Raw genomic sequence first — 576,716 nt, 5'->3', positions numbered from 1 at the left:
GGGACTTGCTGGCCAGTCACCCCAGACTGGCCTGAGCTGCAGGCCAGTGAGGGATGCTGTCTCAAAAACAGATGTAGGTTCCTGAGGAATGACATCTGAGTTTGACTTCTGACTTCCACACACAAGTGCACACATGTAAAAAACACTTGCACACACGTTCACATCAACACACTTGAACATTAACCCACTCATGTCCAAAATGTGCTGAAATGTGATTAGACTTGACATTTTAGAGAGATACAGTTCATAGATCTGGCACATTTTGCTGGTTTTGTTTTTCTCTCTCTCTCTGTCTCTCTCTCTCGATCTCTCCCTCCCCTCTCTGTTCCTCCATCTAATGAGTAGACATAATCCCTCTCACTATGAGTACAGATACAATATGTATAATATTTCTCTTTATATATACATAATTTCTCCCCCCCGAAGTTTTATACAAATAAGAAGTTTTAAGATACCTACACTTTTATTCTGCATTTTATACTATTTAGGGGGGACACTTTACTGAAGTAAAATTTGAATAAATATAACAGAAGTACTTGAAATGCACAGTTTTTATCAAATTTTGGCATATGTTTTAATACCTTGTCCAAACTTCATCACTGCTCAAAGTTTACTTTCACCTCTTTGTGACCTTTTCTACGCCTCTTCATCCCTTTCCCTTAGCAATCACTGAAAAGGTTTCTGACTATAGATTCATTTGCATATTCTAGAATACATGCAAATGGAATCAGACAGTATGTGCCCCTTTCTGTGCAACTTCATTCACTCAAAATAATTACTGTGCATAGATTGGCTAGATCCCATGGTAAACACATATGTGTTAACTTTTTATGAAATTGTCTAGCTCTTTTAGCTGTGCCATTTGACCTTGTTCATAGCAGTGGATGAGGATTTCATTTCAGCCATATTTTCTCCAACAGTTCTTAAAGCTGATGACTATTTTCCATTTTAGTCATTGTAAATAGGAATGCTGTAGGTATGCACTGCCGCATCGTTATGGTTTGAATGTGAATTTCCCTAACAATGCTGGACATTGTTTCTGTGTCTATCTTCCCCATTTACTTAGAGTTCGGCCGGAAAAGCTGTTTATTCACATGTGCTTGGTTTTGACAGTCATTCATATGTGCTGGGTATGCGACTGTAAAAATGGCCTTCCCATCTACGCTTTACTTTCTAGTTCTTTGAAGACATCATTTGAAGAGAAAAAAATCATTTTGATGAAGTTCCTTTACCATTTTTTCTTTTATGGGTCACATATTTTGTGCCATATTTAGAATCTTTTCCTATCCCAGTCCCAGAAAGATTTTCTCCTCTGTTCTATTTTAGATATGGGTCAAGGTTTTTGTTTATTATTGGCGAAGCTGCATAATTATTTTAGCATCATTTGTTGAAAACATTAACCTTGTTTTATTGTATTTTTATTAGAAAGCAATTGACTACACTCATACATGTGCATATATCTGAATTTGCTATTCTGTTTCACTGGTTAATTTGCTATCTTTATTTCAACACCCCCATTACAGACATAAGTGTAGTTTTAATAAATCTTGAAGTTACAAGGTGTTATTCATTTAAATTTGCTTTTCTTTTCCAAGTTTTTGTGCCAGGTATATTGCATTTCCATGTTCCATATAGTAATGCTTTGTTAACTTCTACCAAAAAAAATTCATTGAGTTTTATTGGATTCTGTTGAATGAATAGACGTTTGAATCTTCTGACCAATGAACTTTAATTTCAGCAACATTTATCGATTTTACATGTCTTAGTATTTTTGTGCTGTTGAAGGAGGTACCATTTTAGATGTACATTCTTAACTAAAACTACATTATAGAGAACTTAATACTTCTAAATATATTTTCATGGGTTCCTTTTGATTTTTTTTTTTTTACAGAAACAGTCATGTTATCTTTGGTTAGTCAGGTTCACTTTTCTCTTCTTACTCTGAAAGGATTTAATTTCCCTTTCTTACCTGATTTTCAGTGGCTAAAACTTATAGTACAAATTTAAAGAAAAGCAACAAGAATAGTCTATTAAGAAGTTGCGACAAAACACCATGACCAAAAGCAGCTTGCGGAGGAAAGGGCTCATTTCAGATTATAGCTTATTGTCCATCATGAAGAGGAGTCAGGGATGGAAGCCAAGGCAGGAACTTGGGACAGAGACTATGGGGAAGTGCTACCTACTGGCTTGCTCTTCGTGGTTTCTTAGTTTGCTGCTTTTTTCTGCATCCCAGGACCATGTGCCCAGAGGTAGTACCAACAGTGGGCTGGGCCCTCATGCATTAATGATTAACCGGGAGAATGCCCCACAGACATGCTCACAGACCGATATGATGGGAGAAATTTTTCAATATATGTTTTCTCTTCCCAACTGACTCTACTTAGTTTTGAGTTGACAAAAACCTAACCAGTACAGAGGAAAATGATTTTTTTTCAAGGATGGTGTTGTTGCTAGATTGAAGTTTTATTCTAGTCTTAGCTTGCTGACCTGTCTTACCAGAAATACAAAAATATGCATGTGTTGATAGCATAGATTTCTTTTTTATTATGGGGGATTATCTTGATTAAGTAATGGATGGCAAAATTCATTTTATTCCTAAACTCCAATTGTCCATGAGGATTCTTTTTTATATTAAATATTTTATTTAATTTCCAGAAAATTAAGAAATTTTATGGATACTTTCATAAGGTAAATTGATAATGATTTTCTCTTTAGTAACGTCTTTTGGTATCAAAATTATTCTGGCCTCCTATTATGAACAGAGAAATACTCTTCCCTTTTCAGTTTACAAAGTTCGTGAGAATATAAATTCTTTCTTAAATAATAGGTATAATTCATGAATAAAGTCAATTGGGTCTGGAGTTTTCTTTCTGGAAAGGCTTTTAGCATCAGAACCATTCGTGTGGTTCCATTTAACTGCAAGAGCTTTCTGAAATGTATAGGAACACATAGATTCATTAAATATCCAGGTCAACAGCTCGAGAACTTATTGTGAAATATGAAATCAAGACCTAAGTTTAAATCTTTTCATCAATGTAAAAGAAATCCACATATGGATGTACATGCCTATAACCGAAATACAGTAGAGGACAGAGATATGAATGCCGCTAGGGCTTGCTGTCCACTAGCTGAGCCCCAGAAATAGTGAGAGATCCTGTTTTAAACCAACAGGGATGGGAGTGATGGAGTAGGATGTCCACTGTCCTCTTCTGGCTTCCTCAGGGATGCAGAGTCAAAAAAACTCTATGCATTTGTGTGGATGCACCAGACACATGGATGCATGAACAATTTAAGAAAAATTTAAAAAGAACATTAGGTCTTTCTGAAAATGTATAAGAAGTTAAGCACACATTCAAAGTTACTCAAAGCTTGCTTTAATCTCTGATGGTTTAGCAGTCATATGTTGGTTTCTTCCCTGCAGGGCTCTGCCAAAAGGCCTCACTTTTATCGTGCAACTCGGAAAATATCTCATTGCTTGAGTTATGACTCTGTTCTCTATTCAGTGGAAACTCAGTTTTCTCCTCCTATGGCTTCTGCTTGACATTTGTAAAGGACTTTATCCAAGTTTGGCTTTGGCAGGGAAATTATTCTAGAGTAGATCCAAGATAAAAACGGTTCCTTCATCTTATGGAAACTCAAATACCATGATTCTTCATGTCTTCCACTATAAATATTCCAGTGTCTGCGACAGCTTCTCTTGGCTGCAGAACTGTTTATATCCACCAATATTTGGACTACAAAAAGCCTATAGATATTTGAATTTTTGATATTTATGCTTTTAGTATTAATTTATCACTCATGCAAAATAATTTATTTTATTTTTTTAAGACTGAGATTATATTGGAAAGTATCTTAGGAATATGGTGTGTGCATCAAAAGAGATCCACTGTGTCTTAGTTAGGTTTCTGTTGGTGTGATAAACACCATGACAGAAAAGCAACGTGGGGAGGAAAGGGTTTATTTCAGCTTACAGTTCCTAGGTCACACTTCATCACTGGGGGAAATCAGGGCAGGAACTCAAGGCAAGACTCTGGAGGCAGGAGTCATGAAGAGGCCACGGAGGAGTGCTTCTTCCTGGCTTGCTCCTCCTGACTGCTAGTTTGCTTCCTTATACACCCCAGGACCACCTGCCCAGAGATAGCACCACTCACAATGACCTGGACTCTCCCATTTCAATCATGAATCAAAAAATGCCCTACAGGCTTGCCACAGGCCAATCTTATGGAGGTATTCTCTTAATGGAAGGTATCTCATTGCAAGTGATTATATTGTGTCAGGCTGGAAAAAAACAAAAGACAAAAAAACTATCACGCTCTGTTTAGTTGCTTATTCAAGATTTTTTTTTTGTAACAGATCATCCATAAATGGTATAAGCCTAGTAAAGCTACTCTAAGATCCTCAATGTAGGCCATCCCTTTCTGTTTGCAAGGCAAGTTGTCTATCACCCATTATGATCTAACCAAGAATAAAGGGAAATACTCAAGAACACACATAAACTTCCTTTGTGGAGTGACACCTTGGAAGTACTGTACTTTTGCTTACCTACAAAGATCAAAAATTAATCTCATGAGCACATCAAATTTCACAGAAGTGTGAAATACCATGCTGAGTTGAGAAACCTAGTCCCTGGCTAAAACAAGGAAATTATGTTAGTAAAGAAAGGGAGACTGGATGTTAGGGAGAGGGCTAGGTGGCATAAAGGGTGGTGGCAGAACCTCTTTCATTCACAGATCCCTGATTCTGCCACTGCTGTGCTGTGGGTGCAAGGTCCAAGGCATGTGAAAATCCTGGACCTGGACCTACTACCAGGCCATTTCCCATCTTTCCATCCTTCTGCTAGGACAATTGGTAAGATCACCTCCGGCACTTCCCACGAGCAAAGTTCTCTCGGGCTCTGCCCTACCACCGCACTCACTGAGCGTTGCATTTGTTTTTCTGCCCAGGACACCTCTCAGATCTATGGATCCTTTTTGGGATATGGTTCCCTTTGGGCCCAGTGCCTCTTGGGTAACGGTGCTTTCTCAGCTTCCATGATCTTGTGAATTAAAGGATAATGACCTGAGCCAGTCATTTATTTTTCTGCCTCACCTGTGGGAAACAGACTTACAAAACCATATTCATTTCTAACTTTTACTAGAGGACTGTTAAATGTAAAGAGTTACACCACGTAGGTTAAATGTAAAGAGTTACACCACATAGGCACCCACCTGCCATTTTGTTTGAGCTTAAGAAAGGGAGGCATCACTGCTTTGTGAAGTTCTGCCCCTAGCCAAAGAGTGGTTCTCTATATGAGGTCTCGCCCCTAGCCAAATGGAGGCAGCAACAGGTTTCCCACATGACCTGCTTTATGCTTTTAAACATTACTTTTATGCACTATTGTATTTGGTGTATCTTGTAATGGTTCACCTCGGCAGGGCCCGCTGGGGCACTCATTACACGCAGAGACCTACCTGCCATGTATCTCTTCCCCTACAACAACTCTACTTTCCCAATAAAATGGCCAGGTTTCCTCGCTCACTTTTCATTTTACTTAACACAGAACTTAAATTCAACTGTATGTAAATGTATGTATACTTACTGTTAAATGTTTTAATAGTCTGTTCATTGTATCTCATTCCAGACTAAGAAAGCAATGTCTCAAATATTTTAGATTGGTATGTACTTTTAATCTCTTACAAAATATTATATATGTAATCCAACTCTGCTTTAAAAAATATTCTATAAAAATCCGTTTCAGATTAATAAAAGCTAACCTACAGCCTTTCCTGTAAGCTGTTCTTCACTATTGCCAGTTCCACTGTTAAGCTTCTATTGCAAATATCTTTTTCTTCTTTGTCTTTCACAAGAATAAATCTTACCAAGATTTGGCCCAGCTCTGAAGGCAGATTCTATACTGTAGTCATAACTTTAAATATATACCCAATAAACAGCCCTCAAGTGCTCAGATATCTGAGGAATATGACATTTAAGTGTTTAATTATTAAAAGACTTTTCATAATAGAGAAACAAGTTGGCTCCTAGCAGCAGCACCCCTTCTCCAAAGCAGACAGAGGACAGATGTGCACAGAATGGGTAGAGAAAACATCTGCAATTCACTTCATCATGTGAAGCACTAACCACTGGGAAAACTGTCTTTCATCTAAACTCCTGAAGCTCTCCAGACTGTGGATAAAGGAAAAGTGGAATCAATGGCCTAGCTGCTCAGGGCAAGTTAAGCTTATCTTTCTACAGATTTCCTAACACATAGGATCTTCTAAAACCTGGCAGACCCTGCACTAAACAGTAAAAGGCAAATACAGTTCTAAAAGTCCCTGCCCTCAATAACCGTGGAGGACCCTGAGGAGTGGCTCTAGGTAGCCAATCAAGTACGTTCTCTGTCATTTTAAATCAATAACTCAGATAAAGTTTTATCCTTCTCAAAGATCTCTGATGCAGTTGACAGCTGAGAGGTAATACTACTTTCAGTATAACTTCTTACCATGTTTTAAATAAAAGGTGTTTTAAGATACAGAAGTTCAAACCAAAATGGTGTTTTAAGATATACAAATGCAACTTACTAAAGTGTGTGAGTTCCAGGAAGTATAATTAAAGTATTAAACAGGTCAGATATATCCCTCTTTCAATTCCCTAGTCCTGAAACCCACCCTCCTCTTCAATTATTAGGACTTAAAAAAAGATTTTTTTTCTTCTTAAATTTAACCTTGTCCTCTGCTCTGCTGACACCTTGCCAGGTCTAAGAGACACCAGACAGTTCCACACCATAAATCCAGGACAGGAGTAAAGCAACCAGCTACTTAAGAATATAACCAGCACCCAGATTTCTCAGCCACCCCCCAAGACTAAACATCCACAAATAATAGGAAGCAGTCTTGAGAACTGGATGTCCCCATCCCTTAACCTGCCATGCTTAACTCCTTTTTATAAGAGAAAGATGGAAATGTTATCATTTTGCTGACCTTCCCTGTCACCTGGCTACCCTGTCCCTTTAAGAGACAAGTTCTGTCCACCCCTCCCAGGCTAGCTGATTTCCTGCCTTCTCTCCATCCTCTGTCTCTATCTCTATCTCTCCCCCTTCTGAAGAGGTAACTACTGCATCTCTCCTTCCACCTTCTCTTTTCTTTCTCTCTCTCTATTTATCTCTTAACTCCATAATCCCCTTACTCATTAAATAAACTCTATACTTATGCTCTCTCTGCATGGCGTATCTATCTGTCTCCCATCTGCCACGGTCTTTCACCTGCCAGGGCCACACTGCCATAAATCTTTCAATCTTCTTAGGAATAGACAGAAAGGGAATTTTAGGTTTTACTTATCTGGAGTCTTTTTGATCTGTGAGAAGTGGATTTAAGTCTCAGTACTTCCTTGGTTTTTCTGAAGCTTATATGATTCTTTTTGAAAAGATATAAGTTTTAGATATATTAACATCCCCCTGTTTATAATCTGTACTGAAATTTACATTGTAGAAATGGCAGTAAAGTTATATCAGAAATGGATCTGGTTGAAAACATTAATGTAGACAGAGGCCTCTCATTTGTCCCCAGCTGCCCAGACCTGAATAATCACACAGAAACTATGTTAATTACCACACTGTTTGGCCAATAGCCTAAGCATATTTTTAGCTAGCTCTTACATCTTAAATTAACCTATTTCTATTATTCTGTGTATTACCACAAGGTTCATGGTTTACCGACAATGTTCTGGTGGCATCTGTTTCCATCAGCAGCTATATGGTATCCCTTGACTCTGCCTACTCTCTCTTTACATCTCTGTTCAGATTATCAGCCTGGCTTTGCTCTGTTAAGCCATTGGCCAAAAACAGTTTCTTTATTAACCAATGGAAGCAAAACATATTCATAGCATACAGAGGGGAATCCCACATCTCATTAACATTTTTTATCCAGAAAATTATGACAGATGTTTTTTGCACAATGAAAAGCATCTTTGAGGTTCATCGTTTGGAAACAACCAAAGGGAGTTTGAAATCTTGACCTTTTAAATATGATGATAGTGGTAGTACTCTGCCAGAGCTAGATTAATTTTGCCAATTAATGTCAAGACTATGAAATTTTAGAGCCTTAAATATAACAGTAGCATAATGAGAGAAATCTGGAATATGTTTCATTCTTATAAACTTCTCAAATCACTTTCTCTTCATCAACACTTAAGACTTTTCATCCTGAGACTTTTATAATTTTCATTTATACATCTCAAGTCACTTTCTTGTACCCTGAAACATTCTTATTCTCAGACCTTTATAACTTGCATTTACACACCTTAATAACTTTCCTTTGCATACTTTAAAACACTTTTTAGACCCTCAAACATTTCTTGATCCTCACACCTTAAGCTTTGCATCATAAAACATATTTTATTTACTTTACCAGTAGGTACAGGTCACTGACCACTGAGAGCAGCCACTGTAAAGTAAGTTCCTTTAAACAAAGGAATGGTAAAAAGTTATATTGAAATATGTTTTGTGAGTCTCTCTCTCTCTCTCTCTCTCTCTCTCTCTCTCTCTCTCTCTCTCTCTCTCTCTCTCTTTCCTGAAGTCTGGTAACAAGGTGAACTGTGTCTAGACATTTTATTGGCTCTAAAAGAGTGAGACCTGTGACCTGAATCTTACAGAGAACTGAGAAGGAAGCTGAAGCCTTGGTTGTTGCTTTTAAGCTGGCAAAGCTATTAGTCATCAAACAGCATCAAAGTTCTGAGAGGAATAATTTTTATCTAAGTTCTTGATTTAAACAATGACAGAGACTTTCTTGCTGGTTGCCCAGACAGCTACTATGGAGTCCTTATCAACATTCTAAGAGGGGGCTTCAGGTTGGCACCAGAAAGATTGGAGCTGCTCTGAGATTTGACTGAAACAGAGATTAACAGGACAGGGCATTGGGAGGGTGTAATGATTGTTGTGTCTCTTTAAGAGACAAGCTATGCCCACTCCCTCCCCCATCCGCTGAAGCAGGCTGATCTTCAGCTTCTGGCCTGAGCTCACTCTCTTTTCTGTCTTCCTCTTGGAGAGGCAGCTTGACTTCTGCCTCTCTCCCCACTTCTCTGCTTACCCCCTTCTCTGTCTTTCTCTCCTCTTCTCCTCTCTCTCTCTCTCTCTCTCTCTCTCTCTCTCTCTTTCTCTCTCTCTCTCTCTCTCCCCTTTTCCCTTCCCTCTCCATAACCCCCTGAATAAATATTCAACCTCACCCTGCATGTCGTGCCTATCCATGCCTCTGTCTCTTGCTCACCTGCCATGTGTCTCCCTGCCTGGGACCAGCCACCGTTCAGGGACCAGCAGCCGTCTCTGCCTGGGACTGGCTGTTCCCAGAGCCCGCTGCCTGCCACCACATGGCCTGCTACCACCATTTGGGGACCTACAGCATTTCTGCTGCCTGCTGCCACTGGGGATCCTGCAGCATTTTTAATTTTTCCATTACAGAGGAAACTAGGCATATGTAAATCAGATTAGCTTGAGCGCATTTCGTCTTATCTTTAATGGTTTTTTTTTTGTGGTGTGTGAAGGTTTTATTTGATATCTGCACTGTCCAATCTTCCATCAGGAGCAGTCTTGAGATGTGAATGGCAGATTCACATGTGGCTTATAGCAGTGAAGTTTGGTAGGTGGCACCACATTCAGGAGTGGGAAGACATAATCCTGATAGTCTGGAGATCCTGGATAGACTTAAGAAACTTATAATCAGAACAGGGGGACCTCTGAGGGAATAGGCAGGAACCAGAGATCTCTGCAGGGCCAGGCATGAGTCTGGGTCCTCAGAGGGAGTAGGCCTGAGCCAGAACCTCTGTGGGTCCAGGAATTGGTCTGGGACATCAAAGGGAATAGGCAGGAACCTGGAACCTCTGTGGTCTGGGCGTGAGTCTGGGACCTCTGAGGGAGTAAGCAGGTCCTCTGCGGGTCTGGGCACACCTGAGCCTGGGACCTCCAAGACTGGAGCCAGAAAACTTTCCAGGTCCAACTCCAACCCAGGGACTTCTGGAGGATGAAATTCAAACCAGGATTTACAGAAACAGGTCAAAGCTGGTAACCTAGGCCACATTTACCCTGAGGCAAAGAACTCCACATTGTGCAACAAATTCCACAGGAGTGGCTCCAATGAGCTACCTATGATAGAGAAGGCCTGAGGAAACAAGCTCCACCAGAGCAGAAGCCAGGAGCAAATCCAGCCCTGGGAGCCAACCCAGTCCCAGGACAGGGGTGGACCAGGATTGAGCTAGCAGCTTCACTCAAGGGTCAGTGATCTCTACCAGAACGGGAGTGGGACAGAACCAGCTACCTAGGACAGAGAGCGAATAGCTCCACTAGGAGCAGAATCCAGGAGCAAATCCAGTCCCAGAAGCCAACCTAGTCCCGGACACTTGCAGATCAGGATTGACCCAGCAACCAGATCCAGAGTCAGTGATCTCCACCAGAACAGGTTCAACTCCAAGCCAGGAACTTCTGCAGGAGGGAATCCAGATCAGGATTTACAGAAACAGGGCAACACTGGTAACCTAGTCCAAAGTAAGCCTGAGAAAGCAAACTCCAAGGGAGCAGAGCAAGGCATAGGAATGCTGAGCTATCTCCAGGAACACTGAGTAACCAACAGGGTAACTAGAACTAAGATACTGACTATACCACAAGGAACAACCATCTGAGCTTTGGATTCACTGGCACCTAGAAGATTATTCAACAGAATTTCAGACAGCCCAAACCACACCTATTAGAGGAAAAGATGAATACAAAAGGTAAGATTACATGCTACACCACAAAGAGTAACACAACACCAGTAAAACCTAAAGACCCTACAACAGCAAGACCTGAACAATCAAAAATGGATGAACCAGAAAAAAATGACATAAAAAATAACTTCAAGAGAATGTTTGAAATTCTTCAAGATGAAATAAGCAATTATCTTAAAGAAACTGAGGAAAAGACAAGTGAAAAATTGGAAGATATTAGCAAATCACTTAAAGAAAACCAAGAAAAAGAAATCAAACATATAAAAAACTTTTCAGGACTTGAAAACTGAAATAGAAACAATAAAGAAAACACATGATGAAGACATTATAGAAACAGAAATCATGAGAGAAAGATCAGGAACCACAAATGCAAGCATGAACAGCAGAATGCAAGAATTGGAAGAGAGAATCTCAAGCACTGAAGATACAATCAAGGAAATAGACTCATCAGTTAAAGGAAACATTAAATCTAACAAAAGCTTAAACCAAAATATCCAGGAAATATGGGACACCATAAAAAGGCCAAATCTTAGAATAATAGGTATAGAAGAAGAAGTTCAACTCAAAGGCACAGAAAATTTATTTAACAAAATCGTAGAAGAAACCTTTCCCTACCTAAAGAAACATATCCCTATGAAGATACAAGAAGCTTACAGAACACCAAATAGACTGGATCAAAAAAAAGTTCTCTTGCCACAAAATAACCAAACACTAAATATACAAAATAAAGAAAGAATATTAAGAGCTGCAAAGGAAAAAGGCCAAGTAACATATAAAGGTAGACTTATCAGAATTACACCTGACTTATTTGAGGCAATGAAAGCCAGAAAGTCATTGTCAAGTATTATGAAGACATTAAGAGACCATGGATACCAGCCCAGACTACGATACCCAGCAAAACTTTCGGTCTCCATGGAAGGACAAAACAAGATATTCCATGACAAATCTAGATTTCACCAATACCTAGTCACAAACCCAGCCCTACACAAAATACTAGAAGGAAAACTCCAACCCAAGGAAGATGACTACACCAACAAAAACACAGACAATTGATGAGCTCATAACAGCAAATCCCAAAGAAAGCAATGCACAAATTAACATCACCAATGATGAAAACTAAATTAATAGGAGATAGTAATCACTGGTCATTAACATCCCTTAATGTAAATGGATTCAATTCACCTATAAATAAACACAGCCTAACAGACTAGATATGAAAACTGAATCCATCCTTCTTCTGCATACAAGAAACACATCTCACTCAACCTCAAAGACAGACATCATCTCAGAGTAAAGGGTTGGAAAAAATATACTAATCAAATGGACCTAAGAAACAAGTGGGTGTAGTTATCCTATTATCTAACAAAATAGACTTCAAGCTAAAATCAGTCAAAAGAGACAAAGAAGGTCATTTCATATTAGTCACAGGAAAAATCCATCAAGAGAAAACATCTATGTCCCAAATACAAGGGCACCCTCATATGTGAAAGAAACACTTCTAAGGCTTAAATCATACATTAACCCCCACACACTAATAGTGGGAGACTTCAACACTCCCCTCTCACCACTGGACAGGTCAATCAGACAAAAAATGTAGAGAGAAATAGGGGAACTAACAGATGTAATGGGCTTAACAGACATCTATAGAATATTCCATCCAAACAGAAAAGAATATACCTTATTCTCAGCACCTCATGAAACCTTCTCAAAAATTGACCATATACTCGGTAACAAAACAAGCCTCAACACATACAAAAAAATTGGAATAACTCAATGTATCTTATTATATCACCATGGTTTAAACCTAGAAGTCAACAGCAATATTAATTCCAGAAAACCCACAAACACATGGAAACTAAACAATGCTCACCTGAATCATCAATGGGTCAAGGAAGAAATAAAGAGAGAAATTAAAGACTTCCTAAATTTCAATGAAAATGACCACACAACATACCCAAAGTTATGGGACACAATAAAAGCAGTGTTAAGAGGAAAGTTCATAGCACTAAATGCCTACATAAAGAAGCTGGAAAAATCCCACACTAGTGAACTAACAAAACATTTGAAAACTTTAGAAATAAAAGAAGCAAACTCACCCAAGAGAACTAGAAGGCAGGAAATAAAGTGAGAGATGAAGTCAACAAAATAGAAACAAGGAAAACAATACAAAGAATCAATGAGACAAACGGTTGGTTCTTTGAGAAAATCAACAAAATAGACGTCATTATCCAAACTAACCAAAAGGCAGAGAGAGAATATCCAAATTAACAAAATCAGAAATGAAAAGGGGGACATAATAACATGAAGGAAATCCAGAGAATCATCAGGTCATATTTTGAAAACCTATACTCCACAAAATTGGAAAACTTATAGGAAATGGACAACTTTCTGGATAAATATCACTTACCAAAATTAAATCAAGACCAGATAAGCAAATTAAACTGACCTATAACTGCTGAAGAAATAGAAACAGTCATCAAAAGTCTCCCAACAAAAAAGGTCCAGGACCAGATAGGTTCAACTCAGAAATCGACAAGACTTTCAAAGAAAAATAATATCAATACTAGCCATTCCAGGCCCTTTTGTCCTCTCTTTCTTTGTGGACATTCCTTTTTCCAATAACCCCTTTCTTTGCAATAAATGCATTGATTCATGTAGGCCCATATTTCTGTATGGCACAAAAGCCATAGGCCCGATCTGAGGTGATCTGAGGTGGCCACTTAGCTCTGCAGACAAGCTGTCTCTGCCTAACAATGGTCAGGATGCTTGGAGGATATCTTATAGAGATGCTAATTCAGGCCTACATGACAGCTAGCATACTCGGCAAACAGGTAGATGCGGACATGACAGAAGGCCATTTACCTGGTTACCTAGGATATGAGTCTAATGTATTTTCCCACTCAATTTATGTGACGATATATAAGCTGTTTGGATAATAAACCAGAGAGATCTTCGGGAGATTGTCAGGAGAGAAAGCCCTGAGATGCCCTTCCATGATGACCATGTAAGTTGTGTCTGATTATTCTTTGCGACTCAATTTCAGTGCAGTTAGGGGAGATAATTATCTGTGTTGGATCCACACGGGCTTCAACAGATTCATTTTGAGGAAGGGGTGTTCATGGCTTTTATTATCTCTATTAAAAATACTGCAAGATTCCTGGTGGCAATAGGCAGGCAGGCCCACAGAGCAGCCAGTCCCAGGCAGAGACAGCTGCTGGTCCCAAGCAGTGGCTGATCCAGGGTGGGCTGGTCCCAGCGAGCCCGGGGGTGTGAGCAGGCATCCAGCAGCTTGCAGCTTGTGGCGGGTCCCGGTGCCTGGTCTTGAGTTGAACAGCGGGTCCCTGACCAGGAGAGCTGCCAGGGCCCGAGAGAGAGAGAGAGAGAGAGAGAGAGAGAGAGAGAGAGAGAGAGAGAGAGAGAGAGAGAGAACAAGTGCCAAGGGAGAGCAGTGAGAATCAAGATGATGAGAGAGGGGCAGGGGTCCCCCGGAGTGGGTGTAGCTTGTCTTAAGGTGACAGTTAACCATAACAATCTCCTCTCTCATTGATTATTTGGTACAGTCTAGGTTCCCTTTGCCACTCGGGGCCCTAGATCTTAACTGCTAGTAGAACTTTTGCCAGCCCTTGAGTTTGCTTATTCTCAGGTGTTTCTCTGTTGTTATAAACGTTAGTGACTATAGCACTCAATTCAGTCAGATTTTTCTCTTTAAATCCTTTGGGCTGCTGAAGTTTCTTCCTCTTGATATCTGGGGTGGCTTGGTTGATGAGAGTCAGATTGACTGCCATCTGGTTGTTGGGAGCCTCCAGCTTCAATGGACTGTAGGTGCGATAAACTTCCATGAGCTGTTCAAGAAATGTGCCCGGTGACGTATCCTTTCCCTGCACTACCTGACTTACCTTAAACAAATTTGTGAGCTGCCTAGCAGCTGCTCAGAGACTACCTATGAAAATCTGGCAACAGACCTTTAGCTGCTCTCTACTCTTGGCTGTGTTTTCACCCCATCCCTCCTCAGGGGTCCCAGAGTGCGAAGAGGGAGAACAACAGGCACTACCACCCTGGCAGCTTCCCTGTAGGAAGTGCTCCGCAGGGGAGCAGAAGGCTCAGGTGAGGCAGAGGTGCTCTGCAGGGAAATAGGAGGCTTAGAAGAAAGTGAGGCAGATGTAGAGTCAACAGCTGTGCTGTCTCTTCGAGGGGGGCTCCTAGCCCATCTGCAAAACAGAGAGTTATATGAGGGTGGGGGAAAAGTCCCTCTCAGGATCAGCAGGTACAAGCAAGGCTGTGGGAGTATTTGATCCATTGGCTTTTTCTTTTGACTTCTTTGATAGGACAGGATGACTGTTAGTCTCATTCTATGAGGAAGGAAAAAGAAAGAAGAAGAAGTTTTAGCCATGGAGGGGGCTAGATCAGGAGGTAGCAGCAGGCCCCAATATAGAGAGCTGCGGAGACTGCAGCAACCTCCTTGAAGTCCTGGAAATGAGAAAGGACAAGGTTCAGGGGAGCTTAGGTTTACAAGAAGCTTTTCCCATAGTGGAAATTACTTCACGTATAACCACAACAAGGAAACTGACAACAAATAGGACAACAAGAAAAGGAAAACAAGGAGTCATAAAGCCAGCAGACACAGAAGGGGAAACACTGTACTTTGGGTTATGTGAGCCTGGACCAGTCCCAAAGGGTTGTAACCCTTTGGCCAGAAGAGAAATTGGAGCATCCTCCATTTTCCTCTGGCTCAGAGATTAGAAACACATCTGATAGATCTCATTTGAGGCCCCCTCCCCCACAGATTATCCAGACACCAGATACCTGATAAAACCAGAAACTTACTAATTGGTAGAAAGCAGAATAATAAAGTTTGTTAGAGACTGAGGTGTCCCCTCAGAACAAGGTTTGCACTTCCTTGTATGGGCCACCGAAATGTTGGGTCCACGGGGGTTGCACAAAGATGCGGACAGACCACCAAAGTCTAGTAAACCATAAGTAAACTTTATTTCCGGAAAAAAAACTAAATCTTCATTGGGCACATAAAGCTCATCAGCTAGCTGAGACCACAGCCAGAGATGGACTTGTGAGGCTCTGCCAAAGGATGGCTTCCAAACTCCCCCATTTTATAGCAAGAAGCAACAAGCATTAGGCATGAACAAAGGAATTTTTGCAATCTCAAGGTAAAACTCAGGTACAAATTGCCTGTTTTACAATTTCCATTAACAGAGTTTTTCAGTTAGACTAGTGTTTGTATTTAGTCCATTGTTTTTCCCTGGGATTCTGTGGTAGTGTTTACCAAAGCTCTGCACTTCCCCTGATACTGCCGGCTTCACATACTGGGAAGGGTATGGGAAAATGCACATACACCCCACCACTTGAAGGTTAACTCGGTTCATATCCACTGTTGATCACAGGTGGCCAGGGTGTTATCTTAGGGCTAACTTTCAGTTTGTAGAGCTGACCCTCAGTTTGCAGAGGGCTACTTCAGCCTTGCAGATAGAGCTATTGGTTGTAAAGCAAAGTAACCCACTGTTAATAGTTATTCCTTAAGCTGCTAAGAGTCTGCTCTCATTTTCCTAGGCTTACAATTTTATATTGTTTTATTTCTACATTCTTATTTCTGGAATCTACAATTTTATATTCTTATTCTTGCATTCTTCAGTTCATTCATATGACCCCTCTTCCCTCTCTTCAACTTAACTCCAGGAGCTCAGTCAAGTGCTTGACTGTGGGTCACTGCATCTGCTTCCATCAGTTACCAGATGCAGGTACTATGGTGACAATTATGGTAGTCACTAATCTGCTTAAAGGGGAAGGCCTTTTCAAACAGCCTCTCCACCATTGCTAGGAGTCTTAGCTGGGGTCATCCTTGTGTATTCCTGAGAGAGCATGATGGGGAAAACCACACAGACAACTGACCCAAACTAGTGGGAGCTCACAGACTCTGGACTGACAGCTGGAGGACCTTTGTGGGACTGAACTAGACCCTCTGAATGTGGGTGACAGTTATGTGGCTTGATCTGTTGGGGGCTCCCCGGGCAGTGGTACTGGGATCTATCCCAGGTGCATGGACTAGCTTTTTGGAGCCCATTCCCTATGGTGAGATACCTTACTCAATCCTGATATGGAGGGAAGAATTTGTTCCTGCCTCTATTTTGTATGCCATACCTTGTTGACTCCCCAAGGAGGGCCTTATCCCCTCTGAGGAGTGGATGGGGGATAGGAATGGGGGAGGATGTGGTGTAGGAGAAGGTGAGGGAGGGGGAATTAGGGTTTGTATACAAATTGAAAAGTAATTATTTAATTAAAAATAAGAAAAGGAGAAGTTTTTATTTTTCACAGTTTGGAAAGGGATAAATCTGTATTTTCATATCACCATATATTTTGATAATAAGGAGAAAATTTTCTAAAAAGAAGGGGGAAACATTTGGAAGAGGCACATGACTATGACCAAATACATCTCTATTATAGCAGTCACTTAAAATAGTTTCTAGAGGAATGAATCTATTGTTTACTTTCTTTGGTAGTTCCAAATACAAGCAATGTTGACACAAAGACATGATCATTGTACAACATATACTGCCATAAACTAGATTTGGCTGAGGTCACCAAAATGGTCTTTGTATTTTCCCTTTCTTCTCCCCAATTTGTGTATGTTTCCTTAGTTACCTAATATTGGACTGATGATCTTGGCTAAAATCATTTTATCATTATTATTATTATTATTTTCCTTTTTTAAAAAAATTCATCTATTTATTTTACACGCTGGCCTCAGCCTCCCCCTCCCATCCTTGCCTCCCAGTTCCTCTTCCCAATTCCCTTTCCCACCTCTCAACCCCTCCTTTTCCATCTTCATCCAGAAAAGAGCATGTCTCTTATAATTGTCAATAAAACATGGCATATCAAGTTGCAGTAAAACTAAGCACCTCCCCATGTATTAAGTCTGGACAAGGCAACCCAGTATGATGAGTAGGGTCCCAAAAGCCTGTAAGTGAGACAACCCCAGTTTCCACTGTTACAAACCATAAGAGGACCAAGCTGCACAACTGTAACATATATATATGCCTAGGTCAGCCTCATGCAGGATCCTTGGATGTAGATTCAGTCTCTGTGAGCCCCTATGAGCACAGGTTAATTGTGAGCCTTTCCGTGATGTCCTTGACCCCTCTGGCTCTTGCATTCCTTTCTGCTTGTCCTCTTTAGAATTCCCAAACTCCTCATAATATTCAACTGTGGGTCTTTGCATCTGCCTCCAACAGTTACTGGATGAAGACTCTCTAACATCAATTAGGCCAGGCACCAATATGGTCCCAGGAGATCAACACAGACTACTTATCCACTATTGCTAGGAGTCTAAGCTGGGGTCATCCTTGTAGATTCCTGGGAGATTCCCCTGCATCAGGCTTCCACTGACCCTGAAATGCCCCTCAGCACTCTGCCCCTCTGTCCACCCCAACCTGACAACTCATATTCCCATTCCCACCTGCCCTCAGTCCACTGATGAAATCTCTTCAATTTCCCCTTCCCAGGGAAATCTGGGTGTGTCCCCATTAACTCTCCTTATTACCTGTTCCGCAGTTGTAGTAATATGAGCGGTGGGGCTGCGTCCCCAGCACCCCGGCCGCCTGCTAGCTTATGCCCCAAAATAATTACATGGACACTGTATTCTTTTAAACACTGCTTGGCCCATTATATCTAGCCTCTTCTCGGCTAACTCTCGCACCTGGACTAGCCCATTTCTAATAAAGTGTGTAGCACCAAGGTGTGCTTACCGGGAAGATTCTAGCCTACGTCCCTCCTGGGCTGGAGCTTCATTGTGTGTGCCTCAGAGAGCAGTGCTATCACGTCTGCCCGGGAGAGGGGAGCATGGCGTCTCTGAGCTCACTTCCTCTTCCTCCCAGCATTCTGTTCTGTTTACTCCACCCTCCTATGTTCTAACCAATAAAATGGGCCAAGGCAGTTTCTTTATTTTTTAACCAATGACCTTCCTCCATTGTTGTAATATGGAGCGGCGGCGGGGCTGCATCCCCAACACCCCAAGCCGCCTGCCCGGCTAGCTTATGCCCCAAAATAATTACACGGAAACTGTATTCTTTTAAACACTGCTCTGGCCCATTTCTATATAGCCTCTTCTAGGCTAATTCTCACATATTAATTTAGCCCATTTTCTAATCATCTGTGTAGCGCCCCTAGGTGCGCTTACCGGGAAGATTCTAGCCTAAGTCCATCCTGGGTCGGAGCTTCATAGCGTGCGTCTTCCCTGGAGCGGTAGCATGGCGTCTCTCCTGCGTCTGCTCCGGAGAGGAGTGCTGTGGAGTCTGAGCTCACTTCCTCTTCCTCCTGGCATTCTGTTCTGTTTACTCCTCCCACCTATCTCCTAACCAATGAGAGCCAAGCAGCTTCTTTTATTTTAACCAATGACCTTCCTCCATCACTCCATCACGCAGTCTCTCTGGGTCAATGGATTATAGCATAGTTACCCTTTACTTTACAGCTAATATCTACTTATAAGTGAGTACATACCATTTTTGTTTTTCTCAGTCTGGGTTACCTCACTCAGGATGAATTTTTTTTCTATTTCCACTCATTTGCCTCCAAATTTCCTTGTGTTCCTTTTGTTTAACAGCTGAGTAATACTCCATTGTGTAAGTGTACCACATTTTCTTTATCATTTCCTTAGTTGTTTGTAGGTTCTGAGTATTGCAAATAAAGCTGCTATGAATATAGTTGAGCAAATGTCCTCATGGTTTGGTGGATCATCCTTTGGGTATATGCCCAAGAGTAGTTTGGAGTAGGAGGTCCTTCTGTTTGTGTGTTGCTTTCATTGGTTAATGAATAAAGAAACTGCCTTGGTCTTTTGATAGGGCAGAGCTTAGGTAGGTGGGGAAAAAGAACTGAATGCTGGGAGGAAAAAAGCAGAGTAAGAGAGAACTGCCATGGAGCTGCCAGAGTCAGATAAGCTGAATCTTTCCCTGTAAGCCACTGCCACATGACGACATACAGATTAATAGAAATGGGTTAAATCAAGATATGAGAGTTAGCCAATAAGAGGCTAGAGCAAATGGGCCAACCAGTGTTTTAATTAATACAATCTCTGTGTGGTTATTTTGGGGCTAAGCTAGCCGGGCAGACAGGATGAACAAGTGGGCCCTCCATGCAACTGTAGTAGAGCTGGTCTTCTGATAGGTTAATCTACAGTTTTCTGAGGAACCACCACATTGACTTCCAAAGTGGCTGTGCAAGTTTGCACTCCCATGAGCAATGAACATTTAACCACTGTTGGGTTAAGATAATTTGAACATCAGTTAAACATCAAAACCTTTAACATACACTCCAATAATTAATTCATTAATTTCTAACCCCCAAATTAAACAAGTGCCTTAATACATTTAGGGTTATATAGCAAAATATCATAAAGTAAGTAATGTGTAAGTGACATAAATTTAGTTTTCACAGTGCTAGATGCCAAGGAATCTGAGATGAAGGCGCCAGGCAACTTGATTCTGGTGAGGGATTAATTATTTATAGATGGTGCCAACTCATTGCAGTGTATGTTAGGAGTGAAATTGCTCTCTCAGTCCTCTCTCACAAAAGCACAAATCCCATTCATAAAATATCTGATCACCTGAATTATCTCCCATGATTTTTATCTCTTACTATCATTATCTTGGTGCTTAGCATTTCAATACATGCATTTTGGAGAAGTGCAAACATTCAAGACACAGCAACAGTAATTGTAGGATGCATGAATACCAATGGTCCTGGGCAAATTGTTGAAACATTCCAGATATGAAATACCACAGTGAAATACCGCTACAGGATAGTTCTTGGTATGTACTTTTACAGTATTCTCAAATTGCTTTTGCACGTGACCATACAATATGTTTTGAGTCATTAGCATTTTTGTAATAAATGTCATATCAAATATATATTTAGAATTATGTAACTAGTTTTATTTGAACTGTTATTTCTTTTTTAAAGATTTATTTATTTATTCATTATGTATACACTGTTCTGTCTGCGTGTATGCCTGCATGCCAGAAGAGAACACCAGATCTTATTACAGATAGTTGTGAGTCGTCATGTGGTTGCTGGGAATTGAACTCAGTGCCTCTAGAAGTACAGCCAGTGCTCTTAACCTCTGAGCCATTTCTCCAGCCCCCTGAAATGTTATTTCAAGTTTTCCTTTGGATGAGTTTTTCAGAACTTATACAAACGATATAAATAATAACTAAATCAGTAATTAAAATAGTTTTGAGTACCTACCATGTTCTCTTCACTGATTCTGAGTACAAGGACAATGATGAATAAATGAGACACTGTCTCCATTTGCACCCAAACAATTCAGCCCATTGGGAAATGCAGAGAAGCAAACTCCATGATGGAGTCCAAATAGTTTGTACAAGTAGATTCATGCTACAAAGAAAGAATTTTGCTTTTCTAGTGCTGTGTATGAATCAACTCAAAATTTAAACAACACTGATCATTTCTTGACTGTAGGTCACTTTGTCTTCCTTGGACAATTTTTGCACATAACTCTCTTGTCTTTGCAGTGGAACAATGATTGGAGTTAAGGTAATCTTGTGTATTTACTTATTCCTATGTCTTAATAGGAAAAGAGTAGGGAAACCCTGTATGAGTGGCAATGCCGCACAGTAAGTATAGCTTAAGGAGCTCTACTGACAGCTACAGCCACTTTGAAGAATACACAGCCTATGGCATACTAGAAGGATCCTGCTAGCATCAAGGAAAGTTTTCTGAAGTGTAATTTAAGATAAGATCTAAAAACAAGGAGATATTATGCATAAAAAGGAAGAAGGAAAAACAGACAAAATATTTTCAAAGACCTCAGACAGAACAGAACAGCCCACAAAACAGAAAGAAGGTGCGGTACAGATGGAAAGGATGGGCAAGGCAAGTTGGTGGTGTATAGTGGGTACCCAGAGTCCAGATTAAACAGAACTTTCTTGCCTATGTCCAGAGTTTTTCTCTTTAATTCCTAAACAAATCAGAGTCCTAAGCTGGTTGGTGACTCTGATCATACTAAGTGGAGAGTGTTCTAAGATTGCGGAAGGAGCAGGAATGGATGCAGAGAAGCACATAGGTGGCCATGGGTGGCACCAAGACAAGATTGGAGCTAGCATTGGCTAAATGAGTTGCAAAGAAGCTGGAGAGACACAGCTGGACCCAAGCACTGTAAGGAAGAAAAATGAACGGGACTTACAGATGGGCTGGTGATTGGGATGAGTGGAAGGCGGAAATCAAGGATGGATTGTAGTGCCAGCCATAGAGCCACAGAAAAAAGTAGATTTGAAATGTTGAGGTTTGGTATACATGGAGTTAGAGGCAAGTTTAAACAATCAAAATGAATATAATCAGTAGAATCAAGAAACAGATGTGAGCCTAACTATACATTTTGTGAGTGTGTGGTGTCTAGCTAGTAATTAATGGCATAAGTGTGGATAAGATAATGGAAAGAGAATATAGAGAGTCTTTCTTGTACAATACCTTTGATGTTTTTCCAGAAAATGATGGCTTGCCAAAAAGAATGCAGAGAGGATAAATAGTATACTTTGCTTACTGATGGCTTAAAGCTGGTCATATTGCTAGACGTAGTAAGTTGTTCTCAATGGTTAATGCTCTCAAGAGGTATTATAAGAGTGATGATTAAAATATTTCTACTGGAGTCAACAGTATACAGATCATATCATAAGAGCAGAAGTCTTTTCCCTTAGGAATATGATGTGTAAGTTATTGTGCCAACTTTTCCAGGTAGTAATGACAGACCAAAGAAACAGTTCAACTCAAGTCCAACTTGGTGAGTTTAATTAAGGTTATTTTTAAAAGCATTCATGAGGAGCTGTTTGCAGGAGCCTAGAAAAATTGGGAGTGGCTATACCACTGAGAAAAATCTCTTCCTTCCCTGGCAACTGGTTAGCTGCTTGTAGATCCTTAGGGAGAAACAAGACATTATGAGTTCCTTTCCCCTCCATGAGGACATGCTAATGGACCCAATTTTGTGCAGGTATTCACAGCTGCTGAGAGATCAAGAAAGCAATGGCCATGCCATGTCCTAAAGACAGCCTTTCACAACAAAAACAGGGAGTTTGGACTGCTTTGGGTGTAGCAATGAGGTTGTCACACACACACACACACACACACACACACACACATACACACGTGTGAGAGAGAGACAGCGAGATATATATATGTACTATATAACCCATTGAGAATAAGATATATACCGAACACTGGATTTCACAATATTAGATCGTATGACCTAAAGATATCATGGTATATTCCTTTCTAAAAGAAGGGAGCATGAGGAAAATGGGGATCTTATGTCATACAGACAAATGTAATTTGGACCTACAGTCACCATGGGCAGAGGTTGGATTTAGAGAAAATTATGGAAACTTTAGGCAGCTTTTTGAAAAATATTCTGTAGCATGCCAACAATGATCACTCAAAATCTTTATTTGGCTTCAGTGTGTTCAGCTCTGTGCAAATCATGCAACCGCTCCATGCATCAACTTTGCTTCGGCTCTTTATTAGGATCAGAGAAAGACTGATCCTTGGAAAACACTGGGAACAAAAAGTCCCACAGGATTTGGCTAAATGAAGCATTTGATTAGTTATCATTAACAACATGATGAAAAGCCAGGAAGGACTATTAACTCATTGTTTTTTAACTTGGCTTTGGTTTTGCACTTGGCTTTATCCCTCAGAACTCTGGCCAAGCCACAGTATTTCTGTGTCCTGTCTTCCCTGAGGACGTCCCAATGAGTCAGAGATATTCCACAGCCAAGGAAAGTTTTTAGGAAAAGAAAGAGAAAAGCCATGCACACAAGCATGAATAGCATACAGAGGAAGCAAGAAGGATGGAGTAAACAGTGATGTATGTTACCTGTTGTTGCAGTTGGAAGCCCCTTTAAATATTCTAGGACAAATTTTCTAGCTTAAGACCCAACAGTGATGCTGACTTTTGAACTGATTACACAAAGGGACACCAAGTTTTTCCATCTCCTCCAAATCATCATTCTTTGTCATAAGGTTTGTTACTTCCAGCAAACCCTTTATGGATGAATCACCATTCCAAAAAGCTAAGCCCCCAGGGATGAATCAAAGCATCACCAGAATTAACAAAGCTTAGGAAGAGCAGGGAGTTTAGGCTGCCAACTGAAGATGGTGGAGCGGCCATCCTGCAGAAGGCTGTATTCTTTCAACTGCCTGTCCCAGCTTGTCTAGTACTTCTGTAGACACCTGATCCAATTCTGTTAGACCTAGAAATGTGTATGTGTGTGTGTGTTTCTGGGGGATGTGCAAATCAATAATGATATATGTGTTGAGACATATCTTTGAGATAAGTCTGTATGTATAAAAGTCCTTTTCAAGTTCATAGCCTCAAGGGCACGAATTATTTCCTCATTACCATATTAAGCTATTTCTGCCCCTGAAGTGTTCTGACCTCTTGTTTCACTGCTATTCTGATAAGAAAGAGGAGTAACTATGCTGTAAACCAAATTACAACCTAAGTTCAGTGAAGTCGTTGGAGTTACAGTGCTCAATCCTTAATGAAGAAAACATTTAGCCTACATTCCTTCACTTTGTTCCATTTTTCTTTTCTCCTTTCTGGCCCTAGATAATACTCCCATATGTCCTTTGTCCTGAGTCATGTTCTCTTGTACATATTTCTTCAGGTATACCTGGAGCCAAACTGATATGACATTCAGATGTCTCACCACCACTGAGATGAAGAAATTAGTCCTAGCCATACCTTTCCGGTCTGGCTAGCCTACTTTCCCAACATTTTCAAGGATTGCGTGCACTGTGATTACGACAGCTGTGACCTTCATATCAAACATTTCAAATCTCTGACCTTTTCCCATTCTTCTACTGAATTTTAATCAGTCTGTTTTCCTAGATAGCCCCGCATGGTTGTTCCACTTCCATTGTAATATTGACATGTGTAAAATTAAACACATTTTTCCTCAGTGCTGGCTCCTCAATGGCTTCCGTATGAAACTGGCCAGAAAAGCACAATCATAAGAAGTACATGAAGCCAGTCTAATATGCATGTGTTAAAGGCAACTGCTTTCACAGAACTGTGACAACTGACTGAGCAGGCCTCTGTATGGCCACTGTCTCTGAATATTTTCACGGCCGAAGCTTGAAGATCAGGGGAACAAACAGTGGGGCAGAAAAGACAATCTAAAGTGGAGGAGATCCAGAACAGGCCAGAACGGACAAGGATGAGTGGGGATGCCACAAGGAAGAAATGGCAATCATGACATTTCTCGTTTCTGGCCTTAGTGGTGAGGACATCTAGCAGAAGTGGGATTGCATTTTGTCTTAGAGATTAAAAGCATAGTATGGTCTAGAAGTCTGAGCCACTGCAGGAGGATCTGGGGGGAAAGGGCGGTCATTTGCAGGCCCAGCTGTTAGTTCACACCAAGAATGTGGTGATTAAGCAGAGCAGGAACGTGTGCGTTTCAGGATGCTTCGCTAATGGTTTCAAAATTCCCGGAAATCTCCCCTGTGGCTGATCCCAATGGGAAACAAACAAGAGAGTGAATTCTGGGAAATGTACCTCAGCTTAAACAAGTTGATACCTTAGAAAACCATCAAAGTCTACCCCTAGTCAACCTGGAGTCCATGCACATCCAAACATATAGTTAACCTCTGAATAAAGATATTAGGCCCTTCTGCTGCCTGATTCATTTCTTCCTCATACAACTGAGAAAAATTCTCCTTCCCCGAAAGAGATTACAAAGTTCGTTTTTATCTCTGAGTCATGCTCATTTTTTTCCACGCTGATTCAGACTTTTCCTTTGATATCCTGTCCCTTGCATATTTAAGTTGTAATGTCTTAAGTAGGCTTCCTAAGATTTTATTTTGTGATAGATAATAAGTGATGAAAATTGAAAGAAAACAAAAGTATCTGGCTACTATGTATGTAAATATGTTTGCATTAAACCAAGGAAGAAACACAAGTATGATATTCCTCATTTCTACAATACTCGTAAGCTCGCAGATGATAGCAGCAAGTGTTTTCTTCCTGTATTCCCCTTACTCTTATTCTTTTGGTTTTCAGCAAGTACCTCAGGTGTTCATTGTTTTTTCTTTGATAGATGGACCCAAAATATTGTTCCTGAAAGTTCTAGAAATATTAGCAGTCTTGCTTGAGTTGAATTATAATTTTCTATTGATTTTAATATACGACATGGCATTATTAAGAGATACAATTGAGAATTTCCTATATTCCAGGCATGTTGTGTTATACACCTATTGTGTAATAATTGCAATCTAATATATCTTTGGGAGCCTTAAACACCGCATCCAGACAACAACTTTCTTTCCTGCTTGTTAATTCAAAGCTATGCTGTACCTAGAGTGGCCAGGCAACAGTCTCAACTTTCATGGAATTTGTGTTGGTCCCTTTGAAACTACAATCTCCTGACTGGCAGATATGGGAAGGTACATTTTGCTAGCAGATCACTAAAGGTAATACGGAATGGCATCACTCCTATTTTCTCTCTCTTCCTTTCCCTACACTTCCCTTCCTTCCCCTTCACTTCCTTTATTTCTCTTTTCTTGACATTGTTCCTTTATGCAGCTCCTTTTGGCCTGCAACTTGAAAGTCTTCCTGCCTCCATCTCTCAAATTCAAGGAATGTACTGTGCACTGACATGGTAACTCTCCCACTTTCAACCTGGATTCCTAGATTTATGAATATTGGCTAAGTGAGAAGAAGCATAGAATTCTAACTCAAAACATCTGGGAAGACATTGTCCAGGCCTGTAAGGCGATGGCCTCTATCTCATGCCCAAACTATGTCTTCAGAGGACCAGTCTGCATCTATGAATCCAGGGTAATGAAGAACATGATAAAATGATAAAACCCTTATATTAATATGGCCCATGACTGTAGTAATAGAGAGCGGCGGCGGGGCTACGTCCCCAAAACCCCCAGCCGCCTGCCCGGCTCGGCTAGCTTATGCCCCGAAATAATTACACAGACACTGTATTCATTTAAACACTGCTTTGACCCATTCCTATCTAGCCTCTTCTAGGCTAATTCTCACATATTAATTTAGCTCATTTCTAATCATCTGTGTAGCGCCCCTAGGTGCGCTTACCGGGAAGATTCTAGCCTAAGTCCATCCTGGGTCGGAGCTTCATAGCGTGTGTCTTCCCTGGAGCAGGTAGCATGGCATCTCTCTTGCGTCTGCTCCAGAGAGCAGAGCTGTGGAGTCTGACCTCACTTCCTCTTCCTCCTGGCATTCTGTTCTGTTTACTCCTCCCACCTATCTCCTAACCAATGAGATGGGCCAAAGCAGTTTCTTTTAATTTAACCAATGACCTTCCTCCATCATTTCCCCTTTTTCGGTTTAAACAAAAAGGGCTTTAACTTTAACATAGCGAAATTACATATAACAAAACAGTTATCAAGTAAAAGTTACAGTAATCTTTATCATAACTAAGGAAAACTATAACTCCAGAAAGATACAATACTACCTAAGCAAACAAGAAAAAAGCAACTTTTAAACTCTAGAAATGACAGAGACATCTCACTGCCTGGACAGTCACCCAAAGTTCCTCTATACCGTTGGGGCATCCATCTTCAGCCTTCAGGCCCAAGGTATCCAGCAGACATTTCCATAAAGCAGGAAAATTCAAAGTCAGTTCAGTCACTATCTGTTGTGTCCTGCAGAATGTCTCGCAGACTCTTTCATGAATCAGGAGCCCCGAAAGATCATCTCACCTTAGGCAAGTTCAGTAGTCCTCTCTCTGTGGGTTCTCTGTGTCCAGTTTATGTAATAGTCCAGGCAAGAGCAGTTTCTTGCCCAAATGGCTATCAAACTCCATAAGGATCCTCTTCGATGCCCATCTTCTTCTTGAAGTAGATTGGTGCTGCCAGGAGCAGAGTGTCTCATTGTCATGAAAAACCCTAAGTTATTAAAACATTAAATGTCCTATTCTGTAATCTTTGAAAGACATGAAGAATGTCTATCTAAGATATATCTCTATATATCTAGAAAATCTAACTAACATGACTACAAGCTTTACTATTATCAATGATTATCCATTAACAACCTATATTTCTTAATTATACAGTACATATTTAAATGAACTACACAATCACAATACCTTAATCAAAATCAGAAGCACTTATACATATAACAAAATTAACCTTAAAATCATACCAATGCAAATTATTCATACCTATATCATATCCCCCTTTAAATGTAAAAGAACTTATAAACCATATTTGGGAACATGGGCGCAGTTTTTTCTCTCCAAACTGCTTCCTGCTGAATGGGGGCGTCGTGAATTAGGTCTTTCATGGTATAACCTGTGTGCTAGTTTCATCTCAGTTGGCAGTCGAGCAAAGCAATTTTCTGAAGAAGTTCACAGCAACCCTTCAGGAGGACGTGGTCCTTCATACCAAATCAGAATAGAAGAAATGAACAGGGTCTCATCCTCTGTGAAAACAAAAGAAGACTCTCTCCAAAGCATCATATCCTTAGACCCAAATTCTGAAATCGTAATACCCTTATATCCATTCTGGTTTAGCTTGGCAGCCCATGTAATGAAATGTCTCTCTGTACTTAGCTCCTTCACAGTCAAAAATTTTAAAGAAAACACAATGTACATAATCCAGACTCTCTGTGAATTTTCCATCTTTACGTAGCTTATTTTTATTTATATCTATAACTATCTGTACTCTGTCTCTTTAAAGACTTTACTTTTACTTTTTTCTTTTTAAACCATTAACTTTATTCTCTATATTCTTTTTCTTCTCTCTCCCAAGCCAACGTACATTCATCCAACAGTGTGACTCATTTAGTGGTCTGAATCTGTCCTATTGTGAATCTGCAATTTTTTACTATCCAGGAGCACTTTTGATCTACGCCTTTAAATCACTAGGCGCTTAAGAATCTAAGCTGTGACATTTCTAGGTTAACTTTTTGCTTTTTGAGTGTACATCTTTGACCAGGCTGTCTTTGAACTCTCAGAGATCCGCCTGTCTCTGCCTCCCAGGCATTGGGATTAAAGGTGTTTGCAACTACACCTTGAACTCACAGAGATCTGTTCGTCTCTGCCTTCTAGGCACTGGGATTAAAGGCGTGTGCTACCACACCTTGAAGTCACAGAGGTTTACTTTAAGAATTTTAACTTTTAGTCTGCATATATTTTAACACAGTTTAAACCATTCCGAAATTTTCTCTGTCTTTGAATCTCTCTTTACTGTATATCTCTCTTTTTCTGACCACAAGAGCCTTTAATTTACCAAGCAATATCAGTAGGACTAAAGGCGTGGCTTTGCCGGCTGGATCCTTAGCTTTCCAGCCTCACGGCTGAGGTACTGGCTGTAGCCATGTTTATAGCCACAACTGGCGTTTCAAGTTCCCTGCCAGCCAGCGAGCTACAACAGACAACACTCAAGTCCTCTCTCTGTAGCCGGCCCTCCTGCCTCAAACAGTCAGAGTTTGCCCTGGCAGGATGGCCCAGAAAGCTGGCATTTTTAAACGGCGCAGCTTTTTTCCTGCTAAGGTTGAAAACCGAAAAGCATGCGTTCAGCTTTTCGTCAACACCATTTAAGTGTTTCGTGGCAGGACCTCTTAATGAGCTGCAGGCTTTGCAGCTGAAGCTGAGTCAGGAAAATTTCAAAATGGAGGACGTACCATTTTGTGCTAGCTCTGGGGCCGCCAGGTAGGAGCAGCACTCAGCACTTTAATTCTGAGACTGAGCACGCAGCACAGAAATTCTTTTCATCCAAGTTACATCCAAATCTGACACGCAGAGCACTGTGCAGTCTGAAAACACGTCTCTGTATGGCGGCAGGAATCCGCCATGCTCTTCCGCCTGCCTAAGCCTGATTCTGCCTTCTTCCCAGGAGCAGGCGGGGAGCTCTGAGTCATCTTCACGGTCTCAGAGCACTCTCCTTCCGATCCCAAGCGGGAACACAAACATAAAGCCAGAGTTTGCACTGGGGGCACAGCCCCAGGAAGCCTCGCTTTGAAATGACACAGCGTTTTTTCTGCTGCTGTTGCCGAATCAGGAAATCTCTCTACAGCACGCCACCAACAAACAGCAAAAATCTGTGTTAAACTCTCTCTCCCTTATTTTTAAGCCTTCTCAGGTTTTTTTAAGTGGGTTTAGTCCATCACGTGGGCGCCATTTGTAGTAATAGAGAGCAGCAGCGGGGCTACGTCCCCAAAACCCCCAGCCGCCTGCCCGGCTCGGCTAGCTTATGCCCCGAAATAATTACACAGACACTGTATTCATTTAAACACTGCTTTGACCCATTCCTATCTAGCCTCTTCTAGGCTAATTCTCACATATTAATTTAGCTCATTTCTAATCATCTGTGTAGCGCCCCTAGGTGCGCTTACCGGGAAGATTCTAGCCTAAGTCCATCCTGGGTCGGAGCTTCATAGCGTGCGTCTTCCCTGGAGCAGGTAGCATGGCATCTCTCTTGCGTCTGCTCCAGAGAGCAGAGCTGTGGAGTCTGACCTCACTTCCTCTTCCTCCCGGCATTCTGTTCTGTTTACTCCTCCCACCTATCTCCTAACCAATGAGATGGGCCAAAGCAGTTTCTTTTAATTTAACCAATGACCTTCCTCCATCACATGACTGAATCTCATTTGTTGTGATTTGAGTTTGAGTTTGGTATAAAAGTTCTGTTCTGTAGAGAATGACAGTGGACAAGGTATTCTCAATCTATCAGTTTATAAATGGTACTGTGGGCAAAAGTTGTATGGATAGAAATGGTCGATCCATATCCAGCTTAAGTGTCCATTCAAATGACCAGGCAGGTACTCACAATACTCACAATAGTGCTCGTCTCTCAGAGATGCTGTGTAGGGATGTAAATGCTGCTCCTCTAAGTACTTTAAGTCATACAGAAACACCTATAAACCATGATTGTTATTCTCACCTCGAGTCAGTTCACCACTTGAGCTCTATAGAGCAGAAGTAGAGGCCATGAGTAGAGAGCTATACTTCTTTATGCAATTTACTTGTGCCTCGGGCCTGCTAGAGCTTCCAATCATTTTACTTGTGCCCTTGAGGCCTACGAGAGTCTCAGACCACCTATGCCTCTTCCACTGGATGCCAGAGTGAAGCTATGCATACATAGTTTTATGGATTGGCCAGTTTAACAGTATTTCATTTGTCATAGACAGCTGCAGGCCTATGGCTGAGACACACACTTTAAAATGCATTAGTCTGCCTCTTCTAGCCCTGCGCCTGCTGGGTCATATGCACCCCAACAACCAGGCGCCTTGCACCTCAGCCTATACAAATGTCACACCCATTTAAAAGCGGAGTTTTTTGGGTTACAGCCAAAAGGGAAAGCAAAAGGTGTTCACTCAACAGCTTCTATTTTAAAGATCCCTGAGCAAGTGTACATCTATCTGGTACCTGGGCTGACCTTTCTAATTACAACAACTTGGCACCCAAGTTCTATTTTCCACCCAGAATAATTTATGTGTTCACACTTATGACAAGGGTTTAAAGGATCTGTGGTTGAAGAAGTTTACAAATAACATTGTTTTGGAAAAGAAATCAAAGTCTACCCAGGCCAGGGTTGAGTTCCTACTCATTTTTACTCTCTCTTCACCCACAGAGACAATGTGTCTATCTATTTCTTTAAGTACTTCTCTAGATCTCTTAGGTAAAAGTTTGAGAATACATACAGATTGGCTACATGATAAAACTATTAGTCAGCATACAGTTTCAACCTGTATGCTCCACTGAACTGATTGGGAGACAGAATTCTGGAGTGGCTCTCTTTACCACTTCTTCTGGAAACTACTCCTATGTTTATGTTATGTTATGTGACATAGAAAATGTTTTTGTGTTATTAAAATTACAAAGCATGTCCTCTGCTGTAGAGGTGAAGCAGTCTACAGGAGTCTACTTACTAAGAGAAGTCCTGACATCAGTTGTTAAGTGGAAAGGCCTTGTCTGCCTAGAACACGGACCATGGTCAATGTTTGCTGTAGCCACCGACGTTGGATGCTTTCTTCTTTAAATTTCCATTTTTTGCGTCCTCGCTTGACTTTGTGCTTCCGTAAACCTTCTCACTGTTTTGCCAGCCCAGCTGAAATCTATACCCATTGTGCTGTTGGCCTTCTGGTGTGGTGAGAAGGTATGGGGAGGGCATGCGATTTGTCCTCTAAAGGTTAAATCTGAGACTTTTAGTGTGTCTGTGTCCTTGGGCTCTAACCTTCACAAGCGTTTCTTAGATTTTGTTCTGTTTTTACCTCTCATGGATAATCTAAGATGTTAGTAAGAGACCTGAAAGCAGGAATATGCCCTTCCCTAGATGGAGTAAGGCTGTGGTTGAGTGGGTCTTTCCCCTTTTCTATAGAGTCATCTCTCAACACTTGGAATGCTCAGTCTTTTCTTCCCTCTGTCAGAGTGTCAGGGACCAGCCCAGACATAAATCATTTCTAGTACCACAGTGGAGGTGTGGGAATAAATGAAGACACAATTCACACAACAGTATCAGGAGGGAGTTTCAGAGATTATTCAAATCCTGAAATCACCCATGTTTATTTCTGAAACAGCTTTTATATCAAGGTAAACTGATGGGGCATGTAACGCAAACTTCATTAGCATTGTTTCTTAGGTGTGTGTGTGTGTGTGTGTGTGAGAGAGAGAGAGAGAGAGAGAGAGAGAGAGAGAGAGAGAGAGAGACTTAGATCATGTCCCATTTATGCCTATTTTGTCACATAGACTGAAAACACCTCTTCCCCTGGTAACCTCCTAAATTACAATAGAAGGAGAAGAACGTCATTAGCATACCTGGCCACTTGTGAGGATGATGACAGGTTGTTTTACTATTAAAGAGCCAGTGATCACCTTCTGTGTGGAAGGTGCAGATTATGCCTTGTAGGGCGCTCAGATTCTCTGTCTGCCTGATAGTGTGGAATATGGGCCTGCATAATTCGGCCCCCACACCAGAGCAGAAAGGCTTTCTCTTAGACCTTCCTCTTAGAACTGTGGCAGGCAATTGTTACGACTCCACTCATTCACTTTATTTTCACTTTATCCCGCACTAAGTTCCCAGCAAATTTTTAGTTTGTTATTTAAATTATGACCACTACATGCTGTAGTGAAGAGCTGCGGGCTGCTTTCCTGCCCCCCCCCTCCTGGCCGCCTGGCTAGCTTATGCCCTGAAATAACAACACACAAACTGTATTCATTTAAACACTGCCTGGTCCATTATATCTAGCCTCTTCTTGACTAACTCTCATATCTTGCTTAACCCATTTCTAATAATCTGTGTAGCACCACGAGGTAGTGTCTTACTGGGAAAGATTCAGCATGTCTGACCTTGCGGCTGGCTCCATTGCGTCTGCCTTGGAGAGGAAAGGCATGGCGTCTGCCTAACTTCCCTTCTTCCCAGCATTCTGTTCTGTTTATTCCACCCACCTATGTTCTGACCTATCAGGCCAAGCAGTTTCTTTATTAATTAACCAATGAAAGCAACAGATAGACAAATGACCTTTCCACATCAACATGCCTTCTGCTTCAGATTTCAGCTGTGATTCTCTGACTTACCTGTCTTTCCAAATGTTGGTGAAAGATGGCAATTTGCCCTGAAACCTCAATTCTCTTTGGGGTAGAAGAAAAGTTGTCCATTTTTAGGATATTCAACCTCCTTTGGTCATAAGGGTAACAATGATGGCTTCTAAACAAAAGCCAGCTATCACCAAAAGTTGCTTACTTTTCTCTTTTTTAAATTTTACCTTTCATTTCTCCTTTCTCCGTGTGCTTTCTTCTTTGTCCTTTATAAAAAGGTTTTTTTTTTTAAAAAATCTTTACAAAAACATCAAATCAACAGTTTCTGAAATTGTGTCTGCTTTCTGTGCTTTTCTGTGGTTTATTTTTATATCACAGATCTGCTTTCCTTTGAATCTTCAGAGTGGACATAGTCTCCATTTCTTGTGGTAGGTCATTCTAAGTATAAGAGAAGAGAAGTCTCTTTAGCCAGAAGATTGTAAACAGGCCTTACCCTTAGACTGTCCTTAATTACTTTGTGCTTGCCTTTGGGCATTTTCACCAGAGCTGTCCCAGAACTGGGTTTTGAAACAGAAACCAATAAGCCCAATACTAACCGAGCTGGCCCAATCTTGTATTCCTTCATCACAATTCCAGTAGGCACATGTCCAATCACCTTGTACTTCTATTCTTTGTTCTTGGAAAGTCTAACACAGTTTGCAGTTTTTATAGGTGCTGCTCTCTGAAGTATCCTGTACTAACTGCAATAAGTACAGAGACATAGAGTAAGACTTTAGAACCTGTCATAACAATTTGGTAGTCATTTGATATCTGAGAAATCTAATTTAAAAGTATTCATTTTTAATTGTACATCATATTTTATTTTTATGGCAGATCCATTAAACAATTTGTCTCATAGACATATTCAGTTAAAGAATCTGGCCATGGCTATTTAGCTAAAACATACTAAAATCAAATGTTAAGACTTCCTATCAGTTAACAGTAAATTATTATGACATATGTAGTAAACACTGTTGTTAGGAAGAAACTGATCTGCTATAGCCAAAAAAACTATTTCCCATGCCCAATAATTTTAGCCAAATATCAATGCAACATATCATGGCAAACTCCTCTTATGGCCTTATACTTGGTTTCCCACTTATTCCAATAAGAACCAATGTTTTGGGTTTGTATACAAAGGAAGTCAGGACCCCGAGGGGTGCGCCCACCCACTGTGATGGTGGAGCTGATCTAATGGGAGCTCACCAAGGCCAGCTGGACTGGGACTGATGGAGCATGTGATCAAACCGGACTCTCTGAACGTGGCAGACAATGAGTGCTGACTGAGAATCCAAGGACAATGGCACTGGGTTTTGATTCTATTCCATGTACTGTCTTTGTGGGAACCTAGTCTGTTTGGATCCTTACCTTCTTAGACCTGGATGAAGCGGGGAGGACCTTGGACTTACCACAGGGCAGGGAACCCTGACTGCTTTTTGGACTAGAGAGGGAGGAGGAGTGGGGGGAGGGGGAAATGGGAGGAGGGAACGAGGTAAAAATTTGTAATAATAATAATAAAACAAAAGAAAAAAAGAAAAAAAACAAGTACTACAAAACAAAACATAGGATCATTATGGTAGATCTGAACATGATGGAAATCAAGAAGTTCCTGGTTTTTACTATCATGACAATGCATTTTCTAAGGAATGGTGGGTGAGTCACTTAAATTTTTCTTACCATCCATTTATCATGAAAAGATGTGAAAAGGGAGGAGGAACCACAGATCTGGTTTAAGAGAATGTGGAAATGGGGAAGTGTGGAAGACTGGATGGCATAGGGAGGATCTGGCCTTGACTTTGACTTTCTTAGGTACCCCTTTCCTGCAGTGTGTGGATGGCTGTCAGGTTCTCCTCCGATGCTATCTCTGAGTGGACAAGTTCAAGAAAAAAAATGGGGTGTGAATCTTGGCAATCCATTCCCTTTGTTCTTCAATGTGACCCATTCTGCTATGGGCCAGGCAGGGAAGATGACTGGTGTTGAATCCTGCCTCTTGACACTGCAGATGACTGTCGTGTCTGCCAGATCCTAATGTCTGTTTCTTTCTCACTCCTTCTGCCACTTTGCTCAGGGCTAGAGAATTCTTCAGAAGACAGGACAGTTGTTTCCATGCTCCTGAGGTGTCTTAAAGTTTTCTTGTGCATAACTCTGCTACAGTGTTGCTGGTAATACTGTGACGGTCCTTTTCCCCACCTAGCTAGGGGCCATATGTAGTCCAGAATGGTCTTACATTCACAGTGCTCTTGCATCAGCCTCCTGAGGGCTGAGATTTTAGGTGCACGTGACCATGTCAGCTGTGTATTTTCAAAAACACTTTCAATTATTTATTTTTCTAAAAAGAAATATCACCTGCTTAAGCATTTCTCCTATTAAGGGATATTGATATGTACAGAGACCACTAAAATTTTGCTACTATGCCTATTGCTAAATAAAAACTTTACACACACCTTTTTATATGCTTGATGGAGAAAAACACTCGATTTCTAAAGATTCTTGGATTATTCATGTATGGTTGATTTTTGAGATCTCAAATCTCAAATCATATTTGTCTTTTTATCTTTTGAGGTTTCAAGTCAGTCTTGTATTCCTGCAGTGCAAGTATCTGGAGATTATTTATTGCCTTCCTAGCTTCATACTGCATACCACAATGCCTTTTCCTCATTCACTAATAGTAATGCAGGGTCCATCTGGCACTCTCTGGGTGGCTCTTTTTCATTTAACGAACTCATTATTCTATAACTTATTTGACAGATTATGAATTTACTTAACTATTGCATTATCTCTCAAGATAGTGTTATATGGGTTCATGAACTCACTTCCTCACCTTTCTTCTGCCCTCTTTCCTTCTGTCAAAATAATAATAATAACAGCAGCATCAAAAATAATAATTACTGAAAATCTAATGGATAACAATGTAAGAGACAGGGTCTCCCTATGTAGTTCACATTGGCCTCAAATTTGTGATCTTCCTGCCATCACCACATCTGGCTAAGTTGAGTGATTCTCACCACTTAGTATTTCATTTTCTGTGGCTAAGACAGATTCAGGTGATAGGAGAGAGCCAGATATTCCTTCTCAATGAGTGCCAGATGGACCCTGCATTACTATTAGTGAATGAGGAAAAGGCATTGTGGTGTATTGATGCTGAGTATACTGCTGTTTATCCTTTAATGCTCCTGGAAGCCCTTTCCTAGGAAAGAAGCCTTCAGCCCCAAATGTCAATATCACCCAGCTTGAGAAGCCTATTCCAAAAGCAGTGCCACTGAGCAGTGAAGAGTGAGCAGGTACATCGGCATTGTCTCACATCCCTGAGGATTCTGATTTCATTGAGCCAGACTAGTATCTTAAATAGTGTTATAATGAAGCTCCTTTGGGTTTCTGCCAGTTTGTGACAGGACTGACAACTACTTTCTGAAGAGTCTGATCTGAGAGACGTCAGAGAAGGGTTCAACTTTCCCCATATCTTGCAACTGGAAGGTTACTGAAGGAAGTAGCATCAACGGCAAAACCCAAACTAGGTAGGAAGATGTTTTCTCAAATACTGGAGAGGGCAACATGGAAGCCCAAGTTTGAGGTGTTAGTGAGAAATGGAAAGGCCCTTTTTTTTTTTTTTTTTCAAATGTGACAAAATATTTTTATTTATTTTTTTTTTATTTATTTATTAAGGATTTCTGCCTCCTCCCCGCAACCGCCTCCCATTTCCCTCCCCCTCCCCCGATCAAGTCACCCTCCCTAATCTGCTCGAAGAGCAATCAGGGTTCCGTGACCTGTGGGAAGCCCAAGGACTGCCCACCTCTATCCAGGTCTCCTAAGGTGAGCATCCAAACTGCCTAGGCTCCCCCAAAGCCAGTACGTGCAGTAGGATCAAAAACCCTCTGCGATTGTTCTTGAGTTCTCAGTATTCCTCATTGTCCTCTATATTCAGCCAGTCCGGATTTATCCCATGCTTTTTCAGACCACTCACTCATATTTGGTTTCTAGCCATAACTAAAGGACATTGGGCTTATAATGCATGTTCCTAGAGAAGCTAAGTAAGAAGGTGAACCCAAAGACAAACACATAGGCATCCTCATAAATATTAACCTTCATCAGGCGATGAAAGGAGACAGAGACAGAGGAGCACGGGACAGAAATCTCAAGGTCCAAATCAGGAGCAGAAGGAGACGGAGCACGAGCAAGGAACCAAGGAACTCAGGACCGCGAGGGGTGCACCCACACACTGAGACAATGGGGATGTTCTATCGGAAAGGCCCTTTTGAATAAACAAATTAAAAATCTTCTGAGTCCAGTCTACCCCACCCCCAAAAAAACATAAAGGAAAGAAGGAAGGAAGGAGGAAAGAGAGAAAGAGAGAGAGAGAGAGAGAGAGAGAGAGAGAGAGAGAGAGAGAGAGAGAGAGAGAGAGAGAAAGAAGAGAAAAAGAAAAAAAATCTTCTGGGTCATTGCTCCCAAAGACCTTGGCGTTGCAAAGGGACCATCGTGGCAAGGAGAAAGATGTAGTTCTGCAATAGATATGATTCTTGTCTAGTCACATGGCTCTTTGATCCCAATGGCAACTAGCTAGGTTTTGTCTTCCACAAAAGTCTCAAAGATACCATATCCATCCTGGGAGCAGCCTAGAAACCCTATTCTGATGCCAGAATGCCTCCATGCCTTTTCCCACAGGGTGGAGCCTCTGGACTAGTCCTGCAGTTCTTCGAGGTCGTTTACAACACTGGAGATGAATGGGTCTGAATGCAGGAAACTCCCACCGAAATCTGTGAGGTTGGACGTAGACTGAGAACTTTCTGGGCCTTGTGTGCCCTGTCAGCTGACCCTTAAATCCCATTCTAAAAGGCAGCATAGAAGGCAGTCAGAAAGCCTCGTCCTTGATTCATTCCTTTGCAAAAGGAAAACGTAAAACCCTATAATACAAGCCTTGTCGCTGGTGGAATCACACACCTTGTTTCCAAACCCAGGTCTGTCCATAACAAGTTTGTGAGTGGCTGTTGGTCTTTTCCAGGTACAGTAGGCATAATAATAAACTTTGGGCATAGTCGTGAGTGTCAACCCACAAATGTGGCCATGATATCCAGCTTCAGAGGGCAACTCTGAACTCCTGGGTTGTCTTTTTTTTCTCTGTGACCCATAGGGACTTCAGCCTCTAGCACGCGTGAATTCGTTCTAAGGGCTCGAACCCTGAAGTCACGGAGACACTAGCTTGTGTATTGAAGCTGAGGGGCATGCAAATGAAGCAAAAGATACTTTTGGATATCATGGGATTCTGGGGTCTCTCGCTGGAGACCTGTGGCTCCGAGAGGAACAGCCGGGTTTCCAGAAAGAAGGGATGGAACAAAAAGAAGGGGTGGGCAAATGGTGGGGCGTGGAGCCCTGAACCACTCTGTTTCAGGGAGGAGGAGGAGGAGGAGGAGGAGGAGGAGGAGGAGGAGGAGGAGGAGGAGGAGGAGGAGGAGGAGGAGGAGGAGGAGGAGGAGGAGGAGGAAGGGGGGCAGGCCCCAGACGGGAGGGAGGGAAGAAGGAGGCCAAGGAGGAGTTTTCCAGGCTGGCCTTAAAGCCTCTGGCTCACTACACAGACCCTTGGTCTCCTGGCCTCCTCCCGCCCCTTAAGTGCCCTGCACAGCGGGCTCAGCGAGGGAAGCGCCGGCTTGCCATGGGGAGTCCGGGACTCCGGCCTGTGCTCTTGCTGCCTCCAGCGCTGCTGCTGTTCCTGCTGCTGTTGCTGCTGCTTCGCGTCCCGCCAAGCCGGGGCTTCCCAGGTAGGAGCTAGAAGTGGGGGTGTCTCCCCAGCGTGGCATCTAGGAACCTCGGAGCCATCTGCTGACACCGTGGCTCGGAACAGCGGGAGGGAGGTGTGGGGGCGCCCTTTGTTTTCTCTGAACTCAGCTTTCACGGTCCCAGGGAGCAGGTAAAGAGGAGTCGGGTTCCCAAGTGGGTGCATGAGAGGGAGTACTATCCGATCATGCAGCGCCCGGAACCGGAGCCTGAGCACCTTCTGCTCCCAGGGCTCCGAGGTTTAAAGCAAACCCTCTTGAAGGCTACGACGGGAAAGTTTGGCCACAGGCTCATTTCTTCTTTCTCACCACACCGCGTTACTTTATTTTATTCATTTATTTTTGCTTCCTAAAGTTTTGATGGCTGTCAGCCCTCTGGGTCGGGCAGCTTATTTTTGGAAAGAGCCATTATCTTGGTTGCCTCTGAAGCTGCCAAGATTTCGGCAGCCCGAGGAGGAGCCTTCATGCATCCGTTTGTCCTGTGCCCCCCCCCCCCCCCCCCGCCGAACTCTACTCCACCCCCACCCCCCGCCCCGGGCTTCATACTCTGGAATTCCGAGAAAGTTTGCTTCTCTGAGGGAGAAGTGCCAACTGAGAGTGGTGACATGTGGCATGCACTCGGTTAGCACCAGGGAAAATGGAAAAGGCTCGGGGTTGTGCTGGAGGGCGTGGTCTCCAACTTCTAAGGGGACCCTGGTATTTACTGGGCTTTTACAGTGAAGGGAAAATTCTCTTTGGAAATACCTCTTTAAAAATCTTTAGTTAACGTCCTCACAATGAAGTCTTCGCTTAACAGAGAACTTCAGAGTAACATGACATGCACCCCTGTGACCTTGGAATGAAGTCAATCTTTGCAGAGGTTTTAGCTTTCTTTTATTAGAAAAGTGGTGCCATATATGCTAAGGTATGCAAATACTTGCCTATGTGTTCGACATCACTGTGCGCAGCTTAAACCTGGGGCCTGAGAAGAAGAAACCTCCGGAACTGAGATAAAAGGAGAAGGAGCTCCCGGCCAAGGAGCTGGATAGATGTAGATAGAGGATATATTTTCAGAGTGAATGGATGGATGACGCGTGACTTAATAGACAAGAACATTTGTGCTTTGAGCTGACGTATGCACATTTGATGTTTTGAAGGAAATGATTAGGGGCAGAATGCAAAGGAGGCTTTATCTCCTCCATTGCTAGGGAAATAGCATTTTAAGATGGCGGTGTCCCCACTCCTACCATCTCGACAACAATTGCGTTAAAAGGAGCTTAGAGGGGAAGAAGAGACAGTCTAAATCTCAACTTCTGGTCCAGCCTGTCCCAAGCAGACGCCCCTTTCTTTTTCAGATGCTTTTCCTCGTCTCTCCTGCTCCCCCCACCACCTCCTTTCTCTCAGTGTCTACCTTTACAAAGTTGAGCTTGCTGCCCAGCCTCAGACACTCAGGGAATCCTAAATTGGCCAGCTCAGGTACTTACTACTGCTTATGTTTTGGGGCTTGCCCTTGGCTTTCTAGGCTCAGCTGGACAGCCTGCAGGTCCCTCCTCCCTCCCTCAGGCAGTCACCAGGTTCCTCTTTGCCACTGTTTCTGCTGATTCCTAACCTGCCATTTGGCTTAAGGAAGCATTTCTCTGGAGCCCCTCTACTTTTTTTTTAAAAAAACATATTTCTAGACCGTTTCTTTTTTAATTACTTATTTTATTTTTGATATAATAGAATCACATCCTTTTTGCTTCCCTTTCCTCCCGATCCAAACCCTCCTGTATACCTCAACTCCTGCTTTCTACACTAAGAATACTTACTATTCATCCGGAGCCTTCTCTTGGCACATCTCAAAGGAGTGTCTTAGGAAGTGAGCTCTGCCGGGGCTGTTGAATCCCAACAGAGGGGATTTCAGTCCAAGTCAGAGATTGTAAAAGTCTGCGGAAGGGAAATACACTAGACTTGTACATCTGGAGACAAATTGCATCAGCTGGGTTCCCTATTAGCTGTGGGGTGACAGGTTTTAAAGGTTGTCTCAGTGGACATCATGTCTCCAGGAAGGGCCAGTGAAAGAATTTACGGTCCCATCAGCACCCTGATTATGTAACTATCTGAGCTCTTATAGCAAATTTGTCAGAGGAGGGGCAAATCTTTCCCTTTCCTACTCAGAGAAGCTCTCTGGAGTTCTTCCAACCATGAATCTGGTGCAGCTTTTCCAGGCCTCTGATGTAGTCTTTGCAGTCTAGCAAAGACTGTGTGTCTATAGAAACCCACAGGAAGCAAGCAAAGTGCTCCTAGCAAAGTTGCCTGTGTTTGTGTTTGGAGCCTTTTAAGGAATAGAACTTTTCATTAATTCTATTCTGAAATGAATCTTGAAAGCCTCTGTATGTCTCCGAGTTTGGAAGTTCACTCTACCTCCTGCAAACAGCTGAAGGTGGAGAACGAATGCTGTGGCCATAGAGAAAGGTTTTGTAAATCTTCCTAGTATTGGAGAAAACTGGTAAAGTACTAGAGTTTTGTTAGTTAGGAAAACCTAACGCCACATCAGACCGTGGCAGTCAAAGCAGTCTTCAGAATGGCCACATTTGGAGATAAGTGTTAGGAGCCGAGCACCTGGCTCAGGCTCTACAATTAAGGTCTCACCAGAAACTGGGTAGAAATTTCTATTTGTGTTTAAAGCATATAATCAACTGACAAAATTACTCTGCAATATAAAAGGGGATACGCTAGAGAGAGGAGGGCATTTGCGTCTGGCATTGTCTTTGTTGAGAACACTTCCCCACAGTAAATTGTTACCACTTCTCATTTCACAGATTTGTGAGTTGAACAAGGTACCCGACACCATCATTAAGACACTGATTTCAGACCTTTCTGCCTCCTGAGTCCTTGCACCATAATCAAAGGACATCCCTTCTCTCCTTCTCATCTACATGATGATCATAACAATCTCACTGTTGGTCTCTCTGAAGTTAACTCATTGTCCTTTTTGACAGCCAAATGCTGGTCTTTTAAGTGGAGTGTGTGTGTGTGTGTACATGTGCATGTGTGCAGGTATGTGCATATGTGTATATGCGTGTGTGTTCTTGTAGAAGCTAGAAGTCAGTGTCAGGTGTCTTCCCCTGTTTCTTTCCATTTGTTCTCTGAGGCAAGGACTCTCGGGGGCTCACCAACTGGGCAAGACTAATTGGCCAAAGAGCTACAGGAGTCCCCTTAGCTTCTCTTATACAGTGCTGGGATTGCAAGTGTATGCCCCCATTCCTGGCTGTAATCCTTATTCATATGTGGCAAGCACTTTAGTGATTGAGCTCTCTTCCCAGCCCCTAACTGGACTAATTTGTATCCCATATTCCTCTACACAAAAACTTAGAGCAGTAGCTTCCCACATCCACTCTCAAGTGGAAGATTCTCCATTATGTTCAGGGGGCTAGATGGTCCCAGCACAGTTCTCAAGTGTTCAATCTTGAGTACCTATAACCTAGTCCATATGCGCTACGTGGCCCTATAGCAATTTAGTTTTCTTTCTTTGTAGATGCCACTGCCTGCACCCACCCAATGAGTGACCCACACAATCATTCAACCGTTCAAAATTCTCCCCATTATCTACAACATCCACACTTGGATGAAATGAACTGACCAGTCCTCCCTCCTTCCTCCCTCCCTCCCTCCCTCCCTCCCTCCCTCCCTCCCTCCCTCCCTCCCTCCCTCCCTCCCTCCATCCCTCCCTTCCTGCCCAGTCATGGGGATGGGACATATGGCCTTGTGTATGCTACGTATGTGCTCTGTGGCTAAGTTACACTCCAGCTCTTGTAATCATTTCTGGATCACCGAAGGGGAAGCCTCCTCTCTTTATTTAAAAAGCACAGTTCTTTGTGGCTGTTTTGTGGTTTTTGTCACACATTCCATGCCTTATAAGTTATGTACTCCTCTTCTAGACTTTGAGTCCCTAAAAACTACATTTGTACTGTGTTTCACCCTTATCTGTATTTATGAGAATGCTTAGTAGAATATCCACTCCTGGTGGATATTTATGCTTATGGAATTTAATGGACCCTGAAACTCTGATGATCTGCAAGAAAGGTGCATGGGTAAGTGGGAATTTGTGCCACCATGAATATACATACATAGAAACTATGGCTTGTTGGCTACAGAGGTTCATTTTAAATTCATGAGTACCCTCTGTTGAAGCAATAACTGTCTCTGTTGGGTGCTGTAAGATGAGAGACTGAGTGCAGGCATGAGTTGGAGTTTGCATTTATTTTTGTTGGCCACTTCATTCCATATCTTTCAACAGTAGTTGAATGGTTTTCTTAGTAAACACATATGTATGTGCTACATCAATTCCCCTTTCAGTAAACACAACTAAAACTTGTGATTGAAAGCAAAGGGAGTTTCAAGAGGTTTAGTGTTGCCAAACTGTAACATAGTTATGATTAGCATTCAGATTGAAGATTCTCTTACAAAATAGCAGAATGAATAAATTGCCTCTTCAGTTCTGGTTTGTAGGGGATCCTCGAGCCAGCCTTTCCATCTTTAACTGTAAGATTTCAGGACTGCCAGCTTTAGTGGGCCTTTGGCTTTGAGAGGGGCACCTCCTCTCCTGCTCTGAAATAGAGTGGGCTTCTGCCTTCTCTAATGAAAACTGAGCTAAACTCAGAGACTTACTTGATCGAGTTGCCATGAATGATGAAGAGGTTCTGTGCTTGGAAAAGGGGGCTGAGTAAGGTACGCAGTTCCTTCTTTGCAGCGGTTTACTGTCTTCTGGAGAACCAGGCACAGTTACCTAGAGTGGCCAACACTGTAATGTAATGTGTGATGGGCCTGGAAGCACTGAGGAGTCACGCAGTAACTTGATCTGCATGTTGAACAAAGGCTGATGCTTGGAAATGCTGCTGCCTAGATGGTGATGCGAAAGGACCACAGTTGCATTAGAATGACTTTGGGCTTCACTAAATTGAAACCAGAAGTCTGGGCAGCTATGTCCCCCATGGGGAAAAAATTCCTATGCCAATTCAAATCCACCATTCACTAGACGGTCTTCTTGTCTTCCTGAGCTCTCTGAGAAATATGAACACTTAACAGGCTAAATAAATAAATAAACAGATAAGTATACAAAAGATGAAATTACCAAAATAGGAGAACTTTTATTCAACCAATGAGTAGGTGGAGGTGGCCTATCTAGTTAATGCCAGCTATACAGTTTCAAGTTCTCCTCATTTAAAATGCAACACTAGGCTTAGTGTAGATACAGCACATCTGATGCCCTAAGCTCATACTCCAGCAGCTCCCGCCACAAGTAAAAATAAATGATAAATAAAGATAAAGTATCAAACAAAGTAGATATAAACATAGATTGAAATTGTTCCCTGCCCTTCATTAGCACAATGCCTGAGATCCGGGGGAGGATACTGAGTCAATATTGGGGATATTGGTTGTCTGAAGTAGCTGTGAACAAGACCCAAATTATTCGATTTTAAATATCTTTGTGGCATTTACCTAAGACACTACGCTAAGAGATTTAGAAACTCTGGGAAGCTTAAAAATTCTGAGAATTTCACATAAAAGGAAAGTTTGCACCACAAGCTGCTAAGCCGCCAAGCGCTTCAGGTAATAATTGGTTGCACCTGGATCTTAAGAGCGCATGACATACTCTGGCCTCAAGAAGCTCAGGAACACGTATTCCTCAGCCAAATGATGCATTCGCCCATAATTCTTAGCTAATCCTGGATGTTCTCTGTGCATTTTTCTCCAGGAAGAAGATAAATGGGTTTGAACCCAATGACTTGGATTATCCCAGAAACTTGGAGCTATAAATTGTATATATTTGTTTAAAAACCCTTTTTATTAATTTTTTCATTTATATCACATTCTGATCACAGTTTCCCCTCCCTCTTTTACTCATGTCCCATCACCCCTCTCCCCTCTGACCCCCCACCCCCACCCCATCCACTCCTCCACTGTTTCTGTTAAGAAAGGGGCAGGCCTCCCACGGGTGTCAACAAAGCATGGCACATCAAGTTCAGGTGGGATTAAGCTCCTCCCTTTGTAGTAAGGCCAGACAAAGCAAGCCAGTATAAGGAATAGGTTCCCAGAAGCCAGCTCAAGAATTTGGGACAGGCCCTGATCCCACTGCTAGGAGTCCCACAGGGAGACCAAGCTACACAACTGTCACACATATAGAGTCTAGATCAGCTCCATCCAAGCCCCCTAGTTGTTGGTCCAGAGTTTGTGAGCTCCTATAATTCTAGGTTAGTTCATTCTGTAGGTTCCCTTGTGATGACCTTGACTCCCCCCCCCCCCCCCCCCCCGGCTCATACAATCCTCCCCTCCCCCCCTTCAACAAGATCCCCTGAGCTCAACCCAGTGCTTGGCTGTGGATCTCCGCATTTCTTTCCATCAGTTACTGGACGAAGACTCTGATACAGTTAGGGGTAGTCACTAATCTGATTACGGGGGAAGGCCAGTAGGCAGTTTGGATGCTCACCTTACTAGACCTGGATAGAGGTGGGCGGTCCTTGGGCTTCCCACAGGTCAGGGAACCCTGATTGCTCTTCGAGCAGATGAGGGAGGGGGACTTAACCGGGGGAGGGGGAGGGAAATGGGAGGCGGTTGCGGGGAGGAGGCAGTAATCCTTAATAAATAAATAAATTTAAAAAATAAATAAATAAATAAATAAATAAAGAAAGAAAGAAAGAAAGAAAGAAAGAAAGAAAGAAAAAAAGAAAAAAAATGTCCGTCGGAAACGAGATGCAAAACGAACCCACGTAGGAGTTTATTAGGAGAGGTTGTGCTCAATGGGCCCGGGGAAACGGTGTGGAAGGAAAGAGAGTAAAAAAAATGGCACGTCCAGCTTTTAAAGGCTTCCTAGCACATGCGCACGGGGGGAAAGACATGCCTACATCAGACGCTGATGATGGGCGAAACTACATCTTGCACCAACATACAGGGGCTTTTGCGTTAGACGCTGATGACGCAGATGGCGGGTGACCCACGCATGCGCACACAGGGGGTACATGCACCTGCTTTAGAACCCGGAAGTGCAGCCTTACTGGTGGCTAAAAGAATTATAGCCAGTTCAGGCTCCCTCTCCACGATTGCTAGGAGTCTTATCTGGGGTCATCCTTGTGGATTCCTGGGTGTTCCCCTGGCAGCAGGTTTCTCCCTAACTCTGAAATGCCCCCCATCAAGACATCTTTTTCACTACTCTCCCAGCCATCCTGCCCCCAGTCTTTCCAATCTCTCATGTTCCCATCCTCCCTGTTTCCCAATTCCCCAGGAGATCTCTTCTATTTCCCCTTCCCAGGGAAATTTATGCTTCCATCTTTTGGCCATGCTTGTTACCTAGCTTCTCTGGGGCTTTGAATTATAGCCTGGTTTTCCTTTACTTTGCAGCTAGCATCCACTTATCAGTGAGTACATGCCATGTTCATCTTTCTGGATCTGGGTTACCTCACTCAGGATGACTTTTTTCTAGTACCATCCTTTTGCCTGCAAATTTCATTATGTCATTTGTTCTTTTACAGTTGAGTGATTCTCCATTTTCTTTATCCATTCTTTGATCGAGGGGTATTTAGTTGAGCAGGTGTCCTAAAGTGGTATAGCTGGGTCTTGAAGTAGATTGATTTCCAATTTTCTGAGGAACTGCCTCATCAATTTCTGAAGTGACAGTACAAGTTTGCTTCTCATTAGAAGCAGAGGTGTGTTCCTCTTACTCCACATCCAGCATCAGTGTTTTGGCTCTTAGCTTAGCCATTCTGACAGGTGCAAGTTGGAATCTCAGAGCTGTTTTGATTTACATTTCCCTGATGGTTAAACATGTTGAACATTTCTTTAAGTGTGTCACAGACAGTTGAGACTTTTCTGTTGAAAATTCTGTTTAGATCTGTACCCCAATTTTTATTCCTTTTTATTAAATTTATTTTTTAAAACAATCTTTTCTAATTTTACATACCTATCCCAGTTCCCACTCCCTCCCCTCCTCTACTCCCCCCATCTTCCACCCATCCCACCCTACATTCACTTCTCAGAGAGGGTAAGGCTTTGCAAGGGGAGTCACCAAAGTCTGACACACCACTCTGAGGCAGTACCGAGGCCCTCCACCCTATATCTAGGCTGAACAAGATATTCCTCCAAAAAGAATGGGTTCCAAAATACCAGTTCAAGCACTATGGAAAAATCCTGTCCCATTGTCAGTGCCTTTTCCAGCCCATATAACTGTCCCCCACATTCGGTGGGCCTACTTTGGTCCTTTGCAGGTTCCCTCACTATTAGATCAAAATCAGTGAGCTCTCAGTAGCTCATGTCAGCTGTTTCTGTGGGTATGCCCATTAGGGTGGAGAGATGGCTTAACTGTTAAAGGATAGGCTCACAACCAAAATGTACTCCAGGTTTTAAATGGTTTTTTTTTTGTTTTTGTTTTTTTTTGGTGTCTATTTTCTTGAGTTCTTTATGTATTTTGGAAATCAGCCCTCTGTCAGATGTGGGATTGTGAAGATTTTTTTTTCATATTCTGTAGGCTGCTGTTTTGTCTTATTGACAGTGTCCTTTGCCTCACAGAAGCTTCTCAGTTTCAGGAGGTCCCATTTATTAATTGTCAATCTCAGGGTCTGTGCTACTCATGTTCTATTCAGGAAGTTGTATCCTGTGCCAATGCATTTAAGGTGATTTTCCATTTTCTCTTCTATGAGGCTCAGTGTAACTGGGTTAGTGTTGAGGTCTTTGATAAACTGGGACTTGAGTTTTGTGTAGGGTGATAGATATGGATCTATTTGCATTTTCCTACATGTCAACATCCACTTATTCCAGCACCATTTGTGGGAGATACTTTTTTCCCTATTGTATAATTTTTGCCTCTTTGCCAAAAATTAAGTGTTCATAGGAATGTGGATTTTTGTCATGGTCTTTGATTCTATTCTATTGATCCATGTGTCTGTTGTTATGCCAATGCCATGATGTTTTTACTACTATAGCTCTATAGTAGAGCTTGAAATCAGGAATGGTGATACCACCAAAAGTTCCTTTATTGTATGGGGTTATTTTAGCTATCCTGAGTTTTTTTTTGTTTTTCCATATGAAGGTAAATATTGATCTTTTGAGGTCTTTGAAGAATTGTGTTGGAATTTTGATTGGGATTTCCTTGAATTTATAGATTGCTTTGGTAAGATTGCCATTTTTACTATGCTAATTCTACCAATCCATGAGCATGGGAAATCTTTCCATCTTCTGGTATCTTCTCCAATGTCTTCAAAGGCTTAAGGTTCTGGTTATACAGGTCTTTCACTTGTTTGGTTAGAATTACCCCAAGATATATTATATTGCTTGTGGCTATTGTGAAGGGTGTTGTTTCCATTATTTCTTTCTCAGACTGATTATCATTTTTATATAGGAGAGCTACTGCTTCTTTTTTAAGTTAATTTTTTATCCAGCCACATCACTGAAGGTGTTTGTCAGCTGTAGGGAGTTCCCTGGTAGTATCTTGTAGTCACTTAGGTATACTATCATATCATCTGCAAATAGCAAAAGTTTGACTTCCTCCTTTCCTGTTTGTACCCCCTTGAATTCCTTTTGTTGTCTTATTGATCTAGCTAGAACTTCCAGTACCATATTGACTATATATGAAGAGAGTGGACAATGGCAGACTTTTTGCTTGGCTTTCAAATATCATTGCAATGGTTTTTCTGTCCTGTTATGTGCCCTGTAGTGTGATTAGTCACATGTACCAGCATGCGATGTTTTCTGATGTCCCCATCACAATGTCCCTCCAAGTTGTGTTTAGTGGACATGTCCCCAAGAAATCTTATGTCCTTTGATTGTCACTGCCTGAACCCTTATCACCCTGACTGCTAGGCAACCACTATCCTACTTGCTTCTATATATTTGCCTATTCTTGACATTCTCTATAAAGTGAAGTTACATGAAACTTGTCTTTTTGTGAGTTACGACTCTCATTTAGCACATGCTTTCAAGGTCCATCCTTATTGTCACCTGATTCGGTCCTATGATTATTCCATTTTATGAATACACTCCATTATATTTACCTGTTCATCAGTGAATGCACAAGTCAGTTGCTTCCACCTTTGGTCTCTTTGAAATAATATTGCAATGAAAGTTTGTGTACAGATCCTTGTGGGGACATACACTGTCATTTCTTTTGGCTAGATGCCTAGGAATAGAACTTCTGGCTCATATGTGCACTGTAGGCTGACACATCAAAAATGACTACCTCCTTTTATCTTCCCACTAGCAATGTATAGTCTAACATTCATACAACTCAAGCATCACTAACCCCACACTGATTGTCTTTTCTAGTCAGTGGCATCATATGATCGCTGCTCATTCAGAGTAGTCCCCTCACATACTGAGTGAGAAAACTGTGTCTTTTCTGCAAACACGGAAAGGATACTGGCCAGAGAAAGCCAATGGTGTCTGCTCTTTCATTGCTGGTTGGAGGAGTACTGCTAGCCTACAATGTACCTCTCAATGAATTAGAAAAGGATGCCCAGTTACACGGACATAGAATTCTAGAAATAAGGGCAGGCCCAGAACTCGAGACTGGGAAAAGAAAGGCTGGCTGGTGTGGTGAGCCTAATTGCTCTTTTGGTGGATATTATGTATGGTGTGGGAAACTCCCTGGACAGACATGTAAGCTATGGTGAATGATAGTGGCTTAGCCCCAAATGAGACAAAGCTTTGGGTCTGGTATTCTTTTAAAGCCTTGAGTATTTAAAAGGAAAATAAAACAAAAAGCTGTGCTTGAATTTAGCGTGATCCTTGCACCCTTGGGTCATCTGGGAAGAAGTAAAAAATTTGGCTGTGTAGGCCTCGCCCAAGACTTGCTGAATCAGCATCTCCCTTTAACAAGCTCCTGCTGGGGATCTGGAGACAAGGAAATTTGAGCACCAGTGTGATGACTGAGCACAGACCTTTGCCAAAACAGATTGGCTTGCCTATTTAGAATCGCCACACAATGGCTCACTTCCTCTCTTCCCCCTTTTGTGGTTGGTTTTGACTTCATTGCTGCATCTTCGGGACTTGCATTTGTAAGGCCTTCACATTCCAAAGACAAAGATGTACACCTTTAGCTTTCTATTGCCCTTCTCTAACTCAAATATAAACACAAACGTTTAGCCCGTGATTCTTGGTTACTTTATGGTATTCTCTCTCTCTCCCTCTCTCCTTCCTCCCTCCCCCTCTCTTTGAGACCCTCGAGTATTTCTTTGTAAGTCTGCTGACCTGTCTAGCCCTTGCCTGGCCTAACCCAGAACAACAGCAAAGCATATCTTTAGATTGACTGCTACCAGGGGCCTTGCATAGCTTTCCTTTGTAGCCAATAACTTAACTAGTCTGAAAAAAAAACACTAAGTTGGGTCTAATGGCACACTTTGTACCCTCAGCTACATGGGAAGCTAAAGCAAGGGTATTACTAAATTTCAGACCTCTCAGGGCTGCAGAGTGAGCCCAAGGTCGGTCTGGGTAACTTGGTGATACCCTGGCTCAAAACGCAAGAAGGAAATTGGAGATATGGCTCAGGGTAAAAATGTTTTCCTGTCGCATGCAAGGTCCTAAGTTTAACCCTCTGTTTTGCAAATGGCAGAAAGGAAGAGGAAGAGGGGGAGAGGAAAAGAATAGGGAGAGGAAAAAATGTAGATCAATCAGGGCTGCAGTTCCTCCTCCTATCAAGACTTGATTCTAATTATTCTGAGAATAATTCGAACTAACTGGCCCTTAAAAGCTGAGGTTGAAATTACCTCCATCATAATAGAACAATGTCAATGAGGTTAGAGGAGGTGGCAGCTTGGAGGGTGGGTGGGAAGAAGACTAATGGGGAGGTGGCAGCTTGGAGGGTGGGTGGGAGGAAGACCAATGGGGAGGTGGGCAGAAAATATTACTTGGCTTACTTTTGGCCCTGGAAAGTCCACAGACTGGAAAGGCTAGAATGACTTAGTTGTTTAATAGTACCTAAGAGGGTTATTTATGGGTTATGTTGGGGTGGACATGTGGTTATGAGCCCAACAATGGTCTATAAGAAGACTCAGTTGGGGAGTCTGGTGAATTTTAATTCGAAAGATCTGGAGGAGGGCATAATTAATTTGGGTACAGTCTTCAAACTGGTCCAGACATGCAACATTTGGCCCTCTCCTGCTTTCATATCATCAGTCGAGCAAAAGTTTTAAGTGGTAAAAGTTTCCAAAAGGAAATTAGTGATTATTTTTCTATCATTGGAACACAGCTGTATTAATTCACTTGAGTACAGTATGTGTCCACTTGGTGACATAAAGGTAATCCTGACTCATTTTGACAGAGATCGTGTCTTATGACACTAAAAGCAATCTGCCTACAAAGGTTTGCCAATGCCTAATGTAAGGTCTGGCTTCTCAAAGTGTAACTGGAGAAATAGGTTTTTCTGGTAGCTTTGGAGAAATGTGTTTGGATTTGCTTCTTCCTCACCAGTAGACTCAGCTCAGGGTTCATCTTGGAGGTCTAGACCAACATGTCATATGTTTTATAATTTTTTAAAAAATTCTGGAAGATCCCTGGTGGCAGTAGGCAGCAGAAATGCTGTAGGTCCAAATGGTGGTAGCGGGCCATGTGGCAGCAAACAACGGGCCCTGGGATCAGCCAGTCCCAGGCAGAGATGGCTGCCGGTCCCGAGCAGTGGCTGGTCCCAGGCAGGGAGACACATGGCTGGCCTGCAGGAGACAAAGACATGGATAGACGATATGCAGAGTGAGGTTGAATATTTATTCAGGGGGTTATGGAGGGGGAAGGGAGAAGGGGGAGCAGAGAGAGAGAGAGAGACAGAGAAAGAGAAAAGGAGAAAGAGATAGAAAGGGGGAGGGGAGAAGTGGGGAGAGAGGCAGAAGCGAAGCTGCCTCTCCAATATGGAGATGGAAAAGAGGGCGAGCTCAGGCCGGAAGCTGAAGATCAGCCTGCCTCAGCAGATGGGGGAGGGCGTGGGCGTGGCTTGTTTCTTAAAGAGACAGAAAACCATAACAATAAGTAACACTGTACTCAATCTATATGGCACACAACACATAACTGTAGATCGACTTTTCTAGGTTTGAGACTGTAATACCCATAAATCTCAAATTCTCTAGAAACTAAGGTCTCTTTGTTTTCTTTCCAGACTTTGGCTAAGTCACAGTGTGATAATCCGAGCCAGAAATGGCCTGGCCTTTGTTATCTGTTGACAGATTGCCTTGATGTTGCCAGGGTTTGGTGGCTTCGGACTCTGGTTTCTCTAGATCCATTGCCCTCCCAGGATCTTACTGCGTTATATGGCTCAAGGCCCTCTAATATCTTCTACACACTTCTTTGAAGTGCTTTCCAGAGGTGCGTAGGTATCTCCTGTTTGTGTATGTTGCATTTTCATTAAGTTGAGATATGCTGAGTACTAAGGTCTGAATAGAGTTTGTCCCCTCTGGAACTCAGGATGAAGTTTGGTTGCCATTGTGGTGGTGTTAGGATGTGAGACTTTGAAGAGATTATTAGAACACCAAGAAGGACTAATGCTTTTCCCACGAGTGGGTCCTTACTTTCATAGGACTGGATCAGGCATAATAATTTCAGATTATTATAAAACAAGGCTACCTCTCATTTGGTAGAGACATACTTGCCCTTCTCATTTTCACTTAGGGTTCTAATACAAGGCTATCCTCATATGTAACTTCCTACCTTGAACTTCCCATTCCCCAGAATTGCCAACCAAAGTAAGTCCATTTTCAATCCCTAGTCCCTGGTGTTTGGCTGTAGCAACACAAAGTGCCCCCAAACACAAGGCTGAGTATGTCCAATAACATAGGATTGCCCACAATCATCAATATGTTAAAATAGCTTGTTACCCTCCGATAGAGGGCTGGAAAGAATAATCTCAAAGCATGACCCCAAGACCACTTCCAGTAGCAGCACCACCCAAGAATATGTGAGAATATAAATACAAAGGATATGTGAGAATATAAATTCTCAGGCCCCACCCTGGGACTTTTGAATCAGAAACAGGGTCCTAGGAAAGTTAGGGTCCAGCAGTCTGTTTTAACAGACACTCCAAGTACTTCTCAGGCAGTCATGTATGAGAATTTTTCATGTGGGCAATTTCAGTTGTTCAGAACATCTAACTCGATTAGTGTTTCACATGTTGTTTTTAATGAGAACTGTTTATTCATTTTTAAGTTTTAGGACAGGACCTTGGGAAACACCACCCTGGCCTTACTGAGTAGAAATGAATACAACAGGCGTCAGGAGTAACTCCTGAGTTGAATCATCTTTCTGAGAGTCTTCTCCTGAAGCAGTTTGTGTGCACATGTGGTTGGGAAAAAGTTCCCGGGTGAAAAGGCAGCAGAAGATGGCTGATGCAAAACACATTTTCTTTGTTTGTTTGCTATTGTTTTCGAGACAGGATTTCTTTACATAACCCTGGCTGTCTTTGAACTCGCTCCGTAGACTGGGCTGGCCTCTGCTTTCCTAGTGCTGGATGAAAGACGTGTGCCACCACCGCCTGGCCCAAACACGTGTTCTTTACAGTGTGTTTTTGGAACTGAGATGTGAAGAAGGCTGAGGAACAGCCCTCGGGCTAGTCCTTCTCCTGTGCATAGTTCATCCTTTCAGGGTACTGACCTGTGGGTGAGGGTGCAGGTCTGTAGGCAGTGACTGTCAGGTTAGATGGCTGCCTTGCTTTGGAGCTCACCTCATTCCAGAACTTCTCATGTGGGGTGTCTATGAGGGCCAGAGGTGTTACAGCCTTACACCCTTGTATAAATGTTCTTTCTTCTTTGCTCGCAGTAGGTTTTTATCTACCTCACTGCTGCTTAGTCTGAAAGTTCCAGTGACACTGAGTCATTTGGGTGTCTGGAGAAGTGGAAGGAACCCCGAAATTATTGTACTTCCTCTGAGGGCTGACTGTAGAGGGCAGCTGAGGGGAGTTCGGGATGAGGACCGTGATTTTCAGTGGGAATGGGTAAGACGCCCGATAAATTTCATTTCCATCCTTCTTTTGGGAGAGAAAATAAAATTCTTGTGCTGTATCTTACTTTTATTTGCCCTGCAGTCTGAAAAATTATGCTCACCTTTCAAACAGGCCATTTGCTGCTGTAGGTAAGGTAGAACTCCGATGGGCACATTTAAATAATGTTTTGAAATTTAATAAAGAGAAAATGGAGATGCAGCTCAGTGGTAGCGCACTTACTTATCAATTGCAAGGCCCTGAGTTTGAGCTGCAACATGAAAGAACAAGAAAAGAAATCATATTTATTGCATAAACACTCAGAGACCTGCAAACCTGGCAGTAGCTTCACCTCTCATTTTCCTCTGGACTTCATTTTTTTCCCCTAAAATCACCATTCTGAGCAGTTTAGTATGGACTCCTAGACATTTTTCTCTGTGTGTGATTTTTTTTGTAAAGAAGCAAGAGGTTGTGAAAACATAATGTATTACCACATGAAGCAACAATGATGCTAAATACACGCAGTCATCTCATTTGCCAGGAAACAGAGGCCAGTGAGATAGATGGCTTTAGATGTGACTGTGGTCCAAGAGGCAACTCCTCTCTAGTTCTCTGCTGTGCTCACTAACTGTCAGATACCATGAGTCTTTAGCCAGTGCCTTGGTCCGCCCGTGGCCTTCTTCAAAGCCTGGCTGCAGCCTCCCTTCCTTTATTCAATTTTCATTGTGTCCCTGGCAATCTGTGTGGACAGTTAAACCTTTGGACGACCATATGACACACCACAAATTGCTTTTGTTCCATCATCTGGTTTTACTTTAAAGGGTAGCCTTCTTCCTTCTGTGTTGAGTGGGAACAGTTAGGTTTCAGAGCTTTGGAAACGGTCCTTAGTGGAAACAGGAGCTGGCATTAGTTAAGGGCCCCTGCTTTGTGCTGACATCCTCACTTTTAGGTACTTGTGATTTTCCTGCTCCTCCTTCATTTCTAAGGTCTAAACAATGGTCAGAGACACACTTGGTCCTTCAAACTATTAAGCAATAGGTGGCTATACTGGAAAAAAAGTGTTCTTTCCCTTTGGACTAGAGTAATGCCTTCGTTTATAAAGTTATCCTTTCGACTTTCTTTTTTTTTAAAGATCTAAAATATGGTTACAGTTAAAATTTCACAAGCCACATGCTGTCTTCATTGTCTGTGCTAATTGAAAACAGAGTGCTTGGAGATTAAGGGGGTATCTACTCTGACTATAGTTCTCTGGGGCTCTTCTGCAGAAGTGTTTGACCAGAGGGTGGAACGTTGCCCTAGGTGAAGCAGCTATAGAGTTCATGCTTCAAGAGGATTACTTTGTCATCCTCCATCCACTAGACTACCATTTTTTCCTTGATGAAATCAAGTTACAATGAACATGTAGGAGCATTCTTGACAGAGAAAATTTAACAGAAGGCAGTGATTGGGTGCAAGAGTGTGGGGGAAATTCCTCAGCGAAATGGACCTCTGGTCGCCCACAGTGGGAACCCTCTTCAGTTGCGCAGTAAGCACTGTCATTTTGGCCTACCCTTCCTACTTTGCTTCTGTTTGTCTGCCCATCGTTACACTTTCTGGCTTGCCTCCCCAAATAAACAACTTGTGCCCTCTTTTAAGGTCTGCGTTGGGAGAAGACAATGGCTATGTTGCAATTCAACCCAGAGATTTGATTTCCCTCCTGAAGTTATTTCATCTGATAAGCTGGTACCTGCTAAATAGAGATGTGTAATTGGGGGTTTCTGTGATAGAAGCTTAAGGGCTGTCTTTCTTATTATTATGCAAGAAACTGCCTAAAATTTGGTGGTTTAAGTCAGTGACAACCATTTACTTGCTTGTGATATAGTTTGGTCAGTGCTCAGTGTGGAAGGCTCATTTTTTATGGGTATGCTAGATCCAAGAGTCACGTGTTTGGTACTTCATCTGCAATGGCCAAGCTCCCTAGCCCCCACCCCTTTCAGTCTTTCATTGATCAGACCAATCTCTCTGTTTTTCCCAACTGTCCAGGAGGATAAATAGACATATTTGTATTACTTAGCTTCCCGATAGAGTAAAAGCAAAGCCTGTCGGGTTTCTGCTGTAAAGCATAGGTCTGGACTTGACACAGTATCAATTTTGTTGAACTTTATTAGTTAAAGAAAATGATGAAGCAGGTCAAGTCTTAGGCTGGTGGTAATAGTAGATAGATTCTAATACTTAATAGATTGAAGTGGTAGTGTAAATGGGAGAAATTGATGGTAGTCGACTTTGAAGGAAGAAATTGCATCTTCAGGATGCAAATTAGAGAGAGGAGTTTAACTTTCTGGCTTGTTTTCTGGGTATTTTCTGATTCAGAAATGGGCCCCCAAATTAATCATGCAGCTGTTGTGGCTTGGATATAAAAAGTCCCTCATAAGTCATGAGTTGAACCTTGATTCCCAGTGCTACGTTCAGAGGTAGGGCTTTTGGGAAGTGACTGAATCATGAAGCCTCTGACATAGTCAGTTCATAATGAGATGGCGTTATTGAAAGATGATGGAATTGAGATGGGGCCTTGTTTAAGTAAGTGGATCACTGAAGGCATACTTTTGAATGATATATCTCATTTCTGTATCTTTTCTACCTGGCTCACTCTGGCTCCTGACCTCCATGAAGTGAGCAGCTCAACTCTACTCATGCTCTTTTGGCCATGATCTGCTTTACCACTAAGTCACATACTAAGTTTACATTTGGCATACACTAAGTGACCAAATAGCCATGGATTGGAAAATCTGAGACCATGAGCCACAAGTAGTCTTTATATTTTTCATCTCAAGTAGTTTGTCACAGTGATGAAAAATGGCTGTCACAGCAATGGTATTAGACACATTAGGAAGAATGAAGCATGAAGACAGAGAATATATTCATGGACACGGCATATAACTGAGTCAGTGAACACCTCTGGAAACATGCAAGGTTCATTTCCCAGTAGTTACTAGTACTAGCACACCCACCTCCCCTTCCCTCAGATTTTCTCTCTTCCCTTACCAAGGCAAAACAGGATTAAATGGACACTTACTAAAAATAGACTACAGACTTCAAAACGAAACTTGTAAGACTTCTTGATGATAACATCAGAGAAACTGTTTGTAAGGCTGAGTAAGGTAGAGGGTTTTCAGATATGACATCTAAAATAGGGTCTATAAAGGTACGGGCAATGATGTGCTTCATATCAATTACAATTGTTTACTTTTTAGAGAACATTGCCAAGGGAATGAAGAGACAAATCTCAGAATGGAGAAAAAATTCTGAAATGACATGTCTGATGAAAGGGCTCTCACCACAAATGTACCAAGAACTCTCTAAGGTCAATAACAAGAAATAAGCAAACCCATTATAAAGAAATCAAAATGTTTGAACAGACACAAAAGAGGATATATGAGAAAATGCTGACCATCATTCACCTACTAACAATTGGATGAACATGGATGATAGAACTTTGCCTTTCATCTGCCCAAACCTGGAATACAGACACCTTCTCTTTTTGGAAACAGACTTGTACTGTACAGTGCAAAGATAAGGTGTGACTATTACTATCAAGAAAGGATTTGCACACATTTCCAATCCCTCTGCAGAGCTGACTAGCTATTTTATGTTTTTCTTACTAGAATTTATGTGACACACATCCACAAATTGCTAGCCAGGGACTCACTGGCCACTATTAATTTGAACCAGACCATTTACTGTAAGCTCAAGAGGATATGGGTGTCTTCCACCATGCTTTCCCAAACCTGTTGGGTTGCAAGGACTCCCAAAAAAACCTCCCTTCATCTACTTCTTCTGTTCTCAAGTACCTAATGTCCTCTCATTTCAAGTAACTTACATTGTTTTGACCTTATGACACAGGGCTTTAATGTCCTCAGTACTACTGGTACTACTAATACATAAGAGATTAATGTCACCTTGAAATTTTTTTCTTTGAATTAACTTATACTTAGTGTTAAAGTCTGAAATGTATTACTTTATATTTTTTTCTAGAAACAAATGCTAAATGAAATGTTCAGTGGTAAGAATGCTGATTATATGAAGAGTAAGAAACAAACTTTTTCATCTAGTTTCTAAATTTGGAACAAGAATCCTGGATGAACAGCTGCTATGTCCCAAACAATCTTCCTTTTCTGTGAATCCCAAAGGCTCGTCTTCATACACTTAACATTTCAGAAATTCCTAGAATGAAAAAAAAAACGAGAACACACAGAGATTTTATTTAGATATGTATGTTTGTATGTATTGTGTATATAGTTTGTTTGTAATAAACATACAAAGTGGAGACACCATGGACCTGCTGCCAGAGATAGACATGCTGAGACTTTGCTGGTAGGTCATGACCTCGTGGTGATATACAGATTAATAAAAATGGGTTAAACTAATATGTAAGAGTTGGCCAATAAGAACTTAGAGCCAATGGGCCAAGCAATGATTTGATTAATACAGTTTCTGTGTGATTATTTTGGTTCTGGGCAGCCAGGACAAACAAGTGGCCTTCCTATTACAAATTGGTGCCCACATGGCCAACTAAATCCACAAAAATTCTGAGAGGGCTTGAAAATGAATTCTAGACAAAAAGTACAGAATTTAACACAGCTTGCTGTTTGCTGGTGGCGTGCCACAGCTGCTTTAAGACAGGTTTTCCTGACTCAGCAGCAGTAGCAGCAGCAGAGAAAAAGCCATGCCATTTTAAAATGCTGGCTTTCTGGGCTATGCTGCCAGTGTGACCTCTGGCTTTTTCAGGAGACCAAGTATTTGGATGCAGTTTGTGAGCAGAGTGCTGCAGCTTGCTTGATGACAACTTGGACTGGTAGAGGGACAGTGTGCACCACTCCTCCATGCTGGATTGGGTAGGGCAAGCCTGCAGCTTAGATTCTTAAGTGCTTAAATTTTAGAAGTGCAAAACAAAAGCGTTCCTGGACAGCAAAGAATTACAGATAATTCAATAAGGACAGATTCAGACATAAAGGAATTCTAAATGGATCACAGTGTTGGATAAATATACATAGGCTTGGGAGAGAGACGATAAAAAGTATAGAGAGTTGGAAAAGAAGTAAATTGTTTTTTTTAAAAAAATATTTAAAGAGACAGAGTACAGATAGTCATAGATTAAAAGGAGTAAAGAAATATAAGTCACATAAAGATTGAGAATACAAAAAGAGTCTGGATTATGCATTTGAATTTTTTGACTGTGAAGGAGCTGAGTACCGAGAGACATTTCACTGTATGGATGGCTAAGTTAAACCAACATAAAGGTATCTTGATTTCAAAATTGAGTCTAAGGATATGTTGCTTTGGGAAAGAGATTCTTCTTTTGTTTTCACAGAAGACGAGAACCTGTGGATAACTTCTAGACCAATATGGTTTGATAGATCATGTCCCCCTGAAAGGTCACCATGAACACCCTCAAAAAATTACTTTGCCCAACTGCTGACTAAGATAAATGTAGCACACAGGATACACCATAAAAGACCTGATATAATAGTGCCCCCAAACAGCAGGAAGAAGTATGGACAAAACTAAGCCCATATTCCCAAATATTGTTTATAAATGTCCTTTTACATTTAAAGGGAAATATGCTGTAAAGATTTACATGAGTATGGATCTTGGTTTATTGATACAAATTTAAGGCCAATTTTGGTATATGTATATTTCTTCCCTTGATTAAGGTATTGTGTTTGTGTAGTTCATTTAAAAATATATTGTATAATTAAGAAGTATAAGTTAATAGATACTCATCTATAATAGTCAAGCTTGTAGTCATGTTGGTTAGATTTTTCTAGATGTATAGAGATATATTTCAGTTAGATAGGTATTCTTTAAATCTCTCAGGGACCTTCAGAATATGGCATTTAAAATGTTTAAGAACTTAAGACTTTTCATGACAGTGAGACACATCTGCTCCTGACAGCACAATCTACTTCAAGAAAAAGATGGGTATCAAAGAGGCTCCTTATGGAGTTGGTTAGCAATTTGGGCAAGAAACTGCTCTTGCCTGAACTGCTGAACTGGGCATGCAGGACCCACAGAAAAATGACTACTGAACTTGCCTAAAGGTGAGACAGTCCTTCGGGGTTCCTGCTTCATGAAAGAGTCTGTGAAAACTGGCAAGCTGCCAATATGACGGAACTGTCTTTGAAATTTTCTGCTTCATGGAAAAGTCTGTTGGATACTATGGGCCTATAGGCTGAAGTTGGATGCCCTAATAGTACAGAAGAACTTTGGGTGACTACCCAAGCAGCAAGATGTCTCTGTCAATTCTGAAGTTTTGGAAGTTGCTTACATTGTACTTCCTGTTTACTTAGGTAATATTATAACCTTCTGGAGTCTTTGATGGAGTAGAAGAATTTATAGTTAATAGTTTTTCTTAGTTATGATAAAAGATATTAGAGATATAAATATTGTAACTGTAATTCTTGCTTGATACCTGTTTTGTTATATGTAGTTTTACTATCTTAAAGCCTTCCTTTTTGTTTAAACAGAAAAGGGGAAATGGTAAAGGAGGCCCTTCTATCTATGTGCTGCTTTCATTGGTTAATGAATAAAGAAACTGCCTTGGCCTGTTGATAGGGCAGAACTTAGGTAGGCAGGGAGACAGAACTGAATACTGGGAAAAAGAATGGTGGAATCAGCAAGATGCCATAGACCTACTTCTAGAGATAGACATGCTGAGACTTTGCTGGTAGGCCATGACCTCGTGGTGATACACAGATTAATAGAAATGGATTAAATTAATATGTAAGAGTTAGCCAATAAGAAGTTAGAGCTAATGGGCCAAGCAGTGTTTTAATTTAAAAAAAAAACATACAGAGCAAAAAGTTTCATTTAACTATGACATTTTCATACATACGTTGTTTTGGTTGTTTGATTTTTCTTCCCTACTTCTCTTCCAGATCTGTATATGCCACCAATCTCCTACTTGTATCCTTTTGCCCCACACCAGATGTCTCCTTTCCACTTTAATGTCTCTTATATTTGATCACCCTTTTTATCTGCTGTAAGCACTCTTCCTCTCCTCTCATGATTCTCTTCCTGGTTTCATGACTTACGCACATCCCCCGTCACACATATATACACATAAAAACTTCAAAGTTAAGATTCATATATGAGAGAGAATATGTAACCTTCATCTTCCCAAGTCTAGATGACCCCACTTGATATGGTATTTTTTTCAGAATCACCCATATACCTGTGAATTTCATGACTTTTGTTTTCATCTATTACCTCAATAATTTTTTCAAAAGTTGACATACAGTTTGAAGCAGCTCTGTTCTCTTTACCCTAATGTGCTGCCTGCCTATCCCTGCCCCAATGTCAGTAACATCTTAATTACTGTAGCTTTGCAGTATCTTAGGTTGAATAGTATCATTCCTCCAAGTTTATTCTGATTTTTATAAAATCACTTTGATATAAATTCCAACAAAAATCTTGCTGAGATTATTAGTGGAATTATTTTAATTCTATTAATGAACTTGGGGATAAAATCAATGTCAATTTTTTTTTGTAATTTTCAACCCATAAGCACAGTACAACTCTCCACTTATTTGGGTCTTATTTGGCATTGTTCACTAGCATTATTTTGGTTTTCAATAAGTAGATAATATATATATATATATATATATATTATTGGATTTGTAAGTATTTTGTTTTAAATTTGTTTCTTCATTTTTACTTTTGGATGTCTTTTACTTATTCTTTGACAGTTCCATATAAGTATTCAATGTGTTGATAATATACACCCCAATTCTCCCCTCACACTCGTCTTGGGCTCTCCAACATACACCCCTCCCTCCTTCATTTTCACACTCTCTTTAACCCACTGGGGGAGAATACTGACTTATTTTGCTGACTTGACCCTGTTCAGGTCAGATCTTGAGCAGGTAAAATTTCATCACAGTTGTAGTGAGTTAAATAGTGTAACAAGTATTTCATGACAGAATTTCATAGCACTCTTTCTCATCCTCGGGCTCTTATATTTTTTCTATCCCCTCTCTGGTTCTGTTCTCTAAGCCTTGTGAGTTTTGATACAGATGTCCTATTTAGGGCTGAGAACTCAACAGTCTCTCACTCTCAGCACTTTGACCAGTTCTGAGTCTCTGCATTCACTACTGCCCACTGCAGAAGAAGCTTCTCTCAGGTGAGAGAACACTAATCGAATGGTGTTGACAGAGTTTTCTGTCCCGCCTGGTTCTGCAGCCATTCAGTCCCAAAGAAACACACTGAGGTCTACATTAATCATAAACCAGTTGGCCTATTAGCTCAAGCTTCTTATTAACTCTTACATCCTATATTAACCCGTAATTCTTGTTTGTGTCAGCCACATGGCTTGGTACCTTTTATCAGTGAGGCATTCTCATCTTGCTTCCTCTGTGTCTGGGTAACAACTGCAGACTGCATCTTTCATCTTCTCAGAATTCTTCTGTTCTTGTCGCCCCACCTCTACTTACTGCCTTACTACTGGCCAATCAGTATTTTATTAAAACAATGGAAGTGACAGGGCACAAGATCATTGTTCCCCAGCAGAAATGTCTAATAAATATTTAGAAGGAAAGAGTTGACAGCATTTACACTTAGGAAAGCAACAGAAGTATGTTGCGGGAGGTCCTCCCACTCCTCCAGCCTATCGCTGCTGAGATACCAGCCCCTTGGGGCGTGGTCTCTCTCCCTTTAAAAAAGCGGCCACTTCCCTCTCCTCTCTCTCTTCACTTCCTGCTCCGCCGGCTACTAGACTCCTGGTTGCGTTGCGTAGAGGGCTGTTGCCTGGGACAGCGATCTGTAAGTTTTCCCCTTTAAATAAATATCACCCTATTAATCATAATCCCAAATTGGTGTGGCATTGTTTGTGACTTACGCCTTCATTTTGGCACCCAACGTTTGGTTTTAGAACCTCTCACGGCTCGCAGCCGCGAGTTCGGCTTGGCGGCCGCAAGTTCGGCTTGGCGGCTGCAAGTTTGCCTTGGCGGCCGCAAGTTCAGCTTGGCGGGAGCCCTTGCTTCCTCAGCCGCTGCCTGTGCCTTGCAGCGGCGGCCTTGGCCTCCCGTGGTTTGCTCTTTTCTGAGTTGTTTTTAAATCTCCCTTGCAAGCACAGCTCTTAAAGTGGCGCGAACCAGAGCACGCGGTTGCTGAAAGCTGCAACCCCTCAGGGTGACTCTGTCACGTGGAGGCATAAGCAGCTTCCAGATTGCTCCTCTCTACCCCTGGATTCTGGGTTTCTGGTTCCATCTCTGGAATTGATTTAATTACATTTACTTTGTTGAGAAACTTGCGTTTTCCAGTTTTTAACATCTACTAAGGCACTGAAACAGGACCATGTTTTCATCGCGATTCTGCAACAGCGCCACCTGCTGGACAATAGGTAATATGGCAATTTTCGTTTCTAACGCAAATTTTACTGCTTTGTTTTCACTAATACAATGGATTAGTAATTTTGTATTTACTAATACAATGAATTACATCATACAAGGTCTATATGATTATGGGATTACCTTAATTTGCTTGTTACTAGGCTTCAGTTTTCTTTTCCATATTCTATCATTAAGGAAGAATATGGCACTCCTAAGAATGATAGAATCTTTACGAACTAATAATGAACAACTAATTGACAGGATTAAAATTATTGAAAATCAGAGGTTATCTGAACAAGTGGATACTATGACAGACAAAATTGATTCCATATCCAAGGGTATTAGAAAGTTACCAGAAAGGGTTCAGGCTATTGAATTTGACCTTCAGAGTTTATCACAAAGTTTTGATAAGGTAACAGACAGAATGTACCTCCAAGATGGGAATCTACATGATATACAAGAAAAGTCTAAGGAGGACATGTTATCTTTGAAGGAAAAAATTAAAGCTTTGGAATCACAGGTGCAGAATGGGGACCAAAAAATTGATACCTCAGTGAAATCACTGGAAATATATACAGGTCAAGAGATTCAGGATTTAAGAGAGACAATGATAAAAAGATTTGAAAAGATTGGAGAAATTATTGCAGCTGGTGAACAGAGTAAGGAGGCACAAGGACAGGATACAATGCCTCCACCAGCTATTAGAACTGGCTTACCCAGGGTTCTAGCGACATACCCTATACTTGATTCTGACAAAGCGTCAACTTCTAAAGGCTCAAAGGGAGTCAGAGAAGCTAGATGGACACCAATAGCAATGAATGATCTGAAAGAAATTAAGCAAGCTGTTGTTAATTTTGGCTTGCACAATGCATATGTAAAGGAAATGATAAAGACTTGGGCTTCTAATGCTAGAGCTATCCCCCATGATTTCCATCAGTTAGTGTCTGCAGTTTTAGATAAGGGACCTTCCTTGATGTTTGGAATTTATTTCAGAGAAGAATCCAAACATATGGAACAGCAAGGAAGAGCAAAAGGTATTGAGGTTTCCCAAGATCAAATTCTTGGTGCAGGAGAATATGCTGATCCACAGGTCCAAGCTCTTTATGATGACGAAGTACTGTGTCTATGTCACCAAGCAGCTTTAAATGCTTTGAATAGGATACAAGATCCAGCAAAAAGGGTTGAATCATATACCAGAATTAGGCAGGGACAGAGAGAACCCTTTATTGACTTTTTGCAAAGATTGATTAAGGCTCTGGACATAGGGGTAACAGACCCAGAATCTAGACGAATACTTCTTGAATCTCTAGCTTTTGAGAATGCAAACATAGAATGCAAAAAGATAATTGGGCCTTTAAAGTCTAGATCAGCACCTATGGATGAATGGATTCAGCATACGATGAATGTTGAGACGTTTAGCTATAATGATGAATCTTGGGTAGGAGAAGTGATTTCCAAAGCAATGAGGAGACATCAAACTGCCAGGTGTTTTAATTGTGGTAAATTAGGACATTTACAAAGGGATTGCAGGCAAAGAATTTCTAGGAATAATATCTCTTCTGGGAATGACAAAAATAGGAGACCTCGGCCTTCAGGTATATGTAGGAGATGTGGTAAAGGCAGGCATTGGTCCAACGAATGTAGGTCAACAACAGATAGACGGGGCAATCCGATATCATCGGGAAACTCCATGGGGGGCCTCTCGCAGGCCCCCAAGCCAACAGTGGCCCAGTCATTCCCAGTCACAGTGGAGAACGTGCCTCACCAAGAAAATTAAAAGCTCCAATTTCTGCTGTAAAAAGTAATACTGGTCTAAATGATGAATTACGTGTGGAGGATGAGTCAAAAAACCCAGTAGGACAGAGTAAACGTATATTTTGGCAGACTTCTATTAATGATCAAAGACCAAAGCTAAGAGTCTGTATAAATGGCACTTTTATTGAAGGCTTATTAGACACAGGTGCGGATGTAAGTATCATTACCCCAGAATCTTGGCATCCGAATTGGCCTCTTCAAGAGGTAGATGTTCAGTTCCTAGGAATTGGAACCTTATCTCGTGTAAAACAAAGCACAAGATGGGTTGAATGCATAGGGCCCGAAGGGCAAATAGGAAGACTAAGGCCATATATAGCCAATATTGCCATAAATTTATGGGGCCGTGACCTGCTACAGCAATGGAATACCCAGATTAACATTCCTGTATTTCCAGGAATTCATAATTCTGGGAAGGATATGATGAGGTATTATGGAAAAAGGTCACCAGCCATTCAGGCTGTACAAGAACATACAGCAAATACCAAACCTTTAGAGGTACCAACAGCCCTACCTTTAAAATGGCTAACTGAGAAGCCAATATGGATCAAACAGTGGCCTCTAGCTGAAGATAAACTACAGGCATTGGAACAGCTGGTGCAAGAGCAACTAGATGCTCACCATATTGAAGAATCAACCAGCCCTTGGAATTCTCCTGTGTTTGTTGTAAAAAAGAAATCTGGTAAATGGAGAATGGTGACAGATCTAAGAGCTGTCAACAAAGTAATTCAACCTATGGGCCCACTACAGTCTGGAATTCCTTTGCCTTCTCTGTTACCAAAAGGATGGCCTCTTATAGTTATTGATTTGAAAGATTGTTTTTTCACTATACCGTTACAAGAAAAGGATAGAGAAAAATTTGCCTTCACAGTGCCTACTTATAATAATTCTCAGCCTAATAAGAGATATCAGTGGACTGTCCTCCCACAGGGTATGCTCAATAGTCCTACATTGTGCCAATATTTTGTAAGTAAGCCATTGGAAATAATTCGTAAACAATTCCCCAAATCCATCATTTATCATTACATGGATGACATCTTGTTATCTGATTCAAATAAAGATACTTTAGAAAGGATGTTTGAAGAAGTAAAGAAAGTCTTGCCTAGGTGGGGATTACAAATTGCCCCTGAAAAGATTCAAAGAGGAAACTCTATTAATTACCTAGGTTACAGAATAGGGTTAGAGAAAATTAAAACGCAAAAGGCACAAATTAGGAGAGACCGCTTAAAGACTCTTAATGACTTCCAAAGATTGTTAGGAGACATTTCCAGTCTACGACCAGCTGTTGGGATAACACCTGATCTAGTAGTTCATTTAAACAAAACCTTAGATGGTGATAAAGATTTGAATAGTCCAAGAGAACTGACAGCTGAAGCAGAAAAGGAACTGACAATGATTGAGGAAAAATTACAGGAGGCACATGTGGATAGGGTGAACCCAAATCTTAGCTGCATCCTAGTCATATTGCCTTCCAGAATTTCTCCTACAGGGATTCTAATGCAGAGGGAAGATATTATTTTAGAGTGGATATTTATACCTAATAAACCAAGTAAAAAATTAAAAACTTATGTGGAAAAAGTCTCTGAATTAATTATAAAAGGTAAGCTGAGACTTCGTCAACTAGCAGGTATAGACCCAGCAGAAATTATAGTGCCTTTTACTACTGAAGAAATAAAAAAGTTATGGGAAGACAATGAACCGTGGCAAAGAGCTTGTGCTAATTTTTTGGGAGAAATTAATAGCAACTATCCCAAAAGTGGTAGACTTAACCTCATAAAAAGAACTTCTTGGATTCTTCCTAGAATTGTACGTGATGCTCCAATAACTGGAGCCCGTACTTTCTATACTGATGCAAATAAATCAGGGAAAGCAGGTTACAAGTCAGATGAATTGAGTAAGGTGGAACAAAGCCCTTATAATTCTGTCCAGAAGGCAGAATTATATGCCATTCTTATGGTGCTAAGGGATTTTAAAGAACCTCTTAATATAGTTACAGATTCACAATATGCAGAAAGAGTTATCTTGCATATTGAGACAGCTGAATTTATACCAGATGACACAGAGTTGACTTCATTGTTTATCCAGGTACAAGACATAATCAGGAACAGGCTTTGTCCGATGTACATAACACACATCCGGTCCCATACAGGTCTGCCTGGTCCTCTAGCCCAAGGCAATGCTGAGATTGATCAATTATTGATTGGAAGTGTGTTGCAGGCCTCAGAATTTCATAAGAAGCATCATGTCAATAGTAAAGGCCTAAAGAAAGAATTTTCCATTACTTGGCAACAAGCTAAGGACATTATAAAGAGATGTCCTACTTGTTCTTTCTATAATCAAACACCGTTGCCTGCAGGGAGTAACCCAAAGGGTACTAAGAGAAATGAAATCTGGCAGATGGATGTGTTCCACTTTATGGAATTTGGTAAATTAAAATATGTACACCACACCATAGACACGTATTCAGGTTTTCAATGGGCTACTGCCCTGAGCTCAGAAAAGGCTGATTCAGTAATCACACATTTACTGGAAGTTATGGCCATCATGGGTATACCTGCACAAATAAAGACAGATAATGGTCCAGCATATGTATCTAAGAAAATGAAATGCTTTTTTGATTATTATAATATAAAACACATTACAGGTATACCAAACAATCCTACAGGTCAGGCAGTTATAGAAAGATCAAATCGTACTATAAAGGATATGCTGAACAAACAGAAAGGGACTGAAAATACCCCCAGAAATAGATTACATAATGCTTTATTAACCTTGAATTTTCTTAACGCTAATGAGAAAGGAACTACAGCAGCAGAGAGACATTGGATAATGGAAAAGTCTGCTGAACTAAATCAACCGATTTACTTCAAAGATGTGCTGACCTCTCAATGGAAGCCAGGAGATGTGCTACGTTGGGGAAGGGGTTTTGCTCTTGTTTCCACAGGAGAAGAAAAATTGTGGATACCATCAAAATTAATAAAGTTTCGATTTGAAGAGGAGAAACCTCTTGGAAAGGAGAAATGACAACTTATCTACAATGATGATGTTCATACAGGTGGTAAGAAAAACATATAGAATGGGGGCAGGGTTCTGTTCTTATCTCCACAGGAAAACACTCATCTTTGAAAAATTCAAGGGACCCTGGATATTTGGATACTGACAGATGGAAAAATACCTGCCCAATAGGAAATATCAAGAAAACTGAAAGGGTTGTGTAAGTAATATTAAACCATATTTCTAAATTTATAAAGCTGGTTTTGAAGTTGGACTCTGGCTCAGTCCCTCTCCAATTCCAAGCCTGTTAGTAAGAGAAAAACCCAGAGTTTCTGGAGTTTCTGTCTCATGTCAAGAGCCATGATATGGGACAGAAAGAAATATGAGTTTAGAAAACATCTTTGCTTTTCTTCATATCTATCATACTTTTCATTGAACATATCTATCATGCCTTTCAGTGAATATGTATATATATGTCTATATATGTCTATATGATAATGTTTAAGTTTTTCACAATGAACAATGAGTTTTTCCTGAAGTGACATTTGAAGTTTCCAGGAAGAAGATGGGGCCCCATAACAACAACTCCACCTGGTTGATATGACGTCATGATACTGATAGCGCTACTACAAGACCTGCTTTGGGTACCAGCTGCACAAGACAGTTCCAACTTGGTTAGCTGAAATGGTGCACATCTTATACAACATTTTGGCCAGACCTGCACAAAATACTCAGAGACTATTGGCAATTTTAAAAGACAATGATCTTGAAATTTAACCATCATTTTACTTTCACAGGATCCCCCAGAAAGAACGTCGCCCCTATGACAGCTGGAAGTAATTCTAGAGGACGACGTCCCCTCTCCCAGTAAAGTTTGCCCTTGGGTTTAGGGGCATCATTTAGGGGTTGATTATAATTAGTATACGATTGAGGGTTGGGGGAGGAATTTTATAAGCTCAGGGATCTTTTTGAAAAAAAAAAAGAGGGATGATGGGATAATAGATTTGTAATTGTGAGTTACTGTTTTTAGACAAATATATTGGTATAGATTCTTGTATATTGATACAAAGTTAAATTATATTGACTATTGTATGCATGCATGTTTCTACCTCTGTTTAAAACATTCTTATGTATTGACATATATTGTATTGATATATATTGTATATATTTACCATATTGCAGTGTACATTTCTACCTCTGATTAAGATACTTATATAATGTTTGTATTGATATATATTTACCTACTGCAATGCATATTTGTACATTGTTTATATTTGGAGGTCATTGTCCTCATTTGTTTCACAGTCGTTTATTGTCTTAGTCTTTAAGTTAGATAGATATTGAGAATTATATAGACTAATAGTCATCTAAGTTTGTCATTTATAATTAGACTAATCAGGTTCTTTAGATATATAGAGATTATACTCAGTATAGATAGATAATCTTCAACTTCTTCAAAGAGCTGTAGAAAATGGCCTTTAATCTAACTCAGAGTTTTGTGGTAGTGAGACACAATTGCTCCTGGCAACACCACTCTATTCCCGAGAGAATGTTGAGCACCAAAGACACTCCACCTGGAGCATTTCTTTTTGGCAGAACTGGCCTTGGGGCAAAGAAATGCCCATACCTCAACCACTGACAAAGATACAGAGCATGCATCAATGGATAAAACAGGGCTGTCTTATCCTGCCAAGACAGGGTAAGATAGTTTTGAAAGTTGCTTGCCTTTGAAAATGGTGTGTCAGTTATGTTAGGCCTTAGCCAAAGTTGGTTGCTTCAACGCTGCTAATGTGACTTTGGGTGATTGCCTAGGTAGCTAGTTGTCTCTGTGATTTGTTGCATGTTTTGGAAGTTGTTTTACTGAACTTCCTAATTACCCAGGTAACATTATTTCCCTTCTCAGATCTTTGATGGGGTTAAAGACTATATAAATGTAGTTACTTTCTCTCATGACTTGGCCAAGTTATTTATTATACAAGACCTAAGATAGTTAGAATAGGATATTTGTACTTATTGTATATAATTTCATAGTAGGTTTAGAACTCTCTTATTTAAACAGAAGGGGGAGGTGTTGCGGGAGGTCCTCCCACTCCTCCAGCCTATCGCTGCTGAGATACCAGCCCCTTGGGGCGTGGTCTCTCTCCCTTTAAAAAAGCGGCCACTTCCCTCTCCTCTCTCTCTTCACTTCCTGCTCCGCCGGCTACTAGACTCCTGGTTGCGTTGCGTAGAGGGCTGTTGCCTGGGACAGCGATCTGTAAGTTTTTCCCCTTTAAATAAATATCACCCTATTAATCATAATCCCAAATTGGTGTGGCATTGTTTGTGACTTACGCCTTCAGAAGTAGGTTGCCCATTAGGGTCAGTGACCTCTCTAGGACATGGGCTTTAGACTGGGTTTCCAGTACTATTCTTGGACTACTGCCTACAGAAAATGATTAGGCTTTGATGAATGACTCTTGTCTTAGATGCATCTCAGATTGCAAAGTCTTTATCTTGAAGTTTAATAAATATTATAGTTCAGAGAAATGATTGGAATGCTCTTTTGCCAGAAACTACTATTTAAAGATATATCTGTTAGGATGATAGAAGAAAGAAAAATCCACAGTCCAAAAAGTGGCAGATAATTCTTTTCTGGAGTCATAGTTCCAGAGGTTGGCTTCCTCAAAGTAAATGTAGTCCTGGGGGCTAGAGGGAGTGCACTTACTGCTCTTGCAAGGGACTCAGCACCCACATAATGTAAGTTACAACCATCTGTAACTCCAGCTTCAGGAATCTGTCCTCTCTTCTGGTCTTCCTGGGCACTTCATGCACATGGTACATATACATACATTCAGGCACACACATGTGTACACTAAATAAATAAGTGTTTTCAAAAAGTAAACATAATCCCACCCAAAGAATTTTTTTCATAAGGCAATATCACTATATTTGAACAATGAAAGAAGCATAAAATGAATAAGGACTGTATATCAAATGCAGATGTGTTTCTAAACCATTAGATAGCTAGTCCAAGTAGGGAGCAAGCCCGAAAAAAAAATGAAATTGGGGAATTGGGAAAATTCAGTAAAAGGTTCAGTAAAATCATCACGCCAACTGATTACTTTTTTTGGCCCCTGTATTAGTAATATCACCTATTAGACATAGACAGCTTTTAAATGTAACTGAAATGCTTTACTTTTTCATTAAAGAGCCATCTGTGAGGACCAGAGTGGTTTTCTATGTAGTAAAGTCAGGTAACAGCACTTCCTGCAGCAGACCATCCAGGTCATGTGCCACTTCAAGTGTTTAACTCAACTTCTTATTCAATCTAAGCTATTTCTTTTTAAAATTTTATTTATTTATGTATTTTTTTAGGTATGAGTGCTCTGACTGCATGTATGCCCACACTAGAAGAGGGTACCAGATCCCACTATAGATGGTTGTGAGCCACCATTTGAGTGCTGGGAATTGAACTCAGGATCTCTGGAAGAGGAGCCTGTGCTCTTAGTCACTGAGCCATCTCTCTAGCCCAATCTAAGGTATTTCTAATCAGGAATGAACCAACCTTTTTCTTAAAAAAATATTTATTTTTATATTATGTGTATGAATGTTTTGCCTCCATGTATATAAGTGCACACATGCATGCCATACCCACGGGGGCCAGGGTGGCCTCTGATGCCATGGTTCTGGAATTACAGATGGTTCTATGCCATCATGTAAATGAAAAAACCTGAATCTTGTGCAAGAGTATTAGCTCTCAACAACTAAACCTCCTCTCCAGCCCCAGCCTCATAGCTTTATGTTAAGCAGACAACGACTTGAAAATACTTTCAGCTTAATTTCAATGATAGCTGAGTCTCAGAAAACAAATTCATATTAATATCCAGGTTTTATTCAAAACATCAGTATACCAACTATGTTGACATGGGATCCATTATTTGATATAAAAACAATTTAGGTATATAAGTCATTTTAAAGCTTAAAATGGAGTTATCCTTCAAGTAAAAACATTATTGTTTGAGTGAGAATGTTAGTACATTTGAGTGTTCAGCTTTCAATTGGCAGACTAGTTAGGCAGAATTAGGAGGTTTTGCTGGAGAAGGTATGTCACTAAGGTTGGTCTTTGAGGTTTCAAAAGACCATGCCATTCCAAGCTACCTCTTTCTCTACCTGCTCCTTGTTGATTAGGATGTTAGTTCCTGCTTGTCACCATTCTCCCATCCCTGATGGCCATGGTCTGAAACTATAAGCAAGTTTCTTCTAAATATTTCCTTGGTCGTGGTGTCTTTTTTTTTCTTTTTTTTTTTTTGGTTTTTCGAGACAGGGTTTCTCTGTGGCTTTGGAGCCTGTCCTGGAACTAGCTCTGTAGACCAGGCTGGTGGTCGTGGTGTCTTTTCACAGCAATAGAACAGTAACTAAGGCAGCATTTAACCTCATATCTAAGACTTTTTCTCATCTCTCTCCTCATCTGCTTTCTAGTTAGACTCTTGATATCAAGTCTTTCCCTTTCTTGCAGTGCCCGTGTCTTAATTATAAAGATATTCAATAGCATGTACCTATTTCATATGCAAGCTAGGCTTTCTGAAAACTGGTGGGGCTTGTCAGTCATAGGGTAGAGTCATAAGCACTCTTAGCATCGCACTCTACTTATTTTTAGAAAAATCTCACTTCAGAGGATAGCACAGTGAGGTAGTGGTTTTTTTCTCAGTTTTTTTTGTGTGTGAATAGTGCATGAGTGTGTATACTTGCACATGTATTGTGAGCATGTTGTTTAGGGCCTTATTCATTGATGCAGCCTATCAGTTGAACCCAGACTTGCTGATAAGCCTACTCTAGCTATCCAGCTTGCTCCAGGGGTACCTTGTCTCTGCCTTCCAAGTGCTGGAATTACAGGAAGGTCACCACACCTACATGGCATTTACCTGAGTTCTGGGGATCCAAATTTTATGCTTCTTGTTTACACAGTAAACCCTGTAATTTCTGAGCCATTTTCCAACTGCTCACTGAGTTTCTTTCAATACCTCGGAAGTATATGCAATAAAACCAATTTATTATGCTAGAAATCATGATGGTAGTGGGATCTGGTATCATTCTATTTATTATTTATAGTGATTTTACATGGGTATGTTCAGATTTTAGAAATTCGTGTATTGACTTGTGTGTTTGTAAAAGAAAAGGGAATGTTTAGAGCTGTGGGCAGGCATGCTTCAGTTGTAGAGTTCCTGCCTAGTATTATGACATTTGAATGTACAATGTCCCTCATTATATCTGACCTCTTAACTCTTCAGCTTGTGGTATGGCTTTAGGAGGTCATGGAACCTTTAAGAGTGAGGTGGGAGTGAGGTGATAGAGTCTACTACTAGAAAAGTGGTAGACATTTGAAAATTCTAGCCCAGCCCCGATTCCAGGCTTATCTTTGCTCCCTGATCAGCCATAATAGGAGAAGCAGCAGTTACCTACTCCCAATACTGCGGAGCCACTGCCACCAAAGGCACTTTTACTGCCATAACAGATTGATCTTGATGGAACTGTGAGCCAAGCTCAAGTCATTTGTCAAGTGTTCTATCCCAGAAAAGAGAAAAATAACTAAGACACTTGGACTGCTCAAAGTCCTAGATTCCTTCTCTAGCACCACACAAAGATGTTGCAAGTGTGGCAGCTGGGCGTGGTTGGTTACATCTATAACACCAACACTCCAGAGGCTGGACCAGGAGGATTGTAGGGTTGAGACTGGCCCTTATATAGAGACTTCCAAGCCAATTTAAGCTATATAGAAAGACCGTATATGGGGGCAAGGAGAAAGAAAATGCATAAAAGGGATCATTTCATTGGCGAATGTGTTAGGGGAAGCTGGGAGACTGGGAGACCAGTGCTTTATGACCCTGACTCCTGATTTTTACTTGAATGTCATTGAAATATTTACTAATGCCCTATGTTGTGCAACAAGTCATCTCTCTCTTCAATCATAAGGATTCATTTTCCTCCTGCAGCGCTTTTTCAATTCTGCTCTCCAGAGCACGTTTCCTTCCTGGTGCCTACATGATGTTTGTGCCATGAGTGGTACAGGATCTTACTTAAGAGGAGGCATCTGCCATGGAGCAGAGGCACAGTGATAATCAAGTGGTGCTCTTGGTCCCTACCCCAGGGTGCTCACTTGTTTAATATTCAGTATCCATGCTTCCACAAGCCAGGGCACATCTGGTTCTCTATCCTCTCTGCATGTCTGTACTCAAGGCTCCCAGCAACATGTGCAATGAAGAGCTTGAGGCTAATTTTCTAAATGACAGCTCCCAAACCTCTTGTTTTCTCTCCCTCTCTCCCTCTCCCTTTTAAACCTTAATTTCATGACAAATGAAATTAGTATCCTCCAAGTATTACCTCTCCTCTCCTCTCTCCCTGTCTCCACAGGACACAAGGAACAGAGTCTGTTTATAACCACCAGCAGATTGAAAGCCATACATCTTTCTCTCCTTCCTGGGGCTGAAGAAATTATTCTTCATTGGTGTCTTATACTTTACTTAATTTTCTCTCTCTTTCATATTTTAGAATCTTATTTTATTTCTTTAGCTTTCTGCTAACCATGTCCTCCCAAAAGTTTGATTCTCCGCAACAAACATATCAATCTGGCATCTGTGTGAGAAACATTGATGCTAGAGCTTTACAGAGTCAACCTTGGAGTCAGAGTCCCTTTCTTGTGCCCAGTGCAGCAACCTTTCCTCTCTCATCAGCATTCTTCAGCCGCAGAGGATGCTTTCTGGTACATTAAGCTTGGATGGCAGCTCAAGAGGTTCTCAAAACCTTGTAACATGCAGCTTCACTTTGCGATAGTATTGTGACTACTTTTTATTGTTTTATTAAAAATGAAACTCGGGAGTTAAATGTTAGCAATAAACCTGAGAGATCCACAGAGCAGTGGGGAACCATCCCCTTCCTCTTCTCCACCTTTCCGATTGAAAAGCATGCACGTCTCTTTGGGCCCCTCCTTATTTCCTCTGTGTGTCCCTCTATCTTCCTCTGAGTCCGTCAGAAAATTCTATGGTTTACTCGGGCCAGCTGAAGGTGGACTCAGTCCTTTAAACCAAGGTCCGATTCCATTGTTGGTCTCGGAGCAAAAACACAAACTAATCTCCCGCAACACGATGGCCATGAAGAGGTCAGAACACAGTGGCTACAGTTCTCGTAAATATGATTTTCTACAGGGTGTATATCTAAAGTTTCCCCAGCATTTAATAAACTACTTATTTTTTTACTTGTTATAAAATCTAGTCCATAGTGTTTTGTTTTGAACATTTTCTTCCCCTTACTTGTTAATTTTTATTTATTTATTTATTAAAGATTTCTGTCTCTTCCCCGCCACTGCCTCCCATTTCCCTCCCCCTCCCCCAATCAAGTCCACCTCCCTCATCAGCCCAAAGAGTAATCGGGGTTCCCTGCCTTGTGGGAAGTCCAAGGACCACCCACCTCCATCCAGGTCTAGTAAGGTATGCATCCAAACAGCCTAGGCTCCCACAAAGCCAGTACGTTCAGTAGGATCAAAAACCCATTGCCATTGTTCTTGAGTTCTCAGTAGTCCTCATTGTCCGCTATGTTCCCAGTTTTATGAGTCCGGTTTTATCCCAGGCTTTTTCGGACCCAGGCCAGCTGGCCTTGGTGGGTTCCCGAAAGAACATCCCCATTGTCTCAGTGTGTGGGTGCACCCCTCGCGGTCCTGAATTCCTTGCTCGTGCTCTCTCTCCTTCTGCTTTTGATTTGGACCTTGAGATTTCTGTCCGGTGCTCCAATGTGGGTCTCTGTCTCCTTTCATCTCCTGATGAAGGTTAATATTCAGGAGGATGGCTATATGTTTTTCTTTGGGTTCTCCTTCTTATTTAGCTTCTCTAGGATCACGAATTATAGGCTCAATGTCCTTTATTTATGGCTAGAAACCAAATATGAGTGAGTACATCCCATGTTCCTCTTTTTGGGTCTGGCTTACCTCACTCAGGAAAGTGTTTTCTATTTCCATCCATTTGTATACAAAATTCAAGAAGTCCTTGTTTTTTACTGCTGAGTAATACTCTAATATGTATATATTCCATACTTTGTTCATCCATTCTTCCATTGAAGGGCATCTAGGTAGTTTCCAGGTTCTGGCTATTACAAACAATGCTGCTATGAACATAGTAGAGCATATACTTTTCTTGTATGATAAGGCCTCTCTTGGGTATATTCCCAAGAGTGGTATTGCTGGGTCCAGGGGTAGGTTGATCCCGAGTTTCCTGAGGAACCGCCACACTGCTTCCTAGAGTGGTTGCACAAGTTTGCATTCCCACCAGCAATGGGTGAGTGTACCCCTTTTTCCACAACCTCTCCAGCAAAGGCTATCATTGGTGTTTTTCATTTTAGCCATTCTGACAGGTGTAAGATGGTATCTTAAAGTTGTCTTGATTTGCATTTCCCTGATCGCTAAGGAAGTTGAGCATGACCTTAAGTGTCTTTTGGCCATTTTAAGTTCTTCTGTTGAGAATTCTTTGTTCAGCTCAGTGCCCCATTTTATAATTGGGTTGATTAGCCTTTTACGGTCTAGTTTCTTGAGTTCTTTATATATTTTGGAGATCAGACCTTTGTCAGTTGCGGGGTTGCCTTTTTGTCTTAGTGACACTGTCCTTTTCTTTACAGAAGCTTCTCAGTCTCCGGAGGTCCCATTTATTCAATGAGGCCCTTAATGTCTGTGCTGCTGGGGTTATACATAGGAAGTGGTCTCCTGTGCCCATGTGTTGTAGAGTACTTCCCACTTTCTCTTCTATCAGGTTCAGTGTGTTCGGACTGATATTGTGGTCTTTAATCCATTTGGACTTGAGTTTTGTGCATGGTGATAGGTTTTGAAGTCAAACTTCTGGTATGCTGTCCAGGCCATTCCCAAACTCCTGATCAGTCTTTCCACCTCAGCCTTTCAAGTAACTGGGGAGATAAATGCTTGGTGTGAAGCCTGGTGCCTTTCACTTTCTTTGCTTATTGGATTTTTGATTTACAGCATCTTTCATGGTATCTATGTCCTTCTTAATGTGTGGCTCAAAATCTCACATGGTTGATTCTGTTCCGGAAGTCAGCCTTCTGTAGTTTAGCCTCTGTCCTGTCTTACAGCTCACTGTTGCTTTGCTTTCTCCTTTTCCCCCAAAAGCAGCTTTACCTTCATCACGTGGGTAGCTAGCTGACTGCTCTCTTCAAAGTTCATGAAGGTAAATCTGCCCGCATTAATCTGTATGTACAGGTTAACATGAACAGGAAGACACAAGGTTTCAGGCTTATATTTCTATTGCGTTCCTTATTGTGTGTTTAAAAGGACGGACCGCATTGATTGTTTGTTCGTCTGCTGGTTTTAAGCAGCTCTATCTAGCGCTGGCAATACCCTGCACCATCTTCTCTCAGCTAAGGTGGGCAGTTCCTGCATTGCTTATGGTTTCCCCCTCAGATGTTTGCAAGGCTCCGAGGCTTTCCTTCCAGACTTTGCTCAGTGCTTTGACACCTTGCTCAGCAGGAAGTTCCAGAAGAATAGGAGATTGGGCCAAGAAGGGGCAGGAGTGAGTGGACAGACACCTGAGCTCTTATGTCGCTGGGTTGCGTCTCGTGCATTTCCTCAGTGAAGCCAAGTCCAGGTTACCTCTAGAAATACCCTGCCCACGATATTGCTTTCATGAGCTTTCCCGTTTTCTTTTATCATGTTCTCTACTGCATTGCTCTGCTTCCAAGAATCACCTCCTAAAAGGACTACCAATGTTAAATTTCTTGTTTCAGGTAAGGTCCACTTTGGGAGAAACAAAACCCAAGAAGGTACACACTCCAATTTTCTTCTGCAGATTATTTTTTCTCTTTCTAGTTCTTATTCTTTCATTCCTAGACCTATGCACATCTACAAAATACCCCGAGAGATAATAGTACCCATTCTTGGGGTGTGAATTCTGTTCAGGGAGTATTGATCAGTTTTTTTTTTTTTTGGTCTTTCGAGACAGGGTTTCTCTGTAGCTTTGGTGCCTGTCCTGGAACTAGCTCTTGTAGACCAGGCTGGCCTCGAACTCCCAGAGATCCGCCTGCCTCTGCCTCCCAAGTGCTGGGATTAAAGGCGTGCGCCACCACCGCCCGGCTTGATCAGTTCTCTTTCAAGACCAAATGGAATTCACTATGAAAGAGCATCATGCTTCATGTGTTGTTCTGTAAAACTTAGATTTCAGTTGTATAAGTTTATAAGTGTTTGGAGTCAGAAGACGAAATGTATTTCTCAATGTGATTTACAATAAAAAGGTAAAAATAAATATTGTTCTCTGCTAATATAACTCATCAATCGGTACTTCCTTAAAAGATTAGTATACATTTACACATGTTACATGTACTATATCAAACATGGCATTCTGTTGAATAGAGCAAAGAAATAAACGACTTTGGTTTGATTTGTTCTTTTAGTTTTATTTATCTTACTTTTGAGATTATAATATAATTGCATGATTTCTCTCTTCTCTTTCTTCCCTCTAAACCCTCCAATATACCCTTCCTTACTCGCTTTCAAATTCATGATGTCTTTTTTCATTAACTGTTGTTACATACATACATGTATGTTTATATTCCTAAACACATAAATTTAACCTTCTAAGCCTGTATAATGTTACTTATATGTGTGTGTGTGTGTGTGTATATATATATATATATATATATATATATATATATATATATATATATATATATTAGTCATGCTCTTTTTAAACCCATACAATTTCGAAATTATCACCATTCTAAAAATATCTTTCAATTTTCAGGGTAATAATATATTCTCAGGTTGAGTCCAAGGATTGAACTGAAAATATTATGTCTGTAGTTCCAACACCCCATGTTTTAACAACTTTGAGGATTACCCACCCATGGTCTTTGAATGCAAGGAAGTAAAGGGGGGATTGCACTGTTGACTTTTTATACTTCTCAGGTGTACAGATGTAGTTTCCCTGGAACTAGAAATTTGAATTCAAGTCAAGTCACTACCTGTGGTCTCAGTACTATTGAGTTCTTCTTAATTTTTACCTTTTTATTGTAAATCACATTGAGAAATACGTTTCGTCTTCTGACCCCAAACATTTATAAACTTATACAACTGAAATCTAAGTTTTACAGAACAACACATGAAGTATGATCTCTTTTTCCTAGCGCATATGTTAAAACAAGAAAGTTTGGGGGGCATTTTAAGAAAGAAATTTTGATTGTCCCAGAAGTAAACTGTGGATAACAGCTCGTGAGTTGACTGTATTGGTTTTGTTTCCAAACTTTGGGTTTGCATCAGGACACTCTTAGTCCTTAATGTTGGTGCATGCATCAGATGATCCCCCAAAGCATTTCCAGAGCTAAGACTCTAAGTTCATTGGCAAACAGGGCTTCTGGTTGGAAGCCCAAATGGTTCTTTTTAAGTACTTCAGGAGAAACACATTCTGATAATTGCAAACAAATGATAAACAAAGCTAACAATCAAGCTCTTTGAATCAAAGTTATTTAAATGGCCATGACTTAATTTTTTAAATTAGACAACAAGAAAAACAGAAGAATATTTATGTAATATGTATCTATTTTGTTTGTGGCACTGAGGATTGGACTAAGGGTCTCACATGTGCTAGATGAGTATTCTACCATTGACCTATGTTCCCAGCTATAAATTAACATATATAATAGGAATAAGGTAAAAATACAACAAACACTGCTATGCTTATTTGCTAATTAGAACATAGTCTCCCAAAGAGCATAAAGTTTGACTTTGTAGTGTTTGCTAGTCCTGGGTGGATGCTCTGCTTTCCCCTGCCTCCTTGTGTGTAACCAATATCCTAATTTCTGCAGTTACCTTTTTTGATTTTCTTTATATTATTACTGAATATATTTATATTTCAAATGTGATTGAAAACAGGCATTTGACTTTAGTATAACTGGAATCATACTGACTGTATTTTTCTACAATTTATTTTTATTTTCATTTAAAATGCTATTTTGGGAATTTACTCATCTTGTTGCATGAGGCTGTGACTTAGACAAAGAGCATTCACATTCCTTGGGGAACTCTCATGGCCATGGGTCATCGTTCATCTATGTTACCCTCATGTGCATTTGTGATGGTGTTGGTCTTATGAACTTACAAAGTACAAATTCCTTGGTAAAATGCACAGGACTTTTCCAGAATTAATACCCAAGAGGGGTTTCCTAGACCATACTGCATGCATAGCTTTGATTTTAGCTAGTTGTTGACTGAAGAGATTATATTAACTTGAATTTTGTGCTACCAGTGTGTGCTTCCAATGCCTGACACCCTTTGTCAACACTTGATAACTACATGTTTTCAACCAATAAATTTGAAATAACTGGGGCATCTGGGGGAGGCCAAAGAAGGTGGGAGAACTTCTCTAATATACTGACTTGAATGGTCTCTTGAGTTTGTCTTCCATAATCCAGAGCTCACCAGTACACAGACATCAAAGCTCTGTGTTGCCAGTGTCATCAGAGTGAAAGGGGAGCCTCAATATCTGGCTAGCTTGGCTACTTTAGAAGGTTTGGCCCCTGCCTGCGTGCATTTTTCCAAACTCAATGTAAAATTTAAAAGGCTTTTAATTTTTGTTATCCAGAATTTTTAGAAGCTTTTCCTATGAACACAGGCCAAGTGGTTCATTACACTATCTGAAATAGACTTCTAATGTCTTGATTTTGGAATTGATTTCTTTTTAGCATATTTCCTTTTCATTGCATCTCACGGAGTTGGGTGAAAGTAGTCTAGTGGTTTGGTGCTTTGAAGGACACATTACCTCCTGTAACTGCCTTCCTCTGATTCAAAAACTAGAAATTTATCAGTGGAGATGACTAACCAACCATTTCATCAAGAATTTATAATAAAACGAAAGTGCTACTTTGGTAATATTTGAGAATTTTGTGTACATGTTCATCAGGAGAAGAGAGAAAAGGTCGACCTATTATGGTATCCATTCACTGCCTGCTTTAATATTTTACTTAGAATTCCTTACTCAAGATTTCATTGAAGTGAAAGTGATTCTAGAAAACATTAGCATTTGCGTTCCCTTGGGAAAATACATTAGATGTCCATCATACCTAGAAAGCAGAGGGTCCGGGTATTGTATGGTATGTTCCCGCTTCCCTTGATAGATGTAACAAAGTCTACAGATTATCACTCAAAACCAGAATCATCATTAATTCAATTCTACATTCTTTTTTAATTTCCACCAGAGTTTGAGACTCAGTGACAGTCACAAATAGTAGCAGAGAGTATGTCTGTCAGCTTGAGAACATTGATTGAAAAATGGATGCTTTCAAACAAGAGAAACTTTCCAGAGAAGAAACCATCTACCTCTTACTAGAGGCAGAGCTCTCTTAAAAGTCTTTCATGAAAGGCTTCAAGTGAAGTCCAAGTCATATTCCAGAAAATATTCCAGAAGAAAAACATCTTAGATGCCCTTTAGCTAGGGAGGCTGTAATCTGTCACTTACAGGCATTTCATAATGTTCATTTCAGGAATTTGGAGGAAGCATCTTTCCACACAGTCTCTTCTCTTTCTCTGCACCATTTAATCTACTGCATTAAAATATCACTTTGCAGCTGGCAATTAAGGGCTGCTGCCTACCACTCTGGGCACACAGTACAGGGACTTGACTTTATTTTCTTAGTACCTTTCGTCTCTTCAATCCAGTTATTCTCAGTTTTGCCATGATGTGCCAGAATTTTGTAAATTATAGCACTGATTGACTGCCAAGAACTGTGTACCCATCACAGCTTTATTTGGGCAGTGTTTTTGAACTTTAAATGCAGTATCTGTTTCTGTAAGTACACCCTTCATGAGGGAGATGAATGTCTCTTTTTTTTTGATACTAAGCAAACAGCTTGAGCAAAGGAGTAGTGTGTTGTTCACTAACGTCTCGAGAAGAACACTTTTGAAGGGTTCTTGTAGAGAGGGGCACCTCATTGTAAGACAATGCAAGCCCCTGTCATATTCTCTGAAGATGCTTACCTGAGAGACAGGCCCTATATACTACTGAAATGATTTCTGGAAAAACTCAAACAACATAGACTCCATGCTAAAGCAAGATTGTAAACAGAGAAAATCTCAAGGGAATGGAACCTCCGGAGAATTGAGTTTTTTTTTTTTTTTTTTTTTTTTTATTGATAAAAGGAGGATAAAGAAAAGAAAAAAAAAACAAATTTCCACCTCCTCCCACCAGCCTCCCATTTCCCTCCCCCTCCTCCCACTCTTCTCCCCCTCCTCCCACTCTTCTCCCCCTCCTCCCACCCCTCTCCCCTTCCCCCCACTCCTCTCCCCCTCCCTTTCCAGTCCAAAGAGCTGTCAGGGTTCCCTGCCCTGTGGTACGTCCTAGGTCCTCCCCCCTCCATCCATATCTAGGAAGGTGAACATCCAGACTGGCTAGGCTCCCACCAAGCCAGCACATTGCATAGGATCAAAACCGCGTGCCATTGTCCTTGGCGTCTCATCAGCCCTCATTGTTCGCCATGTTCCGAGAGTCCAGTTTTATCCCATGCTTTTTCTGGTAACAGTCCAGCTGGCCTTGGTGAGCTCGCAGTAGATCATCTCCACTGTCTCAGTGGGTGGGTGCACTCCTCGTGGTCCCGACATCTTTGCTCATGTTCTCACTCCTTCTGCTCCTCATTGGGACCTTGGGAGCTCAGTCCAGTGCTCCAGTGTGGGTCTCTGTCTCTATCTCCATCCATCGCCAGATGCAAGTTCTAGGATGGTATGCAATATATTCGTCAGTATTGCTCTAGGGTAGGGTCATTTCAGGTTCCCTATCCTCAGCTGCCCAAGGAACTAACTGGGGACCTCAGCTTGGGCACCTGGGAGCCCCTCTAGGGTCAAGTCTCCTGCCCACCCTAAAGTAGGTCCCTTAACTAAGAATTGTGGTTCCGTGCTCCCCTATCCAACCTTCCTTTATCCCGATCCTCCTGTTTCCCCAAGTCCACCCTCCTTCCCTTCTACCTTTTCTCTCCCCATCTCCCCTAACCCCCATCCCACCCCACCCCCAAGATCCCACTTTTCCCCCCGGCAATTTTGTCTACTTCCCTTATCCAAGAGGATAACTATATGTTTTTCCTTGGGTTCACCTTCTTACTTAGCTTCTTTAGATTCGCCTATTGTAGACTCCGTGAACCCTATTTATGGCTAGAAACCAATTATGAGTGAGTACATCCCATGTTCGTCTTTTTGGGCCTGGGATACCTCACTCAGGATAGTGTTTTCTATTTCCATCCATTTGCATGCAAAATTCGAGAAGTCATTGTTTTTTACCGCAGCGTAGTACTCTAGTGTGTATATATTCCATACTTTCTTCATCCATTCTTCCATTGAAGGGCATCTAGGTTGTTTCCAGGTTCTGGCTATTACAAATAATACTGCTATGAACATAGTTGAACAAATGCTTTTGACATGTGATAGAGCATCTCTTGGGTACATTCCCAAGAGTGGTATTGCTGGGTCCAGGGGTAGGTTGATCCCGAATTTCCGGAGAAACCGAAACACTGACTTCCACAGTGGTTGCACAAGATTGCATTCCCACCAGCAATGGATGAGGGTACCCCTTCCTCCACAGCCTCTCCAGCAAAGGCTATCCTTGATGTTTTTGACTTTAGCCAATCTTACAGGTGTAAGATGATATCTCAAAGTTGTTTTGATTTGCATTTCCCTGATCGCTAAGGAGGTTGAGCATGACCTTAAGTGTCTTTTGGTCATTTGAACTTCTTCTGTTGAGAATTCTCTGTTCAGTTCAGCGCCCCATTTTTTAATTGGGTTAATTAGCATTTTAAAGTCTAGTTTCTTGAGTTCTCTATATATTTTGGAGATCAGACCTTTGTCTGTTGCGGGGTTGGTGAAGATCTTCTCCCAGTCAGTAGGTTGCCTTTGTGTCTTAGTGACAGTGTCCTTTGCTTTACAGAAGCTTCTCAGTTTTAGTAGGTCCCATTTATTCAATGTTGCCCTTAATGTCTGTGCTTCTGGGGTTATACCTAAGAAGCGATCGCCTGTGCCCATCTGTTGTAGGGTATTGCCCACTTTCTCTTCTATCAGGTTCAGTGTTTTCGGGCTGATATTGAGGTCTTTAATCCATTTGGACTTGAGTTTTGTGCACGGTGATAGATATGGGTCTATTTTCATTCTTCTACAGGTTGACATCCAGTTGTGCCAGCACCATTTGTTGAAGATGCTTTCTTTCTTCCAATGTAAACTTTTAGCTCCTTTATCGAAAATGAGGTGTTCATAGGTTTGTGGGATAAAGTCCGGGTCTTCTATACGATTCCATTGGTCGACTTCTCTGTTTTTATGCCAGTACCACCCTGTTTTCATTACTGTAGCTCTGTAATAGAGTTTGAAGTCAGGGATGGTAATGCCTCCAGAAGATCCTTTATTGTATAGGATTGTTTTGGCTATCCTGGGTTTTTTGTTTTTCCATATAAAGTTGATTATTGTCCTCTCCAGATCTGTGAAGAATTTTGATGGGATCTTGATGGGGATTGCATTGAATCTATAAATTGCCTTTGGTAGAATTGCCATTTTTACTATGTTGATCCTCCCAATCCAAGAGCAAGGGATGTCCATCCATTTTTTGGTATCCTCTTCAATTTCTTTCTTCAATGCCTTAAAGTTCTTGTCAAATAGATCTTTCACTTCCTTGGTTAGATTTACCCCAAGATATTTTATGCTGTTTGTGGCTATCGTGAATGGAGAAGCTTCTCTGATTTTCCTCTCTGCTTCCATATCCTTTGAGTATAGGAGGGCGACTGATTTTTTGGAGTTGATCTTGTATCCTGCCACATTACTAAAGCTGTTTATCAGCTGTAAAAGTTCTTTGGTGGAATTTTGGGGGTCGCTTATGTACACTATCATATCATCTGCGAATAACGAAAGTTTAACTTCTTCATTTCCAATTCGAATCCCCTTGATCCCATTATGCTGTCTTATTGCTATTGCTAGAACTTCCAGCACTATATTGAAGAGGTATGGCGAAAGTGGGCAGCCTTGTCGTGTTCCTGAGTTAAGCGGGATGGCTTTGAGTTTCTCTCCATTTAATTTGATGTTAGCTGTCGGCTTGCTGTATATAGCTTTTATTATATTTAGGTATGACCCTTGTATCCCTAATCTCTCCAAGACTTTTAACATAAAAGGGTGTTGAATTTTGTCAAATGCTTTTTCAGCATCTAATGAAATGATCATATGGTTTTTTTCTTTCAGTTTATTTATATGCTGGATTACATTGATAGATTTTCGTATGTTGAACCAGCCCTGCATCTCAGGAATGAAGCCTACTTGATCATAATGTATAATTTTTCGGATGTGTTCTTGGATTCGGTTTGCCAGTATTTTGTTGAGGATTTTTGCGTCGATATTCATGAGTGAGATCGGCCTGTAATTCTCTTTCCTGGTTGAGTCTTTGTGTGGTTTTGGTATCAGAGTAACTGTAGCTTCATAAAAGGAATTTGGTAATGACTCTTCTGTTTCTATATTGTGGAATACATTGAGGAGTATAGGTATTAGGTCTTCTTGGAAGTTCTGGTAGAATTCCGCATTGAAACCATCTGGCCCTGGGCTTTTTTTGGTAGGGAGGTTTTTGATAACAGCTTCTAGTTCTTCGCGACTGACAGGTCTGTTTAGCTTGTTCACCTGGTCCTGATTTAATTTTGGTAAATCGTATTTATCTAAGAAAGTGTCCATTTCTTTTACATTTTCCAGTTTAGTGGCATACAAGCTTTTGTAGTAAGATCTAATGACTCTCTGAATTTCCTCTGTGTTTGTGGTTATGTCCCCCTTTTCATTTCTGATCTTATTAATTTGCAAATTTTCTCTCTGCCGTTTGATTAGTTTGGATAGGGGTTTGTCAATCTTGTTGATTTTTTCCAGGAACCAGCTTCTTGATTCATTGATTCTTTGGATTGTTTTTTGTGTTTCTATTTTGTTGATTTCAGCCCTCAGTTTGATTATTTCCAGTCTTCTACTCCTCCTAGGTGAGTCTGCTTCTTTTTTTTCTAGAGCTTTCAGGTGGGCTGTTAAGTCTCCAATATGTGCTTTCTCTGTTTTCTTTAAGTGGGCACTTAGTGCTATGAACTTTCCTCTCAGGACTGCTTTCATAGTGTCCCATAAGTTCGAGTATGTTGTTTCTTTATTTTCATTGAATTCAAGGAAGACTTTAATTTCTTTCTTTATTTCTTCCTTAATCCAGGTATGGTTCAGTAGTTGACTGTTCAGTTTCCATGAGTTTGTAGGCTTTCTGGGGGTAGCATTGTTGTTGAATTCTAACTTTAATCCATGGTGGTCTGATAAGACACAGGTGGTTAGTAATATTTTTTTGTAGCTGTGTAAGTTAGCTTTGTTACCAAGTATGTGGTCAATTTTCGAGAAGGTTCCATGAGCTGCAGAGAAAAAGGTATATTCTTTCCTATTTGGGTGGAATATTCTATAGATGTCTGTTAAGTCCATTTGCTTCATTACCTCCATTAATTCTCTAATTTCTCTGTTAGGTTTCTGTCTGATTGACCTGTCCATTGGTGAAAGAGGAGTGTTGAAGTCTCCTACTATTAGTGTGTGCGGTTTGATGGCTGCCTTGAATTTTAGCAATGTTTCTTTTACATACGTGGGTGCTTTTATATTAGGGGCATATATATTCAGGATTGAGATTTCTTCCTGATGAATTTTTCCTGTTATGAGTATAAAATGTCCCTCTCCATCTCTTTTGATTGATTTAAGTTTGAAGTCAACTTTGTTAGAAATTAGTATGGCCACACCTGCTTGTTTCTTAGGTCCATTTGCTTGATAAGCCTTTTCCTAGCCCTTTACTCTGAGTAGGTGCCTGTCTTTGTGGTTGAGATGTGTTTCTTGTAGACAGCAGAATGTTGGGTCCTGTTTTCGTATCCAGTCTCTTAGCCTGTGCCTTTTTATAGGTGAGTTGAGTCCATTGACATTAAGTGATATTAATGACCAGTGGTTGTTAACTCCGGTCACTTTTTAAGTAGTAGGGTTTGTGTGTTTCCCTTCTTTGAGTTGCGCTGGTGAAGGGTTTCTAGATGTCTGAGTTATTGAGGTCTTTGTTGGACTCCTTGGTTAGTGATTTTCCTTCTATTATTTTCTGTAAGGCTGGATTTGTGGCTACGTATTGCTTAAATTTGTTTTTATCCTGGAAAATTTTGTTTTCTCCATTTATGGTGAACGAAAGCTTGGCTGGATATAGTAGTCTGGGCTTGCATCCATGGTCTCTTAGTTTTTGCAGTACATCTATCCAGGACCTTCTGGCTTTCATGGTTTCCATAGAGAAGTCAGGTGTAAGTCTGATAGGTTTACCTTTATAAGTAAGTTGGCCTTTTTCCTTTGCGGCTCTTAATATTCTTTCTTTATTCTGTATATTTTGTGTTTTGATTATTATATGACGAGGGGATGTTTTTTTTTGATCCAGCCTATTTGGAGTTCTGTATGCCTCTTGAACCTTCATAGGTACATCCTTCTTCAGGTTGGGAAAGTTTTCTTCTATAATTTTGTTAAGTATATTTTCTGGACCGTTGAGCTGCACTTCTTCTCCTTCTTCTACTCCAATTATTCTTAGGTTTGGTCTTTTTATTGTGTCCCATATTTCCTGAATGTTTTGTGATGAGAGTTTGTTGGACTTGCTGTTTTCTTTGATCAGTGCGTTTATTTTCTCTATGTTATCCTCAGACTCTGAGATTCTTTCTTCTATCTCTTGTATTCTGCTGGTTATGCTTGTTTCTGTAGTCTCTATTCGTTTACCTAGATTTTCCATGTCCAGCCAGCCCTCTGTTTGTGTTTTCTTCTTTGCCTCCATTTCATTTTTCAAATCATGAACTGTTTCCATTATCTGCTTGATTGTTTCTCCTTGCTTTCCTAGGGTATCATTCACTGATTTACTCAATTCCTCGAGCTTTCTGTTATACTTCTCATCCATTTCTATAAGGGCGTTTTTTATATGCTGTTTAAGGGTGTCAATCACTGTCATGAAGTCAGTTTTTTCTCCTTCTTCATGATTAAGGTGTTCATGTCCTCCTGTTGTGAGGTCGCTGGCTTCTGGTGGTTTCGTGTTGTTCTTCAGATTGTTGGGTGAATTCTTGCATTGGCGTCTCCCCATCTCTTCCTTCCAATATTCTCCTATGGATCTTCTTTTACAGGATCAGGTCTTCTTGCCAACTGATGTACCTTCCAAGTGATGTCACTCCCCCGTGCTGTTTCTCCTGGAGTCCAGTTCCGATCTCCTTGCTGCTTGGTTAGCTTCCAAACAAAGGCCCACCCTGCTTGCTGCAGGCAGGTTATGGAGACAAAGGAGCTACCACCTTCCCCTTTGCACTCACCTTCGGGTTCAGTTCCAGCGCCCAGGCAGGCTGAACAGGGAGGCACTCTGCTCCAAGAAGGGAGGGATGGAGGGAGACAGGGGGTAGGGGGATCTGGATGTAAGCTGGATGGGATAGGAAGAGAGAGGAGGTACCGGGCAGTGTAGCCCTGTAGGTTGATCAGGAAGTGTAGGTGGGCTGTTCCCGGGTGCCGCAGCACTCACTCACCACAATGATGTCTCACTAGGTGCCCTGATGAAAGTCCGTGCTGCTTGGTTCGCTCGCAGACAAAGGGCCCACCCTGCTGGCTGCAGGCGGGCTATGGGGACAAAGAAGCCCCCGAGCTCCCCTTTACCCTACGCTTGGGGTTCGGACCCAGCGCCCAAGCAGGCAGAGCAGGGAGGCTCTCTGCCACCAGGGCAGGGAGGGGGAAGAGAAACAGAGGGTGGGGGGATCTGGATGTAAGCTGGATGGGATAGGAAGAGAGAGGAGGTACCGGGCAGTGTAGCCCTGTAGGTTGATCAGGAAGTGTAGGCGGGCTGTTCCCGGGTGCCGCAGCACTCACTCACCACAATGATGTCTCACTAGGTGCCCTGATGAAACTCCGTGCTGCTTGGTTCGCTCGCAGACAAAGGGCCCACCCTGCTTGCTGCAGGTGGGCTATGGGGACAAAGAAGCCCCCGAGCTCCCCTTTACCCTATGCTTGGGGTTAGGACCCAGCGCCCAAGCAGGCAGAGCAGGGAGGCTCTCTGCCACCAGGGCAGGGAGGGGGAAGAGAAACAGAGGGTGGGGGGATCTGGATGTAAGCTGGATGGGATAGGAAGAGAGAGGAGGTACCGGGCAGTGTAGCCCTGTAGGTTGATCAGGAAGTGTAGGCGGGCTGTTCCCGGGTGCCACAGCACTCGCTCACCACAATGATGTCTCACTAGGTGCCCTGATGAAAGTCCGTGCTGCTTGGTTCGCTCGCAGACAAAGGGCCCACCCTGCTTGCTGCAGGCGGGCTATGGGGACAAAGAAGCCCCCGAGCTCCCCTTTACCCTACGCTTGGGGTTAGGACCCAGCGCCCAAGCAGGCAGAGCAGGGAGGCTCTCTGCCACCAGGGCAGGGAGGGGGAAGAGAAACAGAGGGTGGGGGGATCTGGATGTAAGCTGGATGGGATAGGAAGAGAGAGGAGGTACCGGGCAGTGTAGCCCTGTAGGTTGATCAGGAAGTGTAGGCAGGCTGTTCCCGGGTGCGCTCGCTCACCACAATGATGTCTCACTAGGTGCCCTGATGAAAGTCCGTGCTGCTTGGTTCGCTCGCAGACAAAGGGCCCACCCTGCTTGCTGCAGGCGGGCTATGGGGACAAAGAAGCCCCCGAGCTCCCCTTTACCCTATGCTTGGGGTTAGGACCCAGCACCCAAGCAGGCAGAGCAGGGAGGCTCTCTGCCACCAGGGCAGGGAGGGGGAAGAGAAACAGAGGGTGGGGGGATCTGGATGTAAGCTGGATGGGATAGGAAGAGAGAGGAGGTACCGGGCAGTGTAGCCCTGTAGGTTGATCAGGAAGTGTAGGCGGGCTGTTCCCGGGTGCCGCAGCACTCACTCACCACAATGATGTCTCACTAGGTGCCCTGATGAAACTCCGTGCTGCTTGGTTCGCTCGCAGACAAAGGGCCCACCCTGCTTGCTGCAGGTGGGCTATGGGGACAAAGAAGCCCCCGAGCTCCCCTTTACCCTATGCTTGGGGTTAGGACCCAGCGCCCAAGCAGGCAGAGCAGGGAGGCTCTCCCGGAGAATTGAGTTTTAAAGACTGATTAGAGCATGGGGCACTTGGAAGGCTGTGGCAGGGGGATCAAGAATTTGAGGCCAACCTGGGCTACATAGTAAGTTTAAAAATGCTTGAACATTTAGGGAGTGCTGCTTCACAAATTAATTATGATCATTGGAAAAAGACAAACTCAAGTAACTAGATTTTGAACTCTCCTTTGCACTTGAGAAGATAGGGTGGAGAAATGACTCACTGTTAGGAACACTTGCTGCTTTTGTAGAGGACCCAGGTTAGATTCCCAGTACCCACATGGTGGCTCACAACTGCCTATAATTCTAGTCCCAAGGGATATGATGTCCTCTTCTAACCTCTGTGGGCATCAGGCATGCATATGGTTGATATAAATTTGTGCATGCAGGGAAATCATTCATGTACTATAATAAATAAAATAGAAAAGAGACTAAGGGGAGGGGACTGGCTTTCATGTGGATCATAAAAAAGGACAAAGAAGCAAGTTCAGACACTCCCTTGATGTATGATAAGACTGACTAATGATGAACCCACTTAACATTTGAAAAAATAGAAATTGAGAAAAACTAAGTTCATTTAATTAATGCTGAGATCATTCTCTGAACTGATAATGCAGTTATGAACAAGGTAGCTAAGAGTCACTGCCTCTCCCAGGAAGACTTCTGAGTCATTGATGACACCTACCAAAAGAACGGGGCTTCTTCACTGAGAACTTAGAAGCAGTATATGAAAGGGCCTTTCATTTACGTGAAAGAACGTTGTGACTTTGGAAACTGCACAGCATGCTAGTTGTTCATTGCTTGTTGGAGGAGGGGAGTTCAAATAGATTCATTTGATGGCATTTTTCCCAACTGCAAAGGCTGAGGATGAGAGCGTTCAGAGTGAGGGAAAACAATTTGAAATTCACCCCGCACCCTTTGCATTCCAGTTTTTAAAGGAGGGAATTGAAACTCATCAATGAAAGGCTCCTTCAGTCTGGGCCATACATTTAGTTAGAAACAGTAACTTAATACCATGTTTCTCAACACTGTTTCCTGCTAGAGAGAAAAAGATCAAGGATAGATAAGAAAGCATCGTATCAGTCTTATGTCCTATGGAACATATTTTCTAGGTCCTGAATCAATGAGGTAGAAGCAAAGCCATTACCAGCCAGTCCCCCAAAGCCCCGCTCAAATCTTTGGAGTCTTCCATTCTGAATAAAGAAGCAGAGAACTACCTAGACAAATCTGTAAGTTTTAAGATCTTTGAAATCACCATCTTGTTAGTTCATGTCGCTAAGACCCACGGGAAGGAGTAAACTGCTATTGTGACTTTTTGGCAGGGTGAATACATTATTACCAGTTCACATGAGAAAAGTTTCGAGTGTAAAATTGAGTGGTCTTCGTCATAATGCTGAATGAGAACCACATGGACTGGTGGACATGTTACCTAAAACTGGGCTTTGGTGACTATTTCACAATATATCCACTTTGAATAGTAAAGCTGGAGAAGATAATGTAACTAAAGGCCCAAGACAGAACTGTGCTGTGCAGAGAGCTATATAAATCAACCTCAAATGCACACATCAGCAACTGTCCTTGTTTTGTGTTATGTGCTCTGACACTTCCAATTCTACTACTCTTCAGTCATAAGCAGTCTGTGGTTGATGCTGATGCAGGAGAGGCGCCTGGGGTGGTAGCAGAAGATAAAAGGGGTGTAAGGACTTGTTCCACTGGACCTTTCCGTGAATCTTCTCCCCTCAATGGAAACATTGTCAGCAAACATTTTCTTCATCTATTCCTTGTGATTAGTCAAAGGGTCTCTGACTGCTTTTGTTCTATGTGTAACAAGGATCCTCCCCCAGGGGTATCCCTCTGTTTCCTCACCTTTAGGGTTTTATTTGTTAGTGTGCCATGGATTCTGAGAAACAAGTCATCCAAGGAAGATACCCTTTACAGTTTTGGCTTCTGTGAATAATTGTCTGGGCCTGTTTCTTGAGAGCAAAGCAAACAGCCTGAAAAGCTTGTTTCTTCCAAGCACTGCTCCTCTGATACCTTCATTTGCATATTGGTCTGGTTTCTCTCCTGTGGGAAAACATTGCCAAAAACTTAACAGAGCTGGTCTGGTGGTCTGCCTTGTAGGTGCTGGGATTTCCCAATAGTCCTCCATGCATTTGAATCTCCTGAAGTTTTTCTAATTTCATTAGCATGTTTATTTTACAAACTAATCACAGTTTCCCCTCCCTCCTCTCCTCTTGTTCCCTCTCCCACTCCCATGTACCCCCTCACCCACCCCTCTTCCATCTCCATTCAGAAAGGAGCAGGCCTCCCATGGGCTTGAGCAAAGCATGGGCACACCAAGTTGAGGCAGGACTGAGCTCCTCCCCCTTCATCAAGGCTGAGCAAGGAAATCCAACATGAGGAACAGGTTCCTAAAAATCAGGAAAAAAAATCCCCAAACCAGGTGGTCTTAGCATAGAATTCTACCAGAATTTCAAAGAAGAGCTAGTATCAATACTTCTCAGATTGTTTCATACAAATAGAAACAAAAGGAACATTGCCAACTTCTTTGTATGCGGCTACAGTTACCCAGATACCCAAGTGACACAAAGACGCAGCAAACAAAGAGAATAACAACTGATGGAATCTTCTGCCCTCTGTCCACGCGTCTTGGAGATTGACCCTTGTTTGAGGTCACCACACATGATTGTCTGCTCACATGCATTAACAACCAGAAGAATTCAAGAGACTAAGTGGCAATATTGTTCCACGATAAAAGTTTTCTGTGGGCTGCCATTTCTTAAGGAATTTTAAGTTATGAAAACCTATAGCAAACCATAGTCTCAGAGGATAAAATATTCTAATACCTTGAGCCAGAAAGACTTTTTTTCCTTACCACCAATTTTACCACTGAATCTATAGACTAAACCTTGACAACAATTTATTTCACTAGAGAAGACTGAGTGGCTTTTCCTACTGATTATTAAATTGAATAAATACATAAATATAATTTTCTTAACTATAAATTATATAATATGGTTAAGACATTTTTGAAATATACAGAAAAGTTTGATAGTGCTAATATTCTTGTACTATATATAATACTTTAAATTTTATGCTAGTAATGTATGATCATATTATGTTGCTATTTTCTCCAGAAGCTCATTTGCAAGTACAAGGTAATAGAGTCCTTTAAAATATACTCACTGAATTAAGTAGAAAATGTGATTATGAATCATCAAACTAGAGACTGGTTAAAAAAAACAAGGATAAAATGACTTCTTTGATTTTAATGTATATTTTAAGAACATATTACACAATGAAATAATTTTAGAGTAGTTGAGGTTTAGACAGATGCTCTCTTGGTTTCTTGGAAGGAGAGAGATTCAGATGAGAACGCCACAAAATATTATTTTTAGAGGGTTCTGAGGTCTACCTTTAATCCCTTTGATGGTACTTTTGTATGGCAAAAGGTACACTGTGTTACCTTATTAGTTTAACACTGAATTCTACAGCCCCATCCTTGGTTTCATCCTTAGGTGATGTTTCCTTGGCAATGCCCTGTATTTGATCTTTGTTCAGAAGCTAATCAAATATGTTTTCCCCTGATCAGCAGAGAGCATGGTCCCGGGGGTGGCCTGAATCTTTGAATTGTGCCAAACTTTTTATTTACTGTTCTTACATGTACATCCATGCCTGTGATAAGTTTCCAATTTATAACTTATGCAAAGAGATCAACAATTTTAGAATAGAATAATCATAGCTGTACTATAATAAGTTATAAGAATAATCACAACTATATTATAATAAGTTATGAAAATATGATCTCTCTTAAACACATATTTCATACTCTGCTCATACTTCTAGTGATGATTTGAGGCAATCCAATGTCTACACAATAACATGAAGTGAGCTGAATGACTAAGCATATAAGCTCTTGTTGTAGCTTCTGCATTTGGAGGTAGTACAGCCTTCATGACTTCATGGATTAAAGATTTGTTCCTGTTATAGACCACCACGACCTCAGCATACATGCTTTTTCTTTCCTACCGTGGAAACTTTAACTTTTTAACCTAAAGGTAAAACCTTACAGCTTCTCTCTAGTATATTCATGTTGCCAGCTCCTGTGCTTTGAAGCCATCATTAAGTAAAATAAGGCCACGTGATTTTGATCTCAAAATCAGTAGTTCCAGAATGATGAACGGGTGAACATTATAAACAATGTGCATACTCTGAATGAAGATAATTCAGGTTCTAGGTCAGACCATATGATTTCATCATGCTATTTAGGATGGTATGCAGTGTAAAGTCTGGGGGTAACATTCGTTGAATTTTCCATATAGTATTGTTGAACCTCAGTTATGCATGGCTGACAAACTGCAGAAAGTAAAATACTCACTTCCTCGGTCATAATGATTACATTTAAAGTGCCCAGTATCCACATGTGGCTACTACTTACCCCATTAGTTACTGCAGATACAGGACATTGCCATCACTATAGAATGTGTCACTGGACATCACTAGTGAAGACAAAATCAATCTGATCTAATGTAAATAAATATTTATTTTGCTTCTTTCCTTATTTGTTAGGCTTTTGACACATGATCTTACTGTGTGTCCAGGCTGGCCTTGAACTTATGGCAGTTGTCCTGTCTCAGCTTCCCAGATGCTTGAATTAGAGAGGTCACAATACCGTGCTTCTTCTTGCTTGTTTATCCCACACACTAAAAAGATTTTAGTACTAAGGGTGTATTACATACTTCTTCAGAAAATGTGTTAGCATGTGTCATAGTAAAGAATGCTATAAAACATGACTCTTAATTTTTTTTATGTCACAGAACCTTATTAACTCTACTTAACGTCATCATCTTTTCTCCCAGGAAAGTGAGTTCATATACTAAAAATGTGTTCAGATTGGTTCTGGAGTAGGTGATGGTGATCAAGTGAAGTATACCTAGCACACAGTGAATTCTATCTATTTTCTCAGTGATTTTAGTATAATTCTGAGCATAAAATATTAAGAATGCAGAACAAAGCACAAAATCAGCAAAGAAATAAATTCAGTCTTTTTGACTGGTGACATGACATAGAACCAATTCATCTGCCAATTCAGATTATGTAGCATGTTGAATGATTGGATTCTTTTAGCAAACTGGCTAGGTTTTCCATCAGTCTCAACCTTTCCTGACTCCCCACTGAATAGTAAGAAACTTTATGGAGGGAGGAAAGGAACACTGTAGTCTTCTCCAAAATTCTAGATGTCCCATGGCGTTTCAATGCATTACTTTGAGGCCTCGATGGTTTTTATTTATGTAGGCATTCCAAGTGACAGGGAACGAGCCCAGGAAGACCTCTCTTTGAACTATGGGGAAGTTGTGAGCAGATACTTTAAAAAGAACTGCAAGGAGGGCAGAACTATAAACGCAATTGGCTTTAGGTATAGCTGAGGGACAAAATCATCCATGGCTTTGAATTTCTGATTTCTGAGCCAACTTGCCTTTGTGTGGAAGAAGTCCTGGAGCCTGCTTTCCAATGAGTGGGAATCTGAACCATATGCAGACTAAAATGGGTGTCACATTAAACCTCAATTAAGAGACTTCTATAAGAATCACCTTTTATATAAAGACCTTAGGAGGAAAAGCCCCCTTTTCTCTGTCCTCTGTTTTACTTTATTTATTTATTTATTAAAAATTTCCACCTCTTCCCATCCTCCCATTTCCCTCCCACTCCCCTCACTCCCCCTCCCGCTCGCTCTCTAGTACTAAGGGAAGTCAGGGTGCCCTGCCCTGTGGGAAGTCCAAGGCCCTCCCCCCTCCATCTAGGTCTAGGAAGGTGAGCATCCAAACAGACTAAGCTCCCAAAAAGCCAGTACATGCAGTAGAATCAAAATCCGGTGTCATTATTACTGGCTTCTCATTCCGCCCTCCTTGTTAGCCACATTCAGAGAGTCCGTTTTGATCACATGCTCCATCATTCCCAGTCCAGCTGGCCTTGGTGAACTCCCATTAGATCAGTCCCACCGTCTCCATGGGTGGATGCACCCCTCGCAGTCCTGACTTCCTTGCTCATGTTCTCCCTCCTTTTGCTCTTCATCTGGGCCTTGGGAGCTCAGTCCAGTGCTCCAATGTGGGTCTGTGTCTCTATCTCCATCCATCGCCAGATTAAGGTTCTATGATGATATGCAAGATATTCATCAGTGTGGCTGTGGGAGAAGGCCAGTTCAGGCACCCTCTCTTCTGCTACCCACGGACCTAGCTGGGGAAATCCCCTTGGACACCTGAGAACCCCTCTAGAGCCAAGTCTCTTGCCAACCCTAAAATGGCTCCTTCCTTCCTTCCTTCCTTCCTTCCTTCCTTCCTTCCTTCCTTCCTTCCTTCCTTCCTTCCTGTCTTCCTTCCTTCCTTCCTTCCTTCCTTCCTTCCTTCCTTCCTTCCTTCCTTCCCTCCTGTCTTCATTTATTTTTTCTTTTGCTTTTTTTGAGACAGAATTTTTCTGTGTAACAGTCCTAGCTGTCCTGTAGACCAGGCTAGCTTTGAACTCACAAAGATCGCCCGTATTTGCCTTCGGAATGCTGCGATTAAAGGCCCATGCTACCACTGCCTGGCTGTTTTCTTCCTTTCTTATCTTGTGGAAAATCTTTAGATAATGTGTATGATTCTTTGCTTCAGTAAGCCCAACTTTCTGAACACACTGAGTTTTTTTTTTCCTATCTCTATTTTGTAGACTGCTCATCAGATGTTTTATAGAAGTTGATCTACATATTCAGGTTGAATAGAAACTGGAAATGTTTTTGGAGCAACAGCTAATTTTAATAATTTTATACATTTAAATAATTTAATAAATTTAACAATTAGCAACAACTAATTATTTTCTTTGAACTTTAAAAAAAATTAACAGTAGCTATTAAGTCCAAGTTTGTATCAGCTTGGATGTATTCACCTGCAAGAAACCAACAGTGCTATGCATAGTGGCTTAGATTGAAAGGACATTTATTGTTGACAAAATAAGCAGAGAGGTCACTGATATCTAAAGATTATTTAGTAGCCAAATGAGATCATCACAGACCTCAGGATTTTTTTTTACTCACCCCTGCTACTGTTCTCAGATGAAAAGACTGCCCTTCTTGCTAACAAAATGGCTGCTGCAGCCTCAACTATTACCCATATACAATGCCTTCCAAACCAGGAAGGAAGAAAAAAAGGGATGAGAGTCTTGTCCTTTTCCACATGTGTGTTCTCTTGGAAAATATCTTTGCAGTATCATCCTCCACTAACAGAACTGTTTTCGTTGTCCTTCTGAGAGTGTGTCTTTTCTCATGGGGAACGAACTTCCTCACAGTATGATTCTCTACAAACATAATTATTTTCATTTGCCTAATGCTACTTTGCATGATGATTCCTGAGCAATTATTGGAAAGGGCAATCTATTTTTACACGGAGCTATGATTTCTTCCCCAAGGAAAGGCGGCTTAGCGCTAACACAGCTTCTAATCTTTTGTTAAGAAGAAATGACTAGCCAGGTCTGGTGCTGCATGCCTGTAACTCCAGCAGCTTGATAAGCACCAGAAGCAAGAGGATTGTAAGTTCAAGGTCTGTGCAGGCTACAGAACAAATTTAAGGTTAAATTAAGCAATTTAGCAAGACCCTGTCTCAAATTTTAAAAAAAAAATGAAGATATAGCTCACTGGTAGAATGCTTCCCTGGCATACAAAAGGTCCTAGGTTCAAGCTCCAGGATTAAAATAAATAAATGAATGAATGAGTCAATCAATCATTCAACTAGTAAGCAAGAGGTCTTGCATTTGGTCCTCAGAACTGCACAGAAAAGAAAAGTGAAAAGAAGGAATGAGATCGTGGCTACTGAACATTGGATCAGGAGATTCCGCCATACCAAGATCTTGCTCTTCTCATCTTGTTCCTTTTGTACTTGCTTTGGTACTAATTAAGAGACCACTTGCCTGTCAGTAATCCCAAAGCTCACCACCCTGTGTGTGGTTATTTTCCCCAACCCTGGTGGGTTTGAAGGTCAGACAAACTAGATTTGAGTCTCCAATTTACCATGCATTAGCTGTAAAACCTTGCACAGGTAGTCTAAGCAGTACCTGTCATAAGCTCACAGTGTTTGCTATTTCTCTTCCCAGAAGAATTCAGTTGTCAGAAAACATCTGGCTGTTACATGAAAGGATAAACTAGTTAGGAAGTAGAAGAAAAGTTCAACTGCTTTTAAAATCCTCACTCAAGCTTTTGTGGGTGGACTGGGGGCAGGTGAGGATGGGAACAGGAGAAATTAGGTAAGGAGGGGATGGCAGATGGGGGAAAAGAGGACCAGGAGACACTACTGGAATTGCGGGGGTGGGCGGTGATATAGAAACCTAGTTCAGTAGAAACTCCATGGAATCTATGAGGGTAACCCTAGGAAAGACGACTACTAATAGCGGATGTGGAGCCCACACCTTTATAACCAGGCAAGGCTCCCAGCAGTGAGACTGGAACATCAACCCAATCACAGAACCTTCCACCTACAATCTGTCCTGCCTGCAAGATGTACTGAGGTAAAGGTGTCACAGAACTTGTAGATATTCTGCAATACTCATAGATTGCGGTCTAGCCCAAGAGTCATCAGAAAGGCTTTAAGCAACTGGTGGTAGTAGATGCAAAGACCCACACCCAATCATTAGGTGGAACTTGGGGAACCCCACAGAAGAGGGGTAGGAAGGATGGTAGGAGCCAGAGAGGTGGAGGACACCAGGAGAATGCAGTCCACAGTATTAACTAAGCAGGGCTCATAGGGGCTCACAGAAACTGAAGCAGCAGCCATGGAGCCTATGGGGCTACACTAGACCCTCTGCATATATGTTATGGTTCTTTAGCTTGGAGATTTTGTTGGACTCCTAAAACTGGGAGTAGGGGTAGGGGTGTCTCTGGTTCTTCTGCCTGCTCGTGGAACCTATTTTCTTCTACTGGATTGCCTATTACAGCCTTGATATGAAGGTGTATGTCTAGTCTTACTGTATTTGTTATGCTGAGTTTGGCTGATACCAAAAAAAGGCTGGGAGATGAGCCTTTTTCCCCCAGGTCCATAATTTATTGCACAAATAGAGTATTACATACATCAGCTTCTTCAGGCATGGAACTTACAGATGAGGTCAGACATTGAAAGACCCCGTTATGATGCTTTCACAGCTGGAGTTTTTTTTTAGGTCTTAACTTGAAGTATAGGACCAACGAAACAATGCCTCCATATGTGGCCAGTACACAATTCATTCTACCTGTGAGAGTATAAGAACTGAAATACTTTTTAATACCAGTGAACTGGAATTGGGCATCACTTTCATGACCAGCCATGATTTCAACCTTCACCCAAATCACAAATTCCGCAGCTGATGTCCTTCAACAAACCCAGCCACCAGCTCGGCCCAACTGGAAGATACCCCCAACATGCCTTTTTCTTCTTCTTCTTTTTTTTTAAATGGGAAACAGGAGGAAAGGAGAGTTGGAGGGGAGACTGAGAGGAGTGGAGGGAGGGGAGACTGCAGTCGGGATATAACGTAAGAGAGAAGAATTAAAAAGTAAAAGAAAACAAAATCCTGACTCAGCCTACCCACATAAAAGTCCCCTCTCACATTGTCAAAAGATTTGTAGGTGGTAGCAGTTACTCAGAGAAAGCTGCTCAGTTCTCTCTCACTGTGGTACAATACTTGAGAAAAGACCAACTTAAAGCATGAAAGGATTCTCTCGGCTCACAGTTTCAGTCCATGGTCAGCTGTCTCCATTGTTTGGTTACCTGTGGCAGGGCAGAATATTATTGGAAAGCACGTGAGGCAGAGAAGGCTGCTCACTTCGTAATATCCAGGAATTGGGGCAGGGGCAGGGCTAGAGTCCCACAGTCCTGTAATCTTCTTCAAGGGCCCACTACCAATGACCTAAGGACCCTCCGATTGGGCTCCATTTCTTAACAGTTTCATGGCTTCCCAATCTTGCCATCCTGAGGACCAGGTTTTCAGACACACAGGCCTTGAGGGACATTTCAAAACCTAACTGTTGCAGCAGAAACACACACGCTCATCACTGAGTTGGTGTGCTTAAATATTTGCCAATGTTTGATATAGGGAACAAAATCCTCACTAGGTATTTTGGGCAAAAGGAAAGTAAATGGAAGGAGAAAAGAAATCAGATGAACTCTAACAGGGGAAGTCAGAAAATTTGTATCAATGGTCAAAGGTCACCATGATCTTGTCACGCTAAGATTAGGAAACTTGTTTCTTTGACGGCCACCACTGCCAGTGTCACATTCTGTCTATCCCACAATGCTGGTGAGAGGACAGTGGACATGGCATCTCACTGCTGCCAATTTCCTGCATATACACTGAGGAAAAGAATAATACCTTCCTGAAGAGCAACTAATGGGGTTTCATGGAACTTAAAACCTTCTGGACAGCAAAGGCACCATTTGAGCAAAGACACTATTTGAGCAAAGACACTATTTGAGCAAAGAGACAGACTACAGAATGGGAGAAAAAAAACTTTACATCCAATAGAGTGTTAGAGTCTAGGTTATATAAAGAACTTAAACAGCTAAATATCAAGAAAACAAGTGACCCAATAAAATATGGGACCAAGAACTCAAAGAGTTCCTAAGGGAATATGGCCAAGAACTATTTTTTAAATGTTCACCATCCTTATATATCAGGGTGACACAAACTTAAAATGCATTGAAATTCCATCTTCCTCCAGTCCAAATGTCTAAGATAGAAACGACAGCAACAAAGATTGGCATGATTGTAGGGAGAGGAGAACATTGATTCACTGTTGGTGGAAGTGCAAACGGATACAACCATTATGGGAATCAGTGTGGAGTTTTCTCAAAGAGCTAGAAATATATCAGCCATGCCATCCCTTATATCACCACCATACTCTCAGAGGACTTTATATCTTAATACAGAGATACCTGACCATACGTATTCATTGTTGCTCTATTTACAATGGCTAGGAAAATAAAATAACCCAATGCCCATCAATTATTGAATAAAAAATGAAAATGTGGCACATTTACCCATGGAGTACTATTCAACTATAAAGAAAAATGAAATTATGACATTTAAGGTAATGGTTGGCGCTGGAAATAATAATTCTGGGTGAGATAAACCATTTTCAGATATGCATGCTGAAATTGGAGTATCTCAAGAAGTCAGGAATATAGGAAGGGACCATAGTGGAGAGTCTCAAGAGGAACAGCTAGAATACAGTGGTATAAAGGGGGAAGGACTCGATGGAATGGGGGATAGAAGGGCAGAGCAGAGGAAGGGATAAAAGAAGAGGATAACTAATCTGAGAACTTTTTGGAAAGTCATATGAAAACCCACTACTGTAAAATCTATCCATAGTATGAACCTATATAAAGAGTTTAAATAGAGCTATCCTTATATAACAGGGTGTTTTAGTTAGGGTTACTATTGCTGTGATGAAACACCAAGACAAAAAATGACTCGGAAGGAAAAGGTTTATTCTACTCACAATTCCATATAACATTTGGGTCATTAAAAGCAATGAAGGTAGGAATTCAACCAGGGCAGGAACCAGAGTCAGTAAATGATGTGGAGGCCATGGAGGTGCTGCTTACTGGTGTATTTTCCATGACGTGCTTAGTCTGCTTTCTTATAGAACCCAGGGCTACCAGGCCAGGGATGACACCATCACAATGGACTGAGCCCTCCCATTTATCACTAATTTAAAAAATACCCTATAGGCTTGCCTATTGCCAACTCTTACGGAGGTATTTTCTCAGTTGGGGTTCCTTCCTCTGTGATGATTCTAGCTTATTTCAAGTCGATATAAAACTACCCATAGCACAGGGAGACAGGGCTTCCACAAAACCACAGGTTACTTGATGTCTACAATAAAGAAGTATTTGTGAGACATGGCAAGACTGTTTCACATATGAACTCACTGCAGATGCTGCTGCATGCACCAGATCAAGCCAGCACTGATGAGGGAGAACTCTTCTCCAGCTGAAGTGCTATTACAATTGATGCATGTACTGGCTTTTTAGGATCCTAGTCTGTTTGGATACACACATTCCTAGACCTGGATGGAGGGGGAGCCTTGGACTTCCCACAGGGCAGGGCACCGTGACTTCTCTTAGGACTGGAGAATAAGGGGGAGGGGGAGGGGGAAGGAGGAAGTGGGAGGGAACTGGGAGGATGGGAGGAGATGGAAATTTTTAATAAATAAATAAATAAAACAATTGATGACTTCCTTTAACACACTTTCTGCCAGCCCCCAAATCATGGCACAGAGACTTATTATTAATTAGAAATTCTCAGCCTTAGCTTAGGCTTGCTTCTAGCTAGCCTTTTTTAAAAAAAAAAAACCTTAACATTTCTATTGATCAATGTGCTGCCCCAGGCTTGCTTACCTCATCTACATACTGTCCACCTTGCTTTCCAGCTTCCTCAGTGTCTGGATGGCTGGGCTGTCTGTCTGTCTTCTCTTTTCTCTCTGCCTGCCAGCCCCACCTATTCCTCTACTGCCTAGCCATTGGCCATTCAGCTTTTTATTAGACAAATCAGGTGCCTTAGGCAGGCAAGGTGAAACTGCTACACACCTTTACATAGGTAAACAAATGCAGCAGAAACAGAAGCAACACATCTTTATTATAATTAAACAATTATTCTGCAACACAAATGAGTACAAAACATCTTTACATGGTTAAATAAATTCTATTCCACAACTTCTGTGAGAGGAAGATTCTGTTTTTTTTTTTTCCCTCAGGGATACAACCCCTGAGAGGCTGCCCATCTTCCAGTAGATGAGCCTTCACCCATTCACATACATGCATCAACGGAGAATGGAGGGAAGAAAGAGGGAAAGAAGGAGGAGGAGGAGAGATCACATGAAGTTGGAAGAGGAAAATGGTAGTGAAAATATAGGTTGGATTGGAAGGGAGGGAATGGGTGGATCTTATCAAAACACATTACATGCTTGTATGAGATTCTCAAATAATAGCAAATACATAGGGTGATGCCTCTCTTTTCTGATGGGGAAGCTCAACCAATCACATCTGGTTAGGGTGTGGCCGCCTGGAGCTCAGGTAGAAAAACCGGGAGATGCAGGTGGGTGCTCTCTCTTTGCGGTGGCCTTTGGACCTATGGGATTTCGGAATTCCCATTCTTGTAGTGTAAGTTTTCCCCCTTTTTAACCACTAAAGTATTCCTGTTACTCTTGAGCTAGCCTGGTTACTTATTATACCGACCTAATTCGTTACACTTTTCATCTTCCAAATCTCTAAAATACAGGCTTTCCCTCCCAGTCTAGGAGTAAGGGAATCTAGGATTGTGCTTTGTAAACTTCCTGCCTCCAAACACTGAGAAGCAGTGAACCAGAAGGGCTTGTAAACAGGACAGCCCTTAAACAAAGTTTTTTTGCGGCTCATCTAGTCATAGATATTTACACCATGATAACTTAAAAGGATTTGTGGTTGAAGACAGGCCACTGTGAAATACCTCTTTGTGGTTTCAGGTTCTCTAGGCCTTGAACATCTGGTTGTATTATTATGGTATACATGATGAAAGTGCCTTCCACAAAGGATTTGCTAGTCCAGTCCAGCTGAGATATTAGACCTAGGCACCAAGAAATGTAAACCTTGCCCCAGACAGTACTAAGTGCTGTGGGCAGTGGTGTTAAGGTGTTCCGGAAATATGGAGTTCTTGGGGGAGCTGAGGCTTTCTCTATCAGGACCCACAGAATAGTAAGAACTGAAAATATTGGCTTGCCTGTTGGTATGTTTTATTGTAAAAAAGATCAACCATGCAGGCCATATTTGATCCTGAGACATATACTTCTGTTTGTCCAGGGTAATTGTTAGTTACATGCTAGACATCCATATATTCCCAGAATTTGTGCAAAAAACTTCAAACCTGGCCCAGAAATTTAAGTATGTGTAGTCAAAGGGATTTTTCCTAAGGGGAAGTATGGCCAATCTAAGGACCTTGGAATTTGTAGTTTGGGAGCTATTTTCTCATTGTGTTTTGGAGCCACAACAACCATTAAAGTTTGAGCCTTTGAAAGTTTAAGGCTAGAAATAATGGATTTTTCATAAGCACACGGGGACAGTTAAAGTGAACTACATGAATAGGATTGGTGTGGGGGAAACGTGTAGAGAAAAGGACGTAATCTGGAGCCCCAAGAAATACTGATGTCCACATGGCAGACTGATGAGAAACCGTCCAGACACTGTTCAGAACAGGAGGCAAACTAAAGCCAGTGAGAGCGAAAAATTTATGGAATAGGTGGGTGCCAATTCATGCTGAATCCTCTGAACTATAAAACTAGGGTGCCGAAAGGATAATGTGTGGTATGTGCATGTGTTTGTGTTGTGTATGTGTGTGTGTGTGTGTGGTGTGTATGTGTGTGTGTTCACTGCTCACGGTGTTGTTTCTTTTAAAATTTGAGTGATTAAAGATTCACATGGAATTTTGTTATTTCCTTGGGATAGACTTGCAGCATTGAAATGACTGGATAAAGGGGGCTAACACCGGGCTTTTTTTTTTAATTTTATGTTTCTCGGGTGCATTCTTAAGTTTCAGGTTCACTCATTAATTATTTGACATGGAACCAAGAAAAGTCCATAACTTTGCACAGCCCGGTTAGCCTGGGGTCAAGTGAGGAAACCTGCAGTTGAGCAGGACAAAGTGACGGCCTTCTCTGGCTGGGAAATTCTTTCCAAATGGTCACATTTCAGCTGGTCTCCTCTCCTCGCTTCTTATTCGTACATTATCCGTCTTTCGTCAAAAATACCAGTGAAACAGGGGCATTTAATTATGAGCTTTCCCTGCACAGAAGTTTAAGTAATCTCTTAGGAGAGACATTCTTTTTCTAGTTCAGTGGAAGGTACCTGGGAGTAAATGTGTGGTGAAAACGGTGCCGGATTAAGGGCTGGTAATCAGACTGAGGTACTTAAATAGAGGATTTTTGTTTGAAGTCTGAGATTTGCTTACTGCTTCAAGTGATAAGAATAAGTGATAAGGATCCACTACTTTAGAGGGGGACTTGATCGGGGGAGGGGGAGGGAAATGGGAGACGGTGGCAGGGAGGAGGCAGAAAACCTTAATAAATAAATAAATTTAAAAAAATAAAATAAAACAGAGGCATCTATGAACTCAAAACCAAACTAGTCTGCATAAGAGAATTCCCGACTAGCCAGGACTGCATAGTGAGACTCTGTGACATGGGGTAATCCTTCTGTACACTGTGAACATGTATTACTCTCATTGGTTAAGTAATAAAACTGATTTGGCCTATTGCCAGGCAGACTAAAGCTAGGTGGAATAGTCAAGTGGAGATACAGGGAAAAGAAGGATGGAGTCGGGGAAAGAAGAGTCAGTTACCAAGGAAGCAAGATGCTAGAGAACAGGCAAAGCCACAAAGCCACGTGGCAAAAATCTAGATTAATAGAAATGGGCTAATTTAAGATGAAAGAGCTAGTTAATAATAATTCTGAGCAATAAGTCAAATATTTTTGCAATTAGTATTAAACCTCTGAATGATTATCTAGAGGTGGCTATGGGATGGGGAGGGACAGAGAAACCTCTGTTTATATAGAAACCTGTATTTATACGCTGTCTCAAAATAAATAAATATTTTTATTTAAAAAAAAGAAATTTACTTTATCTTCAGTTAGGTGAGAACTGAATAAAAACCCAGGTCTTCAGTTTCAGCCTTTGTTTCCTACAGATGTCCCAAGGAAGCTATTTCTTTTGTCATTAAGATAAGACATTTGCTTCCCTTCTTGACTTCTGCCCACATTCATTTCAACAGATGGACCCATTTCAAGTACTACAAACACTAGCTTCTACTGGGTTGTCTTTGTCTACTGGAGGACCTGTGGGTTGAGTCTGAGTCACACACATTTTACGGCGTCTGGTCTGGCATGAGCTTCATATACATTGGCATCGTCTCAGAGTGAAGTTGACTCTCTTTCCCGATTCCATAATTTCAGGTGGCCCCATGTGTGATTCCAAAAGCATCCTGAGGCTCATTTGGATTGGCTTTAGCCAGCATAACCTAGCCAGGTTCACTCTGAGAGGTTCCTGTCCCTTCATGAATGGCCACCCGAAGCTTCTGCTCTGGTTTGCGTTCTAATAGCACCCCTTGCATGGATTATTCCAAAGCAACGCTTTGAAATAATGCGCCCCTACTTGTGGCTTTTCTTGCTGCAGTTTCTGTTCTTTTTTTATTGTAGGATCTGGAGACTCACCACTAGAAGACGATGGAGTCTGGTACTCACACTCTCTCTATAAAGGTGAATGCTTTGCTTATGTGCTGACAAGGACCTGCTGATGCCAGGAGAATTTATCTTTAAGGCTGTGCAGAGCAGAGTGTAATAAAGTGACCAGACAGCACACTGGAGTTCTAACGCTCTGTCCTGGAAGATAAATGTTTAAAAGAAATAAATGCGCATAGGCGCTCATCCTTCCGACAGAAAAACAAAGGGAAGAAAAAGACATCCCAGAAATGCTGTCTTTCAGCAGCCCGTGGTCATTTTATTCTCCTAAATTTCTTTGCTCTCCTTACTTCTGCAAAGGCTGGTGAAAGTGAAAATCAAGGCTGATTGGTACATTACAGCTAGGACTGTCCAGAGCAAACCCCTCAAGGTGAACTCTGCACCCGGTGCTGCTAATGTCCTGAGCAAATGGAGAATGTGAAACTTGATTTTCATCAGGTCATCTCACGCTCTTTCTGAGCCCAGCATAGCTCCTAAAATGATAAGTAAAGTGTGTTGTTGCTCAAATGAATTTGAACTTAATAGTAAGAAATCCAGCTCTCCACATTTCCTCCAGTATCCACTCCCAGCAGGTATATAAAGCCTAACCCAGACGCTTCTATACTGGCTCAGGTAAGTATATCCACGAATACTCTTCCTGCTGCTTCCCTGAAGGCAGGGAGCTCAGGGTGGAAACGAAGGTACATTTAAATGCTTTTTATGTGAAACTGCTCCTTCTTACTGTAGAGGAAAACTCTGAAGAAAATAGGCTGGTAAAGTTCCATTTTGACATTTGGTCCAAAAATTCATCCATACCCTGGCAATAAAACCAAAGTACTCCCCTAGACTGCAGACACTTTTCTGAGCTATCAGGGAATGGAAATAGTTCCGGTCAGCCTTTGCCTAAAGACTGTCCTTCAATTTTCCAGAGAAATGGGAAAGTTTTCTAAACAAGGACTGGTGACTATGCCCAGCTGTATTTCCGTATTTGCTTTGATTTCTGCACACCAAAGCTCACTTGTCAAATAATGTCTATCCTCACTGTCTTGGGCATTAGGTAATCCTATCAAGCACAAAGGTTCTAGTCAGATGTTTGTGGTAAGGAGATACTCTGATTCATAAAACTTCCCGAAAGGTTTTTACAGGTCTCTTTGAGTCCCTACTTGAAAATGTTCCTAAAACGCACACAATGTAGAAAGACTACAGTAGGGGTTACCTCGTGTCCTAAGGACATTGTACCCAGTTACCTCCCAGTAGATCATATACCTAAAATTATGCCTACCCCAGAACCTTCCCTGGAGGTCTAAGAATAAATCTATTTGTGATAAATTATCTGTATTGTCAGTTAAATAGCTCGCTGGCAGGAATCATCACACTATACAAGCATATGTATGTACACATATGTCAAAACATGTACCTTCAGTTTTTGCAATAGAGAGCTAAGGATCTTTCTTCCTGGTATTCCTGTTATGATAAGGATTGGACCTCAGGATTTACTCATGCTAGACAACTGATCTGTTCAAGAGTTACACCTCAGCTTTAGGTGTCATTAATGCTAAAAGTTAGATGTCAACCATGATTAACTGTGAGGTTCGCTCTGGAATACTAAGCTCCTCAGTGTCTGGCACAGAGTGTATCGCCAATAAATGATTTGAATTAAATCAAATTTAAAAGAAGAGAGAAAGATTAAATAGAATACATTGGGTTCCTAGGATGTGACATCTTATTTATTGATTTGTCTTTCTTTATTTACTGACTTGAGTGCTGTGGATGGAACACAGCCTTGATGGTTTTACTTGGGATAGCATAATCTATTTGCACTAATTGAGGGAAGGAGAAGGTACACAGTGATGTGTCATTATTATCCCCTGTTAATAGAAAAGGGGACCAAGGGTTCTAGAGAGGAGGAAGCAGGTCAGTCCTGTGTCACTCGCTCAGCTGACAGATTCTGCGCTTGAGTCTGCGCAGGCGTTGTGGCTCCCGTCTGCAGTGCACTAGTAGTTTCCCATTAGCCTTCCGCACCATGCTGCCTACTCAGCAGACTACATTTAATTCAAGTTCGCAGGACATTGGCCCAGGGGGGGTGCAGAGGCTTTCCTGATTAATCAACTTGAATGTCTACTTGCTAAACCTTGTCTTCAACAGCATACGATCTTCCTTCCTCAAAGCCTCTATGTTAAACATTTGTTAATTTACTTGACTAACCCATGGTGCTTATATACCCTTTACATCCGAGTCATTCCCGCACATTCCCATTGCTGTTACTAAAGCACTGTTATCTTGCTAAAACACTATCCAAAGATTCTTCCTAGAAAGCAAGAAAAAATAAAATGCCCTTTGCAAATAAATGAATACGAGATTTGTTTTCTTCACATAGTGAGAACAGCACAACTTTTGGCTATGTGGTTACCAATGATAGAAGAATGTGAAGAGTCAAAGTGAGGGAGAGAAGTATCTGATCATGATGTATTCAAATATGTAAATTTGTGATACGTGAAAGCACGCACAGATCTTACTCACGCAGAACGTAAATATACATAGTACACGAAGACTGCACATACAAAGTCTTCCAGAAAGAAAGAGTTCCAGGAATACCCGTAGGCCTGATGTGAGCCCTGTACATCTATATCCACATGGTAGAAGTGAATAAGCTCTAGGGTAAGCTCCCATCCATCCACCTAGACTAGCTAGGGAACGTTACTGAGTCTTCAATTTTGGATCCACTTGCCACTTTCTGCAAACCATTATATGATTAAAAAAATTAGCCAAAGGGAGCCTGAAAGCATTAGAGTAAAAAAACTGTTGTGTTGCCAAACCCTGGACTTTAGCAGGACTTTAGCAATCAGAAACATGTCCTTAAGAGAGGGTTCCTGGGCAGAGCAGAACAAGGCCTGTGTTCCTTCCTGGCCACATGATGGCGAACTTTCTCCATTTTCTGGCAGCTGTGGTGCCTTTGGGCAATGAAGAGCCAGGGAACTGTAGGAAAGTAGCATTAACTCCACCCCGCCCTGAGACGAGGGGGCTTATTGTTGGCCCCCAGATAGTGCAGGGAACTGATAGACTGGCAGCTGCGGGAAGTCCTCAGCTAAGAAGGCAGTCTTGTCCTTCTTTAGCATGGCTCTCAGAGAGTACCATCCAAAGACAGGGGAGAAGTTCATCATTATTAGTGACATCCTAGGGATGCTCCGGCCAGCTGGCCTACTTTGCTTCCCTGTTGCTGTAATAAAACACGGATCAAACAAACTTGTGGAGGAAAGGCTTTTTTTTTTTTGACATACAGATTACAGCCCATCACCAGGGGGAGCCAAGGCAGGAACCTGAAGGCAGGAACTGACGCTGAGACTATACAGGGGCGCTACTAACTGGGCTTATTCTTCATACCATGCTTTTACAAGATATGCAAGGTCACCTGCCCAGAGTTGACATCACTCATCCCTGTGATCTGGGCCATTTCCCATCAATCATTAAGCAAGACATGTCCATAGGCCAGCTGTTCTCCACCTGTGGGTTGGGATCCCTTTGGAGGTCACATAGCAGATATTTACATTATGATTCAGAACAGTAGCAAAGTTGCAGGTAAGAAGTAGTGAGAAAAAATATTTTTATGGTTGGGGGTCACCACAATGTGACGAACTGTGTTAAAAGGGTCACAGCATTAAGAAAGTTGAGAACCACTTTCCTAGGCCTATCTGATGGAGGCATTTCCTCATTTGAAGTTCTATCTCCCCATGACTCCAGTTTGTGTCAAGTTCACAAAAATTAACCAACACAGCAACTATGAGACCAATATCAAAGCACTCTACAAATTTTCCATCTGAGGAGGGTGTCATTGTCTTACCTACATGTGGCATAACTAGGGATGTATAGAAAAGGGGAGCAATAGTTCCATTAGTGTAAACCAAAATGGAACTCTATTATGAACACTGGTGTAGCTTGGTTCAAATGAGCAGACAGGAGTACTGTGGTTTTCTTTCTAGAGAATCCACATATAGCTGGGAGGAAGACACAGTTAGTTGACACTGTGTTGTGCGTAGATGGCTAAGGTGGAAACTCACGATGGCATCAATTAGTCCCAAGAGATTAGAATATCATGTTAAGGGACATGCTAGAAGGAACAAGTGCTTATTGAACATTTACTTTGTGCTCAACACTGTGCTAGGCAATTTTCTATATCTTATCATATTTGCCTGCTATTATTGGCACAGGGGCTCACTCCAAGAGTTGAGGTAGCTTGTCTGCATCACACAACTAATTAGAGACACTTGGATTCATCTTTAGTTCTGTCTGACACACAGTCTCCCAGTCCTACCTTCTTATCTACAGATATCTAATGCATAGGGCACCATTGGAAGTCCAGAATCTGGACTGTAGCCAGTCTGAGAGCGCAAGCGTGAAGGGCTGCATTGTCTAAACCTGTCACTTCTTATGTCTCCCTTCATTTGTTTCTGCCTGTAGACACTCCATGGTGCTCCCCCATCAAGGTGAAGTATGGGGATGTGTACTGCAGGGCCCCTCCAGGGGGATACTACAAAACGGCGTTGGGGACCAGGTGCGACATTCGCTGCAGGAAGGGTTACGAGCTTCATGGCTCTTCCCAGTTGATTTGCCAGTCAAACAAGCGCTGGTCGGATAAGGTCATCTGCAAACGTAAGTAGACCAGACCTGTGATGAGTCTCCAGGGGCAAAGCTGTTTTGCTATGATATGAAGCTTTTCACAGAGGGTTTTTTTAAAGTTGATTTCTCCTTTATAGCAGAGGGGTGCATGCATCTTTTTGGGGAGGGGTATGGTGCATTTTGGGGGGAAAGAATGGACAAGAGACTTTTCGCAGCACAGGTTACTTGTTCAGTAAATACAGGATTTCAGGGAGTTGCTGGTGATTTAGAAGCAAATAAGACACTTCCAGGGCTTGTCAGACTACCACAGAGGTAACTGGGTAGAAGTGAAATCCATGTGATAGGTACAAGGAAGACCCTAAACCAGGGGCCCCTGGTAGTAGATTAAATAAAAGAAAATCCATGAGAGAGTGGGTCTGGGAAGAAGTTGGCGTATTTCCGGGGCAATGTCTTAAAGATGGTCTGTATAGCTTCTGACTTGCTGGCTAACTCTGGAGGCAGGTAGACTACCTTCATGACAAGTCGTCCCGTATTAAAGCTGTGGAGGCTATAGCATTGGGAAGCCAGTTTGGGACTTTATTATTCAAAGTTGTCATGCCTTATTGATTGCCCAATGTTTTCCAAGTCTTTAACATGCATTCAAGTTTTTTTCACAGTATATGATAGACATAGTTGGGGAAACTAAGGCTCAGGACTGTAGTCCCGTGGCTCAGAATATGTAAGTGATGTAACTGGGTCTGTGTAGTATACACTTAGCAATATTTCACCAGGTTTCCCTGTATCCTGTTCCTAGTTCCTGGTATCTTCCCCAACTTCTGAATGCCTTATCATTGGTTTTCTTTTTTTGTTTGTTTGTTTTTGTGTTTCCCTAGAACTGGGGTGTGAGCCTATGCCTGGCAAATGCTGGGTAAATCTGCCACCCAGCTATATTCCTAGCATTATAAACTAACTAACCAACTCACTCACTAACTAACTAACTCACTAAAACCCTTTTTATTTTGAGGCAGGATCTCACCAACTTGGAAAGCTGATGGAATCACAGTTTGTAGCCCAGCCCAAGCTTTGAACTTGCCATCTTCCTGCCTCAGTGTCCTAAGAAGCTGGGATTGAAGGGCTGTGTCACTAGACACAGCCACATTTGTCCACGCTTCAGCTTTCTTCAGAGAAAGAAGAAAACCTCTTACAGAAAACTCTTTCTCACTGCTGCTTTTCTACCCACTTCCTATTTGTTTATTTGGTTGTTTAGTTATTTATTGTAGCCTAGGATGTCCGGCCTTGGTTTCCTGAATCTCCTTCACCAGTGTGAACTACCAACCCAGCTTTTATTTTATTTTATTTTTACAAGTGAAAGGCTCTCCCATGGGCAGTTCTGTCCAATGACTAAGTAACAAATGGCGGTTCCAGGTGTGGAGGTTGAATGGGAACTGGCAGCTTCCCTCCCGGGTGCCCCTGAAGGAGCAAGCTGAGGCTGATTCTGCTATCTGTCACCCCTTGTTGGCACTCTCCTCATCTTTCTCCTGTTATCCCACTTTTTCACTGGTCTCCCCTGGCAACACTCCCTTCCAAAAGTGTTAGCATGCAAATCCTTCTCTCAGGGTTTGCCTCTGGCGAATTCAGTCTAAGACCTTGTTGCAGCTGGCATACGAAAGCCACCTAACTGTGATATGAAACTTCATGTCTTCTATGTGACACATGAGGAGCCATTGTTTAATGCCACATGTTATATTGCAGCAAGCTGTTCACTGCATGCTTTCCAAGTGTCTGGATTCTGAACTTGTGGACAAAAACTAGGAAACCTTGAATACTCGATTCTCTCCTTTTTAGAAAAGCGATGCCCTCCCCTTGCCATGCCAGCAAATGGAGGGTTTAAGTGTGTTGATGGTGCCTACTTCAACTCTCGCTGTGAGTACTATTGCTCACCGGGATATACATTGAAAGGAGAGCGGACAGTCACGTGTATGGACACCAAGACCTGGAGTGGCCCACCAGCCTCCTGTGTGGGTAAGTAAACGTCACAGACCTCAGAAGCCACTTCTTGGGAGAGGAGCAGTGGGTCTTTGTTGGTATAGTATACATTAAGGGAAACAATTTAAACAGCCAGCATTGCATTCAATAGTGTTTCAGTGCCTAGGCCCAGCCCAAGACCTCGGACTCTATCTTAGCTGACTTCAAGGCAGCCTGCTCTTAGGCTGACTGTTGTCAGTGCCTAGGCTGTCACTCTGGGAACTAATGAGAAATGGGACTCTCATGTTCCTCTCTACTTCTTGAATTTAAAATTCTGGAGGTAGAGCCCAGCACTTTGCATTTTCAGAGGCCCTCTAGAGAGTTTCAAGTATTCAAATAGAGGGCCATTAAACTCAGGTACTGAAAGATTTCAGTGTCTAGGAATTTTCTGGGAACCTTGAGAAAAATGCAGATTTTAACTCAGTCAGTCTTGGGAGTCAGGCTTGGGGGGATTCATCCTGTATGAGAAGGTTCATGAACATTAGAACAGCAGACATTTGGGGTCAGACAATTTTTACTGTGTTCCTTTACTTTTTGTACCATGTGATATCGGAGAGTGCTCTTAGATTTTAACCCACTAAGTGCTTAAAGACAATGTCTCCATGCCCTGTCCCCAACCTCATCGTGGCTATCAGAAATGTCTCTAGAGATATTTTCAGTGGCTCTGGGAAAGAAAATTTACCCATCCATTGACAACCACATGCCTAGGGGCAGTGGGTTCTCACCATAGCTACCTGTAATTGCCAGCTGGGTACCTTTCTGTGAGTGCCTTAGAGATTCTGATTCAATTAATGTGACAAAGAGGCAGTTGGAAGAGGCCAATAGGGTTCTAAAATCGGCTCAGGTGATATTCCTGCTGGAGATCTAGGCTCAGGCTCTGAAAGCAGCATTAGAAATCCCCAAGGAAAATGCAAATTCCCTGCCCAGCTGAGATGGGCCGGCCCAACAGTCTGCTTCTCTAAAAGCCAGCAAAGGTAATTCCGTTGTGAGCCAAAGTTAGAAAACCTGCTTTAGGAGTTCAAATTTAGGAAGGAGTTAAAAATCTTTATACTCAAAAATACTGTTCTTGGATAGGCTGCATCAACCGCAGGAGAAAGACCAAGGAACACAAAATCATGAAATGGTCACAGATGTAGAAAACCAAAATACATCTTTGGATTCTGGTGTTTCTTTAGAGGTTGAGACAGCCAGCTCTAGGGCAGTGTTTTCTGCAGCTGACTGCCACTGGAGCCCAAGTCTCTGAAGTGCTAGGATTGTACTGAAGTTCTTGAAGCCCTTGAGAACCACTGTCACAGAGGGCCATTCACTCCTAAGCTCTGGGAGCTGCCAGACCCTGCCCTTGGAGAACATTAAAACAAAATCTCGCATTGTTTTTAAGTGGATTTTGTTAACTCTTTGAGATTTTCATACAATGTACTTGGAACACATTCACCCCAACTCCTCCCCACTCCCCACTTTCCTGTGGACAAGGGCTGAGCATAGGCTAGAAGAGCAACAGCAAAATGGTAGTGTAGGCCACAACTCTACGCTCCCATGTTATTGACACTGTGATGGATGAGAAGGGAGAGTTCAGCCAATAACCACTGAAGGTGCTACCAGAAATATTATGGCTCCTACTGCCTTCCTGCCCTCTATCTCATGTCAGCGAGACCTGTGTGGCACCCAGCCGACAAAAGAATCTATACAACTGTTGCTTTAAGACGTAGTGATGGCCCCAAAGGGGACAATATGACAAAGCTGAGTGCAACAAAATATTTAGCGGATACACCTTTCTCTGAAGATGTGGTGTCTCCACTGCTGAGAAGTTCTCCTTGGTGAGGACAGACAGAATGTGCTGGCAGTGGTGATGGTGAGATCTGGACATGCTCATTGCTAAGCCCATGTGTTCAGCGCAGAAGAGCACCTCGCAGATGCTGCTTTTGGTATGTATCTTGTACTTTGCTGTGTGCAAACTAGTCCTTGAAAACAAACCAAAGGAAATCAGTCAAATCTCTGTTCCCTTGTATTGGAAGGAGCAGAGGTCACGGTGTGGGAGAGGAGAAGCCCAAAGCTCTTTCTGCTAAGCAAGCTTTGGCAAGCACTCTGGGGACATATTGTTCAGATTTCCAGATTGTGCACAACAATGGAAAGAAAATGCTGATTGTTCTCAAAAAGCAGCAAGCATGTCTAAAGCCAGCCCAGATGGCCCTGGAACTTGCCCAGAGGGAGAGGGAAGGAAGTAAGAAATGAACCCCAATTTCAGGCAATTTATCTTACCGTTTGCTGAGACAAGTTTCAAGTGTATTGGAGAAATGGAAAATGTATATGCAACTCGATGGGAATGGGAAGTGGGGTGCAGGGTCCCCAAGAGCTTAGAGCTCCAAGGTGAATGATAAGAACAGACAGAGAAAGCAGGCAGTGCTTTCTGACTTCAGAGACAGGCAACCTGGAGTTTGTCCCCAGTGAATTTTGCTCCAATGCTATCATTTACTTCTTTGGCTTTATTAATAGTTGCTTGTGTGCTGGCAGGAACAGGCTTCCTTGAGCATAACTCAGAGATTCAGCCTATTTTAGGAATTGACACATGGCGCTTGAGTTGTTCCCAGGTTTCCACACAACCTTCAACAGCACATTTTGGCCCGAACTATGCTGAGAGCTGAGAAAGCTAACCCAGTTCTCCTGCAAACTGGGAGGGAATGGGAAGGCTGGGCCGTCTTTGACTCCAAGGTGGCCAGTTCTGTGGTCTGGCTCATTTGTAAGTGCCACAAGTCAGGATTCATTCTCTGCCTCAGACTAACGTCAAGCTCAGTTCTTTACGAAATGAATAGGGTCATGTAGGTGGAGAGAAAGCATACTGTAAGCTGCAGGGGAGTGAAGACGTTAAGAAGCCCTTTCCTCCATCCGCTGAAACTACCTTGTGTGCAGAGATATTTTCATTTCTGTCATTTTTTTATTTATTTGGTTCCATAGAACAATGAACAGTAAGAGTAAACACAAATCCTCATTTAGAGACCCCATTTTCAGTAGACGTATCTCTCTGCTATGGACCAAAACATTTTCCTCCTTCAAAACAAGAAGAAAAAAATACAGTTTTAAAAGCATGGAAGAAGAAAAATTAGTAGATGCCTTTTGTCATGAAGAGAATACTCATTTTGTTGCTTTAACAAAGGACAATATATAAACAGCTTGGTTGCTGAAATTCCTCTTTCTTTTTTATGTATTCTGCAGAGTAGAATAACGTAAGTTAAATCCTGGAATAAATTTGGGCAGTGTTGGTGCAAACCTTTAATCCCAGCACTCGGGAGGCAGAGGCAGGCGGATCTCTGTGAGTTCGAGGCCAACCTGGTCTATAAGAGCTAGTTCCAGGACAGACAGGCTCTAAAGCTACAGAGAAACCCTGTCTTGAAAATCTAATAATAATAATAATAATGATAAAATAAAAATTTAAAAACCTGGAATAAAATATATCTTTGAGAAATAAGATATGGAAATTGATGGCAAACATTTTGCTCTGTGGTGATTTAGTTTAACCAGTGGCTCATGGGGATAGTTGTTTGGCTTCAAGTCATTATTCCATTGCTACAAATATCAGCAGGGGTAGGAATAAATGAACCAGTGCATTGTTAAAGATTATTTTATATGATTTTTCCCCAGGCTTGTAAATACACATACCGTCAGGAATCTAATTCCAGTTTTATGACCACTTGGTTGATGGAAATACTGTTCCCATTTTTGCCTCCATGATTTAGCACTGCAACTGACACACAGGCCAACTTTTACTGTGTGGCCTTCTCTAATAGAAATGAGTTTTTAGTCGGGCAACTTTGGTTGTGGAGCTTGCGCATTACTCCCCTTCCTTCCTTCCTTCCTTCCTTCCTTCCTTCCTTCCTTCCTTCCTTCCTTCCTTCCTTCCTTTCTTTCTTCCTCTCTCTCTCTCTCTCTCTCTCTCTCTCTCTCTCACTCTCTCTCTCTCTCTCTTTCTCTGTTTCTGTTTCTGGAAAGTTTCTTGAAATCTTGTAGTGCCAAAGAAATGGAACCACTTTCCAGAGGCATCCACAGGGATTGTCCTCTGGCTGGAGAAAGGAAAACGATTGGGCAAGTTTTCAAAGACAAGTTTTGTTCTGCCCTTGGCAGTCATTTACTTCATGTGCCCGGGGGAAATAGATGTTTCTGGCCTCCATCATCACTCTCAAATTCCTTTAAAAAGTATACTTGTATTTGCAATACAATTGTATAGTTTCCCCTCCCTTTCCTCCCTCCAGCCCCTCTCAGTCCCTTCCCTCTAGTCCTCAGACTCTTAGATTTGTCTTCCTCATCGTTGTGTGCATCAGACTGCCTGGAACACAGTGGTTTCAGACAGCTAAATTATTGACCAAAAAGATACTGTCGGTCGGAAATTTGGGCATTCCATGGGGATGGCTGCTCTTTGCGATCCATTATGGCTCAGTTGATAAAGATTAACGGCCTGCAGGATCCAAGATGAGCCTCCTGCACATATAAAGCAATTAGACTCAGGACTAGACTCTGACTGGATCTCCATCTTTCCTTCTTCTTCTCCCTCCCCTCTTTTCTTAGCACCCACTGTGATCTAAAACCCTTTGAATTGCTTTACATGACAACTGCCCCCAAGCTAGGGAAATCTGAAGGTGCCAGACTCTGCCACAACAGCCTAGGTCTGAAACTGACAGAGGATCCTTCAGTTTATTGTTAGTTGTTGACCAAGGCATTATCCCTGTGACTCTTCCTTGTTTCACACACATGTTCAAGATTCCTTGGTAAATAGTTTTGCTACCAATGTTGGCCAGCACAATATTTCTGATTATTGCATTTTCTACTCAGAAATGAAAGTGGAATATAGAGAAGGGACATGATTTGTCAAACCTCTCCAGCGAATGGGACAGAAAACACAGAATAGGAGTCTCACAGAGGCTTCAGGATTTCCACACAATAACTGACATTGCAGTCATTTGGACTTCAAGGGGATTAATAATTATGTCTCTATAGTAACTTTCAGAAAATATTGCTTCTTATATGGTATGACTTATATTTGTTGCATGTTTAGAGAAGCCCTCCTTTGGAACAACTAGGCCACTTTTTACTGGTCATTGTTAGGCAGACTCAAGCTGTCTTTGGGAAGCTCTGAGACTCTCCCCCCACCCCTCCCGGATCACCTACTGGGGAGTTAGCTTGCACTGTCAGCTCACCTAGTCGACACAGGAAAGCAGAGAGTGTATCATCCACACTTAGTTTACCTGATGCAGAGACTAAGAATCTCTCTTCACTCATAAATAGTGTAATTTTATGTAGAAATCAGTAACGCATCTGTTAAGTATTGGATCCTCGGTTGCTGGATTCCTCCACCGCTGATGTAATAAGCCAAATCAGACAGAATTAATAAATCTAGATTTAATAAACAGGGCAATGAAAGCAGAGCACTCCTGGGTGGCCCTCAGGAAGGCAGGGGACAGAACATGAGGGCACACGTAGCAGATTTATGAGCAGGGTTTGAAATAGCTGGTAGGTGTGGTCCCTGGTATCTCTGGGAGAGGAACTGCCGATGGCGGACTTTCTGAGGGGAGGGCTTTCTGAGGGGACAGAGTCTGGGGAGAGAGAGATGGGGCTTCCACCTAATCACCATCCTCAAACTCTCTTCTTTTGCTTTACCTTCTATGTAAGCATATTTTCTAGAAAGCAGTTGCTAACTCTCTCTGACAAGTGGACAGCAGACATTCAACACTTACCTGATTCACCCAAAGCATTGACATGCTCACCTGAATTACTGAAGCATGTCTTCTATTACCTAGCATAGTAATAAAAAAGATTATTTTTAAGAACTCAGTGAGTCACAAAAGGATACTTCAGATAGATTTAACTGTATTCCATATCATTGTGACACATACACATTATTTTATTCTTAAGCCATAACTTTCATATTTTAATGTCGCTGGGGCTGGGATGCATCTTATAGTTTATCATGACTTATGTTCAATGAAATTTGATAGTTATTCAGCTTAAGATCTGTGTAATAAGGCTGCAAACTCACAGTCTATTGAAGCATGACCTAGAAGGAAAGCAAATTTAGATACATAAAGGTAAAACTGTTTGAAAAACTATTCAGTATTCATTATTTCTTACACTACATAAAATGAGGAATCTTTGTAAGAGGCAGGGGAAAGTGCATGAAGGGATTTACTTGATGCATCCAGTTTCTGAGAGATGTGATTCAGTATCAGAGAGGACATTAAGTTTTCGCCTAAGTTGTAATAGCATTTAGGTTATTACTGGCTGGTTTGTGAAACGATGCAAAGCGGGCTGCCATGCGCTGTCTTTGACTACATTCTCTACCTGCTTGACAACAGGAGAACCGGCAAACTTCCAAATTTCCCCTGGTGCCTGCACTTCAGCTTTGATTACAGGCAACACAACCCAATGTAGAATTAACATCTCATTTTTTTTCCAGCCCTCATTATCAACCCATCTTGATAATGAGGGGGTGGAGTAACTTAAATAAGGCACATAAACCCTGTGAGCCTCAGTGTGGACATTTATAAACTGAGAGAGGTGTCTCCATTACACAGCCGTAACATTCAAGTTTGCCTTATCCAGAACAGTGCTGCTCTCTGCCTCCTGAAAGATGTACATTTTGGTGAAATAAGCACCCCCAATACACTGTGAACGCTAAAATATTTTTAGCATCAAATTCACTTTCACCTCAAATGCCAGCATTTAAAATGACACCCTTGGATAAGGTTGGCACTCCTAAAAGTTTTGTTGCATTGAATTGAATCAAAGTAGGTGATAGTGTTGGTACCTCTGCTCGGTATACTACAACACTATCTTTAAATCAGGGCAGGCTCTCTAAAACTGAACGACTTCTGGTTTTAGCTGAGTAACTATGCTGGTGCCAAGTCAGTGTGCATAGTTAGGATATATACACCCAGCACATATAGCAATGGGAGAGAATGGCAGGTCTGTTTTTGTGTGGGTGAGTCCTAAAAGGCCTTTAAAACTCAGCAAAGAGAAAGGACAGGGTAAAAAGAGAGAGAAATCCAGAGTGAACAATCTCTTTGGAAATGGCCAGTGTCTAGAGGTCTTGGTTTGTCAGACTTTGAGTGTTGACCACCGCTTCAACAAATTATTTCTTGATTCCTTTGTGTTTTCAAGATGTGGAACCTCCGAGAATCAAGTGCCCAAGTGTGAAAGAACGTATTGCTGAACCAAATAAGCTGACAGTCCGGGTGTCCTGGGAAACCCCAGAGGGAAGAGATACAGCAGATGGCATTCTTACTGAGTAAGTTGACCATGACACTTGGCAGCTGGAATGCTCTCTCTCTCTCTCTCTCTCTCTCTCTCTCTCTCTCTCTCTCTCTCTCTCTCTCTCTCTCTCTCTCTCCTAAAAGCCTTGTACATTATAGGTAAGCATGAGTGTTGAACTATATGTTGTCTCTTAGGAAATGTTCTGCCATTTCCTCAATGTGAGACAGTCACTACCCAAAGTCTCTTATTCATAGCAGGATATTTTATTTCCACGTTCTAAAAACCCCCAGGATATCTTCTTCTTTAAACAAGAGAATTAGGTTTTTTTTAATTGTAATTTCTCAAAGATAAAGTTTGATCATTAAAAACATTTTCTCTTGCTATATATAAAGATCATAAAATCCCTAGGGGAAACTTTATGAAATTGAGTTTAAAAATAAGTCATATGAAAAAAGCAACTAACTATACACACATGAAATGCGTACACATTATACTATATATACTGTACTTGTATATATAGTCTATACTATGTACATATGTGCATACATACAAAATTTTAAAAATCACTTCAGAATTGTCATAATTTGGGGTTGGGTACTCTTTACCCTTAACTTATTACTACAGTCTTGTACAATGCCTGACTCAGTTGCCGGCATATAATCATTTCTTAGCTTTCTACAACAGCTGAAGTCCTGTACAACAAATTCAAAATGTAAAATATCAGGTCACCATGGGACCTCTTTTGTCTAAAAGTTCTGACATAGGTGTTTCTTTTGAGTCCCATTGATGACGCCTGTTATTTTCATGATGAAATAGTCTCAGAGAGATTAGCAATCACGCCTATTTGAAAGATTATCTGAAGTTACATTTGCTATCTAAGGATCTTAAGATCTTAAGGGATCTAAAGTCAAAAGTGACACCTCTGAGTGGTGGGATTTCTAATACTTTCTCAAGACTCCTCAGTTCACATGCCTTGTAAGTGTGTCCCACCTGTGTGTAAAGCTTTCCTCAGTGGTGACAATGATTATTTTATATGGCTATTATCATAAAATATCACCACTCCTAGAGGCCACAGGGAATAGGTGAGTTTTCTATACATTGAAAACTAACCAGAAACTGTCAGTTGATTGTTATACCAATTGACGTTGCTCTCAAGTAGCTAAGAAGATAGATGCTATAGTCGCCATGTGTTGTCCAATCTTGGTCAAGTTCCTTAGCTTTTTGTCGCCGTAGTTTCCTTTCCTACAAAATGGAGAATTTTACGTGCCTAATAGAAATTCTATGAGCATTAAATTAAATCATAGATAATAAACCATACCTGATACTTGTAAGATTTATATAAGTGAGACAATAAAAATTTGCTTTTACTAACAAAGTGTGAGGAGAGTCAAGGATTCACAGAGAACTGACCCAGATGGAAAAAGCAAAGAACATTCTAGTACCTATTGCAGGCTTAAATTGCCAAATGGCCAACTAAACTGTACTCTGAAAGAATTTTCCTCATAAAGTATTGTGTTGTCTGCCCAGCAAGGAAAACATGAAGGCTCAGCCCCCAACCCCCATTCTGTCCTTGAGCAACAAACAAACGAAAGAACAAAACCATGAATCTGCTCTTAGCTGAGATCCAATTGCTCCTGTTAAGCAGACTCCAGACTCAACAGCTGCTATTTAGGTACACAAGCATAATCCTGGGTATTTCTGCTTTCTTCCTTAAGTGTTATTCTAAAAGGCCTCCCTCCAGGCTCGAATTTTCCAGAAGGGGACCACAAGATTGAATACACAGTCCATGACAGAGCTGAGAACAAGGGCACCTGCAAGTTTCGAGTGAAAGTAAGAGGTGAGACCATTGCTTCCTGTGACTGTCAAAGGAAGGGGCCAGGCCCCCAAGCCAGACTGTTCTGATTGCCCCTTGTAGCACGGCTACTGCCAGCTTTGCCTTAGGTTTTGGTGATGCTGATGGAAGTATTTCATCTTACCACCAATGCCAAGATGGGTGGGTTATGTAGGAAACAGGACTAGCTTCACAGGAGCGCACCGCCGTCTGTCCAAGAAGACTACCACTTAGTAATGTTTCTGTCTCTGAGCTGATATCTCCAGTACTTGTGATAAATAACCAGAATGCTTAGGAGTCCCCTCTTTTTGTCTGTGTGAGTAAATCGTTTTTGAAAACTTCGTGTTTCAAGATTTGGACAGGTAGTATCATTTACTGTTCAGGGTTCAGGCTCCTCATGTGTAACACGAGGTGGCTAATGCTGCTATCTGTCTCAAGAATACCTTGGTATGGGCGGTGAGCATTATGGGGCATTTAATAGTCTTCCTTGCCTCTCACTCATTCATTTCACTAGTTGCATAACGTCATGACAAACCTCACTTTCTCTGGTTCCTTTATGGAAGGAGGGCTCGGGACTAAGGCTATTCTGGGTTTGTGTCCCCTACAGTCAGACGCTGTGGCAAACTCAATGCCCCAGACAATGGTTACATGAAGTGTTCCAGCGATGGTGACAACTACGGAGCTACCTGTGAATTCTCCTGTATTGGTGGCTATGAACTTCAGGGTAGTCCTGCCCGGGTTTGCCAATCCAATCTGGCTTGGTCTGGCACGGAGCCCAGCTGTGCAGGTATGCGTGCAGTTCTTGTTCCAGCTAGCATGAGAATCTGATGTCCCTGATTCCAGGGCAGGAAAAAGCAGCTTCATTTCCTGCACGTTCTAAAGTTCAGTGTCAGCTCTGCTCACCTGAGCAGGTGAAAAGCCCATGCTGTAGCTCATCTTACCTGCCTCCTTGTCTTGCTTTGGTCTGTTCTCTGGCTCCCCACTTGGGCATTTGAAATCCATCCTCCTGTGTAAAATGAGGAAAATCATACCTCTCTTAAATGTGATCATCTACTGAATGCTGTAATGGAACAGTTCCTGGTACATGGTAAGCCTTCAAAATGTACCAGTGTTTTTTTGTTTGTTTGTTTGTTTTCCCCCCAGAGACAAGGTTTCTCTGTGTAACAGCTCTAGCTGTCCTGGAAGTAGCTCTGTAAACCAGCCTGGCCTCAGAGTCACTGAGGTCCGCCTGCCTCTGCCTCACGGGTGCTGGGATTAAAGGTGTGCACAACCACTGCCTGGCATGCCAGTCATTCTTACTGATGAACAGCAACTGGGCTGAGAGTGTGAAATCTAGACTAACTTTTTTGTATGCTTCCCCTCGTCTCGATCCCGGGTATCTCTTCCTTTTCCCCTCCTTTCACTCCGCCATTCGGAGCAGGTGGATGAAGCTCTTCTATTTAATATATTAAAACAGAAAAGTCTCTGACTCCTCAGATAAGTACATAATACCCATTTTTGTGACACTGAGGCCTGGAGTATATTATCAAATGATCTCATAAATCTATCTAGCTGCTAGCAGTATATGGGCATGAAGCACTTGAAATAAGTCCAAATTCAGGTATGTGGTCAGTGTAAAATACACACTGATTTAAAAGTCTTAGCACAATAAAGAATATAAAGCACCCCTACTTTTTTGTATTGGTGGCATGTTGAAATATTTGGATATATTGGGTTGACATATAAAGCTCTTGTCACATATTTATTTGTACATTTCTAATGAAGCTATTAGAAAAATTTAAATTGTACACTTATGTAAACTCTATTTATATTGACCCAAACTGTCCTAGACGGTGAGCCCTAAAGGCAATGTTAGAGATAATAACTGCCTCTCATTCAGAGCAATAGCCCAGATGTTGACACATAATTATCACTCAGTGTACTTGACTGGATGAAAATTGCAATGAACAATGATTTTAAAGCTAACCTTGTTTGAAATATTAGCACCAAGTTCATAAAACCTACCTAGTGTGTTCTCATTTTTCTTTTGTAATTTCCTTTTCAGAGGCAGACTGTTTGCTGCTATGTGGACTGAGCCAATCATTTAGAGCTGTTTTTCATTGATCAGTTTCCATGGAAGAATTAGAATTAAACTTGGCTCCTGTTCTCCGTGGCCATATCAAAAGAACGATGAATTTATGTTAGACTAAGCCACTGAATTTAATGTGATACGTTACAGCAACAAGAGAAAGCTAGGGCGCCTCGTCTGTCTGTTACTGGTGTTTCAGGAACTCACTTCTGAAATCAACTGCTTAAATTTGAATTCTCATCTCAGGGTCTACTTAGGGTTTTGTATGTGCTTGGCTAAGCCAAGCCAGAATTTACGGGGTGAACTTATGTGACCATTTCTGATTACAGCGATGAATGTCAATGTCGGTGTCAGAACAGCAGCGGCACTCCTGGATCAGTTTTACGAGAAAAGGAGACTTCTCATTGTGTCCACACCCACAGCCCGAAACCTCCTCTACAGACTGCAGTTGGGGATGCTGCAGGTGAGGCCTTGGCAAAGCTAAGGTGGGAGGGAGACCTCAACAGGAAGAAGACAGGCAGTTCGCTAAAAGCAAAGGCCAGACTCAGTGCCTAATCCATTTAGGGCGAGTTTAAGGGACCAGCACTTTAAAGACAGTCATTCATTTCTGGTGCTGGTGTATAACCTTATTAACATTGACTCCCCAGAGTTAACCCAATCATTCTCCAACCATCGAGGTTTGTCTGTCTTTGCTAATAAGCTTAATTGACATGCTGTCCAGGCCCAGCCCAAGAACAATTGGCTTTGCTGATCCTATCCAGCACATTCATAGACGCGAGGTGATCCATCAGTTATCTTCCCGATAGACTGGCTAAGGAGATAAAAAGCATCCGAGAGCCTCTAGGCACCATATCCCTCCCTGGGAATGTCCCCTACTCTAATGAAAGTGAATTTTGCTGCTACTCAATGAGACACTCGACATGTTGGGGGAGGGTAGAAACTGCAAGGATCATACTAGAAGTTGCCTGTTTTTGTCTTGAAGTTGGTCAACTTCACCAAATGCTAAAGAAGCAGGATCTGCTGCACTTCCTTTCTAGGATCTCTCGTTCATTAATTCCTGTTAGAACGATCTTGGTTTAATCGAAGGCAGCAGTTTACTACCCACGTCAGCGTAAATACAATGACTAGTGAGTCTTTCTTCCACTACTTTTTTACCATCTGAACAGGTCACCCACGAACTGTGAAGAGCCACATGAAATGTTTGGGTTACCTTGATAAGAGCCAAATTCACTAAATCCGTATCATAAATCCCTCGCACCCTACCTGCTATTGTACACCTACCTCTGTCTTAATTAGGGTTACTACGGCTATGTTGAAGCACCATGACAAAAAGCAACTTAGAAAGGAATGGTTTATTTGGCTTACAGTTTCACATTCATAGTCCATCACTGAGGGAAGTCAGGCAGGAACGCAAGCAGGGCAGGAGCCTGGAGGTAGGAGCTGATGCAAAAGTCAGGGAGGGGTGCGCTTACTAACTTCCTCCCCATGACTTGCTCAGCCTACTTTCTTATACAGCCTAGACCACCAGCCCAAGAAGGGTACCACTCACAATAAGCTGGGCCCTCCGTCATCAATCACTAATTAAGAAAACTACAGGCTTGCATACAGTTCACTCTTATGAAAGAATTTCCATAATTGAGGTTTCCTCCTCTCAGATGACTTTAGCTTTTTGTCAAGTTGGCATAAAACTAGCCAGCACAACCTCTTTGCTCCTCATAAAAGGTAAATGTATATACTTACCTGGTTTTATGGTCCTTGGCATAGCAGCATTACATGGCCACACATGTCTTGAGCCCTTATCTCTGAAAAAATGAATAAACCCATAAACTCACCTTCTATATCAGTAAACCTTGGCTCATGACCAAATTTGTCCTATTGCTAGCCCTCAACCTTAGTCCATTCACATTCCCCCAGCCCCCAGTTAAACTCCTGATTAGCTAGTTGGCTATGGCATTTTGGATCTAGATATTCTTATATTTTTCTTCTTACCAACACATTCACACTTACCTTCTAGGATGTGGTTGACTTAGTAATAATTGTATTGCTTCATATAGTATTGTTGAAAAAGTTCAGGATTTAAAAATTACTTTTCCCATTCAATCAGATTCATCTTATTTATCTTCTGTTAATTTTTTTTTGATTTTGATTGTCACTGCTGCTCCTTGTGAGACCTCCAAACATGTAGTTGACGGAGCCACATCCTCTACAAGTTTCTCCTTGTTTCCTTGGGGTTTGGGTATGGGGAACATAGGGCAGGAGTGTGTGGAGGATGGGTAATTAGTAAAGAAAGGGGAACTCTGAAAAATCTTAATTCCTTATAAGAATGAGATTAGAAACTTCAGGGTTGGGATAGGGGTAGTGTCTTGGATGAGTTTTAGGAATTTGACTCATGTAAAGTCTCACCATGTCTAGAAGTGCCTTAGAGTAACCATTGTGTTTAGGATTCCAAAATCCCATTGCCCAGCTGTTTTGCATAATTCCACTAGGAAGATACTTAGATTTTCTAGGCACCAGATTAGACTTAGTTTTTCAGCTGTTTTCAGAACAATTTGGAATGGGCAAAGAAGCACCCACAAGACCATTGCTGGGGTGCCAGTCTGCAGTTCCTTAGTTATACTCACTCACACCTGCTCTGTTGCTTCTACCCCCAGCAAGCACAGTGTGGCCTGGATCTTCGACATGTCACAGTGGTGGAGCTGGTAGGAGTGTTCCCGACCCTCATTGGCAGGATCAGAGCAAAGATTATGCCTCCAGCTCTAGCTCTGCAGCTCAGGTAAGGAGCTGCTCTCTCCTTAAATTTCATTCCCTGTGAATACACTTGGATCTCACCATGGTTGCTCTTGTACCCAGTCAGGTTCCCTGATTTTTTTTTCTATTCAGTATTTAATTCAGGCAACCTTCAGTGTTTAATTACTTTTATTCTGGGAGTATTATAATCATGCTAGTTGACATGTTTCTGCATGTTCAACTGAATTATGCAGTGGAAAATTGCTAGTGTTTTCTTTCCCTTCCAACCAAGCATATCCCCCCCCTCTCTCCTTCTCCCTCTCTCTCTCTGTTAGAAGGAGAGGACGATTTGAAAACAAAATGACATAAGCAGCAGTTCTTGCCATATTAGGATAGATACTAATTAGCCCTTTCAGGCTTGGTCTCCCCCCCCCATTCTTTCCTGAGCACTTGTCCATATCTCTGTTTCAACAGTTGTATCTCCTTTTTGTCATGCTTATAAAGCTAGATCCCTAATAGTTAGACCTTGAGTAACGTATTAAAGCCATATTTAGCAGCTAAAAGACAATTTCAGAAATAACCTACATTTTTTCTTGTATCTCTTGGCCACCTTGAGATGGGTAATGAGGATAAACTAACACTTCTTTTTATTTATTTATTTATTTATTTACTTTTGGTATTTTGAGACAGGGTTTCTCTGTAGCTTTGGAGCCTGTCCTAGAACTCACTCTGTAGACCAGGCTGGCCTTGAATTCACAGAGATCCGCCTGCTCTGCCTTCCTAGTGCTGGGATTAAAGGCATGCGCCACTGCCGCCTGGCTAAACTAACACTTTTTACAATTTTCCTTTCTTGCCTAGCTTTTATCTTTGGTATACTGCAGGGGACAGAGTCAGTCTCTGTTCTCAAGGTCCCAGAAGTCTCCTTGTCTTTTGGAGTCTCAGATTGCTTTACTATCTTTTACATTAACTTCTGAAGCACACATATCCTTTCAGTTTTCTGAAAATGGGGAAGAAAGAATGTAAAAGTAAATAATAGTATTAGTAAGGTTCTTGTTGTTACATCAAAATACCAGAGGCAAGCAACTCCTACAGTTGTTTCTTTTGCTCATAATTCTAGTGGCTACAATCAGAGATGGGGAAACTCTATTGCTTTGAGTTTCTAGTGAAGGTCACCTCTCATGAAGGGAACACATGGTCATGTAAGTTACTTATATCAATGGCCAGGAGATAGAAAGACAAAGAGACCAGCCATAGAAGACAGAGACAGGGTTCTCTGGAGCAAGCTGGCTATCTAGATTCGCCTTGTCAGTGAGCTCTGAGTTCAATTGAGAGCTCCCAGTTTGATGAATAAGATGGAGAGCCATTGAATCAGTCTCCTGATGCCAACCTTGGGCTACCACAGCCACATGCACACATATGTACATGTACCTGCACATATATGGTATATAGTATACACACATGCAAGCACAAACACAGACACATATATACCACAAACACGTTCATACATAAAAATAAAATTTGTTGCAGTTTTTAAAATTACTTTCTTAGGATAATAGGTGGTAGACACAGATACACACATACATGATAAATGCATACACAACAATAATAAATTCTTGGTGTAATTTAAACTGTTAAATGAAGAACAGAGTATACAGGAAGCAAAAAGGACATCACCTTAATAATCATATTATTTTTAGACTTGAAAAATAGTTATTTCAAGTATTTTCACCCTGGAAGGTGAGCCAGGAAGAGTTCCTTCCAATCTGATAATAGTCATCTTGTAGTTCAGAAATGCTGCCAACCTCAAAGCAACCTCACAATCCATGAGGTACTTTATCACCCACCTCTGAGATGTCTCCACTGGGACCCACTTGTGTTGCTGTTGCTGATGTGACCACTTCTCCTTTCCCACGGCGGTTGTCCCCCCTCCCTTTTTTGTTAATATTCTGTGTTAATCAAGGTACAAGAGTCACATGAAGAATGTGTGTAATAGCCAGGGGGATGTTACCATTTGGGCCTCAGAACTGTTTTAAAACCTCGTGGAGCAGTGTTTCATCCAGCTATCTTTCCTCGAGGCTCCAGCCGTGGCATCACTTGGTACTTTTCTCCTTCCATCCCTGCTTAGTTTCCTGGAGCCCTCTTGTGCTTGAACTTACCTCAGCGACTTTGACTGTGGGGTGCCTGGTGGAGGCAGTGTAATATCTTCCTTTGGATTTCTAGTCAATAGATATGTATTAGCAAGTCAGCTAATTATTTCCTCATTTCATGAAACTGCTTTTTGAGAAGTGCAGTCAGTTTATATTTTATGCAATAATATCTTTATTAATTTTTCAAGTTAGCATAAAAATGAATGGGTTTCATTAAGGCATTTTCATGCATGTGTATTATTATATTTTCTTTTAATTCTTCCCCTATCTCTGACTGGCCTACCCATTTCACTACTTTTTCTTTATACAATTAAAAAAATCATGGAACCGTTCATAAGGGGAGAAATTCACTTTAAATTTATATGGCAGAGTATGTTCTGCCTGTTTTATTTCATCTGGAACAAAAGCAGGAGAGGAGACTGGGTGGCCTTGTTATTTCACTGGGCTCAGCTATCTGCTTCCTTTTCTCTTGACTTTCTCATTTTAACTTGCTGGTAGTGATATAAAACATCTACATAGATGAAATCCATATGTTGAAAAACTACCACACATTTGAAACCATGCCAGAATACTTTTAAAACTTATTTGTGGAACTAATTATAGTCAAATAAGGAGGAATGTCTGGGCTACACCCAGACAGTTCTAATTTAATTCCTGAAATAGTCATCACTATCATTTTTTTGAATGTTACTTTAATCAATTGTACCTTCTTCAACCTTAGCCCTTTGGACACTTGAGGCTGGATTTGCCTGTTTAGAAAGCTGGCCTGTATTGTAGTTTAAATATAGCAGTATGTCTTACACTTATCAATTAGATGCCAGTAGTAACTATAACTCCCTTCTTAGGACAACCAAAAGTGTGTTTAGATATGGACAAATGTCCCCTGAGTGGTCAAATACTTTTTTCTGGATAATCATCACCATTATAACTCTGACATTACTGCTCCCCAAATCTAGCCTTGTTCTACATGCTGTGTAGCAACTTTGGTTTATAGTACCATAGCTAGCCTGAGATCTTTCAGACCCCAATAATCTAAAGCAGAATTTCTCAGCTTTTTTTCTGAATACCAATTATCTGAAGATATTACTAATAACACAGATTCTAATTTGTTAGGTTTAAGGTCAGACATGAGCAAGTTCTTTCATGTGATGCTATGGGTCCCAGGTCCACACTTTGAGTGGTGGGGGCCTAAAAATGATTCATTCCTTCATAGCATCTAGGCATCAAGCATTTCTCTGAAAAGTATTACCAGAGGGATCTGGTTGCTCCCTAGAAGTCCTGGAGGTCAGGGTTTAACAAGTCTTCTTTTTATTTATTCCAGGCTGTTGCTTCGAATCCCACTCTACTCCTTCAGCATGGTGCTAGTGGATAAGCATGGAACGGACAAAGAACGCTATGTCTCCCTAGTGACACCAATGGCTCTCTTCAACCTCATTGATACTTTCCCCTTGAGAAAAGAAGAGATGATCCTACAAGCTGAGATGGGCCAGACTTGCAATACCTGATGTGATGTTACATTCTTGGTGGTTCCTCATCTCTTTTTACGTAGTGCCCTGCCTTACATAGTGAGTGCCTTTTACCTGGGAAGGCCTTAAAAATATCCTTGATGTACAGATTTTCATTTGTAATTTTTAAAGTCTATTTTATTATGTGCTTTCTTTGCCCTTAAAAATTGGCACAATGTTTTTTTAACCTTGAAATGTTTCAAAGTATTGGAATATATTTACTCTCTCTAACTCTCCCTTTAGTCTGGTATTAGAAACTATAATCGCACACATACTCTCAGCGTATTATTCATTGTCAAGCATACTTTTCTTTCCCTTTATTGTTTATATAAGACTTTTGTTAATAAAATATTTTGAAGCAAACTTACTAAAATTCAATTTTTTAAAAAAATCAAACACCAAGTTTAAGTGCTTCATGTGCTCAGTAGTTTGAAGTGTTTTTTTTTTTTTTTTTTTTTTTTGATTTTCGAGACAGGGTTTCTCTAGTTTTGGTTCCTGTCCTGGAACTAGCCCTTGTAGACCAGGCTGGCCTCGAACTCACAGAGATCTGCCTGCCTCTGCCTCCCGAGTGCATGCACCACCACCGCCTGGTCCAGTAGTTAGAAGTTTTAAACAGCCATTCTTTGTTTATTTTAAAAAAGGGAAACTGTAGTCCTGGCAAGAGGCCAAGTGAAGTGGAAGAGAGCTAAGACCCCAAGTGACAGAATAGAAAATTAATATAATAATCCAAAAACCAAAGAACAAACCTTTGACATCTTGCAGCTAATGGTGTGAGAGCTTAAAGCTAGAGAAGGTGTTGACTCCCCTAATTGCAGTTCCCCACGTAACAATGTATTTCCCTTGTATGAGGAATTCTCAGTAATCCAGAGCTGTTTTAAAGCATACAGGAAGATACACATAGGTTATAGGCAACCATAATGAGATTCTATATAAACAGTTCAATACCCACAGATTGGGTTATGCTTGAATGTCCTGGAACCATTATTCACTTCTAGAGTCTGTATGTGAAGGTGAAACATTGCGCATCTCAGTGTTTGTTGATGGGTGGAGCTTCAAACAAATGAATCTATCAGTCATACAGACACTGGAGTCAAGTTGAAGTTTATGACTGGAAAAGTACTGTCTCAGAATCCTGAGAACTGTCTTCAAAGGCTCCTTATTTCCTTCTACTCTCAGTAAGAGATCTTATCAGAGATACTTGAAGTATGTCCTCCTTAGTGGACATGCTACTAATGGTAGAGAAATATCACAGAACATCACTACAAGACAAGGAACTACAGAAAATTAATGACTGCTAAGAGAAGGAGAATTAGCTTCTCTCAGGGATGATTCCTCAAATGGGTTACCGAAATCAAAGTGTCAGACAGAAACTGTATAACACAAGCTATGCTAAAGGGACTCAGTAGGTTGTACTTATGTATTTATGCATACATCTGTACCAATAATAACAAAAAGAGGTTATCAGTTTGAGAAGTAGTTAGGGGAAGAAACATGGAGGGTTTTGGAGGGAGGGATATGGGAAGATTAGAGAGAGGACAGGAATGGGAGAAATGATGTAATTATATTTTTTTATGTGATTTAAAATGTGTCATCTCTTTTTATTTCTGTTGTTATACTTTTATTTATTTATTTTTTAAAAGAAAACTATCTTTTCTCATTTTACATACCAATCCCAGTTCCCACTCCCTCCCCTCCTCCCATTCCCTCCATTTACCCCCTCACCCCATCCCCTATTCACTCCTCAGAGAGGGTAAGATACACTGCTTTGGAAACGGTCCAAGGCCCACCCTACTGTATCTAGGCTGAGCAAGGTATCCATCCAAAGAGAATAGGTTCAAAAAAGCCAGTATAAGCAGTAGGGATAAATCCTGGTGCCGTATTTTTAATTAGAAAAAAGACAAGGTCCTAGAAATGAAGGCACTGGAAGCAGGAGTGTAAATGCACTTGACCTCGTTTTTCCTTGGTACCTACTACATCTGTTGATTCAATTAACCTTGTATTGAAAATATTCAGACAAGGTCACATGATGCCTATATTGAAATTGTACAGACTTTTCCCTCACTGTTTCTAAACCAATAAAGTATGAAACATAAGTCTAAACATTTCCCTTATATGGGCTACTATACGGAATTCAGAGATGTTTAAAGTACACAGGGTAAGTTTATAGATTAAAGGTAAGCGCTATGCCATTTTATATGAGAAGTTGAGTAACTTTTGCGGTCCTCAGTTTGTGTGTATGTAAAAGTAGGGCTGAACTCTCGACTGCAACACACCCACAGAAGTTTCCACTCACTGGTTGCATAACAGATCCCTTTGTGGGGAGGTCAGCTTTACTTATTAGGCCTGTATTTGTATTTGTTAGTGGTTGAGCCTGAAAAATCACACCTTGGAATTTAATGAAAAGCTAGATTTTACTCCTAGGCAATCATTTCCAAACATTTCTGGTATCAGTTTGACCCATAATCTATTCTTAAACAAAACAGTGAAATGATAGAAAGTTCAAGTTCCAACGTATAGTGGCTTAAAGTAAAAAGTATAAACGGGGGAGGAATGTCAATTGGTGATGAACTTCACAAAGTACCCTATGCCATGGGACAGCGTGAGAGGAACTTATCTGATTTATTCAAACTAGTCTTTCTGGTTACTTGGAAATATTATAGCACTTTGACCCTGACCCCCAAATATGCAGATTATTTGAATACAAATGAATGCATGTGTGACCTGTGATATTTGAAAATTAAACACTCTATAGGATGACATGGGAAACACTTCAAAAATGTTATCAGTTGCTATCTCTAGAACACAGGTTTCTCCCTGGAAATTTCATAGAATATTTTACATGTACATTGTGAAATCCTAGAAAGAAACAGCTGGATCTAGGGAGATAGCTCAGAACAATTGGTAAAGTACTTGCTGTGTAAAACAAGAACCTGAGTTCTATTTCCAGCACCCATGTAAAAAGTCAGGCAAGGAGGCTCCCACTTCTCAACCTTTGGCTTCCACATCAAAGCATGCATGTGTAAATATATATTTTCATAAACAGCATGAATACACACACACATAGAAACAACAAACAACCCTCATTGCATGTTGTGTGTTCATGAGAGAGAGAACACTAAAGGATACATATTCTTGAGCACATGTGTATAGGGAAGAAATAGGCAGTTAAATGAACTAAAGTCCAATAGAAAACGCTGTCTGCTCAGTAGATGTCAGCAGAAATTCTCATTCAATTCTTTAAGTTATCAGGCCTGCTTAGGATCTATCTTGCCTGTTTTAGTTACAGAATCTGAGTCTTCTCATCTGGCTCTTTTCTGACATACCTCATAATTTTTCAGTTGCTATTATTTCTCTGACTTCTTCACCTTCTAAAATAAAAAGGCTACACATTTTATATCTTCATTTAAACATCCTCTCACCTCTAACCCTACAGGGGTATATATTGTAATTTATCCTTAATCAAACACCTCAAAACTGAAGTTTATTTGACTTCTGATAAGTGATGACAATCTTCTAGTTTGCTAGTTTTTGATTGCCCTAAATATTTCAATATGGTATATTTTTTTAAATCTAGATATGGCAATTTTCTATAAGTTGATGGTTCAATGGGAGTTTTTTAACCTATATCAAAAAGTTAATGAACATTGAAGTAGGGGGTGGAGAAGCAGGTTGACCCAAGTCCAGGATGTAGATATTTATCTTGGTCATTTATTATTGCAGTGAAATTACTCCAAAACTCAGTGACTTGAAGAAATAAACATTTTATTATCTCACAATTTCTGTGTGTCAGGGATTTGGGGGGGGGTATTGGCTTGCCAAATTTGTATTGAAGTTTCTGATGAAGCTGTAGTCATCTGAAGACTTGACTAAAGCTAGAGGATTCATGGTGACTCTCATGACTGGTTCTTGGAAGGTGCCTCTGTTCTTGCCCACGTGGGCTTCACTACTCTCAGAATATGACAGTTGGTTTCTTCTAGTGGAAATGAGTCAAGAGTGATCAAAAATAGAAACATTGTCTTTTATGACAGAGATTCAAGAGATAAACTGTTTTACTGTATCCAGTTTGCCACATGGGTCAGCTCTCCTCTCCCTCCCTCTCCCTTTCTCTCTTCCTCTCTCTTCTTCCTTCCTTCTTTCTATTTCTTTCTTTCTTTTTGTGTTTTTTGTTTGTATTTATGTTTTTGTTTTTCGAGATAGGGTTTCTCTCTAGCTTTGGTGCCTGTCCTGGAACTTACTCTGTAGACCAGGTTGGCCTCGAACTCACAGAGATCCTCCTGCCTTTGCCTGCTGAGTGCTGGAATTAAAGGTGTGTGCCACCACTGCCCAAGGTCAACCCTTTTGATATGGAAGCACAGCATAAAAGGACATGGATACTAAGAGACAATAATCACTGGGGGCTATTTTCAGGCTTAATTCCACTGGATACCATACATCTTGGAAAATTCTTGATTGGAATCATGCCTTTTTATGGGAATAAAAATAGAAAGACTTTGGAATAATTAAATATAATTCTAATTGTGACTCCCAGCTTTTGTAGACAAACCTCTGATTTCCTAGCTTCTTGCAAGATCTTTTATTTTGTAGTTCCATGTAGTTCAGAGAGTTTTTGAAATCTTGTCATGTAGTCTACATTTATTTAGTCTTCTATCACACATGAAATTGAAACTACATGGAGCAGATTCTATTCTTTGAAACCAAGATAGAAAAACACAACTGGCAAAACTGAAAGCTATCTCAAATACGTATTTGTAAAACTTGCTTACTTGCAATTATATAATTCATAGAAAATTTCAAGTAAATTTTAGAGAAATATATCATCAGGCATGATGCAATCAATTGGCATGATTAGCTTCCCCCATCAATCCAGGTGGAGCAAAAGAGAAGGCATGTGTGGTGACTTATCTATGGAGAGATTATTGCGGTGAAGGCATGGTGATAGTAAAAGGTTAGAAAGTTAATTGTAGCATTGATGAATCATGTGATTGCCCATGAGGACAAGAATCCATCTGAAAAGAAATAAAAGCAATAGTGGAGCTGGCATATTGAAAGACTGTTAGAACAGGTATTGATCTTAAGGTAGTTAAAGAATAAAGTAAAAATAGAGATTGAATGCCTTTAGGAAGAAAGCATTATCAAAATTTGTCCATGGTTGTTCATGGTCATGGGTGCTTTGCCATCTGATACTTGTCCATGGTTGTTCGTGGTCACTGTTAACTGTGCTTTGCCATCTCACACTTGGCTGTGGTCACCAGTATCTGTGCCTTGTCATCTGACAATTGTCCATAGTTTTCTGTGGTCACTGGTAACTGTGCTTTGCCATCTCACACTTGGCTCTGGTCACCAGTAACTGTGCCTTGTCATTTGACAATTGTTCATGGTTTTCCTTGGTCACTGGTAACTGTGCTTTGCAGTGTGATATTTCTCCATGGTCACTGTTAACTGTGCTTTACCATCTGACACTTGTCCGTTGTTGTTCATGGTCACTGGTAACTGTGATATGCCATCTGACAGGTGTCCATGGCGACTGTTAACTGTGTTTGCCATCTGATACTTCTCTGTGGCCCACATAGATAAGAATAATGGGTTAATATAAGTTATAAGTGTTAATAAGAAGCCTGAGCTAATGGGATAATCAGTTTATCATTAATACAGACCTCTGTGTGATTTCTTTGGGGCTAAATGGCTGTGGGACCTGGTGGGAGGACAGAAACCAGGCAGGACAGGAAACCCAGGCAACAACTGGCAACTGTGCTTTCTTATCTGACATTTGTCCAAGGTTATTTGTAGTCACCGTTAACTGTGCTTTGTCATTTGGCACTTATCCGTGGTCACCGTTAACTGTGCTTTGCCACATGACACTTTTCTGTAGTCACTGTTAACTGTGCTTTACCATTTGACAGTTGTCTGTGGTTACTGTTAACTGTGCTTTGCTGTCTGACAAATTCTGTGGTCACAGTTAACTGATTTGCTGTCTGACTCTTATCCCTGGTTGTCCGTGGTCACTGTTAACTGTGTTTTGACATCTCACACTTTTCCATGGCCGCCAGTTCACGTGCCTTGTCATCTGAAAATTGTTCGTGGTATTCCATGGTCAATGGTAACTGTGCTTTCTTATCTCACACTTTTCCGTGGTTGTTCGTAGTTGCTGCTAACTGTTTTGCAGTGTGATACTTCTCCATGGTCACTGTTAACTGTGCTTTCCTGTTTCACATCTGTCTGTGGTTGTTTGTGGTGTTTTGATGTCTGACACTTATTCTTGGTCACTGTCAACTGTGTTTTACCATCTGACAGTTTTCTGTGGTCGCTGGTAACTACACTTTGTCATTTGATACTTGTCCATGGTCACTGTTAACCATGCTTGGCTGTCTGACAATTTTCCATGGTCAAGATTAACTGATTTTCTGTTCGTCACTTGTCCGTGGTTGTTCGTGGTTACTGTTAACTGTGCTTTGCAATCTGACAGCTTTCTGTGGTCACTGTTAACTGTGCTTTCCTGTCTCACACTTGTCTGTGGTTGTTTGTGGTCACTTTTAACTTTTCTTTGCCATTTGACAGTTTTCCATGGTCAGGGTTAACTGTGCTTTCCTGTTTTACACTTGTCTGTGTTTGTTGTTGGTCACTGGTAACTTTGCTAGGCAGTATGATACTTCTCCATGGTCACGGTTAACTGTGCTATGCTGTCTGACACTTGTCCGTGGTTGTTCATGGTTACTGGTAACTGTGATATGCCATCTGACAATTGCCCATGTTTTTTCGTGGTTATTGGTAGCTCTGATTTGCTCTCTGATACTTGTCCGTGGTCACTGTTAACTGTGCTTTACCATCTGACACTTGTCTGTGGTTGTTCATGGTTACTGGTAACTGTGATATGCCATCTGACAATTGCCCATGTTTTTTCGTGGTTACTGGTAGCTCTGCTTTGCTCTCTGACACTTGTCCATGGTCATTGTTAACTGTGCTTTGTCATGTGGCACTTGTCACTGATAACTGTGCTTTCCTGTCTCACACTAGTCTGTAGTTGTTTGTGGTCACTGGTAACTTTGTTTTGCAGTGTGATACTTTTCTGTGGTCGCTGGTAACTGTGCTTTATCATTTGAAAGTTTTCCATGGTCACTGGTAACTATGATTTGTCATCTGACACTTGTCCATGGTCATTGTTAACTGTACTTTGCTGTCTGACAATTTTCCACGGTCACGGTTAACTGATTTGGAATCTGACACTTGACCTTGGGTGTCCCTGGTCACTGTTAACTGTGCTTTTCCATCTGACAGTTTTCCATGGTCAATGTTGACTGTGCTTTGCTGTCTCATACTTGTCCATGTTTGTTGGTGGTCACTAGTAACTGTGCTTTGCAGTGTGATACTTCTCCATGGTCACTGTTAACTGTGCTTTGCCATCTGACAATTGCCTGTGGTTTTTCATGGTCAACGGTAACTTTGCTTTGCAGTGTGATACTTCTCGGTGGTCACTTTTAAATATGCTTTGCCATCTCACATGTGTCTCTTGCCTCCAGTGACTGTGTCTTGCTCTCTGACAATTGTTTGTGGTTTTCCGTGGTCACTTGTATCTGTGCTTACCACTCACACTTGTCTGTAGTTGTTTGTGGTCATTGGTATGTTTGTTTTGCAGTATGATATTTCTTTGTAGACACTCTTAACTATGCTTTGCCATCTTACACATGTTCATTGTCATCAATAACTGTGTTTCTTCCTCAGACAATTGTATGTGGTTTTCTGTGGTCACTTGTAACTGTGCTTACATCTCACACTTTTTCGTGGTTGTTCGTGGTCACTGGTAAGGTTGCTTTGCAGTATGATACTTCTCCGTGGTTACTGTTAACTATCTTTTGCCCTCTGACAATTATCCATGGTCACTCTTAACTATGCTGTGCCATCTCACACATGTCTGTTTTCAGGAGTAACTGTCTTGCCCTATGACAATTTATTGTGGTGTCCGTGGTCACTTGTTTTGTGCTTACCTCTAACACTTGTCCGTGGTTGTTCTTGGTAACTGGTAAGTTTGCTTTGCAGTATGAATCTTCTCTGTGGTCACTGTTAACTATGTTTTTCCCTCTGACAGTTCTCTGTGGTCACTCTTAACTATTCTTTGTGATCTCACACATGTCCGATGTTGCCAGTAACTGTGTCTAGCTTTCAGGCCATTTTTTGTGGTTTCTGTGGTAATTTGTAATTGCACTTACCTCACACCCTTGTCTGTGGTTGTTCATGGTCACTGGTAATTTTGCTTTGCAGAATGATACTTCTCCATGGTCATTGTTATCTGCATTTTGCCATCTGACAATCCTCTGTGGTCAATCTTAACTATGCTTTGCCATCTTATACATTTCTGATGTCACCAGTAACTGTGTCTTGCCCTCTGACCATTGTTCCTGGTTTTCCGTGGTCACTTGTAACTCTGCTTACCTCTGACATTTGTCTGTGGTGTTCGTGGTCACTGGTAAGTTTGCTTTGCAGTTTGATACTTCTCCGTGGACACTGTTAACTGTATTTTGAAATCTAAAAGTTCTCCGTGGTCACTGTTAACTATGCTTTTCCATCTCACGCATGCCCGTTATACCAGTAGCTGTGTCTTGCCATCTGACAATTCTTCGTGGTTTTCCGTAGTTACTTGTATCTGTGCTTACCACTCACACTTGTCCGCGGTTGTTTGTGGACATTGCTATGTTTGCTTTGCAGTAAAATATTTTCTTGTGGACACCCTTAACTATGCTTTGCCATCTTACACGTGTTCATTATCACCAGTAACTGTGTCTTGCCCTCAGACAATTGTTCATGGTTTTCTGTGGTCACTTGTAACTGTGCTCACCTCTCACACTTTTCTGTGGTATTACTGTTCACTGGTAAGTTTGCTTTGTAGTGTGACACTTCCCTGTGGACAGTGTTAACTATGTTTTGCCATTTCCCACATGTCCATTGTCACCATTACTGTGTCTTGTACTCTGATATTTGTTCGTGGTTTTCCGGGATCACTTGTAACTCTGCTTATATCTCACTTGTCCATGATTTTTCATGGTTACTTGTAAGGTTGTTTGCAGTATGATATTTCTCCATGGTCACTGTTAATTATATTTTGCCCTCTGACAATTATCTGTGGTCACTCTTAATTATGCTTTGCCATCTTACACATGTCCGTTTTCAGCAGTAGCTGTGTCTTGCCCTCTGACCATTTTTCGTTGTTTTCTGTGATCACTTGTAATTGTGCTTACCTCTCACACTTGTTTGTGGTCATTCGTGTTCACTGGTAAGTTTACTTTGCAGTATGAAACTTCTCTGTGGTCACTGTTAATTATGTTTTGCCCCCTGACAGTTCTCCATGGTCACTCTTAACTATGCCTTGCCATGTCACACAGGTCTGATGTCACCAGTAACTGTATCATGCCCTCTGACCATATTTGTGGTTTTTCGTGGTAATTTGTAAATGTGCTTAACTCACACCCTTATCCATAATTGTTCCTGATCACTGGTTTGCTTTGCCGAATGATACTTCTCCATGGTCATGGTTAACAATATTTTGCCATCTGACAGTCCTCTGTGGTCACTCTTAACTAGACTTTGCCATCTCATACATGTCTGTTGTCACCAGTAACTGTGTCTGGCCCTATAACAATTTTCATGGTGTTGTGGCCACTTGTAATTGTGCTTACCTCTAACACTTGCCTGTGGTTGTTCGTGGTACCTGGTAAGTTTGCTTTGCAGTATAAATCTTCTCTGTGGTCACTGATAACTATGTTTTGCCCTCTGACAGTTGTCCGTGGTCACTCTTAACTATGCTTTGACATCTCACACATGTCCGGTGTTACCAGTAACTGAGTCTTTCCCTCTGACCATTGTTCGTAGTTTTCTGTGGTAATTTGTAAGTGCGCTTAACTCACACCCATGTCCGTGGTTGTTTGTGGTCACTGGTAAGTTTGCTTTGCAGTATGAAACTTCTCTGTGGTCACTGTTAAGTGTGCTTTGCCATCTGACAGTTCTCTATGGTTACTCTTAACTATGCTTTGCCATCTCACACATGTCCATTGTCACCAGTAACTGTGGCTTGCCCTCTGACAATTGTTTGTGGTTTTGCGTGGTCAATTGGAACTGTGCTTACCTCTCACACTTGTCTGTGTTTTGTGGTCACTGGTAAGTTTGCTTTTCAGTGGTATTATTCTCCGTGGTCATTTTAAATTATATTTTGTCATCTTACAGTTCCCCTTGGTCACTGTTAACTTAGCTTTGCCATCTGACACATATCCACGTTCACCACTAACTGTGTCTTGCAATCTGACAATTGTTCATGGTTTTCCGTGGTAGCTTGTATCTGTGCTTACCTCTCACAATTTTCCGTGGTTTATTGTGGTCACTGGTAAGTTTGCTTTGCAGTATATTATCTCCATGGTCACTGTTAACTGCATTTTGCCATGTGACAGTCCTCTGTGGTTATTGTTAAATATGCTTTGCCATCTTACACATGTCCATTGTCACCAGTAACTGCATCTTGCCCCCTGACAATATTTCATGCTTTTCCGTGGCCACATGTAATTGTACTTAAATCTCATACTTGTCTGTGGTGTTACTATTCACTGGTAAGTTTGCTTTGCTGTATGATACTTCTCCGTGGACATTTTTAACTATGTTTCATTATCTCACACATGTCCATTGTCATCATTAACTGTGTCTTACCCTCTGACAATTGTTCATGTTTTTCTGTGGTCACTTGTAACTGTGCTTACATCTCACAATTGTCTGTGGTTGTTCATGTTCACTGGTAAGGTTGCTTTGCAGTATGATACTTCTCCATGGTCACTGTTAACTATGATTACCTCTCTGACAATTATCCTTAGTGACTCTTTACTATGCTTTGTCATCTCACACATGTCTATTTTCAGCAGTAACTGTCTCTTGCCTTCTGACAATTGTTGGTAATTGTCAGTGGTCACTTGTAATTGTGCTTACCTTTCAAACTTGTCCATTGTGTTCGTGGTTACTGGTAAGTTTGCTGTGGAGTATGACTTCTCCGTGGTCACTGTTAACGATGTTTTGCCATCTGACAGTTCTCCCTGGTCACTCTTAAATATGCTTTTCCATCTCACACATGTCCCTTTTCACCAATAACTGTGTCTTGCCCTCTGAAAATTGTTCGTGGTTTTCTGTGATCACTTGTAATTGTGTTTACCTCTCATACTTGTCCATGGTTGTTCATGGTCACTGGTAGGTTTGCTTTGCAATATGATACTTCTCCATGGTCACTGAAAGTATGTTTTGCTCTCTGACAGTTCTTTGTGGTCACTTTTAACTATGCTTTGCCATCTCACACATGTCCATTGTTACCAGTCACTGTATTATTCCCTCAACAATTGTTCATGCTTTTCTGTGGTCACTTGTAACTCTGCTTACCTCTCATACTTATCTTGGTTGTTTGTTGTCATTGGTATTTTTGCAATGCAGTATGATACTTCTCTGAGGACACTGTTAACTATGCTTTGCCATCTTACACATGTTCGTTATGATCAGTACCTGTGTCTTGCCCTCTGACATTTTTTCATGGTTTTCCGTGGTCAATTGTAACTGTGCTTACCTCTCATCCATATCTGTTGTCACCAGTAACTGTGTCTTGCCCTCTGACAAGTGTTCATGGTTTTCTGTGGTCACTTGTGATGGTTCTTACCTCTTACACTTGTCTGTGATTGTTTGTGGTCACTGCTATGTTTGCTTTGCAGTATGATACTTCTCCGTGGACACTGTTAACTATGTTTTGCAATCTGACAGCTCTGCATGGTTACTCTTAACTATGCTTTGCCATCTCACATATGTCCATTGTCAAGAATAACTTTGTCTTTTTCTCTGACAACTGTTCATGGTTTTCCTTTGTCACTTTTAACTGTGTTTACCTCTCAAACTTGTCCGTTATGTTTGTGGTCACTGGTAGGTTTGCTTTGCAGTATGGTACTTCTCTGTGCCAGTGTTAACTGTGCTTTGCCATTTTACACTTGTCCATTGTCACCAGTAACTGTGTCATGCCCTCTGACAATTGTACATGGTTTTCTATGGTCAGTTGAAACTGTGTTTACCACTCATTCTTTTCTGTGGTTGATCGTGGTCACTGGTAACTTTGCTATGCAGTATGATACTTGTCTGTGGTCACTACTAACTATATTTTGCCATCTGACAGTTCTCCCTGGTCACTCTTAAATATGATTTTCCATCTCATACATGTCCTTTGTCACCAGTAACTGTGTCTTGCCTTCTGACAATTGTTCGTGGTTTTCTGTGGCCACTTGTAACTGTGCTTACCTCTCACATTTGTTTGTGGTTGTTTGTGGTCACTGGTACATTTGCTTTGCAGTATGACACTTCTCCATGGACACTGTTACCTGTATTTTGCCATCTGACAGTTCTCTGTGGTCACTCTTATGTATGCTTTGCAATCTCACAGATGTCTGTTGTCACCAGTAACTCTGTCGTGCCCTCTAACACTTGTTCGTGGTTTTCACTGGTCACTTGTAATTGTGCTTACGTCTCACACTTGTCCATGGTTGTTTGTGGTCACTGGTACGTTTGCTTTGCATTATGATACTTCTCTGTGGACACTGTTAACTGTGTTTGGCCATCTGACAGTCTTCCGTGGTCACTGTTAACTATGCTTTGCCGTCTTACATATGTCTGTTTCACCAGTAACTGTTCTTGCCCTCTGACAATTGTTCATTGTTTTCCACGGTCACTTGTAGCTGTGTTTACCTCTTACACTTGTACGTGGTTGTTCATGGTCATTGGTATGTTTGCTTTGCAGTATGATAATTCTCCGTGGACACTGTTAAATGTGCTTTGCCTTCTTACACATGTCCATTGTCACCAGTAACTCTGTCTTTCCCTTTGACAATTACATGTGGTTTTCTATGGTAACTTGTAACTGTGCTAACCTCTCACACTTGTCCGTGGTTGTTTGTGGTCACTGGTAAGTTTGTTTTGCAGTGTAAGACTTCTCTGTGGTTACTTTCAACTATGCTTTGCCATCTCACACATGTCCGTTGTCACCAGTAACTGTGGCTTGCCCTCTGACAATTGTTCGTGGTTTTCCATAGTCATTTGTAACTGTGCTTAACTTTCTGACAATTATCCATGGTGTTCATAGAAACTGGTAAGTTTACTTTTTAGTGGTATAATTCTCTGTGGTCACTGTTAACTGTGCTTTGCCATCTGACAGTTCTCCTTAGTTAGTGTTAACTATGTTTTGCCATATCAAACATGTCCATGTTCAACAGTAACTGTGTCTTGCCCTCTCACATTTGTTTGGGAATTTCCGTTGTAACGCATTCCTGTGCTTAACTATCACAATTGTCCATTGTTGTTCTTGGTCACTGGTAAGTTTGCTTTGTAGTTTGATACTTCTCCATGGTCACTATTAACTGTACTTTGCCATCTGACAGTTTTCCATGGCCACTGTTAATTATGCTTTGGAATATCACACTTGTCCATTGTTACCAGTAACTCTGTCCTGCCCTCTGACATTTATTCGTAGTTTTACATGGTCACTTGTAACTGTCATTACCTGTCTCCCTTGTACGTGGTTGTTCTTGGTCAGTGGTAAGTTTGCTTTGCCGTTTGATACTTCTCTAGGTCAGTGTTAAATGTGCTTTGCTATTTGACAGTTTTCCATGGTCACTGTTAACTATTTGCTGTCTCACTGATGTTCATTGTCACCAGTAACTGTGTCTTCCCCTCTGACAATTGTTCATGGTTTTCTGTGGTCACTTGTAACTGTGCTTACCTATCACACTTATCCGTGGTTGTTCCTTGCCACTGATAAGTTTGTTTTGCAGTATGATACTTTTTTGTGGTCACTGTTAAATGTGTTTTGCCATCTGACAGTCCTCTGTGGTCACTGTTAACTATGCTTTGCCATCTCACACATGTCTGTTGTCACCAGTAACTGTGTCTTGCCTTCTGACAATTGTTCGTGGTTTTCCATGGTCACTTGTAAGTGTTCCTACCTCTCACACTTGTCCGTGGTTGTTCGTGGTCACTTGTAAGTTTTCTTTGCAGTGTGATACTTCTCTGTGGTCACTGTTAACTGTGTTTTGCCATTTGACAGTTCTCCATGGTAACTGTTAACTCTTCTTTGCCATCTGATACAAGCTAGTTGTCAACAGTTAGTCTGTCTTGTGCTCTGACAATTGTTTGTGGTTTTCTGTGGTCACTTGTAACTGTTCCTACCTCTCACACTTGTCCGTGGTTGTTCCTTGTCACTGATAAATTTGCTTTGCAGTATGATACTTTTCTGTGGTCCGTGTTAACTGTGTTTTGCCATCTGACAGTTCTTTGTGGTCACTCTTTACAATGCTTTGCCATCTCATGCATATCTGTATTCATCAGTGTCTTGCCCTCTGACTATTGTTCATGGTTTTCCCTGTTTACTTGTAATTGTGCTGACCACTCACATCTTCCGTATTTCTTAGTGTTCACATGTATGTTTGCTTTGCAGTGTAATACTTCTTTGTGGTCACTGTTAACTATGCTTAGCCATCTCACACATGTCCGTTGTCACCAGTAACTGTGTTTTGTCCTCTGACAATTGTTCATAGTTTTCCATGGTCACTTGTAACTGTGCTTAACTTTCTCACAATTGTCCGTGGTTGTTTCAGGTCACTGGTAAGTTTGCTATTCAGTTGTATAATTCTCCATGGTCACTGTTAACTGTGCTTTGCCAATAGACAGCTTTCCGTGGTCACTGGTAACTATGCCTCATCATCTGACATTTGTCCACGGTCAATGTTAACTGTGCTTTCCTGTCTCACTCTTGTCCATGGTTGTTCTTGATCACTGGTAACTTTGCTCTGTAGTGTGATATTTCTCCATGGTCACTGTTCACTGGGCTTTGCCATCTGCCAATTGCCTGTGGTTTTTCACTGTTACTGGTACTTTGCTTTGCAGTGTTATTCTTCTCCGTGGTCACTGTTAACTCTTTTCTTGCCATGTAACATTTTTCTGTGGTCTCTGGTCTGACACCTCCCATTTTCACTGTTAACTGTCCTTTTCTGTCTAACACTTGTACGTGGTTACTGGTAACTGGACTTTGCTGTCTGATACATCTACATGGTCACTGTTAACAGTTCTTTGCTGTCTGACAAATTCTGTGGTCACAGTTAACTGATTTGCCATCTGACACTTGTCCCTAGCTGTCTGTGGTCACTGTTAACTGTGCTTTCCCATGTCACACCTAGCCGTTGTTACCGGTACCTTGCCCTCTGACAATTGTTCTTGGTTTTCCGTGGTCACTTGTAACTGTGCTTAACTCTCACACTTGTTTGTGGTTGTTCTTTGTCACTGGTAAGTTTGCTTTGCAGTGTTATAATTCTCCATGGTCACTGTTAACTGTGTTTGGCCATATGACAGTTTTCCGTGGTCACTGGTAACTGTACTTCACTGTCTGTCACTTGTTTATGGTCACTGTTAACTGTCCTTTGCTGGCTGACACTTGTACATGGTCACTATTAACTCTGTTTTGCTGGCAGACATTTGTACATGGTCACTCTTAACTATGTTTTGCTGGCAGACATTTGTACATGGTCACTGTTAACTGTGCTTTGCTGTCTGACAACTTTCTCTGGTCACAGTCAAGTGATTTGCCATCTGACACTTGTCCCAGGTTGTCCATGGTCACTGTTAACTGTAGTTTGCCATCTTACACTTGTTCGTGGTCACCAGTAACTGTGCCTTAACATATGACAATTGTTCAAGTGTGTCTTGGCCTCTGACCAATGTTCATGGTTTTCTATGGTCAGTTGTAGCTGTGCTTACCTCTCACACTTGTTAGTGGTTGTTTGTGGTCACTGGTAAGATTGCTTTGCAGTATGATAGTTCTCCGTGGTCACTGTTAACTATGTTTTGCTCTCTGACAGCTGTCAGTTGTCACTCTTAACTATGCTTTGCCATCTTAAACATGTCTGATATCACCTGTAACTTTCCCTCTGATCATTGTTCGTGGTTTTCCGTGGTCACTTGTAACTCTGCTTACCTCTCACACTTGTCCATTGTTGTTCGTGGTCACGGGTAAGTTTGTTTTGCAGTGTGAAACTTCTTTGTGATCACTTTTAACTATGCTATCTCACACATGTCCGTAGTCTTCAGTGACTGTGTCTTGCCCTCTGATAATTGTTCGTGGTTTTTGGTGTTGACTTCTAACTGTGCTTACCTCTCACCCTAGTCCGTGGTTTTCCTGGTCTCTGGTAAGATTGATCGGAAGTATACTTCTTTGTGGACACTGTTTACTATGCATTGCTATCTCACACATGTCCATTTTCACCAGTAACTGTGTCTTGCCCTCTAACTAGTGTTTGCGGTTTTCAGTGGTCACTTGTAACTGTGCTTACCTATCACACTTTTCGTGGTTGTTTGTGGTCACTGGTATGTTTGCTTGGCAGTATGATACTTCTCCTTGGTCACTGTTAACTATGTTTTGCTCTCTGACAGTTTTCGTGGTCACACTTAACTATGCTTTGTTATCTCACACATGTGCGATGTCACCAGTAACTATGTCTTGCCCTTTTACCATTGTTCGTGGTTTTTCGTGGTCACTTATAACTGTGCTTGCCTCTCACACTTGTCCGTGGTGGTTTGTAGTCACTGTTAAGTTTGCTTGGCAGTATGATACTTATCTGTGGATACTGTTAACTATGCTTTACCATCTTATACAAGTCCGTTGTCACCAGTAACTATGTTTTGCCCTCTGACAATTTTTTGTGGTTTTCCGTGGTCACTTGTTACTGTGCTTACCTTTCACACTTGTCTGTGGTGTATCTAGTCACTGGGAATATTGCTTTGCAGTGTGACACTTCTCCGTGGACACTGGTAACTAGGCTTTGCCATCTCACATGTCTGTTGTCACCAGTAACTGTGTATTGCCCTCTAACAATTGTTTGTGGTTTTCCCTGGTCATTTGTAACTGTGCTTACCTCACACTTGTCCGTTGTCACTGGTAACTGTGTTTTGTCCTCTGACAATTGTCCGTGGTTTTCCGTGGTCACTTGTAACTGTGCTTACCTATCATACTTTTCTTGGTTGTTCTTTGTCACTGGTAATTTCACTGAGCAGTATGATACTTCTCTGTGGAGATGGTTAACTATGCTTTACCATCTTACACATCTCCATTTTCAACAGTAACAGTGTTTTGCCCTCTGACCATTTTTTGTGGTTTTCTGTTTTCACTTCTAACTGTGCTTACCTCTCATACTTCTCTTTGGTATTCCTTATCACTGGTAATTTTGTTTTGCAGTATGAAATTTTCCGTGGACACTGTTAACTATCCTTTAGTATCTTACACATATCCATTGTCACCAGTAACTGTGTTTTGCCCTTTTACAAATGTTCGTGGTTTTCCGTTGTCACTTGTAACTGTGCTTACCTCACACTTCTCTGTTGTCACCAGTAATGTGTTTTGCCCCCTGACAATTTTTTGTGGTTTTTTGTGGTCACTTGTAACTCTCCTTACCTCTCACAATTTTCGTGGTTGTCCGTGTTCACACTTAATTTTGTTTTGCAATATGATACTTCTCCTTGGTCACTGTTAACTATGTTTTGCTCTCTGACATTTTTGGTTTTCATACTTAATTATGCTTTACCATCTCACTCATGTCCGATGTCACCAGTAAGTATGTCTTGCCCTTTGACCATTTATCGTGGTTTTCTATAGTCACTTGTAACTGTACTTACTTCTCACACTTGTCTGTAGCTAATTGTGGTTAACGGTTAGTTTACTTGGCAGTGTGATATTTTTCCTTGAACACTGTTATGTATGCTTTACCATCTCACACGTCTGTTTTCACCAGTAACTCTGTATTGCCCTCTCACAAATGTCCGTTGTTTTCCATGGTCACTTGTAACTGAATACCTCAAAAATTTGTCCTATATAACCAATAACTGTGTCTTTCTTTCTGACAATTGTTCGCAGTTTTTTGTGGTCACTTGTAATTGTGTTTACCTATCACACTTGTCCGTGGTTGTTGTGGTCACTGGTAAGGTTCTTTGCAATATGATAGTTCTCCATGGTTACTGTTAACTATGTTTTGTTCTCTGACAGTTCTCCGTGTTGACACTTAACTATGCTTTGCCATCTTTCAAATGTCCTATGTCACCAGTCATTGTGTCTTGCCCTCTAACCAATGTTCATGGTTTTCTGTGGTCACTTGTAGCTATGCTTACCTCTCATACTTGTTCCTTGTGTTCCTGGTCACTTTCAAGTTTGCTTTTCAGTGTGATACTTCTCCGTGGTCCCTTGTATTTGTGCTTACCTCTAACGCTTGTCCGGTGTTACCAGAAATTCTGTCTTGCCCTATGACAATTTCTCCATGGTTTTTCGTGGTCACTTGTAATTGTGCTTACCTATCACACCTGTCCGTGGTTATTCGTGGTCAGTGGCAAGTTTACTTTGCAATATGATACTTCTCTGTGGTCACTGTTAATATTTTTTGCTCTCTTACAGTTTTTGTTCACACTTAACTATGCTTCGTCATCTCACACATGTCCGATGTCACCAGTAATTATGTCTTGCCCTCTGACAAGATATAGTGGTTTTCCCTGGTAACTTGTAACTGTGCTTACCTTTCACACTTTTCTGTGGTAATCTGTGATCACTGGTAATTTTGCTTTCCAGTATGAAACTATTCTAAGGTCACGGTTAACTCTGTTTTGCCATCTAACAGTTCTCTGTGGTCACTCTTAACTATGCTTTACATCTCAAAATTGACCATTGTAACCAGTAACTGTCTTGCCCTTGACAATTTTTCATAGTTTTCCTTGGTCACTAGAAATTGTGCTTATCTCTCACACTTGCCCGTGGTTGTTTGTGGTCATTGGTACATTTGCTTTGCAGTATGAAAGTATTCTATGGTCACTGTTAACAATGTTTTGCCATCTGACAGTTCTCCGTGGTCACTCTTTACTATACTTTGTCATCTCACACATGTCTGATGTCACCAGTTACTTTGTCTTGCCCTATGACCATTGTTGGTGATTTTCCGTGGTCACTTGTATCTGTACTTACGTCTCACACTTCCGTTGTTTATTGTGGTCAAGGTTAGTTTGCTTGGCAGTATGATACTTTTTCACGTACACTCTTAACTATGCTTTACCATCTTATACAAGTCCATTGTCACCAGTAACTGTGTTTTGCCCTCTGACAATTATTTGTGGTTTTCCGTGGTCACTTGTTACTGTGCTTACCTGTCACACTTGTCCGTGGTGTATCTAGTCACTGGGAATATTGCTTTGCAGTGTGATACTTCTCCGTGGACACTGGTAACTATGCTTTGCCATCTCACACATCTGCTGTCACCAGTAACTCTTTATTGCCCTCTGACAAATGTTCGTGGTTTTCACTGGTCACTTGTAACTGTACTTAACTCTTACACTTGTCCATTTTCACCAATAACTTTGTCTTTCCCTCTGACAATTGTTCGTGGTGTTCTGTGGTCACTTGTAACTGTGCTTACCTATCACACTTGTCCTTGGTTGTTCGTGGTCAATGGTAAGTTTGTTTTGCCCTATGAGACTTCTTTGTGGTCAGTGTTAACTATGTTTTGCAATCTCACACTTGTCTATTTTCACCAATAACTATGTCCTTCCCTCTGACAATATTTCGTGGTTTTCCATGTTCACTTGTAACTGTGCTTACCTTTCTCACACTTGTTTGTGCTTGTTTGTGGTCACTGGTTTGCTTGCTTTGCAATATGAAACTTCTCCGTGGTCACGGTTAACTATGTTTTGCCATCTGATAGTTCTCTGTGGTTGTTCTTATCTATGCTTTGCTATCTGACACATGTACAATGTCACCAGTAACTGTGTCTGGCCCTCTGACAGTATTTCGTGGTTTTCTGTGGTCACTTGTCATTGTGCTTACCTCTCACACTTTTCTGTGGTTGTTTGTGGTCTTTGGTATTTTGCTTTTTAGTTAGATACTTCTCTGTGAAAACTGTAAACTGTGTTTGGCCATCTGACTGTTCTTTGTGGTCACTCTTAAGTATGCCTTGCCATCTTATACATGTCTGTTGTCACTAGTAACTGTGTCTTGCCCTCAGACATTTTTTTGTCTTTTTCCATGGTCACTTACAACTGTGTCTAACTCTCACACCTGTACGTTTTCAACAGTAACTGTGTCTTGCCCTCTGACAATTGTTCATGATTTTCCGTGGTAATTTGTAACTGCGCTTACCTTATACCCTTGTTGTGGTTTTCGTGGACACTGGTAAGTTTGCTTTGCAGTATGATACTTCTATTTTCATAGTTAACTGTATTTTACCATCGAAAGTTCTCTGTGGACACTCTTAACTCTGCTTTGCCATCTTACACATGTCAAATGTCACCAGTAACTGTGTGTTGACCTCTGACAATTGTTTGTGATTTTCCGTGGTCACTTGTAAATGTGCTTACATCTCATACTTGTTGTGGTGCTTTTGGTCACTGGTAAGTTTGATTTGCAATATGATACTTCTCTGTGGACACAGTTTACTATGCTTTGCCATCTTGCACATGTCTATTATCACCAGTAACTGTGTCTTGCCCTCTTACATTGTTCGTGGTTTTCTGTGGTCACTTGTAACTGAGCTTACGTCTCACCCTTGTCTGTTGTTACCAGAACTGTGTATTGCCTTCTGACAATTTTTTGTGGTTTTCCGTGGTCACTTGTTACTGTGCTTACCTCTCACACTTGTCCGTGGTAATTCGTCATCACTGCTAAGTTTGCTTTCCAGTATGATACTTCTCTGTGGTCACTGTTAACTATGTTTTGCCCTCTGACAGTTCTCCATGGTCACTCTTAACTATGCTTTGCCATCTCACACATGTCCGTTGTCACCAGTAACTGTGTCTTTCCCTCAACAATTGTTTGTGGTTTTTTCTGGTTACTTCTCACTGTGCTTAACTCTCACACTTGTTCATGCTTCCTCGTGGTCACTGATAAGTTTGTTTTGCAGTGTGATACTTCTCTGTGGTGACTTTTAACTGTGCTTTGCCATCTCACACATGTCTGTTGTCACCAGTATCTGTGTCTTGCCTTCTGACAGTTCTTCGTGGTTTTCCATGTTTACTTGTAACTGTCCTTACCTCTCACACTTGTCCATGGTCTTCCTGGTCTCTGGTAAGTTTGATTTGAAGTATATTTCTCTGTTTACACTGTATACTATGCTTTGCCATCTCACACATGTCCATTGTCACCAGTAACTGAGTCTTACCCTCTAACAATTGTGTTTTTCAGTGTAATTGCTTTGCAATGTGATACTTCTTTGTGATCACTATTAACTGTGCTTTGCCATCTGACAGTTCTCCGAGGTCACTGTTAACTATGCTTTTCCATATCACACTTGTCCGTTGTTACCAGTAACTCTGTCTTGCCCTCTGACAATTTTTCGTGGTTTTCCATGGTCACTTGTAACTGTCATTACCTGTCTCCCTTGTACGTGGTTGTTCGTGGTCACTGGTAAGTTTGCTTTCCCGTGTGATACTTCTCTAGGTCAGTGTTAAATGTGCTTTGCTATTTGACAGTTTTCCATGGCCACTGTTAACTATTCTTTGCTGTCTCACTGATGTCTGTTGTCACCAGTGAATGTTTCTTCCCCTCTAATAATTGTTCATGGTTTTCCGTGGTCACTTGTAACTATGCTTACCTATCACACTTATCTGTGGTTGTTCCTTCTCACTGGTAAGGTTTTTTTTTTGCAGTATGACACTTTTTTTGTGGTCACTGTTAGCTTTGTTTTGCATCTGACAGTCCTCCATGGTCACTGTTAACTATGCTTTGCCATCTCACACATGTCCGTTGTCACCAGCAACTGTGTCTTGCCTTCTGACAATTGTTTGTGGTTTTCCACGGTCACTTGTAACTGTTCCTACCTCCCACACTTGTCCGTGGTTGTTCGTGGTCACTTGTAAATTTGCTTTGCAGGATGAAACTTCTCTGTGGTCACTGTTAACTGTGTTTTGCCATCTGACAGTTCTTCGTGGTAACTGTTAACTATTTGTTGCAATTCAACATAAGCCTATTGTCAACAGTTAGTCTGTCTTGCCCTCTGACAATTGTTCGTGGTTTTCTGTGGTCACTTGTAACTGTTGTAATATGAGTGATGGGGCTATGTTCCTGGCACCAGGCTGTTCACATGGCTAGCTTATGCCCCGAAATAATTACACGGAAACTGTATTCTTTTAAACACTGCCTGGCCCATTAGTTCCAGCCTCTTATTGGCTAGCTCTTACATATTGATCTAACCCATTTCTAATATTCTGTGTAGCACCATGAGCTGGCTTATCAGGAAAGATCTTAACCTGCGTCTGTCTGGAGTGGGAGAATCATGGCGACTGTCTGACTCAGCTTCTTTCTCCCAGCATTCTGTTCTGTTTACTTGGCCTACCTAAGGGTTGGCCTATCAAATGGGCCAAGGCTGTATCTTTATTAATTAACCAATGAACGCAACAGATTAGAAAGAAATCACTCCCACATCAACCAGTAACTGTGCTTTCGTGTCTGACACTTGTCTGTGGTTTTTCATGGTTACTGGTAACTGTGCTTTCCTGTCTCACATTTTTCTGTGGTTGTTCGTGGTCACTGGTAACTTTACTTTTCAGTGTGATACTTCTCCGTGATCACTTTTAACTGTGCTTTGTTGTCTGATACTTGTCTGTGGTCACTGCTAACTGTGCTTTGCACTCAGACAATTTTCCGTGGTTATGGTTAACTTTGATTTGCTATCTGACACTTGTCTGTGGTTGTCTGTTGTCACTGTTGACTATGCTTTGCCATCTGACAGTTTTCTGTGGTCACTGGTAACTGTGCTTTCCCATATGACACTTGTCCGTTGTTGTTTGTAGTCACTGGTAACTGTGCTTTGCTGTATGGCACTTGTCTGTGGTCACTTTTAAGTGTGCTCTGCCATCTAACACTTGTCTGTGATCCCAGTTAACTTTTCCTTGCAGTCTGACCCTTGTCTGTGCTCACTGTTAACTGTGCTTTGCCGTCTGACACTTTTCCATGGTTGTCCTTGGTCACCGTTAACTGTGCTTTGCCATCTGACACTTGTCCGTGGTCACTGTTAAGTGTGCTTTGCAGTCAAAACATCCAAATACTAACAATGCACTCACAATTAGTCATCCCCAGAAATCACAAGTATTTCCTCTTCTTCATGCTTTACTTACTTTCCACCATCATTAGTGCTATACTGAGATTTCAAGCAACAGAAACACAGCAGCACCCTAAGTGCCTCTACTCAGAAGCAGGTGTTTGGAGCAAAAGACCTACAACCATCGTACCCCTGTGTTGGTGTCTGGTGCCAGCCTTGCCCCTAAATTATTTCTCCAGACCAGAGGGGAGGTTAAGACACAACTCACATGGCTATATTGGAAGAGAGATTCTCAGTGATTCCCTCATGAAATCCCGAGTTCACATTCTGAAAATTTCCCTGCGTTTATTCTCCAAACAGCCTTATATATCAAAACATAAACTGAGGGGGAAGTTCAATAGCATTCTGTTTCCTAGGTAACCAGGTAACTGGATGTGGTCTTGTCCCTATCTACCTATGCCTGCTCTGTCATGTCTTTCTATCTTCCTGCTTCGTACGCTAGGTCTGTCACATAGGCTGTATTAACTTCCTCTTTCAAGTATCTTCCAAATTACAAAGAAGGAGCAGAACAACATCCTGACCCTTTGTTAGGGATGCTAACAGGCTAGATGACTGAACACCTCCTATATGGCAGTTACAAATTATGGCCTGAAATTCTGGCCACCATACCATGTAGAAATATGGGTCTATACCCCTGACATCATCTCAATGCCTTTTTGTGTTAACCTTGCATGCTCATTGGGACAGCTTGAGACATTTTATAAACTACTGATGCCCAGGGATGATGATGTGGTATGCTGTAGGCAGACAGCACATCCATATAAAATAACTTCCAAGGGTTGCCTGGCAGTGGTGGCACACATTTTTTTTTAATCTCAGGACTCCGGGAGGCAGAGCCAGGCAGATCTCTGAGAATTCAAGGCCAGCCTGGTCTACAGATATTTACAGATAGAGTCACAAAATAATCCCACATTATTTATTCAGAATTATGAATAATAAAGGGTTATTTATTTAGGGGATATTTTCAGATCACTGTCCTAGATAACAGTCCTCTACATGAATGGGGAACAGGAACAGTCTAGCAGCTGGAGAGCCAGAAGCAAGAGAGAGAGCACGCACTTTACAGTTATATTTACAGTATAAGAAACTCCACCCAAGTGCATTTGCAGTATAAGAGACTATACCCAAGTGAGCTGGTATCTTAAATGCTATTGGTTGGAGGAGTGGAATGTGCTCCCACAGCAGCCAAGGCTACAAGATAAACCCTGTCTCTAACAAAGAAACAAAAACCCTAAAACAATGAAAAGAAAAACCAAACCAAAATGACACAAAGAAACAACTTCCAAGGGAATGTTCATTGTATCCTGTTTCATGTGAAGTGAGGAGGTTGGGGATGTTTTTCCTTCGGAGGAACACTAATTAGTGCTTCTCTGCCTTGGACAGTGCTTAGTGTCTATACTTACACCACTAGAATTATACTCAACTCATTTCAAATGTAGCACTCATTTCTTCTTAGGCTAAAGGCAGAGAAATGTGGGAATCTAGCTTTTACAGTTGTTGTTGTTTGAAATAGGGTCTCACCTAGCCCATGTTTGCCAGTGTAATGATTGTCCTGTCTCTTTAAGAGACAAGCCACACCCTTTCCCTCCCCCATTAGCTGAGGCAGGCACATCTTCCTTCCAGCTTGCAGCCTTAGTCTCTCTCTCTCTTTCTCTTTTCCAGCTCCCTCTTTGAGAGGCAGCTTCGGTCTCTCCTCTCTCTCTCTCTCTCTCTCTCTCTCTCTCTCTCTCTCTCTCTCTCGTCTCTGTCTGTCTCTCTCTCTGCCTCTCTGTTCTTCTCCCCTTCTCCCTTCCCTTCCATATCCATAACCACTAAATAAATATCCAACCTCACTCTACATGGTGTGCCTATCTGTCTGTCTCTTGCCCACCGCCACCACAAGGCTCGCTGCCGTGGATCAGTCACCTTCAGTGACCTGACACGTGGTCTTGTGTGCTGTCCCTGCCTGGGACTGGCTGCTCTTGGGACCCACCGACCCCTGCCTACCACCACTTGGGGACCTGCAGCATTTCTGCTGCCTGCTGCTACCAGGGATCCTGCAGCAATTTTTAATAATCCATTATAGCCAGGATCTGACTCTACATCCTGAATGTTGGAATTTATAGGGATACACATCATTCTTGCTTATACAGTGCTGACTATTGGATCCAGACTTTTGGGTATGATAAACACGAACTCTATCAAATGAGTTACACCTCCAAGCCCTAGATTCTTTAATCAGAATCAGTTTTACTGGTGGTTGTACATTCCTGTTTATTTTATGACATTGTCTGTCTAAATTCTCTTAGATTGTCCTTGAACTCAGTCTGTAGTAAAGATTGGCCTTGAACTCGTGATCCTTGTGCCCTAGACTCCTGAGTAGCAATGATTGCAGGCCTGTGCCCCATAAAGCACAAACTGCTAGATTTAGAGAGAAAACACTTGCTTCCTTTTTAAAACCATAAAGGGGAAAATGTTAAGTGGCAGTGATGTAGACTTCTGAAAGGACTGAGTTCCAAAACGCTCTAGACAAAAGCTTCTCACAGTTTGGTCATCCTATTTGTTGCTAAGCCCTGAACCACTTATTATGGATCATCAAGATACGGAGGCTCTGCAAGATGGCTCAGTAGATAAAGTTTTTTCACCAAGTCTAATGGCCTGAGTTCAATTACTCATTCCCACATGTTGGAAGGAGAGAATTGATTCCTGTAACTTATTTTCTGACCTCCACAAGTGTGCTTTGGCATGTGGGTGTCCCCCTTGAAAGAATAACTAAATGCAATGAAATAATCTAAGAAAAGAAGCTATAGAGCTTGCCCCTGAGCAGGTATTAAAGATGTCAACAACTATTACATTGTTCAGCTGGAAGTTTTGATAGCAAAATTTTCTCAATGAAGGAATCAGCACATTGATTTAACTTCTGGTGAAAACACTTCATCTTATCCAGGATTAGCACTCTAAGAAACACTGAGGAGGGCTAGGTGTGAGATACTTGTTCCTTTATCTCCATATGAACAACCAGGAAGTTGTAAATTAAGGAGGAAATGCAATAGACTTTTTCAAAGGTACAGCTGCTTCTGCTTTGGATTGCGTAGCCACCATCATTACTAGTTTTCTGTAATATGGCACGTGCAGCTTTGCTAGAGGGTTTCTAAATTCTAGATAGACAGTCTGAAGTAAAAAGTGTCTGAGAAGTGATGACAGTAAAGAAGACCATGTCTGTGAGAAAGCCTTGGCCACTATTGCTAGGAGACTTCTTAATGTGCCAGAGTTTGTTGACTCCCCATGGTAGCCCTTACCCATTGGGAGGAGTGGATGGGGGGGGCTGCTGGGAGAGGGAGGAGGGGTGCAGGGAGAGCTGTGCTTGGAATGTAGAATGAAATTTAAAAAATAATTTCAAAAAAGCCTTGAAGCCGGGCGGTGGTGTCACACGCCTTTAATCCCAGCACTCAGGAGGCAGAGGCAGGCAGATCTCTGGGAGTTCGAGGCCAGCCTGGTCTACAAGAGCTAGTTCCGGGATAGGCACCAATGCTACAGAGAAACCCTGTCTCGAAAAAACCAAAAAAACAAAACCCCTTGATCATAATATATCTGGCACCTCATAAGGCAGTGGCTATGAGTGTAACCTTCCCCTGAGGAATCTGATGTGCTCCCATGCTGCTGAACTGTTCTTCTCCAGAAAGCTTAGAATATAGTTTTTATAGACACAAGTAACCATCTTGACAGGTCCTGCATTGCTAGGACTTGATCTGTCCCGGGAGGGGCATTGGGGAATGAAGAAATGGCAGATACACTAACAAGCACATATATAGAAAAGCTGGGACCAGGTGGAATGTGCACCTCTGACGGAGGATACCTGACTATTCAACAATCCAGAACATCAGCATGTTTATTATGCACAACATGGGAGGAGAAATTAGCTGGTTTCCCTAGGAGAGCAGTCTCAGGTTGTAGTCATTGGAGAGGAGGAAGCTGCAGTACTTAGTTTTTGCAGACTGGTCAATCATTCAGAAACACTCATACTTGCACATACTGTCCACTCTCAAACTCAGACCAGAGGAAAGCTTTGCCATCCCTCTGAGCATCACTCTGGGAAGGCTTTGGGCACTATCATAGAGACTTTGGATTCCTTGAGGTGCTCAAGTCAAACAGTACATGCTCATTCACTCAGGATTCCATCTGCTCTTTACACATTTGCTCAAGGCTTCCTTGGATCCCTATGCAGTCCCTACTACCATTTCACAGAAAGGAAAAGTATCGTTGGAAGCATTTGCTTTGGAATGATCTCTTAAGAAATGGTATCACTCAACCACGTTTTAAGGTTTTTGCTTCTGGTCTAACAACTAGGAGTCCTGAGATCTTTTTGTTGGTTTCCAGAAACAAGGCCCAAAGACATCATCTAAGTAGTTAGCAAGGAGCAGTGTTGATTCTGATTTTTCAAATTCATTCGGTACAACACATAAATTGATAAAACCACACTGCCCCACTGACTGATAGTAACTCATTGATTCATTCATTTATCAGGCATGCAATACCAAATGGTATAGTTCATTGATCTTAAGGTACAGATTTCTTTTCAGATTTTAACATCTCTGAAGTAACAGTGTCTTTAAATTAACAACATCCTTCTCAGTCAAGGTCCTAGTGGGAAACACAACAGACTGAAATGGGAATTAAAGAAGGCATATTGAAAGGACTATTTTGCAAGGATGTGGGCATAAGAAAACGAACTCAGTAAGAGGTTTGGAAGCATTCCAAGCCAGCAGCACCAAGAAACATCTATTGCAGGCCTAAAGGGCAAGAAGAGGGCATGATTGATTGTGGGAAGCTAAAAAGAACTGTGTGTATAGACTCAGAAGTCATAGAGAACAGCAGTAGAGAAGCACAATCTTTGGGCCAGTAGGAAGAAAGCACTGGAAATAAAAGCCTAACATTGCTGCTCCTGTTCTCTGAGCTCCTGCTATTGGCTGAAACTGTTCCAAGCCAACCAAAACCCAGAGGGTAAAGGAGCAAAGCACAAAAGTCTGGGAAGTTTTAGAGAGTGGATGTGGTGGGACAAACCAAACTACCCAACACAGCTCTTCCTTAGAACCCTTCACACCTACTCTACTTTTTTGTTCTTTTAGTATTTCTATCAATCAATCTGCTGTGGGCTCAAAAGGAAAACATTCTGATGTACTGATACACTGCAGGGCAATGACAGATAACAATAATGAACTTTACATTTTAAAATGCTAGAAGAAAATACTTTGAAAGTTTGTGGCATCTATTTTTTTTGTCCAAATAAAATCTCATTCTTCAGGACAGGAATCCCATAATTTCACCATCATGTACTCCAAGACTCAGCAGACTACAGCCCACAGGCTGGCCATCTGATTTTGCTAGGAAACTTTTAGTTGAGACACAGTCACATACGTTCTTTCACATATTGTTTATAGCTCTTTTCATGCTAGAGCAGCAGAGAAGAGTCATTGTGACGAAGAGCATATGGTTCATGAAGTTCAATTTATCATCTTTCCCTTTAAAGAAATGTTTAGTCCCACAACTACTCTCAGAGAAGGGCAATATCAGTTTGTCATATTCCCATATGAACTCTAAAACTTTATCTACCACAGTTTTTCTCCATACAATATAGCCAGGAGACAATCCATTTGGGGAGAAGAAGCTAATTAAAGTAAAATTTATGTGCTTCAGTCTCATTTCTGTGACTAGTCATGAGATGAAAGCTCATATGTCATTTAGATTCTCTTTGAATCTTTCTCAGCACTTCAGCTACATTGATCGCTTTACCCAGATGATGAATCCAACCTTTCATATCTGGAATGTATGCTTCTTAGTGGATCTGTTTTGATTGTTTGCTTGGAGTTTCCACTGGTCAGGATTATAGATCACAGTGCTAGGAAGAGTTATCCTTAGACAACCAACCCCCTGGCCTGGTTACCCATTTCTCCTTGTATCCCTGTGTGTGAACAACCTAATTTCCTTTCAATAGCCACTCCCCCATTCTTTACCCAGATCAACTGAGTGGCATGTATTCAGGACACATAGGCTCACTGAAGTCAAGCTTATGGAAATAAGTAAAAGACATTTCTTTAGTAGTCAATTAGGTTTAAAAATAAGAGGAGTCATTCACAGCTCTACATCATGGTCCTTCACCCATGCTTTTTGGCGTTCTGAGGGACAATGCCATATATATATATGGTAAACACATAAATACACAGATATGGTGTACATGCATATATATATATATATATACACACACACAAACACATATATGTGTCTCTTGTTTAAGGTACACACTGTATCATGAAGTTATATCTTCATCCTCAGTAAATGTTTATCAGTTGTTTTAAATACTGAGCTTTGAGAAAGACATCAAAGCGACTATTTTGGGATGATGTGGTAAGACTAATAAATTCCATAGCATAAGCCCACAGGTGCATATTCTTCATCATAAAATGAATTTCTTGGCCAAAGACATGTAAGGTGTTCTTTGAGTCTAAGTATGTGGTACAGTCACACTATAGGAAAATAACATCTCTCTACTTTCCAAACTAAGGGCTGCATTAGCCCTATTATTTTTGTTAAGACCTTGATTATTTTTGTACATGAGATCACAGGTTAAGCTTTAATTTATTGAGGATAAGACAAAATGAGTGTGAATGCCAGGGTCCAGCTGGAGGAGGTAAGTTAGGAAAAACCAAAGCGGGGGGCAGATGTAATACTAAGCAGGGATAAGAATTGTCCAGCACCACTTTACCTTCAAAATGGAAACGTCACGTTTATCTACTCCATGTCAGCTCAGCAAATGTTCATGTCTTCAAAGACAAATAAGTATAAGAACAGTAAGACTAGATGGCACATAATCAGTCTTCAAGGACATACAATCCATCTTCCAGAACTCAGATGACTCGGAAGACACAATGTTAGAGATGTTGGAAAGTGAATTTAATGAACAATACATTATCATTTGCATAATGTACAAGATAGCATACAGCTTTAGTCCAGCATAAGAACTCCATTAAGAAGATTACAAATAAACATATTCAACATTTAAATAGGATCATTACTAATTTTGTGCTATACATGTTAAGGTAAGCCAATAGGAACTTTGTAGCCAACAATAACAAAATAGACAAAGGAGCGCCAACTTATCATCTATTGAGATTAAAACATTGATTCTATACTTTGATTGCCTTATACTTAAAAGGAAACTTAAATACATACAAATATATATTATAATTCAAATTTTGTGAAGAGCATTGATATCATATTAAGTGCACTTACAACAGGAAACATTGAAGTATCACATCACAAAAAGACAGGAAAGAAACTTAAATGCATATTGCTAAGCAAAAGAAACAAGTCTACAAGGAGTCTTTACTGTGTTTATGCATTTATCAGGGCAGGCAATACTCTAAAACACAAAGCGTGGGCCTTGTTATAAAGCAGTACCTTAAGTTTAAAATAATGTCCAAATATTGTCTCATCAATTCTAAAGAATATTCCACACTGATACAAAGGGACAACTAGAGAAACTATGGAAATGGACAGTATATATTAAAACGCTCTGTAACTTCCACACAGCTGTTCTGTAAACCCAAATTTTCTCTAAGAACTAAAATCCATTAAATATAAACAGGCAAAATAGGTCAACTTTTGACCAGGAAAAAGTTTGGAAGGGTACCTTGGGAAGCGAATGAACATGTGGATACATGGTTCAGTCTGTAACAAAATTGAGAAAACCGCCTTTTTTTATTTTTCCTCAAGTGCAGGTCTGACTCTGGCCCAGTGATTCACAGATGTTCATGAGACATTGAAAATGTGCCTTTCTTCTGAAATCCACTAAATCCGCAAACTCATCTATAGGTGCCAGAGAAAATCTTGGCTTGCTCATCAGTACAATTCATACTCCAGGAATGGGAGACCCAGTGCATTCACAGAACTGATGAAGTGATGTATTTCTCAGATCAATTGAATTTAATGTTGATGCTGAAGACTGAACCCAGGGTCTCACGCATGTGAGGCAAGGGCTCTAACACTGAGCTCCAGCTCATGTCTTAAAAAACATTTTTTTTTGAGACAATGCCTTCCTAAGTTACCCAAGCTGGCCCCAAACTTGTGATCCTCCTGCCTTAGCATCCTGAGTAGATAGGGTTGCAATTGTGCCCCATCACTTTATGGCCTTGGTATCCTCCTTAAATATTTGCCTGACATTTATATTGAGGCACACTTTACTGAGGGAAGAGATACAAAGGAATCCCTGAGGGAAGGCAAGCTCCTCTTTCTCCTTTATTCCTAGCAATTTATGTCTGGTCCAAACTGGTAAATCATAGTCATCAAAACAACCCCATTGTCCTAAAACTGTCCTTAGAAAGCAATTTACTACTCATGAATTGCTCTTCAGGGACAGGATCCCTGCCTCATCTATATACTAAAGCAGCTGCTATAGGTTTTTTTTCTGTTAATACCATATTCTTCGTCAGAGCAGTTCTCTACTTCATTATACTTTCAGTAATGCTTGTTACCTCTTGGGACTTTGGGAAGCTGCCAGGGTACCTTGCTCTTCACATGGCTGTGATAGTTCGTATGTTTTATGAGTAGTCTTGTTAATATGGGTTCTGAGGTTCCAGAAAAGAATTTAATTGAATAATGATATTTCCAGAAACCTATGTGCAAAAAAGCAGCGAAGGGATCTCCTAAACCTCTGTGAGTACTCCATCAACCTGAGGAGCACCAGAAAAAGTGAAAAAAAGTCTAGATGTCCCTTTCTCTATGTCAACTGGGAATAATCTCTCTTTAAAAATATCCATTTACGAAGAGAAGACACAGTCTCACTTCTCACTCGTACTCTCAACTATACAGTCCAACTCTGAGTGACAGACACGACTGCTTGGGATGGAATGACTTCCTTTCTTAGTTGTTTCTAAAAGAGAATGAAGGAAATTGAAGTGTTATGGTTCATCAATTCCTAGGCATTTTCACAAACAAGTGTGAACTCTCTGATGCCCAAATAAAATCTTGGTAAGTAAAAAATTCAGTGGCAAGTATAATAGGGTTCCTGTTATTGGCATGAGTGTATTAACAACAGAGATGGCACACATCTGGTTCTCTGACCTCCCAGCGGAGTCTACTGACTTACACTTTACTGTAATTGTGTGCATTCATTTCAGCCTCATTTAGAGAAAAAGGAAAACATAGACAAGTCTCTTCTTGTGTTAAAACATTGGATAAAAATATGAGCATTTTCACCTTCCTAGACCTGGATGGAGGGGGGAAGACCTTGGACTCCCCACAGGGCAGGAAACCCTGACTGTTCTTAGGACTGCAGAGGGAGTGGGAGGGGGAGTGGGAGGTAAATTGGAGGATTGGAGGAGGTGGAAATTTTTAATAAATTAAAAAAAGAAAATATATGAGCATTTGGCACTTACAGGCTATATACTAAATAGAAAAATGCCAACATTCTCTCCCTTCTTCAATTTTCATGCGGATATCCTAATAATCATCAGCGTTATACCTATAACAGTGATGAAGAATCAGAAATCTTAATCCAGGGGAAAACAGCCTGCAAATCACAGCTGTGCAAACTAGAATAAAAGCCCTCCCTACAGGCTTACGAATGATAATCCAGTTACACTCTTATATAATCTTTAGGGTATTTTTTGTTACTTGTAGTTGAAAATAGACTGAGTGTTGCAAGCTGATCTCTCTTCACCATGTCCTGGATACAGCAGCTAGGGGGATGCTGTTGAAACACATTCTAGTTTACCATTCTTTGGCTCAGAACTCTCAGTTGTTCCCATTTCATTCAGCCAATGACCCAAATCCCTGGTTTAGACATGCAAGTCCCTATCCACCCTTGCTCTATCTCCTCCTTCCCCTCGCACTTCGAAAAAGTAGCTTTTAAAAATGCTTACTTATGTAATGCTCTGTGGAGCTATTTTGTTTTTCTTTGATCACCTATTCTCAGCCAAGCACTGGGGATACTGCTATGAAAACGTATTGCACCTGCCCTTATGAATCTTAAGTGAAGAGACAGTACACATGGGCATGAAAAGTTTCATTACATGAATAATTTAATGTAATTGTGATGGGTGCCATGGAGGGGAAATGAAAGCAAGTTTCTGTGGCCTAGCTTAGCACACGATCAGGAAGGTTTTCCTGAGGAAGTAGCAGTTAAGACCTGGAAGATTTATGGGGATTAGATTAATGAGAACAAAAAAGAGTCCACAGGGTGGCTTAAAAGAAAGGGAGGATGGGGATGGGGAGGGGAGGCACAGCTTGGGATATGCTAGAGAAAAGGCAGTGGTCTTCATATTCTGGACCACATACAATAATTTGTATTTTATTTTCAGGTCAACTGTGAAGATGGAAAGAGAGGAGTCCACAGAGCTGTTCTCTGACCTCCACATGTACATTCAACACATACATCACAGATACACACAATAAATAATTATAAACAATTCAAAATGATTAAAGCTAGGAGACTACTGAAATAGTCATGGAAAGCAGTGATGTTAGTTCGGCTTTGGGTAATATCACAGAGATGAGGAAACTCAAGAAGTAGGCTCAATATGATTCCTTGACTTATTTTGCTTCAGGGCAAAAAAGAAGCAAGAAATACATGTATCTACTTCTGTAGGGAAGATGTATGAAAGTGGAGGGCTGAGTAAAATATATATCTCATTTTGAATTTCAAAGTGTTTGTTTTTAAAAAGAAAAGATTGCTTGGAGAAGCCATTGAGCACAGATGCTTTACCCATATTTCTTGTGGCTTCTGCTAATACCAGCTGAACATATTCAGTGGACTGCTATGAAGCAGTACTCTACAGGCATAGAAAAGCCTGACACTGACATGTGGAAGTGGTGGACAAGGCTCTTCATAGTTTTAAGCTCTTGAATTCTATGCCATTCATAGAATATTTTCCTTCTGACATAGGTTCTTGTTGTAGTCTAGGCTGATGTTGAACTTGTGGTTCTCCTGAATTAGTCTCCCAGATGCTAGGATTCCAGCTATCTACCAACACATCCCACTTATATTTTAAACTATTGTTTTGTATGTACATTTAGAAAAAGGGAATGATCTGAAGGTGTTTGCTTTTGTTTCCAGGAGCAACGAGAGTGGGTTTCTGATCTTTTTTGTATATGTGGGGTTTGTTTTATAGAAATATCCAGTTAGACACAGGATATCATGAAACCATTGTACAGAGAATTGTTTTGAATTTGACCTGACACGAAGATTCATGCTTTTCTTGAGTTTAAGTTGTAAATTTAAAAATCATTTAGCCACATTTTCTTAGTGAATAAATCTACTTTGTTGTATCTACTCCAGAGACAGGCTTCACCGTCATCAGCTTCTCACATCCCCTAAATGTCACTGAATAGTGTTTGAGTCCCATCACATTTGAAGACAATTTATTTTCCAATGTGGGAAATTATACTGATGTTCTATTTATGATTTAATAAATAAAGCTTGCCTGAAGATCAGAAAAGCAAAACAACCAAGCCATTAGAAAAGTCTTACCTCTACTAAAGTTGGGCAACTGCAGACTGAGCCCTGAGCCTGTCTCCTCCCATCTTATATTCCTCTCTAATGCTGGGATTAAAGGTGTGAGTTACCACCATCTGGTTCTGTATTGATCTTGTGTAGCCCAGGGTGGCCTTGAACTCACAGAGATCCATTTGCCTCTGTCTTCCAAATCGTGAGATTAAAAGTGTGTGACACCACTGTCTGGCTTCCAGTGGCTTATTTTTACCTTCTGATCTTCACCTTGCACCCCAATATCTGTCTCTGGGTTTTTATTATTCATGATCCAGGAAATAGTACCAAGCATATAGGTTTTTCCTGCTTTTGAGAAGGACAGAATAATGGTGTGTAAATTCTTAAGAAGTACTGTATTTATTGAGCTATGATAGGTGAAGTTTTCTACAGATGATCTATTTTTTGAATAATGCTTAAATGGTTTGTGTGTTTCCTTACTATGAAGAATATTAAATAGATTCTTAAATTAGTCTTCAAATTTCAAAAACATACCTAAAAACTTGCGACTACTCTGGGGAATGAATCTGAACATGGTTTTAGTCCTACTGCTAAAATTCATTTGCTATATTTTAAAGGGTTTGCATGTTTGCATGTATTCAAATGAGCTATGGGGGATTGAATCTGACTCCATAACATCTGGAGCATACATATTTTGGTACATGAGGTGCCACTGAGATAAGGTCTCTCTATATAGCCCAGGATAGCTTAAAATTCTCTATGTAGCCAAGGCATACCCTGGACTCCTGATCCTCCCACCTCTACCTTCAAAGTGCTGGAATTACAAGTGTAACCCACCACACCTGGCATAGACCATGTATGTTTATGCTTACATAATCAAACCATGATCTACTTTCTTTGACATGTCATCTTCTATCCACCTTGATAAGCATAGAGTCACGTCAAAGTTGCCTAGGAACTGTCCAGATTCAGTCACAGCCTCTACACGACCTTAGACAAATTATTTCAGTTCTCTGGACTGCAAGGTTGTAACCCACAAAATAAAGAACCAGACTTGGCATCCCTTCTGGATTTACCTGACTTTGCTTTTAATTTTGGTAGCTTAGGCACATAAATGACAAGACGCAGAGTACATTCAACTACTTGTCTCTCTTTCACCATCCTTTCTTGAACCTTCACTCTTGTCATTGGGCAAGGCATAAATCCTTTTCTATTGATTTTGGTATTAGCAATATGGCTTCCCTTTAACCAATGAGGTACAAGACACTTATGTGCTTGAGCAGTGGGACTTATCCAAGTACACCTCTGCTATCACCATACTCGGGCTATTCTTTTGGTCTAATGAGGATTGAGAAATAAGTACCTGATTTAGACCCTTGGGCTTATAAGGAAAAAGCAGAGTTCTCCTAGCCAACCTTCATAGACACCCCAAAAATTGATTTTCATTTTAAGTCATTGATTTTTGGGGTGGTTTGTTACTTGTCATTGTAATAGCTTAAGAAAGCAGTAATTAATTGGGTAAAGAGAAAATGAAAGAGAGAACATGGAGTTCCTAGCTCTTTCCTATAGCAGCACAGCAAACAGTGGAGTATCTCCCTTTTCACTTAACTAGTCTCACCAGTAAACAAAATGTAAAGATAAGAATTAATTGCTTATTTCTTATTTCCTTATACTTAATGGCTTTTAATATTTGATGAAATAATTTTTGTAACAGAGTTCTCTAATTGCTAGTTTATCAACAAGATGGTCCTACATTCTAATTTCTCTACACACATACCAGTTTGTGCCTGTTTTTTTATTTTGTTTTTTTTTTTGTTTTTTCTTTTTTTTTTAGTGTGAGTGTGTATAATCATGGAGCTCTCTTCACTTTCAAAAGGAGCCTGACTTCTCCCAAACCACCCCTAGCATGTCTTCTTTGCATTACAGGCAATCTGCTGAGAAGACAAAGATCTCTCTCTTTGTTAGTCTCCAAGCAATCTACCTTCTTGGTGTTTCCTTCTTTTCTCAAACTGAAGAAAACTTAAGTAACTTGGTTGGAAAAGGGTTGAGGAGCCCAGCAATATTTTCCAGTAAGCTCTTGTCATTGCGGTCAGTATAAAGCCCAAGAGCCATTGCACAGTCTGCTTGTTGGCAAGATGGTGGGGTCCACTTCCTATCGTCTAATCAGGGAAACCTGAGTGGGGGAACATATAGAAGGATATGCTTTTCAGACAATCAGCAAGATCCTAGATGTTCACAACACTGACATATCTCCTCTCATGTCCTAAGAAGTGGGAAATAACAGGGCAACATAATTCAAGGGCCCAGTGTTTGCTTAGAGAAAACAGTAGGCAACCAGAGATGTAGTTCTTGGAGAACTGATCCCTTCAGAGCCTCCATTTTGCCATGCTGGATCGCAGCATGAGAATGCCCTCTACAGATACCCCAGGGCTGTCAATCATCCTTTGCCAAAGGCGTTGTTCCTCTCCTCGAGAGTCCATCCAGTACACATTCTTCCCATGACTGACACCTGAAGAAGAGAAAAAGGGGCACAACATTTCACACAGGGGCTGGAGCTTCTACAAGGCAAGTAACAATCTCTGAGGGCCCATATCTAGTGGGTTCCCATATCTAGTGAGAGGTGTTAAAACGAGTCAGTCTTTTGAAGCCTGCATTATTTCCTTCTGTTTAGGTTGAACAGAGGAACCAGAGTGGCCCCTGGTGACTCATATTCTCCTGACTTTGATAGAACCAACTCATCAAAACCAAGTCAATGTGAGTTCACAGGATGCCCTGAGATATGAAGATCTCTATTTCAAACACCGCTACTCTCTGACCCTGGAGGTTTCAATTTTACTGACATATGTATTCCCTGATCTCCTTAATTTATAAAAAAAAAGTGGCATATAAATGGGGACTTTCTCAACCAAAATGTTGACATGGCATATGGCTGGCCTAAGATATGGGGTAAAGAGACTTGGGGTCTTCCAGTGTTAGTTCATGTACACTTCCAGTGTTAAAGCATTTGACCACCGGGATGTCTCCCTACCTAGTTCACACCTTGTTATATTTTATGACGTGAGTTATTTGTTTTCATTCTGTGTTTAGTATCCTATCAACGTGACACACTCAGGTCATCAAGAATGTATCCATCTGACTGGCCTGTGGACAAGTCTGTGGGGGCAGTTTCTTGATTGTTGATTGATGTGGGAGGAAACAGCTCACTGGGGGGCAAGTGCCACCCTTAGGCAGGTGGTCCTGGCTTATATTAAAAATATCAGGCTTAGCAATCAAGTAAGCAGGATTCCTCTGTGGTTCTGCTTCAGTTCTGCTTCAATGTTCCTACCTTGACTTCCTACCCTGATTCACCTTCATGATGAAGTAGGCACTAAAGTGAAATAAACCTTTTTTCCCCAAGTTGCTTCTCATTGTTATCTTTATCATAGCAATAGAAAGCAAACTAAGAACACATTGCTTGATCATTGTTGAAGTACTAGACAGAAGTGAAAGGAAGATGAAGTAAAGACAACCTTATGAGGCCTTCCTCTCCTGTCTTGATTTTCATTGAAGCAAAACCTGAAGACCCAAAAAAGTACTTGAAATTCCCTTACATGAATGTATTGAAGATTTTTCTATGAAAGGATCAAATATAACATTTCTTCAACTTTAAGCCTAAGAATACAAAGTTGCTACAGAAACACATTTTAACAGTGATCAGATCTCCATCTAAAAGAATGAGGCACCTGGGCTATTTCAGGAGCTAGTTGTAGCTCACACTACATAAAAATCTACAGCACATCACACCTGGAGTAATCACTGTTGCCCATGCCCAGTCATACACCAGCTCTAGATCTCTCAATTCCTTACCGCTTCCAGAATTTAAACGAACACCTCCTAGAAAGATGTTGCTGGAAAAGGCTTCCTTGTCCCAGATGGTGAGTTCTAGGCAAACATTCTTTATATCCTGAGGATACAGGCCGCTGAATATGAATGTATGATTCCACTGAGGGTTAATACTCTTTTTGACAACCGCCGTTTTGTGCTTGGTGGCTTTGTTATCATCAGGAAGCAGGTAGCTGCAGAAGGAAACACAGTTACATTGGTGGGAAAGTAAAAACGCAACCTTTGAGTTGTCATTTGGATCTCCTACAATTCTGTGTAACTGTATGTGACTACAATATGCATTCTTGATTTCTCTCCCTGATATCTTATTTGGAGAGATGTCTAGTAAATACATTTACAATAGTAAAATGCCCTTCCTCCATTTTTGAATATAATTTTTGTCTTTTCAAACCCTTCCAAATATTTGGTTCTCCATCTGGTAAAGAAAAGACCCCTGGTGGTAGCCACTATTGTTTGACTTTGTATGTTCTTGTTTGTTTGTATGTATCTGTAAACTGATTTGTAGCTAAGGTGGATAGTTCCTCGAATGTTTTCAGCTTCTTACCCCAAATCCTATGTGTTACAGATTATCTACTTCTGTATGAGTTTACTCCCTCATGTTCAGAGTACCTAGAGTTACTGAGGACTGAAGGCTTGAAGGGTGATTCCCAAGTAGTGGGTCTTAGAAAAGGCCAATGAGTTCTGCAGTTCGTCAAGGGATACTCCTAAAGAACATTACATGGAGTTCTTGCTGCTTTCTTTCCCAGTGGAACTGAACCCTACAGCGATAACCTTTCCATTAACATAACTTTTTTTAATTAATTAATTTATTTAAGGATTTCTGCCTCCTCCCCGCCACCGCCTCCCATTTCTCTCCCCCTCCCCGATCAAGTCCCCCTCCCTCATCAGCTGGAAGAGAAATCAGGGTTCCCTGACCTGTGGGAAGCCCAAGGACCTCCCACCTCTAGCCAGGTCTAGTAAGGTGAGCATCCAAACTGCTTAGGCTCCCCCAAAGCCAGTACATGCAGTAGGATCAAAAACCCACTGCCATTGTTCTTGAGTTCTCAGTAGACCTCAATATCAGTCCGAACACACTGAACCTGATAGAAGAGAGTGTGGGAAGTACTCCACAACACATGGGCACAGGAGACCACTTCCTACGTATAACCCCAGCAGCACAGACATTAAGGGCCTCATTGAACAAATGGAACCTCCTGAGACTGAGAAGCTTCTGTAAAGCAAAGGACACTGTCACTAAGACAAAAAGGCAACCCACTTACTGGGAGAAGATCTTCATTAACATAACTTTTAAAACTGCTTCCCTCTGTTTTTTGTTTCGTGGTCTACACTCTTTCACTGATGTTTCCTGGAAGCCCTTCTCTGATAGACCACCTGTGCCCTAGGTCTTCTCTACTGTGTTCAAACTCTAAGTCTCAAAAACCTTTGTGCCTTCAAAACACATGGTTTGGGGAAGAAAATGAGTGTAGATGGAATCAGTACATAAAACAATTTTGAAAAATACAAGTAAATGACCCAGGGATAAAGAAGATAATTGAGTCATGTTGTATTTCATTTACTATATTGGTCAGCATGAGTAAGTAGGACAATGACAAAGTGCTTGCTGAGCAAGGACCTGAGTTTGATCCTGGCACTACCACCAAAGAGGGAAAAAATTAATAAATTAATCAGCGAACACTGTTATTTCTCAATCTCCATTCTACACTTATTCTCCTTTAAAATTCCTAGTTTTTATTGTTACCATCTTACATTTTATCTTATTTCAATTTTTGTCTCCATCATTAAAAAAAAACCTTGGTTCTAAATTTGAGCATATGTTTCCCCAGAATAAAGACCATAAAGCTGTCTTGTAACTCACATAGCTACAGACCTAGGTTCTGGTCAATAAATATACAAGTACCTCTATGAAAAAGTTACAGGAAGCTCCCTATAAGCTTGGATTTGCATAGGATGGCTGAACTCTGTATAACTAGGTATCCTGGTCCATGGAGAAGATACGATAATGATATAGAAAAACTCCTTTGTCCCTGATAAGCATCATATTTCCACATCTATCCTAGATAAGTTACCTTCAATCACCGTTTCAATGTAAGAGAAAGTGGTTTTTAATTTTTTTTAATATTTATTTTGAATTGCATAAATGTGTATGGGAGCATGCCATGACATAGATGTGGAAGACAAAGGTTAACCTGGGAGAGTCAGTTATCACGTTTTTTACCAAGAGGATTCCAGCTATCAAAATTGGTTTATTAGGTTTGGTGGCAGGCCCATTTCCCATTATTTGCCGAACCATCTTGTGGGCCCTAATGTCTTTCTTAAGTCACAAATATTTCAGTTCATAAATAGAGAATATGAAATTATGTAATTTACATATTTTATAACATTACCTATGTATCTGTTCTTGCTTGCTCTCTGGCTCTTTGAAATTATATATCAGTTTTTTCTTTAAGGGTATTTATTTTTATGTATATGAGTGTTTTCCCTACATGTATGTCTATGTACCATGTGCAAGCAATGCCTATGAAGACCAGAAGATAGCATCAGATCTCCTGAATCTGGAGTTAGAGATGGCTGTGAGCTGCCATGTGAGTGTTGGGAATTGAACTTGTGTCCTCTACAAGAGCAGCCAGTGCTCTTTACTACTGAACCATTTCTCCAACACCTTGGATAATTTTTAAATTGGCTTAATATTTAAGTATTCACTGAAAAGTTAGTGCTTAAAAAATAAAATGAATTACTGTTCTTTTTCATTTGTGCTTCATAAATTCTCAACAAGAGAATGTAAAAGCTGTTCCAGACAATATTAACTCATGCCTGGAAGGGCATATTAGAGCCACAGGCCAGGGACAATATTTTTACCATACAAGACAGTAAGGAGCAGAGTCCTAAACTGGATGCGGGGCTTCCTAACTTGGACTGTAGCAGTATGACTCAAAGACAGTTTGTCTTTTATGCTAAAGAACACAATTCAACAATGGGGAAACCCTAGTCATCTTACTCTCGTCAATATATGGTTTACTGAACTTAAAACATATAAGAATAAAGGTATGACTTATTTCCTGTAGGAAAATACACCCATGGGAGGCCTACCCCTTTCTGAATGGAGACGGAGGAGGAGTGGCTAGGGTAGGGAGGTAGATGGTAAGATGGTAGGCAGGAGGTGGTGAAAGGAAGAGAAGAGAAAGGGGGAACTGTGGTCAGTATATAAAATAAATAAAATGTTAAATAAAATTTAAAAAAAAGATTGTACAAAAAAGCAGGATCTCATCCTCTGTCCCCTGCTGGTCTGGCACTGCTACATGTGTCCCAGGATGGACACAAACTTGTGATCTTCCTGACTCAGGGTCCACAGGACCAGTATTTCAGGCGCTGCTATCAGGCCTGGATCACTTTTCAAAGAGGCAACATCTCTGCTTCAAAGACTCATCCCATGGCTTGGCATCATGGGAACTGGCTTTACTTCATGGTTCTCTGTGAGGTCAGCTATCATATCTATTTTTCAAAGATCAGCATCTAATTCGTGGTACATATACATCTGAGTGTTTGCTTGAATGAATGGAAAAATATTCCTTTAGCCCAGCTTCTTCTAATTACACGATAAAAGTCTACAATAGTCAGAAACGAGAGATATTTGCTATTTGGATTGCCTAGAATGAGCAAGAATATTCATTTAAATGGTAGTATTCCCTCAAGAAAATGTCATTTGCTCCACATGGAAACAAATGTATATCAAGTAGTCCTGGAGCCTGCCTTAAACACTCTTTAGCGAAGATGCTGAAATTTTTCTGCATTTTACAATTTTCCTCAACAGAGCAAACCAGCAAGTATTTAGTATTTTTGTTGGTGTACCAAATGATAACAAAACAAAAATAAAAGTAACATAGAAAATCATATTTTCTTCTCTTTTTAGAAAGGAATCTCCTTGGGCAGTCAGGATGAGAGCGATCCTCACAGTGGCCCTCCAGAAATCTGCTGGAGACACAGTGAGAGCAGCAACTCTGTCCCACACTCACATTGCTTTAGATGAAAGAGCAAACACGTAAGGGTAGCTTTTCCAAAGTGCATGCAATAAGCAGAACGTGGGCCTTTCCCAACTCCCATTGTCTACTGGATCATAGCTCCTTTCAGCACCCAGGAAGTGTCGTCGGCAATGAGCTAGAGCAAAATTACCCCTGCACGAAGCTATCAGAAGTGCCTCCCGATTTGACTGCTGTCAGATTCTTTGCTTCTTTGATGAACACTTCAAGTATTCCCCCAGAGATGACAGGTGACTCTTTCTTCTTTCCCTTTTTAAAGGTCTTCTTTCCTGCACGAACCAGCAGAGAGGAGGTGGAAGTGGAGGAGATCAGAGATTCTACTTCATAATTTACCAAGATCATCTACAAAGAGCTACTTCATTTTCTGACAATCAAGCCTTTTTGTCATATGTATGTGTTTGTATACACACACACACACACACACACACACACACACACACACACACACAAAGCTTCTGTAAAGGAAAAATGCAACGATTCTAAAGGAATAGAATAATGGAAAACATCCTGCCAGCACCATCATCTTATTCTATTGCGAAGGCCAGACCCAAGTCCCACAGCTGCAGGAGAGACATTTCTATGACTTGGATATATTAACCTTACTTCCAAAGGGTCTATTCAACAATCCCCTTTTTATAAATTGTCAGCTTCAGGAAGGGTCAGGTTTAGAGAGTGCAACCTAGATTCAGTTACATTTTGTGGTTGGGAGAAAACCTTGTCACTTTTAATATTTATTTTGATGGAATAGACTAAACATGAGCAATAACCACTACATGACTGCCACCTTTACATATATAAACCTATTTAATCCTCACAACCCTCTTTAATTTTTTCTTTTTTCAGAGATTATACTATAATTCTATCATTTCCCCTTTCCTTTCTTCCCTCCAAACTCCAAAATGTATTCTTCCATTGCTCTCTTTCAAATTAATGGTCTCTTTTTTTTCATTGGCTGTTATTACATGCATATATGTACATACATATTTATTCCTAACTATAACCTGCTCAATCTGAATAATGTTATTTGTATGTATATTTTCAGGACTGACCATATTGCATTGCCAAATTCGATGGGAAAACAGCATGAGGTCTCAACCCGCCACAAAGAACTACAGACAAGTGATGTGAGAAAACTCAGACCAAGAGCTGAGTTATTTTCACGGGGAAGCCCTGAAAATGCTGACCATGAATGGAAAGAAAAAGGAAGCTGCCTGAGACGTTGATAAAAGGAGGAAGAAAAGGAAAATTTTGAATCGATTTCTTCTGGATTCCCCTTTGTTTTCTATATTTTATGCCAGATATTTCTTTTTTAGACTCCCTAAGTAGCTGTGAATGAGTCCATAGAACAGCTTCCTAGAAATCCCCTCACACAACACATCTCTCCCCCCGGGGAAAGATTGTGTATCCCTTGGACTGACAGGAAATAATCTCCCTATCAGGGCTGGCTTATAAGTATGGATTTTTGTCCTGTACTTTTCTTCTCCACATATGTTATAGCATGCACTTCTTAACTCTCGAAAGATCCCAAACCCTATTTTTATTATACTACATATGTAACACAGTCCATCCAAACCCGAAATATCTACAATGTGACAGATAAGAGGTATTGATTTTAACCCTACCTTGAGGTTGTTCTACTTGGAATATAGGGCTCTCCTCTGGAGGAATGTATCGTAAGACAACCGTTAGCTCTCCTTTGTATTGAAGGCCAATATCAGGAGCCAACTCCACCTTGTCAAGGGGAGATAAGTGAAAAGGACGTTAGAATACTGGACATCATCTTCTTAAATGAAATACAGAATATTTAGAAAGACAAATACTTCATGTTTTCTCTCACATTTGTAATAGAGGGAGTACATATTTCCTTAGATAATATTTCATCAGGAGACCTGACTCCCCTATGGGGAGGACCCAGCTAAGACTCCTAGCAATAGTGAACAAATAGCCTGAACTGGGCATCTCCTGTGACCAGATCCGTGCTGGGCCCAGTTGTCATCAGAGAGCTGTCACCCAGGAGATGAGGGAGGCAGATGCAGAAACCTACAGACAAACATTAGGCAGAGTTTGGGAATCCTGCAGAGATGGAAGAGGAGAAAGGAATGCAGGAGTCTGATGGGTCAAGGACACTACAAGAAAACTCACAGAATCAACTAACCTGGGCTTATAGGGACTCACAGAATCTAAACCAACAACTAGGTAGCCTCCATGAGACTGACATAGACACTCTGCATATATGTTACAGTTATGTAGCTTGGCCCTCTTAGGGGACTTCTAACAGTGGGAGCAAGAGATGTCTCCAACTCTTTTACTGACTTTTGGAACCCTGTTTCTTTCTTTTACTTTTTTTTACATTTAACCTAATTTTATTCATGTTTGCCTAGTGATGGGGAATAGATCATTCAATAAAAACATACAGTAAAAGCAGGGGTGGGGGAGGCTTATCATGTACAATGTTTAAACTACAATAATGATGTACCTTAATTACTTCCATGCACACAAGTCTAACATAACAAGATTTATTTTTTTAAAAAAAACACAATTAAGACTTCTAGGAGCATTTTATAATAAATTCCTAATTTTTCTTTGTAGATAGATCAAGCACCTTCAAACTACAGATTCCTATACACAGTGAGTACTTTACTTAATATACATGGACAGCCTCAGGGAAAGCTGATGTTATATCATCTTATAATAGGTCATCTTGCCCATTCTTAATAATGGGGAGCTGTTTAGTCTTATTGCAACTTGATATGCCATGTTTTATTGATATTTTCAGGAAACATGCTCTTTCCTGGATGGAGATGGAAGAGGGAGGGGATTGGGGAGTGGGAGTAGGAAATGGGGAAGAAGGACTGGCAGGGGAGGATGGGGGAGGCTGCAGAGAGGTTGTAAAATGAATAGATGAAAAAAATTCTTTAGAGAGAGAGAGACAGAGAGAGATAGTGATATTCTAACAAATAAAGCTTGTCTGAAGATTGGAGTGCAGAGCTAAGCCACTGGAGGCCAGGGAGTGGTGGCACACACCTTTAATTTCAGGACTCAGAAAATAGGCAGAGGGATTGATGATAACTCAAGGCTACTCTGGGCTACACAAGATTGAATCTGCCTAAAAGAGAAACAGAGCTCATGCCAAGATAATCCCAGCTCTTAGGACCACACACTTTTAATACCAGCATTAGGGAGATGAAGACAGGAATGATATGGCTGAAAGAGACAGGAGCTTAGGGCAGTCTGAGGTTTGGTGGAGAAAGTTGCAGTCTGAGGTTTAGTGGAGACAGGTTCAGTCTGGAGATGCAGTCTAAGGACAGGATTGCCTCATTGGTAGAGGTAAAATAACTCTCCAGTGGCTGTACTCTCTACTTCTCTGATTTTTAGCATTAACCCCTATATTTGACTCTGGGATTTTATTATTAAGATCAAATAGAATTCAGGCAAAATCTGGTGCCCAACTTTTGGGTTACAATGCAGTATCTTTGAATACTTGGGACAGAATTGAAGAAGTAGAGAAAAAAAGATTCAGTCATTTACTAAAGTCATATAGGGCCCGAAAGAAACCATCACTGATTTCTTACAAATATTAACATCAGCAGTAACTAGAATGATAATAAATTCTAAAGCTGTAATAATAATAATTGAATCTCTGGTCTTTAAAAATGCTTATTCTCAAGGCAAAAGGATAATTAACGTTTTTAATGACAAGATCAGCACCCTCAGAAGAATGGATTTGAAATATAATTGGTATTAAATTTCATGACCACGATGATACATGGCTAGGAGAGGTGATTTCCAGATATCTGAGGAAAAATCGAAATGTCAAGTGTTATAATTGTGGCAAACAAGGTAACTTTAAAAGAGACTGTAAACAGAGTGTTCCTAGAAACAATGTTTTTTTCTAAGCATAATTCAAACAAAACACCCATCCCTTCCAGATTATGTAGAAGGTGTGGCAAAGACAGACATTGGACTAATGAATGTATATCAACAAAGGACATTCAAGGTAAACCTTTGCTATCAGGAAACTCCTTGAGGGGCCTACAAAAGGCCCCTATGCCAAATCTGGTTTAGCAATTTTCAGTCATCATGGAGGAAACTCCTCAGAGCAATTGAAGAATTAATGCCTATTTAAGAAATCATAGTGCTCTGGATAATATAACAGCTATAAAAGACAGAACAAAAAATTTTGGAAAAACCATAAAGTGGGTATTATGAAAGTCCTAAATTAAAAATATGAAATAATGACATTATCAATGATGTCTGGTAGACACAGTTGTGGATGCACCAGAATGTTGGCATCCAAATTGACCTCTTCAGGAGATAAATGTCTGGCTTTTAGGGACTGAAACTTTCAGGTAAAACAGAGCACAAGATGGGTCAAATATATAGGACCAGAAGGTCAGAGAGAAAATTAAAACCATATGTGGCTAATGTAGCAGTGAATTTGTTACAGCAATGAAATACTCAGATTAACATTCCTTCAGTTTTAGGAACAAACCAAAAATTTATCATATATTACTGGGAAAAATAGTAGAAGGTACTGAAAAGAATAGTCACCGATCATTCAGGTTGTACAAGAACAGGGCACAACAGCTACTTGTCTTTCAAAGGCACCAAGAGTCTTGCCTTCAAAATGATTAACAGAGATGCAAGCGGCGGGGACCGGCGAGGAGGCAGACGCACGAGGTGGGGACAGGCGCGCAATAACGAGAGCAGATCGCCCCCCTACAATTAAATCAAAGAGGTAGGCCTTTTGTTGGCGAGGTCACTGGCAAACGAGGAGCATGGTCCTGATGCTGAAGACCCTTCGGAGGGGTGAGAGGGTTCTTGGCCTGCGGCAGGAACCAGGAAACAGAGCGAGGGCATTTCGTAAGCGGAACTCTTGGCCAGCAGGGAAACCTGATCCGGTTTTAAAAAACCCATTAGATAGGATCAATAGGAAGAGATGGGCAGGTGCCAAGGCAAGAATTCACCCAATAACCTGAAAAACAACATGAAAACACCAGAACCCAATGATCTTACAACGGAAGTATTTGAACATCCTAACACAGAAGAAGTGGAAAAAATTGACTTTATGAAAGCAATAAAGTCCCTTAAACAACATGTAAAAAATGCCCTTATAGAATTGGATGAGAAGTATAACAAAAAGTTTGAAGAAATGAGTAAATAAGTACATGATACCCTGGGAAACCAACAAAAAACGATCAAACAGGTAATGGAAACAGTTCAAGAATTAAAAACTGAAATGAAGGCAAGGAAAAAAACACAAACTGAGGACCACCTGGTTATGGAAAATCTAGGTCAACGAGCAGAGTCTACAGAAAGAAGCATAATCAATAGAATACAAGAGATAGAAGGATCTCAGATTCTGAGGACACCATAGAGAAAATAAACGCACAGATCAAAGAAAACAGCAAAGCCAACAAATTCTCAACACAAAACAATCAGGAAATATGGGACACAATAGAAAGACCAAACCTAAGAATAATAGGAATAGAAGAAGGAGAAGAGTCACAGCTCAAAGGCCCAGAAAATATTTTTAATAAAATTATGGAAGAAAACTTTCCCAACATAAAGAAAGATATTCATTTAAATATTCAAGAAGCATACAGAACACCAAACAGACTGGATCAAAGAAAAACATCTCCTCGCCATAATCAAAACACAAAATATACAGATTAAAGAAAGAATATTAAGAGCTGCTAAGGAAAAAGGGCAAGTTACTTATAAAAGTAAACCGATCAGACTTACACCTGACTTCTCTATGGAAACTATGCAAGCCAGAAGGTCCTGGATAGATGTACTGCAGAAACAAAGAGACCATGGATGCAAACCCAAACTACTATACCCAGCCAAGCTATCGTTCACTGTCAATGGAGAAAACAAGACATTCCAGGATAAGAACAAATTTAAACAATACGTAGCCACAAATCCAGCCTACAGAAAGTAATAGAAGGAAAATCGCAACCCAAGGAATCCAACATTGCCAACACTGCCTACAATAACTCAGGCATCTAGCGACCCTTCACCAGCACATCTCAAAGAAGGGAGACACACAAACTCTACTACCAAAAACAATAAGAATAACTGGAGTAAACAACCACTGGTCATTAATATCACTTAGTATTAATGGGCTCAATTCACCTATAAAAAGGCACAGGCTAAGAGACTGGATACGAAAACAGGATCCAACAGTCTGCTGTTTGCAAGAAACACATCTCAACCACAAAGACAGACATCTACTCAGAGTAAAGGGTTGGGAAAAGGTGTTTCAAGCAAATGGTCCTAAGAAAAAAGCAGGTGTGGCCATACTAATTTCTAACAAAACTGACTTCAAACTAAAATCAATCAGAAGAGATCGAGATGGACACTTTATACTCATAACAGGAACAATCCATCAGGATGACGTCTCAATCCTGAATATCTACGCCCCTAATATAAAAGCACCCACTAATGTAAAAGAAATATTGCTAGAACTCAAGGCAGACATTAAACCACACACACTAGTAGTAGGAGACTTCAACACACCTCTCTCTCCAAGGGACAGGTCAATCAGACAGAATCCTAATAGAAAATTAAGAGAATTATTGGAGGTAATGAAGCAAATGGACTTAACAGACATCTATAGAACATTCCACCCAAATAGGAAAGAATATACCTTCTTCTCTGCAGCTCATGGAACCTTCTCGAAAATTGACCACATACTCGGAAACAAAGGAAACCTCCACAGACACAAAAAAAAAAATCAGTGTCCACCTGTGTCTTATCAGATCACCAGGGATTAAAGTTTGAAGGCAACAACAATACTACCCACAGAAAGCCGACAAACTCATGGAAACTGAACAGTCAACTACTGAACCACACCTGGGTCAAGGAAGAAATTAAGAAAGAAATTAAAGTCTTCCTTGAATTTAATGAAAATAAAGAGACAACATACTCAAACCTATGGGACACGATGAAAGCAGTGCTAAGAGGAAAGTTCATAGCACTAAGTGCCCACTTAAAGAAAACGGAGAATGCATACATTGGGGACTTAACAACACACCTGAAAGCTCTAGAAAAAAAGAAGCAGACGCCTCCAGGAGAAGTAGAAGACTGGAAAAAATAAAACTGAGGGCAGAAATCAACAAAATAGAAACACAGAAAACAGTCCAGAGAATCAATGACACAAAAAGTTGGTTCTTAGAGGAAATCAACAAGATCGACAAACCCCTATCCAAACTAATTAAATGACAGAGAGAGAACACGCAAATACATAAGATCAGAAATGAAAAGGGGGACATAACCACAGACCCAGAGGAAATTCAGAGAATCATTAGATCTTACTACAAAAGCCTGTATGCCACAAAACTGGAAATTACGAAAGAAATGGACATTTTTTTTAAATAAGTACCATATACCAAAGCTAAACCAAGACCAGGTGAATGATCTAAATAAACCTGTTAGTCGCGAAGAATTAGAAATGGTTATCAAAAATCTCCCTTCGAAAAAAAGCCCAGGACTAGATGGTTTCAATGCAGAATTCTACCAGAACTTCCAAGAGGAACTAATACCTATACTCCTTAATGTATTTCACAATATAGAAACAGAAGAGTCATTGCCAAATTTCTTTTATGAAGCTACACTTACCCTGATACCAAAACCACACAAAGACCCAACCAAGAAAGAGAATTACAGGCCTATCTCACTCATGAATATCGACGCAAAAATTCTCAATAAAATACTGGAAAACCGAATCCAAGAACACATTAGAAAAATTATCCGTTATGATCAAGTAGGCTTCATCCCAGAGATGCAGGGCTGGTTCAACATACGCAAATCTATCAATGTGATCCACCATATAAATAAACTGAAAGAAAAAAACCATATGATCATTTCATTAGATGCTGAAAAATCATTCGACAAAATTCAACACCCCTCTATGATAAAGGTCTTGGAGAGATTAGGGATTCAAGGGTCATACCTAAATATAATAAAAGCTATTTACAGCAAGCTGACAGCTAACATTAAATTAAATGGAGAAAAATTCAAAGCCATCCCACTAAAATCAGGAACACGACAAGGATGTCCACTCTCTCCACACCTCTTCAATATAGTGCTTGAAGTTCTAGCAATAGCAATAAGACAACATAAGGGGATCAAGGGGATTCGCATTGGAAAGGAAGAAGTTAAGCTTTCGTTATTTGCAGATGATATGATAGTATACATAAGCGACCACAAAAACTCTACCAAAAAACTCCTACAGCTAATGAACACCTTTAGTAATGTGGCAGGATACAAGATCAACTCCAAAAAATCAGTTGCCTTCCTATACACTAAGTATAAGGAAGCAGAGAGGGAAATCAGAGAAGCATCACCTTTCACGATAGCCACAAAAAGCATAAAATATCTTGGGGTAACTCTGACCAAGGTAGTGAAAGATCTATTTGACAAGAACTTTAAGTCTTTAAAGAAAGAAATTGAAGAGGACACCAGAAAATGGAAGGATCTCCCTTGCTCTTGGATTGGGAGGATCAACATAGTAAAAATGGCAATTCTACCAAAAGCAATCTATAAATTCAATGCAATCCCCATCAAAATCCCATCAAAATTCTTCACAGATCTGGAGAAGACAATAATCAACTTTATATGGAAAAACAAAAAACCCAGGATAGCCAAAACAATCTTATACAATAAAGGATTGTCTGGAGGCATTACTATCCCTGACTGCAAACTCTATTACAGAGCTACAGTATTGAAAACAGCTTGGTATTGGCATAAAAAACAGAGAAGTCGACCAATGGAATCGAATAGAAGACCCTGACTTTAACCCACAAACCTATGAACACCTGATTTTCGATAAAGGATCTAAAAGTATACAATGGAAAAAAGAGAGCATCTTCAACAAATTGTGCTGGCAAAACTGGATGTCAATCTGTAGAAGAATGAAAATAGATCCATATCTATCACCATGCACAAAACTCAAGTCCAAATGGATTAAGGACCTCAATATCAGTCCGAACACACTGAACCTGATAGAAGAGAAAGTGGGAAGTACTCTACAACACATGGACACAGGAGACCACTTCCTACGTATAACCCCAGCAGCACAGACATTAAGGGCCTCTTTGAATAAATGGGACCTCCTGAGACTGAGAAGCTTCTGTAAAGAAAAGGACAGTGTCACTAAGACAAAAAGGCAACCCCGCAACTGACAAAGGTCTGATCTCCAAAATATATAAAGAACTCAAGAAACTAGACTGTGAAAGGCTAATCAACCCAATTATAAAATGGGGCATTGAGCTGAACAGAGAATTCTCAACAGAAGAACTTCAAATGACCAAAAGACACTTAAGGTCATGCTCAACTTCCTTAGCGATCAGGGAAATGCAAATCAAGACAACTTTAAGATACCATTTTATACCTGTCAGATGGCTAAAATGAAAAACACCAATGATAGCCTTTGCTGGAGAGGTTGTGGAGAAAGGGGTACACTCATCCATTGCTGGTGGGAATGTTATGAATATTTGTCATTGTTTAGGGAGATCGGTTACAAGTTGTTATTGGTAATGGTCAGAAAAAAAGCTAAACATTCAGGGTTCTTGTTTTGAAAAGAGAATAGGGGTTATAGATATGATAGGATAAAAGGGTAGGTTATTGAATCTACTCTAAAAGGAATATCATATCTATATGATATAAGATAAAAAGATTGATTACTGAGTCTACTTTTTAAAAAGCAACTACTAGTTTTAAATATCTTACTTTAAATTGGACTTTTATATATTATATGCAAATTTTGTATATTGATACAAATTTGAGATTAATTTCGTTAGAGCATGCTCTACATACATTTCTACTCTTGTTCAAGGTATTATACCTATACAGATCAATTAACAATGCAATGCAAATTTCTAGTTCTTGAAAATTATTATTACCAACTATTTAGGATAATAAAGAAACGTAGATTAGTAGTTAATTACCTGTTATAATCAAACTTGTAGTCATATTGGGTATGTTTTCAAGGTCAAACAGATATATTTTAAATAGACAGGGTGTTCTCAAATACTTCAGAGATCTACAGAAAATGGTATTTAAGATGTTTTAATAACATAGGTTCTTTTATATGATAATGAGACATGTCTGTTCCTGACAGCACCAATCAACTTCAGAGAAGATAATGGGCATTGAACAAAATCCACATGAATTTTGCTTTCTTTGTGGCAAAAGTAAGCCACTGGACAAGAAAATGCCCTTGCCTCGACTGTTGACAATATACTGTTCTTATTTGATAAACAGGACACAAAAGAGAGTGGCTGCCAAACCTTGCTAAGACAAGTGGGATAGTCCTTTTTTAAAAAAAAAAATCCTGCTTCTCTGTAAAGTCTGTTGAATATTCCAGGCTTATAGGCCAAATATGGATGCCCCATAATTGCAGAGAAGCTTTGATTGTCCTTCCAGAGAAGGGTGACTATCCTGGCAGCAAGCTATTTTTGTCATTTCTCCCATTTTTAGAAGTCACTTGCTCACTCTTCATGCTTACTCAGTTAATATTATTTCCTTCTCAGATCTCGGGGGTGGGTAGGTGAAGATTAGGTAGTTATAGCTACAGTTTTCCTTGTTTACCAGATTCAAAAAAGAAATTCACTATGGAAATGTAAAGTATATAAGGTTGAGAGACATAAAAAGATAATTTTGAATTGGTAATGTAAGTTAAAATAGAAAGTGAATTATATACAACACTTTGGACTCACCAAAAAAGGATAAATAATGGAGTATTTTTTTCTGAATTTGTCAAATGCAAATGGATTAGACATTGTTGATGCATTTATTGCCTGCATATATAGTTACTGTATTTATTATATTTAGTTTTTCTAATATTAATTATAGCTGTTTTATTTTAGACAAAAAGGAGAAATACTTTGTTTACTTTTTAACAAATAAAGCTTGCCTAAAGATCAGTGTGCAAAGCTAAGCCACTGGAGGCTGGGGAGTAGTGACACACACCTTTAATACCAGTACTTGGGAGACAGAGGCAGATGGATCTCTTTGAGTTCAAAACCACCCTGGGCTATACAATATTAAATCTGTTTTAAAGAGAAACAGTGCTCATACAAAGGTGATCCCAGCTCTTGGGATCACACAGATTTAATTCCAGCACTAGAGAGGTGGAGACAGGAGTGATATGGCTGGGTGGAGAGAGGAATCTAAGGTTGAAGGAGACAGAAACTCAAGGTAGTCTGAGGTTTGGTAGAGACAGATTCAGTCTGGGGATGATGCCTGAGAACAGGCTCGTCCCTTGGGTCTGAGCATTGGTAGTGATAAAAGAACTCTCTAGTGGCTGGCCTCTCTGCTTCTCTGATCTTTAGCTTAACCAATATATCTGTCTCTGGGTTTTATTATTAAGATCAAATAGAATTCGAGTGGGGAGGGAAGGAGGTAGAGGGGAAGAGAGAGAAAGAGTAAGAGAGAGTTGACTTCTGCACACTGAATCAAGGAGAACTGTGCTCCTCAGTTCTCTGAGAAAGTAGATGGAAGGTGCTCTGAAGCCAAACTTTCACATAGTAAAGCTAGAGACTCTTGAAAACTTAACACACAGAGATATACACAGATACACCTCCCCCCGTCAACACACATATACTGGTAATATTTGACTAATTTGCACAGATAATATTATAAGCTAAAATACACCATGTAATACTTTGTTCTTTTCAAATAAGGTATGTTTCAAAGACTTTTCTTATTGTTCTATAGTTTTTAGTAGTGCTGAAGGTAGGACCTAATAGTAGATCTTTGCTCAGAATACATGGCACTTAGGGATTTGATCCCCAATTCTACCAAAACCCAAAAAATGCAGCAATTTTAGTTTATATTTCATAATTGAAAAATTTTACACTACAGTTGATTAAAATAGTCTTTACTGTTTTGATACTATGACAGGCTATTCATCTTCTCTAAGACTGAGTAGCTGTTGCTTTACTTTGGTTATTGGAACATGACAGAGGTGGCAATATATTTGTTTCTGGGCTCATGTCTAAAGGTTGACAGCTTCTTTCTATTTCCCTTCTTGGAATGGGTATTTATAGAATACGCTCTCTTAGACCCCCCATTGTGAGAGTTTCAGCCCACATGTTGAAGAGACAAATACCTGATCTAGTTTGCAGACCTCATTGTATCAGCCAGAATATAGCAACACCAAGGATGGGATATGGAAGTAAGCTAACCTAAACATCCAATTCAGTCAGTTCTTCAGCACTGTCAGATTTAGTCAACTCTCTGGCTGCAGCTCTCCAACACCTTGACTGAGAACTGTCTTGATGAGCTCATTCAATACAGAGAATTATGAGAAACAGCAATCCCAGATTTTTGTTTAAAGCTTGGAAGGTTTCCATTAGTTTACTATACTGTCATAGTTAATCGAAGAAGTCCTATTTGATATTAGGTGAAATTTTAGAGTTATGAAATACATTGTAGCAAAAGTGATAAGTGCAAATTGTACATACAAGTACAGAACATATTAGGACAGACTCACACCATGCATTGTCGGGATGCGTTGATGCTATGCGGACTTTCAGCTAAAGGGAAAATATACTAGTGTTTTTTATAAACACAAACCTTAAGAATTATAAAAGTATAACATAATAGCAATGAGATCTTATGATGTTTTAATTTGGTTTTTAGTGTTGTGTCAAACCACATGTCCAAAGCAATTTTGGGAGTAAAGGGTTTATTTCACCTTACAGTTCATCCTGAAGAGAAATCAGTGAAGGAACTCAAAAACAGGAGCCTGGAGGCAGGAACTGAAGGAGAGTCCATGCAGATAGTTACTAATTAGCTTGTTCCTTGTGGCTTGTTCAACCTCTTTCTTATACAGCTCATGACTACCTGCCCAGGGTTGGAACTGCTCCTATGTGCTCCCCTCCCACATCAATCATTCAAGAAAATGTCCCACAGACTTGCCTACAGGCCAATTTGATAGAGACAATTTCTCAGTTGAAGTACCCTTTATCAGATGTCCTTAGATTGTGCAAAATTGACAAAAAGTAACCAGTGCATTTTATAGCAAAGTAATATACAAAGACAGCTAAAATGTAGGGTTATTTTGAAATCTGCACATATATATTTGGGTATATTTGATATTCTGGCTTGGAAGTTTTGAGGTAACATGTTCCTTCCATACCATAATTTTCATTATCCAGCCAATTTCTGCTCAGAAAAATATAGGATTTAATTCAGTTTCATACAGGGCCTTTTTGTAAGTGTTGTGGGGATGCATTAGACATAGATGTTACTGTCAATAGTGTTTAGAAGCTGTTTTAAACTACCCAATTTCTAACTCATTGAATTAATGTATTATCCTCAGCAATGAACAGGATTACCTCTACAAAGATGGTATGTTTCTTCTGCTCAATTCATATCCACAGAGAGTCAGCTGTATTAGTCTCTAAGGTTCTTAATGGCAGGCACATTGGAGTGGTAATTATATAACTCAATATTACATAAATTGATTTGTGTACAAAGACAGCTGTCATTATAGAAATTAGGCTTAAATACTTTACAGAAACAAATATTTGAATGCCAAGTTGTTGGTTTATGTAGCTGTAAAACTGTAGATTAGAGCAATTATGAATAGTTAGAAAAATTTATTAAGAATGACACCAAGAACTGACAAACAGGCAAGAGACCTGTTTTCAGGCTGTACCACTATCCCTGCCACCCACTGGACTCTGTCCTTCCAATACCCACTACACCACCCAACACCATGCACTTGGACATCTTCCTGTGGCCCACCTCCTCTACAACCCCAGCAGACTACATAGACATAGGCACGACATATTCTAGTTAGTAGAACAAGTGAGTGACTGACCTCCTAGCTGAACTGCCCCAACATCCAAACCCTAAATCCCAGGGCATATCTTTTTCCCTCCCCTTCTCATCATAGTACCAGCAAGGCAGCTTGGCCCTCCCCCCACCTCTGGATGAACTCCAGTATTCTGGTGCAGTCCCCACAAGCCTGCAAGCAGGTGAGAGACCTGTCTTCCTGTTGTACCAACCCCACCACCAACCATTGGATTCTGTTCCTCCAAGACCCACTCTGTGGCTCAACCCCATGAACCTGAACATCCTCTCCGTGACCAGCCTTCCCCTGCAACCCCAGGAGACTACATAGGGACAAGTACAAATCACACCAGTTGGAAGAACAGATTGCATAGACACAGGCATGACTTATACCCCTTGGAAGAACAGATGAGTGAATGCCAGTGTAAGAATACATGTAACAATTGTAAGAACAAGATGGCACCACCAGAACCCAGTGATCCTACAGCAGTAAGACCTGAATATTCCAATGCAGCTGAAACACAAGAAGACAACCTTAAAAATAACTTAATGAAGATAATAGAGGTCCTTAAAGAAGAAATAAAAAATTCCATTAAAGAAATCAAGGAAATGCAAACAAAAATTTGGAAGAAATCAATAAATCCCTTAACAAAAGTAAAAAAATAAAGCAACAAACATGTGAAGGAAGTGGTTCAAGACTTGAAAATTGAAGTAGAAATAATAAAGAAAACACAAACTGAGGGAAATGAACAGGAATTAATCATTTGTCATCAACATCTCTTAATATCAATGGATTCAATACGCTTATACAAAATGCAGGCTAACAGAATGGAATCAAAAACAGGATCTGTCCTTCTGCTGCATATACGAAACACAACTCAACTTCAAAGACAGACATTAATTACCTCAGAGTAAAAGGTTTGGAAAAGATCTTGGAATCAAATGAACCTAAGAAGCAAGCCAGTGTAGCTATCCTAATATAGACTTCAAACTAAAATCATTCAAAAGAGATAGAGAAGGTTATTTCACATTCATCAAAGGAAAAAAATCCATCAAGATGAAATCTCAATTCTGAACATCTATGTCCCAAATACAAGGGAACCCACGTTTGTGAAAGAAACATTATTAAAATGTAAACACATCAAATCTCACATATTAATATAGGGAGACTTCAACACTTCACTTTCTCCAGTGGACAGGTCTGCCAGGCAGAAACTTAACAAAGCAATAAGGGAAATAGCAGATGCTATTACTCAAATGAACTTAACATGTATCTATAGAATATTCCACCCAAACACAAAAGAATATACCTTCTCAGCCCTTCATGGAACCATGGAACTGATCACATACTTGGTCACAAATCATATCTCACCAGACAGAAAAAAATTGGAATAACCTCCTGTACCTTATTGCATCCCCGTGGATTAAAGTTCAACAACAACAACACAAACTAAAGAAAGCCTACAAACTCATGGAAATTGAACAACTCTCAACTGAATCACCAGTGACTGGGTCAAAGAATAGATAAAAAAAATAAACACTTCTTAGAATTCAATGAAAATGAATCCACAACATATTCAAACTTATGGGACACTATGAAATCAGTGTTCAGAGGAGTTTATAGCACTTGATAGGTACTACATACCAAAATTAAATCAAGACCAAATAAATAATTTAAATAACTCATAAAGAAATAGAAGTAGTCATTAAAAGTTTCCCAACCAAAACAAACAAAAAAACCCTCAGGGCCAGATGATTTCAGCATAAACTTTATCAGAATTTCAAAGAAAAGCTAATACCAATATTCCTGAAATTGTTCCACACAATAGAAACAGAAGGAACATTACCAAATTCTTTTTATGAAGCCATATTAACCTGATACCCAAACCATACAGAGATGAAACAAAGAAAGAGAATTACAGACCAATCTCCCTCATGAACAATGATGCAAATGTACTCACTAAAATACTGGCAAACCAAATACAAAAATATATCTGGGACGGGTGGTGGTGGTACACTCCTTTAATCCCAGCACTCAGGAAGCAGAGAGAGGCAGATCTCTGTGAGTTTGAGGCCAGCCTGGTCTACAGAGCTAGTTCCATGATAGGCTTCAAAGCTACAGAGAAACCCTGTCTTGAAAAAACAAAACAAAACAAAAAATAACATATCCAAAATTCCTTCAACATGATCAAGTAGGCTTCTTCATTCCAGAGATGCAGGGATGGTTTAACATATGAAAATTTGTTAATGTAATTCACCAGATAAGCAAACTGAAAGAAAAAAAACATATGAGCTTCTCATTGGATGCCGAAAAAGCCTTTGACAAAATCCAACACCCCTTCATGACAAAGGTTGTGGAGAGACCAGATGTACAAGGAACATACCTAAACATAATAGAAGCAATATACAGCAAGCTGACAGTCAACATCAAATCAAATGGAGAAAAATTCAAAGCAATTCCACTAAAAACTCAGAAACAAGACAAAGCTGTCCATTTTCTCCATATCTATTCAGTATAGCATTTGAAGTTCTACCTGGAACAGTAAGACAACAAGAAGAGATCATGGGGATAACAAATGGGAAAGGAAGAAGTCAAAGTTTTGCTATTTGCATATGCTAGGATAGTATACATAAGCAACCCCAAAATCTCTACCAGGGAATTCCTACAGATGATAAACACTTTCATCAATCCAGCACGAGATTAACTAAAAAAAAAGTCAATAGCCCTCCTATATACAAATGATAAATGGGCTGAGAAAGAAAGCAGAGAAGCATCACCCTTTATAATAGCCACAACAATAAAACAAAAATATAGCCAAATTTTAATTACCAAACATATATCCAAACAAGATTGTTTCCTATCAGTATTTATATACAAATGCATATTTATTAGCTTTACACTGAAACACATATGTGCTCCCTTGTAAAAGTAATGAAAACAATATGGTACTGAGATAAAAAAATAGACAAGTATGCATATGGAACCTGATGAAGAATCCAGAAATAAATACAGGACCTTGTGGTCAACTGATTTTCAATAAAAGAACTGTAGTGGTTTGGAAAAGAATACCCTCCATAGGTTCATATATTTGAATACTTAGTTGAAGCACAATTAATAAAACCTCAGAGAGAAAAATTTGGGGTTCAACCTGAAGATCTGAAAAGTAAAACAGCCTGGCTCTTACCTCGACCTCAGTCTGAAAATAGCAATCCTGCCACCAGGAATCTCAGAATGAGACTGTCTGAGAGCTGTTTTGCCCCATCTTATATTTTTCTCTAGGACTGGGATTAAAGGCATGAACTACTGGTATTAAATGCATGCACCACCTGATTTCTATGGCAACTAGTGCGGCTACTGGGTTTAAAGGTGCATCTCATTATGGCTACTGAGATTAAAGGTGTGTGCCATTGAGGATATTGGGATTAAAGGTGTGTTACCATAACCTGGTCCAGAAGACTGACCAATGGGACTGTTTTACTCTCAGATCTTCAGGCAGTCTTTATTTATTAAAATTCAACTTAAATGTCACTACGCTTAGTCACAAAGGAGTGAAATTATTTGAATAGGATTAGGAGATATGACCTTGTTGGAGCAGGTGTGACTTTGTTGGAGAAAGTGTCATTGAGAGGTGGGCTTTACAGTTCCAAAAGCACATACCAGGCTCAGTCTCTCTCTATTTTCTCCTTCTCCCTCTTTCTCTCTTTCCCCACCCCTCTGCAGATCAGTATGTAGTTTTCAACTACTTCTCTAGCACCATGTCTGCCTGTGTGGCACCATGGTCTCTGTCATGATGATGGAATAAACCTCTGAAATGGTAAGCAAGCTCCAAATTAAATGCTTTCTCTTTGCCTTGGTCAAAGTGTCTCTTCATAGCAATAAAACAGTGACTAACACACATGGACAAAGGACCATATCTTTAATAAACAGTGTAGGAAAGATTGTGTGTCTACTAACAGAAGAATAAAACTAAATACTTAACCTATATAAACATTATATAGCATATATAAAGTCAAAACAAAATGGATTAGAGATTTACCTGTAAGACCCAAAAGGGTAAGACAACTAGAAAATAATTTGGCAAGTGTAGGGGAAAAGTTATACGGCACTGATTTTGTCAACCATTTATTTTGGCAGGGGCAGGGATATGATCTCAGAAGCATAAGAAACAAAAGCAAAAACGCAAGTGGGATCACATCTTATAACCTGGAATGACAACAATTTCAATACTTCTGTATAACAAGGGAAACACTCAACAAAGAGACAGTCTAGGTGGTGGGAGAAAATATCTACCCCTGATAGGAAGTAAGTAACCAAGATACAGAGGGAATTCAAATAGGTCAAAATTAAACCAAATAACCTTGTTAAATTTTGGTAAAATTGTCAAAAGAACGCATGTAAATGCCAATGGGTTTATGAATAGTGCTTAAAACTATCAATTTTAGGTAAAAACAAATCAAGCTCACATGCCATTTATCCTCAGACCTGCTGGAATAGCTCCTACTACAAAGATGATATGTACAACTGTTAAAGATGGACAGATACAGATAAGGGAATGATTGCACATTGTTACTAGAGAAATGCAAATTAATAAAGCTGTAATACAAAGTAGCATGGATGCCTTTCAATAATGAAGATAAAAACTGGCACTACCATATTATTCATTATTCCTTCTATTGGTTATATGGCCAAAGGAAATGAAAAAGACCTTTGCATTCTCATGTTCATTGCAACACTTTCCGGATAGCTAACATTCTAATCAGCTTATTCCATTATTACAAGGGCCCTTCACCTGCAAAAACTGGGAGGTCAGGGAATGTGGGTATAGAAACAGTGGGGAGCTGTATTTATTCGAAAATAAAGGTATGGTATGCTAGGCTGCAACCAAATCTGGGGCATATCAAGTGAATATTTTAGAGTAGGGAAAAGAGGTAGCATTGATTAAAACTATACCCCAAAGCAGTAGGAAATTATTGAGATCCTCAAAGCAGATGGGTGTGTGTTTGTGTGAAATAATCAAATGACACTCACTGTCTTTTACTGTCTGAAAAGACAAATCCACTTTCCATGCAGAAAAAAAAAACCAAGACATTCCAATACATTTGCAGGTGTAAGGTAGGGAAATAAATTACAGACAAAAGTGTCAACACTGTCAAGTAAAGAACAGCTTTTAGCTCGGTAATAATTCTACAGAAATGTACATTTACTCTCTGCTTGGAGGCAAAATAAGAGAACATTTCCTTAGAAAACCACTTAAACTTGCTGTTGGTTTCCAGAGGCTTTTGTTTTTCTAATAGCGCCTCCTGGGAAGGCTTGGATGACAATTCATACCGACAAACACTTCTTGTCTAACTAGCTAACCTGACTTTCAAAAGGATAACGAGTTATAGGTAATCAAGCATTCCATGTCATGCAGTAAAATGGAAGTTGTACTGTGAAACTACTTCACAGTACTCAAGTTTGACAACTTGAATCCCTTTTTTTTTTTGTCTGCACCAGCCTCCCCACCGGCTCCTGTTGTAGTACCTAACACAAATAAAGCTCTCAGTACTAAAGGACTTTCAGTAACACAAGAATAAACAGTACAACAGCATATTGCTCTGCCATTTCCCCTGTAAAGGGAAGTTAGGATTGCGGAAACATTAATTCTGATCTTTTATTACTAGAGAAACCAGTCCCTATAACTCACACTCCACCTTAGCTGGATAAGAGATAAAAACCTCAAGACTCTAGGGTTGCTCACAATAAATCCTAAGCAGCCGATAGTGTGTCACCGGAACTGAAATGACTGACACAGGAAGGAGACTGTTTCAAATAATTGTACTGGATTTGATTTTATGGTTTGTTATTGCCTTTATTTTATTGGCAGAAAAAGCAAGAAATTTTGTGAAAATCAACTCTATAACACACAACACAAAGAATTACTGTCTTGCTGGCCATGGTTGTATATACTTTTAATTCCAGTACTTGAGAGACAAAGGCAAGCAGATCTCTGTGAGTTTGAGGCCAACCTGGTCTATGTAGTGAGTTCAAAGGCAGCTAGTGCTATATAAAAATACAGTGTCTCAAAAAAAAAGACAAAACAGACAAATGACAATAATCAAGTCTTGTCACTTCTGACCTTTAATCAGCGAAGATCATCTGTCTTTAATGAAGGTGAAAAAAATCATCACATTAAACCACACAAGTTTGACATTTTATCTTTTCTTTCTAAGCTTCTTGCATTCATCAACTACTATTCCTAAGTACATAAAGGTTGATGAGTTCTAGGTGTGTTTGTCTGAGAGCACACATGTCATAGCATATGTGTGGAGGTAGAGGAAAACTTTGAAGGTAGTTTGAATGTAATTGGCCCCCACAAGTTCATAGGGAGTGGCAGCATTAGGAGTTGTGGCTTTAGTGGCCTTGATGAAGAAAGTGTGCCACTACGGAAGTAGGCTTTGAGATCTCATATCTGCTCAAGCCATGCCCAGTGTCTCAGTTCACTTACTGTTGCCTGTGGGCCAAAGATATAGGATTCTCAGCTCCTTACCCAGCACTATGTCTGCCTGCATGCCACCAAGTTTCCTGCCATGATGAAAATGGACTAAACCTCAAAAACTATAAGCCACCCAATTAAATGTTTTTCCTGTATAAGAGTTGCTATGGTCATGGTGACTCTTCATAGCAATAGAAACCCTAACTAAGACAAGCAGGTTCTCTCTTTCCACCCTTTTATAGATTCTGGGGATCAAACTCAGGTTACCAGGCCCACAGAGCAATTGCTTTTACCTGTTGAGCCATCTCAGAAGGCTATGTGTTGTAAGGCTATGTCTTTAAAATTTGGAAAACATGGGACCATCAAGATAGTTTAGCAGATAAGAACTTGCCAGCAAGCCTGGTGCAATCTCCAGGAGCCACATGGCAGGAAAGAATGGACTTCTATGAGTTGTTCTTTATCTTTCACACATGCTCCATGGCAGGCACTTATTATTATTATAATTATAATAATAATTATAATTATTGTAGCCATACTTATTCTTTGATGGAGGAATCACATGGATATTGTGAAGATAGATGTTGTGGATCACCATTTGGTAAAGTACATTACCTTTTTTCACGATTTCTTCAGTCTTTTTGTCAGTAGACTTATGCTTAACAAAGAAGTTTGAATCTTTCACATACAGTTTAGCTCCTGGTAGAAGATGGACTGAACCATCAACTGTTATAATACTGTTGACAGCCATTTCTCAGTTCCTTCTAATGTGCAATCTGAACAAAATCTATGCAGAGCAGAGGGAGAGGAAAAGATTTCAAGTCTTCTAACTTTGTAGAAATGTGGTAGTGCCAGTCATATTACATTTGATAGGAAACTCTGTTGCCTCTGATGGAGGCAAGTACTTACAACTCACCCTCTCTGCCAGGACAAGATGTATGCACAAGGTCTTATGCAGACAGCACAAAAGGAAGTTCGTGACAAGGTAGCTGCTGTGTCCATACAGTATGAGCCAGCTGCTTTAGTCTTACAGTGCTCAGATGTTGGGCTGTACATACAGTCTATACTGAATCTTTAATATCACAAGACTTGGTAAATTCTAGATGAGCTTACAGTAAGTCTTTATAGGTATGTTAGAGGAAGAGTACATCTCTTGTGTGCTTAGAACAGGGACTTGAAAATGGCATGATTTGTACAAACACAAACCTTTATTTGCAAAATGGATTGCTATGATTAGCTAAAAAAAAAGGAGCAAAGATTGGTACTAAAACATTTGGATAAGGGAATTTTGTGTCAGGCACAAAAGGGAAGCTATTGTGATTGGTATAAGTACAAATCTTCATTTACATAAGAAGTTTATGTAAATGGTACAAAACAGGCAATTCAATAATCTATTCAAAACTGACAATGCTGTATTTAGTTTAATTCTTCATTTGCATGAGATGATTATGTCAGCCGTAAAACTAAATAATGCTATGATTGGTGCAAACACAGTCCTTTATTTGCATAGGAAGGCTGTTATTATTGGTAAAGTAGTCATTGATATGATTGGTTCAAACAGTCTTCATTTGCAATGATTGGTGCAAAACAATCTAATAAAAAAGTGACAGTGTTATAATTGGGATCAATAAAATCTTCATTTGCATGAAAATTGTGCTATAATTGGTCTAAAGAAGATTACTAGAAAAGAAGCAGTGCTGTGATTGGTGAAAATACAAATTTTCATCTGCATAAGATGCTTATTATATGTGGCAAAAATAATCTTATACTCTTGTGATTGGTCCAAACCACAACCACTTATTTGCACAGAAGGCTTTTTTTTTGTGATTGGTATAAACATGCTGTAAATGGTCCAACCACAAACCTTAATTTCTACTTGCAAGACAATGAGGAATGAAAGACGTAGAAAATGTGTAGAGTTGCAGTTTAAGGATAAGAGGTCTTTAAGAGGCAGAGAAAGGAAACTGCTGGTACTATTCACTAGAGGTGTTCCATAGAATTGTCTTTAGGACTTAAGCTTCTCACTTATCCATTACTCTACGACACAATTGTGAATAGTAAGAAATCTTGATGCCTAAGCTGAACCAGAAGCTGTATTGCTAGCTATTAACAAGGGCACTCAAGAATTTTAAAACTTTATTTCATACAGGGCATATATATCCTAAAATTTTTATGGGTTGTTTACACTAACTTTAAGGGCAGTAGTTTACAAACTCCACACAAGTCAAATTTAATTTCTAAGTCTCAACTTCTTTATCTATAAGATGGGGAGAATTTTACTTACCTCATGGGGTGTGGCTATTAACTACCAGTGATGTTGCCGCTGATAATGCTATGGGAAACATCACTTGGTTTTTCTCTCTAACATTGCTTACTTTCTTTATGAAGAGAGAGCCACTTGTTGTGCCCGGCCTCTTAGCCCAGAAATAAGCACACGGAAACTGTATTAATTAAATCACTGCTTGGCCAATTAGCTCTAGTTTCTTATTGGCTTACTCTCACATGTTAATTTAACCCATTTCTATTGATCTGTGTATCATCTCCAGGTTGTGGCCTACCAGCAAAGTTTCAGCATGTCTATCTCTGGTGGCGGCTCTATGGCGTCCCCTGACTCAGCTCTTCCTTCTCCCAGCATTCAGTCCAGCATTCCCTGACTACCTAAGTTCTGCCTTGCTATAGGTCCAAAACATTTTCTTTATTCATTAATGATAATCACAGCACAATAGGGGGCTCCCACATCAACTTTCAAATTAGTTATATCTATTGGGTCTGATTTTTTGTGGCTATCCTACAGTTATGACCAGACTGTGTTTTCAATATTTTTATTCCAACCACTACATCTTACCTCACTGGCAAGTTATCAGCTTATGATCAGAAGGATAATATATTTAGAGTTAAGAGAACCAGGCAGGCCAAAGACATTGTTTTGACTGTTAGAAGAGAAAAAACATTTTCTTTTCTGAATAGTATAGTGCAAAGCTAATAATGTACAGGTTTAGCATTCGTGGAGCTAGGAAGAGAGGTCAATGATGTGTGTACCTGAAATTGAAGCCAAAGAAGAATAGAAAGCCGAGACTCCAAAGTCTAGGTAAGATTTGCCAATCTGGGTCAAGCTACTAATCAATGCAAATACTACCAAGCTTTTATTTACAGTTTACAGTGTGCCTAACAGAATGCTGACAGGCTTATAGAAAACGCTTATACAAATATAATACCAATTCTCTAAGAGAACCAAGCACTTCAGATATCCCAGGTCTCAGAGTTATAGTGACAGATACCATACTGATTATTATGTTACAAATTAGACTATCAAGGTTTAGAAAGTAACTTGCTCAAGATCACATAGGCATTTTGAAGCCATGAGGAAATCAATGCTAATTTCAGTTCACTATCTTTACCGAATGACCTTTTGCTACAACATATAAAGAATAATCTCTGGCAGCACAAATGTAACCTTTTCATTCTCCTTCTTACTTAGAAACTGACAGTAAATGTCAAGAAATTTAGTTGGTTATAATGAATTCAAGGCTTTGTTGTTCTAGGACTGAACATGCTAGATTACACGGCCATTTTATGAATCCCTAAAGTAAAAATATTTTGGCAAGTAGTTGCTTTTTCGTGTGAGCCAAGAAGACCATTCCTCCCTATGAAAAAGAGAGATAATGTTTTGAAAGTGGTCATACTCTGTGGATATGTTTTTGATGGCATAAAAAAGGCTTTCTTGTTATAATAGGATCATGTAGGATGGTCTTTAGCAATCCATGAAGATCTTCAAATGATAAATGGATTTAAGTAATAAAAGTTATTCATATATGATTACATATTTTTATATTATACAACATGCATCTATGAAGAGCTTCTAAAATAACGGATTTATAGTATCTATTAAAATTACAATAATATTTGTTATTACTTGAAAATAGAAGCCTTCAGCATTTTCAGGCCTGAACTCTCACATTTGTTCATGCTTGTTTAATTGTGTAGCTGGTGGACTAATCTGAAAGTATTTCCTACCTTGGGCTGAAGCACAAACCACTCATCACATGGGTTTTCAAAGTTCCATGAGTCAAAAGCTATCTCCACCTCTCCAAGAAAACTGTTGTGCCCAAAGCGATCATAGTGCCAGACTGAGAGCTGCAGAGTTCTTGTTTCCAGCTGGGTGTGGCTGATGGTGTACTACAAATGAGATGTAAAGAATCACACTCTGCAGTGAGGATTCGATCTAATTGTAGAGCAGGCTAAAGTTTACTTCACCAATTTTCAGACCATAGGCATCAGCAATATGAAAAAAAAAACTGATATTTTTGCTACAATTGAAGATATGCTTTAAAACACATTTTAGGTTTTACCTAGTTAAGAACTATACATGCATGCATACATACACATTACATATATACATGTATACATACATACACACACATATATTAATAAACAAATTATTATAGGGGTCAACAAACTTCAGGGACAATATTGAAAGTATTAGGTGAAGAGGAAAGCTCTTTCCAATTTTACTTGGTTTTCTTTTTTGTCATTTCCCTGTTTGTTTTTGTCAAGTCTACTTTGTAGCTCTAGGTTTAATATAACCATACTCCAATTTACTAATTCATAATAAAAAAAACCTCGAATACAGACAAGTATTAACATGTGAAATTGTAGCCTAAGATTCATAAATCCCAGTAGAAGTTAAAACTACACACAGGTTTAGCAGAAAATAAATACTATGGGGTTTGCAGCACAATATTTTCCAGCAAAATGTTCAGCATGGCCACGTGACCACATATTCTCTAATCTTCTGTTGTTCTGTATATCCATCTGGGTCATGCTTCAGACTGACTCATTTCTGAGCTTGGATTTGCATGTATCCCTGACCCAGCTGTTACCATCATGACTAACTTTAGCTCTCTACCTCCTGAATTTATCTGTCACTGTAATTATGTGTTCTGCTTGGGATCATCTTTGCTATCCTATTATGACCACTGGATTCAAAGTCAGCCTGCATTTGTTCATTTTTCATTTGGTCTGTCTTAATATTGACCCCCTGCTTCCACACGTACCTCTCCTAACGCATGTGGACAACGTGTGGCTTTCTTCCATCACTACTGCTCAATGTGATAAACTCTGAATCCATTACTCTGGGCACAAGTTAAAACATTTTCTTATGATTATTAATATTATTAATTTATTTTATCTTTCCTTTGTCTTTCTTACCAGGCCATGTGGATCCAGAGTGAAAGAAGGGGTTGTTTATGGCTACCCATTAGAAATAGAAATTTCTTTAGAATTTAGAACCCAAAGTCTGGATCATGTTTTATCTAGGCATTTTCTGAGACTTCTCAAACCTGACCTTGCATTGCTAGTGCTCATTAACCACACACCTATATTTATCCAAACTCAGAGATCCTAATAAGAAATAGCACAAAGCAATAAATATGTACAAAGTGTTTTGCTGAGTTAGTGACAAAGTTCATTTAAGAAAAATGTCCAAAAAAGCTGATTTCTCTAAGGAGCAACTTATTTTGTGACAAGATATACCAGCTTAGATTTAATTTGCAATTTCCTGGCTCATCTTGACATAAGGCACAACCCCAGAAACAGTGGAGAATGACCAGAGCAAGGATAGTTTACTGTTTTTTCTTTTCTATAAACTTCCAGAAAGTTAATAACATTCAAATTCAAGCTTTCCAAAACACATATAAACTTTGGAATTTACAAATGCTCCATTTAGTTATTTCTTCATTTCTTTTTGGTATCTTTGTATTTTTGAAACAGGGACTAGTCTTATTCTGTAGGCCAAGCTTGTTTGAATGTCACCATGCTATCTCAGACTAGCCTTGAACTTTTAACAATATCTCCGCCACAACCTTCTGACCTGTAGTTTATTATAAATTAAAGAAGTTCTAGTTAATATGACATAAGTCCCTATATTGGTATTTATTTACCTTCAGTGTTTCGTTAAATTCTGGATTGGTGCCTGTTCTGATTTTGGTCTTGCGCTTATTGTTTCGGGACTTGTCTGGAAGAAGGTATGACTTGACATAACTGTAAATAACATAGGATAAAAAAATCATTATTTACAAATATAAACTTTACTAGAAATATTCCAGGACTTTAGTGAGTAAAGGGAATGGGTAAGTGGATAAAAGATATAGAAATAAGAGACTTCAGGGTGTCATAAATATAATTCTGGGCTTTCTATAAGAAAGAAGCAGTGTTGTATATTGGTGGAGAACTACCCATGCATCACTGCTTTTGATAGCCTTGGGTTTTTAACCTGTTTCCTCAAATGTAGAAAGTGGGATAGCAGCAATACCTAACTCATGAAACATATAGGAAGAGCTGCCATATTGTACTACTGCACAAATGGAATCTGCTAAAAACAACGATCCTACAACCTTTTCTGAGATATATGTCTCTCCATTACTAGCTCTATCTTCTGATGTCAGGGCATAGGGTTAATTTGAATGAAAGAAAGAAAGCAGTGAATTGGAAGCAATGGAAAATGGCAACTTGACAGAATTTCAATGCCATTTCTTGGCTTGTGTTGGGTAGCCATTTTAGAAGTGTTTTGGGACAGAGACATTAGAAAAGACAGAGACAAGAACAAGATTGAAACATATTATACTAGAGTTCTGAAACACATCCACTGGGGTTTTAGATGATTCCTTTCTATGCAAGCCAAAATAATTATGTTTGTCATTTAGCCATTTAAAATTTAGAGAGTATAAAATGAGCAACAAGTCACCCCCCCGGGAAGATATTTATGATTAAGAGATGCTGGGAGAGAGAAAATGGATTTCTTCAATGGTGTAACACTGGGTATAATCAAGTATACTCCAAAGCAGGCCTCATGCTCAGGAGTAGTTGACTAACACAAATTGGACTCTGTATTGTGTGTGTGTGTGTTGTGCACACACATATGCACACATGCGTGCACACACATGCTTTAGTTTTGTTCTAAGAGAGAGAAAGAACGTAAAGTTGGTAGGGGGAATCTGGGAGGGTTGAGAGGGAAAAGAATATGATCACAATATCCTGCATGAAAAATATTTTAAGCAATCAGCACAACCCTCTTAGGCATCATGCTGTGTGCCAATATGTCAGTTTTCTTCCTCCACAAGTGGCCTCTGTTAGTTCTGAATCATTTAAAGGCCTCTTTCAAATCAGATAATCGGGGATACAATATTTATATTCATACTCCAGAGAATATTTAGAACTACAGTATAGAAAGGAAATGAAAAGTAGCTTTCTTTCTTTTTCTTTTCTTTTTTCTTTTGTTTTTTTGAGACAGGGTTTCTCTGTATAACAACCCTGACTTTCTTGGAACTCACTTTGTAGACCAGGCTGATCTTAAACTCACAGAGATCCTCCTGCTTCTGCCTCCCGAGTGCAAGTGCTAGGATTAAAGGCATGTACCACCATGCCTAGACACAAGTAGCTTTCTACGAAGGTTTTTTATTTTGTTTGTTTTTTTGGTTTATCAAGACAGAATTTTGCTGTATAACAGTTATGGCTGTCCTGGAATTGCTCTGTAGACCAGAGTGGCTTTGTTGTTGGGATTAAAGGCATGCACTGCCACCTCCTGACTCTGAGAAAGTTCTTAACTAAAGGTAATCCTTAACTTCTTCTGAAGAGGACATATGCGTGACATGGAAAAGTGAAGACAGAGAATGTAGTACTAGAGACAGCTCTGGAGCATCCCATGTACTTACGCATCTGTCCTCTGTCTCTTTTCATCACCTATGGCCAGGTTTCTGCAATTCTTGACAAAAATGTAGAGGTTGCCAGTTTTGTAGCAGTAGCTGATGTGGAGGAGAATTTCCCCGGTTACCTTCACGGTGCCGTAGTCTCCTGTCTCACTGTAAACACTCATCATGCTGTTAAGGCTGCTCTGTAGTAAACAAGATGAAGAAAGTCAGCCAGTAATATTTTCAGGCTCTATGCAAAACTCCACCCCCTTTAGTCAATGTTAGTTGGTGTTCTATGTAACTAGCAGGGGAGTCAAAGGTGAGGGAAGGAAACAAGTTAATACCTTTACTTGTTTTGCTGGTGCTGCACAAAATTCTAACCTGAAAAGAATACCCACTTAGCTCCATCAGTAAGGGAGGCAGAAAGCTTGCTAGAGAGGAAGTATCTCCTTTAAGTTAGCTAAAATCCTTTATTCATGTCTTCTAAGGAATATGGAGTCATTTGGAGGTTTCTAACACAATCTTGCTTCTCCATCCCTGTCACTGTCTACTTTTTTTGATGATAGACTCAAATGTAATATATTTACATATCTAGACCATAATGATCTACATTGTGAGTTAACAAAAATCTTAGTGTCTTTCTTTGCACTCTTAAGGTTTGTGTCATCAGTCCTCAGGGAACCACAGCTACAGCCTTAAAAAAGGTGTAGCTAGACATCCTATACTCACAGGGTGTAAGTTCCCCAGCTTCATAGCTGTGTGGATACATAGGTAGTTTAAGAACCATGGCTTTGAAATTCCATGTAATAGTAAACGACCTAAATATAGCACCAAGAAATTAAGGACCTCATTTAATATAAAAACCTAAAAAAATTCTATAAGGGTGAATAAAAATTCTGTCAAAACATTCAGAACATAATATACATATTTTAAATCAATGTAGCATTATTATTAAGTACCAGAAACAAAGACTCTGTATCTTATTAACATGTTGGAAACAAAAGCCCAGTGACATTCATGAATGATACAGTAATTTCATTAACCTCTTATTCACCACTGAGAAGCGAAGAGTACAGAAGTACAAAGAATGTAGAATTTTCATTCATTCATATACATGGATATATATCTGTATCTATATCTCATCTATCCATCATATATCATGTGTGGATACATGAATGTATCTATATTTCTATCTATTTATCTCTGTGTCTGTATATGTCCATGATTGGATTTTATTGTCATTGTTTTTAAAAGGGTATTGTGTTTTAAACAGGATGTATTTTTTCAAGAAACAGGATTATCTGACTTAGTTCATAATCTCTTTTAAACAGAAGTCAAAGGCAAGAATGAACCAATAATTTTAAAATTGCATATAAGTTATTTCTTTTTCTTTTAATGTATAGCCCAGGCTGATTTTGAACACATGATCCTCCTGCCTGTGCCTCCTCCAGCAAATCTTACAGGTGTGAGCTATCACAACCCACACAAGCGATTTCTTAAAGAGAATCAATAAGTAACAGAATTTGTCTTTCTTATTCTTAAAATAATGCAACAGAATTTAAAATGTTAACTACATAAAAAATCTACTGAGGATCATTTTAGAATGAAGGTTAAGTCCGGATTACAGTCTGGCATTTTAGTTTTTCTACAGACAACTAGATCTTAGGGCCGGAATAATGTGTGCTTGTACCCCAGAGTATCACTGTAAATTCAAGGAGTTCCAAAAAAGATTTAAAAGGGAAACACAGCTACAGCAGCATACATCAGACAGCATACAGAATTGGCAAAGCACTAACTAGCAGGTTGCATTGTCATTATTAAGATCATACTTTATTTTTATAATGAATTACTATTTGTGATATGATGAACTTTTGACAATTTCTTCAATCTAAAAAAATCCATTAAAATCTATATAGAATGCAGGTATTATGGTGCATGCCCTTCATCTGAGAATTTGGGAGATGAAGGCAGAAGGGTCTTGAGTTTCTCAAACAAAATGAACTTTTCTCAAGGCAAAAAATAAGCAGAAACATTAATTTCAGTTGAACATGGTGCTATCTAATGAGATTCTAAGAACTGAAAAACTATATAGTACTCAGCAAGTACACACATGCTGTTAGTAAGTAATGGAAGCACTTAAGTTCAGAACTTAATCACTATTTGAAAAAAGAATAATTCAGGTAAATTAAAAAATTCTGTTCTTAAGTTTTTGGGAAACTAGTCCTTACTTCTTCTCACTTAGGAGTTACATTAGATAATTATTGAGATTCTAGGGGCTGCATTAATTGGGAAAGTTTGGGGGTCCATGGTTATACAATAGTGTTGATATATGGACCATGGTTCAAGCCTTAAAAGCTTCATGAATGAACCTCAACTAATCTACACACGGAGAAACTCTGGTTCACAAATTTGTTAGTAAAACTAAGCCATAGAGGAATGTTGGGAGCTGCATACCCACAGACCCTGAACTTTCTATAACTTTTGCCTGCTGGAAGTAAACAACTTGTTTTTCTATGCTTGCAGCTGCTCTGAGCCCAAAACCCACATGAGCTCCTGATGACAAAGAAATGGTTTCTGGAAGCTTGCATTAGAAAATCCTGAGAGCTGGGGCATGGCCACTAGTCAAGGAGAACACTATATAAGCTGCCTTGGAACATAATAAAATTGGCATTGTTGCTTCAAGAGTGACCCAGGTCTCCATGTGTTCTTTAATCTCCAGACCCTTGCCTGACCACAGTTCCAGGTGTGCAGGATGCCACAGAGAAAAGTTCTGGGTTTCTAGTCAAAAGCCGTGTGGACTAAACTCAACACCTTCTTGTATAACTGGCCCATACTTTCAACACAGCCTCCTGTAACTATATGATCAGACAAGGATGAGGGATCCCTATGAGTAGAAAAAATTTAAGCAGTCACAAAATTGAGACTTAGGAGGATTTAAATTAATTATGACAATTTTACTACTGATAAACCACTTTGTTAAAATCAAAACATGGCTGTGACTTAAAATAGAGATACTCATCAATAAACCATTTTGGGACATGTCTTTTGACTGGTACTCAGATTCTAACATTTAATGAACTGAAACTATTGAGATGTTTCAGCTTATGAATCCCTTCTGAAAGGAGTATCTGGCTGTGTACCAGTCAGAAAACAAGTGGAACTGCTAATCCAATCATATTTCTCAAACCATGGAACTTCTGAAGTATGGTTGGAAAGGGGAAAATAGCAAGGGTGAAGACTCACGGTGTCTGAATCAGCATCAGGCACATTTAGGTAGCTCCTCTTCCTATCAGATCCTGCTTGGGAGTTCTTTAAGGATGCCATCCAATGACCAAAAGAAAAAGGGTATTAGAGCATCGAAAACAGAGAAGCAAAGAAATGCACAGATACAATAGCATGTTGGTATCTAAAGGTTTCAAAGGGGATTTTTTTTAAAGATTTATTTATTTATTATGTATACAACATTCCTCCCATGCATGTTTGTATGCCAGAAGAGGGCACCAGATCTCATTATAGATGGTTGTGAGCCACCATGTGGTTGCTGGGAATTGAACTCAGGATCTTTGGAAGAGCAATCAGTGCTCTTAACCTCTGAGCCATCTCTCCAGCCCCCTCAAAGGGGATTTTTAACCCAAGGTAAGAGCAGAGTTTTCCTTGAAGACATTGGGAAACTCTGAGCAGTTCTTTTGAGTAGGAAAGAAAGGAAAGTAGGGATGTTTTGTAGGAAAATGGCTGGCAGTAGTGCAGAGAACATTTGGGGAATTGTGAGAATGATATGAGAAGAACTTATCAGCAGAGAATTGGAATAATTTATAGACTTCAGATGACTGGGCCTAAATTAGAAAATGAAGAAATTTAAGAATTTCTGCAGATATTTACGAAACAATTGTGTATGTTTATAGGAGTGCCAAAGACTCATGCACCTGTCAATGATCATATCATCGCAATTAGCCTTTCTAACTCCTTCACCATTTAATTTTTTGTGCTGTGAGTTTTCAAACTCTTCTTTATCCAGGACTTTATAAAATGGAAATGAAGAGAGTTCAAAAGCTGGATTATGATCATAGCAGAAAAAGAAAGGATTCAAGAATCAAAATAGAGTGCAAGGTGAAGTATGGGCACAGGGCAAGCAGGAACCTGCGGCAGTTTGGGACATATGATCAAACCTTCCCACCTCTTGAAAATGCACAAGGAATGAACAAGAGAAAGAAAGTTTCTGTGAGAATGCTTACCATTGAAAGGCCTGTTGCCAGACTGTGGGGACTTGCAGAAAACCCAGAGGACACTAAGTCATTGGCATCATCTTCAGCATCTTCTAAGGAGTTCTAGAAAGAATGTAAAAGTCAATAGTTTAAGCTTATTTTTACCATAGGAGGATATCTTTTTAAATGAAACAAAGGTTTATCTCACAAACAGTTGGAAAATCAAAGAAAAACAGGTTTAAGTTTTTGCACTTTCAGTTAATCTTAATTATAAAATCAAAGGAGTAGACAGGGGCTGGGCATTAGAGGGTCTCTTTTTTAGCATCACTTTCTTGAAGGAAATTTGGAATTCTTCAGACCTGGGTTTAATTTCCACCTTCCTGGTCTCTATGACTTGTGTATTGGACAATGCACCAGATATTTAGTTCAGAATTGCACCCTGCCCTGTTGCCACATTAAACCTCTCTCTCACACACACTCTCCCTCTTTCTCCGGGCTCTTTCTACCCTATCTCTGTTATGATTTCTTTCTTAACTAATTTTTATCAACACATTTTTAACATAAAAATTCATGAATAATTTTGTTTTTTGTAATTCATGAGTTCCATTTTTTTGTTTTTAATGCTTAATATAAGTGTTATAGGATTAGTGACTTTGGTATTTTTAATCAGAATTAAAAGACTTGTTTAATGTGTTTCCTTTATTTTCTGCTTCTTTCATCTTAGCTTTTTTTAGTAGAACTTGGCCAATTTATGTAATGACATTTGCTTTTAAAACCTTTTGCAATAGTTCTAAGATTTCTTCTTTGCATAAGTATATTTGAACCTAAACTGCTTTTAATATGGGCTTTTGTTAGGTATGTCTTGGAGGTCATGCTATATTTAAGTAGGTTTTTAAAGGTTTGAGTCTAAAATAGTTTTCTTAGAATAATTTAAAAATATTACTGCTTTCATCTTGTACTCAGTGTTACCATAGAAAACTGATACGAATTTGATCTTTGTTTATTTATATTAAATAATATTTCTACTGTAAGTTCTTAAGAATTTAATATTTCTGGGTGTGAATTATTATTTATTTATCATCTTGAATACTTTCAAACTAGACATTTCTTTAAAGTATGGTAAAAATATCCTTACTGCTGCATCAACTAGTGCTTTTTTTTTTACTACATTTTCTATTTCTGAGTGTACACTTATAAACTGGTTACAACACAAACTTCTAGTCATCATGTCTCTTTACTTTGATATTTTATTTAATTATTTTAAAAGAAAACAATCTTTTTTTCATTATATATACCAATCCAAGTTTCCACTCCCTCCTCTCCTCCCATTCCCTCCACATACCCCCACCGCATTCCCAATCACTCTTCAGAGAAGGCAAGAAACATTGCTTTGTGGAAGGCCCAAGGCCCTCCCTACTATATCTAGGCTGAGCAAGGTATCCATTCAAAGAGAATAAGTTTCCAAAAAGCCAGTACAAGCAGTAGGGATAAATCCCAGTGCCACTGCCAGTGGCCCCCAGTCTGCTCCAGCTATACATCTGTCAACCACATTCAGAGGGACTAGTTTGGTCCTATGCTTATTCCTTCCCTGTCCTGCTGGAGTTGGTGAGCTCCCATTAGCTCAGGTAAACTGTTTCAGTGGATGAACCCATCATGGTCTTGACCTCTTTGCTCATATTCTCATTCTTTATACTCTTCAACTGGACTTTGGGAGCTCAGCCCAGTGTTTCATTGTGAGTCTCTGCCTCTGTTTCCATCAGTTGCTAGATGAAAGCTCTATGGTGATATTTAAGATATTCATCAGTCTGACTACAGGACAAGGCCAGCTCGGGCACCCTCTCCTTTATTGCTTAGGGTCTTAGCTGGGTTCATCCTTGTCTCTTTACTTTCTTTTAAAAGTGGATTATTACAAAAACTTCTAAGCATCCAGATGAGAAGGGATGTGTTCAAAAGTGTGTTCATGCATTCATAAAAGTAGAAAGATTAATATAAAGAATTCATGGTAACAACTATTTAGCTTTAAAGTCTTTCACACACGAAGGTGACTATTTGTCTTTTTATTATTGAATGTAGGGTACCCATATATATGTCCAAGACAGAAGTTCTTAACAAATATATGATTCACAAACATTTAGGTCTGTTTTCATTTTTGTAACAGTGTTTATAGTAGTACAAATACTTTTAATCTTGATGAAATTCAATTTTTCTTAAGTGAATCACGCATTACAATTATGGTGCTCTGTCGATGTATTGCCTATACTTACACCAATAAATTTATAAATGAAGCTATTTAAAATCAAGTCATGCAAGTCATTCAACTTTGTTAAAATTTTGTTCTGGTCTCCTAGTATGTTCATATGAATTTCAAAATTCTCATATTGATTTCTATAGAATATCTTAGTTGAATTTGATTGGTATATATTCACTAGATTAACCTGGAAGGAAATTTCTTCTTAAAAACACAAAATTTTCTAATCTATAAATGAATTATCTCTTCATTTATTCATGTCTCTAATTTACGTCAATAAAACTTTGTAAGTCACAAAGTATGCCTTATACTTTTTAAAATGCACTTATTTTCTACTTTTTAAAACTATTTTCACGTTATTGATAGTATTACATTCTTAACTTTGTTTCCCACTGTTTACTGATAGCATATAACATATTATTGTTTTTTATATTAATCTTTTGTCTTGCAACCTTTATGAATTAGCTGCAGTCATACCATATTTTATATCATTTAGGATTTTCTACACATAGGATCACATCATCTGAAAATTAGTGACACTGAAACTGTTTTTCCCCATTGAGAACCTTTCTTTACTTTGTCTTTTCCATTCTTTTCTTTATCCCTTTTATACCAATAGCTCTACCTTCCTGTGCAATGTTGAATGAAGGAACTTTGATTATATGCTGGACTTAGACATCATTTATTCATTTTTGCCATTAAGTACCACATTAATTGTATTGTTTATACATGCCCTTCATTAAGTTGAAGAAATTCTTCATTCTAGCTTGTTGAGGTTTATATATATATATGGTTTTTTCAAATAATTTTTCTCCTACTGAGATATTATGGCTAGTAATTTTCTAATATTGCTTTCATTTAATTTTAAACCTTTAAATTTTATTTTGATTTCTATGTGTATGTACTCATGGAGGCCAGAAGAGGGTGTCAGATCCCCTGGAACTAGAATTAGATGTACTTGTGAGTCAGCTGATGTAGGTGCTAGGAACAAAATCTTGATTGAGGGAGCCAATAATCATACTAGCAAGAAAACTGGCACTAGAGAAATTCCAAGGAATCCACAAGGATGACCCCAGCTAAGACACTAATCAGTAGTGGAGGGGTGCCTGAACTGGCCTTGCCCTGTATTCAGATTGATGACTAACTTAGTTGTCATCATAGAACTTCATCCAGTAACTGGTGGAAGCAGATGCAGAGACCTGCATTAGAGTGCTGGGTTGAGCTCCCAAAGTGCAGTTGAAGACAGGGAGGGGTGATAATATGAGCGAAGGAGTCAAGACCATGATGGTGACATCCAGTGAAACAGCTGACCCAAGCTAATGGGAGCTCACTGGCTCCAGACTGACAATAGGAGAACCTGTATAGGACTAAACTAGGCCCTCTGAATGTGGGTGGCAGTTGTGTGACTGGGGCAGAATGAGAGACCACTGGCAATGAGTCCAGGATTTATCTCTACTGCTTGTATTGTATTTTTGGAATCCATTCTTTTTTGAATAATACTTTCCTCAGCCTAGATATAGTGGGAAGGACCTTGGTCCTGCAACAAAGCAATGCGCTAGACTTTGGTGACTCCCCATGGGAAGCCTTACCCTCTCTGAGGAGTGGATTGGGAGTGGACTTGGAGGAAGGTGGAGAGAACAAGAGGAGGGGAGGGAGTGGGAATTGGGATTGTTATGTAAAATGAGAACAGATAGGTTCTTTTTAATAAATAAATTAATTAAAAGTATTCAGGTCCTCTTTAAGAGCAGTAAGTATTCTTAACTTTTAAGCTCTCTTTCCAGCCCCTACATTCATTTATTTTTTTAAATGGTTGATCAACCTTGCTTCTATGGAGTAAATCTCACTTAGGTATAGTATGTGATTCTTTTTTTCTTTTTGTAAGAGGATGGGGCTTATTGAGATTTTATTAAAGGATAGCACTTGTATTCGTTCTATGTTCTGAGCTGCTGTTTTCTCTTGTGATGCCTATGGAGCTTTGTTAACCAGAGAAGTAATGGACTATGGAAATACTTCCATCATGCCCTCAACGTTCTGACTGAATTTGTGAATTACATGGTTTCTTTTTCAAATACTTAATGGACCAGGCCTGGTGGCTCACACCTTTAACATCATTATTAGGGAAGCTAGGGTCAGAGGACTGCATGCAAGTTTAAGGACAGCCTGGGCTACATAGTACCAGTCTAGTCTGGGTTACAGAGTGATACTGTGTCTACAACAGCAATAAGCTCAAATATTTGATGGAATTCATTTGTAAAGCTGTATACACCCTGAATTTTTCCATAGGAAATTTTAAGTTTGACCCGAAGAGGCTTCCATATAAAATTTAAGTTTGGCCTAAAGGTGTTTCCATACACAATGCACCACAAAATAACTTGATATGTAAATAGCTGTAACTTAGTATTATAACTGTAGATGAGTCTCAGCCAATCATGAGCAGACAATCACAAAATTGCTACTAAAACAGGCAAGCTACAATCTCTTTCTCAATTCCATTTTCAGTATGTCATTTCCTTTTTAATGCCCATTGTTCTGGTTAGGTCCATCTGGAAAGAGGGAACCTCAGTTGAGAAAATATCCTTATCAGATTGACCTGTACGCAAGTCTGTGGGGCATTTTCTTGATTGATTAATGTGGAACGGCCCAATTTATTGTGAGTCCTTATAAAATCATTCTAAAAACTTATAAAACATTTCTATTTTATCTTATTGCATTTTCCAAACCCCCAGAACCTTATTTATTAATATGAAAATCCATGTTGTATTCTAAGTTGTAATGTAAATGGCTTAATAATATCAACATTTAAAATGGCATATACTGTGACTGTTTGAAATCATATTTTAATGACTTTCATCAATCAATTTTTCATTTTTATTTTTTTATTTATTTTTATTTATTATGTATACAATATTCTGTCTGTGTGTATGTCTGCAGGCCAGAAGAGGGCACCAGACCTCATTACAGATGGTTGTGAGCCACCATGTGGTTGCCGGGAATTGAACTCAGAACCTTTGGAAGAGCAGGCAATGCTCTTAACCACTGAGCCATCTCTCCAGCCCCTTCATTTTTATTTTTAAAAAGAAAACAAAACTATCTGTTTTTTCATTATATATATCAATCCAAGTTCCATCCTCCCACTCCCTCCACTTATACCTCATCCCCATCCACTCCTCGGAGAGGGTAAGGCACATTGATGGGGAAGGTCCAAGGCCCTTCCTACTGTATCTAGGCTGAGCAAGGAATCCATTCAAAGATAATGGGTTCCCAAAAATCCAGTGCATGCAGTAGGAATAAAACCTGGTGCCACTGTCAGTGACTCCTCAGTCTGCCACAGCCATGCAACTGTCTAGAGTTAAACTGTTAAAGTACAGTTTTATAGATATAACTAAAATTTTACCACAAGGTTGTGGCTTTTTAAAACACAGTTTTATGTGTTTTTAATATATAGTTGGAATATAATGTTACTTCATTTCATGTACATATTAAATATCCCATTCATACTAAGAACACAATGTACTTTCTCTTACTATATAATTTTTAATTCATTGCTGTTTCTTTATATCATCTCAAATTACATGTATATATTGCAATTTTAATTGCAGTGCTGTTTTTAGTTTTTCAATTACAGTGTTTTAGTTTCTTTTATATTTGATCATAAAACCTACCCGAAGACATATTCTGTGTCTTCTTTCTACCCTCAACTTGTCACCTAAAACTGCAAATGCTTGAAGCAAGATCATGCCTTCCTTTCCATGTGTTATCAAACTTTCTCCCGCATCCAACTTACCAAGTCTTTGTCTAATGTCCCAGGGACAGATCTGCTTCTTATGCTTGAAGTATCCTCTATGTCTTCTGTAAATGACTCACTGAAATCTAACTCAGATTGACTCCGGTCTGGAGGGATAAATACGAAATGCAGATGTGAACCAGCTTATTCCATTGTGGTTCTTCATTTCCATTGCAAACATTTAAGTATTTCAATATTTCAGTTTATACATCCATACACACACACACACACACACACACACAGAGAGAGAGAGAGAGAGAGAGAGAGAGAGAGAGACAGACAGACAGACAGACAGACAGAGAAAGAGAGAATACAATACAGTAGAAACAGCACCCAGGCTCACAAACTCCATGCTGCTTTAATTTGACACACTCACATTTTTACAGTGTTTTTGAAATTGCCTTAATTCGACCATGGACACATCTGTGTTCATTTGTCCTTTGATCACAGGGAGTTAAATGCTCTAAGATCCAAGGGTAGGTTTAAGCTGTTTAAAGATTCTGATTTACTCCTTTCGAAATACTAAAAATGCTCATAGATTGGGTCCTTAAGCTTGACAAGAAAAGAACTTAACATTCTTGAAGAGAATTCACTGTTTCCACATTTGACATAAGATGAAGTCAACCGATCATAAATTTCCACTTTTGAATGATGTGGCTTCCTTTCATGCAAAAGGGAGTGACTATAGAGAGATTGAGAGGTTTTAATTTCATTAGCTACTAGAACATTCCTTCATGAATAGAAGATCTTTATTTCAGTTTTTAAATTATCAGTGAAAAAATGATGTGCTTCTCAGCAATACTGTAGACACCTTACCAAGTCAGGGCAGCTTACTTTCACAGAATAGTTCTGTTCTAAAGCCCTGCTGAGACAAATATAGTTGCTTATGGAGGAGAGAGACTGGAGAGAGCAATCAGATACTTAAATTTGAAATGGCAAATAGAGTGATGAGGAGGGGTTTAGCACAGTGCCTGGTAGAATACACTCTAAATGATCGGGGGTTGTGGAAGACATGCAGTAGAAGGTAACTTCATGACGTTAGTGTCTAGGATATGTTACAGTTTTTCATCAAATGAGTGAACTACTTTATTATCTTTCTTTTAAAAATATATTCATTTATTTAATGTATGTGCACATTCATGTGTGCCATGATGCAAAAGTGAAAATCACAGGACAGCTTTTGGGAGTTGGTTCTCTCCTTTCATCATGTGGGCCCAGGGAACTGAACACAGGTTGTCAGGGTTGGCAGCAAGTGCCTTTACCCACTTCACCTTGTTGTTGGGCCCCCTTTCTAATTTTAAGAACATGCATTTTTAGAGACCTCTGGGCCCCAGTGCCACACCTGTACATGGGTATGCCCACAAACACACAAAAACATGCACACACAAACCCTTTAGGAGCCTGTTGCCTAGAAAAGGCCTCTTTGCAAGTCAAGTTACAAGCTAGAATCCAGCCTTAGGCAGCATGCAGATATTATCCTTTAGCAATAGATAATGGTTTAATGCATGAATTGAGTTCAGCATATGGTACATAAACATTACAATAACAATGTATTTCTCTGAAGAATTTTCTTACTCATAGGTAATAAACTGCAATATAAATATCTATATAAATAAAAAGATTTCTTGCTAATATCTTTAATATACATGCTTGATAGTTTTTTCTTTAAAGTATCATGGAATTCCTCTTATAGAGATGATATTGTACTTATTTATTTTAATATATATATATTTGAGATTATAGTATAATTTTATCACTTCCCCTTCCCTTAGGTCCCTCCAAACCATCCCATGTACACACCCCACCCAAACTCTTTTAGACTCATGGCTCTTTTTTTAACTCTTATTGCTGGGAAGAGGGAAGGTCAGTTGAGAAAATGTCTCCCTCTCTCAGATTGGCCAGTAGGTAAGTCTGTGAGGAATTTTCTTGATGGTTATTAATATGGAAGGAACCAGATCAGTGTTGCCAACACTACCCCTGAACAGGTGGTCCTGGGGTGTAGATGGAAGCAGGTTGAGCAAGCTGTGAGGAGCAAGCCAGTAAACCACATTCGTCCACAGTCTGTCATTAGTTCCTGCTTTCCCTTCATGAGAGACTATAAGCTATATAAGGAAATAAACCTATTCTCCTCCAAGTTGCCTTAGGTCATGGTGTTTATCACCGCAATAGGAAGCACACCAAGAAACTTACAAATAATTCCGTTTTAAAGGATGAAACAGTTTGTGTGGGTATATGGAATGTCTGGTCTCTACTGATGGAACTTTCATTTCCTTGATCCCTAGGTGAGAGTTATTACCCGTCATAAGAAATGTACCCTAGAACTATTTGTATTTTCTATCTTTCTAAATTGATAACCTTGTATAGCTTTGAACCATAACAATGACTTAGAGCAAAGCTATACACTCAATAAGTAGATTTTATTTTAGTGCATTGGACCTAAGGCTCACCTGGGATCACTCTTGGAAACTGGTTATGCTTTGACCTATTACTATAATGGATGATTGTCTTCTCAAGTCTAAAACATCTACTCAATACCCTATAAAGCAGGCGATTCGGTTTGTTTCAGTCTGTTTTTTAACAGTACAGTGCTCATATTGTGACTGCCTACCCGAAGAAAGGGAGGCACCCGACACGGCGATGGAAGGTGGTCCAGATGTGTTTCTGCGGTGACTCTTTGTCAGCTCCTCAGAGGGGCTTTCCTTGGCACCCACAGCCATGGACTTTTCAACAACACGGTCCTTCCCGCAGAGGAAGAAAATGAAAAACAGGAACATTATACTGACTGATTTCTCTTAAAACCCCTTCATATAAGTACACTTTAGTATAAAGATATTTATATGTATTATTGGAGGAGGGGATGAAATAACATTTGAAGGATCCTTATCAGAAGCCCATACTTAGAAAGCTACTGTATAAAATGGAATTCAAGAAGGTTTCAATTTGGCATAAAACATATTTGAATACTTCTTTCACTCATGAACTAGTGATATAAGATTAGCAAGAAAGATTGTATAGGAACTTCTAATCTTACATGGAGTAGCGCTTAGCCTTAGAACTGCTTGGTTTTTTATTTGTCCTCTGTCAACATCCATCTCCTCAAATACTCTGCTGTGGTTTTAATCAGGGAACTTACACCAAAGGGCCAAACAACAGGTACTTTGATCTTCAGGTTGGTGTTATGGGATGATAATAAAATCCTTTAAGATGTGTGCCAAGTGCATGGTTTTTGGTAATTGGCAATCATGACATGAGCAGTTTGCTTCTGGCATATTCTTATTTTATTATTTGCCACAAAGGAGGACATTTTTTTCTCTTTATTTTTTTTTCTGATCTGTAAGCTCAAAAACTTTAAGCTAAAGCAAACTTTTCTTTTTAAGTTGTATCTCAAACATTGTGGTAATATGGAAAACCAAGTAAGCCAACTCACATAAACTATACTTCCTCTGACCACAATTATCCAAGACCCCGTCATATTTCCACCTAGAAGACTGAGTGATCAAAATATAGTTACATGTATGTTAAAATAAAAATGTCATGCATGATGCTTATTAGTGTCTGTGAGAATGGAAACTTGTAGGCAGCAGGTGAAGTCTTGAGTGTATGTGTATCATTCAATAGAAGAATAGCCATGTCAAGGACCGATGTCTCATTCACAGAGGAATGGCAAAGCCTTCTTCCGGTATTTATACAATGTTGATAGTATGTGTAGAAAATATCCACAGTAGCTTTATTCTCCCTTGGATGTTTATGGCCAGAAGACAGCTACTGAGATTAGCTAAACTGTAACCATGTTCAGCTGTACGCAATGAGCCCACCTCCCTACTAGACTGTCATACAATAAACAGGCTGAGATTGGGATGGGGTTGCAGCTTTTCCATCAGAGAGCCCAGTGCACCTAATCCCAACAGTCCTGCAGGATGCAGCAGGTACTTCTTCATCTTAGAGCCATAGGTGATTTAGGGGATGCCTAGCTACAAATAAATGTTTGTACAGGTGGCAGAATACAGTCTGAGATTAGTTTTCATTGTGTACTCTGACAAAAAGCAACCCCTATCCCAGATCTGCTGATTTCTATAGGGGCAGTGTAAGCTTGCTTTTGTAAAAAAAAAAAAAATCGGTGAGTACTTCCATCTACATCACTCTACACCTCAACTCCTTTCTTGATTCATTCCCAAATTAATAATCTCTTCTTTAATTATTATTTTTAATCTGTCATTAATATTAGGCCATCATTGAATATATAAAAACAATAGTTCGTATAAACACATATAAAAATATAGTATAGTATATACTATATATATATATATATAAAACATGTGTGTGTAACTTACTGTGTTCATTTAGTATTGCCTGTATGTACATGTGTGTCCAAGGCTGACCACTTGAGATTGGAAAACCTATGTGAGAACCCAGCCTTGGAGGAAACTGATTAACCCCCTCAGCAGTCATATTGTTGACATTTCATAGGTACATTTTCTCTGTCATGTCTAGGGGACACTATGTAGTTAAGCTTTTTTGTTTGTTTGTTTCGTTGTTTTTTTTTTTTGAGACAAGTTTTCTCTGTGTAATAGCCCTGGCTGTCCTGGAACTTGTTCTGTAGACCAGTCTGGCCTCAAACTCACATAGACACATCCCAAGTGCTGGGGTTAAACATGTGCACCACCACCTCCTAACACTGAGCTTTATTTAATATTTTTTAAAAATCCTGTACTTCTCTTGAGAACTAGGCTGAGATTAAATGTCAAGGAAGATGGCACCATGGTGTGATAACTGTTAAACCTAAGAGACATTTTACCATTCTGTTCATTATAAATGGTTAAGTAGTGCCTACAGGATGAAATCCCTCTTGGTTTCCTGACATCTTAGACCTACAGGAGTACTTTAATGAAGTCTCCACAGATAGATCGGCTTCTTACTTGCTTAGCATGCTAATCAATTCAGCTCCAGTAGACTGTATTCAGTATTTCATAATTTCCAACATGTAAAACCTATAGCAGAAAGTATATTTCTTCTAATTCTTCTAATTATCATAGCCTAGCAAAGTTTGTCTAGACTGTAATAGAGGTCAAATGGATGAAGTAGTTTAGGTCAGTTTTTAACAGCTCATCATAAAATTCTTTGCACATGAAAGTCCACTAACGAAGCAAGACTAAGCTCCTCACCGGTAATTATGATGATGGAAAATTTCCCCACGGGTGATCTGGTGGTACCATTAATATTGATCATTAATAGGTCAGTTAACATTGTACAGTCTTTAACATGTAACACATAGTCTATAGCAAGGGTTCTCAGCCTTTGGGGTTGAAAGACCCTTTCATGGAGGTCACTTAAGATCATCAGAAAACACAAATATTTACATTACAATTTATAATAGTAGCAAAATTACATCTGTGAATTAGCAAGGAAAATAATTTTGCAGTTGGGAGTCACCACAACATGAGGAACTGTATCAAAGGGGTGCAGCATTAGGAAGATTGAGAACCACTGGTCTGGAACTTCAGGTGGTGAAGACTAGACTTAGCAGTTTATATCTAGCATAAACAGAGATAGTCAAAAGGTCTTCATTTTATAGGAGAAACTGTGCTTAGATCAGTTACAACACAAGAACAAGTTCCGCTCCCTCACTGTATATGAATCGAAAAATTTTCCAATTTCATCGTAGGAAATAACTTTGGGCAAAATTGTTCTTTCCCTTCAAATGATACCTGGGAAGATAATCCTTCTTTTGTGATCAACCAAACTGAGTTCCCTTATTGGCATTCAGCTGTTACCCACTGGCACAGGCACAGCAGTTGACAACTTTTGTGAATGCTTGTTTATCATAGTATCTGGTAAACATTATCATAATCTTCATTGGAACCCTCCTTTCCTCATGCCTTTCCTTGCCCACAATTCTCTTTATAAGGAATGCAAGGCTCCTGAGCCTTGTACAAGTATTCACTCTGACTGGTCAGTGTCTCCTTACTACCAGCTCCTAAATACATTAAATATCACTCCTTGCTAGGTTACTGAAGAAGAAAATATAGTCATCAACAACCTCTGCACTTTTCTGACAGCTGAACAGAAGTCAGTTGCTGAGCTTAGCATAAATATTTATGAAACTCAGAAGATGCCTTTTATCTAAGGAAATACAGTTTAGGCTATATTGAAACAGATCAATCAGTGAGATTCAGGCTGTCTGAATGTCTTTTGATTCTTCCTCCAAAATACTGAACCACTCTGCTCACTACACATCCTGCTGCTACCTTCCTGTTTCCTGTTTCCATGCCCCCTTTAATAGCTGCAGTATGGCAAAGGCTTCCAAAAGGGTCTGTAGGCTTCGCTTACTTCCCTCAGCTGTTTCTCAGCAGCTCCCTCCTGAGATCCTGCCTAAACAAATGCTAAGCCATGTTGCTCTGCTATATGAGCCCTACAGCAGCATGCTGGCCTTTTCGGTCTTCCTTTAGTAAACTGGGCATGCCTATCTCTGGTTCTTTGTGCTGGCAGCTCCTCATGAAGTGTCCAGATATTTTACAAACTATTTGAGCCAGGGTATTATTAAATTATTAAAAATGGATCAGCCTTCTTTCTATGTGTTGAACATTGATTTGGTCTGTCTGGAGGATACTTTGCCAGCCCCAGACATTTGCATGGCTGATTCTTTCACTTATTTTAAATCTTTGTTTGTCCAGGACCTTTCAGGAGGTTTCACTTCACTAAATTATGGCTGAATCAAAGTACTAAAGTATATATATATATATATATATATATATATATATATATATATATAATGATTTCTTAACTATATATTCCAGAAACATGGGATTTCTTGCTTAATAAAAAGTTCTAGAGTGGGCAGTGGTGGCGTGCGCCTTTAGCGAGGCAGGGGCAGGAAGATATCTGTGAGTTCGAGGCCAGTCTGGTCTACAAGAGCTAGTTCCAGGACAGGCTCCAAAGCTACAGAGAAACCTTGTCTTGAAAACATCCCCCAAAAGTCTAATAGATGGTAATGTTTTCCAAGAGTGACTTCAAATAGAATAGTGGGTAAAAGAAAGTATTACTCCCAAATGCTTTGTGCCTTTTCTTCCTTAAAGGAAAATAATGTGATACAAACAATAATTTCTCATTTAGCATATTTATATATAATAGCAATTTAAGCATTTATTATGTGTTTGACCTGTCATTTTAATAGATGTAAAGAAAGAAAATTATAAAATCACTCCAAGGTTTTACTTTTCCTGTAGAGAAACAGCTAATTTATAAATATGTCCTCGGAGAAGTAATGTGAAAGTTTCCTATTTCTTTAAATTGCACAGCCATTTAAGGATGGGCCACATAACAGCACGTTTCAAACCTGTCTTGCCCTTTTGTCCTCACTTTGGATTTCTGGCGCAAAGCTACGGATACAGTCCATTCAACAGTATGAAAAGAGAGAATTCAAACGAGTCATGGGTGGTGGCAAAGCAAGTCCTGGAGACTGGATGTCTCTTCACAGTTGTATACTCACTCTACTGCTGATGGAGGTCACACTACGAACACTTGGGGCTGGTGACCTCTGGGTGGCTGGGGTTCCACCATTGCTGTAGCTGTTTGTCGGTGTTCCTCGTCCTGCCTCCTGGTCAATGAGATCTGGTGAAGCGGTACTTCTCCTATACAAAAGGATAAGGCACATTTGAACTTTGACAGCAGTCTAAGATGCCAGCCCAGAAATGTTGATGAGGAAAATGATGAGGAATGTAAACCACACCACTCTGACTAGGGCCGGCCACACTGGAGCTGCTCAGTAGCGTTCGTGGTGCCTTCCTCAAAGACCTGCAGGAATTCACTAGGTCCTGTGTCCACATCCCAACTTGTCTAATTCCAATGTCATTTAACTGAGCTTCACCCTACCTTTCCAACTTTATTTCCCTGTTTTCATCAGTACTCTAAGTCATTCATAATTCTCAAATGACAAAATTTACAGGCACATCTAAGTCATATGCTCTCACCATCCTCATCTTTTTTTTATTCTTTGTCCATGAGAACCCTCCTCTCCTTTCAGTACAGAAGTTCTGCCTTCCCCATCAGATCTTTCTTGACAAGCACAGACCTTGTTTTTCTTGCTCTGTTCACTTACAGGTTTTGACTGACTGTTCCCTCTTGCTACAGAGTGTATTGTTTAGTGTCTTAAGTCCTGTACATATGTGCAAGTTTTTGACATCTGACTAAGAATCTTGAAAAACCTTCTATATAGCATCCTTTTGATAGCACGGAGCAGGTTTGGCCTCCTCTCTCTAGAGGTAACTCCATATTTCAGAACTATGGATATAGCTCAAAGTAGTTGTTCACTGCTTGCTGATCCTGACAAAATAACACATTTGCTGTTTCAATTGTTTGAAGCAATTTGGAGTTCTAAGTTTTAGAACAATTTCCCTGAACCACTGCATTTTGACAGCAGTTAATCAATCTGCACTTTTCTACATGCGTTCATCTCAGACACCGACCCAGTGATGTGTCATGTCCATAGATGATCAATTCTCAGAACAATATTCTAAATAAGTACATCTCCATAATGTTTTTTGGGGGGAATCACCTTTAAAAGTGTCTCTTCAAAAAGAGCTCAAGAAAGTAAAAAAGAATTCATATGAATATTTGTGCTTCCTGTGTTGAAGGCCTTCCAACACCCAAGTGGCTTTGCCAAATTTCCCAAGATGGTTTCAAAAGGGCTGAATGCAAAGTCCTATTTACTGTAGATTCTCTGGCAGCATCTGGTTAATCAGAATAATGACATTTAACAGGTTCACCTGTAGTAAGAAAAATCTTTTTGTGATCCTAAGTCAACTACTGGAAATTATTGTTGCCAACAGCATTAGCTGAAGATGACACAGACTTTCCTATTTGTCCATGACATTTACTGTGAGTGTCAAAAATATTTCCTTTTGCTTGATCATACCGAGAAAAGGTTAAATCTAAAGAGGCACAGACTTTTAAATGCTTAGCTGCCAAGTGTTTTAGATGCTATTTAAAATAGGATATAAGTTCATGGTCCTTTGCCACTTAAGTAGGAAGATTATGATGGCATCTACATTAAATTTAGAGAAGTTTGAAATCCATTTTTGATGTTGCCATGATTTAAGTATGTATTAGAGACCATTGGCAACAAATGTTCAGGCTCATGTGGCTAAGGGGAAACTGGAAAGAAGGAGACCCAGTAGACAGGGTCTGTGGGGCTTAGTTATGTTAGGTTATGGGAAGACACATTTTGGAGATTAGAAAAGTTTTGTCTAACTTAGTTTATGAAATATACTTTGAACAGCCTACGTGTTTGTTATCTCTAATTCCGTGATGCCCCCAAATATTGACAATGCCTTTTGAGATATGTGCATTTCTCGACAGAGGAGCCAAGGATAAGACAGATACTATAAATTGCCTTGCCTTTCTGAGCTTACGTAATGCTCTCCCAGGAATGGTATCTAGGAAATAATTTTCCAGCGTTCTCCCTTTCTAGACTGATAATGTTGAGCTTGCACCACATGGTCAAATGATTATGTCCAGAAGGCAGCATTAGAGCCACTAACACTGAGACCAAGGTATAAAGCATGGTACCACACAGAATGCAGGGTATTCCTACCGAAGCATATAAGCCCTTTTTAAAGTTCTTTTAATTATTTTAAATCTGAAATGAATTCATAAGAAAATGAGAAATAAAAATTATAACTAGAAAATAAGATAAGTCTGATACATGAGGAAGAAATACCAAACTCTAAAAAGAAAAGAGAAAAAGGCTAAATGCAGTTCTCTTCTAGTCTTTGGTGTTCCCAAATGCTACATCTTAAAACTTTATGTGAGCTAAGCCTTGACCCCCTGTGGTATATCTGAAACATCACATTGGATATCCTGACCATGTGATCTAGAAATAAATATATTAAACCCCCCTGTCTGATTCCAATACACAGAAAAAGCTGGAAAATATTGTGCTAAACTGCTCAGTAAGTTCATTAGTCTCAGACATGCATCTGCCTACACTCATTCTTTCCCATGTACTACCATGATTCCTGCTTAGTATAGTGCTCACATGGAAAGTGCTGAGCTGCCCTCACGGTGACTGTCTTAGATAAAGATACATTTTCTGGTTTAGTGAGTGACTGTGAGATACTAAGTGTTCCCTTATAATAATTTTGTGGCTAGCAAGATGAAAATAATTTCTCATTTTTAGATTGATGATAAAAACAAAAGAAGAATAGTATCTTGTGATACATAAATACTATAATTCATATTTAAATATCAATAAAGTTATTTCATTTTCTAGACTTATCTCATTTAATGTTGTTGGAAAGCAGGCATACCCTTTCATTCATGTATTGTCTGTACTTCTTTCTTTCTCCAACAGAATTGAAAAGTTGAGGTGGAGAATTTATAGGCCATAAGGCCAAACATTAGCTTGAATATACATACTCATTCACAGATATGAATATCTATATTTAAAAATCAAACTATTTGGAAAGGCTAACACATTCCAAAGGAAAAAGTTGTAAATGCGTTATAAATACAGACTTTATGCATTTCCTGATGATAATATGACTGAATCCGTATTTTCCTACATGTTCTATCATTTATCCTCACTTTAATACTTAAAGAATTCTTTATTCATAAGCTCTCAATTGTCTGACAATTTTGCTTTAGGCTGTTTATGACCATTTGTGGCTTTGGTTTCAAATCCCTTGTTTCCATTAAAGAGAGATCTCTTTACCCAATAGAAGTTAAAATAGAAAAAGAAAGAATTAGTAGATCTGGATGCAAGGACAATAGTGGCACAAAGCTTATGAGAATAACCAAATAATAACTAATTTGACATAAGGTCCACTCCACAAGATGGAACTCATCGCTGACACTGCTTGGGTGACCAAGAACTAGAGACTAGATAGTCCAGGGACCTAGAGTAAAAGCAAATACTACCAGTATTTCATGTTGTCAGTTGCCATCTACCTGGTTTTTGATGCAGTCTCGCATTGGCACTTGAACTCACCAAGTAGTAACCTGACTGTGGGTACAAGCATGTACCTCATTTTCCCAACCATTTTAAAGGTAGAACACTATCCCCAACACTCATAGGTAAATTTATGGAATAAAATTTGCAGGCTTTTAGAGATACAGCACACATAAAAACAATTTTAAAGCTTGTTTTCTTTTTTGAAGGAGTTTGCTGAGTAAATTATAGTGTTTCATTTAAAGGAAAAAAGTCAAATAAACTAGTGTTGACTATGTACATGATCTTGACTGCAAACTAGAATAATCCCACCATGCTATAGAATACTACCATGAAGAAGATACTGCCTACCTGAAATCTCAGTTGCAAAGAGATTAAAAATTCTATATAGTACATGAAAATAATATTACTTCTAATAAAAGTAGAGATAGTATTAAATCATGGGATGGATTTAATAAACTTACTTTCACCAAATATACATACGGAAAACAGAATTTTTGAATAGTGAAGGTACCTAATATGACCTATTTCTAGTAGACATGGAAAATAGAAAAGTGAAGCATAGAATGAGAATGAGCAATTAAAAGTAAAAGGATAATCTTAGTGTGTGTATAGGGGACCGAAGTGGAAGAAAGAACCACAAAATAGGTGAGTATGATGATGTGCAAAGGCTCATGGCAAGAATGCTTGCCATACCCTTCAGCAACATGGAAGAAATTCTGCCTAGAAATACAGCTCCATCTTCTACCAACTTCTACTAAACAGCACATTTCAGGCTCAGTGTTCTACATTTTTATATAATGTTAAGAGGACATTGCTAGTGTCCCACCTAAACCCTCACATCCTATTACTAGTTCTATGTAGTGATATTTCATTTGTATTGTAATAAATAAAGCTTGCTTGAAGATCAGAAAGTAAAACAGCCTCATTGATTAGTCTTACAGACCAGGCAGTGATGGCATACCCATTTAATCCCAGTAGCCACACAGTTTGCCATAGAAACTGGGCAGTAGTGGTGCATGCCTTTAAAGCCCTAGAAAGGAATATAAGACGGGAGGAGACAGCTCTCAGACACAGTCTTATTCTGAGATTCCTGGAGACAGGATTGCCATTTTGGACTGAGGTAAGAGCCAGGAGCTAGCTGTTTTGCTTTTCTAAACTTCAGGTTGAACCCCAATTTCTGTCTCTGGGTTTTTATTAATCATGGCACAGTTCTACATAATTCTCCATAGTTTCAAAGAGCATTTCTGATGGTGCTTTGCAATTTATGTCTTTAGGATTTGTCTATTGACACTACAGACAGTTACAGGCCTAGAAATGACTTGGAATTTTTCTCCCTCTCATCCACATGGTAGAAAACTTAGATTAAAATACAAAATTCTAAGTTAAATTTTAATTTTATATAAATAATCAAAATTTATTAAGAATTGGAACCTTCTAAATATTTCACTATGTATACTTACACTAAAAATATTGTTTATCTCAAATTCATGTTTATCTAGATATCTTTTGTCTTTATTTGTTAAGCAAGGAAACCCTATGTGAGGGGATCCACAGAGGCGGAGTTGGATGAGGCTCCTCCAATTGTAAAGGGACAGTTTATATTCCTACAACTGTGGCTAGGCCCTCAGACTCAGTCCTCACCTGAGCTACGTCATTACCTGTCTTTCCCCTTCTCTGTTCTGTATCTCCTAATGCCTTCTTGTCTTTTTTTCTCAGAATCAGTTGATTGAGGGGCTAGAGAGATAGCTCAATGGTTAAGAGCACTGACCACTCTTGTAAAGGACATACATTCTTTCCCCAGAACCCGTGTGGCAGCTCACAATAATCTGTAACTCTAGCTCCAGGCACATGTGTGGCCCACAGACATACATGCAAGCGAAACACCCATATACATAAAATACATTTTTTAAAAAAATAAGTTGTTTGGTTGATAAATTTCTTACATGAATTCTTGTCTGAAGGTCTGTTTCTGCTGGAGCACAACAACCATTCACTAGAACTTAGAAGGAATTTGGAATAGCTGCTTTTAGTGGCATCCCATTGATTAACTACAGTTTACATTTACAACCTTTAAAAAATGCCTTTTGTTTTGTATGTCCAGTCTCTAGCAACTAGTGCATAGCAATTTGTTATGCTCACCTCAGAGGCTGCTATGCCTTTCGTATCCTGTTTATATTTCTCCAGTTTTGAAACTACTGACAATAAATAAATCAACTAGGCATCTGATAAAACATCATTTCCACTCATATATGATATGAGTTTTTTAAAAGGATGCCTTAGCCCAGCTGCTCCAGGAAAAAACTAATGAACCATGAAGAAATATGCTTTATCAAGAAGAATAGAGAATAATTGCTTAGCTGGGTCAGGTCATTGATGAAAGAAATGGACATCTCACAATCTCTTTAGATGATAGTTAAAAAAAAAGATAGTCCCCTCCACTTTTTAAGCAATCACTTGGAATGAAGTGTTGCCCTAATGTGAGTCATCCCCAAGGTCAATAAATGTTCCAGGGAAAGGACAGCTTGCTCTCCTGATCTCTTGAGTATCTTCATTTTCTTGATAGGAAATCCTTGCTCTTGACATGCTAAAGCCGAATAACTCTGATGCCAATATTTGGATTGCCTATAAACTATTTCAGATATTCACAACTTAAAAGATAAAGTCTTCTTTGGCAACATAAAGGAGCCATCTGGAAGAGGTTGTGGGGACAAGTGGGGAATGAATATGATCAATATACATTGTGTGAATGCATACAATTTCCAAAGAATAAATATAAATATTTTTAAAGTCTAATTACAGACTGTCTTACAGTTTATAATTACAAGAAAGTCTTGTGTCAAAACACTAGTATATGATGAAACATGCCCATATGGCATAACTGCTTTATAATTATTCATGCCCAGCAACAGAGCAGACAAAAGAAACAAATCCAGGCAGAGTGATTCTGGAATAACAGTTAAAACACCTTGATGATCATGGGGAGAAAGCCCCTCATTCTTGATGAGTCAGTATAAGGTAAATAATTCAAAATAGCATAATTTAATTTTCCTCAATAGGCCCGGGATCCTTTATTTTCTTTAAACAAGGAACTCAGTCTTTCCTCTTCTTACATGGTACCCTTCTTAATGTTAGCCCAAAGTGGAAAACAGTCTGATTGGGCTGGAGAGATGGCCCAGGGTTGATTTCCTGAACCCACATGGCAGCTCACGATCACCTGTCACTCCAGGCCCAGGAGATCCGATGTCCTCTTTTATGGGCATCAGGTATGCATTCAGTGCACAAACATATATCCAACATAACATCCATGCACACAATAATAAAAATTAAATCTATTAAAAAAATGAAAGCAAAATGGCTCAGCAACAGGGTCCCAAAGAGGCTAAGAAAAATAGACCTACACTAATTTAGGTACAATATCATTTTGAGTAACTTTCATATCTACTCAGAGCCAAGGAAGCAAAAAGAAAGACCAAATGTTTCTTTTTTTTTCTTTTTGAATTTCTGAGATATGGCCTCACCATGTAGCCACAGCTGTCCCGTTACTCATTATGCAGTCCAGGCTGAAACTCACAACAGTCCTGCTTTATCATCCTGAAAACTGAGTTAACAGGCAATACCATGACTGATTGAGGTTTTGAAGAAAAAAAGATATAATGAAGGCAGCATAGAAGAGAAGTCAAACTATCCACAAACCCAGAGAGGCTAGGTATCAAGGAGGGCTCAAGGAAGGATGCTCGGATCTCTCTGGGAAGAATTTCATGGGTGGGCTGGTGGAGGGTGGGAAGAGGAACTGTTGTGGAATACAAGTTTAATATGTGTTACATTCATTTATGCTATAGAATATTTGTTTAATGATGCAAAGATGTGTTGTATTTTTATGGTGCATTTGTTTGACTCTGTAAGGCTATGTTACTTTGCCTGTCTAAAACACCTGATTGGTCTAATAAAGAGCTGAACATTCAATAACTAGGTAGGAGAGAGAAATAGGTGGGGCTTGCAGGCAGAAAGAATAAATAGGAGGAGAAATCTAGGCTGAAGAAAAAAAGGGAGGAGAGAGAAAAGAGGTTCTGCTTTTGTTTCCACAGATGAGAACCTGTGAATTCCTTTCAGGCTAATGTTATTTGATGGAACAAGACCCCCTGAAAGGTCTCCATGAACCCTAAAAATACTTTGCCCAACAAATAGCAGGAAGCTGTTTGGAGAAAACTATGCCCAAATTCCCAAAATGATTACTTATAAATGTTTCCTTTCATTAAAGGAGGATATGATATACAAATAAATGTTTTGCATTGGTATAGATCTTGATCTATTGATACAAATTTAAGGTCAATGTTGTTACACTATATATATATATATATATGCAAGAACAGAAATAAATATATTATATATTAAATATATAAATATATATTATATATGTTATATTATAATATATATAAATATATATTATTTCTGCTCTTGTTTAAGGTATTGTGTTTGTGCAGCTCATTTAAAAATGGGCTCATAGGAAATCACAGAGACTGAACCAGCAACCAGGAAGCCTGCAGGGCTGCATCGGACTGACCTAGATCCTCTGCATATATGTGATAGTTGTGTAGCTTGGTCTAAATAGAAACTGAGGAAGAGTAGACTGGGGATGCAGAGAGGAAGTAGGGGGTACTTGGAGGAGAAGAGAGAGGGGAAACTGTCATTAGAATATAAATAAATACATAGAAGGGAAATGAAGTAAAACTATTTTTTATTGCTTTTATTGAGCTATATGTTTTCCTCTGCTCCCCTCCCTGCCTCTCCCCTCCCCTTCAACCTTCTTCCATGGTCCTTATGCTCCCAATTTACTCAGGAGATATTGTCTTTTCCTACTTCCCATGTAGATTAGATCTATGTATGAATCTCTTAGGGTCCTCATTGTTGTCTAGGTTCCCTGGGATTGCAATTTGTAGGCTGGTTTTCTTTGCTTTATGTTTAAAAAACACTTATGATTGAGTACATGTGATAATTGTCTCTCTGGGTCTGGGTTACCTCACTAAATAAAATGTTTTCTAACTCCATCCATTTGCTTGCCTGAAAATTTCAAGATGTCATTCTTTTTCTCTGCTGTATAGTACTCCATTGTATAAATGTACCACACTTTCCTTATCCATTCTTTGGTCGAGGGGCATTTAGGTTGTTTCCAGGTTCTGGCTATGACAAACAATGGTGCTATGAATATAGTTGAGCATATGTCTTTGTGGTACGATTGAGCATCCTTTGGATATATACCCAAAAGTGGTATTGCTAAGTCTTGAGGAAGTTGTTTCCTAAACAAAACTAGTTCAAGTGCAAAGATGCTTTGCTTGCATTTTAATCACACAGGGGTTCTTTAATGTTACAGAGAATATATCTACATTATTGAAAAATTTGAAAATTCTGAATGTAACACTGATCCTCTGAGAGAAGATAATAAATTATTTTTTCCTATAGTTTTTCTCTACAGTCTTATAAAAAGTGATATGTAGAAGAATTCTAGAGAAAAATGAAACCCATATAAACAGATATCGTTAATAAAAATACTAATAATCAAAACAATGTCTTCTCTGGGGACATATATAGTTCTGGATTTGTATACTAGACTCCAACATGCAAGATCCTGTGTTCCATGCTCAGTACCACAATGAGAAAAAAGGGCCAGGTGTTATAAGAAAAATGAAATTCTGCTTGTAGAACCTAAACAGAAAAGAATAGAAATACTAGCAGAATTGCAGCCACCTGAGCAATAAAAAAACAAAATGGAATTAGCATGTGGACAAATCAATGAACCGTGAGAGCAGATAATTTTTCCTTACTTTTAGCTTTGATAGTAATGAAAATAAGGCCTGGCATATGCCAAAACAAGCTAGAAAATCAAATGTTATTAGAAGTGACTATGCTCTTGGCTATCCTGATGAGTGTTGACACTATGCACAATAGATTCTCACTTGACCCGTCTGGAAATCAGTTAGAGGCAGTGAAACAAGAAATAAATGGAATTACAAGAAAATTCCCCAGAGCAACACAAAAATGATGAAATTATTAATAGTTTTTGAAAGCTGCAAAGAATGGATATGACACTTAGAGGGTTTTATTTTATAAGTTGAAACAGAAAAAGACCAAACAATCAATGAAAGAATTATCTGCCATGTACACCTGTATTTGAACTTAGAATCCCAACTCTCCAAACATAAGGCTGCAGCCTTTCACATTACAAAAACAATGCTTCTCATGGCTGTAAATCAAGAGGAAAGGTTTTCTATAACAACTGCAAAACATCTTCTTGTCTTTTGTATTATATGTTAGACACTCTCTGTGTGCCGGTCCTTTACAGATACATAGACTCCCTATGTGGGTAGAAGGTTATCAACCTGATTTCCAGGCTGCCCACTGCTCAATTTGTGGCTTACCTGTCTGATCCAGAGGCTGACTTGAAACTCTGAAGTGTATGACTGTCTAAGTCCAAGCTATAGCTCCTCCCACTTTCAGGTTTTGGAGTTCTGATTTCTCCTCTGGTTGCTGATCTGAACTTGCTCAGAAGAAATCTGAAAATCAACATATGAATTCAAGAGCAAGATAAGAAAACTCTTATCATTATACCCATAGACTAAAGCATCCGTCCACCCCCATTAGGGAATCTTCTAATTGAAGTAAATGGTAATTAATACAGACTCACAACTGGGAAAGCAAAGGAAACGTGAGACTGCAGAATGCTTAGGTTGAAAGGGAACATATATACTGCCTCTTCAGGCTCAGGCATTGTTGCAGAAGAGGGGACAGAAAGATTGAAAGGCCTAGAGATGTTGGACAACTGCAAGGAAGCATTATCTTCTGGTCACAGAATGATAGCAACACATATGAACACACAGTGTTTGTGACAGCATGCAAAAAACCCACATATGCAAGTCAAAGCCAGTCAAAAATGCCAGTGTGCAAAGGAGAACTGTGTGCTAAATTCCTATCCATACCCATGCAGCAACTGCCAATCTCTACAGAGAAGGAGAGTCAGGCTTCTCTAAGAATGTAGCCCCTGATACAAGTCAGTTGTACTCAAGTGGAAGACCGCATAGCCAAGACTGTTTAGATATTACAAATAGGTCTTGGTAGGTTAAAAAAAGTAAAGGAGGGGATATAGAGACAATCTAGCAGTTAAAATTACTAACTGTTCTTCTGGAGGACCCAAGCTCAACTCTCAGCACCCATACAGTGACTCACAACAGTGTATAACTCCAGTTACACTGATACCTGACATCCTCTTCTGGCAATCTTGGGCACCACACACTCATATTGCATAGACATTCATGGAGGCAAAGCACCTATACACATTGTATGTATATATAATATGCATAATATAATTTCCAGTGTAGCTCAATGATAGAGAACATGTTTCGTAAGAACTAAGACCAGGGTTTGAATAGTAAAAATAATTTATATTACTTTTGCCAATAAATGATTGTTCAATAAAAGACCATGACTGAGGAGTTTTGGGTAGTGGGGTGCCAGGGCCTCTAGTTCCCCAGTAAGCATACTACTGCCGAGTCTCTGCCCCTGCTTAGCAAAAGACTGCTTAGTTTGGAAACTCATCAGTGGCAGCTGAGATGGAGAAGCATATTCCAGGCTGGGATTCTTTGCAAGCAGGCTGGGAATAGGGAATTGCATAGAAAGGAGCTGAGTCTCTGGGACGAACGAAGGTGGCAACTTAGAGCAGACACGATTAGAGTTGGGACTACCTTTCTAATCAGTGGAACCCAGAACAGCTCTGGGGAATAAAAGAATATGCTATGTTCTTACTAAGCATGCTCTGTATCACTGAGCGTCACTAGGAATGGCACAGCTTTTAAATTATTTATTAGCTCTTGGACAGCTTCGTACAATGTGTCTTGATTATATTCACTCTAGCAACTTGACACCCATCCACCCTTCCTTCACCCATTTACCCACTTTGTGTTGTCTCCCTCTTTCTCGCTAGTTCTCTTTAGTGTGTGTGTGTGCTATGTGTGTGTGTGTGTGTACTATGTGTGTGTGTGTGTGCTATGTGTGTGTGCTATGTGTGTGTGTGCTATGTGTGTGTGTGCTATGTGTGTGTGCTATGTGTGTGTGCTATGTGTGTGTGTGCTATGTGTGTGTGTGTGCCATGTGTGTGTGTGCCATGTGTGTGTGCGCTATGTGTGTGTGTGCTGTGTGTGTGTGCTATGTGTGTGTGTGTGCTATGTGTGTGTGTGCTATGTGTGTGTGTGTTTGGTATGTGTGTGTATGGTATGTGTGTGTGTGTGGCATGGGTGTGTGTGTGCTGTGTGTGTGTGTGCTATGTGTGTGTGTGCCATGTGTGTGTGTGCGCTATGTGTGTGTGCTGTGTGTGTGCTATGTGTGTGTGTGCTATGTGTGTGTGTGTGGTATGTGTGTGTGGCATGTGTGTGTGTGTGGTGTGTGTGTGTGTGTCATGTGTGTGTGGTATGTGTGTGTGCTGTGTGTGTGTGTGTGCTGTGTGTGTGTGCTGTGTGTGTGCTATGTGTGTGTGTGCTATGTGTGTGTGAGCTATGTATGTGTGTGCCATGTGTGTGTGTGCTGTGTGTGTGCTATGTGTGTGTGTGGTATGTGTGTGGCATGTGTGTGTGGTGTGTGTGTGTGTCATGTGTGTGTGGTATGTGTGTGCTGTGTGTGTGTGTGCTGTGAGTGTGTGCTGCTTGTGTGCTGTGTGGGTGTGCTATGTCTGTGTGTGTGTGGTATGTGTGTGTGTGCCATGTGTGTGTGTGCGCTATGTGTGTGTTCCGTGTGTGTGTGCTATGTGTGTGTGTGCCATGTGTGTGTGTTATGTGTGTCTGTGTGGCATGTATGTGTGTGGTGTGTATGTGGTATGTGTGTGTGTGTGGCATGTGTCTGTGTGCCATATGTGTGTGTGCCATGTGTGTGTGTGCTATGTGTGTGTGAGTGCCATATGTGTGTGTGCGCTATGTGTGTGTGTGTGCCATGTGTGTGTGTGCTATGTGTGTGTGTGCTATGTGTGTGTGTGCCATGTGTGTGTGCTATGTGTGTGTGTGCCATGAGTGTGTGTGCTATGTGTGTGTGTGTGTGGTATGTGTGTGTGTGTGGTATGTGTGTGGGGTATGTGTGTGTGTGGCAAGTATGTGTGTAGTGCGGTTATGTGTGTCATGTGTGTGTGTGCTATGTGTGTGTGTGTGTGCTATGTGTATGTGTGCCATGTGTGTGTGTGCGCTATGTGTGTGTGTGCTGTGTGTGTGTGCTTTGTGTGTGTGTGGTATGTGTGTGTGTGGCATGTGTGTTTGTGGTGTGTGTGTGTGTGCCATGTGTGTGTGTGTGGTATGTGTGTGCTGTGTGTGTGCGTGTATGCTGTGTGTGTGTGTGGTATGTGTGTGGGGGGGCGTGTGTGTGTGTGGTGTGTGTGTGCTATGTGTGTGTGTGCTATGTGTGTGTGTGGCATGTGTGTGTGCTATGTGTATGTTTGTGCTATTTGTGTATGTGCCATGTGTGTGTGTGTGCTATGTGTGTGAGTGTGCCATGTGAGTGTGAGCTATGTGTGTGTGTGTGCCGTGTGTGTGCTATGTGTGTGTGTGTGCCATGTGTGTGTTTGCTATGTATGTTTGTGTGTGCCATGTGTGTGTGTGCACTATGTGTATGTGTGTGCCATGTGTGTGTGTGCCATGTGTGTGTGTGCGCTATGTGTGTGTGTGCCATGTGTGTGTGTGTGGCATGTGTGTGTGTGGCATGTGTGTGTGGTATGTGTGTGTGTGGTATGTGTGTGTGTGGTGAGTGTGTGGTATGTGTGTGTATGTGCCATGTCTGTGTGTGCGCTATGTGTGTGTGTGCTGTGTGTGTGCTATGTGTGTGTGGTATGTGTGTGTGTGGCATGTGTGTGTGTGGTGAGTGTGTGCTATGTGTGTGTGTGCCATGGGTGTGTGTGCTTTGTGTGTGTGAGTGGCGTGTGTGTGTGGTGTGTGTGTATGTGTGTGTGTGTGGCATGTGTCTGTGTGCCATGTGTGTGTGTGCTATGTGTGTGTGTGCTATGAGTGTGTGTGTGTGGTATGTGTGTATGTGGTATGCGTGTGTGTCATATGGGTGTATGTGTGCTATGTGTTTGTGTGTGCCACGTGTGTGTGCACTATGTGTATGTGTGTGCCATGTGTGTGTGTGCCATGTGTGTGTGCGCGCTATGCGTGTGTGTGTGCCATGTGTGTGTGTGCGCTATGTGTGTGTGTGCTGTTTGTGTGTGCTATGTGTGTGTGTGTGCTGTGTGTGTGTGCTGTGTGTGTGTGGTATGTGTGTGTGTGGCATGTGGGTGTGTGTGCTATGTGTGTGTGCTATGTGTGTGTGTGTCCTATGTGTGTGTGTGCCATGTGTGTGTGTGCTATGTGTGTGTATGCTATGTGTGTGTGTGGTATGTGTGTGTGTGGTATGTGTGTGTGTGGCATGTGTGTGTGTCATGTGTGTGTGCTATGTGTATGTGTGCCATGTGTGTGTGTGCCATGTGTGTTTGTGTGTGGCATGTGTGTGTGTGCTATGTGTATGTGTGTGCTATTTGTGTATGTGCCATGTGTGTGTGGGTGCTACGTGTGTGTGTGCTGTGTGTGTGTGCTATGTGTGTGTGTGCTATGTGTGTCTGTGTGCTAGTGTGTGTGGTATGTGTGTGTGTGCCATGTGTGTTTGTGTGTGGTGTGTGTGTGTGTCATGTGTGTCTGTGCTATGTGTGTGTGTGCTATGTGTGTGTGTGCTATGTGTGTGTGTGGTATGTGTTTGTGTGCCATGTGTGTGTGTGCTATGTGTGTGTGCCATGTGTGTGTGTGCTATGTGTGTGTGTCCCACGTGGGTGTGTGCCATGTGTGTGTGTGCTATGTGTGTGTGTCCCATGAGTGTGTGTCCCACGTGTGTGTGTGCTATGTGTGTGTGTGCTATGTGTGTGTGTGTGGTATGTGTGTGTGTGTGGTATGTGTGTGTGTGTGGTATGTGTGTGTGGTATGTGTGTGTGGCATGTGTGTGTGTAGTGCGGTTGTGTGTGTCATATGTGTGTGTGCTATGTGTGTGTGTGTGCTATGTGTATGTGTGCCATTGTGTGTGTGCGCTATGTGTCTGTGTGCTGTGTGTGTGTGCATTGTGTGTGTGTGGTATGTGTGTGTGTGGCATGTGTGTTTGTGGTGTGTGTGTGTGTCATGTGTGTGTGGTATGTGTGTGTGTACTATGTGTGTGTGCCATGTGTGTGTCCGCTATGTGTGTGTGTCATATGTGTGTGTGTGGTGTGTGTCATGTGTGTGTGCTATGTGTGTGTGTGTGCGATATGTGTGTGTGTGTGCTGTGTGTGTGTTCTATGTGTGTGTGTGCTATGTGTGTGTGTGCAATGTGTGTGTTTGTGGTATGTGTGTGTGGCATGGGTGTGTGTGTGCCATGTGTGTGTGTGCGCTATTTGTGTGTGTGCCATGTGTGTGTGTGAGCTATGTGTGTGTGTTCCGTGTGTGTGTGCTATGTGTGTGTGTGCCATGTGTGTGTGTGCTATGTGTGTGTGTGCTATGTGTGTGTGTGTGCTATGTGTGTGTGTTCTATGTGTGTGTGTGTGTGTGGTATGTGTGTGTGCTATGTGTGTGTGTGGCATGTTTCTGTGTGCCATGTGTGTGTGCTATGTGTGTGTGTGCCATATGTGTGTGTGCGCTATGTGTGTGTGTGCCGTGTGTGTGTGTGCTATGTGTGTGTGTGAGTGCTATGTGTGTGTGTGTACCATGTGTGTGTGCTATGTGTGTGTGCCATGTGTGTGTGTGTGGTATGTGTGTGTGTGCTATGTGTGTGTGTGTGCTATGTGTGTGTGTGTGGCATGTGTGTGTGTAGTGCGTTTGTCTGTGTCATGTGTGTGTGTCCTATGTGTGTGTGCGCGCTATGTGTGAGTGTGTGTGCCGTGTGTGTGTTATGTGTGTGTGTGCCATGTGTGTGTGTGCTATTTGTGTGTGTGTGTGTGGCTTGTGTGTGTGTTTGTGGTGTGTGTGTATGGTATGTGTGTGTGGTATGTGTGTGTGTGTGGCATGTGTGTGTGTGCTATGTGTGTGTGTGCTATATGTGTGTGCTATGTGTGTGTGCCATGTTTGTGTGAGCCATGTGTGTGTGCTATGTGTGTGTGTGTGTGCCATGTGCGTGTGTGTGGTATGTGTGTGTGGCATGGGTGTGTGTGTGCCATGTGTGTGTGTGCAATGTGTCTCTGTGTGCCATGTGTGTGTGTGCGCTATGAGTGTGTGTTCCATGTGTGTGTGTGCCATGTGTGTGTGCTATGTGTGTGTGTGGCATGTGTGTGCTATGTGTGTGTGTGGCATGTGTGTGTGTGGTGTGTGTGTGTGTCATGTGTTTGTGGTATGTGTGTGTGCTGTGTGTGTGTGCTGTGTGTGTGTGTGTGCTGTGTGCTCTGTGTGTGATATGGGTGTGTGTGCTATGTGTGTGTGTGTGGTATGTGTGTGTGTGTGGCATTTGGGTGTGTGTGCTATGTGTGTGTGCTATGTGTGTGTGCCATGTGTGTGTGTGAGCTATGTGTGTGTGTTCCGTGTGTGTGTGCTATGTGTGTGTGTGCCATGTGTGTGTGTGCTATGTGTGTGTGTGCTATGTGTGTGTGTGTGCTATGTGTGTGTGTTCTATGTGTGTGTGTGTGTGTGGTATGTGTGTGTGCTATGTGTGTGTGTGGCATGTTTCTGTGTGCCATGTGTGTGTGCTATGTGTGTGTGTGCCATATGTGTGTGTGCGCTATGTGTGTGTGTGCCGTGTGTGTGTGTGCTATGTGTGTGTGTGAGTGCTATGTGTGTGTGTGTACCATGTGTGTGTGCTATGTGTGTGTGCCATGTGTGTGTGTGTGGTATGTGTGTGTGTGCTATGTGTGTGTGTGTGCTATGTGTGTGTGTGTGGCATGTGTGTGTGTAGTGCGTTTGTCTGTGTCATGTGTGTGTGTCCTATGTGTGTGTGCGCGCTATGTGTGAGTGTGTGTGCCGTGTGTGTGTTATGTGTGTGTGTGCCATGTGTGTGTGTGCTATTTGTGTGTGTGTGTGTGGCTTGTGTGTGTGTTTGTGGTGTGTGTGTATGGTATGTGTGTGTGGTATGTGTGTGTGTGTGGCATGTGTGTGTGTGCTATGTGTGTGTGTGCTATATGTGTGTGCTATGTGTGTGTGCCATGTTTGTGTGAGCCATGTGTGTGTGCTATGTGTGTGTGTGTGTGCCATGTGCGTGTGTGTGGTATGTGTGTGTGGCATGGGTGTGTGTGTGCCATGTGTGTGTGTGCAATGTGTCTCTGTGTGCCATGTGTGTGTGTGCGCTATGAGTGTGTGTTCCATGTGTGTGTGTGCCATGTGTGTGTGCTATGTGTGTGTGTGGCATGTGTGTGCTATGTGTGTGTGTGGCATGTGTGTGTGTGGTGTGTGTGTGTGTCATGTGTTTGTGGTATGTGTGTGTGCTGTGTGTGTGTGCTGTGTGTGTGTGTGTGCTGTGTGCTCTGTGTGTGATATGGGTGTGTGTGCTATGTGTGTGTGTGTGGTATGTGTGTGTGTGTGGCATTTGGGTGTGTGTGCTATGTGTGTGTGCTATGTGTGTGTGCCATGTGTGTGTGTGCCATGTGTGTTGTGTCCCATGTGTGTGTTTGTGGCATGTGTGTGTGCCATGTGTGTGTGTGCTATGTGTGTATGCCATGTGTGTTTGTGTGTGGCATGTGTGTGTGCTATGTTTATGTGTGTGCTATTTGTATATGTGCCATGTGTCTGTGGGTGCTACGTGTGTGTGTGCTATGTGTGTCTGTGTGCTAGTGTGTGTGTGTGGTATGTGTGTGTGTGCCATGTGTGTTTGTGTGTGGTGTGTGTGTGTGTGTCATGTGTGTGTGTGCTATGTGTGTGTGTGCTATGTGTGTGTGTCCCACGTGGGTGTGTGCCACGTGTGTGTGTGCCATGTGTGTGTGTGCCACGTGTGTGTGTGCTATGTGTGTGTCCCATGTGTGTGTGTGCCACGTGTGTGTGTGCTATGTGTGTGTGTGCTATGTGTGTGTGTGTGGTATGTGTGTGTGTGTGGTATGTGTGTGTGTGTGGTATGTGTGTGTGGTATGTGTGTGTGGCATGTGTGTGTGTAGTGCGGTTGTGTGTGTCATATGTGTGTGTGCTATGTGTGTGTGTGTGCTATGTGTATGTGTGCCATTGTGTGTGTGCGCTATGTGTGTGTGTGCTGTGTGTGTGTGTGCATTGTGTGTGTGTGTTATGTGTGTGTGTGGAATGTGTGTTTGTGGTGTGTGTGTGTGTGTCATGTGTGCGTGGTTTGTGTGTGTGTGCCAAGTGTGTGTGTGCCATGTGTGTGTCTGCTATGTGTGTGTGTGGTGTGTGTGTGTGTCATGTGTGTGTGCTATGTGTGTGTGTGTGCTATCTGTGTGTGTGCCATGTGTGTGTGTGGTATGTGTGTGTGTGTGCGATATGTGTGTGTGTGTGCTGTGTGTGTGTTCTATGTGTGTGTGTGCTATGTGTGTGTGTGCCGTGTGTGTGCCATGTGTGTGTGTGTGGTATGTGTGTGTGGCATGGGTGTGTGTGTGCCATGTGTGTGTGTGCGCTATTTGTGTGTGTGTGCCATGTGTGTGTGTGCGCTATGTGTGTGTGTTCCGTGTGTGTGTGCTATGTGTGTGTGTGTGCCATGTGTGTGTGCTATGTGTGTGTGTGTGGTATGTGTGTGTGTGTGTGGTATGTGTGTGTGTGTGGTATGTGTGTGTGTGTGGTATGTGTGTGTGTGTGGTATGTGTGTGTGGTATGTGTGTGTGGCATGTGTGTGTGTACTGCGGTTGTGTGTGTCATATGTGTGTGTGCTATGTGTATGTGTGCCATTGTGTGTGTGCGCTATGTGTGTGTGTGCTGTGTGTGTGTGTGCATTGTGTGTGTGTGTGTTGTGTGTGTGGAATGTGTGTTTGTGGTGTGTGTGTGGTATGTGTGTGCTATGTGTGTGTGTGCCAAGTGTGTGTGTGGCATGTGTGTGTCTGCTATGTGTGTGTGTGGTGTGTGTGTGTGTCATGTGTGTGTGCTATGTGTGTGTGTGTGCTATCTGTGTGTGTGCCATGTGTGTGTGTGGTATGTATGTGTGTGCGATATATGTGTGTGTGTGTGCTGTGTGTGTGTTCTATGTGTGTGTGTGCTATGTGTGTGTGTGCCATGTGTGTGTGTGGTATGTGTGTGTGGCATGGGTGTGTGTGTGCCATGTTTGTGTGTGCGCTATTTGTGTGTGTGTGCCGTGTGTGTGTGCGCTATGTGTGTGTGTTCCGTGTGTGTGTGCTATGTGTGTGTGTGCCATGTGTGTGTGCTATGTGTGTGTGTTCTATGTGTGTGTGTGTGCTATGTGTGTGTGTGTGGCATGTTTCTGTGTGCCATATGTGTGTGTGCGCTATGTGTGTGTGTGCCGTGCGTGTGTGTGCTATGTGTGTGTGTGCCGTGTGTGTGTGTGTGTACCATGTGTGTGTGTGCTATGTGTGTGTGCCATGTGTGTGTGCTATGTGTGTGTGTGCTATGTGTGTGTGTGTGCTATGTGTGTGTGTGGTATGTGTGTGTGCTATGTGTGTGTGTGTGTGGCATGTGTGTGTGTAGTGCGTTTGTCTGTGTCATGTGTGTGTGTCCTATGTGTGTGTGTGCGCTATGTGTGAGTGTGTGTGCCGTGTGTGTGTTATGTGTGTGTGTGCCATGTGTGTGTGTGCTATTTGTGTGTGTGTGTGTGGCTTGTGTGTGTGTTTGTGGTGTGTGTGTATGGTATGTGTGTGTGGTATGTGTGTGTCTGTGGCATGTGTGTGTGTGTGCTATGTGTGTGTGTGCTATATGTGTGTGCTATGTGTGTGTGCCATGTGTGTGTGAGCCATGTGTGTGTGCTATGTGTGTGTGTGTGTGCCATGTGTGTGTGTGCTATGTGTGTGTGTGCTATGTGTGTGTCCCATGTGTGTGTGTGCCATGTGTGTGTGTGCTATGTGTGTGTGTGCTATGTGTGTGTGTGTGGTATGTGTGTGTGTGTGGTATGTGTGTGTGTGTGGTATGTGTGTGTGGTATGTGTGTGTGGCATGTGCGTGTGTAGTGCGGTTGTGTGTGTCATATGTGTGTGTGCTATGTGTGTGTGTGTGTGCTATGTGTATGTGTGCCATTGTGTGTGTGCGCTATGTGTGTGTGTGCTGTGTGTGTGTATGCATTGTGTGTGTGTTATGTGTGTGTGTGGAATGTGTGTTTGTGGTGTGTGTGTGTGTGTCATGTGTGTGTGGCATGTGTGTGTGTGTGCTATGTGTGTGTGTGCCATGTGTGTGTGTGCCATGTGTGTGTCTGCTATGTGTGTGTGTGGTGTGTGTGTGTGTCATGTGTGTGTGCTATGTGTGTGTGTGTGCTATCTGTGTGTGTGCCATGTGTGTGTGTGGTATGTGTGTGTGTGCGATATGTGTGTGTGTGTGCTGTGTGTGTGTTCTATGTGTGTGTGTGCTATGTGTGTGTGTGCCATGTGTGTGTGTGTGGTATGTGTGTGTGGCATGGGTGTGTGTGTGCCATGTGTGTGTGTGCGCTATTTGTGTGTGTGCCATGTTTGTGTGTGCGCTATGTGTGTGTGTTCCGTGTGTGTGTGCTATGTGTGTGTGTGTGCCATGTGTGTGTGCTATGTGTGTGTGTTCTATGTGTGTGTGTGTGTGTGCTGTGTGTGTATGTGCCATGTGTGTGTGTGAGCCATGTGTGTGGGCTATGTGTGTGTGTGTGTGGTATGTGTGTGTGGTATGTGTGTGTGGCATGTGTGTGTGTAGTGCGGTTGTGTGTGTCATATGTGTGTGTGCTATGTGTGTGTGTGTGTGCTATGTGTATGTGTGCCATTGTGTGTGTGCGCTATGTGTGTGTGTGCTGTGTGTGTGTGCATTGTGTGTGTGTGGTATGTATGTGTGTGGCATGTGTGTTTGTGGTGTGTGTGTGTGTCATGTGTGTGTGGTATGTGTGTGTGTGCTATGTGTGTGTGTGCCATGTGTGTGTCTGCCATGTGTGTGTGTGTCATATGTGTGTGTGTGGTGTGTGTGTGTGTCATGTGTGTGTGCTATGTGTGTGTGTGTGCTATCTGTGTGTGTGCCATGTGTGTGTGTGGTATGTGTGTGTGTGTGCGATATGTGTGTGTGTGTGCTGTGTGTGTGTTCTATGTGTGTGTGTGCTATGTGTGTGTGTGCCATGTGTGTGTGTGTGGTATGTGTGTGTGGCATGGGTGTGTGTGTGCCATGTGTGTGTGTGCGCTATTTGTGTGTGTGTGCCATGTGTGTGTGCGCTATGTGTGTGTGTTCCGTGTGTGTGTGCTATGTGTGTGTGTGTGCCATGTGTGTGTGCTATGTGTGTGTGTTCTATGTGTGTGTGTGTGTGTGGTATGTGTGTGCTATGTGTGTGTGTGGCATGTTTCTGTGTGCCATGTGTGTGTGCTATGTGTGTGTGTGCCATATGTGTGTGCGCTATGTGTGTGTGTGCCGTGTGTGTGTGTGCTATGTGTGTGTGAGTGCTATGTGTGTGTGTGTACCATGTGTGTGTGCCATGTGTGTGTGCCATGTGTGTGTGTGCTATGTGTGTGTGTGCTATGTGTGTGTGTGTGCTATGTGTGTGTGTGTGGCATGTGTGTGTGTAGTGCGTTTGTCTGTGTCATGTGTGTGTGTCCTATGTGTGTGTGTGCGCTATGTGTGAGTGTGTGTGCCGTGTGTGTGTTATGTGTGTGTGTGCCATGTGTGTGTGTGCTATTTGTGTGTGTGTGTGTGTGGCTTGTGTGTGTGTTTGTGGTGTGTGTGTATGGTATGTGTGTGTGGTATGTGTGTGTGTGTGGCATGTGTGTGTGTGTGTGGCTTGTGTGTGTGTTTGTGGTGTGTGTGTATGGTATGTGTGTGTGGTATGTGTGTGTGTGTGGCATGTGTGTGTGTGCTATGTGTGTGTGTGCTATATGTGTGTGCTATGTGTGTGTGCCATGTTTGTGTGAGCCATGTGTGTGTGCTATGTGTGTGTGTGTGTGCCATGTGCGTGTGTGTGGTATGTGTGTGTGGCATGGGTGTGTGTGTGCCATGTGTGTGTGTGCAATGTGTCTCTGTGTGCCATGTGTGTGTGTGCGCTATGTGTGTGTGTTCCATGTGTGTGTGTGCCATGTGTGTGTGCTATGTGTGTGTGTGGCATGTGAGTGCTATGTGTGTGTGTGGTATGTGTGTGTGTGGCATGTGTGTGTGGTGTTTGTGTGTGTCATGTGTGTGTGTGCAATGTGTCTCTGTGTGCCATATGTGTGTGTGCGCTATGTGTGTGTGCCGTGTGTGTGTGTTGTATGTGTGTGTGTGTGTGTGTGTGTGTGTACCATGTGTGTGTGTGCTATGTGTGTGTGCCATGTGTGTGTGTGTGCTATGTGTGTGTGTGCTATGTGTGTGTGTGTGCTATGTGTGTGTGTGGTATGTGTGTGTGCTATGTGTGTGTGTGGTATGTGTGTGTGCTATGTGTGTGTGTGTGTGGCATGTGTGTGTGTAGTGCGTTTGTCTGTGTCATGTGTGTGTGTCCTATGTGTGTGTGTGTGCTATGTGTGAGTGTGTGTGCCGTGTGTGTGTTATGTTTGTGTGTGTCATGTGTGTGTGTGCTATTTGTGTGTGTGTGTGGCTTGTGTGTGTGTTTGTGGTGTGTGTATGGTATGTGTGTGTGGTATGTGTGTGTCTGTGGCATGTGTGTGTGTGTGCTATGTGTGTGTGTGCTATATGTGTGTGCTAGGTGTGTGTGCCATGTGTGTGTGAGCCATGTGTGTGTGCTATGTGAGTGTGTGTGTGCCATGTGCGTGTGTGTGGTATGTGTGTGTGTGGTATGTGTGTGTGGCATGGGTGTGTGTGTGCCATGTGTGTGTGTGCTATGTGTCTCTGTGTGCCATGTGTGTGTGTGCGCTATGTGTGTGTGTTCCATGTGTGTGCTATGTGTGTGTGTGACATGTGTGTGTGCTATGTGTGTGTGTGGCATGTGTGTGCTATGTGTGTGTGTGGTATGTTTGTGTGTGGCATGTGTGTGTGGTGTGTGTGTGTGTCATGTATGTGTGGTATTTGTGTGTGCTGTGTGTGTGTGTGCTGTGTGTGTGTGCTGTGTGCTCTGTGTGTGTTATGGGTGTGTGTGCTATGTGTGTGTGTGTGGTATGTGTGTGTGTGCTATGTGTGTGTGTGCCGTGTGTGTGTGCTATGTGTGTGTGTGCTATGTGTGTGTGTGTGGTATGTGTGTGTGTGGTATGTTTGTGTGTGTGGCATGTGTGTGTGTAGTACAGGTGTGTGTGTCATGTGTGTGTGTGCTATGTGTGTGTGTACCATGTGTGTGTGTGTGGTATGTGTGTATATGTGTGCGCTATGTGTGTGTGTGCTGTGTGTGTGTGCTATGTGTGTGTGTGCTATGTGTGTGTGCTATGTGTGTGTATGTGTGTGGTATGTGTGTGTGTGGTATGCCTGTGTGTGGCATGGATGTGTGTGTGCTGTGTGTGTGTGCTATGTGTGTGTGTGCTATGTGTGTGTGCTATGTGTGTGTATGTGTGTGCTGTGTGTGTGTGTGCTATGTGTGTGTGTGCTATGTGTGTGTGTGTGCTATGTGTGTGTGCTATGTGTGTGTGGTATGTGTCTGAGTGTGTGGCGTGTGTGTGTCATGTGTGTGTTGGATGTGTGTGTGCTATGTGTGTGTGTGCTGTGTGTGTGCTGTGTGTGTGGTATGTGTGTGTGTGGTATGTGTGTGTGTTTGGCATGTGGGTGTGTGTGCTATGTGTGTGTGTGCTATGTGTGTGTACTATGTGTTTGTGTGCTATGTGTGTGTGCCATGTGTTTGTGTGTGCCGTGTGTGTGTGCCATGTGTGTGTGTGCCATTTGTGTGTGTGCTATGCGTGTGTGTGCCATGTGTCTGTGCGCTATGTGTGTGTGTGTGCTGTTTGTGTGTGTGCTATGTGTGTGTGTGCCATGTGTGTGTGTGTGCCATGTGTGTGTGTGTGCCATGTGTGTGTACTATGTGTGTGTGTGCTATGTGTGTGTGTGCTATGTGTGTGTGTGCCATGCGTGAGTGTGTGGTATGTGTGTGTGTGCGCTATGTGTGTGTGTTATGTGTGTGTATGTGCCATTTGTGTGCGTGTGCTATGTGTGTGTGTTCCGTGTGTATGTGCTATGTGTGTGTGTCTGCCATGTGTGTGTGCGCGCTATGTGTGTGTGTGTGCCGTGTGTGTGCTATGTGTGTCTGTGTGCCATGTGTGTGCTATGTGTGTATGTGTGGCATGTGTGTGTGTGGTGTGTGTGTGTGGTATGTGTGTGTGGTATGTGTGTGTCTGTGGCATGTGTGTGTGTGTGCTATGTGTGTGTGTGCTATGTGTGTGTGCTATGTGTGTGTGCCATGTGTGTGTGAGCCATGTGTGTGTGCTATGTGTGTGTGTGTGCCATGTGTGTGTGTGCCATGTGTGTGTGTGCTATGTGTGTGTCCCATGTGTGTGTGTGCCACGTGTGTGTGTGCTATGTGTGTGTGTGTGGAATGTGTGTTTGTGGTGTGTGTGTGTGTGTCATGTGTGTGTGGTATGTGTGTGTGCTATGTGTGTGTGTGCCAAGTGTGTGTGTGCCATGTGTGTGTCTGCTATGTGTGTGTGTGGTGTGTGTGTGTGTCATGTGTGTGTGCTATGTGTGTGTGTGTGCTATCTGTGTGTGTGCCATGTGTGTGTGTGGTATGTGTGTGTGTGTGCGATATGTGTGTGTGTGTGCTGTGTGTGTGTTCTATGTGTGTGTGTGCTATGTGTGTGTGTGCCATGTGTGTGTGTGTGGTATGTGTGTGGCATGGGTGTGTGTGTGCCATGTGTGTGTGTGCGCTATTTGTGTGTGTGTGCGCCATGTGTGTGTGTGCGCTATGTGTGTGTGTTCCGTGTGTGTGCTATGTGTGTGTATGTGCCATGTGTGTGTGCTATGTGTGTGTGTTCTATGTGTGTGTGTGTGTGGTATGTGTGTGTGTGTGGTATGTGTGTGTGTGTGGTATGTGTGTGTGTGTGGTATGTGTGTGTGGTATGTGTGTGTGGCATGTGTGTGTGTAGTGCGGTTGTGTGTGTCATATATGTGTGTGCTATGTGTGTGTGTGTTATGTGTATGTGTGCCATTGTGTGTGTGCGCTATGTGTGTGTGTGCTGTGTGTGTGTGCATTGTGTGTGTGTGTTATGTGTGTGTGTGGAATGTGTGTTTGTGGTGTGTGTGTGTGTGGCATGTGTGTGTGGTATGTGTGTGTGTGTGCTATGTGTGTGTGTGCCAAGTGTGTGTGTGCCATGTGTGTGTCTGCTATGTGTGTGTGTGGTGTGTGTGTGTGTCATGTGTGTGTGCTATGTGTGTGTGTGCTATGTGTGTGTGTGGTATGTGTGTGTGTGGTATGTGTGTGTGTGTGGCATCTGTGTGTGTAGTACAGGTGTGTGTGTCATGTGTGTGTGTGCTATGTGTGTGTGTACCATGTGTGTGTGTGGTATGTGTGTGTGTGTGCTATGTGTGTGTGTGTGCTGTGTGTGTGTGCTATGTGTGTGTGCTATGTGTGTGTATGTGTGTGGTATGTGTGTGTGTGGTATGCGTGTGTGTGGCATGGGTGTGTGTGTGCTGTGTGTGTGTGCTATGTGTGTGTGTGCTATGTGTGTGTGCTATGTGTGTGTATGTGTGTGCTGTGTGTGTGCTATGTGTGTGTGCTATGTGTGTGTGTGTGCTATGTGTGTGTGCTATGTGTGTGTGGTATGTGTCTGTGTGTGTGGCGTGTGTGTGTCATGTGTGTGTGGGATGTGTGTATGCTATGTGTGTGTGTGCTGTGTGTGTGCTGTGTGTGTGTGGTATGTGTGTGTGTGGTATGTGTGTGTGTTTGGCATGTGGGTGTGTGTGCTATGTGTGTGTGCCATGTGTTTGTGTGTGCCGTGTGTGTGTGCCATGTGTGTGTGTGGCATGTGTGTGTGCCATTTGTTTGTGTGCTATGCGTGTGTGTGCCATGTGTGTGTGCGCTATGTGTGTGTGTGTGCTGTGTGTGTGTGCTATGTGTGTGTGTGCCATGTGTGTGTGTGTGCCATGTGTGTGTACTATGTGTGTGTGTGCTATGTGTGTGTGTGCTATATGTGTGTGTGCCATGCGTGTGTGTGTGGTATGTGTGTGTGTGCGCTATGTGTGTGTTATGTGTGTGTATGTGCCATTTGTGTGCGTGTGCTATGTGTGTGTGTTCCGTGTGTATGTGCTATGTGTGTGTGTCTGCCATGTGTGTGTGCGCGCTATGTGTGTGTGTGTGCCGTGTGTGTGCTATGTGTGTCTGTGTGCCATGTGTGTGTGCTATGTGTGTTTGTGTGGCATATGTGTGTGTGGTGTGTGTGTGTGGTATGTGTGTGTGGTATGTGTGTGTGGTATGTGTGTGTGTGGCATGTGTGTGTGTGTGTGGTGTGTGTGTGTGTCTTGTGTGTGTGCTATGTGTGTGTGCTATGTGTGTGTGTGGTATATGTGTGTGTGGTATGTGTGTGTGGCATGTGTGTGCCATGTGTGTGTGTGCTATGTGTGTGTGAGTGCCATATGTGTGTGTGCGCTATGTGTGTGTGTTCCATGTGTGTGTGTGTGGTGTGTGTGTGCTATGTGTGTGTGTGCCATGTGTGTGTGTGCTATGTGTGTGTGTGTGTCGTGTGTGTGTGTGGTCTGTGTTTGTGGTATGTTTGTGTGTGTGGCATGTGTCTGTGTGCCATGTGTGTGTGTGCTATGTGTGTGTGTGTGCCATGTGTGTGTGCTATGTGTGTGTGTGCCATGGGTGTGTGTGCTATGTGTGTGTGTGTGGTATGTGTGTGTGTGGCATGTGTGTGTGTAGTGCGGGTGTGTGTGTCATGTGTGTGTGCTATGTGTGTGTGTGTGCTATGTGTGTGTGCCATGTGTGTGTGTGAGCCATGTGTGTGTGCTATGTGTGTGTGTGGTATGTGTGTGTGTGTCATGTGTGTGTAGTGCGGTTGTGTGTGTCACGTGTGTGTGTGCTATGTGTGTGTGCTATGTGTATGTCTTCCACGTGTGTGTGTGCGCTATGTGTGTGTGTGCTGTGTGTGTGCTATGTGTGTGTGTGGTATGTGTGTGTGTGGCATGTGTGTGTGGTGTGTGTGTGTCTTGTGTGTGGTATGTGTGTGCTGTGTGTGTGTGTGCTGTGAGTGTGTGCTGCTTGTGTGCTGTGAGGGTGTGCTATGTGTGTGTGTGTGTGGTATGTGTGTGCCATGTGTGTGTGTGCGCTATGTGTGTGTGTTCCGTGTGTGTGTGCTGTGTGTGTGTGCTATATGTGTGTGTTTATGCCATGTGTGTGTTATGTGTGTGTGTGTGGCATGTATGTGTGTGGTGGGTGTGTGGTATGTGTGTGTGTGGCATGTGTCTGTGTGCCATCTGTGTGTGTGCCATGTGTGTGTGTGCTATGTGTGTGTGAGTGCCATATGTGTGTGTGCGCTATGTGTGTGTGTGTGCCATGTGTATGTGCTATGTGTGTGTGTCCCATGGGTGTGTGTGCTATGTGTGTGTGTGTGGTATATGAGTGTGTCGCATGTGTGTGTGTAGTGCGGGTGTGTGTGTCATGTGTGTTTGCTATGTGTGTGTGTGCTATGTGTGTGTGTGGTATGTGTGTGTGGGGGGCGTGTGTGTGTGTGGTGTGTGTGTGCTATGTGTGTGTGCTATGTGTGTGTGCTATGTGTGTGTGTGCTATGTTTGTGTGTGTGCCATGTGTGTGTGTGTGGTATGTGTGTGTGTGCTATGTGTGCGTGTATGCTGTGTGTGTGTGTGGTATGTGTGTGTGTGGCATGTGTGTGTGGGTGGTGTGTGTGTGCTATGTGTGTGTGTGCTATGTGTGTGTGTGGCATGTGTGTGTGGGTGGTGTGTGTGTGTCATGTGTGTGTGTGTGCTATGTGTGTGTGTGCCATGTGTGTGTGCTATGTGTGTGTGTGCCATGAGTGTGTGTGCTATGTGTGTGTTTGTGTGGTATGTGTGTGTGTGTGGTATGTGTGTGGGGTATGTGTGTGTGTGGCAAGTGTGTGTGTAGTGCGGTTATGTGTGTCATGTGTGTGTGTGCTATGTGTGTGTGTGTGCTATTTGTATGTGTGCCATGTGTGTGTGTGCGCTATGTGTGTGTGTGCTGTGTGTGTGTGCTTTGTGTGTGTGTGGTATGTGTGTGTGGCATGTGTGTTTGTGATGTGTGTGTGTGTGGCATGTGTGTGTGTGGTATGTGTGTGCTCTGTGTGTGCGTGTATGCTGTGTGTGTGTGTGGTATGTGTGGGGGGGAGCGTGTGTGTGTGTGGTGTGTGTGTGCCATGTGTGTGTGCCATGTGTGTGTGTGCGCTATGTGTGTGTGTGCCATGTGTGTGTGTGGCATTTGTGTGTGTGCCATGTGTGTGTGTGCCATGTGTGTGTGTGGTATGTGTGTGTGTGCTATGTGTGTGTGTGCTGTGTGTGTGCTCTGTGTGTGTGGTATGTGTGTGTGTGGCATGTGTGTGTGTGTGGTGGGTGTGTGCTATGTGTGTGTATGCCATGTGTGTGTGTGCTTTGTGTGTGTGAGTGGCATGTGTGTGTGTGGTGTGTGTGTATGTGTGTGTGTGTGGCATGTGTCTGTGTGCCATGTGTGTGTGTGCTATGTGTGTGTGTGCTATGAGTGTGTGTGTGTGGTATGTGTGTATGTGGTATGCGTGTGTGTCATATGGGTGTATGTGTGCTATGTGTGTGTGTGTGCCACGTGTGTGTGCACTATGTGTATGTTTGTGCCATGTGTGTGTGTGCCATGTGTGTGTGTGCGCTATGCGTGTGTGTGTGCCATGTGTGTTTGTGCGCTATGTGTGTGTGTGCTGTTTGTGTGTCCTATGTGTGTGTGTGCTGTGTGTGTGTGCTGTGTGTGTGTGGTATGTGTGTGTGTGGCATGTGGGTGTGTGTGCTATGTGTGTGTGTGCTATGTGTGTGTGCCATGTGTGTGTGTGTGCCATGTGTGTGTGTCCCATGTGTGTGTGTGTGGCATGTGTGTGTGCCATTTGTGTGTGTGCTATGCGTGTGTGTGTGTGTGCTATGTGTGTGTATGTGCTGTGTGTTTGCTATGTGTGTGTGTGCTATGTGTGTGTGTGTCCTATGTGTGTGTGTGCCATGTGTGTGTGTGCTATGTGTGTGTATGCTATGTGTGTGTGGTATGTGTGTGTGTGGTATGTGTGTGTGGTATGTGTGTGTGTGTGTGTGTGTGTCGTGTGTGTGTGCTATGTGTGTGTGCTATGTGTGTGTGTGTGGTATATGTGTGTGTGGTATGTGTGTGTGGCATGTGTGTGCCATGTGTGTTTGTGCTATGATTGTGTGAGTGCCATATGTGTGTGTGCGCTATGTGTGTGTGTGCCATGTGTGTGTGTGTGGTGTGTGTGTGCTATGTGTGTGTGTGCCATGTGTGTGTGCTATGTATGTGTGTGTGGCATGTGTGTGTGTGGTCTGTGTGTGTGGTATGTTTGTGTGTGTGGCATGTGTCTGTGTGCCATGTGTGTGTGCTATGTGTGTGTATGCCATGTGTGTGTGCTATGTGTGTGTGTGCCATGGGTGTGTGTGCTATGTGTGTGTGTGTGGTATGTGTGTGTGTGGCATGTGTGTGTAGTGCGGGTGTGTGTGTCATGTGTGTGTGCTATGTGTGTGTGTGTGCTATGTGTGTGTGCCATGTGTGTGTGCTATGTGTGTGTGTGTGCCATGTGTGTGTGTGTGGTATGTGTGTGTGTGCTGTGTGTGTGTGCTGTGTGTGTGTTTGTGCCATGTGTGTGTGTGAGCCATGTGTGTGGGCTATGTGTGTGTGTGTGGTATGTGTGTGTGCTATGTGTGTGTGTGCCATGTGTGTGTGCGCTATGTGTGTATGTGTGCCGTGTGTGTGTTATGTGTGTGTGCCATGTGTGTGTGTGCTATTTGTGTGTGTGTGGCTTGTGTGTGTGTTTGTGGTGTGTGTGTGTGGTATGTGTGTGTGGTATGTGTGTGTGTGTGGCATGTGTGTGTGTGTGCTATGTGTGTGTGTGTGCTATATGTGTGTGCTATGTGTGTGTGCCATTTGTGTGTGTGAGCCATGTGTGTGTGCTATGTTTGTGGGTGTGTGCCATGTGTGTGTGTGTGGTATGTGTGTGTGTGGTATGTGTGTGTGGCATGGGTGTGTGTGCCATGGGTGTGTGTGCTATGTGTCTGTGTGTGCCATGTGTGTGTGTGCGCTATGTGTGTGTGTTCTGTGTGTGGGTGCTATGTGTGTGTGTGCCATGTGTGTGGTTGGTGTGTGTGTGTGTGGCATGTGTGTGTGTGGTGTGTGTATGTGGTATGTGTGTGTGTGGCATGTGTCTGTGTGCCATGTGTGTGTGTGCTATGTGTGTGTGTGCTATGTGTGTGTGTGCTATGTGTGTGTGTGGTATGTGTGTGTGTGGCATGTGTGTGTGTAGTGCGGTTGTGTGTGTCACGTGTGTGTGTGCTATGTGTGTGTGTGCTATGTGTATGTGTTCCATGTGTGTGTGTGCGCTATGTGTGTGTGTGCTGTGTGTGTGCTATGTGTGTGTGTGGTATGTGTGTGTGTGGCATGTGTGTGTGGTGTGTGTGTGTCATGTGTGTGTGGTATGTGTGTGCTGTGTGTGTGTGTGTGCTGTGAGTGTGTGCTGCTTGTGTGCTGTGAGGGTGTGCTATGTGTGTGTGTGTGTGGTATGTGTGTGCCATGTGTGTGTGTAGGCTATGTGTGTTTGTTCCGTGTGTGTGTGCTGTGTGTGTGTGCTATGTGTGTGTGTGTGCCATGTGTGTGTTATGTGTGTGTGTGTGGCATGTATGTGTGTGGTGGGTGTGTGGTATGTGTGTGTGTGTGGCATGTGTCTGTGTGCCATGTGTGTGTGCCATGTGTGTGTGTGCTATGTGTGTGTGAGTGCCATATGTGTGTGTGCGCTATGTGTGTGTGTGCCATGTGTATGTGCTATGTGTGTGTGTGCCATGGGTGTGTGTGCTATGTGTGTGTGTATGGTATGTGTGTGTGTGGCATGTGTGTGTGTAGTGCGGGTGTGTGTGTCATGTGTGTGTGCTATGTGTGTGTGTGCTATGTGTGTGTGTGCCATGTGTGTGTGCTATGTGTGTGTGTGCCATGGGTGTGTGTGCTATGTGTGTGTGTGTGGTATGTGTGTGTGTGCTATGTTTGTGTGTGTGCCATGTGTGTGTGTGGTATGTGTGTGTGTGCTATGTGTGCGTGTATGCTGTGTGTGTGTATGGTATGTGTGTGGGGGGGGGCGTGTGAGTGTGTGGTGTGTGTGTTCTATGTGTGTGTGTGCTATGTTTGTGTGTGGCATGTGTGTGTGGGTGGTGTGTGTGTGTCATGTGTGTATGTGTGCTATGTGTGTGTGTTATGTGTGTGTGGGGCATGTGTGGGTGTGCCATGTGTGTGTGCTATGTGTGTGTGTGCCATGTGTGTGTGTGTGCTTGTGTGTGTGTGCTATGTGTGTGTGGCATGTGTTTGTGGTGTGTGTGTATGTCATGTGTGTGTGGTATGTGTGTGTGCTATGTGTGTGCTGTGTGTGTCTGCTGTGTGTGTGATATGAGTGTGTGTGATATGTGTGTGTGTGACATGTGTGTGTGTGCTATGTGTGTGTGCTATATGTTTGTGCTATGTGTGTGTGCCATTTGTGTGTGTGAGCCATGTGTGTGTGCTATGTGTTTGTGTGGTATGTGTGTGTGTGGCATGTGTGTGTAGTGCGGTTGTGTGTGTCACGTGTGTGTGTGCTATGTGTGTGTGCTATGTGTATGTGTTCCACGTGTGTGTGTGCGCTACGTGTGTGTGTGCTGTGTGTGTGCTATGTGTGTGTGTGGTATGTGTGTGTGTGGCATGTGTGTGTGTAGTGCGGGTGTGTGTGTCATGTGTGTGTGCTATGTGTGTGTGTGTGCTATGTGTGTGTGCCATGTGTGTGTGTGAGCCATGTGTGTGTGCTATGTGTGTGTGTGGTATGTGTGTGTGTGTCATGTGTGTGTAGTGCGGTTGTGTGTGTCACGTGTGTGTGTGCTATGTGTGTGTGCTATGTGTATGTGTTCCACGTGTGTGTGTGCGCTATGTGTGTGTGTGCTGTGTGTGTGCTATGTGTGTGTGTGGTATGTGTGTGTGTGGCATGTGTGTGTGGTGTGTGTGTGTCGTGTGTGTGGTATGTGTGTGCTGTGTGTGTGTGTGCTGTGAGTGTGTGCTGCTTGTGTGCTGTGAGTGTGTGCTATGTGTGTGTGTGTGTGGTATGTGTGTGCCATGTGTGTGTGTGCGCTATGTGTGTGTGTTCCGTGTGTGTGTGCTGTGTGTGCTATGTGTGTGTGTGTGGCATGTGTGTGTAGTACGGTTGTGTGTGTCATATGTGTGTGTGCTATGTGTGTGTGTGTGCTATGTGTATGTGTGCCATTGTGTGTGTGCGCTATGTGTGTGTGTGCTGTGTGTGTGTGTGCATTGTGTGTGTGTGTTATGTGTGTGTGTGGAATGTGTGTTTGTGGTGTGTGTGTGTGTGTCATGTGTGTGTGGTATGTGTGTGTGTGTGCTATGTATGTGTGTGCCAAGTGTGTGTGTGCCATGTGTGTGTCTGCTATGTGTGTGTGCTGTGTGTGTATTCTATGTGTGTGTGTGCTATGTGTGTGTGTGCCATGTGTGTGTGTGTGGTATGTGTGTGTGGCATGGGTGTGTGTGTGCCATGTGTGTGTGTGCGCTATTTGTGTGTGTGTGCCATGTGTGTGTGTGCGCTATGTGTGTGTGTTCCGTGTGTGTGTGCTATGTGTGTGTGTGTGCCATGTGTGTGTGCTATGTGTTTGTGTTCTATGTGTGTGTGTGTGTGGTATGTGTGTGTGCTATGTGTGTGTGTGGCATGTTTCTGTGTGCCATGTGTGTGTGTGCTATGTGTGTGTGTGCCATATGTGTGTGTGTGCTATGTGTGTGTGTGCCGTGTGTGTGTGCTATGTGTGTGTGTGAGTGCTATCTGTGTGTGTGTGTACCATGTGTGTGTGTGCTATGTGTGTGTGCCATGTGTGTTTGCTATGTGTGTGTGTGCTATGTGTGTGTGTGTGCTATGTGTGTGTGTGTGGTATGTGTGTGTGCTATGTGTGTGTGTGTGTGGCATGTGTGTGTGTAGTGCGTTTGTCTGTGTCATGTGTGTGTGTCCTATGTGTGTGTGTGCGCTATGTGTGAGTGTGTGTGCCGTGTGTGTGTTATGTGTGTGTGTGCCATGTGTGTGTGTGCTATTTGTGTGTGTGTGTGTGGCTTGTGTGTGTGTTTGTGGTGTGTGTGTATGGTATGTGTTTGTGGTATGTGTGTGTCTGTTGCATGTGTGTGTGTGTGCTATGTGTGTGTGTGCTATATGTGTGTGCTATGTGTGTGTGCCATGTGTGTGTGAGCCATGTGTGTGTGCTATGTGTGTGTGTGTGTGCCATGTGTGTGTGTGGTATGTGTGTGTGTGGTATGTGTGTGGCATGGGTGTGTGTGTGCCATGTGTGTGTGTGCTATGTGTGTGTGTGCCATGTGTGTGTGCTATGTGTGTGTGTGGCATGTGTGTGCTATGTGTGTGTGTGGTATGTGTGTGTGTGGTATGTGTGTGTGTGGTGTGTGTGTGTCATGTGTGTGTGGTATGTGTGTGTGCTGTGTGTGTGTGTGCTGTGTGTGTGTGTGCTGTGTGCTCTGTGTGTGTAATGGGTGTGTGTGGCATGTGTGGGTGTGCCATGTGTGTGTGTGCTATGTGTGTGTGTGGTATGTGTGTGTGTGAAGTGCGGGTGTGTGTCATGTGTGTGTGATATGTGTGTGTGTGCTATGTGTGTGTGTGCCATGTGTGTGTGCTATGTGTGTGTGTGTGCCATGTGTGTGTGTGTGGTATGTGTGTGTGTGCTGTGTGTGTGTGTGCTATGTTTGTGTGTGTGCCATGTGTGTGTGTGGTATGTGTGTGTGTGCTATGTGTGCGTGTATGCTGTGTGTGTGTGTGGTATGTGTGTGTGGGAGGGCATGTGTGTGTGTGTGGTGTGTGTACTATGTGTGTGTGCTATGTTTGTGTGTGGCATGTGTGTGTGGGTGGTGTGTGTGTGTCATGTGTGTGTGTCATGTGTGTGTGCTATGTGTGTGTGTGTTATGTGTGTGTGTGGCATGTGTGGGTGTGCCATGTGTGTGTGCTATGTGTGTGTGCCATGTGTGTGTGTGCGCTATGTGTGTGTGTGCTTGTGTGTGTGTGCTATGTGTGTGTGGTATGTGTGTGTGTGGCATGTGTGTGTGGTGTGTGTGTGTGTCATGTGTGTGTGCTATGTGTGTGTGCTATGTGTGTGCTGTATGTTTCTGCTGTGTGTGTGTGTGATATGAGTGTTTGTGATATAGTGTGTGTGGTATGTGTGTGTGTGTCATGTGTGTGTGCTATGTGTGTGTGTGTTTGCCATGTGTGTGTGTGTGTGTGTGTGCTGTGTGTGTGTGTGTGCCATGTGTGTGTGTGAGCCATGTGTGTGGGCTATGTGTGTGTGTGTGTGGTATGTGTGTGTGTGCTATGTGTGTGTGTGCCATGTGTGTGTGCGCTATGTGTGTGTGTGTGCCGTGTGTGTGTTATGTGTGTGTGCCATGTGTGTGTGTGCTATTTGTGTGTGTGTGGCTTGTGTGTGTGTTTGTGGTGTGTGTGTGTGGTATGTGTGTGTGGTATGTGTGTGTGTGTGGCATGTGTGTGTGTGTGCTATGTGTGTGTGTGTGCTATGTGTGTGGGTGTGTGCCATGTGTGTGTGTGTCCTATGTGTGTGTGTGGTTTGTGTGTGTGTGGCATGTGTGTGTGTAGTGCGGTTGTGTGTGTCACGTGTGTGTGTGCTATGTGTGTGTGCTATGTGTTTGTATGTGTGTGGTATGTGTGTGTGTGGTATGCGTGTGTGTGGCATGGGTGTGTGTGTGCTGTGTGTGTGCTATGTGTGTGTGTGCTATGTGTGTGTGCTATGTGTGTGTATGTGTGTGCTGTGTGTGTGTGCTATGTGTGTGTGTGCTATGTGTGTGTGTGTGCTATGTGTGTGTGCTATGTGTGTGTGGTATGTGTCTGTGTGTGTGCTGTGTGTGTGTGGTATGTGTGTGTGTGGTATGTGGGTGTGTGTGCTATGTGTGTGTGTGCTATGTGTGTGTGTACTATGTGTTTGTGTGCTATGTGTGTGTGCCATGTGTTTGTGTGTGCCGTGTGTGTGCCATGTGTGTGTGTGCCATTTGCGTGTGTGCTATGCGTGTGTGTGCCATGTGTGTGTGTGCTATGTGTGTGTGTGTGTGCTGTGTGTGTGTGCTATGTGTGTGTGTTCCATGTGTGTGTGTGCGCTATGTGTGTGTGTGCTGTGTGTGTCCTATGTGTGTGTCTGGTATGTGTGTGTGTGGCATGTGTGTGTGGTGTGTGTGTGTCATGTGTGTGTGGTATGTATGTGCTGTGTGTGTGTGTGCTGTGAGTGTGTGCTGCTTGTGTGCTGTGAGGGTGTGCTATGTGTGTGTGTGTGTGGTATGTGTGTGCCATGTGTGTGTGTGCGCTATGTGTGTGTGTTCCGTGTGTGTGTGCTGTGTGTGTGTGCTATGTGTGTGTGTGTGCCATGTGTGTGTTATGTGTGTGTGTGTGGCATGTATGTGTGTGGTGGGTGTGTGGCATGTGTGTGTGTGTGGCATGTGTCTGTGTGCCATGTGTGTGTGTGCCATGTGTGTGTGTGCTATGTGTGTGTGAGTGCCATATGTGTGTGTGTGCTATGTGTGTGTGTGTGCCATATGTATGTGCTATGTGTGTGTGTGCCATGGGTGTGTGTGCTATGTTTGTGTGTGTGGTATGTGTGTGTGTGGCATGTGTGTGTGTAGTGCGGGTGTGTGTGTCATGTGTGTGTGCTATGTGTGTGTGTGGTATGTGTGGAGGGGGGTGAGTGTGTGTGGTGTGTGTGTGCTATGTGTGTGTGTGCTATGTGTGTGTGTGCTATGTTTGTGTGTGTGCCATGTGTGTGTGTGTGGTATGTGTGTGTGTGCTATGTGTGCGTGTATGCTGTGTGTGTGTGGTATGTGTGTGGGGGGGGCGTGTGTGTGTGTGGTGTGTGTGTGCTATGTGTGTGTGTGCTATGTGTGTGTGTGGCATGTGTGTGTGGGTGGTGTGTGTGTGTGTCATGTGTGTGTGTGTGCTATGTGTGTGTGTGTTATGTGTGTGTGTGGCATGTGTGGGTGTGCCATGTGTGTGTGCTATGTGTGTGTGCCATGTGTGTGTGTGCGCTATGTGTGTGTGTGTGCTTGTGTGTGTGTGCTATGTGTGTGTGGTATGTGTGTGTGTGGCATGTGTGTGTGGTGTGTGTGTGTGTCATGTGTGTGTGCTATGTGTGTGTGCTATGTGTGTGCTGTTTGTGTCTGCTGTGTGTGTGTGTGATATGAGTGTTTGTGATATGAGTGTGTGTGGTATGTGTGTGTGTGTCATGTGTGTGTGCTATGTGTGTGTGTGTTTGCCATGTGTGTGTGTGTGTGTGTGCTGTGTGTGTGTGTGTGCCATGTGTGTGTGTGAGCCATGTGTGTGGGCTATGTGTGTGTGTGTGTGGTATGTGTGTGTGTGCTATGTGTGTGTGTGCCATGTGTGTGTGCGCTATGTGTGTGTGTGCCGTGTGTGTGTTATGTGTGTGTGCCATGTGTGTGTGTGTGCTATTTGTGTGTGTGTGGCTTGTGTGTGTGTTTGTGGTGTGTGTGTGTGGTATGTGTGTGTGGTATGTGTGTGTGTGGCATGTGTGTGTGTGTGCTATGTGTGTGTGTGTGCTATATGTGTGTGCTATGTGTGTTTGCCATTTGTGTGTGTGAGCCATGTGTGTGTGCTATGTGTGTGGGTGTGTGCCATGTGTGTGTGTGTCCTATGTGTGTGTGTGGTATGTGTATGTGTGGCATGTGTGTGTGTAGTGCGGTTGTGTGTGTCACGTGTGTGTGTGCTATGTGAGTGTGCTATGTGTTTGTATGTGTGTGGTATGTGTGTGTGTGGTATGCGTGTGTGTGGCATGGGTGTGTGTGTGCTGTGTGTGTGTGCTATGTGTGTGTGTGCTATGTGTGTGTGCTATGTGTGTGTATGTGTGTGCTGTGTGTGTGTGTGCTATGTGTGTGTGTGCTATGTGTGTGTGTGTGCTATGTGTGTGTGCTATGTGTGTGTGGTATGTGTCTGTGTGTGTGCTGTGTGTGTGTGGTATGTGTGTGTGTGGTATGTGTGTGTGTTTGGCATGTGGGTGTGTGTGCTATGTGTGTGTGTGCTATGTGTGTGTGTACTATGTGTTTGTGTGCTATGGTGGTGCCATGTGTTTGTGTGTGCCGTGTGTGTGTGCCATGTGTGTGTGTGGCATGTGTGTGTGCCATTTGTGTGTGTGCTGTGTGTGTGTGTGCCATGTGTGTGTGCGCTATGTGTGTGTGTGTGCTGTGTGTGTGTACTATGTGTGTGTGTGCTATGTGTGTGTGTGCTATGTGTGTGTGTGTGCCATGCGTGTGTGTGTGCCATGTGTGTGTACTATGTGTGTGTGTGCTATGTGTGTGTGTGCTATGTGTGTGTGTGTGCCATGCGTGTGTGTGTGGTATGTGTGTGTGTGCGCTATGTGTGTGTGTGTTATGTGTGTGTATGTGCCATGTGTGTGCGTGTGCTATGTGTGTGTGTTCCGTGTGTATGTGCTATGTGTGTGTGTCTGCCATGTGTGTGCGCGCTATGTGTGTGTGTGTGTGCCGTGTGTGTGCTATGTGTGTCTGTGTGCCATGTGTGTGTGCTATGTGTGTGTGTGTGGCATGTGTGTATGTGGTGAGTGTGTGTGGTATGTATGTGTGGTATGTGTGTGTGGTATGTGTGTGTGGCATGTGTGTGTGTGTGTGGTGTGTGTGTGTGTCGTGTGTGTGTGCTATGTGTGTGTGCTATGTGTGTGTGTGTGGTATATGTGTGTGTGGTATGTGTGTGTGTGGCATGTGTGTGCCATGTGTGTGTGTGTGCTATGATTGTGTGAGTGCCATATGTGTGTGTGCGCTATGTGTGTGTGTGCCATGTGTGTGTGTGTGGTGTGTGTGTGCTATGTGTGTGTGTGCCATGTGTGTGTGCTATGTATGTGTGTGTGGCATGTGTGTGTGTGGTCTGTGTGTGTGGTATGTTTGTGTGTGTGGCATGTGTCTGTGTGCCATGTGTGTGTGTGCTATGTGTGTGTGTGTGCCATGTGTGTGTGCTATGTGTGTGTGTGCCATGGGTGTGTGTGCTATGTGTGTGTGTGTGGTATGTGTGTGTGTGGCATGTGTGTGTGTAGTGCGGGTGTGTGTGTCATGTGTGTGTGCTATGTGTGTGTGTGTGCTATGTGTGTGTGTGCCATGTATGTGTGCTATGTGTGTGTGTGTGTGCCATGTGTGTGTGTGTGGTATGTGTGTGTGCTGTGTGTGTGTGCTGTGTGTGTGTGCCATGTGTGTGTGTGAGCCATGTGTGTGGGCTATGTGTGTGTGTGTGGTATGTGTGTGTGCTATGTGTGTGTGTGCCATGTGTGTGTGCGCTATGTGTGTGTGTGTGCCGTGTGTGTGTTATGTGTGTGTGCCATGTGTGTGTGTGCTATTTGTGTGTGTGTGGCTTGTGTGTGTGTTTGTGGTGTGTGTGTGTGGTATGTGTGTGTGGTATGTGTGTGTGTGTGGCATGTGTGTGTGTGTGCTATGTGTGTGTGTGTGCTATATGTGTGTGCTATGTGTGTGTGCCATTTGTGTGTGTGAGCCATGTGTGTGTGCTATGTTTGTGGGTGTGTGCCATGTGTGTGTGTGTGGTATGTGTGTGTGTGGTATGTGTGTGTGGCATGGGTGTGTGTGCCATGGGTGTGTGTGCTATGTGTCTGTGTGTGCCATGTGTGTGTGTGCGCTATGTGTGTGTGTTCTGTGTGTGGGTGCTATGTGTGTGTGTGTGTGCCATGTGTGTGTGGTATGTGTGTGTGGCATGTGTGTGTGGGGTGTGTGTATGTGGTATGTGTGTGTGTGGCATGTGTCTGTGTGCCATGTGTGTGTGTGTGCTATGTGTGTGTGTGCTATGTGTGTGTGTGGTATGTGTGTGTGTGGCATGTGTGTGTGTAGTGCGGTTGTGTGTGTCACGTGTGTGTGCTATGTGTGTGTGTGCTATGTGTATGAGTTCCATGTGTGTGTGTGCGCTATGTGTGTGTGTGCTGTGTGTGTGCTATGTGTGTATGTGGTATGTGTGTGTGTGGCATGTGTGTGTGGTGTGTGTGTGTGTGTCATGTGTGTGTGGTATGTGTGTGCTGTGTGTGTGTGTGCTGTGAGTGTGTGCTGCTTGTGTGCTGTTAGGGTGTGCTATGTGTGTGTGTGTGTGGTATGTGTGTGCCATGTGTGTGTGTGCGCTATGTGTGTGTGTTCCGTGTGTGTGTGCTGTGTGTGTGTGGTGGGTGTGTGGTATGTGTGTGTGTGTGGCATGTGTCTGTGTGCCATCTGTGTGTGTGCCATGTGTGTGTGTGCTGTGTGTGTGTGAGTGCCATATGTGTATGTGCGCTATGTGTGTGTGTGCCATGGGTGTATGTGCTATGTGTGTGTGTGGTATGTGTGTGTGTGGCATGGGTGTGTGTAGTGCGGGTGTGTGTGTCATGTGTGTGTGCTATGTGTGTGTGTGCCATGTGTGTGTGTGTGGTATGTGTGTGTGTGCTGTGTGTGTGTGTGCTATGTTTGTGTGTGTGCCATGTGTGTGTGTGTGGTATGTGTGTGTGTGCTATGTGTGCGTGTATGCTGTGTGTGTGTGTGGTATGTGTGTGTGGGGGGTCGTGTGTGTGTGTGGTGTGTGTGTGCTATGTGTGTGTGTGCTATGTGTGTTTGTGGCATGTGTGTGTGGGTGGTGTGTGTGTGTGTCATGTGTGTGTGCTATGTGTGTGTGTGTTATGTGTGTGTGTGGCATGTGTGGGTGTGCCATGTGTGTGTGCTATGTGTGTGGGTGCCATGTGTGTGTGTGCGCTATGTGTGTGTGTGTGCTTGTGTGTGTGTGCTATGTGTGTGTCGAATGTGTGTGTGTGGCATGTGTGTCATGTGTGTGTGGTATGTGTGTGTGCTATGTGTGTGCTGTGTGTGTCTGCTGTGTGTGTGTGTGATATGAGTGTGTGTGGTATGTGTGTGTGTGACATGTGTGTGTGTGCTATGTGTGTGTGTGTGCTATATGTTTGTGCTATGTGTGTGTGCCATTTGTGTGTGTGAGCCATGTGTGTGTGCTATGTGTGTGTGTGCTATGTGTGTGTGTGGTATGTGTGTGTGTGGCATGTGTGTGTGTAGTGCGGTTGTGTGTGTCACGTGTGTGTGTGCTATGTGTGTGTGTGCTATGTGTATGTGTTCCATGTGTGTGTGTGCGCTATGTGTGTGTGTGCTGTGTGTGTGCTATGTGTGTGTGTGGTATGTGTGTGTGGCATGTGTGTGTGGTGTGTGTATGTCATGTGTGTGTGGTATGTATGTGCTGTGTGTGTGTGTGTGCTGTGAGTGTGTGCTGCTTGTGTGCTGTGAGGGTGTGCTATGTGTGTGTGTGTGGTATGTGTGTGCCATGTGTGTGTGTGCGCTATGTGTGTGTGTTCCGTGTGTGTGTGCTGTGTGTGTGTGCTATGTGTGTGTGTGTGCCATGTGTGTGTTATGTGTGTGTGTGTGTGGCATGTATGTGTGTGGTGGGTGTGTGGCATGTGTGTGTGTGTGGCATGTGTCTGTGTGCCATGTGTGTGTGTGCCATGTGTGTGTGTGCTATGTGTGTGTGAGTGCCATATGTGTGTGTGCGCTATGTGTGTGTGTGTGCCATGTGTATGTGCTATGTGTGTGCCATGGGTGTGTGTGCTATGTTTGTGTGTGTGGTATGTGTGTGTGTGGCATGTGTGTGTGTAGTGCGGGTGTGTGTGTCATGTGTGTGTGCTATGTGTGTGTGTGGTATGTGTGGGGGGGGGCTTGAGTGTGTGTGGTGTGTGTGTGCTATGTGTGTGTGTGCTATGTGTGTGTGTGCTATGTTTGTGTGTGTGCCATGTGTGTGTGTGTGGTATGTGTGTGTGTGCTATGTGTGCGTGTATGCTGTGTGTGTGTGTGGTATGTGTGTGGGGGGGGCGTGTGTGTGTGTGGTGTGTGTGTGCTATGTGTGTGTGTGCTATGTGTGTGTGTGGCATGTGTGTGTGGGTGGTGTGTGTGTGTGTCATGTGTGTGTGTGTGCTATGTGTGTGTGTGTTATGTGTGTGTGTGGCATGTGTGGGTGTGCCATGTGTGTGTGCTATGTGTGTGTGTGCCATGTGTGTGTGTGCGCTATATATGTGTGTGTGCTTGTGTGTGTGTGCTATGTGTGTGTGGATTGTCTGTGTGTGGCATGTGTGTGTGGTGTGTGTGTGTGCTATGTGTGTGCTGTGTGTGTCTGCTGTGTGTGTGTGATATGAGTGTGTGTGGTATGTGTGTGTGTGACATGTGTGTGTGTGTGCTATGTGTGTGTGTGTGCTATATGTTTGTGCTATGTGTGTGTGCCATTTGTATGTGTGAGCCATGTGTGTGTGCTATGTGTGTGTGTGTGCCATGTGTGTGTGTGTGGTATGTGTGTGTGTGGTATGTGTGTGTGGCATGGGTGTGTGTGCCATGGGTGTGTGTGCTATGTGTCTGTGTGTGCCATGTGTGTGGGTGCGCTATGTGTGTGTGTTCTGTGTGTGGGTGCTATGTGTGTGTGTGTGCCATGTGTGTGTGTGCTATGTGTGTGTGTGTGGCATGTGTGTGTGTGGTGTATGTTTGTGGTATGTGTGTGTGTGGCATGTGTCTGTGTGCCATGTGTGTGTGTGTGCTATGTGTGTGTGTGCTATGTGTGTGTGTGGTATGTGTGTGTGTGGCATGTGTGTGTGTGCTATGTGTGTGTGTGTGCCATGTGTGTGTGTGTGGTATGTGTGTGTGTGCTATGTGTGCGTGTATGCTGTGTGTGTGTGCTATGTGTGTGCTGTGTGTGTCTGCTGTGTGTGTGTGTGATATGAGTGTGTGTGGTATGTGTGTGTGCCATGTGTGTGTGTGCCATTTGTGTGTGTGAGCCATGTGTGTGTGCTATGTGTGTGTGTGCTATGTGTGTGTGTGGTATGTGTGTGTGTGGCATGTGTGTGTGTAGTGCGGTTGTGTGTGTCACGTGTGTGTGTGCTATGTGTGTGTGTGCTATGTGTATGTGTTCCATGTGTGTGTGTGCGCTATGTGTGTGTGTGCTGTGTGTGTCCTATGTGTGTGTCTGGTATGTGTGTGTGTGGCATGTGTGTGTGGTGTGTGTGTGTCATGTGTGTGTGGTATGTATGTGCTGTGTGTGTGTGTGTGCTGTGAGTGTGTGCTGCTTGTGTGCTGTGAGGGTGTGCTATGTGTGTGTGTGTGTGGTATGTGTGTGCCATGTGTGTGTGTGCGCTATGTGTGTGTGTTCCGTGTGTGTGTGCTGTGTGTGTGTGCTATGTGTGTGTGTGTGCCATGTGTGTGTTATGTGTGTGTGTGTGGCATGTATGTGTGTGGTGGGTGTGTGGCATGTGTGTGTGTGTGGCATGTGTCTGTGTGCCATGTGTGTGTGTGCCATGTGTGTGTGTGCTATGTGTGTGTGAGTGCCATATGTGTGTGTGCGCTATGTGTGTGTGTGTGCCATGTGTATGTGCTATGTGTGTGCCATGGGTGTGTGTGCTATGTGTGTGTGTGGCATGTGTGTGTGTAGTGCGGGTGTGTGTGTCATGTGTGTGTGCTATGTGTGTGTGTGGTATGTGTGTGGGGGGGCTTGAGTGTGTGTGGTGTGTGTGTGCTATGTGTGTGTGTGCTATGTGTGTGTGTGCTATGTTTGTGTGTGTGCCATGTGTGTGTGTAGTGCGGGTGTGTGTGTCATGTGTGTGTGCTATGTGTGTGTGTGGTATGTGTGTGGGGGGGCTTGAGTGTGTGTGGTGTGTGTGTGCTATGTGTGTGTGTGCCATGTGTTTGTGTGCTATGTGTGTGTGCCATGTGTGTGTGCTATGTGTGTGCTGTGTGTGTGTGCTGTGTGTGTGTGCTGTGTGTGTGCTGTGTGTGTGCCATGTGTGTGTGTGCTATGTGTTTGTGTGTGCCATGTGTGTGTGCTATGTGTGTGTCATGTGTGTGTGTGTGGTGTGTGTGTGTCATGTGTGTGTGTGCTATGTGTGTGTATGTGTGCTATGTGTGTGTGCCATGTGTGTGTGTGGTATGTGTGTGTGTGTGGCATGTGGGTGTGTGTGCCATGTGTGTGTGTGCTATGTGTGTGTGCTATGTGTGTGTGTGTGCCATGTGTGTGTGTGTGCCATGTGTGTGTGTGGCATGTATGTGTGTGGTGTGTGTGTGGTATGTGTGTGTGTGTGGCATGGGTCTGTGTGCCATGTTTGTGTGATATGTGTGTGTGTGTGCCATGTGTGTGTGTGCTATGTGTGTGTGTGTTCCATGTGTGTGTCTGCTATGTGTGTGTGCCATGTGTGTGTGCTATGTGTGTGTGCCATGTGTGTGTGCTATATGTGTGTGTCTTATGTGTGTGTGTGTGGTATGTGTGTGTTGTATGTGTGTGAGTCATGTGTGTGTGTAGTGCGGTTGTGTGTGTCATGTGTGTGTGTGCTATGTGTGTGTGTGTGCTATGTTTGTGTGTGCCATGTGTGTGTGTGGTATATGTGTGTGTGTGTGTGCTATGTGTGTGTGCGCTGTGTGTTTGTGGTAGGTGTGTGTGTGCTATGTGTGTGTGTGCTATTTGTGTGTGTGTGGTATGTGTGTATGTGTTATGCGTGTGTGTGGCATGGGTGTATGTGTGCTGTGTGTGAGTGCTATGTGTGTGTGTGCCATGTGTGTGTGCTATGTGTGTGTGTGCTGTGTGTGTGTGTGCTATGTGTGTGTGTGCTTTGTGTGTGTGCTGTGTGTGTGTGGTATGTGTATGTGTGTGGCATGTGTGTGTGTGCTATGTGTGTGTGCTATGTGTGTGTGCCATATGTGTTTGTGCCATATGTGTGTGCCATGTGTGTGTGCTATGTGTGTGTGTGCCATGTGTGTGTGTCATGTGTGTGGGCTATGTGTGTGTGTGTGGTATGTGTGTGTATGCTATGTGTGTGTGTGCCATGTGTGTGTATGCACTATATGTGTGTGCCGTGTGTGTGTTATGTGTGTGTGTGCCATGTGTGTGTGTGCTATGTGTGTGTGAGTGTGGCTTGTGTGTGTGTTTGTGGTGTGTGTGTGGTATGTGTGTGGTATGTGTGTATGTGTGGCATGTGTGTGTGTGCTATGTGTGTGTGTGCTATATGTGTGTGCTATGTGTGTGTGCCATGTGTGTGTGTGGGCCGTGTGTGTGTGTGCTATGTGTGTGTGTGTGCCATGTGTGTGTTTGCTATGTTTGTTTGTGTGTGCCATGTGTGTGTGTGCACTATGTGTATGTTTGTGCCATGTGTGTGTGTGCGCTATGTGTGTGTGCCATGTGTGTGTGTGTGCCATGTGTGTGTGTGTGCCATGTGTGTGTGTGTGCTGTGTGTGTGTGTGCTATGTGTGTGTGTGCTTTGTGTGTGTGCTGTGTGTGTGTGGTATGTGTATGTGTGTGGCATGTGTGTGTGTGCTATGTGTGTGTGCTATGTGTGTGTGCCATATGTGTTTGTGCCATATGTGTGTGCCATGTGTGTGTGCTATGTGTGTGTGTGCCATGTGTGTGTGTCATGTGTGTGGGCTATGTGTGTGTGTGTGCTATGTGTGTGTGTGCCATGTGTGTGTATGCACTATATGTGTGTGCCGTGTGTGTGTTATGTGTGTGTGTGCCATGTGTGTGTGTGCTATGTGTGTGTGAGTGTGGCTTGTGTGTGTGTTTGTGGTGTGTGTGTGGTATGTGTGTGGTATGTGTGTATGTGTGGCATGTGTGTGTGTGCTATGTGTGTGTGTGCTATATGTGTGTGCTATGTGTGTGTGCCATGTGTGTGTGTGGGCCGTGTGTGTGTGTGCTATGTGTGTGTGTGTGCCATGTGTGTGTTTGCTATGTTTGTTTGTGTGTGCCATGTGTGTGTGTGCACTATGTGTATGTTTGTGCCATGTGTGTGTGTGCGCTATGTGTGTGTGCCATGTGTGTGTGTGTGCCATGTGTGTGTGTGTGCCATGTGTGTGTGTGTGGTATGTGTGTGTGTGGTGTGTGTGTGGTATGTGTGTGTGTGGTGTGTGTGTGGTATGTGTGTGTGTGGTGTGTGTGTGGTATGTGTGTGTATGTGCAATGTGTGTGTGTGCGCTATGTGTGTGTGTGCTGTGTGTGTGCTATGTGTGTGTGGTGTGTGTGTGCCATGTGTGTGTGTGGTATGTGTGTGTGTGTGGCATGTGGGTGTGTGTGCCATGTGTGTGCGCTATGTTTGTGTGTGTGCCATGTGTGTGCGCTATGTGTGTGTGTGTGTGGCATGTATGTGTGTGGTGTGTGTGTGGTATGTGTGTGAGTGGCATGTGTGTGTGCCATGTGTGTGTGTGCTATGTGTGTGTGTGTGTGCCGTGTGTGTGTGCTATGTGTGTGTGTGCCATGTGTCTGTGTGCTATGTGTGTGTGTGCCGTGTGTGTTTGTGCTATGTGTGTGTGTGCCATGTCTGTTTGTACTATGTGTGTGTGTGCCATGTGTGTGTGTGGTATGTGTGTGTGTCATGTGTGTGTGTGGTATCTGTGTGTGTGCTATGTGTGTGTGTGCTATGTGTGTGTGTGTGCCATGTGTGTGTGTGTTTCCCATGTGTGTGTGTGCTGTGTGTGTGTGCTGTGTATGTGTGCCATGTGTGTGTGAGCCATGTGTGTGGGCTATGTGTGAGTGTGGTATGTGTGTGTGTGCGCTATGTGTGTGTGTGTGCCGCGTGTGTGTTATGTGTGTGTGTGCCATGTGTGTGTGCTATGTGAGTGTGTGCTATATGTGTGTGTGCCATGTGTGTGTGTACGCTATGTGTGTGTGCTGTGTGTGTGTGTGCTATGTGTGTGTGTGGTATGTGTCTGTGTGTATGGCGTGTGTGTGTGTCATGTGTGTGTGGTATGTGTGTGTGCTATGTGTGTGTGTGTGCTGTGTGTGTGCTGTGTGTGTGTGTGGCATGTGTTTGTGTGCTATGTGTGTGTGCCATGTGTGTGTGTGCCGTGTGTGTGCCATGTGTGTGTGTGTGGCATGTTTGTGTGTGTGTGGTATGTCTGTGTGTGCGATGTGTGTATGTGCTATGTGTCTGTGTGTTATGTGTGTGTATGTGGCATGTGTGTGCGTGCGCTATGTGTGTGTGTGCTGTGTGTGTGCTATGTGTGTGTGGTATGTGTGTGTGTGGCATGTGTGTGTGTCATGTGTGTGTGGTATGTGTGTGCTGTGACTGTGTCTGTGCTGTGAGTGTGTGCTGTGTGGGTGTGCTATGTGTGTGTGTGTGCCATGTGTATGTGTGCTACGTGTGTGTGCTATGTGTGTGTGTCATGTGTGTGTGTGTGGTGTGTGTGTGTCATGTGTGTGTGTGCTATGTGTGTGTATGTGTGCTGTGTGTGTGTGTGCCATGTGTGTGTGTGGTATGTGTGTGTGTGGCATGTGGGTGTGTGTGCCATGTGTGTGTGTGCTATGTGTGTGTGTGTGCCATGTGTGTGTGTGCTATGTGTGTGTGTGTGGCATGTATGTGTGTGGTGTGTGTGTTATGTGTGTGTGTGGCATGTGTCTGTGTGCCATGTGTGTGTGTGCTATGTGTGTCTGTGCCATGTGTGTGTGTGCTATGTGTAGGTGTGCCATGTGTGTGTGTGCCATGTGTGTGTGTGCTATGTGTGTGTGTGCCATGTGTGTGTGTGCTATGTGTGTGTGTCTTATGTGTGTGTGTGGTATGTGTGTGTGGTATGGGTGTGTGTGTGTCATGTGTATGTGTAGTGCGGTTGTGTATGTCATGTGTGTTTGTGCTATGTGTATGTGTGTGCTATGTGTGTGTGGTATGTGTGTGTGTGGCATGTGTGTGTGTAGTGCGGTTGTGTTTGTCACGTGTGTGTGTGCTATGTGTGCTATTTGTGTGTGTGGTATGTGTGTGTGTGCCATGTGTGTGTGTGCCATGTGCGTGTGTGTGTGCTATGTGTGCGTGTATGCTGTGTGTGTGTGTGGTATGTGTGTGTGGGGGGGCATTTGTGTGTGTGTGTGGTGTGTGTGTGCTATGTGTGTGTGTGCTATGTGTCTGTGTGGCATGTGTGTGTGGGTGGTGTGTGTGTGTATCATGTGTGTGTGTGTGCTATGTGTGTGTGTGTGGTATGTGTGTGTCTGGAATGTGTGGGTGTGCCATGTGTGTGTGCCATGTGTGGGTGTGCCATGTGTATGTGTGGTTTGTGTGTGTGCCATGTGTGTGTGTGCTATGTGTGTTTGTGCTATGTGTGTGTGTGGCATGTGTGTGTGTCGTGTGTGTGTGTCATGTGTGTGTGGTATGTGTGTGTGCTATGTGTGTGCTGTGTGTGTGTGTGATATGTGTGTATGTGGTATGTGTGTGTGTGTTATGTGTGTGTGAGCTATCTGTGTGTGTGCTATGTATGTGTGTGCTATGTGTGTGTGTGTGCTGTGTGTGTTTGTGCCATGTGTGTGTGAGCCATGTGTGTGGGCTATGTGTGTGTGTGTGGTATGTGTGTGTGCGCTATGTGTGTGTGTGCCGCGTGTGTGTTATGTGTGTGTGTGCCATGTGTGTGTGTGCTATTTTTGTGTGTGTGTGTGGCTTGTGTGTGTGTTTGTGGTGTGTGTGTGTGGTATGTGTGTGTGCTCTGTGTGTGTGTGTGCTATGTGTGTGTGTGGTATGTGTGTGTGGTATGTGTGTGTGGCATGGGTGTGTGTGTGCCGTGTGTGTGTGCTATGTGTGTGTGTGCCATGTGTGTGTGTGCGCTATGTGTGTGTGTTCCGTGTGTGTGTGCTATGTGTGTGTGTGTGCTATGTGTGTGTGTGTGGCATGTGTATGCTATGTGTGTGTGTGTGGTATGTGTGTATGTGTGGCATGTGTGTGTGTGTGGTGTGGGTGTGTCATGTGTGTGTGGTATGTGTGTGTGCTGTGTGTGTGTGTGCTGTGTGTGTGTGCTGTGTGTGTGCTATGGGTGTGTGTGGTATGTGTGTGTGCTATGTTTGTGTGTGCTTTGTGTGTGTGTGTTATATGTGTGTGTGTGGTATTTGTGTGTGTGGCATGTGTGTGTGTAGTACGGGTTTGTGTGTCATGTGTGTGTGTGCTATGTGTATGTGTACCTTGTGTGTGTGTGTGGTATGTGTGTGTGTGTGCGCGCTATGGGTGTGTGTGTTGTGTGTGTGTGCTATGTGTGTGTGTGCTATGTGTGTGTGTGCTATGTGTGTGTATGTGTGTGGTATGTGTGTGTGTGGTATGCGTGTGTGTGGCATTGGTGTGTTTGTGCTGTGTGTGTGTGCTATGTGAGTTTGTGCTATGTGTGTGTGTGCCATGTGTGTGTGTACGCTATGTGTGTGTGCTGTGTGTGTGCTATGTGTGTGTGTGCTGTGTGTGTGTGCTATGTGTGTGTGTGGTATGTGTCTGTGTGTGTGGCGTGTGTGTGTGTCATGTGTGTGTGGTATGTGTGTGTGCTATGTGTGTGTGTGTGCTGTGTGTGTGTGGTATGTGTGTGTGTCGCATGTGGGTGTGTGTGCTATGTGTGTGTGTGCTATGTATGTGTGTGCTATGTGTGTGTGTGCTATGTGTGTGTGCCATGTGTGTGTGTGCCGTGTGTGTGCCATGTGTGTGTGTGGCATGTTTGTGTGTGTGTGGTATGTGTGTGTGTGGGGTGTGTGTATGTGCTATGTATCTGTGTGTTATGTGTGTGTATGTGGCATGTGTGTGCGTGTGCTATGTGTGTGTGTGCTGTGTGTGTGCTATGTGTGTGTCTATGTGTGTGTGTGGCATGTGTGTGTGTCATGTGTGTGTGGTATGTGTGTGCTGTGTCTGTGTCTGTGCTGTGAGTGTGTGCTGCGTGGGTGTGCTATGTGTGTGTGTTGTATGTGTGTGTGTGCTGTGTGTATGGTATGTGTGTGGCATGTGTGTGTGTGGTGTGTGCGTGCTATGTGTGTGTGTGCCATGTGTGTGTGTGCAATGTGTGTGTGTGTGGCATGTGTGTGTGTGGTCTGTGTGTGTGGTATGTTTGTGTGTGTGGCATGTGTCTGTGTGCCATGTGTGTGTGTGCTATGTGTGTGTGTGGCATGTGTGGGTGTGCTATGTGTGTGTGTGTGTGGCTTGAGTGTGTGTTTGTGGTGTGTGTGTGGTATGTGTGTGCTATGTGTGTGTGCTATATGTGTGTGCTATGTGTGTGTGCCATGTGTGTGTGTGTCATGTGTGTGTGTGCTATGTGTGTGTGTGCCATTTGTGTGTGTGCGCTATGTGTGTGTGTGTGCCGTGTGTGCTATGTGTGTGTGTGTGCTCTGTGTGTGTGCCATGTGTGTGTTTGCTATGTATCTTTGTGTGTCCCATCTGTGTGTGTGCACTATGTGTATGTGTGTGCCATGTGTGTGTGTGTGCCATGTGTGTATGTGCGCTATGTGTGTGTGTACAATGTGTGTGTGTGTCATGTGTGTGTGTGTGGTATGTGTGTGTGTGTGGTATGTGTGTGTGTGTGTGGCTTGTGTGTGGTATGTGTGTGTGTGCCATGTGTGTGTGTGCGCTATGTGTGTGTGTGCTGTGTGTGTGCTATGTGTGTGTGTGGCATGTGTGTGTGCGTGGTGTGTGTGTGTGCTATGTGTGTGTGTGCCATGTGTGTGTGTGCTATGTGTGTGTGTGGCATGTGTGTGTGTGGTGTGTGTTTGTGTGTGTGTATGTGTGTGTGTGTGGCATGTGTCTGTGTGCCATGTGTGTGTGTGCTATGTGTGTGTGTGTGTGCCATGTGTGTGTGCGCTATGTGTGTGTGCTATGAGTGTGTGTGTGTGGTATCTGTGTATGTGATATGCGTGTTTGTCATATGGGTGTATGTGTCCTGTGTGTGTGTGTGCTATGTGTGTGTGTGCCATGTGTGTGTGTGCGCTATGTGTGTGTGGTATCTGTGTATGTGATATGCGTGTTTGTCATATGGGTGTATGTGTCCTGTGTGTGTGTGTGCTATGTGTGTGTGTGCCATGTGTGTGTGTGCGCTATGTGTGTGTGCTATGTGTGTGTGTGTGCTGTGTGTGTGTGGTATGTGTGTGTGTGTGGCATTTGGGTGTGTGTGCTATGTGTGTGTGTGCTATGTGTGTGTGTCATGTTTGTGTGCCATGTGTGTTGTGTCCTGTAGTAATATGGGCGGCGGCAGGGTTGCGACCCCAAAACCCCAAGCCGCCTGCTCGGCTCGGCTAGCTTATGCCCGAAATAATTACACAGACACTGTATTCTTTTAAACACTGCTTGGCCCTTAGCTCTAGCCCTTACTGGCTAATTGTCACATATTAATTTAGCCCATTTCTAATCATCTGTGTAGCGCCCCTAGGTGCGCTTACCGGGAAGATTCTAGCCTAAGTCCATCTTGGGTCAGAGCTTCATAGCGTGCGTCTTCCCTGGAGCAGGTAGCATGGCGTCTCTCCTGCGTCTGCTCCGGAGAGCGGAGCTGTGGAGTCTGACCTCACTTCCTCTTCCTCCCGGCATTCTGTTCTGTTTACTCCACCCACCTAAGGGTGGGCCTATCCAATGGGCCTAGCAGTTTCTTTATTGCTTACAATGAAATCAACAGATTGATATATGACACTCCCACATCAGTGTCCCATGTGTGTGTTTGTGGCATGTGTGTGTGCCATGTGTGTGTGTGTGCTATGTGTGTATGCCATGTGTGTTTGTGTGTGGCATGTGTGTGTGTAATATGTGTATGTGTGTGCTATTTGTGTATGTGCCATGTGTGTGTGGGTTCTACGTGTGCGTGTGCTGTGTGTGTGTGTCTATGTGTGTGTGTGTGTGTGCTATGTGTGTCTGTGTGCTAGTATGTGTGTGTGGTATGTGTGTGTGTGTGCCATGTGTGTTTGTGTGTGGTGTGTGTGTGTGTGGCATGTGTGTGTGTGCTATGTGTGTGTGAGCTATGTTTGTGTGTCCTATGTGTGTGTGTGGTATGTGTGTGTGTGCCATGTGTGTGTGTGCTATGTGTGTGTGTGCCATGTGTGTGTGCGCTATGTGTGTATGCCGTGTGTGTGCTATGTGTGTGTGTGCAATGTGTGTGTGTGCTATGTGTGTGTGTGTGGTATGTGTGTGTGGCATGTTTATGTGTGGTTTGTGTGTGTGTCATGTGTGTGTGGTATGTGTGTGTGCCATGTGTGTGTGCGCTATGTGTGTGTGTGCTATGAGTGTGTGTGTGTGGTATCTGTGTATGTGATATGCGTGTTTGTCATATGGGTGTATGTGTCCTGTGTGTGTGTGTGCTATGTGTGTGTGTGCCATGTGTGTGTGTGTGCTATGTGTGTGTGCTATGTGTGTGTGCTGTGTGTGTGTGCTGTGTGTGTGTGGTATGTGTGTGTGTGTGGCATTTGGGTGTGTGTGCTATGTGTGTGTGTGCTATGTGTGTGTGCCGTGTGTGTGTGCCATGTGTGTTGTGTCCCATGTGTGTGTTTGTGGCATGTGTGTGTGCCATGTGTGTGTGTGTGCTATGTGTGTATGCCATGTGTGTTTGTGTGTGGCATGTGTGTGTGTAATATGTGTATGTGTGTGCTATTTGTGTATGTGCCATGTGTGTGTGGGTGCTACGTGTGCGTGTGCTGTGTGTGTGTGCTATGTGTGTGTGTGTGTGCTATGTGTGTCTGTGTGCTTGTATGTGTGTGTGGTATGTGTGTGTGTGTGCCATGTGTGTTTGTGTGTGGTGTGTGTGTGTGTGGCATGTGTGTGTGTGCTATGTGTGTGTGTGCTATGTTTGTGTGTGCTATGTGTGTGTTTTGTATGTGTGTGTGTGCCATGTGTGTGTGTGCTATGTGTGTGTGTGCCATGTGTGTGTGTGTGCTATGTGTGTATGCCGTGTGTGTGCTATGTGTGTGTGTGTGTGGTATGTGTTTGTGTGGCATGTGTATGTGTGGTTTGTGTGTGTGTCATGTGTGTGTGGTATGTGTGTGTGGTATGTGTGTGTGCTGTGTGTGTGCTGTGTGTGTGTGCTGTGTGTGTGTGGTATGTGTGTGTGGTATGTGTGTGTGTGTCGCATGTGGGTGTGTGTGCTTTGTGTTTGTGTGTGCTATGTGTGTGTGTGCCATGTGTGTATGTGCTATGTGTGTGTGTGCTGTGTCGTGCCATGTGTGTGTGCCATGTGTGTGGGCTATGTGTGTGTGTGCACTATGTGTGTGTGTGTGCCATGTGTGTGTGTGCATTATGTGTGTGTGTCGTTTGTGTGTTATGTGTGTGTGTGCCATGTGTGTTGTGCTATGTGTGTGTGTGTTTGGCTTGTGTGTGTGTTTGTGGTGTGTTTGTGGTATGTGTGTGTGTTATGTGTGTTTGTGTGGCATGTGTGTGTGTCTGTGCTATGTGTGTGTGTGTGCTATATGTGTGTGCCATGTGTGTGTGTGTGCCATGTGTGTGTGTGCTATGTGTGTGTGTGCCATGTGTGTGTGTGCTATGTGTGTGTGTGTGCCGTCTGTGTGCTATGTGTGTGTGTGTGGTATGTGTGTGTGTGGCATGTGTGTGTGTGGTCTGCGTGTGTGGTATGTGTGTGTGTGGAATGTGTGTGTGTGTGGCATGTGTGTGTGTGCTATGTGTGTGTGTGTGCCATGTGTGTGTGCGCTATGTGTGTGTGTGTGCCATGTGTGTGTGTGCTATGTGTGTGTGTGCCATGTGTGTGTGTGCTATGTGTGTGTGTACTATGTGTGTGTGTGGTATGTGTGTGTGTGGTATGTGTGTGTGTGGTATGTGTGTGTGTGTGGTATGTGTGTGTGTGACATCTGTGTGTGTAGTGCGGTTGTGTGTGTCGTGTTGTGTGCTATGTGTGTGTGTGCCATGTGTGTGTGTGCACTATGTGTGTGTGCTGTGTGTGTGCTATGTGTGTGCTATGTGTGTGTGGTATGTGTGTGTGTGGCATGTGTGTGTGGTACGTGTGTGCTGTGTCTGTGTCTGTGCTGTGAGTGTGTGCTGTGTGGGTGTGCTATGTGTGTGTGTGGTATGTGTGCGTGTGCTGTGTGTGTGTGGTAAGTGTGTGTGTGGCATGTGTGTGTGTGTGGTGTGTGTGTGCCATGTGTGTGTGTGCTATGTATGTGTGTGGCATAGTGTGTGTGGTCTGTGTGTGTGGTCTGTTTGTGTGTGTGGCATGTGTCTGTGTGCCATGTGTGTGTGCTATGTGTGTGTGTGTGCCATGTGTGTGTGTGCTATGTGTGTGTGTGCCATGTGTGTGTGTGCTATGTGTGTGTGTACTATGTGTGTGTGTGGTATGTGTGTGTGTGGTATGTGTGTGTGTGGTATGTGTGTGTGTGGCATGTGTGTGTGGTATGTGTGTGCTGTGTCTGTGTCTGTGCTGTGAGTGTGTGCTGTGTGGGTGTGCTATGTGTGTGTGTGGTATGTGTGTGTGTGCTGTGTGTGTGTGGTAAGTGTGTGTGTGGCATGTGTGTGTGTGTGGTATGTGTGTGCCATGTGTGTGTGTGCTATGTGTGTGTGTGGCATAGTGTGTGTGGTCTGTGTGTGTGGTCTGTTTGTGTGTGTGGCATGTGTCTGTGTGCCATGTGTGTGTGCTATGTGTGTGTGTGTGCCATGTGTGTGTGCGCTATGTGTGTGTGTGCCATGTGTGTGTGTGCTATGTGTGTGTGTGCCATGTTTGTGTGTGCTATGTGTGTGTGCCGTGTGTATGTGCTATGTGTGTGTGTGTACTATGTGTGTGTGTGGTATGTGTGTGTGTGTGGTATGTGTGTGTGTGTGGTATGTGTGTGTGTTTCGCATCTGTGTGTGTAGTGCGGTTGTGTGTGTCATGTGTGTGTGTGCTATGTGTGTGTTGTGTGTGTGCTATATGTGTGTGGTATGTGTGTGTGCGATGTGTGTGTGGTACGTGTGTGTGGCATGTGTGTGTGTCATGTGTGTGTGGTATGTGTATGCTGTGTCTGTGTCTGTGCTGTGAGTGTGTGCTGTGTGTGTGCTGTGTGGGTGTGCTATGTGTGTGTGGTATGTGTTTGTATGTGTGCCATGTGTGTGTGTGCGCTATGGGTGTGTGTTCCGTGTGTGTGTGCCATGTGTGTGTGTGCTATGTGTGTGTGTGTGTGGCGTGCATGTGTGTGGTGTGTGTGTGGTATGTGTGTGTGTGGCATGTGTCTGTGTGCTATGTGTGTGTGTGCTATGTGTGATTGTGCCATGTGTGTGTGTGCTATGTGTTTGTGTGTGCCGTGTGTGTGTGCTATGTGTGTCTGTGCCATGTGTGTGTCTGCTATGTGTGTGTGTTATATGTGTGTGTGTGGCATGTGTGTGTGTAGTGCTGTTGTGTGTGTCATGTGTGTGTGTGCTATGTGTGTGTGTGCTATGTGTGTGTGTGGTATGTGTGTGTGCGCTATGTGTTTGTGTGCTGTGTGTGTGTGCTATGTGTGTGTGTGGTATGTGTGTGTGTGGCATGTGTGTGTGTGTTGTGTGTGTATGTCATGTGTGTTTGGTATGTGTGTGCTGTGGGGGTGTTCTTTGAGTGTGTGCTGTGTGGGTGTGCTATGTGTGTGTGGTATGTGTGTGTGCTATGCGTGTGTGTGCCATTTGTGTGTGTGCCATGTGTGTGTGTGCAATAACTGTGTGTGTCATCTGTGTGTGGTGTGTGTGTGCTATGTGTGTGCCATGTGTGTGTGTCATGTGTGTGTGGTATGTGTGTGCTGTGTGTGTGTGTGCTGTGAGTGTGTGCTGTGTGTGTGCTGTGTGGGTGTGCTATGTGTGTGTGGTATGTGTGTGTGCTATGTGTGTGTGTGCCATTTGTGTGTGTGCCATGTGTGTGTGTGCTATATGAGTGTGTGTCATGTGTGTGTGTGTTGTGTGTGTGTGGTATGTGTGTGCTGTGTCTGTGTCTGTGCTGTGAGTGTGTACTGTGTGTGTGCTGTGTGGGTGTGCTATGTGTGTGTGTGCTATGTGTGTGTGTGGTATGTGTGTGTGTACGTTATGTGTTTGTGTGCTGTGTATGTGTGCTATGTGTGTGTGTGGTATGTGTGTGTGTGGCATGTGTGTGTGTGGTGTGTTTGTGTGCCATGTGTGTGTGGTATGTGTGTGCTGTGTGTGTGTTCTTTGAGTGTGTGCTGTGTGGGTGTGCTATGTGTGTGTGTGCTATGCGTGTGTGTGCCATTTGTGTGTGTGCTATATGTGTGTGTGCTGTGTGTGTGTGCCATGTGTTTGCCATGTGTGTGTGTCATGTGTGTGTGGTATGTGTGTGCTGTGTGTGTGTGTGCTGTGAGTGTGTGCTGTGTGTGTGCTGTGTGTGTGTGCTATGTGTGTGTGTGGTATGTGTGTGTGTGGTATGTGTGTCTGTGTGCTATGTGTGTGTGTGCCATTTGTGTGTGTGTCATGTGTGTGTGTGCTATGTGTGTGTGTGCCATGTGTGTGTGCCATGTGTGTGTGTGCTATGTGTGTGTGCCATGTGTGTGTGCCATGTGTGTGTGTGCTATGTGTGTGTGTGTGGCATGTGTGTGTGTGGTCTGTGTGTGTGGTATGTGTGTGTGTGGCATGTGTCTGTGTGCCATGTGTGCTTGTGCTATGTGTGTGTGTGCCATGTGTGTGTGCGCTATGTGTGTGTGTGTGCCATGTGTGTGTGTGCTATGTGTGTGTGTGCTGTGTGTGTGTGTGCCATGTGTGTGTGTGGTGTGTGTGTGTGTATGTGTGTGTGTGTGGCATGTGTCTGTGTGCCATGTGTGTGTGTGCTATGTGTGTGTGTGCCATGTGTGTGTGCGCTATGTGTGTGTGTGCTATGAGTGTGTGTGGTATCTGTGTATGTGGTATGCGTGTTTGTCATATGGGTGTATGTGTCCTGTATGTGTGAGTGCTATGCGTGTTGTGTCCCATGTGTGTGTTTGTGGCATGTGTGTGCCATGTGTGTGTGTGTGCTATGTGTGTATGCCATGTGTGTTTGTGTGTGGCATGTGTGTGTGCTATGTGTATGTGTGTGCTATTTGTGTATGTGCCATGTGTGTGTGGGTGCTACGTTTGTGTGTGCTGTGTGTGTGCTATGTGTGTGTGTGTGCTATATGTGTCTGTGTGCTAGTATGTGTGTGGTATGTGTGTGTGTGCCATGTGTGTTTGTGTGTGGTGTGTGTGTGTGGCATGTGTGTGTGTGCTATGTGTGTGTGTGCCATGTGTGTGTGTGCGCTATGTGTGTGTGGTATGTGTGTGTGCTGTGTGTGTGCTGTGTGTGTGTGGTATGAGTGTGTGTGGCATGTGGGTGTGTGTGCTATGTGTGTGTGTGCCATGTGTGTGTGTGCTATGTGTGTTTGTGCTGTGTGTGTGCCATGTGTGTGTGCCATGTGTGTGGGCTATGTGTGTGTGTGTGGTATGTGTGTGTGCCATGTGTGTGTGCCATGTGTGTGTGCACTATGTGTGTGTGCCGTGTGTGTGTTATGTGTGTGTGTACCATGTGTGTGTGTGCTATATGTGTGTGTGTTTGGCTTGTGTGTGTGTTTGTGGTGTGTTTGTGGTATGTGTGTGTGGTATGTGTGTTTCTGTGGCATGTGTGTGTGTGTGCTATGTGTGTGTGTGTGCTATGTGTGTGTGCCATGTGTGTGTGTGCCATGTGTGTGTGTGCTATGTGTGTGTGTGCCATGTGTGTGTGTGCTATGTGTGTGTGGTGCTCTGTGTTTGCCATGTGTGTGTTTGCTATGTATGTTTGTGTGTGCACTATGTTTATGTGTGTGCCATGTGTGTTGGGCCATGTGTTTGTGTGCGCTATGTGTGTGTGTGTGCCTTGTGTGTGTGTGCTATGTGTGTGTGTGCTGTGTGTGTGTGTGCCATGTGTGTGTGTGTGGTGTGTGTGTGTGGTATGTGTGTGTGTGGCATGTGTTTGTGTGTGGTGTGTGTGTGTGTTGTGTGTGTGTGCCATGTGTGTGTGTGCTATGTGTGTGTGTGTGGCATGTGTGTGTGTGGTCTGTGTGTGTGGTATGTGTGTGTGTGTGGCATGTGTCTGTGTGCCATTTGTGTGTGCTATGTGTGTGTATGCCATGTGTGTGTGCGCTATGTGTGTGTGTGCCATGTGTGTTGGGCTATGTGTGTGTGTGCCATGTGTGTGTGCGCTATGTGTGTGTGTGCTATGAGTGTGTGTGGTATCTGTGTATGTGGTATGCGTGTTTGTCATATGGGTGTATGTGTCCTGTATGTGTGAGTGCTATGCGTGTTGTGTCCCATGTGTGTGTTTGTGGCATGTGTGTGCCATGTGTGTGTGTGTGCTATGTGTGTATGCCATGTGTGTTTGTGTGTGGCATGTGTGTGTGCTATGTGTATGTGTGTGCTATTTGTGTATGTGCCATGTGTGTGTGGCTGCTACGTTTGTGTGTGCTGTGTGTGTGCTATGTGTGTGTGTGTGCTATATGTGTCTGTGTGCTAGTATGTGTGTGGTATGTGTGTGTGTGCCATGTGTGTTTGTGTGTGGTGTGTGTGTGTGGCATGTGTGTGTGTGCTATGTGTGTGTGTGCCATGTGTGTGTGTGCGCTATGTGTTTATGCCGTGTGTGTGCTATGTGTGTGTGTGCAATGTGTGTGTGTGCTATGTGTGTGTGTGTGGTATGTGTGTGTGTGTGGCATGTGTGTGTGTGGTTTGTGTGTGTGCCATGTGTGTGTGGTATGTGTGTGTGGTATGTGTGTGTGCTGTGTGTGTGCTGTGTGTGTGTGGTATGAGTGTGTGTGGCATGTGGGTGTGTGTGCTATGTGTGTGTGTGCCATGTGTGTGTGTGCTATGTGTGTTTGTGCTGTGTGTGTGCCATGTGTGTGTGCCATGTGTGTGGGCTATGTGTGTGTGTGTGGTATGTGTGTGTGCCATGTGTGTGTGCCATGTGTGTGTGCACTATGTGTGTGTGCCGTGTGTGTGTTATGTGTGTGTGTACCATGTGTGTGTGTGCTATATGTGTGTGTGTTTGGCTTGTGTGTGTGTTTGTGGTGTGTTTGTGGTATGTGTGTGTGGTATGTGTGTTTCTGTGGCATGTGTGTGTGTATGCTATGTGTGTGTGTGTGCTATGTGTGTGTGCCATGTGTGTGTGTGCCATGTGTGTGTGTGCTATGTGTGTGTGTGCCATGTGTGTGTGTGCTATGTGTGTGTGGTGCTCTGTGTTTGCCATGTGTGTGTTTGCTATGTATGTTTGTGTGTGCACTATGTTTATGTGTGTGCCATGTGTGTTGGGCCATGTGTTTGTGTGCGCTATGTGTGTGTGTGTGTGCCTTGTGTGTGTGTGCTATGTGTGTGTGTGCTGTGTGTGTGTGTGCCATGTGTGTGTGTGTGGTGTGTGTGTGTGGTATGTGTGTGTGTGGCATGTGTTTGTGTGTGGTGTGTGTGTGTGTTGTGTGTGTGTGCCATGTGTGTGTGTGCTATGTGTGTGTGTGTGGCATGTGTGTGTGTGGTCTGTGTGTGTGGTATGTGTGTGTGTGTGGCATGTGTCTGTGTGCCATTTGTGTGTGCTATGTGTGTGTATGCCATGTGTGTGTGCGCTATGTGTGTGTGTGCCATGTGTGTTGGGCTATGTGTGTGTGTGCCATGTGTGTGTGTACTATGTGTGTGTGCCATGTGTGTGTGCTCTGTGTGTGTGTGTACTATGTGTGTGTGTGGTACGTGTGTGTGTGTGGTATGTGTGTGTGTGGTATGTGTTTGTGTGTGGCATCTGTGTGTGTAGTGCGGTTGTGTGTGTCGTGTGTGTGTGCTATGTGTGTGTGTGCTATGAGTGTGTGTGCCATGTGTGTGGGTGCGCTATGTGTGTGTGTGCTGTGTGTGTGCTATGTGTGTGTGGTATGTGTGTGTGGCATGGGTGTGTGGTATGTGTGTGCTGTGTCTGTGTCTGTCCTGTGAGTGTGTGCTGTGTGTGTGCTATGTGAGTGGGCTATGTGTTTGTGTGTGGTATGTGTGTGTGTGATGTGTGTGTGTGGTATGTGTGTGTGTGTCGCATGTGTGTGTGTGGTGTGTGTGTGCTATGCGTGTGTGTGCCATGTGTGTGTGTGTTATGTGTGTGTGCCATGTGTGTGTGCTATGTGTGTGTGTGCCATGTGTGTGTGTGCCATTTGTGTGTGTGCCATGTGTGTGTGTGGCATGTGTCTGTGTGCCATGTGTGTGTGCTATGTGTGTGTGTGTGACATGTGTGTGTGCGCTATGTGTGTGTGTGCCATGTGTGTGTGTGCCATGTGTGCGTGTGCTATGTGTGTGTGTGCCTTGTGTGTGTGTGCTATGTTTGTGTGTGCTATGTGTGTGTGGTATGTGTGTGTGTGTGGTATGTGTGTGTGGTATGTGTGTGTGTGTGGCATCTGTGTGTGTAGTGCGGTTGTGTGTGTCATGTGTGTGTGCTATGTGTGTGTGTGCTATGAGTGTGTGTGCCATGTGTGTGTGTGCACTATGTGTGTTTGTGCTGGGTGTGTGCTATGTTTGTGTGGTATGTGTGTGTGGCATGTGTGTGTGTCGTGTGTGTGGTATGTGTGTGCTGTGTCTGTGTCTGTGCTGTGAGTGTGTGCTGTGTTTGTGCTGTGTGGGTGTGCTATGTGTGTGTGTGGTATGTGTGTGTGTGCTATGTGTGTGTGTGGTATGTGTGTGTGTGTGGTATGTGTGTGTGTGTGGTATGTGTGTGTGTGGCATGTGTGTGTGTGTGGTGTGTGTGTGCTATGTGTGTGTGTGCCATGTGTGTGTGTGCTATGTGTGTGTGTGTGGCATGTGTGTGTGTGGTCTGTGTGTGTGGTATGTGTGTGTGTGTGGCATGTGTCTGTGTGCCATTTGTGTGTGCTATGTGTGTGTATGCCATGTGTGTGTGCGCTATGTGTGTGTGTGCCATGTGTGTTGGGCTATGTGTGTGTGTGCCATGTGTGTGTGTACTATGTGTGTGTGTGCCATGTGTGTGTGCTATGTGTGTGTGTGTACTATGTGTGTGTGTGGTACGTGTGTGTGTGTGGTATGTGTGTGTGTGTGGTATGTGTTTGTGTGTGGCATCTGTGTGTGTAGTGCGGTTGTGTGTGTCGTGTGTGTGTGCTATGTGTGTGTGTGCTATGAGTGTGTGTGCCATGTGTGTGGGTGCGCTATGTGTGTGTGTGCTGTGTGTGTGCTATGTGTGTGTGGTATGTGTGTGTGTGGCATGGGTGTGTGCTATGTGTGTGCTGTGTCTGTGTCTGTCCTGTGAGTGTGTGCTGTGTGTGTGCTATGTGAGTGGGCTATGTGTTTGTGTGTGGTATGTGTGTGTGTGATGTGTGTGTGTGGTATGTGTGTGTGTGTCGCATGTGTGTGTGTGGTGTGTGTGTGCTATGCGTGTGTGTGCCATGTGTGTGTGTGTTATGTGTGTGTGCCATGTGTGTGTGCTATGTGTGTGTGTGCCATGTGTGTGTGTGTGCCATTTGTGTGTGTGCCATGTGTGTGTGTGGCATGTGTCTGTGTGCCATGTGTGTGTGTGCTATGTGTGTGTGTGTGACATGTGTGTGTGCGCTATGTGTGTGTGTGCCATGTGTGTGTGTGCCATGTGTGCGTGTGCTATGTGTGTGTGTGCCTTGTGTGTGTGCTATGTGTGTGTGTGCTATGTGTGTGTGGTATGTGTGTGTGTGTGGTATGTGTGTGTGGTATGTGTGTGTGTGTGGCATCTGTGTGTGTAGTGCGGTTGTGTGTGTCATGTGTGTGTGCTATGTGTGTGTGTGCTATGAGTGTGTGTGCCATGTGTGTGTGTGCACTATGTGTGTGTGTGCTGGGTGTGTGCTATGTGTGTGTGGTATGTGTGTGTGGCATGTGTGTGTGTCGTGTGTGTGGTATGTGTGTGCTGTGTCTGTGTCTGTGCTGTGAGTGTGTGCTGTGTTTGTGCTGTGTGGGTGTGCTATGTGTGTGTGTGGTATGTGTGTGTGTGTGCCATGTTGTGTGTGTGCTATGGGTGTGTGTTCCGTGTGTGTGCGCTATGTGTGTGTGTGGTATGTGTGTGTGGTATGTGTGTGTGGTATGTGTGTGTGCTGTGTGTGTGCTGTGTGTGTGTGGTATGTGTGTGTGTGTGGCATTTGTCTGTGTGATATGTGTGTGTGTGCTATGTGTGTCTGTGCCATGTGTGTGTGCACTATGTGTGTGTGCCATGTGTGTGTGTTCCAGGTGTGTGTCTGCTATGTGTGTGTGTGTGGTATGTGTGTGTGGTATGTGTGTGTGTGGCCTGTGTGTGTGTAATGCTGTTGTGTGTGTCATGTGTGTGTGTGCTATGTGTGTGTGTGCTATGTGTGTGTGTGGTGTGTGTGTGCGCTATGTGTTTGTGTGCTGTGTGTGTGTGGTATGTGTGTGTGTGCTGTGTGTGTGTGGCATGTGTGTGTGTGGTCTGTGTGTGTGGTATATGTGTGTGTGCTATGTGTGTGTGTGTGCTATGTGTGTGTGTGTGCCATGTGTGTGTGCGCTATGTGTGTGTGTGCTGTGTGTGTGCCATGTGTGTGTGTGCTATGTGTGTGTGTGCCATGTGTGTGTGCTATGTGTGTGTGTGCCATGTGCGTGTGTGGTATGTGTGTGTGTGCTATGTGTGTGTGTGGTATGTGTGTGTGTGTGGTATGTGTGTGTGTGTGGTATGTGTGTGTGTGGCATGTGTGTGTAGTGCGGTTGTGTGTGTCATGTGTGTGTGTGCTATGTGTGTGTGTGCCATGTGTGTGTGCGCTATGTGTGTGTGTGCTGTGTGTGTGGTATGTGTGTGTGTGGCATGTGTCTGTGTGCCATGTGTGTGTGCTGTGTCTGTGTCTGTGCTGTGAGTGTGTGCTGTGTTTGTGCTGTGTGGGTGTCCTATGTGTGTTTGTGTGCTATGTGTGTGTGTTCCGTGTTTGTGTGCTATGTGTGTGTGTGCCATGTGTGTGTGTGCTATGTGTGTGTGTGCCATGTGTGTATGTGCCATGTGTGTGTGCCATGTGTGTGTGTTATGTGTGTGTGCCATGTGTGTTTGCTATGTGTGTGTGTGTGGTATGTGTGTGTGTGTGGTATGTGTGTGTGTGTGGTATGTGTGTGTGGAATGTGCGTGTGGCATGTGTGTGTGTAGTGCGGTTGGGTGTTTCATGTGTGTGTGTGCTATGTGTGTGTGTGCCATGTGTGTGTGTGCGCTATGTGTGTGTGTGCCATGTGTTTGTGCCATGTGTGCGTGTGCTATGTGTGTGTGTGCCTTGTGTGTGTGCTATGTGTGTGTGTGCTATGTGTGTGTGGTATGTGTGTGTGTGTGGTATGTGTGTGTGTGGTATGTGTGTGTGTGTGGCATGTGTGTGTGTAGTGCGGTTGTGTGTGTCATGTGTGTGTGTGCTATGTGTGTGTGTGCTATGAGTGTGTGTGCCATGTGTGTCTGTGTGCTATGTGTGTGTGTGCTGTGTGTGTGCTATGTGTGTATGGTATGTGTGTGTGTGGCATGTGTGTGTGTCATGTGTGTGTGGTATGTGTGTGCTGTGTCTTTTTCTGTGCTGTGAGTGTGTGCTGTGTGTGTGCTGTGTGTGTGTGCTATGTGTGTGAGTGTGTGCCATGTGTGTGTGTGTGCTATGTGTGTGTGTTCCGTGTGTGTGTGCTATGTGTGTGTGTGCCATGTGTGTGTGTGCTATGTGTGTGTGTATGGCATGTATGTGTGTGGTGTGTGTGTGGTATGTGTGTGAGTGTGGCATGTATCTGTGTGCCATGTGTGTGTGCGCTATGTGTGTGTGTGCCATGTGTATGTGCCATGTGTGTGTGTGCCATGTGTGTGTGTGCTATGTGTGTGTGTTGTGTGTGTGTGGTATGTGTGTGTGTGTGGTATGTGTGTGTGTGTGGTATATGTGTGTGTGTGCGGTATGTGTGTGTGGTATGTGTCTGTGTGGCATGTGTGTGTGTAGTGCGGTTGTGTGTGTCATGTGTGTGTGCTATGTGTGTGTGTGCTAATGTGTGTGTGCCGTGTGTGTGTGCCATGTGTGTGTGTGCGCTATGTGTGTCGTTGCTGTGTGTGTGGTATGTGTGTGTGTGGCATGTGTGTGTGTGGTGTGTGTGTGTATGTCATGTGTGTGTGGTATGTGTGTGCTGTGTGTGTGTGTGTGCTGTGAGTGTGTGCTGTGTGTGTGCTGTGTGGGTGTGCTATGTGTGTGTGTGTGGTATGTATGTGTGTGTGTGCTATGTGTGTGTGTGTGCCATGTGTGTGTGTGCTATGTGTGGTGTGTGTGTGTTTCATGTGTGTGTGGTATGTGTGTGGTATTTGTTTGTGTGCTATAAGTATGTGTGTCATGTGTGTGTATGCCATGTGTGTGTGCCATGTGTGTGTGTGGTATGTGTGTGTGTGGCATGTGGGTGTGTGTGCTATTTGTGTGTGTGTGTGCTATGTGTGTGTGTGCTATGTGTGTGTGTGCTATGTGTGTGTGTGCCATGTGTGTGCCATGTGTGTGTGTGCAATGTGTGTGTTTTGACATGTGTGTTTGTGCTATGTGTGTGTGCCATGTGTGTGTGCCATGTTTGTGTGTGCTATGTGTGTTTGTCATGTGTGTGTGTGTTGTGTGTGTGTCATGTGTGTGTGTGCCATGTGTGTGCCATGTGTGTGTGTGCCATGTGTGTGTGTGCTATGTATGTTTGTGCTATGTGTGTATGTGTCATGTTTGTGTGTGTGGTGTGTGTGTGTCATGTGTGTGTGTGCTATGTGTGTGTATGTGTGCTATGTGTGTGTGTGCCATGTGTGTGTGTGGTATGTGTGTTTGTGTGCCATGTGCGTGTGTGTGCTATGTGTGTGTGTTTGCTGTGTGTGTGGCATGTGTGTGTGTGTGTGGCATGTGTGTGTGCCATTTGTGTGTGTGCTATGCGTGTGTGTTAGTGCGCTATGTGTGTGTGTGTGCTGTGTGTGTGTGTGTGCTATGTGTGTGTGTGTGCAGTGTGTGTGTGCTATGTGTGTGTATGCTATGTGTGTGTGTGTGGTATGTGTGTGTGGTATGTGTGTGTGGCATGTGTGTGTTTCATGTGTGTGTGTGCTATGTGTGTGTGCCATGTGTGTGTGCGCTATGTGTGTGTGTGCCATGTGTGTGTGTGCCATGTGTGCGTGTGCTATGTGTGTGTGTGCCTTGTGTGTGTGTGCTATGTGTGTGCTATGTGTGTGTGGTATGTGTGTGTGTGGTATGTGTGTGTGGTATGTGTGTGTGTGTGGCATCTGTGTGTGTAGTACGGTTGTGTGTGTCATGTGTGTGTGCTATGTGTGTGTGTGCTATGAGTGTCTGTGCCATGTGTGTGTGTGCACTATGTGTGTGTGTGCTGGGTGTGTGCTATGTGTGTGTGGCATGTGTGTGTGGCATGTGTGTGTGTCGTGTGTGTGGTATGTGTGTGCTGTGTCTGTGTCTGTGCTGTGAGTGTGTGCTGTGTTTGTGCTGTGTGGGTGTGCTATGTGTGTGTGTGGTATGTGTGTGTGTGTGTGCCATGTGTGTGTGTGTGCTATGGGTGTGTGTTCCGTGTGTGTGTGCTATGTTTGTGTGTGGTATGTGTGTGTGGTATGTGTGTGTGGTATGTGTGTGTGCTGTGTGTGTGCTGTGTGTGTGTGGTATGTGTGTGTGTGTGGCATTTGTCTGTGTGATATGTGTGTGTGTGCTATGTGTGTCTGTGCTATGTGTGTGTGCCATGTGTGTGTGTTCCATGTGTGTGTCTGCTATGTGTGTGTGTGTGTTATATGTGTGTGTGTGGTATGTGTGTGTGGTATGTGTGTGTGTGGCCTGTGTGTGTGTAATGCTGTTGTGTGTGTCATGTGTGTGTGTGCTATGTGTGTGTGTGCTATGTGTGTGTGTGGTGTGTGTGTGTGCGCTATGTGTTTGTGTGCTGTGTGTGTGTGGTATGTGTGTGTGTGCTTTGTGTGTGTGGCATGTGTGTGTGTGGTCTGTGTGTGTGGTATATGTGTGTGTGCTATGTGTGTGTGTGGTATGTGTGTGTGTGTGGTATGTGTGTGTGTGTGGTATGTGTGTGTGTGGCATGTGTGTGTAGTGCGGTTGTGTGTGTCATGTGTGTGTGTGCTATGTGTGTGTGTGCCATGTGTGTGTGCGCTATGTGTGTGTGTGCTGTGTGTGGTATGTGTGTGTGTGGCATTTGTCTGTGTGCCATGTGTGTGTGCTGTGTCTGTGTTTGTGCTGTGTGGGTGTCCTATGTGTGTTTGTGTGCTATGTGTGTGTGTTCCGTGTTTGTGTGCTATGTGTGTGTGCCATGTGTGTGTGTGCTATGTGTGTGTGTGCCATGTGTGTATGTGCCATGTGTGTGTGCCATGTGTGTGTGTTATGTGTGTGTGCCATGTGTGTTTGCTATGTGTGTGTGTGTGGTATGTGTGTGTGTGTGGTATGTGTGTGTGTGTGGTATGTGTGTGTGGAATGTGCGTGTGGCATGTGTGTGTGTAGTGCGGTTGGGTGTTTCATGTGTGTGTGTGCTATGTGTGTGTGTGCCATGTGTGTGTGTGCGCTATGTGTGTGTGTGCTGTGTGTGTGCTATGTGTATGTGGTATGTGTGTGTGGCATGTGTGTGTGTGGTGTGTGTGTGTCATGTGTGTGTGGTATGTGTGTGTGTGTGGCATGTGGGATGTGTGCTATGTGTGTGTGTGCTATGAGTGTGTGTGTGACATGTGTGTGTGCGCTATGTGTGTGTGTGCCATGTGTGTGTGTGCCATGTGTGCGTGTGCTATGTGTGTGTGTGCCTTGTGTGTGTGTGCTATGTGTGTGTGTGCTATGTGTGTGTGGTATGTGTGTGTGTGTGGTATGTGTGTGTGTGGTATGTGTGTGTGTGTGGCATGTGTGTGTGTAGTGCGGTTGTGTCTGTCATGTGTGTGTGTGCTATGTGTGTGTGTGCTATGAGTGTGTGTGCCATGTGTGTGTGTGTGCTATGTGTGTGTGTGCTGTGTGTGTGCTATGTGTGTATGGTATGTGTGTGTGTGGCATGTGTGTGTGTCATGTGTGTGTGGTATGTGTGTGCTGTGTCTTTTTCTGTGCTGTGAGTGTGTGCTGTGTGTGTGCTGTGTGGGTGTGCTATGTGTGTGAGTGTGTGCCATGTGTGTGTGTGTGCTATGTGAGTGTGTTCCGTGTGTGTGTGCTATGTGTGTGTGTGCCATGTGTGTGTGTGATATGTGTGTGTGTGGCATGTATGTGTGTGGTGTGTGTGTGGTATGTGTGTGTGTGGCATGTGTCTGTGTGCCATGTGTGTGTGCTCTATGTGTGTGTGTGGCATGTGTCTGTGTGCTATGTGTGTGTGCGCTATGTGTGTGTGTTTACCATGTGTATGTGCCATGTGTGTGTGCCATGTGTGTGTGTGCTATGTGTGTGTGTATGGCATGTATGTGTGTGGTGTGTGTGTGGTATGTGTGTGAGTGTGGCATGTATCTGTGTGCCATGTGTGTGTGCGCTATGTGTGTGTGTGCCATGTGTATGTGCCATGTGTGTGTGTGCCATGTGTGTGTGTGCTATGTGTGTGTGTTGTGTGTGTGTGGTATGTGTGTGTGTGTGGTATGTGTGTGTGTGTGGTATATGTGTGTGTGTGCGGTATGTGTGTGTGGTATGTGTGTGTGTGGCATGTGTGTGTGTAGTGCGGTTGTGTGTGTCATGTGTGTGTGCTATGTGTGTGTGTGCTAATGTGTGTGTGTGCCATGTGTGTGTGTGCCATGTGTGTGTGTGCGCTATGTGTGTCGTTGCTGTGTGTGTGTGGTATGTGTGTGTGTGGCATGTGTGTGTGTGGTGTGTGTGTGTATGTCATGTGTGTGTGGTATGTGTGTGCTGTGTGTGTGTGTGTGCTGTGAGTGTGTGCTGTGTGTGTGCTGTGTGGGTGTGCTATGTGTGTGTGTGCGGTATGTATGTGTGTGTGTGCTATGTGTGTGTGTGCCATGTTTGTGTGTGCTATGTGTGGTGTGTGTGTGTTTCATGTGTGTGTGGTATGTGTGTGGTATTTGTTTGTGTGCTATGAGTGTGTGTGTCATGTGTGTGTATGCCATGTGTGTGTGCCCTGTGTGTGTGTGGTATGTGTGTGTGTGGCATGTGGGTGTGTGTGCTATTTGTGTGTGTGTGCTATGTGTGTGTGCCATGTGTGTGCCATGTGTGTGTGTGCAATGTGTGTGTTTTGACATGTGTGTTTGTGCTATGTGTGTGTGCCATGTGTGTGTGCCATGTTTGTGTGTGCTATGTGTGTTTGTCATGTGTGTGTGTGTGTTGTGTGTGTGTCATGTGTGTGTGCCATGTGTGTGCCATGTGTGTGTGTGGCATGTGTGTGTGCTATGTGTGTTTGCCATGTGTGTGCCATGTGTGTGTGTGCTATGTGTGTATGTGTCATGTTTGTGTGTGTGGTGTGTGTGTGTCATGTGTGTGTGTGCTATGTGTGTGTATGTGTGCTATGTGTGTGTGTGGTATGTGTGTTTGAGTGCCATGTGCGTGTGTGTGCTATGTGTGTGTGTTTGCTGTGTGTGTGCCATGTGTGTGTGTGTGTGGCATGTGTGTGTGCCATTTGTGTGTGTGCTATGCGTGTGTGTTAGTGCGCTATGTGTGTGTGTGTGCTGTGTGTGTGTGTGTACTATGTGTGTGTGTGCAGTGTGTGTGTGCTATGTGTGTGTATGCTATGTGTGTGTGTGTGGTATGTGTGTGTGGTATGTGTGTGTGGCATGTGTGTGTTTCATGTGTGTGTGTGCTATGTGTGTGTGCCATGTGTGTGTGTGAGCCATGTGTGTGTGTGCCATGTGTGTGTGTTTGTGGTATGTGTGTGTGTGGTATGTGTGTATGTGGTATGCGTGTGTGTGGCATGGGTTTATGTGTGCTGTGTGAGTGTGCTATGTGTGTGTGAGCGCTATGTGTGTGTGTGCTGTGTGTGTGTGCTATATGTGTGTGTGTGCTGAATGTGTGCTGTGTGTGTTTGGTATGTGTGTGTGTGGCATGTGGGTGTGTGTGCTATTTGTGTGTGTGTGCTATGTGTGTGTGTGCTATGTGTGTGTGGCATGTGTGTGTGCCATTTGTGTGTGTGCTATGCGTGTGTGTGCCATGTGTGATGTGCACTATGTGTGTGTGTGATGTGTGTGTGTGCTATGTGTGTGTCCTATGTGTGTGTGTGCTATGTGTGTGTGCCATGTGTGTGTTTGTGCTATGTGTGTTTATGCTATGTGTGTGTGGTATGTGTGTGTGTGGAATGTGTGTTTCATGTGTGTGTGTGCTATGTGTGTGTGTGCCATGTGTGTGTGTGTGCTATGTGTGTGTGTGCCATGTGTGTGTGTGTGTGGCATGTGTGTGTGCTATGTGTGTGTGTGCTATGTGTGTCTGTGTGCTAGTGTGTGTGTGTGGTATGTGTGTGTGTGCCATGTGTGTGTGTGGTATGTGTGTGTGGTATGTGTGTTTGTGTGCGCTATGTGTGTGCCGTGTGTGTGCTATGTGTGTGTTTGCAATGTGTGTGTGTGCTATGTGTGTGTATGTGGTATGTGTGTGTGGCATGTGTGTGTGTGGTGTGTGTGTGTCATGTGTGTGTGGTATGTGTGTGCTATGTGTGTGTGTGCCGTGTGTGTGTGATGTGTGTGTGTGGTATGTGTGTGTGTGGTATGTGTGTGTGTGGCTTGTGTGTGTGTTTGTGGTGTGTGTGTGTGGTATGTGTGTGTGGTATGTGTGTGTGTGTGCTATGTGTGTGTGCTATATGTGTGTGCTATGTGGGTGTGCCATGTGTGTGTGTGTTCCATGTGTGTGTCTGTGCTATGTGTGTGTGTTTGCCATGATGTGTGTGCGCAATGTGTGTGAGTGTGCCGTGTGTGTGCTATGTGTGTGTTTGTGCTATGTGTGTGTGTGGTATGTGTGTGTGTGGCATGTGGGTGTGTGTGCTATTTGTGTGTGTGTGCTATGTTGTGTGTGTGGCATGTGTGTGTGCCATTTGTGTGTGTGCTATGCGTGTGTGTGCCATGTGTGGTGTGCACTATGTGTGTGTGATGTGTGTGTGTGCTATGTGTGTGTGTTCTATGTGTGTGTGTGTGCTATGTGTGTGTGTGTGCCATGTGTGTGTTTGTGCTATGTGTGTGTATGCTATGTGTGTGTGTGTGGTATGTGTGTGTGGTGTGTGTGTGTGTGGCATGTGTGTGTGTCATGTGTGTGTGTGCTATGTGTGTGTGTGACATGTGTGTGTGCCATGTGTGTGTGCGTGTGCTATGTGTGTGTGTGCCATGTGTGTGTGTTGCATGTGTGTGTGTGCTATGTGTGTGTGTGCTATGTGTGTCTGTGTGCTAGTGTGTGTGTGTGGTATGTGTGTGTGTGGCATGTGTGTTTGTGTGTGGTGTGTGTGTGTATGTCATGTTTGTGTGTGCCATGTGTGTGTGTATGCTATGTGTGTGTGTGTGCTATGTGTGTTTGTGGTATGTGTGTGTGTGCCATGTGTGTGTGTGGTATGTGTGTGTGGTATGTGTGTTTGTGTGTGCTATGTGTGTGTGTGCCGTGTGTGTGTGCTATGTGTGTGTTTGCAATGTGTGTGTGTGCTATGTGTGTGTATGTGGTATGTGTGTGTGGCATGTGTGTGTGTGGTGTGTGTGTGTCATGTGTGTGTGGTATGTGTGTGGTATGTGTGTGTGTGCTGTGTGTGTGCCGTGTGTGCTGTGTGTGTGTGGTATGTGTGTGTGGTATGTGTGTTTGTGTGGCATGTGTGTGTGTGCTGTGTGTGTGTGTGCTATATGAGTGTGCTATATGTGTGTGCTATGTGGGTGTGCTATGTGTGTGTGTGTTCCATGTGTGTGTGTGCTATGTGTGTGTGTGTGCCATGTGTGTGTGTGCGCAATGTGTTTGAGTGTGCCGTGTGTGTGCTATTTGTGTGTTTGTGCTATGTGTGTGTGTGGTATGTGTGTGTGCTATGTGTGTGTGTGCTGTGTGTGTTTGTGGTATGTGTGTGTGTGGCATGTGTGTGTTTGTGGTGTGTGTGTGTGCTATGTGTGTGTGTGCTATGTGTGTTTGTGTGTGCCTTGTGTGTGTGTGCACTATGTGTATGTGTATGCCATTTGTGTGTGTGTGCCATGTGTGTGTGGGCCATGTGTGTGTGTCATGTGTGTGTGCCATGTGTGTGTGTGCCATGTGTGTGTGTGCTATGTGTGTGTGTGCCATGTGTGTGTGCTGTGTGTGTGCTATGTGTGTGTGTGTGTCAAGTGTGTGTGTGTGGTATGTGTGTGTTTTTGGTGTGTGTGTGTGTGCTATGTGTGTGTGTGCTATGTGTGTTTGTGTGTGCACTATGTGTATGTGTGTGCCATTTGTGTGTGTGTGCCATGTGTGTGTGGGCCATGTGTGTGTATGCTATGTGTGTGTGGCATGTGTGTGTGTGCTATGTGTGTGTGTGTGCTATTTATGTGTGTGCCATGTGTGTGTGTGCGCTATGTGTGTGTGTGCTGTGTGTGTGTGCTATGTGTGTGTGTGTGCTGTGTGTGTGCTGTGTGTGTGATATGTGTGTGTGTGTGGCATGTTGGTGTGTGTGCTATTTGTGTGTGTCTGCTATGTGTGTGTGGTATGTGTGTGTGGTATGTGTGTGTGCTGTGTGTGTGCTGTGTGTGTGTGGTATGTGTGTGTGGCATGTGTGTGTGTGCTATGTGTGTGTGTGCCATGTGTGTGTGTGCGCTATGTGTTTATGCCGTGTGTGTGCTATGTGTGTGTGTGCAATGTGTGTGTGGCATGTGTGTGTGTGGTTTGTGTGTGTGTCATGTGTGTGTGGTATGTGTGTGTGGTATGTGTGTGTGCTGTGTGTGTGCTGTGTGTGTGTGGTATGTGTGTGTGGTATGTGTGTGTGTGGCATGTGCGTGTGTGTGCTATGTGTTTGTGTGTGCTATGTGTGTGTGTGCCATGTGTGTGTGTGCTATGTGTGTTTGTGCTGTGTGTGTGCCATGTGTGTGTGCCATGTGTGTGGGCTATGTGTGTGTGTGTGGTATGTGTGTGTGCCATGTGTGTGTGTGTGCTGTGTGTGTGCTATGTGTGTGTGTGCTATGTGTGTGTGTGGCATGTGTGTGTGGGTGGTGTGTGTGTGTATCATGTGTGTGTGTGTGCTATGTGTGTGTGTGTGGTATGTGTGTGTCTGGAATGTGTGGGTGTGCCATGTGTGTGTGCCATGTGTGGGTGTGCCATGTGTATGTGTGGTTTGTGTGTGTGCCATGTGTGTGTGTGCTATGTGTGTGTGTGCTATGTGTGTGTGCTATGTGTGTGTGTGGCATGTGTGTGTGTCGTGTGTGTGTGTCATGTGTGTGTGGTATGTGTGTGTGCTATGTGTGTGCTGTGTGTGTGTGTGATATGTGTGTATGTGGTATGTGTGTGTGTGTTATGTGTGTGTGAGCTATCTGTGTGTGTGCTATGTATGTGTGTGCTATGTGTGTGTGTGTGCCATGTGTGTGTGTGTTTGCCATGTGTGTGTGCTGTGTGTGTGTGCTGTGTGTGTGTGTGCCATGTGTGTGTGAGCCATGTGTGTGGGCTATGTGTGTGTGTGTGGTATGTGTGTGTGCGCTATGTGTGTGTGTGTGCAACGTGTGTGTTATGTGTGTGTGTGCCATGTGTGTGTGTGCTATTTTTGTGTGTGTGTGGCTTGTGTGTGTGTTTGTGGTGTGTGTGTGTGGTATGTGTGTGTGTGCTGTGTGTGTGTGCTATGTGTGTGTGTGGTATGTGTCTGTGTGTGTGGCGTGTGTGTGTGTCATGTGTGTGTGGTATGTGTGTGTGCTATGTGTGTGTGTGTGCTGTGTGTGTGCTGTGTGTGTGTGGTATGTGTGTGTGTCGCATGTGGGTGTGTGTGCTATGTGTGTGTGTGCTATGTATGTGTGTGCTATGTGTGTGTGTGCTATGTGTGTGTGCCATGTGTGTGTGTGCCGTGTGTGTGCCATGTGTGTGTGTGGCATGTTTGTGTGTGTGTGGTATGTGTGTGTGTGCGGTGTGTGTATGTGCTATGTATCTGTGTGTTATGTGTGTGTATGTGGCATGTGTGTGCGTGCGCTATGTGTGTGTGTGCTGTCTGTGTGCTATGTGTGTGTCTATGTGTGTGTGTGGCATGTGTGTGTGTCATGTGTGTGTGGTATGTGTGTGCTGTGTCTGTGTCTGTGCTGTGAGTGTGTGCTGCGTGGGTGTGCTATGTGTGTGTGTTGTATGTGTGTGTGTGCTGTGTGTATGGTATGTGTGTGTGGCATGTGTGTGTGTGGTGTGTGCGTGCTATGTGTGTGTGTGCCATGTGTGTGTGCAATGTGTGTGTGTGTGGCATGTGTGTGTGTGGTCTGTGTGTGTGGTATGTTTGTGTGTGTGGCATGTGTCTGTGTGCCATGTGTGTGTGTGCTATGTGTGTGTGTGGCATGTGTGGGTGTGCTATGTGTGTGTGTGTGTGGCTTGTGTGTGTGTTTGTGGTGTGTGTGTGGTATGTGTGTGCTATGTGTGTGTGTGCTGTGTGTGTGCCATGTGTGTGTGTGTGCCATGTGTGTGTGTGCTATGTGTGTGTGCCATGTGTGTGTGCGCTATGTGTGTGTGTGTGCCGTGTGTGTGCTATGTGTGTGTGTGTGCTCTGTGTGTGTGCCATGTGTGTGTTTGCTATGTATCTTTGTGTGTGCCATCTGTGTGTGTGCACTATGTGTATGTGTGTGCCATGTGTGTGTGTGTGCCATGTGTGTATGTGCGCTATGTGTGTGTGTACAATGTGTGTGTGTGTCATGTGTGTGTGTGTGGTATGTGTGTGTGTGTGGTATGTGTGTGTGTGTGTGGCGTGTGTGTGGTATGTGTGTGTGTGCCATGTGTGTGTGTGCGCTATGTGTGTGCTATGTGTGTGTGGTATGTGTGTGTGTGGCATGTGTGTGTGCGTGGTGTGTGTGTGCTATGTGTGTGTGTGCCATGTGTGTGTGTGCTATGTGTGTGTGTGGCATGTGTGTGTGTGGTGTGTGTTTGTGTGTGTGTATGTGTGTGTGTGTGGCATGTGTCTGTGTGCCATGTGTGTGTGTGCTATGTGTGTGTGTGTGCCATGTGTGTGTGCGCTATGTGTGTGTGCTATGAGTGTGTGTGTGTGGTATCTGTGTATGTGATATGCGTGTTTGTCATATGGGTGTATGTGTCCTGTGTGTGTGTGTGCTATGTGTGTGTGTGCCATGTGTGTGTGTGCGCTATGTGTGTGTGCTATGTGTGTGTGTGTGCTGTGTGTGTGTGGTATGTGTGTGTGTGTGGCATTTGGGTGTGTGTGCTATGTGTGTGTGTGCTATGTGTGTGTGTCATGTTTGTGTGCCATGTGTGTTGTGTCCCATGTGTGTGTTTGTGGCATGTGTGTGTGCCATGTGTGTGTGTGTGCTATGTGTGTATGCCATGTGTGTTTGTGTGTGGCATGTGTGTGTGTAATATGTGCATGTGTGTGCTATTTGTGTATGTGCCATGTGTGTGTGGGTTCTACGTGTGCGTGTGCTGTGTGTGTGTGTCTATGTGTGTGTGTGTGTGCTATGTGTGTCTGTGTGCTAGTATGTGTGTGTGGTATGTGTGTGTTTGTGCCATGTGTGTTTGTGTGTGGTGTGTGTGTGTGTGGCATGTGTGTGTGTGCTATGTGTGTGTGAGCTATGTTTGTGTGTGCCATGTGTGTGTGTGCTATGTGTGTGTGTGCCATGTGTGTGTGCGCTATGTGTGTATGCCGTGTGTGTGCTATGTGTGTGTGTGCAATGTGTTTGTGTGCTATGTGTGTGTGTGTGTGGTATGTGTGTGTGGCATGTTTATGTGTGGTTTGTGTGTGTGTCATGTGTGTGTGGTATGTGTGTGTGGTATGTGTGTGTGCTGTGTGTGTGCTGTGTGTGTGTGCTGTGTGTGTGTGGTATGTGTGTGTGGTATGTGTGTGTGTGTGGCATGTGGGTGTGTGTGCTATGTGTTTGTGTGTGCTATGTGTGTGTGTGCCATGTGTGTATGTGCTATGTGTGTGTGTGCTGTGTTGTGCCATGTGTGTGTGCCATGTGTGTGGGCTATGTGTGTGTGTGGTATGTGTGTGTGTGCTATGTGTGTGTGCCATGTGTGTGTGTGCCGTGTGTGTGCCAAGTGTGTGTGCTATGTGTGTGTGTGCCATGTGTGTGTGGTATGTGTGTGTGCTGTGTGTGTGCTGTGTGTGTGTGCTGTGTGTGTGTGGTATGTGTGTGTGTATGGCATGTGGGTGTGTGTGCTATGTGTTTGTGTGTGCTATGTGTGTGTGTGCCATGTGTGTGTGCGCTATGTGTGTGTGTGCTGTGTGTGTGCCATGTGTGTGTGCTATATGTGTGTGTGGCATGTGTGTGTGTGGTCTGTGTGTGTGGTATGTGTGTGTGTGCTATGTGTGTGTGTGTGCCATGTGTGTGTGTGCTATGTGTGTGTGTGTGCCATGTGTGTGTGCGCTATGTGTGTGTGTGCTGTGTGTGTGCCATGTGTGTGTGCTATGTGTGTGTGTCCCATGTGTGTGTGCTATGTGTGTGTGTGCCATGTGTGTGTGTGGTATGTGTGTGTGTGTGCTATGTGTGTGTGTGGTATGTGTGTGTGTGTGGTATGTGTGTGTGTTTGGTATGTGTGTGTGTGGCACGTGTGTGTAGTGCGGTTGTGTGTGTCATGTGTGTGTGTTCTATGTGTGTGTGCTATGTGTGTGTGTGCCATGTGTGTGTGTGCCATGTGTGTGTGTGCTATGTGTGTGTGAGTGTGGCTTGTGTGTGTGTTTGTGGTGTGTGTGTGGTATGTGTGTGGTATGTGTGTATGTGTGGCATGTGTGTGTGCTATGTGTGTGTGTGCTATATGTGTGTGCTATGTGTGTGTGCCATGTGTGTGTGGTATGTGTGTGTGGTATGTGTGTGTGCTGTGTGTGTGCTGTGTGTGTGTGGTATGTGTGTGTGGCATGTGTGTGTGTGCTATGTGTGTGTGTGCCATGTGTGTGTGTGCGCTATGTGTTTATGCCGTGTGTGTGCTATGTGTGTGTGTGCAATGTGTGTGTGGCATGTGTGTGTGTGGTTTGTGTGTGTGTCATGTGTGTGTGGTATGTGTGTGTGGTATGTGTGTGTGCTGTGTGTGTGCTGTGTGTGTGTGGTATGTGTGTGTGGTATGTGTGTGTGTGGCATGTGTGTGTGTGTGCTATGTGTTTGTGTGTGCTATGTGTGTGTGTGCCATGTGTGTGTGTGCTATGTGTGTTTGTGCTGTGTGTGTGCCATGTGTGTGTGCCATGTGTGTGGGCTATGTGTGTGTGTGTGGTATGTGTGTGTGCCATGTGTGTGTGTGTGCTGTGTGTGTGCTATGTGTGTGTGTGCTATGTGTGTGTGTGGCATGTGTGTGTGGGTGGTGTGTGTGTGTATCATGTGTGTGTGTGTGCTATGTGTGTGTGTGTGGTATGTGTGTGTCTGGAATGTGTGGGTGTGCCATGTGTGTGTGCCATGTGTGGGTGTGCCATGTGTATGTGTGGTTTGTGTGTGTGCCATGTGTGTGTGTGCTATGTGTGTGTGTGCTATGTGTGTGTGCTATGTGTGTGTGTGGCATGTGTGTGTGTCGTGTGTGTGTGTCATGTGTGTGTGGTATGTGTGTGTGCTATGTGTGTGCTGTGTGTGTGTGTGATATGTGTGTATGTGGTATGTGTGTGTGTGTTATGTGTGTGTGAGCTATCTGTGTGTGTGCTATGTATGTGTGTGCTATGTGTGTGTGTGTGCCATGTGTGTGTGTGTTTGCCATGTGTGTGTGCTGTGTGTGTGTGCTGTGTGTGTGTGTGCCATGTGTGTGTGAGCCATGTGTGTGGGCTATGTGTGTGTGTGTGGTATGTGTGTGTGCGCTATGTGTGTGTGTGCAACGTGTGTGTTATGTGTGTGTGTGCCATGTGTGTGTGTGCTATTTTTGTGTGTGTGTGGCTTGTGTGTGTGTTTGTGGTGTGTGTGTGTGGTATGTGTGTGTGCTCTGTGTGTGTGTGTGCTATGTGTGTGTGTGGTATGTGTGTGTGGTATGTGTGTGTGGCATGGGTGTGTGTGTGCCATGTGTGTGTGTGCTATATGTGTGTGTGCCATGTGTGTGTGTGCGCTATGTGTGTGTGTTCCGTGTGTGTGTGCTATGTGTGTGTGTGTGCTATGTGTGTGTGTGTGGCATGTGTATGCTATGTGTGTGTGTGTGGTATGTGTGTATGTGTGGCATGTGTGTGTGTGTGGTGTGTGTGTGTCATGTGTGTGTGGTATGTGTGTGTGCTGTGTGTGTGTGTGCTGTGTGTGTGTGCTGTGTGTGTGCTATGGGTGTGTGTGGTATGTGTGTGTGTGCTATGTTTGTGTGTGCTATGTGTGTGTGTGTGTTATATGTGTGTGTGTGGTATTTGTGTGTGGGGCATGTGTGTGTGTAGTACGGGTGTGTGTGTCATGTGTGTGTGTGCTATGTGTATGTGTACCTTGTGTGTGTGTGTGGTATGTGTGTGTGTGTGCGCGCTATGGGTGTGTGTGCTGTGTGTGTGTGCTATGTGTGTGTGTGCTATGTGTGTGTGTGCTATGTGTGTGTATGTGTGTGGTATGTGTGTGTGTGGTATGCGTGTGTGTGGCATTGGTGTGTTTGTGCTGTGTGTGTGTGCTATGTGAGTGTGTGCTATGTGTGTGTGTGCCATGTGTGTGCGTACGCTATGTGTGTGTGCTGTGTGTGTGCTATGTGTGTGTGTGCTGTGTGTGTGTGCTATGTGTGTGTGTGGTATGTGTCTGTGTGTGTGGCGTGTGTGTGTGTCATGTGTGTGTGGTATGTGTGTGTGCTATGTGTGTGTGTGTGCTGTGTGTGTGCTGTGTGTGTGTGGTATGTGTGTGTGTCGCATGTGGGTGTGTGTGCTATGTGTGTGTGTGCTATGTATGTGTGTGCTATGTGTGTGTGTGCTATGTGTGTGTGCCATGTGTGTGTGTGCCGTGTGTGTGCCATGTGTGTGTGTGGCATGTTTGTGTGTGTGTGGTATGTGTGTGTGTGCGGTGTGTGTATGTGCTATGTATCTGTGTGTTATGTGTGTGTATGTGGCATGTGTGTGCGTGCGCTATGTGTGTGTGTGCTGTCTGTGTGCTATGTGTGTGTCTATGTGTGTGTGTGGCATGTGTGTGTGTCATGTGTTTGTGGTATGTGTGTGCTGTGTCTGTGTCTGTGCTGTGAGTGTGTGCTGCGTGGGTGTGCTATGTGTGTGTGTTGTATGTGTGTGTGTGCTGTGTGTATGGTATGTGTGTGTGGCATGTGTGTGTGTGGTGTGTGCGTGCTATGTGTGTGTGTGCCATGTGTGTGTGCAATGTGTGTGTGTGTGGCATGTGTGTGTGTGGTCTGTGTGTGTGGTATGTTTGTGTGTGTGGCATGTGTCTGTGTGCCATGTGTGTGTGTGCTATGTGTGTGTGTGGCATGTGTGGGTGTGCTATGTGTGTGTGTGTGTGGCTTGTGTGTGTGTTTGTGGTGTGTGTGTGGTATGTGTGTGCTATGTGTGTGTGTGCTGTGTGTGTGCCATGTGTGTGTGTGTGCCATGTGTGTGTGTGCTATGTGTGTGTGCCATTTGTGTGTGTGCGCTATGTGTGTGTGTGTGCCGTGTGTGTGCTATGTGTGTGTGTGTGCTCTGTGTGTGTGCCATGTGTGTGTTTGCTATGTATCTTTGTGTGTGCCATCTGTGTGTGTGCACTATGTGTATGTGTGTGCCATGTGTGTGTGTGTGCCATGTGTGTATGTGCGCTATGTGTGTGTGTACAATGTGTGTGTGTGTCATGTGTGTGTGTGTGGTATGTGTGTGTGTGTGGTATGTGTGTGTGTGTGTGGCGTGTGTGTGGTATGTGTGTGTGTGCCATGTGTGTGTGTGCGCTATGTGTGTGTGTGCTGTGTGTGTGCTATGTGTGTGTGGTATGTGTGTGTGTGGCATGTGTGTGTGCGTGGTGTGTGTGTGCTATGTGTGTGTGTGCCATGTGTGTGTGTGCTATGTGTGTGTGTGGCATGTGTGTGTGTGGTGTGTGTTTGTGTGTGTATGTGTGTGTGTGTGGCATGTGTCTGTGTGCCATGTGTGTGTGTGCTATGTGTGTGTGTGTGCCATGTGTGTGTGCGCTATGTGTGTGTGCTATGAGTGTGTGTGTGTGGTATCTGTGTATGTGATATGCGTGTTTGTCATATGGGTGTATGTGTCCTGTGTGTGTGTGTGCTATGTGTGTGTGTGCCATGTGTGTGTGTGCGCTATGTGTGTGTGCTATGTGTGTGTGTGTGCTGTGTGTGTGTGGTATGTGTGTGTGTGTGGCATTTGGGTGTGTGTGCTATGTGTGTGTGTGCTATGTGTGTGTGTCATGTTTGTGTGCCATGTGTGTTGTGTCCCATGTGTGTGTTTGTGGCATGTGTGTGTGCCATGTGTGTGTGTGTGCTATGTGTGTATGCCATGTGTGTTTGTGTGTGGCATGTGTGTGTGTAATATGTGCATGTGTGTGCTATTTGTGTATGTGCCATGTGTGTGTGGGTTCTACGTGTGCGTGTGCTGTGTGTGTGTCTATGTGTGTGTGTGTGTGCTATGTGTGTCTGTGTGCTAGTATGTGTGTGTGGTATGTGTGTGTTTGTGCCATGTGTGTTTGTGTGTGGTGTGTGTGTGTGTCGCATGTGTGTGTGTGCTATGTGTGTGTGAGCTATGTTTGTGTGTGCCATGTGTGTGTGTGCTATGTGTGTGTGTGCCATGTGTGTGTGCGCTATGTGTGTATGCCGTGTGTGTGCTATGTGTGTGTGTGCAATGTGTTTGTGTGCTATGTGTGTGTGTGTGTGGTATGTGTGTGTGGCATGTTTATGTGTGGTTTGTGTGTGTGTCATGTGTGTGTGGTATGTGTGTGTGGTATGTGTGTGTGCTGTGTGTGTGCTGTGTGTGTGTGCTGTGTGTGTGTGGTATGTGTGTGTGGTATGTGTGTGTGTGTGGCATGTGGGTGTGTGTGCTATGTGTTTGTGTGTGCTATGTGTGTGTGTGCCATGTGTGTATGTGCTATGTGTGTGTGTGCTGTGTTGTGCCATGTGTGTGTGCCATGTGTGTGGGCTATGTGTGTGTGTGGTATGTGTGTGTGTGGTATGTGTGTGTGTGGCATGTGTGTGTGTGGTGTGTGTTTGTGTGTGTGTATGTGTGTGTGTGTGGCATGTGTCTGTGTACCATATGTGTGTGTGTTATGTGTGTGTGTGTGCCATGTGTGTGTGCGCTATGTGTGTGTGTGCTATGAGTGTGTGTGTGTGGTATCTGTGTATGTGATATGCGTGTTTGTCATATGGGTGTATGTGTCCTGTGTGTGTGTGTGCTATGTGTGTCTGTGCCATGTGTGTGTGTGTGCTATGTGTGTGTGTGCTGTGTGTGTGTGCTGTGTGTGTGTGGTATGTGTGTGTGTGTGGCATTTGGGTGTGTGTGCTATGTGTGTGTGTGCTATGTGTGTGTGCCATGTGTGTGTGTGCCATGTGTGTTGTGTCCCATGTGTGTGTTTGTGGCATGTGTGTGTGCCATGTGTGTGTGTGTGCTATGTGTGTATGCCATGTGTGTTTGTGTGTGGCATGTGTGTGTGTAATATGTGTATGTGTGTGCTATTTGTGTATGTGCCATGTGTGTGTGGGTGCTACGTGTGCGTGTGCTGTGTGTGTGTGCTATGTGTGTGTGTGTGTGTGCTATGTGTGTCTGTGTGCTTGTATGTGTGTGTGGTATGTGTGTGTGTGTGCCATGTGTGTTTGTGTGTGGTGTGTGTGTGTGTGGCATGTGTGTGTGTGCTATGTGTGTGTGCTATGTTTGTGTGTGCTATGTGTGTGTTTTGTATGTGTGTGTGTGCCATGTGTGTGTGTGCTATGTGTGTGTGTGCCGTGTGTGTGTGTGCTATGTGTGTATGCCGTGTGTGTGCTATGTGTGTGTGTGTGGTATGTGTTTGTGTGGCATGTGTATGTGTGGTTTGTGTGTGTGTCATGTGTGTGTGGTATGTGTGTGTGGTATGTGTGTGTGCTGTGTGTGTGCTGTGTGTGTGTGCTGTGTGTGTGTGGTATGTGTGTGTGGTATGTGTGTGTGTGTGGCATGTGGGTGTATGTGCTATGTGTTTGTGTGTGCTATGTGTGTGTGTGCCATGTGTGTATGTGCTATGTTTGTGTGTGCTGTGTCGTGCCATGTGTGTGTGCCATGTTTGTGGGCTATGTGTGTGTGTGCACTATGTGTGTGTGTGTGCCATGTGTGTGTGTGCACTATGTGTGTGTGCCGTTTGTGTGTTATGTGTGTGTGTGCCATGTGTGTTGTGCTATGTGTGTGTGTGTTTGGCTTGTGTGTGTGTTTGTGGTATGTGTGTGTGGTATGTGTGTTTGTGTGGCATGTGTGTGTGTCTGTGCTATGTGTGTGTGTGTGCTATATGTGTGTGCCATGTGTGTGTGTGTGCCATGTGTGTGTGTGCTATGTGTGTGTGTGCCATGTGTGTGTGTGCTATGTGTGTGTGTGTGCCGTCTGTGTGCTATGTGTGTGTGTTTGGTATGTGTGTGTGTGGCATGTGTGTGTGTGGTCTGCGTGTGTGGTATGTGTGTGTGTGGCATGTGTCTGTGTGCCATGTGTGTGTGTGCTATGTGTGTGTGTGCCGTGTGTGTGCGCTATGTGTGTGTGTGTGCCATGTGTGTGTGTGCTATGTGTGTGTGTGCCATGTGTGTGTGTGCTATGTGTGTGTGTACTATGTGTGTGTGTGGTATGTGTGTGTGTGGTATGTGTGTGTGTGGTATGTGTGTGTGTGTGGTATGTGTGTGTGTGACATCTGTGTGTGTAGTGCGGTTGTGTGTCGTGTTGTGTGCTATGTGTGTGTGTGCCATGTGTGTGTGTGCACTATGTGTGTGTGCTGTGTGTGCTATGTGTGTGCAATGTGTGTGTGGTATGTGTGTGTGTGGCATGTGTGTGTGGTATGTGTGTGCTGTGTCTGTGTCTGTGCTGTGAGTGTGTGCTGTGTGGGTGTGCTGTGTGTGTGTGGTATGTGTGTGTGTGCTGTGTGTGTGTGGTAAGTGTGTGTGTGGCATGTGTGTGTGTGGTGTGTGTGTGCCATGTGTGTGTGTGCTATGTGTGTGTGTGGCATAGTGTGTGTGGTCTGTGTGTGTGGTCTGTTTGTGTGTGTGGCATGTGTCTGTGTGCCATGTGTGTGTGCTATGTGTGTGTGTGTGCCATGTGTGTGTGCGCTATGTGTGTGTGTGCCATGTGTGTGTGTGCTATGTGTGTGTGTGCCATGTGTGTGTGTGCTATGTGTGTGTGCCGTGTGTATGTGCTATATGTGTGTGTGTACTATGTGTGTGTGTGGTATGTGTGTGTGTGGTATGTGTGTGTGTGTGGTATGTGTGTGTGTGTGGCATCTGTGTGTGTAGTGCGGTTGTGTGTGTCATGTGTGTGTGTGCTATGTGTGTGTTGTGTGTGTGCTATATGTGTGTGGTATGTGTGTGTGCGATGTGTGTGTGGTATGTGTGTGTGGCATGTGTGTGTGTCGTGTGTGTGGTATGTGTATGCTGTGTCTGTGTCTGTGCTGTGAGTGTGTGCTGTGTGTGTGCTGTGTGGGTGTGCTATGTGTGTGTGTTATGTGTTTGTATGTGTGCCATGTGTGTGTGTGCGCTATGGGTGTGTGTTCCGTGTGTGTGTGCCATGTGTGTGTGTGCTATGTGTGTGTGTGTGTGGCGTGCATGTGTGTGGTGTGTGTGTGGTATGTGTGTGTGTGGCATGTGTCTGTGTGCTATGTGTGTGTGTGCTATGTGTGATTGTGCCATGTGTGTGTGTGCTATGTGTTTGTGTGTGCCGTGTGTGTGTGCTATGTGTGTGTGTGCCATGTGTGTGTCTGCTATGTGTGTGTGTTATATGTGTGTGTGTGGCATGTGTGTGTGTAGTGCTGTTTGTGTGTCATGTGTGTGTGTGCTATGTGTGTGTGTGCTATGTGTGTGTGTGGTATGTGTGTGTGTGCGCTATGTGTTTGTGTGCTGTGTGTGTGTGCTATGTGTGTGTGTGGTATGTGTGTGTGTGGCATGTGTGTGTGTTGTGTGTGTGTGTCATGTGTGTGTGGTATGTGTGTGCTGTCGGGGTGTTCTTTGAGTGTGTGCTGTGTGGGTGTGCTATGTGTGTGTGGTATGTGTGTGTGCTATGCGTGTGTGTGCCATTTGTGTGTGTGCCATGTGTGTGTGTGCTATATCTGTGTGTGTCATCTGTGTGTGGTGTGTGTGTGCTATGTGTGTGCCATGTGTGTGTGTCATGTGTGTGTGGTATGTGTGTGCTGTGTGTGTGTGTGCTGTGAGTGTGTGCTGTGTGTGTGCTGTGTGGGTGTGCTATGTGTGTGTGGTATGTGTGTGTGCTATGTGTGTGTGCCATTTGTGTGTGTGCCATGTGTGTGTGTGCTATATGAGTGTGTGTCATGTGTGTGTGTGTTGTATGTGTGTGGTATGTGTGTGCTGTGTCTGTGTCTGTGCTGTGAGTGTGTACTGTGTGTGTGCTGTGTGGGTGTGCTATGTGTGTGTGTGCTATGTGTGTGTGTGTTATGTGTGTGTGTACGCTATGTGTTTGTGTGCTGTGTATGTGTGCTATGTGTGTGTGTGGTATGTGTGTGTGTGGCATGTGTGTGTGTGGTGTGTTTGTGTGCCATGTGTGTGTGGTATGTGTGTGCTGTGTGTGTGTTCTTTGAGTGTGTGCTGTGTGGGTGTGCTATGTGTGTGTGGTATGTGTGTGTGTGCTATGCGTGTGTGTGCCATTTGTGTGTGTGCCATGTGTGTGTGTGCTATATGTGTGTGTGTGCTGTGTGTGTGTGTGCTGTGAGTGTGTGCTGTGTGTGTGCTGTGTGTGTGTGCTATGTGTGTGTGGTATGTGTGTCTCTGTGCTATGTGTGTGTGTGCCATTTGTGTGTGTGTCATGTGTTTGTGCTATGTGTGTGTGTGCCATGTGTGTGTGCCATGTGTGTGTGTGCTATGTGTGTGTGTCATGTGTGTGTGTGCTATGTGTGTGTGCCATGTGTGTGTGCCATGTGTGTGTGTGCTATGTGTGTGTGTGTGGCATGTGTGTGTGTGGTCTGTGTGTGTGGTATGTGTGTGTGTGGCATGTGTCTGTGTGCCATGTGTGTTTGTGCTATGTGTGTGTGTGTGCCATGTGTGTGTGCGCTATGTGTGTGTGTGTGCCATGTGTGTGTGTGCTATGTGTGTGTGTGCTGTGTGTGTGTGCCATGTGTGTGTGGTGTGTGTGTGTGTATGTGTGTGTGTGTGGCATGTGTCTGTGTGCCATGTGTGTGTGTGCTATGTGTGTGTGTGCCATATGTGTGTGCGCTATGTGTGTGTGTGCTATGAGTGTGTGTGGTATCTGTGTATGTGGTATGCGTGTTTGTCATATGGGTGTATGTGTCCTGTATGTGTGAGTGCTATGCGTGTTGTGTCCCATGTGTGTGTTTGTGGCATGTGTGTGCCATGTGTGTGTGTGTGCTATGTGTGTATGCCATGTGTGTTTGTGCGTGGCATGTGTGTGTGCTATGTGTATGTGTGTGCTATTTGTGTATGTGCCATGTGTGTGTGGGTGCTACGTTTGTGTGTGCTGTGTGTGTGTGCTATGTGTGTGTGTGCTATATGTGTCTGTGTGCTAGTATGTGTGTGGTATGTGTGTGTGTGCCATGTGTGTTTGTGTGTGGTGTGTGTGTGTGGCATGTGTGTGTGTTATGTGTGTGTGTGCCATGTGTGTGTGTGCGCTATGTGTTTATGCCGTGTGTGTGCTATGTGTGTGTGTGCAATGTGTGTGTGTGCTATGTGTGTGTGTGTGGTATATGTGTGTGTGTGGCATGTGTGTGTGTGGTTTGTGTGTGTGTCATGTGTGTGTGGTATGTGTGTGTGGTATGTGTGTGTGCTGTGTGTGTGCTGTGTGTGTGTGGTATGTGTGTGTGGTATGTGTGTGTGTGGCATGTGGGTGTGTGTGCTATGTGTTTGTGTGTGCTATGTGTGTGTGTGCCATGTGTGTGTGTGCTATGTGTGTTTGTGCTGTGTGTGTGCCATGTGTGTGTGCCATGTGTGTGGGCTATGTGTGTGTGTGTGGTATGTGTGTGTGCCATGTGTGTGTGCCATGTGTGTGTGCACTATGTGTGTGTGCCGTGTGTGTGTTATGTGTGTGTGTACCATGTGTGTGTGTGCTATGTGTGTGTGTGTTTGGCTTGTGTGTGTGTTTGTGGTGTGTTTGTGGTATGTGTGTGTGGTATGTGTGTTTCTTTGGCATGTGTGTGTGTGTGCTATGTGTGTGTGTGTGCTATGTGTGTGTGCCATGTGTGTGTGTGCCATGTGTGTGTGTGCTATGTGTGTGTGTGCCATGTGTGTGTGTGCTATGTGTGTGTGGTGCTCTGTGTTTGCCATGTGTGTGTTTGCTATGTATGTGTGTGCACTATGTTTATGTGTGTGCCATGTGTGTTGGGCCATGTGTTTGTGTGCGCTATGTGTGTGTGTGTGCCTTGTGTGTGTGTGCTATGTGTGTGTGTGCTGTGTGTGTGTGTGCCATGTGTGTGTGTGTGGTGTGTGTGTGTGGTATGTGTGTGTGTGCCATGTGTGTGTGTGTGGTGTGTGTGTGTGTTGTGTGTGTGTGCCATGTGTGTGTGTGCTATGTGTGTGTGTGGCATGTGTGTATGTGTGGTATGTGTGTGTGGTATGTGTGTGTGTGTGGCATGTGTCTGTGTGCCATTTGTGTGTGCTATGTGTGTGTATGCCATGTGTGTGTGCGCTATGTGTGTGTGTGCCATGTGTGTTGGGCTATGTGTTTGTGTGCCATGTGTGTGTGTACTATGTGTGTGTGTGCCATGTGTGTGTGCTATGTGTGTGTGTACTATGTGTGTGTGTGGTACGTGTGTGTGTGTGTGGTATGTGTGTGTGTGTGGTATGTGTTTGTGTGTGGCATCTGTGTGTGTAGTGCGGTTGTGTGTGTCGTGTGTGTGTGCTATGTGTGTGTGTGCTATGAGTGTGTGTGCCATGTGTGTGGGTGCGCTATGTGTGTGTGTGCTGTGTGTGTGCTATGTGTGTGTGGTATGTGTGTGTGTGGCATGGGTGTGTGGTATGTGTGTGCTGTGTCTGTGTCTGTCCTGTGAGTGTGTGCTGTGTGTGTGCTATGTGAGTGGGCTATGTGTTTGTGTGTGGTATGTGTGTGTGTGATGTGTGTGTGTGGTATGTGTGTGTGTGTCGCATGTGTGTGTGTGTGGTGTGTGTGTGCTATGCGTGTGTGTGCCATGTGTGTGTGTGTTATGTGTGTGTGCCATGTGTGTGTGCTATGTGTGTGTGCCATGTGTGTGTGTGCCATTTGTGTGTGTGCCATGTGTGTGTGTGGCATGTGTCTGTGTGCCATGTGTGTGAGTGCTATGTGTGTGTGTGTGACATGTGTGTGTGCGCTATGTGTGTGTGTGCCATGTGTGTGTGTGCCATGTGTGCGTGTGCTATGTGTGTGTGCCTTGTGTGTGTGTGCTATGTGTGTGTGTGCTATGTGTGTGTGGTATGTGTGTGTGTGTGGCATCTGTGTGTGTAGTGCGGTTGTGTGTGTCATGTGTGTGTGCTATGTGTGTGTGTGCTATGAGTGTGTGTGCCATGTGTGTGTGTGCACTATGTGTGTGTGTGCTGGGTGTGTGCTATGTGTGTGTGGTATGTGTGTGTGGCATGTGTGTGTGTCGTGTGTGTGGTATGTGTGTGCTGTGTCTGTGTCTGTGCTGTGAGTGTGTGCTGTGTTTGTGCTGTGTGGGTGTGCTATGTGTGTGTGTGGTATGTGTGTGTGTGTGTGCCATGTGTGTGTGTGTGCTATGGGTGTGTGTTCCGTGTGTGTGTGCTATGTGTGTGTGTGGTATGTGTGTGTGGTGTGTGTGTGTGGTATGTGTGTGTGCTGTGTGTGTGCTGTGTGTGTGTGGTATGTGTGTGTGTGTGGCATTTGTCTGTGTGATATGTGTGTGTGTGCTATGTGTGTCTGTGCCATGTGTGTGTGCGATATGTGTGTGTGCCATGTGTGTGTGTTCCATGTGTGTGTCTGCTATGTGTGTGTGTGTTATATGTGTGTGTGTGGTATGTGTGTGTGGTATGTGTGTGTGTGGCCTGTGTGTGTGTAATGCTGTTGTGTGTGTCATGTGTGTGTGTGCTATGTTAGTGTGTGCTATGTGTGTGTGTGGTGTGTGTGTGCGCTATGTGTTTGTGTGCTGTGTGTGTGTGGTATGTGTGTGTGTGCTGTGTGTGTGGCATGTGTGTGTGTGGTCTGTGTGTGTGGTATATGTGTGTGTGCTATGTGTGTGTGTGTGCTATGTGTGTGTGTGTGCCATGTGTGTGTGTGCTATGTGTGTGTGTGCTGTGTGTGTGCCATGTGTGTGTGTGCTATGTGTGTGTGTGCCATGTGTGTGTGCTATGTGTGTGTGTGCCATGTGTGTGTGTGGTATGTGTGTGTGTGCTATGTGTGTGTGTGGTATGTGTGTGTGTGTGGTATGTGTGTGTGTGGTATGTGTGTGTGTGGCATGTGTGTGTAGTGCGGTTGTGTGTGTCATGTGTGTGTGTGCTATGTGTGTGTGTGCCATGTGTGTGTGCGCTATGTGTGTGTGTGCTGTGTGTGTGGTATGTGTGTGTGTGGCATGTGTCTGTGTGCCATGTGTGTGTGCTGTGTCTGTGTCTGTGCTGTGAGTGTGTGCTGTGTTTGTGCTGTGTGGGTGTCCTATGTGTGTTTGTGTGCTATGTGTGTGTGTTCCGTGTTTGTGTGCTATGTGTGTGTGTGCCATGTGTGTGTGTGCTATGTGTGTGTGTGCCATGTGTGTATGTGCCATGTGTGTGTGCCATGTGTGTGTGTTATGTGTGTGTGCCATGTGTGTTTGCTATGTGTGTGTGTGTGGTATGTGTGTGTGTGGCATGTGTCTGTGTGCCATGTGTGTGTGCGCTATGTGTGTGTGTGTGACATGTGTGTGTGCGCTATGTGTGTGTGTGCCATGTGTGTGTGTGCCATGTGTGCGTGTGCTATGTGTGTGTGTGCCTTGTGTGTGTGTGCTATGTGTGTGTGTGCTATGTGTGTGTGATATGTGTGTGTGTGTGGTATGTGTGTGTGTGGTATGTGTGTGTGTGGCATGTGTGTGTGTAGTGCGGTTGTGTGTGTCATGTGTGTGTGTGCTATGTGTGTGTGTGCTATGAGTGTGTGTGCCATGTGTGTGTGTGTGCTATGTGTGTGTGTGCTGTGTGTGTGCTATGTGTGTATGGTATGTGTGTGTGTGGCATGTGTGTGTGTCATGTGTGTGTGGTATGTGTGTGCTGTGTCTTTTTCTGTGCTGTGAGTGTGTGCTGTGTGTGTGCTGTGTGGGTGTGCTATGTGTGTGAGTGTGTGCCATGTGTGTGTGTGTGCTATGTGTGTGTGTTCCGTGTGTGTGTGCTATGTGTGTGTGTGCCATGTGTGTGTGTGATATGTGTGTGTGTGGCATGTATGTGTGTGGTGTGTGTGTGGTATGTGTGTGTGTGGCATGTGTCTGTGTGCCATGTGTGTGTGCGCTATGTGTGTGTGTGGCTTGTGTCTGTGTGCCATGTGTGTGTGCGCTATGTGTGTGTTTACCATGTGTATGTGCCATGTGTGTGTGCCATGTGTGTGTGTGCTATGTGTGTGTGTATGGCATGTATGTGTGTGGTGTGTGTGTGGTATGTGTGTGAGTGTGGCATGTATCTGTGTGCCATGTGTGTGTTCGCTATGTGTGTGTGTGCCATGTGTATGTGCCATGTGTGTGTGTGCCATGTGTGTGTGTGCTATGTGTGTGTGTTGTGTGTGTGTGGTATGTGTGTGTGTGGTATGTGTGTGTGTAGTAAATGTGTGTGTGTGCGGTATGTGTGTGTGGTATGTGTGTGTGTGGCATGTGTGTGCGTAGTGCGGTTGTGTGTGTCATGTGTGTGTGCTATGTGTGTGTGTGCTAATATGTGTGTGTGCCATGTGTGTGTGTGCCATGTGTGTGTGTGCGCTATGTGTGTCGTTGCTGTGTGTGTGCTATGTGTGTGTGGTATGTGTGTGTGTGGCATGTGTGTGTGTGGTGTGTGTGTATGTCATGTGTCTGTGGTATGTGTGTGCTGTGTGTGTGTGTGTGCTGTGAGTGTGTGCTGTGTGTGTGCTGTGTGGGTGTGCTATGTGTGTGTGTGTGGGTATGTATGTGTGTGTGTGCTATGTGTGTGTGTGTGCCATGTGTGTGTGTGCTATGTGTGGTGTGTGTGTGTTTCATGTGTGTGTGGTATGTGTTTGGTATGTATGTGTGTGCTATGAGTGTGTGTGTCATGTGTGTGTATGCCATGTGTGTGTGCCATGTGTGTGTGTGGTATGTGTGTGTGTGCCATGTGTGTGTTCGCTATGTGTGTGTGTGCCATGTGTGTGTGTGTGGTATGTGTGTGTGTGTTTGGTATGTGTGTGTGTGGCATGTGTGTGTGTGGTGTGTGTGTGGTATGTGTGTGTGTGCTATGTGTGTGTGTGTGCTATGTGTGTGTGTGTGTCGTGTGTGTGTGTGGTATGTGTGTGTGTGTGTGGTATGTATGTGTGTAGTATGTATGTGTGTGTGCTATGTGTGTGTGTGCCATGTGTGTGTGTGGTATGTGTGTGTGCTATGTGTGTGGGTACTGTGTGTGTGTGTGCTGTGTGTGTGTGTGGTATGTGTGTGTGTGGAATGTGTGTGTGTGTGTGGTGTTTGTGTGGTATGTGTGTGTAGTATCTGTGTGTGTGTGGCATGTGTGTGTGTTGTGTGTGTGTGTGTTTGTCATGTGTGTGTGTCCCATGTGTGTGTGTGTGCTATGTGAGTGTGTGCCATGTGTGTGTGCCATGTGTGTATATGTCGTATGTGTGTGTGGTATGTGTGTGTGTTTTGTGTGTGTGTGTGGTGTGTATGTGGTATGTGTGTGTGGTGTGTGTGTGTGGTGTGTGTGTGTGGTGTGTGTGTGGTATGTGTGTGTGTGTTGTGTGTGTGTGTGCCATGTGTGTGTGCTATGTGTGTGTGTGCTATGTGTGTGTGTGCTATGTGTGTGTGTGCTATGTATGTGTGTGTGTGCCATGTGTGTGTGTACTATGTGTGTGTGCTATGTGTGTGTGTGCCATGTGTGTGTGTGCCATGTATGTGTGTGCTATGTGTGTGTGTGCCATGTTTGTCTGCCATGTGTGTGTGTCCCATGTGTGTATGTGTGTGCTATGTGTGTGTCCCATGTGTGTGTGCTATGTGTGTGTGTGCCATGTGTGTTTGTGTGCCATGTGTGTGTGCTATGTGTGTGTGTGTGCTATTTATGTGTCTGCCATGTTTGTGTGTCCCATGTGTGTGCCATGTGTGTGTGTGTGCTATGTGTGTGTGCCATGTGTTTGTGTTATGTGTGTGTGCTATGTGTGTGTGTTATGTGTGTGTGTGTGCTATGTATGTGTCTGTGCTATGTGTGTGTGTGCCATGTGTGTGTGTTTTCCATGTGTGTGTGTGCTATATGAGTGTGTGCCATGTGTGTATGTGTGGTATGTGTGTGTGTGGTATTTGTGTGTGTGGTATGTGTGTGTGTGTGGTGTGTGTGTGTGGTATGTGTGTGTGTGGTATGTGTGTGTGTGGCATATGTGTGTGTGGTGTGTGTGTGTGGTATGTGTGTGTGGTGTGTGTGTGTGTGGCATGTGTGTGTGTGCTATGTGTGTGTGTGTTCTATGTGTGTGTGTGCCATGTGTGTGTGCTATGTGTTTGTGTGTGTGCTATGTGTGTGTGTGCTATGTATGTGTGTGTGTGCCATGTGTGTGTGTACTATGTGTGTGTGCTATATGTGTGTGTGCCGTGTGTGTGTGTGCTATGTGTGTGTGCTATATGTGTGTGTGCCATGTGTGTGTGTGCCATGTGTGTGTGTGCCATGTGTGTGTGTGCGCTATGTGTGTCGTTGCTGTGTGTGTGCTATGTGTGTGTGGTATGTGTGTGTGTGGCATGTGTGTGTGTGGTGTGTGTGTATGTCATGTGTCTGTGGTATGTGTGTGCTGTGTGTGTGTGTGTGCTGTGAGTGTGTGCTGTGTGTGTGCTGTGTGGGTGTGCTATGTGTGTGTGTGTGGGTATGTATGTGTGTGTGTGCTATGTGTGTGTGTGTGCCATGTGTGTGTGTGCTATGTGTGGTGTGTGTGTGTTTCATGTGTGTGTGGTATGTGTTTGGTATGTGTGTGTGTGCTATGAGTGTGTGTGTCATGTGTGTGTATGCCATGTGTGTGTGCCATGTGTGTGTGTGGTATGTGTGTGTGTGCCATGTGTGTGTTCGCTATGTGTGTGTTGCCATGTGTGTGTGTGTGGTATGTGTGTGTGTGTTTGGTATGTGTGTGTGTGGCATGTGTGTGTGTGGTGTGTGTGTGGTATGTGTGTGTGTGCTATGTGTGTGTGTGTGCTATGTGTGTGTGTGTGTCGTGTGTGTGTGTGGTATGTGTGTATGTGTGTGGTATGTATGTGTGTAGTATGTATGTGTGTGTGCTATGTGTGTGTGTGTGCCATGTGTGTGTGTGGTATGTGTGTGTGCTATGTGTGTGGGTACTGTGTGTGTGTGTGCTGTGTGTGTGTGTGGTATGTGTGTGTGTGTGGAATGTGTGTGTGTGTGTGGTGTTTGTGTGGTATGTGTGTGTAGTATCTGTGTGTGTGTGGCATGTGTGTGTGTTGTGTGTGTGTGTTTGTCATGTGTGTGTGTCCCATGTGTGTGTGTGTGCTATGTGAGTGTGTGCCATGTGTGTGTGCCATGTGTGTATATGTGGTATGTGTGTGTGGTATGTGTGTGTGTTTTGTGTGTGTGTGTGGTGTGTATGTGGTATGTGTGTGTGGTGTGTGTGTGTGGTGTGTGTGTGTGGTGTGTGTGTGGTATGTGTGTGTGTGTTGTGTGTGTGTGTGCCATGTGTGTGTGCTATGTGTGTGTGTGCTATGTGTGTGTGTGCTATGTGTGTGTGTGCTATGTATGTGTGTGTGTGCCATGTGTGTGTGTACTATGTGTGTGTGCTATGTGTGTGTGTGCCATGTGTGTGTGTGCCATGTATGTGTGTGCTATGTGTGTGTGTGCCATGTTTGTCTGCCATGTGTGTGTGTCCCATGTGTGTATGTGTGTGCTATGTGTGTGTCCCATGTGTGTGTGCTATGTGTGTGTGTGCCATGTGTGTTTGTGTGCCATGTGTGTGTGCTATGTGTGTGTGTGTGCTATTTATGTGTCTGCCATGTTTGTGTGTCCCATGTGTGTGCCATGTGTGTGTGTGTGCTATGTGTGTGTGCCATGTGTTTGTGTTATGTGTGTGTGCTATGTGTGTGTGTTATGTGTGTGTGTGTGCTATGTATGTGTCTGTGCTATGTGTGTGTGTGTGCCATGTGTGTGTGTTTTCCATGTGTGTGTGTGCTATATGAGTGTGTGCCATGTGTGTATGTGTGGTATGTGTGTGTGTGGTATTTGTGTGTGTGGTATGTGTGTGTGTGTGGTGTGTGTGTGTGGTATGTGTGTGTGTGGTATGTGTGTGTGTGGCATATGTGTGTGTGGTGTGTGTGTGTGGTATGTGTGTGTGGTGTGTGTGTGTGTGGCATGTGTGTGTGTGCTATGTGTGTGTGTGTTCTATGTGTGTGTGTGCCATGTGTGTGTGCTATGTGTTTGTGTGTGTGCTATGTGTGTGTGTGCTATGTATGTGTGTGTGTGCCATGTGTGTGTGTACTATGTGTGTGTGCTATATGTGTGTGTGCCGTGTGTGTGTGTGCTATGTGTGTGTGCTATATGTGTGTGTGCCATGTGTGTGTGTGCTATGTGTGTGTGTGCCGTGTGTGTGTGTGATATGTATGTGTGTGCCATGTGTGTGTGCTATGTGTGCGTGTGCTATGTGTGTATGCTATGTGTGTGTGTGTGATATGTGAGTGTGTGTGCCATGTGTGTGTGTGTTTGGTATGTGTGTGTGTGTGGCATGTGTGTGTGGTGTGTGTGTGGTATGTGTGTGTGTGGTATGTGTGTGTGTGTGCTATGTGTGTGTGTGTGCCGTGTGTGTGTGTGTGCTATGTGTGTGTGTGTGGTATGTGTGTGTGTGTGTGGTATGTGTGTGTGTGTGGTATGTATGTGTGTGTGCTATTTGTGTGTGTGCCATATGTGTGTGTTTGGTATGTGTGTGTGCTATGTGTGTGGGTACTGTGTGTGTCTGTGCTGTGTTTGTGTGTGGTATGCGTGTGTGGCATGTGTGTGTGTTGTGTGTGTGTGTTTGTCATGTGTGTGTGTGCTGTGTGTGTGTCTCCTATGTGTGTGTGTGCCATGTGTGTGCCATGTGTGTGTGTGCCATGTGGGTGTGTGCTATGTGTGTGTGTGTGCTATGTGTGTGTGCCATGTGTTTATGCTATGTGTGTGTGCTATGTGTGTGTGTTATGTGTGTGTGCTATGTGTGTGTGTGTTCTATGTGTGTGTGCCATGTGTGTGTGTGCCATGTGTGTGTGTGGTATGTGTGTGTGTGGTGTGTGTGTGTGGTATGTGTGTGTGTGTGTTATGTGTGTGTGTGTGGCATGTGTATGTGTGGTTTGTGTGTGTATGTGGTGTGTGTGTGGTATGTGTGTGTGTGTTGTATGTGTGTGTGTGTGCCATGTGTGTGTGTGTGCTATGTGTGTGTGTGTGGTATGTGTGTGTGTGGCATGTGTGTGTGTGGTGTGTATGTGTGGTATGTGTGTGTGTGTGTGTGGTATGTGCGTGTGTGTGTCGTGTGTGTGTGTGTGGCATGTGTGTGTGTGTGGCATGTGTGTGTGTGATGTGTGTGGTATGTGTGTGTAGTATGTATGTGTGTGTGTGGCGTGTGTGTGTGGTATGTGTGTGTGTGTGTTTGGTATGTTTGTGTGTGTGGTGTGTGTGTGGTATGTGTGTGTAGTATGTATGTGTGTGTGTGGCGTGTGTGTGTTGTATGTGTGTGTGTTTGTCATGTGTGTGTGCTGTGTGTGTGTGGTGTGTGTGTGCCATGTGTGTGTGTGTGTGCCATGTGTGTGTGTGCTATGTGTGTGTGTGCAATGTGTGTGTGTGTGGCATGTGTGTGTGGCATGTGTGTGTGTGGTATGTGTGTGTGCTATGTGTGTGTGTGCGTGGTATGTGTAAGTGTGCCATGTGTGTGTTTGCTATGTTTGTGTGTGTGGTATGTGTGTGTGCTATGTGTGTGTGTGTGCTATGTGTGTGTGTGTGCCATGTGTGTGTGTGGTATGTGTGTGTGCTATGTGTGTGTGCTGTGTATGTGTGTGCTATGTGTGTGTTGTATATGTGTGTGTTGTATTTGTGTGTGTGAGCTATGTATGTGTGTGTGTGGTGTGTGTGTGATATGTGTGTGTGGCATGTGTGTGTGTGGTGTGTGTGTGACATGTGTGTGTGTGTGTGTGCTATGTGTGTGTTTGTGCCATGTTTGCGTGCTATGTGTGTGTGTGGTATGTGTGTGTGTTATGTGTGTGTGTGCCATCTGTGTGTGCTATGTGTTTGTGTGTGTGTGCTATGTGTGTGTGTGTGATATGTGTGTTATGTGTGTGTGTGCTATGTATGTGTTTGTCCTATGTGTGTGTTTGCCATGTGTGTCTGTGTGCCATGTGTGTGTTTGCTATGTGTGTGTGTGCTATGTGTGTGTGTGCCATGTGTGTGTGTGTGGTATGTGTGTGTGCTATGTGTGTGTGTGCTGTGTGTGTTTGTGTGCTGTGTGTGTTTGTGGTATGTGTGTGTGTGGCATGTGTGTGTGTGGTGTGTGTGTGGTATGTGTGTGTAGTATGTATGTGTGTGTGGCGTGTGTGTGTTGTATGTGTGTGTGTTTGTCATGTGTGTGTGCTGTGTGTGTGCCATGTGTGTGTGTGTCTGCCATGTGTGTGTGTGCCATATGTGTGTGAGTGCTATGTGTGTGTGTCCTATGTGTGTGTGCTGTGTGTGTGTGTGGCATGTGTGTGTGTGGCATGTGTGTGTGTGTGGTTTGTGTGTTGTTATGTGTGTGGCATGTGTTTGTGTGTGGCATGTGTGTGTGTGGCATGTGTGTGTGCTATGTGTGTGAGTGTGCCATGTGTGTTTGCCATGTGTGTGCCATATGTGTGTTTGTGTGCTATGTGTGTGTGTGCCATGTGTGCGTGTGTGTTTCATGTGTGTGTGTGAGATGTGTGTGCTTTGTGTGTGTGCCATGTGTGTGTGCCATGTGTGTGTGCTATGTGTGTGTGTGCCATGTGTGTGTGTGTCATGTGTGTGTGTGCTATGTGTGTGTGCTATCTGTGTGTTTGTGTGCTATGTGTGTTTGTGGCATGTGTGTGTGTGCCATGTGTGTGTGTGCTATCTGTGTGTGTGTGGCATGTGTGTGTGTGGTATATGTTTGTGCTATGTGTGTATGTGTTTGCCGTGTGTGTGTGTGCGGTATGTGTGTGTGCGGTATGTGTGTGTGCTGTGTGTGTGTGTTTGGTATGTGTGTGTTTTTGTGGTAGGTGTGTGTGTGTGTGGTATGTGTGTGTGGTATGTGTGTGTGTGGCATGTGTGTGTGGTATGTGTGTGTGGCATGTGTGTGTGGTGTGTGTCATGTTTGTGTGTGCTGTGTGTGTGTTCTATGTGTGTGTGCCATGTGTGTGCTATGTGTGTGTGTGTGCTATGTGTGTGTTTGCTATGTGTGTATGTGTTTGCCGTGTGTGTGTGCGGTATGTGTGTGTGTGGTTTGTGTGTGTGCTATGTGTGTGTTTGCCGTGTGTGTGTGCTATGTGTGTGTGTGCTATGTGTGTGTGTGTGTTATGTGTGTGCCATGTGTGTGTGTGCCATGTGTGTGTGTGCTATGTGTGTGTGTGTGCTATGTGTGTGTGTGCCATGTGTGTGTGTTTGTGTGCTATGTGTGTGTGTCCTATGTGTGTGTGCTGTTTATGTGTGTGGTATGTGTGTGTGTGTGGCACGTGTGTGTGGTTTGTGTGTTGGTATGTGTGTGTGGTATGTGTTTGTGTGTGGCATGTGTGTGTGTGTGGCATGTGTGTGTGCTATGTGTGTGTGTGCCATGTGTGTGTGCCATGTGTGTGTGTGCCGTGTGTCTGTGTGTGTGCTATGTGTGTGTGTGCCATGTGTGCGAGTGTGTGCCATGTGTGTGTGCCATGTGTTTATAGTGTGTGTGTGTATGGCATGTGTGTGTGTGCTATGTGTGTGTGTGCCATGTGTGTGTGCCATGTGTGTGTGTGGCATGTGTGTTTTTGTGTGTGGTATGTGTGTTTGTGTGTTATGTGTGTGTGCTATGAGTGTGTCTGCCATGTGTGTGTGTCCCATGTGTGTGTGTGCTATGTGTGTGTGTGCCATGTGTGTGTGTGTGCTATGTGTGTGTGTGTGCCATGTGTGTGTGTGGTATGTGTATGTGCTATGTGTGTGTGTTGTATGTGTGTGTGTGTGGCATGTGTGTATGTGTGTGTGGTATGTGTGTTTGTGTGTTATGTGTGTGTGCTATGAGTGTGCCTGCCATGTGTGTGTGTCCCATGGGTGTGTGCCATGTGTGTTTGTGTGCTATGTGTGTGTGTGCCATGTGTGTGTGCTATGTGTGTGTGCTATGTGTGTGTGTTATGTGTGTGTGCTATGTATGTGTGTGTGCTATGTGTGTGTGTGTGCTATGTGTGTGTGTGTGGCATGTGTGTGTGGTGTGTGTGTGTGTGTCGTGTGTGTGATGTGTGTGTGTGGTGTGTGTTTGTGCTGTGTGTGTGTGCTATGTGTGTGTGCTATGTGTGTGTGTGCTATTAATGTGTGTGTGCCATGTGTGTATGCTATGTGTGTGTGTGCCATGTGTTTGTGTGTGCTATGTGTGTGTGCCATGTGTGTGTGTGTGTGCCATGTGTGTGTGCCATGTGTGTGTGTGTGCTATGTGTGTGTGTGCCATGTGTTTGTGTGTGCTATGTGTGTGTGCCATGTGTGTGTGTGTGCTATGTGTGTGTGCTATGTGTGTGTGCTATGTGTGTGTGCTATGTGTGTGTGCTATGTGTGTGTGTCATGTGTGTGTGTGCTATGTGTGTGTGCTATCTGTGTGTGTGTGCTATGTGTGTTTGTGGCATGTGTGTGTGTGCCATGTGTGTGTGTGCTATCTGTTTGTGTGTGGCATGTGTGTGTGGTATATGTTTGTGCTATGTGTGTATGTGTTTGCCGTGTGTGTGTGTGCGGTATGTGTGTGTGTGGTATGTGTGTGTGTGCTGTGTGTGTGTTTGGTATGTGTGTGTGTTTGTGGTAGGTGTGTGTGTGTGTGGTATGTGTGTGTGGTATGTGTGTGTGTGTGGCATGTGTGTGTGGTATGTGTGTGTGGCATGTGTGTGTGTGGTGTGTGTCATGTTTGTGTGTGCTGTGTGTGTGTATTCTATGTGTGTGTGCCATGTGTGTGCTATGTGTGTGTGTGCTATGTGTGTGTTTGCTATGTGTGTGTGTGCTATTTATGTGTGTGTGTGCCATGTGTGTGTGCTATGTGTGTGTGTGCTATGTGTGTGCCATGTGTGTGTGTGCTATGTGTGTGTGTGCTATGTGTGTGTGTGCTATGTGTGTGTGTGCCATGTGTGTGTGTTTGTGTGCTATGTGTGTGTGTCCTATGTGTGTGTGTGCTGTTTATGTGTGTGGTATGTGTGTGTGTGGCATGTGTGTGTGTGGTTTGTGTGTTGGTATGTGTGTGTGGTATGTGTTTGTGTGTGGCATGTGTGTGTGTGTGACATGTGTGTGTGTGCTATGTGTGTGTGTGCCATGTGTGTGTGCCATGTGTGTGTGTGCCATGTGTGCGTGTGTGTGCCATGTGTGTGTGTGCCATGTGTTTATGGTGTGTGTGTGTGTATGGCATGTGTGTGTGCTATGTGTGTGTGTGCCATGTGTGTGTGCCATGTGTGTGTGTGCTATGTGTGTGTGTGCCAGGTGTGTGTGTGTGCAATGTGTGTATGTGCCATGTGTGTGTGCCATGTGTTTGTGTGCCATGTGTGTTTGTGTGCTATGTGTGTTTGTGCTATGTATGTGTGTGCTATGTGAGTGTGCCATGTGTGTGTGTGCCATGTTTGTGTGCGTGCTATGTGTGTGTGTGCCATTTGTGTGTGTACTATGTGTGTGTGTGCTATGTGTGTGTTTGCTATGTGTGTGTCTGCCATGTGTGTGTTTTTGCTATGTGTGTGTCTGCCATGTGTGTGTGTGTGCTATGTGTGTGTGTGCTATGTGTGTGTATGTGTGCTATGTGTGTGTGTGATTTGTGTGTGCTATGTGTATGTGTGTTCTATGTGTGTGTGCCATGTTTGTGTGGTATATCTGTGTGCTATGTGTGTGTGTGGTATGTGTGTGTGTGTGGCATGTGTGTGTGGTATGTGAGTGTGTGCTATGTGTGTGAGCTATGTGTCTGTGTGCTATGTGTGTGTGTGTGCTGTGTGTGTGTGCCGTGTGTGTGTGCCATGTGTGTGTGTACCATGTGCGTGTGTGCTATGTGTGTGTATGTGTGCTATGTGTGTGTGTGCTATGTGTGTGTGTGCTATGTGTGTGTGTGCCATGTGTGTGTGTGTGCTATGTGTGTGTGTGCCATGTGTGTGTGTGTGTGGTATGTGTGTGTGTGTTTGGTATGTGTGTGTGTGTGGCATGTGTGTGTGTGGTGTGTGTGTGGTATGTGTGTGCTATGTGTGTGTGTGTGTCATGTGTGTGTGTGTTGTATGTGTGTGTGTGTGGTATGTGTGTGTGTAGTATGTATGTGTGTGTGCTATGTGTGTGTGTGTGCCATGTGTGTGTGTGGTATGTGTGTGTGTTATGTGTGTGTGTAATGTGTGTGTGTGTGTGTGCTGTGTGTGTTGTGGTATGTGTGTGTGTGTGGAATGTGTGTGTGTGTGTGGTGTTTGTGTGGTATGTGTGTGTAGTATCTGTGTGTGTGTGGCATGTGTGTGTGTTGTGTGTGTGTTTGTCATGTGTGTGTGTCCCATGTGTGTGTGTGTGCTATGTGAGTGTGTGCCATGTGTGTGTGCCACGTGTGTATGTGTGGTATGTGTGTGTGTGGTTGTGTGTGTGTGGTGTGTATGTGGTATGTGTGTGTGGTGTGTGTGTGTGGTATGTGTGTGTGTGCCATGTGTGTGTGCTATGTGTGTGTGTGCTATGTGTGTGTGTGCTATGTATGTGTGTGTGTGCCATGTGTGTGTGTACTATGTGTGTGCTATGTGTGTGTGTGCCATGTGTGTGTGTGCCATGTATGTGTGTGCTATGTGTGTGTGCCATGTTTGTCTGCCATGTGTGTGTGTCCCATGTGTGTATGTGTGTGCTATGTGAGTGTCCCATGTGTGTGTGCTATGTGTGTGTGTGCCATGTGTGTTTGTGTGCCATGTGTGTGTGCTATGTGTGTGTGTGTGCTATTCGTGTGTCTGCCATGTGTGTGTGTCCCATGTGTGTGCCATGTGTGTGTGTGTTGTGCTATGTGTGTGTGCCATGTGTTTGTGTTATGTGTGTGTGTGCTATGTGTGTGTGTTTTCCATGTGTGTGTGTGCTATATGTGTGTGTGCCATGTGTGTATGTGTGGTATGTGTGTGTGTGGTATTTGTGTGTGTGGTATGTGTTTGTGTGTGGTGTGTGTGTGTGTGGTATGTGTGTGTGGCATGTGTGTGTGTGGTGTGTGTGTGTGTGGTATGTGTGTGTGGTATGTGTGTGTGTGTGGCATGTGTGTGTGTGCTATGTGTGTGTGTGTTCTATGTGTGTGTGTGCCATGTGTGTGTGCTATGTGTTTGTGTGTGTGCTATGTGTGTGTGTGTGCTATGTATGTGTGTGTGCCATGTGTGTGTGTACTATGTGTGTGTGCTATATGTGTGTGTGCCATGTGTGTGTGTGCCATGTGTGTGTGTGCTATGTGTGTGTGTGCCGTGTGTGTGTGTGATATGTGTGTGTGTCATGTGTGCATGTGTGCCATGTGTGTGCCATGTGTGTGTGCCATGTGTATGTGTGTGCCATGTGTGAGTGTGCTCTGTGTGTGTTCTATGTGTGTGTGTGCCATGTGTGTGTGCTATGTGTGCGTGTGCTATGTGTGTGTGTGTGATATGTGAGTGTGTGTGCCATGTGTGTGTGTGTGTTTGGTATGTGTGTGTGTGTGGCATGTGTGTGTGGTGTGTGTGTGGTATGTGTGTGTGTGCTATGTGTGTGTGTGTGCCATGTGTGTGTGTGTGCTATGTGTGTGTGTGTGGTATGTGTGTGTGTGTGGTATGTATGTGTGTGTGCTATGTGTGTGTGTGCCATGTGTGTGTGTGCCATGTGTGTGTGTGGTATGTGTGTGTGTTTGGTATGTGTGTGTGTGGTGTGTGTGTGGTATGTGTGTGTGTGGTGTGTGTGTGTGTGGTATGTGTGTGTGTGTGGTATGTGTATGTGTGTGGCATGTGTATGTGTGGTTTGTGTGTGTATGTGGTGTGTGTGTGGTATGTGTGTGTGTTCTATGTGTGTGTGTGGTATGTGTGTGTTGTATGTGTGTGTGTGTGCCATGTGTGTGTGTGTGTGCTATGTGTGTGTGTGTGGTATGTGTGTGTGTGTGCCATGTGTGTGTGTGCTATATGTGTGTGTGTGGTATGTGTGTGTATGGTATATGTTTGTGCTATGTGTGTATGTGTTTGCCGTGTGTGTGTGTGCGGTATGTGTGTGTGGTATGTGTGTGTGTGCTGTGTGTGTGTGTTTGGTATGTGTGTGTGTTTGTGGTAGGTGTGTGTGTGTGTGGTATGTGTGTGTGGTATGTGTGTGTGTGTGGCATGTGTGTGTGGTATGTGTGTGTGGCATGTGTGTGTGGTGTGTGTCATGTTTGTGTGTGCTGTGTATGTGTGTTCTATGTGTGTGTGCCATGTGTGTGCTATGTGTGTGTGTGTGCTATGTGTGTGTGCTATGTGTGTGTGTGCTATGTATGTGTTTGTGTGCCATGTGTGTGTGTGCTATGTGTGTGTGTGCCATGTGTGTGTGTGTGCTATGTGTGTGTGTGTGCCATGTGTGTGTGTGGAATGTGTATGTGCTATGTGTGTGTGTGGTATGTGTGTGTGTGTGCTATGTGTGTGTGTGTGTGCTATGTGTGTGTGTGCTATGTGTGTGTGCTATTTGTTTGTTTGTGCCATATGTGTGTGTGTTTGTGTGCCATGTGTGTGTGTGCTATGTGTGTGTGTGGGTGCTATGTGTGTGTGTGTGCCATGTGTGTGTGTGTGCCATGTGTGTGTGTGGAACGTGTGTGTGTGGCATGCGTGTGTGTGTTGTGTGTGTGCTATGTGTGTGTGGTATGTGTGTGTGTGGCATGTGTGTGTGTGCCATGTGTCTGTGTGCTATGTTTTTGTTTGTGCCATGTGTGCGTGCTATGTGTGTGTGTGGTATGTGTGTGTGCTATGTGTGTGTTATGTGTGTGTGTGCCATGTATGTGTTTGTCCTATGTGTGTGTGTGCTATGTGTGTGTGTGCCATGTGTCTGTGTGCCATGTATGTGTGCCAAGTGTGTGTGTGCTATTTGTGTTTGTGCCATGTGTGTGTGCCATGTGTGTGCCATGTGTGTGTGTGCTATTTGTGTGCCATGTGTGTGTGTGCCATGTGTGTGTGTGCTATGTGTGTGTGTGTGCTATGTGTGTGCTCCATGTGTGTGTGTTTGTGTGCTATGTGTGTGTGTCCTATGTGTGTGTGTGCTGTTTATGTGTGTGGTATGTGTGTGTGTGGCATGTGTATGTGGTTTGTGTGTTGGTATATGTGTATGGTATGTGTTTGTGTGTGGCATGTGTGTGTGTGTGGCATGTGTGTGTGTGCTATGTGTGTGTGTGCCATGTGTGTGTGCCATGTGTGTGTGTGCCATGTGTGCGTGTGTGTGCCATGTGTGTGTGTGCCATGTGTTTATGGTGTGTGTGTGTGTATGGCATGTGTGTGTGCTATGTGTGTGTGTGCCATGTGTGTGTGTGTGCAATGTGTGTATGTGCCATGTGTGTGTGCCATGTGTTTGTGTGCCATGTGTGTTTGTGTGCTATGTGTGTTTGTGTGCCATGTGTGTTTGTGTGCTATGTGTGTTTGTGCTATGTATGTGTGTGCTATGTGAGTGTGCCATGTGTGTGTGTGCCATGTGTGTGTGCGTGCTATGTGAGTGTGCCATGTGTGTGTGTGCCATGTGTGTGTGCGTGCTATGTGTGTGTGTGTGCCATTTGTGTGTGTACTATGTGTGTGTGTGCTATGTGTGTGTTTGCTATGTGTGTGTCTGCCATGTGTGTGTTTGTGCTATGTGTGTGTCTGCCATGTGTGTGTGTGCTATGTGTGTGTGTGCTATGTGTGTGTATGTGTGCTATGTGTGTGTATGATTTGTGTGTGCTATGAGTATGTGTGTTCTATGTGTGTTTGTGCCATGTTTGTGTGGTATATCTGTGTGCTATGTGTGTGTGTGGTATGTATGTGTGTGGCATGTGTGTGTGTGGTATGTGAGTGTGTGTGCCATGTGTGTGTGCTATGTGTGTGAGCTATGTGTCTGTGTGCTATGTGTGTGTGTGTGCTGTGTGTGTGCCGTGTGTGTGTGCCATGTGTGTGTGTACCATGTGCGTGTGTGCTATGTGTGTGTATGTGTGCTATGTGTGTGTGTGCTATGTGTGTGTTTGCTATGTGTGTGTGTGCCATGTGTGTGTGTGTGTGTTATGTGTGTGTGTGTTTGGTATGTGTGTGTGTGTGGCATGTGTGTGTGTGGTATGTGTGTGTGTCCTATGTGTGTGTGTGTGCTATGTGTGTGTGTGTCATGTGTGTATGTGTGGTATGTGTGTGTGTGTGTGGTATGTGTGTGTGTAGTATGTATGTGTGTGTGCTCTGTGTGTGTGTGTGCCATGTGTGTGTGTGGTATGTGTGTGTGCTATGTGTGTGGGTACTGTGTGTGTGTGTGTGTGCTGTGTGTGTGTGTGGTATGTGTGTGTGTGTGGAATGTGTGTGTGTGGTGTTTGTGTGGTATGTGTTTGTAGTATCTGTGTTTGTGTGGCATGTGTGTGTTGTGTGTGTGTGTTTGTCATGTGTGTGTGTCCCATGTGTGTGTGTGTGCTATGTGAGTGTGTGCCATGTGTGTGTGCCATGTGTGTATGTGTGGTATGTGTGTGTGTGTTGTGTGTGTGTGTGGTGTGTATGTGGTATGTGTGTGTGGTGTGTGTGTGTGGTGTGTGTGTGTGGTGTGTGTGTGGTATGTGTGTGTGTGTTGTGTGTGTGTGCTATGTGTGTGTGTGCTATGTGTGTGTGTGCTATGTATGTGTGTGTGTGCCATGTGTGTGTGTACTATGTGTGTGTGCTATGTGTGTGTGTGCCATGTTTGTCTGCCATGTGTGAGTGTCCCATGTGTGTATGTGTGTGCTATGTGTGTGTCCCATGTGTGTGTGCTATGTGTGTGTGTGCCATGTGTGTTTGTGTGCCATGTGTGTGTGCTATGTGTGTGTGTGCCATTTATGTGTCTGCCATGTGTGTGTGTCCCATATGTGTGCCATGTGTGTGTACCATGTGTTTGTGTGATGTGTGTGTGTGCTATGTGTGTGTGTTATGTGTGTGTGTGTGCTATGTATGTGTGTGTGCTATGTATGTGTGTGTGCTATGTGTGTGTGTGTGCCATGTGTGTGTGTTTCCCATGTGTGTGTGTGCTATATGTGTGTGTGCCATGTGTGTATGTGTGGTATGTGTGTGTGTGGTATTTGTGTGTGTGGTATGTGTGTGTGTGGTGTGTGTGTGGTATGTGTGTGTGTGGTATGTGTGTGTGTGGCATGTGTGTGTGTGGTGTGTGTGTGTGTGGTATGTGTGTGTGGTATGTGTGTGTGTGTGGCATGTGTGTGTGTGCTATGTGTGTGTGTGTTCTATGTGTGGGCCATGTGTGTGTGCTATATGTTTGTGTGTGTGCTATGTGTGTGTGTGCTATGTATGTGTGTGTGTGCCATGTGTGTGTGTACTATGTGTGTGTGCTATATGTGTGTGTGCCATGTGTGTGTGTGCTATGTGTGTGTGCTATGTGTGTGTGCCATGTGTGTGTGCTATGTGTGTGTGCTATAAGTGTGTGTGCCATGTGTATGTGTGTGCCATGTGTGTGTGCTATGTGTGCGTGTGCTATGTGTGTGTGTGTGATATGTGAGTGTGTGTGCCATGTGTGTGTGTGTTTGGTATGTGTGTTGTGTGGGATGTGTGTGTGGTGTGTGTGTGGTATGTGTGTGTGCTATGTGTGTGTGTGTGCTATGTGTGTGTGTGTGCCATGTGTGTGTGTGCCATGTGTGTGTGTGTGGTATGTGTGTGTGTGTGGTATGTGTGTGTGTGTGGTATGTATGTGTGTGTGCTATTTGTGTGTGTGTGCCATATGTGTGTGTTTGGTATGTGTGTGTGCTATGTGTGTGGGTACTGTGTGTGTCTGTGCTGTGTGTGTGTGGTATGCGTGTGTGGCATCTGTGTGTGTTGTGTGTGTGTGTTTGTCATGTGTGTGTGTGCTGTGTGTGTGTCTGCTATGTGTGTGTGTGCCATGTGTGTGTGCCATGTGTGTGTGTGCCATGTGTGTGTGTGCTATGTGTGTGTGGCTATGTGTGTGTGCCATGTGTTTATGCTATGTGTGTGTGCTATGTGTGTGTGTTATGTGTGTGTGTGCTATGTATGTGTGTGTGCTATGTGTGTGTGTGCCATGTGTGTGTGTGCCATGTGTGTGTGTGGTATGTGTGTGTGTGTTTGGTATGTGTGTGTGTGGTGTGTGTGTGGTATGTGTGTGTGTGGTGTGTGTGTGTGTGGTATGTGTGTGTGTGGTATGTTTGTGTGTGTGGCATGTGTATGTGTGTTTTGTGTGTGTATGTGGTGTGTGTGTGGTATGTGTGTGTGTTCTATGTGTGTGTGTGGTATGTGTGTGTGTTGTATGTGTGTGTGTGTGCCATGTGTGTGTGTGTGTGCTATGTGTGTGTGTGTGGTATGTGTGTGTGTGTGGCATGTGTGTGTGTGGTGTGTATGTGTGGTATGTGTGTGTGTGTGGTATGTGCGTGTGTGTGGTATGTGCGTGTGTGTGTCGTGTGTGTGTGTGTGGTATGTGTGTGTGTGGCATGTGTGTGTGTGGTGTGTGTGTGCCATGTGTGTGTGTGCTATGTGTGTGTGCTATGTGTGTGTGTGCCATGTGTGTGTGTGTGTGGTATGTGTGTGTGTGTTTGGTATGTGTGTGTGTGTGGTGTGTGTGTGGTATTTGTGTGTAGTATGTATGTGTGTGTGTGGCGTGTGAGTGTTGTATGTGTGTGTGTTTGGTATGTGTGTGTGCTGTGTGTGTGTGTGGTGTGTGTGTGCCATGTGTGTGTGTGTCTGCCATGTGTGTGTGTGCTATGTGTGTGTGTGTGCAATGTGTGTGTGGCATGTGTGTGTGGCATGTGTGTGTGTGTGGTATGTGTGTGTGCTATGTGTGTGTGCGTGGTATGTGTATGTGTGCCGTGTGTGTGTGCTATGTTTGTGTGTGTGGTATGTGTGTGTGCTATGTGTGTGTGTGCTATGTGTGTGTGCTGTGTGTGTGTGTGCTATGTGTGTGTAGTATGTGTGTGTGTTGTATTTGTGTGTGTGAGCTATGTATGTGTGTGTGTGGTGTGTGTGTGTGATATGTGTGTGTGGCATGTGTGTGTGTGGTGTGTGTGTGACATGTGTGTGTGTGTGCTATGTGTGTGTTTGTGCCATGTGTGCATGCTATGTGTGTGTGTGTTATGTGTGTGTGTTATGTGTGTGTGTGCCATCTGTGTGTGCTATGTGTTTGTGTGTGTGTGCTATGTGTGTGTGTGTGCTATGTGTGTGTTATGTGTGTGTGTGCTATGTATGTGTTTGTCCTATATGTGTGTTTGCCATGTGTGTCTGTGTGCCATGTGTGTGTTTGCTATGTGTGTGTGTGCTATGTGTGTGTGTGCCATGTGTGTGTGTGTGGTATGTGTGTGTGTTATGTGTGTGTGTGTGCTGTGTGTGTTTGTGTGCTGTGTGTGTTTGTGGTATGTGTGTGTGTGTGGCATGTGTGTGTGTGGTGTGTGTGTGGTATGTGTGTGTAGTATGTATGTGTGTGTGGCGTGTGTGTGCTGTATGTGTGTGTGTTTGTCATGTGTGTGTGCTGTGTGTGTGCCAAGTGTGTGTGTGTCTGCCATGTGTGTGTGTGCCATGTGTGTGTGTCCTATGTGTGTGTGCTGTGTGTGTGTGGCATGTGTGTGGCATGTGTGTGTGTGTGGTTTGTGTGTTGTTATGTGTGTGGCATGTGTTTGTGTGTGGCATGTGTGTGTGTGGCATGTGTGTGTGCTATGTGTGTGAGTGTGCCATGTGTGTTTGCCATGTGTGTGCCATGTGTGTGTTTGTGTGCTATGTGTGTGTGTGCCATGTGTGCGTGTGTGTTTTATGTGTGTGTGTGTGCCATGTGTGTGTGTGCTATGTGTGTGTGTGCCATGTATGTGTGTGCCATGCGTGTGTGTGCTATGTGTGTGTGTGCCATGTGTGTGTGCCATGTGTGTGCTGTCTGTGTGCTATGTGTGTGTGTGCCATGTGTGTGTGTGCTATGTGTGTGTGTGCCATGTGTGTGTGTGCTATGTGTGTGTGCCATGTGTGTGTGTGGTATGTGTATGTGCTATGTGTGTGTGTGGTATGTGTGTGTGTGGCATGTGTGTATGTGTGTGTGGTATGTGTGTTTGTGTGTTATGTGTATGTGCTATGAGTGTGTCTGCCATGTGTGTGTGTGCCATGTGTGTTTGTGTGCTATGTGTGTGTGTGCTATGTGTGTGTGTTATGTGTGTGCTATGTATGTGTGTGTGCTATGTGTGTGTGTGTGGCATGTGTGTGTGTGTGGTGTGTGTGTGTGTGTCGTGTGTGTGATGTGTGTGTGCTGTGTGTGTGTGCTATGTGTGTGTGCTATTAATGTGTGTGTGCCATGTGTGTGTATGTGCTATGTTTGTGTGTGCCATGTGTTTGTGTGTGCTATGTGTGTGTGTGCCATGTGTGTGTGTGTGCCATGTGTGTGTGCCATGTGTGTGTGTGTGCTATGTGTGTGTGCCATGTGTTTGTGTGTGCTATGTTTGTGTGTGCCATGTGTGTGTGTGTGCTATGTGTGTGTGCTATGTGTGTGTGTGCTATGTGTGTGTGCCATGTGTGTGTGTGCCATGTGTGTGTGTGTGTGGTATGTGTGTGTGTGCCATGTGTGTGTGTGTCATGCGTGTGTGTGCTATGTGTGTGTGCTATCTGTGTGTGTACTATGTGTGTTTGTGGCATGTGTGTGTGTGCCGTGTGTGTGTGCTATCTGTGTGTGTGTGGCATGTGTGTGTGTGGTATATGTTTGTGCTATGTGTGTATGTGTTTGCCGTGTGTGTGTGTGCGGTATGTGTGTGTGTGGTATGTGTGTGTGTGGTGTGTGTGTTTTGTATGTGTGAGTGTTTGTGGTAGGTGTGTGTGTGTGTGGGATGTTTGTGTGGTATGTGTGTGTGTGTGGCATTTGTGTGTGCTATGTGTGTGTGGCATGTGTGAGTGTGGTGTGTGTCATGTTTGTGTGTGCTGTGTGTGTGTGTTCTATGTGTGTGTGCCATGTGTGTGCTATGTGTGTGTGTGTGCTATGTGTGTGTTTGCTATGTGTGTGTGTGCTATGTATGTGTTTGTGTGCCATGTGTGTGTGTACTATGTGTGTGTGTGCCATGTGTGTGTGTGTGCTATGTGTGGGTGTGCCATGTGTGTGTGTGGAATGTGTATGTGCTATGTGTGTGTGTGGTATGTGTGTGTGGCATGTGTGTATGTGTGTGTGGTATGTGTGTTTGTGTGTTATGTGTGTGTGCTATGAGTGTGTCTGCCATGTGTGTGTGTCCCATGGGTGTGTGTGCCATGTGTGTGTGTGCCATGTGTGTTTGTGTGCTATGTGTGTGTGTGCCATGTGTGTGTGCTATGTGTGTGTGTGCTATGTGTGTGTTATGTGTGTGTGCTATATATGTGTGTGTGCTATGTGTGTGTGTGGCATGTGTGTGTGTGGTGTGTGTGTGTGTCGTGTGTGTGGTGTGTGTGTGCTGTGTGTGTGCTGTGTGTGTGTGCTATGTGTGTGTGCTATGTGTGTGTGTGCTATTAATGTGTATGTGCCATGTGTGTGTGTGTGCTATGTGTGTGTGTGCCATGTGTTTGTGTGTGCTATGTGTGTGTGTGCAATGTGTGTGTGTGTGTGCCATGTGTGTGTGCCATGTGTGTGTGTGTGTGCTATGTGTGTGTGTTCCATGTGTTTGTTTGTGCTATGTGTGTGTGTGCCATGTGTGTGTGTGTGCTATGTGTGTGTGCTATGTGTGTGTGGGCTGTGTGTGTGCCATGTGTGTGTGTGCCATGTGTGTGTGTGTGGTATGTGTGTGTGTGCCATGTGTGTGTGTGTCATGTGTGTGTGTGCTATGTGTGTGTGCTATCTGTGTGTGTGCTATGTGTGTTTGTGCCGTGTGTGTGTGCTATCTGTGTGTCTGTGTGGCATGTGTGTGTGTGGTATATGTTTGTGCTATGTGTGTATGTGTTTGCCGTGTGTGTGTGTGCGGTATGTGTGTGTGTGGTATGTGTGTGTGTGCTGTGTGTGTCTGTTTGGTATGTGTGTGTGTTTGTGGTAGGTGTGTGTGTGTGTGGTATGTGTGTGTGGTATGTGTGTGTGTGTGGCATGTGTGTGTGGTATGTGTGTGTGGCATGTGTGTGTGGTGTGTGTCATGTTTGTGTGTGCTGTGTGTGTGTGTTCTATGTGTGTGTGCCATGTGTGTGCTATGTGTGTGTGTGTGCTATGTGTGTGTGTGTGCTATGTGTGTGTGTGTGCTATTTATGTGTTTGTGTGCCATGTGTGTGTGTGCTATGTGTGTGTGTGTGCTATGTGTGTGCCATGTGTGTGTGTGCCATGTGTGTGTGTGCTATGTGTGTGTGTGCCATGTGTGTGTGTTTGTGTGCTATGTGTGTGTGTCCTATGTGTGTGTGTGCTGTTTATGTGTGTGGTATGTGTGTGTGTGTGGCACGTGTGTGTGTGGTTTGTGTGTTGGTATGTGTGTGTGGTATGTGTTTGTGTGTAGCATGTGTGTGTGTGTGGCATGTGTGTGTGCTATGTGTGTGTGTGCCATGTGTGTGTGCCATGTGTGTGTGCCAAGTGTGCGAGTGTGTGCCATGTGTGTGTGTGCCATGTGTTTATGGTGTGTGTGTGTGTATGGCATGTGTGTGTGTGCTATGTGTGTGTGCCGTGTGTGTGTGCCATGTGTGCGTGGCATGTGTGTTTGTGTGTGTGGTATGTGTGTTTGTGTGTTATGTGTGTGTGCTATGAGTGTGTCTGCCATGTGTGTGTGTCCCATGTGTGTGTGTGCTATGTGTGTGTGTGCCATGTGTGTGTGTGTGCTATGTGTGTGTGTGCCATGTGTGTGTGTGGTATGTGTATGTGCTATGTGTGTGTGTGGTATGTGTGTGTGTGTGGCATGTGTGTATGTGTGTGGTATGTGTGTTTGTGTGTTATGTGTGTGTGCTATGAGTGTGTCTGCCATGTGTGTGTGTCCCATGGGTGTGTGTGCCATGTGTGTGTGTGCCATGTGTGTTTGTGTGCTATGTGTGTGTGCCATGTGTGTGTGTCCCATGGGTGTGTGTGCTATGTGTGTGTGTTATGTGTGTGTGCTATGTATGTGTGTGTGCTATGTGTGTGTGTGGCATGTGTGTGTGTGTGGTGTGTGTGTGTGTGTGTCGTGTGTGTGGTGTGTGTGTGTGCTGTGTGTGTGTGCTGTGTGTGTGTGCTATGTGTGTGTGCTATTAATGTGTGTGTACCATGTGTGTGTGTGTGCTATGTGTGTGTGTGCCATGTGTTTGTGTGTGCTATGTGTGTGTGTGCCATGTGTGTGTGTGCCATGTGTGTGTGCCATGTGTGTGTGTGCTATGTGTGTGTGCCATGTGTTTGTGTGTGCTATGTGTGTGTGCCATGTGTGTGTGTGTGCTATGTGTGTGTGCTATGTGTGTGTGTGCTATGTGTGTGTGCCATGTGTGTGTGTGCCATGTGTGTGTGTGGTATGTGTGTGTGCCATGTGTGTGTGTCATGTGTGTGTGTGCTATGTGTCTGTGCTATCTGTGTGTGTGTGTGTGCTATGTGTGTTTGTGGCATGTGTGTGTGTGCCATGTGTGTGTGCTATCTGTGTGTGTGTGTGGCATGTGTGTGTGGTATATGTTTGTGCTATGTGTGTATGTGTTTGCCGTGTGTGTGTGTGCGGTATGTGTGTGTGTGGTATGTGTGTGTGTGCTGTGTGTGTGTGTTTGGTATGTGTGTGTGTTTGTGGTAGGTGTGTGTGTGTGGTATGTGTGTGTGGTATGTGTGTGTGTGTGGCATGTGTGTGTGGTATGTGTGTGTGGCATGTGTGTGTGTGGTGTGTGTCATGTTTGTGTGTGCTGTGTGTGTGTGTTCTATGTGTGTGTGCCATGTGTGTGCTATGTGTGTGTGTGCCATGTGTGTGTTTGCTATGTGTGTGTGTGCTATTTATGTGTGTGTGTGCCATGTGTGTGTGCTATGTGTGTGTGTGCTCTGTGTGTGCCATGTGTGTGTGTGCCATGTGTGTGTGTGCTATGTGTGTGTGTGTGCTATGTGTGTGCTCCATGTGTGTGTGTTTGTGTGCTATGTGTGTGTGTCCTATGTGTGTGTGTGCTGTTTATGTGTGTGGTATGTGTGTTTGTGGCATGTGTGTGTGTGCTATGTGTGTGTGTGCTATGTGTGTGTATGTGTGCTATGTGTGTGTGTGATGTGTGTGTGCTATGAGTATGTGTGTTCTATGTGTGTGTCTGCCATGTGTGTGTTTGTGCTATGTGTGTGTCTGCCATGTGTGTGTGTGCTATGTGTGTGTGTGCTATGTGTGTGTATGTGTGCTATGTGTGTGTGTGTGATGTGTGTGTGCTATGAGTATGTGTGTTCTATGTGTGTGTGTGCCATGTTTGTGTGGTATATCTGTGTGCTATGTGTGTGTTTGGTATGTGTGTGTGTGTGGATTGTGTGTGTGGTATGTGAGTGTGTGCCATGTGTGTGTGCTATGTGTGTGAGCTATGTGTCTGTGTGCTATGTGTGTGTGTGCTATGTGTGTGTGTGCTGTGTGTGTGTGCCATGTGTGTGTGTGTGGTATGTGTGTGTGTGTTTGGTATGTGTGTGTGGCATGTGTGTGTGTGGTGTGGGTGGGATGTGTGTGTGTGCTATGTGTCTGTGTGTGCTATGTGTGTGTGTGCCATGTGTGTGTGTGTGTGGTATGTGTGTGTGTGGTATGTGTGTGTGTAGTATGTATGTGTGTGTGCTATGTGTGTGTGTGTGCCATGTGTGTTTGTGTGCCATGTGTGTGTGCTATGTGTGTGTGTGCTATTTATGTGTTGCCATGTTTGTGTGTCCCATGTGTGTGCCATGTGTGTGTGTGTGCTATGTGTGTGTGCCATGTGTTTCTGTTATGTGTGTGTGTGCTATGTGTGTGTGTTATGTGTGTGTGCTATGTATGTGTGTGTGCTATGTGTGTGTGTGCCATGTGTGTATGTGTTATGTGTGTGTGTGGTATGTGTGTGTGTGCCATTTGTGTATGTGTGGTATGTGTGTGTGTGGTATATGTGTGTGTGGCATGTGTGTGTGTGGTGTGTGTGTGTGTGGTATGTGTGTGTGGTATGTGTGTGTGGCATGTGTGTGTGTGCTATGTGTGTGTGTGTCCTATGTGTGTGTGTGCTGTTTATGTGTGTGGTATGTGTGTGTGTGTGGCACGTGTGTGTGTGGTTTGTGTGTTGGTATGTGTGTATGGTATGTGTTTGTGTGTAGCATGTGTGTGTGTGTGGCATGTGTGTGTGTGCTATGTGTGTGTGTGCCATGTGTGTGTGCCATGTGTGTGTGTGCCGTGTGTCTCTGTGTGTGCTATGTGTGTGTGCCATGTGTGCGAGTGTGTGCCATGTGTGTGTGTGCCATGTGTTTATGGTGTGTGTGTGTGTATGGCATGTGTGTGTGTGCTATGTGTGTGTGGCATGTGTGTGTGTGGTGTGTGTCATGTTTGTGTGTGTGGTCTGTGTGTTTGTGTGTTATGTGTGTGTGCTATGAGTGTGTCTGCCATGTGTGTGTGTCCCATGTGTGTGTGTGCTATGTGTGTGTGTGCCATGTGTGTGTGTGTGCTATGTGTGTGTGTGTGCCATGTGTGTGTGTGGTATGTGTATGTGCTATGTGTGTGTGTGGTATGTGTGTGTGTGTGGCATGTGTGTATGTGTGTGTGGTATGTGTGTTTGTGTGTTATGTGTGTGTGCTATGAGTGTGTCTGCCATGTGTGTGTGTCCCATGGGTGTGTGTGCCATGTGTGTGTGTGCCATGTGTGTTTGTGTGCTATGTGTGTGTGTGCCATGTGTGTGTGCTATGTGTGTGTGTGCTATGTGTGTGTGTTATGTGTGTGTGCTATGTATGTGTGTGTGCTATGTGTGTGTGTGGCATGTGTGTGTGTGTCGTGTGTGTGTGTGTGTGTGTCGTGTGTGGTGTGTGTGTGTGTGCTGTGTGTGTGTGCTGTGTGTGTGCTATGTGTGTGTGTGCTATTAATGTGTGTGTGCCATGTGTGTGTGTGCTATGTGTGTGTGTGCCATGTGTTTGTGTGTGCTATGTGTGTGTGTGTGCCATGTGTGTGTGCCATGTGTGTGTGTGTGCTATGTGTGTTTATGCCATGTGTTTGTGTGTGCTATGTGTGTGTACCATGTGTGTGTGTGCTATGTGTTTGTGCTATGTGTGTGTGTGCTATCTGTGTGTGTGTGTGCTATGTGTGTTTGTGGCATGTGTGTGTGTGCCATGTGTGTGTGTGCTATCTGTGTGTGTGTGTGCCATATGTGTGTGTTTGGTATGTGTGTGTGCTATGTGTGTGGGTACTGTGTGTGTCTGTGCTGTGTGTGTGTGTGGTATGCGTGTATGGCATGTGTGTGTGTTGTGTGTGTGTGTTTGTCATGTGTGTGTGTGCTGTGTGTGTGTCTGCTATGTGTGTGTGTGCCATGTGTGTGTGCCATGTGTGTGTGTGCCATGTGTGTGTGTGCTATGTGTGTGTGTGTGTGCTATGTGTGTGTGCCATGTGTTTATGCTATGTGTGTGTGCTATGTGTGTGTGTTATGTGTGTGTGTGCTATGTATGTGTGTGTGCTATGTGTGTGTGTGCCATGTGTGTGTGTGCCATGTGTGTGTGTGGTATGTGTGTGTGTGTTTGGTATGTGTGTGTGTGGTGTGTGTGTGGTATGTGTGTGTGTGGTGTGTGTGTGTGTGGTATGTGTGTGTGTGTGGTATGTGTGTGTGTATGGCATGTGTATGTGTGGTTTGTGTGTATGTGGTGTGTGTGTGGTATGTGTGTGTGTTCTATGTGTGTGTGTGGTATGTGTGTGTGTGTTGTATGTGTGTGTGTGTGTGCCATGTGTGTGTGTGTGTGTGTGCTATGTGTGTGTGTGTGGTATGTGTGTGTGTGTGGCATGTGTGTGTGTGGTGTGTATGTGTGGTATGTGTGTGTGTGGTGTGTGTGTGGTATGTGCGTGTGTGTGGTATGTGCGTGTGTGGGTCGTGTGTGTGTGTGTGTGGTATGTGCGTGTGTGTGGCATGTGTGTGTGTGGTGTGTGTGTGCCATGTGTGTGTGTGCTATGTGTGTGTGCTATGTGTGTGTGTGCCATGTGTGTGTGTGTGTGTGGTATGTGTGTGTGTGTTTGGTATGTGTGTGTGTGTGGTGTGTGTGTGGTATGTGTGTGTAGTATGTATGTGTGTGTGTGGCGTGTGTGTGTTGTATGTGTGTGTGTTTGTCATGTGTGTGTGCTGTGTGTGTGTGTGGTGTGTGTGTGTGCCATGTGTGTGTGTGTCTGCCATGTGTGTGTGTGCTATGTGTGTGTGTGTGCTATGTGTGTGTGTGCAATGTGTGTGTGTGGCATGTGTGTTTGGCATGTGTGTGTGCGCTATGTTTGTGTGTGTGGTATGTGTGTGTGCTATGTGTGTGTGTGTGCTATGTGTGTGTGTGTGCCATGTGTCTGTGTGGTATGTGTGTGTGCTATGTGTGTGTGCTGTGTGTGTGTGCTATGTGTGTGTGGTATGTGTGTGTGTTGTATTTGTGTGTGTGAGCTATGTATGTGTGTGTGTGGTGTGTGTGTGTGTGATATGTGTGTGTGGCATGTGTGTGTGTGGTGTGTGTGTGACATGTGTGTGTGTGCTGTGTGTGTGTGTGCTATGTGTGTGTTTGTGCCATGTGTGCGTGCTATGTGTGTGTGTGGTATGTGTGTGTGTTATGTGTGTGTGTGCCATCTGTGTGTGCTATGTGTTTGTGTGTGTGTGTGCTATGTGTGTGTTATGTGTGTGTGTACTATGTATGTGTTTGTCCTATGTGTGTGTGTGCCATGTGTGTCTGTGTGCCATGTGTGTGTTTGCTATGTGTGTGTGTGCCATGTGTGTGTGTGTGGTATGTGTGTGTGCTATGTGTGTGTGTGTGCTGTGTGTGTTTGTGTGCTGTGTGTGTTTGTGGTATGTGTGTGTGTGGCATGTGTGTGTGTGGTGTGTGTGTGGTATGTGTGTGTAGTATGTATGTGTGTGTGGCGTGTGTGTGTTGTATGTGTGTGTGTTTGTCATGTGTGTGTGCTGTGTGTGTGCCATGTGTGTGTGTGTCTGCCATGTGTGTGTGTGCCATGTGTGTGTGTGGTATGTGTGTGTGTGCTATGTGTGTGTGTGTGGCATGTGTGTATGTCTGTGTGGTATGTGTGTTTGTGTGTTATGTGTGTGTGCTATGGGTGTGTGCCATGTGTGTTTGTGTGCTATGTGTGTGTGTGCTATGTGTGTGTGTTATGTGTGTGTGCTATGTATGTGTGTGTGCTATGTGTGTGTGTGTGGCATGTGTGTGTGTGTGTGGTGTGTGTGTGTGTCGTATGTGTGGTGTGTGTGCTGTGTGTGTGCTGTGTGTGTGTGCTATGTGTGTGTGCTATGTGTGTGTGTGCTATTAATGTGTGTGTGCCATGTGTGTGTGTGCTATGTGTGTGTGTGCTATGTGTGTGTGCTATGTGTGTGTGTGCCATGTGTGTGTGTGTGCCATGAGTGTGTGCCATGTGTGTGTGGGTGCTATGTGTGTGTGCCATGTGTTTGTTTGTGCTATGTTTGTGTGTGCCATATGTGTGTGTGCTATGTGTGTGTGCTATGTGTGTGTGTGCTATGTGTGTGTGCCATGTGTGTGTGCCATGTGTGTGTGTGTGGTATGTGTGTGTGTGCCATGTGTGTGTGTGTCATGCGTGTGTGTGCTATGTGTGTGTGCTATCTGTGTGTGTACTATGTGTGTTTGTGGCATGTGTGTGTGTGCCGTGTGTGTGTGCTATCTGTGTGTGTGTGTGGCATGTGTGTGTGGTATATGTTTGTGCTATGTGTGTATGTGTTTGCCGTGTGTGTTTGTGCGGTATGTGTGTGTGTGGTATGTGTGTGTGTGGTGTGTGTGTGTGTTTTGTATATTTGTGTGTTTGTGGTAGGTGTGTGTGTGTGGTATGTGTGTGTGGTATGTGTGTGTGTGTGGCATTTGTGTGTGCTATGTGTGTGTGGCATGTGTGTGTGTGGTGTGTGTCATGTTTGTGTGTGCTGTGTGTGTGTGTTCTATGTGTGTGTGTGTGCTGTGTGTGTGTTTGCTATGTGTGTGTGAGTGCTTTTTATGTGTTTATGTGCCATGTGTGTGTGTGGTATGTGTGTGTGCTTTGTGTGTGCCATGTGTGTGTGTCCCATGTGTGTGTGTGCTATGTGTGTGTGTGCCATGTGTGTGTGTGTGCTATGTGTGTGTGTGTGCCATGTGTGTGTGTGGAATGTGTATGTGCTATGTGTGTGTGTGGTATGTGTGTGTGTGGCATGTGTGTATGTGTGTGTGGTATGTGTGTTTGTGTGTTATGTGTGTGTGCTATGAGTGTGTCTGCCATGTGTGTGTGTCCCATGGGTGTGTGTGCCATGTGTGTGTGTGCCATGTGTGTTTGTGTGCTATGTGTGTGTGTGCCATGTGTGTGTGCTATGTGTGTGTGTGCTATGTGTGTGTGTTATGTGTGTGTGCTATGTATGTGTGTGTGCTATGTGTGTGTGTGTGGCATGTGTGTGTGTGGTGTGTGTGTGTGTGTCGTGTGTGTGGTGTGTGTGTGTGCTGTGTGTGTGTGCTATGTGTGTGTGCTATGTGTGTGTGTGCTATTAATGTGTATGTGCCATGTGTGTGTGCTATGTGTGTGTGTGCCTTGTGTTTGTGTGTGCTATGTGTGTGTGTGCAATGTGTGTGTGTGTGCCATGTGTGTGTGCCATGTGTGTGTGTGTGTGCTATGTGTGTGTGTTCCATGTGTTTGTATGTGCTATGTGTGTGTGTGCCATGTGTGTGTGTGTGTGCTATGTGTGTGTGCTATGTGTGTGTGGGCTATGTGTGTGTGCCATGTGTGTGTGTGCCATGTGTGTGTGTGTGGTATGTGTGTGTGTGCCATGTGTGTGTGTGTCATGTGTGTGTGTGCTATGTGTGTGTGCTATCTGTGTGTGTGTGCTATGTGTGTTTGTGGCATGTGTGTGTGTGCCATGTGTGTGTGTGCTATCTGTGTGTGTGTGTGGCATGTGTGTGTGTGGTATATGTTTGTGCTATGTGTGTATGTGTTTGCCGTGTGTGTGTGTGCGGTATGTGTGTGTGTGGTATGTGTGTGTGTGCTGTGTGTGTGTGTTTGGTATGTGTGTGTGTTTGTGGTAGGTGTGTGTGGTATGTGTGTGTGGTATGTGTGTGTGTGTGGCATGTGTGTGTGACATGTGTGTGTGGTGTGTGTCATGTTTGTGTGTGCTGTGTGTGTGTGTTCTATGTGTGTGTGCCATGTGTGTGCTATGTGTGTGTGCTATGTGTGTGTTTGCTATGTGTGTGTGTGTGCTATTTATGTGTTTGTGTGCCATGTGTGTGTGTGCTATGTGTGTGCCATGTGTGTGTGTGCCATGTGTGTGTGTGCTATGTGTGTGTGTGTGCTATGTGTGTGTGCCATGTGTGTGTGTTTGTGTGCTATGTGTGTGTGTCCTATGTGTGTGTGTGCTGTTTATGTGTGTGGTATGTGTGTGTGTATGGCACGTGTGTGTGTGGTTTGTGTGTTGGTATGTGTGTGTGGTATGTGTTTGTGTGTAGCATGTGTGTGTGTGTGGCATGTGTGTGTGTGCTATGTGTGTGTGTGCCATGTGTGTGTGCCATGTGTGTGTGTGCCGTGTGTCTGTGTGTGTGTTATGTGTGTGTGCCATGTGTGCGAGTGTGTGCCATGTGTGTGTGTGTCATGTGTTTATGGTGTGTGTGTGTGTATGGCATGTGTGTGTGTGCTATGTGTGTGTGTGCCATGTTGTGTGCCATGTGTGTGTGGCATGTGTGTTTGTGTGTGTGGTATGTGTGTTTGTGTGTTATGTGTGTGTGCTATGAGTGTGTCTGCCATGTGTGTGTGTCCCATGTGTGTGTGTGCTATGTGTGTGTGTGCCATGTGTGTGTGTGCTATGTGTGTGTGTGTGCCATGTGTGTGTGTGGTATGTGTATGTGCTATGTGTGTGTGTGGTATGTGTGTGTGTGTGGCATGTGTGTATGTGTGTGTGGTATTTGTGTTTGTGTGTTATGTGTGTGTGCTATGAGTGTGTCTGCCATGTGTGTGTGTCCCATGGGTGTGTGTGCCATGTGTGTGTGTGCCATGTGTGTTTGTGTGCTATGTGTGTGTGTGCCATGTGTGTGTGCTATGTGTGTGTGTGCTATGTGTGTGTGTTATGTGTGTGTGCTATGTATGTGTGTGTGCTATGTGTGTGTGTGTGGCATGTGTGTGTGTGTGATGTGTGTGTGTCGTGTGTGTGGTGTGTGTGTGTGCTGTTTGTGTGTGCTGTGTGTGTGCTATATGTGTGTGTGCTATTAATGTGTGTGTGCCATGTGTGTGTGTGTGCTATGTGTGTGTGTGCCATGTGTTTGTGTGTGCTATGTGTGTGTGTGTGCCATGTGTGTGTGTGTGTGCCATGTGTGTGTGCCATGTGTGTGTGTGTGCTATGTGTGTGTGTGCCATGTGTTTGTGTGTGCTATGTGTGTGTGCCATGTGTGTGTGTGTGCTATGTGTGTGTGCTATGTGTGTGTGCTATGTGTGTGTGCCATGTGTGTGTGTGTGGTATGTGTGTGTGCCATGTGTGTGTGTCATGTGTGTGTGTGCTATCTGTGTGTGTGTGCTATGTGTGTTTGTGGCATGTGTGTGTGTGCCATGTGTGTGTGTGCTCTCTGTGTGTGTGTGTGGCATGTGTGTGTGGTATGTGTGTGTGGCATGTGTGTGTGTGGTGTGTGTCATGTTTGTGTGTGCTGTGTGTGTGTGTTCTATGTGTGTGTACCATGTGTGTGCTATGTGTGTGTGTGCTATGTGTGTGTTTGCTATGTGTGTGTGTGTGCTATTTATGTGTGTGTGTGCCATGTGTGTGTGCTATGTGTGTGTGTGCTATGTGTGTGTGTGTGCTATGTGTGTGCTCCATGTGTGTGTGTTTGTGTGCTATGTGTGTGTGTCCTATGTGTGTGTGTGCTGTTTATGTGTGTGGTATGTGTGTGTGTGGCATGTGTGTGTGTGGTTCGTGTGTTGGTATGTGTGTGTGGTATGTGTTTGTGTGTGGCATGTGTGTGTGTGTGGCATGTGTGTGTGTGCTATGTGTGTGTGTGCCATGTGTGTGTGCCATGTGTGTGTGTGCCGTGTGTCTGTGTGTGTGCTATGTGTGTGTGTGCCATGTGTGCGTGTGTGTGCCATGTGTGTGTGTGCCATGTGTTTATGGTGTGTGTGTGTGTATGGCATGTGTGTGTGTGCCATGTGTGTGTGCCATGTGTGTGTGCCATGTGTGTGTGTGCTATGTGTGTGTGTGCCATATGTGTGTGTGTGCAATGTGTGTATGTGCCATGTGTGTGTGCCATGTGTTTGTGTGCCATGTGTGTTTGTGTGCTATGTGTGTTTGTGCTATGTATGTGTGTGCTATGTGAGTGTGCCATGTGTGTGTGTGCCATGTTTGTGTGCGTGCTATGTGTGTGTGTGCCATTTGTGTGTGTACTATGTGTGTGTGTGCTATGTGTGTGTTTGCTGTGTGTGTGTCTGCCATGTGTGTGTGTGTGCTATGTGTGTGTGTGCTATGTGTGTATGTGTGCTATGTGTGTGTATGTGTGCTATGTGTGTGTGTGTGATGTGTGTGTGCTATGAATATGTGTGTTCTATGTGTGTGTGTGCCATGTTTGTGTGGTATATCTGTGTGCTATGTCTGTGTGTGGTATGTGTGTGTGTGTGGCATGTGTGTGTGTGGTATGTGAGTTTGTGTGCCAAGTGTGTGTGCTATGTGTGTGAGCTATGTGTCTGTGTGCTATGTGTGTGTGTGTTGTGTGTGTGTGTGCCATGTGTGTGTGCTATGTGTGTGTGCTATGTGTGTGTGTGCTATGTATGTGTGTGTGTGCCATGTGTGTGTGTACTATGTGTGTGTGCTATGTGTGTGTGTGCCATGTGTGTGTGTACTTTGTGTGTGTGCTATGTGTGTGTGTGCCATGTGTGTGTGCCATGTATGTGTGTGCTATGTGTGTGTGCGCCATGTTTGTCTGCCAATTGTGTGTGTCCCATGTGTGTATGTGTGTGCTATGTGTGTGTGTCCCATGTGTGTGTGCTATGTGTGTGTGTGTGCCATGTGTGTTTGTGTGCCATGTGTGTGTGCTATGTGTGTGTGTGTGCTATTTATGTGTCTGCCATGTGTGTGTGTCCCATTTGTGTGCCATGTGTGTGTGTGTGTGCTATGTGTGTGTGCCATGTGTTTGTGTTATGTGTGTGTGTGCTATGTGTGTGTGTTATGTGTGTGTGCTATGTATGTGTGTGTGCTATGTGTGTGTGTGCCATGTGTGTGTGTTTTCCATGTGTGTGTGTGCTATATGTGTGTGTGCCATGTGTGTATGTGTGGTATGTGTGTGTGTGGTATTTGTGTGTGTGGTATGTGTGTGTGTGGTGTGTGTGTGTGGTATGTGTGTGTGTGGTATGTGTGTGTGTGGCATGTGTGTGTGTGGTGTGTGTGTGTGTGGTATGTGTGTGTGGTATGTGTGTGTGTGTGGCATGTGTGTGTGTGCTATGTGTGTGTTTTCTATGTGTGTGTGTGCCATGTGTGTGTGCTATGTGTTTGTGTGTGTGCTATGTGTGTGTGTGCGATGTGTGTGTGTTTGTGCCATGTGTGTGTGCCATGTGTGTGTGTGCTATGTGTGTGTGTGCCATGTGTTTGTGTGTACTATGTGTGTGTGCTATATGTGTGTGTGCCATGTGTTTGTGTGCCATGTGTGTGTGTGCTATATGTGTGTGCCGTGTGTGTGTGTGATATGTGTGTGTGCCATGTGTGTGTGTACTATTTGTGTGTGCTATATGTGTGTGTGCCATGTGTGTGTGTGATATGTGTGTGTGTGCTATGTGTGTGTGTGCCGTGTGTGTGTGTGATATGTGTGTGTGCCATGTGTGTGTGCGCTATGTGTGTGTGTGCCGTGTGTGTGTGTGATATGTGTGTGTGCCATGTGTGTCTGTACTATTTGTGTGTGCCATGTGTGCGTGTGTGCCATGTGTGTGTGTGCCATGTGTGTGTGTGCCATGTGTGTGTGTGCCATGTGTGAGTGTGCTCTGTGTGTGTGTTCTATGTGTGTGTGTGCTATGTTTGTGTGCTATGTGTGTGTGTGCTATGTGAGAGTGTGTGCCATGTGTGTGTGTGTGTTTGGTATGTGTGTGTGTGTGGCATGTGTGTGTGGTGTGTGTGGTATGTGTGTGTGTGCTATGTGTGTGTGTGTGCTGTGTGTGTGCTATGTGTGTGTGTGCTATGTGTGTGTGCTATGTGTGTGTGTCTGTGTGGTATGTGTGTGTAATATGTGTGTCTGTGTGTGCCATGTGTGTTTGTGTGCTATGTGTGTGTGTGTGCCATGTGTGTGTGCCATGTGTGTGTGTGGTATGTGTGTGTGTGGTATTTGTGTGTGTTCTATGTATGTGTGTGTGTGGTGTGTGTGTGTGTGGTATGTGTGTGTGGCATGTGTGTGTGTGTCATGTGTGTCTGTGCTGTGTGTGTGTGTGCTATGTGTGTGTGTGCCATTTGTGTGTGCTATGTGTGTGTGTACTATGTGTGTGTGTGCTATGTGTGTGTGTGCTATGTGTGTGTGTGCCATGTGTGTGTGTGCTATGTGTGTGTGTGAGATGTGTGTGTGTCCCGTGTGTGTGTGCCATGTGTGTGTACTATGTGTGTGTGTGTGCTATGTGTGTGTTATGTGTGTGTGTGCTATGTATGTGTGTGTGCTATGTGTGTGTGTGCCATGTGTGTGTGTGTGCCATGTGTGTGTGTGCTATGTGTGTGTGTGTGCTATGTGTGTGTGTGCCATGTGTGTGTGTGTGGTATGTGTGTGTGTGCCATGTGTGTGTGTCCTATGTGTGTGTGTGTGTGGTATGTGTGTGTGTGGTGTGTGTGGTATATGTGTGTGTGTGTGGTATGTGTGTGTGTGCTATGTGTGTGTGTGCCAAGTGTGTGTGTGTTTGGTATGTGTGTGTGCTATATGTGTGTGTGTCCTCTGTGTGTGTGTGTGCTCTGTGTGTGTGGTATGTGTGTGTGTTGCATGTGTGTTTGTGTTTGTTATGTGTGTGTGCTGTGTGTGTGTGCTGTGTGTGTGTGCTGTGTGTGTGTGCCATGTGTGTGTGTGTGACATGTGTGTGTGCTATGTGTGTGTGTGCTATTTGTGTGTGTGCCATGTGTGTGTGGTATGTGTGTGTGTGGCATGTGTGTGTGGTTTGTGTGTTGGTATGTGTGTGTGGTATGTGTTTGTGTGTGGCATGTGTGTGTGCTATGTGTGTGCGTGTGTGTCATGTGTGTGCCATGTGTGTGTGTGTGCTATGTGTGTGTGTGCTATGTGTGTGTGTGCCATGTGTGTTTGTGTGCTATGTGTGTGTGCTATGTGTGTTAGTGTGCCATGTGTGTGTGCGCGCTATGTGTGTGTGTGTGCTGTGTGTGTGCTATGTGTGTGTGTGCTATGTGTGTGTGCTATGTGTGTGTGTCTGTGTGGTATTTGTGTGTGTGGTATGTGTGTCTGTGTGTGGCATGTGTGTGTGCTATGTGTGTGTGTGTGCTATGTGTGTGTGTCTGCTATGTGTGTGTGTGCCATGTGTGTGTGTGCCATGTGTGTGTGTGCTACGTGTGTGTATGTGCCGTGTGTGTGTGCCATGTGTGTGTGCCATTTGTGTGTGTGCTATGTGTGTGTGTGCTATGTGTGTGTATGTGCCGTGTGTGTGTGTGCCGTGTGTGTGTGCCGTGTGTGTGTGCCGTGTGTGTGTGTGTCATGTGTGTGTGCTATGTGTGTGTCTTCCATGTGTGTGTGTCCCATGTGTGTGTGTGCCATGTGTGTGTGTGTGCTATGTGTGTGTGTGCCATGTGTGTGTGCTATGTGTGTGTGTGCCATGTGTGTGTGCGCGCTATGTGTGTGTGTGTGCTGCGTGTGTGTGCTATGTGTGTGTGTGCCATGTGTTTGTGTGCCATGTGTGTGTGCTATGTGTGTGTGTGCTATGTGTCTGTGTGTGCCATGTGTGTGTGTGTAGTTTTTTTGTGTGTTTGGTATGTGTGTGTGTGTGGTGTGTGTGTGGTATGTGTGTGTGTGTGGTGTGTGTGTGGTATGTGTGTGTTTGTGGTGTGTGTGTGGTATGTGTGTGTGTGTGGTATGTGTGTGTGTGGCATGTGTTTGTGCGTGGTGTTTGTATGTGTGGTGTGTGTGTGTGCTATGTGTGTGTGTGTGCTAAGTGTGTGTGTGTGGTATGTGTGTGTGTGTGGCATGTGTGTGTGTGTGGTGTGTGTGTGGTATGTGTGTGTGTGCCATGTGTGTGTGTGTGTGTGCTATGTGTGTGTGTGTGGTGTGTGCTATTTGTGTGTGTGCCATGTGTGTGTGTGCCATGTGTGTGTGTGCTATGTGTGTGTCTGTGTGCTATGTGTGTGGATGTGCCATGTGTGTGTGTGTGGTATGTGTGTGTGTGGTTGTGTGTGTGTGCTATGTGTGTGTGTGTGCCATGTGTGTGTGTGTGGTATATGTGTGTGTTTGGTATGTGTGTGTGTGTGTGGTGTGTGTGTGTTATGTGTGTGTGTGTGGTATGTGTGTGTGTGGTATGTGTGTGGGTGTGCTATGTGTGTGTGCCGTGTGTGTGTGTGGTATGTGTGTGTGCTATGTGTCTGGGTGCTGTGTGTGTGTGTGCTGTGTGTGTGTGTGGTATGTGTGTGTGTGGCGTGTGTGTGTGTGGTGTTTGTGTGGTATGTGTGTGTAGTATGTGTGTGTGTGGCATGGGTGTGTGTTGTGTGTGTGTTTTTGTCATGTGTGTGTGTGCTGTGTGTGTGTGCTATGTGTGTGTGTGCCATGTGTGTGTGTGCCATGTGTGTGTGCCATGTTTGTATGTGTGGTATGTGTGTGTGTGGTATGTGTGTGTGGTGTGTGTGTGTTGTGTGTGTGTGGTATGTGTGTGTGGTATGTGTGTGTGTGTGGCATGTGTGTGTGTGGTGTGTGTGTGTGTGGTATGTGTGTGTGTGGCATGTGTGTGTGTGTGGTGTGTGTGTATCATGTGTGTGTGCTGTGTGTGTGTGCTCTGTGTGTGTGCTCTGTGTGTGTGTGCCATGTGTGTGTTATGTGTGTGTGCTATATGTGTGTGTGCCATGTGTGTGTGTTATTGTGTGTGCTATGTGTGTGTGCTATGTATGTGTGTGTGTGCCATGTGTGTGTGCTATGTGTTTGTGTGCTATGTGTGTGTGTGCCATTTGTGTGTGTGTGCCATGTGTGTGTGCTATGTGTGTGTGTGCTATGTGTGTTTGTGTGCCATGTGTGTGTGTGCTATGTGTGTGTGTCCTATGTGTGTGTGTGCTGTGTTTGTGTGTGTGGTATGTGTGTGTGTGTGGCATGTGTGTGTGTTCTTTGTGTGTGTGGTATGTGTGTGTGGTTTGTGTTTTTGTGTGTGGCATGTGTGTGTGGTGTGTGTGTGTGGCATGTGTGTGTGTGGTGTGTGTGTATGTGTCATGTGTGTGTGCTGTGTGTGTGTGCTATGTGTGTGTGTGCCATGTGTCTATGTGTTATATTTGTGTGTGTGGTATGTGTGTGTTATGTGTGTGTGTGTGTGGTATGTGTGTGTATGTGTGTGTGTGGCATGTGTGTGTGTGGTGTGTGTGTGTGGTATGTGTGTGTGGTATGTGTGTGTGTGCCGTGTGTGTGTGTGTGCTATGTGTCTGTGTGTGGCATGTGTGTGTGGTGTGTTTTTGGTATGTGTGTTTGTGTGCTATTTGTGTGTGTGTGCCATGTGTGTGTGTGCCATGTGTTTGTGTGCTATGTGTGTGTCTGTGTGCTATGTGTGTGTATGTGCCATGTGTGTGTGTGTGGTATGTGTGTGTGTGGTATGTGTGTGTGTGCCATGTGTGTGTGTGTGGTATGTGTGTGTGCTATGTGTGTGTGGTATGTGTGTGCGTGGCATGTGTGTGTGTGGTATGTGTGTGTGTGCCATGTGTTGGTGCTATGTGTGTGTGCCATGTGTTTGTGCTATGTGTGTGTGCTATGTGTGTGTGTGTGCTATGTGTGTCTGTGCCATGTGTGTGTGTGCTATGTGTGTCTGTGCCATGTGTGTGTGTGCCATGTGTGTGTGTGCTATGTGTGTGTGTGTGTGCTATGTGTGTGTGTGTGCTATGTGTTTGTTTGTGCCATGTGTGTGTGTGTGCTATGTGTGTGTGTGTGCCGTGTGTGTTTGTGTGCTATGTGTGTGTGTGTGCCATGTGTGTGTGTTTGTGTGCTATGTGTGTGTGTTCTATGTGTGTGTGTGTGCCATGTGTGTGTGTGCTATTTGTGTGTGTCCTATGTGTGTGTGTGCTGTGTGTGTGTGTGGTATGTGTGTGTGTGGCGTGTGTGTGTGTGGTTTGTGTGTGTGGCATGTGTGTGTGTGCTATGTGTGTGTGTGTGTGCCATGTGTGTGTGCCATGTGTGTGTGTGGTTTGTGTGTGTGCTATGTGTGTGTTTGCCGTGTGTGTGTGCTATGTGTGTGTGTGCTATGTGTGTGTGTGCCATGTGTGTGTGCGCGCTATGTGTGTGTGTGTGCTGTGTGTGTGTGCTATGGGTGTGTGTTCTATGTGTGTGTGTCTATGTGCTATGTGTGTGTGTGCTATTTATGTCTGTGTGTGCCATGTGTGTGTGTGCCGTGTGTGTGTGCTATGTGTGAGTGTGTGCCATGTGTGTGTGTGCCATGTGTGTGTGCCATGTGTGTGTGTGTGTGCTATGTGTGTGTGTGTGCCATGTGTGTGTGTGTGGTATGTGTGTGTGCTATGTGTGTGTGTGGTATGTGTGTGTTGGGCATTTGTGTGTGTGGTATGTGTGTGTGTGCCATGTGTGTGTGCTATGTGTGTGTGCTATGTGTGTGTGTGCTATGTGTGTGTGTGTGCCGTGTGTGTGTGTGTGTGCTATGTGTGTGTGTGCCCTGTGTGTGTGTGTTCCATGTGTGTGTGTGCCATGTGTGTGTGTGCGCTATGTGTGTGTGTGCCATGTGTGTGTGTGTGCTATGTGTGTGTGCCATATGTGTGTGTGTTTGTGTGCTATGTGTGTGTGTGCCATGTGTGTGTGCTATGTGTGTGTGTGTGCTATGTGTGTGTGTTATGTGTGTGTGCTATGTATGTGTGTGTGCTATGTGTGTGTGTGCCTTGTGTGTGTGCCATGTGTGTTTGTGTGTTTTTGTGCTATGTGTGTGTGCCATGTGTGTGTGCTATGTGTGTGTGTGCCATGTGTGTGTGTGCCATGTGTGTGTGTGTTTGTGTGCTATGTGTGTGTGTGCCATGTGTGTGTGCTTTGTGTGTGTGTGCTATGTGTGTGTGTTATGTGTGTGTGTGTGCTATGTATGTGTGTGTTCTATGTGTGTGTGTGCCATGTGTGTGTGTGTGTGCCATGTGTGTGTGTGTGTGCCATGTGTGTGTGTGTGTTTGTGTGCTATGTGTGTGTGTGCTATGTGTGTGTGTTATGTGTGTGTGTGTGTGGTATGTGTGTGTGTGTTTGGTATGTGTGTGTATGTGGTGTGTGTGTGTGTGGTGTGTGTTTGGTATGTGTGTGTGTGTGTGGTGTGTGTGTGGTATGTGTGTGTGTGTGGCATGTGTGTGTGTGTGGTGTGTGTGTGTGGTATGTGTGTGTGTGTGTGGTGTGTGTGTGTGTGTGTACATTCTTTAATGGAACATGCCTTTATATATCTTGCCTTCATGTCTTCCATGGCACCTCTCCCGTGGTAATGTAGTTTATACCAAGAAAGGTCACATGCTGGGTGAAATTTGAGTGCATTACTATGTCATGTAGTTAACTAAAGGCCATGCTGGGGCGGCTGGTCCATAGGAAGACGTGCACCACTGTTGCCTTCACACAGGTTAACTTGGAAGACAAGGGTGCTCTGGCCAAGCTGGTGGAAGCTATTAGGACCAATTACAACGACAGATATGATGAGATCCGCCGCCACTGGGGAGGCAACGTCCTGGGTCCTAAATCTGTGGCTCGAATTGCCAAGCTGGAAAAGGCAAAGGCCAAAGAACTCGCCACTAAACTGGGTTAAATGTACTGCTGAGTTTTCTGTACATAGATATAATTATAAAACTTAAAAAAAAACAAAAAAAAAAACAAAAATAACTTTTGAGGAAATGCAGTTCAAGTTCTGATCCAGAATAGTGAGTGCACCAAACATGGATGTTTCTAAACACACTTAAACAAAAATTGAACTCAGGGGTCTATTAATAAGAATAATTTTGTAAAGGCACATGAAGTGTGGAAGGGGATGGGTTTGTGAGTCCAAGGGAGAGTTGCTGGTAAGCAGTATGGGTGGAAAAGATCAGAATACGTTGTATACATATTTGAAATTTTTAAAGAATAAAAAATATTAAAAATGAAAGCAACAAAATCCCATCTATATTCTTTAGGAAGATGGTACCGGGCCACCGTTTTATTTATTTTTTATTCAACAATGTTCTAAGTGGACAAATGGACTTGAAAGGTACTGGCATAATCATAACAGAATCTGCTAAGTTGTCTCTGCTTCAAAGGACCCTAGCAAAATGTCACTGTCAAAATGTCAGGACCTTCACTCTGCTGGAAAATTACATTTGGGGTGAGAATGAAGCTTAATGCAATGCTAGCCTTTGATGTTCAGAATCACCCCTTCTTCCTTTTGATAGCGTGAACCCTATCCACCTGCCAGGCTCCTTGTCAAGTCCGGCTTGTAGTCTGATGTATGTCTCGATAACTCTTGTGTACCTCCAAAGCAGCTAGTATCTATTTATTTAATATGTGTCATTTACCACCTATGCCATATCTTGTGACTTATTTCCACATTGCTATATTTCTGACCTTGATAGTTTGCATTGGCACTTTATAGTTTCGTACAAGCCTTTCCAACCTAGCTACTCTTTTAGGTGTTAAGCTTTCCTCTCCAACTGGATGTTACAGTCCCTAAAGGCAGAACCACAGCTGCCTGTTTTGAGTGACAGCAGGCCTCAGCCTGGAGCTATGGTAGTTTGAATGAGTCAGGATCTGTGTGACTCATGTTTGTCAGTTAGTGTTTTCCGGCTCCCATCTTTCTTAGTTGTGCGACCTAATGGGATGCCTGAAATAAAGTCTGCAAACTACAGCTCTTAACAGCATCTGTAGGCTCTGAGATCCTTAGGCAGTCAATCCATTTGTTTTTTTCAAGGTTAGGCACTATGCTAGATACCTAACGCAGAAGTAAAGAAGCCACCTGAGCAGCACTACAACAGCTTATTAAGTGTGTGTATATGGGGCCAGGGTCAGAGTGCGCAATGACACAGGCACAAGGCATTGTGGGTATCCTGATGAATAAATGAACGCAATACGATAGGGAGGATCAAATGCCTAGGAAAGGAGTTGAAGAAATTCAAGAAAATCTTTTGCATTTGTCGCTGCTAATTAGTAAACAAGGGGGTTAGTCAAGAGAGGCTGAGTTAAATTACACTTTTATTTCATTCCCACTCATAGTTCAGAACACTGAACAAATGGGAAAAGTCCACATTTCTTTGAGAGCTAGCTACAGTCTCAGTCAACATCAGCATTTCATGTTGGCTTCTGCTGAGGCAACAATGCAGTGCTACCTAGAGAGGGGCACCATGAGACTTGGCACATCTTAGAACCCTTGCTATGCAGCCCTCATTTGGGGGAACTCTCATTTTTTGTGGCACCTTACTGCCAGTTCCCAGAGCCTTCCTGCATCTTGTTCTCCGATATATTTCCCATTGCTCATTGCAGTACTCAATGTGCTAAGCTGAAGCAGTCAAATGTGACTTGTTTTTTCCTTAAGGAAGCCTACATTTTAAATATGTTCAAGTATCCATGCTTTCATTGGGTTGTTTTATATACCAGGGTTAGGTTGGAAGAGAGGGATACTAGCATTTGAACACAAAGGCTCTAGTCTTATAGTCAAGACTGACTTTGACCGTAGATCTGCCTGGAAATAATAGGAACCATTTGGCACAAGAATAAATAAGGCATGAAATAAAAAGTCTTACATGTTCAGGTCATCCAGGGATTTTGTTTAGTTTTGTATTTTGAGATAGGCTTTTACTGTGTAACAGCCTTGACTCTCTTGGAACTAATTCTGTAGACCATATGGGCCTTGTACTCACAGAGATCCACCTGTCTCTGCTTCCTGAGTACTGGAATTAAAAGCATGGACCACCACTGATTGGTTCCATCCAGGGAATTATTATTATTATTATTATTATTATTATCATTTTTAGCTGAGGTTGAAAGTACTTAAGACTGCATTTCCCTAGGATAAAGTGTTACCCCAGTTAAGTCTCTCACCTCCTCTGGGTCACTGAAGTCAAATCGGACATGAAAACACTAAAGATTATTTATTTTAGAGGGGATGAACCGCACTTACCCCTTCCTCTTGGATCCATCATGAGTGGTCTTCTGTCTGATTGACGATGAAGTGTCTGACTTGTCTACATCTTGGTGGGCTTGCTCTTGGCTTTGTATTTCTTCAGATCCTTATGGAAAATAGAAAATAATACAAAAGCAGAAAGGATAACACATTTCTCTTCTGCACTCATGTTCCTAGATTGCCACAAAACAAAAAAGCCTATACTAATCGGTAATGACAGTTCAGTCCCAAGTTATTTGGCATAAATAGGCATCTCTAATATGTTGAATGCTGTAGAGATAACTATGAATTAAGACCAGGACTCATCAGGACAAGGTTTGACACATTAAGCTTTCCTAGGAAGACTACAATAAAGGGACAAATAAAGGGACAAATTCATTATGCCTCTACAGATATCTTTAGGGTATGAAATGCTAAGTTTATGAAATCTCTAAGTCCATAGATTATAGGCACTAATTGATGTGGGAGTGTCATACATCAATCTGTTGATTTCATTGGTTATGTAATAAACAAACTGCTTGGGCTCATAGCTTAGAACATAGGTGGGTGGAGTAAACAGAACAGAATGCTGGGAGGAAGAGGAAGTGAGCTCAGACTCAACAGCTCTCCTCTCGGGAGCAGACGCCACAGAGAGATGCCATGCTCCTGGCTCCTGGGCAGACACACACGATGAAGCTCCGACCCAGGATGGACGTAGGCTAGAATCTTCCTGGTAAGCGCACCTTGGGGTGCTACACACAGATGATTAGAAATGGGCTAAATTAATATGTGAGAATTAGCCTAGAAGAGGCTAGATAGAAATGGGCCAAGCAGTGTTTAAATGAATACAGTTTGTGTGTTATTTTGGGGCATAAGCTAGCCATAGCAGGCGGCCAGGGGTGTTGGGAACGCAGCCCCGCCACCCCAATTACAACTAATTTTTATGGGTGTTGTTTTATTTTGAGACAAATTCTCTCTATATTCCTAAAGCTGGTCTGAAACTCACTATGTACCCCAGACTGCTTTTACATACATAACCGTTGTGCCTCAGTCTCCCAGCGGTAGTGAACACAAGTGTGTCCCCAAACACAGCCAGACATCTTGGAAATGAGAGGCCAGATTTCCTGGGATGACAGGCATATGTGCATATGTCTTATGCCTGGAAATGTAGGCACTGAGGTTTAGTGTACAAGGGGGCTATAGCTGACTGGATAATTTTCATTCAACCTGGCTCTTATAACATCAGATGTGGTGTTATTCACATTTAGGAGACCTTCTTTGTGAATGCCACACCCCAAAGTGACACAGGAATAAGTTGCAAGATTTCAAGATCAAAAGATACCCATTCCACCTCTATTATATAAACCATGCATGAGAAATTTGCACTCAAGAACACTTTATTCAATACTGAACCAGTTAGATTGTAGTTTAAGTATAGTGGGAAGCAGTCTCAAGATGGTTGTTCTTCATATTTGGGGCCAGTCTAACTAATTATTCACGAACTAAAACTTTCCTGCATACTTAAGTCTCCTAACTTATCATACTTGGTTCCTATCCAACAAATGCCATTGACTCAATCTAAGCATTATGACCACCAAAAATGCTCCTTAGCATTTCCCAGTGCTCCCACTTGTGAGAGTGGGACTTTAGGGTACAGTACCAGTGCTTGGTTAGGAACCAAGAATTAAATTTAAAAAATACTATTTAAAAGAAAATCTGAAATTAGATTTGGTGAAAAATCAAGAATTGCTTTAAAAATGGGAATAATTTATTTCACCTGTTTTAGGTTGCTTTCTTAAATGTTTAGTAAAACATCAGAAATGCATCTAGAGAAATAACTGGCTGTGATGAGGATAAATGGCTCCTTTGAAACTCTCAGCATGTCAGATATGTGGAAAATAAGTATGAAGTTTGCTTTTCTACTGACTTCATTTGGATGATTTTTAGATTTCAAGCTACCAAGTTGTGAAATGATCTATGGGATTGAGGGAAAAAATTCAACTGTGTTCACCTGCTACATTACCATAGGGAAGTTCCTTAACCCAAACAAATTTAACCCAACCAAAGTCTTGGAGACAAATAATTGCATTAGTTACCTGGGCTTCTTCTTAAGATGGACTGTCGGACAACATCAGTGCCCAGAACATTGACTTGCTTGAAACGTTTTGCCTTTTCTTCATAAAACCATTCTCCACTTATAAACTTTAGCTGCCTGCTCGTGAAGAAAAAGGAAGGCACTAAAATTAAATTATTTAAATTATTTTCTCCTAAAGTTGTTTTTGGTCAATGTTTTATCACAGAAACAAAAAATGAAACTAGGACAGGTTCTATCCATCTTTTGAATTCTACCTATAAAGGCTATGTGAAATCACCTCCTGTCTTCCCTCTAGGAATGTCTGTGGTCTTCTTGTATGCCTTCACTCTTTCTATGACCTTTAGAGTTTTAGAATTTTTCTTATAATTTTAGTCATCCCTATTGTTCTATTAACTCTCTGAGAGACAATCTCTATGTAACTCTACTCCACCCCCATAGTACTATAATAATAGGAATTTTATAGACTGTCCCTCAAACCATAGTTTATTCTTTTTTATTATAAATGCTAACATACATTTGTTACACAGATGATGACACTTATTGTGGTATTTTTGTTGTTCAAAAATTGCACATAAACAATACTGATCTATACTTCTTCGGGTTATAATTTTAACCTGAATAAGTGACCACTGCTCCATCATTTTAAGACTTAAACTTCTTTTCATATCTTCATCACAAATATCATTATCATCAGTGACATGACGGCAGGAGTCTTGACTCTTTTGGTTATCATCTTTAGCAGTAACATTCAGCACTGTAGTTTATAAACATTTGTGAAATGAATCAAGATTCCTAGAACTCAACCTATAGCAGCTATGTGCTGTAAAGCTCAGTTTGAGGCTTACAATAAAGACATAAAACCATAGAAGTCATTAGGTAGTCTAAAATTGTTTCTAATTAAACAAGAAAAAATAGCTTATAAGGGCATGAGCTCAGGATTGAAAATAGTCTTGTACTATTGGATAAATGATTTCTAGAGGATTATAGTAGAAAGTGAGATTGGGAGGTAGGCCTGGGCTATGTAATACCCTTTGAATGCCATGCTAAGAAGCTAAAATTTCATTTTGGAGGCAATAGGGAACTTATACTAAAGTTCATACTTGATTATATAATACTTGGAGAAATACATCGAGAAATGAGAGACTAGCAAACTAATTAGGAAATTTCTTTAGTTAACAAGACAAGAACTGACAAAATATAAATCAAGGTATTGTGAGAATAAATGTTGCAAGAATTGGTAAGTCTGGTATGGTGACTGAAGAAAAGCAACTGATTTCCCAGATACACAAACCACACATAGATACTACTAACAAAGAGAATCACAGACCAATCTCGCTCATGAACACTAATGCAAAAATACTCAATAAAATATTGGCAAACCGAATACAAGAACACATCAGAAAAATCATCTACCACAGTCAAGTAAGCTTCATCCCAGAGATGCAGGGAATGGTACAACAAATGAAAATCTTTCAATGTAATCTACCATATAGACAAACCAATAACCAATATCAAACTAAATGGAGAGAAACTCAAAGCAATCCCACTAAAATCCAGGAACAAGGCAAGGTCGTCCACTCTCTCCATATCTATTCAATATAGCACTTGAAGTTCTAGCTAGAGCAATAAGACAACAAAAGGAGATCAAGGGGATAAAATCAGAAAATAAGAAGTCAAACTCTGGGCTGGAGAGATGGCTCAGAGGTTAAGAGCATTGCCTGCTTTTCCAAAGGTCCTGAGTTCAATTCCCAGCAACCACATGGTGGCTCACAACCATCTGTAATGGGGTCTGGTGCCCTCTTCTGGCCTGCAGGCATACAGACAGACAGAATATTGTATACATAATAAATAAATATTAAAAAAGAAGTCAAACTCTCAATATTTGCAGACAATATGATAGTATTCTTAAGTGACCCCAAAAATTCTACCAGGGGATGCCTACAACTCATAAACACCTTCATTAATGTAGCAGGATACAAGATTAACTAAAAAAATAAAATCAGTAGTCCTCTTTTATACAGATGATAAATGGTCCAAGAAAGAAATCAGAGAAACATTACCCTTCATAATAGCCACAAATAATATAAAATATCTTGGGGTAATGCTAACCAAACAAATGAAAGTATGACAAGAACTTTAAAACTTTGAAGAAAGAAATTCAAGAAGATGCTAGAAAATGAAAAGATCTCCCAATTCTCAGGTAGGCAGAATTAACATAGTTAAAATGCTTCTGTAAAGCAAAGGACATGGTCATAAAGACAAAGTAGCTGCCAATGGGAAAAGATCTTCACCAACGCCATATCAGACAGAGGGCTGATCTCCAAAACATACAAAGAAACTTGACATCAAAAGAACAAATAATCCAATTTAAAGAATGGAGTACATACCTAAACAGGGAACTCTCAAGAGAGGAATCTAAAATGGCTTAAAGACACCTAAGGAAATGTTTAACATCCTTAGCCATCAGAGAAATACAAATCTAAACAACTCTGAGATTTCCATCTTACCCCTGTCAGAATAGCCAAGATCAGAAACAATGATGACGGCTTATGCTGGAGAGGATGTGGGGTAAAGGGAACACTCCCCCATTGCTGATGGGAGTGCAAAATTGTACAGCTGCTTTGGAAATCAGTATGGCGATTTCTCAGAAAATTGGGAAACAATCTACCTCAAGATTCATCAATCCCACTGTTGGGTATACATCCAAAAGATGCTCAATCATACCACAAGGGACATATGCTCAACTATGTTTATAGCAGTGTTATTTGTTATAGCCAGAACCTGGAAACAGCCTAGATGCCTTACAACCAAAGAATGGATAAGGGAAATGTAGTACATTTACACAATGAAGTACTACTCAGTGGTAAAAAATAATAACATCTTGAAATTTGCAGGCAAATAGATGTATCTAGAAAAAAATTATATTGAGTGAGGTAGCCCAGACCCAGAAAGACAAACATAATATGTATTCACTCATTAGTGGCTTTCAGAATAAAGCAAAGAAAACCCAGCCTACAATTCACAATCCCAGAGAACTTAGACAAAAAAGAGAACCCTATAAGAGATGTACATGGATCTACATAGGAAAGTGAAAAGACAAGAGCTCCTGAGTGAACTGGGAGTGTGGAGGTCACGGAAGAGGGCAGAAGGGGAGAGTGAAGGAAAGGAGGGGAGTGGAGAAAAATGTAAAACTCAAATTAAAACAATAAAAAGAAAGCAATTGAGATCCAAATAGAGATTTCTAGCCCCAGAGCATGATATTAAGATTTAACAACAAATTTTACTTTAAAATCAGCAGTCAGATCCCAAATATAAAATTCATCCAAAAAAATATCAGTTTTATTCCTTACAGTAACTGAAATCCTGCTTCTTAGTATAAGAGAACAGCAAGATAAGTTCAGCACAGTTCTACCACTGCCAAAAATGCCAACCTGTTAACCGCAGAGAGGGCGTACAGTGAAATATGATCATACCAGGCATACCACACACTCATTCCTGGTGGCTAGATAACCCCTTGAAAAGCACAGATTTTGCGTGACTAACTCATAACTGTAGCTATTACAAATTGCATCATATCTAAGGAAGGTATAATCTACCAAAAGAGTGAATTTGAATAGATTATTCCTGGATATATCTCCAGAGATTTATAGGCTTATATATTATTACTTATTCTAGAAATACAGGTGTTTGCAGAATGTTAATTTCTAAAGATATTCTTTCAAGATTACTGTCAATCACAAACTCATATATGTACTGATGTAATCTGATTTTACTGCAAGAATTGAGCCATTAATCTAGTGACTTTAAAATATCAAGATTGTCCTAGGTCATTCATGTGGATCCAAAGTAATCACATGAGCTTGAAAGCAAGGAAAATAACTGGAAGTCAAAAGAGACAGTGTAGAGTGGGAAGTCAAAGAGTGAAATGCGAACAAGAAGGGGGACATAGCTGAGTGCTTAAAAATTATCCAAGGGGGTATGCTAAAGTCTTGTCTCTTATGTGTGTATGTGCTTGTGTGTGAGGGGCTGCAGAGGATAGCACAGTGGCAGTTCCATGTGTGGCAATCTACATTCTAAAGGAAATAAATCTCCATATTATCTTTACCATACACCTACAGCTGCCAACAGATAGCACAAATACTATTTCTCCAGAAGTGTTAATCACTACCTCCTGTCATCTGTGTGAGAACAATAGTCATAACTATTTGTTCACCTTCCACATGAACTTGCATAATTTATCATTTTTAGAACTATGAAGTATCAGGGATAATGCCTTTGTTCCCATCACAGGTTCTGGATGTAGACAGAAAGTTAATAGAAGAAGAAGAAACTAATACTGAGTACCTATCATGTACGAAGTAATGTGCTAGGCACTTTATATGTAATATCTCCAATCTTCACTATGAGATATAAACTAGCAATGACAGATCTCACTTTATAGACTAGAAAACTCACATGGGTTAAGCATTTTCCTCAAAGTTACAGAGGCATGATGGTAAATATAACATTAATACTCCAAGTCTCATACTCTTTCCATTGGGCAATATCACCAGAAGAGAATTCATGTTTGTCAGTTTCAAAAAGGCTTTGATGAGGGCCAAAGGTGTGTGGAAGCAAAAACCAATAGAAAGCAACGCTTAGCATTTCAAATGAATGTGTGCACACTTCCCCAAGTGTGCCCCCAAGGGGCCAAGTAGCGAGAATAAAGAAATGGTGAGAGGATAAAAAATAATCTTACAGTGGTACTCGCTGTAAGATTTCAACCCGTCTACCATGCCACTGTAGTATTCAAACAACTCAACGCTTGAAACAGACTCTGTCCCCTCTATGTTGAACTCTGAAGAACGGGTTTTGACTGAAATGACCACACAGCATACTTACTATCTGTGAACACCAATTGCTAACTATCACAGAGTGTCAGCTTTTGGTTTTAGTAACATTAAACTACTGGGACTTATGTTTCCTTTACTTGTAAACTTACACAATGGGAAGAAGTTCTTTTCTCTTTGGATTCACAGCGCAAATAGGTAATCTTGTTTTAAAAATACATAGCAACCAGGGTATTTTGTTTGCTTATCTATCATTAACTACTGGAGACACCTGTTATAAGATATGCTTTGTAAGGTATTAGTTTCCATCTGTTAATCACAAGGAAGCTAGTTAAACTTATTATTTATAAATTTATTCACAACACAGAACATATTTATTGAATTCCAACTGTTGGGATTGAAATAACAAAGAAGAGAAACACAAACACTTTGTCCTTTTAGCAAGGGTGGTCAGTCTAGGTTCTTTTTTTCCAATCAGGAAAGAAATGCATGAGTATATGATAGCGAAACTGCTAACCACTAGAAGGCAAAGAAAACATCTTAAATGTAGTTAAGGGGCAACAAAATCAAAAATGGATTAACTACAAAAAGAGCAGCCTCCCTCTACCAATGCTTGCTATAATTTCAGTGCTTCAGAAAGAAAGCCCTGTCCAACGTAAATGACAATAAAGGTTGTTCTGCCAACTGATAAGAGAATGAGTCACTTTTTGACTCATCTCATCTCTTAGAGATTAGGGTGGGAATTTCAATTTCATGGTCTATTAAACATGGAGACATCCAGGTAGGGCTGTAATATTCTCTTATAACAAACAAAGGACATTCTTTGCCAATAAAATATTATTTGTGCTTCCTTATTGAAAACCACTCCATGAATAGCAAACAGGATATTTCCAATACTGAAAGCTTTAGTCTCAGAGGGCACACAAACAAGTAGCTTAAATATTAGGAAAGTATTACTAATAAATTCTTCAGCTGGAGAAGTAAGCATGGATATTCATATATTAAATACTCATAAATTTCTGTTTATCGCAGGAAAAAGCTAACTATAGACAAATTGTTTCTGGAAAAGTAGAAGAATCACACATTGAAAGCTATTTTCTCTTTAGAATGTCCAGAATGACAAAGACTTTTTTGAATAAGCACAAAAAACATAATAACTTTATTTTTTACATTAGACTACAAAGTTATTGAAGGCATTTGATGCTTCCCTATCCTTGTATCTTAGCCAACTTTATACCAATAGACTAACAACAAATGTATAGAAGGGATGCACAGATGTATGGATGAATACATCAATTAGACAAATAAATGGTTGTTTTGATTAAGTTAATGTTTCACCAAAAAAGAAGGCAATTGATTGATGAGTTTTATATTAATACTTCCTAAGAAAAGCAGCTAGTTCAACATCTTAATATTTATGCTTGCATCTACTAAAAACAACTTGTATTTTTCTATGACAAGTAGATATTTACTTTGTTTAACGGGCAGATGTATTTGTCATGGCTCTTGTTTTTTCCCCTATCATCATGTTCCCAATAGAATAAAATTGTATTTGTTCTATTTTTCTTCCTTGTACTCCACAATGATGTGCTTTAAGTGGGAGACATTCATTCATCCATTTATCATTTCATTATTTTGCTTATCCATCCATCTACTCATTTAACAAATACACATGGAGTACCTGATTTAGGCATTCCTTTAGGTATGAGAACATCATACAGATTTTTTTAAAATCTCTTGTCTCTATGGTTATTAAGCTTATATTATAGTAGAGGAAGAGAGATGAGGAAAACAATAAATAAGTGAAATATGTAGCACATGCGATCTAAGTGGTAGGCCAGTTTCTATGACAATCTCCAAATTCAACTCAACATATTAAGAGTTAATTTCCTGTTAATACACCCTAAAGAGAATCTGACTCCTGCCTTTCAGAGGAAGATACAGTGAATTAGACCTTTATTTACCTCCCACATTATTTAGCAAATTACCTTACTGCTACAACATAAGGTCATGGGTCTTGTGATTTAGTAATTAATAATTTACAGTAAGGTAAAAATTTGTCTTCTTATATTGAAGTCTGAGACTCCATGTAACAGTTTAAGGACTTCTGAGTCTTAGGCCTTAGGTCCTTTTGTCAGAACAAATGAGGGTCTGGGATATATAAGAGAATGAACAGAAATAGGATAAATGGGGGAAGAATACATACTAAGAATCAACTCAGAAAATATTGGATAAGAATTGAAGAAATAGTTACTGAAAAAATTCTCATCAATCCTGGGAGATTTGTGTAAGCAATTCCACTAAAATCAGAAATGAGGCAAGGTTGTCCTCTCTCCCCATACCTATTCAATATAGCATTGAAGTCTTAGCTAGAGCAATAAGACAATTGAAGGAGATCAAGTGAATATAAATTGCAAAGAGAGAAGTCAAAATATTTATTTATGCAAATGATAAGATATTATACTGACGTGACCCTAAAATTGCAATTGGGGATCAACTACAGCTGATAAACACTCATCAAAGTAGCTGTATACAAAATTAACTAACACAAATCAGTAGCACTCCTTATATACAAATGACAAATGGACTGAGAAAGAAATCAGTGAAACAACACCTAGCACAATATCCTCAAAACTATAAAATATCTTGAGGTAACTCTAACCAAGCAAGTGAAAGATTTGTATGATTAAAAACTTAAAGTCTTTGAAGAAAGAAATCAAAGAAGATATTAGGAGATGGAAAGATCTTCCATGCCCATTAATTGGTAGATACAACATAGTAAATATGATCATTCTACTAAAATCAATCTACACATTTAATGTAATCCCCACCAAAATTCCAACTCAATTCTTTCCAGACCTCAACACAATCTAAAGTTACCTGAGAGGAGGAAGCCTCAACTGAAAACTTGCCTCCATAAAGCCTAGCTGTAGGCAACCCTATAAAGCATTTTCATAATTAGTGATTGATAGGGGAGGGCCCAGCCCTTTTTGGCTGGTGCCATTCCCGGGCTTGGTAGTCCCGTGTTCTATAAGTAAACAGGCTGAACAAGCCATGGGGAGCAAGCTAGTAAGCAGCACCCTACCATGGTTTCAGTATCAGCTTTTGCCTTCAGGGTTCTGCCCTATTTGAGTTCCTGTACTGGTTCCCTTCAGTGATGGACTGAAATGTGGAAATTTAAGTACAATAAATCCTTTCCTTCCCAGCTTGCTTTTATCATGGTGTTTCATTGCAGCAATAGAAACTAAGATGGAGATAGAGTCTCAACTGGCCATTTCCTGTCACCAAATGAAGCTTCCAGTACTAATACTGGGTTACACCCAACCAAATTGTTGGCCAAAGGCAGTGGTTTGTTCTCAACCTTCCCGATGTTGTGACAATTTAAAACAGTTCCTTATATTGTGTTAACCCCAACCATAAAATTATTTTGTTACTGTTATGAATCATAATATAAATATCTGATATGCAGGATATCTGATATGTGACCTCCAAAAGGGTTGTGACCCACTCAGAGGTTGAGACTCACTGGCCAAAAGGGTCCCATGGAAATTCTCAAACAATCCAGGCTATTGCCAAGGTGGTAAATTGTTCTCCAAAAACTAACAGCAAGGCCCCACAACTCACTGCACATGAAGATCTCAAGGTGATACCTACATAGAGCTTTCATATCTAGATCCTAGTGCAGTGGTACTCGATATGTGGGTCACAACCCCTTTGCAGTCAAGTGACCCTTTCACAGGGGTCACCTAAGACCATCAGAAAACACAAGTACTTACATTATGATTCATACCAGTAGTAAAATTACAGTTATGAAGTAGTAATGAAAATAATTTTATGGTTGGGGATCACCACAACATGAGGAACTGTATTCAAGCGTTGCAGTATTAAGAAGGTTGAGAACCACTGAGCTAGACAGAAGCTAAACAGAAGCATAATGGGAAAGTTGCCTGCTTTTGTCCTTTTTGGTGAACAATGAGGGCTGGAGAACATTAAGAAACTGCTCCACCTCAGCTGATACATGCAGCACACTTGGCACTCATCTTGCCAAGTTTCTCAAATGTTGACGAATGTCAAAAGAATTCTGTCTCTGCCTCTTGTAGAAGCCACGTGGAGTCTTGAAGGACTTAGAGAAAAGAAAATATCTTGCTGGCTTTTAAATACAAACATTTTTAGACATTGATTTTAAAATACTGTTCTTTACTTTTATAGCTGCCTTTACCTGTTTCTCTCCCACTGAACTCTCCTTTATCTCTGTCTTTATGCCTGTCTCTATATTCCTCTCTGTGTCTGTCTCTCTGTCTCTGTGTCTGTGTCTGTGTCTGTCTCTCTCTCTCTCTCTCTCTCTCTCTCTCTCTCTCTCTCTCTCTCTCTCTCTCTCACACACACACACACACACACACACACACATACCTATCAAGCCTGTGACTAGATTGTGCTTTTAAATCTACTCTAATTTAAAATCCTTTTTTTCTCATTTCTTACTACTCCATTCTAATCCTGTCAATTATCAAATATGGATTTTGCAGAGAAAGGCAGGAAACTCACGCGACTTTGGCACAGACAGTGCACTTCCAGTTGCCATCGGGGCCCATGACTCGACATTCACTGCACACCTTGAGGAAGCAGACTTGGCATGGATATCCCCGGTCAAAGATGAAGCCAAGGCTTTTCTGACAGTGAACACAGACTCTACTGCTCTCTTGTTGAGTCTTCCCACTTCTACATTTTGCCTCTAAAAGTTCATTTTTCAGCTTCCTGGTAAGAGAAAAGGCGCATTAAAAATGGTTGTTTTTGTGAGATAATAAAGATGAAGTTCCTAGCATGATTCTTGCCTCATATGTATTAAGTACATGCCACTTTCATATTCCCTTTTAAAAACTATTTGACAAAAATATATTTATCTGCCTTTTGGAAACTTGAAATTACAAGCATAGTCCTTTTTCCAGAAGCAGCACTTAGGAAATTCTTGGGAATACTAAATATCAGGATCTGGTTTACTTAAAAAAGCATTTTAGGTGCTCCTGGTTCTAGCCACTCCGCCACCCTCTCCGTCGCCTCGGCCGCTGCCCTCGCTCGCCATGCTCTCCGCCCGCGTCCCGCTCGCCACCATCACCGACCAGCAGCAGCTGAGGATGTCGCCACTGAAGCGACTCAACCTGTCCAAGAAGGAGAACACGCCCCCGAATCTCAGCGGGACCCGCATCCTGGCGAGCAAGGCTGCGAGGAGAATCTTCCTGGACCCAGCCGAACCGGAAAGTAAAGAATCTACTAAACCCAGCGTTGAGGATGAGCCCTTACTGAGAGAAAATCCCCGCCACTTCGTGGTCTTTCCCATCGAATACCATGATATCTGGCAGATGTACAAGAAAGCCGAGGCCTCCTTCTGGACGGCTGAGGAGGTGGACTTACATTGAAGCTTTCAAAGAGAGGGAGTAGCTCTTCAATGCTATTGAGACAATGCCTTGTGTGAAAAAGAAGGCTGACTGGGCGTTGGATTGGGGACAAAGAAGCTACCTATGGAGAACGAGTTGTGGCCTTTGCTGCTGTGGAAGGGATCTTCTTCTCTGGCTCTTTTGCGTCAATATTCTGGCTCAAGAAACAGGGACTGGTGCCTGGCCTTACGTTTTCCAACGAGCTTATTAGCGGAGATGAGGGTTTACACTGCGACTTTGCCTGCCTGATGTTCAGGCACCTGGTACACAAGCCGTCGGAGCAAAGAGTACAAGAAATCATTATCAACTTAGTGAGGATAGAGCAGGAGTTTCTCACCGAGGCCCTGCCTGTGAAGTTCATCAGGATGAGCTGCACCCTGATGAAGCACTACGTCGAATTCGTGGTGGACAAGCTTATGCTGGAGCTAGGGTTCAGCAAGATTTCCAAAGTAGAAAATCCGTTTGACTTCATGGAAAATATTTCACTAGAAGGGAAGACAAACTTTTTTGAGAAGCGAGTGGGCAAGTATCAGAGGATGGGGGTGATGTCAAATTCAGCAGAGTATTCTTTCACTTTGGATGCTGACTTCTGAGTAAACTGTCGGCTCTTTGCTGATTATTTTTCTCCCCTTGTCATAAAAAAATCAGCAAAAGCAATCAATTGGCTACACCATGAATTTGTTAACCGGTATCTAAGAACTGGGGAGCTACCTCAGTTGGTCCCTTTTTGCTAGTTGTGTCACTAGAGGAAGGACACAACTAGCAAAAACTTTACTTAAGTTTGTAAATAAAACTAGTACTTTGCACACAAACAGTACTGTCAAGGGGGAAAGCCTACTTTATTTGGTTTCTACACCAAGCACTAAGTAGTGTTTTGTAAGAAGAGCGTTGCCAAGCTTAATTCTTCAGTGAATTAATTGAGATGCTCCATCAGCGTCGAAGTCAGTCCTGTGCAATCTAGGCATTAGCCTGCTAGTGCTATTCATGTACAGGGTATGTGTGAGACCCCATACATCAGAGCATCTCTGCTTCACACAACCTCCAACTTTGAGTCACGAGAGACTTCGGCATGATTTGGTACACTTGCTGGCTGGCCCAGGCCCAGTCTTCATTTTGTGAAAAGCAATATTTTTTTTAAAGTTATTCTTTGCCCCAGTTCTAGTTAGTGCAGAGTCTTGAAAAGGCTTTGTAGATAGGATTTCCAGTGGTAGCCCATGCACCAGTCTTGGTTTTTGTCAGTGGTAAAGCCAGGGCTGAAGTCAGCTTTCCTAAAAGATGCAGATTTTTGAGTGTGTGAACAAGTACTGTTGAAATTTGATCCATTTATTAACCCTGTCTAGGCCTAGAACTTGCTGTGCAGACTAGGTCAGCCTTTTAAACTTACCTCTGTCTCCCAAACACTGGGATTAGGGTTTGTGCCACATTGCCTGGCTTTACCTGGTGAATTCCTCCTAAACACCTGAAACTGTACTGTATGGGCTGTTAATGTGTGTTCAGTTCAGATTGCAGGCTGAAATGTGGACAGTAGATGCACCTAACAGCCAGTGCGAATTAGTCTGTTCTGTGTATTGATCTGTTTTCGTGTTTGGGGAACAAAATCCAGAATTCACCCAGTGAGTTTGAGGCTAGTTAGGGGTACATATGTGAAGCTGTCTTAAAACCCAAAACAATGAAAGCAAGTGTATTGGTTGCCTGGAGTAATTCACATTGGTCTCTGGCCTCCTTGCTAGCTGATGCTGTTGTGTTTTAGCAGTTTGACCCCCAACTTTTCTTTATTGTATATTTCCCATATTTCTGTAATATGAGACACTTTGTACCTTTTAAATTATTGTTACCGAAAATTAATAAACTGAAGTCTTGCACAGCAAAAAAAAAGCATTTTATCAATTGATGGTAATATGGGAAGTACAGCTTCGGAACATGTGTTCTTTAAATTGTCTAGACACTGGAATAGCTTGGAAATACTGGTGGCCAAGTCTCATCTCCACAAATTTGAATGCTTTTGGCTTGAGATGTGGCCTGGAAAACATTATGTCTAAAGTGTCTTTATTTGTTATGGAATACTGCCAGATTTCCCAAACACTGCTATAGAAGATTGGCCCATTCCCATTTTAATATTTTTTAGATCTGCCATTCCTTTAGGTTACTGATCTCTTTATCTTGTCTTCAGTGCCAAGAGAGAAAACCCGGAAGCATCCCACACCCTTTATACCATTTTCATTTTACAGTTACGACATGAAGTCTTGAGCATAGATTCAGAGTCTAAGTCCAGGCTAGTTTACAAAGTAGTTGAATACTTAAATGTAATAATTATTTCTTTTGTGAAGTCTTATAAACCTGCACTGGTTTATGTGAAGTGTGTATGTACTGAAACCACAGTGAATGCTATTAACAGTTAATTCATGTCAAAAACATTTTGAAGACAATAGATGAGATAGATACAACTGGAATATAGAACTTTTCATTCTTAGCCCAATTAGAGAGTCATAAGATAAGAATTTTAAACTTGGGAACAAGTTCTCCAAAACGATTGACATTTTTTTCATATATTAATTCAGCATGTATTAGGTAGGTTGTCAGATATAAGCAAGCTTGAAGGTCACTGAGGATGAATGCTTCCATCATAGTCAACTTTGAACCCTCCCTCCTGTTTCCCTGGTAACATTAGAAAGAGAAGCACCACAATTTTTGTATCCTTATGATTTAAAACACTGCATGAACAGGACTTTGTTTATTGGTCCATTAAAAGAAAACTGATTTTTCTTGGTCAAAAGATCAAAATTTGAGTTCTACTTTTGACCTTGGGTGGAAACATGACCTTCTGACATGACTGAAATATACAATATCATCACCTCCCTTAAGAGTTAATCCAACTGGACCCATCAGTCACCTTGTCAGGAGACCACCCCTCAGGAAATATAACTGAAATGAAAACATGCTAAAGAGAGGAGAATCTCATTGATTTCCAATTGAATCCCAATATCCCTTTGCTGAGACAATGTACTTGTACACATCAGGACCTCTCTGGCTCCCAGATCTGCTGCTTATAAATCTTAACTGCTGAATCTACCCACTTTTCTGAGTTCTAGCCCCCAAAGAACGATCTTTCCTCATTCCTTATCTCTTCTGGAGTACCAGTCAAAGACCTAAAAATGTTTTCCCTGACATTCTGGGCATGCTTACTATTTTCACAAAAAACTCCATCTCTATTTCTTTAGCTCTTTTTAGCCTATCATTGCTGACTCTAACTCAAAGGTAGATCTTTCTCTCTCTCCTCCATTTCCCCTTGCTGGTGTTTCCCCCTCATTCTAATAAAATGAACCTCAAGCCTCCTTCTAATCTGTTTTAAACTTCTTTTCTCAGGGGCTGGAGAAAGAGTTGAGCAGTAAGTACAAGTACAGCTTTTGTAGAGGACCTGAGTGCAGTTCTCCAGACCCACATTGGGAAGTTCACAACTTCTTAGAACTCCAGTGTGAGGTCCATCTGACACCCTCTTCTGTTCTATGTAAGCACCTGCAATCCCACATGCATGTATCTATGCACACAAACATAATTAAAAATAAAATATTTTAAAAGCACAATCTCTTGTCAATGACATGAAAACCCACCAAGGAGGACTGTAGGCTGGCAATACTTGCATTTATCGAGTATCTGTTCTATGCTAGTTCTTATGGTATACAGCTATCATAATGAGTTAATATAGGACACCTAATAAGGAGTTCCATTGTGTTTTGTTTTACTCCAATGGCAAAGATGGAAGGGCATGAGATTTCAAGAGAATACGAGTGCCTGTAAATTGCTGTGATAACAAACCCACTGTTAGAACAATGATGAAGACAGTTCCATTAATGAGGAGGGCAGAGTGAGTCCTGATGATCTAAGCATCTCACTTCTGCTTCTAGATATGATATACTGGGCATTAAGTTTCCAACACATCAGTATTTGTATTCTTATTTTATGCATGAATGTTTTGCCTGTGTGCATTTATGGGTACCATATGTGTGCCTGGTGCCTGAAGAGGTCAGAAGAGGATTCAGATCTTCTAGGACTAGAGTTATGGATGTTTGTGGGTACTTCAAATTAAAGCCAGGTACACTACAAGAGCAACAAGTGCTCGAAATCTCTAAGTCACCTCCCCAGTGTTCCCATCACAAGAGTTTTTAAGGATATAATCAAATAATAGCAGATAGTAATTAGAATAAATGAAGAAAATGTCTGATTGGAAAAATGGTACTAAGGGGAAAGAGAGTACCAGAAGATAGGAGAAAGGGATAAACTGAAACAGAATTTTTCTCTGTCCCAGCAGCCAGCTCTTAGAAATCAAAGTGGAGTTCATTTATATGTGTATGGCTATAGTAGCCGCAGGAAGGCACTTGAAGAAAATGAGCTTCCGGCTAGTATCTTAGTACCTCCTCTCTCACAAACAGAAAAGCCACCCTCAGAAGCCATGAATGCTTCCAGATCAAAGAACCAGGCTTTACAACTGGGGTTATTTTATGTTCTTTCAGATAACAAGAAACCCTGAGTTAGGCAGTTACTTCAATTAGTTTAGGTGCAAAATAGCATCATTACAGATCCAGTATCCTTTCATCTTGTTGCTTCTCTATGTACAAAATATGCTTTATTCATGTGCAAAATGACTAGGCAGTTCCAACATTGTAGCCTTGTTTACGGCAAAACAAGGGAGTACGTGATTATGTGCTTCTGCACATGGGTCTTCACAAACAAAGCAAAATCTACTTCAGAAATCCTCCCAAAAGACTTCTTGGACTTGACTAGATGGGGTCACATCATTGCCAACTAGTTGCAACAGCGGCTAAGGAATTGACACTTCACTCTGCTTGTGGAAATGGGTAAAGAATATTGGGTGAAGAAAAACATATATAGATCCTCCTGGAAATTGAAAGCAGACAAGATCGCCAGGCAAAAGTTGGGAGCGTGGGGGTGGGGAGAAGGGGAGAGTGGGAGAGAGAAGGGAAGGATTGGGGAGAGCTTGGAGGACTAGGAGGGTTGAGATGGAGGAAGGGCAGATATGGGAGCAGGGGAGAAGATATCTTAATTAAGGGAGCCGTTTTGGGGTTGATAAGAGACTTGGTTCTAGAGGGGATCCCAGGTGTCCACGAGGATGTCCCCAGCTAGGTCCTTGGGCAGCAGAGCAGAGGGTGCCTGAACTGGCTTTGCCCCACTATCACACTGATGATTATCTCGAATATCACCATAGAATCTTCGTCCGGTGATGGTTGGAGATAGAGACAGAGACCCTTATCAGAGCAACGGACTGAGCTCCCAAGGTCCACTTGAAGAGCAGAAGGAGGGAGAACATGAGTAAGGAAGTCGGGACCGCGAGGGGTTAGTCCACTCACTGAGACAGTGTGCCTGATCTAATGGGAGTTCACCAAATCCAACTGGACCAGGTCTGAATGAGCATGTGATCAAACTGGACTCTCTGAATGTGGCTGACAATGGGGGCTGACTGAGAAGCCATTGATAAAGCCACTGGGACTTGTTTTACTGCATGTACTGGCTTTTTGGGATCTTAGTCTGTTTGGATGCACACCTTCCTAGGCCTGGATGGAGGAGGGGAGGGCCTTGGACTTCCCACAGGGCAGGGTACCCTGCCCTCTCTAAGACTGGAGGGCGAGGGAGGAGGGTGTTGTGGGAACGGGAGGGGAATGGGAGGAGGGGAGGAAGTGGAAATCTTGAATGAAAAAATAAAATTAAAAACAAAACAAAAGAATATTGGGTGAAGAAGAACTCCCCTTTCCTGATGGATCACGTGCTGTGTTGTACTGTGAATTCTCTACAAGGCAGCAATCCCTCTTTTCTGGAGACAGCAGTGAACTTCACCACATTTTATGTCTCACTTTACAATATTCCTATGTTTACAGGACAGAAAATGACAAGAATCTGACTCTGGGTCACACAAACACTCAGACCTAGGTGTTCTGCTTCACTACATGAATCATTAACTTACTTTCTTTCTAAATTGCAGTATTAGTTAAAGGAGAAGTGCTAGGTGGATTTGGGGCCACTCATTTAATTGCTACAGCATCCCTCTGAGATATAAATTGTCCAACAATGTCACCCGCCCACTCTATCTCAGTGCTCATTAGTGTTTGTCAACATGACACAAAACAGGATTATCTGGGAAGAGGAAGCCTCAATTGAGAAACTGCTTCTATCAAATTGGCCTGTAGGGGTATTTATGTGATTAATGATTGATATGGAAAAACCCAGCCAACTGTGAGCAATGAACATCCCTGGGCATCCCAAGAAAGCAGGCTAAACAAGACATGGGGATCATGCTAGTAAGCAGTACTTTCCCATGGCTGCTGCATCAGCTCCTGTCTCAAGATTTCGGCCTTAAGTTCCTACCATGATGTCCCTGGATGAGAGACTACAAGATGTAAAGTGGCATAGCTCTTTCCTCCCCAACTTGCTTTTGGTCATGGTGTTTATCACAGCAATAGAAAGCAAATGAGGCCGTCTCCTTAATTTTCACCACATATTACCTTCTTACTCACCTGCCTCATCCTGTACTCTGGATATAAAAATGTTAGCTTTTACAACCATGATATCTTACTAACATGGTTGTCTAAACAAGAGCTGAACAAGGACAACACCAATAGACAAGACAAAGTGGATATGGGAAACCGTAGAGGCCCCAACCTTGCACAAAGAACTACATGCAGCTAGGCTATGCTGAAAGAAGTATTTTCCATTGGGTGGTGGTGGCACACGCCTTTGATCCCAGCACTCAGGGGGCAGAGGCAGGCAGATCTCTGTGAGTTCGAGGCTAGCCTGGTCTACAAGAGCTAGTTCCAGGACAGGCTCCAAAGCTACAGAGAAACCCTGTCTCGAAAAACTAAAAAAAAAGAAAGAAAGTCTCCGATGTATGCTTTCTCTGTTTTCTTTAAGTGGGCACTTAGTGCTATGAACTTTCCTCTTAGCACTGATTTCATAGTGTCCCATAGGTTTGAGTATGTTGTCCCTTTATTTTCATTAAATTCAAGGAAGACTTTAATTTCTTTCTTGATTTCTTCCTTGACCCAGGTGTGGTTCAGTAGTTGACTGTTCAGTTTCCATGAGTTTGTCGGCTTTCTGGAGGTAGGATTTTTGTAAGCCAGACCCAAAAAGAGCAACATGGGATGTACTCACTCATATTTGGTTTCTAGCCATAAACCAAGGACATTGAGCCTATAATTAGTGATACTAGAGAAGCTAAATAAGGAGAACCCAAAGAAAAACATATAGGCATCCTCCTGAATATTAACCTTCATCAGGTGATGAAAGGAGACAGAGACAGAGACCCACATTGGAGCACCGGACTGAAATCTCAAGGTCCAAATCAGGAGCAGAAGGAGAGAGAGCATGAGCAAGGAACTCAGGACCGCAAGAGGTGCACCCACACCGAGACAATGGGGATGTTCTACTGGGAACTCACCAAGGCCAGCTGGCCTGGGTCTGGAAAAGCCTGGGATAAAACCGGACTCTCTGAACATAGCGGACAATGAGGACTAATGAGAACTCAAGAACAATGGCAATGGGTTTCTGATCCTACTGCATGCACTGGCTTTGTGGGAGCCTAGGCAGTTTGGATGCTCAACTTACTAGACCTGGATGGAGGTGGGGGTTCCTTGGACTTCCCACAGGTCAGGGAACCCTGATTGCTTTTCGGGCTGGGGGGGGGGGGACTTAATTGGGGGAGGGGGAGGGAAATGGGAGGCGGTGGCGGGGAAGAGACAGAAATCTTTAATAAATAAATAAATTTATAAAAGAAAGAAAGAAAGAAAGAAAAAAAGAAAAGAAAATAACTAGTTTTCCTCAGGGAAGGACATACCAATTAGTTATTCAGTGTACAGTGGTCAGCTCCAAGAACATATATACAAGTAGCATATTAACAAAGCAGATTATATTTAGGAATTCATTTTTTATATTCATGTACATATATGCATAGAACAAAACTGAATGAGAAAAAGGCATAAATTTGAAATAGGGCAAGTTTGGGTACATGGAGCATGTAGGGAGGAAAGGGGAGAAATAAACAATGCAATTATAATGGAATTTCAAAAATAATATTAAAATACGATTAGTATTCATTAGTAACATTATTAATATACAACATTTTGAATATTATTGTTAATATTAGTTTTGGGGGTAGAAAACATGGCTCAGTGGCACAGTATTTACTAACCATACATGAGACCTTGGATTCCATCTCAAGATAAACATACATATACTACCTTTTTGTTTTCATAGCAGTTTCTGTGTGTATGATAGATTACTAAATATTTTAGTGTTTGGTCACAACAATGGCATGTACTCTTCTTTATGTGTCAAGACATTAATATTTAACAACCATGAAAAAGGCATGGTTCCCATTTTATAGCCAAGAGAGCTGAAAGGCAGCTTGCTGCTGGTCAGGATTCATATCCAGAATTTGGCATTTAAAACAAACAAGAAAACTACTCTCTTCCCATGCACTAGTCTCCTCTTACAGGCTCTGTGCCTATTAAATTGCTCTGCTCAGAAAGAACACTGCATTTGTGAAAGCTGTCTTTCCTAGCTGTGCAAAGCCATTCTGAGCACACTCAAAGGTAAGCCTCAATAAACAAAAGTGCTTTCTTTTGCTGGCCTAGTTCTACTATACAGCATCTTCCCAGGTTGAATCTTGTCGTAAACTCTCTCATGACAAATAGTGCCACTCTCCTTCTAATGCATTTCATAGAGATTGTGATTAGTTTTCAGATCAAAGCCTTTATTAAAGGATCAACATTCCCTCTGAGAATTGGAAAAAAGGGTGAATCTGGATTTGAACCACAGGAAAAGACTCTTTGGTAGAAGTACCACAAAACAGCATTGCAGCTGTTTCTTTCCAGATGAAGTTTTTATGATTTCTGCCAATTTCGTGTTTGGAAATTGTCATGAGATGAGAAGGCAATCTGAAATTCGAACATATATAGATGGCATAAAGTAATCCCTAGCTGCATAAAACTCAGCAACTAGTAATATAACTAGGAGTTCCAACAATACCATGTGAAAAGGTGAACCGAGCAAGCCCTAAGGAACAATTCAGTAAGCAGCATTCCTCCATAGCCTCTGCTGGGATTCTTGTCTACATGTTCCTCCACAGAAACCTGATAGAGTGATCTGATAATTATAAAATCAAATAAACCCTTTCCTCCCCAAGTTGCTTTTGATCATTGAATTTTTACCCAGTAATAAAAACTCTAAGAAAGTTGACACTCCACCCCAACCCACACAAATAAGTAAATGAGTAATAATACAGTAGAATTAATGGAAAAGGATAAAACCACAGAAATATAAGGAAGAGTGTAACTAACGCCCTATCAGTATAAAAAGAACCCAGAGAATCATTAATGACATTCAAGATACATAAATTTGAAAGCTATAGGATTATTGACAATATTTAATAACCATTTTGTTTACAGTGTGGACGGTATTCTGCAAGGCTTATGTGATTTTCCTTATATATCCATTTATTTGATCTTGGGAATTAGCTTTGTTTTTCATATTATATCTTTAGGAAAATTGTTTAATAACAGAGCCAAGAATGAGGCACTTTTAAATGTAGATACTTTAGAAAAAATGTTTAAAACTAAAGAAAGTTTTGCCTAAATGGGGATTACAAATTGTTCCTGAAAAGTACAGAGAGGAGATTCTGTCAATTACTTAGGTTATAAAATAGATTTACAAAAAATTAGAATACAAAAGGCACAAATTAAGAGAGACCAATTACAGACTCTCAATGACTTTCAAAGATTGTTAGGAGATATTTCCAGTCTACAACTGGCTGTTCGGATAACACCTGATCTAACAATTCATTTAAACAAAACCTTAGATGGTGACAAAGACTTGAATAGTCCAAGAGACTTAACAGCTGAAACCAAGAAAGAATTAAAGGTTGTTGAAGAGAAATTACAGGAGGCTCATGTTGATAGGGTGTATGCAAATCTTAATTACATTCTAGTCATATTGTCTTCCAAATTTCCCCTACAGGAATTTTAATGCATCTGGTATGAGACAGAAAGAAGAAATATTTTAGAAAAAAATTTATTTTTCTCCATACATATTTTGTCTATATCACATCTTTCATTGAATATATGTCAATACAAATAATGTTTAAGTTTTCCACAATAAACAGTAGATTTTCCTGCAGTAATCTTTGAAGTTTCTGGGAAGAAGATGGGACCCCACAATAACAACAACAACTCCATCTGGCATCATACGGCATCATGATGCTGATAGTGCTACTTTAAGACCAGTTTTTGGTACCAGCTGCTCAAGATGGCTCTAATTTGGTCAGCTGAAATGATGTACCTTTTTACAATATTCTGGCCAAAACTCCAAATAAAAACTTCAAAAAACCCTATCAACTACTCAGCGACCATTTGCAATTATACCAATTATATATCTTGAAACTTAACCATCATTTTACTTTCATAGGATCCCATAGAAAGAACATCGCCCCCCATGACAGCTGAAAGTAATTTTAGAAGATGACGACCTTCTCCCAACAAAGTTTGTCCTCAGAGGTAGGGACATCAATTAGGGGTTGATTATAATTGGTATAGGGTTGGGGTGAAAAATTATGTAAGCTCAGAGATCTCTTTAAAAAAGGGGGTAAATTGAATGGGATAATAGGCAGCACCAATCTGTTCCTAAGAAAACTTTGGGCACTGAAGACACTCCACTTGGAGATTGTTTTCTTCTTGGCAAAACTGGCTTTTGGGCAAGGAACTGCCCATGCCTCAACCACTGACAAAATGCATGGTATCTGGCCTGGACAAGCAGGATACAAGAAAAAAGTCTGTCAAACCTTGACAAGACAGGGTAAGACAGTTTTGAAAATTTTTCCTGCTTCTGAAAATGGTCTGTTATTTACTCTAGACCTTAGCCAAAGTTGGTTGTTTCAACATGGCAAATGAGACTTTGGGTGATTACCCAGGTAGCCAGTTGTCTTTGTCATTTGTTGCACATTTTGGAAGTTGTTTGATTGCACTTTCTGCCTACTCAAGTAATATTCCGTCCCTTCTCAGGTCTTCAGTGAGGTTAAAGATTTGATAGTCATAGTTACTTTCCTCTTATGAATTAGCCAAACCATTTCTAATAGAAGACTTAGACTCCTTAGGATAGAATGATTATTGAAACATTTAGCATATGTTCCTTGCTTAATATAGTTTATTGTGGTTGTAAAATTCTAATTCTTATACTTGATATCTGTTCTTATTTTATATAGTTTTGTATTGGGTTTGGAACTCTCTTATTTAGACAAAAGGGGGATGTGATGGGGAACCTCCTTCAGTCAATGGCCTTTGGGAGACTGGACCAGGTTGGGCGTGGCTTTGGGTACCAAAGGCTACGGTCCCTCCTGCTTGCCCTTCTTCTTCCTGTGCACGACACCTGGATATGGCACCCCATTTTTATTTCCTCGTTGTGATCCTTGAGTTTCCCTTTTAATAAAGAAAAACCTTAGTATACCCTATTGGGAGCTAGTGTGGGATTTCTTTATTTGCATTCCCCATCTGACACATTCTGCTTTATGCATATATATATATATATATATATATATATATATATATATATATATACTGAACCTGATAGAAGAGAAAGTGGGAAGTACTCTACAGCACATGGGCACAGGAGACCACTTCCTACGTATAACCCCAGCAGCACAGACATTAAGGGCATCATTGAATAAATGGGACCTCCTGAGACTGAGAAGCTTCTGTAAAGCAAGGGACAATGTCACTAAGACAAAAAGATATATATATATATATATATATATATATATATATATATATATATATTACTGGTTTAAAAACATAGGTCATTTGCACACAAATCCTAACTCAAGGTCTCCTTTTGATAAACACAACTTAAGATAATGGTTTCAGAGATTGCATGACAAAGATAACTCATCACATTTCTAAAGAAGTGAGAAATGAATCAGTACTCTGTGACATTTTCTATTTATTAATTCTTGTCTGATACCATACAGTGGATTAATTTTATATATAATTAGCAAACTGGGACTTCTGAAAACAACTATTGTTGTTTATCCTGACCCACAGAGGAATAAAGATGCATTTTTCAAAGGGTATCTTTCCTGAGCATCCAAACAACAAAACATCTTATTACTAATATGATTACTTAGATTAATAATTACTTAGAAAACACAGACACGGAGATGGAACCAATACAGCGACAGGTAGGAAAGTGGCATTTCTTTAAGAAACAACAAAGGACAAAATATTGTGCTTTAAAAGACCGTTGCTATGTCAAATGAAAGAATAGAACTGACTTAATAGAAAGAAATTGGGCATTTATGCAAAAATCAATATGCTTCAAAGAGAACACATTGCCCTTGAAAATAATTTTAAAAGCACTTCTGCCACTGGGTACAGGTAGTTTTTGCAGATATATAACACAGGTACATTTCTGAAATATTTCTAAATTGAATTTGTACAGTATCAATTATTTTAGCTGTGTCAAGGAAGGAGAATTTGAACAGCAAAGTGTTCAGTACTTAATTTCCACATTTAATTTTTAAGAAGATAATTATGTAGATTCATATTTTCAAGATGATACAGTACAAAAAACACATTCATGAATTTTTTTCTGGTTGTTGTATAAGTTAAGCTACCATTTAATCAAAACTCCCTAAAGATTAATAGGTGACTTAAATGTGCTTTTTGAAAAAAAAATCTTATATGCTTCTGGAAAACTACAACTGATCATTTTAGATTCTATAACAGAAATATGAGATGTTCAACTTTTGTTTATTTTTTATTTTTTGTATGCAAATTAAGGCATATTTTTTTAAATTTATTTATTTGTTAAGGATTTCTGCCTCATCCCCTCCACCGCCTCCCATTTCCCTCCCCCTCCCCCGATCAAGTCCCCCTCCCTCATCTGCTCGAAGAGCAATCAGGGTTCCCCCGACCTGTGGGAATCCCAAGGACCGCCCACCTCTATCCAGGTCTAGTAAGGTGAGCATCCAAACTGCCTAGGCTCCCCCAAAGCCAGTACGTGCAGTAGGATCAAAAACCCACTGTGATTGTTCTTGAGTTCTCAGTATTCCTCATTGTCCGCTATGTTCAGCTAGTCCGCATTTATCCCAGGCTTTTTCAGACCCAGGCCAGCTGGCCTTGGTGAGTTCCCGATAGAACATCCCCATTGTCTCAGTGTGTGGGTGCACCCCTCGCGGTCCTGAGTTCCTTGCTCGTGCTCCGTCTCCTTCTGCTCCTGATTTGGACCTTGAGATTTCTGTTTAACCCACAAACCTATGAACACTTGATTTTCGATAAAGGAGCTAAAAGTATACAATGGAAAAAAGAGAGCATCTTCAACAAATTGTGCTGGCAAAACTGGATGTCAATCTGTAGAAGAATGAAATTAGATCCATATCTATCACCATGCACAAAACTCAAGTCCAAATGGATTAAAGACCTCAATATCAGTTTGAACACACTGAACCTGATAGAAGAGAAAGTGGGAAGTACTCTACAGCACATGGGCACAGGAGACCACTTCCTACGTATAACCCCAGCAGCACAGACACTAAGGGCATCATTGAATAAATGGGACCTCCTGAGACTGAGAAGCTTCTGTAAAGCAAAGGACAATGTCACTAAGACAAAAAGGCAACCCACTTACTGGGAGAAGATTTTCACCAACCCCGCAACTGACAAAGGTCTGATCTCCAAAATATATAAAGAAATCAAGAAACTAGACCGTAAAAGGCTAATCAACCCAATTATAAAATGGGGCACTGAGCTGAACTGAGATGTTCATCTTTAAACAATAAACAAAACCAATCCATGAAATTCATGATCCTATTTATATCAAAAAGATTGTTGACTTGAAGTTTAAAATCTGAAATCTGATATTTAATAATAAAATTTTACTTATTACTTATTAGAAATAAAATGCTATTGGGCAGTGGTGGTACATGCCTTTAATCCCAGCACTCGGGAGGCAGAGGCAGGTGGATCTCTGTGAGTTTGAGGCCAGCCTGGTCTACTGAGTGAGTTCCAGGACAGGCTCCAAAGCTACAGAGAAACCCTGTCTCAAAGAAAGAAAAAAAGAAAGAAAGAAAGAAAGAAAGAAAGAAAGAAAGAAAGAAAGAAAGAAAATGCCTACCAAATCAAGAATACACATGACATTATATAATTTTTTTTTATGAACTGACCACCACTGGAGGTAGTAAATATTTTTTCACTTCCCACCTTTAGCGCCAACATTCAGTCATGTTCTAGCTTACATGGACTTCGTCGTACTGTCTGTACCATTTACAGTAAAAGGAGAATCGTAGTGTCCTGCCTATCAATGCAGATTACCTTCTGCTACCTAGAGGTTTGTCCTCAACATCCATTCTTCCTAAAGACAAGACATTAAAACAGAGAGCACTAAAATGAGCATACATGGGAGAGACGAGGATACTAAAATGGGCGTGCATGGGAGACACAAGGATGAAGACAGACTTGGATACACACATTTATTTGAAAGACACTTGATTTTCCTATCTATTTCTATATCTAGTATATAACTTTAAAATAATAATATAAATTGTAAATAAAATAGTATACTATATAGCTCCACAGAGAGATAAACACAAGAATATACACATCCAGATGAAAAACATAAAAAAGCAGCAAACTTATTATGACTATAGTGACATTATTTCAAACAAAGAATAGTTCATCATGTATAAAAGCATTTAGCAGTCCAATGTTTAACAAGTCTTCAAATATCAAGTGTTTGTATGTCTGTACCTAAAATATACCTTGACAGTAAAATAGTAAAAATCACTTGAAGGAAAACTGTGTAAAATCAAATTTCAGTTGGACTCCATATATCTATTCACTAAAATTTTTTTCTCAAATACATTAAAGCATTGATATTTTCTATAAAACTCTAGTGAGAACATCAGTTTGCTCCACGCATATAAAACCAGCAAGTCTTTCTCCACGTTCCCGTGGTCTTCACAGCGTCACTTGCTCACAGTTCTCTCCGATACTCAGCATGGACTGCCTTTTCCTCAAGAGGTTTACTTTCCAGGAACAGTATAAGCTCAAGAAAACAGACTCAACAATTATGCAATAGAATTATGTCAATAACAATCTAATTGCACATTATGCTTTGAAAGTAGGTTTGGATGAAGTTCTCAAACACTTTGGTATATGTTCCTCAGGGACTTCTACTACAAGTAACAGAAAAATCTAAGTTCCTTCAATCCCCATTTTGCATTAAAATGGACAAGTCTTTGGTTAAAGGTCCACATTTTGGGCATTTATCATCAATTAAAATGGTCCCCAAACTGCTAAATGGTGCTGTGTCCCGGTTCACAGACCTCATGGAACCTGTTTCTGATGCAGCTGGATGCACTAATGTTCCTCTGCTAACGCTACCGCCAGCTCCAGTCTTTGACTAACAACAGAGAAATCACCAGGGTTTCACTCCTGAGTTTTCTGTCGTAAACTGTACACCAATTTGCAGTTAACTACAGACACTTCCACAGAATGGATTAAGGTTAGAGCGCTAGAGAGCATTCACTTTAGAGTTAGCTTATTCTGACAGGTCAGTATTAGGTTGTAGATGAGTCTGCGTTAACTACAGGAAGTTGCCATGTAATGCTTATTGTAAAACCCCAAACCATTCCACGTACAAGAGAAACTGTGGCAAATGTATAAAGCAGCAGATATACAAGGCGAACACCAAATATACTATATTAGCACAAGAAAGCAGCCAGAACAAGGCACAGCAAGCAGAGACAAATGCTAGCAGTCAAAGCGTCAGTGCTGCATACAAACATAGCGTTTCTTTTCATTAGCCCAGGCAATAGCCAGAGGGATATAAAATAGCCTTTGCAGCAGCTGGCGTGGACCCCAAGAGTGCTCACCAGCGGGCACAGAGCAGTCACAGACAACAAGAATGGACTTGGTTACTGTAGTGCAAATGTCTAGGACAGAGCCTAGAACTCAGCCCAACACTGAGAAGCAACACTAGAATCTGACAATACTTCCCAAAGTGTTCACTCAATTTGTGCTACATACTATTCTAAGTGACAAAAGGTGCCAAATATTAAGTTCTTGGTAGAACTTCTTCATTTTTCTGTGGGACTCATAAATAGTTTGAGTTCCATTTAGGAACTAGTATTTTTACATTGTGATCTCTTATTTTTAATTATGCCTATGTATGTATCTAGGTGTGGATATATGCATGTGAGTGCTTGTGCCCAAGGAGGTCGGAGGTGACAGATCCGCCTGAAGCTAGAGTCACTGGCAGTTGAGAGCCAGTCAGCGTGGGTGCAGGGACTGGAACTCAGGTCCTCTGCACAAGCAGTACACACTCAACTCTTGAGCCGTCTCTCCAGATTCCCTCATGCTGTGATTGCTGCTAATGCATTAAGAATCTTATTGAAAAATTCTCCTAAGATTAAAATAAAATGTTTACCAGGCTAGAAGTTCAGTCCCACATTTTTTTGAGATTTCTATGGAGGCAGTAAGTCTTCAGGCTTTTGGAAAGGTCAAACTAATTTCATTCTTAGTGGTAGAGTAATAAGATTTGATTAAAAAACATACTTGCAGATTAAATATTTATAGAGTATTAAAAGAATATTATTCTTTGCACTTACTGGCCTCCTTGACTTCCAGGTTGAAAGAATTATTCCTGAAAATAAATTAAATTCATTTGAACCAAATGTTTACCTTATTTGTTTTTCTCTAATCTTTCTCCTTCCTTCTCTTCCCCCAGGACTAAAATGAAAGAATGACCCTTCAGATAAAGGAAAAGGGCAGTTCCTCAGTTGTGCTGCTGTAGGGTGATTGATGGGACAGAGTTTAGACTTGCTTAGTGGCCCATTTCAGCGGAACTAGGCGTGCAGAGCAAAACAACAAACTTGCACTTCAGTTTTTCAGTCACCACATTGAGAAGATCAACTTAAAGAACTTTTTGTCAGTTTTTAGTGTTTGATAAAAGTCAAAGTAATTTTGGATAATGGCATACAGCTTACGGGTCAGAACTATCAGTAAATGCCAGGCTGAAGTAATATTTTCTGTTCCTTTTACTGATGGGAGTGGTAATGTCATGAGTGTGTTTCAACAGGATCCTCAAAATGGCTATAATTACCACCAAAATCTCTGTTGTGGAATGTTTGCAGGCATGGCATGGCCACTGCTGCACTCACAAATTTCAGACAGCTTTGGTTATCAACAGGAAATCTACACTAGATTGGAACCATTCATTTTCTGTTGTGGAGGCGGGAGTGGGTTCACAAAACCCTCTGCACCCCTGAGAATTTATAAACAGCTTGCAATTGCTAAAGGAGAGAACTCATGAGGTTACCCATTTTCCAGAATATACGGTCAGTTGAAGGTTGCTGGGGAGGAGGGAAATTCACAAGCATATGTAACAGCTTCCTTCATCTTTACAGCAGGTGCTATGAGGAATAATGATATTGTTACTGTTTTGTTGATGAAGAATCTAAATCAGAGAAATCGGGGGTAGTAGTAGCCAGTTCTTCTTTATTAGTGGAACAAAATTACCTGAGATAAAAAAATGAAAAAGAAGGGGATTTCTTTCAATGGCTGCTTGACTCTGTTATTTAGAGATTGTAAAAACACATGATAACACGATCATGTAGGAAGGGATGCGTATACACCTTCTGGTAGTCAGAAAGCAACAAACCAGGGTCATGCTTTCAGTGACTTAAAATTTCTAACTAGATCCTACCTCTTAAAGATTTCACCCCTTCCCATTGAGACATTATCTTCAACATATGAACCTTTGGGGAGCACACTAGATCTATCAGGTTTGAATGTATGATGTCAATCTATGGATTTATATGTTTGAAAACTTGGTTCCCAGATGGTGGAATTGCTTTGACGGTTTATATAGGCTTCCTAGGTTTAAGGCTTAACTGCTGAATGTAGATTTGCATAGGTGGAAGTTGAGAGCTCTAAGGGCCAGCTCTGCTTTTAGTCTGTGTTTCTGCTTCCTGGATTGCTAGGACACGATATCATCATCATCATCATCATCATCATCATCATCATCATCATCATCGTCATCGTCATCGTCATCGTCATCATCATCATCATCGTCATCATCATCATCGTCATCATCATCATCGTCATCATCATCCTTTCCTTAGCCTGATGGATGGCATTCTCTGAACTGTAAGCCGAGGTAAATTCTCCCCCCTCACTTGCTTGTACAGTTACAGCAATGTAAAAGTAACACTGTAGCAAGTTGCTCAATGACACAATCGGACATTCCAGAGTTGGGGAGTCTTTCTTCTTTGCTACTAGGTTGGCTCATTAACATTCTATTATTTGCTCATTTTTATCCTCTTCTCTGGCTAAATGGTATAGTGCTGAAGCCATTTTCAAATATTTGGGCTCCTTCTGGAAAGTCATAAAAATCCCTGGTCAGTACTGTCTAGTGTGACTGTCATATCACCAATCAAAATTATTGCAGTCAAAAGGGCAAAACAAAAACATGCATTACCTTATTCTCTTTTCTTCCACTTTTTTCAAATATTCGTCTCTCTTTAGGACTCCCAGGATCATTTCCTTCTCATGGTCTAATAAAAATGACAGATTGATGAACTCTGAGTTCTTAGACATGGTATTTCCGCAGCAGTTCGGTGTGGCAGTGCTTGAAACTTCCAGAAGGCAAATGGATATTTACTATTGTTAAGGTTCTCCCTGGCCAACCCAGAGTCGCAGCGGTTCAGTTAAGAGGGTTTCTATAAGGTCTCCACAGATTTGCTGACGAGTGCTGGGTATTCTTTCAGGTTACAGAGAAAGCATGTTATACTGAGATTACAGTCCATGAAAGTCATTGTTTGCACTGAAAAACTAATTCTCTAAAGGCTTTGCTGCGGTACCCAGTCAGCAGCTAAGACTCACTAATGATGCTGAACTTTGATCTCTCAAAAGCTTCAGAACAGGATTCAATTCCTCTGGGCCAAGAATGTAGAAAACACTAAAAAGTTGGAAAAAATAAAGATGGGAAAAGTTAATTAGGCCACATCACACATAGCACCCGCTCAGTTATTCCATTTTTGAAATATTGGTGTACCTAGCTTGAGCACAACATTCAAATTAATAAAAATACATAGACCTCGTGTGTGTGAGAGAGAGAATATGTGTGTTGTGTGTGTGCATGTGCATGTGTGTGTGCATGTATTTAGTACTTACTAGTCACAATTCTAGGTAGTCACTGGATATGTTGGAACACACTGCCTCCAGGTAGAAGAAACAACCATGCTGAGGAGGAGATGCACTTAAACTACTTGTCTTGACAACATAAGAAGGTCACCAGGCTCTAGGTCATATCCTTAACTTAGTTTTGTACCTGGATTTTCTTTTTATAACCCCCTAAAATTATAATTATTACAGTGTCTGCCAGATTTTGAGATTGCTACCATCCTAAAATACTGTACCTCAGGGTTCCCTCACACCTATGAACTATGAGCTACATAGTTTCCTTGGTTCTTGCCAGGCTTCTAGAAATAACTATATACCTATTCAAAGGCAAGGCTGCTATGGGACAGCCAACTAACCATGGTGTCAAACTGACCTAAAATATACTAGTTGATTCAAGAGAAAAGGGTCTTTTTCAGAGCCTCTGTAACTTTTCAAAGCCATTAATGTATTGTACTCAGTGTGCACCAACCAGAATACTGCTGTAATGACTCCAAATTGAAATAATTCCTACAGACCAAGAAGTAGCTCCATTTAAGGAAATGTCCCAGGTCCTTCCAGACTGGATTTACTGGAGGCCTTTTGTCAATCTGCAAGGACTATTACATTAGACTGCAGAGATTAGAAATGAAGAGGAGGCAGCAAGGTCAAGGACAAGGGAGGCCCTACAGAAAACACAATGCTTGACATAAGTGCCAGTGTCAGTTGCTGTCTCCCCAGAGAAAGTACACAATTTGCTTTTCCATCCTTGTGTATCTCACCTGTTTTTAAGCTGAAATGGAAAAAATAATTGGAAATTCAGTGACTTTTAGTCCCGGTTTACTTGCAATATACTTTATACCTAAAATGTCAAATTTCATATGCCCTACATGCATATTTTACAGAATGGATTTTTTAAAATATGCAAGAGGTTGGAAATGCTTGAAGTAAATTAATAGTTAAGCATGTCTTGACCTGCAGATAGAAGTCTGCCCTCTTAAAATCAATGGGTTTATACCGTGAGTGAATCAAAGAAGAAAAGGCTGACAAGATGAAATAGTAAAGATGCTTGCTACCAAGCCTCATCATCTGACTTTGGTCTCTATGACCTACATGGTGGAAGAATTGAACTGACTCCAGTGAGTTGAACTCTGACCTCTACATTCACATGCTGCATGCATCCACCCACTCACTCATGCACTCAATAAATAAATAAATAAATACACATAAAAGTTGATAAAGGAAAGGAAGTAAACTATAAAGGTGAGAAAAGAGGGGAATTTAGAGAATTCAACAGAAACAAAATTGAATTGGCAGAAAGTAGTTTAAAATATGATCCTTTTGTCTGTATGTGGACTAATATACTAATATATTAGTACCTGGGTTGGCATATAAAATGGTGACCAAAGAGATCATAAGTAGTCAAAATTTCATCAAGAAAGTCAGGATATTTCTCTGGAAGGCAGGACTGAACAGTGATTACAGTTTAGTAAGAGAATCTTACTGAAGATACTGAGAAACACAAGGTGAAAGAAAGAAGATGGTGAGTCTGGGCATAGTTAAGGGAGACTAAACTGAGCTGCAACTAGTTTACCTAACTATGTGTCAATTTATAAAACCTTTCTTCAGCTAGATTGTAGCTCTGCTTTAGGAATCCTTTACTACCAAAGTCCTTTAACAAATAAAAATGAGAGAGAGAAAATGAGTTATCTATTCTAATCCTTTTTTTAAAACACACTCTGAATACTAGTCAAATTAGAAGGGATAAACTCATTTATACATTATTCTTACTTCCTTTTGTAGCTAGAGCTTTTGGCTTACAAACTTCAAATGTGTTTTCCTCTCTGTGTGGTTAATAGCCTTGATGAACTGGGCTAATTTCTTCTGTTTGGGACATGTAATTAACTCCAGTGTTCTACAAAGATGTTACATCAGTAATTACCACAGCTTCAAATAGACACAGGAGTCTTTTTTTAAGTATCTGTTTCAGACAACACACAGTAGAAAATAACAAGGGCTAATAATGTCTAAGTTAAAAAAATAGGTATGTCTGAGTATATGTCATTAAAATCTATTTTATTTGAAAACAATCTCTCTCCTTTCCCCCTCTCCCTCTGTGTATGTATGTATGTGTATATATGTGTGTGTGTGTGGTGTGTGTGTGTCCTTGGAGGCCATAAGTGAGTGTTATATAGTGATATTTTATTTGTGTTTTAAAATAAAACCTGCCTGAAGATCAGAGTGTAGAGTGTTCGGTTTGGTAGAGAGTATTGCAGTCTGCAGTCACACTGAGGACAGGATTGCCCCTTTGTTTGTCTGAGCCTTGGTAGAGGTAAGAAGTCCATAGTGGCTTAGCTGCTTTGCTTTTCTGATCTTCAGTTTGAACCTCAATATTTGTCTCTGGGTGTTTATTAGTTATGATACATCTGGCACCCAATGTTTGGGGTATGAATTCACAAAAGAGCCATTTGCTTATGACTTTGTAGCCACTGGCAGAGGTTGGAGTTACACATGGCTAGAGTCACCACCCTACCGCTAGTTTTTATTTTCTTCTCTCCTGGTGGGCTTTCCCTGAACCCTCTTCTCAGGCTGTTGCCAAACTAAGTAGCTGCCTTGAAATACAGTCAGGCTTTTACTATTCTACACAGCAGCAATAAGCCTCACATCTTCATCATCATTGGTGGTAAATTTGGTGAGAAAATTAGAAATTATTTAAGGGAGGAATTAGTTAAAAGGGAAAGCTTTTTTCCATATTAAAAAATGGGAAATATGAGTATGATGAGAAAGTTGTCTGCATGATTATGCAATGCGTAATTTTAAAATGGAACAACTAAATGAAGGGATAATCATATTAACTGGGATTGATGTATGGTTAATTATCATTTTGATAATCCTTGTCATTTTGATAATTCTTGGTTTATCTCTTAAAAAGTTGTTTGGTTTGATTGCCAAGATAAAGACCTGAGAAAAACTTAATAAAACAGATCAGGGAGATATTTAGATCCAGAAAGAGGAATTTAATGGAGAACCAAATTCAGCATTGCATTATAAGTTAGAGAGGAACATCCTAAGGTTTTCAAACAACCAACCTTATTACATCCAGTAACCTTACAGGAATTGCCAAGTGATAGAGGCTTTGTAAGACCTAATTGGACTCCTGTGCCAATGTTATATTTAAGGAGATTCAAGGAAGTGATAGTCTCATAAGTCATGCATTTGCTTTTATGAAGCAAATATTCAACTTGTGATCAGTTTGTAATAGCATTATCCCTAAAGACTGGATAGACTTGTTTGAAGCTGTTTTAGAGCCCGGACAATTACAATGGAGCATCTGGTTCAAAGACGAGGCTAAGATTATTGAACAATGGAGTAAAGCTAGAGGTATGGAAATCTCCCAAGATCAAATTCTTGGAAAAGGAGACTATGCTACTATAAAAAGGAAATCTTTGTATAATGACCCTGTCCTCACTTATACCGTGCACCAGCTTGGAATGCTTGTCACAGAATTGGAGAAGTAGGAAAGAAAATCAAGTCATTTACTAAAGTTATACAACCCCCCACAAGGAAGCCTTTACAGATTTTTTTTAACAAAGATTGACTTCAACACTAAATATAATGATACCAAATTCAGAAGCTAGACAAATAATAACTGAATCTCTGGCTTTTGAAAATGCTAATTCTCAATGTAAAATAATAATTAGGCCTTTAAGAATAAAGTCAGCACCCTTGGAGGATTGAATCTGAAATACAATCAGTATTGAATCTCATGAGTCATAATGATTCTTAGATAGGAGAGGTGATTTCCAGAGGTCTGAGGAAAAATCGAAATGTCAAGTGTTATAATTGTGGCAAACGATGTTGCCTTAAAAGAGATTGTAGCCATGCAGTGGTGGTGCATGCATTTAATCCCAGCACTCAGGAGGCAGAGGCAGGTAGGACTCTGTTAGTTAAAGGCTAGCCTGGTCTACAAAGAGTTTTTGAGGACAGGCTACAAAGCTACACAGAAAAACTCTGCCTTAAAAAAAAAAAAAGAATTGTAAGCAGTGCTTTCCTAGAAACAATGTTTTTCTTAAGCATAATCCAAGCAGAACACCCTTCCCTTCTTGATTATGAAGAAGGCCTGGCAAAGGTAGGTATTAAACTAATAATCATAGATCAAGAAGAGATATTCAAGATAATCATTTGTCATCAGGAAACTCCTTGAGGGGCCTCTTATAGGTCTCTATGACAAATGTGGTTCAGTTATTTCCTGTCATCATGGAGAAAATTCCTTCCCAAAGAAGTTAAAAAGCCTATTGCCTATTGTAAGAAACCATACTGCTTTTGATGATGGAATAGCAATAGAAGACAAAACAAAAATTTCAGGAGAAATCCTAAGTCAAAATTGATAAAGATTATATTAGGAACCTCCCCAAAGTTAGGGTTGGGGAAGGGTTTGTTTTTGTCTCTTCAGTAAAATAAAAGCAAATATCTTGAGAAATTTAAGACCTTTGGAAAAATAAGCATCCAAAGCATAAGGGAGAATTACCCAGAAAAAAAAACACCAAGAAAAGAAATATTGTGACTTAATGCAATCTCTGAACTCTCCAAAAAGAAGATGGGATCCTACAACAATGATTCCTCCAGGATTATGATGACACCACATGCTGAAAAACACTACCTATAGATTGGCTTTGGATTAAAAATTGTTCAGAACAATTTTGAGGTGGCTAGCTGAGATGATCCAGCCTCACAGACTACTCTAACCAGGTCTTGAAACACTTTCCCATTACACAGAGACTGGATAACAAATGATAAAGTTACCTCTCCCAGGATTTGACAATTAACCAAAATTCTTCTTTTAAGAATCCTCTAAAGATACCATCACCCCCAGGCAGCAGGAAAAATATTTAAGAATATGATGCCCACATTCCCAAGAGGTAGGGTGGGTGGTTTTTGGTCTTTCATTGAGTTATGGATATTTGTCATTGTTTAGTGTTTGAGTTACAAACTATTATCAGTTACAAGTGAGGAAGAAAGTTGAACAAAGGAGATTAGATAGTTCTTGTTTTGAAAAGAAAAAAGGGAGATACCAATATGTTAGGATAAAGGGATAGATTATTGAATCTACTTTGAAATGGAAAAAGGGAAGATATAGATATGATAAGGTAAAAAGTTAAATTATTCGATCTACTTTTAAAAAGCACTACTAGTTTTTAAATATTTTACACTGGATTGGACTTTTGTATATTATTTACAAATTTTGTAGATGGATACAAATTTGAAATTACTTTTGCTAAAACATACTTCACATACATTTATAATATTGTTCATTGTATTGTACCTATACAACTCATTTAACAATGTAGTGCAAATTTCTAGTTCTTAACAGTTATTATAACCAACTGCTTAGGATAATAAGGAAATGCAGGTTAGTAATTAGTCATTTATTATAATTAAACTTGTGGCTATATTTGGTATGCTTTTTAGGTCAAACAGAAATATATTTTAAATAGACAGGTTGTCTTCAAACACTTCAGAGATCTACAGAATATGACATTTAAAATGTTTTTATAACATGAGTTCACTTTTAAGAGAATGAGACATGTCTGCCCCTGGCAGCACCAATCAACTTCAGAGAAGATAATGGACACTGAAGAAACTCCATATGGAGTTTACCTTCTTGTGGGAAAAGTAAGCCACTGGGCAAGAAAATGCCCTTGGCTCAACTGCTGACAGTATGCTGTCCTAATTGGACAAGCAGGACATAAAAGACAAGGTGGGACAATCCTTCAAAAACCCTGCTTCATAGAAAAGTTTGTCAAATATTCTAGTCATTTAGGCTGAAGATGGATGCCCCAGCATTTCAGAGGAACCTTGGGTGATTGTCCAGGTAGCCAGCTGTTTATGCCATTTCTCACATGTTTTGAAAGTTGCTTGCTCACACTTCCTGTTTACTTAGGCAATATTTCTTCCTTTTTGTGTCTCCAATAGAGTTGAGGACTAGATAGTGTTGGACCCTAAAGTCCAATTACCAAGGAGGAGTTGCCCCAAGAAAACACTCTCATACCACAGTTGATGTAAAAGCAAGAGAATTTAATTAATTCTGTCACAACAGGGTCTTTCAGCATTTGGGAAGCCAAAAGACCCAGAATACCTGGTACAGGCTACTTTTAAAGTAAAAAGCCACAGAAACAAGGGGGGAGTTTGGGGGTTGTTTTTCCAATTATTAGGATTGGCTGATTCAAAGGGCTACTAGCAATGATTTGTCTAAGTCATGGCGAGAGAGTGGTTGCTAGATCAGGCGGGATAAGGGGGAAACATCTGTGAGTCATCCTAACCGTATCTGAGGAACCGAGTCAATATCCCCTGACCAAGGCTGAGGAACTGAGTCAACATCTAAGAGTTATCTTGCCCCAATTTCAATAACTGAGTTCTATCTGGAGAACATCCACAAGGACACAGAGAGATGGAAAATCCCCAACATTCCAGTACGTGCATGTATAGTTGTTAGGTCCTTGGTTCCCAGGGGAGGGGAGAGCACCACTGCTGAGAGGCCTCAGAAATGGCCTCAGAGTTCTCAGAAATGGCTTCAGAGTTATCCTAGAGTTTTACAATAGTTATACTTTCCTTTGATTACCACACTCAGAAAAGAAATTAACTAAAGAAGTATAAAGTATATAAGGTTGAGAGATATTAAAAGATAGTTTTGGATGGTAATTCAAGCTATGATAGAAACTAAATTAGGTAGCAGACTTTGGACTCACCAAGATAGGATAGATAATGGAGTATTTTCTCTCACTTTGTCAAATGCAAATGGACTAGACATTGTTGATATACTTACTGCCTGTACATATTGTATATATTTATTGTACTTATTGTATATAGTTTTTTATATTAGTTATGCCTTTATTTTAGACAAAAAATGGAAAATACAGTGATAATTTATTTGTGTTTTAATAAATAAAGCTTTCCTGAAAATCAGAGTACAGAGCTAAACCACTAGAGGCCAGGGAGTGGTGGCACACACCTTTAATCCCAGGAGTCAAGGCCATCCTGGAATACACAAAATTGAATACAACTAAAAAGAGACAGAGAGTTCACACAAAGGTACTTTCGGCACTTGGGAGTCACAGACATTTAATCCCAGCACCAGGGAGGTAGAGACAAGAATGATTTAGCTGGGCAGAGAGAGGTATAAAAGCCTAGGATAAAACCAGACTCGCTGAACATAGCAGACAATGAGGACTACTGAGAACTCAAGAACAATGGCAATGGGTTTTTGATCCTACTGCACGTACTGGCTTTGTGGGAGCCTAGGCAGTTTGGATGCTCACCTTACTAGACCTGGATGGAGGTGGGTGGTCCTTGGACTTCCCACAGGGCAGGGAACCCTGATAGTTCTTTGGGCTGACGAGGGAGGGGGACTTGATTGGGAGAGGGGGAGGAAAATGGGAGGTGGTGGCGGGGAAGAGACAGAAATCTTTAATAAATAAATAAACGGAAAAAAATTTAAAAAAAGACAGGAGGAGATAAGAACAGGGCAGCTGAAGTTTAGTGGAGAGAATTGCAGTTTGTACTCATGCTGAGGAGAGGATTGCCCCTTTGTTTGTCTGAGCCTTGGTAGAGGTAAGAGCTCTCTAGTAGTTGGCTGGTTTGTGTTTTTAATCTTCAGCTTGAACCCAATATCTGTCTCTGGGTTTTTATTAGTTGTGGCTACATAATTGCTACAATGTTATATCCCCGAGAATCAGAGTTACAGATGGCTGTGAGCTTCCCTATTTGGGTGCTGGGAAGAGAGTTTGGGTCCTCTGGAAGAGCAGAAATTGTCCTTAACCTCTGAGCCTTCTCTCCAGCTCCATTATTAATTGCTTCACGTTGAGCTTTAAAATAAAATGTTTATGAATGTTCTGTTAGTATAAAATTAACAAAAAATAAACTAATCTCTTCTTTGCTAGAGGGGATTCCAGGTATCCACTGGGATGTCCCCAGCTAGGTCCTTGGGCAGCAGAGTAGAGGGTGCCTGAACTGGCCTTGCCCCACTATCACACTGATGATTATCTCAAATATCACCGTAGAGTCTTCGTCTGGCGACGGATGGAGATAGAGACAGAGACCCTCATCAGAACAATGGACTGAGCTCCCAAGGTCCAGTTGAAGAGTAGAAGGAGGGAGAAGATGAGCAAGGAAGTCAGGACTGCTAGGGGTTGGTCCACCCACTGAGACAGTGTGCCTGTTCTAATGGGAGCTCACCAAGGCCGGCTAGACCAGGACTGAATGAGCATGTGATCAAACTGGACTCTCTGAATGTGACTGACAGTGGGGGCTGACTGAGAAACCATTGATAAAGGCACTGGGAGTTGTTTCTACAACATGCACTGGCTTTTTGGGACCCTAGTCTATTTGGATACAAAGCTTCCTAGGCCTGGATGTGGGGGCAGGGTGCTTGGACTTCCCACAGGGCTGGGTTCCCTGCCCTCTCTTAAGAAGGGAGGGGGAGGGAGGAAGGGGAGTGGAGGAGCAGAAGGGGAATGGTAGGAGGGGGAGGAAGTGTAAATTTTTGAATGGAAAAGTAAATTTAAAAAAGAAAAAAATAATAATGCAACATTTCCCCCACCTTCATTGTCAACTGACACAACTCTGAAATTGGTCAATAATGGTCCCTCAGCAACTAACTAGAGATAATTGCTCAATAATGGTCCCTCAGCAACTAACTAGAGATAACTGTCAAACGTTTGCTCCCTGAGTCCATGTCTGACTTCCTTGCATGTGCTTTCTCTCCTCCAGGCTCATACCTTCATATTTTTGGTGCTGGGAACACAAACATGAAACACTAGGCCTTTCCCATGCTAGTTAAGTGCTCTATTACTCTGATAGAAATCGTAAACCTCATTTCCTTTACTCTTAACAGTTTAAATTGTTTCATCTGCTTTGCAACCCTTTTAACCTTTTGCACCTGGTCCTTGACTACTCCTCTCTCATGTATCTATTTTCTAGCCCCATTCAACGTTTCATTTCTAAAGAAGCAATAACATTTTATTTTTTTACTTTTTGGTGAGTCAAAGACATAAAAATCAAAGTAAGACTGTTGGGATATGGAAGGGGATCAGTGGTAGTGGGAAGGGGACAAGAAAGGGTAAGGGGTGACAAATATGATACGGAATTGCATAGAAGGAAATGTCATAATTAAATCCATTGTTGAAATATATGCTAATAGAAATATGAAAAGGAAGTCATGACCTTCCTTGCCTTCACCTCTCCCTACTTGCCTGCTTAGGAGTATAAACTAATAGTTTCCAAACATGCCCATTGTAATCCCCAGACCTATTCATACATTACCTTATATAGCAAAAAGTAATTTGCAGATGGGATTAAATCAAAGGTTCTGAGATGGAAAAATTAGTGTGGATTGTGTAGTGGACTCGTCACAATCTCCAACATCGTCACAAAGGGGTGAATAGCTGGATTGATGGTGTACACCAGTAATTGGGTCACAAGTTTAAGGCCAGCCCTCACAACTATATAAGGAAATATAAGACACCAGAAAAAAGTCTGCTGGGTGGACAAAGATTAATTTTTTTATCTTTTACTGGATATAGTTCAGTAATAAAACGCTCTCCTAGCATATGTAAAGCTCTCTTGGTTTCATCATTAGTATCACAAATATAAGAAAGGGAACACACATATTAGAGTCCGAAAATTAGTTGTGGCAGGACAGAAGTTGGAGTGATGGGCTTTTGAATAACTTCATGAATGAGAAGAAAGACTCAAAGTGTTGGGGAAATGCCCAAATAAACACTGGATTATATGGTATTTTATCATGAAAAAGTACACGGTTTATGATAGATGCACTGTAATGCTACTGGATTTACAGTGTGGCGTACCACTAAAACTATTGTATATGCCATTGTGGTGCCCCACAGCACGGATGGCCCGTCACTTTCACCTGGTATTTTAAACCCTGGAAGCTCTCCTTTTGATTCACATCACATGAATTGGCTCACAGAAAACTAATGCATTTGTCTAAAGGAAAATTCAAAACTAGACCTGGTAACACACATAGCTGTAATTCCAGGTACCAGGGAGTCCAAAACAGGAGCATCACAAATTTAAGATCTACCTTGGCAACTTCATACACGATATTTTGATCACATTGTTCCCTCACTAAGCACTTCCCTGATTCTTCCCCCACCAAATTTCATGTTATTTCTCTTTCTTAAAAAACAAATACAAGCAAAACACCCCAAAAAAACCCACAAACATTGAGTCCATTTTGTGCTGTCCACGTGAAGCCTGTCCTGGTGTGTCATTGAAATATCCAGCGTCACTCCATTGAAGAAAACTGATTTTCTCTCTTCCAGCAGCCATTAATTGCAAATAACTTCTTGGTTAGGAACACAACCTTGATTCTACTTCCCCTTCTCTCTACTGTGGTTTTGTCTGGCATTTACAGGTCTTGTGTATGTTGTCATAATCTCTGTGAATTCTCAAGTACATCAGCCTTGTTGTACTAGAGACTGCTGCTGCTTGGAAGAGGGTAAGTATATGATCAAAATATATTATATGAAAAAAATTAAATAAAAATTTTAAGTAAAAAACTGAGAGCTGAGAGAATAATTTGGTGTAGAGGAATTGCAGCAGATATGAGGTCCTATATTCAATTCCTTGAACAGGATAAAAACTAACCAAATCAATCCAACCAAACAAAACCCAAGAAGGTGAGATCTACATCTAAAAAGATAGGAAGAAGTTGAAATCTGGAGAGAAATCTTGCCTAAAATGAAGAATTCCTGCCTATTGTTTGACTGTAACCTCCTTGGTAGCATAACATCCCTTTATACTCTTGAGACTCCCAAAGACGGGCATCTGGGACATAAGTCCCCTCTATTTTCTCCAGAGCCAGCCTTAAATAAATCTCCTTATTCCACCAACTTCTGCATCCTGGCCTTTCCATAAGAACACAAAGCTTCACTACTAGTAACACCATGCAGCATGCAACTAGAAGAGCAGTGATGCAAATTTCCTTAGAAATCTATTATTAGTTCAAAATATAATGTAAACACTTGCTCCTTAATGATTTAGTACCTGTTTGTCAGCAGCCAAGTACCCCAAAACTTTAGAGAGTTAAAATAAAATAAATATCAATAAGTTTTAGCTTTCTGTATTGAATGAGTTTCTCTGGAGGCTACACATTTGTGTCTCTCAAGGCTGTTTTTAGATGGCCACTGGGGTTCTAGTCACTTGAAATGTTTTAGATTAAGGATAAGCCATTCTTGCCATTCTTTTAGCTCCTCATTGGAATGGGGAAGATGAATTTCAATTGGACAAAGAAAAATTAGTAAGATATAAATAACTAAATTATTAAGAGGTATTAGTATAAAAGTTTTCACACAAAAATGCACAAATCAGTTGATCTCCATCTATCAGCCAACAATATAATGGTATTGAGAAACTAGTTCTATAATTTATGAACTCATGAAAGGGTAATAGATCAAGAGCTAATGCTCTTTCTTGACACAGGCCCTGATAGGCAAAACTAAAGGCTTCATACACGTGTATATGCCAAATTATTTGCAATAGAGATTCATGAGGTTTTCTACAAATAGTTGAAGCTTAGAGAATGAATGAATGACAGACTCTCTATCTTAATAATACATGTTCTAATGGTAAGAAGAGGGTGTTTCCGAGGTTCATAAACCATCATCAAATGCCTTACAACCTTCAGAATATGCAGTAATAGATATTTAGAAGAAAGGATAATGTTGCATGCTCTCTCAGATTTGGTTAAAATTCTACTCTGAGAATGAACAAGCTGCAAGTTTTTGTGCCTCTGTTTATTCATATTTAAAATGAAAATATTGATATTGATTTCATGAATTTGTTGTTTCTATTGAAATGAATTATTGATAGAGTTTCTTAGCACATGCTCAAAAACATTTAGACCTTGATAAAGCTACATAATGTACCATTAAAATAATCCATCAGAAACATATTTCCATTTCCTTTGATTTACAAAATACCCAGAGCATCTCTAGCTTCCTAGATTTCTTATGAAAATATTTTAGCAACTATTTGGAAATATCACAGTTTATTATTAATAATAAGAATGTAATAGTATCAGAATATTTTTTAAAATGTGTGAAGCCATGTTGGAAAGTTCAGAATACAACACAAATAAAAGCAAGCATAATAGTAATTGGGCAAGTTGATACCTACTTTTAATCCCAGCACTCAAACTGCAGAGGTAGTTGGATTACTGTAAATTTGAAGGCAACCTAGTCTACATAGTGAGTTCTAGGACAACCAGAGCTACTTAGTCAGATCTTGTCTCAAACTAAGACAAAAAAAGAAAGTAATTATATAGTGCACATCCTCTTAATTGTGTTAAAACACACATGCATGTAACTATTATAAAATAATTAATAGTATGAACTAAGCCAGAATACTAAATCTATGTGTGAATGGATGCTTTGTAAATGTTTTAATATCTTCTTCAATTTTCCTTATTTTATGTTTTTATAATGAGTGCAGATTACTTATTAAAATTACCAATAAAATTGGCTTCTAGAGACTGCACCCTCTGCCATGGGCTCTATATCCTGGTCTACCAGTTCAGAAGAAGACTTCTGTTTTATCAGAGGCCAGGCTGGATCTAGGTAAGACACCATTTATTGCACACTAACACTTCTTAAAGCCTACCCAACAACCCGAGACTGCATCCCCTCCCCTGGGCTACACACTAGGGCCCACAGCCTGAACCAGGCCGGTCATAGCAACCCCAGGAAAACACTGCTAATCACCACTAAACCATTTTAAGCCTGCCTAATATCCCCAGAACGCACTCCTTCCCTGGGTTCTATCCTGGTCTCCAACTTCAAAAGATTTTGGCTCTATCAGAGGCCAGGCAGGAACTAGGGACACCAAGATCTCAAAACCCCAGAGGAAACATCAAATTGGACCTGAGGCCTTGATAGTCACCAGAACCCTTGGTCATTTAGGCCAGAAATCTGGAGAGGAAAGAGAAACCAAGGAACAAAACACACACCAAACAAAGACAAATGCAGAAATCAACACCTAGACCTATAATCTTCACAAATCCAGATGCCTAAATGCCAATGCAAGAACACAATAAATAACAGAAAGGGCAATATGACTCTACCAGAATCCAGATAGTCAATGAGAGTAAAACCTGAACAATCCAACACAGCTGAAAAACAGTAAAATGACCTTAAAATGACTTTATGAAGATGATAGATATTCTTAAAGAGGAAATGAAAAAAAATCCCTTAATGAAATTGAGGAAAAGACAAAGAAATTGGATGAAATCAATAAATCTCTAAAAGAATGCCAAGAAAGTCAAGAAAAAACAGGTATCGGAAACTATTCAAAACCTGAAAGGCAAAGGAAACTATTCAAGACCTGAAAATGGAAGTGGAAGCAGTGAAGAAAACACAAATGGAGGGAATAATGTAAATGGAAAATCTGGGTAAGCAAATAGGAACTACAGATGCAAGCATCATCAACAAATACAAGAGATGGAAGACAGAATCTCAGGGACCAAAGCATGATATAGGAAACAGATTCATCAGTCAAAGGCAATGCTAAATATATAAAAAAAAAAATACTAACACAAAACATATAGGCAATCTGGGCTACTATAAAAAAAACTGCACTTAAGAGTCATAGGACTTCCCTGCTCCCATATCCACCCTTCTTCCATCCCAATCATCCCATTCCCACAAGCTCTCCCCATCCTCTCCTCACTTCTCTCTCCCCATCTCTCCTTACCCTCACCAGGGAAGTATATATCTTAATTAAGGGAGCCATTTTAGGGTTGGCAAGAGACTTGACTCTAGAGGGGTTCCAAGGTGTCCAAGGAGATGTCCCCAGCTTGTTCCTTGGGCAGCTGAGGAGAGGGGCCTAAACTGACCCTATTCTATAGCCACACTGATAAATATGTTGCATATCACCATAGAACCTTCGTCTGGTGATGGATGGAGATAGAGACACAGACCCACATTGGAGCACTGGACTGAGCTCCCAAGGTCCAAATGAGGAGCAGAAGGAGGGAGAACATGAGCAAGGAAGTCAGGAGAGCGAGGGGTACGCCCACCTACTGAGATGGTGGGGCTGATCTAATGGGAGCTCACCAAGGCCAGCTAGACTGGGACTGATAGAGCATGTGATCAAACCAGTCTCTCTGAATGTGGCTGACAAAGAGGGCTGATGAGAAGCCAAGGACAATGGCACTGGGTTTTGATTCTACTGCATGTACTGGTTTTGTGGGAGCCTAGTCTGTTCGGATGCTCACCATCCTAGACCTGGATTGAGGGGGGAAGACCTTGGACTTCCCACAGGGCAGGGAACCCTGACTGCTCTTTGGACTGGAGATGGAGGGGGAGGGGGAATGGGGAGAGGGGGAGGAAAATGGAAGGAGGTGGAAATTAAAAAAAAAAGAGTCATAGGACTACAAGAAGGAGAAGAAACACAGTTCAAAAACATAGAGAATAAATTTAACAAAATCATAGAAGAAAATTTTCTCAACCTAAAGAAGGACAGACACTTATAAGGGTACAGGAAGCTTACAGAACACAAAATAAATTGGATCAGAAAAGAAAATCCCAATACCACATAACAGTCAAAACATTAAACATACCAAAGAAGAATATTAAAAGTGGCTAGGAAAAAAGGCTAAACAACATAAAAAATAGACTTATTAGATTCATAAGATATTTCTCTAGAGACCCTAAAATCCAGAAGGGCTTGGACTGAAGTCTTGCAGACTCTAAGAGACCATGGATGCCAGCTCAGACTACTATACACAGAAAAACTGTCAATCACTATAGATGAAGAAAACAAGATATTCCATGATGAAGTCAAATTTAAGCAATATCTATCCACAAATCTAGTCCTACAGAAGGTACTAGAAGGAAAACTATAACCCCAGTAAGTTAACTACAGCTACAAAAAAGGGCAATAGATAATCTCACACCAGGAACCCAAAGAAGGGAAACACACACACACACTACCACCACCACCACCAAAATAACAAGAATTCATAATCATTGGTCATTAATATACCTCAGTATCAATGGACTCAATTCATCAATGAAAAGACACAGGTTAGCAGAATGAATACGAAAACAGGATACATCCTTCTGCTGCATGCATAAATCACATCTCAACATCAAGGCAGACATTGCCTTAGACTAAAAACCTGGAAAAATATTTTCCAATCAAACAGACCTAAAAAACAAGCTGACGTAGCTATACTAATATCTAACGAAATAGACTTTCAAACAAAATTAATCCAAAGAGATGGAGTAGGGCATTTCATACACATTGAAGGAAAAATCCACCAAGATGATGTCTCAGTTCTGAACATCTATGCTCAAAATGTGAGGGTACTCCACCCATGTTTGTGAAAGAAACATTACTAAAGTAGGAAGAGATGAAGGCAAGGAAGGTCATAACTTCCTTTTAACATTTCTGTTAGCATATATTTTAACACTGGATTTAATTATGACATTAGAAAATCTAAAAGAAATGAACAAATTTCTTGATAGGTACCAATAACCAAAGTTAAATCAAGATCAGACAAACACTTTAAATAGACCTATAGCACCTAAAGAAATAGAAACAGCTATTAAAAGTCCACCCACCCAAACAAATGAAACAAAACAAAAAGCCCAGGGCCAGACAGATTTAATACAGAATTCTATCATACTTTCAAAGAAGACCTAATATTAATACTCCTCAAATTACTTCACAAAATAGAAACAGAAGTAACATTGTCAAATTCATTTTATGAAGCCACAGACACCATGTTATCCAAACCATATAAAGATTCAATCAAGAAAGAGAATTACAAACCAACTTTCTTCATGGACATTGATGCAAAAATACTGAATAAAATACAAACTGAATCCAAAAACACATTAAAAAGATCATCCACCACGATCAAGAAGTCTTCATTTCAGAAATGCAGGGATTGTTCAACATATGAAAATCTGTAAATGTAACCCACCATATAAACAAACTGAAAGAAAAAATGATCATCTCATTATGTGCTAAGAAAGACTTTGATAAAATTCAACACTCCTTCATGAAGTCTTAGAGAGACTAGGAATACAAGGGAAATACATAAACATAATAAAAGCAATATACAGCAAGTTTATTGGCAATATCAAGTTAAGGGGAGAGAAAAATCAAAGAAATTCCACTAAAATCAGGTACAAGACAAGATTGTGCACTCTCTCCATACGTATTCAATATAGTATTTGGAGTTCTAGCTAGATCAATAAGGCAACAAAAGGATCAAGTGGATACAAATTGGAAAGGAAGAAGTCAAAGTACCATTACTCATAGTTGATATGATAGTATATATAAGCGAACTCAAAAGTTCTACCAAGGAACTCATACAGCTGATAAACACCTTTAGTCGAGTGGCCGGATACAAGATTAACTCAAAAAAATCAGTAACACTAACACTTCTATACACAAATAATAAATGGGCTGAGAAAGAAATCAGGGAATCAATATCCTTTATAATAATGTCAAATAATAAAATATATTTTGGTATAACTATAACCAAGTGAAGTAACTCTAAACAAGTGAAAGATATGCATGACAAGAACTTCAAGTCTTTGACAAAAGAAATTGGAGAAGATATCAGAAGATGGAAACCTCTTCCATGTTCATGGATTAACATAGTAAAAATGGCCATCTTACCAAAAGCAACCTACAGATTCAATGCCATCCCCATTAACATCCCAACACAATTCCTTAAAGATCTTGAAAAAACGATACTCAAATTGAATAGCAGATACATAGACTGAACTGGCCATCTTCTGTGACCAGGGAAAACTTCAAGTGGAGGGAGTGGGACACCAAACCAGACACACAACATTCGACCTACAGTCTGCCATGCCTATGGGATTTACTGATGTAAGGGTGGCCTAGAGATTGACAGAGTGGTCAACCAATGATTGGTCTAGCCTAAAACCATGCCAGGGTAGTAAGTTTGCCCCTGATACTGCTGGGATCACCAGGACCCATAAACTAGATGACCCAGAAATCTGCGACGGAACTAAACATGACTGGAGGGGGGAAATGTCAATGGAATCATGCCTAACAATACTCTGCTGTACTCATCAATTGGTGCCTAGCCCAATTATCATCAGAGAGGCTTCATCCAGCAACTGACGAAAACAGATGCAGACCTACAACCAAACACTAGGTAGAGCTTGGGAAAACCTGCATAAATGAGGGAGAAGAGATTTTGGGAGCCAGAGAGGTCAAGGACACCACAAGAAAATCTACAGAATCAATTAACCTGAGATCATAGGGGCTCAGAGGCTGAAGAGACAACGAGGGAACCTGCAAGGGACTGAACAAGGCCGTCTATATATATGTTACTGTTTTTCAACTTAGTCCTCATGTGGGACTCACAACAATGGGAACAGGGACCATCTGTGACTCTTTTACTAGTTTTTAGGACCCTATTCCTCATACTGGGTCACCTTGGCCAGTCTTAAGACGTGGGGAGGTGCTTAGTCTTACAGCAACATGATATGCCATATTTTGTTGATGTCAGTGGAAGACCTGACCTTTGCTGAACAGAAACAGAGGAGTGAATTGGAGGGTAGGAACTGAGTGGAGAGGACTGGGAGAAGAAAAGGGAATGGAAACTGTGGCTGGGCTGGGATATAAATTAAATAAATAAATTTTAAGAACTGGCTTCTATCAAAAATAATATTCTAGCCATTTTAGCTCCGTTTCGTTTCTCATGATACATGTGCACATATCTAGTAGTTATCATTTCCAACCACAAAGCAGAAAAAGAATATTTTGTTGTGATTTGAGGTCAAACAGTTTTTTAAAGCATGATGTTCTATCCATTTGGGTATTTAAAAAATATAAAAAGAGAGTTAGTTGCAAAGCATAGAACTATTCATACAATAGAAATGTACAAAAATCAGAAATTCTTCTAAAGAAATAAATACATGAAGAAAACATGAGTCCTTAATTAAATAGCTTTGTCTTTTCCTAATGAAGGTACAGATAAACAGAAAGTCATAAATGATAGCACAAAATAACAATTAAGAAGTAGTGAATTGTAATTATAGGTTGTAAGGACAAAGCATGAGAAATTCACAAGAAAACACCCCAGTTCAGGATACACTGTTACTCCTTGGCCTGAGGTATGGGTTAATAGGGAAGGAGGAAGGGGAATACCAAAGTACTGAAGATTTGCTATTCAAACAGATAGCCCTGGACTTCAGGGAATATTTTCTCATGAGTGCAGCAAAGGGATGCTGTGTGGTGTGGTCTATAGGGCTGACCTCTATTTCAAACAGAACAAGTTTGTTTCAATGTTCTGTAAGTTGGATTCCTGATCGAATTTTATTTGAAAACGCAGACCGATGACCTTGCAAAGTCAGAGTGTCCTTTTGCTGTCAAGCTGTTGAATGCTTTTAAGCCAAGGAATAAATAACAGTTTTCTATGTTCAAGACCTGATTTGAGAGTACTAGGCAGCAATTAGCAACAGAAGCTCTGTTAGGAGAAAGGAAATGAGGATCATTAGTGAAATATATGGGAATTGATTGTTGCAACGAGATCCTGTGCCTAGCTAGCTACATGTAGCTGGTATGCAAGAGGGAAGATAATGACTCTGAGGTTTCCCGCAGGAGACGAAAAGAAAGGGTTCTTACATTTTTCATGGATATAAGAGTAAATAAAAATTTTGTTTGAAAGTAGATTTGTTTTTTTTTTTATTTTTTATTGGAAAAAAATTTCCGCCTCCTCCCAGCCTCCCATTTCCCTCCCCCTCCTCCCGCCCCTCTCCCCCTCCCCCAACTCCTCTTCCCCTCCCTCTCCAGTCCAAAGAGCAGTCAGGGTTCCCTGCCCTGTGGAAAGTCCAAGGTCCTCACCCCTCCATCCAGGTCTAGGAAGGTGAACATCCAAACAGCTAGGCGCCCACAAAGCCAGAACATGAAGTAGGATCAAAACCCAGTGCCATTGTCCTTGGCTTCTCATCAGCCCTCATTATTTGCCATGTTCAGAGAGTCTGGTTTTATCCCATGGTTTTTCAGTCACAGTCCAGCTGGCCTTGGTGAGCTCCCAATAGATGAGCCCCACTGTCTCAGTGGGTGGGTGCACCCCTCGTGGTCCTGACTTCCTTGATCATGTTCTCCCTCCTTCTGCTCCTCATTGGGACCTTGGGAACTCAGTCCAGTGCTCCAGTGGGGGTAGGGGGAGATGGGGAGAGAAAAGTGAGAAATGGAGGATGGGGGGAACTTGGGGAAACGGGATGATTGGGAATAAAGGAAGATTGGATAGGGGAGCAGGGAAGCACAATTCTTAGTTAAGGGAGCCACCTTAGGGTTGGCAAGAGACTTGAACCTAGAGTGGCTCCCAGGTGCCCAGGGCAATGTCCCCAGTTAGTTCCTTGGGCAGCTGAGGATAGGGAACCTGAAATGACCCTATCCTATCTATCCTATAGCCATACTGATGAATATCTTGCATAACACCATAGAACCTTCATCTGGCGATGGATGAAAGTAGGTTTGTGATGTTTTTATTTACATTAAAATTCCAGGGATTTTGATTTAACCTAATGTGTGGAAAGCACAGGGATGCTGATGTTAGAAGTAATGGTAACAGAATGGGTGACTCTAGGACAAGAAAATAAGAGAAAAAAAATAGTTTTAGTTCAGACCCGAGGTCATTGTGATTCTGAAGCAAACATCAAGAAAAATCTTTTGGGAATTTGAAATGTGGAACTTCTAATCATCAGCTTAGAGTTCATCAGAGAAATAAGACTAGTGATATTTTATTGGGAAGCTTTAGGTCCTAGATAACAGGTGGTGGCTAAATATAAGCAAATAAATGAGATTACTCAGAGAGAAAGAAAAGAGTCAAGGACAGGACAACAGCAACCTGTAAGGAATGGATGATGCAGAAGGCCTGGTACACATCTATAACTTCAGCACTTTGTTGACGAAAGTACAAGGTCAGGCATTCAAGGCCAACTTGTGCTAGACAGTGAATAGTACAAGACCAGCCTGTGCCACAGCGAGACTCTCAAAAACAGCTTACATAAGTTTCATAAATGTACCCCTAGGTCACCAACCATTTTGTTTTATTTTGCTTTAAAATATTTTAAACTGTTAGTATGGAAAATTTTGAGCTGGGCACAGTGGTTAAAACTTGTCATCACAACACTAAGAAAGTAGAGACAAGAGTATCAGGAATTCAAAGTCATCCACAGCTATGTAGTGAGCTCAAGTCAAGATGAAACTACATTAATTCGTGTCTCAAAAAGTTAACAGAAGAATAAAGAAGAAAATGAAAAGGACTAGAAGTAAAACTAACAGAGTGGGCGAGGTAGTCAAGTGTGCTGAGTTGGTAGTCCAGTATACCACTCACAGGTAATGGTACAGACAATTGTCACATTTAACTTTCTGCTAACAAGTCAGGCAATCTGTTACAAATACCTCCAGGTACGAAGAGTATCACACTATAGCTAGAAAAGGCACAATATCAACTAAGTCAACCAAATCCAGTGTTATATAAAATCTTATTTAGCCTAACGTCTCAAGTTTCTTAAAATATATGTTAGTATATCCTGAAATTATTTTTGTTTGTGATCTAATTACAAATAGATCACAAGTCAATATTGTGCTTGCAAGTCAAATATTGGGCTTAGATTCACCTGGAGCATGCTAAATTCACATAGTTATAGACCTTGTCCTAATGAGGATTATTGGAAGGAAATGTAGCTGTTTAGAATAGGCACCCCCTTGGATTTAAAAAAGAAGAGAGGGTTTGCATTTGGTGAGGAGACCTGAAATTGTCATGGATTAAGATGAAAGGCTGTGTGGGAGAGGATTATGGTGTGCAAGACTACGGGAATCCTGGAGAACTGTATACAGCCATGCATATTCTAGCCTTAGTGCAGTGGAGATTCTTTTCACAGGGTTGGACATGGACAAATGCTGGGAAACGACTGGAAGTAAGATCCTGTCTCCATGGAACACGTGGCAAGTGTTAAGAACTGTTAAAATGGAGACTGGGAAGATGGGTTAGCAGTTAAAAGTATTGCTATTCTTCCAGTGGACCTGAGTTTAGTTCCCAGAACCTATTTCAGGGGATGCACAACAACCTGTAACTCCAGCTTCAGGCTATCAGACATCACTGGCCTCTAGGGGACAGCAGTAATCACATGCACATACCCACAGGCAAACACACATATGTACACACAATTAAAAATATAAATAGCTCTTTGAAAGCATTAAGGTGTGTTAAAATAAATCAGAATTAGTACTTAATAAGGTCTTTAAGTCCAAGCTGTAAGCGGACATTCTCATACTCACTTCCTTGGAAATAAGTAATGATTTAGGGGAAAAGGGCAAATTCACTCCACAATTAGCAGCTTATACAACCTCTCCTGCTTCTCTGGCTTTAGTGACCAAAATAAAATATTTTTATTTTATCTGTCAACTACTCAGGTAAGCTACCAAATGCCAGTAGCAGACATGTAGAATACTTAAGAAAACTGTACAACTCACAACTGCCTCTCTGGGCCTCTTACACAGCTAGAGCTAGGGCTGCCTGAATTTTTTTGAACCAGAAGTTTTGATATCACAAAGTTTGATAAATTCTCCATGCCCACGGGACATTTTCATGTAGTTAGGGAGGAAACACTTCCTTTGGTGGTCTAGAAACAGCAAAAACAAGGCAAGAGGGTGAAATAAACGGCTATTATTGGTTCAAATATTCCCTCTCCAGCCATATAAACTGGCTGCTCAGCTGCTCAGACAGAATGAGTCAGCAAGCAGGCATTACCATGTGTTGTCTACATTGGTATATGAGCATTAGGCTCATCATAGTCTTCTTTTGAGTGGGCTTTTCTTACCTATTTTCAGTTATGCAGACAGAGCCAGTGACACAAAGAAATAACATAAAAGACAGAAGAATGGTGAGGATGGCACAGAGGACAGCAGAGGATGGTGGGGATGGTACAGAGGACAGCAGAGGATGGTGAGGATGGTACAGAGGACAGCAGAGGATGGTGAGGATGGTACAGAGGACAGCAGAGGATGGTGGGGATGGTACAGAGAACATCAGAGGATGGTGAGGATGGCACAGAGGACAGCACAGGATGGTGGGGATGGCACAGAGGACACCAGAGGATGGTGGGGATGGCACAGAGGACATCACAGGATGGTGAGGATGGCACAGAGGACACCAGAGGATGGTGAGGATGGCACAGAGGACATCACAGGATGGTGAGGATGGTACAGAGGACACCAGAGGATGGTGAGGATGGCACAGAGAACATCACAGGATGGTGAGGATGGCACAGAAGAGAGCAGAGGATGGTGAGGATGGCACAGAAGAGAGCAGAGGCAGGATGGTGGGGATGGCAAAGAGGAAAACAGTGGATGGTTGGGATGGCACAGAGGGCAGCAATTTTGGTGGGAATGGAACAGAAGAGAGCCTTGGATGGGGGGATGGAACTCCAGATACCAGAGACAGCAGTGGATGGTGGAAATAGCAGAGGAAATCAAGCATGATGGTAGAGTTGGCACAGAGGAGAGCATTGGATGTAGAGGATGGCACAGAGGATAAGAGAGGATGGCGATAATGGCACAGAGGAGAGCAGAGGATGCTGGGGATGACACAGAGGACATCAGAGGCAGTAAAGTTGGCATGGTAGAGATGACAGCAGTCGATGGTAGGGATGGCATGGAGTACAGGAATTGTGGTGGAAATAGCGCAGGGGACAGCTTTGCATAATGGGAATGGCAAAGCAGAAAAAACTAGATGGTTTGGATGGCACAGAGATTTCAGCGAATGTTGGAAATAGCACAGAGGACAAGAATGGCAGGATGGTAGGGATGGCAGAGAGGACTTCCGGGATGGTGGGATAGAAAAGAGGAGAGCATTGAGAGGATGGTGGGATAGCAAAGAGGAGAACAGTGGCAGGATGGTGCTGATGGCAGAGTTTGGCAACAGAGAGTTGGGATGGCACAGAAGAAAGTAGCAGATGGAGTGGAGGGTTGGCACAGAAAGCAGAAGTGGAGGGTGGGGATGGCAGAGCAGTGTTTTTTGTTGATGCATAAAGAACAGAGTGGTAGAATGATGAGGAAGGAACCAAGGACATAAGTCACATGATGGTGGGAATGGTACAGGGGACAGCAGTGAATGGCAGGGAAGGCACGGAGGACAGCAGTGGATGGTAAGGATGGCAGAGCAGACTGCAGAGACAGGATGGTAAGGATATTACAGTGGACAGAAGATTATGGAAAGAAAGGCAGAGAGAACAGCACAGGATGGCACAGAGGACAGCAGAAGATTGTGGGGATGGCACAGAGTACATTAGAGGCAGGATGGTGAGGATGGCACAGGAGACAAGAGGATGGTGAGGATGGCACAGAGAACATCACAGGATGGTGAGGATGGCACAGAGGACACCAGAGGATGGTGAGGATGGCACAGTTGACATCACAGGATGGTGAGGATGGCACAGAGAACATCACAGGATGGTGGGGATGGCACAGAGGACACCAGAGGATGGTGAGGATGGCACAGAGGACAGCAGAGGATGGTGAGGATGGCACAGAGGACAGCACAGGATGGTGGGGATGGCACAGAGGACATCAGAGGATGGTGAGGATGGCACAGAGGACATCAGAGGATGGTGAGGATGGTACAGAGGACACCAGAGGATGGTGAGGATGGTACAGAGGACACCAGAGGATGGTGAGGATGGCACAGAGGACACCAGAGGATGGTGAGGATGGCACAGAGGACACCAGAGGATGGTGAGGATGGCACAGAGGACACCAGAGGATGGTGAGGATGGCACAGAGGACACCAGAGGATGGTGGGGATGGCACAGAGGACACCAGAGGATGGTGGGGATGGCACAGAGGACACCAGAGGATGGTGAGGATGGCACAGAGGACACCAGAGGATGGTGAGGATGGCACAGAGTACATCACAGGATGGTGGGGATGGCACAGAGAACACCAGAGGATGGTGAGGATGGCACAGAGGACATCACAGGATGGTGGGGATGGCACAGAGGACATCAGAGGATGGTGAGGATGGTACAGAGGACATCACAGGATGGTGAGGATGGCACAGAGGACATCACAGGATGGTGAGGATGGCACAGAGAACATCAGAGGATGGTGAGGATGGTACAGAGAACATCACAGGATGGTGAGGATGGCACAGAGGACACCAGAGGATGGTGAGGATGGCACAGAGGACATCACAGGATGGTGAGGATGGCACAGAGGACACCAGAGGATGGTGGGGATGGCACAGAGGACACCAGAGGATGGTGGGGATGGCACAGAGGACACCAGAGGATGGTGAGGATGGCACAGAGTACATCACAGGATGGTGGGGATGGCACAGAGAACACCAGAGGATGGTGAGGATGGCACAGAGGACATCACAGGATGGTGGGGATGGCACAGAGGACATCAGAGGATGGTGAGGATGGTACAGAGGACATCACAGGATGGTGAGGATGGCACAGAGGACATCACAGGATGGTGAGGATGGCACAGAGAACATCAGAGGATGGTGAGGATGGTACAGAGAACATCACAGGATGGTGAGGATGGCACAGAGGACATCACAGGATGGTGAGGATGGTACAGAGAACATCAGAGGATGGTGAGGATGGCACAGAGAACACCAGAGGATGGTGAGGATGGCACAGAGAACATCACAGGATGGTGAGGATGGCACAGAGGACATCACAGGATGGTGGATAGGGCACAGAGGACAGCAGTGAATGGTGAGGATGGCATTGCAGACAGCAGTGGATGGTGAGGATTGAACAGAGGACCCCAGTGGTAGGTGAGGATGGCACAGAGGACAGCATATTCAGGATGGTGAGAAAGGCACAAAGATAGCAGAGGATGGTGGGGATGACACAGAGGTCTGCAGTGGCAGAAATCACAAATCTGTTGGTATGCCCAGCTAAGAATGCTTAATAGATGATGAAGCAAACACACACACACACACACACACACACACACACACACACACACACACACACACTTCTGAAAAATTTAAGAGCGGTCATGGTAGGAATCGGGTCTGGGAATGAAGAGATGGCAAAAGACAACAGACATGGGGCTGACGAAATAAATGGCTACAAGGAAGCAAAGAACAGAAAGTGCATGACCTTCTCACTGGAGGAGTTCCAAAGATCTGTCAGTTATTTTGGACAATAAGTTCCAGACTACAGACCCTGAGCTGTCATACTAACTGATGATTACGACTAAGGAATCTTGACCTTGAAGGCCTACTAAAGAGTTGTAGCACTGGGTACTGTCGAAAGCTGAGAAATCCCAATAACTATTCCTACCCAAGAAGCTGCAACACTACCTGCCACAAGGAACCCTGACCTAAGAGGCCTATAAACTATACCATTTTTGAAGCTAATGGTTCTGGTACTTGATATGGGAGAGTCTTCTGTTTTGTGTTGATTTCATTGGTTAAATAAAGAAACTGCTTTGGCCCTTTAATAGGACAGAATTTAGATAGGCAGAGTAGACAGAACAGAATGCTGAGAAGAAGGGAAGTGAGCCAGTCGCCAAAGCTCTCCTCTCTGAGATGGAAGCAGGCTAGAATCCTTCCAGGTAAGCCATGACCTCGTGGTGCTACACACATTAATAAAAATGGGTTAATCAAAATGTGAGAGTTAGCCGGTAAGAGGCTAGAGCTAATGGGCCAAGCAGTGTTTAAAAGAATACAGTTTCCATGTAATTATTTCAGGTAGAAAGCTGGCCGGTGCGGGAGCCGGGTGGCAGGAACGCAGCCCACAGCTCCTTACTACAGGTACTAGAGGCCTGCTCTAAGAGTGTAGCACCAAATATCACTAACTGCTATTGTTCTTTCCATCCCTGAAGAGCTTCCTCCCACCTAGGATTTTTATCTGCATCCTGGTAGGATGACTGTTATAGTCCAACACCCCGAAAACCCCTCAAGTCTATGTGAGTAGCTTGTAAGCTGGTGTGAAATGGTGCACCGCCATTCTACCTGGAAGTTATTTGAGCCATCATCCAACCACAAGTATTCAAACCCTCTATCTGTACTGAAGATTGTTTTTAAGGAATTTTGATTCCAAACCTGCAGGGGAAAATGACTAAGCTAAGAAACCACAAAGTCCTGCCCTGGTTTTCTTTCCTACTGGTGTGATAAACACCATAAACAAAAGCAACCTGTGAAGAAAAAAGCTTATTTGGCTTACAATTCCAGCTCAGAGTTCATCATTGACAGAAGTTAATGCAGGAGCTCAACCAGGAACCTGAAGGCAGGAACTGAAGCAAAGACCATGAAGGAGTGAAGGAGAACAACTTGTTCTCCAGGCTCTTGTTCATCCAGCTTTCTGAGTCTCCCAGGACTGCATAAACATATCGATCATTAATCAAGAAATTGTCCCCATAGAACTGCCTATAGGCCAATCTGATAAAGGTATTTTCTTGAGATTTCCTTTTCCCAGCCAAGCCCCGCTTATATCAAGTTGACATAAAAACAGCCAGCATAGGTCCTATGTGAGAATCCATACATACACAGTGCTAGCATGAAAATAGATTGTAACTCCAGGAAAATCCTTTATTGTATAGTGTTAGGGAGTAAACTTGGGGCCATTCACACCTGCCTATAAGCTGTATCATCAGACACTACCAAGGCATCCTAATCTCTTAGGCCTACAAAAGACAGTAACATTTAAAAAGCTGAGCCTATCAATAATAAAGTTCTAGGTAGACAGTCAACCAGAGAAGCTTCTGTAAAGCAAATGACACAGTCACTAAGACAAAAAGGCAACCTACTGAATGAAAGAACATCTTCACCAACCCCACATCAGACAAAGGTCTGATCTCCAAAATCTATAATGAACTCAAGACATTAAAATTCTAAATAACCCAAGTAAAAAATTGAGTACTGAACTGAACAGAGAATTCTTAACAGAAGAATTTCAAATGGCCAAAAGATACTTAAGGACATGTTCAATTTCCTTAGTGATCAGGGAAATGCAAATCAAAACAACTTTGAGATACCATCTGACACCTGTCAGAATGGCTAAAATCAGAAACACCAAGGATAGCTTATGCTGGAGAGGATGTGGAGTAAGGGGAACACTTATCCATTGTTGGTGGGAATGCAAACTTGTGCAACCTCTTTGGAAATCAGTTTGGCGGTTTCTCAGGAAATTGGGAGTGAACTTACCTCAGGATCCAGAAATACCACTCTTGGGAATATACCAAGAGATGCCATATCGTATTACAAAAGCATTGGTTCAACTATGTTCATAGCAACATTATTTGTAATAGCCAGTACCTGGAAACAACCTAGATGCCCATCAATGGAAGAATGAATAAAGAAAGTATGAAACATCTACACATTAGAGTACTACTCAGTGATTAAAAAAAACAATGACATCTTGAATTTTGCATGCAAATGGATGGAAATAGAAGACACTATCCTGAGTGAGATAACCCAGACCCAAAAAGATGAATATGGTATGTACTCACTCATTAGTAGATTCTAGCCATAAACAAAGGACATTGAGTCTATAGTTCGCAATCCTAGAGAAGCTAAGTAATAAGGTAATCCCAAAGAAAAACATATATAGATCCTCCTGGAAATTGGAAGCAGACAAGATTGCCAGGCATAAGTTGGGAGCATGGGGTGGGGGTGTGGTGGGGGGAAGGGGAGAGGATGAGAGAGAAGGGAGAAGGGAGGGTTGGGGAGAGCTTGGGGGAGTGGGATAGTTGAGATGGAGGAAGGACGAATATGGGAGCAGGAGAGGAGATATCTTAATTGAGGGAGCCATTTTGGGGTTGGCAGGAGGCTTGGCTCTAGAGGGGTTCCTAGGAGTCCACAGGGATGACCCCAGCTAGGACCTGGGCAGTGACAGAGAGGGTGCCTGAACTGGCCTTGTCCTGTAGTCAGACTGATGACTATCTTGAATATCACCATAGAACCTTCATTTGGTGACAGATGGAGATAGAGACAGAGACCCACATCAGAGCCCTGGACTGAGCTCCCAAGGTCCAGTTGAAGAGCAGAAGGAGGGAGAATATGAGCAAGGAAGTCAGGACCAGGAGAGGTTGGTCCACCCACTGAGACAGTGTTCCTGATCTAATGGGAGCTGACCAACTCCAGCTGGACTGGGACTGAAAGAGCATGTGATCAAACCGAACCCTCTGAATGTGGCTGACAATTGGGACAGACTGAGAAGCCAATGATAATGGCACTGGGATTTGTCTCTACTGCATGTACTGGCTTTTGGGGATCCTAGTCTGTTTGGATGCACACCTTCCTAAGCCTGGATGGAGGGGAGAGGACTGTGGACTTCCCACAGGGCAGGGTACCCTGCCCTCTCTTAGGACTGGAGGGGTAGGGGGAACGGAGGAGTGGGAGGAAAGTGAGAGGAGGGGAGGAAGTGGAAATTTTGATTTGTATTATTTATAAAATAATAAAAAAAGAACAAAAAAGAAACATAGCCTGTTACTGCACAGAGAGGACCAGGAGGTGAGTAACCACCCACCCAGTGGTGCACCCCACTCTCTAGGTCCTCCATACCAGGACAAAACCCAGGGCCTCTCCCCCACCTGCCTCAGCTTCTCTAGCCAGCCAGCGGGAGAGTTTCCTACAGGTAGGCTGCTCCAACAGCCCCATCCCATCCATAGGACCCAGTAAGTTACAAGTCCCATTTTGCCCCAAACCCTCCTATCCCCACTCTCCCCTCCCCCCATCCCCACAACCTCAGTGGAATTCAGAAACACAGCTTGCTATTGCACAAAAGGACTAAGAGGGACCACCCACCCGTCAGGATACTCCACTCTCTAGGTTCCCCAGGGCTCTTCTTCCATTGGCTTCAGCTTCTCCAGCCAGCCAGTAGGCAAGCTTCCTGCAGGAAGGCTGCTCCAACACCCCCACCCCATTGATCAGACCCTGCAAGCTACAAGTTCCACTCAGCTCCCAAACCCTCAGAAGAACTCTGAAACTTAGCCTACAACTACACAGAGAGGACTGAGAGGTGAGTGACCACCCACCCAGCTGGACACTCCACTCTCTAGGCCCTCCATACCAGGGCAAAACCCTGGCTCTTCCCCTGCCTGCCCCAGCTTATCTAGTCAGCCAGCAGGCAAGCTTCCTGCAGGTAGGCTGCAGGAACATACAATTGATCAAACACTGTAAGTCCTGCAAGTTACAAGTCCTGCTCTGCCCCCAAACACTCCTATACCCCACAACCTCAAAGGATCTTTGAAACACAAGCTGCAACTACACAGAGAAGAACAAGACAGGAACTCTGAAGCACAGCCTGTGACTGCACAGAGTGAACCAAGAGAGCAGACCAAGAAAGCAGGACGAGAAAACAGGCCAAGAGAGACCTCAGTGGCTCCCTGAGACACAGGCAATGACAGTACAGAGCAGACCAAGAACAGTTCCCAAAGACATAGAGAGCCACTACAAGGATTGAACCAAGAGGCATCAATTGAAGGAAGAGATGGGTAGGTGCCAATGCAAGAATTCATCCAACAATCTAAAAAGCAAGATGGTAACACCAGAACCCAGTGGTCACAAAACAGGAAGACTTGATCATCCTAACCCAGAAGAAGCAAAAGAAAATGATTTTAAACATAACTTTATGAGGACAATAGAGACCTTTAAAGAGGAAATGAAAAATTCCCTTAAAGTAATGGAGAAAAAGACAAACAAAAAATTGGAAGAAATAAATGAAAGAATCCAATTGAAGAAATCAATAAATCAAAGAAATTCAAGAAAACCAAGAAAAAACAATCAAGCAGGTGAAGAAAACAGTTCAAGACTTGAAAACTGAAATAGAGACAATAAAGAAAACACGAACTAAGGAAATTTTGGATATGGAAAATCTGGGTAAATGAACAGGAACTACATAGGCAACCATAGCCAACAGAATACAAGGGATGGAAGAGAAGAGAATCTCAGGTGTTGAAGATATATAGAGGAAATAGATTCATCAGTCAAAGAAAACATTAAATCCAACAAACTCTTAATACAAAAACATTCAGGAAATCTGGCACACCATGAAAACACCAAAACTAAGAATAATAGGGATAGAAGAAGGAGAAATCCAGCTCAAAGCCACAGAGAAGGATATCCCTATAAAGTCCAAGAAGCTTACAGAACAACAAATAGACTGGACCAAAAGACGTGGTCCCCTCACCATATAGTAATCAAAATGCAAAACATACAGAATAAAGAAATAATATTAAGAGCTGCATAGGAAAAAGGTCAGGTAACATATACAGGCAGACCTATCAGAATTATAATCTTCTCAATGGAAATTATTAAAGCCAGAAGGTCCTGGACAGATGTGCTGCAAACACTAAGAGACCATAGATGCAAGATCAGACTTCTACACCCAGCAAGGTTTTCAATCACCATTGTTGGAGGAAAAAAAGATATTCCATACCTATCCACAAATTCAGCCCTCCAGAAAGTACTAGAAGTAAAACTCCAACCCAAAGAAGCTAACTGCACAGGCAACAGATAACCTCACACAAGCAAACCCCAAAGAAGAGAAACACAAAAACACTACCACCAAAAATTAACAGGAATTAACAACCACTGGTCATTAATATCTCTTACTATCAATGGACTCAACTCACTAAAAAGGCATGGGCTAAGAGAATGGATATGGAAGCAGGATCCATGCTTCTGCTGTATACAAGAAACAGATCTCAACCTCAAGGACAGACATTACATCAGAGTAAAGGGTTGGGAAAAGATTTTCCAATCAAATGGACTTAAGAAACAAGTGGGTGTAGATATCTTAATATCTAATAAAATAGACTTAAAACTAAGATTAATCAGAAGAGATGGAGAAGGATATTTTATACTCATAACAGGAACAATCTATTAAGATTAAGTCTCAATCCTGAACGTCTATGCCCCAAATGCAAGAAAACCCACATATGTAAAAAAAAACATTAATGAAGCTTAAATTGTACATCAAACCCCACAAACTAATAGTAGGAAACTTCAACACCCCACTCTCCCTAACAGACAGGCCAACCAGACAGAAACTTAAAGAGAAATAAGAGAAATAATAGATGCCATGACTCAAGTGGACATAAGAGACATTTACATAATATTTCATCCAAACACAAAAGAATACACCTTCTTCTCAGCACCTCCTGGAACCATCTCTAAAATTGATCACATACTCAGTAACAAAGAAAACCTCAACTGATTTTAAAAATTGGAATAACCCCCTGTATCTTATCGGATCACCATGGTTTACAGTTAGAATTTAACAACAACACTAATTGCAGAAAGTCTACAAACTCAAAAATTTGAACAGTGCCCAATTAAGCCACCCCTGTGTCAAGGAAAAAATAAAGAAAGAAATCAAAGACTTCCTAGAATTCATCGAAAATGAAGGCACAGTATACCCAAACCAATGGGACACTATGAAAGCATTGCTAAGAGGAAAGTTCAGATCACTAAGTGCCTACATAAAGAAAGTGGAGAAAGCTCATGCTAGTGACTTAACAGCACACCTGAAAGCTCTAGAACCAAAAGAAGCAGACTCACCCAGGAGGAGTAGAAGACAGGAAATAATCAAATTGACAGCTGAAATCAATAAAATAGAAACAAAGAAAACAATACAAAGCATCAATGAAACAAAGAGCTGTTTCTTTGAGAAAATTAACAAGATGGACAAACCTTTATCCAAATTAACAAAACCAGGAATGAAAGGGGGGGCATAATAACAGACACTATAGAAATCCAGAGACTCATTAGGTCATTCTACAAAATCTGTACTCCAAAAAAAAAAAATTGGTAAAAGAAATGAAAAAAATGTAAAACAATTTTGTGGATAGGTACCACATACCAAAATTAAATCAAGACCAGGGGAATTATTTAAATAGATCTATAACCTGCAAGGATTTGGAAGCAGTCATCTAAAGCCTCCCAACCAAAAAACCCTAGGGTCAGATGGTTTCAGTGCAGAATTCTAACAGAACTTCAAATAAGAGTTAATACCTATACTCCTCAAATTGTTCCACATAATATAAAAAGAAGAAACATTTCCAAACTCTTTTTATGAGGCTACAGACTCAACCAAAAAAGAGAATTACAGACCAATCTCACTATAAACATAGATGCAAAAATACTCAAAAAATACTAGCAAACTGAATCCAAGAGCACATCAAAAAATTATCTACCATGACCAAGTCAGCTTCATCCCAGAAATGTAGGGATAGTTCAACATATAAAAATCTATCAATGTAATCCACCATATAAATAAACTGAAAGAAAAGAATCATATGATCATCTCATTAGATGCTGAAAAAGCATTTGATAAAATCCAGCACACCTTCAAGAATGTTAAAGGTCTTGGAGAGATCAGGGATACATGGAACATATATAAACATAATAAAAAGCAATATAGAGCAAGTCGACAGCCAACATCAAATTAAACAGAGAGAAACTCAAAGAGGTTCCACTAAAATAAGGAACAAGACAAGGCTGTCCACTCTCCTCATATCTATTCAACATAGTTCTTGAAGTTCTGGCTAGAGCAAAAAGACAACAAAAGGAGATCTAGGGGATTCAAATTCGAAAGGAAGAAGTCAACATAACTGACCCCCAAAACTCTATCAGGGAACTCCTACAATTGAAAAAAGACTTTGGTAATGTGGCAGGATTCAAGATCAACTCAAAAAATAATCAGTAGCCCCCTCATACAAATGCTAAAGAAGCTGAGATAGAAATCAGAGAAACACCACCCTTCACAATAGCCACAAATAACATAAAATATTTTGGGTAACACTAACAAAAGATGTGAAAGGCCTGTTAGGCAAGAACTTTAAGTCTTTGAAGAAATTGAAGAAGATACCAGAAAATGGAAAGATCTCCCATGCTCTTGGATAGGGAGGATCAACATAATAAAAATAGCAATCCTACCAAAAGCATTCTATAGATTCAGCAATCCCCATCAAAATCCCACACAATTCTTCACAGACCTTGAAAGAACAATAGTCAACTTCATATGGAAAAAAAAACCAGGATAGCCAAAACCAATCCTGTACAATAAAGGAACTTCTGGAGGCATCACCATCCCTGACATCAAGCTCTATTAAAAAGCTACAGTAATGAAAGCAGCTTGGTATTGTCATAAAAACAGACAGATATATGGATTAATATCTGGATCTTTGATTTATATCTATGAACAACTCATTTTTGAAAAAAGAAGCTAAAATTATAAAATGGAAAAAAGAAAGCATCTTCAACAAATGATGCTGGCAGAACTGAATGTCAACATGTAGAAGAATGGAAATAGTTCCGTATCTATCCCCATGAACAAATCTCAAGTTCAAATGGATTAACGACTTCAATATAAACCCGACCACACGGAACCTGATAGAAGAGAAAGTAGGAAGTAATCTTCAATGCATGAGCAAAGTGACCACTTCCTAAACATAACACCAGTAGCACAGATACTGAGAGCAAAAACAAACAAACAAGCAAAAACGTTTCTCCTGATACTGATAAGCTTCTTTAAAGCAAAGGACACAGTCAATAAGACAAAAAGGCAGCCTACTGAATGGGAAAATATCTTCACCAACCCCATATCACATAGAGGACTGATCTCCAAAATATGTAAAGAACTCAAGAAATTAGACATCAAAATTCTAAATAATCCAATTAAAAATGGGGTACAGAACTAAACAGAGAATTTTCAACAGAAGAATCTCAAATAGCTGAAAGACACTTAAGGAAATGTTCATCTTTAGCCATCAAGGAAATGCAAATCAAAATAACTCTGAGATTCCACTAACACCTGTCAGAATGGTTAAGATCAAAAACACCAATGATAGCTTCTGCTGGAGAAGATGTGGAGATTCTCCTCCATTGCTGGTAAGAATGCAAATTTGTACAACCATTCTGAAAATCAGTACGGTGTTGCCTCAGAAAATTGTGAATCAACCTACCTCAGGACCCAGCAATACCACTCTTGGGAATATATTCAAAGGATGTTCAGTCATACTACAAGGACATTTGTTCAACTATGTTCATAGCAGCATTATTTGTAATATCCAGAACCTGAAACAACCTAGATGCCCCTCAAGAGAAGAAAATATGGTACATGTACACAATGGAGCATTACTCAGTGGTAAAGAAAAATGACATCTTGAAATTTGCATGTAAATGGATAGAACTAGAAAGAAACCCATCCTGAATGAGGTAACCCAGACCCAGAAAGATGAACATGGTATGTACTTACTCATAAGTGGATACTAACTTAAAGCAAAGGATAACATAACCCTAGAGAAGCTAAGTAACAAGATAAACCCTAAGAAAAACATATATATATCTACTTGGAAAGGGGAAATAGACAAGATTGCCTAAAAAAAAATTGGGAGTGTGGGTTCGGGGGGAGAAGAGAGGGTAGAAGGGGCCGGGGATTGTAGGGAGGGGAAAGGAGAACTTGAGGGAATGGGATAGTCAAGATGGAGAGATGAGATCAAGGAAAGAGATATTTTGATTGAGGGAACCATTTTGGGGCTATCAAGAAATCTGGCTCTACAGAAATTCCCAGGAATCCGCAAGAATGACCCCAGCTAAGCTCCTAAGCAATAGATGAGAGGGTGCCTGAACTGGCCTTGCCCTGTAGTCAAGTTGATGAATATCTTAAATGTCATCATAGAACCTTCATCCAGCAACTTCATCAAGAAACAGAGGCATCGGAGCTCTGGGCTGAACTCCCAAGTCCAGCTGAAGTGTGGGAGGAGTGAGAATATGAGCAAGGAGGTCAAGACCATGAAGGGGACCTCCACTGAAACAGTCTACTTGAGCTCACCAACTACAGCCCGACAGGGAAGAAAGCAGCACAGGTCCAAACTAGAGCCTCTGAATGGAGTCCACAGCTGCATGGCTGGGGCAGACTGTGGGGCCACTGGCAGGGGCAACAGGATTTATCCCTGCTGCTTGTACTGGATTTTTGGGAACCTATTCTCTTTGGATGTATACCTTACTCAGCCTAGGTATAGTAGGGAGGACCTTGGACCTACCTCAAAGCAATGTGCCTTACCCTCTCTGAGTGGACAGGGGATAGGTGGAGGGGGTGGGAGGAGGGGAGGAGGTGGGAACTGGGACTGGTATGTAAAATGAAAAAAAGATAGTTTTTCTCTTTTTTTTAAAAAAAGAATAAAATTAAAAAAAAAGAGCCAATTCATGTTCTAAGGTCTTGCTTTATAAACATTAACTGATTCAATCTTCACATGACCTCTTTTAGTTACTTTTATTATTTCTAAATTACAAATAAGGAAAATAAAGTAAAGAGGCATTCAATCACTTTCCCGTGGCCACACAGTTTATAAGTGGTGAAGTTAGGATTTAAATCATTATTAACTGCCTCTAAAGATGCTATTCCTTTTATTGTTATCAGCGTTCCATGATTTGGGCAATTCTGAAACAACATGTTTAGTTCATCTCAGGTCCACTACTGTCGAACCTGGGGCCAGAGATTGTTTCTGCTTTTTGCCTTCTTCTTGTGTCCACTGATCAAGTTAGAAAACTATCTACTGTAGTGAACTTTAAACTTTGTGATAACATTGTTTTTCTTTGCTGGGCAGATATGGCAACCTTATTCTTGGCCTTGAGCCAAAAATATTCTCAATTTCCTCAATTTGGAAGGATCATAATGTCAAGACATTTTAAAAAAGTATAATCACTGTGTATTCTATCACCATACCATATTATGTAATTATATATGTGTGTGTATCATAGTAGCTATCATTATCCATGTGTAACACATAGATTTGTGTTTGCACATATATATATGTATATATATAATTACATATATTCCATTTTCCATAGCTAATCTTTTATCGGCGCTCATAATTTATTCTTTGGAAGATACACATTTGTACCAGAAATTGGCAAAGATTAATTGCTATATATGAAGACATACTTGAAAAATGGAAGGTGTGCCATAGAAATGTATATTCTTTCAATCCTTTTATACTTGGAAGGGTGATAACATGTGCTTTGTGAGCTATTTAGCGATGGTTTGAAAAGTGCCCATCGCCATGTGTGTGTGTTTGCATGTGTATGAGTTTATATATGTATATATAATATTTAGAAATTTTGCATTCAGTTATTATTCACATTTTTCTTTGAGGTTGTTAGAAAAATTAAAATAAAAAATATATTTTTTTCTGCAACAGATAGGAAATATCACTATAATATATTTGTTTTGAATATATTTCAAGTTCTGTATTTTTCTACAAATATCAGCTTTTGGAGGTCTGACTATTTGAATTTTTTCTTAGTATAGAGAAGACAGAGGATATAAAATTGGAACAACTTTATCTGACTAAAGAAAGAAAGTAAAGCTGTACATTTCAGGTTAGAGATGAAAGAAATTGGGGGAAGGTCTGGTGCTCCATGGTTTCTGTGAGCACAGAGGGATTGGGGAGCTAAGACAAAGGAGGAAGAAAAGTTGAGGGGTGAATGCAATGGGAGTGCTGAAGGGGCCAATAGACCTGAGAAACCTCGAATGTGGGGTTCTAGATAATGCAAGAGCCCTTTTCAAAAAAAAAAATTATTGACAGAAAGTCTACCAGTAAGATGCCAGAGTCAAATTAACAAGAGCTTTGCAGATTCCAATGTAGGCTAAGAGAAAAGGCAAAAGATTGAAACTGGGGATGTGGAAAAATAGATGCCAGGAAGAATTCATCTGAAGTTGCTTATCTTGATCAATGTGATGCCAAACTCTTGGTCTAAGTTCGGTCTCAAATGTGTGAGCTATAGGATCTCAAGGTGTGACTGAACCTCTATATATACCTTGATACCACAGAAACTATTTGACTAATACTTGAGAAGTGGAAAATCCTCAGAAAATGTGAACAGTTTCTATTATTAGCAGCAATACTGCACCTACCTTTCAAGTTTGCAGACCTAGGCTAATATTTTCCCCTAATAAAATGAAAAGTTTCTACTATATTTCATTCCAGTTGCCCATGAACATATTCTGTCGGACTGAGAGCTAACATGGCTACATCCTCTTATGGTGTTTAAGTTCAGAGCCAAGCATATGCCTTTTATTCACAATAACAAAGGTATACAGGAATTTTCTTGAAAGATAAACAGTATCCATTTGAATTTTTGTGATTTAGATATGAACGCACACACACACACACACACACATACACAGGAATGAGGGAGGGAAGAATGAGGGAAGGAGAAGAGAGAAAGATGATAAATAAAATGCAAAACTTTTGAAAACAGATCATCCATTTTTCATGTAGTTAAGATAAATAGCGATTTCCCAATTACAAGGAATCAGTCTTCATTACAAACTGAGTTTTCAGTATACATGGAGCTCTACTCAGAATATGGACCATAATATTTGTCTGTTTACACCTACAATTTTGTGTGAGATCTTATGAATCAAATTCAGGGCCTTGAGCATGCAAGTTGAGGGCCCTACTACCAAGCAACATCTACAACTCCTACAAACATCTTTGTATATAGCCTTATTTGCTGAAATTTTGAAGGAAATATGACAGCCTGTTTGGACTAGGATTTTACTGTTTTGTTTGAAACTATTTAATAACATTAACTTCAAAATGTTAAATTATTCTGGGTTACCTCAATATGGTTTTTTTCTAGATCTATCCATTTGCCTGCAAATTTCAAGCTGTCGTTATTTTTTTATCTGCTGTGTAGTACTCCATTGTGTAAATGTACCATTCTTCATTTGAGGGGCATTTAGGTTGCTTCAGTTTCTGGCTATTACAAATAATGCTGCTATGAACATAGTTGAGCACATGTCCTTGTGGCACGATTGAGCATCCTTTGGATATATCCCCTAAAGTAGTATTACTGGGTCTTGAGGTAGGTTGTTTCCTATTTTTTTTGAGAAATGGCCATACTGATACCTAAGCAGCTGTACCAGTTTATACTCTCACCAGCAATGCAGGAGTGTTCCCTTTACCCCATAACCTTTCCAGCATAAGTTGTCATCAGTGTTTTTGATTCTTGGCCATTGTCATGATGGAATCTCAGACATGTTTTGATTTGCATTTCTCTGATGGCTAAGGATGTTGAACATTTCCTTAAGTGTCTTTCAGTCATTTGAGATTCATCTGTTGAAAGTTTTCTGTTTGGGTATGTATCCCATTTTTATTGAATTATTTGTAACCCAGACCCAGAAAGACAAATATAATACGTTGCTTTTAGACATAAAGCAAAGAAAAACCAGCCTACAATCCATAACCCCAAAGAACCTAGACAACAAAGGGGACCCTAAGAGAGACATACATGGATCTACATAGGAAGGAGAAAAAGACAAGATCCCACAGAGTAGATTGGGAGTGTGGGTGTCATAGGAGAGGGTAGAAGGGGAGAGGGGAGGAAGAGAGAGGAGTGGAGAAAAATGTGCAGATCAATATTTAAAAAAAAAGAAACAGAAGAAAATGCACAGAGAGGAAACACAAGAATTTTTCCTTGGCTAACTAACTAAAGTTTTCCTACAAGGAGCTGGTAAAACACTAATAAAATGCCTTTTTTTGAAAAATATTTTAAATCATACTTTAATTTTACCGAGACTTCATACCAGAAGACAAAAGCTGTCAGTGTCTAGATGTGCAACTCTCTGAAATATGTATCAAGGTATTTAACTAGACTATTTGAATTAGACATTTTAACAAGTGATTTGAAGTAGAAGAATGTGTTGGTTATGGCCATGTGTTTACCAAGTGGGTTGTTATTGAACATCCATTTTTTGATCCATAGAAACATATGTATTTATATTTAAAGACTATTTTTGAATCCTACCCTAGTATGATATGGTGGCTATGTTCCAAGTTTGATTTCTCGCAAGCATTCCCCCCACCTGTTACAACAGCTCAGTTCTCAACTTCTAGTACAGTGCATGACTCCAATTCTTTGAAAACATGAGCAGCATTAAATACTTTTAAGAATTTTATTGTGTGGTTGAGGATTTTAACTGCTTTAGAATGGTATTGATTTCGGAGTTGCTTTCTTGTTAATTTTCCTGTTCCTTCCAAGTCCTGATGTCTTGGAAACATCTTCTGACTGCACACCACTAAAATAAAAATGCCACTGAAGTCTATTTATATGAACCACCAACCCTTAAATGAATCGGATACATTCTTAATGTAGGAACACAGTGTTTCCTGACATTCTGTTCAAAAGGGTAAATTGAATTAGCCTGGATAAGTCACCTGTTACAAGGAATGGAAATGCTAAATTAAACTTTAACAAGAGTTACGAATAGCGGATGCTGAGTTCGAAATGAGTAACGTCATTAAGGCCTCGGTCAGTGAAAGTAAGTTTGACTTTAATATTTTTATTCAGTGAAGAGGAAAATGAAATAAAAGCTTATTTATTATTGCATTTTATAAAGATTACAGAGAAAATTAAAAACTCAGGTTTGAGAGAGCATTTAAATGAACAGGAAGCAATTAAAACAGGACATGATGTGCCCATAAATATGTAGAGTCCTGTGAATTTAAGAAGAGATTGAAAATCGTTTAAAACATTGAAGTCGAATAAGAAGCAGGAACAAAATGGCATTGCAAAAAAAGGATCTGAACTTGTTTTTTGATTTGAAACAGTGTCTCTCTATGTAGCTCAAGCTGGCCTTAAACTTGTGATCCCATTGCTTACACCTCTCCAGTGCTGAGACTCCACATATAAAACTGAGTGTTTACACCTCGAACTTTACAATGTTAGTGAGGAAAAAATGAAAACTAATATAGACTTATGGAAATATCTTCATGGATAACAACATTAAGCACAGGAAATAACATCAGTACTGAAAATATTTAATTCTAAAATATAGTCATAGATGAAAAACCTCAGTCTCTTTTTGTCACCCACAAATAGATATTAGAAGATTTAATGTTAATATTATTTAAAATTATGATGGTATATGTCTATAACCCTAGTACTTGGGATGCTGAGGCAGAAGGATCTCAAGTTCAAGGTCAGCCTGGGCTATACAGCAAGGCTCTGTTTCAAAAATAATTTAAATACTTCTAATCTATTATGAAAAGAATATTAGACATGGAATACTACACATCAAAGCTGGGTATGATGGCTCACATGTATAATCTTTGTGCTCAGGTAGATCTCTATGAGTTCAAGGCCAGCCTGGTCTATAAAGTGAGTTTCAGGCCAGACAAAGCAACACAGTAAGACCCTGTCTCAGACAAATAAAACTAAAAAAACCCTACAAATTAAAAAACAACCTGGAACCATAAATTGTGATATGGTTCAGTATTTCAGGTTCTGGAGTACAAAGGCCCTGAAATAATAGCACTCCAGAGCTGAGAATATGAGATCTGCTGAGCTGCCTAGATTTGAAGCCTGATTAAGTGGCCCATTAATATCACATAACTTCTAATGTGTATATATTCCACACTTTCTTTATCCATTCTTCCATTGAGGAGCATCTAGGTTGTTTCCAGGTTCTGGCTATTACAAATGATGCTGCTATGAATATAGTTGAACAAATGCTTTTGTAGTATGATAGGGCATCTCTTGGGTATATTCCCAGGAGTGGTATTGCTGGATCCTGAAGTAGGAGAACATGAGCAAGGAAGTCAGGACCGCAAGGAGTGTGCCCACCCGCTGTGACAGTGGGGCTGATCTAATGGGAACTCACCAAGGCCAGCTGGGCTGGGACTGATGGAGCATGTGATCAAACCTGACTCTCTGAACATGTCGGATAATGAGGGCTGATGAGAAGCCAAGGACAATGGCACTGGCTTTTGATTCTCCTGCATGTACTGGCTTTGTGGGAGCCTAGTCTGTTTGGATGCTCACCTTCCTAGACAGGGATGGAGTGGGGAGGACCTTGGACTTCCCACAGGGCAGCGAACCCTGACTGCTCTTTGGACTGGATAAGGAGGGGGAATGAGGAAACGGGGAGGGAAATGGGAGGAGGTGAAAATTTGTAATAATATTAATAATAATAAAAGGGAAAAATAGTACATAACCTCGATGATCTGCAGATGATTCTTATATAAAATAGCATGATGATGCTTTGTCATGGCATTCTTACGAGAATTAAATAAGTTTCTAAAATTTAAGCAATTAAAAGGTACCATCTGTAATACTCCAAGTGTCATTTTTTTTCTTTTAACATGAAAAGCAAAGCAATCTCATGTGAGGAAACTAGTATATACTACTAAGAAAACACCTTGATTAGTATGAACATTGAGGTTAACGACGGTCTTCCCAAGGTCCCTTCAATCTGAAATACACAAGACCCATGCTAGGCAAAGGGGTTTTCAGAATAGAAAGAACAGCTTGCTTGCTTTGCTAACATTTGGACATTTGAGTACTGACATTTTGACTCCATAGCAAAGTGACATATTTCATGACCCTAAAGAGTACATTGTGTCTCTGAGCCCCATCAGGCTGCCTCTTTGATGACGCATTGTTCACTTCTGCTTCAATGTTGATGTGAGAGACTGTGGTAGGTATAGGTATCCATCCACTCTGAGGTTCTGTATTCCCATTCTGGAGGTGCCTAACTCTCCCCCATTGGTTCAATTCTAGGAAATTTCTCTCACCGTATACTCCACTGTCATCCAGCACCTCTTCCATAATTTTAGAAGGTTTACTTCGTTATACCAGTAACGTTTTCAAGTATTTTACATTGACTACAGCTTTTAATTTTACAACATTCTGTGAGTGTACCCATTTTTCAGGTGAGGAAACTCAACTTTACACAGCTGATTTGCAGCATTCCTAGGATGCAAACTTATGTTACCTGGTATTATTTTTCATCCCAGATATATTGTAGTCCCTCACATAGGTAAAAATTGAGGCTCTAGGCCCTAGTCTTAAGTTATCCTAAGAAATTAAATTCTTACTGTAATATTTATACAGTGCTTGACACTTCAAAATGACTTTGGCAAAACATAAGAGAACTTTCATGATCTCACTCCTTGTGATCTCTGTGAAAGAATGAATGAGTATGAGGACAACGAGGCTAACAGAGTGTATAGTGGAGGCAGTGATTGGTAGAATTCTATCTTTTTTTTTTAGAATTCTATCTTTAATCTGGGTCTTTGGCTATGTTTTTCCTACCATTATTCTGTTTCCAGGGCTCAGAAAAAAGGTATCTGTGAGTAACAGACATCTGATGGATATATAGCCTAGACAGGATTTTGAATTCTAGAAAGTTCTTAAACTTAAGAAAGAAAATAACTACAAAAGAAAAATGACAGAAAGGGAACATGGGAATGATAACCCCTAGATGGAAGAAATGAAAAATAAAAATATTTGGTAGCGGGTTGGGAACAAAGGAAGAAAATGTGTCTCTAAGGTTTCAAATATGAAAAAACATATCATCAATGTCATTGTCAAGAACACAGATGAAAAGGAAAATGATGGGCACAAAGACAGCAAGTGATGTTAGCTGAATAGTTACGACTATCAGGTGAAGTTGCACATGTAACTGGAAAGCTATACAGCTGACAGAAAGATAATGTCTGAAGATGAGCAACAACTTCGAGTTGACACTTAAGACTGTGGAGAGCAGCACTCAGGGGACAGAGGTAAGAAAATCAGGAGTTCAAGGCTATCCTTTGCTACATATCAAGTGCAAGTCTAACCTGGCTTCCCTGTTGTTCATGTTGACGACAAATCACAGGCAAAGAAAATAAATGGTTTGAAGCTTAAATGCCCAACTAACAGTAGAAATCCATATGCAAAATACAAGAAGAAGAAAAGGAAACAAAAGGGAAAGTGATAGGAAAACTATGAATAAACAGTGAACAGAAATGGAGAAGAAAGGGGATATTTCAAGAAATAAGAAGCAGTCTTAAATGTCATGTACAGCAAAGGAGACTAACTCCATTATTCTGTTTCCAGGGCTCAGGAGAATAAGATATCTATGAGTTATAGACATCTGATGGATATATGGCCTAGGGAGGATTTTGAATTCTAAAAAGTTCTTAAACTTAGGGAAGAAAAAATTGCAAAATAAAGAATTTTTAAAAAATAACAGAAAGAGAACTTGAGAAAGGATAACCTCTAGATGAAAGAAATAAAAGTTAAAAAACCAAATGATAAAATCAGAATTAAACAAAAACTACAATTGGATACACAGCAGCATGACATGGTGGTTGGAAGTTCGGTGCCCATAAAATGATCAAGATAGATGTCATCATAGGGGAATTTATAAGGAAATTCAATATTAAAAGAGAAAGTGAGGTGACAGTTGGGACATCTTGTATGAATTATCTGAAAGACAAGAGAATCCATATTAAACAAACATTCTTTACTAGTAAACTATATATTTATCACCTTTGTCTGTGCTAAGGATTAGACATAATAGGCAGTGGCTGTATTATTTTGATATTTGGTCTCATTAAATTGTCCAATAAAGGCTTGTATTCACTCTGAAACCTAGGTAGGCCTTGAGATTGCAACCCTTATTCTTCTGCCTTCCAATTGTATGGTTTTATGGAGTCTGTGCCATCAGACATGGCTGCATTCTGTTTCCCTAAGAGCTCTACCCTCTGTTAGGTTTTCTTCTGGAACTGAAGACGGCCACTGGCATTGCTCACCCTGCAATGGGATCTCTGGGGTTTACTGATGTCTTTAAAGAAGAATCAGAAGTCCATGATGGAACATGCAGAGAAAACATAATCAGAAGTTATGAAGAAAGAGATCAAAAGAAACAAAACAACCCACAGAATGGGATTGCTTGGGAATGAAACCAGACTGGGAGGTTCTGTGAAGTCTACCAAGATGTGTGAATTTGAGTGGGAAGGAGATGGTAAGAAAGCAAAAGAGAGTACACACATGCAGCATATGGACGTACAAAAATGGCTACAAGCAAGTCAGAAACAGAAAATACTAAAGATGATTAATCATGTGTTTACGCATGTTGGCAAAACAGTCATAACGTACGCCATCGTGTGATGAAGTTAGGCAAATAAACTGATCATTTCCCATTCTTTACAGCAGCACTTTCCCTACCTTCTCTTTACATACTAAATAACTGGAAGATAGTAGTTACAACAAAAATACTAAATGTGCTCCAAAACATGAAGTAGTGGAAAACAAACCCAATTAGAAGACTTATCAAATGTGAATAAATTGAAGGGTAGCACAGCTAATTCACAAATTGGCTAGCAAAGAATTTTAGGAGCTTGTAAATACACAGACAAAATGAATTTCAGCATCTGAAATACCAAAAAGGTTATTTCTCATGTTTTTCATCTTTTTGATACTAGTTGCTCATACGTATACATGTATCAATATGTGTGTTTATCTTTTGACATAAGGACTTAAGAATTGTATGGTACTTATGAGTTCTATAATAGTTAATAGTTTCACTAGAGTAACAGAATGATTTCATGTATATAAGTCATCGTATATAGACTGTAACAGTCATTCACAGGAGCTGCTGTCAAGTCTGCTCATGAATAAAGTTCAAAATGAAAATCTTTAATTTCTTCATTTATATTATTTTATAGTACTTTACATACATTTTTCACTTATAACCTTATATGTTCAACCATTCTCTAATGTTTTAAATATAAACTCCTATTGTCTCTAAGTATACAGTTTGATACAATATTGCAGGAATATTTTCAGCAGTTCGTGGTGGGTGCTATAAAACTGTGTCAGCATTGTTTCATAGGCAGGAGATTTGCCACAAGTTTTAGGCTACTGAGGAATGCATAGTGAGCCCCTACTACATGAATTTCATTTATAAAAAGGAAAGTAGCAATCCTAATTAAAACACTCTATATTAAAAAAAAACACCATGAGTTGAGGTTAGGCTGAGCTACATAGTAAGTTCCAGAGGGGGCTACAAGTGAGAGACCCTGTGTCAAACAAAGAAACCATAGACAATAGAAAAGAGATTGGTATGAATGTAAATATAATTTAATAATACTAAATACAGTATCTGAGATTTCAAATAAATGAAAGAAATTCAGAGCAAAAGAACCCTTTGTCTTATATGGAGAGAGGCAAGGAAACTCTTTGGCAAAATGATCACCACTTTTGCTATGAACTTGATGTATTTTTGTTATTAGGATGCCTACTGGGTTTTAGAGATGGTTGACTTTTTAGTAGACTCTACCACAAGATTTCAATTTGAATAATGAATTAAGAAAATACTTAAATTTTTCATCCAAAGCCATGCAACTCTCAGTAGGGTAACAGCCCCTTTCTCCATTTTCTACTTTAGGATGAAACCCAGTATCAAGTGGTAGAAAAAAATTGTTTTTTTCCCCTAACCAAGAAACTTTTGCCCACCTCAAATAATTGCAAAATACAAAAATCAAGAAACCAAATATCACACTAGAGGTCCCTAAGGAAATCAGTCTTACCTCAGTAAGGTCAGAATGCTTTTGTAGGCTCATTTTTCTTACAGCCACACAAACTGTACTGGACTACTTGACCCTCAGGAAGTCCTATGAGCAGGAACTTGAAAAACCAGCCTCCCTTGCTCCCACAATATGTTTACACGTTAAACACACCCAGTGACACACAGTAATAATGTTTATCTGTGGCAGACAGCTATTTCAGGAAGCAAGCAGTGTTTATAGAGCTGAGAAAGGATCAGGAGAGGGAAGGTAATCAATTTCATTTTGTGAACATTTAAGAAGATCTTGACATGGCACCCTTATTATACCTACGTTTTGAAGGTAATTCCTTCTTTTAATATTCTTTTCTACCCATGAACACCACAGTTCATACAAAGCCTGAGGGGAAAGGAAATAATAGTGTGTAAGGCACTGTTTAAAGTGCTTTACATGTATCATTGCCTACATTCCCCCCAAATTATTAATCCTATGGTACTGGCATGTGACACATACTAGAAATTTTAAAAAGAGTAGCTCTTTCAGTTACTCAATTACAGACCAGAAGCTAAGTCTCACAGTCTGTTACTTAACCATGACTGAACAATGAGAAAGATTTTCTTAGAAGTAGTACTGGGCACAAGGTAAGTACTGTTAAACCACTGTTAAAATCAGTAGGACCACCCATAAGAAGTTCTTCAAGCTTACATTGTAAATACTTCTTTTGATATTAATATTCCTATAACGATGCAATGACATTGAGAATAGGGCAAAGTGACTCTCGAATTAGCCAATTCTCTAATTGAACTCTTCCTTGCTGCCTTGGCGGACCTGAGCAAAAGAACTCTCAGTCGGTTATCCAGCAGGGTTCCCCTTATGTGACAACCAGATATCTAGATCACTCACAGATACCTTGAGGAAGCTACAGGACTATCGCAGTTCATTGTTCCAGCACTTGTAAGCATAGCATCAGCCAGGACAGTTGTAAACAGTTTGTGCCACATTTTCTTATTATCACAAATTGCAATGAACACATTGTCTCCCTGTCCCCATTACTCCATTTTGTTCCCTTCTTTCTCCCGCCTTACTTTAGACCTCTTCTTCTCCCTTAGACTTCCACATGGACTTCCCTTTGGACTTTCACACATGCATGCGCACACATACACACATACACACACAGAGAGATTCCATATATAAGCAAAAATGTACCACACATGTATTTTTTTTTTGTTAAGACAGACTCACATTGTAGCCCAGACAGGCCTTGTACTCACTATGTAATCCAGGCTGATCTCATAATCATGCCAGTCTTCCTACTTTGCCCTTCCAATGGCTGGAATTCTAGCTGTGAGCCACCACTGGCATACCTACTTTCTACTGTTGTATTTTGGAATCACCTGAGGAACTGTCTAGATCAGGTTGACCGATGGTCATGTCTTTGAATGAATATCTTGATTCTTAATTGATGCAAAAGACTCAGTCTCTGTGGGTAGTTCCATTCTGTAGTTAAGGGGTCTTGAATTATATAAAACAGGAAAAGGCTAGGTTAGAGCTAGAATTAAGTAGGCAATATAGGCACATTTGATCTTCTCTGCTTTTGACTGTGCATGTGATATGTTTAGCTGCTTGAGTTCCTGCCTGACTTCCATTCAATGAAAACCTAGAATTATAACCCAAATAAAACCTTTTAACTGCTATACTGTTTTTGTCAGGCTATTTCATCACAGCAATGGCAATAAAATCGAGACAGAAATTGGTACTGAGCTAGTAAGTTGGTTTTGTAACAGTCCTGACTATGTGGCTTTTATGCTAAGACTGCTTTTGTATGGGGGAATGTGAAGCATTTGGAACTTTGGTTTAGAAAAGCTGTTAAGTACTCAGAGTCTAATAGGTCATTCTTCTGGGAGCCCGAAAAGTAAAAATGCTGAGAGTAAAAGGCTTAGATCATGTTTCAGAGAGAATAAGGATTTTGTTGTCAGCTAGTCTAGAAAGAATGAATGTGATACACTAGCTAAGAATCTGTGTGTGCTGGTCATGCTGAAGCTGAAAAAAAAAAACCAGTTGTGCTTCTCAAAGAAAGAGAGCAGCAGCACTGAAGCGAAACATCTGCTTCACTGGGACAATATGAAACTGGTTTCTCAAGCCCAGCCCACAGAAGCTGATACAAGTACAGTCTAAGAGACTAGTCTACATGTCAAGCCTAAGTTGGCAATGAAATGATTGTCCACATATACTCATTTTGTAGGCAAGAAAGATGAAAGATTAAGGGGATCATGGACAGCAGCCAAGGTGGGGTCAGAGTTTCTGCAGAGAGGCCCTGAGAGAGTAAAAGTGATGCCTCTGTTACAATGGAGGTGTAAGGATATTGAAGATGCCAGCAGTGTGGGATGTCCATAAGAAGTGAAGTTGTGCAGTGCAGCTAGCCTACAAGGCGAACTGTATGTGCAGCAGCAGAGTTGGAAGGGTGAGGCTACAAGCATCAGATGTCAGACAGGGAGCTAGAGAGTTGAGTTTATATGCATGAATTTTGGTTTTGCTTAATAGTGGTTGTCGTATACTCAGTTCTCCCCTTTTGGAATAAGAATGTTCAGTATATAATTAATGACTTGGAATTTCTAAAGTGACTTGAGACTTTTACAGAAAGTTTTGGATTTTTTGTTGTTGTTTGTCTGTTTGTTTCTTCGGACAAGGTTTCTCTGTGTAACAACAGCCTTGGCTGTCCTGGAACTCACTCTGTAGACCAGGCTGGCCTCGAACTCACAGAGATCTGCCTGCCTCTGCCTCCCGAGTGCTGGGATTAAAGACATGTTCCACCACTGCCCAGCTTGGTTTGGGATATTTTTAAGTGTTGCCATTAAAAAGAAACTATGAGAACTTTAAATTTGGACCATATTTTACATTATTAAATAGCATCAGATTTGGGGGACAATGGTTTTAAAGCTATGACTTAACATAGTGTGTTCTAGGTCAACTTAATAGGGGGTAGGTTGTGCTGATTAGTTTTAACTGTTAATTTGACATAACCAAGAGATACCTGGGAAGAGTCATAATAAAGAATTATGTAAAGCAATTTGGCCTGTATGCATGTCTGTAGGGAATTGTCCTGATTAACTGTAGTTGGCACTGTTCCCTAAGGTGGGCTGTCAGCTATATTTGAGTAAGGGAAAGTAGCCTAGAGCAAGCAAGTATATGTTTATTCTCTCTCTGCTTTTGACTATGGATGTGATGCTGTGATATCCTGTCATGAATTCCCTGAAAAAATGAACTATAAGCTCAAATTGTAAACTAAATAAACCTGTTCTCCATACTGATTTCCACAATGGCTAGGTTGGTGTACATTCCCACCAGCAGGATATGATGGTTCTGCTTTACCAACATCCTGATTTGCATTTGGTGTTATGTATGTTCATAATGGTAAGCATTCTGACTGCACTGGAACAAAATCTCAGCATCACTTATATTTCCATTTCCCTGGTAGTTAAGGTTGTTTGATATTTTTTAAATATTTATTGGCTATTTTTATTTCTTATTTTGTTAACTGTTCAGCTAATCTGACACTGCGTGATTTTTTTTTTCATGCTGACTTTTTGTAATGTGAGCTGAGGTGGGAACAAAGAAATGGAGCAGTCGAAACAAAAGAGAGCAACAGGCAGAGTAAAAGCAGAACCAAAAAAAAAACAGCAACACTTGAGGGGCCGGTCAGCAGGCAGAAAGAGCAACTGCCAGTTAAAGAAGTTACTGAACACTTTATAAGTGGTCAGGGCAGGAAGAAGAAAGGCGGTGAAAGGATAGAGACAACAAGAGAAGGCAAAGAGCCCAGGCTAAAGAGAGATAAAAGGCTGTTAGGGACCAAAAGAAAAACCTCAGGTCTTCTTCACCAGGAACAGAAAGAAAACACGCAGTTTTTCTTCACCAAAAGCTTCAGCTTCAAGAGCCTCAGACCCCAGGATGAGCGCTTCAACACGAGCAGCTGTCTGTAGATGAGGTCCTTATCCCTGGAGCCTATGTGTGTAATATAATACTAGAGGGTATCTCTCGCCACTGCTTCCTCTGCAATGTAATGCTGCCAAATCTAAGATGTCAACACCTCAAAATTATACTATATGGCGTAAAAATCTATTTTTTAGGTCCATGGTTAAACTGGGTTTTTTTTTTGGCAGAAGCTTTGCCCTAAGGCTTACTACCTGATCTCTGGGAAAGCTCAACAGTACTGGTGAGCGTTCTTGCATCAGTTCTTTTGATTCTCCTTTAAAGTGTTATTTATAACTTCTACTTGCCTCATGAGTTAAAAAATAAAGTAGTTCAACATATGTTGTCAGATGTACTGCCACAAACCTATAATCCTAACACTTACAGGCTTAAGGTTCATGAGTTCCAGACCTGCCTAGGCAGAAAAACAAGATCCTCTCTGGTGATTTGAATCACAATGGTCCCCGTATGTTTGTATGTTTGAATACTTGGTTCCTCATTGAATAGTTGGTCTTCTCTCTCCTCTCTCTCTCTCTCTCTCTCTCTCTCTCTCTCTCTCTCTCTCTCTCTCTCCCCCCCCCCCCACCGCCTTGTACTTGCACATGAAAATGTATCTATCATTTCCTCCTGCCACTGTACCTTTGCTCCACCATGAATGGACTCTATCCACCTGAAACCATAAGCCCAATAAAATGCTTCCTTTTACAAATTACCTTGGTCATGGTATTTTGTCACAGCAATGGAAAAGTAACTAAGATTGTCTCAAGAGCCACGTTTTAAAAACATGTCCATTTAATATATGTATGTCATGCTTTAACCTTGCTTTTAAAAGTTGTCTTTGTATAATTTTAGAGCTTAAATCAAATTCTCAGTGCATTCACTTGCCAGGGCCAGACAAATATAAGAGATAGAAAAGTATATTTTGTGTATGGTTTAAGCTCACACAGACTTTTCATAACTCATTGAGAGGATCCAAACAGTCCAGAGAACATTGCCAATTCTAGCTTCCTGGTGTCAATTTGCGGAGCTACTAAAGTGTTTACATGATTTTAGATACTTAGGGACCATCAATTTTGGCAGAACTAGAAGAAATTTTGGGGTTTGGTGTTTAATTATTTTAAAAGCTTTGTAAATGGATTTTTGATTTAGTGAGACCTTATCTATTTACAGTCATATGACCCTGAATGAGCGCTACTTTTTATATCTTAGAAGCTAAGTTCTGGCTAGTACTCAGATGAGATGGAGAACTAATCCCTGTTATAAGAGAGGTAATAGATAATCTGGATTGTCAAGTCTTGTTTGTATGTTTTTGGATCAAATAAATTAAGAATAGAATCACTGGGAGAATGTACTACTTTTGCTTTGCTTTGCTTAAGAATCTGGACTAATATTTACCATGTCTCTGGTTTCTCTTGACTATGAATGAAACTGCAGAAGTGAAGTTGTGGGTACTATTCTTCTGTCCTTCTGTGTCTGTAATTCAGAAATGCCTTCCCCTCCAATTACATGAGTGTATCATATGTCTTATTTCTGAATAATACTAATACATTAGTTAATAAGACCTCTGAGTTGAAAGGAACTCTTCTCAGTTATATATTTAATATAATCACTTTAAGAATTGAAAATCACTGTGTCCCATAGGTTTGAGTATGTTGTCCCTTTATTTTCATTAAATTCAAGGAAGACTTTAATTTCTTTCTTGATTTCTTCCTTGACCCGGGTGTGGTTCAGTAGTTGATCGGGGGAGGGGGAGGGAAATGGGAAGTGGTTGCGGGGAGGAGGCAGAAATCCTTAATAAATAAATAAATTTAAAAAAAAGAAAGAAAAATAAGCAATCATTGTTTTCAAAGATAGAGTTAAAGAAGATTTACGCTGATCTACAAGGCAGATTTGATTAATTAGTGAGAAAGAGTAAATAATTAAATATGTTAATATTTAAAAAAAAGAATTGAAAATCACATAAAGATACACAAATCTTTGTCAAACAAGACTTGCTTCATACTTTGTTTTTTAGTTCTGCTTGTCACTTTGAGGGCTAAGGGATTACCTGGCAGTTGACAAAATACTAATTCTGCCTGTGCCTGGAAGGTTGCTTCTGGAAGAGATTAGCGTTTAAATCTGTGGGCTGTGTCAAGAACTCCATAACTGATGCTGGTAGATGTCATCTAACTCCCGGAGGGCCTCGAAAGAACAAAAAGGCAGAGACAGTGCAAACTTGTTCTTTCTGACATGAGACATTCACTTTTTCCCCCTTAGCCATCAACATTCCTAAATTTGGGGCTCAGAGATGCAGACTAGGGACTTAATGCCATCTCCCTCACCCTTCCCCTTTCCAGACCCAATTACATGGTCAGCTTTCCTGAGTACCGAGCTTGCAGATTGAGGACCTTTTTGGCCCCTATGTTTGAGATAACAAATTTAAATAGCAAATCTATTTCTGAGATACCATGTCTGCACAGCCAGTCCTTGCACAAAAGGGATGTTTCTGTGCTGAGGGCAAATTTTCTGTACCAATTTAATTTTGTTTTATATGACTACTTTTCCTGTTCCAGAATAAGCCCATTTGCCCTATTCTGGAATAGGAAAAACAGTCATATAAAACAAAATTAAATTGGTACAGAAAACTTCAGAAAGTTTATAGAAACATAATTTGAAAGAGAAAACAAATTCGTTTGAAGTATCTTCAAGATTGACTCAGAGTTCACGAGCTAATGTATAAGATTTTCAAAAAGGGAGACTTTAGAGCCACATTTTTATACTGGATCCTGAACTCAACTGGAGAATTTGACTTGATCTAGAAAATAAAGAAAGTTTTGTTTCAGCTTGAGTCTGGTTTAATAAAATATGCTACAGGACCAGTCTTCAGGTGTATCCATTTTTTGTGTTGATGAACATATTAGCAAAAACTTGGTGGCTTAAAAATCATGCATATTTATATGCATACAGCTCTGCATGTCAGAATATGCAAGCTCACTTTCGTTTCTTCTTAGTAATGTACTCTCAAGAAGTTATGTACATTTATATAGTTTAATCATATTCACCCCCATTATCCTCTTATTCTCTTCTTTCTCCTAGTGAATTTCTCCATCTTATCATCTACTCCTATTTTCATGTCTTTTATTTGACTCATCAAATTTTACTAAGGTTTCTTAATGGCTATTTACCGAAACACAGGCAACTTGACCAGTGACTATACCACTGAGGAAAGAAAAAAAAACAACTGTTTACTGTCAATCACCACTGAGGAAAAATGAACTCCCCCCACCAACAACTGTTAACTGTCAGTACCTGCTCCTGGTTCCATGATGGAGTGTTGAGTGTTGATAGGCTCCATCTCATTCAGAACCTGGACGGGTAACCACAGCTGCCAAGCAGATGTTATATATCTGAACAAAATAACTTCCACTAAACTATAATTATATAATAGTAGAAATAAATTATTCTTACATCATCATGCGCTATATTGTTCCCTTTAACCTGAAAGGAAAGGTCTGGGCATTTAATCACAGGACTTGATGACTGAGCCAGGAAAACTGCCCCAAGTCTAAGGCCAGCCTGAAAAGCAAAGTTAGTACAAGACTAGCTAGGGCTACAGAGCAAGGCCTTATCACAAAAATAAACTAAAAATAGATATCAACAAAGAAAAGAAAAATAGTTTGTAGTATTTATTTAACTATTTCTTGTATTCAGCACTTTAAGCAACAGATAAGCAAGTTACAGTCTCTTTTCAAGCTTCCATGGCCTTATCATAAATGTTCCAATACCCCAACAATTTTATTTGTATCTTTCTTCAAGTCATCTTAAATTTGGAGACTTAAATACTTTGAAATTTATTTTATACTTAAGATGTTCTTTTTCAAAAACTTTTGGAAAGTTACACATATTTATTCTGTCACTTTGCGATAAGCAAGATCTTTTTTTTATAAATTTATTTATTTATTAAAGATTTCTGTCTCTTCCCCGCCACCGCCTCCCATTTCCCTCCCCCTCCCCCAATTAAGTCCCCCCCAGCCCGAAAAGCAATCAGGGTTCCCTGTCCTGTGGGAGGTCCAAGGAACCCCACCTCCATCCACGTCTAGTAAGTTGAGCATCCAAACTGCCTAGGCTCCCACAAAGCCAGTGCATGCAGTAGGATCAGAAACCCATTGCCATTGTTCTTGAGTTCTCATTAGTCTTCATTGTCCGCTATGTTCAGAGAGTCCGGTTTTATCCCAGGCTTTTCCAGACCCAGGCCAGCTGGCCTTGGTGAGTTCCCAGTAGAACATCCCCATTGTCTCAGTGGGTGGGTGCACCCCTCGTGGTCCCGACTTCTTTGCTCATGAACTCTGAGTCAATCTTGAAGATACTTCAAACGAATTTGGAAGGATCTCCCTTGCTCTTGGATTGGGAGGATCAACATAGTAAAAATGGCAATTCTACCAAAGGCAATTTATAGATTCAATGCAATCCCCATCAAGATCCCATCAAAATTCTTCACAGATCTGGAGAAGACAATAATCAACTTTATTTGGAAGAACAAAAAACCCAGGATAGCCAAAACAATCTTATACAACAAAGGATTGTCTGGAGGCATTACCATCCCTGACTTCAAACTCTACTACAGAGCTACAGTATTGAAAACAGCTTGGTATTGGCATAAAAACGGAGAAGTCGACCAATGGAATCGAATAGAAGACCCTGACATTAACCCTCAAACCTATGAACACCTGATTTTCGATAAAGGAGCTAAAAGTATACAATGGAAAAAGGAGAGCATCTTCAACAAATTGTGCTGGCAAAACTGGATGTCAACCTATAGAAGAATGAAAATAGATCCATATCTATCACCATGCACAAAACTCAAGTCCAAATGGATTAAAGACCTCAATATCAGTCCGAACACACTGAACCTGATAGAAGAGAAAGTGGGAAGTACTCTACAACACATAGGCACAGGAGACCACTTCTTATGTATAACCCCAGCTGCACAGACATTAAGGACCTCATTGAATAAATGGGACCTCCTGAGACTGAGAAGCTTCTGTAAAGCAAAGGACACTGTCGCTAAGACACAAAGGCAACCCACTAACTGGGAGAAGATCTTCACCAACCCCGCAACTGACAAAGGTCTGATCTCCAAAATATATAAAGATCTCAGGAAACTAGACCGCAAAAGGCTAACCAACCCAATTATAAAATGGGGCATTGAGCTGAACAGAGAATTCTCAACAGAAGAACTTCAAATGACCAAAAGACACTTAAGGTCATGCTCAACTTCCTTAGCGATCAGGGAAATGCAAATCAAGACAACTTTAAGATACCATCTTACACCTGTCAGAATGGCTAAAATCAAAAACACCAATGATAGCCTTTGCTGGAGAGGTTGTGGAGAAAGGGGTACCCTCATCCATTGCTGGTGGGAATGCAAACTTGTGCAACCACTTTGGAAAGCAGTGTTTCGGTTTCTCAGGAAATTCGGGATCAACCTACCCCTGGATCCAGCAATACCACTCTTGGGAATATACCCAAGAGAGGCCCTATCATACAACAAAAGTATATGCTCTACGATGTTCATAGCAGCATTGTTTGTGATAGCCAGAACCTGGAAACAACCTAGATGCCCTTCAATGGAAGAATGGATGAAGAAAGTATGGAATATATACACACTAGAGTACTACTCAGCAATAAAAAACAAGGACTTCTTGAATTTTGCATGCAAATGGATGGAAATAGAAAACACTATCCTGAGTGAGAAAAGCCAGACCCAAAAAGAGGAACATGGGATGTACTCACTCATATTTGGTTTCTAGCCATAAACCAAGGACATTGAGCCTATAATTAGTGATACTAGAGAAGCTAAATAAGGAGAACCCAAAGAAAAACATATAGGCATCCTCCTGAATATTAACCTTCATCAGGTGATGAAAGGAGACAGAGACAGAGACCCACATTGGAGCACCGGACTGAAATCTCAAGGTCCAAATCAGGAGCAGAAGGAGAGAGAGCATGAGCAAGGAACTCAGGACCGCAAGGGGTGCACCCACACACTGAGATAAGCAAGATCTTATGAAAAAGATTTCTCTGTTATACTATTAGTCATGAGATACATGCAAAACGATATTCAGGCAAGAGATTCTCCCCAACAGTAACATTTTCCTAAATCAAAATAGCTTCTAAGTGTATTCTAAATACTTATTGTTATATATACAGTTAAGTGAGGCTCTCCCTTTCGTCAAAGAAGCTTCTGTTTTACAGAAGACATTACATTATAGAAAGTCACAACTAGTCAAAATGCAGAGAATAAGTGAGCATGAGATTCCCAGTTCCAGTTGGTACATCTACAAAGCATGCTCTACATCTAAATCTCAGGGAACATCTCAGAAGAAGGTTGAGGAGGATTTTAAGAGCCAGGAACCACTACCCCTGCTGGGAGACAGTGTCTTCTACACGTAGCATCTGTGAAATCTCAATAATATCGTTGCTTAAACAGGATGCACATTATGATAACACCAGTCAACATATCAATGTGGATGAAGAAATTTCTCAAGGCACCATTCCTGGTTTAAAAAAACTACATTAAAAAAATGCCTGCAAAGAAGGAGAATGCATTTTTCCCAGAGAAAAGGCTCCAATCCCAAATGACCAGCACTGACCACACATTTACACAATTGGACTAAGGTTTTATGTGGGTGGGTGGTGGTGGATGGATGTTCCAGAAGAGCCTATGCATTCAAGTGGGGCTTGGGAGGGGCTGGATGAGGAAGAGGGAGGGATGAAAATTATGCAAGTACAGTGTACTTACTCATTTATGACATTCTCAAAAAAATGTCTTTTTCTAAAGACAGGTTTTTGCTGTCATAGAAGCTTGCCTGAAAATCACTATGTAGATCAGACTGGCCTTAAACCCATAGACATCTACCTACCTCTACCTTTTGAGTTCTGCGATTAAAGTTCCAGTTCAAAAAAATAAATAAATAAAATTTAATTTAAAAAGTGGTCCTCAAGGCCTGCCATGGATATATTTGTATATTAATTAATTTTATTTATAGATTATGCATAACAATTATACATGTTTCAAGAAACATCATGCTATTTTTATATAATATATCACTTGGTGCTTAAATTAGGGCACAGCAAATATTAAAAGGTATTTTATAAAGTGTGTCATTTAATGGAAAGGAGCTAGATAATTGGGAGTCCTAAATATTTTTATTTTAGTATTGTTCCGGCAGTACTTTCCTTGCTGACAGTAATAGCAACACTCTAGTGTCATGGTTTCAGTTATTATTTCTTTGTTTATCTAGGGATTGAACCTAAGGTTCGATCATGCTATACCACAGAGCCATATCCCCAACCCTCAGTTACTATTTTTAAATGTTTAATTGTAACCTGTATTCATTTGTCCCTAGTATCTTACAGAAGTTTCCAAGTAAGGAAACACATCAAACTTATCTTGGCTATTGATTAAAATACAGATGCTCAGGACGTGCTCTATGCTTATAAGAAAATCGAGTAAATTGTGTTTACAAATATTTTAATCACCACCCTTAATGGTTTTATACTTTTATTTGGCATAACATGGAAAGATTATTTGACCTTAAGTTGCATTATTCTTGCTATGCAACCATATAAAATGCTTGCTTATAGAATAACAGGCAGAGATGACAGAACCATATAAGACCTGCGGTTCAGTTGCTGCAAGGAAAATGCTAGCTTTCTCTTTTTGGGAGGCCTAAACTCATCTTCAGATTTTGTCTTCATTAACTGTCTTAAATTCCAGAAAAAAAAAGATAACTCAGTTACTTCAGAGAATAGGATCTTGCAACAGGGAAGTTCGGTCATGCCCTTACTTAACTACCTTTAGGAATTTGTCATTAGTGACAGTCAACTACCTAGAACAGCTTAACTGAGAAGTTAGACACAATAACTGAGAAAACAAATCCAAAGATCTAGTTTCTAAGCCCATTCATTTTCTCCTAACCTGTCACAATAGTTAATTTGTTTTATTTTATAGGAACCCACAATTATGACACCTTGGATCTTTTAGAGAGACTTAAAGAAGTCTCTCTTTTAAAGAGATGTTGGATATTTAAGAGCCTGAACCTTTAAAATGTTGAGATTTTTAAAAATATGGTAGGACTTTTAAGGTGATAATGTGTTTTATATTATGATATTAATTTCACCATGACATCTTGGGGCACAGAACTACATGAATTTGTTAAATACAAGTCATTTTGTCAGTGATTATTAGTTCAGTTTTATATTACAACAGTAATGATGAGCTCAAGCTGTGTGAAATGCCACAAACAAACACATATGAGGGAGTCATCACTGGAACACCATACAACCAAGTAAGAGTCGTAGGAAGTAGGATCTATCTTTCATTGGGCATCAAGTAATCATTTTTATCTAAATATAACTACATACATTCTCAGGCAGTTTGATATCACTAGCAGTCAGAAACTGTGATTTCTTTTTTGACCAGATAAAAATGTCTATATTTTTATATACCTGTATATTTTATATACCAAGTGATGTTCCTTTTAAAGCATCATGCCATCTTAATAATCACAACTGATGCCTAAACTAGAAATTTACCTATCACTTTGTAATTTTTACACTAGGAAATAAGACATTGAATGTTATTATTATAAGAACCCATTTGTTAAAATCCTATTTTGAAAATATTAAAGGCCCTTTCTGAAAATTGTTCCTTCCCTTGGCAGCATCCTTCAGGAAACTGGCAAGGATCAGCAGACCTGGGCTTTCAAAATACTTCTGTTCCCAAAGGCAACTCATCATATGAGGTCATTTTATTTCTCAAGTCTTGTGTTTCTGCCCAAACCAAGCAACTGTCACCCTCCAAGATCCTCCTATCAAATCTTATTTTTTTTACTGCTGTTGTTTGCTTAGTTGGTTGTTGTGGTGATTTGAATAAGAAGGGTTTCTATAGTCTCATAGATTTGAATGCTTGATCCCCAGGGAGTGGCACTATTTGAAAGGATTATAAGGTGTGGCCTTATTGGAGGAAGTGTATCACTGATGATGGATTTTGAGGTTTCAAAAGCCCATTCCAAGCCCATAATCTCTCTCTTGGCCATCTGATCAGGATGTACCTCTCAGCTACTTCTCTGCACCATTTATCCCTGTGTGCTGCTATGCTTCCTGTCATGATGACAATGGAATAAACCTCTGAAACTATAAGCAAGACTCCAATTAAATGCTTTATTTGATAAGAGTTGCCTTGGTCATGGGCTTTGAGGTTTCAAAAGCCCATGCCAAGCCTGGAGTCTTAATCATAGGCCAGCATAAGAGGATGTAGCTCTCACTTACTGCTCCAGAACCATTTCTGCCCCTGTACTACCATGCTGATAAAGGACTGAACCTCTGAAACTGCAAGCAAGACCCCAATTAACTGTTTTTTTTTTTTGATGAAAGTTGCCTTGGTCATGGTGTCTCTTCACAGCCATAGAACACTCAGAGTTGTTTTTCATTTGATTGGTTGGTTTTGTTTTTTGAAGCATTTTTTTCTTTTTATTTATTTATTTATTATTGAGAAAAGGAAAAAAAAGTATCCGCCTCCTCCCAGCCTCCCATTTCCCTCCCCCTCTTCCCACCCTTCTCCTCCTCCCCCTACTCCTCTCCCCCTCCCTCTCCAGTCCAAAGAGCAGTCAGGGTTCCCTGCCCTGTGGAAAGTCCAAGGTCTGCCCCCCTCCGTCCATGTCTAGGAAGGTGAACCTCCAAACTGACTAGGCTCCAACAAAGCCAGAACATGAAGTAGGGTCAAAACCCCGTGCCATTGTCCTTGGCTTCTCATCAGCCCTCATTGTTCGCCATATTGAGAGAGTCCAGTTTTATCCCATGCTTTTTCAGTCACAGTCCAGCTGGCCTTGGTGAGCTCCCAATAGATCAGCCCCATTGTCTCAGTGGGTGGGTGCACCCCTTGTGGTCCTGACTTCCTTGCTCATGTTCTCCCTCCTTCCACTCCTCATTGGGACCTTGGGAGCTCAGTCCAGTGCTCCAGTGTGGGTCTCTGTCTCTATCTCCATCCATCACCAGATGAAGGTTCTATGGTGATACTGAAGCATATTTTTATGAAGTTCAGCCTTCCCCCAAGTATGTTATGTAGCTTAGGCTTCTGTGAACTAGTTATTGTCCTGACTTAACTTCCATGTGCCATCGTTATAGATATGTGACTCCATTTCTGGCTATAAAAGTCCCCATGATCTATCACAGTCCCAGCATTGTTTAAAAGTCCAGTCTTTTCCTGAGTCTCAGAGTAATCTCTAACTGTAGCCCCTTATAAAACCAAATTGTAAATTACATACTTTTTCTGGCTAGAAATGGAATCACATACCTATAATGAACATCAGTTCCTAAAATGATATTGTGTGCTAATATGAGCCATGTCAGATTTTGATTCTGGCCTACCATGACACTGATGTGATCACAGACCTGACAGAAGTTTATTGGGAAACATGAAGACTACAGTGTAAACCTATTTCTGGGATTTAATTATACCCTTCCCCAACAGGGCACTAATAGGTGCTGGTTTGCCTCAAAGTATCCAAGCTACAGGGAATCCATCCTCACCCTTTCCTTTTCACTTCACATAAATGCATAGAGACTATAATTGGGTGAACTCATGACTTCCTAAGGGCATCAGTGCTCACACTGCCTTATTACCTCCCTTGGGAGTCGGATTCCTTGTGCTTGTAGAATGGGCATTTGATAGGGACTTCATTAGGCTTTTACTGTGTTCCCCATGGACTCCATGTTTCCTATAAAGCCTGTAGGCACGACTCAACACAATGTTTAAATGGAGAACAGTATCCCCGTTGATCCTTGACTTTACAACAGCTTTGCCAGCCATGACTGAATCCAACCCAACCTCCAAGCTCATACCTAGAAAAGGAAACTAACTCTTTGATGTGGGATTCTGAAATAAGTGTAGTTTTCATCTACAGACCTTAAACTACTGCATTAACTATAAAATCTACCCAGAGCCACTCGCTCGTCTATCTACTGCAACTTCCCCTGTACTAAGCCATTTCCTTTGTGATGCTATCCTGTGACATAGCCACAGTTACAGGATAGTGGTTTCCCAACAGACTGCTTTAGACTACTATAAGCCTCGGGAATAAGCCAAATAAATGATTTTTCAGTATCAGGCAGCTGTTTAACAAACCTAGTTAGTACTCCAAACCTGAGAACTTGGCTGGCTTCACACAAAGAACATTATTTGAGAAAGGGTATCTGAGTATAATAACTAATTCCATGCCATTCTCACTGAAGGCCCCAGTTAGAGCTGCCTGAATGCAGGTCTTAAGCCAGTTAGCAGTTATATAGAGTCATTATTTAGCTTACCAGTGCACACAGAAGCACATATTCCACACAGCCTCTTAGCACCATATGTACTAGTACTTGTGTACATCCTCTCTTTTAAAATGAGAGAGAAATTTTCCAAAGAAAAATATAGATCATAGCTTCTATTTTGCATGTTTCTTTCTAGTTTCACTGTTATCCCTCTGTGTTCTGCAAAATACCCCCTGTAGGGCAAAAGGGCCAGCCAAAGAAAACACATTGGCCCTGAAACCAGAGAGCCAAAAAGTAGCACACTTTGATCCTGAAACCAGAGCCAAAGAAACACACTCTGTCCCTGATGAATTCAGCACAAAAACCAACCAATGCCTGGGCACAAAAACCAGCCAATCTTTGAGCTTGTCCAAACTCAGGGATTGAAATCTGGCGAATTCCCACCCTGAAAATCTTCACCCTAGGAAAAAAAAAAGCCATCCCTTAAGAAGCCCTATATAAGTCCCGAGCATGCTCAGTTTGCTACTGCCTTTTTCCACCCCAGCAGAGGCAGCCACCCTCCTGGATTCTTCCCTCCTAATAAATCTCTTGAATGAGGTTTGGGTGAAGACCTTTCCGTGGACCAGACAGGGAGCCTGGGTGGAGTGGAGCAGAGCGAAGCAAAGCTGTAACATTTTCGTTGAAGAAACCTTCCGCTACTAGAATGGGAGTTGTTACTTTCGGGAAACCCTCCACTCTCTGGACCAGGACTGTAAGCAGCTGTGCTTACGAGGACTTTGTGGTTCTCCTTGAAGCCTGACTGCCAGGATCCCTTTCCATCCAAGCTGTAACGCTTATACCCCTGATCCTTGAGGTTCGCATCTTCTCCATGACCTCCCCCACCCACTGCCATCACCGGCTGTCCTGAAGCACTCCCACCCATGAATGAAGCCTTGCCCACCAAAGTCTGTTTTCCCCAACCCCGGTCCAGATAGCAGCACCGCGCCGGTAATCCCAAAGCCTTCTCTGCTCACAGCTCACCAGGATAGCTTCTCTGTCGTCTCCCTCAGCCACTTCATCACATCAAGGCCACTGTTCACACAAGCCCCATTAGAACCCCCCCCATCACAGTTTAAGTGTCCCATGCTGACCACAGTTTCTCTTCCAACCCCACACCCCACTCCATCCCACATCCTAAACCCGGCATTTTTGTGTGTTCCATGGTCACCTCTAGCTCAAAATGATGGACGGAAAAGAAATCAGAACCACTGGTAATGGTTTAGACAGTTTTAATAACATGTCTAACTTACCCCCCAGTTAGGGGGACATTGGGGCGATTTGAGGCTCAAGTTTTGAGCCTCCAATCTCTGAGACTTAGTTATCAGTTCTCGTCGGGTTTTGATGGCTCAGCGACCGAAGATTTGCTGTCAGTTTTGAAGATTTTACGAAGATGTTTGTTGTTTTCAACAGCCCAGGATACGTGCTCTGGAGTTATGCGCTTCCTGCCGCTAGCTTGGGCCTCCTTGCCGGACACGTCAAGCACATCAGCTGTCAGGTACTCTAGTACGCCAGCAAGGAAAACTGGTGCAGAAGCACTCAAACGCTGAGAGAAGTTTCCTTCTCAAAGAAAGCGCTCAATTCTGCTCACCGGGAAATTCAGTGGAGCTCTTGCGGAGCGGGAGATGTGACACTTCTGCCGGTTGTCTTCCATTGTGCCCCTTTGAAGACTCGAGTACCGGTGTGAAGAGTTGCATTCAGCTCCGGATCTTTTCTGGCCTGGGTCTCTCAACACATCGGCTTTTATACCTACCAAGTGCTCATCCCTGCTCCTCATTGGTCAGGAGGGACTTTGTCACAACAAACTTTGTTATGTCATTAGTGCCCACTGGACTCTGGTCCTCCTCCTCCAGTCTAGAAGTGTCCATGTTAGGAAACTGCTCACATTTCTGAGTACATCCCCTTTTGGGAGGAAATTGTTCTAATTTATTTCAACAGTACAGCAAATGTTAATTTTCAACTTAAAACTGTCCATCCCACTTTAGTATGCCATTGCATCTTCTAAGATTCTACCATTGCCTTTGACATTTTGCACATCCTTGTGTGAACCGTTGGGCACTGACAGATCTGTCACAGTTTGAACATGAAATGCCCCCCCCCCAGGTGGATGAGTAACATCAGGGAATCCATCAGTATACTTAGACTTTGTTCAGGGATTAGAAAGCTATCTGATGTGTGAAATCTGGGTTCTGGACCATGGCTTTGGATTATTATAGAAGTAAATCTAGCCCTCTGAGACAGTTTCAGGGCAGTATTGCAGAAGAAAGGCCTTAATTGGGAGGAAGACACAGTAGGTGGATTAAAGATGCTGGACGGACAGTTCTATGTGATCAAGTGGTCACCTTTTATTAGATTTTGTTTAGTACCTGAGGTGGAATTTGAGGTTAGACTTGTTGATTCCCTTTTGGCAAGTCCTTTACACAATAGGCCTGGGAAGGGATATAAGTTCAAAGAAAGAGACCTTATAGCTTCAACTCTACAATTCAATTACAGGACAAGTATAAGCAAATCAACCAGTATTCTCATAGAGTATAACTTTCTCGGTTGACTTGAGATAAAATAGACAAATAGAAATATCTGGCAAGCGTCATTCTCTTCTGTCTTCTGCCAAAAGTGATTGATTTCGATAAATTGCAGGCTCTCTAGAGAGGCGCATCCTGAAAACAGTTGCTTAACAATTCTACCTCTTCCAAAATGTCTATTTCCATCTGACTTCACCTTCCCTCCACCATCATGTGAATGCTCATGTCTACAGTACGGAAGCCTTGCCCAACACCCATTTTCTTCTGATCCGAGACCTTCACTCCCTTGAAAGACTTCCAAGTAGATTTTCTGATCATCAGCAGTGTCTCCTAAATTACCATACCAAAAATCCAACTTGCCAGTGAGGCTCCAGCCAACTTCCAAGTTTCTCTGAGGTTTCTTTAGTACTCAGAGTCAATGGGGGAACTTCTGTGCCCTCCCCTCCACCCAATTTCTCCCGTCACTCAGTTCCTCCCCTCTACCCAAGCCAACCCCAGGGAGAAGTGCTCACTATACTCACTCTAAATCACCCATTCAAACACCCATTACTAACCACAACTTCCATCCTCCACCCTCTCCTAGTATCTTATGAAAACCCCTAACTCAGAACGGCAAATTAAGAGTCAGAACAACTAGCTTCCATTTAAACATTTTATTAGTATTCAAGGACACCAGGGGAGCCTCCTCTGCTATTAGACTTCATGGTCCTAGCTGAGTTTGTGAGACTTCCCACCCTTGGGTTCTGTCCCCCATTCTTCAGCCATTCCTTCTGGGTCCAGGCATCTCATCAAACAGAGAGAAAGGCGCGTTCTTGAAGGCACGAGATGGTTCACGTTCGTTGTTTCCTTGCCTCTCTCCATCTTGTGGGATATCTTGCTGGCTGTTGATGTTGGCTTCGGAGCCCGCCACCTCCAGGATATAGTCGGTAAGGTAATCAAGCATGGCGAGGAGGAAATCGGAAGTGGTGGAACCTAGGCAGGGAGTATATTGCTCCTCCTGCAGTAGGCGGTACACGTAGTTCACAGGAACCTCTACCTCAGGCCTAGGAGAAGGATCTTCCATCTTGTTGTCACTGCAAGAATTTTCTTCCTTCTTCCCTGACATGATGGTTTGATGGACCGGGCTCCGGTAAGCTCTGCTTGGTTCACCAGCAGGACTGGCTTTCTGAAGACAGTGTTCAGCCCTGCCCATTGCATCCCCAGCCTGGTCAGGAGCTGCCTTTATGACATCTTAGGCTTTGAGATGTCACCAGAGCCTGGTGGGCACCAGTGAGTTCAAACTAGGCCTCAGTCTAGAAATATCTGTCATAGCAATCTGACCTCCCTACCGTGATTTTGAGAGACATTTAACTCCCCTCAATTACACTCGAATTAACAACATTGTAGAAATAATGTGTTTTAGTTGAAAATTGTCTATTAACCTTTCATTAATTACAGGGCACTGATAAACATGTCAAATATGCTTTCCTGGTAGAGATTTGACTGACCTCCTCAAACAGTACTGAGAGTCATTTTGATTCAATTTACTTATTTAAGTAGGCTTGCTTATAATTCCTGTACACTATTTGTACTCTCCTTTGAACTTGTTCATTCCACATCCACATGAGTTTTTCCAATTTGAAAAACATCTATTTTTGGAAGAGGACATGCTCAGAATTCTCACTGATTCTGTAGCTTGAGATGCCACCCTTCCCCCTAGTACTCTCCTGGAACAGATTTACTCTTCAATACCATCTCTATCTTTTTCCCTTATGTTATGTCCCCATTATTTCCTCCATCTACTTCCTTGTTTGGCTTTGGACTGCTTTTTCTAGGGGATTCTTTCTGGCTCCTCTCCTTTTCCTGAATCCTGCTACCTGGGATCTTCTCCAGTTCCCTCTTTCCTTTCCCTGGGGTTCTTGCCACTAGGATGCCACTCTCTTCCCTGTTTTGAGTTTCAGTTCCCTTTTTTCACTCTAAAGCCCTCGAGTTCATTCTTGTATCTCCTTCTTGTATGACTCTGATCATTTGGGGGCTCTCTGTTGGCATCTGCCTCCTCTGTTGCTTCTCTGGTCTCACCTGCCTCAGAAGAGCCCATAACTACTTGTTCTCTGTGAAGCCATAGTGTCCAGTGCTGATGATTTTAAACCCCTTCCTTGTTTTGCTGTTCTCTTCTCTATATACTACTCTCTTCCATATCTACGGTAACCCCAGAAGAGCACGTAGGGTGCCAGTTCCTCAAGAGCAGCTCTCTGAGAGACACTACTGGTCTCTCTGTCTGTGCACACTCCCTGCTTGTATCCCTGCCCACTTTCCAACCTGACTTCTGTCTTTCTGGTCCAAGATGTCCGGGCGCCACAGGCCTTTCCTGGTCTCCCCTTCTCTTGACATGAGCACAAACAGAAAAGCAAATACTGGGCATACTCTCATTCACAATAGCTTAATAATTTAAATTTTAATTTAAAATAATTTAAAAATAAATCTCAGCTCTACCACTCCTTGATAAATGCCTACAGTACATATACTTGCTCCACCATATCCATTACTACACTGTTCACAATTGCCAGGAAGTGGAAACATCCTAAATGCCCTTTAATTGTTGAATGGATAATAAAAATATAGAATAGATACACTATGGAAAACTCTTCAGCTATATAAAAAATAAAACCATGAACTTCTCAGGTATAGAACTAGAAAAAGATCATATTGAGTGAAGCAACCCAGACCCAGAAAGACAACCCCCCTATGTTCTCTCCCATTGGAGGTGCCTAGCTCCAAATCTTCAGACGTGAGTACATATCCTGGAGTAATTGCAGAAACTATCAACATAAAGGGGAACCACTGACAGGGTAGGGGTGGGGGAGTAATAGAGAAGGGAGTAACAGGGTCCATGTGATCTGATCAGGGCATGGGAGAAAAGCAGTGGCTTTAATTAAGGAGGAGGAGAGAAAAATACAGAAGGATGAAAGTATCAAATAGCAGGTAGGATATATGAAAAAGTTAAAAGGAAAAAACTATAATATACTTGAGATTGTGTATAAATATTCACATATAATTTGAATGAAATTTTATCACTTGGGCTGAAAATGTTCCCTACACCCTCTAGCAAAAACTCAACACCAGGCATGAGAGACCTCCTTTGGTGTTACTGGTCAGTGTTCTTCAAGAGACTACCCAAACCTACATCTATGACTACTGCGCTTGGTTGACCCCCAGAAATAGAAAGTAAGTCCATATTTCTGAAAAAACAAATCACTTCAGACACGGGACCCAGAGGCCCCTGATCTGGAACTGACCTGAATGCCTCCTCCCTGAGTAGTACTAACAGGTACAATGAAAGCACCTAAAGGAGAAAACCAACCATTCATCCTTCCCAGTTATGATTCCCATGAACCACCACTGCAACAAGAGTGGCACGGTAACCCTAGGGATGCAGTAGTAATATGGAATACCTTGATGGTAACCAACAGCTCTCTAATTGTACTTAAGACTCACTCAACAAAAACCAAGTGCCCAGGGCTAGTGAAGTCATGGACCTTGGAAGAGATCTTACAACCACCAATTTACTAAATCAGCATAATCTCTAGCTACACTCTAAATATTTGTTCTTATAGCCACAGACAAATATAATCCATCTCTCATTTTGCAACAGATGGAGACCATTACAGAAGCACAGCCAAACAAAATGACAAGTTGTGGAGTCTGGTGCCAATGGATACATAGATAAAACAACTGCTAAGGTTCAGGGAACACTGTGGAAGAGAGGGTGGAAAGATTGAAAGATTCAGAGGGTTCAGAGAGTTTACTGTGAGATTCTTGTCTCCTAGACAGAAGTTACACCCATAAAGTCTCACCAACATGACTGCCCAATCATGAGCCGAACAAGAATAAAAATAAACATTTAATGTGTGAATTACTGTGGGACTCAGCTCTACATAAATATCTACAGGCAATAGAGGAAAGTTGGGTGGGAGAAATGATCTTTGCCAGAGAAGAGCATACCATTAGTTATTCAATACCAAACAATTATCCCTAAAAACATAATACGATAACACAATAACATTATACATACTGAGCAATGTATATACATGTTTATATTTGTACACACGTGTATATAGGTGTGTGTGTGTGTGTGTGTGTGTGTGTGTATAACAACAACTAATGAAAAAGAAAACCATAAATTTGAAAAAATCAAGGAGGGGAGGAGGAGTGTATGGAAGAGGTGAAGAAATCAAAAACAGATGGAGGGATGTATGAAAGAGGAGTTTGGAGGGAGAAGAAGGAAAAGGGAAATGATGTGATTATATTATGATCTCAAAAATGAGAGAAAAAGAAAAGTAGCTAAGGAGCTAGTGGCAGCAAACCAGCAAGTAGTATTCCTCCATGGTTTCAGCTTCAGTTCCTGTTTCCACGTTTCTGCCTTGGATATCCTTAGTGATATGAATTTTAATCTGTAGTCCAAATAAACTCTCTTCCCCAAGTAGAGTATTTTATCATAGCAATAGAGAAACACACTAAAACAGCCACTTCAATATGCTTAGCCTCTGTAGATTGTGGACATAAGTACATTATCTGTGTTTCAGTTAGTTCACAGGGACCTGAGGGTTCCAGCGTTATCATTCACCTGGCTGAGTGCTCTTGATTTTATTATTTGCATTTCTGCTGGTCACCAAGTTCTTTACTAAAAACCTTGCTATTTACAGGCCTGGAATCCACGGATGACTGTTTTTCCCTATTCACTTGGCAAGTCACATGCTTCCTTAACTACTATCAGATAGACATAAAGATTATAAAGGGGAGTAAGATAAAATTTGGTCTTATGTGGCATGAATGAAAATTAAAATAAAAGGCTTCCTTAGCGGAGGATAGATGTACCTTTTTTTTTCTCCTTTTGATGTTTTTTTTTCTTTTTTTTTATTGATAAAAGGAGAATAAAGAAAAGAAAAAGAAACAAATTTCCACCTCCTCCCAGCCTCCCATTTCCCTCCCCCTCCTCCCACTCTTCTCCCCCTCCTCTCACCCCTCTCCCCTTCCCCCCACTCCTCTCCCTATCCCTCTCCAGTCCAAAGAGCAGTCAGGGTTCCCTGCCCTGTGGTAAGTCCTAGGTCCTCCCCCCTCCGTCCATATCTAGGAAGGTGAACATCCAAACTGGCTAGGCTCCCACCAAGCCAGCACATTGCATAGGATCAAAACCGCGTGCCATTGTCCTTGGCGTCTCATCAGCCCTCATTGTTCGCCATGTTCAGAGAGTCCAGTTTTATCCCATGCTTTTTTGGTAATAGTCCAGCTGGCCTTGGTGAGCTCCCAGTAGATCAGCTCCACTGTCTCAGTGGGTGGGTGCACCCCTCGTGGTCCCGACTTCTTTGCTCATGTTCTCCCTCCTTCTGCTCCTCATTGGGACCTTGGGAGCTCAGTCCAGTGCTCCAGTGTGGGTCCTAAGAAACAAGCAGGTGTGGCCATACTAATTTCTAACAAAGTTGACTTCAAACTTAAATCAATCAGAAGAGATGGAGAGGGACGTTTTATACTCATAACAGGAACAATTCATCAGGAAGAAGTCTCAATCCTGAATATCTATGCCCCTAATATAAAAGCACCCACGTACGTAAAAGAAACATTGCTAAAATTCAAGGCAGCCATCAAACCGCACACACTAATAGTAGGAGACTTCAACACTCCTCTCTCACCAATGGACAGGTCAATAAGACAAAAACCTAACAGAGAAATTAGAGAATTAATGGAGGTAATGAAGCAAATGGACTTAACAGACATCTATAGATTATTCCACCCAAAGAGGAAAGAATATACCTTTTTCTCTGCAGCTCATGGAACCTTCTCGAAAATTGACCACATACTCGGTAACAAAGCTAACTTACACAGCTACAAAAAAAAATATTACTAACCACCTGTGTCTTATCAGACCACCATGGATTAAAGTTAGAATTCAACAACAATGCTACCCCCAGAAAGCCTACAAACTCATGGAAACTGAACAGTCAACTACTGAACCATACCTGGATTAAGGAAGAAATAAAGAAAGAAATTAAAGTCTTCCTTGAATTCAATGAAAATAAAGAAACAACATACTCGAACTTATGGGACACTATGAAATCAGTCCTAAGAGGAACGTTCATAGCACTAAGTGCCCACTTAAAGAAAACAGAGAAAGCTTACATTCATTGGAGACTTAACAGCCCACCTGAAAGCTCTAGAAAAAAAAGAAGCAGACTCACCTAGGAGGAGTAGAAGACTGGAAATAATCAAACTGAGGGCTGAAATCAACAAAATAGAAACAGAGAAAACAATCCAAAGAATCAATGAATCAAGAAGCTGGTTCCTGGAGAAAATCAACAAGATTGACAAACCCCTATCCAAACTAATCAAACGGCAGAGAGAAAATTTGCAAATTAATAAGATCAGAAATGAAAAGGGGGACATAACCACAAACACAGAGGAAATTCAGAGAGTCATTAGATCTTACTACAAAAGCCTGTATGCCATTAAACTGGAAAATGTAAAAGAAATGGACACTTTTTTAGATAAATACCATTTACCAAAATTAAACCAGGACCAGGTGAACAACCTAAATAGACCTGTCAGTCGCGAAGAATTAGAAGCTGTTATCAAAAACCTCCCTACCAAAAAAAGCCCAGGGCCAGATGGTTTCAATGCGGAATTCTACCAGAACTTCCAAGAAGACCTAATACCTATACTCCCCAATGTATTCCACAATATAGAAACAGAAGGGTCATTACCAAATTCCTTTTATGAAGCTACAGTTACTCTGATACCAAAACCACACAAAGACTCAACCAGGAAAGAGAATTACAGGCCGATCTCACTCATGAATATCTACGCAAAAATCCTCAACAAAATACTGGCAAACCGAATCCAAGAACACATCCGAAAAATTATCCATTATGATCAAGTAGGCTTCATTCCTGAGATGCAGGGCTGGTTCAACATACGAAAATCTATCAATGTAATCCAGCATATAAATAAACTGAAAGAAAAAAACCATATGATCATTTCATTAGATGCTGAAAAAGCATTCGACAAAATTCAACATCCATTTATGTTAAAAGTCTTGGAGAGATTAGGGATACAAGGATCATACCTAAATATAATAAAAGCTATATACAAGAAGCTGACAGCTAACATCAAATTAAACGGAGAGAAACTCAAAGCCATCCCGCTTAACTCAGGAACACAACAAGGCTGTCCACTTTTGCCATACCTCTTCAATATAGTGCTGGAAGTTCTAGCAATAGCAATAAGACAACATAATGGGATCAAGGGGATTCGAATTGGAAAGGAAGAAGTTAAACTTTCGTTATTCGCAGATGATATGATAGTGTACATAAGCGGCCCCCAAAACTCCACCAAAGAACTTTTACAGCTGATAAACAGCTTTAGTAATGTGGCAGGATACAAGATCAACTCCAAAAAATCAGTCGCCCTCTTATACACAAAGGATATGGAAGCAGAGAGGGAAATCAGAGAAGCTTCTCCATTCACGATAGCCACAAACAGCATAAAATATCTTGGGGTAAATCTAAACAAGGAAGTGAAAGATCTATTTGACAAGAACTTTAAGGCATTGAAGAAAGAAATTGAAGAGGATACCAAAAAATGGATGGACATCCCTTGCTCTTGGATTGGGAGGATCAACATAGTAAAAATGGCAATTCTACCAAAGGCAATTTATAGATTCAATGCAATCCCCATCAAGATCCCATCAAAATTCTTCACAGATCTGGAGAGGACAATAATCAACTTTATATGGAAAAACAAAAAACCCAGGATAGCCAAAACAATCCTAGACAATAAAGGATCTTCTGGAGGCATTACCATCCCTGACTTCAAACTCTATTACAGAGCTACAGTAATGAAAACAGGGTGGTACTGGCATAAAAACAGAGAAGTCGACCAATGGAATCGTATAGAAGACCCGGATTTTATCCCACAAACCTATGAATACCTCATTTTCGATAAAGGAGCTAATAGATGTACCTTTTGTGGGCCCTCTAAAACTAGGAATTCTCATAGCACACAGAATATGTTCCTCTATTACAGAGGTCATGGGTCATAGTTAAGAGTTAGGATTTAAAATCATGCTGAGCCACAGTGAAGCACTGGATTGAGCTCCCAAAGTCCAGTCAAAGAGTGGGAGGAGTGAGAATATGAACAAAGAGGTCAAGACCACGAAGGGTTCATTCACTGAAACAGTTTACCTGAACTAATGGGAGCTCACCAACTCCAGCTGGCCTGGAAAGGAACAAGCATAAGACCAAACTAGTCCCTCTGAATGTGGGTGACAGTAGGAGCAGACTAAGGTGTCACTGATGGTGGCACCAGGATTTATTCCCACTGTACTGGCTTTTGGGGATCTTATTCTCTTGGGAGGGATACGTTGCTCAGCCTAGATATAGTAGGGAGGGCCTTCCTCAAAACAACGTGCCTTACACTCTCTGAGGAGTGGATGTGGAATAGGGTGGGGGAGAAAGTAGGGAATAGAAGGAGGGGAAGGAATGGGAACTGGGATTGGTATGTAAAATGAAAAAAGATATTTTTAATAAAAGAAAAAATAAATAAAAATAAACAAGGACTGTATTTGAAAAAAAAAGATTTTAAGCCGGGAGGTGGTGGCGCACACCTTTAATCCCAGCACTTGGGAGGCAGAGGCAGGCGGATCTCTGTGAGTTCGAGACCAGCCTGGTCTACAAGAGCTAGTTCCAGGACAGGCTCGAAAACCACAGAGAAACCCTGTCTCGAAAAACCACAAAAAAAAAAAAAGATTTTAAAGCACGCCATAACTGGGTTGGGGGGTGATTAAGAATCTTAGACAAATACATATCAAAGAACTGGCAACGAATTTCCTCAGGCATAGCCAGCAATCCCAGGTCCATACTGATGGGGACACCTTGAAGAAGGTAGACAGTCACTCTATGTCAAAGGTCCTCATTAAGGAACTGCTTTGTTGGAGGCCACACCTTGGCAGGCCTGAAAACAAGAGGATAATCTGGGGGTGTTTCAGAGATTTTCTTTCCCTTCATCATCCCCTTTTGGCTTCTTGTTTTCTTTCTTTTTTTTTTTCAAGAAAAGAAGTCTCCTTGGTACACTGCAAAGAGAGTAGTGTCCATAGCAACAAAAAAAAGAACCATCTGTCCTCTGCCTCTTTTTTTCTTCCCTAGACTAAACGACCAATCATTCCATACCCAGAAGTTACTTTTGGGATGCACACGTTATCATTTGGAAGATTTTGAACCCCAAACCATAAAAAAAAAACATCTCTTTTTGTGAGCAACGGGGAGAGTGATCTGAAGTAGCCCATGAGAAAACCCAAGTTGGCTTTGGGGGAGCCTAGGCAGTTTGGATGCTCACCTTAGGAGACCTGGATAGAGGTGGGCGGTCCTTGGGCTTCCCACAGGTCAGGGAACCCTGATTGCTCTTCGAGCAGATGAGGGAGGGTGACTTGATCGGGGGAGGGGGAGGGAAATGGGAGGCGGTTGCGGGAAGGAGGCAGAAATCCTTAATAAATAAATAAATTTAAAAAAATATAGAAAATTCAAAGTACCTATCTTGTAGGCAAACAAATTTGTTGATTTAAAGCCCTTGGTTAAAAACTCTCCAAGGCTTGTGTGTGCTGATAACAGACATTCAAATACAATGTCCATGACTTCCAGGTCTACATTTCCTGGGTTTTTGTTAAGATACAAATAGAGGTGTGATTGACTAAGGAGAACATGACTCAGCTCCATTATTTTCCTGGACCAACTCAAATAGTGGCTGTCCATACTCGACACTTTGTAGACTACTGTGATAATTAGCCAATAGCAGCTTCATTTGAAAAACTTCATACCTTAGGAAGAAAGAAAATATCTTGCCTGAGTTTACATGTGCCAAATTGAGAGAAACTTATGGAAAATAAAGATTTGGTATGTAAAAATATCTAAACAAGAATTCATGCTTGAGTTTGACTATAAAAGAATAAGCTACATGCCAAATTTAAAGCATTCTTCTATGGCATCAGCTCCTGCCTCTTGGTCCCTGCGCTGGTTATGTTCCTATCCTGACTTCCTTCAGTGGTGAACAGTCATGTAGAAGGTATAAGCCAAATAAACTTTTTCTCCCTGCCTTGCTATTGGTCATGGTGTTTCAACATAACAATAGTATTTTAATGTTTGAAAAAACAAACTTCAAAACAAAACTAATCAGAAGAGATAGAAAATCAGACACATTAAGGGAAAAATATACTAAGAGGATATTGCGATTCTAAATATTTTTGCACAAAACACCAGGGCACCCAAGTTTCTACATAAACACTAGTACAGATATTATACTGACCCTCACACAGTGATAGTGGATGACTTCAATTTCTCAACCTTGCCATATAGACCATCCAAACAAAAACTAAACTGAGAAACACAAAAATAAATAACATCATAAATCAAATGGACCTAACAGAGGCATAGGATATCTGCCTGAGACTAAATTTTAAAAGTACTAATTTCTTTTTCAGAAATATCAAGATACCTTAATAGTGATTCTGATGTAGTAATTGCTATTATTCGTGCCTATAACAGAAATAAACGACAAATGGGACAAAAAGAAATATAAAATGTACAGTTTGAAGAAAAAAACCACCAAGAAAGTCAATGTTGAAGTCACTGCTTGTGCTGAAATAGGTAGGAGGTTGAGGGGAGGCTGATTAGCAATTGAATAAAGTGAAGGGTGTCCTCAGGGTAAGACCCTCCCCACCAAGCTAAGATGCCATCTTGTGGAAGGAAGTAAATGGCCTGTGGAACTTTCTGCTCCTAAAAACCGTGAAACAAGTGAAACCTGCCGCAAATGTGTTTAAAGGGGGCCAGGCTCTGTATCATGTGGGGCCAGGCTCTGTATCATATGGTCATCAGTACTTGATAGCTTTATCCATGTTATTCTGCCTTTAGAGGAATGAAGGATGCATGAGTAAAGGGGTTGTGGAATCTTCCTTTTGGTCATGGAGAAGCTTTGAGGCCAGGCAATGTGTTACAGGGCAGTCACTGCATGAAGGCTTTGAGAGGGCAAGAGGCCCCGAGGAGCAAATGTATGAAACTGTGAAAGTGAAACCTTGATTTTGTTGGGGGCATCATGCTGGGCATGCTAGAGGCATAGGATATCTGTCAAGGATAGCTTTACACAGTGAATGGAACCAGCCCAACACAGAGATGTCTCTTGCCCCCATGGTAATGGACTGCTATCCTTGTGAAATGATGAATCCAAAGTAAATAGTTCCTAGTAACATGTTACCTTGATGTTATTACATCAATAAAAACTAACTAATTCAGAAGTCCATCTTGTCTGTCCCTATCAATATAGTACTTGAGGTCTTAACTAGAGCAGTAAGACAACTGAAGGAGATCAAAGGGATACAAACAATAAAGGAAAAGTCAAAGTAGCCTTATTTGCCGATGATATGATTTTATACATAAAAGATCCTAAAGACATACCAAGAAATGTAGTGGCATTTCATTTGCATTTTAATAAATAAAGCTTGCTTGAGGATCACAAAGTAAAACAGCCACACTAGCCAGCCTCACAGACCAGGCAGCAATAACACACACCTTGACTCCCAGTAGTCATAGTAGCTTGCCATAGAAACTAGGTGGTAGTAGTGTAGGCCTTTAATCCCAGAACTAGAGAGAATTACAAAATGGGAGGAGACAGTTCCTAGTCTCGATCTCATTCTGAGATTCCTGGAGGCAGGTTTGTTATTTTGGCCTCTGATTGAGGTAAGAGCCGGCAGCTGCTTGCTTTGCTTTTCTGGTCTTCAGGTTGAACCCCAATTTTTTTCTCTGAGTTTTATTAATTATGCTTCAAGGAACTTCTACAGCTGATGAAAACCCTCAGCAAAGTAACAGGATACAGAATTGACACCAAAAACAAGCAGCCTTCCTATAGACAAATGACAAACAGACTGAGAAAGAAATTCAGGAAACAATACCTTTCATACTAGCCTCAAAAATATCTTGGGGTAGCACTAATCAAGCAAATGAAAGACTTACATAATTAAAAACTTTAAGACATTGAATAAAAATTAAAGAAGATCCCAGAAGATGGAAAGATCTGTTATGATCATGGAGCATATGAAAATGGCCATCCAACCAAAATAATCTATAGATTCAATGCAGTCCCCATAAAATTTCAATATAATTCTTTACAGAAATTGAATAAAAATCACAATTTCCAACTTCATATGGAAACAAAAAACCCAAGATAGCTAAGACAAGAACTGCTAGAGGTATCACCATCTCAGATTTCAAATTGTACTATAGAACTATAGAAATAAAACAGCATGACATTGGCATAAAAGCAGACATGTTGATCAATGGTATTGAATTGAAGACCCAGACATAAGTCCACTCACCTATGGAAACCTACATTTTGAAAGAAGCTAAAAGTGTACACTGTAGAAAAGACAGCATCTTCAACAAATGGTTCTGGTTAGAGGAAGATATGTAGAAGAATGAAAGTAAACCCAGATCTATTGTCCTGCACAAAACTCATCTCCAAGTAGACCAAGTACCTTGACATAAGACCAGACATCCTGAATCTGAGAGAAGGGAAAGTAGAAAATAATCTTGAACTCATTGGACACAGAAAAAGTCTTTCTGCACAAGACACCAATAACACAGGCACAGAAATCAACAACTAAAGAAACCTCATTAACTGAAAAGTTTCTGTATGGTAAAGGACACCATAATTCAGACAAAGGGGCAGCCTACAGAACTGGAAAAGATCTTTACCAATTACATATCCAATAGAGGGAAAACCCGACCAAGTTTTACAGTCTCTAATTATACCTGGAATGCCTGAATCAGCACCTATGAAATGTTCCAAATCGGCATACTGTTAGTTCGTACAAAGTGTACACATCAGCCCTGCTTTATTCATTATTATTGTGCTACTTTAATATGCTTTCAAGCAATGGCTAATTCTCTGTGTGGTATGTGTTTTAGGCATTATTCTCTGAGTACTGGAACTTTCCTACTGTGATCCTTATTCTTTTGTCTGTGCATGTTCTCTGGAAAATGTATAGGACAAACCAATACCATGTAGTTCAGATAGGAAACGCGATTTCATTGTAAAACAAAAACTTTAACATGAAAAACAAAGCCCTTCAGTTACAATAGTTCAATATTATTTTTTCTTACAAAAGCCACAAGGTCTGAGAACATTTCTGTTCAGATATTCACATCATTATATGAAAACTCCAAATAAACAGGGGGCTTAGAAGAGTTGCCATGTTGTGTGTCCCTATGAAACCAAAAGATCACTTAATATATTTATTACAAAAAAGAATGCTAACTGGCTACTACTAAGGAAATCAATTAAACAAACTAAAATCCAGACAAAAGAAAAACGATTCTAAAGGGGTCAGGAATGATTCCCCTACAAAGCCAGAAGTAACCAGAGAAGAACATTGTCTTTATAAGACTATATGCAAAGAGTTGGAAATTGGGAAAGGAGACAATTTCAAATAGGAAACAAAATTTTTAAATTCTAGTATTTAAACAAGCAATTCTCTAACTGATTATTCTTGTTTAGTGATGTATGAACCCCATAAACAGTATAGGTCCCTGAAATTACCACAGAATTAAAAGGTAAACTAAAGACATAGTACAATACAATTAGCTTGCCTTCCATGCCCAAAGCTAAGAAAAGTCACACGGTAAACTCATGGTGATTAGTTTTGTTATCTATCTTCCATTGGAAACAATCATTTTATGTTTGGGGCCACAGAGAACATTCTTTAACTGAATGCAAAGTTGCAACAGTAGTAATAGAATGGAGTTAAACAACCGTGATAGAAGGCTATTCCACTAACAGTAGGAGGTGGTTAAAGCATCAGTAACAGACTACAGTTAGACAAGCAGTTAGCAGAAGGTATTTAGACGAGCAGTTAACAGAAAGTGACTAGACCAACAGAAATAGAAGGCAGTTTAAAACAAAAAAAACAGAAGCAGAAGGGGTTTGGCTAACAGAATCAGAAAGGAAGTTAGAGCAACGCTAACAGAAGGTAATTAGATCAAAAGAAATAGGAGGTGCTTAAAGCAACAGTAACAGACAGCAGTTAAACTAACAGTATTTGAAGGCACACTAACAGTCATAGAAGGTGGTTAAAACTGTAGTAATAGAATGCAGTCAATTCACTTGGGCTGAGGAGGTGAAGTATATTTTCACACCAAAGGCCCATGTGCTCCTGGGTAAAATGTAGTTATCTAAAACCCTGAACTGTACTCCCAACCACTTTTTCCTCTTTTACTTTAAATTGCAAGGCAGAGCCTCACTGAGGTACCCAGACAAATCACAAACTCACTCTGTAGGCCAAGCAGGCCTTGAACTGGTAATCCTTCTGTACAAACCTCCAGAATATCCAAGATTATAGGCCTATGCAACAGGGCCTAGTTCAGAATGACATTTTCAGGTCAACCTCAGTAAAAGCACTAACAAAGACTAGAGATACCTGGTTCTTGATTGTCTCTGTGTGCCCATTTTATTCTTCAAGCATATTGTGATACTGTGGAAAAAGCTCTTATCCTTTCCTCTGATGTGTTTGGAAATGTAGTAATGTGGAGGTGTCCCTAATCTTAGCACATATCACCCAAGGAGTACACATCCACAATTCATCAGGTTCCAATGACATGTTTCTAACATCCTTCTAAGCTTTTTCCAGCTACATCGTCAATGGTCACATTTCTATCTGGAATCTGGTTGTGATGTCTTTTAGGTATTCCTAGGGCAGCATAAGATTTCTCTGCTGTGTTCATCCAGTATCCAAATACAAAGGCACATCTACAATTTTGCATACTCATTAGAGCAGCAACCCATTTCCAGGTACTAGAAGCTATATGTTTAATTCCTATGGTTGCTATAGTGAACCACCAAAAATATGGTACCTTCAAACACACATTTAGACTCCTACATATCAGCAGGTCAGAAGACCAAAATCAGTTACACTGGGTGGAAAGCAAGTTTCTGGTGGCATCCTCATTCTGCAAGCTCTGGAGAAGAATATTTTCTATGCCTTTCACAGCTCATAAAGGTACATTCTTGGTGTGGTCCCTTTCTTTATGTTTTTAGCGAACAGCACAACATCTTGTTCTAGAGGCCACATTTCTTTTTCTTTTACGCCGAATCTATCTCTGCCTTGCTCTAAAGTGGGCATGTGTGAATACATGTAGGTTCTCTCTGACTCTAAACAAGAATCTCCTATGTCAAGAACCTTAAACACATCTGTGAATTTGCTTTAGCCACATAAGCTAACATTTATAGGCACAATGAAGTAGATTCTAGATTATTTGGGAGGTCATTTATTAGATTAACACAATCTAACTTGTTAGAGTGGAGTGAGGAAGTGAAAGAGAGAAGGGAAGAAAGCATTCATTATATAGAAGCAGAAATCACTGAAGAACTTTATGGAATCTATTGGAGACACAGTATCCACAGGAAGACAATGCTCCACCACCTTGAACTTGCATATTCTTGGAAACAATGGATTCTGATGGTCTAATAAAGTCCCATATACAAAGAATGACAAGTTTTGGTACTAGAAACTATGCACTGAAATTATATCATCTGTGGGAAGCACAGGCAGGACACTATAGCATCCTTAGAAATGCTTTCTTCTTACATTTTGCCCATTATTTATTTCATCATTCATTAAAAATACATACATTAAAGCTTCTTGGCATCAGACACTGAGTTAATTGCTATATATTGAATGTCAAACGAAACAAGCATTATTATGTCCTTATGGGTATAGAAAGGGGTTTTAAAAGGACATGGGCTAGTTATTGAATGGTGGATTGTTTACAGAAGTAACCACATTATCTCATCCTCTTTAACCACTCCTTCCATGTCTTAAGAATGTGGTTTTGTAGTTCGTCTCAACCAGACATAGTACAAATGCCCTCACCTCATAAATCTGGGCTTGTCTTACTATTTCTCTGGATAAATAAAATAGGAAATGATGGATGGCCTACTTTTTAATTGAGACCTGTGGTTTTTCTTTCTTACTTGAATTTCCTACTTCTATCATGTCAAAATATATGAACCAGTTTACTAGAAAATGAAAAGTGCATTAATCAGAGTTATAAAGAAAAGAATCAAGCCTTTAATCCCAGCACTCAGGAGGCATAGGCAGGCAAATCTCTGTGAGTTAGAGGCCAGCCTGGTCTAGAGAAAGAGTTCCAAGATATGCTCCAAAGCTACACAGAGAAACCCCATCTTGAAAAAAGAAAAGAATCAATTTGATAGATATTCTTTGCTTTTACAATTCAATAATACATATACATGTATATATATATATATATATATATATATATATATATATATATATATATATGAATGAGAGGGGCCTTCTTGGGAAAACTAGCTTGTGCAAATATAGAGACTGAGAAGTCCTATGACACATCATTTGCAAGCTGATGGAGACCCTGAATATCAGGAGTTTGGTTTAATCTTAGTTCAAAAGCCTCAAAGCCAGGAAAACTAATATTATAACTCAAACTGAGGCGAAAGACCTGTGAGTTTGCGTGTATGAGGGGTTTCTGGTACAAAATCCTTCCAAGATTGCATAAACTCATGTTATGATTCCAGGAATGTTAGGAGAAGATCATCCCAACTCCATAAGAGAGAAAAACCAAATTTTCCACTTTTATTTTATTCTACCTGGGCCCTATTTGATTGGGTGGTATCTACCCATATTTAGAATGGATCTTTATAACTTGGTCTGCCTGTTCACACCCTAGCCCAATATACTCTCACAGTCTTATCCAGAAATAATGCTTTACCAGATTTTAGGCATCTCTTTAAAAAGTCAATATTTAGCATTAACTATCACCAAGACAGCACACAAAGCTGAGTTGAGTCAGTCAAATTGTTTTTCTAAGGCATTCGATGAATGACCCCAGGCATAATTGGCAAAATCAACTCAAGTGACCAACGGTATTCAACGATCATAACTGAAACCAAAGACACAGTCAAAGTGAGTGTACAGCACAAAGTACAGAAAACTATATATATATCTATATATAAACTTTACTGAAATATACCCCACATATCATAGAATCCAAGCATTTCAAGTGTATCATCAGATGGCTTTTAGCACAGCTAGATATGTGTAGTCACATATCAGATCAAAATGAAACCCAGCTTACACACATAAACAGCCTTGAGAATAGGAGGAGAGGGACTTTTTGGGATAAAGAGTTTCAGAAGAAGAGGAAAGGAGGATGAGAGAGAATACTACTGAAATCCATTCAATATATGTATAAACCTGCCAAGGAATAAAAAGGAAAATAGGAGAAAAACAGAACCCTGTACCCATTTGCGATTTTTCTTCTAGCCCTTCATACCCCATAGCTCTAAGCAAACTTCTTTGTGTCTGAGCAGGATTACCTATGGTAGACACTCCATAGAGATAAAAATAATATATAATATGCTGTTTTATTTAAAAATAGGTAATCTAAATTGACTTATCATTAAGTTTATTGATTCTTTCTTCAGTCATTCAGGTATACTGTTTCTTTGCACCTCTTGTAATTTTGGTTGGAAACTGAAATCTCAGATATTTTATCAACTGGGGATATTGATCCCCTCTTAAATATTATTTCTCAATTTATTTGTTTCCTGGAAGGATGGATTATTTTAGTGATTTCCCTCAATGTAGACTTTGGCAAGACCAGACTCCCCAAAGAGACTTGAGAGGACTCCTTTTGTCTCTTTCACTGATCATACTTCCGCATTAACTCCACCTTTCTACTGTGTTTAACACTTTTCTGGGGTGGGGAAGGGGGAGAAAAAGACTTGGATGGTATGTGTACAGGCTTTTCTGAAGTGCATTTGAGGTCTTCATAGGAGGGAATTCAATTGCCTCATGAAGAAAACCTGATCAAAAACCCATATGCCCTAGAGGGAAAACTATTAATGTTATTTTGCTAAATTGTCATGCTGTTAAACTGTCTTCTAACTTACTTTTATACCTATAGATTGGTATGCATGCATGCAAAATGCTCATAAAATAAATAAATCTTAAAAGAAAGAGTAAACTCTGGGCATCAAGCCAGTAAGCAACGTTCCTTCTTATAGGAACACACCTTGAGTTTCTTCCCTGATTTTCTATCAGTAATGGACTATAAAGTCTAAGCTAAAATAAACCCTTTCCTCTCCAAGCTGGTTTTGGTTCATCACAGCATGAGAACAGAAATCAGATTAAGACATGGTGCACAGCTATAATGCCAGCATTTGGGAGACAAAGGCAGTTACATTGCTGCAAGTCCAAGGCCATGTTAGTATATAGTAAATTTCAAGCTAGTGTGGTCTACGCAGCAAGACCCAGTCTTTAAAAACAAATTTTAAATCTAGAAAAGGTAAATTGATCTTCAGAAACAGGAAACTTATCACTGTCTTTCTGAAGCTAAAACTGGAAGAGATGAAATACAATGGATACTAGAGAGCAAAAATCTCTGTATCTTGATTATAATAGTCATTTGTGGGGGTATCAAAACTATGAAACTTTGTTCTTTGAATGGATACACTATGTTGTAAATAAACAGCATTTCAATAAAATTGAAAACCAAAATAATTCACACAATCATAGAGAATTTTTGTGGTTACTCAAGTCTGTCCTATTTTCTCAGGCCTCTAGGCTAACATTACAGCACTTTGTTCTCTACCCTTACTCTCATTGTCTTTCCAACCTTACCTAGTGAGCTCTTTCTCCCTCTTTTAAACCAGCTTCCTGAGGCCATGGCTTGTAAGTTAAGAGCAATGGCTGCTCTTTACTGAGTGAGAGGCCTGGGGTTTGAGTCTCAGCACTCACATGGTGACCCACAAACTGCACTAGAAACAAATGTGGTACACCAACATACATAAAGACAAACCACCCATATATATTTTCCTCTATTTTTAACTATATATAAGAGAAAATAAGTCTACTGATAGCTGTGAAGCTTTCTCATGAAATTTGTAGCAGCTGACCTCCTTGTTTGGTTTTCTAAGAAAGGATTTCTCTGTTTAGTTCTGGTAGTCCTGAAACTCACATTGTAGAAGAGGCTGGTGTAGAACTCAAGAGACCTACTTGTCTCTGCCCCGGACTCCAGTGTTGGGATTAAAGAAGTGTGCCACTATTGCCCAGAAAGTAACTGGCTCTTAATTCTGTACTGGGAGGAAGAGGGAGTGGTGGAAAGGGAGAGGAGAGGAGAGGAGAGGAGAGGAGAGGAGAGGAGAGGAGAGGAGAGGAGAGGAGAGGGAGAGAGGGGAAGAGGGAGAGAGGAGTAGAGGGGGGGAGAAAAGGAAAGGGGAGGAAGAGATTAAGAGACTAAGAGAGAAAGAGGGAGAAAGTGACAGAGAGATGCAGTCAGAAGCAAGGAGAGGGAGAGAGTCAAAGAAAGGTAGGGGGGAAAGAGAGAGGGAGAGAAGGAGAGGAATGGGGAGAGAAGGACGGAGGGAGAGGGAAGGAAGAGAGGGAAAAAGGAAGAGAGTGGGAGAAAGAGATGGGGAGATGGATAGGAGGAGAGAGAGTGGAGAGAGGGACAGAGAGAAAGGAAGAGGGGAGATGGGGTGAGAGCAAGAGAGTGAAAGGGGAGAGATGGAGAAAGGGAGAGAAGGAGAGAGATTAAGAGGGAGAGGAGGACAGGGGCAGGAGTTAGAGAGGTGGAGAGGGAGAGAGGGGTACAGGAGTAGAAATGGGCAGATAGAAAAGAGAGAAAAGGAAGGAAATAGAGGGGGAAAGAGAGGTTGATGAGGAAAGGAAGGGAGAAAGGGAGAGAGAAAGAGAGCGAGAGTGAGGGAGACTGAGTGAGAGGAGAGGATGAGAGGGGGATGGAGAGGAGCCAAGGGAATATGGAGAGAGAGTGATGGGGGAAAGTGGGAGGGAGGGAGAGAATGGGGGAGAGGAGGAAATAGGAAAGGGGTAGAGAGGGGGATAGAGAGAAGGAGTAAGAGGAAGAGGGAGAGAGAACTAAAGGGAGAGAGAGGGTGAGGCAGAGGTAGAGAGAGGGAGAGACGAGAAGGGAGGAGAGAGGAGGGAAGAGAATGAGAGTGGAAGAGAGGGCGAGGGGAGAGAGGGAGAGAGATGGAGAGAGGGAGAGGGAAGGGAGATACAGAGAGTGTGGTAGAGCAAAGAGAAGGGGGAAGGGAAGAGAGGAGAGAGGTCAAAAAGAGGGAGGGAGTGATAAAGGGAGAGGGAGAGAGAGGGAAGAGGGAAACAGGAGAGGGAGAAAAGAAGGAAGGAGTTAGAGGTGGAGAGATGGAGAAAAGGAAAGGGGTAGGGAGACAGGGAGGAGAGAGAAGGAAAAGGAAGAGAGGGAGAGGGAGATGAGAAGGAGGGATGAAGAGAAGGAAAAGAGGTGAGAGAGAGGGGAGAGGGAGAGAGGGAGAGAGAGGGACAGGGAGAGAGACAGAGGGAGTGGAAGGAGAGAAGAGAGGCAGAGACAGGGTAGCGGGAAAGAGGGAGAAAGAGAGGTACAGGGGCAGAGAAAGAGAGAGAGAAGGGGAGAGAGCAAGGGGGAGAAAAGGAGAGAGAAAGAGGGGGAGAGAGAATTAGAGAAGGGGGAGAGAGAGGTACAAGGGAAGAAATGGACAGAGAGGGAGGGAGAGGGGGGAAGGAGAGAGAAGGGAGAGGAGAGGGAGACAGAAAAAGAGAAAAGTGATGGGGAAAGAGGAAGAGGGGAAGAGAGGAGAGTGGGAGGGGGAATGGAGACGGGAAAGGGAGGAAGAGAAAAGGGGACAGAAGGAAAGAGGGTAAGAGAGATCGAGAGGTGCAGAGGGTGAAATTGAGAAAGAGGGAGAGTGAGAAATAGGAGAGAGAAGAAATGGGCATGGAGAGAGAGAGGGGGGGGGAAGGGAGAGTGGGAGAAGGAGAGGAGATGAAGAGAGGGGTGAGATAGGAAGGGAGAGAGAGAAGAGAGGGAGAGTGAGTTGGTGAGACAGGAAGACAGAGAGGGAGAGAGAAGGGAGAAAGAGGGAGAGGGAGAGAGAGGGAAATAGGAGAGGGGGAGATAGGGATGGATAGAGGTGGAGAGGGAGAGTAGGAGAGAGAGGGATACAGAGAGGAAGGACAGGGAGAGAAGAGAAAGAGAGATGGAGAAGAACAGAGGGTAAGAGAGGTATATGGAGAGAGGGATACAGAGAGGGAGAAGAGAGGTAGAGAGGTGAAGAGGGAGAGAGAGGGTGAGGCAGAGGTGGAGAGAGGGAGAGATGGGAAGGGAGAAGGAGAGAGGAGGGAAGAGAATGAGAGGGGAAGAGAGGGTGAAGGGAGAGAGGGAGAGGGAAGGGAGATAGGGAAAGTATGGTAGAGCAAGAGACAAGATGCAGAGAGGGAGACATAGGGAAAGGGGGAGATGAAGAGAGGTAGTGTAATGAGCATGGAAACAGATTCCTCTGAATGAATAAAAAAAGGGGAATCTGTAGTGTAGATAGAGCAGGAAATTTATAGAATAAGAATGAATGTAACTTGCTGTAATGTAAAAGCATTTCTTCTTGTGTGTGGTGTGGAAAAGTACTAAGGTGAAATATTAAGAGAACATTTGCCAGCTTGAAGGCTGTCTGTCACACCCATCTGGGGGAGGCTGCACCTAGCAACCTTGGTAACAAAGTAATCTTGCCACACGAGAGGGACCCCCACCCTTCTGTGGCCAGTCGATACTAATAACCTAGGACATCTGGTTATCAGAAGGATCAAATGAGGGGCAGTTTTGAACTGGCGAAAAGAGAGGGCTGAAGCAGGGCAGTCATATCACTTTTCACAATGGCTTGGGCATCCGGCCTCCATGGAAGAGATCCTCCAAGCCTGCCTCCTGAAAAGCAGAAATATTAAACGCCTTGCCTAAACATTTCATGCTCTGTCTCCCAAGTACAGAGCTTCATCTCCTGAAAACAGACATTTAATGCCTTGCATCCCGAATGCAAAGCCTCATTTCCTGAGAAGTGGACATTGAAGGTCTGTCTCCCGAGAACAGACAAGATACTCTGCCTTTCAGAACACTGTGCCATCCCGAGAGCAAAGCTTCGTCTTCGAGAGTAGAGAACTAAAAGCCTTGTCTCCCCAGACTCGGTTACCAGAAAAGCCGAGTCCAAAAACCCTACATTCTGAGATAGACTAGCACCAGGCCAGAGACTACATGGTCAAGGATTGATCCAGCACCTAATACCAGCCTGGAACAAGACATGGGAACCTTATCTCCCTAGCACAGACTACAGAGAACCTCGCTGTCCAGCTCCCAGTGTGGTCAGGCATCAGCCTGAAGAAATTCAAAAGCCCTTTTTAAGCCCAGGAGTACCGGGTCATATGATACTATTTCATGCGTGTATGAGATGTTAAGAGAAGAGCATAGATGTGTTAATACATATGTTTAGTGTGTGAAATGTTAAGAGATATCTTTTTTTTTCCTTTTTTATTTTTTTTAATTTATTTATTTATTAAAGATTTCTGTCTCTTCCCCCCCACCGCCTCCCATTTCCCTCCCCCTCCCCCAATTAAGTCCCCCCCTCATCAGCCAGAAGAGCAATCAGGGTTCCCTGACCTGTGGGAAGCCCAAGGACCGCCCACCTCTATCCAGGTCTCCTAAGGTGAGCATCTAAACTGCCTAGGCTCCCCCAAAGCCAGTACGTGCAGTAGGATCAGAAACCCATTGCCATACTTATGGATAATTGATAAGATTAGGAAATGTTAATGGATAAGTTGTATTAAGGTTAAGAAGTGTTTTATGGATAAGTTAGATTAAGGTTATGAATTGGGTTTATGTATTAGGATTAGTAAGATTAATAATTGTGATATTGAATTGCCTGTGTGTTGCCCGTTATCAATCCCCCCATGCCTATTAAGATTGTAACTCCCATTGATGCCTTGGATATTAAAGTTGCTAGTAAAGAATCATTATAAAAACAATTCTCTTGCTTGGTCTGGTTACTCATCGCTCTCTGGGGAGAAGGGCAGAGAGCTCTCATAGATATTACTCGAAAAGAACCTGGAGCTGAAGTCCCCCAGCTCGTAACAGGTAGAGAGTGAGAGATGGACAGGGAGAAGCTATTGGGGAGAATAGAGGCAAGGAGGAAAGAGAGGGACAGGAGTAGAGGGAGAGACAGAGAGAGGGAAAGGGACAGGGGCAGAGTGGGAGAGGGAGAGGGGTAGTGGAGAGGAAGAGAGGGAGAGAAGAAGAGAGGTAAGGAGAGGGGAGAGATGGAGAGAGGGAGAGGGGAAAGGGAGGTGGAGATAGATGAGCAGTCAGACAGCAGACTGGTCTAGAACCTCATGCATGTTCGGTGTCCTAGAGCATGTAAGAAGGCTAGCAAGCATGAGGCCATGAGAGAGGCAGCAAGAAGTGTTCCTCCACAGTTTCTGCCAGAAGATCCTGCCCTGACTTCCCTCAATGGTGGACTATAACCTGTAAATGAAATAAACTTTTTTCTCCCTAAATTGCTTTTGCTCAAGTGCCCTGGTACAACAATCAAAAGAAACTGGAACATGCCGCTAACACACCCCCACTGTTTATATCCACACGCCTTTTATATAATTTATGTTGTGACAAGGTCTTTCTAAGTAGACCAGGTCAGTCTTGAAATCCTTTTTTGACCATGACAACCTGGAGCTTGGAGCCTTTCCGTCGTCAGCCTTACAGAGTACATGGAATTATATTCCCTAGCCACCGTGTTTGACTCGTTGTTGTTTATTTTATTATGTAGTCCAGGCTTGTCTGGAACTCACTATTTAATTGAGGCTTGGGTTAAACTTTTTTTTTTCTTTTTGGTTTTTCAAAACAGGTGTAACAGCCCTGACTGTCCTGGAACTCACTCTGTAGACCAGGTTGGCCTCAAACTCACAGAGATCCCCCTGCTTCTGCCTCCCAAGTGCTGGGACTAAAGGCATATGCCACCAATACGTGGCTTGAGCTGGACTTCTAAACCTCCTGCCTCAGCCTTGAAAGTACTGAAATTACAGGGATGTATCTACACACACGGTTTGTATCATTTTCAGTATTTCTACAACATTACACACACACAGGAAAAATATCATCAAAATGGTTGTGTTCTGGGCAGCGAGGTCAGAATTGTGAGCTCCCACAAGTATATCCCAAGGTGGATGGCAACAAAGCACCTGGAGTATTTATTGCCCATGACACTGGAGAAAAAAAATCCTCAGGCATTCCACCTCAACTCAGGCCCAGAAATATGATTTGTGTTCACATGGAAGCCAATCAGTGGTCTACTGAGTTAAATAAAGTGAAAAGATGGTGACAGTTATAAAACTCTGCCAGACACCAAAAGACTTCAAGTACCAATTTTCTTTCCCTGCAGGTCAATAATTTTCTGTAATTCATATATAGACGTCAACCAAAAAACTTGCTCATTTACGAAATTAATGAATTCTGCCTTGCTTCAGGGGCATAACTAGAACATACAAATAGGATGTTGTTATTTCATGTTGATTTCACGTCAGGAATTATTTCTCACCAAGACAATTTGCTCAAAACTGGTGAAAGCTATTTCAAGTTTTAAATACTTTCCATGTCCCCAGAGCAATGTGACCAGCCATCTGCCATGAAATGGAAGATGAGTATGGTGAACCTTAAAGTCCAGTTTGCTGACTGGACTTTTCCAGTCACACACTTTCCCACTTCACAGCCTAGCACGGAGTTGTCAGGTGCTGTTTCCAAATAATACATTAGCTAGCATTTATTCATATTATTCAGCTACTGGAGTTGCCTCATCTTCTTTTACTACCTTTTATTTGTTTTCTTGAGTATTTCTATGCTCTTTTAAAACCTTTTTTTCTTCCCTGCTCCTATATCCGCCCTTCCTCCATCTCCACCCTCCCACTCCCCCAAGCTCTCTCCAGTCCTTCCTTTCTCCCTTCTCTCTCCCCGCCTCCCTTCCCGAACCCTCACCCCCCACCCCCACTGCCATGCTCCCAACTTTTGTCCAGCAATCTTGTTTCCTTCCAATTTCCAGGAGGATCTATATATGTTTTTCTTTGGGTTCACCTTGTTATTTGGCTTCCCTAGGCTTGTGAACTATAGGCTTAATGTCCTTTGTTTATGGCTAGAGTCCACTAATGAGTGAGTACATACCATATTCATCTTCTTGGGTCTGGGTTATCTCACTCAGGTTAGTGTTTTCTATTTTCATCCATTTGCATGCAAAATTCAAGATGTCATTGTTTTTTTACCACTGAGTAGTACTCTAGTGTGTATATATTCCACACGTTCTTTATCCATTCTTCCATTGAGGGGCATCTAGGTTGTTTCCAGGTTCTGGCTCTTACAAATAATGCTGCTATGAACATAGTTGAACAAATGCTTTTGTAGTATGATAGGGCATCTCTTGGATACATTCCTAAGAGTAGTATTGCTGGGTCCTGGGGTAGGTTGATCCCAAATTTCCTGAGAAACCGCCACACTGCTTTCCATAGTGGTTGCACAAGTTTTCATTCCCACCAGCAATGGATGAGTGTTCCCATTACTTCACATCCTCTTCAGCAAAGGCTATCATTGGTGTTTATGACTTTAGCCATTCTGACAGGTGTAAGATGGTATCTCAAAGTTGTTTTGATTTGCATTTCCCTGATCGCTAAGGAGGTTGAACAAGACGTTAAGTGTCTTTTGGACATTTGAACTTCGTCTGATGAGAATTCTCTTTACAATTCAGTACCCCATTTTTTTAAATTGAGTTATTTAGAATTTTTATGTCCAGTTTCTTGAGTTCTTTATATATTTTGGAGAACAGACCTTTGTCTGATGCAGGGTTGGTGAAGATCTTTTCCCATTCAGTAGGATGCCTTTTTGTCTTAATGACAATGGGAGAAAGGAAAGACTGGAGAGAGCTTGGGGGAGTGGGAGGGTGGAGATGGAGGAAGGGCAGATATAGGAGTAGGGAAGAACGATATCTACATTAAGGGAGCCATTTTAGGGTTGACAAGAGACTTGGCTTTTGAGGGGATCCCAGGTGTCCACGGGGATGTCCCCAGCTAGGTCCTTGGGCAGCAGAGCAGAGGGTGCCTGAACTGGTCTTGCCCCACTATCACACTGATGTTTATCTCAAATATCACCATAGAATCTTTATCTGGCTACGAATGGAGATAGAGACAGAGACTCTCATCAGAGCAATGGACTGAACTCCCAAGGTCCAGTGGAAGAGCAGAAGAAGGGAGAAGATGAGCAAGGAAATCTGGACTGCGAGGGGTTGGTCCACCTACTGAGACAGTGGGGCTGTTCTAATGGGAGCTCACCAAATCCAGCTGGACAAGGACTGAATGAGCATGCGATCAAACTGGACTGTCTGAATGTGGCTGACAATGGGGGCTGACTGAGAAACCATTGATAAAGGCACTGGGACTTGTTTCTACTGCATGTACTGGTTTTTTGGGACCCTAGTCTATTTGGATGCAAAGCTTCCTAGGCCTGGATGTAGTAGGGAGGGCCTTGGACTTCCCATAGGGCAGGGTTCCCTGCCCTCTCTTAAGGAGAGAGGGGGATGGAGGAGGGTGAGTGGGGAGTGGGAGGGGAATGGGAGGAGGGGAGGGTGTGTAAATTTTTGAATGGAAAAAATAAAAAACACATAAAACCCTTTTTTTCTCCTTAAGATTTTTTTTTCAATGTGGAAAAAAAGAAGTTGAATAAAAGGAGACCTGTCCCAGGAGTCAGATTCTCTTGTGGTGGACAGTTGAGAAAGTGCAAAAGATGAGGTCAAACACCCATTTTTTGCAACCCCAGGCAGGTCTGCCAAATCTGTAATTTTAATGTTTCTTATTCTAAGCTTTCCTATCTGTAAACCTTGCATATTGTTCCTTTCCTCACAAACGTTGCAAGAAGTAAATGAGATAATACATGTCATCTAGTTGATATCATATCTATACTAAATATTAGCCTGTTCTTCAGTTCCTACAGTTGAGAAGCAGATCATGCAGGTATGGTAGCTCATTCTTATAAGTTCCAATTAGGAGGCAGAGACAGGAGGATTGTCCCCAGTTTGAGGCCAGCCTAGCCTATGGAATAGAATCCTGTCTCAAAGATTAACAACAAAACAGAGCAATTTAATGCTGAATTTAAATTGTAAAAAATCATCTAGAATAGGCTAAAATGGCATTTTCATCTTTTAATTCCTAATGCTAAGGTTTTACTGAATACTCGGTAATCTTTGCTCAATAGTGGAAATTATCTAGGAGATCTTGGCTGGATGGATTTGATTTTCCTCAAAAGATTTAGATAATTTTTTTCTTTTCTTTTTTCTTTCTTTCTTTCTTTCTTTTTTTCTTTTGTTGTTGTTGTTGTTGTTGCTTTGTTGGTTTTTGTTTTTTGAGGCAGGATTTTTCTATGTAACAACCCTGACTGTCCTGGAACTAGCTCTGTGGACCAGGCTGGCTTTGAAGTCACTGAGAGATTTAGATGATCTTTGACTTGTGAAACTCATATTTTCTAGTTCAAAATTAGCTATGAAAAGCAAAAGACATTCCAGAAGTCGTTTCCATAATAGAAGAAGCAAAAATAGTTATATTATCAAGGAGGTTCGTATGGAAGTCAAGGACATTAAGGACTGGGAAGAGGGAAGAAATTATTTCAAACTTGGAAATGGGAGCAAAGGCATTCTTTGTCATTGAAATCACGCATCTGTGAAGCATTAGTCACCTGTGAAAATAAGATAAGATGCGTACTCTGTACTCTGACTCATGCTATCTTTTCCGATAGCATTTAAAGGGCTGAATTCTTCCAAGCGGAAGCCCAGTCAGAGATATTTACTCTATAATTCTCTGTCAAGTGTTCTCTAGTTATTTTGACAATGCCCAGAGTTTCAGTTAGTGAAGTAAAAGCAGTAGCAAAAGTCAGATGGGGGGGGAGGGAGAACTCCTATTAACTTGTGCAAACTTTTATGGATTTTGCTTTGCTCATTTCTGTTAAACAATTTCATGTAGCCCAAGCCCTCATTGTACTCACTGTGTAGCTGAGGTTGCTCTTGAACTCCCAAGTGCTAGGATTGTATGCATGTACCACCATGTTCTACTAGGAATGTTCTTTAAAGCTAAATTATCCTTATTACTTGAGGCCATAATAGCATAGAAGTGAAGATTTGTACTTACTTGTTTCAAATTTATACTTGTTCAAGAGATTTTAATAACAAAATAGTAAGAAAACAAACAAACCATCTAGGTATTAATTCCAGGAATCTTCATATTGATATCATATACTTCAGAGTCCTTACAGTTCCACTTCTACTTTAAATACAGAATTTCTAAAACAAAACTTCTAGTCTCCCGTGTGCATATCTCATTCGAGAAGAATGTTAGTAGGAATCATATTGCAATCTGTAATTTAAAGTATCTAACAGTGAAATAAAAGGTGGCTCTTCATGTGTAGTATCTAAATTAGGCAGGACCTATACATGTCAGTTTCAGCATGGAAGATAAAGCTAAACCCATCAATCAGCAAGCAAATGATGGAGCATCTGTGGTGGCTCACACATTCTGAGGTCAAGAGGAGTTAAAAATCTGTTGACTGATCAAATTTGTTAACATTCCAGTATGTTTAGGGACATTTAATATGACAATGTGAGGACATTTAGCATGGTGTCTTCCCCTAAAAACAGTTTAAGTGCATGTATTATTTTGATTTGGGTTACTATAGTAAAATTCCTGAGGTTGGGTACTTATAAATAAAAGAGGTTTTATTTCTGTTAAATATTCATGTTAAATTCCAACATTCCAGTATTGATATGGGAAGGTCCCACAAGGCCTCACACCTAACTGATGAGCTATGGGCATCTAATGGCTACTGGGGAATAGAGAGTCAGTTTTATTCAGGGCTATGGCCTCTTGTAGGTTGGCCATGCTCCAGTGGTTATCTTGATACCCAAGTACATATAGGCAGCAATAATTAGACTCAGTAGGCATAAAAAAATCATAATAAGACATGAAATTGGAGGGGAGAGAGAGCCAAGGAGGAGTGGTTGGATATAATCAATATATTGTAGACATGAATTAAATTTTCAAAAAAAGGCTCTTAAATGCCTGAATATACAATGAAAATGTGCAGGGAAGATATAGTTAATGATGAGTTATTTGTGTAAAATACCTGGATATGGTTTGTTTGTCTCCTAAGGGTTGATATGTTGGATGTCTGGTTGTTTATTCAGTTATGAAGAGATGGTTGCGCCTTTAAGAGATGACATCTAATGGGAAATCTTTAGGTCACAGTAAGATCCCTCAGGAGGGATCAAGACACTTCTCCTGGAACCCTACATTTGTTCTTGTAAGAAAATTGTTATAAAACAATCAAGCTTAGGGTCCTCCCCTCACTCTGGTATTTTGGCTGGTAATGTGATTTCTCCCTCTTAGTGGATCCTTCTGCCACCGTGATGCCATCTCCTACCTACAAGAAGTGCCCTTAGTTGGGGGCTGGAGAGATGGCTCAGTGGTTACCAGCACTTGCTGTTCTTCCAGAGGACTCATGTTTGGTTCTCAGAACTCACTTTGAGTGGCTCATAGCCTGGAACTCAAGCTCCAGGAATCTGACACTTCTTCTGACCTCCAAGGGCACTGCAAACATGTGCATGCAGGCACGCGTGCGTGCACGCACACACACAAAATAAATAAATCCTTAAAACAAACAAAAATTCAAAAACATTAAAAAAATGAGTGCCCCTGGTGGAGTAAATGTATATCATTTGAACTTTTTACCTCCCAAACATGGGATTAGTTAAACCTCTTTTATTTATAAATGCCCAGCCCGGGGAATTTTATTATAGTGACCAAAAGCAAACTACTAAATGCATTTAAACATTTCTCAAGAGCAGATGCCTTACTACCAAAAAAGAAAAACTAAAGAGAAATAAGAAAAATTTAAAAGTGATGAATATGGTTGTATTAATTTGATTGTGGTATTATTAACACACATCCAGGCAGATAGATAGATAGATAGATAGATAGATAGATAGATAGATAGATAGATAGATACATTGTACGCACTTGCTTTATACTACTTATATATCAGTAAAGTAGGAAAATATCTATAGACTATAGGCCTAATTTTTATGTAATTTATGTGAACATTTAGAAATATTAATGCACATAGATACCAAATTATATTCTGAGGAAAGATTAGAAAAATTGTGTTGATGTAAAAAAAAGAAGAAGCATTCTGATCATTAACAAACCAGAATTACCTGAGAATGAGGTAATGCATTTTAGGTAAGAAAGAGATAATAGCCAAGTTTGTGTAGGTGTGCCATACCAAGGTGCTTTGTAGCTGTTTGACTTTAGTATTATTTTGGTTTTGGTTTTGTTGGTATTTTGGTTTGCTTATTTGTTATATTTGATCTGTGTGTTTATGTATTCATTTTGGTTGTTTTAAAACAGTGTCTCATGATGCCTAGGCTGGCCTTAAACTAACTTTGTAGTGAGGTTGACCTTGAATTCCTGATCTTCCTGACTCAGCCTCCCCTTAAGCGTCAGAGGAAATACAGGTGTGCACTTCCACACTCAAGGATACTTCAGCCTTGATCAAACCTTTGGTGCCTTAGTTTCTTCGCATGTAAAGTCCCAAACTTTTGCACCATACCTCCTTGGTTTGGAGCCACTTAAGGTTGCTGACATATTTATAACGGTACCTGCAACTGAGAATTGGAGCTCATCGGAAAAGCACTGGTCTATCATGTGTGAGGCCGTGGCTTCAAGCTACAGCACCTCAGGAAAAAGAAGAAACATACAAAGCAAATAAAAATACAAAGCACATAACAATACAAGGGTGCTTGTTAAGTAAATAAACAGGTGAGGATAAAGAACTCATAATGCTATGGTTCTGGTTGTCTAAATAAAAAGTTCAGTTATTTTTATCAGGCAGCAAATGTATTGATCAGAATGGTCAAGCTGGTCATTCACATAACTGAAAACAATTTACTTCAATAAGCGAATTTAAATGACTTGCTGCAACTAATTCTTACACAGCTGACAAACTACAAGAAGTGATGAAAGCACAGGGATAATGCTGACTCTGTAGCAAAAGCTGCCTGGGGTTGTAGCCTAGCTCTTTTGTTTGTCATCTGTATAAAATAGGGCACATGATTTCTCTGTACTTTTGGCACTTGGAAAAATAAGAATATAGGATTGTCATGCGTATTTAGAGTGTTAATATTGGGCTGGAGAACAGCTCAGAAGAGCATTAACTGCTCTTCCAGAGGCCCTGAGTTCAATTCCCAGCAACCACATGGTGGCTCACAACCATCTATCATAAGATCTGGTGTCCTTTTCTGGCCTGGGGCATACATAAAGACAGAACACTGTATAAATAATATAGATAGATATAGATATAGATAGATAGATAGATAGATAGATAGATAGATAGATAGATAGATAGAGACAGAGTTAATACCTACATAGTACATAGGATTGCCCCTAGCATTTTTACAGTTATAACTGTCTTAAGATACAAATTCAATGACTTCATAACTACTATAGTGGTATAAAGATCAGAAATTAGATTGATAATAATAAAAATTAAATTGCCATAGCTAATATTTATATCACATCAAACCACCAAATTGGCAAACTAAACCATCATCAATGTATTTATTATGGAAATATTGGAATGACTACCTAATCATATCCAAGTAAACTGTCATGGTTGAATCTGAGCCTGGCTTCTTGTTTACTATATAACCACAATGATTTGTTCTCTATAAACCCCTAAAAAATAAACTACGGCATGCCTCTTTCCTGCTTAACATTTTCACTGATTTTTCATTTCTCACTGCCCAAATCTATCTCACCCCACATTGTAAATTAAATGATCATTATAATCATATATAACAGTCTTTCTGAGAGTTTGATTTTTCCTCTCAATTTTCTCGATACTGTTTTATTTACAATTGTTTTCTTGCCTTGTACCTTGTTCAGCAAGTCTCTTTGCCTGCCTGAAATCAATTCCTTTCTCCAAAGTTCCAGATGAGGTTTTTGCTAAGAAACAGCACCTTTCCTCTTGCCTTAATACTTAGCATATACATAGTCAATTATATAGCACATTCATTCTCACTAGTATGAATGAGGACTAGGTGAGGGCAGTGGAAGTTTTACTTAATGTTGAATCCTCAGGACTGAATACAACTTATCCAGGCATGTCAGATGAAATGAGGAAGCATTTATTGAAAGACCAAAGAGCAAAACAAAACTGAACCAAACACCAAAACAAACAAACAAACAAAACCCAGTCCAACCCAGTAAGACATTTAGCAACAATTTCTCTGACTTAACGCTATTTCCTACTCTTCCAGAACATGTTTCACCATTACCAGTGGCCCTAGAAAGTTCAAATTCTTTGGCAGTTCATATTAGCTAAATTCTGCTTCTTGCCATCTTTCCCAACGAACAATAATTAAAGACCTGGGATCCAGGGTATGCCTAACTCTATGCTATTAGATCAAACTTTTCTTCACCCTAGACCTTAGAGTCCACATTTAAAACGTAATAAAATATGATTAGTTTATGTTTATGCTAAAATATGAGAAAATTCTGTCATATTCCCCAGCAAAACTCCCCATTTTGTGACATTTCACTCCTGTAAGCCGTGGTAGTAGTTCTCATTAGCTTTAGCTGCCAGCTTGACACAGCCTAGAGTAACAGGAGAAGGAGCTTCAATTGATGGATTGCCAAGGTCAGAATGGCCTGCAGCTATGTCTGTGGGGGACTGCCTTGAGTATTATTTGCGATAGAAGGGCTAAGACCACTATGGGAGACCATTTCTTGAGCAGGTGATCCTAGAGTGTGGAAGAAAGTCTGCTAAGCAAGAGCCCGTGAAAGGTGCAATAAGCAATGTTTCTCCACGGTTCCTGCCCTTACTTCCCTCAATAATGGACTATAACCTATAAGACGAAGTAAATCATTTTCTCCCTTAAGCTTCTTTTGCCCAAGGTGTTACCACAACAGCAAAAAGGTGACTAGAACATACACTAAAGCCAGCTTTCAGATGCTCACGGGAGACCACTGTGCATACTTATTCTCAGCCTGGCATTCAGCAACAACATACTGGTAGCACGAAATCACCTATACAGTAGGCGAATGCATGCTCCAGGAATCAATAAAATCAGTAAATGAGGATTTTTTTTTCCTGGAGCTGGTTGTTAAAATTTTCCTGGGACACTACTGGCAATGAACTCCAGCTGCTACCATGGGAACAGTAATCAGTCCTGGATTAAAACCTAGTATTGAGCAAAATGTGAATAGCTTACATGTGAATATAAAAGACAGAACTTTAGGCTGAACCGCTTTAAGCTGTTTATTTTAGTTCAAGATGGGCCACAAGTGGCTTGTTAGACCAGCTTTTGAGTGCGTATGACAGAGATGTGAGGGAGCACCAGCATACAGTCAAAGATGGAAGATGTTAGGGAGCACCAGCATACAGTCAGAGATGGAAGATGTTAGGGAGCACCAGCATACAGTCAGAGATGGAAGAAATACAAGGCACACTCATGAGCAACCTCCTGTGAGAGGCATTTGGGGCACAATTTCATCGAGACCATCTGAATTTGCAGAGAATACAACTCAGAATTATTACAGCTAAAAGTGAGGAGCTGGATAACTTGTGTACAAGCCTCTGCCCACAATAGGCTGAGCTGAGTCCATGGGCTTTAAGCCCACGAGATGGTTTTCAGCAGTCAAAGCATTCTTCCAACAGGCAGAAAACATCCCCATGCAGAGACTCATGCATACATACCATAAGAAACAACGGACCTTGAGTTCTCAGTAGTCCTCATTGTCCGCTATGTTCAAGGTCCGTTGTTTCTTATGGTATGTATGCATGAGTCTCTGCATGGGGATGTTTTCTGCCTGTTGGAAGAATGCTTTGACTGCTGAAAACCATCTCGTGGGCTTAAATGGCAATGGGTTTGTGATCCTACTGCACGCACTGGCTTTGTGGGAGCCTAGGCAGTTTGGATGCTCAACTTACTAGACCTGGATGGAGGTGGGGGTTCCTTGGACTTCCCACAGGACAGGGAACCCTGATTGCTTTTCGGGCTGGGGGGGGGGCTTAATTGGGGGAGGGGGAGGGAAATGGGAGGCGGTGGCGGGGAAGAGACAGAAATCTTTAATAAATAAATAATTAAAAAAACCATTTGAATAAAATATTTAGCTTATTATCAAAAAAAAAGAAAAGAAACAACGGACCTATGCTAAGGAGAGTAATAATATGACAGGGAAATTAATAATACTGACTCTACCCTGCAGGACTTTTCCACTGGAGACATTCAATCTCAAATTGCTCTTTCCCACAAAGGTGATGTGCCGTCATGCCTTTGCCATCCATCAGAGCAAACACACTGAGACCATTCTCCAGGTAGCCACTGGAAGTGAGTTTGAAAACAGCACATTTCACTGAATTTAACAATGATAGCTATGAATATGTGAAAAACTAAATAGAACAATAACATTTGACTTGCATGGAACTCTGAGCTTAATGTTTTAACTGTAAGTAATGAACTATTGTTAAGGTGAGAACCCTCTAAACGTGAGGCAAAAAACTTCTAAATGGAGGTAAAGATGCAATTGGGGCATAAAGCACTTGCCTAGCACATGCAGGCATCTGAGCGCCAACATCTGTACTGCCAACACCTCCTTTAGCTGCAGAAGGAAGGATTCTAGTAAGAACAGAATGGTATTCACAGGAAAACTAACTAGATGACTTCAAAAGAAAATGCAAACAAGAACCAGAGACAGTTTCTTATATATTAAGACCATGCTTGACATTATTTAAAATAGATTACAATTAGATTTTCTCAAATTAGTAAATATTATTTGAGTGATTCTGCAATGTTTCTTTTTTAAATTAGTCATTTAGTTATTATTATAAGGCATTTATAAAAATTCTTTTTATTATAAATTGAGAATGGATGAATAGCACGATTATATGACATCATTTGGACAGGTACTGTTCACATCATTGAGAAAGGAGACAGATAATGATAACCTAGATACACAAATGCTAATTTTCTTCTCTTCATAAAGAAATTAAATATACATCAATGATTTTATTTATTTAGTCATGTACTATTATGTCTCCAGTATTCTACGCAAGTATTTTACTACTGAAAATCATTATCCCAGAAATAGTTCTTGAAACATCATGAGAAGCTACAGAGATCCCTGATACTGTCTCATGGGTTCTTGAAGTAAAAATTTCTTTCCTAATGCTAAGGTTCTGTTTGCCTTTTTTATTTTCTGTGTATAGTAGAATATATTTCAATATATAAACACTGTGATAATGCCACTACTCTTTTCTGAGAGCCTGTGGAACACATCTCTTTATATTTTTATGCTTAAAATAACAAAGTTTTGATGGTTATTGTTTAAGACAATATCTTGCTATTATGTTCTGCTGGGTGACCTAGAACTCACTGTGTAGACCAGGCTGAATTTGACCTTATATCAATCTATCTATATCTACTTCTGAAGTGTTGAGATTATAGAATATGCTATATTGCTCAGTATAATATTATTACATATTATAATATTATTAAATGTCAAGAGATTGAGTCAACAGAAACAAAAGTTCTTTGGGGTCCACAATAATTTTGGGGAGGTCTAAGGCCAAAGTGTTGTTCAATGGTATGCTTCAGTATTAATAAAGGGTATCTACCACAAATAGGAATGGGGAGATGACTCATTTGTTAAAGTACTTGATATGTAAGCATGTGTTTGGATCATGAGCATACATGCAAAAGGTATATTCTGTAAACTCAGCACTGGAAAGTAGAGACAGGTGAAACCTTGAATCTTGCTAGCCAGTCAGTATAGCCAATCCATGAATTCTAGTTTCAGAAAGACAGTCATTAAAAAGTAAGGTTGAGATATATTAAGAAAGATACTTGTCCTGGATAGTTTTAATTATCAGTTTGACACAATCTAGAGTCATCTGAGGGGAAGTTCTTGATGAAGGAATTGCCTAGACCACATTGACTTGTGGGAATATCCGTGGGGGTTGTTTTGATTGTTAATTGATGCAGGAGGGTTGAGCCAACAGTAGCCAGCACTATCCCTAGGTAGTAGTCCTGGACTGGGTAAGATAGCTAGCAAAGTGTGAACCTGTGACTGACCCAGTGAACAGGGTAGCAAGAAGACTTCCTCCAAGGTTCCTGCCTTCGTTTCCTTCAGTGATGGACTGTGACATGAAAGTATAAACCAAATAAACTATTTCCTAATCAATTTTCATCTAGAGTGTTTAATCACAGCACAGAAATGCAACTACAATGCCACCTGACATAGACCTCTGGCTTCCTAGTGCGTTTATACTCACACAAACTCATCAACACCTACACACATCACACACACACACACACCATCTACTATAGAGAACATTCAAATGTATAAAACAAGGCAAGTACTGGAGAGATGACTCCGTGGTTAAAAGCACTGGCTGCTCTTCTGGATAATGGAGGTTTGATTCCTAACAACCACATAGTGGTTTACAACTGTTGATAACTCAAGTTCCAGGTTATTAGATACCCCTTTCTGGCTTCTCCAGGCTCCAGATATGCATGTGCAGGCAAAACACCCACATGCATAAAATAAAAGAATTTTAAGTACACTGTGAAAATTAAGAAAACAATAACAGGAGTAGAGACAAACAAAGTTTTCTAATCTCGTTCAAATAAATGGAGAGATTAAACTGAAAGGTCTTATCTAGGTAATAAGTGAAGGGTCAGGGTTAGAACAAAAGAGTTCTCAATTATTAGCAGATGTTACTGTCTTTGTTTTCGAATCTTAGAACTATCAGAAACTACACACTTAATCTTCAGATGAAAATATTCAAGGAACTTGAAAATGTATTCTAGATAAAAACTTTTAATGAAATGATATGCCCTGAATAGACATAAACTCGATTATTTCTTCTCATACCTTCTCCTACAAAAACCTGAAGACATCCTTTCAAAACAAAATAGAGAAGTATCCTATTAAAGTAAATGTAAAGAACTTGGATGCTATTCAATCAAGATCACTTTGTCAGATCCCTTACTCTGGCTTTGGTACTTTCTAAATTACCCCAAAGTCTTCCTAAAGTTCCTGTTATCTGTAAATGTAACTTTATAGAAAATACGACAGCATTCACAAGCAGGTAATAGTTGTGGGAGTAATTAATGAGAAAAGGAGAGCAATATTCAAGAACAGATCAGTTTAGAAAATGATAAAAGGTATCGTGCCTGAAGTGACACAAAACAGCTTTGAACCTGTCAGAACAATCAGACTTGAGAAGTAAGGGGTGAAATCTAATCCTTCGCTAAATTCAGGGGAAATTATGCTAGAAACTGTGACTAACTTTAGGCTTTCTTTATTTGCAGCATTTGTCCTTTCCATGTGTTCTGCTTTCTACACAGGGTCATATTCGCTCTCTAGCTCATTTTAATAAAGGCAAGTCCAAATTAACAAATCAGGTATTAGCTGATAAGAGGAGCCTTCACCCCGTGGCAATTGTATTTCAAACAAGGTCTCAAAAGGCCAAATAGCTTGAATGCCTAAAGGAATATCTTTAAAAAGGGAAAAGGTTAAACTAAATATCACATTCTGACACCTTCTGTGAAATTTTCAACAAGATGTAAAAGATTCTTGCTATTGTATAACTGAGAAATACGTTATGAAACAAATAATTTACTTAGAACATATCAACTTACAATTTCAATGACAATAAATTTATCATCCTTATCCATCAAATATGTTGGACCATATTTTCAATTTTGTGAACTAACAATTTTTAATCAAGGTAAAAATCAGTTTACAAATTAAACTTCAGGAATAGAGCCTAGCAACAATTATAGTGTGGTATTTAAATTAAGGGTCACCTGCATTTTCTCTGTCATCAACCATGTATGACTTTGAACTGTTAATTAATTTTCCACCTCTTTCCTCATCTGTAAAGCAAAAGGAACAAAATAGTAACTGCCTCATAATGGTGTTGCAAAATGAGGTAATAAATATTTCTATTTAGTACAGTGTCTCAGTTACTTTTTCTGTTCCAGTGATAAAATACCCTGACACAAGGAAGGGTTCATTTTGACTCAGTCCCAAAAGTAAAGAAGGAAAGGCTGATTTTTGGCTCACAGTTTGAAGATATGATCCATCATTGTAGGGAAAAGTCAAGGCATCAGGTGCTGGAAGCAGTTCATCAGGTTGTGCTCACAGTCAGGAAGCAGAGAAGGATGAATGTCAGTATTCAGCAAGTTTTCTCATTCTTATGCAGTTGAGGACCCTTGGCTTGGGTCCTCAACTGCATAGCCTACTTTTAAAGTGGGTCCTCCCACATCAATTAACCTAATTAAGATAACCCCCCCCACAGGTTGCTCAGAAGCTAGCCTTAACCCTCCCTGGGTGTATCTAGAGGTTCATCTCCCATATGATTCCAGATCCTGTCAATTTAACAATTCACACTAAACACCACGTACTGGAATGATCTGTTTTTATTATCAGATCAAAGAGCAGATATTAAAATGAAAGTTGAAACTGTCAATAGATAACGAACAAAATAGACAAATTTACTTGCTTTGTAAAAAAATGGGTGCAAGGAAATTGTAAATAGGATTAAAAAAAACAGCCCACAAAATTGAAGGAAAAATTTTTCAGGTGTACATCCAGAGGGATAGTGACAAGAATATGCAAAAAACTCAAAAACCTAAACATCACAGAAGCAAACAAAAAAAAAGATAAGTTACAAACAAAAAAGAGAGAGATCTCAAATGAAAAAATACAAATAACTGGGAACACTTTCTATTCAAATTTCTTAGCCATCAGAAAAAAATCCAAGTTAAAATCTATAAACGGTTGGAAATCATTCTTAGATTTCTCAAAAAAAAAACAACCCTAAAATTAGAACTACAGTATGAAATTATATAACCTATATAATTATCATATGACACTAGATAATCTCTTCAACATATATGCAGAGGACTCTCTACCCTATGACAGGGATACCGCCACACCCATGTTCATTGCTACCCTATTTGTAATACCTTGGAAATAGTGATGAATGGATAATGAAAATGTGGAATTTTATTCAGCTGTAAAGAAAAATGAAATTATTAAATTTGCAAGGAAATAGAACTGAAAAAATTGTATACAAAGTGATAACCCACACCCAGAATGACAAATATCACATGTTCTTTCCTATATGAAGATACTGTATCTACTCTTTAAGTTCTGCTTGTTGAACATGGAGTATTGACAGAAGCCAGGAAACATGCAAAGGGACATGGATGGGAGTACCTTGGATGATAAAAGATAATAGAACAGTGATAAAAGGAAAATAAAAAGAGAGAATACTGCGGATGGAAAGGTTTAAGTAGAGAGGTGATGTTTTCTGGGTTGGAGGATTAATAGTCCCAAGTATGAGATATTCCATAGGAGTAGGTCATGGAGGGTCCAGAAGCCTAAAATCATATGAGCTCCTATCGATACTATTGGTTGCCTAGCAGAACTGGAAGATAAGGTCATACTACAAAAGACACTACACACCTTGGCTATAAGAAAGCAGGCTGGCACTGAGCTGGAAACTTTCTTCATGCTGGCTAGCATCTGAACCACCAGAGCCTACTGAGAGAAAAAGGAATCATTGTTGGTCTTAGCTAGTTGTGAACTCTGTGGACTAAAAGTTCAACTTGATGGGAAGATATGCCAGCCTATGCAACAGTATTATGATTGTTGTAGGGATAATCAACTGTTCTCTAATAGAATTTGAGGCTGTTTCCATCAGGGAAGGAGATAGAGTCAATTCAAGGCTGGTACAGTATGTCCACTTAACACTCAAGATCTGGAGGGGTCAAGCCCAGGCAGGGAACTTACTGATGATATTTAACTAAATGACATAGCAGCAACTGCCTTCTAAATATCTATTTTTTATTTGCATAGCCAAAAGCTGCACATATGCTATTTCTAAGTATTTAAGAAAAATCTAAAAACTGAACATCCTCTTCTAAAAGAAAGCAAATTAGTAATTACCCGGAGCAAAGGTAGAGGGCTTTAAGGAAAAACAGAAATAATCTGTGTTTGTGCTGAGTAAATAATTACATACATTCAATAGAAACCTTATAAAGTAAAGAGTTTAACTTGATGACATTTTGCACATAAATTATACATCAGTAAATCTATATTTTTTTTTTAAAAAAATGACCTCTGGTTATGGTGGCTCATACATGATCTTAGCACCCAGGAGGCTGAGTCAGTAAGGTTATTGTAAGTTTGATGTTAATCTAGGCCATCTTAGGTTACAGAGTAAGATAATATCTTTAAAAAAGCATATTGCTATGATAAAAAGACTATTTACAAATCTCACACCAAGAAACTATTAAAATTGTCTATTTTTTTAAAAACATGTTTTAGTGTACTGATCTCCTAAGATATTATTCCTCTTTAAAAAGAAGCAGGTATTCAGAATTACAATAAAATCATTTGTGAATAAATTACATAAACTGATCTTCCTTCACCATAGTTCTAAAATGATACTCTATTGTTAAAAAATGAAGAATCACCGTTTTATTGTAAATGAAGTGCACTATTTCATTGTAACTTACATAATAGACCACTCTTCAGATAAAAGAAATTCTTATAATAATAGATGTACATTAATTTAAAATTCCCTTTCTAGAGCCAGGTGTGGTGATTCATACCTGTAATATTAGCACTGAAGAGGCAGGGGTAAGCAGATTGCTATAAGTTTGAGACCAGCATGAGTTACAGTCTTAGTTAGGTTTCTATTGCTGGAATAAAGACTGTAATGGAAAGCAACTTGGGGTTTGGAAGGATTTACTTGGCTTACATATGGCAGGTCACAGTTTACTGATGGAAGCCTAGAGAATAACTCAAGGTAGTTTCCTGGTGGCAAAAACATGGCAGCAGCAGGCAGGCAGGCAGGCATGATGTTGGAGCACTAGCTAGAGCTTTTTTTTCTGATTCTCTAAGCAGGGAACAAAGAGAAAACTGAGAATGGTGAAGGAAGCCTCCTTCAACACGGCCATATCTTCTAAGCTTCCCAAAGGGAATCCTGTGTCTCTGAGGTCAAAGGTGCTGGAATCAACACACTTCCCTCTCTTGGGCTGGTTCCACTCTGCAGTCCTCTTTGAAAGATATCCCATGGGTCTGACATCTTTGACATATTGGGGTTTCTAACACAATCCAGGGTTAACTTTCACAGCTTCACAAAATGGTTTCTCAAGGTCTCCATGCAGGAACTCCCCTGCCACATCCCTGACCTGGAGCTCTCCTTAATTGTCGAGGAAGATTCCATAACTCCTTTACTCCTGTACCCTTCACGACTCTAAGGCCAGAAACACATGACTAAAGTCAAAGCTGACAAGTTCTGCCATCAGTCTGGGATAGAACCCGGTTCTCTCGAATTTCATTTGCATAAGCTTTGATTTGTTCTAGTTCTTTGGGGGGACAGACAAGTTCTTAGGTCTGCTCTTTTCACAAGTTACATGATTAACTGGGTGGGGTCTTGTCCTGAGGGTACCACCCCCTTTATTCCATTTCTCTTTGTATCTTTCAGTACAAACCAAGGCTCCAACAATAAATTGTCTGGTTCTGTTTTTTTTTCCTCAAACTGTATATTTTCTATTTCTTTTTGCCTCACTTGTCCGTTTTCATTGTACATCTACATTAGAGTTATCATTAATAAACACACAACAGAGTTAATATTAGAATGCCTTGAAACTTTCTCTGCAAATAATTAGACCCAAACTCTTCAATTTAGCTTCAGGTAGATTACAAAAAATGGCTATATTCTTTGCTAAAATATCACAAGAATGGTTTCTAACCCAGTTGCTAACATTATTCCCCTCTGAAACCTCTAGAGCTGGATTTCCACAGTATATATTGCTCTCACCCTAACTTCTTTGAAAATTTTACTAGGATGGCCCACTAAGCCCCCTTTTACAGTACTCAACTACTTTCCTATCAAAAGTACAATCCCAGAGAATCTAGACAACAATGAGGACTCTAAGGGAGATGTACGTAGATCTAATCTGCATGGGAAGTAGAAAAAGACAAGATCTCCTAAGTAAATTGGGAGCATGGGACCTTGGGGAAAGGTTGAAGGGGAAGGGAGAGGCAAGGAGGGGAGCAGAGAAAGATGTAGAGCTCAATAAAAATCAATAAAAATAGAAATAAAGATAGAAGTGATTTTTAAAAAAGTCCTCAAGCCTTGCATATTCCTCAAAAGAAAATATCAGCATGGACAGACTGGTCACAGAAATACCCCACTCCTGGTACCAACTTCTTTCTTAGTTACTGTTCTACTGCTGAGTCAAAGTACCATAATCAAGGCAATTTGTAGAATAAAGCATTTAAAGGCAGCTTATAGTTTCAGAGGGTGAGTCCGATAACCATCATAGTGATGAGCATGGCAGATCAGACATGATGCTGAAACACTAGCTGAGAGCTGACATCTGACCCACAAGAGGCAGAGTAAGAGAGAGAGAGAGAGAGAGAGAGAGAGAGAGAGAGAGAGAGAGAGAGAGGAGGGAGGGAGGGAGGGAGGGAGGGAGGGAGGGAGGGAGGGAGGGAGGGAGAGGAGAGAGAGCTAACTGTGGATGTCATAGGAATTTGATATCTCAGAGTTTACCATCAGCAATACACCTCCCCCAACAAGACCACACCTTCTAATCTTTCCCAAATGGTTCCAGCAACTAGGGACGAGGTATTTAAACATGTGTTATATGTGCCATTCTCAGTCAAATCCCATATCATATGCTGTCCCTTGTATGTGTATGGTATTAGAACCGACTTCTCGGTATTGCATAGTCAATTGGGGGCTTTTCTCTGAGGAAGAATAGTGATATTTCTCTCACTCTCAAGATTCCTTGCTTTGTGTAGGGTTGGAGCCCTGTAATATTTCCACCTTCCATGTTAGCATATCTTTTGGTGTCATTCTTGTTGAAATCTTGTTTAAGGCAGCCATGTTGTCGAAACTTTATAAGTATAGCTTAATCCTGTAGTTACACACACATACATACATACACACACATGTATAAACTATTTATATGTGTATGTGATTTATATATACATATATGTGTGTATATATGTATGCATGTATGTAGTATGATGTATGTGTATGTGTATTTTTAAGAAAATATAATCATTTCAAACAATGCTGCTATGAACATAGTTGAGCATATTCTTTTGTTGTATGATAGGGCCTCTCTTGGGTATATTCCCAAGAGTGGTATTGCTGGGTCCAGGGATAGGTTGATCCCGTATTTCCTGAGAAACCGCCATACTGCTTTCCAAAGTGGTTGAGCAAGTTTACATTCCCACCAGCAATGGATGAGTGTACCCCTTTCTCCACAACCTCTCCAGCAAAGGCTATCATTGGTGTTTTTTATTTTAGCCATTCTGACAGATGTAAGATGGTATCTTAAAGTTGTCTTGATTTGCATTTCCCTGATCGCTAAGGAAGTTGAGCATGATCTTAAGTGAGTGAGGTAAGCCAGACCCAAAAAGAGGAACATGGGATGTTCTCACTCATATTTGGTGTCTAGCCATAAATAAAGGACATTGAGCCTATAATTCGTGATCCTAGAGAAGCTAAATAAGAAGGTGAACCCTAAGACAAACATATAGGCATCCTCCTGAATATTAACCTTCATCAGGTGATGAAAGGAGACTGAGACAGAGACCCACATTGGAGCACAGGACTGAAATCTCAAGATCCAAATCAGGAGCAGAAGGAGAGAGAGCACGAGCAAGGAACTCAGGACCGCGAGGGGTGCACCCACACACTGAGACAATGGGGATGTTCTTTCGGGAACTCACCAAGGCCAGCTGACCTGGGTCTGAAAAAGCATGGGATAAAACCGGACTCACTGAACATAGCGGACAATGAGGACTACTGAGAACTCAAGAACAATGGCACTGGGTTTTTGATCCTACTGCACGTACTGGCTTTGTGGGAGCCTAGGCAGTTTGGATGCTCACCTTACTAGACCTGGATGGAGGTGGGTGGTCCTTGGACTTCCCACAGGGCAGGGAACTCTGACTGCTCTTTGGGCTGATGAGGGAGAAGGACTTGATTGGGGGAGGGGGAGGGAAATGGGAGGTGGTGGCAGGGAGGAGGCAGAAATCTTTAATAAATAATTTAAAAAAAGAAAATATAATCATGAATTTGAGAGAGAGCAAGGAGGTACATGGGACATGCTGGAAAGAAAAAAGAGGAGAAGAATGAGGAAACTGCATTTTAATTTTATAAAATAAAAATTAAAAATGAGGAATTTTAAAGAATGATGATAAAAATACCATAAGAAGAGAAAGTGGAAGATTGTAAACAAGAGAGGAAGAGATGGAATGGTGTGGATCAGTGTTTTCAGGGCTTGACAGGGTTATTACAATAACTCATGAACTCATAGCAACTCTGATAATTTGCACAACACTAAGCCTGTCTATATTCCATTAGAGGCATGTAAGCAATTATAGGCAGCTAACAGTAGCTAAGGAAGAGGAGCACATGAGTCTCCCATGCAAGCCTCTCTCCAAGAAGCTATTAGAAGTTAATAGTTGCACGGAGAGGGGGCAGTTCTTTTAATAGTGTAGTAACTGGTAAGATGCCGGTGCTCCTGTAAATAACCTCTCTCCTTGTTCATGTAATAAAGTCTAATTAAACTCACTAGGTCACCAAAGTGTAAAATTAGAAGGGAAACTAGTTAGGAAGAGGATCAGCAGAAATGAGAAGGGACAAAAGAATAATGGGGGTGAATATGTCAAAATACTTTATCTCCATTCAGAAGCACCACATTGGACTGCCATCTGTCATAAGCCACCTTTGGGGGTGGCTTCTGACACAACCACCATGACAGGTTCATATGTTCCAGAGTAGGGGTGCAAGGATTTGAAATGTTAGGTAGGAGAAACAGAGATATGAAAGAAACACAGAGACAAAGGATAGTACCAGGAGGGCAATTCAGGGATTACTGAATGCTGAATTCGCCTGTGTTTAATTTTTGTACACTTTTATACCCCAATACAAAAGGGCAAAAGAAGGCAAAAGACTGCTTTAACATGACACAAAGGACAACCAGAATAGTCATTTGCTTCAATACTTTGAGACATCAAACCATTATTTCCTGAATAAAGCATTTGATGCTTTGGGCAGGATATGCAGTGAATACACCCTAGACCCAGTATCCTGTAGGCAGCCACTCCCTATGTCAAACTTCCTGTTTAAAAAATAAATAAATAAAAGAAGGACCAGAAATAGGCCTGAAATCTCTGACCTTTGGTCAGGGTAGAGTGGATTCACCTCTATGGGCCATATTAATGTTCAAAATACCAGGTAACCACACCCTAGGTTAGGGTATAGCCAAACCTCTTGTCAATAACTCTGAAAGAGCAAAGATAAGCTCAAACTCTCTGACATCTACTCAAGGTGGAACAGACTCACCTGTGTGTGTACCCACAATCTACATGTATAAAAACATCATAATGAAACCCATCAGTATGTCTATTAAGATATGCTAATCAAATATTAGGCAATTTTTAAAACTAGTTTGAGAATAGTTGATGCATGAAAATTTGGGCATGTACATTAAGTGATTACATATTTTATAAAAATACTTCTCACTTAATTTATTTTGCCAGTAAATTACTCTAATACATTTAAAATAACTTAATTTACATCAGGAATATTGTAGAACAGAAAGACCAAGCTCTCCTTTCCCCCATGGAAATACTGATTTAATATATATGGACAAATTATTTTTGTGAGAATTTCAGAAATAAGTTGAAAGGTTACTTAACCCTGGGAGAAGATAAAGCCAGCATATTAAAGCAGGAAAATTCAAGAAACATTCTCATCATGATTTCTACTCCTAGCATAAAGCCAAAGGAATGGGGGGAAAAGGTCCCATCTTTTTTATAGGGAGGGTAAATATTGAAGACCAGGCATCCAAAAATGCATGCTGCCCATGCTGTATCACCTGTTTCAGACCTCTGACAATACCTGGCATACTCAAGATTCCTGGAAATCCTAGTGAAAATAATTTGGTTTCAAATTTCCTAGAACTACCACATATCCACTTTCTGATTCAGCAGGAGATGTGGGGATCCAGAAATTTTAGGTGCTCTCTGTGAAAAGAAAGAGATTGTGTACATCTGATATTCCAACTATGACAGGGTCTTGTAGTTGGTTTTTTTTTTCTCTTTGGGGGCCCACCAGCCAGCTCCCAAATAAATACATAGAGACTTATTCTTACTTATAAATGCCTGGCCTTAGCTTGGCTTGTTTCTAGCCAGCTTTTTTAACTTAAATTATTCCATTTCTGTTTAACTACCTTTTTCCTCTGGGCTTTTTCCCTTTATTTTTTCATTATATCTTTCTTTTCTTCTTACTCCATGGCTGGCTGTGTGACTAGATGGCTGGCCCCTGGCATTGTCCTTTATTTTGCTCTGAGATCTCTTCAGCCAATAGCTGTTAAGATACTGGACCAGTTTGGGCATGGTCAAATGTACTACATGTACAGATGTAAAAACATGCTTGGGCTCCTTGGCTGCTGGATTCGGTTCCTATTCCCTGCTCATGCAAAGAACTGCTGATCTGTTAGTCTACCCCTAAATGAAAAAAAAAAGAATTGGGTTGAATAATATGTAGATTAGTGTGAGCTTACTCACATTAATGATAATAGTGAATAATAGAGTGAATACTTGTGAGCTATTATTTATAGACAATTTACATTGGTATAGATTCTTATATATTAATATAAATTCAAATTGTTTGTTATTCTTCTATTTCTGTTTACAATATTTGTACACCTATGCAAAGTTATTTTGTCATATTGTATGTATGTATGTTTCAACCTCTGCTTAAGATATTTTGTATATTGATGAAATTTTAGGATATATTTATCATATTGCAGTATACATTTATAATTCTGATCAATATACTTGTACATTTTTACATTTTGAGGTCACTGTCTTCATTTACTTCACATTTGTTTAAAGATTGTTTAATATTCTAATATGAAGCCTTAGGTTTTAAGCTATATAGGTATTAAGAATTATAGGTCAATAGTCATCCATGTTTGTCATACTTATAGTTAGACTAATCAGGTTCTTTAGATACTTAAAGATTGTATTCTGCATAAATAGGTAATCTTCAACCGCCTCAAAGAGCTGTAGAATATGGCATTTAAATAACTTAGGATTCTGTTGACATGAGACACAATTGTTTCTGGCAGCACCGATCTATTCTTGAGAAAATGTTGGGCAATGAAGACACTCCACTTGAAGCTTGTTTTCTTCTTGGCAAAACTGCCCATGCCTTGACCACTAACAAAATACACAGTGTCCAGACTAGACAAGCAGGATACAAGAAAAAAGACTGCCAAACATTACCAAGACAGGGTAAGATGGTTTTTCCTGCCTCTCAAAATGGTCTGTCAGTTACTCTAGGCCTTAGCCAAAGTTTGTTGCTCCAACATTGCAAATGAGACTTTGGGTGATTGCCTAGGTAGCCAGTTGTCTTTATCATTTATTGTACCATTTGGAAGTTGCTTGATTGTGCTTCCTGTTTACTCAACTAATATTATTTATCTTTTCAGGTCTTTGATGGGGTTGAAGACTAGATAGTTGTAGTTACTTTTCTCTCATGACTTAGTCAAGCCATTTCTAATACAAGACTTAGACTCCTTAGGATAGGATAACTATTGAAATTTTTAGCAGTGTTTCTTGTTTGATATTGTTTATGCTGGTTATAATTCTAACTTTTATACTTGATATTTATTCTGATTGTATACAGTTTTTTATTAGGCTTAGAATTCTTTTATTTTAGAAAAAAAGGGGAGGTCCTGTGGGAACTCCTTCAGCCAATAGCCTTTAAGATACTGGCCCACTTTGGCCATGGTCAAATGTACTATACAGATACAAAAATGTAAATGTGCATGGCCCCTTGGCTGCTGGATTCAGTTCCTATTGCCTTGCTCATGCAGAGGACTGCTGATCTGTGAGTCTACCCCTAAACAAATAAACCTTTATTATACTCCATTCTGAGTTAGTGTGAGACTATTTTATTACAATCAACACGACTACTTCTCCTTTTTCTTCTCTCCTTATTCTTCTCTTGAAACTAGATTTATCCTCCTATTTATCTCTCTGCCTGGCAGCCCCCCTTTTCCCTCTCCTGCCTAGCCACTGGCCTTCAACTCTTTATTAGATCAATCAGGTGTTTTAGACAGGCAAAGCAAGTAACACAGCTTTACACAGTCAAGCAACATCAAAAATCCAACAAATCTTTGTATCATTAAACAAATATTGCACAGCAAAAATGAATGTAACACATCTTAAACTAATATTCCATATAACAGGGCCTGGCTGCCTCAGAAACATTGTTTCTAATTTGCTCCATCTCAGAGCCCTGGCAGGACCTAGTGTTATTCTCTATGTGGAGGTTGCTAAAAACCAAAGGCAGAAGTTTAAAATAACATGGAACATTAAGAGGATCACAGAATATCTACTAGTCTTTATTGTTGAGGGTCTTCTTCTGAATGATGCTAGTCAATAAACACTGAGACAAGACAGTAGCTTGTTCTGATGTGCCGGTACCAACATAAGTAATGAACATAGAAGAAACAAGAAGAAGGAATAGGATAAACCTCCAGAAATCAACTCTAAGGAAATGGAGATACATTGTTGACTAGATACAGAATTCAAAATAAGCATCATGAAGATACTTCAAACTTAAGTGCGACTCTGTAATTTAATGCAAAAATCTTGTGCACAGCAAAGTAAATAAAAACAGTCTATTAATACCTAAATTATATAAAAACTGAACATACATACACACACATTCCAAGGAAATACATAATTCAATTAAGTGAGAAATGAGATGAGCAGTTCTCAAAACATGAATTATAAGATTAGCAAAATAGCACATTCTAATAATCCCAGCTCTTAGCAAGCAAAGAAAGGAAAATCAGAAGTTCAAGTTCATACTAAGCTACATGAGACTCCATCTGAAAATAACAACAACAAATTGAAGTATTAATATTCAATAAATGTAAGAAAAATGTTCAGTGCACTTGCCCATCAGGTAAATTCAAATCTAAACTATACTGATATTTTTTTCTCATTCTAGACAGAGTCTGTTAAGAAAACAAACAGCAGCCAGGTAGTAATGGTTTATGCCTTTAATCCAAGCATTTAGGGGGCAGAGGCAGGCATATCTCTGTGAGTTTGAGTCCTGCTTGGTCTACAGAGTGAGTTCTAGGCCAAGCTACACAGAGAAACCCTGTCTCAAAAAAAAGAAAGAAAGAGAGAGATAATTATATATAGTAATAAATTTTTAAAAAACAAAACCTAAATGTAAAAATTTCAAGAGATAGAAAATGTTAAAAAATATTATAGGGAAAGTAATATTGAAGCTTAGGAATATAACAAAATTTCTATCAGAAATATCTCAAAATGCATCTAAGCAAAGAAAAGAAAGAAACAAAAAAAATTTCTTGTTCCATGAAAATTGTAAGACAATGAAAAAAAAGGAGTTGAAAATACCAGATGATGAATCCATGTTCATGGGCTAGTAAGATTAATATTGTGGAAATGGGCATTCTACTAAAAGCAGTCTACAGATTCAGCACACTTCCCATCAAAATTCAAATACAATTCACAGAAGTTGAAAAGATAATCTTCAATTCCAAATGGAAATACAATATGCCCAAGATAGCGAAAATAATCCTTAATAATAATAAAAAAAAAAACCTGATCTCAGATTTTGAAAGATACTACAGGGCTATAGCAATCAAAACCACTTTAGCATTGACGTAAGAACAGACACAATGACTAATCAAATAGAACTGAGAGTGAACAAATGAGCCCACATTCCTAAAATCCACCTGATTTTTTGACAAAGAAGCCAAAATACATACTGCATAAAAGACAACATCTTCAACAGGCTATAAATCAAATTGGGTGGCTATATGTAGAAGAATGAAATTCAATCTTTATCTCTTACCTTACATAAAACTTTACTCCAAATGCATCAAAGACCACTACATAAAATGATGTCCTAAATCTGAAAGAGGAAAAACAAGTACTATATTTCAATTTCTTGACCAAGGAAAGGACTTTCTGAATAGGACTCTGGTAGTGTAGGCATTAAAACCAACAACTGAAAATGCAAATTAAAACTACTACTTTATTCCATTTTACCACAGTCAAAATAGTTAAGATCAAAGAACCAAATGACCACATTGCTGGTGTGGATATGGACAAAGAAGAATATTTAGTCACTGCTGATGTGATTACAAATTGGTATAGCCAGTATGAAAGTATGTGTAGAGGTTCCTCACAAAAATAAAAACCAAATCTACCATATGATCCAGCTATACCATTCTTAGACATGTACCCAAAACACTCTCTGTTCTATGACAGATATAGTTGTTCATCCCTTTCCTTTGTCAATCTACTCACAATTGCCATGAAATGCCCATCAACTGATGAATGTCTCATTAGATGTGGTATATATACCCTATAGGATATTATTCAGCTCTTAACAAAAATGAAATCATGTTATTTGAAGGTAAATGATGGAGGTGTAAACAATCATTCTGAGTAAGGTAAAACAGACCCATAAAAATATCATGCATCTTGTTTCAATAGGGAGACCCTGGATATCCAGGAGAGCAATAGATCTATATTTAGTAAGATCTAGAACACCCTAAATCCTAGGCCTGTGAATGCCCTCTAGCAAGAAGTAGACATGACATCATCTGCTTCTCTAAGAAAATTTGAGGTTTCTAGTTCTCAAAGGAGAATGTTTGGTAGAAATTACGTAGAAGCCATGGAGAAATAGGGCTATTGAAAAAGTTCTGTTGTTTAATCTTAGCTCTGCCTATGACAACAGGGTCCCTGAGACAACAAATGGTCATAAGAGTGGGTCATGATATCTGATGACCAAGTCATGAGGTCATGGAAAACCTTAGTTCAAACTGGTTGTGGAAGGGAATAAATGCTACAGGTAGATAAACTTTTAAAGCACCTCATTTTAAACATACCAATAAAAGGAGAGAGGAATGGATGGTTTGGTTCAGTGGCAGAGAAAATGTCAAAAATAAAATGAAAATAGCTTGGGACATAGTCTCAGACAATCATACTAGTATGTCCCAGTGTGCTTTACTCTGATAAAAAAATAAAATGATAAAACCATGTATGGTGTCTCATACCTGTATTTCTAGCACTTTAGAGGCTAGTACAAGAGAATCCTTGAGAGTATGAGGTTAATCTTGACTACACAGTGCAACCCCACCAAGGCCAGAAGAGAGTATTAGATCTTACTGAGCTAGAGCTACAGGCAGTTGTGAGCCACTCACCATGAGTGCTGAGAACAAGATTCTGATCCTCTGGAAGAGGAGTCTGTACTCTTAACCTCTGAACAGTCTTTCCAGTACTCATTGTGGGGTCCTTTATTACTCACTGATAGTCCTTGTTTTACACTGATTCTTTTCTCAAGTTCAGAATTGGCTAGTACCCCAAAATACTTCATTTTCAAAAAATTCAACTCTAAGAAGTATTCTGAAATATATGTTTCTGACCATTAAAACTGCAAAAAAATTTCAGAATTTTAGTGAAGAAATTAAAAAGCTCAGGGATTCATAACATGCCTCACCTAAGTCAAGTAGAATTTGGGTCAGTGACATGGAGCTAAGAGAACTGATTCTGAGGAGAATGGCCATAGTTTTATGGCCTTCCCATTCAAGACCTTTGTGGTCTGTTCATATTTTCCCCAGGTTAAAAATTTTCCCCTTTCTCTCAAGCTGTCTGTAACACATAGAATTTAGTTAGGCACATCTTTGGCAAGTAAAAATTAAACATTCTTTTTCTTCCTGTTTGCTCTAGAATTTTAAAATTCTAATTAACAAGGTAATTAATTATTTGTATAAACTTCAATAAGAATCTTTTATAATAGTACACAATTGAAAACAATAATTGCATTATCAAGGCTTTGGTTGAATATCATATTACAAAATGTAATACGATAACATATCTGTAACATCAGATATGATAAGAAAATTTAAGAAACTAAAGTAGATTTTATAGAACCAATACTTATAAATGACCTCTAGAGATATTACAATGGCACTTGATTTGTGGGGTTTCTACATTACACATCAGAGAGTCGCTCTGGCATTTCCAGGAACCTCAGAATCCACACAAAAATCTCAACAGCAGAGATATTTGCCCCATATACACCGACTGCAGCTAAACTCTGATGACAAGTAATTTACTTAGCCTTTCAGTGTTAAGAGGCTTCTAAACATCAGATTTGGTTTTTTAAAGATTTATTTTATTTTATGTGTATGAGTATTTTGCTTGCATATATGTCTGTGCAACACATATGTGCAATGCCCACAGAGACCAGAAGAACATGTCTGACCCCCTGGAACTGAAGTAGAATAAGATGATGAACTACCATGTGGGTGTTGAGAATTGAAACCAGGTCCTCTCCTGTGGGCCCATATTTCGATATGGCACAAAAGCCAGATGCCTAAGACAGGGGCTTGCATAAAAGATGCCTGTTCCAACGACGGGAAAATTTGGGTAAATGAAGAGGACTTTGCCCAAGTCAGGCGCGACGTATCTGTCCTGTTGCAGAAGCACAGGAGTTATTAAAATTAATAAGAGAGAGTGGATTGTGGGCCCATATTTCGATATGGCACAAAAGCCATTAGCCCGGTCCGAGCTGACCACGTAGCTCTGCAGACAAACTGTCTCTGCCCTTAACAAAGGCCAGGATGCCTGCTCCTAGCTTCTTTTAAGATGTGGATTACCTGAGAAGAGATGTTTGACTGAAGCTGATGACTTAAGAGTTCAGATATTTGGTGCTTCTTTCCTTTTGTAATTTGGAAGGATGTCTTATAGAGATGCTAATTCAGGGCCTACCTGACTGCTAGATGCGGATGTGATTTGAGTCCAGGCACTTGGCTGCCTAAGGAATGGCGTAATGTGTTTTCCCCCTTCCCCGCTCAATTTGGTGTGGGTATATAAAATGTTTGGAGAATAAACGGAGCTGGCCATTTTCCATGATGACGGTGTAAGCTGTGTCGGTTCTTTTCCTCGCGACTCCGTTCCAGCCGGTTTGAGGAATTAGGGAATTTATGTTGGACCCTCACGGGCCACGACACTCTCCAAGAGCAGCAAGTGCTCTTAACATCTGAGCCATCTGTCCAAACCCTAACGTGATGTTTCTCACGGAAAGTTTCAGTAGTTCTGAGTAATGGTGGTACATGCCTGTGATTTCTGAACCCCTGAAGGCTGAAGAAGGATGAATGTAAATTAAACTCTAGCCTGGGTTACATAGTGAGACTCTTATGAACTACAACATTCAGCAAAACAAAAAGTTTTCCAACTTTGAAAGTCCTATGTGACCAATTGCCATTCTTACTGCACTTATATAATAATCAGACCAAAATCTAATGAGAGCAGACCTCATTTTCAAACAAGAATAAAAAGGGAAATTAAAGTCTTTTTAATGAAGGGTTACAGACACTTGCCATCTGTGTGTCTAAAGGTAAGTTTTCCGAGTGGAATTCGAATTTATCCTGGTGTAGGAAGGTAGCTATATAGTAGCTTCTCTTCCAGGGTGCATGACATCATCAGATATAGATGGGTAAGTTTACAGTACCAGGCATTAATCTCCTCCAGTTGAGAGGGTCTTAAGTTCAATTAGACAGATGTTGGTGACTGTCACAGAAGCAGTGCCACTATTGCGCCATTGGGAATATATTGCCAGACTGCTCATTGTGGTGATTTGTCGGTTTGGCAGCTGGATAGGACTGTAATTGCTCTTCTCCCTTGGCAGCTTGCATAGCACCTTCTGATAATATGAAAACAAGTGCTTAGGGAGGAGGCTTCCAGGTCAGTTCCAGCTGGATTTCTTCAAGTTCTGTGTCGAAAGCATGAGGTATCTTCAGCAATAGGGTCTTGCCTTCAAGTTCTGGGAGGTAACCTCAAATGATGGCCATAAACATTTTGGAAGTCACATAGACACACATCCTTAGCCAACAAAAAAAATGAGGTTTCATTCCTCATCAAAAAAGGTTCTCTGTGTAACAGAGAGAGGCTATTACAGAGATTCATAACTGGTCAAAATGAAGAGAATAGTGACTGTGAGTTCCCCACCCTCAAATGATACATTACAGCACAGCTCCTATACCTGAGACTTGAAAAATATGGAGGAAGGAATGTAAAGATTATATGAGCCAGAGGACCAGGACACCTTCTCTGAGATACTCTTCTAGACATGACATCTCAACGATTTTGTTGCCTAAATAATATCTGCATAATGACAGCAGACACATGCTAACGTGGATGGTGGAAATTTCTCACTGCCCCCCCCCATAGTCGAAAAGCTACAGACCACCAATGGATGCTGAAAGAGGAAGAATCAGTTTTCTCCAGGGACGACAATATTAATATTAATAGCAATATTAAAGGACCCACTAGGGTCTGTATGTACACAGTAAGAATTATAGAAAATGTCATGAATTTGAGAGGTAGTGGAGGAACATGGGAGGAGTTAAGGGAGAAGGGGTGCAGTAACTATGTATATGATACTCATATGTAAAATTCTCAAAATTAAAAATAATAAAAATAAATTAAAAGGAGGCATAGTATAAGGATAAAATTTGTTTCAGTGGGACACGCTGGTTCTAGTTTCCTTGTTACCTTGGTAAGTCATTTTGACCCCCAAGAAATTCAGGGAGGAAAGGAATTATTTGGCATATATATACTTCCAGGTCACAGCACATCATTAAGGGAAGTTAGGGAAGAAAGTCAAGCAGGAGCTTGAAGCTGAAACTGGGGAGGAACACTTGTTCTTGGGTTAATGCTTTGCTATGTTTCTATCCAGACCAGGACCACCTACCTTCCTAAGGATAGCACTGTCCACAGTTGTCTGAGTCCTTTCGCAACAATGAACTGTCAAGACAGTCCTCCACACACATACCCACTTGCCAAATTGAGTTGGGCAATCCCTTAAATGAGATTCCTTCCTCAAGTGAATCCAAGCTAGATCAAGTTGACCATTAAAGCCTAAAGCACAACCTTATAAATTCCTAATTACTTTTGCCTCCTCCAAATACCAGTTTCCAATTTTTCACAGCTCTCCTGATTTTGCACCTCTGAAAATTAACCTCTTTTCTAAAACCATTCGAGTTCAAGCTAGGTGACATAATCTTAAAGTGAATCAAAGCAACAGATCATGCTCAGACAGCCCTCGTCCCTGCTGCTGCATAAAGACTCAGATAACCCATCAGAATACAATGAAGGCATTCAAAGTGCAAAACAGCAAATTAAGCAGATTGTCACTACCATCTCAAGATGCTTTGAGCTCAGTCTAAAACTAATGCCTGCTTTCCTATGGATGCAAAAGCTGACTTTGCAACATTAACTTTGTGTTTCATTTGTCGTCATAGAAATACTCAGGTGTCTGTTACCTTGAGCATCTAACAAAACTATCTAGGAACCAATCTTTACAGTTGCTTCGGCTAAGCCTTTTTTTTTCTTTCAGTAAGTATTTTATTTTGAGGGGAAGTAACAGAATACTTAGTCAAGCAGTGACATAGTGTGAACTTTATGTATTTATTTAGTTAGTTATTCATTTTTTTTTGAGACAGGGTTTCTCTATATAACAATCCTAGCTTTCCTATGCTAGCTCGTGTAGACCAGGCTGGCCTCAGATTCACAGAGATCCGCCTGCCTCTGCCTCCTTAGTGCTGGGATTAAAGGTGTGCCCCACCACCGCCCGGCTACATGGTGTGAACTTTATACTCAGACAATGTAATCTGTGTAATATTGGTGTGAAGATTTTATCACTTTAAACAGTTTTTGTTCAGAAATTATATATATTAGGGAATATTTTTCAGCAATAATATGTGCATTCCCTTATTCCTCAGTATGGAACTTCTATGGAACATTTTTTTTTCTTTCAGAGTACATCAGTACACATGATGTTGTTTATACACAATACTGACCAAACAACACTGCTGTTCATCTCGGGGAAGAGTATCATGCCACACACCTGTAGAAAGGGTGCAACCATTTAGAAGTTACAGAAGGGGTCTTAGGGTTGTTGACATCCTCGCTGAGTTTAATAATATAGCAAAGGAACTCACAAAATATGGGTGACACAAATAAAATCTGTGTCTCTCATGGTAGAATTCCAGATTCCTTGTTAACTTTAGCTGAAACATATTTAGGGAGACTTTAGGACTTTAAAATTTTTCTTTTTTTTTAAGTTAAAACATTAACTTTGTGTTTCATTTGTCGTCATAGAAATACTCAGGTGTCTGTTACCTTGAGCATCCAACAAAACCATCTAGGAACCAATCTTTACAGTTGCTTCGGCTAAGCCTTAATGGACTAAAGCTGCATCCAAACAAGAATTGGATTTATTATGTTCAAAAAAGAACCTAAATTCTCTTTTTTTTTTCCACGAAGAAGGGGGAAACTGGCAAATACTCTCCTTGGATAAAAACAGTCTCAGCTGAGCCCTCTGACCAAGTAAGATGGACTTCAAGCTTCAATCACTGGCTTTACAGAATTTAGTTCAAGCAAGAATCCTGCTAAGTTAGTGGTTCTTAAGGTTGCAACCTTTTTTTATTGATTTTCATTGAGCTCTACATTTTTCTCTGCTCCCCTCCCTGCCTCTCCTCTCCTCTTCAATCCTCCCCCAAGGTCCCCATGCTCTCAATTTACTCAGGAGATCTTGTCTTTTTCTACTTCCCATGTAGATTAGATCTATGTAAGGTCTCTCTTAGTGTCCTCATTGTTGTCTAAATTCTCTGGGATTGTGATTTGTAGGTTGGTTTTCTTAGCTTTATGTTTAAAAACCACCTATGAATGAGTACATGTGATAATTGTTTTTCTGTGTCTGGGTTACCTCATTCAAAATAATGTTTTCTAGCTCCATCCATTTTCCTGCAAAACTCAAGATGTCATTTCTTTTTTTCTGCTGTGTAGTACTCCATTGGTTGTGACCCTTTAATACAATTCTTAGTTAGGCCAGGGAAGAAGTTTGGCAGGTAAAGGTGCTTGCAGCTCTTCCTAGTGATCTGAGTTTGATCTCTGAGACATATATTTTGGAAGGAGAGGACCAACTCTTGAGAATTGCCCTCTAACCATCACACACACGGGGTGGGGGGATGTCTCCCTAAACAGCAGAGGGGACGTAAATCCATGAGAGAGTTAAATGATTTTGGTGGCCAGGAATGGGTTCCCCTCCCCTAATTTTGGACTAGGCAGTTTAAACAAAGAAAGGGGAGCTGCTTGCTCTACAGCTTAAGGTAAAAATGTTCAAGACTGACTTTGAATGTATCACTAGCCTATACCGGTCAGCCAGAAGGAGAACCCTGCTGATGGAACAAAAAGTTGTGTCAGGAGGAAAAGGAAGAAATTGGAGTTTGTTGTCTTTAGTATTTATCGGTGCCTGTCTTTCATATCTCTCTGCCTGTCAAAGATCTAGCTAGCTCCCAGTCATTCATGGGCAGATCCCACCAACCCCCTACTTCTCTATTTTATTTGTTCTCCTTGGAGTGAACCCCAATCTCTCTCCTACTATAAAACCTTAAGCAATAGTTCCTATATTGACAGTGTTCACCCCCTGTTAACAGAAGGATGTACTTACTTCTTAATTCACTATAGCTTTCCTTCAACCTGTGCTGACTTTCTCAGTAGCCAGGAGATCCCATTGTCTTTCCTTTTAAATCCCATAACAGAAGAAATATGGTATTTAAAGTCATACAAACTATAGACACTTTCCTCTTTTTAAGAGAAGTATCCAAGTCAAGCAAGAGAGACAGCTTTCAGCTTTCTCAGTTAGAGAAATACTATATTGCAATGATGGCTCTGGATTGCTTTGAAGGGGAGAAATGCAAGGGCCCTTGTTCAAATTGCAAATCACTGAGAACCAGAAAGGAGAGCTGAACTAGTGGAGTGGTAATGGAGTTAATATGACCAAAAGAGATGATCACATCAAGCAAGCAGCAATGAGAGGAGAAAGGGTTAAGCAGAAAGCACTGTCGTTGTGAGGGGGTTGAGAAAAGATTACCTGCCACAGGGAACAGTTAAGGGCTGAGGTGTGAGAAGCAGTTGTACTGAGCTATTTCTCCTTTAAGATCCAGGAGACTTCCACACACAAACGTCTTTGGTAAATTTATCTGAGGATAAAGAGAATCACAACAATGAGGAATTGGAAAGAAGATCCCACAAGAGGCAGAGCAAACTGAAGGAAATGGCCTTTCAAAAATTAGAAGAGAGTGGACCTACCCCATAAACAGGCCAGGCCATCTGTGAGGATTCTTAGATATAAGGGATGAATGACAAGCATAAGCACCATTTCATTTGAGCATCCTCCCACAAACCCTTCTTACAAGTATGCTGCTTATAATGCATCATAGAACTGAGAGGGAAGAAAGTGACAGAATGCTTGAAAATTACTTCAAATATCGGGTAATTGTCAAAAGAAGTGGCATGTAATACTTGACATGACTCATTTAGGTAGGAGGTGACAGTGGATAAAATTAAGAGGTCTGAAATAATGTGGTATTTTCTTTAAAGAGATATATGATCATAAAGGAAAATGTCATAAAATCTGCATATGCACCTACAACTCTGACACATTATGGACAGAAAGAATGTACTGATGAAATAACTCATGTTTATGTTTATGAAAGGCCTACTATTATAAGGATTACTTGTACAAGTAACATTTGATCCATTCAGGTGTATGATTGATGCATTTGAGTCATTTCAAAATATTAGAAAACATGCAACACTAATGAATTTCAGAGTAGTTTAAGCCTACCAAAACAGTTGGACTTACCATCAAGAAACCCAAAATTATAGTACAGGGTTGGCTAAGATGAAATAGAAATGAAGATATTTTTCCACTTCAAGTAATTTCAAATGATTAATTTCTTAAGATAGGAGGCACAATTTAAATTGACTTTAGAAGCTTATTTTATATTTGAAAATGGTTTGGGCTTCTATGTGGCTTAGATTAACATGATGAGCTTGTCTAGTAAGTGGCTGAAAATGCAAATTTACATTTTAAAGATACTTCAATAGAAAGCAAAGAACTTGTGGTGGTTTTATCTTCCCAGTAAATCACTGGTTAATGGCCCCTGGGTTCCTTCCCCAGAATACAAGGTAAAATTGCCTCCTTGGCTGCAGACACAAAGCAGAAACAGCAATGAGGCAGGCAGCTGTAGTAGCTGCACATAATCTTCTCTCTCTCTCTCTCTCTCTCTCTCTCTCTCTCTGTGTGTGTGTGTGTGTGTGTGTGTGTGTGAGAGAGAGAGAGAGAGAGAGAGAGAGAGAGAGAGAGAGAGAGTCTCTCTGTGTGTGTGTGTGTGTGTGTGTGTGTGTGTGTGAGAGAGAGAGAGAGAGAGAGAGAGAGAGAGAGAGAGAGAGAGAGAGAGAGAAAGTAATTAAAAGAAACACAGAAACTTCAATTGATCCATTGGAAAAAAATCATCTAATCCTACCACTGATTCATAGCAATGACAATGACTGCTAGCAAAGATAAGAAAATCCCTCTGCAACCTTCCATAAAGCTTTATTTGCAGAAATGGCCTTGAAAACATGTATACAATTGCGTGCAGGAATGATTTACTTCTCCAGACTCTGGCATTTATCCTTTATTACAATAATTTAATCATGTTTCCCCCCTCCCAGGAAGACTCCTATCATTGCCCTATCCCAGAGTCACCACACACCTTAATCAAGAGATAGTATAATAAACAGTAATCATATATATCTACTAAAGGGTTCCATAAACTTTCCTATCTCATTTTGTTTTCTTATGTTGATTTTTATGTAAAATATGACATTCTTATCTAAGTTATATTATGTATTATGCACCTATCTTTTATCCAAAATAATTGCTCATAATCATTAGCCATTGACTGAGTCAAGGTCCTAATTCAATTAACCACTGGTTATATCAAACCCTGACCCAATAAAGCACTGACTACGTATGCCACTGTTAGGATCAACATCAGATTAGGTCAGCCTCAGTTTGGAGAGCCCTGAAATGATAAGCTCCAGTAAAATTAGGCACTGTCAAGCCCCTCATTAGATTAGCCAGTACTTAGATCAAAACTCTGATTTGTAGCAGTATTTATCAGATTAACCACTCTTTAGACCAAGCTCTGACTGGACCAATCTTGGATCAGGCTGGTAACTGAGTGTATCAGCTCTTGATCAGGATCAAATGCTGATCACTCTCTTATTTGGATCAATTATTGATTGGATTGTAGCCCTTTTTTCTCCAATACTCCATTGATTGAAACTGTCCCTGATTGGATAAAGTCTGAAAATCTGTAATTCTAAGAAAGAATTAATAAGGATAATTAGGCCACAGAAAATTGGTTTCAAAGGTTAACAGTGTCTAAATCCAGGCTACAGAAATGCTTTATTGTCCTGTCCATTCATTATGTTTAGATTATATGGCACTTTTAAAGGAGTAAACTTCCCCTAAAATAATCTGCTTCCTCTTTCAAAAACTCAGAGGATCACCAATGTTGATCTCAAATCTGCTTAGCAACATCAGGCCCAGTTTGTGCATGAACAGCCAGATTTGATGAATTTGATGCCATGTAATATTGTGCACTTGCTGCACCTTCAGAAGCATTGGATTTCAAACCTACTATAAACATAATTTCAGACATAAAACTTTTGGAAATGTAACATTTTCTTACCTTATATACAGATGCCTAGTACTTAAAGAATTTTCAGGCCCCTCTGACTTTATCAAATACAGTGAGATATATGACTGGTAGAGCTCAGGCAGTCCACCTATGGTGACAGCATACAGCAATAAGACACTTTAACAGAGTCCAGTTCCTGTTAGACATTTAGCAATAATCTTGACTATCTCAAGTCAAGACTTGCAACTGTCTACAGAACTGTTGCCTAAAATATTCTAGACCAGCATCATCACAGCAAGGGAAAGCCTAAGGAATAAATGTAGAAGAAAATCAGGACAAGAAGTGAAGATTAAGAAATAAGTTCGAAGGAGCTGGAATGGTGGCTTAGTGCTTAAGAGCTCCTCCAGAGGACCCAGGTTCGATACCCAGCTCCTACATAGAAGCTTATAAACATCTGTAGCTCCAGTTCTGTGGGATCCATCGCTCTTTTCTGGCTTCTGGGGTCAACAGGTGTATATATTACAGGTAGCTTTACTGGGTAGTTTTGTGTGTCAACTTCACACAAGTTAGAGTCATCAGAGAAAGGAGCCTCAGCTGAGAAATAGGTGTTTGATCTAGCAAATAAATTGTTTAGAAGTTCAGTCTTCATTGGGATGAAAAAAAAATTGCCAAATGGCCTGTCTCACCATCTCATAGTGATTTATCAGAACTGATCTTTGAAAGTTTTTGAGCTTAGCTGATGAAAAGAGAAAATACTAAGTGGGGGCTATGCTCCTACTTATGGAATTCATCTTTACATACACATACACATTTATATACATATATATGTATATTTATGCATAAATATACACACTTATATAAGCAAAGGGGGCATGGAAAAGAGAAATTGAGAGGAGGTAAGTAAGAAAAAGTTGCGATCAAGAAAGAAAATTCAGAGGTGAAACATCTTATTTGGAAAGTTAACAATTAACTTAGAACCTCAGTTCTAAGTTTATTTTCTATTCAAAATAAACCTTTAAAGCATGTGGCCTTAAAGACAGGTTGAGAAAATATAAAGGAACAAAAATATCATTGTAAAAAATTGTTTATGTCAACAGTTTAAAGCCGGCCATGGGCTGAGTCATGCCAAAGTTTGGAGTGAGATTCCTACTGTTGAAGAGGAAAGAGCTATTTTGTAGGGCAGTAGAAGGACTATTAAGTTGTTTTTAAGCACCTGTGTCTGGCACGGGGACATTTTTCTTGACAGAAAACCATATAACGAAGGTCATTCTTAGAAAAAAATTGCATATTTATATTACTATAAATTCTACAGACCCAGTGAAACTACTACAGTGCTGTGAAAACTGTAGACAGAGATTCTGTCCCCCCAATCCCATAGCCATTCAGTCCAAAAGAAACACAGAGTCCTACATTACTTATAAACTGCTTGTCCTATTAGCTCAGACTTATTATTAACTAGCTCTTACAACTTAAATTTACTCATAGTTCGTGTATGTGTTTAGCCATATGGCTTGGTACCTTTTCTCAGTGAGGCATTCTCTTCTTGCTTTTTCTGTGTCTGGCTTGTGAATGCATCTCTCTTTCTTCTTCCCAGAATTCCCCTAGTCTGGTCACACCTTCTATACTTCCTCCCTGGCTACTGGCCTATCAGCATTTTATTAAACCAATATGAGTGGCAAATCTTTACAATGTACAAGAGCATTATCCCACAGCAGAATACATGGTTAAAAATGTGCAGTTGGATAATATATACCCTTCATACTTCTTAATCATTTGTACAGGAGTATTACCTTAGACCATGTGTCCCCCAGAAAGCATTATAGCCCAAGCCCTCTGAAGAAACATATATACATATACACATATGCCAATCACTAAATCCATTTCTGTCTGTGTTAGTAAAATCACTAAATTTAAAATGCTTATCAGGTTTCCCAGACATCTTCTTATCTCTTGTGTATCTGACTGAAGTGCTCATGAGAAGAAGAAAGACTATTTTACAGGATAATTACTCACTGTACTCTTGATTCTTGATTCTCCATGTTGCTGCAACTGTGGGTCAAATTACCTACCAGTAACTAAGCAGCTCCTAGCAATCCCCATTCATGACCTCAGAATTCTGAAGGTCAGAATTTTGGGTGGCCATGACAGGTTATCAGACTGGCTCAGTTAGCTTTTCTAGAGATTGTTGTTGGAAGAATCTCCTTCAATATAAAGTTCATCAAAGCTGTTGGCAAATATTTTCCCTTACACTATCCAGTTGCCTCCCTCAGTTTGTAGAGAACATCTACATTTCTTCCCACATTGTCCCCTCCATTTCAAAGCTAGGAATGGTGCATCCTAGTCTTATTTTATTTGAATCTCTGACATTCCCTTTCCCCATCTTCCATCATCAACTGAATATAGTTCTTTGTCATGTGACCTTGTATTTTAGTTAGATCTAATCACTTTGCTTCAAAAAAAAAAAAGCTGTCCCAAATGACAAACCACGGTGACAGCAGTATCCCTTTATAGTCACAACTTGTAGAGGCAGAAAATAAAAATTTATTGCCTTTTATAGAAAGTATACTTATCCTACTTTCAATCCACATTTTGGAGATTGTGAAGATACTTCTCAAGCACAACATAAACCATAAAAGCTTTTAGGTGGTGAATATCATTCTGAATGTCCACTAAAGGAGCCCTCTGACTTCTGGTATGCTATAAGAATTTTCCAAGCAGGACTTTGAGAAGTGTCAGTCACCACAACATCAGTAAGGAATACACTGCCTCTAGATCTCTAAGGGAAGTTGGGCTGATAAACTGGATATGACCAATTTAGATGTGAAGGCTCTTCATCCTTTAAAATCACATTAATTACATTACTGACATTTTATTGAGTGATCTTGAGAAGCTGGAACTGTAGTTCAATCAGTAATGTGAATGCCAAATAAGCATACAGACCTCAGTTTGATTGCCCAGAATCCACAGAAAAGTGGGTTGTATTGGTGCTCATTTACAATTTCAGAATAAGGAAACAAAATGGGTGGACCCCTGGAACTCCCTAGCCAGTCAGCTTAGCCTACCAGGAGAGCTTCAAGCAGTGAGAAAGCCTGTTATAAAATAATATTTTCAAAAAGGTAGACTAAACGTGAGGAGGGACACCCAAAGTTGAACTATGACCTCCACATAAAACTTCATATACACACATACACACATGGTATGCAGGAAGATAAACACACAGAGACACACACACACAAAAATAAATAATAATTACATTTAAGTGGTAATCAACCAACTAACAACAATAAAAATTACCAGTTATGGAAGCAAGATGATGTCAATATTAAAACAGTATATTTTTCTAGTTTTTAATGCATGTGGTTGTCATAGATGCTACTTTCTGAAGATGAACACAAAAATACCCCTTAAGGCATTTTCTCTCAGCTTCATCTGTTTTGAGGTGTTTGAGGTGTCAGTTGAAAATATATTTATAATTGTCACATCTTCCTATGGGACAGATTGGCATTTAATCTTTTTAAAATTTGCTTCCTTATTTCTAGATACAATTGTGGGGGGTGATATATGTATGTGGAGAAGCATGCATGACTTGCATGACTGTTCCCACAGGCACACACATGTAGAGGCCAGAAGAGGGCCACTGGCTGTCTTTCTCTGTCACTTTTGGTCTCATTCCCTTGTGACAGGGTCTGTCCCTGAGCTTGAAAGTCAATGTTTCAGCTGGGCTGGCTGGCCAGTGAGCTGCAAGGATCTGCTTGTCACTAAGTCCCGAAGTTAAGGTTAAAGACATGCATGGCTGAACCTATTTATTATGTGGGTGCTAAAAATTTGAACTTGGGTCCTCATAAGCCATCTCACCAGCTACTATAGCAAGAGTTTTCTCCAAGGCTATTTTGTATGCTAGTAGAATAGCTTTCTTAAGCCCCTTTGATTACTGTTTGCATACTGCATCTTTTTCTAACCTTTAACTTTCAACCTAGTGATTCTGAATATAAAGAATGTATATTATAGCCAGTATATAGTTGATTATTTATGTTTTTAATACTATCATGCCAATTTAGGCCTCTTAATTGGAGAGCCCAATTTACTATTATTTAACAAGATTACTCACAAAGTAGGATTTGTCTCTGGAATTTTCAAATTTATTTATGATATATCCTGTGTTTTTGGTGTTAATCTATTCCTCCATTATTGCCTTTTTGTGTTAAAATGGTTCTGCATAGTATATAGATTAATTCATCTGTCATTTACTTATATATATATATTGCTTCTTTCATTAATGTTTGCCTTAGAAATTTTAATTTGATTGGGGAGAGCTTGGGAGAATGGGATGGTTGAGATGGAGGAAGGGTGGATATGGGAGCAGGGAAGAAGATATCTTAACTAAGGGAGCCATTTTAGGGTTGGCAAGAGACTTGGCTCTAGAGGGGTTCCCAGGTGTCCAAGGGGATTTCCCGAGCTAGGTCCTTGGGGTGCCTGAACTGGCCTTGTCTCATAGCCACACTGATGAATATCTTGCATATCACCATAGAACCTTCATCTGGCAATGGATGGAGATAGAGACAGAGACCCACATTGGAGCACTGGACTGAGCTCCCAAGGCCCAGATGAAGAGCAGAAGGAGGGAGAACATGAGCAAAGAAGTCAGGACCTCAGAGGGTGTGCCCACTACAGAGACAGTGTGACTCATCTAACTGGAGCTGACCAAGGCCACCTGGACCGGGACTGATGGAGCATGTGATCAAACCAGACTCTCTGAATGTGGCTGACAATGAGGGTGGACTGGGGAACCAATGATAATGACACCAGGTTTTGATTCTACTGCATGTACTGGCTTTTTGGGAGCCTAGTCTGTTTGGATGCACACCTTCCCAGACCTGGATGGAGGGGAGAGGGCCTTGGACTTCCCACAGGGCAGGGCACCCTGACTTCTCTTAGGACTGGAGAGTGAAGGGGAGGGGGAATGGGGGCAGTGGGAGGGAAATGGGAGGATGGGAGGAGGCAGAAATTTTTAATAAAAAAAGAATGAATAAGAAAATGTGGTACATTTACACAATGGAATACTACACAGCAGAAAAAGTAACAACATCTTGAATTTTGCAGGAAAATGGATGGAGCTAGAAAACATTACTTTGAGTGAGGTAACCCAGACCCAGAAAGACAATTATCACATGTACTCACTCATAGGTAGTTTTTAAGCATAAAGCAAAGAAAGGCATCCTACAAACTAGAGTCCCAGAGAATTTAGACAACAGCGAGGACACCAAGAGAGACTTACATAGATTTACATGGGAATTAGAAAGTAGAAAAAGACAAGATCTCCTGAGTAAATTGGAAGCATGGGGAACTTGGGGGAGAGTTGAAGAGGAAAGGGGAGAAGCAGGAAGGGGAGCAGAGAAAAATGTAGAGCTCAATAAATATCAATAAATTTAAGAAAAAAGAGCAGGAGGAGGGAGAACATAAGCAAGGAAGTCAGGACCGCGAGGGGTGTGTCCACCCACGGAGTCGGTGGGACTGATCTAATGGGAACTCACCAAGGCCAGCTGGACTGGGACCGACGGAACATGTGATAAAACCAGACTCTCTGAATGTGGCTGACAATGAGGGCTGACTGAGAAGCCAAGGACATTGGCACTGGGTTTTGATTCTACTGCATGTACTGGCTTTTTGGGAGCCTAGTCTGTTTGGATGCTCACCTTCCTAGACCTGGATGGAGGGGGGAGGGCCTTGGACTTCCCACAGGGCAGGGCACCCTGACTTCTCTTAGGACTGGAGAGCGAAGGGGAGGGGGAATGGGGGCAGTGGGAGGGAAATGGGAGGATGGGAGGAGGTGGAAATTTTTAATAAACAAATAAATAAAAAGAAATTTCAATTTGACCAACTTTTTTCTGTAATAGATATTTTACCTAGGTACTTAGGCATGATGGCCAAGTGATCTACCAGTGAACTATATATGTCCCTAATTTTCTCTTTATTTTTCATTTTTTAATGCCTTATTGTGTTTTCATTTTTATTTTTTATTGTTTTTTTAAATTTATTTATTTATTAAAGATTTCTGCCTCCTCCCCGCCACCGCCTCCCATTTCCCTCCCCCTCCCCCGATCAAGTCCCCCTCCCTCATCAGCTCGAAGAGCAATCAGGGTTCCCTGACCTGTGAGAAGTCCAAGGACCATCCACCTCCATCCAGGTCTAGTAAGGTGAGCATCCAAACTGCCTAGGCTCCCCCGAAGCCTGGTTTCACTGAGTTTCACAAGTTGTTCTAGAACTCATGTAACAGATTCCCAGAGCTTAGTATACCTGACTCCATGATGAAACTACCATCCAGGCTGTAAAACTCAGCACATAAACAACACCACCTGCCAAAACTAAAAACAAAGGCCTAATCCATCAAAGTCCACAGTTTTGGGAAAGTCTCGAACCTTGCTTTGTGGCTTATAGTTCCACTTTTGGCTAACTGCTCTTGTTAACTGAAGTATGTCAGCCCAGAACCTGGTTGTTATGCTTAAAAGTTCACCCCAAGGAAGGCTTAGGGCTACACTGAGATCCCGAATACCCAGTGTAGTTGCTGGCCAGCTAATAAAGACAATTGGTTTAAATCCATGTCTGAGCAGTCTTCTCTGGTGGATACCCCAAAACACTCACTCTGAAGACAAGACTAATGTGGAACTCTCAATCCTCTTTCTCCCAACTTGAATATCTAGGATTACAGGCTTGTACTACCAGCCCCAACAATTAATACTTATTTTATTACAACATAATATAAAACTTTTGCCCCAGTTTGTCACCAATCCATAATCCATTCCTATGGTATTATTGTTATATAGATTAGAGCTTTTAATAGATTATAATTATGGACTTAGATAGTTTCCTTATGAATTGGATGGGATAAAAATGTTATAAGCAATCTTGTTTTCTTCCAATTTCCAGGAGGATCTATGTATGTTTTTCTTTGGGTTCACCTTGTTATTTGGCTTCCCTAGGCTTGTGAACTATAGGCTTACTGTCCTTTGTTTATGGCTAGAGTCCACTAATGAGAGAGTACATACCATATCCATCTTCTTGGGTCTGGGTTATCTCACTCAGGATAGTGTTTTCTATTTTCATCCATTTGCATGCAAAATTCAAGATGTCATTGTTTCTTACCGCTGAGTAGTACTCTAATGTGTATATATTCCACACGTTCTTTATCCATTCTTCCATTGAGGGGCACCTAGGTTGTTTCCAGACTCTGGCTATTACAAATAATGCTACTATGAACATAGTTGAACAAATGTTTTTGTAGTAAGATTAGGCATCTCTTGGATACATTCCCAAGAGTGGTATTGCTGGATCCTGAGGTAGATTGATTCCCAATTTCCTGAGAAACTGCCACACTGATTTCCAAAGTGGTTGCACAAGTTTTCATTCCCACCAGCAATGGATGAGTGTTCCCGTTACTCCACATCCTCTCCAGCAAAGGCTATCATTGGTGTTTATGATTTTAGCCATTCTGACAGGTGTAAGATGGTATCTCAAAGTTGTTTTGTTTTTTGTTTTTTTTTAATTTATTTATTTATTAAAGATTTCTGTCTCTTCCCCGCCACCGCCTCCCATTTCCCTCCCCCTCCCCCAATTAAGTCTCCCCCCAGCCCGAAAAATATTATTACCTAAGCAATCAAAGTTGTTTTGATTTGCATTTCCCTGATCACTAAGGAGGTTGAAGAAGACCTTAAGTGTCTTTTGGACATTTGAACTTAGTCTAATGAGAATTCTCTTTTCAGTTCAGTACACCATTTTTAAATTTAGGTTAATTGGAATTTTTATATCCAGTTTCTTGAGTTCTTTATATATTTTGGAGATCAGACCTTTGTCTGATGCAGGGTTGGTGAAGATCTTCTCCCATTCAGTAGGATGCCTTTTTGTCTTAATGACAATGGGAGAAAGGAAAGATTGGAGAGAGCTTGGGGGAGTTGGGAGGGTGGAGATGGAGAAAGGGCAGATATAGGAGCAGGGAAGAAGATATCTACATTAAGGGAGCCATTTTAGGGTTGACAAGAGACTTGGCTTTTGAGGGGATCCCAGGTGTCCACAGGGATGTCCCCAGCTTGGTCCTTGGGCAGCAGAGTATAGTGTGCTTGAACTGGCCTTGCCCCACTATCACACTGATGTTTATCTCAAATATCACTATAGAATCTTTGTCCGGCAATGGATGGAGATAGAGATAGAGACCCTCCTCAGAGCAACGGACTGAGCTCCCAAGGTCCAGTGGAAGAGCAGAAGAAGGGAGAAGATGAGCAAGGAAGTCAGGACTGCTAGGGGTTGGTCCACCCACTGAGACAGTGTGCCTGTTCTATTGGGAGCTCACCAAATCTAGTTGGACCAGTACTGAATGAGCATGCGATCAAACTGGACTGTCTGAATGTGGCTGACAATGGGGGCTGACTGAGAAGCCATTGACAAAGGCATTGGGAATTGTTTCTACTGCGTATACTGGCTTTTTGGGACTCTAGTCTATTTGGATGCAAAGCTTCCTAGGTCTGGATGTGGGGGGGAGGGCCTTGGACTTCCCACAGGGCAGGGTTCCCTGCCCTCTCTTAAGAAGAGAGTGGGAGGGAGGAGGGGGAGTGGGGGAGTGGGAGGGGAATGGGATGAGGGGAGGAAGTGTAAATTTTTGAATGGAAAAATAAAAAAACTACAAAAAAATGAAAGAAAAGTTATAAGCAAAATGCCAAGTGTTGCTGTCCTATGTTGGTTTATGTGCTTACCATACTAGTTAATCTTAATTTATTTGTGTGATTTGATTAACAGTTATAGTGTAATGATATGTTCTTTCCCTTTAAGAGACAAGCCACGCCCACTCCCTACCCTATCAGGCAGATCTTCCTTCCTGCTTGCTGCCTGAGTCTCTTTTTCCATCTCCCTCCTGGAGAGGCATCTGCCTCTCCCCACTTCTCCCCTTTTCTCCCCTCCTCTCTCTCTCTCTCTCTCTCTCTCTCTCTCTCTCTCTCTCTCTCTCTCCCTTCCTCTCTCTCCCCCCTCTCTCCCTCTCCCTGCTCTTCTCCTTATCACCCTCCCCTTCCATAACCCACTGAATAAATATCCAACCTCACTCTGTATTGCATACCTTTCCATGTCTCTGTCTCTCACCCACCACCACACGTCCCCCTGCCCGGTACCAGCCACCACTCAGGGACCTGCAGCCATCCCTGCCTGAAACTGGCTGCTCTCTGCTCCCCCTGCTCACTGCCTGCAGCATGATCTCATGGCCTGCTGCCCGCTGCAGCCACTCGGGATCCGCAGCATTTTTAATTAATCCATTTCATCTAGTGTCTTCAAATTTCAGCCTAAAAGATTTCATTTCATTCTTTAAATGAGTAGGTCACCCATCATGTGACAAATTCTTTTGTTCCTTTGGTTTATATACATATAAATAGTTTTTGTGTTTTAAGTACTTTGAGTATTTCAGCACCCTGCCTTTCAGATAAGGCACTCTTGTACACTTTAATCCCCCACTTCTCTCTTTGTTGGTTTTGCTTTTGTGACAGAGTCTCATTTTCTAGCTCAGGCTGCCCTTGAACTCATGGGTCATCCTACTGCCTCAGCCTTTCAAATTCTGTGAACTACCATGCCTGGTATTCTTTATTTCTATTCTGTTCTGTTCTGTTTTTGCTTGGTTTTGTTTTATGGCAAGGTCTCATGAAGCCCAGGCTTTTCTAAAACTCAATATCTGAGAATGACTTTGAACTCCTGATCTTATTGCCTCTATTACTGGACCAAACACCAGGATACAGGTGTGTACCACCATGCCCAGCTTTCTTCCGTTCTTTAGGTATTTGGTTTCATTTTGTTCTTTGAATATATTCCAAATAGCTTCCAAATACTTGTCTAATGACACCGCTATCTGAGATTCTTTATGGTATCTACTAGTTACTTTTATTATGAGCATAAACCATACTTTGTTCTTTTGAATGTCTCATAATTTTGTAAAAATGAGGACATTTTAAATAACACAGCAACTTGGGGTAAATTTCTATCCATTTTTCAGGGTTTCTTAGGTTTTTGGTTAGTGATTCCTCTAAATTAAATTTAATTTTGGGGGGTCCATATTCTTTCTCATTGGTGGTCACTTACTATTCTTCTCATTACATTTAACATCCAGCTAGTGGTTAGATAAGGATTTCCTTAAAGGTCTAAAATGAGTATGTTTCCTAGTTTCTACTGAGTGTCTCTGTATATTTGAGATGGCATGCTGCTACTGGTTACACAGTTAGACAGTTCCTAACCCTGCCTACTAAGAGCTCTTCAAAGTTAGTTAAATGTAGTGAGTTAGTCTTCTTGGGACATCACTAAACATGAGTACAGAGAGCCTCACATATGTATTTGATGTTTTAGATTCCCATGAAAATATTGCAGTTTTTCATAGTCCCTCTGAAGCTCATTCTGTAGGGGATATGAGACAGGAAGAAGAGAAATGAAAGCCCTATGCACTCATCTGCTTCCCAGGCACCATGTGACACATATGAGTAGCAATATATCAGCATCAGCCCTGAAGCAAATGCTGTAATTGGTGGTCAGTAACATCCTAGTAGATGATATCCTTTCTAAGTGATACGGTACTGGTCAGTAACTCTTTTTAATGAAATAGAGAGCAAGTGTTTCTCATGTCTAGATCAGGTAAGTGAGGGGCTTCGTCTGTGTCAAGACCCTTCCCTCTGAAGAAAATAATCCTATTTTACCGAGAATTTAAGAAGAAATTGACACACCCAAGGTAAAATAAAATGAGAAGAATAACAGTCCCCCAATGAAACGTGGCCTTGATGCATTACAAAAGCCCCAGGTGCCTACAGACCTTCACTGCTGGCCCAGTTAGTGTAGGCGGGGAGTAGAAAAGTTGAAAAGAGATGAATTTTAAATGCTATGACAGGAAATCTCCCAGCTGCTTGTAATTCATTTTCAAGTGCTGATCTCCCATTGTTGAGTCAAAAAGAAATCAGCCCCAGTCTTTCAGTAAGTGATCTAGAGCTGCAGCTGCTTGTGAGTCATGGCAGGGCTCAAGATGAACCAAGGGCCGGGACTCTGAACGGCTATGGAGCCAAAGGGACACCAATGACAGGAACACAGTGAACCTTTCCGTCCTGGTCCTAAGCTAACAAAGCTAAGAGGTAAACTGATGACAATAAATACAGCTAGTTATTATTCCTTCCAGTCTTAGACACACCCTCACCTCAAGGTCACACAGAGCAAGTTTTAGATGGCTTAGAAGGCTAAACCAAATTTCTATTTCCTGCCTGGTTGGCCTGAAAGGGCAGAACACTCTTTTCATGCCCAAGGGCCACACCACCATAGAAGGAGGACAATCTCTCAGTCTCTTGATTAAAATTGTAATAATAATATTATAAAAATAAAGGATCTGCACACCTGGTTTTTCTTCTTATCCTGATGTGTTTTCCAAGATGTATCATTTTCTTTGTTTTGTTATAAGCCTAGGTTAATTATATACAGTAATTGTTTCATTCTGACATTTTCACATCTGTATGTAATGTATTTTGATCATATTTATACCCATAACCCTATTTTGTTCATTCCTATACTCAGTGACCTTCCAACGAGGCCCCTTTTACTTCTTGTGTCTTAGGGTTTTTTTTTAAAGTGCAGTTCCCCCCCCTTCTCCTCCAAGTCCCTCCCCACAACTCTCTTCTGCACCCCCCAACAATCCACTCCTCACCCATTTCTATTCAGAAAGGGACAGAGTTCCCATGGATATCAACAAAACATGGCATATCAAGTTGTAGTAAGACCAAGCACCTTGCCTGGTATTAAGGCTGGGCAAGGCATCCCAGTATGAGGAGTAAGGTTCCTAATAGAAACATAGATGAACAGTCATTTACATGAACATGGGCACTTGACCAAAAGTTATACCACTGTAGAAACTGTGCCTTCCTTGGAAATTATCATTAAGATATATCATTTTATTTGTAATCCTACTAAAACTGTAGCTTTCTGTCTCCTGTTCTTCCATCCCCTGTCCCCCAACACCTTTACCTTAGCATTTAGGCTATTCTCCTAACTCCAATAAACTCCAATAAATTGTCTTCAATTTCCCTTTTGTGTGTACTTTTAGATTCTTTTGTCAGTGAGGTGGAAGGAGGTCCTCTGTCCATTGTGACAATTCCACAGTTTTTCCATTCAAGTTTTTTAGTTAAACTTATTTTGTACCCCAATATTGTCTACCATAGAAAACTTCAAAGTTCAGCCATTGTTGCTGCCTGCTTGAGAAATGCTCTGCAGAATACCTTTTCCATACTGGACAAGATCCACATCAATGCAATAAAGACAGTCTTGAACATGTTCCTCCTGGAACGACAAGCTGGGTCAAATAAGGATAATTCGTTGATCCCGAATTTCCTGAGAAACCGAAACACTGCTTTCCAGAGTGGTTGCACAAGTTTGCATTCCCACCAGCAATGGGTGAGTGTACCCCTTTCTCCACAACCTCTCCAGCAAAGGCTATCATTGGTGTTTTTGATTTTAGCCATTCTGACAGGTGTAAGATGGTATCTTAAAGTTGTCTTGATTTGCATTTCCCTGATCGCTAAGGAAGTTGAGCATGACCTTAAGTGTCTTTTGGCCATTTGAAGTTCTTCTGTTGAGAATTCTCTGTTCAGCTCAGTGCCCCATTTTATAATTGGGTTGATTAGCCTTTTGCGGTCTAGTTTCTTGGCATCCTCATGAATATTAACCTTCATCAGGTGATGAAAGGAGACAGAGACCCACATGGGAGCACCGGACAGAAATCTCAAGGTCCAAATCAGGAGCAGAATGAGACAGAGCACGAGCAAGGAACTCAGGACCACGAGGGGTGCACCCACACACTGAGACAATGGGGATGTTCTATCGGGAACTCACCAAGGCCAGCTGGCCTAGGTCTGAAAAAGCATGGGATAAACCCGGACTAGCTGAACATAGCGGACAATGAGGAATACTGAGAACTCAAGTACAATCGCAGTGGGTTTTTGATCCTACTGCACGTACTGGCTTTGTGGGAGCCTAGGCAGTTTGGATGCTCACCTTAGGAGACCTGGATAGAGGTGAGCAGTCCTTGGGCTTCCCACAGGTCAGGGAACCCTGATTGCTCTTCGAGCAGATGAGGGAGGGGGACTTCATCGGGGGAGGGGGAGGGAAATGGGAAGCGGTTGCGGGGAGGAGGCAGAAATCCTTAATAAATAAATAAATAAATAAATAAATAAATAAATAAATAAGGATAATTCGCTGAACTGTGGCTTTGAAAATACTTCAACTCTCTTCTACTCATTCAGTGGCTTCCAGGATTCTGGTTTTCACTGTGGTAGTAGACAACAGATTCTTAATGACGTCACCGTGCTAAAGGTTTGGGTATAAGCATATACTAAGTTACAGTGCCACAAAGCTTGCTGCTCTTACCCAGTGTTAGCTATTGTTCTTGAATAAATGCTTCCTAGATTGCTATAAGCCAGAGCTAATTTCTCAAGGTCTGAAAACATTGTTTCTGACTAATTTTTCTTTACTTTTATGCAGAAGAATAAGCCTGTTGAAAGACAGCCAACAGGGAGAAGAGCAAGTACCTTGAGAGTACCATGCCATAAGAAACCTATGCAGAAGGTCTTGAAGAGAAAACATGAAGAAAGGCCTAGTGTAAGGACATGGAAAACTTTAAGAAACTTTGCTTGATCTGGAGCTGGTTAGGGCACTGGGTTCAAGAAACTTTAGAGCATCAAGAGTTAGCTGGAAACAGGAACATTTGCAAAAGTGCAGACCAACTGTCCCTAGCAGCCAGCCCCCTGTCGACACCCAGCTTTGTGGTCTAGACAGAAGAAGAAATAATTGCTCAGGGGGAGGCCGGGGGGGCATACACAGAAGCAGAAGTAGTCACTTAAAGGAGGAAGAGGGTGCAGAGAAGTAGTCCATACCCTGTACTCAGCAAAACTAACCCCCTTGACCCTGAGTAAACCTGGCTTGTGTTTTTTGCCTACATAATGTCAGCTCCAAATGATGAGGGGGTCTCTTCCCTACTGCACTGCGTCGAGTAGAGGCCGATCCCACAGCCTGACTGGAGAGCACACTGAATAAACCTTGCTTTTGCATTCTGGATTTGACTGGATTCCTGTGGTGGTCTCTCTGGGGGGGGGGGGTCTCAACTTGGGCACAACATTAGAAGAACTTAAGTCTGGGGTGGGGATTTTAAGTCCTTCTTGAAGTCAATCTTCTAATGCCATCTATTCCAGCCCATATCACCAGAACCAGAGGAACCAAAGTCTTGTTGAATCATTCCCAAATTTTTGATTTACAAAATAAAATGCTTATGCAAGGTTTGGAGGAATTTTACTATATAACCAACCAAATTTGTAGACAACCAAAATCGGAGGCAGGAAACGCTGTCGTGAATACTACTGGGGTTGCTGGTGTTGTCTTTGTTATGTAACTTGTGGGTTCCAGCCTAGGCAGCACATCAGGTCTGGCCACTAGTCCTCAGTTACCCAGTGAAGAGTTAATAGTAAAAATCAAGAAAGGGAGATTTCTCCCATGTGGCTGCATTGAGAAGAGGAACAAAGAGATCAGTGACACCTCCATGTATAAAGATGCATTACTTATGCTGTGGAACAGTTGTCTAATGATGCAAAGCGTGTTGCATTATTTTATGTTGCATCTGTTTAACTCTGAAACTGTGCTACTTTGCCTGTCTACAACACCTGATTAGTCTAATAAAGAGTTGAATGGCCAATAGCTAGGCAGGTGAAGAATAGGTGGGGCTGCCTGGCAGAGAGAATAGAGAGAAGGAAAAAAAGGAAAGGAAAGAGCAAGAAAAGAAAAGGAGGATGCCAGAGACCAGCAACCCAGTCACACATCCAGGCACGGAATACGAAGGAAAGAAAAGATATGCAGAAATAGAGAAAGGTAAAAGCCCAGAGGCAAAAGGTAGACGGGATAATTTAAGTTAGGAAAAACTGACTAGAAATAAGCCAAACTAAGGCCAGGCATTTATAAGTAATAATAAATCTCTGTGTATTAATTTGGGAGCTGAGAGGTGGACCCTTCAAAAAGAAAAGAGTGAAACAAACTAGCTAAACCCTACCCAGGTCTGTCTTCTGGACCCTAAAGTGAGATTGAATCTTAAGTAGAGAGCCAAGGACATGAATATCTAAGCAGTCATGGGGAAGCTGTGGTCCTGGCCACCACTGACCCATCTTTAGCAGGACTTCACAGGTTCTTAGAACTATGTGAAACTTCTTTTCAGAAGACAAGGTTTCTCCCTCTGACTGGAGACTTTTGCTTCTCTCAGCAGGAGATTCCCAGGAAAATTCCTATTTCTATGGGGTCCAGTTTTTCAATAGTCTGATAGTGAGAATGAGAATTACAAGTATATTTTTAAAATACCTTCATTTCTAGCAACAGTCCAATTATAGCTGCCCACTTTAAGACTTTCATCTTGAGGTAGAATATGTCTATGTCCAAAACAAATATAATAAACAGTATTCAAATAATAAGCATATTTAGATAGTGCCAGACTTAAAATCCTTTTTAAGTCTGTAAGGACAGATTTATACAAAACAAGCAATTAAACTTTTATATAAAGAGGGGGCAATCTCCCAAGGCCCATAATGGTGAAACTGAAAAAACAATGTTAACAAGGACCAATACAGTGTGAAAATAGTTCCCCATCTGTGGCAGTTGTTCCTTTCAAAGACCAAAGTTATCAATACCTTTGTGGATGGAAAGAATTTCCTTGTTAACCTACATGTCTCTAGTCACAGATACATAGGGCATTAAATGTACTAAAATTAATTTAAAATAACTGCTTACAAAGAAGTCATTTAAGACTTTAACACAGCCAGGAAGTGATGGCTTACGCCTTTAATCCCAGCACTCAGGATGCAGAGGAATCTGTGAGCTCAAGGCCAGCCTGGTCTACAGAGCAAGTTCCAGGACAGGCACCAAAGCTACAGAGAAACCTTGTCTCGAAAAGCCAAAAGGGAAAAAAAAAAGACTTTAACACAGACTGATACTTAAATGAACATTGACTTTGTAGAGATAATTTCCGAAGAAGCCAAAAATTGTGAAGAACAAACAGTAAACAATATAAAATAATTTAAACAAACATAAAAATCTTCTCTTGAGCCAGGCGATGGTGGCGCATGCCTTTAATCCCAGCACTCGGGAGGCAGAGGCAGGTGGATCTCTGTGAGTTTGAGACCAGCCTGGTCTACAAGAGCTAGTTCCAGGACAGGCTCCAAAGCCACAGAGAAACCCTGTCTCGAAAAACCAAAAAACAAACAAAAAAATCTTCTCTTGAGTTTATTACAAAGAGCAGAACAATCACTTATGAAAGTCTGACTGCCTTAGGCATAGGAATTTGGTTCTAGTTTCAAAAGTTTAAAAAATAGAGAGGGTTAAAGAGAACAAAGATGTGCTTCCTAAGAGGGCTGTTTTCTTTCTCATGGGAAAAGTCAAGGGGAAGAAAAGACCTGCTCAGAAAAAAAAATAGATGGGCTGAGTAATAAGGAAGATGGGAGCACTCAGGAATTTTATACAGTACCCAACTCAGCACTGCACTACCAACTCTGCTTTGCTCTTAACACCCCACCAGGGGCTGTCAATAAAATGGTTACTTTCTCTCTCTTTGCATTTCAACCTGTTTGCTCTCCTAGACAGTCTTGTCTGTGTCTGTCCCACAGAACCCACTTGGCTAACACTGGCATGCCTGTTATAGTCTTACACTGATATAGACTGACACTAACAATTTTAAAACAGATGAATTTTATTAGTTCTCAAACTGTGGATTTTTATAATTAGGGTGAGATATTTGTTTCCCTCATATCCATTTTTTGCCTTAGTCTAAATCTTTGTTACAGATAGAAATATTATTAAAAATAAATGCAGAAAGTTCAAACAGCATAAATTTAAAATTGTTAGAAGGTAAGAAGATGGTAAGCAGCCATTTACAGATTTTATATATATATAATATTATATATGTGTATACAATATGTATATGCATGTATACATGTCTATATTATACTGTGCATATGTATACATATATGTATATATACATAAATACAATATATATGTAAATATATAGTCCCCAATAAACAAGTATCATACAAAGCATATAAACTATTTTTAAACAATCACCTATATCTATTCGCTATTCATTTTAAAAATTAAGAAACTAAAACGTTAAAAATATCTTTTAATAACATTCACAACCAGATAACTTTCTTAGTTAAGTGGCAATCTTTATACTTTTGCAGAATGAAAACTTACAAAATTGGCTGATTAGTTACTGTGTATTTTTTAAATCATGCATACATTGAAATAAATAAGAGTCACAAACACAGTCACACTTAAAAACCAATTGACAGGTCAAAACACTGAAATGTTAACTGATCTTAGAGAAGAGCAATCAAAAGTAGATAGTACGAATGGCAAAAAAGCCTTTACATGAATTGGATTTCATAATAAAACTTCTGTTAGATTTGAACTGGGGTCTATATAGACCATGCTCACTCGGGACTGTGCTCACTAGTAAGGGTCTCGCTTACTCGCTTTCTCAGAGGTGTTGTAAGAGAAAAGGGCAGGTACCCTACTGGGAGTCTGCCTGTGAGTATAATTTCTAATTTTTTTTTTAGATTTATTTATTATGTATACAACATTCTGCCTCGATGTATGCCCGCACGCCAGAGGAGGGCGCCAGATCTCAGCACAGATGGTTGTGAGCCACCATGTGGTTGCTGGGAATTGAACTCAGGACCTCTGGAAGAGCAGCCAGTGCTCTTAACCTCTGAGCCATCTCTCCAGCCCCTATAATTTCTAATTTTGAAGAGACGCTTCCTAAGCCCTTACACAGCCAAGAGCACATCTGACATATTGACTACCACAGTGACTAAACCCTTCCTCATTTTTCTTTTGCTAAGAGTGTACATGTACTTAATCTAACATCCTAACAAGCACAGAGTCATAACAAAAGAAAGAAGGCATAATGTTACAGTTTTAAATATACAAAACACCTGCCATAGTCTATTATAACACCAAATTTTGGAAAGACAAGTTTCACACTCCACGGAAATATAACTATTCAAGGAAAATGGGAAAATTAAAGAAATTCTCAGGTAAAGATGAAGAAAGGAGCTCATTGTCTTTTACTTAAAAAGAAGAAAAAAAAATAGAAAAGAGGGCGTATAGAGCTGGCTTAGTTATAAAGAGCACTAACTGCTCTTACCGAGGCCCAGGTTCAATTCCCAGAAACCACATGGCTGCTCAAAACCATCTGTAACTCCAGTTCCAGGGGTCCCAATACCCCCTAGCCTCTGTGAGCAGCCGGCATGCATGTGGTACATAGACAGATGTGCAGACAAAACATTCATATATATAAAATAAAATTAAATATAGATTTCAACTGAATATGGTAACAGACACCTTTAAGCTTGCTGCTCCAGGAGCAGACACAAGTGGGAGGGGCCAGCCTCATCTATCCTCTCCATAATGAGTTTCATACCAGCCAGGGCTATGTAGCAAGATCCTGTCTTGGTAAAATAAAAACAAATAAATATATATGCATACATGCATATGTATATGGAAATGTAGAAAAGATAAAGCAAGCTTCCAAATGGAGGAGTTTATGTTGAAACTGTGCTATGTTACTGGTAACTCTGTGTGTGTGTGTGTGTATCAAATTGCCATGTTGTATTTGTCAGTTACATAACACATAAGAACATTTTATCTATAAACATAAATATTGAGTTTAATAAGCCAGTGAATACAGATTCTTTTGTAAGCAATAATGTTTTTATCTTAAATATTTTACAAGGTACATTTATACCAAACTGTTTAAGCTTAGAAGCAGTTGAGGATTGACCTACTCCTTTATACTGTATAGAGTCCACAGCAGATTAAGAGACTCAAGTGTTTCAGCAGGCTATGGTGGCACATACCTTAATTCCAGCACTGCAGAAGCAGAGGCAGGAGGATTTCTTTGAGTTCCAGGCCAGCCAGGGCCACATAGGTAGACCCTATCTCAATTTAAAAAAAAAAGAAAATAATATCTCATTTCTGCCAGGCCAGCTGTATCATTCTAATTCTCCTAGTGGTTGCCTTCATCCTTTCTTCTTCTTCTTTTTTTTAAAAATGCATTTTTAATTGATGTTTATTGAACTCTACATTTTTCTTTGCTCCCCTTCCTACCTCTCCCCTACCCTCTCCAGCCCTCCCCCAAGGTCCCCATTTACTCAGGAGATCTTGTTCTTCTTTCTCAATGGAATTTATCTGGAGTGTTTTCATCAGTGTTCCTGGGTACAAAAACATCTATAATTCTGAAATTTTCATCCATCAGAGGGCTTTCAGAGTGTCGGAAATCAGTTTCAGTTTAGGAATCCTGGAGGATTTAATAGATTCTCTTGCCTCCATTTTCCCCCAATCCCTTCATTTTCTGGATTTTGCCACCATTCTCCCAGGCCCTCCAGGGAGAGTCTGTAATATAATCATCTCCCTACTCCTTTCCCGGGATTTAACTGTCATTGCTTCATGCCTGTCCCTTGGGCATCTTGAAGGCTCTTTGGGATCAGGGTTCAAACTTTTTAATCCCTGAGCAACTTTTACATGTATAAAAATACTATATACTTTGGTTTTCCATGTTTATGTAATATATTTATAAATTCATACAAAGCATACATGCACATCACATACGGTGATGGGGTTCATTGTAACATTCTAATACACATATATAATTCTCATACACGTATATAATGTATTTTGATCATACTACCTTTCTTGTTTGGGTCTTACTTGGGCTGATTCCCTCTCCTGATTAGTTCCATTTCAACTTTAAAGTCTTTCTGTGTGTGTGTTTTGGTGAACCCATGAGTTTATTACTGTTGCTAAAAGAAGTGTAAGTGAGAAGTTATTTGCAGGAGCATAGGCACCTTATCAGTGCCGATACTGTGTGAAAAATGACCGTCTCCCTGCAACCATTAACTGCCTCTAGCTCTTCAGGGAAGGGAGGGGCCTTGTAAGCTCTGCAACCTTTAGCTACAGTTAACTGCCAATCAATTGTCCAGTGGAGTGGAACCTGCTGAGCTTTTACCCCTTGCTACAGTTAACTGCCTGTCAATCCTCAGAAAGGGTGGGTCTTCATGAACTCTCCCCCTCCATGACAGAATGTTGATAGCCTTGTCTTCTACATGCAATCCCGGGTACAGTCAGGAAATGTTTGAGCACCTAGTACAAGCCAAGCACCCTTTCTAGGTATTCTGAGCATAGTACAATAGCAAGCAGAACAGAACACTTTGCCCTTATAGAAAGAGCATTTAGCAGGTCAAACAGGTAATATACCAATGTATAACAATAGTAGATAGCAGTAGGATACAAACTTAGAGATACAGTCCTTTACAAAATTGTCAGGAATTTTTTTAGAAGAGGTAATAGTGAAGAAAATTCCTGAACAACGTACTTCACAAGTAGTCAGTGTTTAACAATCTAAATTATAGCTCAAAATTTAGTAAACCTCAGCTTCTCTTATTGTCACTGTATTTAAGAATACTAAATTTGTCTTCCATTTTCCAAAATTTAAATGATTAAAATCAATGCCAAAATTATGCAGTTGAAATTGGAATCATAATCGTATCTAGTCTCTTGTTAGAGATAATGTGCTGTATTTGCTTCAATATTACAAATACATCAACTATCAAGTTTACACACAGAAATATAAAAAGCTGTCCCCAAATTATATTTGAAACCTATTTTTCAAACATTGATATTCAGGTTAGATTGACCGCTTCAATGACAGCAATTTGCCCTGCACCCTATTCATGCCTTTTGCCGAGTGACTGCAATTCTTCTCATCAAGAGACACATATATTCCATTTGTGTCTGAGTTCAGGTACAATCTTTAGACACCAAACCAGTTACGAAGATCAATCAGATAGAGGCTTGAAAAAAAATCCGTCATTTCTTGCATCTCTGTCACTGCCATGAAAACGTTTGCTCTACCCCGCTGGGAATGTGTCACTAAGATCTTGCAATTGTCACAGCATTACAGCAGTGATAGATATAATTATCTATGTACTACATGGGTAGGGAATATACTTACCAGCAAAGACAAAATGTTTCCTAATTTTAAGTGAATTGAGACTTCTGCACTAAATGAATCAGGAATATGTTCATCTGCAAAGGTACCTGAAGAAGGAAAAATGAACTCCCCCAGTGTAAAAAGCTACAAAAGTCAAGAAGACTGGTTAGCACATAACAGCTTCAAGGGCCTAGGCTCTGTCTATCTTGTTGCTCTGCTACAGGTGCTCTGGCATGAAAATTATTGTTATCACATCTGTAAGTCAACCAAGGGGAAGAGAGGCATGCTGAAGAAATATAGATTTTTATTCCTTCAGAAATAGTTTTCTAAAAGACGGGTGTGGTGGTAAAGGCCTATCATTCTAGCACCCGGAGGCTGAGGCAGACGAAGCATGATTTCGATGTGAGCCAGGTTATAGTCCTTTGAATAAAACACATTCATGTGTCAACCTCGATTATAAGGAAAACTAGAAATGTAATCTATATTCTGAGCATCCCTGTGCTCAGAACACCATGAAAAGGGGGCAAGTAACTAGCTATCTCCACCTCAAAATCATAATGGCTGAGTAAATAGGATTAGTAAATCATTAAACTGTTATTTTCCTCTCAGAGCACGGACGAGGTTGTCAAGATACAGGATCTGTTACAGAAAGGGCCCCATAGATGATCTTGGCCATTTTATACTCACCATAGTTAGGAAGATTCTCCAACAGTGTTGGAGCCTATGCTGCTTTCAGCTTTTGCTGGAAAGGAATTTATCTGCTTGGTTTAACTAAAATTTTCCCTGAATTCCAATTACTCTTTTGTTTGACTTTCCTCAGTTTATTTCTAGGCTACCTAATTGACTTCAGAATTCCTATCACTTTTTAAAAATTTTACTTCTACAAGGACCATAAGCAAATAAATTATAGTTTTTATTTCTCTCAATTATAGCACTAAAGTCCTTTTAAACAACCACATGTAAAGGGGTTTTGTACATGCAACTCCACTTTTCCAACTTTCTCAGATCCCCTTGTTAAGACTTATTTGTACTTTAGACATATAGGTGTTTTGCCTGCGTGTTTGTCTGTGGACCACCTGTGTGCCATGGAGTTGAGAAGAGGGTGTTGGAGACCCGAAACTGGAGTTACAAAAAGTTGTGAGTTTCCATGTGGGTGCTGGGAAGCAAATTCTCTAAAAGATCAGCTAGTGCTCTTAACCACTGAGCCATCTCTCTAGCCCTCAGATCTTTTTTTTTTTTTTTAGCTAAAGAAAGGTATGTTCTCAAAGGCTTCTGGGGTTCCTAAAAAAAGTTGTTAATTTTCCTGGATCCTGCTAGACTCGGCCCTTCAATCTTGCACAGATCATGTCTGCCACCCCTCCCTGCTCCTCAGGTCTGTTGTCTTTATGGATTTGCCCTCACCTCCACTTATCTCAGCAATACTTGATCTTGTTCATTGGCCCATTTTTCACCAAAACAGGATAAACACTATTGTTTTGCATAAAGGACAAAACTACAATGTTATCAATGTTACTGAAGCCCTATCGTAAGCAGCAGATGATTTATGAGTACAGAAATCTGAAAGCTGTTCTAGAGCCTGTTAGTCATAACCATTCTCAGGGATACTGACTGAAAGGCTCTTACTGCTTAGAAGAAAAGCCATTTTCTCCTCAGATAAAATACCTCTGTCTGGTGCTCTATCCCATACGTCACTAGCCCTATAATTCCTTTCAGAGGAAGCACAAACAAGAGAAAAGTTCATTAATTCACCAAAATTCTTCAGAAATACAGTTTCAACCAAGATATTTTTTAAAGATAATATTTCATATTTTTATAGATCTGGATCTTGGCTTCATCTCAACATAATCAAACCATGTATTAAAATGATGTGTCTCTCACAAACACATATGTTTCTATATGTCCCCATGATAAATTCTGTCTTTAACTTGGAAATTATACACATGAATTACAGATATATTTTAGAAAAACAATTACTTTTTCCAAATAGTTTTAAAAGATAAATATGAACACTAAATATATAAGTGGTAGATACGCTAATTAGTTTGATTACTACAGACTGTATAAATGCCTTGAAAGATCATATTAAACCCAATGCATATATACAAGTATATGCCAATTAAAACAAAATTTTAGTGCAACCTGAGTGTTTGACTAGTTTGTGTATTCTGATGTGTAATATTGCACCCCAGATTGTACATCCCAGTTTATGCCTCTATGTAGATGTAATTATTAACTGCAACTCTCTTCATCCTCAAAGATACCTTGATTTTTTTTAAAGCCACCATAAACTAAATCATTCATTCAACCTCAGATCCCGGAACAAAGATCACCAATAGCAAATTCCACCAGTAAGCTCAATGGTAGAGTGTTTGCCTGGAATGTGCTAAAGGTTTAGTCCCCAAGCATGGGAAGAAAACAACATGGGTACCATGACTGTAGGTTTGGGTTATACAAATGTGTAAGAGTTCATTGAATGTTTGAATAATTGAATAGCATAATTGCCCTTTAAGTTGATTTTAAAATACATTTTAAAGTATTATTGTGTAGACATGCTCATGAAGATCTATAAAGGACTTGAATGGAAAAAGAATGGTATCAGAGTCTACTCCTCACTCCAAATCATGCCATTTTTTCAGTTGGTGTTTTGGAACATGGTTCTCCAGGAAAAACATTGCCATTGTTGACTTGAACTGTAACCAGCTGTGATTACTGACAGGCAACCTACACATCATGGGAGGAAAGGGGCTCTCGAGGCCCTGCCTGCCCCTAAAGATTTATATACATTTAACAGTTACTGTGCGAGAGTTTTTCTTCAGTGCTGTAGCCACCTACAAGTTGTCCATGGTCCTAGAGTAATACCCATTAAATTTATTGGCACATTTGAGCTGCATTTGAGGAGAACTGTGCCTTTGTTTCTATCATCGATGCCTTATATGGATTATGTAGAATTTGTTCACATCTCAGAAAAAGTTCACACCGTAAGTACGATTTGACAGAGGCTTCCTATATACAGAAAGAATCCTTTGCTCTTTCTGAGTTCATGAAAACACTTTTCCCCCAGAAGTGGATGGTCTACACCTTGAAGTCATATCAGATACTGGCACCTACTGGCAAAAATGTGACAGAGCAGCTACTACACAAAAGCCACTGAGTCAGAGAAAAAGATGGAGAAGTGAAAATATGAAGTCATGAGTACCCTTGACAAGAAGAATTAATAAGAAAAGATGATGATAACATTCAGGTTGCTGAGTTCTTCTCAAGAGTTGGCAATAACACGCAAGGAAAATTAAAAATGTTAAAATTGTTTGTAGCAATCATGGCACAATTGTCAAGACATCACACCAGGGATGACCAATCACATAGTCAAAAGTGCTCTGTGTTATTACTAAAGGAAATAGAAAAGATAAAAAGCAATATTTAATGAAAATTCATTTTAATTTCTATTATTCATTAAACAAACTTCTGATGAGCAGATCTTGGAAGTTTATGAGGACAGACAGAGCTTTCTACTATGTCACTCTATATTTATGTCAACTCTCCCCCAACAGATTATATAAGGTCTTGAAAGTAAGATTTCTGTCCAAAATATCTTGGATATTTGATGGAGTATTTGACCTTTGACAAGAATCCATTAAGTATATGTCCAAATGCTTAAATGAATAAAAAGAATGAAACCCAGAATTTTTTAACTTGGAAATATTATCAGGCCTCTCCTTTAAGTTCATCTTACTTCCAGATTCCATAATTACATTCATCTCTTGTAAACCAGCAGCTTTGGAGAATCAAACAATTCTGAACAATTTGAACCTGGAGTCTACATTTGTTTTGCTTGGTGAGACAGGCACTAGCTATGTAGCATAGTCCAGCCTCAAGCTAATGGCTCTCCATCCTCAAGCCTCCTAAATCCTGAGATTAAAAGTATTTGTCACTACATTGGTCCCTGTAGATGTTTTTACATTTAAGTATCTCTTTATCTCACAGAGATACCACCTGGAGAGCTTTTGCAGGCAAACAAGTGAGAGACCAGCTACACACTCTTGACTGAATTAGTGGCAAACCCAGGATCAGATGTTCTTATGAGGAGCAGTTGACTCGATAGAGTGATATAGAATAATGTCTGTCATACACAGGAACCATTTGGCAGTTCTTATAATGAGAGCTCAGGGCTACTGCCTCTCTCTTGGGAAAGACAGAGGAACTGGAGATGTGAAAAATATGACTCCTACAGGTGAGGGATAAGGAAAGCCTTCAGAATTTGATTTCAAGGCAAGTGGCAAGGAATGAAGGAGGTAGGGCAGCCTAGACAAGGGCAAGGAGGTTGGAGCACATTACCTGAAAAGCGCCCGTTCAGTGGTGCTGTTCTTCCAGGTTATCACAAGCCAAAAACCAAACAGATCTGTTGAGTGGGTTTTGAGAAGGCAGCCCTCATCCACAGTTTGGGAATGAAATTTATCAGGCAGAGCCTGTAGTAGCAGGGAGAGTCGGTTACTAAGGGAGCAGAGGTGACAAAGAAAAGCGGTCCCCACATAAGGGGACAGGAGATTGTCAGAATGAAATTGTGCACATGGGAAAAAAAACAAACAAAAAAACCACCTGAACTCCTTGAGCATAATGGGGGAAGAAATGAGTTCCTAGCAGTCACAAATAATCATGCTTATGAAAGGGAGAGATCACACATCTCTTCCATCCATCTCTGAAAGCCAAAGAACAAGACAAAACTTAATTGCACTACAGAGGTCCCTTTGATCCACAAGGCACATGTAAGAACTGTGTATACGCGTTGTACATTCTTTCCAGTCTCAGCTCATAGCACCAAAAGAAAAGGAATTTTGAACTGAAATCTTCCATAAAGTACATTTTCTTCTCCCCTAGATTAATATTTATCATATCACATTCACTCTACCTTTTAAAATGGATCATGAACTCTAAGTCCTAGAATTTTTCTATTATGTTCATATTGCAATTTTTCTCTGAAACTTGAATCCTATAACTAAAGTTTTGTGATCTTGAAGGTTTTCCATACAGTATCATTTTCAAAAGAGGAAAAGTGATATTTTGTCCAGGATCTTCGATGTTCACCTATTCCTCAGGCCTAACCTGTCACAAGAAGTACTCCAAAAGAGAGAGCGCATACCTAAAATTTCTGGACAACATTGGAAATTATTTTTTATCCCTTGAGATGAAGATGAGCTAGAAAGGTTGGCTGAGGTGTTTCAAAGTGGATGTCTCAGTTATAAAAGGCAAAAGGGGGACAGTTGTCCTTGTAATGCATAGAATGAGTGACAGGAAACAAGCAATGACCATAAAAGAAGTTAAATCCTAAATTTGCAGCATTTCATTGTTAGAGTGACTCAATCCTTTCTCTTCAACTCAGCATTCCATTTATAAAGAAAACAAGAACACTCTGACGTCTTTCCTTTCATATTTACCACAATGTTTATTTAATTTCATGTAACAGAAGCATGTGGCTTTTGTAATAGATGTAAAAGGCAGTTGTACTGTGCTTTGTTATGAAGAAGACCAGAGGTCAAGGGAAATGATATAGAAATGAGAGCAAACACATAACATTTCCAAGTATTGGGGGAAAGCAGTCATGCAATCTACACATCATTACACCTGGTAAATAGCAATGGCATTGCACTTCACTTGGTGTGAAGTCGCAGTTTGGCTCTTTGTGTCATTAGATAAGAAGATCTTAATGACATGAGTGGTTCTGAAATACTGTATTTTGTGGCCTTAGGAACATATTAGAATTAATTCCCACCCATTTAGTTCTAGCAAGGGCACGGTGTTCTACGATTCTTGGTAATACAAGGAGCATAACTGAAGAGGTTCCAGGATTCATAATAGCTTCAATTTATTTAAAATTTCTGACCCATCTTGAGCCTGTGAGGTATCCAGAGACATCAATAAACACTACAGGGCCACAGGAAAGGCAGGTGTGGTACAGGCTAACAGGACAGAGACAGAATGCCTTAGTGTAATGCCTGACTCCCCCCCCCCGCCGTGCCTCTCCCCCCCCCTTCATATTGTTTCTTTATCTCCAATGAGGAATGATAATTGTAGCTACCTCTTAAAGGTAGTTGACAGGATTAAATGAGAAAATCAAATCGGTCACATTTGCAGGTCAAAAGCTCTTGCAGCTTCCAGAACCTCGCACACGCAAATTATATGGAGGAATTTGAAACAAAAACAAGCCAGAATTCCTTCTCCATTGCTAAGAAAAATAAGCAGTAAAAGAATCTCATGGCTCTTGGTGACACAAGGATTCTGTGGGGGTTTACAAATAAGAGCAAAGTCAGTGATTAGTCCCACATGTATAGCAAGCACCCCAAAATGGCAAGGAGCACTGGGGCTCAAGGACTGTAGCTTTCTCCTGAAGGTCCAAGAACTAAAGACTATGTGTGTAAGGCATTGATACACAAAATCAGCCTAGTTGTATAACCCAGACACTAACGGTGGTGCTGGTAGCAGTCATCTTGGAGGCACGGAAAGCTCATGTAGACATAAAAAGTGCAGATGATTCAGAAGTTTAGAGGCAAGAACAGTGAGAACGACTGAGTAAATGAAGAGAATTGTATGTTTTTAGCTAGCTTTCCCTTTACCTAGACTAGAGCAGGCCTTGCCTGATAAACAACAGATGTACAAGGAGGGCCAAAGAAATCTTTTGGAAAGAGTCAAGAGAGTAAGAAAGGGTTTAAAGTATATGATATCACCACAGGTCAGTGATTACTCTGGTTGCCTGAAGAAGATGAGTCTATGGAGAGATGACAAGAGAAGCGCTGAGAGATGGAGGCCAAGCTGGATTGGGAGACTTTCCCTGGATGTAGTTTGACTTCAACTCTGGCATCTTGTTGACCAGATGCTTCTCACCTTGTTGTGGATGTTTTTTCATAATGTGCAAAGAAAACTACCTCAGAACATAAAAAAAATATATCCACAAACTCCTAATTAGCCAATCAGATTATTGATCCATATTTAGATTTGACATCAATTTACAATGATGTTAAAACCAAATGGCTAAATGCATAAATTCATATGGGACAAGTAGTATTTTGGCAATATCAGAATCTTTTGATCCTCCAAGTAAATGTTCTGGTCACAATTGCCACTGTTACAAATTTTGACAGATAATATATATATGCTCACGATGTTCTACACACTCTAATCTGTTTCCTCCCACTCTTAGTAATAACCAGTCAAAGGTTCCTACATTGGTTATATAGACTGTCAGGTTGGGAGCATAGGCCCCAGTCCCTCGCATCTATCCCAGGCCTGGTCTGGACTTCAAATACCAGCAGGCCAGGTCCTGACCCCTCCCTGGGGGTAGGGTCAGGACCACTCCCCTGGGTACTTAAGTGATCCCCCAAAAGAAAAACACATGGTCTCCCTTTCGGCTTCCCCATTTCCCCTCGGGGCCACCCCAGAGTGCAGATCTCCCATTAAACCTGAATATTTCTTAATTTGGCTTGTTTTGATTTGGCTTGATTGGGAATTTTTGCGTTGTCAGAGAGCTCGCTTAGGAAATATACCTAACATAGACAAATACCAATTTCACCAAAACTCACTAAAAAAAATCACTCTTTAAAATACTGCAGAAATGAAACTCTTCTCATTTTTGTTTGTTTTATTCTAATTTTTAATATCAGGAGAAGCATGGTTTGCCTTTTAAATTAAAACACAAAAGGTCATGAAAACATTTCATTCAACAAATATTTAACTGGAATAAGATCTTCAAGGGGAAAAAAGAAGAACAAATAAATGTTCCATATGGCCACTTTCTAAAATGGCACTTTCCAAATAAATACCCCTAGACCCAAAGGCTTTTCATTTAGTAAAAACGCCTCTATCCATTGTTACTGTGTGCTCCATATCAGGCACTACAGACAACCATTATAGCTTGTTTTGGAAATACAGTTGAAGATCAAGGATGAGCTTACACGTGATCAGCTCAATGGTGTCAATTGTAACGTATTTAGTTATTTGGGTCACAAAATTAACATATGCATATAGAAGAGGAGACAATATAGGATGTTGTTTTTTTCTTTGCATCCTTAACTCATAAAAAGCAAGCAATACCTTTCTTGATTCTTTTACTGTATCTTTTTGCTCACGCACAGAAAATGTGGAATGAAATGAGGTCAAAGTCCTTGTTTACAGTGACCAATCTATTGAAAACGAAATGCTGTTTGACCTGAAATTATTCACAAGCTGCTTATTTAGCCAGAAACAAAAGAGAAAAGCAGGTTCTTCCCTCAGTCATGAAGATTAGAACCAATCTGTTATTTCTGGAGCTAAGACTGGAATAACAGTTCTGGTGCAAAGCATTTCCAGGGCTCAGGTCTTCCCCAAGATTCCAAGTGTGGGAATAGTGACAGTTTGATCACTCCTATGCAGAGATAGAAAATTCAAAGGGGACCAGGAAATCTAATCTCTGCACCTCCACGCAGATGTTAGAGAGTGGCTCACACGTTCTCCAATCTCTTTCGAGAAAGCCTTCTCGTACTTCAGAGAAGATAAAGTTAAAAATACAAGAAAACAAAACAAATTTTCCCTATGTTTCCCTGACTCTCTTGCAGCTGGAGTTCGTCATGTGATTTAAACTATACTAGTCACAAACATCCACAGTAGGAATGGAATGTGGAAATCACTGATTTTTGCAAACACTGAGTTGGAGGCAGTACTGCTTTCTTTGTGGAACACCAAGTGAAGACACTAGCATGTATTCCCAGTATCACAATGAGGTAAGAGAAATGAAGTTTATCTAAAAACCATCCTGTTATTTAATTGGTAGTGCTGCCAGCCGGTAAACATTGAAAAAGTTTCTCTGGCCTAGTTCTAGAGAGTCTTAAAAATGCTGGCGCCAGCTATACAGTGTCACAATAATGATATGGAACAATCTCCCAAAATGCAGTGATATTAAAAAAAATAAGTTATTTATCTCATGTATTTTCAAGGTTCAGATGATCTAAGTTTGGCTTATTTTGGTTGGATTTGCTCATATATCTGACACAAGACAGCTGAAACTCAGATCACCCTTGTCTAGGTGTCAGGTAACTGTCTATCAACCTTGGATAGCTTCATATGCAAAATGCCACGACATAGTTCTGAAGCCATGTCTCTCATCCTCCAGCAGGCTAGGATTGTCATGTTCTCTTGGAGATAATGTAGGATACTGATTATAGAAGGAGAAACACCCAAGTCCTTAATTAAACCTCCTCTTGCATCATAGCTATACGGTAACATCTCATTGATCAAATCAAGTCACGTGGTCAGTCTCAGAATGGAAGGATGTGGAAATACTCTCTTGTAGTGAAAGAAATTAAAAAGCCACATGTCCCCAAGACATGGTTAGTAGTGGGGATACATAGAGCCTTACATATGCCACCTTCAAATAAAGACATCTGCTTAGCGTGGACATAGCTTATTCGGTTATCTCCAACAAAGAAAATTGGCCAATATGGCCATACTGTATGCTAATCAGAGGTTGAAAACAGAGATGTAGGGAAACTGCACCAGAAAAATATAAATCTTGGGAAACAGATTGCTGAGCAAATACACTGCTAGAATTAAGAATTGTGTGAGTTCTCTGGTCTGCCTGCCCCAATACACTCTTTTAGTTTTATTCTCCTGGCCCTTCCTGGCCCCTTTCCTTAGACTCTAAAGTGGCAGACTGATGGGCACTGCATCTATGAAGTTTTTATCCAAATAGCACTAACGAGACTAGAGAGATGGCTCAGTGACTGAGAACACTTGCTATTCTGATAGAGAATCCAGGGTTCAGCTACCCACATCTGGCTTCTCATAACTACCTGAAACTCTAGCTCCAGGGGATCCAATGTACACTTCTAGTCTCTGCAGGTACCTGTACATATGTAGTATACATACTTACACACAGACCTGCACATGTATGTATAAATGAATGCATCAAAATAATAGTGATACTTCTTCTGAAAAGGAATACAATGACATGAGAATGGCAGTAATCCTAATTCTCACTGTGTTTTCTTTTATTAACGGATTTTTTTACTATAGCTTTCATAATTGAATTTACTTTGACATTGACTTACTCATTTGGTGAAAAATTGTACAAAACTATAAAGGATTACATACAAATAGACTATAATGAACAGCTTCCACGTGTACCCTCTGATTTTACTTTTTTGTGTGCTTAGGAACCAGAGCCATAGACAAAGAAATTCATGTCACTGGTCAAAAACAAATTGGATTATTAGATTTTTTGATTAAAATTCATTACCATGAAGCCTTGCTGGCATAAACAAATGCGTGATTGAATAGGTAAATTACAGAGAAGTGACAAATCTCCAGGGCAGGATTTCAAATCAGTTCTTTTGATAATTTACCTTCAAGGAAATGAAATGTAACACATAATTCCTTAAGTGGGGCCTATGCCTAGCAACTTTGGTTGCAGTAGGTAAGCAGAGGCAGAGAATCACTTAAAGGTAGTGAAAACTGACAAACACTACCTCAGCTAGATAGTGGCCAAGATAAACATGAAGTGATCGATAATGTTGACAGTATGTACCCTTGATATGGGGGAGGGGTTAGAATGGCATTTAACCTCTAGGGTCTTCCTCTCCAAAACACACAGCTCCATCCTATCATATGAAAAACGGAAGACAAATCCCAGTTGATTATCACAAGCAAGGAAAGTCTAAGAAAGTGTCACAACCAAGAGGAAATGAAGAGAAATCAAACCAACTGTTGTGGGAGAATTACTCTGCATGGGATCCTAGAACAGATAAAAGGTCATTAGTTAAAAACTAAGAAAACCTGAACAAAAGGTAGGCTGTATTTAGTATGGATTTTATTTAGTGGTGACATGTCACTATTGCTTCATCTAATGAATATGCCATACAGACTGAGATGCTAATAATATGGTAGGCTGGATTTATGTGTATGGAATTATTTGTCCTGTCTTTACAATATTTTTCTGTGAATATAAAGTATCCCACACATAAACTATAATATATATCCACAATTAATTCCAGAGAAATAATTAATATATTATTGAATCAATTAATAAATGCATATTCTAGAATAAATATGATAAACTATGTAAATAACTAATCACACTCACACAGGCAGAAAATTCAAACAGGTTCCATGTGTTTGTGTAGCCAGGAAACAGCCATTACTAAAGCTAACTCTTAATAATGAGCCCATTTGACAGGGACTCTGGGCTGAAAAGCACACTCGCATCCATGAACCGCATGATAAATGCACACTAGCCTGGCAGTGTGTTTCAAGTCTTGATTGATGGGTGGTCAGGACATACTGAAGGCTGGAGAGATGGTCTGATGGTTCAGAGCCTTGGTGCTCTTGTAGAGGACTCAGGTTCAATTCACCCTGTAATTCCAGCTCAAAGGGAGCTGATGACTTCTGGACTTCATAGGCACCAGGCATGTATATATGTGGTGTGTGCGCGCACACACACACGTGTGCACATTAAATAAATACATAAATAAACAGACGATTCTTTTTTTTTAGGAAGAAGATTGCACTATCTGTGAGAGCAGAATGTTAATGGATAGACTCCTCTCACTGCCACTCACCCCAGTGGAAAAGCCTTGAAGAAGGCAAGCCATAGGGTGCCATAAACCTTCTCTGTGCTATCATGTGGGGGCCAACAGAGAGTTATTCTGCAGTATATGGTTCTCAGTAGAAATACAGAGTGCAGTCAGGAGACTGATTAAGAGTTAAGTAAGGATGGGTGTTTAATTATGTAAAGATGTGTTGCATCTGTTTTCCCTCACCTGCCTAAGGCACCTGAGTGGTCTAATAAAAAGCTGTCCAGCCAATAACTAGGGCAGAAGAGGGATAGGCAAGGCTGGCAGGCAGGGCAAATAAACAGGAGGAGAAATCTAGGTTTGGGGAAAAAAGAGAGACGAGGAGAAGAGAGAATGAGGGAGATGCCTGGGGCCAAAAACCAGGTTGCTGCTAGCCAGCCAGTCAGACATGAGAAGCATTGAAAGTAAGATATACAGAAGGAAAGAAAAAATGTAAGAAGTCCCAGGCAAAATGTAGATAAAGAGAAACAGGTTAAATTATAAGAGCCCAAGCTAAGCCAAACATTCAAAACTAATAATAAGTCTCTGTGTCAAAATTTGGAAACTGGCTGGTGGCACAAAAGAAAAAAATCAAATCTACTACAATATAATACTTGAAGTTTAGCTAGAGCAATAAAACTGGTGAAGGAGATCAAGGGGATAACAATTGAAAAGGAAGATGTCAAAGTACCTTTACTTGCAGATAACACGGTAGTATACTTAAGTGACCCAGAAAAACTCCACCAGGGAACTCCTACAGCTGATAAACACTTTCAGCAAAGTAGCTATGAACAAAATTAAGTCATAAAAATCACTAGTCCTATATATAAATGACCAACAGACTGAGAAAGAAATAATGAAACAACACCTTTCAAAACAGCCTCAAATGATATAACCCATCCTGGGGTAACTCTAAGCATGTGAAAGACTTAGATGCTTAAAACTTCAAGACTTTGAAGAAACAAATTGAAGATATCAGAATATGGAATGATCTCCCATGCTCATGAGTCACTAGGATTAACAAAGTAAAAAATGATCACCTTACTAAGAGCAAACTACAGATTCAATGCAATACCCATCAAAATTTCAAAACAATTCTTCACAAATCTTGAAAAGACAGTTCTCAACTTCATATGAAAAACATCTAAAACAGTCTGAAGTAATAAAAGTACTGCTGGAAGTCTCACTATTCCCAATCCCATGATTGACTACAGAGCTATAGTAATAAAGACCACATGACATTGGCATAAAACAGACACATCAATTAATGAAATCTAATTGAAGACCCAGATATAAATCCACACTGGTGTGGGAAGTCCCTCTGCTTTTCTTGGTTAATAAAGAATCTGCTTTCAGCCAATGGCTTAACAAAATATAGCCAGACTGGAATGTATATATATGAGAGAGAGAGAGAGAGAGAGAGAGAGAGAGAGAGAGAGAGAGAGAGAGAGAGCAGGCACAGTCAGTGAGAAGCCATGTAGCCACCCACAGGAGACGGATACACCAGAATCTAGCTGGTAAGCGACAGCCACGTGACAAAACACAGATTAATAGAGATGGGTTGATTTAAGATTTAAAAGCTAGCTAGAAATACACTTAAGCTATTGGACAAACCGTATTGAAATTAACATAGTTTCTGTGTGTTTATTTAGGTCTGAGTGGCCGAGAAATGAACAAACAACCTCTCGCCAACACCACACACCTATGTATACATGATTTTTGATAAAGAAGCCAGAAATACACACCAGAAAAAGAAAGTCTTCAATAAATGTTGCTGGTCAAATTGAATATCACTATGTAGAAGACATTCATACTTATCACCGTGCACAAAACTCAAAGTCCAAATGAATCAAAGACCTCAAAATAAAATAGATACACTGAACCTGATAGAAGAGAAAGTGGGGAATAGCCTTGAACATACTGGCACAGGAAAAACCCTTCTGAACAGAACACCCTTAGTTCAAGAACTAAGATCAACAATTAATAAATGGGATCACATGAAGCTAAAAAGTTTCTGCATGGCAAAAGACACTGTCATTCAGAAAAAGTGGCACCTACAAAATAAGAAAATATTCTTACCAACTACATAACTAATAGAGAGCTAATATCCAAAATATATTAAAAACTCAAGAAACTAAATATCAAGAAAATAAATTAAAATCGGGTACAGATGTAAACAGAGATCTAAACTCTCAATAGAGGAAACTCAAATGACTAAGAAACACTTAAAGAAATGCTCAACATTCTTAGACATCAGAGAAATGCAAATCAATACTACTTTGAGATTTCATCCTATACCTGTCATTATGGCTAAGGTCAACAAAACAAGTGGCAACTCATGCTGGTGAGGATTTGGAGTAAGAGAAACACTCATACATTGCTAGTGAAAGTTCAATCTTGTACAGCCACCATGGAATACTACATAGCAGTTCCTCAGGAATATGGGACTCAATCTACTTCAAGATCCAGCTATACCACTCTTGGGTATATACCCAAAGGACACTTCATCCTACCACAGAGACACTTGCTCAACCATGGCCATTGCTGCTGTATTCATAACAACCAGATATTAGAAACAACCTAAATGCCCCTCATCCAAAGAATGAATAAAGAATATGTGGTAATTTACACAATTGATTATTACTCTGCTATTAAAAAGAAATGCCATCATGAAATTTGGAGGTTAATAGATGGAACTGGAAAGAGTCATTCTGAACAACATATCCCAGACTCAAAAAGACAAATGTGGTATCTGCTTATATGTGGATATTAGCTGTGAAGTCAGTGATAACCAAGCTTCTCTCCAGAAACTTACAGCAAGTTTCCATTGCTAAAGACAATGCCTATGTAACTCACTGAAGATGAAAATGCCAAGCCAGTGCCTACATAGAGCCTTCACTCATATGTTCTAGGGTCTTTAGGACAGGAGGTTAGTCGGCAAGCTCTAAAAAGAGAAGCATAAACAGTAAACCAGCCACAAAACCTTCATCAACAGTGGCGTCCTGCCTACAAGACAGGGCAATGGTAGCACAAAGCTTATGAAAGTAACAAACCTACAACAGACTTAAGTCCCACTTCACAAGAGGAAACCCATGCATGACACTACTTGAGTGAGCAAGAACTTGAGACTAGGTCGTCCATGGACCGAGGGGGAAACCAAATAATACTGGTCTATGAAAAGAAAAAAACAACGCAGCAATAAAATTATTCCTAATGATATTCTGCTATACTCATATATTGGTGCCTTGTTCAGCCATCATCAGAGAAGCTTCCTCCTGCAGCAGATGGAAACAAATACAGAGACCCACATCCAGACATCAGGCAGACGAAGAGAGACCTTGGAACATTCAGCCCTAAATGGGATGTCTCCGTTAGATCCATCGCTTTATAGCTCAGAGAAACCTGTGGAAGAGAAGGCAGAAAGAGTACAAGTACCAGAAGGGATGGAGGACATTAAGAGAAGAAGGCCCTCTAAATTAACATGAGCAAAGCTCATATGAACTCACAGAGACTGAAGCGGCACACACAGGGCCTGCACGGGTCTGCACCATGTCCTCTGTTTATATACTATGGCTTCCAGTTTAGTGTTTTTATAGGACTCCTGAGTGTGCAAATGAATGAGTCCCTTATTCTTATGTTTTTTCCTGGGCTCTTTTCCTTCTGTTTGTCTTGCCCAACATTTATCTGATTGTTTTTGTTTTATCCTATTATATTTTATTTTGTTAATTTTTTTTTAAATGAGTGAATGAAGACCTAGCCATCAGGGTCAAAGTTAACAACCGAACTATCACTTATACATGTTGGGAGAGGGAAAAAAAGTTTACTCCAATAGAGTGACACTAGGCATATCAGCCACTCCAGGGCAAGCCTCATGTTCAGGAATAGTTAACCAACATATAATGGACTTCCATGGTTTTTTTTTGTGGCAGTGCTTTTATTTAGTTACTGTTTTGTGATTTTGTTTTTGTGGGGACTATGATTTGATTTATTATGTTTTCTTAGTTTGGGGGGGTTTAGTTGTATTGGGCTTTTGTTTGTTTTTGAGAAGTAACAAAGTTGGATGGGTAGGGAGGGGGAAAGGAACTGGAGTGATTTGGGGGAGGGGAAATATATGTTTAAAATACATTTAAAGTTAAAAATTATTCTGAATAATAAAAATAATAAACAAAATGATACTATGGCTGGAATTTATCTCCACAAGTACACACACACACACACACACACACACGGAATTTAGAAAGTCTGTTCACTTGAATAATAAAAAGTTCATCCTTACATCCACTAATCTCTAACTGAAATTTAGTACGCGCTTCAATTAAAAATGCAGGCAACAAATTACAGAAACATTAGCAGAAGCTGTGACTGTGTCACCAAAGAAATTGTAGGCAGCTTTCATTTCATATTACATTGTTGGCAAGATCATGAAATGCAGACTTTTTTTGAGAAAGGATCTCACTGTGTAGCCTTGGCTAATCTAAATCTCCCTATGCAGAGGAGGTGGCCTATGCAGACAAGGTGGCCTCATGGAGATATACTGCCTTTTAAATTCTGGGATTAAAGGCAATGGCACCACATGCCAGGTATCTTTGTTTTATTCTCATGTCTACTTTAAAATTTGAGTTAAGCCAGGGAAGGTGCTTACAGCCATACCTGCTGTCCTGATCTCGATCTGTGAGACATTGTATGTATGTATGTGTCTTTGTCAGTGGTGTATGTATTATCTTTGTCAGTGGTGTATGTATGTATTATCTTTGTCAGTGGTGTATATATGTATGTATTATGTTTTTATATGTATGCATGCATATTGATGAATGTATATAATAGATGGTAAATGCTAAAGTATCTATGTCTTATTTGACTAAAGTGTAGACGATTTTAATAAATGAGTCTTTATGAATCCATTACCCAAATCAATATCTACAACATTGCTAATACAAGTGCATCTAGTTAATACTACCCAATCCCATCTGTCTTCCCAGTACTGGCCTAGGTTCTGATATACATATATACATACATACATACACATGTGTGTGCATATATACATATGTACATATATATTGTATATGGAAAATCCCTAAGGATATACTGTATAGTATGGTTTGATTATGGGTTTCATAAGAGTGGTATCTGGTGACTTAGTTTTGGTTCAGTATTTTATTTATGATGAGTCTGTATTCTTCCCTATAGCAATAGTTAATTCATTTTACTTGAAAAAACAAATGTTATACTTTCCCATTTTCCCATCGATAGATGATTAATTATTGCGATTTTTTATTATGAATCTGGCTTCAATGTTCCTTATTTCTAGAGAGCTCAGTTGTCTTAGTTAGGTCTCTATGCCTGGGGTAAATGCCCTGACAAACAACTTGGGAAGGAAAGGGTTTATTTTGGATTGCACCTTGTAGTCCATCACTGAGGGAAGCAGGTCGGGACCTCAAGGCAGGAAGCTGGGGGTGGGAACTGAAGCTGAAACCAAGGAGGAGTGCTGCCTGCTAGCTTGCCTTTCCTGGCTTGCACAGCTGCGCTCTCCCACACCAATCATTAATCAATATGGTCTACAAGCAATCTGATGGAGACCTTTTTCTCATTTGACGTTCCTCTTCCTAAATACCTCTAGCTTTTATCCAGCTGACAAAAAGAAAATCAAGCAGGACACTGACTCACATTCAGAATTTCTCTAGAGATTAAGTAGGAATAAAAATACTGAGTCATAGCATTTGTAGATTCAGTTTACCAACTGAATGTCTGTATTAGTCTGTTTTCTGTTCATATAACAAAATATGTGAGGCTGAGACTTTATAAAGAAAAGTGTTTCACCCAGCTCACATTTTGGGAGGCTGAAATCTCAAGTTTGGGTATCCTATCTGTTTAACCTCTGATGGGTCTCCTGGGCTGCACCACAACATGGAGAGATAGAAATACAACAGACTACATTCAGAATATGGCAAGTACATAGAGTGACCCAACTTTATAAGGATCTACTTTCAAGATAACTAACCTTGTCCCATGGATAATTGCATTAATCCACAACTTAATCGTCTTCCACCTACCTCCTGAGCTCTTATAGATTCCAACACCTCTTAAGACTGTGTAAAACAAGCTTCCAGCTCACAAATCCTTAGGAAGCACACACAAATCATAATCAAACTATAATAGCAACAGAATTTGGTTTTGCAAAATTATCCCAACTTATACTCATACCAAAAAGGTATATGATCTCCTGCAGATCCACATCCACACAAGCACTTTTCCTTATCAGTTTCTGTTATGTATCATCATATTTTCACACCAAAGACCACATGTTGCTTCATCAAACACCACAAGATTCCACAAGTGCCTTCAGTATATTTTAATGCAAGGCTTATATGATATCTTAAATAAGTTCCTTGGAAAGGAACTTCCACCATGTGGATCTGGGAACGAAATAAGTTCCTCTGGAGAGGAAACTCATTTAAGAGCTTGGAACAAAAGGTTGTACACAGGTAAATTTGTTTGGGGCAGAGTTTCCAGTGAATAGAAGTAGGTAGGTGGGGGAAAAGAAAAAGAAAACTAATATAAGAATATATTTCTAAGTTATTCACAACTGTAGAAAACTAGATTTTAATCTTAGTTAGACCCTCTGAGAACCTCTTAGAAACAAGCTCCATGAAAATACAAATGAGAATTATGCGGTCAAGGAGGTGGAATAAAGCAGGATTCATTACCAGCTCCCATCTTCGGCTATTAGCCGCCTCAGAATACGTACCACATGGGTATGAATGCTAGGGTACTCCAACAACAGTTGTGTGGAAAAGAAGCTCTAGGATAGAAAGTGGGGTATCACTGTGATTTAAGGAAGGCAACTGCCTGCATATACAACATGAAGTTAGTTACTAGACTGAAGGCTTGATTAAAAGCTGGGCTGAATCTCTAGGGAAGAAACATCACTGTTTTTCAATTGTGGATTTTAGATTTGTATAGACTCAGAACATCATGTATGCATGTACAAAATAAAACAGAAGTAAAATTATCAAGCATGGCCCAGTCAAATGGTTAAACAGGTAAAAGCACCAAGCTTCATTTCATCTGCACACCGACATGATGGAAAAGAGAATCAACACTCAAAAGTTGTCCTTTCTCGTCCACACCCATGATTAAAATATCAATAAATGAGCAAGCAAACAAACAAACAAACAAAAGCCCTGTTTAACTGGTTCAGCCAGTAAAGATGCTTCCCACCAGGACTGATGGCCTGAGCTCAATCCCTAGGCCCAACATGGAGAAAAGAACAAACAGCTCCTTAAACTCTGATCTCTGTGTGCATGTGCAGGCACATGAATATATAACTAAAAGTAATAAAAACCTTAAACTGTCTAGCGGAAATAATAGGAGGGGAAAGGAAAGGAATGGAGGATCCCATGGGGGAGGGAGAATATGATCAACATACAAGATGTACATATATGAAAACTTTTGAAAGTTGGGCTGTAAGAATGTGTGCAGTAAAATATCCGACCAAAGAAGATGTGCTCCTAGATGCAAGTTCAAGAACTAGGGATAAATCCTGGCCCCACTGCCAGGGTCCCCACAGACTGCCCCAGTCTCGCAACTGTCTCCCACATTCAGAGGACCTAGTTTGGTCCTATACAGGTTCCTCAGCTATCAGTCTGGAGTCAATGAGCTCCCATTAGGTCAAGTCAGCGGTTTCTGTGGGTATCCCCATCATGTTTTGGGCCCCTTTGCTCATATTATGGCTCTTCCCTCTCTTGAACTTCTCAGCCTAAACATAGGGGGAAGGGCCCTGGCCTTGTCTCCAAATGAAGTGTCAGACTTTGTTGACTCTGCATGGGAAGCTTACCCTTTCTGAATAGTGGATGGGGGTGTTGTGGGGGAAGGGCAGGGCAGGAGGAAGGGAGGGAGTGGGAATGGAGATACCCATGTGCCTCAGAGAGACGCCAAGCTCCCCGCTCCCGGGAAGACGCAAGCTATGAAGCTCCAACCCAGGATGGACATAGACTAGAATCTTCCTGGTAAGCACACCTAGGGGCGCTACACAGATGATTAGAAATGGGCTAAATTAATATGTGAGAATTAGCCTAGAAGAGGCTAGATAGAAATGGGCCAAGCAGTGTTTAAATGAATATAGTTTGTGTGTTGTTATTTCGGGCATAAGCTAGCAGGCGGCTGGGGTGTTGGGGACACAGCCCCACCGCTCTTATTACTATACCCATGTTGGTGTAGGAGGTCTTTCTGTTTCTGTGTTGCTTTCATTGGTTGAATAAAGAAACTGCCTTGGCACTGGGACGTGTTTCTACTGCATGTACTGGCTTTTAGAGACCCTAGTCTATTTGATGCAAAGCTTCCTAGGCCTGGATGTAGGGGGGGAGGACCTTGGACTTCCCACAGGAGGGAGGGGAGTGGGGGACCAGGAGGGGAATAGGAGGAGGGGAGGAAGTGTAAATTTTTGAATGGAAAAAAAACTGCCTTGGCCTTTTGATAGGGCAGCACTTAGGTAGGTGGAGTGGACAAAACTGAATGCTGGAAAGAAGGGAGAGCCAGAGACGCCATGGAGCTGCCAGGTCAGACATGCTGAATCTTTTCCGGTAAGCCACAACCTTGTGGTGACATACAGATTAGCAAAAATGGGTTAAATCAAGATGTGAGAGTTAGCCAATAAGAGGCTGGAGATAATGGGCCAGGCAGTGATTTAATTAATACAATTTCTGTGTGATTATTTCGGGTGTAAGCTAGCCGGGTGGCTGGGACCAAAAGCAGGCCCTCTCTCCTTCAACACTATGTAAAATGAGAAACGATTGTATTAAAAATTCTTAATCAAAAAGGAAGAAAGAAATACAATTTGTTGGAAAAAAGAATGCGTGCTGTAGTCACAGCTAGTAAATGGCAGATATGAAATTGAAGCACAGGTATTTATTACAATAAAAGTAGCAGCCCTTTGCACCTAGCATGTAGACACTGCCCACTGCCTACCAAATAACCATTCTGATTTTGCTTCTCTGGTCAGAGAATGTCAGTTAGTTAAGGCAACCAACAAAATGTCTAAAAAGTTCCCGGGTACCAACACAGGTCCCGTTTTCTTCTTTACCTGGCTGTTCCAACAAATTCAAAGACAGCTTACATCCAGCAACTTGCCCCATGGTCTCAGATACACCAGCTATCTTGTCTATATTCTATTCCAGTAGGAGAAAGAAACGGGGCAAGGGGTGGGGGATGGATGGAGATGAGGCTCTCCTCTCAAGCATGCCAATTCCCTTTCCTTGAACTTCCGGGAAGTATCCCATAGAATAGCTTTCTCTCACTGGTGAAATTCACACCTGGATGTAAGAGAAGCTTCATTAGATACACTGCTACCAGCAAGAACAATGGGATTCATTTCCTAAGAGAGAAGGTGAGGATTAATATTGGAGGGCAATTAAAAGTTTCTATGACTAGGAGTGGAAAGGAAAACCCTGGGAGAAGAAATGTACAAGGATGGACAGGGAGAGGACTATGGATGGGATAGGGTAGGAGTTATGTGGAGGTGAGAGGATCAACCCAGACAAAGTATATATAAAAATGTCATAAGGGAATTGTTATTTTTCATGACAATTTTAAAAATTAAATTTAATTAAAAATTATATTACAGTAGCTATTTGACTGGGGGCATATTTTAAATCTACATGTCTGTCTTAAAATTATAAAATGAAAACAGCAAATAACTCACAGAGTTAATATGTGGACTAAATGAGATAAGGTAAATGAAATTGCATGGTGCTTGGTATGCAGAAAATGCTTAATAGTAATAAATGTTGGCTGGTTTTAATTCACTTTAGTGAGTCAGCAGCATCAGGACCTGTTGTGGAGCCATCTGTCAGATAACAGATCTTATCAGTGTCCCTGAATTTATCAGGCTTAAGGGTGCTGGGCGCTGACTCATACCCACAACACTCATAACTGTTTAAAGCCAGAGTGTTGGCTTAGTAATTTACAATGAAAAATCTAAGTGTCAGGGAGAACAGACATCCTGACCAGCTTATCCTCTCCCTGTAGGCAGTGAACATGTGGCATCATAAGGTTGATTGCTGAGCATGAAATCAGGAGAAACAGAATACACTGTACAGTTCAAATGTTTAATGCCAGTGGGCTCTGACAGCCTATTGCATCTATTTTACTGACTGTGCTTGTCTTATCCAGTGAGTCAGATGCTTAGACGAGAAACACTACCTAAAACCTCTTCCTCTAGACAGTGCAGGGGGCATACAGCCAACTGATGGCACAAACCAAAGGTGCAAAATGTAGAAAAGCTGAAAAAGTAAACTCAAAACACTTACAAACCCAGGAAATACTTGCTCTTTCAGAGTTAAATAAATAGCTTTATTCTGACTAGAGGCTCTATATATCTGGCATAACTTTGGAAAATGTACAAGGGAAAATTTTAGCAAAAAAAAATTCTTTATATCTAGCTCCAGAGTAAATGGGTTGGGCAGAGAGCCAACATTTAAGAATGCATACTGTTCCTGCAGATGACCAGAGTTTGGCTCCCAGCACCCACATCTGGTGGCTCACAAATAGCCAGCTCCAGGCTATCTGTAACTCCAACTCCAAGGGACCTGATGCATATGCCCACATACACAACCTTATCCACTCTCCCACAAATAATTAAAAATTATAAAATAAATCATTTAAAAATATAATCTTGTTTTATTGAATTACAAATGAATGCATAACGTTAACAATAATGAAAATATGTAGAAAATATATTTATATTAATGTAAAGATAATATAAAAGTGCTAAATACATGTTTTTATACGTGATTAAAAGATCCACAGAAATAAATTTTACTCATTTAGCTCTCAGTGAACTAGCAACATGTTTTTCTCATCTCCAGTTATTTTGGAGAAGCGATACTGTTTGATATAGTACACTATGAGTCTCATGTAGAAGTAAAAATGGGACTTAAATAAGAAATTATTTAAAATTAATGTGTTTTGAGAAATTCTCAATGCTCCTTTGAGAGACATACATTCTCGAGAGTGGCTCATCATTTTTAAACTGCATAGGAGAAGTCTTACACAATCATCTTTGAGCTGGTAAAAATAGCAAGCTGCAAGTTAGCTCTCTTGTTGGAGAACTTGACTAGAGACAAATGAGTCTACGCAGTCACCGAACTCTATTTCTACAAGACATATAAAAAATCCCGATGAAGCATTTTCTCACGTTTTTCTCATCCTCTGTTCTGGGGCGGGGGTCTTAATCTTCACAAAATAAGGTGTAATACTGTTAGTATTACATAGTGAATATCATAGATAAACTTCACATACCATGATCTATGTAATGACCTTGATTTCACCAATACCATAAACTGTCCAAATGTCAATGATCTGTGGCTTGCAAACTGTCCATCATCCCTAGACAAGTGGCATGATGTCACAAATTCTGAGATCAGACACCAGAAATCTATTTCTATTTTTTCATAGCGAGTTTGGTGACTGCTAAAAGTTTGATTGCCACTGATCTACACAGACCACACTACTTAAAAAGACAATCCATGAGGTAGCAACATTATGTCACCAGGAACATGTAGGAACTGTGTACTCTCGTGCCTCACCTTAAGAAGTGGCCTCTGCATTTTAATAAACCTTTTAGGTGACATATGTGTACATTCAAATGTAAGAACTGCCATGTGTGAACCCTACTTTGTATCACGGTGATTGTGCCCCTCCTCGTATTATGTTCAAGTTCTAACAGGCAGGATGTGAGAAAATGCTGATATTTAGAAGCAGGTCCTTTAAAGACGTGCTCACAGGAAAATGGGGTGATTAGAGTAAACCTTCTACTGAGATTTAGAAAGTGGGTGTCCGCACCACAGATTTGCACAGCGGAAAGGCTGTGGACTCACGCAGCAGGAGGGCGGCTGCATCCAAATCAAAGCAGTCAGCCTCACAAGTAGGAAACCCTGCTGGCGTTTTGATCTTAGCCTTTTAATCTCCAGGACTCAGGGAAAATAAATTTATTTTCCTTATCACATTTCCTTTATAGTATGTAGTGTAGCAATTCCAGAAAATTAAAGAGTCTTCACATTCAAGTAGGTACTGGCAATTTTAGAAAGTGTTTTTAAAAACACTACTAATGCTTGATTCCATTCCCAAGGTTTCCAACATAAGTGATCTAAGGATTAACCCACAAGTCTGTGTTTTAAAAACCTCCCGGAGATTGTTACTGTGCAGCAATGTTTGAAAGCTGTTGATATCTACCCCAGGCTTAACAGGCAACCCTCTAAAATCGAAAATTCCCGTCTCTGATCCTTGCTTATCCAATATCCCGCTGTTCTGTTCCCAAAGTTGAACCTCCTTATACATTGAAGACTCCTACTAGGAGGAAGCCAAAATAACAACTGACAATTTTATGAAGATATTGATCTTTTCACATATCAATGTTTTAAGTTATTTGGCCTTTTATTGTGTTATTCCCCCACCAACCTTCTGTAGTACAGGTATAAAGAAGACCGGTCCTCCCTCAAGAAAATCTGCTGACCTAAGTTGTCAGTGCCTAGTTTTGCTGCGTTTTCATTGCTCCTCCCATTAAGATGCCTTAAAGATTCCTAGGATCAAAATGAAAGACTTAGATTCTATAAATCCTCACGCCAGGGCTCTGCCACGGTACTAACTAAACAGCATTTAGGTGCTAAATCTTTTCCACTTTTTCCATATCCCTGTAGCTCTCAAACATAATAATCCATAGAACTACTTACTAAAAGTTTGATGTGTTCCAGCAACTGGAGGGTCTGATTTATATTTAATATTAATGGAAGCCATGTAAGATTTATATGTGAATATAGGATGCAGTTTTTGGCTGTGTGTGTGTGTGTTTCATTTGCTTCAAGGTCCTTGGTGTTTATAAACCCAACTCTGATGGTGATCTTGTTGGCAGAGTCCTGAGATAGTGCAAGACTTCACAGAGTAATTGACAGAAAGTGCATGCACTTAAGTGTTGTATGGCCCCCTCCTCCCTTTTCTTAGTAAGCCGCTGTATTCAGTGATGAAAGCTCTACCCTGACGGCCATATCCAATCCTAATTTCTTCTCAAAGGCCTTCCTTATAAACAGCACGGTCAGTTTAAGTTTCCACCTTCTTAAAATCTTATGATGTGGATTAATGTTCAACAATGAAGGTTTCACAGACATAACTAAAATAGGATACAATTTGGGGTAGGGGTTATCCTTTTTAAATGTGATTGTGCTACCTAGAGTAGTATTTTATTTTACTTGGCACAACCAACGACACAATCACAACTTGAATGTTTTTTCATAACATTCTATCAGCGCTTCTGGTTAGCTCTCCAAAACCATCAACACCACCCCTCCCAATAAGCTTTCCATTATAGAAGCTAATAGTCTTGCTATTTCCCCAACTATTCTTGCTACTAAGAGCAGTTTATATACCCCAGCTCCTGCCAACGAGACAAAAGGGGCATTTGTTAGGAAACTTTGAGGGAAAGCATTTTTTTATTTCTCTGAAAAGAGGTAGTTACACAAAGGAAAACCCTCTCCCCTTTCTACCCTTTGTTTCTTGTCCTTGCATATGGTATAAGGACATCATATCTGGAGCTGTTGAAGCCATTTTGAAATCATAAAGGTAAGGTATTGACCCAGAACCCTGACGGTGTCCCCCCTCGTGTTTGCCTGCTATCAGACTTCTCTCTTGCTAAAGCCACTTTTTAAATAGATATGTGTATGCACATGAAATATACACGCTTGTCTATATTCATATTCCTACTTATTTATAAAATAGTATTCTTTAATGATCTACACTTTATGAATACCATTGAATTACATGGATCCTACTACTATATTCTAGGGATGAAGAGGAAGCTTGCCCATATAGAATTTGAGAAATCTTACCTGCAAAATGATTTAATTATTCACTCATATTTCCAACACACCTCCACTTTACTAAATTCCAGTGATAAAAATGTGACTAAGAGCTAGGTTACCAGGGAAGCGGAAAATATAACTTATTTTGAAGGGTTTTCCTGGAGGTCATTGAAAGAAGATTATCAAGGACTCCCTGTCACCTGACTAACCTAAAGTTTCGATCATTTTCTTCCAAGAGGAGCAAGAGGGGCTTGTCTATATGGCCACAGATTGTAATCCACAGGATGATTCAGAAAGCAGCAAGCAATGATCAGGGGCTAATTGCCAAAAAATATTCCCTCACACATATTTCTCTCCCAAAGCTAATATACTGGATTTTAGAAGCACTTTGGCACTATACCGTCAAGTAAGTTTTCTAGAAAAGAATCATTTTGTGATGTGAATTAAGACCACCTGTTAACATCGCATCAAACTGAATAATACTGACAAGCAGTTGTCAGCATGAGCCACAGATCCACGTATTTCAGCATACTCTCTGTTACTTCTATGCAAAAATGACAGCAATAATTAGTGTCTATTTAACAGTCACAGAAACACTTTGTTGCTTAATGGCAGTGAAAGCAGAAACATCCCCTCCCCAAATCGATCTTTCTAAAGCAGTGAGTTTTGACATTCCCTCCCCCGATATACTGATAGAGGACAAGCTAACATGTAGCTTTGCACAGGTAAATCCTTCTAAGAAACAGAATAGGCTCTCATTGATTTTCCTGCAAGGGAAATAATAGGCTTTGAAGCATCCCTGAAAACAGAAAATACAAAAGCAGCAATAACCCACATTTTTTCCCTAGAATATTCCTCGGAGTCTTTCAATGAATTCTCTCAACACTGGTGTTGCACTGGCACAGACTGCACCTCCAAAATATTTTGATTCTGTCAGTGGCCACTTTATAGGTATGCACTAACTGCAGTTCTTTGCCAGCTCTCATGTGTCCTGGGCTAGAATGCTTCTTCCAAGATCCCAACTCAGGCTACACGAAACACCCAGCCACCTTGGTGAATGAAGAAAGCGCCCGGCAAATGATCCCAGCTCATCTCTCCAGTTCTCCTGTCCCCACCTCTAAAAATTATCCAGGAACAAAAAGGGGGGGGGTTAATTAAAGCAAAGCCGAAACAAATCAAACATACCTTGTCCCATAAATACGGCCATCAGGACATTTGAAGGTACCCGGGAAATTAAGAATATGGCTTCAGAGTTTGGTTTGGCAGGGAGTCTAAGAACGGATTTGATATTCTCTGACGCGTTTTTTAAAAATCTAACTTTCTGTCTACAATGGAAAGATCCAGAGGAAGGAAGCAAAGGCAGAGAGAGACATAGACTGGAAGACCACCCCACCCCCCAGACACACACACACACCCCGCAGCCAGCACCCTAACATAGGGTATCAAATGGCGAGAACTTACCTAGTCCTCACCTATAGGGAAAGGCGAAGCCTCAGAAGGGAGATAGGAGTCGCGCCGCTGGGAGAGTAGCCGACGGAGTCGCGGAACTAGAGCCCGGAGTCTGGAGCTGATGCGCAGACCCCGGGAAGGGAGAGAAGTCCCTCTTCTAACCCTAGGGAAAGGAGTGACTCACCCAATCGCTTGGTGCCCGCCTTTCTTCCTCCCCGCCCACAGCAGGTAGAGGGACCGAGCAGGGAGGCGGTCTTTAGCCCCCCCTACCCACAAGCTCAGTGCCAGGCTCCACCAGGCGGCGGCGCCACAATCCAGTCAGGCATAGCCGACCCCAGCACACAACCATGCTTCTGTCGTGGAGCTCCTTGGCTGCAACCTCTCTCTCTCTCTCTCTCTCTCTCTCTCTCTCTCTCTCTCTCTCTCTCTCTCTCTCTCTCTCTCTTTCTCGAGGTCCCTGCTGTCCTCCCGCTGTCTATGCAAGCCCCACAAGCCACATGGGCTCAGTATTGCCAAGGACTTCAGGACCAACCAAACCCTCACAGAGGTCCCCCATCCCATTTTCATTCAACCCCTTGTGGTAGCACCAGAACCCACCCAGCCTAGGCAAGGTGTGCCAGGGATTCAAGCCTCATCCTGCCTCCCAGCTGGATATGGCCAAGATCCCACCTGTTCTACACTTAGTAGCTTTTTCTGAGGTGCCCTGCTGCCCACCATTTGCCACACACTAGTTACTTCTCTCTCCTAAGACCCCCTTCTGATATCCTCCTCTTGCAGGTGCCCCAGGATCCTGGAAACCTAGTCTGGAGGAATGATGGACTCTCGATGTAGCAAGGGACACCCTCTTCATTAGACCCGCAGTGAGTTTGGGGCTGGTGCTTCCTTGGAACAGTTAGGGAGCCCTAGTGTGAAATGAGCTCAATCGGTATTACCTCCATCAAACAAAGCTCTAGATTCCACCCTGGGACGTGGCGTATCCTGGTGTGTGTGTGTGTGTGTGTGTGTGTGTGTGTGTGTGTGTGTGTGTGTGTGTGTTGGGAGGGGTGATAAAATGACAGTCCTGCCGGTATTATACCAAAACTGAGACCAAATTGGAGGAGTTAACACAAGTCTGCAATCCAAGCACTCAGGAGACGAGGGAGGGGCAAATGTTAATTCCAGGAGGAGGGGGATTAGTACCACCACCTTAACTTTCTTTGGTAGCCTTGGCTGGCCTGAAACTGCCTAAATAGATTATATTTGCCTAGAACTCACAGATATTCCTTTATCTGTCTCTGTCCCTACCTCCCAAGTGCTGGGATTAAATGTGTGTACCACTAACATGTGACCTATCATATATACAGACAAAGAGCATATAGAAACTAGTTACCTCAGCTTTGAAAGAGGGGAAAGGGGGAGAGGTCAGAGTTCATAAAAAAAAAATGAAACAAGAATGGGAAGAAGGGAAAGCATTTTCTCCACAAGGCTGCCACATTTTCTTCAGCTCTGGTAAAGGAAGGAAGAGTTTGCCTCCTCGGAACAGGAAGCTGTCTTCCCCGCTCTACACCCCTTCCACCATCCCACTGCTTTCTCATCATCGTTACAAACGTAGACTTCTCCCATAACCGAATGCATGGAAGCTAGGAGGAGATTTTTTTTATTATTTCAACTTCCCAATAACCCTGTAAATGTCCTGACATACGGTTAAAAACCAAAGCTTTAGTCAGAGAGGAAAGCTACCATTCAGGTCCTTCTTATACCTGCCACCTACTTCTACCTATTTTTCATCTTTAAAGTCTTTTCTTTGACTTTTCTTCCACATCTACTTTACTGAATAATGGCATCCCTCAATTTCTCTAGCTCTTCTCCATGATTCCATAAGTAGTGGGGGTTTCCTCACTTTGCTTTTCTTTCTAATGCTTCCTACTGCACATGTTCTTTTCTTGCCTTGTTTTCCATTTTTTAATCTCAATAAATTTGCTGTAGTTTGGATCTTGGTTGTCCTCCAAAGCCTCATATGTTGAAGACTTGGTCCCTAACCTCTGGTGCTACTAGAAAGTTTGGCCTAGTAAGAGGATTTAAAGTCACTAGGAATGTGTAATCAGATTAGAGTACTGGGACCCTGGTACCTTCCTTCTTCTTTTTTTTATTATTTATTATCCATGAGCTGAACAATTTTGTTTTGCAGTTCACTTCTATCTTACCATGGGTACAAAGCAATGGGGCCAATCAATCACAGACCAGCGCCTCTAAAACTCTAAGCCAAAATAAACTTTTTCACTTTATAAGTTGATTACTACAGGTATTTATTGCAATAATGGAAAATTGACTAGCATGAAACATTTTGTTATTTTTTGTTTTAGCTTCAGTAAAAAACCCATACCTGTCAAAAATACTACATTCTTCAACAACTTGTATATATGTCTACAAGATAATATATTCTCTTATCCAAGGTCATCAGGTAAATGTATTAATATTACCAGAATCATATATTCATTAATCCATATTTTCTATGAGAAATAGAAATATTTTCTATGACCTTCTGTGAGATAGTCATTGTGATTAGTCCCAGGAATATCAACACGAATAAGGCAAGGTCACAGCCATTAAGAATAGCACTATGGGGGCTAGAGAGATGGCTCAATGGATAGGGCACTTCTCACTCTTGGAGAGGACCCAGGTTCAGTTCCCAGAACTGAACCATAGTAGTGGTTCACAATCATCCATAACTCCAGTTCCAGGAGACAGGGTGCCCTCTTCTGACTTCCATGGGCACCAGGCACTCATGTGGTACACAGACATACATGAATACAAATTTGCATGCAGAAAATAAAACTTAAAAGTAATTCTGATCGGCTAGCTTCAATCAACTGACAGGCAAATTGTAAACCCTGATTTACTAGCCAGGGTTAGGTTGGTCAGTCGGGTTGTATGTTTCCATTGGTTAGAGACATGCCGGACAAGCAAGTAATGTACTCTGACTAACTAGCTTGGGTCATGATGAAGTGGCACATATATTATGGTTGCTAGTTTAAGTCACACTAAATAGGCAGGTACTGGAACTTGGGTCATGGTAGACAGCCATGCACTATAGTTTGGTTATGGTTCTAATTAGGGACAGACAGGTGTTAGTTCGGTTGACTCAGGCTCTGTTTGACAGTCAGGTAGTGTGTTCTGATTGGCTAGCTTGGATAATGGACAAGTAGTTTGTTCTAAGAGGTGAGTTTTGGGCATGTACTCATCTCTATTAGTTAGTTTGTCAGTGTTTCTAGAGGTAGAGAAGTACCTGACACCCTATAAGACAGGCACAATTCTTAAAAAATAAGATGTCCAAAATGATATGGACAAATGTAACATGTCTACTACATGTGTGCAAATATTTTTGATATAAAATGATATACCCTACCCTCAAAATTCTATTATTACACAGTAAAATCACAAGAAGCACATGTTAAAGGTAAGCCGACTTAAACAAAAAAAAAATAGAGCTACTGCAGAACACTCAAAATTCATATGACTTTATAAACCAAGCAGTAACAAAATTTAAAAATTAGTATAGCTGGGCATGACTGGAGCAGCTCAGACACACAGCCTGATGTTTCTAGATAATAACTCAAGGGAACATTAAAATGCAAGAAACTACCAAAGTGGAAATTATGTCTTGAAGGAGCAAAGGCCATGCAGCTAGAAGTGGATCACTAAGTGAAGTTGCCCATAGAGCGAGCCCAGGTAAAAGAGCAATCTGCCTGAGGCAAGAACCATGCAAGGCTAAGGGTGATCTCCTTGGAGAAGCCCTGAGTTCAGAGCCTACCTTTTGAAAAGGGGTTCTTGAAAGTACTTCAGCAAAGTTGAAGGTTTTCTTTTTTCTATTATGTGTAAATAATTTGTTATTGAAGAAAAATAGTGTGCATTTACTTATTACTGTTTAAATACTTATAATGCTTTTATGATCTAATTGTGGTTCATGCTTTAAATTTCCAATTATTTGATGATGACTCCAAAATTTACATATTTTTCTAAATATTTTTCATGGATTGCGGACAGCAATCTAGTCAAGGTCTTCATCTTCATGACTAGAATTCTCAAACCTGTCTTACAGAAAACCCACTTCTCTATATTTCCTTCTGATCTATGCCTTCTGATATTTCACTCTTCATTTAAACTTCTATATAAAAATATTCATTTATAGTTGCTTTTCTAGAGCTCTCAGGTTCAAATTCCCAGCACCCATCTTGTGGCTCACAACTGTCTGTAACTCAAGTTCCAGGAATCCAACACCCTCTTCTCATCTGACACAGATGTGGTATACATCGAGGTAAAAAAAAAACTCATTCACATACAATAAAAGTATAACTAAATTTTAAAAATTTATTTATTTATATGTATATTTATGGGCCTGTGTGAGTTCATATGCACCACATTCAAATACACTCTCAGAGACCAGAAGAAGCATTGGATTCCACATAACTGGAGTTTGGGGCAGTTATGAACCTTCCCACATGGATATTAGGAAGGAAACCAAGGCCCTCTGCAAGAGCTGAAGCTCTCTTAACCACTGAGCCACCTCTCCATCCCAAGTCTTTCATTTTTAGTGACAGCTCCAACATTTTGAAGTTCAAGTTCTAGCAACCTTAAGTCGTGTTTTAATTTTCTCTTGAAATCAATCCCATAATGAACCAGCTAGTACAGCCAGACCATTCTGCCTTTCCAATCACATAAGGAGCCTGATAATTTCTCACAATCACCATTGCAATCATGCTTATCCAGCCATCATCATCTCAGTGGTGCAAGTAGGCTAAGTGGTCTCCTTGCTTCTGCCCTTTGTCCCACATCATTTATTTTCCTAAGACATCTAGGAAAAGCTTTTAACATATAATCTCATGTGTACATCATATATACATACGTAATATGTATATTATACATGATATATTTATATATAGTGTAATAGAAACTATATTCACAAATTCATTTATCTATGAAATATTTATGAAAAGTCAATAGAGATGTAAATTACTTGTATACTAATTTTAAAAATAGTATTTGTGCTATTATGTGGGGGGATCCTCCATTGTTTCTAATTCATTCGAGTAAAATCTTCATTTTTATGATGCTCAGGGGGCTCTGCGTTACATAGTCCCTGTCATCTTTATAAATCTGCTCACGTCGACTGTCTCCCTTGTTTGCCGGTATTCAACTCATTGCTCGCCAGTACATTACGAGAGCACTATGCCCTGCTATATCACCAAGGCTCACTCTCTCACCTTCTTTTTTCTATTTTTCATTGATCACTGAGATGTTCCTTCACATCCTATTTGAAATAATGACTCTCCCACCTCACCAGAAGCAATCCCTGTTCTATCCCTCTACTCTGCTTTATTTCTCCCCTATAACTTATAGCATTGTCTGACATACTATATATCATATTAATTTCTTCATTTTATGCCATCTAATTTTAAAATATAAACTAAAAGGAAGCACGTATTCCTGCATTTTTCAGCGCTATATTCCTATTATGTACCAGATACTGTTCTAAGCATTAGGAACATGGAAATAAATAAAAGAGACAAGGTTCCCCCCTCTGTGTGTATATCCTACTCACTAAATACTAGTTTTAAAAAATGCCTGCTTTATCTTTATTTAGTTTATTCCATATGAATAAACAAAGTGGGTATGCTTAAGAGACCATATAATGAATATGGTATATTTAACATTGCTCTGCATACAACCAATGTTTGAAAATTATATAACTATATAAAGTCTACCGATTGTGTTGTTTGATTTTTTCTTTTTATTTTATGTATATGGGTGTTTTGCCTACATGCATATTTGCACACCACATGAGTTCCTGGTGACTGAGGGGGCCTCTGGAGCTGTAGTTACACACTGCTGTAAGTTGCTGTGCATGCTGAGAATCAAACACTGAGTCATCTGTCTAGGCCTCGACTTTTTAAATATCTAAAATGTCTATTTGTCATTACTTCTCGTTCAAGTCAACCGTCTCTTTGTGTTGGAAGATAATTTTATAACATTATGGCATTAAACTATACTAAGCGAACTATAAATATGTTTTTGTCATGGAAATAGTCCATTTTTATCAGGTCTTGCATAAAAGGCAAGGTCTGAGAAGTAAAATTATAAAGCAACTACATGGCACTGAAATAACATAACAGTAATCATGGAGTAGCACACTAATGTCATGGGGCAGCACATAATTAAACAGCAAGTGAACCTGAACAAAAATGTGTTGCGAGCTTAGAGGAAGAACGATACCTGGTAGTTGGGGTATCTAGGTCTAGGGTGAGGTATTATGCATTTCTGTTCACTGAATGTAGTGCCCTTAAGGTTAGGAGTTATAGAATGGAAAAACAATAAAATATAGCCTCGACATCTTTATAAGTAACTTGACTTGGTAAGGGTTGCTAGAAGGAATAACAAAGATATAACTAAAATTCTTTCCAAATGAGTGATAGTTTTGTCGTCTTTATTACCAGGAATAACCAGCTCTTTGTGTAATACTTCTATTTTCTCTCTTGGTATGTTATTGGTTTCTTATTTAAAATTACCAGTTGTCTCAAGTGATCTCTCAAAGCCAAAATTTTGTTGCAAGAACAGTGGGCCTCTGGGGGCTGCAATTGTGATGGGAATGGCCAGCAGGAAAGAACATTTTCTGAGCAAGACTGGCTTTGTAGAATCTGACTATCACACCACCTAACTTATCACTGGCAGTGTGTTCCTAGAATAAAACGGTCCTACTACAGTGGAGGATTGTTCGAACAACCCTGATTGAATGGATGGTGAAGGGTAACTGTCCCAGGAAATGACTTCATGAAAATACTTAGTACTTTTTCCTGATGCGATGCATGACTATTTTAAACATTTGCTAAAGTCACTGGAGAGATGACTCAATGTGTACAAAAAGCTGCTGTTCATCCAGAGGATCCAAGTTCAAATCCCAACACCCACATGGGATGATTTACAACTGCCTGTAATTCTAGCTTCAAGGAATCTGACACCCTCTTCTGGATTCCACAGGCAATCCCACACAAGTAGCATAAACACACATACACACACGGGGGGGGGCATATACATGCACATAATTAAGGTAAATACTTACTTTTAAAAGTAAATATTGGCTTAAAACATGGGGTATTAGATAAGATTACCAGGGTTTGAATCTGCACTCCATTGACCTCTGTGACCTCATCTATAAAGATTAGAGAAAATCAGAGTGGTTATTCACAGACTTATTGTAAAGCTTAAATAAGATGATCTACTTTCGCACTTAGCTCAGTGCTTGACACATAATAGTAATTGGATGAATGCTTAACTCTCTTATTATCTTGTTCTATAAGCACCGCTGGGTAGAGGAAGGATACAAAATAAATTGAGGGAATTGTTTCTGTTTTGAAGAAACTAATAATCTACTTCAGATGAAAAGGAATATATTAAAGAACTAGAGAGAAATCATAAAATAATTATATTAGTAAAGACTCTTTTATTTGCAAGCAACAAAAATTAACTTTGCCTTATTTAAGAAAAATGAATACTAGAGCAAATTCATCATAATAAATCAGGAACACTCCCCAGACTCTAAAACAAATTAAAGCCTCAAGCCTTGACAAGGACAAGAACCAAATAAGCTCCTGAAATTCAGTAACTAGATGCTGGTTTGTATACTGGATCCTTTAAGTTCAGCCAATATTGTAGTCTGAATGTTTGTGTTTCCCCAAAATTAAGTATATTGAATCCTCACCCGAAATGTGGCAGTGTTATATTAGGCAATGGATAGTTTATGGGTGGGATTGGTGCCTTTCATAAAAGAAACTACAGAGAGCTCTTTTTCCTCTCTCTCCATGAGAACATATAGCAAGAAAAAAAGCAAATAAACAACAATAAAAAAACCCCACAGATGTCAGTGAACTAGGTGAGCCTTACCAGACCCCAAATCTGCATGATTTGGGTCTATGCTTTGATCTTGACTTCCCAGTCTGTAGAGTAGTTACCAATAAACTTCCACTGCTACTTTGTTTTTTGTATTTTTGTCCCAGCATCCCAAACAGTCCAAGACAGCTACTCACCTAGTGATTGATCCAACTTCAGCTCTGTGTTAGTCACATTTCTCACGGCTGTGACCAAATATCTAACAAGAGCAAACTGAAGAGGGGAATGATTGATGTTATCTCATGGTCTAAGGGAATACAATCCATCATGGCTTCCATCATTGCTAGGAAACCATAGCATCAGGCAGTTACATGGCAATTGCTTTTTTACACCTCGGCGGGTCAGAAAACAGAAAGGGGTGTTTCTCCTTTTCCCACTTTTGCTCCACCCAAACATTTGGTCCATAGGATGGTGCCACCCACATTGAAGTTAGGTCTTTTCTCCAAAGTTAATTCTTTCTGAAATATCCTGATAGGCATAATCAAAGATATGCCTCAAATATTCTGGGTGATCCCAAATCCAAGCAAGTTGACAATGAAAATTAGCCATCAGTTTCAATGTCTCTCTGTCTCTGGGTTTCTACGGCTCAGGTTTCACATTGCTATTAGTGATACCTTGATTGGCCCAGTTTTTATCTGTCTTATACCTTTGGATTAATTAAGTAGCCTTGCCTCATATGAGGCGTGGCAATCTGTGGGAATACCACATGTCCCAAAGAAGGCTTCCCACATTGCTGCCTCCTAGAATATATTTCACCTCTCTGTCTTCATCTTCTGTACGAGCCAGTGTTCTGACATCCTTGCTTTTCTTCCAAAAAGGATGAATATGATATGCTTCAGGAACTTCCCTCTCAACATTTTCTTTACTTGGTATATTCAGTTTCTTTTTGATGTGATTATATGTATGAAGTCTTTTTCTCTATGTGTGTCTGGGTATCACTTGCATGTACGGTGCCTACAGTAGCCAGGAGAGGGTGTTATATCCCTTGAAACTGGAGTTGCAGATGGTTATGAACCACCATATAAATGGAATCAAACCCGGATCCTTTGGAAGAGTTCTAAGTATTCTCAACCTCTAAGTCATCTCTCCAGCTTTCATATTTAGTTTCTTAAATAACCACATGAATCACTCCTTTGTTTCTTTCAAAATATATTCAGATGCCATCTTTTCAAGAGGCCTTTACTGATAAAGTTATCTAAAATTTCAATGCCCACTATAAACATATATACATGTTTCTCTCTTCTCCTCTCATTTAACAATTATAACTTTCAGTACTAGTGTTAGGCAGGAGATTAACTTTTATAGGGACTGACCATCAATAACCCCCACAAGAGTATATAATGAAAGATAGGGAGTGGTGGTCAACCCAGCTGGGCCATAAACATAGTTGATGGTGTGAGTCAATGAAATTGCACATAAAAAGTATTTGTGATGGGTTTTCCAGCTGAACCAGCTCAGGAGCCCCAAACAGGATATAAAGGACAATATGCGGTGGCACGTGCTTTTGATTCCAGTACTTAGAACCACAGGCAGATGCATCTCAATGAGTTTAAGGTCTGCTTGGTTTATATAGTGAGTTCTTGTTTATCCAGACCTATATAGTGAGAGTAGTTTATAGAAAAGAAAAGGAAAGGAAAGGAAAGAAAAAAGAAAAGAAAAGAAATAGGTGGTAGTGGTCTCTAGCTGGGTCAGTTAAAAGCAACTTTGGGACTTCCTAACTAGAGGTATGTGCAGATAGCTGTTACACTTTCTCCTGGTAAACTTTTAAGTTTGTGGGGATATTTAAGCCCTTCCACATATTCTTGTATCTCACACGTATACATAGACTGAATTCTGGGTAAAGTGACCCTGCGAGAGACACAGGGGCATAGATAGTGGGGAGAAAAGCCATTACTGCTAGTACAGAAGCATTGCTTCTTGCCTGTGCCCTTCCTCTTACTTTTACTTTTTATAGATCGTAGGATCTTGCTCTCTTGTGGGACCTTGCTTTCTAGTAACTCTCTCTCTCTCTCTCTCTCTCTCTCTCTCTCTCTCTCTCTCTCTCTCTCTCTCCCTCCCTCCCTCCCTCTCTCTCTCTCTCTCTCTCTCTCTCTCTCTCTCTCTCTCTCTCTCTCTCCTCCGTGTGTGTGTGTGTGTGTGTGTGTCACACATGTCACAGCATGTGTGTAAAGGTCAGAGAACAATTTTGGAGTTCTTGTTAGGAGATGTTAAATCACACTGTGAACCCCGGGTTTATATTTACATTAATTAAATAAAATTAACCTTGGATCAGGAGGCTGCATTAGCTACTTGTTTACAGAAATGAATCATAGAGCCTCAGAGGGCATTTGGGAGAGATAGACACAGGATGCCGTAGGGTGAGGTTTGGAGTGGGGCAGGTTTTTCTGATTTAGCTAAGTGGAAGCAGGGTCTTCAGTGGATGCCAGCAAGGAGAAAAGGTTAGCTATTTGCTACTCAGCCTCTCTGAGCTCGCAGGTTTCCACCCAGCCTTTGAACCTCAAGTCTTATTCATAATTAGAATAGAACGTGAGTTAAAACTATCTTTAAAAACAGCAACAGGGCTAGTGCCTGAAGGAGCAAAATTCTTGCCAGGGTGCAATCGCTGGCTGAGATAGCAGCAGGTTAAGGCACAATCACTGTGCCAAAGTCAAATCAACAAGTTCTTTCCTTTCATTGTGGGTTCCAGGTCTTTGCTCAGACTGGAATAGCAAGTGCTTTTCCTGGATGAGCTATCTCGCCAACTCAATCGTAGTCTACAGAGTGTATTCTCTTTTTTATTGTTTTTATTGAGCTATACATTTTCTCCACTTTCCTCCCTTCCTCCCCTCTCCCCTTCTACCCTCTCCCAGGACTCCCACGCTCCCAACTTCAGAGTGTATTCTTCCTTGCTTGCTTGCTCTAACAAAACTCTTGAATGCTACTTTTACTACTGTGTCCCATCTAAATTCTTCTAGAACTGAGACCGATGACAGAGGAAACTGGGTTTCTGTAGTGAGGGGAGCGGGCCTGCTTTTCATCCTGCCTGGCTCCCACACAGCTAGCTCAGCCCCAGAATAATAAAACACAAATTGTATTCTTTTAAACACTGCTTGGCCCAATAGTTCTATCCTCTTACTGGCTAATTCTCACATCTTGATTAACCCATTTCTAATAATCTATGTAGCACCACGAGGTGGTGGCTTACCGGGAAGGATCTTAACCTGCGACCATTTTGGAGAGGAGAGCTATAGTGTCTGTCTGAGGCCACTGCCTCATTGTCTTCTACCCAGCATCCTGTTCTGCCTCCACCCACCTATGTTCTGACCTATCAGGCCAAGCAGTTTCTTTATTAATTAACCAATGAAAGCAACAGATATATAGAAGACCCACCTACATCAGGTTTCACATATACCAGTTAGTATGACAGATACCAGAAATTTAAACTTGGCCAAAAGGATAACTATGTAGCTTAAGTCATGCTTTTGAAGATTGTTAGAGCAGTTTTCTTTTATTTATTTGTTTGTTTGTTTGTTTACTTCTTTTTTATTGATTTTTTTTGAGCTCTACATTTTTCTCTGCTCCCCTCCCTGCCTCTCCTCTCCTCTTCAACCCCCTCCCAAGGTCCCCATGTTCCCAATTTACTCAGGAGATCTTGTCTTTTTCTACTTCCCATGTAGATTAGATCTATGTAAGTCTCTCTTAGTGTCCTCATTGGTATCCAAGTTCTTTGGGATTGTGATTTGTAAGCTGTTTTTCTTTCCTTTAGGTCTAAAAGCCACTTATGAGTGAGTACATATGATATTTGTCTTTCTAGGTCCAGGTTACCTCACTCAATATGGTGTTTTCTAGATCCATTCAATTGCCCAATGTCATAATTTTTTTTTGCTGCGTAGTACTCCATTGTATAAATGTACCACATCTTCTGGGCTCATCTCTCCTGGGTTTGCGTGTATTTGTTGACCAGCTCCCTGGCAGAACAACCACTGGGCAGATGATGTAAAACAGTTTCAAGACTCATTTTTCTAGTGTTTGGTAGCCTTTCAGCCGGGTATCTCTGTCTATTCTGATAGCTACCTCATCTTTCCAGCAGGCTTCCTGGGATTTGTGCACATGATGGATTTCAAGAGCAGTAAGCAGCAAGCCTTTGTAAGCCAGTACTTTGAAAATGTCTAGTTGTCGTAGTGCTTTAGTTATTAATATCTGTTTGGTCAAACTAAGTCACATGGCAAATCTTAAATTGACTAAGAGTTTTAGTGTTAAGAAAACAAAGTTACGATGGACTGTGCATATGAAGATTGAAAGAATTTATGCCTATTTTCACAATCTGCCACCACTGCTAATGTACTGTAAAATTTAGTTTTTATTATAAAAGTAACTCCATTCATTCCCAAAATCAAGCCATAAGAATAATCTTGAGTGAGCAAGGAGATGTGTAGAATGATGGGTTTTTGTTGTTTGGGGTTGTTTAAGCACATGGAGTTTTCCTTAAATCAGCACATAAGCTGCTACATTCGTGTGATACGGCTTCTGTGCAGTCATTTGTTTTCTACCTATTTCACTAGTACAGTATCTTAACTACTCTAGCAATTAGACAAAATCAACTTCCCACATGAACATTGAAATGAGTTCAAATCAACCTAATGGCCTCTCCTAGAGGGAGCATTATCATGTGGTAATCATTTGCTCTAACTGATATTATATATGCAAATAAGACTTGAATTTTGATATATTGCCTCACAGACGTAGCTTCAATTTAATGCAGTTCTCCTTACAGTATATCATTACATTAGGTGAATCAGTCTAATTTTTTCAATGTGCTTAACATTGATAGACAACAAGACTTAATTTTCACAACGTGAGGTATTCTCTTCCACACGTCATTTCTCCGCCCCCAATGGAGATTTTTAAGGATGAGGACATGATGTCTTGTCCTCCCACACTTTTTATTCTTTTCCTTCTTCAACTGTCCTCCACCCACCTACTTTGCTCTATGTCACTACAGAATTTTTGTTAAGATAATTATCAGAATTTAATACTTTCACTATTTTTGTCAACTCTCATTGAGAAAGAGAGTGAAAGAGAGGAAAAAGAAATGGGAGGATGGAGGAGGAAGAACGAGGGGAAGGAGGAAAAAGAACAACAGGAGGAAGAGAAAGAGAGGGAATGAGAAATGAGAGAAAGTAAAGTAGGAGTGATTGACTAGCTGGTGTATAGCAAAGGATAAAGCCATGGACTCATTGTTATTATCCTCATCAACAGCAAAGAAAAAAGAGGTGAAATACTTTATCAAGGATCAAATGTCTATTAGGTGTTATTTGATATTGACTCCAGATCTGAGGAAATGGAATTTTCTCAAGTCTTTTAACAAATATGGACTGGGGCAAAAACTTTTGAGAATATTATTTGCAACTTCAATTATCATTACTAATAACATGTTCCACAAATTTCTGGTGACATTGACAATATTTAGAGGGCTATGTTTGGTTTTTCCAGAGAAACAAATCCACAAGGAAACATAGAGAAATGTAAACCCAGAAAGACTGACTTATTAGGAATTGCCTTATAAAATTATATATGCTGAGAAGTCTCTGGATCTATTGCCTACAAACTAGATGTGTACATTCCAGTATATTTAATCAGATGAATACTGAAGAACAAGAAAGTAGAGTGATCTATTGCTATATAAAACAATAGGGATGATGCCTTATGACATCCTTGTTTTGTCAAGTCTAAGACAATCAAAGGGGTAGGATAAAAAAAGACATATGATGTGGTTTCATTTATATGAAGTTCAAGGAGAAGTAAAATTTATCAATGGTTACCAGGGAGAGACAAAGTAATATTGTTGAGGAGAGGAGCAAGAAGGAGCTGAAGCAGAAGGAATACTTTGTACCATGACCTGGCTTGTAATAGTAAGGACTTGAATTCTATCAAAGTATACAGTTAAGATTAATGTATTTGATTACAAGTATGCTATACTACATCAAGTTTTAAAGTTTTTATTGGAAAAATATTATTTACCTTTACTTGCTACCAGTTTAAATAAATAAAACCTTCAATACATACCTAAAATTAATCTGCCTGAAAATTACTCTCTTGTGTCTGGATCCATTGTCCTATGCTTTACATTCATGAAATAAGATTATACCTGTTTATTGTTGTTCTTAGCCAGAGGGTCTTTACTGCTCCAATTAAATGTCTGTTTCATTCATGGCATATCTGTGATCTATTAATAGTTGACCTTCCATCATTTATGCATGGTTAGCCTGGTCCATAGCAATTTCTCTCTTTCACAGCTTTGTTTAATCATAGCTCCTGCCTCAAACATAATTATTGAGTTAAATTAGAGTATAAGTTTCTTTATACATTTCATATACATATTATTTATTTAAAGAGATGAACTGTTTGGGACAGATTTAGCATCTATGTCTCTTTCCTTAAGCATTATCTGCTCCCTAACTTACATCTACTCAATGACCAGCAAGTGGAAACTGACACCAGAAGACAAATGGCAAGTATTGCCAAGTGTCCCTGAAAAGAGACGGAGAATCATGCCCTTATTCTCTACAAATAAATCTCAGACATTTATCCACATACACTCATAAAATTTCCTCCAGAATATGCACATGACTACCCCAGTTGTCATCAGAGAGCCTTCATCCAGTGACTAATGGAAAAGGTTCCAGGAATCCTGCTGAAGAGAGGAAGGAAGGATTCTATGAGCCAAAGGGATCAAGGAGATTACAAGAAAATACGCAGAATCAACTAACTTGGTTCATAGGAGCTCACAGAGACTGAACCAACAACCAGGGAGTCCGCTGCATTTATGTGACAGTTGTGTAACTTAGTCTACTTGTGGTACTCCTAACAGTGGGGAACAGGGCCTGCCTCTAACACTTGGAATGTCCTGAGGAACCTATTCCTCATACTGGGTTGCCTTGCCCAGCCTTAATACAAGGGAAGGGGGTTAGTCCCACAGCAACTTGATATACCATGTTTTGTTGATTTACATGGGAGTCCTGGCCCTTTCTGAACAGAAACAGAGGAGAAGATTGGGGGGAAGATGAGGGAATGGAAACTGTGGTCAGGATGTAAAATAAATACATTTAATTTAAAAAGAATACACACACATACGTACTCACTCATGTGAGTCTCTGTATACATTTCAGCTTCACTAAGACATACTCATATAATTTGGCCATTTAAATTGCACAATTAAATGATATTTAGTAATGCTCATAGAGTTATAAAATCACTACAATTGATTTAGAAACATTTTCATCATTCTTCCCCCAAAAGAAACCAGAAAAACATCTGCAATCACTTCTCATTATTTCCTAAGTCCCCAGCTGAGTCAAGGACTAATCTATTTTCTGCCCTTTATAGATCTGTTTTTCCTGGACATTTCATGTAAATGGAATAGTACAATGTGTGGCCTTGGACTAGTTTCTTTCACTTAGCATATTATTAAGATTAATATATGTTATACATTTATTTTACTAAACAGCATTCCATTGTGTCGATACAGCACATTTATTTGTTCTCTGATTAGTTGATATGCAATTTGATTGTTTTCACTTTTTAACTATTATAAATAACGTTTCTCGTTTTTGTGTTAACGTGTGTTTTCATTTTTCTCAGGAATATTCCTAAGAGTAGAATTTCAGAGTTATATGCGAATCTGTGCTTAGAAAATGAATACTTTAGTTTCCCCAAATATTCACCAACAGGTACTAGATTCAATTTGTTATTAGTAGTACTGTGGCCATGTATTGGCATGAAGTTGTATATTATTTAAATTTCTTTGAGATAAGGTCTCACTAAGTAGTCCTTGCTGGGCTGGAACTTGTAAAGTAGATCAGGTTGGCTTTGAACTCACAGACATCTGCTGCCTCTCTCTTGTGAACTCTGTGCTCAGTTATCATTGTAATTTTAATTTGCATTTGATGTTGAGCAGCTTTTATGTTTTCATGTATTTATTGGCTACTGATACAGCTCCTCTATAAAACTGTCTTCGATACAATGTTTTGTGTTTGAGTTTCTGTTTGTTAACCTTGAATTTACTCTGCATTCAAAGATGGCCTTGAACTCCTGACCCTCCTTTTTCCTTCCTCTGAAGTACTAGAATTACAGGCCTGAGTCACCCGCCCAGCTATGCTCATCTGTTGTAAGCTATAATGCTTTTGTATTGGCATATATTAATTATATATAATAATGGCTTTCATTATGGCATTTTTTGCATCAACAATCCATCCCATTGATCATAATCCATCCCATTGCCCTTGTTACCATTGCACTCTTGCTGATACCTTTTTTCTAACTAGTTCCCCCTTCTAATTTCATGCAGTGTGTGTGTGTGTGTGTGTGTGTGTGAGAGAGAGAGAGAGAGAGAGAGAGAGAGAGAGAGAGATCGAATCACTTTAATAAGCATTGCTTATTTTAGTGTAGTGAAAGGATTTTATTGAAACAATGCTATGCCACTGGAAATCCTGCCTCCTGCTCCCCCAGCAACCATTAACTGCCCACAGTGCCCCTCCCCCAAGCTAATGTTAACTCTCTGTAAAGCTTCAGGGAGTATCGTGCTCATTTTTAGTTGCAGTGTGTTTACATGATTCTTACAGAAAGCAAAATACAAATGTAAAAGTTACAGAACATACAAGCGCCGTTTAATACTTTTTCAGTGTCACAGCAAATATCAGGTAAACTTGGGGTTGTCAAGCGTTAGTACAACATGAAGAAAAATAAGAGAATGCAATCTCGGTGACGTATTAATGTGTTGTTTGTTTATCTATTTAATGTGTGCATGTGTGTTTTGCCGGTATGTATATTTGTGCACCACTATTATGCCTGGTGTCCTGGAGGCCAGAAAAGGGCTTAGGATTCCCTGGAACTGGTGTTTCAGAAGTTGTGAACTTCCACGTGGGTGTTGGGAATTGGACCCAGGTCGTCTGGAAGAGCAGACAGTGCTCTTGCCTGCTGAGCCATCTCCTCCCCACCCCAATGGCATTATCTATTTGGAAAGCAAGTTAGCTTCAGGCCAGCAAGACTGCACAGTTTCCTTAAGTATTAGCAGTTCTCCATTTACTTGATTTTCCTTCAGCTAAAATCTAAGGTACTGTCAAATTACCAAAGAGACCTTCATTTTGTCAGAACTAAGATTAAAGGAGGCAAGAGAAAGTAAAGTAATTCTTTCCCAGTGGAATCTAAGGCAAACTGCACTTTGCCTTTCAATTTTTCTACTAAAAAAATTCATCATATGGGGACTTGAAGAGATGGTTCAGCGGTTAAGAGCATTGCCTACTCTTCCAGAGGACCCAAGTTCAATTTCCAGAGTGCACACTGTGGCTCAAAACCACCTTTAACTCCAGACTTAGGGGATCCTAGATCCACTCTCTTCTGGCTTCTGATGGCACCAGGCATGCAAATGGCGCACATACATATGTAGAAGAAAACCACCTATATACATAAAAATAAACAAACCTTATTTAAAATAAAGATTATATAATTAACCCCAAAGAGAAACTCATCCCACATAGCAGAATTATGTGACTTCATATGACCTCATTACAGAAACGTTAAAGCCTTTATACCAAACAAAAGCCTGGTGGTGCATATCTTTAATTCCTTCTGTCAGGAGCCAAAGGCAGGTGGAGCTCTGTGAGTTGGAGGCCAGCCTGGTTTACATAGTGAATTCTAGGGCCAGCCAAGAACACATAATGAGACCCAGTCTCAAAAAAAAAAAGACCACCACCAGAAAAAATTGTTAGAATCATATGAAAACATTCCAAGGTTTTGTATCTGTATCAGCAAAGTCAATCTTTCTTTCTTTTCCCTACTAATATGAGCCTCCGAATGGAACCCTAAAGTTGGCTGTTCTGGGCTGCTCAGTAGCCTGTCACAAATTTCCAAATCTGAAAGTGTCTTGGCTATACCAAGACGTCCACAGAGAAGTTTAATTCCAAAAACCACATGGAAGTTTAAATCCATCAAAGGCCATACAACAAGAAAAAATGCTACAGTCTGATGTCACACGGAGTTGGATAGTGTTCTCAGCACTCCACAATGAATGCTCTTTGGGTTCCCTGCAGCTTCCATTATTAAGCAGACAGAAACAGTCTAGCCATGAGGCATCAGCTTACTGCTCTCTTGCTGTGATTAATTTAGTGTCTTCTGGCAGCTTAGGTCTTGCCTTTGACATCCAGGTCATCCCAAATTCCTCTCAAGACAGTACCGACAAAGGAAGCAACAAAACTCCATCCTTCCATCCGTCCATCCACCCACACATTTGCTTATGGTACTTTGCGTGCTTTCCTCGACTAAACTACATCTTCAGAGGCCAATTTCCTCACTCTACTCCTTTCACTGCACCCACAAGTCCTGCCATAAATTATCATATTGGAGAAGTTTACTTCCCATGGCACTTTTATTTATGGAAAAAAAAAACTGCTTCTGAAATCATTCAGATTGATGCCTTAGGAGTGTTTATCTGAGAAAATCTTTGTTTCTACTTTGTGGTCTACTCCATTTCAGGCAAGAGATGAAAAGTAAAGGCATGCTGAGTCCACTGACTGTTTGGGAGGACTGGAAGGTTAGTCTTCATGCAAAGCCCTAGGAGCAACACCCAGATTACATAGCCAAGCTAGTCTCTTCCATTTTGCCTGTGAGGAAACTAAGATTTTAAAGGGTCAGTGAGGGGTTGACAAACTGACTCGCTGGTTAAGAGCACTGGCTACTCTTGCAGAGGACCCAGCTTCAATTCCCAGCCCCCACATGACAGTTCATCACAAACTCTAACTCCAGTTCCAGGGGGTCTTATTGGCAGAGGTTTCTGTCCCTCCTGGTCCTGCAGCTGTTCAGTCCCAAAGAAACACACAGAGGTCTACATTAGTTATAAACTGGTTGGTCTAATAGCTCAGGTTTCTTATTAACTACTTTCCACATCTTAGCCCATAATTCTTGTCTGTGTAGCCATGTGGCTTGGTACATTTTATCAGTGAGGCATTCTTATTTTGCTTCCTCTTGGTCTGGGTGATGACTGTAGACTGAGCCTTTCCTCTTCCCAGAATTCTTCTGTTCTCGTTGCCCCATCTATACTTACTGGCTAGTGTTTTATTATAATTCAAGTGACAAATCTTTACAGGGTACAAGACCATTTTGCCACAGCACTACCCCCTTTAAAAAAAAAAACAGGAACTCTGAATCTAATCTCTTTTATTTAGCTTTTTTTTCTGCCCATTATCCATAACAACTTGTAACCAACACTCTAAACAAAGACAAATATCCATAATTCATTTTGGGGGAATGTGGGCATAGTTTTCAAGGATACTTTCTGCTGATTGGGGACACTGATAATCTTACAGGGACCTAAATAAAATTTAGAATTATGGTTAAGTTCTGACTGGAATATTCTGTGTGGCTTGATCATCTAGCCAGCAGTCTTGAAACTAGAATTCAGAGGAAACTCCAACAGAGATCATATGAAATGTTGGATCATCTGGGGCCCTCTTCTGATCTCCCTGGACACTGATTGCATATAGTACAATATATACATGCAGGTGAAACACTCATACACATTCAATTAAAACTAAATTTTAAGACATTATTATTATTATTATTTTGGTTTTTCAAGACAGGGTTTCTCTGTATAGCTTTGGTGCCTGTCACAGAACTAGCTCTTGTAGACCAGGCTGGCCTTGAACTCACAGAGATCTGCCTGCTTCTGCCTTCCGAGTGCTGAGATTAAAGGCACGTGCCACCACCCCCTGGCTAAAACATTATTTTATTTTTCCTAGCTCTGTTTCTTTATTCTTTGTTGTCTTTTTATTGATTTTATTGAGCTATACATTTTCTCTGCTCCTCTCCTTTCTCCCATCCCCTTCAACTCTCTCCCGTGGTCCCCATGTTCCCAATTTACTTAGGATATCTTGTCTTTTTCTACTTCCCATGTAGATTGGATTCATGTATGTCTCTATTAGGGTCCTCATTGCTGTCTAGGTTCTCTGGGATTGTGATTTGTAGGCTGGTTTTCTTTGCTTTATATTTAAAATCCACTTATGAGTGAGTACATATGATATTTGTTTTTCTGGGTCTGGGTTACCTCACTCAATATGATGTTTTCTAGCTCCATCCATTTGGCTGAAAATTTCAATATGTCATTATTTTTTTCTGCTGTGTAGTTCTCCATTGTATAAATTCACCACATTTTCCTTATCCATTCTTTGGTCGAGGGGCATTTAGGTTGTTCCCAGGTTCCGGCTATGACAAACAATACTGATATGAACATACTTGAACACATGTCCTTGTGGTACACAGACACTGAGAGAAACAATTAATAAATGGGACCTCCTGAAACTGAAAAGCTTCTGTAAAGCAAAGGACACAGTCAACAAGACAAAATAGCAGCCTACAGAATGGGAAAAGATCTTCACCAACCCCATATCAGACAGAGGGTTTATCTCCAAAATATACAAAGAATTTAAGAAAATGGTCATCAAAAGAACACATAATCCAATAAAAAATGGAGTACAGACCTATACAGTCAACTCTCAACAGATGAATCTAAAATGGCTGAAAGACACCTAAGGAAATGTTCAACATCCTTAGTCATCAGAGAAATGTAAATCAAAAAAACTCTGAGATTCCATCTTACACCTGTAAGAATGGCCAAGATCAAAAACACTGATGACAACTTATGCTGGAGAGAATGTGGGGTAAGGGAACACTCCTGCATTGCTGGTGGGAGTGCAAGCTGGTATAGACCCTTTGGATGTCAGAGTGGCGATTTCTCAAAAAATTAGGAAACAACCTTCCTCATGATCCAGTAACACCACTTTTGAGTATATATCCTAAGGATGCTCAATCATACCATAAAACATTATTTTTTAAGATAAAAAGGTGATATGATATGTCCTATAGCCTAGTAAATCTAGCCAGAGACCCCAGCTCCAAGAGTGTTGATTCCTGGTCTTTAGCCTTTCTTATTACCACACACGTACTATGAAAAGAGTAAAAAGATAAGTGGAAAAAGAGAAAGGGAAAGGACTTTTGTAAAGTGGTCTGTTTGAAAATGGATAAAAATATTTTGTTTTTTTCTCAATTAACATGACTGTTTATGCTCTTTGGTTAAAGTCAAGGGTCATAATAGAGTGGAGTGGCATCCAAAAGATAGAAAGTATACACACACTCACACACACACATACACTTAACAAATATGAAAGGGATTTTTTAAAGTTCATCTCATAGTTCAGCAAGACTTGTCTGGCATCCTCTCTTATGTACCACTGAGCCACTCATTCCCCTGATCTGTCTGCTTACTCTGCAAATCTTCCTGGAACTTCTTTTACATAAAGATGCAGCCTTTCTGGATTTTTTTCTTTTCCAAGTCTAGCTCACTATAGGCTTTTCATATGCAAATTGTTTTCCTCTCCACTTAACATCTTCTCATGGATCTTTAATAGCTTGAGATTTTCCAAAAAGTGAAAGAAGGAGAGGGGGTCAGAATAAGACTCATTATAAACCCTGGTCCCTGTCACAATGGAAAGCACAGTTTCAACGTGTCTGTGGAAAATGATCAACTCTGTCTTTTTCTTCCTTTTCTGCTGGTTCAGCCTCTGTGGAAAGAAGGTAGGGTTGATACAGAGTTACTCTCCCCTTATAAACTGTGGTGTTTATATTATTCCCTCTGAGTTAGAAATGAAATGAAAAGTTACAGATCTCCTGTCTAGCATTAGCAACTTGGGGAGAATAAAAGAACCTATTTTAAAGACAGAACAGCAAGCATGTGCTAGGCCACAGCATTTTTTAAAGCAGTTAAGCTATTTCTCTCATTTTCTTCTGTATTACAGAGGCAGGATTAAAAACCAAAAAATAAAATAAAATAAAAAATGAAGGAGACTTGAGAAGGAAGAAAGTCTCCTGGCCTAGGATCTAGTTTTTATCATTTCCTGCTGATGGATAAACTTTAATACAAGGGATCATGCCAAAATTGCCTAACAGAAAGTATTTTCCTGAAGACATTTGTCTTAGTTAGGGTTTTACTGTGGTAAAGAGATGTCATGATAAGGACAACTCTTATTAAGGGAAGCATTTAATTGGGGCTGACTTCCAGTTCAGAGGTTTAGTGGTTTAGTCTAGTATCATCATGACTGGAAGCATGGCAGTGTGGGGGCAGACATGATACTGAGGGAGCCAAGAATCTACATCTGGATCATTGGCAGGCAATGAGAGTGATACTGGACCTGACTTGACCATTTTAGAGCCCACCCCCAGTGATACATGTCCTCCAACAAAGTCATACCTCCTCCAGCAATGGCATAACCTCCTAACAGTGCCACTCCCTATAAGACTCTGGGGGCCATTTTCATTCAAATCACCACAATTTTCAAACAAAGATGTTAAAGATAATAAATAATGACTGGAGAGATGGCTCGGAAGTTAAGAGCAGTTGCTTTTCTTCCAGAAGACCCAAGTTTGAGTATTAGCTCTCACACTCCAGTTGCAGGGGATCCAATGCCCTCTTGTGGCCTCTGCAGGTACTGTGTGCGTGTTACACAGCCATGTATGTAGGCAGCATTGTGTTTGTTTAAGGGTGTTGTTGGTACTTTGTATACAATGTTCAAGACATGTCTCCAAAGATCAAAAAATGAGACATAAATTATTAAAATATTTTTGTGGTTATTTTCTTGAGACAGGGACTTTCTATGAATCTCTAGCTGACCTGAAAGTTACTATGTAGATTAGACTGGCTTTGAATTTATGCTTATTTTTCTGCCACAGTCTCCTGAATGCTGACATCGCAGAAATGTTCCACTATACCTAGTTTAAATATATTTTTGTTTTCTTGTTTCTGGAAGTCAAATATCCAGTACCCTAGAGAATCATTTATCTCGACAGCAGTTTCCATCTTTGTTAAAGCCACAGAAGCATTATAATCATTCATATCATCAAAACCAAGCCTGCATCCATAACTCTGTAATGGCTTTTCTGATATCCTGGGAAAATACATTGCTGCAAATTGACCCTATTGTTTTAGTTTTAAGGAAGGATGTAAGCAGCTTAACATGTATCATACTGAAAATATTTTACTTCTGGCATTTTCATTCTAGGTTCTAATATAATTTTGAAAGATAAAGTGTTTGGACACATTACCCATTTAATATAAGTCACATATGTGTAAAGCAAATCTCTGGGCATATTATGCACCGTAAATATCATTATATTTTAACATAGGAGGAACAAACAGATTGATTGCATGTTTAGGTTACAAACAAATACTTAAACATTGCATCTAATTACTGGCCATGTCTTCCTTTCCCTCATTTATCTCTATAACAATAAATTGGAGAACCTGGTATATCAAGTGAAAACAATACCCACAGACCCAAAACTTAAAGCAAGACTATCCTTTGTAAGACCTGCATTAAAGAAGGTAGGATGAACCAGGTCTCCCCACATTCCAGCTCCTTACCAAATCAAAAATGCAGATTTTTTTAGACTGGGTCTCACTATGTAGCTCAGGCTGACCTCAAACTTAGAGAGATCTTCTGGCCTCTGCCCTCCCCGCAAGTTAATAGCCTAAACCACCACTCACAGTCAGACTTTCTTTTATATGTGTAAATATTCAATGCATTTACCTAAATGCCTCTGCAAGTTGAGCTGGGTATGGAGTCTCTCTTTGTGGCTCCTATTGTTCAAATTTTCCATCCTCCTGGGCACATTTTATGTTTTGCTACTCATTTGTTGTCCTGTGATGATTTTTATAGCATCTAGTCTATGAAGGGCTCCTCTTCTTGTTTTCTATCACATTTATAGATTTACTTGTATGTTTTTTGGTTTTCTAGGCACAGACAGAGCGAAAAAATTTGTTTTATCTGAAGAATAATAAGCTAAAATCTCAAGCTTTTATCAACTTCGTGATAGTGCATTGGGCAGGTCTCAAAATTTGTTTTGAGTTTATCGTCATCTCTCTTAATGAACTGATGACAGAACATTTTCCCAGGCATAGAAACTTGTCAAACTCTTAATGTTTTATTTTAAACATAATACTGCTAATTGTCTAGAAATATGCATAATCCCCTTTCTCTTCATAATATAATCCTTACATTTAGGAAAAGTGTGTGTCTACCTATGCTAAGGACTATATATCTTAACTTCTCTTGCAGCTATGTATGACAATGTTGACACATTCTGGCCAACAAAATACAATGGAAGTAATAGTTAAGACTCAATTCTCTGGAAGAGGTATATGATTTGTAGCTCTCATCAGTTTCTGTGATATAAATAGCCCAGCTATTTCTGCTTTTAAGCTACTAAGCGACTGAATGAAGCCTTGGAAAGAGGCTTGCAGTAGCACACTATTACACAGTAGGCTTCCCTTACAGACATCGTTCATGCAAATGGTCACAACGGCATAGATAATAGTAACAGCTACTAAAATATTTTAAAGACCTACCAAATATTGACCTGATTTTCAGTAAAAATGTGTTCAGTGATGATTTTATAGGGTTTAGATTTTTGTAATGACTTTATTTAACAATAAACTCACACAATTCTTGAACTTGGTACAAATGCCTCAGAGTGTTGATACGAGCAAGCACTGGTACAGCCTTAAGTGGAAGTAATGCATGAAATTTGTGCCATATTTTAAGAAGAATGTTCTTACTTTGTAGCTCCTTTTGTCTTGTTTTTGTAATTCAGAAGATAAAATATTAGGATGCACCTATAACACAACAGATGAGGATAACATTCATGATAACAAGTAAGAAGAAGGTCAGATGACTTTGAGAAGTTGTCATATATGTCTGTCTGCCTCCAAAGTTAGCCTTGTCTGTGAGGGAAAAAATGATTATCTTTCAGGATATTATTTTCTTTTTATTAAAATTTTAAAAATTAAAATACAATTGCATCACTTCCCCATTTCCTTATCTTCCCTCCAAGCCTGTTCACGCCCCAAACCTCCAATATCTTTCATGTCCCTCCCAACTCTCTCAAAATGGTGGTCTCTTTTTTATTGTTTTTGTAACATGCATATGTATAAATATATAAATACAACCTGCTGAGTCCTTTTAGTGTAGTTTGTGTGTATACGATTTCAAGGCTGGCCAGTTTTGAATTGGATAACCAATGAGGGGGCTGATCCTGAGGAAAGGCTAATTCCTCCATTGCAGTAGCTATTAGTTGCCCAAACGGCTTGGTCTAAGGGTAGGATTCTGAGATTTCCCCCTTCCACATTATCATTTGTTGAGTCTTGGAAAGCAACTAAATTGTTGAGGCATCATGGGTGTAGCTTCCCTATTGTTATTAGAAAAAGCTATTTCAGAGCTGACTTCCTGGTCATCTGGCTCTGCATTTCTTCTGTCTCCTCTTCATTGAGTTTTAAGTGCAGGAGTTGTATTGTAGTTGTGTCTTTTTGGGCCTGGTCTCCACATGATTCACTGATCTCTGAATTATGACCTGTTGGGGTTTTCTACAGTGGTCTCTGTTTGAGAACAAGCATATTTAGAGAAGCTTCTTCGATGAGTGGTGAGAGGAACACTTATCTATGTGTATGAGGATACATTTTCCAATAAAGTTAAGGATCATGCTAGTCTAGTAAAACAATGGCAGTAGATTATTTCTCAGATCCATGTCCTCACCAGCTCTACGTGTTTGCCTATATTTCTTGTACTAGGCATGATTTCCCTCCTATTGAGTGGGTTGTAAGTCCAATCAGACAACCATTGGTTATTTCTAAACTGTGAGTGGCACTAGCGCACCTTTAGGGATATCTTGCCATGCTGGTCCTTGTTAAAGCTCATTGGCATCTCTGCTGTAGGGACTGCTGATCGCTTCCCTTCCTTGTCAGCTTATACAGTACTTTCTGATACTATGAAAGCTAGACTGTAGGGAGGAGACTTTCAGCTTAGACCAAGCTCAAATCTTCTAAGTCCTTTGTCCGAAGTGTATGGTGCCTTCAGCAAGAGGAACTTAAATCTCTTAGAGGTATTCAAAAGTAACATAAATAGCCTGTATTGTTCTGAGAGTCACTGGAAACACCATAACTAACAATTTAGATGAAGGCTACTCATGCCTGATATTAAGGGTTTTCTTTAGGTAGTCTCTGGCTCTTGGGGAAGTTGGTGGCCCAGTGTATAACTTCATTTAACATATATATGTATATATTTATGTATACTCATAAACTTATATGTGCTGTGTATAATTTAAATGGAGCATCTGAATAAAACAATGTTGAACTTACCATCAGAAGTGAGTCTGACTTAACAGAATAAGAATTATTTAGTTATTTCCTTAGCACTTGTGAACTAAGCAAAGATACTGATACTCCCTGCACCATAGAGACAAAATGGTCGTTCCAAGTCTCACTCTATAAACCAAGCGGGCTTTGAACTCATGATCCTCTTTACTCAGCCTCCTAAATATCTGGAATTACAGTTCTGCAGCACCAATGCCCACTCAAGAGCCTTACATAATTATTTTTGACCAGCTTGCATGTACCAGACCAACACAAAAGCTCAGCTAAAAGCTTTTGTCTTCCCTCCAAAACTCACTATTTCAGGTGCCTTCAGTTAAGTCACTGGTACTCTGAGCACACAGGAAAGAAAATCGAGGGGAAAGACAAGAGCTGAGCACAAAAGTTACTAAGTAAAAGAAATTATTGACAAACCTAGGAAGGGCCAGTGATGTATTTAATCATTTACTCATTCTTAAAAGGACAATCCGTGGGCATTGCTTCCTTTCCCCCTTTCCATATTTGTTAAGGACCATCTGTAGGCTTTGCTTCCTTTCCCCTTTTCCCATATTTGTTAATACAGACATGCTGATAATGAGTCAACTATGACTCAGAAGATGAGAAAAATATCATAGATGATGACAAAGCTACAAAAAGAAAGGAATGTGAGTCCTTTAATGACAGTGTGGCTCGGGGTCTTTATCTTTCTAACTATCAGCTTGAGCCTTCTTATGGTAGAGAAATAAATCTTCCTTCATGTTAAACAGTTCAAACATCTTTCTCAATGTATACAAACTGATTCCTTAATAATTGCAATAGTCTCAGATAAGAAAGCAATATCATTGGTTAGAAAGTTTCTCCTTCAGAATTTAATCAATTGCAAATAAGGAGCTTGCTGAAACATTTTATGGATCATTATAGTGTTTCTAGAAAAGGGTATCCTTTATACAATCTCGTATTTCTCCCCCAAAGTATGTTTTAATTGTGGTAATTATGGTAAAACTGTTATTTTACTTGCTGAAGATCTGTAGATAATATTCTATTTTTTCATTTCATTTTGGAAAGTTTCAATTAACTTGCTTTCCAGTTCACTGATTATTTCCCTAGAAATGTCCAGAATAGTGATGAACCCATCAAAAATATTTTTTATTTCTGTTAGAATTTTATTTCTAGTATTCCATTTATAAGAATTCTTACACTCTACTTAAAATACTGATCTGTTTTTTACATGCTGTCTGCTTTATATACTACAATCCTTAATGTATTAATTACAATTATGTTTTTAATACATATTTATTTTTATTTTATGCATGTGCATGTTTTCCCTGCATTAATCCATATGTACCACATGTATACCTGGTGCCCATGGAGGACAGAATATGGAATCAAATCTTCTGAAACTGTAATTACAGGAAGTTGTGAGCCACCATGTGAGTACTTGGAATCTAGCCCAGGGCCTCTGGAAAAACAACAAC

At 41.4% G+C, this 576,716-nt stretch overlaps 3 protein-coding genes and 2 pseudogenes across 7 annotated transcripts; 2 read left to right on the top strand and 3 right to left on the bottom strand.

Moving 5' to 3' along the window:
• Positions 1-38,799: 38,799 nt before the first annotated feature.
• On the top strand, positions 38,800-130,944 carry Srpx (sushi repeat containing protein X-linked). Of its 2 annotated transcripts, XM_075957051.1 has the most exons (10): positions 38,800-39,037; positions 106,432-106,491; positions 110,908-111,099; positions 112,891-113,067; positions 120,214-120,340; positions 122,022-122,143; positions 122,745-122,924; positions 124,535-124,668; positions 126,857-126,978; positions 130,401-130,944. In XM_075957051.1, exons 1-10 carry the CDS (start codon positions 38,932-38,934, stop codon positions 130,582-130,584), a joined length of 1,404 nt encoding a protein of 467 aa, XP_075813166.1. In that variant the 5' UTR covers positions 38,800-38,931; the 3' UTR covers positions 130,585-130,944. The 2 variants fall into 2 exon arrangements, with proteins under 2 accessions (XP_075813166.1, XP_075813165.1); XM_075957050.1 differs by lacking the exon at positions 106,432-106,491 and having other exon boundaries at positions 38,833-39,037; positions 130,401-130,715.
• Positions 99,369-99,601, bottom strand: LOC142841534 (ATP synthase F(0) complex subunit k, mitochondrial pseudogene; annotated as a pseudogene).
• Positions 130,945-167,057: 36,113 nt separating the features above from the next.
• On the bottom strand, positions 167,058-549,490 carry Sytl5 (synaptotagmin like 5). Of its 4 annotated transcripts, XM_075957600.1 has the most exons (19): positions 549,129-549,321; positions 490,485-490,544; positions 376,620-377,099; positions 357,202-357,411; positions 347,829-347,944; positions 345,751-345,859; positions 228,704-228,838; positions 218,829-218,970; positions 213,951-214,080; positions 211,343-211,449; positions 205,341-205,433; positions 204,352-204,417; positions 201,133-201,311; positions 199,363-199,462; positions 197,438-197,599; positions 174,764-174,872; positions 173,275-173,410; positions 169,072-169,280; positions 167,058-167,734 (listed from the first exon to the last, which is right to left on the bottom strand). In XM_075957600.1, the coding sequence occupies exons 3-19, from the start codon at positions 376,736-376,738 to the stop codon at positions 167,592-167,594; spliced, it is 2,265 nt and encodes a 754-aa protein (XP_075813715.1). In that variant the 5' UTR covers positions 376,739-377,099; positions 490,485-490,544; positions 549,129-549,321; the 3' UTR covers positions 167,058-167,591. The 4 variants fall into 4 exon arrangements, with proteins under 4 accessions (XP_075813715.1, XP_075813714.1, XP_075813716.1 ...); XM_075957599.1 differs by lacking the exon at positions 490,485-490,544 and having other exon boundaries at positions 549,129-549,490; XM_075957601.1 differs by lacking the exons at positions 490,485-490,544; positions 549,129-549,321 and having other exon boundaries at positions 167,511-167,734; positions 218,829-218,967; positions 376,620-376,861.
• LOC142841019 (ribonucleoside-diphosphate reductase subunit M2 pseudogene) lies at positions 357,691-358,681 on the top strand (annotated as a pseudogene).
• H2ap (H2A.P histone) lies at positions 441,263-441,610 on the bottom strand. Its single transcript, XM_075956607.1, has one exon. The coding sequence runs from the start codon at positions 441,608-441,610 to the stop codon at positions 441,263-441,265; it is 348 nt and encodes a 115-aa protein (XP_075812722.1).
• Positions 549,491-576,716: the final 27,226 nt, after the last annotated feature.

The sequence above is a fragment of the Microtus pennsylvanicus genome, chromosome X (assembly GCF_037038515.1).
Source record: "Microtus pennsylvanicus isolate mMicPen1 chromosome X, mMicPen1.hap1, whole genome shotgun sequence".
Taxonomy (NCBI): Eukaryota; Metazoa; Chordata; class Mammalia; order Rodentia; family Cricetidae; genus Microtus; species Microtus pennsylvanicus.
This window is presented reverse-complemented; position numbering and strand designations above follow the sequence as displayed.

What these genes read in the sequence shown, in the direction of transcription:
- Srpx (XM_075957051.1), top strand. Translation starts at nt 38,932, where the DNA reads ATGGGGAGTCCGGGACTCCGGCCTGTGCTCTTGCTGCCTCCAGCGCTG. An exon ending in CTCACACTCTCTCTATAAAG is followed by an intron (nt 106,492 to 110,907) that starts GTGAATGCTTTG and finishes TTCTGCCTGTAG; the next exon opens with ACACTCCATGGTGCTCCCCC. An exon ending in CACGGAGCCCAGCTGTGCAG is followed by an intron (nt 122,925 to 124,534) that starts GTATGCGTGCAG and finishes TTCTGATTACAG; the next exon opens with CGATGAATGTCAATGTCGGT.
- Sytl5 (XM_075957599.1), bottom strand. Translation starts at nt 376,738, where the DNA reads ATGTCTAAGAACTCAGAGTTCATCAATCTGTCATTTTTATTAGACCAT. An exon ending in GTGGAAGAAAAGAGAATAAG is followed by an intron (nt 357,412 to 376,619) that starts GTAATGCATGTT and finishes TTCTCTTACCAG; the next exon opens with GAAGCTGAAAAATGAACTTT. An exon ending in ACTGTCTGTGCCAAAGTCGC is followed by an intron (nt 347,945 to 357,201) that starts GTGAGTTTCCTG and finishes CTTCACGAGCAG; the next exon opens with GCAGCTAAAGTTTATAAGTG.
- H2ap (XM_075956607.1), bottom strand. Translation starts at nt 441,610, where the DNA reads ATGTCAGGGAAGAAGGAAGAAAATTCTTGCAGTGACAACAAGATGGAA.